At 37.4% G+C, this 576,716-nt stretch overlaps 2 non-coding genes and 1 pseudogene across 2 annotated transcripts; 1 reads left to right on the forward strand and 2 right to left on the reverse strand.

Moving 5' to 3' along the window:
* Positions 1–71,210: 71,210 nt before the first annotated feature.
* Positions 71,211–71,318, reverse strand: LOC120102571 (U6 spliceosomal RNA). The gene has a single exon (XR_005504207.1). It is a non-coding gene; the product is annotated as a U6 spliceosomal RNA (small nuclear RNA).
* A 20,084-nt stretch (positions 71,319–91,402) lies between these two features.
* Envl-ps4 (MLV-related proviral Env polyprotein-like, pseudogene 4) lies at positions 91,403–93,304 on the reverse strand (annotated as a pseudogene).
* Positions 93,305–186,992: 93,688 nt separating this feature from the next.
* Positions 186,993–187,129, forward strand: LOC120102627 (small nucleolar RNA SNORA31). Its single transcript, XR_005504254.1, has one exon. It is a non-coding gene; the product is annotated as a small nucleolar RNA SNORA31 (small nucleolar RNA).
* Positions 187,130–576,716: the final 389,587 nt, after the last annotated feature.

Here is a 576,716-nt window from a genome sequence, read left to right on the forward strand (position 1 = left end):
TCTCAGTCTCCGTCTCTGTCTCTGTCTCTGTTTCTCTCTCTCTCTCTCTCTCTCTCTCTCTCTCTCTCTCTCTCTCTCTCTGTGTGTGTTTGTGTGTGTGTGTGTGTGTGTGTGTGTGTGTGTGTGTGTGTGATCTATAATCTCAGGAGACTTAGCCAAAAGATCTTGAATTCAAGTCAAGGATGTAGCACATAGTCAGACACCTCTCAAAACCAAACAAGCAAAAGTGAAAACCTAAGCCTTCTCAGATCAGATTACTTTTATTTTAATAATCTGATACTGAATATGGATAAAGCTCTTGCTTCGTGTTGTACATTTAACCCTCTGTGTACCATTTAGAATTTAAAAAATTTTTATTCTTTAAACCATTTTTTACAGTCCAGACTTCATCCCGACTCCAAAGGATGTCCCCGCCACACCCGAACTCTCCACTCCTTGAGATTTCAATTCCCTCAATTTTTTTCCTTTTTTCGGAGCTGGGGACCGAACCCAGGGCCTTGCGCTTGCTAGGCAAGTGCTCTACCACTGAGCCAAATCTCCAACCCTTCAATTCCCTCAAGAGTTAGGTGCATCTTCTCCCTCTGAGGCCAGAGCAGGCATTCCTCTGCTGTATATGTGTTGGAGACATCATATCACCTGGTGTATGCTTCCTGGTTGGTGGTCCAGTGTCTGAGAGATTGCAGGGGTACAGAACAATTGAGACTGCTGGTTCAATCCATTTGCCTATCAATTTCATGAAGTCATTGTTTTCGATAGCTGAGTAGTACTCCATTGTGTAGATGCACACATATTCTGCATCTATCCCTCTGTTGAAGGGCATCTGGGCTCTTTCCAGTTTCTGGCTATTATAAACAAGGCTGCTATGAACATAGTGGAACATGTGTTTTTGTTGTATGTTGGAGCAACTTTTGGGTTGCGTGGTGCAAAAGGGTTGGTCTTACCTCTGCTCTCAGGTGTGTAGGCGCTCGTAGTGACTGATTTTCAGCTCTCAGCCCAGGCAGAAACCTGAAGGGTCCTGCCCCTATAGATGATAACAGCTTCATAATAAGAAATGGTCAGGGCTATAGTTTGAAGGAAAATTGATGTTCTCAGTGTGATAATTTTCTAAATCATCTTTTCAAAATATAACACACTTTCCTAATGCACTAATGCACTGATGAGTAACTAATAGAATTAGATTCCCAAAGACACAAAAGTGACATAAGTTGGCACATGGGGCTCACAGAGACTGAACAGACAACCAGGAAGCCTGTATGGTGCTGACCTAGGTTCATGTACATATACATGATTGCCCAGCTTGTTGTTCTTGTGGGACTCCTGATGGTGAGAACAAGGGCTGTTTTTTACTCTTTTACCTGCTTTTGGACCCTTTTCCTTCTACTGTGCTGCCCCATAGCTTAATATGAGGGGGATTCCTAGTCTTATTGCAATTTAATATGCTATGTTTGGTTCATATCCTTGGCATGACAGTCCTTTTATGAAGGGATAAGGAAGAGGAGGAGTCTATGGGGATTGGAGTGGTGATTGGGATGTAACATATGAGAGAAGAATAAATAAAAAATTTAAAATGTCAGAAAATAAACAACAGAACATAGTTTTCTTTATATCTGAAATTAGTAATTTTTATTACTATTCCTCCTGATTATAAGCATAATCATACTTTCATAATTGTTGCATCAGTTCTGGCTGGTCTTCATAAGATGGAAAGTATTTTCTCAGCAGTGACAGCCTTGGAATTGCTAACTATAAAATGCAGGAGTCTTATATTCAGATGTCAAGTAATTTAAAAATGTTTCTTCTATTAAAAGCCTAGACTAGTGCGTGATAAATTTGAAAAATTTACATAGAGTGCATTCTATCTTGGGATATCCTAAATGATTTTTCCCCAAAAATGATAATATCAGTTTGAATGGCTAAGTCAGTTTGAGCTTCCTGAGGTCCAAGAGACATGTCGTATATGTAGCAAGCACATGTGTGTATTTTGCATTAGCTTTTCTTTCAATTTATTTGATTTCCTATGGAAAACTTTACTGTATCATATTTAACATTTTATTCAGAGACCATATCGAATGGAGATAGGAAACAGTGGTTAAAATTCACACAATTTTGTAATTAAGGTATTTAGGTCTTAATTATAATATATAGTAAATATGTTATGGTAATCATTTTAACAAATGTGGACTCTGCTTCCCCAATAATCTTTTTCCAAAATTTAAAAGATAAGGAAAATGGGGAGTAGAAGGATGATCTTTCAAACTCCATTCATTCAATTCTCATCACCCACATTTCACAGCTGCTAACTCCATCTCAGGTGATCTGACACTCTCTCTGGCTTTTGCAAGCATCTGCACTCATATGAACATATCCATCTGTAGACATTAAAAGCTAAAGAAATACCATGGTAAATATAAAATATGATCTAGATTAACTTCCATTCAAGGAATTATTTAATTTATATTTGTGTACACTAAATAATGAATAGCAACCCCTCTCTTCATGCTTGCTCATGTGCTCATGTGAATCATCTTGCTCTATTTGTTCTTGGGACATTTTAGCTTCATAACCACTATTGGCAAGCATTACATTCCAAGTCTTAGATGATCATGAACATGTCTTCATCTGTATGAGAGGCTCATTTCATATTTAAAGTTAATCACACAGATAATAAGCAACGTTCCAAGAAAATAAGAGAGCCAGGACCTGTTGTTTTCCCTGTGTGTTACCAATATTCATTTCCCTTGCCACCTCTCCTCTTTTCTTGCATTCCTAAGGCACTTGGTAGTTATTCGCACCTGATGTGTCTCTTATTTTGAGTAAATGGTTGAGTATTTCTGTACCTATTGCCTTGCCCTATAATGAAGAACTCTAGCCATATTGCTGAAAGCTATGTATTAAAAGAAGACTATTGGTTAAGAAATGGTCTAGAGAAGAGACTGCACTCTGCGCACATCCAGACGCCAGAGGAAAACACCAAACGCCATCTGGAACACTGGTGCACGGAGGCTCCCGGAAAGAGCGGCGCAGATCTTCTCGGTTGTTGCCGCCGCGGAGAGGACTTAGGCAGTACCCCACGAGCACACGTGAGCCTCGGAACCTCAGGTAGGACCAACTTTTCCCCTGCAAGTGACCTGCCTGGTGAACTCAAGACACAGGCCCACAGGAACAGCTGAAGACCTGTAGAGAGGAAAAACTACATGCCCGAAAGCAGAACACTCTGTCCCCATAACTGGCTGAAAGAAATCAGGAAAACAGGTCTACAGCACTCCTGACACACAGGCTTATAGGACAGTCTAGCCACTGTCAGAAATAGCAGAACAAAATAACACTAGAGATAATCTGATGGCAGGAGGCAAGCACAGGAACCCAAGCAACAGAAATCAAGACTACATGGCATCATCGGAGCCCAATTCTCCCACCAAAATAAACATGGAATATCCAAACACACCAGAAAAGCAAGATCTAGTATCAAAATCATATTTGATCATGATGCTGGAGGACTTCAAGAAAGACGTGAAGAACTCCCTTAGAGAACAAGTAGAAGCCTACAGAGAGGAATCGCAAAAATGCCTGAAAGAATTCCAGGAAAACACAATCAATCGGTTGAAGGAATTAAAAATGGAAATAGAAGCAATCAAGAAAGAACACATGGAAACAACCCTGGATATAGAAAATCAAAAACAGAGACAAGGAGCTGTAGATAGAAGCCTCACCAACAGAATACAAGAGATGAAAGAGAGAATCTCGGGAGCAGAATATTCCCTAGAAATCATTGACTCAACTGTCAAAGATAATGTAAAGCGGAAAAAGCTACTGGTCCAAAACATACAGGAAATCCAGGACTCAATGAGAAGATCAAACCTAATAGGTATAGAAGGGAGTGAAGACACCCAGCTCAAAGGACCAGTAAATATCTTCAACAAAATCATAGAAGAAAACTTCCCTAACCTAAAAAAAGAGATACCCATAGGCATACAAGAAGCCTACAGAACTCCAAATAGTTTGGACCAGAAAAGAAACACCTCCCGTCACATAATAGTCAAAACACCAAACGCACAAAATAAAGAAAGAAGGTTAAAAGCAATAAGGGAAAAAGGTCAAGTAACATATAAAGGCAGACCTATAAGAATCACACCAGACTTCTCGCCAGAAACTATGAAGGCCAGAAGATCCTGGACAGATGTCATACAGACCCTAAGAGAACACAAGTGCCAGCCCAGGTTACTGTATCCTGCAAAACTCTCAATTAACATAGATGGAGAAACCAAGATATTCCATGACAAAACCAAATTTACACAATATCTTTCTACAAATCCAGCACTACAAAGGATAATAAATGGTAAAGCCCAACATAAGGAGGCAAGCTATATCCTAGAAGAAGCAAGAAACTAATCGTCTTGGCAACAAAACAAAGAGAAGAAAAGCACACAAACATAACCTCACATCCAAATATGAATATAACAGGAAGCAATAATCACTATTCCTTAATATCTGTCAACATCAATGGCCTCAACTCCCCAATAAAAAGACATAGATTAACAAACTGGATACGCAACGAGGACCCTGTATTCTGCTGCCTACAGGAAACACACCTCAGAGACAAAGACAGACACTACCTCAAATTGAAAGGCTGGAAAACAACTTTCCAAGCAAATGGTCAGAAGAAGCAAGCTGGAGTAGCCATTCTAATATCAAATAAAATCAATTTTCAATTAAAAGTCATCAAAAAAGATAAGGAAGGACACTTCATATTCATCAAAGGAAAAATCCACCAAGATGAACTCTCTATCCTAAATATCTATGCCCAAAATACAAGGGCACCTACATACGTAAAAGAAACCTTACTAAAGCTCAAAACACACATTGCACCTCACACAATAATACTGGGAGATTTCAACACCCCACTCTCATCAATGGACAGATTATGGAAACAGAAATTACACAGAGACGTAGACAGACTAAGAGAAGTCAGGAGCCAAATAGACTTAACAGATATTTATAGAACATTCTATCCTAAAGCAAAAGGATATACCTTCTTCTCAGCTCCTCATGGTACTTTCTCCAAAATTGACCATATAGTTGGTCAAAAAACGGGCCTCAACAGGTACAGAAAGATAGAAATAATCCCATGCGTGCTATCAGACCATCACGGCCAAAAACTGGTCTTCAATAACAATAAGGGAAGAATGCCCACATATACGTGGAAATTGAACAATGCTCTACTCAATGATAACCTAGTCAAGGAAGAAATAAAGAAAGAAATTAAAAACTTTTTAGAATTTAATGAAAATGAAGGTACAACATACCCAAACTTATGGGACACAATGAAAGCTGTGCTAAGAGGAAAACTCATAGCGCTGAGTGCCTGCAGAAAGAAACAGGAAAGAGCATATGTCAGCAACTTGACAGCACACCTAAAAGCTCTAGAGCAAAAAGAAACAAATACACCCAGGAGGAGTAGAAGGCAGGAAATAATCAAACTGAGAGCTGAAATCAACCAAGTAGAAACAAAAAGGACCATAGAAAGAATCAACAGAACCAAAAGTTGGTTCTTTGAGAAAATCAACAAGATAGATAAACCCTTAGCCAGACTAACGAGAGGACCCAGAGAGTGTGTCCAAATTAACAAAATCAGAAATGAAAAGGGAGACATAACTACAGATTCAGAGGAAATTAAAAAAATCATCAGATCTTACTATAAAAGCCTATATTCTACAAAACTTGAAAATCTACAGGAAATGGACAATTTCCTAGACAAATATCAGGTACGGAAGTTAAATCAGGAAGAGATAAACCAGTTAAACAACCCCATAACTCCTAAGGAAAGAGAAGCAGTCATTAAAGGTCTCCCAACCAAAAAGAGCCCAGGTCCAGACGGGTTTAGTGCAGAATTCTATCAGACCTTCATAGAAGACCTCATACCAATATTATCCAAACTATTCCACAAAATTGAAACAGATGGATCACTCCCGAATTCCTTCTATGAATCCACAATTACTCTTATACCTAAACCACACAAAGACCCAACAAAGAAAGAGAACTTCAGACCAATTTCCCTTATAAATATTGACGCAAAAATACTCAATAAAATTCTGGCAAACCGAATCCAAGAGCACATCAAAACAATCATCCACCATGATCAAGTAGGCTTCATCCCAGGCATGCAGGGATGGTTTAATATATGGAAAACCATCAACGTGATCCATTATATAAACAAACTGAAAGAACAAAACCACATGATCATTTCATTAGATGCTGAGAAAGCATTTGACAAAATTCAACAACCCTTCATGATAAAAGTCCTGGAAAGAATAGGAATTCAAGGCCCATACCTAAACATAGCAAAAGCCATATACAGCCAACCAGTTGCTAACATTAAACTAAATGTAGAGAAACTTGAAGCAATCCCACTAAAATCAGGGACTAGACAAGGCTGCCCACTCTCTCCCTACTTATTCAATATAGTTCTTGAAGTTCTAGCCAGAGCAATCAGACAACAAAAGGAGGTCAAGGGGATACAGATCGGAAAAGAAGAAGTCAAAATATCACTATTTGCAGATGATATGATAGTTTATTTAAGTGATCCCAAAAGTTCCACCAGACAACTACTAAAGCTGATAAACAACTTCAGCAAAGTGGCTGGGTATAAAATTAACTCAAATAAATCAGTAGCCTTCCTCTACACAAAAGAGAAACAAGCCGAGAAAGAAATTAGGGAAACGACACCCTTCATAATAGACCCAAATTATATAAAGTACCTCGGTGTGACTTTAACCAAGCAAGTAAAAGATCTGTACAATAAGAACTTCAAGACACTGAAGAAAGAAACTGAAGAAGACCTCAGAAGATGGAAAGATCTCCCATGCTCATGGATTGGCAGGATTAATATAGTAAAAATGGCCATTTTACCTAAAGCGATCTACAGATTCAATGCAATTCCCATCAAAATACCAACCCAATTCTTCAAAGAGTTAGACAGAACAATTTGTAAATTCATCTGGAATAACAAAAAACCCAGGACAGCTAAAACTATCCTCAACAATAAAAGGACTCAGGGGGAATCACTATCCCTGAACTCAAGCAGTATTACAGAGCAATAGTGATAAAAACTGTATGGTATTGGTACAGAGACAGACAGATAGACCAATGGAATAGAATTGAAGACCCAGAAATGAACCCACACACCTATGGGCACTTGATTTTTGACAAAGGAGCCAAAACCATCCAATGGAAAAAAGATAGCATTTTCAGCAAATGGTGCTGGTTCAACTGGAGATCAACATGTAGAAGAATGCAGATTGATCCATGCTTATCACCCTGTACAAAGCTTACGTCCAAATGGATCAAGGGCCTCCACATCAAACCTGAAACACTCAAACTAATAGAAGAAAGACTAGGGAAGCATCTGGAGCACATGGGCACTGGAAAAAAATTCCTGAACAAAACACCAATGGCTTATGCCCTAAGATCAAGAATCGACAAATGGGATCTCATAAACCTGCAAAGCTTCTGTAAGGCAAAGGACACTGTGGTTAGGACAAATCGGCAACCAACAGATTGGGAAAAGATCTTTACCAATCCTACAACAGCTAGAGGCCTTATATCCAAAATATACAAAGAAGTCAAGAAGTTAGACCGCAGGGAGACAAATAACCCTATTAAAAATGGGGTTCAGAGCTAAACAAAGAATTCAAAGCTGAGGAATGCTGAATGGCTGAGAAAAACCTAAAGAAATGTTCAACATCTTTAGTCATAAGGGAAATGCAAATCAAAACAACCCTGAGATTTCACCTCACACCAGTGAGAATGGCTAAGATCAAAAACTCAGGTGACAGCAGATGCTGTCGAGGATGCGGAGAAAGAGGCACACTCCTCCATTTTTGGTGGGATTGCAGACTGGTACAACCATTCTGGAAATCAGTCTGGAGGTTCCTCAGAAAATTGGACATTGAACTGCCTAAGGATCCAGCTATACCTCTCTTGGGCATATACCCAAAAGATGCCCCAACATATAAAAAAGACACGTGCTCCACTATGTTCATCGCAGCCTTATTTATAATAGCCAGAAGCTGGAAAGAACCCAGATGCCCTTCAACAGAGGAATGGATACAGAAAATGTGGTACATCTACACAATGGAATATTACTCAGCTATCAAAAACAACGGCTTTATGAAATTGGTAGGCAAATGTTTGGAACTGGAAAATATCATCCTGAGTGAGCTAACCCAAACACAGAAAGACATACATTTTATGCACTCACTGATAAGTGGCTATTAGCCCAAATGCTTGAATTACCCTAGATGCCTAGAACAAATGAAACTCAAGATGGATGACCAAAATGTGAATGCTTCACTCCTTCTCTAAAAGGGGAACAAGAATACCCTTGGCAGTGAAGAGAGAGGCAAAGATTAAAACAGAGACTGAAGGAACTCCCATTCAGAGCCTGCCCCACATGTGGCCCATACATATACAGCCACCCAATTAGACAAGATGGATGAAGCAAAGAAGTGCAGACCTACAGGAGCCGGATGTAGATCGCTCCTGAGAGACTCAGCCAGAATACAGCAAATACAGAGGTGAATGCCAGCAGCAAACCACTGAACTGAGTATAGGACCCCCGTTGAAGGAATCAGAGAAAGAACTGGAAGAGCTTGAAGGGGCTCGAGACCCCATATGTACAACAATTCCAAGCAACCAGAGCTTCCAGGGACTAAGCCACTACCTAAAGACTATGCATGGACTGACCCTGGACTCTGACCTCATAGGTAGCAATGAATATCCTAGTAAGAGCACCAGTGGAAGGGGAAGCCCTGGGTCCTGCTAAGACTGAACCCCCAGTGAACTAGACTGGGGGGGAGGGCGGCAATGGGGGGAGGGTTGGGAGGGGAACACTCCTAAGGAAGGGGAGGGGGGAGGGGGATGTTTGCCCGGAAACCAAAGAATCATCTTTAAGTATTAAATAAATTAAAAAAAATATTGGGAGAAAGACAAATGTGTTCTTAACAAAATAAAGAGAAGAAGCATTCAAAAAAAAAAAAAAAGAAATGGTCTAACCCAGCATAGGTTCCTTTGTGTGAACGCTCCATAGCCTCAGTAATAGTGACAGACCTTGGGGCCTCCCCTTGTGTCAGTGCCCACTTTGGGCCCATTGCTGGACTTTCTTTTCCTCAGGCTTCTCCATTTCCATCCCTGCAGTTCTTTCAGCCATTAACAATTATGGGTCAGAGTTTTGACTGTAGGATGGCAACCCCAGTCCTTCACTTGGTGGCCTGTCTTTGCTGAAGATGAGCTATACAAGTTCCCTCTCCCCACTGTAGGGCATTTCATCTAAGTCCCTCTCTTTTATTCCTGGGAGTCTCTCAACTCCCAGGTCTCTGGTACATTCTGCAGGGTTCTAGCAACCTCTTAACTCCTGAGTTTGTCTGTTTCTATTCTTTCTGCTGGCCCTCAGGGCTTCAGTCCTTTTCTCCCTCCCAATACCAGATCAAGTTTCAGTCTCCCCCTCCCCTATCCCCTTTTCTTCCCAAGTTTCTCCCTCACTCCCACCTTGTGATTGCTTTCCTCTCCTTCCCAAGTAGGAATGAGGTCTCCTCACTTGAGCCTTTCAGCTTGTTAACTTTTTGAGTTTTATGGACTGTATCTTTGGTATTCTGTACTTTTTTCCTTTGGCTAATGTCCTATCATGACTGCCCTCCGAAAGACACAACAAGCAGCTGAAAATGTCAGATGCATAAATTTGCACCCAATCAATGAACAGAAGCTGCTGACCCCTCTGGTGGAATTAGGGAAAAAGGAGGGTGACCCTATAGGAGGACCAACAGTCTCAATTAACCTGGATCCCTGAGATCTCTCAGACACTGGATCACCAACCAGGCAGCACACACCAGCTGATGTGAGGCCCCCAACACAGATACAGGAGAGGACTGTGGGGTTGGTGTTTAGTTAGAGAAGATGCACCTAACCCTCAAGAGACTGGAGGCCCCAGGTAGTTTAGAGGTCTGGTGGGGTGGGTGGGGTGGGCACATCCTTATGGAGACAGGAGGGCAGAGAGCAGGTATGGGGTGTGGAAGAGTCGGCGGATGGACCAGAAGGGAATAAAATCTGGATTGTAATCAAACAATACAGTATTAAATAAAAAAAAGTTACATTAAAAAACGTCTAAAAAAAAAAGAACCAAAAAAAAAAAAAAAAGTCTAACCCAGAATTTCTTCATTCCAAAGGAATGCAGGGACAAAGAGTGGAGCAGAGACTGAATGAAAGGCCATCCAGAGACTGGCCCCCTAGGGATTCATCCCACCTACAGACACCAAACCCAGACACTGTTGCTGATGCAGAGAAGCGCTTGCTGACAGGAGCCTAGAGTAGCTGTCTCCTGAGAGGCTTCTGCCAGAGCCTGACCAATCCAGGTGCTTATGCTTGCAGCCAATGGAGGAGTTAAGGGGAAGGACTGAAGGTGTTGAGGGTTTGGTTTGCAGCCACCACAATACCAGCTAACTAGACCCCCTGCCCGGCCTCCAGAGCCCCAAAGGACAATAACACCAACCAAGGAGTACACATGGAGGCACCCATGGCTCCAGCTCCTTATGTAGCAGAGGATGGCATTGTCTGGCATCAATGGGAGGGGAGGCCCTTGGTCCCTTGGAAGCCCCAGTGTGGAGGAGTGCTAGGGCAGTAAGTGGGGAACAGATAGGTGTGAAGGGGAGCACTCTAATAGAAGCAGGAGGGAAGGGGGATCGAACAGAACAGGTAGTTTGTGGAGAAGAAATTGAGAAGGGGCTAACATTTGAAATGTAGATAAATAAAAGAACGAATAAAAAAAGAGAAATTTCTAACCCTTCTTTGCAAACAAGTAATCATCATTCTTCTTGCTCTCCCCGCCCCGCCCCTTTTCTTTGTCATTTTAGAACCCTGCATTGTTCAGCTAATTTAGAGAGATAAACCCAAGCATCCTGCTTCGAGAAAAACAAAACAAAAAATAGTTAATTAGGAAAAAGAATAAATAAGCACAATTTTAGTAAATCAGCCACATATATGCTAGTAAGGGTTTAGGGAGAGGGGGCTGTAACATGTTTGTTCCTGCTAATCTAAGTGACTCAAGCCTTGATGAATATTCTCCTGACTTGGAATTCTGGCATTCCATTTGCATAACCGGCTGTTCTACCTCAAATTTCTGGTGCAATACATTTATCTTGCAACATCCAACAAATGTAAGGGAGAGAGCTGTGTTACCAGCTTTCCAAATGTGCAGTATATAAAACAGATGCCTGAGGTACACCAATACATCCATCGTGAATACCAGGCTGTCACCACACCTCTGGTGCATCGACAGTCCCTTCTTCATCTGTCATTGCTAATACATTTTAGTTTAAAAAGAAATGAAACAGAGCAGACCATGCTCCTGAATATATTTCCCTGTTTAAGCTCCTCAAATATGCTTGCATTATTGTTTTAAAAAATTAACTCAAAGTAGTGGCCAGATTATTGTTCAATGAGGAGTTACAGTGTTTTTTCTGTTTAAGGAACCTATGGTATGTAAGCGATCTTAAAAGTTCCTAATATAGGTAAACATTTGAGTGACTCATGGGAGAGAAACTACTCCTGCTGAATAAGGCTGTCATTTTCCTCTAATCTCTTGACTAGTGTGAAATGGGAGGACTCTTCTCAAATTTGCTCTAGCAGTCACTTTAATTCCTGCTGTGGTTAATGATTACTGACTACTGACCATGTAGCAGCACTGGTTTTTAGCAAGCATCTGCCTTCCATAGACACTGATGTCTTTGCAATGTCAAGTGAGTTTTTACAATTCAGGATATTTTGTTTAGCTTACTATGATCAGTTACATGAAGGTGGCCAGCCACATAAGCACGTAAAATTAGAACTGTAGAGATTTCAGCCTACTGTTTTACATATGTGTATATGCAGCCTTGGACTGAGAGAAAAACTTTCATTTTTTTTTCCTTTGGAAAAGTTCTGAAGTGTTTTCAGTTATGACTGTGGGAAGCATCAGAGAGAGATTTATCACTACTTTTTCATTATTTAATTAATCATCTTTGTTGTTTTTACTGACTTCAAATGTAAGTAACTTGACTCACGACTTCTGTTTTCTGAAGCTGCCATAGGTCTGATAATGGAACCTGAAAATATATTACATTAGACTCCCTAGTCTATGTGGGATATACCCTAAGACATTTTACAGGCAACTAAAATTACAGATAGTACTGAAGCAAGCATACATTTTTTCCTAAGCCTACATACTTGTGATAAGGTATGATTTATAGGCATGAGAGAAGATGGACAGAAGTAGGAAAAGATAAAATTTGGTAATTATAACAGTGTTCAGAAGCAAATGCTATTTAAACTTCATCATTTATTCACTGAAATTTACTTTTAATATCTTCAAACCACTGATTTTGAATAACCTAAATCTTGGACAACAGATCTACAGTCAAGGAAAGAAAACCACAGCTCAATTTATCTCAGGAATAAAAAGTGGTTAGTACAGTGACTATATGACTAAAATTAAAATCATATATAATAATGAAAGTTAAATAGAAAGGTCTTTATTACATAAGAATAATCTAATACATATTTAAATAGAAATATCCTCATTAAAATATGTCTTTCCATGATTCTTAATGATATATTAAATATTTCCTGAACTATATAATACATAGTAATAACAAAACTCTTCTTGATCAAATATATTTTCATTCACACAAAGAAGATATAAAGTTATCTACAAACTTACAAATGTTAACTTACGAAGTTAACTTACGAAGTGCTGATGTAAGGTCAGTATAATGAATAGTGATTTTACTATATCTGCTAACTAACGAACAGAAAGTCATTTCAAAATTTGCTTTTGTCAAAGTATACAAAAGCACCTGATGGAAGAAATGACTAATAAAAGATATATAATCTAGCTATGATGACACAAAATGTTGAAAAGAAAAATAAAGGCCTAAATAAAGTCATGTACAAGCTAAATTTTTAAGTAAGTAGATTTGATCATTGTATTGATTTCTTCAAAATCAGACAGGTGTAATCATACTCTCAAATCAGTTCCTGGAAAGTTTATTAATAACATATAATATATTATATATATTTAATTCTAAAATTATATGCAGAAGTCATTACTTCTGATAGAAATCATCATAGAAATAATTGTGATTTATCTGTTATCAATACTATAATTTTGCCACTAGCAGTTATAGTATTGTAAAAGGCCAAAATTCTTAAATGGAGTCATCTTTAAATAGACAAGCAAACATACGCAAGTAACAAAGAGTATACAGAGACATTTATTCATACAATCAACAGTCAACATGGAAAATACAGCATAAGCTCATGGATACAGGAAAGGAAAACATTATTCACATAAGTGAATACTATTAATGCGAACTACAATAAAATAATTTGTTGTAAATTGTCGATTTATATGCAAAACTTAGAATCATAAAAGTAGAAATATCTGTCTTTATAAGTTAAAAAATTATTTGATACCAAGGCCAAGGGTCAAAGATTATAAAAGAAAATGATATATATTCTTAAAATTTGAATTCTGGGATAAATAGTTGTCATTAAATAGATAATTATGGAAAAGAGTGTGGTGTGAATTAAATCACATTGGGTAAACATATATACAGATGATTAACAATTCTGAGAAGTTAAAATGTAGTGATCTCTAGTGGCCAGCAGACTGTAAATGAGCACAATTTTAAGATGGTCATTAAAAAATAAAAGAACTGTTCTTTAACTAGAGGAACTAGATCAGTGATTCCATAATGCCCTAGATAGGCAAAAGAATGGGTTTCAAAAAAATTTTTGACAAAGGTATTCAGATTAAGAAAGCTTGTGTGTTTTATGATAAGGTTTAAAAAATGAGAATAAAGATGTCCAAGTGGAAGAAGAGAAAGTGTTGACCAGTAATACAGAGACTAGAGCAAAGGACAATGTGATCGGAGAGGGCAGAGTTCCATAACTGAAACTCTGGGAAAACTGAAAGTGGAAGAGGAGAAATGGATTGGTATTGTAGAGTGTCAGACGAATGCACAGACAAAGAGGATCCAAAACAGAGTCTGCCTTTGAACAAATAGACTCATATTCGGGTTTTATTATTTAATTTGACACTTTTTTTTACATTTACGTGGACATATCTGTGTTATTTTAAAATTTGAAGTAGATATTTGTCTTTAAAAGTTTTATTAAAGGTAAAATGTGATAAATTGAAGTGGAAATTTCTGGTTTCTCTAGAGACTCAGTTGTATCACGTGATGTTTTTCCGGAAGCTATTTTATGAAAAGGCATGCGATGTTTTCCTGGGACAGATGCTTGAGAGGACACATGATGTTTAGAGAGAATAAAAATATAACCCCACAGTTAGTGAGAGGATGTTCTTACCTTGGCTCACCTTACAATACTTTGCTGGTCTTTACTGACAACTCTCTTGTATCTGTACTCCTTGATACACTTTGCTGATTTTCAGTGATCTCTATTTGTCATGACTTTGTAGAGAGAAATGGGCCACATAACTTCTTGTGGCATTTCAGCTACTTCTTTCTGCTCCTGCTGACTCAGGCTAATTTGTAGAGCCTCCTTGTTTCTTCTGTATCTAGTCTATATTACTCATTCATGTTTGGTGTTTTGGACTGAACTGCTGATATGCTGAAAATGAAGGCTGAAACTATCTCAAAAAACTACACGTAAACAGGTCCACATCCCCCATTTCCTATTAAACTATCTTTTCCTCTACCACTGGTTGGTGGGCTAGAAGGGAGGTTGAAGCATTTAAGAACCCTTATTAAAGTAGATTTTGAAAAATATAAACCTATAAAAAAATCAAATAATTTAAAGAAATAATTTGCAGTTGACATTTGAATGAAATTACTATTCATGTTTTCTTTTTTTTTCTTTTTTTCTTTTTTTTTCTTTTTTTCGGAACTGGGGACTAAACCCAGGGCCTTATGCTCGCTAGGCAAGCGCTCTTCCGCTGAGCTAAATCCTCAACCCCACTATTCATGCTTTAAAAATACCTAACTTTTATCCATATTTTTACACTAAAGATTTCCAATTGTGTAACAGTTGAAATGCTTTCTTCATTTCTCTCTACTACTTACTGAGCCAGGTTAACAGCCATTTTATTGTCAGTGTAGCTATGTCCCAGAAATACAGGATAGGTGATTTTTTTCACTCATACATTTAAGTAGAAACATTTTTTTGGGGGGATTGGAAAGATAGATCAGTTGTTAAAAGTATTTGCTGCTTTTGCAAATGACTTGAGATTTCAGTTCTCAGCACCCTCACAGTGTCCCACAATCACTTAGAATTTCAATTTAAAGGGTTCCAGTGCCTTCTTCTGGTCCCTGAGTGCACAGCATGTAAATAGGAAAAATACAGCTAAAAATACTCATACACATAAAACTAAAGTAAATAAAGCCTTAAGATATCAGAGAGATGTTTTAAACCGTCTTTCTAACATAGTGTCAAGAGATCTCTCATGCTTTTCACTTGTGGCACCTGCCTTTCCCTCTAATAACTATTTACTTAATCATCACTTACATATTTATTTTTCTTCCCTACTATATGTTGTAAAAAGAAAATAACTAGGGCTGGAGAGATGGCTTAGCGGTTAAGAGCACTGGCTTTTCTTCCAAAGGTCCTGAGTTCAAATCCTAGCAACCACATGGTGGCTCACAACCATCTGTAATGGGATCTGATGCCCTCCTCTGGTCTGTCTGAAAACAGCTACAGAGTGCCAAAATAAAAGAAAATAACTTTGCTAGCATTTTTTCTTTCTTTCTTTCTTTTTTATTAACTTGAGTATTTCTTATTTACATTTCGAATGTTATTCCCTTTTCCGGTTTCCGGGCAAATATCCCCCTAATCCCTCCCCCTCCCCTTCTTTATGGGTGTTCCCCTCCCCACCCTCCCCCCATTGCCTCCCTCCCCCCAACAATCACGTTAACTGGGGGTTCAGTCCTAGCAGGACCCAGGGCTTCCCCTTCCACTGGTGCTCTTACTAGGATATTCATTGCTACCTATGAGGTCAGAGTCCAGGGTCAGTCCATGTAGAGTCTTTAGGTAGTGGCTTAGTCCCTGGAAGCTCTAGTTGCTTGGCATTGTTGTTCATAAGGGGTCTCGAGCCCCTTCAAGCTCTTCCAGTTCTTTCTCTGATTCCTTCAACGGGGGTCCTATTCTCAGTTCAGTGGTTTGCTGCTGGCATTCGCCTCTGTATTTGCTGTATTCTGGCTGTGTCTCTGAGGAGCGATCTACATCCGGCTCCTGTCGGTCTGCACTTCTTTGCTTCATCCATCTTGTCTAATTGGGTGGCTGTATATGTATGGGCCACATGTGGGGCAGGCTCTGAATGGGTGTTCCTTCAGTCTCTGTTTTAATCTTTGCTTCTCTATTCCCTGCCAAGGGTATTCTTGTTCCCCTTTTAAAGAAGGAGTGAAGCATTCACATTTTGATCATCCGTCTTGAGTTTCATGTGTTCTGTGCATCTAGGGTAATTCAAGCATTTGGTCTAATAGCAACTTATCAATGAGTGCATACCATGTGTGTTTTTCTGTGATTGGGTTACCTCACTCAGGATGATATTTTCCAGTTCCATCCATTTGTCTATGAATTTCATAAAGTCATTGTTTTTGATAGTTGAGTAATATTCCATTGTGTAGATGTACCACATTTTCTGTATCCATTCCTCTGTTGAAGGGCATCTGGGTTCTTTCCAGCTTCTGGCTATTATAAATAAGGCTGCTATGAACATAGTGGAGCACGTGTCTTTTTTATATGTTGGGGGACCTTGTGGGTATATGCCCAAGAGAGGTATAGCTGGATCCTCAGGCAGTTCAATGTCCAATTTTCTGAGGAACCTCCAGACTGATTTCCAGAATGGTTTTACCAGTCTGCAATCCCACCAACAATGGAGGAGTGTTCCTCTTTCTCCACATGCAAGCATTTTTATATGAGAAAAAAGGCTTTATTTTCAGCCTGATTTAATTAATTAATTATCTGTTTATTTTACTTATTCACTTTACTTCTCTCTCACTGTCCCCTCCCCATAACCTCTCCTATAATCCTCTCAATTACTCTTCCTGTATTCCTTCCCTCATCTCCCTTTTCCTTCCACTCTGAGCAGGTCTGCCCAAAGAGGGTTCTCCCGCTACCGTAGCGCATCAAGTCTCGGTGAGGTTAGGTGCATGGTCTCTCACTGAGGCAGCTCATCTAAAAGAACATATCCCACTGACAGGCAACAGGCTTTAGGACCCACATGAAGAATGAGCTGTACATCTGCTACATATGTGTAGGGATGCCTATGTCCAGCCTGTATTGGTGGTTTAGTCTCTGAGAGCTCCAAGGTTCCAGGTTAGGTTAACACCGTTGGTCTTCCAGTGTAATACTCATCCCCTATAGGTGTAATCCTTCCCCCTATTCTTCCATAAGAGTTTCCAAAATTCATCCACTGTTTGGCAGTTGGTATCTGCATCTGTCTTGGTCAGCTGTTGGGTGGAGCCTCTCAGAGGACAGCCATGCTATATTCCTGTCTGCAGGCATAACAAAGTTTCTTTAATAGTGTCAAAGACTGGTGCTTGCCCATGTGATATGTCTGAAGTTGGGCCAGCCATTGTTGCCCGTCCAACAATGAGTAAATGTTATTCATAAGTTTTCTCTCATCTCTAATTCCATTTCACTTAAACAAACTAGCGAAGGTTTTTCCACTGCTAAAGGTAGACTATTTGATTCCTAGTAGTCCAAAGAAAATTGCACATATATTTGTAAATAATAAAATCAAGAGAACTATTCACATCTCTAATTTATCACTTCTCTACAGAGTAGCAAAATTAGGCAGCATCATTGATTTGGCTAGGCATTATATCTTTGTATTTAATTTTTCTTATATTAACATCTAGATTTTATTTGGAACATGATAAATAATAGCACATAGATTCTACTTTAGGATGTGGAACCTTTTTGGAAAATTCTTCCAAGGTGTCTATGCCCAGAACACAGATCATTTTTTTCCCATTATGTAAGGCTATAAAATGAAAATCATTTCCACAATTTTCAGCTGATCCTTGAAATTCAGGATTGTAAATGAGTGCTGCGTCAAAGATTTGCTTTTATAAGCACCTGAATTGGGGAATTTGTCAAATATCACATCATGTTTGTTGGTAAGAACTACCTTGATTTAACATAACTTGATTTAGATAACTGTGTTATCTACAGTGAAGACGTCATAAAAGAGTTGTATTCCACTTGGGAAACATGTACACAAAACCTTGTCAGAATTTTGAGAGGCATTCCATGTTGGTTAAAGAGCAACTATAAATAATGAAAATTGATCACGAAATTGGATTTCGCATAATTCCTTTACTCCCCTTTTCATCTACCCACTCACACCCTTGTCTACCTTTGTTTTCTTTCTCTCTGTGTATTAGGATGCTGTCCTTTACCAAATTGGTTGGTCTTTATTCTTTTTTCTTCTCTTGCTCTGTAAAGAAGATTAGGATGCTGTCCTTTACCAAATTGGTTCTTGATCTGTCAGAAAAGAAGCCAGGGAACTATTGCTGAGTGGAAGGAATAGGCATGACTTCAACATCCCTGCAAAAAAGGAGAGACAAGAGAGGAGAGGAGAGTTCGCCATGCTTTGGAGAGAAGAACCAAGCAGCCATGTGAGGTCTCAGGAGAGAGGGGACCTGGGGCCACTCCTACAGGCTGGAGGTGATGGATATTTAGCAAGGACTAGAGGTATTCTAGAACTAAAGTTGAGGGCATGTGGGAGGAGAGCAGATAAGAATATTGTTAAGGGTACACTTTTCCAGGTGGGAGGTAGTAGCACCCAGAAACTGTGTCCAAAGGCAAGTTGAAAAGGAACAACTGTGTGTATTTTTTAATCTGGGGGCTGATAGTCTGACTCACTACCAGAGCTAAGGCAGAGTAATGAAAATCTACACACTACAGAAGGCAATGTGGAAGTCAAGAATCCACTATTAATTTAGGAATTCTCAGACTTGATCACATACACATGGTGATACTGGTCTAGGAAGAGGGTAGAGTTGTTTTCTAAGTGAGCAGAGCAAGTTACATGGTGGCTCCATCATGGAGGAAAATTAAACAAAGGAACATAGGGAAGAAACACAATGACTGCTCTGAGGCAGAGATCCAGACAGTAAAAGCTGCTGGCTTCCTGCAAGCAGGTAATGAAAGGGTAGATTTCTAAAGTTTGAATTAACTGTTTTTAGAATAGAAAAAAATATACAGACTTTGCCAGAGTCACATTAGAATTTCCAGAGTTTTGAACTAATACAGAGTTTGGGCTCAAAAGTGCTGGGAGCACCTGCTGTGTGGAGACAGGATGTCCGGATGAAGGAAGGGAGAGACAGACAGTCAAGGCTGCTGGCCTCCAGCAAGCAGGCAAAGGATAAAGATAAAGGAAATTTGATGCAATTATTTTTAAGTAAGAAGAGAGTATAATGGTAATTGTTTAAATGGACTTAAGTATACAGAGAAGCTTCACAGAAGGGAGAAGTTAGGAAGACTGAATGGAAAAAAGCTTTAGAGAAGATTTGAAAAGGTCTTGCCAGGATAGCACTCAAGTTCTACGAATATGGGCTCCACAGGCATTCTGGGATCATTTGTCCTGGTATGACAGATTAAGCCTAAAGAATAGGCTTATACAGTGAACAGAAGGGAATTTAAGAAAAATTAATTACAAGTTATATTGAAGCTAGAGGACAGGGTGCCTAGCCTATTTCAGACAGCAGAAATGGAGGCCTTGAGAGTTACATAAAGAGAGAGCCTGGCAATAGGCTCCTACAGTTAGTAGAGAGAGATATTAAACAAACAATTTAGGCCTTGATCTCATGAAGGTCAGGGCAGGGGTTAGCAGAAGCACAGGTAACTGTTGGTTAGATTGATTTATTTACTTTGAATTGTTTTAATTATCAAAAAGAGTGTGATTTTGATTTTGGTGGTTATATTAAATTCCTCTGGGAAAGTGGTCGAGCTAAACATTAAATGATTTCCAGTTACTGGATCAAGGACATGCTATTTTGGGAACAATGGTCTATGTCTGTGTTGACAGGAAAGGAGAACATGCTCTGGACCTCTTTGAGAGTGATATGGGTCAGATATTATAGGGGGAGACCCATGAAGAATTAGAAAATTCAAGATAATCAAACAGGGGAGGTAAAGAGTCTGTGTGCCATTCTTCACATGGCATGAATGAAGACTTATTATAATTGGTTATTTTTGAAGTTAACCCATAAAAAAGACAGCTGTCTTTCACATGCTCAAAAAAGGAGCAGAATTTCATCCTTAACTAATCTGTGTATTCTGCACCATACGGATCTCTCTGTCTCTCTCTCTCTCTCTCTCTCTCTCTCTCTCTCTCTCTCTCTCTCTCTTGCTTTGTTATTCTCTTCCTTTTTTTTAAATTGGTCATTTAATTTACTTACATTTCAAATGTTGCCTCTCTTCCCACTTTCCCCTCCACAAACTGCCTATCCCATCCCCCATCCCCTGCTTCTATGAGGGTGCTTCCCCCCTGGTGCACCCCTGCCTCACTGTCCTAGCAATCCCTTACACTGGGGCATGGAGCGTTCACAGGTCCAAGGGCCTCCCTACCCATTGATGCTAAATAAGGCAATTCTCTGAATATACACCTAGAGCCATGGATCCCTTCATATGTACTCTTTGGATGGTGATTTAGTCCCTGGGAGCTCTAGGGGGTTCCGGTTAGTTGATACTGTTGTTCTTCCTTTGAGGTTGCAATCCCATTCAACCTTCAGTCGTTCCCCTTACTCTTTCGTTGTGGTTCCAATGATCATCCCAACACTTGGCTGTGAGCATCCTCATCAATATTGGTCGGGCTCTGGCAGAGGCTCTCAGGGGACAGCTATACCAGGTTCCTGTCAGCAAATGCATCTTGGCATCAGCAATAGCGTCTGGGTTTGGTGGCTGCAGATGGAATGAATCCTCAAGTGGGACAGTCTCTGGATGGCCTTTTCTTCAGTCTCTGTTCCAGTCTTTGTCCCTGTATTTCCTTTAGACAGGAATAATTCTGTGTTAAAATTCATGAAACGAGTGTGTGGTCCCATCCTTCAACCAGGGGACATGCCTACCCTCTAGGTATTGTCTCTATCGGGTTTCTCTCTCCGCCTTTGTTGGGAATTTCACCTAATGTCATCTTATCTCGGCCCTGGGAACCTCTTGCTTCTCTGGCTTCAGGGGCTTTCTAGTGACTACCCCCAGTTCCCCCACAGTTACACACCTCCTTTCAATTTCCTGACACTCTCTACATTTCCCCCTTCTCCTTCCATACCTAAACTTGAGACTCTTTTCCCCCCTCCTCTATCCCTCCCAGGTTTCCCCTTCTCTTTACCTCTCATTATTTTGTTCTCACTAATAAGTAGGCCTAAAGCATCCACATTTTGGTCTTCCTGAGCTCTGTGTGTTGTATTGTTGTTATTCCAAGCTTTTGGGCTCATATGCACTTATCATTGAGTACATACCATGTGCATGTATTCTTTTGTGACTGGGATATTTTCTATTCATTTGACTAGGAATTTCATGAAGTCATTTTTTTTTAGTAGTTGAATTTAGTACTTCATTGTGTAAGCATATCACATTTTCTATATCTAGACGTCTGTTGAGCAACATCTGGGTTGTTTCCATCTTCTGATTATTATAAATAAGGAACATGAGTTCTTGTTATATGTTGGAGCATCTTTTGGGTATATGCCCAGGAGTGGCATGACTAGGTCCCCAGGTAGACCTATTTCCAGTTTTCTGAGGAACCGACAGACTGTTTTCCGAGGTGGTTGTTCCAACTTGCAATCCCACCAGCAATTTTGTGAGATTTATATATTACAGAATGAACAGCTTTGTCAAGATTCATCCTCAGATACTAAGCTGACCTGCTTGGACCCCTGCTTCTTCCTATTTTAACAGGTGACATAAAGGCTAGAGCCTGTGATTGGCAGTGCAAAAGAAAGTTGGGCACTGGGGCAGTAGACTTTTCTTTCAGGTTAGTTTGTTCTAATTGATAAGTTGGCTACCAATTTGTTGTAGTAAATCTCAAACCCCTATATGCCCCTGCAAAGAGCACACAACTCAGTTATAATATTTAAAAGCTACATGCCTAGATTGTGCAGATATACCAATATACTACTCTATTCCCCAGCTATGAGATCCCTTTCTACTTATAGCTTCTCCAGGCCACATGGTTCTTCTCCATCTCCTTTCTACTTCTTCTTTCTCGGTCTTCCTCTCTCTCCTCCATCTCATCCTCTCCTTCTCTCCTTCTTGTATTCCCCTTTCTAAAACCTCCAGCCACACCTTTCCCTTCCACTACCCAATCACAAATTCCAGCATTTATTTGACCGGTTAAAATGGGAAGAAGGATCACATGAAATCACCTGAGTACATGATCCACTCATTGGGACAGCTGCACTTGAGGAAGAGAAATTATCGTTAAAATACAAAGAACACCAGGGCAATCTACAATAGCAAACTCATGTTTATATTAAATAATAATCCTTATTTAAATATAAAAGTGTGGTTTTTATATATTTCAACTAGAAATAGCTAAGAGCCTTCAAGGTTTAACAGTTTTTATTGCTTTATGCATATAGATAGTCTTCAAAAATATTAGACATCCATAGAATGTGACATTTAATGTTTTTTAATCGTTTGATAATGACACATATCTGATCCTGACAGCACCCTTTTCTTGGTTTAAAGAAGAAACTGAGTATCTTTACCTCTAGGCAAGGTTGTTTATTATGGCAAGGTAGCTACTGGGCAGATATTGCCTATTTCTTCTGTAGACATAATAGTGTCAAGAAAAAGGACACATTATGTAGAATATTTGACTTTTGACTCTGCCAAGACAGGGTAAGAAGTCGTTACAAATTCTGTTTTGCTAAGGTCTGATCCTAGGTCAGAAGACTGAAGACTGATGCTCCAATGTTTTTAGGAATCAGGGGACTGTCCAGGTAGTCAGATGTCTCTACAGACCTTATTTTTTTAAGTTTGAGAAACTATATTTGGTGATTCCTATGTACCCAGATTATGTTTAAGTCATTCTCAGATTTCTGACGGGGTTGAAGACTAGTTTTAATCTCAGAATCTAACTCAAGTTGTTTAACATTGAGAGAGAGGTTATAGAGTAGAAGACATGGTTTGATGTCATTACAGGCTGAAATCTAAACATAATCTAGGGATAGAATCATAATTCTTTAAGTTAGGAATGATGATAGAGTACTTTATCTATTTGACAAATGTTGGACCAGATGTCACTTGTATATCATACTCTGTAATTAACATGATTGTTATGTTTTTGGTGAATTTATGTCTGCAAAAAGAGGGTTTTTTATATTTTCTGTTTTATTGGACAGAAAGGTGAGGTATAGGGGTACTTCTGATGCTCTGTCCCCCATTTGGTTCTTGGTCTATCAGTAAAGAAATCCATGGGACAATTGCTGGGTAGAAGGAACATGGGACGTCCATGAACCGAGCATCCATGTGAGGTCTAGCAAGAGAGGGAGCCTATGACCACTCCTACAGGAGGATGGTCAAGGATGTTTAGGAGGAAATAGATGTATCTTAGAGCTAAAGTTTAGAGTAGGTTGGGGGAGCAAAGATAAGAATATTGTTAAGGACATGCTTTTCCAGGTGGGAGATAGCAGCGCCCAGCGATCATTGTCCAAAAGCAAGTTGAAAAGGAACAATTGTGTATTTGTGTATATGTGTGTTTTATCTATGGATTCAAGGGAAGCTGGATGGGGGCTGGTAACACGGCCCATTCCTGGAACTAAGGTGGGGTAATGAAATGGTGTTGAGGTAAGTATTAAAAGAATGGTAACCTTTTATCCTGTGCTGGTGTTGGCACTGTTGGTCCACATGGCACTAAGTGGTACTTTTATCTCAGCGGCTCCACACAACCCCCAAGTACTCTCAGATCCAGGAGGTCCACGAGCCATTCCAGTGTGGCACCTTGCCATGGTGGTTCTTAGAGTTAGTTCTGTCGTCGGAGGACCATATGGAATTAGTCATAATTTATCTCTGGTTAGTATCTCTTGTGGCATCTCTCAGCTAGTCTCAAACTCTCTGGTTCCAGCTTCCTGGTAAAATCAGGGCTCTAGAAGTCTACCATTGGTTGGTTTCTCATGGCTCCCTGCCACAGACTTTGCCAATACTCCCAACAACCACGCCCTGGTAGTTAAGGTAAAATCTCCCAACTACCCAGTGAAATCAAACTGTAATTTAACAATCAGATTTATATGCTAAAATCTCAACCCACAATGCATCCACACAATAAACTAACAACCAATTTGATAAAAATATAAACCACCCACTTTAATAAGATAAATTGACCTATAGAAATCTATCCCTTAAAAAATACACATGGCTACTTAGGGCCATTTAAGACCACCTGGATCTGGGTCATCCTTCTCCATCATCTTGATTCTCCCACATTTCCTTCTCACTCGCCTTACATAAACTTTGTTCCCGCCTTACTTTTACTGTCCAATCATGGCCTTGTCCTAACTTGTGCCAGCCCTCATCTGCATATAGACATCAACCTACAAAAACTCACATCCAACTCTCTCTCTCTCTCTCTCTCTCTCTCTCTCTCTCTCTCTTTCTCTCTCTCTTTCTCTCTCTCTCTCCAATCGCCTTCCCTTTGATCCTTTTCTTTCCACTTTTGTATTGGTAGGCCTTGCAATGTAAATAGTGCAAATTGTTCTCAAGTTATTTCCCCCTCTTAATTCAGCTGTGTATACAGGCATATGAAATCATCTCTGTCTTAAAACAATTTACATTCTATTTTTTTTACCCATTAAATCTCCAGATAACGTGTTTATTAAAACCATGGACTATTGGCAAGGTCTTTTTTGAATGCCAGAATAAAAAAACTATTGAAAGAAATATTTTGCTGCTTTAAAATGTATACAGTTGTACTGCTTTTATACCATCTTCTACTTTATGCATGCAATTCCCTCATGTCCCTATAACCTTCAGTCTCCTCCCCCAAATTCCTCTCCCCTCTCTAGATATATAGATATGGGTATGTAGGTATATAAATATTGGGTATATTCTTATATGAATGTGAATTTACAACACACTCACACACAAACAGAACCCCCCCCCAACATACACACAGAATTTTCATTAATTGGATGTTATCTCTTCTCTTTCAAGAGATTTTCTTTCTTTCTTTTTTTTTTTTTTTTGGTTCTTTTTTTCAGAGCTGGGGACCGAACCCAGGGCCTTGTGCTTCCTAGGCAAGCGCTCTACCACTGAGCTAAATCCCCAACCCCCAAGATTTTCTTTATCAATGTAGGAATGTCCATTGTTCTTGTTGTTCATGTCTTGTTAAGGCAACTATATTGTTGAAAATTTCTGAGTGTTGCTCATTCTGTCCTCTTATGAAAAGAGAAAGACCTCCCTAGTTCCTGTGGCTGCAACAGAAGATGGAGTCAGGCAGTGTGTAAGAGACTGTATTAGCTGTAAATTTGAATTTTGTTTATATGTACAGCTATGAAAAAAACTCTTAAATATCCTTTAGGGTTTTAATTATGTCTAATTAAATTTATGTTGAAAATTGGATGCTGTGTTTATGTATACTAATTTTTGATAGTTATCAATTGTTGAATGCATTTTCAGACTTATTTTTAATTATGAGTAATGAAAATATGTGGATGCGAATGAGGCGGTCTACAGAGGATAGAAGAAAGTGTTGGAAATCCCAGCACTTGACTGGGAGTTACAAACAAGATGTGAGCTGCCTAATAAGGGTTTTTAAAAGTTGGACTCAGATTCTCTGTGAAAGCAGTACATGCTCTTATATCTAACATCTATTCAGTAACAGTTACTGAATAATTTTTAAATAAATAACAAACAATAAAAAACAGTATATGGCATTCACCATTATAACAGCCAACGTATTTCATGGTAAAATAGCCTTGATTTCTCACAATTTTTTTTTAATTTTCCATAATTTGATAACTATATGTCCTTTGAAAGAATGACCTTTTTAAATAAGGGAAGACATTATGTGAGTCTCTGAAGTTGTTTTTAATTCCAAGGATCAAATAAGCTTGTCCAGCCCAATAATTGAGCTGTGTGAACAATTAATTCCTATCTTAAATTATTTTATCAGTAGTAGACTTTAGTGCTTGGTCAACATTTGTCATTTAATAATCAGTAACGAGTAATAGCAACACAAGTCAGTACGCAGGTATAACTAATGGAGGTTTTGCAGATGACATATCAAGCAGCATGGTCATCTTTCTTTGCACTTTATGCTATAATTCAGTTTGCAAAGCTGCAACATGCCTGCCTTTCTCCTAGCAAAGGTGTTTGCATTTTATGTGACTATGTCAGGATTTACGATCTTTTCTTGGGGCATAGAGAGAGTGCATTAGATTTTCCAGGTGGAATCTCAAGTTGCCCAGAAGCATGTAATCTTTAAATTGACTTCAATGCACCATTTTTATAATTGGCTTACTGTACACCAGCATTGTTACTGAATTTAGTAATCACTTGTGAAAACCACACTACAGTTTATAAGATACTTTCTTATCATTAGATTTCTAATTTCTTGCATCACAAAACAAAATGAGAACATGAATTACAGCAAAACTGTTGGTGAAGCTGTTAGGAACCATAAACAGATAGACAGTGGATTACTCATCTTCCAGGAAGTCAGCAAAGACATTAGAAACTGAGGCCATGGAGTCCTAACCCTTACCTGAGCAGCTAGATGGAAGGATCAGAAGTTAGAAGTTCATAGCTTACCAAACAACTTTGGAGCAGTGTTCAGAGGGATGATTTGCATTAACGCGGAGACCATACTAATTCAGTGGAGGAAACTGTTAACGTATAAAAACAAAATCTCCGGTTTTAAATAGTTACGCTTTTACAAACACTCGAAAGTACAGTATATTTATGCTACAGGAGAAAATCTTCATCTGCCTTATTACCATACTAAATCAGATGTTTTTAGACATTACATAATGGCAATTAAAAACAACTAGTTTTTTCCTCAAACCAATGAAAATAGAATCTCTGATACAAAACATGACTGTTTCAATTCCCTCGTAACTCAAATACAGGAACATGCAAGCTCAGACGCTAAGCATTTTCCTTTTTATAAAAACTCAAACGTAAATTTATTTTCTACCATGGAATAGCAGCAGATAATGGCCTTACATAATGGGCATACCTTGAGATTCAAAACTAAAAGTGCATATTGGGACTGTAGGAGCTGAAGTGGTTTGCAGCCTCATAGGCTGAACAACAATATCAACCAACCAGATCCCCTCCCCCCATGTTCCAATGAAATAAGCCACCAACCACACAGTACACAGAGGTACCCATGGCTCCAGCTGGATATGTATCAGAGGGTGGCCTTATCTGGCTTCAATGGGAGGGGAGCCCCTTAGTCCTGGGGAGATTTGATGACCCAGTGTAGGGGAATGCTGGGGCACTGAGTTAGGAATGAGTGGGTGGGGGAGCAAGCTCATGGAGCTGAGGGGGATGAGGTGATAGGGGGCTTGTGGAGGGGAAACCGGGAAGGGGGATAACATTTGAAATATAAATTAATAAAATAACCAATAAAAAATAAATGGTTTGTTTAATGGAAGCAAAACAGGACATGAAACTTCTCTTTCTATATCAAAAGAAAAAAAGCTGTTGTAGTCAAAACCCACTAAAGCAACTACTCAATTTAGATGAGTATGAATTTAATGAAATGTGTTAGTTATCTTGTAGCTCTTTCTTCAGATACACAGGAAGTTCATTGATCATCCCAAATGATTTTCATAGCTGAAATTGATTGTCCTGAGTGGCAGAAAAGACTCACCTAAATTAATTTTCACCATAAGATAAACATAAAATTATTGTTTATAATGTTCAATTGATACATTTTAACAATAAAAAGCAAAAGTTAAAATAGAAACTGAAACGAAGTATTTCTGTCTGAGCAGAAAGATCTGTAGTATTTTCCAAATTCTTAAATATACAGTTATTAAACACAGTTCATGTTCACTAGAATTGGAAAGTTTGCTAACTGCATCCTAATCTGTTATTTTTATGTGATAGTGCAGAAATACAACCTTTTGATTAAAATGTAGGCCTTTTTTTTCTATATTGGGTGTATGGGACAGTGAAGATTTAACCATTTTCATACCCAACTAATGTACTTCATGCAGCAGGTTGACAGTTTTAGTTTGCATATCAGTACGTTTTTGTGCTTAGGTAACATAAATAATCTTAATATCTTGTTCTGTACTAACCGCTTCTGATTTATAAGTCATAACAGAAAATTAATTTGTTGTTATTTATGTCTGACAGGTTATAACTCTACCTTGAAAACTGCTTATTATCATATGACATTGTGTTTAATAAATGAATATCATATATACTTTTTATGAACAAATATATAATTACAATTTTTGAATGGTAAAAGTAAAATAAAAAAGAATTGATTTTTGCTAAATTAAGTACAATTTTGATTATCTGAATTCTTTTATTCAAAAGCATTTTGGCTAATATTTCTACAAAGGCACTCAAGTATACTGCTTTGAGTTATGAGGCACATACTATAAATAAGGCAGTGACTATACATTTCTAAATTTTTATATTGTAACAAATTAAAATATTTCCCCATGTTAGTTTTTTGTGTTTTAAATTTTTGCTCATATGCATGTTCAACATTGCATGATATTTCCTTATATTATGGCTCTGACAAGTTAACAGGAGTAGTAGGTTGAATGGAAAAAGTAAGATCTGTCTGGTAGCTCCCAGATATACCCATTTTTCTGGAAAAATAAACCACAATAGTTGCCCTCTCAATGTCTCCATTACAGAAGAAGTTGGAAATGTGTCTGGTTGAGATCTATTATATGGTGACTTTCACTAGAATTGCTATGACATTTCTGACTCTCAGGGATTTTGTTGGTGACCTGTGTGTACAAATGATCTATTCAAAGATATACCCTGGGGTCCTTTTGAACATTCCTACGTGAAAAATTGTAGTCTTGACAGTACTACCGTTTTCATTGGCTAAGTGTGGTAAAAGAGTGACACCTGCAAATTCCTGGAACATTGCAACCTGCGAGCTCTAGACAGGCAAATTGATGGCTATTACAGGCAATTATAGTTTGGATTCCTGGAAATATTTTGGAATTCAGAGAAAACAGCTGTTGTTGCCACTGTGAGTTTCAAAACTTCTTCCAGGGACAAAAGTGACATTCCTGACTTCTGAAATAGACAAGTTGTCTTTCAATTATTTTGTCTTGGGTAAGTTATATGGCTTCCTGAAGGCAAGATTAGCTAGCTTGATATTTCATTGGCCATGATCTTTTGCACTTTATCCTGATGGACTGGCTGTCTTCATCTGTAATGAGAGAGGATTCCAAGGCAATTTTTCCCTTTCTTGTATGTGCCTTCCGGTTAATAAATTTAGCAATGGTCTTAAATCAAGAGTGCAGTTAATCTATTGTTTAAGACTCTAAATTGCACATGACACATTTTCTACCAAAAAGTGGTATTTTCAGTGCATTGCTTCACCGTGCAGAGACTTGTTATGTGTATTATTACAAAGCAGGGACAATAATTATTCCCTGATTCATGCTTACATTAGATTTGGTACTTGGGAATGCAGTTTAGAAGCTTGTAAATCTTCTGGTACTAACTAAAATATCTCTTTCACTTAACAACACTTAATCCTGCTAATATTTTTGGCTAACATAAATAATGAAAATTACAGAAGAGAAATTTCCTGATTCTGACTTAAAGGCTGATCCTTAAATCATTTACCTATTTGTTTTGCTGGATTTGTTGATCCAGATCTTCTAAGAATTTTTGTTTAACTTTATTTCATGTGAGATATAATGGCTGTCTACCTTTGTTCTCCTTATTTTTCATAAATGTTTATTATACTCGAATGTCTTTACTTTAGTTTTTGATCTTGAACTTTCTGATATGCTATTTCAGTTGGAAGGTATTTGGGGTAATTTTGTGTGAATAAAACCAATTTTTAAATGTGTGTTTAGATTAAACAATAAATCATGTTTAGATAAAATGAAATAATGAAATGGCAAAAAAATGTTTTAGTCCCCTTGCTAAATTCCTTTCCTATTGTGGACTGCTACTTTGTCAACTAAATAACTGAGGACGACAGTCTGTAATGAGGTGAGAGCACTGGTGGTATTAGCTGCTTAGCATAAGGTTATGTGATTATGGCTCCTCTGAGCAAAACAGCTTTTATATATATTTGAATCTCATTTACGAGCCCCACCGTACAGCACATTTCCTCTTAATGCCTTGTTTTTCCAGTCAAGTATTACTCGGTTGGTAAAAATACTTTACAAAGACCTTTTCTCGCAGGTCAGTTTCCTGGTGTTGGTATGAAATGATTCCTCCTATCTTTAATTTCTTCAAAATATCCAATGTTACAGAAAATGAAAGTATTTAAGAATTCTAAATGTGTTTCTGGGTCAGGCAGTTGTTGGGACTTGTAGTCCCACACATATGTTAACTACAAAGCCATACTGTTGTAAGAAACCTACAGAATAATCTGCGCTGCCTGGGACATGTAGGCAGGCCTTGATCTAAAGGTGTCACACTACACAAAGAGCTAGCTTTTTGGAATGTGGTTTATCTGCTGCAGAAAGTGAAGAGTTGGTTGACAGGGTTGAAACCTGTGGCTCCAGACAGTCTAGGCACTTTAATTTGGGTTCTTAGATCACTAAGCCAAGTCCTTTAGCTCTCAGAAACTGTATTCATATACAGATAACTATTATACCAATCAACTTGACATTCTAGTAATAATGTCACCAAGCTTTTCTTGTACCTTTAATTTTGTTGCTGCTTAATCTCATCATGTGTGTCAGCTTGAATCAAGGCTGGCCCTTCCTTTTTTTCTTCTTTACATTCCAGTTATTAGCAATTATAAGTAATTTGGGTTTGTTTCCACCTACCTTTTTGACTACATTCCAAAAAGATATTGTAACTGCATTTGACAAAATATTTTAATGTTCCTTTATTTATGAAAACCTGAAAAAAAAATCAAAGAATCAATTGCAGTGAATACTAGTCCCTGGGCACTGATATCTGCCGGGAGTTGGCTTACTCAGTTTTTCTATTCCCAGACTTCATTTTGAGGAAAGTTAATTTAAATATATATTTTTTTATTTACTTTTAAATTCTCCTAAAAAATAAGTTTGTTTTAGATTTATTTAGTAGGTTTGAAACGAGATGCAGGCCCAGTGTAGTGGTATATAATTTGATACTAGCACTTAAGATGCAGCCTAGTTTACATATAGTTTTATGCTACCCATCGATACCTAGTATGATGCTGTCACAAACAAACAAACAAGCAAACAAACACAAATAACAACAAAAAAGATGTAACTTTCTGTGCGGCTAACATGAAGACATTTTGTAATCTGACACCTAATATTAAAATTATAGTTTTTCTATTAAAATAGGTAATAGATTAACATGCAGCCTTATATAATATTTTCTCAAAAAGTTGACTCATTGTTCATCCACCTCTCTATGAAATTATGATAGAAATAATGGGGTTAGGATCACAAAATGAAAACAGATTTTGGTATTCGCTTCCAAGACAAATATTCCGAAATGTATTATATATCAGTTTCTATGTAAAGTGATAAAATGAGGTTTTGGGATGACTCAGCATGTAGGAGAACTTGCCATGGAAGCCTTGTAGCCAGAATTAGGTACCCACTTAAAACAGCTCTACATAGCAGTGTGCACCTACATTCCAGCACTTCTATGGAGAGATGGGGTGGGGGTAGAAGAAGGTGAATTTCCCAGGAAGCATATGGGCAGCTGGTGGGAATACAGAGAGCAGCAGAGACAAAAAGGGGGCCTCTGGTATGGAAAAGTATGAAGGGAACTGAGTACTGAATGCCGTGTTCTAACCTCCACATGTGTTAGCTACACCCATTCACATGTGAAGAATAATATAAATTAAGCTTGGAAAAATGAAATGAATCACTACATTTAATGAAAATGAACCACTACATTTAATAATAGTAATTATAATCAACTGGAATATATATGTGCATATGCAAACATATATATTTATGTAATAAAAAAGGAGAAAGAAAATCAAGCATTGGCAGATACTTGCTTGGTCTGGTCATTTGAACTTCAGTTTTCCTAAGTATAGAATAACTGAATCGTGGCTATTCTCCCTGAGGTTACAATGTGTAGATGAATCTGTAATTAAGATTTGATTGACACAATGAGGAGTGCGCTTCTCTTGAATATAACAATGAACTAAAAGAAAGGTTGACTTAATTCCTACATTGTAACAACTTGATTTTCTTACTTTACATATTTAATTTTTCTACATACTTTTCTTCATACAAATTCCTAAATATTTTAAAATATGCTTTCCCTTTAAGATGCTGAATGGACAACTGAATCACATTGTGCTCAACATTCTTGGAATTCTCTAAAGAAATGGAAGAATTGGGATTGTCTGTCTGTGCGACTCCATCCTCTGACTACTCATTCTGCATATACTTCCAGTGATCATTTCTTAAAAATCCCCTGGAATAATCTAGTCTTGAATGACAATACAGTATTCATTTAAAAACAATTAAGTTTTCCATTTTATTTCAGGAGAATATTCCCAGCTTTTATCCTCAGAAAATATCATTATAAAAAATTCATATGTAGAGGCATGTGATGCTGAATTATAGAAACACACACACACAGACACACACATGCACACACACACACACACACACATATATATACATATACACCATGCATATATATTATATTTAATATATAAAAGAAAGGAGCCTATATTGTAGAAATCTCATTCATGTGCATTTCCTCTAAATATTTCTTTAGATATTAGGAATCAATTTACCACTTTACTGGAATTTTTTAGGCTTTCCTGTAACTCCAATAAAAGCTAATAATGACTAGACACTTAAATTATGCTTGGCATTATCTTAAGCATCTGCAATTGATCGTCTTAATCCTCATAGCAACAATACGAAGGTATTTTATTATTCTCATTTTACACAAAAGGAAATTGAGGTACAGAGAGGCTAAGTGGCCAAGGTCAAACATCTGGTAAGTGGTAAGAAGTACTCTGAGTCTCTTTTGATTGCAAAGCAATCAAAAGGCAGAGCACAGGATGTGTATCCTTAGCACTGTTTCTCCCTTTGCTTTGTTATGACCAGGATGCTATGAAACAACCTGTGTTTCTACTGTAATCTATAGTCCAGTGGTTAAATACTGAAAGAATTAGTGAATGAATGAATGAATGAATAAAATATCTTTAATAGAACAATTTCCTTTTTACTCTATACAAAAATGTTCAGTCAGGATACTTGCCACTTGGCATTGTAGCTAAGTTATGTAAAATAGTCAGTTTAACAAAAAGGCACCGGATAAATCTTTTCTCAAATATTTAGAAAGAAACAGCTAAGTCAACACCTTGATGTAGAACACTCAGCTTCTAGAGATATGGACCAATAATGTCCTATTATTTAATGTTCTATATGTGGCATTTTCTAAATACAGCTATTATAACCTTAGCATGGTGTGTGCCCGGTTTACAGAATATATATATATATATCACTTGTCATATTTACACATCATATAGAAAGAAATACACAGAGAAATAGAAAAAACTTGTGTCTGTAGTAATAAAACTTGAAGCATATAGGACAGGTAGAGCATGCTACAGAATTGAGTTAATATTTAATATTGGATGTATATAAAGAGGAGACTGTAACAATTACTCTACCTCAGAAGATCATAGTTCCTGATGCCATAGTATATGGGAAAAGTAGGATCAGAGTAGAAGGATGCCCTTGGGTAAATATTGAGTTTGACTTCATCTTGCATTACATGAGATCATGTCACAGATAAGAAAGAGCGTGTTAATTATATTCACATGTCATTTTGATGATAGGAAATACTCAGAAGTGCATCACTGCATGTTGGAGTTCAGACGCTGTGCGTGATCTCTTGATACAATCAAGAGACAGAACAGAGAGAGGGACTAGGAAGCTACTAAAGATGTAATAAAACAGCATGTCTCTGAGAATGCCTCAGCTTTAGACGTACTTCCTGTCTACCAGCATTCTTTTGCTGTTCTATAATTCTCCCTACTTTAAAGGCCTGGTAGCCACTTAAATTGTATTTGTTATGTATCTGCGTCATTTCTGACTTCTCCAGTGGAACAGGAAAGAAACCCTCCAGAAACATTCCCCCACACCTGCTCCATTCTCTGTGTCCTCACACTACCGAGCATTATAACTCAATCTAATAGTAAAGTACACAAAAATTAAAGTATCTTTTGATGATATTCTTGACAGAAAAGAATAATAGCAATGTTAGTCTTGTGAAATTTTAATTGATATATGTAAGGTAATAACACTCAAGTGTGCTCTGTACAGGATTCTCTTTGGAAATCCCCATTGTGTACATAATTCATGTAATTAATCTGGCAGAAATTCTTTAGTCCACTATACAGAGCCAAAAAGTGTTGCAAATATGTTCCTGGGGATGTAATCTACTCTCAAAGTGTTTTACAAGACAAACAATACACCGGTACTTAGACTGTTTAAAGACAGTTCTAAGTATTGAAAAGTAATTATCAGAGAGAACACTGTGTTGCTCAAAGTAGATGAAATAAAGGAATTATAGGTCCAATTTTGTAAAGAAAGGAATATGAGACTGTGAAAATGTCTAAGAGATGGAGAAGCCAGATTTTTTTGTATATCTAATTACTCTGAAGCACATTCTTTGGAATTTAATACACAAAACATTTTAGTTAATGGGTAAATAAGACATCAATTGCTATGTATTAGAGTTCAGTGCAAATGTCAGGACTAACACCTTCAATCAGCTAATACTGATCATATTGGTATTCTATTGTGATCAATGATAAGAGTTAGTCTATAATTTTATGGTCTATCTGTAAGATATATTAAAAATAGTCAAAATCAAATAGCATATGATAACATTTGACAGTTATTTATATATTTTTATTTTGACTAAGTGCATGTAAGTATTTATGTGCTCACCTATCTATAGTTTTATCAGAATACAAGTGGAAAATAAATTAGAAATTATTTTACATCACATATCTTGCCAAAGAAAAACAACTCACAATGTAGTGAATGATTATTAAATTATTTATTTTTTAAAAGAGAGAAAATAGAACAAAATGCACTGCACAGAAAATAGGAATAGGTTGCTTCTTATTACAGGGTTTTATTTGGTCAACTGAACTGCCCACTTATGTGATAATTAAGTAATGCACATAAAAAACATCTGGGACAGTTTCTCATGTTCATTGTGTTGTAAATGGTTGAGGTGCTTGGTTAACACAAGCTTTTATAAGCATGCAGAACAAGCAGAAGCTTAGCTGCTAGTTGTGTTACAATTGATACAGATCTTAAAATGGATTAAATCTTTTTTATAATCTTGTACCAAATCTAAATACATACTCTGAAAAAACTCATAAATTCAATAGAAAATGTCACAAAACCAACCTTTGTAAACTGGATGAGAATAAGGAGGTCAGTACGGGAAGATTTTTGTGGCATTGTCTGAGATATATTTTGACATTGTCTGTAATGGCAAAAGAATTAGAAATAAGCCAAATAGCCAGTTAGAGCTTTATTCATACATTCTTTCAGAAATGACAGCAAAAGTTTGATTTAAGGACATTGAATATTTTTTTTCTACTGTGAATGCAGAAAAATAAAAATTTTACATTTGTAAAATTCCATTCCACACTCTGAATTTCTACTGTCATGGAAATGCTGCCATTTTAGTTAAATACAATGCAATGAAATATAGATATTTTAAAAAGTATCTTTACTAATGTTTATAGGTTTATAAACATGTTATTGTTTATCGATAACTTTCTTAAATTTTATAGTATAGGGATATTCAGAAGAAGGAAAGGAAGAATGGTATTTTATAAAAATGAAGTTATAGAAGAGTGGGTACTCCAAACAGCAGAAGTGGGTATGTCTTTGACATTTTTGTCTGATCATGATTTTCTTTCCTACTGGTTATCTTGTCCAACCTGGATCTGAGTGTCGTTGCTTTGTCTTATTGTGTCTCGTTTGGTTGTGTTTAGTCTTTGTCTCTTGGAGGTCTGCTCTGTTATGAGGGGAAATGGAGGAGGAGTGGATTTAGAAGAGAGGGGAGCTGGGACAGTGTAAGTGGGAGGAGTGGAAAGAGGGAAAACTATGACTAGGATATGTTGTATAAGAGACAAATTTATTTTCAATTTAAAAAGAATCACACACACACACACATACACACACACATGCACACACACACATATATATATATAATTATATTTATTAGAATATATTAAAATAGTCTAGTCATTTTAAATTCTTTGAATATTCTCTATTCAGGTCCACAGTTCATTTGTAATCAAGTCGTTTGTTTTCTTGACTATTTTTCTTTTTTAAAAAAAATGATTTATAGACATTAACCCTCTTTCAGTTATAAAAGCTACAAACATTCTCCCTCAATCCTGTGGACATTATCTTCACTAAGATTATTATTTTTGCTGTGCAGATTTCAGATTTTTAATTTACGAGTCCCAGTTGTCAAGCCTGAATCCTTGAAGAAATGGACTCCTATTAGAAAATATGTCTGGAGGGTATTGCCTTTGTTTCCCTCTAGCGTTTTAGGTTTTATTTTGAAGTCTCTCATCCATTTAGAGCTGATTTCTGTATATGGTGAAGGGCAAGGGTTTAATCTCATTCTTCTATATATTGATATCTAGTTTCTTTGACACCATTTGTTAAAGAAGCTTCTCCAATGTGTATTTTAGGCATTTTTTGTTAAATATCAGATGGCTCTAGTTATATACACTTATATTTGGGTTGTCTACTTTACTGTATTGGTGTGTGTGGCTATTTTTATGCGAATACCATCATGAATTTACTGCTACAATTTAATAATATACACTCAGATCTGGAATGGGAATTGTTCCAAAAAATTATAGCAATAACCAAGTATAATGTGGAAGAACTGCTGGCTAATTTTCAAAGGATTATCTTGAATATATTGTGATATTAACTATTAAAATATAAATTTAAGATCAGTAAAGTGAAATGTATGCCAGTTCAGAAAAAGGGTAATTGCTGATTAATATACATTGTAAGGAAAACAACTATATCCACAGAAAACAGTGAATGTTTAATATTGAACTAAGGAAAATTCACTTATAATGACACATAAAATGATAAGTGCAGAATTCATTAAAAATGATTGTAAGCCAAAGCGTTTACAGAAAATAACAGAATATCTAAGTTGAATATCCATCTAACTAACATGCATTCAAAGACTACTATAAAATTAGAATGCTTCTAGATTGAAATCAAATTGATGCTTTTCTTTCTGGCAGTACTGATGATTGAATGTAAGATCTCAATGTAGGATCTCATCAGTGAGCTTCAGCCGCAGTCATTTATTATTCTTGTAGAAAGCAAAAACAGAAACAGTGGGGAGAAAGAGTTTCATAGGTTAAATGGCATGCAATTATGAGGGTCTGAGTTGAGATTCCCAGGCAGAGACACAAAATCCAGGTATTGTGATGTGGGAGTGTCACATTATTGCTGGAAACTTAGTAAGGAGGATCCTCAGAACTTCCTGGCTAGCTAGTATAGTGAATTGATGAGGTCGGTCTTTAGAGATAGACTATGTCTGTGAAATAACATGCAGAGTAATCAAGAGCAACAGCCGACATCATCCTAGGGCTTTCATATGCATGCCTACTGGTAGAAATGTACATCCGCATGAAATGTAAACATATCTACTATTGAAACATACGTGGAAACATAGAACTTGACATCAATACATTTCACTAATGTTACTTTGGGGAAAATAATATAGATAGAAGAAATTTCTTAATAAGAAAACACAATGCTAAATGAAAACAAAGCTTAGTCTAACAACATGACAACAAATGCAAGCATATTGGCTACTATGGAAGATCAAAAATATCATCTAATTTTAGGTATTTAAAAACAAGGGATAATGTGATAGTGTTATTGAGTAAGAGCAAATAACTGCTGATCAGAGGAAGGGGGAGTAAACACTTTTTGTTAGTGGAACTGAAAAGAAACTTGCTATTAGATTTTTATCTCAAGAATCACTCCTTCAAACTGTATCTATTAAAATATTATCAACAGAGGTCTCCAGGAAGTCATTACCTTACCTGTTCAAACACCAAAAATATGTGCGGAGGAAAGAGCAACATTTAGAACAAATAACCGCACAACACTAGATTAAAAAAAATCCTCTCAAAAATATAAGTGATCATAATGAACATCGAAGGAATTCAAATAATATGACTATACAGTATATAAATGTGATATCGGCATAGCAGCAAGTTTTACTTGAAAAATTGATTGCTTTATTGAGAAATACATGCTACCTTAAATGCACAAGTTGTACATAAATTGTTATAGGCTGATTTATGTATCTCAGGTTATGAGTTGCATCATTAACATAACATTCACGATATATGAAGTTTTAAAATACATTCCCTTAAATCAGTGATCAGAGAAGGGTCTTAACTTTCACACTTTTTTCGTCAAAATTATAAAATAAGCTGTGTGGGAGTTCTGATATGTTGAACAATTGAAGAAAATATTTTATTTCTTTTATTCATGAGAGAAAAGGTTCACAGTTTACTGTTTCTGTAATCACCATAAGAAGAAAAAAATTAACTCATACATAGAAGTCTTATTAATGTGTTCAACGAGTCTAATGAATGCAGTAATATTATTTCTAATGAATATGTAACAGTATTCATTAAACTGTAATTTAGGATAAAATAACATTTACACTAGCAAAAGCAAACAGAGGAAGGCAAACATGATTTAACAGAGTTGACCAGACTGGATACAATGTGCAGTGCAAGTTGAATATACAAGGTGTCATCAATAGAACTACACAATGGACTTTCTACTTTATTCTTTTTTTAAACTCTTTTGTAAGAAACAGCATCAGAATCAAGAAAATAATACATAAAAATCTTCCTTTCTAGAACACGTCCTGTGTGGTTTCTCCTACCTGTTGGGTTTTTGAAACAAATACATCGTATGTACTTCAGGACTGGCAACAATATCCCTAGAAAGTTACTGCTCTCAGCTCAGGAGCTTCCACTGTGTTCTCCATGTTGTCAGACTCCGTGGTCCAATGTCATTAACCACACTCCATCTAACTTTCCAGGGACCTATGAGGTAGGATAAATGAACATGCAGGAAATAGCATCATCTTTACCTAGACCCTCTCTGCTCTGGAGATTAGAGCTCGTCTGTCTGTCAATGTATTGCACAGTATCGGTTTTAATTTATTGTCTCTCCTAGAGGAAGGCAGATGGGAGGTTTAGTGAGTCCCACTTTAGTTGTTCCTACCAAGACCAAGATGTTAGCATGAAACCTGTGTCCACACACCCTGCACGGTTCATTTACATCTTTGGAAACTGAGAAAACTCAGCATTTTTTTACTACGTTATGTTATTTTGATTGTTTTTGTTTTTGTTTTTGGTAGACCACTGTGAGTTCAGCTCTTCAATCTGATTTTTAAAAATTATTTTAATTTTATGAATTTATTGTCTATTTTGTGGTTCCTTCGGGTTCCCTTACATTCCTTTAATCTTTCCCTGCTCTTTTCCGTTCAAATTGAAAGCATAATCATGTTTATATCAAGGATGAGATGCAGCCAACAGGTTTTGAAATGTTTAATTTATATTATTTAGTGATTAAAATGTGTCCTAATTCTCTTTGTGAATGCATTTTTATTCTGTGACTAAATTTTAATAATGTATATATATTTGGTTTTAGTGTAATCATTTCTTGTGGGAGCATCAACCAGAGCCTAAGACAAGAGAAACTTGAGACTATACTTGCTGCTTTTGTTTATACTTCGACTTTCAGAGCTCTCTCGCTAACCAGTGGCTTTTACCCTGTGGCATGTGATTAAAGGATTTATGGTCACTGCATTTCAGGCTTGGGCTTTTTACTGACAGTTTATAACACACTTTTCCAGGTAAGCTACTGCGAGTGAATGGATTCAAACCACACATGTGTCCATATCCTGGGGCATCACCTACATTTTTCTAATCCACTTTTTATCCTCAGTAATTTACTGAAACTTAAGCTCATTTATCTTTGCACAAGTCTCCTGGAGTTGAATTAGTAGGGACAAGTCTGTTCCTTCTTTGATATCAGATTATTCATTTATTTTTTGATTGCAGCTAATTGATTGTCTTAAAAATTGTGCTGTAAGCCAAGATTATTGTGTGTAAATGCCTAGATCTAGGAGCCTACCACAGGAGAATGATAAGCTTGAGACCAGCCTAGGCGAGGTGAACAAATACCATCTCTAAAACAAAGGAAAAGTCTTATTGCCAGTGGGAATGTTGGTCTTTCTAGTTGTGTGTGTATCAAGAGAAGCAGAAACATTGTACTGCATTTTCCTGATTCTGGTTGTTAAACTGTTTTTCCCCCTAGAAAGATGGGAGGATATCATGAATGAGAAGCTCTATTCCTAAAGTTCCTGACCTTCCTTCATAATTTCCCATGATCAACCAACATCATTTCCAATTGTTACTCTTCTCTGATGATCACATACAACTGTGAGCTAAATATCTCCTTATTTGGTGTACAGTCCTGTTCAACACTTAGTAGTCCCAGTTGATATTTATCCCTATTTGAGTGTCTGGTGCTCTGGAATGTAACTTGGGACCAATACTAGAGAGAGGGAAAGGAGTGCCAGGCAAAGCACAAGGAATCATATGTATAGCTGCCACATAAAATGTTTTTTATAAACAATGAAAGTAGAAATCTATTAATTCAGATATAGCCAATTTTGAGCCTCAAGTTCCTGGCATCCTGACTTAAGGTGGTAAAGTCCCATGAGGTCCTTGTGTCCTGACTTAAAGTAGCAAAGTCCCATAACTTTCAATTCTAGTTGAGGTTTTCCTTCTTTTCCTCCTATCAGAGTTCAGAATGGTACCAGGTAAATGCCTAACTTTCATACTGAATTTATGATAAATCATTAAGAAATTGGAGTTTTTACTCTGAAACATACCAGCAGCTAATAAAAATAATCACTAAATTTCATAGTTTCTCTAGATCACAGTATTCTATGTCTTCAACATTTGATGCTTTAGGTTGTGTTGATGGCTCCATTTGATCCTACTTCATGATCCCACTTCTAGTGCATGCTGCAAACTATCAACTCTCTATCTGACGTTAATGATGGGGTGTCCTAACTCAGAGAGTGATTGGCTAGTCTCACAGCACACTCTTAAGAGCAAAAACTGCCTTTAGATGCCCACAAGTTTGAAAGAAGGACATTTTCATTAGGGCAAGACTTTCTAGAGTGGGAAAATCTTAGATTTTGGCAGTCCTTGTACAGACAAGTGGAGAAAAGGATTCATTGCGAGTTGGAAATCTGAAATGGATTTTATCAGACTGTTCTACTCACTGAACATAGTGACTCACTCAGAGCAAGATCTCAAGATCTTCAGAATCACTGTTTACCTCTTACAGATTTCTGTCCACTAAGATTAAGATCATATTCTTGTTTTACTTATATATTCTGTATAGAAAATAAAACTCCCTTAGTCTTCAATTTGATTCTAGCCTAGACATCAAATATCCTAAATGGAAAACAAGTTTTTCTCTTAAGATATATTAAGATATGCTTAATATCTTTGTTAGGGTAACTGTTGTGGTGATGAATCTCCATGACAAAACTAAACAAAACAAAAAACTTTCCTAAGGAAAGATTTATTGTGCTAAGAGTTCCTTATAACAGTCTATCATCAAAAGCAATGAAGGCAGGGCCTCATACCAAGTTGGAAGCTGAATTCAAGACCTGATGCAGAGGCCACAGAAGAGTGTTGCTTACTGGCTTGCTGTCAATGGCTTGCTTGGCCTGCATTTTTATAAAATCCAGGACCAACAGTCCAGGGATGGTCCCACCCTCAATGACGTGGGCTCTCCACATCCATCATTGTAAGCATCCTTGATTACTTACACTGCCACAGTCACCTGATACAGCCTCAGGGAATTAAATCTGGTTAGTTGGAGGGGCCACAGCAAAACTCAAGCTGTGGCAATTTTTTGATTACAATCAGAAATTTAATGCCTTTATCAAAACCAGAATATAATGGCAATTGCCAGGATCAATACAGTTCTAGTTGCCAGGAGAAAATGACATTGGCAAGATATCTATACAGAGTACACAAGATTAATGTGGAAGATCAATTGTCCTGCCAAGTCTCTTAGTTTTCTTGACATTCTAGGGAACATACAGACAAATACAAAGCAGTCCAAATACTTCACTTGCTGAAGGAGTACATTGGAATTTCAGGACCTGGATGGCATATCGGGCCCCAGGAGCTGTGAATGAATGCTAACCTGAAAAGCCTATGAGCATACCTCTCAAGGAAGCTAGGCCAGACCAATTCCATGGTCCCCTGAAAATCACTAATTACTCTTAATTGCTGCAGGGAAAATTTGCCCTGTGCCTCAACTGGGGAGCATAGTGAGGTGTCCCTGGGGGCATGAAAACAGGAATGCTTTTCCTGTTTTATGCCATAACAACAATGGAGGGCCTAGCCAGTGCTCTGTTGGAGAGCTTGCCCTGGTGGTATAGATGGGGGAGAGCAGGAGGCTGTTCGGCTTGGCTACCACGTAGGCCCAAGTCCAGGACTTGGATTGGGCCCAGCCAAAAATCTACATCATGTATGAACTGTTGGAGCATGCAAAAGGGTCCATCTTTCTGATCCAGCACTGGAGCATCTCCATGATGCAAAGCAACAACAAGATAACCGGAAGGACTCCTGGTGAGGATCCAATATTGATGGTGTGACAGAAGTCAGAGACCTCAATTCAGACCCATGCCTCATTGAAATATGCATTTGCAATTGAAGTTCTGCAACAGAAGGATCTATGTCCTGTGGAACACATTGTGACACACAAAGCTTCCATGGGGAGACACTTTGCATACGTTTGTTTGGTTTGTTTGTTTATATTTGTGTAGGTTTTATTTTCCTGGTGGAGGCCAAAGTTGCAAGAGAGGAGAGTAAATACCAGGGGATGGGGTGCATGATGCAAAACTCACCATGAATCCATAAGAAATTAAACAGAAACTCCCTACAGCCTGATCTGATAGAAGCATTTTCTTCTCAGATTATTTTAGCTTGTGTCTGGTTGGCAAAAAATCCTATTCAGCCCATACTGCGTGTTGAGTATGTCTTTTATGCAAATGACTTTGCTTTGTTTTCAATGACTCTTTGTTATAATTATAAATCTCAGTGTGAGCATGTGATCTTTTTTCTCAGCCCATTACTCCCAGAGATGTCCTCACAGGTCTGCCCACAGGTGTTCTCAGTCGGTAAAGTGCTCATCTTACAAGCCCAAGTACATGAAATCAATACTCAGAATTTCTATAATATTGTTAGCTATGGTAGTATACAGTTGGAGTCACAGTGTTTAGAAAGTGGAGAGAACAAAATACCCCAGACTAACTGGGCAGCCAGTTTATCCCAATTAGTAAGCTGTAAGAGAAATCTCTTCGCAAAAGCTGTGCATGAGGTTCCTAAGGATGACACCTGAGGATGACTTTTGACCCACATGCACACTCTCACACAGGAGCATGCATAATGTGTGCGCGTGCACACACACACACACACACACACACACACACACACACACCATAACAATTCAGAATAAGGAAAAGTATTTTAAAAATGTGTACCTTTAAAAGTAATTTAGTCAGCCATGCGTTCAGTAAATATTTTCATGGAGTAATGATTGATCTTATCTATTACACAGACATTATTGAAAACCCTTCATGTGGTTATTATCCTCCAGTCAAAGTGAACTGTGAGGTGAATTAGTTCAAGAAGATACTATTAGAAAGTATTTTCGGGACTGAAGAGATGACTAGAGTCAATCTCTGTCTCCCACATTGCAGATCGTAGCTGTCTGTAACTCCACTTCCCTCATACCAATGCACATGAAATGAAATTGAATAAGTTTTTTTTAAAAAAGAAAACATTTTCATCATACTCAGGATGAACTCTGAAGACTGTCAATGTCCACACAAAAACTATTGTGATAAATATTGCCAGTCATTGTGCATAGGGGCCATGATGTATATAATTAGAAACAAATCCTGGCACAACACAGTAATGCTAGAGTTTCAAACACTATTAATATCACTAAATATACCCAATGGTGGCATTTAATGACACACCAATTCAGTGAGAACTGATTTTCATACTTAGTGATATCACTTACAATTAGTATGATTTTGTATAATGCATTTAAATCTTCTTGGCCAAAGTTATCTGTAAAAAGCATTGAGTCCTTTAGATAAATTTCAGCTAAATTTCTTTATTTCAATGACAAAGATTTCTAAATTCTTCATTATTACAATAGTTGGTTGTCAGATATATTGTCAAATAAATGTAACTAGTTTTAAAGTAAAATTAAGTATTCATTAATTTATGGAAGGTGTTCCAATTGCTGCATTCGACTTACGCAGATAAACTTCTACAATTCAAATTATGTTACTTTTCAGAAGACTCCGAGAAGTTTCTGTGTGAAGACAAGAACAAATCCTGGAATATAAATTAACAAACTTAGTTACTGGATTTTTTTTTTTTTTGGAACAGTGGAGATAAGCCTTTGTTGTTAAACTCAAATTTCTAGTTCTCTTCCAACTTTCTTTCATGTAATATAACAAATTTAGGGGGCATAGTACCAGGCACCAGAATTGGTATTTTCTCTTTAAATTTAGCTAGTATTATTGTACTAAAAAGTCATACGTTCAAGAAATCCTTTAATCTGTGTTTATATCAACATTAAAATATACATGCATAGCACTAGAGAGAGTATAGGCTTGTAAAGTAAGGAAAGTTTCTTCATTTTTTCAATTGTTGTCCATCATTCATTGAGTGGTTAACTGAAGGAAGTGGCTCAGTGTTATCTGACTGTAAGCCATTGGGGTTCCTTTGTTATAGTCTCTTGTGTTAGCTTAAACAATATGGTGCAGACCGGAGACAAATAGCCCCACATAATTGATGGCAGTGCTCACTGCAAGTTTGCAGTTAGTGTTTTTGTAATGTTAAGTCTGTCTATTCTATGCTTACTTAATTCTTGTTCCCAGACACTGCACATTTCTGGACTGAGTCTGAGCTGTTCTTTCTAATATGGTCTTAGAAACAAGGAATGAGGGGATATGCAATACTCATGTGTCGATCTGAGGTTTCTGAATTACTGTGTGGGATTCTTGGCAAACTGCAAAGCCTTTGAGCAAAAGGATGGATTTCAGATCAGTCTTTCACTTCCTAATTTGTCTTCATACTAGAGACAATACCATGTGGATAAAATTTGGGAATTTAGACTATTAGAGCAGGCACTGTTGTGGAACAGAAAGCATGGTATACTGTAGGTGCTCCTCTCAGATGTGATATCGGCCAGGAGCCTTACTGAAATTAAAGTGGAAAAGCCCAGTCAAAACCATAGACATCTGATGAGTCTTTACGCTTAGTCTGTTCTTTATACATTCACGCCTCTTTCCTTCTTCATCTCCCCACACTCCCGTGTCTCATAATATGACTTTTTTAGAGATGGAGTCTTTTATAGAAGTAATAACATATAAATGATGTAATAAGAGTAGTCTCCAATATGAGATTTGTATTTATTAAAAAAAGGGACATTGGAGACAGATGCTAAGTTGAAAGACACGTGACCGTGAAATCTGGAATAGAGATGACTTGCCTAGAGCCAGGGAATGTCAGAAATCACGAGAAATACCCTAAGGCATAGGCAAGACTTGTAGACCTCAGAACTGAACAAAAACTTCCAGTGCCTTGATTATAAGGCTTTTAGTCAACCCCTGTATGTTATGAATTTTTAATGAAACTCCCACTTCGCTGTTCTGAGTTTTAGCTGTCCTAGAAAACTGGTATAGCATCACCATGACACTTATGTAATATATGCAGAAGACTTTTGCACTTGTTTATCAATGTATCAATGTATTATCAATATAGGCATATGAAATTTCACAGACACACACACACACACACACACACACACACACACAAATATATGAAAAAGGCCAGAAAAAAATGTATCAGTGGTAGAAAATAACTGCTTGGATTAATTTTTATCACTTTAATTTTGAAAATAGCAAAAACATGGGCATGTAGCAGTTAAGAGGTAATTGTCATCTTGTTGCTTAATTAAAGAATATTGTAAAAGATACACTGTTTTGTGATTTTATCATTGTGTTAAGATTCTAAAATGTCTTTTTACAATTCTCTCTAGAATATATTGGTCATTCAGTATGGGATCTTAATAAAAGAGTTGTAACAGACAGGACAGGAATAGGTTGGTTATTGGCACAGCAGTATACGTTCAAACAGTAAACATTTAATGCTTTTTAGTTCCTTGTATCAGTGTAATCTATACATTTTTCTTGGGTAACCTTAATCTAAAAAATAATCCAAAGCAAATGCATGATAAATCTGGTAGTCTGAACATAGTCACACAGTAAGTAATCTAGAAATTTACACCTGATACACTAAAATGATTATCTAATATGACAGCATTTTTCTCTCACTCTTGCTTTCTCCTATGCCTTTCTGCATCACTTCCTTTTTCTTGTCTCCTTCTTTTATGCAGAATGATTATATATATATATATATATATATATATATATATATATGATAACACATAGACACACACAGATACACACACACACACACACACAGATCTGGGTAAAGATTTATATATGCATTTGTATGTGTGCATGTCCATGGGTGCCTGTCCGTGTGTGCATGGTTGTGTGTGTGTGTGTGTGTGTGTGTGTGTGTGTGTGTGCCTGTGATGCTCCTCAACACTTCAGACTTTATGATACATATGCGATGGGTTCCAAGTCTGTCTTCTGTTCTTATAATTATCTTAGGATGTAGGACTTCTAAATCTCTTAAAATCTCCAGTGTGATCTTTTTGTATGGTGACTCTTGATGGGATCTTGATCACTGTGAAGACCAAACCATGAGTAGAAGTAGCTTAGGATATGCTGCTGTACAAAGAAATTACTGGCAATATAAGTGAACTAGAAATTCAAGTCTGCAAGTATAGGACTTGGTTCCCTTGGGTCGATGACTGTATTTTTGGGCTAAGAATGTGGTTTCACCTAGATTTCTTGGATCATATATGATGTCTTCATCGTGCACAAGTAATTGTTCCCTTGATTTCTGTGTTCCATCTCAGAAAAATCACTAAACATTATGAGATTTGTTGTAAAGATAGAACTGTAGCCAGAAGAGAAATGTTTGGGTAATCTGACTTGCCACTGTTTAGTATTATTGCCTGAAGTGGAAGTCAGTATTCTGGGTCTAAGTGTTTAATTATCATCAGGTACCTTGTGTCATAATAAAATTGTATGATACCCACTTGGGACCCAAAGTGTTGGAGAATTTATTAATATGCGAAAACCATACATTTAATATAAAAAAATGTCGGGGCTGGGGATTTAGCTCAGTGGTAGAGCGCTTACCTAGGAAGCGCAAGGCCCTGGGTTCGGTCCCCAGCTCCAAAAAAAAAAAAATGTCTAGTGAAGAGTGAAAAAGTTTGCTTACTTCTCCCTGAGAAATTTCTGCATACAACTATTAGCTATGCTTTAATATCACCCTAAATACTTTGTGCCTGGGACTGTTTCAAAACAGCAGCTTTATACCAGATCCTGACTCTATTTCCCAGACTAGAGGCAGAATGATTACCCAGTTCCTTTTTGCTTGTTTGTTTGTTTTTCTCACTTCTCTTTGATGATCTGCTTTTTGTACTTAACATGGAAAGAGGCGGTTTTGTAAATACAAATTGAAGAAAAATGTAGCAGAGAGAGAGAGAGAGAGAGATCTGATACAAGTGACGGTAAGAATAAAGTGTCTGAAAACCTTGTCAAGTGAAGACTGACAAGTTAATTGTTGGAGAACCCACAAAAGAAACGAACATTAAGAGGTGTTGACAAAACTCTAAGAGATATTAACAATGGCTTCCAAACAATAATGATGATGAAGATGAGCGAGTTGACAATGGCTTCCAAGTAGTAGCAATGATGAATTTGAGCTAAAGTTTCTGTTCTCCTGATATTAGGATAAAAAGCACCAATAGAGCAGGGTACAATTCATATTAATACTCACTTTTTACATGTTTCTGTCTTTTTACATTTCCAGTCTGCTTTAGAAAACGCTTCTGAATTTTTCTGTTTCTATAAAAAGTGACTAGGCAGATGAGTCTCTTTCTAAAACCAAAAGTGGGAGAAGTTGGGATAGAACATAAGCCAGTTACACAAACAAATCAACCACTATCAGAAAAGCTTTCTACTGTAGCAGACATGAACAAACACAGAGACTCACAAATGGATACCTTGGATACAGCTTCTAGGCTAGGGATGCACCCCTATGTCCATTTTTCCCCTTGATTACTTATGTGAAAGACCTTGGGACACCCAGTCCTAAATGTACATCTCCATCAAATTCTTCCTCTTAGGGGTGTAAGGAAGAGGGCACAGAAAGAGTGTAGGAGTGAGAGGGCTAGAAGACACCAAGAGATCAAGGCCTTCCTAATACACCAGGACTGTTGCCCACATGAACTCTAAAAGCCTGAGACAGCGTATGCAGGACCTGCAGTGTCTGGGCCAGATGGGGTCTAGTGCTGAGAGGGAATGTAGACATAAACCTCCATTTTTAGCTCAATTGGTAATTGCACGCAAAGGAAAGCTTAGTATCCTCTAGTAGAGTCTCACTAGGTATACAAATCATATTTCAGTGAAGGCTCCATGCTCAACAATAGATGGCCAACAGAAAATGGGTGGTATCTTTGAAAGTTTTGCTCTCACATTAATTTAGGCGATGATATTCCTTCTAGGCTCTGCCCCACAGTTACTTGACAACGGCCATGTGTGCCTGGCTTACTACAAAAGGGGCTGTTTACCCACTCCTCACTCTTTTACTTTTTGCCCCTTCTCTACCTGACCCTTCTCCCCTTCCCCCAACCCTCTCTCCAGGGGTTTCTGTTGCACCTCTTTCTCTGTCTTTACTCCCTTCCCCACTCCACTTCCCAAGCCATAGATAAACTCTATTCCACATATTGGCTGGTATCTCATCGGAAAGAGATGCCTCAGCCTCAGTTCACTGAGGTAACCCTCCCACCTTACCATATCTGGCTTTACAAATATATCCTTGGCTCTTTCTTTTTTATAGGAAAAAACAACAGTTGGTGCTTTTTGTTTTGTTTTTTTCTAACAAATCATTTCCTCATATAGTATAGTTTCCAACCTGCTTTTGTCTTCTTGAATGCAAAAATATTTGTATCAGTCTATGTATGTATATCTTGTGGATTTTCTTTTCTTGTTTTGTTTTCCATTCTGGTTTTTATTTTATTTTAATTATTATTTAGATGCCTGTTTGTATTCTAATAAGAGAAAGGAAGGTCATGGATGGGGTGGATGGGGAAACAGGAATGATCTGGAATGAGTTGTGGAAGGGGAAACCATAATCAGAAAATGTTAAAGAAAAATTATTTTCAGTAAAGAGAACTAAAAAAAAGAAAGTGAGAGAAGTATAACCTGTAACTGAGCATTTTTAGACAGTCCAATGCAGGGGCCACTCCTCTCCCCAAAGTTGATATAAATCACTCAGAAAAAGAAAAAGAACATATTCTTCTACATACATGTGAGATGGAAAAGAGTAGGACTTAGTCACATTTCCAACAAACATGGACACACATGTTTCCCCATTCCTTCTTTTACTGCCATGTCCTTCCCTCTCTCCATTCTTTCTCTCCTCCCATCTTTCTTCACTCTTATGGGTTTTACCTTTGTCCTCATATTGCCTCCTCTCCCTGCCCCCATTCATGTCTTCCTTTCTTCTGTCAGATATTAGAATATATGCTTTCAAAGCAGAGTTACTGTTCAAAGACACTGGAATTTCCCAACTTAAAAAACCATTCTTTTAATCCCAGAAACATAATATATCCTCTATGCATTTTCTATGTCTGCTCATTTGAGTTAAGCATCTAAATTCCTAGTCCTGGTGAGAATGCCTCCAAAGACGTGCATATATATTTCTGGCAATAATGGAAAGCAGATGTCTTTAGTTAAAACTTTTAGTAGAGGCTTGGTGTTCACTGTCAAGAATGTTATTGTTCTTACAATAGCAGAATGTACCATTTGTGTTTCTGTAGGAAATCTGTGCTTTGTTTAAATTCTGTTTATCTCAGACATTGTTAGAGATGCTATTCTTTTAACAAATACTAACAGTTTTCTTTCCAGTTTCAACTACATAGACCATGAATAGCTCATTGGAAAATCATCTCTGTTTTCTTACTTTTGCCTTTGTTCTTCTCTTATTAGGGGAGTGGAGTTAGTAAATTTCCTACATCAGAAATAGTAAGGGGGAATCAATATACTAAGACTGCTTAATGATATAACAAGGTTCATCCAAATGATCATCCACTTGGTCCCAAGTTCATTGGCCCATGGATCTTATAGGCAGAAGTTATTAATTCTTACTAGGAATTGCAGAAATACAGGATATGGTTTTGTGTTCCTGTTCATATAGAACATCCACAGGCATGATTACCAAATTGATATGCTCTTGGTATGTAACTGTCCTGTTCATACAGAATATCCACAGGCGTGATTACCTAAGTGGTATGCTCTTGATCTATAACTAATTGTCCATTTTCTCTTGAAAGCTTAGGACCCTTAGTATGAGGTAATATTAAAGCTTAAACTATATTGGGAGAAGAGTCACTTAAATTATAGAGATTGTGGGTATTAAGATTTTTTAATAAGACAAAAATTGGAAAATGAATCTGGCAGTAGTTGTGGAATGGATGTATATGATCAAAATGCATTGTATGAAATTCTCAAGTAATCAATAAAATCCCAGGCTTTGTCAGCAGAGGTATAGCTATAGCCATGTCTGTGGAATATGGTTGTCTGCTGTATATTCTTCCTACCAAAAGAGGGAATTCTTTTAATACAGTGATAAACTAGTGTCTTAAAATTGAGACTATAACGCTATGATGAAAGCATCAAATCTGAGATTAGATCTCTAATCATCTTCACTAGGGCTTCTTTATCTTTTAATTCGATATTTATTCATTAACATTTAAAATCTTATCCACTTTACTGATTTCCCTTCCAAAAACCTCCTATCTCATGCTTCTATGAGGGTGCTCCCCAATCCACGCACCCACTCCTGCCTCCCTGCCTTGCCATTTCCCTATACTGAGGCATCAAACCTTCAGAGGACCGAAGACCTCTCTCCTCGCAGTGATGCCAGGTAAGGCCAACCTCTGCTACATATGCTGCTGGAGTCATGGGTGGAAGTTCTGATGGGTCTGTTGGTTGATATTCTTGTTCTTCCTATGGGGTTGCAAAGCCCTTCAGGTCTTTCAGTCCTTACTCTAACTCCTCCATTGTGGTCTCTGTGGTCAGTCCAATGGTTGACTGTGTGTATCTACATTCATATTTGTTAGGCTCTGGCAGAGCCTCTCAGGAGACAGCTTTATCAGGCTCTTGTCAGAAAGCATTTCATGGCATCTGTGAGAGGATATGGGTTTGGTGTCTGTATATAGGATGGATCCCCCATTGGGGAAGTCTCTGAAAGGTCTTTCCTTCGGACTCTGCTCCATGTTTTGCCTCTCTGTATTTCCTTTAGACAGGAGCAATTCTCGGTTAAAATTTTGCAGGTGAGTAGGTGGCCCCATCTCCTACCCAGGCACCTTGCCTAACCTCTGGATATAGTCTCTGCATGCACTCCCTTCCCTTTCTGTGTTATTTCAGCTGTCACCCCCTTGCAGTCCTGGGAGGCTCTTATGTTCCTGGCATCTGTGACTTTCTGGTTGCTACCTTCAGTTTCTCATCCTCCATTGCTACACAAGTCTGTTCAAATTATTGACCCTTTATTTATCATCTCCTTGTCCTCCCATTCCTTATCCTGCTCCCCCTTTTCCCCTTCCCTCCTCTCTTCCTCCCAAGTCTCTTCCACCATCTATGTGCCTTGAGTATTTCGTTCCCCCTTCTAAGAAGGACTGAAGCATCCATGCCTTCCTTCTTCTTGAGCTTCATGTAGTCTGTGAATTGTATCTTTGGTATTCTAAGCTTTTGGGCTAATATCCATTTATTAGTGAGTGCATACCATGTGTGTACTTTTGTGACTGAGTTACCACAATTAGGATGATATTGTCTAGTTCCATCCATTTGCCTAAGACTTTCATAAAGTCATTGTTTTTGATAGCTGAGTAGTACTTCATTGTATAAATGTACAACATTTTCTATAGCCATTCATCTGTTGAAGGACATCTGGGTTTCTTGCAGCTTCTGGCTATTATAAATAAGGCTGCTATGAACATATTTTCCTCAGGTCCAATTTTCTGAGGAACCTCCAGAATGATTTCCAGAGTGTGTGTACCAGTCTGAAATCCCACCAACAATGGAGGAGTGTTCCTTTTTCTCCACATCCTCATTAGCATCTGCTGTCACCTGAGTTTTTGATCCTAGTTACTCTAAATGTGTGTGGTAGAACTCAGGGCTGTTTAGATTTGCATTTCCCTGATGACTAAGGATGTTGAACATTTCTTTAGGTGTTTCTCAGCCATTTGATATTCCTCAGTGGAAAATTCTTTGGTTAGCTCTGTATCCCATTTTTAATAGGGTTATTTGGTTCTCTGAAGTCTAACTTCTTGACTTCTTTGTATATATTGGATAGTAGCTCTCCATTGGATGTAGGATTCGTAAAGAGCATTTCTCAATCTATTGGTTGCTGCTTTGTCAGTGTCCTTTGCCTTATAGAAGCTTTGCAATTTTATGAGGTTCCATTTGTCTATTCTTGATCTTAGAGCATAAGTCACTGGTGTTCTGTTCAGGAAAATTTCCCCTGTGCCCATGTGTTTGAGGCTCTGCCCCACTTTCTCTTCTATTAGTTTCAGTTTATCTGGTTTTATGTGGAGGTCCTTGATCCATTTGGACTTGAGCTTTGTACAGGGTGATAAGAATGAGTCTATCTGCATTCTTCTACATGCTGACCTCCAGTTGAACCAGCACCATTTGTTAAAAAATGCTCTCCTTTTTCCAGTGGATGGTTTTTGCTCCTTGGGTGAAGATCAGGTGACCATAAGTGTGTGGGTGTCTACACACAGATACTCCCACCCCACACAAAATAAAGATATAATATTTAATTCTCATGAAAATGGAAACTGATAAAAATATTCCTCAGCTGTTAAATATTCGTTATACTAACAGAGTTGTAAGAAACAAACTGACATTTTCTTCTTTCTCCTCCAATGTATTTTCCTGATTCCCAGGGACATGTTCTTAAATGAGCAATTCTCATTTGTGATCTTTTGTTTCTGGTACTATTTTCAGAGACATACAGGCTAAGAAATAACAAGAACCCTCCTTACATATCTATTTCTCTAATGGTATATGCATCACAGATTTAATAGTTTCCATTTAGCTTTGCTGGGAGATCATCAGCTCCTTTCTTTAAAAGGACATCTGCCAATATCTGTGTTTGATGAAAACCTGGAAGTGAATATTCAGCAATCCCTTCTTGGCTCCTGGCTTAATTGGCACAGTCCTATGATATCAGGCACCTGGAAGACAGTATAGAGCCAGGGCAACATGGCGTTACTAACAGGATAGAGTCAAATTCAGGCACTTTTGTGTGACAGACAATTCTGCACAGGAACATTTTACTAAAGTTGTTCCTCTGGATTTATATAGATGAAAGGAGATAAGCTTTTTATTGCTCCATCAGATATAAGAACACACAGGGTACTTCAATTTGATCACCCGATATGATATGTTTAGTTTGTTTCATGAGTGCTGCTATCATGGAGAAAAACCAGAGTAGTAGATTTTGATCACTGCTGTTATCTCATGGTACTTAATGTACTGAATATGCATTGATGTTGAGTTACTATGTAATAGTAGATGAGTTCTGTGTTCCTAAGAAAGCTAGCGTAAATCTCCATTTTGTTCTAATTGTAGAGGTTCAAACAGTAAAGATTTCCTAGAACCTCTCCCAGAAAATGGATGTAAGTTTGTTTTGTTGTTGTTGGTGGTGGTGGTGGTGGTGGTGTTCTTATTTTTTTTTTCTGATTGGATACATTTAGTAGGAGTACTTAGGTGTGGTTATTTCCTGATCCTCTTAAATATGACTGCAGACTAGCTGCAGAAAGGTGGGATATTTTGCTGCATTTTTATTCCCACTCTCCTCTAAATTTATGTGTATGAAAAGTAGTTGTTTGCATGGCAATAGTGGCTGAGGGTTGCTTTCAAAGTTGCTCTGGCTGGTGGCAGTCCTTGTTCTGCAAGGTTGCTCAGTGCTGTATTATTCATGGAGATGGTCCAGGAGGCTCAATGCATTCTAGGAGCTTACTCTTTTAGTGCTTATAATGGGTCCCTAAGGGCTTAACTCTCCGTATCAAATGTCTTACTGCTTAAAATACTCAAAGTGGTTTCGATTTCCTCCTTGATCCTTGATAGATGCGCCAATTTGGAGAGACCCGATACTAATGACATAACAAATAGTGGGATTTCGTGTATTTGAGGCAGTACCATCTCCAAAATTAATAACACAGAAAGGAATGCATGCTCAATATAAATATATTTATTAGAAAAATATCACATTCCAAATGCATTAGCAAAAGGAAGAGAATCAAGATCTAAAATGGAACTGTGAGCTTCAGTTTATTTTTAAAGAGCTTAGTAAAATTACATAGATTTAGGGACCAGCAATGAGATGACACTAAAATTTCAGGTCCCATAAGTGGACCTGAAAATGTAAAACATGGCTTTCTTAAAAAAGAGATACTTGGATTTTATCGGACTTCAATTAAAAATATAAAGAGATAAACATACCTAACCAATTTAATGCATTAATACTCATATCTTTCTTGCATTCAAAGGCCTTCGACCATCGTGCTAGAATGGAAAGATGTGTGCCTCACATCAAAAATCCAAGTCTTTTTTGAATGGATTTACATAAGTTAGGCTTAGTGGATTACTAGACAAGAAAATTGTACCGGTCAAGAAATTCAGATTTGATCTATCAGTCAACCAATGCAGGTGCCACACTCCACATGAGAGCTCAGTCCATTCCCAGAAGCAAAGGCAACAGAAAGTACATCACAAACAATAAACAGAATTACTCTAAATAATGAGTACAGCATACAACTCAGGCCACTCGGCGGTAAATGCTGAGTTTGGAACAACTCAAAGCCACAAATATTTTATACCTTAAACATTGACATTGTTTTGTAATTTTGTACTTTTTTCAACATAATTGTATAGTTCTCAAGAATAAACTTTGTACCTCACAACGTTATGTTTTTAAATCAAAGGATTTGGCATCCTGAGAAAAGCTAAAACTTCAAATGACACTATAAGTCTTTCTGAATATTACCTCTTTGCTCATTTATTTTGAAAATAATCCTAAAATCATACTCAGACTTCTGTCTTAATATTTGGAATTCAGGCAAGAGTTGGTTTTTATTTTTAATTATTTCTTAGTTTTGGTGAGTGAAGTAAAAGCTAACTTTAGAATATATTTCCAACCATATTCTTTTATTTTTCCAAGATAAATATGATAAGTCCCATGTTTACCCACAACCATCAATGGCATTAAAAATTCCAGATGATATGAAGATCCTCTCCCTTCTTCATTTGGGAATCAAGTATTACCACTGCACCTGGCTAAAGGACTATTTCAGTAATATGTTGTTCGTAGTTTTGTCTCCTAAGTGGTGCTTTGCATTATATAGAAATTTATAAATTATGGTACACTGATCCTATATAGGTCATTCACAAATGCATTTTTAAATGAAATGGAATTTCTAGAAACAATGCAAAAGAAATCATAGTGTCAATAAACCTTATATCATTCCTAGTACAAACCATTTAGGTAAGTAATTGAGACAAAGGTAGACACGTCAAGCCATTTCTTCAGAGACTGTGAAATAGTTAGCACAGAGAGAAAGATGTTCAAGCGTTGGGAGCTGGATTTTATATTGAAAAGTGTTTTCTGCTGCTTTGACTTCATGAAACATAACTTCTATGCTTGATTTTTAACAGGTTTAAAAATGTATGAGGGTCCTGCTGCTTTGGTTGTTGACTCCAATTCTCTTAATGCAGTATTGCCACTGATGACCTATTTGCCTTACACTACTGAGAAGAATTTAAAATAAATATTCCACATTGGAATTTATAGTATGTGCTGTTGTCAGGCCACGTCAATAACTGCCAAAAGGGTGGGGATGAAAACATTCCCAAATATTTCTCTTCCATTGGCTTGGAAAGTTCTTTTGAGATGGAATTGAAAGCTCTGGTGGTTGTTGCTGTGTCACCGGGATGACCTCCTACTCAGATGGGATGAATGACTAATACATTAATTCCTGGAAGACAGACAAGAGGGATTTTAGCAGATATCAATTCCAGGTGATGAAGTATTCCCTCTGCCTCACTCGTGAACTCCCCAAAACACATATTCATGACAGCACCTACCTATTATTCCACATTTTTGTGGGAACTGTTTGCCAAGAATTGCTTTCATTTAAAAAGACAAAAAAAAAATAGAAGAGAAAAAAAAGTCAGGCAAAAGAGTACAGATGGCATTTTCTCCCTTTATCATCTGTTCTTTGTCATCATTCAGTGGGTAATGTGATTAAGCAAATGCTAATCACATTTCGTCTAAGTCACTATTTCTTCAAGAAAATGTATTATTTAGCATAAGGCTTTGACTTTGCTTGTCAATTCACAATCTTTTCTTCTTTATTTCATCTTAAAACTAATGTTTTACATAACTCACAAAAGAAAGCTGGTATCTTAGAACCCTTTCTTTTGTGCCACTAATAAACACTAGTAAACATCACTTAATACTTCCTGCTTCTTGTCCTTGTCATGACTCGTTTCCTTACAAGCTGCTGTTACCCTTTCTTTAACCTACAAAGGTTTCCTTCTACAAAGTAAACCATTCATTCCTAGTGAACAGCTAAAATGTTTAATTTGCCAACTCCTTTTCTTAAATTATGACCTCCTTAGAGTTTAGCTTAATCCACATTAATTTATATCTTCCATAATTTTTATATCCATGTTCTTCCTCTCTCTTTTTTTCCTAGTGCATTTCTGCTAACTCAATCCATGGAAATATGTATTTCTCTCTCTCTCTCTCTCTCTCTCTCTCTCTCTCTCTCTCTCTCTCTCTCTCTCTCCGTGTGTGTGTGTGTGTGTGTGTGTGTTTTATGTGCCTTATCATATAACTGTCTATTCTAACATTCTTAAGCTATTCTAACATATCTTAAAAATATGAAGCTCAGAACAAACTTTTCTCTACTGGGGTAATATTCAGTTAAAATATAAGTAACATGAATGGTGCACAGATCAGTATGTTTAGTGTGTGTCTTAATGTTTCACCTGTGAGGTCAGAAAAAAATATAATAAAATAATCATCCCTTCTTCTTTCTATGCAGTCTACCTACTTTCTGGGATGAGATCAAATACAATGTCTGAGTTGTACATAATGGTACTATTGACAGTTGCAGAGATTTTTTGCAGAGGTTAATTTGATAGGACTGAGAGCCTTGGATCAAGAGGATAGGGGTTGGGATCAGAGTTTTGAAGCATGAGATAAATTCTAAATAACAGTGGTCTTGTCAATCTGACTTTTAATATAAAGGAGAATAATAAGAGCAGTGTATGTTGACACCCAACAAGGTTATGGGACAACTCTTTCCTCTGGGAGAACTGAATTGTGCCAATACCTAGATAGAAAATGGCATATTTTCCCCATAGCTTTCACTTGAGAAGATGATGAAGTGGCACCTTGGTTTCTGCTTCTTACAACTTGAGAAGAAAAATAGATATGCAATGGAGAACTCCATGTCAATAACATAAAATAAAAGGAAGGAAGGTACACAGAATGACACCCTAAAAAGAGAGATAGGAGGGAAACAAGGAAGGAAGATGCAGAGAACATGTTAAACATAGAGAGAAAGGTTTCATTTTGTTTTATTTTGGTTTCTTTGCTCGTGTTCTTGTTTCTTTGCCCAGCAAATGTTGAACATGCTACCAGAATTTCACATGTGGGTCTACACTGACCATTTCAAGGACATTAAAACATCAAAGTAAGGTTGTAAAAAGCAAGGATTCAATAGTTAGCCTTGGAATGTAAGTCACTTTTTCACCTGTTTTCTTAGTGTGTTGGATGTTTTAGTATGTTATCTACTAAATGGAGATGTTATTAATAACAGCAGTATCCTAAGGAGCTGAGGGTGTTTGAGGTGGAGAACAACAATATCAACCAACAAGACCCACCAGAACTCCCAGGAACTAAACTGCCAACTAGAGAGTACACATGGAGAAACCCCTGGCTCCAGCCACATATGTAGCAGAGGATGGCCTTGTCAGACATCAGTGGGAGGAGAGGCCCTTGATCCTTGAAAGGCTCAATGCCCCAGTGAAGGGGAATTCTGGGGCGGGGAAGTAGGAGTGGATGAGTGGGTGGGGAAGTACCCTCATAGAAGCAGGGTAGTGGGATTGTGATGGGGGATTTCTGGAGGGGAAACTGGGAAAGGGGATAACACTTTAAATGTAAATAAATAAAATATCCAGTAAAAAAAGTCAAGATGTTCAAATGTGGAAAATAGTTAGAACTGAGTACAAGTATCATAGAAAATCTGAAACATTGCCCACCTCAAGCAAAGTGGAGTAACTCATCCATGACTCTCGCCCTCCAGAACTCCAGGCAGAAGGATTGCCACAAGTTTTAGTTTAGCCAGAGGTGTGCAGTGAGATCCTGTTTTGTTTGACTATTCTTCCTTATAGATGACAACAGCAAAGGAAGAATGTTAGACACAATTTTTCTGATACTGTGGAATAATGACATCAAGTGGAAGTGTACATTTCATGCTCAGAAGGCTGCCTAGGATCTTGCTTAGAACCCACACTCGATTCCTGATTATTGAACAGATAATTGTGGTGCAGACACTTTGTCTACCAGGCATGGTTACAAAGTGTTTCCTGGCAGCCACTACTAAGTTTGATCTATATGTTTCTAGATAGAGTGGGATTTTTAGAACCATTACTTGAGAATTCTAGAACTCACGACTAGTGAAGGGAACAAAATAGAGCTGAAAAATGATGGACATTCAAATTAAACTTGTATAACAATTTTGGCTGTGTAACAAATAGCTTTATATGGATTGGGAATAGAACACTGTGTCTGATATACTAAAATGCCGGTATCTTGTTTTGTCAACAGAACAAAATAATGCTTACTGTCTAAATATACATTATTCAGCAATATTAAGTTCATGCATCAATGATTTTCAACAAATCCATGAGCACAAGTCCAATTTCCCCAAATTCATCCTTCCTTGTTAAGTCACATCCCTTTGGCTTTAAATACAGATCCATCTGATTTGTATAAATTTGTTCTTTTTTATAAAATTATCATTCAGAATTATAGTAACCAATACATATAACCCTGTGGATATAAACTAATTATTCTGAGAGATAATTTAATAATTTTTACTACATAAACACATGATGTGATTAAGGCAAGCCTGTGACATGAGTATATTATGGCTTCAAATGCTTAAGAAAACTTAGTTTTCCGAAATTGCACATGTGAGCTGGTATAGAAGTTGACAAGGTTTCATATTCACCCTTTCAACATATAAACTTTCTTTGACTAATCAATTTAGTAAAATTTGGCTGACACGATGCAGTATATTATTGAGCAATGATTGGCTTAATATAATTTTCTTGTGTTAGAGTAGTCCTTCCAAACATTAGTATTTAAGATGTGTAACAGAAATGCATATATCTTATTTTTAAATGTTAATTTTAGTCTAATAGAACACAGTAATAAAAAGATGTGACAAAGGTGAATTTAACAATGGCAACAAAAAAGTCCTAGAAAAGTGACTGACTTTCCAATAGTACAATTCATTTTTAACAGTTAAAAATTAATGTTTAAAATGAGGTAATTATACTATTTTATAAACCTTTAAATAACTCACAATTCTCTTGGTGACTAATTTTCCTCCTATTTAATTAATTCTACTTGCTACTCAGTGTGAATGGGAATGTGTTCTGTGTTTGAGTTCTTAATTAGGGTTTCTACTTTTGGAAATCCATTTAAGATTTAATGAGATTAAATCATTTGGAAGTATAACACTGCTAAATTGTATTCAAACTTAAATATAGGTTGAGCCCACCTGTTATTTCCAACAGCACATTCAGAAGTAGAATTGGGTAATTTAAATAGTGAAAATTAAGGTATACTCTCACATGTAAACAGGTATTTAAAAATGAAAATGGTAGACCGCAGTACATCACTACAAATAATATTTCTTTTTTTAATCTAACATTTAGCTTGGCAAAACTCCAAATTCTTTATATTGGCTGGATTTTAAAATAAAATTTCAACTAATGACAATATTATTTCTAATTATAATTTCTCATTATAATGTGCTATTACTCATTCTGAAAACTTGGCTTTAGGTTATCACATGTACATGCATGTATACACCCTAGATCACAAAAGCAATGCTCATGAGGTAGACACTGCTCACTTGACATGTACAGCAGAACACTTGACTCACCGATTTGCTAAGCACAGGCAGGTTTGTTTCTGGTCACAAAAGGAATTATTTGAGTTTCCTCTGAATTAAAGGGGGCGACTTTTTTTCATGTAAGTTTTACTGCTTTGAAATAGTGTCTTTTGAATATCAAAAATCAATAGATTCAAACATATGTAGTTATTCATTTAAATTTTAAATACGTTTGAAAATGAGGAGAATAAAAATGAAGGGTGCATGAAAACTAAACAATGTAAATACCAACAATCATCCCTCCTCTTAAAGCCTGTACTCTTATTTCAGTCATTAAGTCATCTCCACTGGCATAGTAGCTATCGTCACTGCAGGCCCAAAGTTTATGTTAAACATAAACAATCAATGCATGGCATTTAATGATTTCCTACTAGTAAACATAGAAAAATTTTATTGCTAATCTCTGAACATGTGATCAACAATAAAATCTCAATTTTTTTAACAGAAAATCAAATGGGTATGTTCTTTGTGATGACTTTATTAGTTAATTCTACAAGTAACAAATGGCAGTTTAATAAAACTTACCAAGAACAAAGGGATGCCAAATTGGTGAGAATATCAAGAAATAAAACAAAGAAACTCTCAGATAATATTATTTTAGAGAAGATATCTCTCCCTCAACTCAGATAAAGATCTTTTCACAGCAATAGTAATTCTAATGAACAAGAATCGTAATAGTAAGTCATTACACAAAGACAGGGCTCTAATGGATGGAACAGTTGTTACCAATGAGATACTCATAGGTGAGTTCAATATTGAAAATTACAAATCCAATCATTCTAAACATTAGAAAAATGATTTCACATTAGATTGTCGATATTTGCTCAGATGCCTTTTTTTCTCTTCATAAACTAAGTCCCTTGGAGTCAGAAACCACATCCAAATCATAACTGGATCCTAATGACAACCCACACCCCTAGTTCCTATTTGTATGGAGTATCTATTACATAAATGCAATAATATGAAAATAAGATACCTGTTCTACTTACACTAGCAAACCTTAGTCATTGTTGTTTGCAAACAAGATCATTGAAAAGTGTCAGGAAGAGTATTAAATATATGCTGTGTATTACCTGGATTCACAGCAATAAGATACAACTAACACAATTTTAAAATATTGGAATATTAAATTTTAAAAACATCCCCAAATAATATGATTAAGTATTGGGAAACACACTGAGTAGAAAATGTCATGTTCTATTTTCAGATACAGCTAAAGCTGGAAGTCTTTCGTGAGCTGAACTTTTATTCATAGAAACAGACAGGAAACATCATGTCATATAAACAATGATATATAGAAAGTTTCTGTTCCTATCCCAAAGATACAGTGAGAATTATTGAGCCACTTTTCTTTTTCTATATACCTCTGCCAAGAAAATAGTCCTGCAAAATCTAGTGATCTTAAGGGAGTTCTTTGCTTGAGTCAGTTTGGTGGGGGAATGAAACACATAATAAATACATTTCTACATTAAAAAGTGGGGATGCAAATTCAGAGCAGGTGAGTGGCTCCAGGATGGTGAAATCCAGGCCAATTGACTCTCACTTGAACCTGGGATTATATAAACTTCTAAATCTCTTCTTGGAATTGAAAATGGTTCTTTAGGTCTGCCATTACCCTAATTTCTTTAAGTGCTTTTGCTGGATGCCTTCGTTGCTCACTTTGTCAGTCATTCCAGGGAAGTCTTAATAGTACTTACAAAAAGCATGAATTCAAACAACTTCTCCTTGATTACTTTAGAGTGCTCAGGTTCCACTGAGTTTGCTTGTATAACAAGGAAATGCACAAACATAGTAACAATAAAAGAAATGAAATTCACTAGCTAACTTTGAAAAACTCATCACCGAATGTGTAAGTCTACAGAGTTAGTCTATAGAGATTCTAGATGGGTGGCAGTGCCTCTTAGGCTGGTCAAGAATGAGAGAGTACTTGGCACAACCTTCTAGAAACAGGGTGCTTGGACTTAGTTGTGTGTGTCTGGATTGACGTGGGACTAGTGATTAATTCTGGAATTCCAAAGTAAGCCATTTTTTTATTTACATACTGGCTTCGTATAACCATGAATTGTTTACAGTCGGGCGTGTAAAATGAACAGGAAGCTTTCCATTTAGCTTTTCTCATTCGGTCACCTGATTTTATTGTCTACATGAAATTGTTGTGGTTTGCCCTGGAGTTATCTGTATTTTGATCCTAATTCCACTGCCCCAAGGACTGCTGCCTAGTCACATACTCAGGAATCAGGTGAATTAATCAGAACCTTTTCCCCATTGAATTTGTAAAGTACAGGTGAGGGGTAGGTGCAGGATAGGAGGAGGCCTGTCATTGGAGGAGAAGGAAGGATGGGCGGGAGAGAAGTTTGAAGGAGGAGGAGGAGAGGAGGAGAGAGCAAGAGACAGGAGGGAGAGAGGAGCTGAGAAACCATGGCAGGACAAGATGGCAGGTGATGTTAAGATTCTGCTCTGTGTATTTACAGGTTGTTATTAATGTTCTCAAGGGATGGATAGTACCGGGCTTTGTATGTTTAAGTGGGCAATTATATCTTACCAATTGGATCTAAGATTATTGTGTTGTGTGTTCTTTTATGTGAGGGTTTGAGTGTAGGAAAGTGTGTGGCAGCAAGAGACACTGGGCCGCTGAGGAGTGGGGATGTGTTTCCGCCAAGATATCTAGCAGTTATCTTGGGGCACTGAGATGCCAGGCCTAGCAGGGTAAAAGACAACCAATACTTACTTTATTTTTATATTTTTACAACAACATGAAACCAAATCCTCATTGTATGCATTGACAAAATTACAAAACTGTAATTGTTATTAAGTATATAAACACACAGGTCATTCTTTTGATTGATGATAAAAGAACACATTTAAAGAGATTTCATTGCTCAGAGAGTAATGTTCAATGGAATTTTCAGAAGAAATCCACAGAGCTTGCTGAAAGCCATTCAAAGAAGTGAAATATCACTTTTTTCTTTTGTCTTTATCTCTCTTCTTCCTGAGTTTTAACTGAGTTAAGAGCACAAGACAATCAATGCAAATGAAAGAATTATGCATTTCATGTTGATGATAAATTGAATCAGGGAAGACTTGTGCATCCTGTTGTGGTTTTACCTAGAGTAAAGAGGATTAAATTATTTCTGTCAGGATGACTATATTAGTTTAATGGACCTATTAGGACGGCAGCATCAATTACATCTTTGTCATCAATACGTTGACTCCTTTTCACAAAAACCATTAGATTCTCAAGAGACTCAGGTCCCCAAGCAGCATTCTGATAGATACATTCAAATAATATTATTCAAAAAGAACAGGTTTTATAAAAACCTGTTATCAAGAAACTTGTAAATTTGAATGTTGAAAATTTTCAATTTATTTGTTATCTACATCTCTTTATCATTTATCTATCTATCTATCTACTTATCTATCTTTCTATCATCTATCATTTATCTAGCCATCTATCTAATCTATCTATCATCTTCTTTTTGTTATTGTTGCTCACTAATACAACATATGCTCTTAGACACTTGTTTTAGTTTAGAAAAAAAATGTCACATTATTCACTTTAAAATCTATTTACTATTTTAATACGAGGTTGCTTTTTGGTCTTGGCAATTGGGTAAAATAACACTGTGAGGATGTTTTATAAACATTGATATGACATGCCAACTTCCAAGTTTTTTGGTATGTATGGGGTGGTTGGAGGGCTGGCTCTTACATAAGTTTTATTTTTGTTTTCTGAAGAATCTTTTTACTGTTTTTGAATTTTCTTATAATTCTTCACTGGCCCATGTGAATTTCATCTTGCTAATCTATTTCAGCAAAATTTATTTAAAACATGAACTCATTATTTTGAAGTCAAGTTTTTCAAGATATGGCAGGTATGGTTTATAAAAGAAAACTAAGAAAAGAATTAGTTTCATAGCATCACTTTGAAATATCTATGTAGTCTTATCAGAAAGGACTTGATGGCAAATATTTTGTCTGTTACATGAGGTATGAATACACATTTTAGCAGCACATATGGTCTTACATCTTTTTGTTTATTCTAGTACATATGGAATTAGAGTTCATTGGGGTTATTACTTATATGTAGCCAAGGCACTGTACATTCTTGGGTCTTCTTTATATTTGTATGTTTTTTTAGAAGATGTGTTACCAATCCTTTATAAACAGATGCAGGTTTTTTAAATTAAAAATGTAAATATATATGTTTGAAATAATGGTCAAATTTGAAGGCACTGTTCTTTATTGAGAACATCTTACTCTCGCATAATAGCTCAGATACAAAACAAATTTTTTCTTTACCTTTTCATATTTTCTCAATAGCTTTGACATTTTAACATGCAAATGTAGGTAGAACAATTCTAGGAGACAGAAAACTGGAAATTTGCTGTGACATTTTGTCTCCTTAAACTTTTAGAGAAGTCAAACGAGTAAGTCTCAAAAACATTGATGCTTAAACATAATCTGAACAAGGACAATACTAACAAACGTACTACTGTCAAAGAGAGAAGAATCAGGAGGTCTCAACCTTAGAAATAGAATTCGTGCCAACTAAGGGATGTCGCAAGTGGGAGAATGGCCTTTCAAGGGACTTGCACACCAACTGGTTACTTAATGCCCCCCAAGCACATATAGAGCTAAACAAAAAATTCACAACCGAGGAATCTCCAATGGCTGAGAAGCACTTGAAGAAATGTTCAAAGTCCATAATGATCAGGGAAATGAAAATCAAAATGACCCTTCTCCACCTTACACTAATCAGAAAGGCTAAGATTAAAACCTCAAGTCAGGACAGCACATGTTGATGATGATGTGGAGAAAAAGGAACACTCCTCATTGCTGATAAGATTGCAAATTGGTACAACCACTCTGGAAATCAATCTGGAAATTCCTCAGAAAATTGGAAACAGATCCACCTAAAGATCCAGGCTTATCCCTCTTGGGCATATATCCAAAAGGTGTCCTACCATGCCACAAGGGCACATGTTCTACTGTGTTCATATCAGACTTGTTTCTGATAGTCAGAGCTAGAAACGACCTAGATGTCCTACAGCAGAAGAATGGATACAGAAAATGTGTTTCTTTTACAAAATGGAACACTACTCAGCTATTAAGAGTGAGGAGGAAATTCTAAGTTTTGCAGACAGTTGGGTGGAACTAGAAACTATCTTCCTGAGTGATGTGACTCAGACCTAAAAGGACATGCATGGTATGTACTCACTAATAAATAGATATCAGCCAAAAAATTACAGAACACTCAGGATACAGTACACAGAATTCAGAAAGGTAAACAAACCAAAGGGCCTAAGTGAGGATGCCTCAGTCCCACTTGGAAGGGAGACGAAAGCAACCACAAGGGGGGAGGGAGGGAGGGACAGGGGAGGAAAATGAAATGAGGGTGCAGAAAGAAGGAAACATGATCTGGTATTGGGTGGGGAAAAGGACTGAACCCCTAAGGGCCCGAAAAAAAGAAAGGAAACATGCAACCTTGGGAGGTAGGAGATTGTGGGATTCTCCAGAATGTACCAGAGACCAGGGAGGAGAGAAACTCTCACGACTCAAAGGGATGCACCTTAGATGAAATGATGTACAGTGGGAAGAGGAAACTTTTAGAGCCCACTTCCAGCAGAAATACAGGAAACCAAGTGAGGAATGGGGTTTCCATCTGTCAGTCAAAAACTCTGACACATAATTTTCCTATCTGAAAGAACGGCAAAGACAAAAATGGAGAAGAGTGTGAGGAAAAGGAGTTCCAGCGACAGGCCCAGAGTGGGATCTAGCTCAATGAGTGGCCCCAAGGCCTTACACTATTTCTGAGGCTATGGAGTACTCATTAAAAAGGGACCTATCATGACTGCCCTCCGAAGCACTCAACAAGCAGCTAAAAGTGTCAGGTTAAGATACTTTTTTTTTTTGGTTCTTTTTTTCGGAGCTGGGGACCGAACCCAGGGCCTTGTGCTCCCTAGGTAAGCGCTCTACCACTGAGCTAAATCCCCAGCCCCAGGTTAAGATATTTATACCCAACCCATGGACAGAAGCTGGTGACTCTTGTGGTTGAATTAGGACAAAATTGGAAGAAGCCAGGAGAAGGATCACCCTGTAGGAGTACCAGCAGTCTCAACCTGCACCCTTGAGATCTCTCAGACACTAGACCACCAAAGAGTCAGCATACACCACCAACTGATATGAGACCCTCAACACATATACAGCACAGTGCTGCCTTGTCTGGGTTCAGCCACAGGAAATACATCTAACCTTCAAGAGACTGGAGGCCCCATAAAGTCAGGAGGTCTTTTGAGGTGGGGACTTCCTTGGGAAACGGAGGTGGGTGTGTTAGATATGGAATGTTGAATAGGCCAATGGTGACCCTGGAGGGGGATAAAATCTAGAGTGTAAAAAAAAGGTTAAATAAAGTAAATAAAGAGAAAGAAATGTCTTTTCTGAAACAAACATGCTAAGAACTTCAATTCTCATTTTTATAAAGTAGTTTCTTCATTCTATCACGAGTCTTGAGATTATCTGGCATCATTCTCTACTCCCCAAAACACTGGATACTAGCTCCCTCTGTTTTCCATCTCCATTGTTCTGTAACTTCATGTATGTCTGTACTTAGAATGAAAGAAAAGAATTGTCCTCTGAAAACTGTAATCTCAATTTTCTAATATCTCGGTAACTTATTGTATCACACTAGTCTCAACATTTGGTGAAACATCTAGAGACTCAACCAACAATAAATGATCTTCCAGAAATATGTCAGTAATAATGTTATTTACTAACTCACATTTCAAAGAAAGTAGAGAAGAAACCCAATAATGCTTCTTAGTGACTTTATATAATACTCTGAGGATGTTAAAATAAATACTTGTAAAAAATGGTAAAAGTAAAAGTTGTTACCGTATCACATAGGCAAATTCTAGAATTGTTTGTAATAAAGCAGGCAAGGAAATCCCTACACATAATATCTTAGTTATATTTCTAATCCTGTAAAGAGACATCATGATCAAAAATATTTTAGAAAAATACTTAGAATTTAGAAGCCACTAACCACATAGCCATGGTGTTACAGAAGTAGCTAGGAGAGGGAGAGGAAGAGGGAGAAGGAGAGGGAGAGGGAAAGAGGGAGAGGGAGAGGGAGAGGGAGAGGGAGAGGGAAAGAGGGAGAGGGAGACACAGAGAGAAAGGGAGTCAGGTAGAGACAGAGAAAGTCACAGAAGACACACACACTCAAAAAGAGACAGCGAGAAGCTTTCTAGGAATGATGTGGATTTTTGAAACTTCAAAGCTCACTGCCAGAGACATGCCTCCTCCAACAAAGACACAGATCTTAGTGTTTCCCAAAGGGTCCCACCAACTGGGTCAAGTATTCAAAAATATGAATCTGTGTGGGACATTCTTCTTCATACCACTAGGTAGGAAATCCCACGTCATACCTTGGTCTTTCTGTTCTGTGTACAGCTGATTGAAACAAAAATTGACAATGATCTCAAGGCCTAGTCTTTAGAAGCAGTTGAATTTGATATGTTGTGTTCAAAAGATCTGCTAAGCATTGACATTTATATTAAGGTTGAGGTTTGAAAAATGATAGTTTACTCTCTATTTCTCTCTCTCTCTCTCTATATATATATATATATATATATACACACATATATGTATATATATATATATTATTGAGAAATAATGTAGTAAATAGTGTGCATGGGAAAACAAAAGATATACAGAGAAGTTGGTGAACAGAATCTATGGGACATAGAAGTAAAGAAGTAGAGTCTAAATGGTAGAAAAAAGGACCATAATAAAGTTGTGAACCGTTAGGGAAACTGTAATAAACGAGAAAAAAGTGAGAAAACATGCTCTAAAATATAAGTAGAAAGACCCACACAACTGAAGTTAATATGTTTTCAGACTTCCAATGTATCAACATAGACATAATTTGTATATTAAAACTGCTATTGATATGTTGGACTCATTAGATTCTCCATGAGTCTAAAAGGGATATTTTGAGTTCATTTCTTCCTTTTCCTATTGAGACAAATAAAATTTATGTGTGAGGCTAAATTCATACTGAAAAATATTTTGTCATATGAAAAAGGGTGGAAAGTCAAATCCTAAATTTTCCAGTCTGACATAACCCAGTAGTGACTGGAAAACTCTTCGGGTGACTGCATTATAAGTGGAAATCTACTGCAAGGGCTTCTGGAAAAATCTTTTATACTTCAGATGAAAATGGAAAAATCCATCTGGAGAACCTTTGCCACCTACTTTATTCTTTTCAGGCATGATTTTTGGCAAGGTAACAGTCACCCTGGGCTCATAGAACCCTAAGCTAATATGCCTGTGAATGTAAAACGAAATTGCAGCTGGAACTGTGACCTGATATCATGCAGATGCTAATTTTACCTAGAAATCTCTCACTGAAGCAACATTATATACACATATGAATTATATGTATGTGTATACATATGCAGTTAAAGCTAGCATACATCAAAATTGAATTTGAATAGATGTTTTCAGAAAATGTTATTTGGAGATAATGGTAAATAAATGGGTGCACACTAATGTTATTTAATTCGTAACCAAATGTTACTAAATGACATGCTGTCATTTAAATTAGCATTGATAAACATTTCACACAGGACTTATGACCCAGAAGAAAATAATTTAGAAGAATTATTCATAATCATAAAATTTAAGAGTAAGATAAATGAGATGATATGACTATTAATTTGTGTGGGAAATTTAATTATCATGGAATGCTATACAATATTCATTTTAAATAATTTTGTCAACTTTGGAATCATAATTTTAGATAGAAGCTCCAAATAAATCCATTATATAGTTAACAATGAAGAGTAAATATAGTCTGCAGTCTTAAATGAAATATAAGAAAATAAATATTGCTGTCACTATATATTAGTGAATTATAAAAAAAATCAAAGAGATAGATATGTCAAGAGGTTACAATTAAATCCATAAAGAGCTTTCATTCCACACTCAGTGAAACGTCAATAGTTAAGACATACTACCCTCTATAACCAGGATGTGCCACAAAATGAGATAATGATTTGGAAATATTTTTTGACCTTTCTTATAAAAGCCAAATGTATTTTGGTATTTTCCAAAGGGAAATAAAAATAAATGACTACCCATAACATTCCCATACATTCACAACTGCTTGATTTTAATAGATTCCAATTGTAACCTGGAGGTGCAGATTTGTTGTGGGAATAACCTGGAGATGAAGGTCTTTTGGGGGTGGGAGTAGTAGCATGGAAACTGGTGGTAGGTACTGGCCTGTTGGTTTACTTGAATTCAGACTTTGGTCAGGTTCTCTAAGATGGAGTCTGAACCCAATATGGTTGGTCTCAGTTCCACTTGGAATGCCCAGAGAGGCCAGAAATTTAGGCAGGGAATACATGTGAGGTGCATCAAAAGACAGGAGATAGAACACGGTAGTACAAAGAGTTAAGGGCAATCATCGAATTGAAATCATTAAGCTTGAGTGGAAACTGGAGGGTAAACAGGGAATGTGGGCAGGAATAATTAATACTCATGGTCTTTAAAAAGCCCCATGAAAATCTGCAACTATAAAATCTTCATAAAATATTGTGGACACATGCCATATTAGAAGCAATTTCCCCTGCTGCCAAATTGAATTCCCAGTTCCAGAAATGGGTCACCTATTGGTGAAATGTTAGCCAGTAGGTTCATAAAGACACCCACCCCCTAAAAAATTTAGAGAATATTCCAAGTAGTGGCTTGTGGGGCTGCGCACTAGGGGCTTTCCCTGTCAATCTCTGTCCTGGCTAGGTGCTCGAGTTTGGGTGAAGGGGAGAGAAGCAGGGAGTGAGGAGAAGCAGCTTTCGCTGCCCTGCTGTTGGCCCTTCTCCTTTCTGCCACTGACACTTAGGCTGGGCTTAGCCAGCAGGAGACTGACTAGCAGGAGAGGAGTTCAGGGGGGCTTATGGCAGTGATTTCAGGAGAGCAAATATCTTCCCCCACTGGCGGTGTTACAGCTCTTATGACAGAAGCTCTCAGACAATGAAATAATTCTTACACACCTTTAATTCTTCTGAACACAGCACTTAATTACAGTTTTTGAACCGGTCAGTGTCTGATAGCAGGTACTTCCTATTGGTTTGGCCTGAGAGCTTGGGAATATCTCATCTACATATTTGGGGCGTGGTTCTGCTTCTATGACTGATCTCTCTTGAGCCTATGTAACCTGTGGTCATGCTTCACCTTTACAGAACAGGCTTGGGAAGTTGCCTTTCGTGACTGATCTGTCTCAAACCTTTCTACGGGGGTCTGTGGGAGGTTACAGATCCTTGAGAAGGCCCTGATCTCCTGGGAGACTGGGAATGTGCCCGCTATACCCTTTAGGGCCCAAAGGGATTCGACCTATCTCAACCAGAAATCAGGGTCCATTTCGCAGCATGCTGTCCTACAGTGGCTTTCCTCCAGAAATTTACGTGTCATCCTTGCGCAGGGGCCATGCTAATCTTCTCTGTATCGTTCCAATTTTAGTATATGTGCTGCCGAAGCGAGCACCAGAAATTTACAATAGGAACCTTTTGCTGGGGATGTCACATACTTGAATTATAGAATATAGAGACATTAAGCTGATACTCAACTTCAAGCTTCAACTCTACTCTCTACAATATACTATGTAGGCTGTTAGAGGAGAACAGTTATCTTCAATCCCACACAGATGTGAACCTTTAAAGTCACAATAATTGACCTGCCAAGTTAAGCCCACTCTTTGAATAGTAACATACATATCATTGGAGTACCCAAATAAATGATTGGATCAATAGCCTGTTTTGTGAGAAGAAACCCATTCCTAGAAATATTAAATAGGGCACAAACCTATGGCTAGGTCCTAGTGGAGAATGACATACCATTATTTTGTCTAATAGGTATAGTATTAAAACCATTCCTAGTCTCTCAGCCCTTCAAAGAAAGGCCTCTATTCGTTGTAGTAGATGGCAATTAATTCAGAGACCCCCAACCATTTCAGCAGGAAGATAAAAACAAACTGTCTAGTACTCAGCCGTAAACAGACAATTATATCTCATACCTAAGCCCAGCAAATTTTCTAGAAGTGGGCCAGAAAGCTTAGAAAGACCAGGATAGTAGATACCATCAAGAAAACTTTTTCCCAAGCCCTTGGAAAATATGCATATAAATTGACAGTTATGTGAGAGCATGCATAAGATATGGAATAATTCCAGCTAGACAAACTACAGTGCATAAGAGAAAGGTAAGTATACAATCCCAGCATTAGCTGAGAAGCTATAAGCAGTTTTTAGCTGTTGAGAGAGGAAAAGTCAATGTTAGACAGTAGTAGGCTGACCTACTCTTGGGAGGCTGACCACACAACAAGAGAAGGGTACAATTACAAGACAAGTTAAACGTCAGAAACAGGTAAGAAGACAAAAAAGGAAGTCACCTCAAAGTTGGGTGGAAAGGAAAGGGAGGATCGAGAAGTTGGTTTGTGAGAGAATTAATGGGCAGTTATATGTCCCAATACATTATGTAAAGTTTTCAAGGAATTCATAAAATATCTTCAAAGCCTATGTAGGTGCCACGGTATCATACAGTTAGAATGTATGTGTATTGTGTATTGAATTATAATTTTAAAAAGTGGGGAGTTAGTTAGGCAATGAAGGCAATCTCGATGAATGAGGTTCCTGCCTTTATGCAAAGACACATAAAAGTCTCTGTCTATGTACCTCTCTGTGTCTGCCTCTTTCTCTGTCAATCTTTGTCTCTTTCTCTTCCTCACTCTTTTCTTCCCTTCATCATACTTTATAATCTTTTTCTGTATTTCCCCTTCCTTTATTCTCTTACCCTGTGCCTTTCTCCTCCATGGTTATCTCCATCCTTCATCCTTTGACCTTTTCATTCATTTCCTTCTCCTCTCATCCTCCTCCTCATCTTCTCATCCTGTTCTATTCCACCCCCTCTAGCATCTTCTATCATCTTTACAAACTCTTCAGTTTCCACTTTTTTCTTTTCTCTTTTCTTACCTCTCTGCCTTCTTCCCCTCTTCTCCTTTTCCCATTCTTCAACTATCGTTGCCTCCTCTGCCGTCCACTAACCCTTCCCCTCCTTTCTTTATACTTTCATGTTTTCAGTCCTACTTTATGACTTCTTTTTCTGTCTCCCTGTATTCTCTATCTTTCCTTCTTTTATCACCTGAGGAAACAGCAAAGTAATATTTATGATCAGAAATATGCCTCTCAATAGATGCTTATCTATTAACCTTTGTTCTTTGATACTATAGATACCTACTTGAGGGAAAAAATGTTTGCTAGCACTTCATAAAGAAAGAGTACCAGAGAAACAAATGGGCAGCCACATTGCAATGAACATCAACTCTGAAACACATTCTTTCTGATTCTTGCAGCTTAACAGTAAATTTCTTTCCAAAGACGATAATAATGTATATTAAAAATATGGAAAATATATATTTGAAATAGCTATATAACATCCATTTATATTTACTTTAATTGACAGACCTATGGATCTTGAACCACTCATATTGTTTATGGGAAACTATGTGAAAACTTTGCAAAATGTAAGACAAATAAGTGTAATTGAACCTCTTTTTTGGTGTAGTTTCAGAGACTCTTTTGTAGCATTGGTAAAATATCAAGATTACTTCAAAATTACACATATTTTATTCAACAATCATGTGGCTATTTTTATTTTTGCCTGGAAAGATAGATTGTGTACCATTTACAGTTAGAATTAGAATTATTTTTAAAAAGCAAATATTTCCTATAAAATTAATTTCTCCTCAATTATTTTTGCATCCATAAAATGTATATGGTTTCAATAAAATTGCACATGCTACAAAAAAAAAAGACCACCAGATGGAAATTTTCTAAAGGTGAAACAGAACTATTTCAACAAGTTTGCCAAGGATTAAAGTTAAATATGCTGAAAATGCAGAAAGAGCTAACCTTGAGGAGATTGATATTCTCATAGAAAAAGAAAGAGTCCAGTACATGGGAAAGGTTAAGGGTTAGATGCCATGGAATTTGACTCATGGCCAACAATCCTCTATTGTTTATATCTTACTGCAGCATCTGATGTATAACCCTGCTTTGGCTAAAACAAAGTGACTGAAATAAATAGGCTGTGCTAATAGACATTAAAAGCAAGGGATTCAGAAGGAAGAAGCATATGTCCTCTAAGAGGCAGGAAGAAACATTGCACTTTGGCTAGTCTTTACCTTGACAAGATTGCAGCCATATAACATTTATTAGAAAATATGTGTGAAAATGTTGCATGGTAAATATTAATTTTTGTGCTTCCTATTCCCCAAATCACTAACATTACACTATTGAACACATTAACTTATGCGATATTTATAAAATGTAGTATTTCAGGCTCTTGCCTACTCTAAAATAGAGAGAGCCTTAAGGTATTTTAATCTTTCAAAAAATATCAGAAATGCATGTATAAATATAATTTGTGTTTTATTACATCTTTGCAAGAGATGCCTATTTTCACATTCTTGTAATTAATAGCTAAACATTTTTACTGCTGTGATTAAACACCAATACCAGTGTAATTATATTGACTATGAGTCACAGTTTATGACCAAAGGGAAGTCAGAGTAAGAACTCAAAGTATGTCAGAAACCTGTAAACAGAGAAGTTTTGCTTACTGGGCTGAAAGTCATGGCTTGCTCAGACTTATCACAATGCCTAATGATCATTGCGCTACAATGAATGACTGCAGACTTTAAAGTAGAGGGAAATCTTCTAGGTTAGCATCAGAAATAGAAATATGATATTTAATATGTCAGTGAATAGTTTAAACTAGTGAATTAAAACCAAAGATCTTAAGCTGATCTAAATGAAAATATTTTGCATCATTGATTTAATTCATCAAAAATGTACTAAGAGATACATTTTGAATGAGTTAAATTGTCATCTTATTTGTATGTGTTTCACTTCTTTTATTTACATTCATACTGATACCAACAGTTCTCAGAGATATCCTTGAAAAACAGAACATTGTTACCCTAGCCTCACCTTTGATTCTGATATGTTACCAAACTAATGCACAAACTGTTGCATAAACAATTTTAAAAAAAGTTCCTCAAAATGTGCTAGGTATAGACAACAAGTCATCAGCCAAGAAAAAAAATTCATCAAGTAAAAAAGCCATCATGAATAACGTTTTTTCTCATTTGCATTGCAGAAAATACATGAACTTAAAAATAAGATGAAAACAAACATTACAGATTTAAAATAGCAAATTAGTGCTAAAGAGTCTTTCTTATTTCCCAGAGAAATTTTCATTTCCTCCTATGCTTGAAGACATTTTTTCTTTGACTAATTTCAAAATGCAATGTATTAACATATTTTCTGTAAGCGTTGAATTGCTATTTGAGGGTATTCAGTCTTATCCTGTCCCTTCACATATGACAAAACTCTGCCTTGAATACAATGGGAATCAGATATGTCCCAAAATAACTGTTGCTTGCAGCGAAACAGCCAGGCTTATAACTCAGGTCACAATTTTGTATTGATAAAAGCCATTTACTGGAAATTACGCTGTCTTCCCTTTTTGGTAAGAGGGGAATATCATTGAGACCCACATCCCAGAAGCACAGAGATTTTCCAGAAAGGAAGAAGGAGCACTTGGAGCAGTGTTTCTTTTGAAGTACTGCTTGCTAAGTACTGTCTCTCACGAGAATACTGCTTCTATGCTAGGCCACGCTAGCATGCATGAAGTACACCATGGTGGCAATTCAAAGTTTTTCTCCTATCTATATTGTGATCCGTTATTTCAATCAACAACGTATGATCTTCCTTATTGTCTTTACATGTTCCAAAAATAGGGTCTAATGGCTTAATGAAGAAAACAATAAAGTTAATGTTCATAATTTTCCAAAGCAAGTGTCTACTCTCTTTGGTTGAAACATCTTAAGCCCAAACTTATTTGTTTTAAACGAAGAGTATTAAGTTAGATATTGCTTTCCTTAGGTATCAGTTCTAATGATAATAATAAACCAATTGAGGATAATGTATAAACTATTGATTTCTTTCAAAATATCATATTTTACTTATAAAACACAACTAAAGATAGCCATTAATTTACCATTATTTAAAATTTTCAAAATATTTGTAAACTTAATAATGGAGGGGTGGGTGCACATGAACAGAGAGTACTCTAAAGGCAGAAGAGAGTAAGGCATCCCCTGGAGTTTTGGTTACACATGGGAACGAAACTGGACCTAGGTCTTCTGCCTACTAGCAAGTAGCTTTAACTATTGAGTCCTTTTTCTAAACCTATTATTTAACATTAAAATTTTAAACGTTTAATTAACACACTACTATATATTTGTGAGTGTCTATGTATCTGAACATTGTATGTTTCATTTTACTTACATATATAGGTTTTAGGACAGGTACAGGAATATGTTCTCTTCTTATTACTATGGAGCATCCTGGGATCTAAATGCCTGGCTGGAAGTACCTTTGACAAATGAGCCATTTTGCTGGCCTGGCTTAACATTTTTACTGTATAAAGGGATTAAAATTCATTTTGACTTTCAGCTGAATTACTGTTAAGTAACACGGTAGTAGGCAGCTCATAGTTCTTAAGGAGTACCTACTACTATTACTCTGTTAAAGTGGGCACATAATAAGCTAACTCCTAATGACTTATTATCACAAGGCATAGAGAGAATAAGAGGCTGAGGAATACGCAACACCAACTGGAACATCTATATCCCATCTCCTCCTACAAATGTTGAGAGATCACTGCAGAATTAGGATGCAGAAAGACTTTAATACTCAAACTTGTGAATAACTACAGCAAGACTTTCTTCACGAACCATATGTGGGCATATGACTTCCTATTTGAATCTCCAAACATGTATAGCAGGATCCGAACCTTTCCTTTCGAGCAAACACATACCTCTGTTAGTAGGTGATTCTCTTCGAAGGATATAGAAATTTTCATTTATTAGATATGGGTAACTTGTCATACTTGATAAATAAAAAAACACTAACAATAATTTATTATTACAAAAATGCTCAAATCATGAAGAAAATATTTAAAATTTTAAGAATTATTTTTATTTTTTGTGTATGATTATTTTTTTAATGTGTGTACATGCATCTGATTTGTACAGTACTCTCAATGGTCACAGATACCATTTGATCTTCTTGCACTGTGGTCAAAGAAGATTGTAAGAAAACATATGGATGCTTGGGAATTGATCCTGGTTCTCTGCAAGAGTAAGAAGTGCCCTGAGTCATTGACCTATCTCTTTTTTTTTTTTTTTTGTTAACTTGAGTATTTCTTATTTGCATTTTGATTGTTATTCCCTTTCCCAGTTTCCAGTCCAACATCCCCCTAACCTCTTCCCCTCCCGTTCGACATGGGTGTTCCCCTCCCCATCCTCCCCCCATTACCGCCCTCCCCCCAACAATAACGTTCACTGGGGGTTCAGTCTTAGAAGGACAAAGTGCTTCCCCTTCCACTGGTGCTCTACTAGGCTATTCATTGCTGCCTATGAGGTTAGAGTCTAGGGTCAGTCCATGTATAGTCTTTAGGTAGTGGCTTAGTCCCTGGAAGGTGTGGTTGGTTGGCATTGCTGTTCATATGGGGTCTCGAGCCCCTTCAAGCTCTTCCAGTTTTTTCTCTGATTCCTTCAACAGGGGTCCTATTCTCAGTTCAGTGGATTGCTGCTGGCATTCGCCCATGCATTTGCTGTGTTCTGACTGTGTCTCTCAGGAGAGATCTACATCTGGTTCCTGTCGGCCTGCACTTCTTTGCTTCATGCATCTTGTCTAATTGGGTGGTTGTATATGTATGGGCCACATGTGGGGCAGGCTCTGAATGGGTGTTCCTTCAGTCTCTGTTTTAATCTTTGCCTCTCTATTCCCTGCCAAGGGTATTCTTGTTCCCCTTTTAAAGAAGGAGTGAAGCATTCACATTTTGATCATCTGTCTTGAGTTTCATTTGTTCTAGGCATCTAGGGTAATTCAAGCATTTGGGCTAATAGCCACTTATCAATGAGTGCATACCATATATGTCTTTCTGTGATTGGGTTAGCTCACTCAGGATGATATTTTCCAGTTCCAACCATTTGCCCACGAATTTCATAAAGTCATTGTTTTTGATAGCTGAGTAATATTCCATTGTGCAGATGTACCACAATTTCTGTATCCATTCCTCTGTTGAGGGGCATCTGGGTTCTTTCCAGCTTCTGGCTATTATAAATAAGGCTGCTATGAACATAGTGGAGCACGTGTCTTTGTTATATGTTGGGGCATCTTTTGGGTATATGCCCAAGAGAGGTATAGCTGGGTCCTCAGGTAGTTCAATATCCAATTTTCTGAGGAACCTCCAGACTGATTTCCAGAATGGTTGTACCAGTCTGCAATCCCACCAACAATGGAGGAGTGTTCTTTGTTCTCCACATCCTTGCCAGCATTTGCTGTCCCCTGAGTTTTTGATCTTAGCCATTCTCACTGGTGTGAGGTAAAATCTCAGGGTTGTTTTGATTTGCATTTCCCTTATGACTAAAGATGTTGAACATATCTTTAGGTGTTTCTCAGCCATTCAGCATTCCTCAGCTGTGGATTCTTTGTTTAGCTCTGAACCCCATTTTTACTGCCTTTTTTTTATTAACTGGAGTATTTCTTATATACATTTCGAGTGTTATTCCCTTTACCGGTTTCTGGGCAAACATCCCCCCTCCCCCTCCCCTTCTTTATGGTTGTTCCCCTCCCCATCCTCATACCCTTGCCGCCCTCCCCCCAACAATCTAGTTCGCTGGGGGTTCAGTCTTAGCAGGACCCAGGACTTCCCCTTCCACTGCTGCTCTTACCAGGATATTCATTGCTACCTATGAGGTCAGAGGCCAGGGTCAGTCCATGTATAGTCTTTAGGTAGTGGCTTAGTCCTTGGAAGCTCTGGTTGCTTGGCATTGTTGTACATATGGGGTCTCGAGCCTCTTCAAGCTCTTCCAGTTCTTTCTCTGATTCCTTCAACGGGGGTCCTATTCTCAATTCAGTGGTTGCTGCTGGTATACGCCTCTGTGTTTGCTGTATTCTGGCTGTGTCTCTCGGGAGAGATCTACATCCGGCTCCTATCTGCCTGCACTTCTTTGCTTCATCCATCTTGTCTAATTGGATGGCTGTATATGCATGCGCCACATGTGGGGCGGGCTCTGAATGGGTGTTCCTTCTGTGTCTGTTTTAATCTTTGCCTCTCTATTCCCTGCCAAGGGTATTCTTGTTCCCCTTTTAAAGAAGGAGTGAAGCATTCACCTTTTGATCATCCGTCTTGAGTTTCATTTGTTCTAGGCATCTAGGGTAATTCAAGCATTTGGGCTAATAGCCACTTATCAATGAGTGCATACCATGTATGTCTTTCTGTGATTGGGTTAGCTCACTCAGGATGATATTTTCCAGTTCCAACCATTTGCCCACGAATTTCATAAAGTCATTGTTTTTGATAGCTGAGTAATATCCCATTGTGTAGATGTACCACATTTTCTGTATCCATTCCTCTGTTGAAGGGCATCTGGGTTCTTTCCAGCTTCTGGCTATTATAAATAAGGCTGCTATGAACATAGTGGAGCACGTGTCTTTTTTATATGTTGGGGAATCTTTTGGGTATATGCCCAAGAGAAGTATAGCTGGATCCTCAGGCAGTTCAATGTCCAATTTCTGAGGAACCTCCAGACTGATTTCCAGAATGGTTGTACCAGTCTGCAATCCCACCAACAATGTAGGAGTGTTCCTCTTTCTCTGCATCCTCGCCAGCATCTGCTGTCACCTGAGTTTTTGATCTTAGGCATTCTCACTGGTGTGAGGTGAAATTTCAGGGTTGTTTTGATTTGCATTCCCCTTATGACTAAAGATGTTGAACATTTCTTTAGGTGTTTCTCAGCCATTCGGCATTCCTCAGCTGGGAATTCTTTGTTTAGCTCTGAAGCCCATTTTTAATAGGGTTATTTGTCTCCCTGCGGTCTAACTTCTTGAGTTCTTTCTATATTTTGGATATAAGGCCTCTATCTGTTGTAGGATTGGTAAAGATCTTTTCCCAATCTGTTGTGAACCCCATTTTTAATAGGGTTATTTGTTTCCCTGCGGTCTAACTTCTTGAGTTCTTTGTATATTTTGGATATAAGGCCTCTATCTGTTGTAGGATTGGTAAAGATCTTTTCCCAATCTGTTGGTTGCCGTTTCATCCTAACCACAGTGTCCATTGCCTTACAGAAGCTTTGCAGTTTTATGAGATCCCATTTGTCGATTCTTGATCTTAGAGCATAAGCCATTGCTGTTTTGTTCAGGAAATTTTCTCCAGTGCCCATGTGTTTGAGGTGCTTCCCCACTTTTTCTTCTACTAGTTTGAGTGTATCTGGTTTGAGGTGGAGCTCCTTAATCCACTTGGACTTAAGTTTTGTACAGGGTGATAAGCATCTGCATTCTTCTACATGTTGACCTCCAGTTGAACTAGCAACATTTGCTGAAAATGCTCTTTTTTCCATTGGATGGTTTTGGCTCCTTTGTCAAAAATCAAGTGACCATAGGTGTGTGGGTCCATTTCTGGGTCTTCAATTCTATTCCATTGGTCTATCTGTCTGTCTCTGTACCATTACCATGCAGTTTTTATTACTATTGCTCTGTAATACTGCTTGAGTTCAGGAATAGTGATTCCCCCTGAAGTTCTTTTATTGTTGAGGGTAGTTTTAGCTATCCTGGGTCTTTTGTTATACCAGATGAATTTGCAAATTGTTCTGTCTAACTCTTTGAAAAATTGGATTGGTATTGCATTGAATCTGTAGATTGCTTTTGGTAAAATGGCCATTTTTACTATATTAATCCTGCCAATCCATGAGCATGGGTGATCTTTCCAGCTTCTGAGGTCTTCTCATTTTTTTCTTCAGAGGCTTGAAGTTCTTATTGTACAGATTTTTTTACTTGCTTGATTAAAGTCACACCAAGGTACTTTATATTATTTGGGAATATTATGAAGGCGGTCATTTCACTAATTTCTTTCTCGGCTTGTTTCTCTTTTGTGTAGAGGAAGGCTAATGATTTATTTGATTTAATTTTATACCAAGTCACTTTGCTGAAGTTGTTTATCAGCTTTAGTAGTTCTCTGGTGGAAGTTTTGGGATCACTTAAATATACGATCATATCATTTGCAAATAGTGATATTTTGACTTCTTCTTTTCCAATCTGTAGCCCCTTGATCTCCTTTTGTTGTCAGATTGCTCTGGCTAGAACTTCAAGAACTATATTGAATAAGTAGGGAGAGAGTGGGCAGCCTTGTTTTGTCCCTTATTTTAGTGGGATTGCTTCAAGTTTCTCTTCATTTAGTTTAATGTTAGCGACTGGTTTGCTGTATATGGCTTTTACTATGTTTAGGTATGGGCTTTGAATTCCTTTTCTTTCCAGGCCTTTTATCATGAATGGTGTTGAATTTTGTCAAATGCTTTCTCAGCATCTAATGAAATGATCATGTGGTTTTGTTATTCAAGTTTGTTTATATAATGGATCACATTGATGGTTTTCCATATATTAAACCATTCCTGCATGCCTGGTATGAAGCCTACTCGAACGTGGTGGATGATTGTTTTGATGTGCTCTTGGATTCGGTTTGCCAGAATATTATTGAGAATTTTTGTGTCGATATTCATAATGGAAATTGGTCTGAAGTTCTCTTTCTTTGTTGGGTCTTTGTGTGGTTTAGGTATAAGAGTAATTGTGGCTTCATAGAAGGAATTCGGTAGTGCTTCATCTATTTCAATTTGGTGAAACAGTTTGGATAGTATTGGTATGAGGTCTTCTATGAAGGTCTAATAGACCTAGAGTCTGGTCTTGGGCTCTTTTTGGTTGGGATACCATTAATGACTGGTTCTATTTCAGTAGGAGTTATGGGGTTGTTTAACTGGTTTATCTATTCCTGATTTAACTTTGGTAACTGGTATCTGTCTAGGAAATTGTCCATTTCCTGCAGATTTTCAAGTTTTTTTGAATATAAGCTTTTCTAGTAGGATCTGATGATTTTTTGAATTTCCTCTGATTTTGTAGTTATGTCTCCCTTTTCATTTCTGATTTTGTTAATTTGGACATACTATCTGTGTCCTCTTGTTAGTCTGGCTAGGAGTTTATCTATCTTGTTGATTTTCTCAAAGAACGAACTTTTGGTTCTGTTGCTTCTTTCTATGGTCGTTTTTGTTTCTACTTGGTTGATTTCAGCTCTGAGTTTGATTATTTCCTGCCTTCTACTCCTCCTGGGTGTATTTGCTTCTTTTTGTTCTAGAGCTTTTAGGTGTGCTGTCAAGCTGGTGACATATGCTCTCTCCTGTTTCTTTCTGCAGGCACTCAGAGCCATGAGTTTTCCTCTTAGCACAGCTTTCATTGTGTCCCATAAATTTGGGTATGTTGCACCTTCATTTTCATTAAATTCTAAGAAGTCTTTAATTTCTTTCTTTATTTCTTCCTTGACCAGGTTATCGTTGAGTAGATCATTTTTGAACTTCCATGTATATATGGGCATTCTTCCCTTATTGTTATTGAAAACCAGCTTTAGGACGTGGTGGTCTTATAAGACACATGGGATTATTTCTATCTTTCTGTATCTGTTGAGGCCTGTTTTTTGACCAATTATATGTTCAATTTTGGAGAAAGTACCATGAGGTTCTGAGAAGAATGTAAATCCTTTTACTTTAGGATAGAATGTTCTATAAATATATGTTAAGTCCATTTGGTTCATGACTTCTCTTAGTCTGTCTACGTCTCTGTTTAATGTCTGTTTTCATGACCTGTCCATTGATGAGAGTGGGTTATTCAAATCTCCTACTATTGTTGTGTGAGGTGCAATGTGTTTTGAGATTTAGTAAGATTTCTTTTATGTATGTAGGTGCCCTTGTATTTGGGGCATAGATATTTAGGATTGAGAGTTCATCTTGGTGGATTTTTCCTTTGATGAATATGAAGTGTCCTTCCTTATCTTTTTTGATGACTTTTAGTTGAAAATTGATTTTATTTGATGTTAGAATGGCTACTCCAGCTTGCTTCTTCTGATCATTTGCTTGGAAAGTTGTTTTCCAGCCTTTCACTCTGAGGTAGTGTCTGTCTTTGTCTCTGAGGTGTGTTTCCTGTAGGTAGCAGAATGCAGGGTCCTCGTGTGTATCCAGTTTGTTAATCTATGTCTTGGTGTGATTCTGATAGGTCTACTTTTATATGTTACTTGACTTTTTTCCTGCTTTTACTATTTACTATTTACTATTACTGCTTTAATATTCTTCTTTTATTTTGAGCATTTGGTGTTTTGACAATTATGTGACAGGAGGAGTTTCTTTTCTGGTCCAATCTCTTTGGAGTTCTGTAGGCTTCTTGTATGCTTATGGACATCTCTTTCTTTAGGTTACGGAAGTTTTCTTCTATGATTTTGTTGAAGATATTTACTGGTCCTTTGAGCTGGGAGTCTTCACTCTCTTCTATACCTATTATCCTTAGGTTTCATCTTCTCATTGAGTCCTGGATTTCCTGTATGTTTTGGAACAGTAGCTTTTTCCATTTTACATTATCTTTAGTACTTGTGTTGAAGATTTCTATGGAATCTTCTGCTCCTGAGATTATCTCTTTCTATCTCTGTTGGGGATGCTTGTATCTATGGTTTCTTGTCTCTTCCTTTGGTTTTCTCTATCCACGGTTGTTTCCCTGTGTTCTTTCTTGATTGCTTCTATTTCCACTTTTAATTCCTTCAACTGCTTGATTTTGTTTTCCTGGAATGCTTTCAGGGATTTTTGAGATTCCTCTCTAAAGGCCTCTACTTGTTTATTCATGTTTTCCTGTGTTTCTCTAAGGGAGTTCTTCATGTCTTTCTTGAAGTCCTCCAGCATCATGATCAAATATGATTTTAAATCTAGATCTTGCTTTTCTGGTGTGTTTGGATATTCAGTGTTTGCTTTGGTGGGAAAATTGGGCTCCAATGATGCCATGTAGTTTTGGTTTCTGTTGCTTGGGTTCCTGTGCTTGCCTCTCACCATCGGATTATCTCTGGTGTTTCTTTGTTCTGCTATTTCTTACAGTGGCTAGACTGTCCTATAAGCCTGTGTGTCAGGAGTGCTGTAGACCTGTTTTCCTGTTTTCTATCAGCCAGTTATGGGAACAGAGTGTTCTGATTTTGAGTGTGTAGTTTTTCCTGTCTACAGGCCTTCAGCTGTTCCTGTGGGCCTGTGTCCTGAGTTCACCAGGCAGGTCGCTTGGAGCAGAAAAGTTGGTCTTACCTGTGTTCCCAAGGCTCAAGTTTGCTTGTGGGGTGTTGCTTATGAGCTCTCCACGAGGGCAGCAACCAGGAGAACCTGCACCGCCCTTTCCGGGAGCCCCTGTGCACCAGGGTCCCAGATGGCATTTGGTGTTTTCCTCTGAAGTCAGAAATGTCGGCAGAGTGTAGTCTCTTCTGGCTTCCCAGGCATGTCTTCATCTCTGAAGCTTTAGCTCTCCCTCCCATGGGATTTGGGTGCAGAGAACTGTTGATCCCGTCCCTTCAGTTTCCGGCGGTGTCTTGGGCACAGGGGACCTGCAGCTCCAGTGCCCCTATCTACCAGTTCTCAGAGGCCTTATCGACCTATCTCTTTAGAAAGGTATAATTTTATTATATCAAAGCATGATTGAAAATAGCAGAAATTTGGCAGACAGTTCTCAAAACTCCAGTTTCCCATGGACTACATAAAATATTTATGACACTTGCATATAACATATGTTGATTTATAAGAGCATAAAACCAAAATTGTGTGATTTTCATTTATTAATTAATTAACTAATTGTTTATCAGAATCTACAAACATTGTACAGGTAAACAACTAACAAATTATCCTTTTGTGAAAAAAATACAATCTTCATAATCTACATGGTTGTTGATCTGACTAGGTACAGAAACTTTTCAGCATACAAATACATTTTTGTCCTAAACAGGAAGAACAAGCAAGAATAATCATTTGACTTGCCCTTATGATATTATACAATACTAAAGCAAAACTAAACCAATGGAATTATGAATGAGTAATACATTAAAAGACAGAACTTGTAACAATATTTAGTGACCATATCTTAATTTTAATTGTAAATCTGAAGAAAATAAACTAAGAACAAAGCTTACTAACTTTATTTCTTTTTATGTGATATCATGGACACAGTCTCACATGGCAGTAATTCTACTATCATCAAAATGGAGAGGGGTTATCAAAAAAAAGAAAAAAATCCCTCTAGAATGTACCAGAGACCTGGGAGGAGAGAGACTCTCAAGACTCAAAGGGAGGGACCTTAGATGAAATGCCCAACAGTGGGGAAAGTAAACTTCTATAGTCCACCTCGAGTAGAAAGAGAGGATATTAAATGTAGGGATGGGGTTGCCATCCCACAGTCAAAAACTCTGACTCAGAATTCTTCCCTTCTAAAAGAACTCAGGGACAAAAATGGAGAAAAGACTGAGGAAAAGGAGATTCAGTGACTGACCCTAATTGGGATCCACCTCAAAGGGAGGCTCCAAGGCCTGACACTAATACTAATACTATGTAAGGAGTGCATAGCAAAGGTTTGAGTCACAAATTGATTGTTTTTTTTTCTTTTCCTAAAGTATTAAACAACAATTAAACATTATCAGAAAGTAAATTATTATTCTCCATCTGTCTTAGAGTCTGAGATAGGCTTACATTTCCCATTAGAAAAATTTAGTGATTACAACCATAGTTAGGATTATGAAAATTCATCACTCATTGCTTGTACAGATAATGAAGAATTGTGAGAATAAAATAATCAGCACCAAACAATTATTGTTAGAAATTGTAGTAACAAAACTTCAATATTACCTCATGCTGAAATGAGTACTATTACTTTTTTTCCTCCTTGGGTGGTTGTTGTAAAGTTAGGCACTGTGGCATATTTACTCACAAAACGATATTCTTAGACCTTAAGCAAAAGAAACTATGCTGGCTATCATTACCTACACTACTGTCTACAGTAATGGAACAACCAAAGAATTGCAGAGAATTCTCATAAGAAGTACTGTATAGATAGTCCAAAGGCAATAATATCTGTTCTATTATCAGTCTGTTCCTACATACAAAATCCATACCTCACCAATAATATTAATCGATTTAAAATCAGGACTCTGTGGATGTGCTCTGGAAATACCAAACTAATTGCTTTGGTGCCTTAATACAGCTACCACTTTGTGTATCTCAATGGAACAAAGACCCCTTCAAAGTAGTTCTTCTGGCCTTGATTTCCCAGACTTCCTGCTGCAGCTAGGAGAAATGACCAGTGAGCTGATTAGGAGTCCAGTCGTGAAACGGCAGCTATTAACTTTTATGCTTAAAAAAAAAATCTAAGGATAGAATTTCACAAGTGAGGCACCAATGCATTCATTTAAGAGCTTTACCAAATTCATGGTTTCGTTACTTTTAGTTTAAGTTTTGAAGGAAAAATAGTGTGTTCAAGTTTTGACAGCCACTGTGGAGAACTTAAGGGATTTAGAATTTTAAATTATTTACTGAGTTATTTTCCTTTGCATGATGTTATGTCTTGCCAAGGTGTGATTTTTTTGTTTTCCTGATGAAAAGCAAGTGTTAGGTGAAAATTGGAGTGTATCATGAAATGAGTGTGTGTTTGACCTGATTAATGATCTCCGTGAGCTGTGTGGTGACAAACAGGTGTCAATATCCAATTTCTGGTCACTTCAGAATGGTTAAAGAATTTGCTCTTTTTATTTGAGGGTATTCTTCACCAATTTCTACTAAGTTGTTTGAATACAAATCCATTTAAACATGTTTAGATTTAACTAATAAATAAATGTGAATCTTTACTTTTTTGTTTTTTGGGGTTTTTTTTTTTGTTTGTTTGTTTTTTGTTTCTTCAGGATTTTTTTTTCATAGTGAATACAAGGAACATTTATTAAAACATGAAGAATGCTGGAAATCCAAATGTTTGAGATTGCCCGAGTTATGGGAGAATAGAGATCATGTTAAGCCATGTTAATAGGTTTATGTACATCCTATTGACAACTGCTCATTTGAGAGCTGAAGGAAAAGAGCAGACTCAAGTAATAATTTACTACATTTGAAAACTAGTGACATTTTGTGAACCATTGGTATGCATTCTGTGTGCCGAATACTCATAAACCAGGAATTTATTACTGAATCAAAATTTTGAATTAAAATAATGAGAGAAATTGCTGTATATATGAATTTGAAAGATTTAAACATATATATTTGATGTTAATAATACAAATTGTGTACCTCATTACTTTTTTTGTGAGACTGGGTGCTGAGGACTGAATTCAAGTCCTTTGAAACAGCAGCAAAAGCTTTTACTCTCTGAGACATCTACAGAAATCACTTGAACAACCTTCTTATGAATCACAGGGCTTGGCTAATCCTATGGAAACCTGTAAAATATTACAACTCATTTTTGTTAATTTGTTCGTTCCCGGGTGACTCATTTGTTATTGCCTCTGTATAAGCTTATGCAGTGTCATGGTATAAATCTCAGCTCTGTGAGGGTTTAATTTTCACATAGAGTATGGTTATTAACTAAGGTGAACACTTCATTGCTTTAAAGAGGCAATTGAATAGTCAAATAAAATAATGTTGGTGATGGCAAACAAAATGGTAAAAAAATCCATAGAAATGTCTTTTTCTAAACGCAGTTTTTTCCTCTCAAATATTTTGGTATGCTCTCCTAAAATATGATAACATAAACTAGTCATACATTTAAAATACTTTGAAAATCAATTTTGTTAGTTAAAATTCTGATTGCAAAATAGCTGCTATACAAGTTTAGTAGAAGAACATTTTTAACTTAGCGTTTTTTTTGTTTGTTTTTTTGTTTTTTTTTTTATTAACTTGAGTATTTCTTACATACATTTCAAGTGTTATTCCCTTTCCCGGTATCCGGGCAAACATCCCCCTCCCCCCTCCCCTTCCTTATGGGTGTTCCCCTCCCAACCCTCCCCCCATTGCCGCCCTCCCCCCACCAGTCTAGTTCACTGGGGGTTCAGTCTTAGCAGGACCCAGGGCTTCCCCTTCCACTGGTGCTCTTACTAGGATATTCATTGCTACCTATGAGGTCAGAGTCCAGGGTCAGTCCATCTATAGTCTTTAGGTAGTGGCTTAGTCCCTGGAAGCTCTGGCTGCTTGGCATTGTTGTACGTATGGGGTCTTGAGCCCCTTCAAGCTCTTCCAGTTCTGTCTCTGATTCCTTCAACGGGGGGTCCTATTCTCAGTTCAGTGGTTTGCTGCTGGCATTCGCCTCTGTATTTGCTGTATTCTGGCTGTGTCTCTCAGGAGCGATCTACATCCGGCTCTTGTCGGTCTGCACTTCTTTGCTTCATCCATCTTGTCTAATTGGGTGGCTGTATATGTATGGGCAACATGTGGGGCAGGCTCTGAATGGGTGTTCCTTCAGTCTCTGTTTTAATCTTTGCCCTTCTCTTCCCTGCCAAGGGTATTCTTGTTCCCCTTTTAAAGAAGGAGTGAAGCATTCACATTTTGATCATCCGTCTTGAGTTTCATTTGTTCTAGGCATCTAGGGTAATTCAAGCATTTGGGCTAATAGCCACTTATCAATGAGTGCATACCATGTATGCCTTTCTGTGATTGGGTTAGCTCACTCAGGATGATGTTTTCCAGTTCCAACCATTTGCCTACAAATTTCATAAACTAGTTGTTTTTGATAGCTGAGTAATATTCCATTGTGTAGATGTACCACATTTTCTGTATCCATTCCTCTGTTGAAGGGCATCTGGGTTCTTTCCAGTTTCTGGCTATTATAAATAAGGCTGCAATGAACATAGTGGAGCACGTGTCTTTTTTATATGTTGGGGCATCTTTTGGGTATATGCCCAAGAGAGGTATAGCTGGATCCTCAGCCAGTTCAATGTCCAATTTTCTGAGGATCCTCCAGACTGATTTCCAGAATGGTTGTACCAGTTTGCAATCCCACCAACAATGGAGGAGTGTTCCTCTTTCTCCACATCCTTGCCAGCATCTGTTGTCCTCTGAGTTTTTGATCTTAGCCATTCTCACTGGTGTGAGGTGAAATCTCAGGGTTGTTTTGATTTGCATTTCCCTTATGACTAAAGATGTTGAACATTTCTTTAGGTGTTTCTCAGTCATTCGGCATTCCTCAGCTGTGAATTCTTTGTTTAGCTCTGAACCCCATTTTTGATAGGGTTATTTGTTTCCCTGCGGTCTAACTTCTTGAGTTCTTTGTATATTTTGGATATAAGGCCTCTATCTGTTGTAGGATTGGTAAAGATCTTTTCCCAATCTGTTGGTTGCCGTTTTGTCCTAACCACAGTGTCCTTTGCCTTACAGAAGCTTTGCAGTTTTATGAGATCCCATTTGTCGATTCTTGATCTTAGAGCGTAAGCCATTGGTGTTTTGTTTAGGAAATTTTTTACAGTGCCCATGTGTTCCAGATGCTTCCCTAGTTTTTCTTCTATTAGTTTGAGTGTGTCTGGTTTGATGTGGAGGTCCTTGATCCACTTGGACTTAAGCTTTGTACAGGGTGATAAGCATGGATCGATCTGCATTCTTCTACATGTTGCCCTCCAGTTGAACCAGCACCATTTGCTGAAAATGCTATCTTTTTTCCATTGGATGGTTTTGGCTCCTTTGTCAAAAATCAAGTGACCATAGGTGTGTGGGTTCATTTCTGGGTCTTCAATTCTATTCCATTGGTCTATCTGTCTGTCTCTGTACCAATACCATGCAGTTTTTATCACTATTGCTCTGTAATACTGCTTGAGTTCAGGGATAGTGATTCCCCCTGAAGTCCTTTTATTGTTGAGGATAGCTTTAGCTATCCTGGGTTTTTTGTTATTCCAGATGAATTTGCAAATTGTTCTGTCTAACTCTTTGAAGAATTGGATTGGTATTTTGATGGGGATTGCATTGAATCTGTAGATTGCTTTTGGTAAAATGGCCATTTTTACTATATTAATCCTGCCAATCCATGAGCATGGGAGATCTTTCCATCTTCTGAGGTCTTCTTCAATTTCCTTCTTCAGTGTCTTGAAGTTCTTATTGTACAGATCTTTTACTTGCTTTGTTAAAGTCACACCGAGGTACTTTATATTATTTGGGTCTATTATGAAGGGTGTCGTTTCCCTAATTTCTTTCTCGGCTTGTTTCTCTTTTGTATAGAGGAAGGCAACTGATTTATTTGAGTTAATTTTATACCCAGCCACTTTGCTGAAGTTGTTTATCAGCTTTAGTAGTTCTCTGGTGGAACTTTTGGGATCACTTAAATATACTATCATATCATCTGCAAATAGTGATATTTTGACTTCTTCTTTTCCGATCTGTATCCCCTTGACCTCCTTTTGTTGTCTGATTGCTCTGGCTAGAACTTCAAGAACTATATTGAATAAGTAGGGAGAGAGTGGGCAGCCTTGTCTAGTCCCTGATTTTAGTGGGATTGCTTCAAGTTTCTCTCCATTTAGTTTAATGTTAGCAACTGGTTTGCTGTATATGGCTTTTACTATGTTCAGGTATGGGCCTTGAATTCCTATTCTTTCCAGGACTTTTATCATGAAGGGGTGTTGAATTTTGTCAAATGCTTTCTCAGCGTCTAATGAAATGATCATGTGGTTTTGCTCTTTCAGTTTGTTTATATAATGGATCACGTTGATGGTTTTCCGTATATTAAACCATCCCTGCATGCCTGGGATGAAGCCTACTTGATCATGGTGGATGATTGTTTTGATGTGCTCTTGAATTCGGTTTTCCAGAATTTTGTTGAGTATTTTTGCGTCGATATTCATAAGGGAAATTGGTCTGAAGTTCTCCTTCTTTGTTGTGTCTTTGTGTGGCTTAGGTATAAGAGTAATTGTGGCTTCATAGAAGGTATTCGGTAGTGATCCTGAAAAGTTCTCAGGGAGAACTTTCCCTCAGGATGGAGACCCTCCAACTCAATGACCAGACCGAGACCACAGGATGCAATCAGCAAGAGGATTTGGTTTATTGTCGGGATACACAGGCACCTGTGGGCGCTTCAGTCACTCGGGGGACTGGCGCGCCACACGGAACCAAGGATGGGCTTTTTATAGGATTCTGGGGAGCAGAAGCAAGCATACAGAAGCAGATGCATGGTTACAGGGATATAATTGGTGGATTCTAATGTGGCAAGGGTTCAGCCCGGGGGCGAGTTCCCTAGCCACCTTCCTGGAACATAAAGGCTGACTCGGCCCCCCAAGGGTTTAGCCCGGGGGCAAGTTCCCTAGCTACCTTCCTGGAACATAACGACTGACTCAGCCCCCCAAGGGTTCAGCCCGGGGGCAAGTTTCCTAGCTACCTTCCTAGAATATAACGGCTGACTCGGCCCCCTACCAGGGTGTGGGACCTCTCCCGGGGCTTTTCTCATTGTCAGGCGCTCAACCGCAGTCGTCCTGTTGCCAGGCCTTCAACCACACACATCCTGCTTGGCAGCTGCTGTGTACTCAGTGTTCTAACCTTTCCCTGCACCAGTCATCTTAAGTATAGCCTTGCAAAATGGCGTTACTGCTGCTAAGCTGGGGTCTTTAATTCCCCCATTTTTTTGCTAACTTTGAGTGAAATCTTTCACTCGACTTGGTCAAGAAATTTCTGTCTCTTGTTGTCTCAGCCTATGGTGCTGCTGCGTCAGTACGAGGGTCTGAATGACTGAAAGTCTATCCCTCATGAACTGTACCAGCCTATTAAGGATGCAGGGTCCAAAAAGAAGAATTAGGAGAAGAATAAGTAGGGGTCCCATCAGGGTAGACAGGAGGGTAGCAAACCAAGAAGATTGGTTAAACCACCCCTCGAACCATCCCTGTTGGGAATCAAACAGTTTTTGTCTTTGGGCCAGGCGTTCTCGAAACTTAGCCATATTATCTCTTACTATTCCAGTATGGTCTGCATAGAAACAGCACTCTTCTTTTAGAGCAGCACATAATCCACCCTCGCGGAGGAACAACATATCTAGCCCTCGTCTATTTTGGAGGACCACTTCAGACAACGATGTTAAGGACTTTTCTAATGCACTCACAGACTCTTCTATAGCTTTAAGATCTGCATTCATGGCTGCTTGTAACTGACGGAAATGACCAGTTTCTATGAGTGCAGTGGTCCCGGTCCCTATACCTGCGGCCACTCCCCCCAAGGTGATTCCTCCTAGGAGTAAAGCTAAAGTCAGGGTGGCAGGCTCTCGTCGGAAACGAGTCTGTCTCTCGAAAAACGAGTATATATACTCGGATTCATGGTAGGTGACTTTGGGCCAAATTTCTACTAATACACAATAGTCAGAGGATTGGTTGAGGACTGTGGCTGAGATGCAGGGTGTTAGTCCGGTATTGCAGGCCCAGTATGTGCCTTTTGGGGCTGCCAGGAAGTAGTTCCCGATGGGAATCTTCTGAGTGGTGTTGCAGAGGGTCTGGTGTGTGTGGGGTACATTCCCCAAGCAGAGCCCTTGTCCCGAGACCTCGGGCAGAGTTAGTTTGTGGCTGGGGGTATTGGCACAACTGTCTGGGGCAGCAGTCAGGTTCGTATAATTTCCAATGACTGCCACCCCTTCATAATAGGGCGGACCGGAAACGAGGCACAACCAGCACTCCTGAGTCCTAAAAGGGTCTGAATAGTTGAGAGCCACATATGCACCAGCCACCAAATTGAATAATCGATCCCCGGTGCCTGGCAACGGGGAGATCAAAAATGTGGAGCCCCCTGTTGTGGAGAAGGGGCTTGTAGGGGTACTACTAGGGGCCTGGGTGACCTTAGGCAATGACGGGGGTTGGGCTTGTGCCGGGAGCGAGGGAGGCTTCTGATCTGGTAGAACTAGGTTGGGTCCAATGGGTCGAGTGGCCAGGGGAGAGACTTGTCTATTTAGAGAGAACAGACCCACCGGATCGGTCCCTGTGACGTATAAGCGCAGGCCCCAAGATTTGGGCCCGTCCCAGGTCGCTCTTCTACCTGAGTCGGTGAAGTGGAGGACGAGGGGATTGCATTTCGCGCCCCGTTTACACAAGGTGTAAGGAAGCCGACCGTCTCGTTTCAGAGTTATCAGGTCCCAAGATGAGGATGGCTTCCAATACGCATCCCCAGTAGTCTCACATCCCAACTGGGCACAGTACCCACTCCCCGGCCCTCCGCACTGCCGGCTCACTCTATGTCCAGGGCAAACGTAGATCTCTTTGCTGTGGGAAGCCGGACTGCAACCATAGTAGGTGGTTGAGGGATGCCAATTATGGGTAGTGCCAGGCTCCCACTTGTAGTCTATCACATCGCAAAGGTCAAAGTATAAGGGAGGGAAGGCATCGGCCAGCGTCCCCCTTACGGAGGTAGCATTAGCCAGCCTTCCTGTCATGAGATTAGTGACTGTCCAGGTAATATTATAAATGTGGTGGGGGCTTATTCCCCCACTGACTCTAGGCCACAAAAGGACTAGGAGGAGCCACGTAGGAGTTTTAACTTTAAGGGGTTTGGAGTACGATGAACTCTCCATGTCTGGGGTGTAGTGTTGTGAATTAGTCAATTCCTCAGACCGGACTGCCGTCTACCTTTAGGGCGGTCGGAGTAGTCAGGAGGACGGTGTAGGGTCCTTTCCACCGTGGCTCGAGATTCTTGGTCTGGTGTCTGCGCACCCACACGGTATCTCCAATCTGGAATGGGTGTGGCACCACCGGATGCTCAAGCTTGTCCTGGTAAGCAGCGGCCAAAGGTCTCCAGACGTCTCTCTGCACAATCTGTAGGGCCTGTAAATGGGCCCTCAGAGAAGGGCTGTCAGCAAAAATCAGCAATGTTTGAATCAAAGAAATGGACAAATGGGGGTGGTTCTCCATACATCATTTCAAAAGGAGTTAGACCATGGGGGCCCGGGGTATTCCAGGCCCGATATAGAACTAGGGGAAGGAGGGCCACCCAATCCTTTGAGCCAGTTGCAAGCGTAAGTTTGGATAAAGTCTCCTTAATTGTTCTATTCATGCGTTCTACCTGACCTGAACTCTGGGGTCTATAGGCACAATGTAATTTCCAATCAATCCCCAGCGATTTGGCCACCAACTGACTTACTTGGGAGACGAAAGCGGGCCCGTTGTCCGACCCCAACGCTTGAGGCATGCCATACCTGGGAAAGATTTCCTCGAGGAGCTTCTTGGTGACCATTTTTGCAGTCTCGTGCTTTGTGGGGAAGGCTTCGACCCATCCTGAGAAGGTGTCTACAAACACTAGGAGATACTTGTATCCATACATACCTGGTTTAATTTCAGTAAAATCAATTTCCCAATGGATGCCGGGACGGTGTCCCCTAGGACGAACTCCTTGTCCAATCATGGTCCTTCCCGGGTTAACCTGAGCGCACGCTTTGCAACTCTCAGTCACCTTTTGTATCGCTTTGTCCCGATTCAAAAAAACACAGATTTATCTCTTCCCAATCTAGTAAGGTTTTCATCTTCTTAAACCCCAAATGGGTTAATTTATGTAAAAAGGAGATCAATTCAAAAGTCATTTTTATTGGCATAACTGTCTTTCCTTTGTAGACCCACTGTTTTAGTTGAGGGTGGTAGATGGCCCCCATTTTTTCTAGGAGCTCTATGTCCTCATGGGCATAAACCCAACTGGTTTGTCCCACTGGTGGGGGCGTGGGTTGGTCTGGGCTATTTAAGGGCAAGATTTGTTTGCTCATGGCCGCTTCTCGCGCCGTGGCATCGGCCAGCCAGTTTCCTCGTGCCTCTGGGTTGTGCCCTTTCTGGTGTCCTGGACAATGCATAATACTCAGTCTTTTGGGCAAGAATAGGGCTTCTAAGAGGGCCAGAATTTCAGCCTTATTTTTAATATCTTTACCCTCAGATGTGAGCAGCCCCCGCCTCCGGTAGATCTCCCCGTGGATGTGTGCCGTGGCAAAGGCATAACGGCTGTCTGTATATATATTTAGCCTCTTACCTTTTGCCATCTTGAGCGCCTGAGTCAAGGCGATGAGTTCAGCTCGTTGTGCGGAGGTACCAGCAGGCAGGGCTTTCGCCCAAATCACTTTGTCCTCCATAGTGACCGCAGCTCCAGCCTTTCGCTCTCCCTCTGCCAAGAAGCTGCTGCCATCGGTGTACCATGTGTGGTCAGCATTCTGAAGAGGCTGGTCCGATAGGTCCGGCCTGGTTCCATGTACTTCTGCGAGGATTTGTAGGCAGTCATGCTGTTCTGCCTCCTCTGGTAGAGGAAGCAAGGTGGCAGGATTGAGAGCGACTACAGGCCCAAACTGAACCCGTTCTGCATCCAGTAACAAGGCTTGGTAGTGGGTCATGCGGGAATTAGAGAGCCAGCGGTCTGGGGGCTGCTTTACCAAGGCCTCCACTGCGTGGGGTGCTAGGATGGTGAGTGGCTGTCCCAAAGTCAATTTTCCAGCGTCCTTGATCCGGACAGCAATAGCAGCCACCATCCTTAGGCACGGTGGCCAGCCGGAGGCCACAGGGTCCAATTTCTTAGACAGGTAGGCCACAGGGCGTTTCCAGGGTCCCAACCTTTGTGTTAGGACCCCTTTAGCATACCCCTGTTTCTCATCGATGAACAGTTCAAAAGGTTTGGTAATATCAGGGAGACACAAGGCAGGGGAGGACAATAAGGCCTGTTTGATGTTTTCAAATGCTTTTTGCTGCTCTGGTCCCCACTGGAAGAGCACCCCCGGTTTAGTGAGGGGGTACAAAGGGGCTGCCATTTCAGCAAACCCAGGAATCCAGAGGCGGCAGAATCCCGCCGTCCCCAAGAACTCTCGTAGTTGTCGGCCATTCTTGGGGGCAGGGATGCCGGCCACAGTCTGTCTCCTGGCCGGGGTCAGCCATCGCTGTCCATCCCGTAGCTGGTAGCCTAAATAAGTAACCTGGGTCTGGCAAATTTGAGCCTTTTTGGCAGAGGCTCGGTAGCCCAATCGTCCCAAAGTCTGTAAGAGGGATTCAGTTCCCCGTTGGCATGCAGTTTCAGAAGTGGCCGCTAGGAGGAGGTCATCTACATATTGCAGGAGTATGAGGGTGGGATGCTGAACCCTAAAGTCAGCTAAGTCCTGATGTAAGGCCTCGTCAAAGAGCGTTGGGCTGTTTTTAAACCCTTGAGGCAGTCTTGTCCAAGTTAATTGTCCTGAAAGCCCTATTTCAGGGTCTTTCCACTCAAAAGCAAATAAGGGTTGGCTTTTCAGGCTCAGCCGGAGGCAAAAGAAGGCATCTTTCAGGTCTAAAACCGTATACCAAGTATGTGTAGGGGGCAGTGTACTGAGCAAATTGTAAGGGTTTGGAACAGTCGGATGAATATCTTCTACCCTCTTGTTGACCTCTCTCAAGTCTTGTACTGGCCTATAATCTCCAGTGCCGGGTTTCTTAACAGGCAGAAGAGGCATATTCCAAGGCGACCGGCAGGGGACTAGGATGCCTTGATCCAGAAGCCTCGTAATGTGAGGCCTTATACCTTGATAAGCTTCATGTGACAGGGGGTATTGTTTTATGGAGACTGGAGTTGCAGTGGCCTTTAACTGTATAATTAAGGGGGGCTGTTGGAGCGCCAACCCCATCCCACCAGTCTCTGCCCAAGCCAGTGGAAAATCCGTGACCCAAGTGTCTATTTCTAGGGATTGTGGCTTGTCCTGTCCCGGTTCATATAGTCTATATTCATCCTCTAATTGTAGGGTTAGAACTTGAAGGGGAGTTCCGTGGGGGCCAGTTATTCGGGCCCCTCCTTCCTCAAAATGAATTTGTGCTTTTAGTTTGGTGAGCAGGTCACGGCCCAGCAGAGGGTATGGGCAGTCCGGAACATGTAAGAAGGAATGGGTCACCTTACCGGTAGCCAGCTGAACCCGGCGGTCTGTAGTCCATCGGTATTGTTTCTCACCAGTAGCTCCTTGTACCCAGGCCGTCCGGTCGCTGAGTTGTCCTGAAGCTCGGGTGAGGACTGAATGCTGGGCTCCTGTGTCTACCAGGAAAGTAACCGGCTGCCCCCCAACTTTAAGCGTTACCCTGGGCTCAGGGGGGGGGGGGGCTCCTGGCCCTGACCTCCCTAATCTTTATCTAGAGCCAAGAGGGAGGTTCGTGGTTGAGGCTTTCGGGGTCCGCCAGGCTTCTTGGGGCACTCTCTGGCCCAGTGCCCTTTAACTTTGCAATAGGCACATTGATCTTTATCCAGCTTCAGCCCCTTTCGAGCTCCCCCCCCATCTCCCTTCCTTTCTTGGCCCTGAACTACGGCGGCCAAGATTCAACTCAATTCTTTGTTTCTTTTTTTATCTCTCTCTTCCCTCTCTCTGCGAACTCTATCTTCTTTTTCTTCTTGTGTCTCTCTCTTATTAAAAATCCTTTCAGCTTCTTTAAGTAAATCCTGTAATGTATAGCCCTGCAAATTTTCTAACTTCTGTAACTTAGTCCTGATATCTGGAGCAGCCTGCCAGATGAAGGACATAGAGACACTCGTCATTTGTCCTGGGTCATCTGGGTCATAGGGAGTGTACATACGGTAGGCCTCCTTAAGTCTCTCTAGAAAGGCGGAGGGAGTTTCCCCTGCTTTCTGTAATACCTGTTTTACCTGAGCCAAATTAGTAGGGCGTCGTATAGCCCCTCGGAGACCCGCTAGGAGCAACTGGCAATAAAGGCGTAGGTGTCCCTTACCTTCAGCTGTATGAAAATCCCAGTTTGGTCTCTTAAGTGGGAATGCAGCATCAATTTCCTCAGGCAGCTGGGTGGGACGCCCATCATCTCCCAGAACATGCTTTCTGGCCTCCAGGAACACTCTTTGTTTTTCCTCTGAGGTTAAGAGGGCCTGTAAGAGCTGTTGGCAGTCATCGCAAGTAGGCTGGTGGGTAAGTAAAACAGATTCTATTAGGTCGGTGAGTGCCACCGGATCTTTGGAGAAAGAAGGGTTGTGTTGTTAGAGACTATCCCATGTTAGTTCTAAGGAAGATTAGGACACAGAGAAAACCAGGCAACACCAACAGTCAAACAAACAACAGACAGGCGTGCTGCACGGCTTTGGTACCAAACTGAAAGCAAAAAGTCAGATGGAGGTGGAAAAGGTCCGGGGCCCTCTGAAAGCCAAAAATACAGACAGAGGTGCCGTAAGTCCGGATCCTCCTCCTCTAACCAGAGTCCCAGATTGAGCCCCGAAAAGTCGGGCCCCTAACACCCTTGGAACGTCTTCCAGGGCTGCGGGGCGAGAAGTCCGAGCTCATCAGCTCCTTCTTCGTCCCTCCCAAATTCCAAACAACCTGGCTGAGCACTCACAGAACAGACAGAGTAGGGCAGAACGAGACAGAATCAGACAGACGCCGGCCGGATTACCTCCCAGTGGGTGGTTGGTGGTCCCTGGGTGGAGGATCTCCTTTCCCGGCCAACGCACCAAATTGAAAAGTTCTCAGGGAGAACTTTCCCTCGGGATGGAGACCCTCCAACTCAATGACCAGACCGAGACCACAGGATGCAATCAGCAAGAGGATTTGGTTTATTGTCAGGATACACAGGCACCTGTGGGCGCTTCAGTCACTCGGGGGACTGGCGCGCCACACGGAACCAAGGATGGGCTTTTTATAGGATTCTGGGGAGCAGAAGCGAGCATACAGAAGCAGATGCATGGTTACAGGGATATAATTGGTGGATTCTAATGTGGCAAGGGTTCAGCCCGGGGGCGAGTTCCCTAGCCACCTTCCTGGAACATAAAGGCTGACTCGGCCCCCCAAGGGTTTAGCCCCGGGGCAAGTTCCCTAGCTACCTTCCTGGAACATAACGACTGACTCAGCCCCCCAAGGGTTCAGCCCCTGGGCAAGTTTCCTAGCTACCTTCCTAGAATATAACGGCTGACTCGGCCCCCTACCAGGGTGTGGGACCTCTCCCGGGGCTTTTCCCATTGTCAGGCGCTCAACCGCAGTCGTCCTGTTGCCAGGCCTTCAACCACACACATCCTGCTTGGCAGCCGCTGTGTACTCAGTGTTCTAACCTTTCCCTGAACCAGTCATCTTAAGTACAGCCTTGCAAAACGGCGTTACTGCTGCTAAGCTGGGGTCTTTCAATCCATCTGTTTCAATTTTGTGGAAAAGTTTGGATAATATTGGTATGAGGTCTTCTATGAAGGTTTGATAGAATTCGGCACTAAACCCGTCTGGACCTGGGCTCTTTTTGGTTGGGAGACCTTTAATGACTGCTTCTATTTCCTTAGGAGTTATGGGGTTGTTTAACTGGTTTATCTGTTCCTGATTTAACTTCGGTACCTGGTATCTGTCTAGGAAATTGTCCATTTCCTGAAGATTTTCAAGTTTTGTTGAATATAGGTTTTTATAGTAAGATCTGATGATTTTTTGAATTTCCTCTGAATCTGTAGTTATGTCTCCCTTTTCATTTCTGATTTTGTTAATTTGGACGCATTCTCTGTGTCCTCTCGTTAGGCTGGCTAAGGGTTTATCTATCTTGTTGATTTTCTCAAAGAACCAACTTTTGGTTCTGTTGCTTCTTTCTATGGTCGTTTTTGTTTCTACTTGGTTGATTTCAGCTCTGAGTTTGATTATTTCCTGCCTTCTACTCCTCCTGGGTGTATTTGCTTCTTTTTGTTCTAGAGCTTTTAGGTGTGCTGTCAAGCTGCTGACATATGCTCTTTCCTGTTTCTTTCTGCAGGTACTCAGCGCTATGAGTTTTCCTCTTAGCACAGCTTTCATTGTGTCCCATAAGTTTGGGTATGTTGTAACTTCATTTTCATTAAATTCTAAAAAGTTTTTAATTTCTTTCTTTATTTCTTCCTTGACCAGGTTATCATTGAGTAGAGCATTGTTCAATTTCCAAGTATATGTGGGCATTCTTCCTTGATTGTTATTGAAGACCAGTTTTAGGCTGTGGTGGTCCGATAGCACGCATGGGATTATTTCTATCTTTCTGTACCTGTTGAGGCCCGTTGTTTGACCAATTATATGGTCAATTTTGGAGAAAGTACCATGAGGAGCTGAGAAGAAGGTATATCCTTTTGCTTTAGGATAGAATGTTCTATAAATATCCGTTAAGTCCATTTGGCTCATGACTTCTCTTAGTCTGTCTACATCTCTGTTTAATTTCTGTTTCCATGATCCATCCATTGATGAGAGTGGGGTGTTGAAATCTCCCACTATTATTGTGTGAGGTGCAATGTGTGTTTTGAGCTTTAGTAAGGTTTCTTTTACATATGTAGGTGCCCTTGTATTTGGGGCATAGATATTTAGGATTGAGAGTTCATCTTTGTGGATTTTTCCTTTGATGAATATGAAGTGTCCTTCCTTATCTTTTTTGATGACTTTTAATTGAAAATTGATTTTATTTGATATTAGAATGGCTACTCCAGCTTGCTTCTTCTGACCATTTGCTTGGAAAATTGTTTTCCAGCCTTTCACTCTGAGGTAGTGTCTGTCTTTGTCTCTGAGGTGTGTTTCCTGTAGGCAGCAGAATGCAGGGTCCTTGTTGCGTATCCAGTTTGTTAATCTATGTCTTTTTATTGGGGAGTTGAGGCCATTGATGTTGAGAGATATTAAGGAATAGTGATTATTGCTTCCTGTTATATTCATATTTGGATGTGAGGTTATGTTTGTGTGCTTTCATTCTCTTTGTTTTGTTGCCAAGACGATTAGTTTCTTGCTTCTTCTAGGGTATACCTTGCCTCCTTATGTTGGGCTTTACCATTTATTATCCTTTGTAGTGCTGGATTTGTAGAAATATATTGTGTAAATTTGGTTTTGTCATGGAATATCTTGGTTTCTCCATCTATGTTAATTGAGAGTTTTGCAGGATACAGTAACCTGGGCTGGCATTTGTGTTCTCTTAGGGTCTGTATGACATCAGTCCAGGATCTTCTGGCCTTCATAGTTTCTGGCGAGAAGTCTGGTGTGATTCTGATAGGTCTGCCTTTATATGTTACTTGACCTTTTTCCCTTACTGTTTTTAATATTCTTTCTTTATTTTGTGCGTTTGGTGTTTTGACTATTATGTGACGGGAGGTGTTTCTTTTCTGGTCCAATCTATTTGGAGTTCTGTAGGCTTCTTGTATGCCTATGGGTATCTCTTTTTTTAGGTTAGGGAAGTTTTCTTCTATGATTTTGTTGAAGATATTTCCTGGTCCTTTGAGCTGGGAGTCTTCACTCTCTTCTATACCTATTATCCTTAGGTTTGATCTTCTCATTGAGTCCTGGATTTCCTGTATGTTTTGGACCAGTAGCTTTTTCCGCTTTACATTATCTTTGACAGTTGAGTCAATGATTTCTATGGAATCTTCTGCTCCTGAGATTCTCTCTTCCATCTCTTGTATTCTGTTGGTGAAGCTTGTATCTACAGCTCCTTGTCTCTTCTTTTGGTTTTCTATATCCAGGGTTGTTTCCATGTGTTCTTTCTTGATTGCTTCTATTTCCATTTTTAATTCCTTCAACTGTTTGATTGTGTTTTCCTGGAATTCTTTCAGGGATTTTTGCGATTCTTTCAGGGATTTTTGCGATTCCTCTCTGTAGGCTTCTACTTGTTTATTAATGTTTTCCTGTGTTTCCCTAAGGGAGTTCTTCACGTCTTTCTTGAAGTCCTCCAGCATCATGATCAAATATGATTTTGAAACTAGATCTTGCTTTTCTGGTGTGTTTGGATATTCCATGTTTGTTTTGGTGGGAGAATTGGGCTCTGATGATGCCATGTAGTCTTGGTTTCTGTTACTTGGGTTCCTGTGCTTGCCTCTCGCCATCAGATTATCTCTAGTGTTTCTTTGTTCTGCTATTTCTGACAGTGGCTAGACTGTCCTATAAGCCTGTGTGTCAGGAGTGCTGTAGACCTGTTTTCCTCTCTTTCAGTCAGTTATGGGGACAGAGTGTTCTGCTTTCGGGCGTGTAGTTTTTCCTCTCTATAGGTCTTCAGCTGTTCCTGTGGTCCTGTGTCTTGAGTTCACCAGGCAGCTTTCTTGCAGCAGAAAATTTGGTCTTACCTGTGGTCCTGAGGCTCAAGTTCGCTCGTGGGGTGCTGCCCACGGGCTCTCTGCAGTGGCAGCAACCAGGAAGATATGCACTGCCCCTTCCGGGAGCTTCAGTGCACCAGGGTTCCAGATGGCCTTTGGTGTTTTCCTCTGGTGTCCGAGATGTATGTACAGAGAGCAGTCTCTTCTGGTTTCCCAGGCTTGTCTGCCTCTCCGAAGGTTTAGCTCTCCCTCCCACGGGATTTGGGTGCAGAGAACTGTTTATCCGGTCTGTTTCCTTCAGGTTCCGGCAGTGTCTCAGGCAGGGGTCCTGCCGCTCCTGGGCCCTCCCCCATGGGAGCCCAGAGGCCTTATACAGTTTCCTCTTGGGCCAGGGATGTGGGCAGGGGTGGGCAGTGTTGGTGGTCTCTTCCGCTCTGCAGCCTCAGGAGTGCCCACCTGACCAGGCGGTGAGGTCTCTTTCCCACGGGGTCTGGGAGCAGAGAGCTGCTGTGGGCTGGGATCCGCAGGTGTCTTAACTTAGGGTTTTTAATAGCTGCCCATATGATGATACAAATTATTATGACATTAATATACTTTTTAATTCCAAGCTTGGATTTAAGGCTACATAGAGATAAACAGACAGGAAGAAAAATTTATTCTATTCCTCCTATTTGCTATTTCCACCCCAATTTTAATATTTTAAAGTTAACCAATGATGCAAAGACAGAGTAGCAGTGAAGACCTTATACTATCCAATTTCCATCATCCATATTAGGCAGAGCAGAACTGCTTAAACTTCTAGCACTGGGATCCAGTGATTCTGGTTTCCATGGGTACCTGCATTCACAAGCTTGTACCAACATACAGACTTGTACACCTATCCATTATTAAAAATGAAAGGAAATTCAATTCATAAAACAAGGTAAGCTGACAGCCAGAAATTGTATATACTTTCTATGTACAACCTATTATTATTGAGGAAAGTATACATAGTAGAATAATTAAGTGAAACTAATTAACACATGCATTCTCTAGCTTAATTATTTAACTACCTTTAACATCTATTCTCCTTAGTATTGGTAAGAGCATACCATCAGCTATGGTCATCATTGCATTGTGTGTCTCTTGATGCTATTCCTTCAATTCAGCTGAAATTGTTCCTGTTTTAATGAAAACCTCCAATCTTTACCACAAATACTACAGTTTCTTTTGCATTCTGTTGTTTCTCCTTTAATATGGTTAATTATCTCTAGATCATGCCACTAGGTTATTCCCTTGTCTGGCTTATTTCCTTTAACAAAATGTTAACTAGACACTCCCATGTTTCATAAGGAATAACACAGCTATCGTAATTTTTTTGTCATGTTGATACAAAGTTTTGCCACAGAGTTACAGACTAGATTGAAATTCAGAAAACCAAAAATACCTTTAACATGCCATCCCTCTACATTTGCTCACAGAAGGATGTTTTTATAGAATTGCATCACTACCTTTGGATTACCTCTTGCCTGTTCTATCCTTTAGTATTTCATGCAAAAATAGTCTTTTGACTTGACATTCAAATGGATGCAGTCTCAACTTCTTTGTGAAAAACAACCTGTGATGAGATCCAAAAGAAAATGAGAAGTAAAAGTACTGTATGAACAAAGCTTTTCTGACATAATCTGTATTTCTATATTCAATCTAAAAACCATTTCCAATAAGTTCATAAAACATAAAAAAATGAGCAATAGGAAATCCTAAGTATATGTGCAAAGCTATACAGACAAGTGGCAAGATCCTATTAACAATTCACTACAATGGATAATTAAAGGAGCAGAGACATATTCTACCAAAAGAAATTAAATACAGTGATAACCAATCTCAATATGGGTAATTGTTCCCATATTTACATTTGAAAAGGAGAGAATATATTGTATATGTGAACTAGAAATACAAATATTGATATTTAGAATTTTTCTCATAATTTGTGTGATAATTTGTTTTATTTCTTTTTAATTGGTTACTTTATTTATTCACGGTTCAAATGTTAACCCCTTTCCAGTTTTCCCTCCACAAACCACCTATCCCCTCCACCTTCCCTTTGCCTCTAAGAGGGTGCGACATCGACCACCCACACACTCCTGCCACAGTGCCCTAGAATTATCCTACTGTGGGTCATCGAGCCTTCACAGGACCAACGGGATCTCCTCCCACTGATGCCTAATGAGGCAATCCTCTGCTACATATCCAGCTGGAGCGAGAAGTCTCCCCATATGTACTCTTTGGTTGGTGGTTTAGTCCAAGATTTCTAGCGCTTTGGGAGTTCTGGTTGGTTGATATTGTTGTTCTTTGTATAGGGTTGCAAATCCCTTCAGCTCCTATAGTTATTGCCTTAACTTTTTCATTGAGGTCCCTGTGCTCAGTCCGATGTTTGGCTGCATACATATGCATCTGTATTGGTCAAGCTCTAGCAGAGCCTTTCGGGGTCAGCTATATCAGATTTGTGTCAGTAACTGCCATTGTCTCCATTTGGTATTTGCAGATGGAATGGATCCCTAGGTGGGGCAGTGTCTGGATCGCATTTCCTTCAGTCTCTGATCTACTCTTTGCTCCTGCATTTACTTTTGACATGAGGAATTTGGATTTATATTTTTGACGTGTGTGGGTGGCCCCATTCCTTAACTGGAAGCCCTGTCTATCCATTGGATATAGTCTCTACAGTTTCTCTCTCCCCTTTGTTAGGTATTTTGGCTAGTGTCGTCACTGTAGGGGCCTGAGAATCTCTTGGAATCCTAGCATCTGGGACTTTCTACTGGATACCCACAGATCCCACTTCTCCACTGCAGTACACCTCCTTTCAAAATCCTGACCCTTGGTATTTCTTCCCCATCTCCTCCTGTATCTGAACTCCCCCTTTTTCCATCCCCCTCATTTCTCCTTGCCAATTCCCTCTCTACTCTACTTTCTGGAGATTATTTTCTTCCCCACTGTGAGTAGGACTGTAGCCTCACCACTTTGGTGTGATTTTTCTTCTTGGGTTTCATATGGCCTGTGATTTATATCATAGGTATTCTGAGCTTCTTTTTGGTTAATATCTACACAGTGAGTACATACCAGGTATGTCTTTTTGTAAATGTGCTATCTCACTCAGAATATTTTCTAGTTCCATCCATTTGCCTGCAAATTTCATGAAATCATGTTTTTAATTGCTGAGTAGTACTCCACTGTGTAAATGTACAACATTTTCTTTTCTGTTCCTCTGTTGAGGGACATCTAGGTTATTTCCAGCTTCTGACTCTTATATAAGACTGATATGAACATAGTGGAGCATGTGTCCTTTGAGATGTTGGAGCATCTTTTGGAGATGTGCCCAGGAGTGACATAGCCGAATCTTTAGGTAGAACTGTCGATGCCCGCACTGACACAGCACCAAGATCTGGGCATAAGCCTGCAGGATTAAAAAACAGACATATTCGGGTCATTCATATCATAAGAATGCCAACTCTGTAGCTTTATTCAAAGAATTTATACCCCAAGTTCACCAGGTGGAAAATTCCAGGAAGCACAGTGGGGAAACCGGCTTAATGCCTCAGGAACAAAATCCAGGAAGAGCAGCCTAAGTCCAAGGAACAAAGACTGAGAACAAAAGACAGGAATGAATGGACCATCACCCAGGTGTGTCACTACAGGGCCAGGGCATTCCTTTGTTAGGAACAAAAGCAGGGCTTCAGCAGGGGTCACACACTGCAGGGGACCCAGGAGGGTCCCACAAGTACCCCTTTTTTATTTTGTATTAAGCATCACATATCTTAGGACACTTTGGGATGGCAACCTCTTTCATGTCTCTGGAAAAACTCTGCCAGTCTCAGAGTTTCCTGTCTTAGGTGAGGATTGGTCCCAAAGAGTTGCCCGTCTTTGGCTAACTGCTTCTCATAAAGGCTGAGCCCTATTTGGGCAAAGGGATTGTCTCCTACCAAGGAGAGCAACACCTGCTTAGTCACTACCCTGGACTGGAAGTGCTGTTTGCACATGTGATAAGAAGCACAAAGCCGACTACTGTAGTACCCTAGGACAAAGAAACCAAGGGCTATAACACCAAGGGCCATTGTCAAGCTGCTGTTGATTTAAATTTAGAATTCCCAATTGTCAGGAACTACTCCTGAATGTTTACCCACTGTGTTTGCCTTAACATCAGATTGGGAGAAGGCAATTTCAGACACTGCAGACACAGTGGCTGCAGCAGCGATGGCTGCTACAATTGCAGTGAAGATGTCAAAGTCATTCCCATGACAGTTCAGGATCTGCCGACCTTCTCCTGAATAACCGATAGGCAGTGGAACCATGTCTGAGATCTGCATAACCAGGGCAGAGTTCCCTGGTCTCCAGCAGCTTCATGCAGATGGCATTCCTGCAAAGTCATGGACTGGGAAATGACAACACCAGTCATGGCAGCAACAGGTGCTGGGGGAACGGGGAGGGGCAGGGGTAACTGCTGGAGTCTGGTCTTCTTGAGCATGCAGCAGTGCACAGAGGGTTAGAGCGCAGACTGTGGTAGGATGGGATGCACAGCGACATCAACAATGATTGCAGCAGTGCAAAAACCTCCATGAGGAATCAAGGTGAGGGGAGATCCTCCATTTCCCTCCAAGGACACAAGAATGACTCCATGAAAGCTGAATTTTCATGTCAGCAAACAGGACAGCTGCTTCTTCTGTGGTCCTTTTGGTGGAGATCACTAATGTCCAAACTGTGCTCCTTATTCCCACTGGCATCAGGATCGGTGGATTTTTCACAAAGCTCCAAAAGGTCTCCATCCATACCGGATTCTGTGGTTACAGGATGTGCACAATGCTCAGGAACCCAAATGGGTGCTCCAGCATCTCTAGGATAAACAGAAGCAGAACCCCTAACCCTATCTAAGACAGGGTCAGTTCCCTTCCATAATCCTGCGGTCAAATTTTTGCAATGGACCAAACCTTCCCTATGTCTTATTCCTTTCCAATGTCTATCTGTTGCTGAACAATTATTCTTATCTACTAACAAAAATTTAAAAATATAGGTAATAAAGGAAAGTTTAGCAGGTGGAGAATTCTGGTTCCCTGTTTTTGTTTTTTCAAGATAATTCTTAAGTGTCAAATGAGCTCTTTCTACTATGGCTTGTCCCTGAGGATTATAAGGAATGCCAGTTTTATGTACAATATCATAATCCTCACAAAATTTTTAAAAGGCCCACTAATATATTCAGGACGATTATTAGTTTTTAATTGTCATGGGACTTGCATAAAGGCAAAGGCCTGTAAGCAGTGACTTTTAACATCTTTAATTTTCTCTCCACTATGCGCAGAGGCAAAGACTAAGTCAGAATAGGTATTGGTATCAATAGACACATGGATAAACTGTAACTTCCCAAAGGGAGGAATATGGGTGACATCCATTTGCAAATATCATTAGGCTGTGATTCTCTTGGGTTGACTCTCAAATTGGGAGAGGAAATAAATGGGGCATACTGGGGACATTGACTATTTGGGTGCTTGTTCTTTAGTTACTCCATTGTGAAATCTCAAAGAATTAGCATTAAAATGAAATTTTCTATGCATCTGTAAAGCTTTACCATAGACAGTATTACTTATTAACATATAATAACATGGAGACTGAGTATAAGAATCAACCAATTCATTGCCTGTGCTAAGGGGCCAGGTAACATGGAATGTCCTCTTATATGACCCACAAAAACAGGTTCCCGATACTGCCATAGCAAAGCCTGTACTTGTAATAAGCAGGCACATAGATGAAACAGGAGCAACAAAGGCAGCGTTCTCAAGGGGTGAAACAATCTGAGACACATATACACTATCAGTATATATGTTACAAGGTTCATCAGGAAACAACCAAAGCTAGTTGTAAAGCTTTCAACTTAGCAGTGCAGAACAATTAGAAATTTTTATAACCTCTACCTTCCCTCCAGACACTACCACAGTACTAACATTAGAGGAACCATCAGAAAATACTAAATGAGCTATTTGTAAAGGGGAACTAACAATAATTTGTGGAAATAGTACTGGATGGATTTTAAAAAAATTGACAAATCTTACTACCAGGATAATGGTTATCAAATCGATTAACAATTGTGCACATTAAAATAGCCCAATCTGTAAGTTCCTGAGCTAAATGTTGTTGTTGTTCCTTGGTATAGGGAGTAATAATAAGATCTGATTCTTTGCCAAAAGCCTGTAAGATAATTCTTTAAGCCTTGAACAGTAATTGAACTGAGGATAAGTCATCACTATTTTCACAGTTGAAGCTTATAAATAAACCGACAGTAAAGGTCTATCTTGCCAAAAAGCCCAGTAGGGGAATGAGCTAAAATCAAAATGAAAGAGGCTTAGAAAAATCAATATAATTAAGGTGAGCCTCTTCCAAAGCCTGTTGTACTAAATTTAAGCATTCACAAGCTTCTGGAGTTAATTGTCTATGTAAATTTGGAGAGGAATCACCTTTTAAAACATCAAATAATGGCTTCAACTGTCCCGTGGTTAATTTTAACATTGGTCAGAGCCAATTTATATCCTCTAATAATTTTTGAAAGTCATTTAAGGTCCTTAGTGTATCCAATCTAAATTTAAGTTTTTGTGGGCAAATTCCTTTTTGTAATAATTCATGTCCTAAATATTGATATGGGAAGTTCTTTTGGACCTTTTCAGGGGCAATCATTAACTCTGCAGCACCCAAATCTTCTTATAAAGCAGCATATGCTGTCAGCAATTCCTTTTCATCTGGAGATACCACCAAAATGTCGTCAATGAAATGGACAATATAAATCTGTGGATATTTCTGCTTTAAAGGCTTTAGGGCAGAGGCTACACACACCTGACACATAGTAGGACCATTTGCCATCCCCTGAGGTAACATGGTAGTGATTAGAAGGCTCTTGAAAATTTATGGAAGGAATGCTAAAGGCAAATCTCTTTAGGATCTAGTGGAATAGTAAAGAAACTATCCTTTACTCAATAACTACCATATGCCAAGTTTTAGGTATAGCTATAGGAGAAGGGAGACCAGGCTGAGTAGGGTCCATAGGTATCCTAATTTTATTAATTTCTCTTAAATCTTGTAATAATCTCCACTTCCAAAGACTTTTTCTTAATCAAAAAAATGGGTATATTCCAAGGGGAAGTGGAAGGGACAATATGACTAGCTTGTAATTGTTCCTGTGCTAATTGATGAGCTGCCTCCAATTTCTCCTTGGATAGGGGCCACTGTGGAATCTACACTGAATCATTTGACTTCCAGGTGATGGACAAAGGTTTAACATAAGGAGGCTTATTAACAGTGACCCTTAGGATAAATTTCCCAAGCCTGTTTTATCATTCATTTTTTTTTAGCTCCTCACTTACACTATAAGGTTTGTCTTGTAAATTTATGCCCAATCCTCTCCTTGGGACAAGGCCTTGTCTCCTCATCATGTTTCATACAGGCTGAGTTGTCAACACAGCCCCTATATCATTGAGCACATCTCGTTCCCACAAGTTGATAGGTATTTTCTCTAAAACAAAAGGCTGAAACCATCCTTCATGTCCTTCCTTATCTCTCCATTTAAGAATCTTACTACTTTTTGAGGAGCTGAAGCTGTCCCCACTCCTAATAAGGTGGAGTAAGATATCTCTAGCGGCCAGGACTTTGGCCAGAAGGCTTTAGCTATTACAGTGGTATTGCCCTGCATTGCCAAGGCCCGGGACCTCAACAACAGGATATACCACTCCCTGTGCAGGGGGAGACTCAGGAAAAATTACCCCTCTCCTTGGAGCCTTGTCTTCACAACACCACTCCAAGGAAGAATAGGAAGAATAGGAGCAGTAGCTCCTTCTCCTTTAAAGAAGGGATTTACACTAGGGGGACATGATTCTGATATTTTAGTAACACTGTACTTATTAATCTTCCTCTTAGGCACCTCTATTTCTTCTTCTGATGTGTCTCCTTCATCCTCCTCTGAGCTAGAATCCTGATCTGAATCATGGGTTTGTAAGGACCTATGAGAGGCATCATCCTGTGCCTCTTCAAATGTTCTTTCTGTCTCTGACATTCGTCCCCTTATTTTAGTGTTAGTACTCAACAGAACATCCTTGACCAATCTCCATAAAGAGAGCGTGGCAACAGGAGTGCTCTCTGGGCCATTTCTCTGCAGTGTTCTTTGTAAATCCCTCATAACCTGTTCCCAATCAGGAATATTAAGTCCTCCTGAATGAACAAGTCAGGGACTAATCTTTTCTAAGGTTTTAATAAATTCTTTAGCTGGTTTTTTCCTTTACTCCCATTCCCTGCTGTTTGAGTAAAACAACTATCTGATCTGTTAGTTGTAAAGTAGAACTCGCAGTTCCCATGATGCCAAAATTTTCCTTTTCACTATTTATTTCCCAATACTTCCCTCCTTCTTTGCTGGCCGACTTCCTGGGATGATCCCATCAGGAAATCTTCTCTTTTCCGATCTCAGTGGAACCCTCCAATTGTTGATGCCTGCACTAATATGTCACTGAGATCTGGCCTGCAGATTCTGTTGTTATGTGACTGGAGAAACTGCTTTTCTGTTTCAATCTATTTGGAGTTCTATATATTCATGGGCATCTCTTTCTTTAGGTTAGGAAAGTTTTCTTCTATAATTTTTGTTGATATTTTCTGACCCATTAATTTGGGAATCTTTGCTTTCTTCAATAACTATTATACTAAGGTTTAGTATTCCTATTGGGTCCTGGATTTCTTAGATGTTTTGGGTTAGGAGCTTTTTGCATTTTGCATTCTCTTTGAATAGTGTCTATATTTTCTTGGGTATCTTTTGTTCCAGAGATTCTATCTTCTATCTCTTTTATTCTGTTGATGATGCTTGAATCTGTGACTCCTGATTTCTTTCCTAGGTTTTTTTTTTTTTTGTCTCCAGGGTTCACCCTCTTTGTGATTTCCTTGTTGTGTCTATTTCCATTTTTAGATCCTGTATGTTTTTCTTAAATTCCATCACTGGTTTGCTTGTGTTTTCCTGTATTGCTTTAAGGGATTTTTGTGTTTCCTCTCTAAAAGTTTCTATTTGTTCATGTATATTCTACGTTATTTATGTCATTCCTAAAGTCCTCCAACTTCATCATGAGTTGTGATTTTAAATCAAAATCTTGCTTTTCCAGTGTGTTGGGGTATCCAGGGCTTGCTGTGGTGGGAATACTGGGTTCTGATGATCAGATCAACCATCTAAGAAGTCCCATGACTCCTAAAGTGATAGAAGAAGTTACTAAAGGCCACTCAAATAAAACAAACAAACAAACAAACAAACAAACAAAAAACTCAGAACCAGATGGGTTTAGTGGAGAATTTTATCAGACCTTCATAGAAGACCTACTACCAATACTGTCCAAATTGTTCCACAAAATAGAAACAAAAGGAACACTACCCAATTCCTTCTATATACCCACAATTATGCTTATATCTAAGCCACACAAAGACCCAACAAAGAAAGAGAACTTCAGACCAATTTTCCCTATGAATATCGAGGCAAAAATATTCAATAAAATTCACACAAACTGAATCTAAGAACACATCAAAAGCATCATCCATCATGATCAAGTAAGCTTCACCCCAGGAATGCAGGGATGGTTCAATATATAGAAATCCATCAATGTACTCCTCTATATAACCAAACTCAAAGGAAAAAAGCCACATGAACATTTCATTAGATGCTGAGAAAGCATTTGACAAAATTCAACACCCCATCGTGTTAAAAGTCTTGGAAAGTTCAGGAATTCAAGCCCCATAGCTAAATATAGTAAACACAATATGTGGCAAACCAGTAGCCGACATCAAACTAAATGGGGAGAAACTCGAAGCAATCCCACTAAAATCAGGGACTAAACAAGGCTGCCCACTATCTTTCTACCATTAAATATAGTACTCAAAGTCCTAGTACAGTAATTAGACAACAGAAGCAGATCAAAAGAATACAAATTGAAAAGAAAGAAGTCAAAATATCTTTATTTGCAGATGATATAATAGTATATTTAAGTGTCCCCAGAATTTCCACCAGTTAACTACTAAACCTGACAAACAACTTCAGCAAATTAACTGGATATAAAATTAAATCAAGCAAATCAGTAGTCTTCCTTTACTCAAAGGATAAACAGTCTGAGAAAGACATTAGGGAATTGACACCTTTCACAATAGGCACAAATAACATAAAATACCTTGGTGTGACTCTAACAAAGGAAGTGAAACATCTGTGTGATAAAAACTTCATGTCTCTGAAGAAAGGAAGCAAATAAGACCTCAGAAGATGAAAAGATCTCCCATGCTCATTGGCAAGATTGATATTGTAAAAATGACCATCTTGCCAAAAGCAATCTCCAGATTCAATGCAGCCCCATCAAAATTCCAACTCAATTCTTCATATAATTAAAAAGAGAAATTTGCAAATTCATTTGGAATAACAAAAAACAAAAAACAGGATTTCAAAAACTATCTTCAACAATAAAAGAACTTCTGGGGGAATCACCATCCCTCACCTCAAGCTATTTTACAGAGTAGTAGTGATAAAAACGGTATTGTGTAGGTAAAAAGACAGGCAGGTAGATCAATGGAATAGAATTGAAGACCCAGAAATGAACCCACACACCTAGGGTCATTTGATATTTGACAAAGGAGTTAAAACCATCCAGTGTATAAAAGAGCATTTTCAACAAATGGTGTTGGATCAACTGGAGGTAGCATGTAGAAGGATGCAAATTGATCCATTCCTTTTGCCCTGTACAAAGCACATGTCCAAGTGGATCAAGGACCTACATAAAGCCAGATACACCCAAACTTATAGAAGAAAAAGTGGGGAAGAACCTCGAACACATTGTCACTGGGGAAAATTTCCTGCACTGAACACCAACGGCTTATGGTCTAAGATAAAGAATCAACAAATGTGGCCTCATAAACTTGCAGAGCTTCTGTAAGGCAAAGGACACTGTCATTAGAACAAAATGGCAACCAACAGATTGGGAAAAGATCTTTACCAATCCTACATCTAATAGAGGGCTAATATCCAATATATACAAAGAACCAGTGAATCAAATAACCGTATTAAAAATGGAGTACAGAGCTAAACAAAGAATTCTCAGGTGAGAATTGAATATTGAATTGCTGAGAAGCACCTAAAGAAATGTTCAATATCCTTAGTCATCAGGGAAATACAAATCAAAACAACCCTGAGATTCCATCTCATACCTGTCTGAATGGCTAGGATCAAATACGTAGGTGACAACAGGAGCTGGTGAGGGTGTGGAGAAAGAGGAACATTCCTCTATTGTTTGTGGGATTGCAAGCTGGCACATCCACTCTGGAAATCAGTCTGGAGGTTCCAAAGAAATTGGACATAGGACTACCTGAGGACACAGCTATACCACTCCTAAGCATACTTAACATCTCTGGTGCCCCAACAGAGAACAAACACACATGCTTCACTATGTTCATAGCAGCCATATTTATAATAGCCAGAAACTAGAAGAAACCTGATGTCCTTCAACAGAAGGATGGATATAGAAAATGTACATTTACACAATAAAGGACTACTCAGCTATATACACAGTGACTTCACGAAATTTGTAGCCAATTGATGGAACTAGACAATATTATCCTGAGTGTGGTAACCCAGTCACAAAAGAACACATATGGTATGCACTCACTGATAAGTGGATATTAGCCCCAAAACTGGAAACACCCAAGATACAACTCACATACTACATGAAGCTCAAGAAGAAAGAAGACCAAAGAATGGATGCTTCAGTTCTTTTTAGAAGGGGGAACAAAATACTCAGGGGACATACATGGTGGGAAGGACTTGGAAGGAAGAGAAGGGGAGAGAAAAGGAGGGAGCATCATCAGGAATGAGAGGAAAAGCAAATGATATTCAATGGGTCAGGAATTTGAGCAGAGTTGTACAGAAATGGAGGATCAGGAACTGCGATAGCAATCAGAAAGTAACAGATGCTAGGAACACAAGAGACTCCCAGCAGTGCAAGGGGTGACATTAGGTGAAAGAACCCACAAAGGGGAGGGAGAATTTACAGAGACTATATCCAGAGGTTACTCAAGGCCCTGGGTGGGGGATGGGTCCACCTACTCATATGCACTCACTGATAAGTGGATATTAGCCCCAAGGTCTGAATTACCCAAGATACAATCCACAGACTACATAAAGCTCAAGAAGAAAGAAGACCAAAGTGTGGTTGCTTCAGTCCGTAAAATGGGAACAAAAATATTCATAGGAGGAGATATGGAGACAAGTTTGGAGCAGAGACTGAAGGAATGTCCATTCAGAGTCTACCCCACGGGGGAATCCAACCTATATACATACAGCTCACACACCCAGATAATATTGCAAATGCAAAAATTTTGCATGCTGACAGGATCCTGATATACCTGTCTCCTGAGAGGCTCTGCCAGAGCATTACAAACAGAGGCAAACACTTGCAGCCAACCATTGAACTGAGAACGGGGTCCTCATTGGAGGAATTAGAGAAAGGATTTAAGGAGCTGAAGGGCTTTGCAACCGCATAAGAACAACAATACACACCAATCAGAGCTCCCAGGGACTAAACCACCATCCTAAGAGTCAAAATGGACAGGCCTATGGCTCTAGCTGCATATTTAGCAGATGATGGCATTTTGGAGCACAAGAAGGAGAAGGCTTTCATCCTGTCAAGGTTGGACCCCCCAGTGTAGTGAAATATCAGGACAGAGAGCCTGGAAGTGGTGGGTGGTTGGGTGAGAGACCACCCTTAGACAAGGAGGGAGAGAAGGAATGGGATATGGGGGTTATGGATAGGAAACTGGGAAGGGGCATAACATCTGAAATGTAAATATAAAAGTATCCAATAATAAAAAGAAGGTCTCTCTGACCATTATGAGATGTAATTTTAAATCTGAACTTTGCTTTTCCAGTGTGTTGGTGTATCCAGGACTTGCTGTGATAGGAGAACTAGGTTCTGATTAGGCCAAGAAGTCTTGGTTTCTGTTGCCTAGGTTCTTGTGCTTGCCTCTCACTATCTGGTTATCTCTGCTGTTTGTTGGTCTTGCTCTGATTGGAACATGTTCCTCCTGTGGGCCCGTAAGTCTTTGATTTAAGGAGTGAAAGCACTACTGGGAGACCCCCTCTCTCTGGGCAAGATTTTGTTATGGAGGACATGGCACAGCATTGGCTCTGGGAGCGGATGGAGACCAGAGGATCCTGTCCCAGGCTGCTCTCTAGCTCCTGTGCCCTGTCTGCTCTTGGCTGGTCCTTCTTTGGACAGTTATTGGAGCTAAAGTGGGGTCTCAACTGTGGACTTAGGAGTGAGAGCACTCCTGGGAGACTAGCTCTCTCTGGGTAGGATTTGGTTATGGAGGGCTGTGGGGACAGCCTTAGTTCTGGTTGCAGATGGAGACCAGAGGCTTCTAATGATATTTTAAATTAATATAAATATTCCAAAACTTAAATTGCATAGGAAGAACAACAATATACACTACTAAAGCTCTCAGGGATTAAACCACCAACCAATGTGTACATGTGGAGGGACCCATGACTCTAGCCACATATGTAGCAGAGGATGGCATTGTCCAGCATCAATAGGAGGAAAAGCCCTTTGTCCTGTGAAGGCTTGATTCCCCAATACAGGGTAATTCCAGGTGTTGAGGTTGGAGTGGTTGTGTGGGAGTGGGCGCATCCTCATAGAAGCAGGGGGAGGGAAAGGGGTATGGGAGAGAGGGGAAAGGGGCTAAAATTTAAAATGTAAATACATAAAATATCCAAGAAAATAAATTAAAAAAATCCTTAAATTGGTAATGACTGGTTAAATGAATATACTTTCTGTAGTTTTTTTCTTTATTGTCTTTTAGTATAATACCAATAAAATTAAATGAAAATTGATTTTGTTACTTTATAATTATAGTACTATATAATTATAGAATAAGTTACATAGATATAACCTTTTCTTTTCTTAGTTCCTCCTTTTGTTTTTGTAACCAAAATTTCTGTTATCTTTTTGTTCTTTTTTTGCCTTAATTATTTTTATTTTACACTGCTAACTTATTCCTAATTGAATTAAGTATCTATGTCACATAGAATGAGAGCATCAGAGAGAAAATAAGACATAGATCTTCATGGGATTCCAATGCACGGTACTGTAGTATCCACTGACCTAGTTTTCCAAGTTCTTATATTTACTCCAGTGAAGTGGTATAACTCAAAACAGTGAATTCAACGAGCACAATTTCATCATGAAAAATTTTCAGGGACATGTTATATGTATCATATGTGCATATATGAATAAGAAACAATGTTTATCTTTAAGAAACTCACGTTTGATGTTCTTTTATAAACCACTGTGTGTTATCACATTGGCATTTCCACATGAGACTAAAGGGTTATGCAGCATATATCTTCCACTCACATGAGAATCTATACTGTAAACTGATATCTCAGCAATTCTCTGACCAAAGTTGCAGTTGCATATTTTGAATCAAGCGTGCCCACAGTCCATTGAAACATATTTTTCTTAAAACTACAAAACGGTGTCTGATGTTCTTAGGTCCTAATTGCTTATCTTATCTCCACATCTTATAAAATTTGAGAATGAAGGATCAGGAAAACTCCCCTGGGAGACACGGTTATCACAGTCACTTCACATCAGTTTCTAGTTCAGGGATATGAGCTGCAGAAATCCTCTCTAGTATCAAATTTTCAGGGAAAGATTATGGGAAATTTTGTAACTTCTGATGAATAAAATTAAATTTGATATGTATAATGTTATTTCAATGACTATCTGAAATAGCATATTCTAGATATAATGAAAATCCAAGAGGTATTTCTCAATCTAACTGGTAAGAATCCTGGGGATTATTTAGGATAACCAGTATGAAATTCACTATACTAAAAAGTGTCTAATTTAAGAATACACTGATATCTACAAGAAACAATGTGTGAGAATTTTCAAAACCAAACTACATGCATTTGACTCTATGACTTACAAAATAGTTTGCACACTAAATTTTCCTAAATATTTCATTTTTAGTTCTTATTTTCAATGTATTTTCTTTACAGGTACTGCAATGTATTTTTCATCTAACATTTTAACATTCATGCTATATTGTTCTCCATTTCAACTAATTGCTACACCCTACCTTTGTGTATATTAAAGTTCAAGGAAATACCCAGCCCACCATGGGCATGACATGTTACAAACAGATTCCAGGTTTTCTCTGACAGCCTGTGAAGCATGGCACACCTGGTGACAATGAAATATGGCCTGATTTCTGGCAACATAGTCATCTGCAAAAGCCAAGAACTAGAATATTAAGGGGGAACTCTCCATACAGGTTAAAGGAAAGTTGATTACTGTGTGAGATCTCTAAGTTTGTTTTCAGATTCATAGCATATCTTTTCCTTATTTTGTTCTCCTTATGATCTGATATTTGCACAGGGGAAGACCCCTGCAAGGAGACCCTCTACTCATGTGAGAACACACATCTCAAGGTTAGGTCTTGAATTTCAGAGCAGTTTATCTAAAAAAATATTCTCTTAAAAATTTAAGGCACTTTTTTATTACCAAGCTGAACATTTATTTCTAGTCATTCAGTCATTACCTTCATGATGAATCTGTGTTCCAAATATCCCCAAGAATGAATACTGAACAGTTTTCTATGGATGTATAATCATGGAGAGTTACACTAGCAACATCATCATAGCAAACTCTAGCATATAGGACCCTAGGGCATGGCCTCTTGCACATATATTATGTTGGCCATGCTCTCTGAATTATAGGCAATATTATTTTAATTACTTTATTCATTTCAAATGATATTCTCTTCCCAGTTACCCCTCCACAAAACCCCCATCCTATCCCCTTCTCCTTTGCCTCTATGAGGGTGTTCCTCCACCCACTCACCAACTCCTGCTCATTGCTCTTTCATTCCCCTAGAGTGGAGCATGAAGTTTCCACAGTGTCAAGGGCCCCCTTTCATTTATGTCAGATAAGGCCGTCATTTGCTTCATATGTTTCTGGACTCACGGCTCCCTCCATGTTTAGTCTTTGGTTGGTGGGTTAGTCCCTGGAAGCTCTCGGTGGTCCAGTTAGCTGATATTGTTCTTCTTATGGATTTGCAATTCCCTTCAGCTCCTTCAGTCCTTCAAATAATTCTTCTTTGGGAGTCCCCAAACTCAGTCCAATGATTGGCTATGAGAAACTGCATCTGTATTTTTCAGGTGTCGGTAGAAGCTCTCAGGAAACAGCCATACTAGACTCCTGTCAGCAAGTTCTTCTTGGCATCAGCAATAAGTAATATTAAAGAAGTTTAATAACCAAACCACTGAGTAACTTACAGAGGTAGAGAATAAATGTTTGGGAGAGTTATAAAAATGCACTATACCAGTAGTATATATTAAATATGTGAGTGAATCAGCTTGAAAATTCTGAATATAGGTTTGTACTTACATCCTTAAAGGTAAAATTATTCTAAAAGTAAAAAACATTCCTAAGACTGTACTCCACGTGAATTAGATGTGAATGTAGTGCTCATTTCAAAGACTGTGCATTTCATTAAGTAATTTTCTTAAGATAAAGAATGTGGGATTTACAAGAGGAAGCACAGGAAAGGAATGAAACTATTTTAAGAAATACTATTTTTTCAGAAGCTCTTCACTATGCAGCATACTATCTATAATTCTTTGATCTTTACTTGAATATATATATATATATATATTGAATATATATATTCATTCATTATTGAAATTTAATGCAAATTTTGGTTGTTTATAGTTCATGCATCTCTCTAATAATTTATCAATCAACTAGTGATGGAAGAAAAAACTTTGCAAATGATCATTCACCATGATCAAGAAAGTGTCATCACAGGGATGCAGGCATGGTTCAATATGTGGAAATCCATCAACATAATCCACTATATAAACAAACTCAAAGAAAAAAAAGCACATGATCATCTCATTAGATATTGAAAAAGCTTTTGACAACACACCTTTATACTAAAAGTATTTAAGAAAATAAAAATCTAAGGTCCATACCTAAATATAATAAAAGCAATATGCAACAAACCAATAGCCAATACCAAACTAAATGGATAGAAACGTGACGTAACCTCACTAAAATCAGGTACAATATAAGACTGCCCAATTTCCCCCTATCTATTCAGTACAGCTCTTGAAGTTCTAGCCACAGCAATTAGGCAACAAAATGAGATCAAAAGGAGACAAAGTAAAAAGGGAGAAGTCAAGATTTCACTATTTGCAGAGAATATAATGGTATACATGAGGGATTGAAATAAAAAATCCACCAGAGAACTCCTAGAGGTGATAAAGAACTTCAGCAAAATGGCTAGATACAAAATTAATTCCAACGAATCAGTGCCTTTCCTCTAGTCAAAGGACAAACAGGCTGAGAAAGAAGTTAGGAAAATGACAGCCTTTACAATAGCCACAAATAATATGAAATATCCTGGTCTTATGCTAACCAAGCAAGCAAAAATCTGTATGACAAGAACTTCAAGACTCTGAAGAAAGTTTGGAGCAGAGACTGAAGGAATGGCAAGTCAGAGCCTGTCCCACCTGAGGATCCAGCCCATATACATACAGCCACCAAATCCGGACAATACTGCTGATGCAAAGAAGTGCATGCTGACAGGTGTCTGATATAGCTGTCTCCTGAGAGGATCTGCCAGAGCATGGCAAATACAGAGGGGAATGCTAGCAGCAAACCATTAAACTGAAAACAGTGTCCCCATTGAAGGAGTTAGAGAAAGGATTGAAGGAGCTGAAGGGGCTGGAAACCCTTTAAGAACAACAATACCAACCAACCAGAGCTCCAAGGGACTAAACCACTACCCAAAGAATACACATGGTGAGACCCATGGCTCCAGCTGCATGTTTAGCATAGGATGGCCTTCTTGGGCACCAATGGGATGAGAATCCCTTGTTCCTGTCAAGGATGGACAACCCCCTCCCCCAGTGGTGGAAAATGTCAGGGCAGAAAGGCAGGTAGGTGTGGGTGTTAGAGGAAGGGGGATACCCTCATAGAAGAAGGAGAAGGTGGAATGGAGTAGGAGTTTTATGGATAGGATAGAGGATAAAATTTGAAATGTAAATAAAAAATATTCAATCAAAAAGATAAGGAAGGACACTTCATATCCAGTCAAAGGAAAAATCCTCCAAAATGAACTCTCAATAATGAATTTCTGTGCACCAAATGCACCAATACATTAATAGCAAAAACCTTACTACAGCTCAAAGCACACATTCAACATCAAACAAAAATAGTGGGAGAGTTCAACACTACATTCCCAGCAAGGGACATATCATGGAAACAAAATACTAAACAGAGAAAGAGAGAAACTTACAGAAGTTATGAACCAAATGGATTTAACGGATATCTATGGAACATTTCATCCTAAAAGAAAAGAATATGCCTTTTTCTCAGCCCCTCATGGTACTCTCTCCAAAACTGATCATATAATCAGTCACAAAACAGGCCTTAACAGATACAAGAAGATTGAAATAATTCCATGCATCCTATCAGATCACCACAGACTAAAGCTAGTCTTTAATAACAACAAAAATGACAGAAAGTCCACATTTCTATGGAAGTTGAACAATGCTCTACTCAGTGATAACTTGGACAAGAAAGAAATTAAAGACTTTTACAATTTAAGGAAATGAAGGTGTTACATACCCAAACTTACTGGACACATGAAAGCAATGCTAAGAGGAAAACTCATAGCTCTGAGTGCTGCCAAAAAGACACTGGAGGAAGCATACAAGAGCAGCTTGACAGCACACCTAAAAACTCTGAAACAAAAAAGAAGCAAATACTCCCAAGAGGAGTAGACAGCAGGAAATAATCAAACTCAGAGCTGAAATCAACCAAGTAGAAACAAAAAGAATTATACAAAAAAAATCAAAAACCAGGAGCTGGTTCTTTGAGAAAATCAACAAGATAGGTAAACTCTTAGCCAGATTAACAAGAGGGCACAGAGAGAGTACCCAAATAACAAAATCAGAAATGAAAAGGGAGACAAGGCAACAGAAATCAAGGAAATTAAAAAAAAAAATCATCAGATCCCACTTCAAAAGCCTATATTCAACAAAACTGGAAAATTTGGATGAAATGGGCAATTTTCTAAACAGATAACAGGTACCAAAGTTAAATCAGGATCAGATCAACCATCTAAATAGTCCCATAACTCCTAAAGAAATAGAGGCAGTCATTAAAAGTATCCAACCAAAAAAAAGTGCAGGACCAGATGGGTTTACTACAGAATTCTATATGATCTTCATAGAAGATCTAGAACCAATACTGTCCAAATTATTCCACAAAATAGAAACAGGAGAAACACTACACAAGTCCTTCGATGAAGCCACTATTATACTTCTAACTACACCATACCGTGACCCAACAAAGAAAGAGAACTTCAGAGTGACTTCCTTTATAAGTATTGATGCAAAATATTCCATAAAATTCTTGCAAATTGATTCCAAGAACACATGAAAATGATCATCCATAGTGATCACGTAGGCTTCATCCCAGGGATGCATGGATGGTTCAATATATGGAAATCCATCAACACAATCCACTATATAAGCAACCCCAACGTCGGGGGAAAACACATGATCATTTCATTAGATGCTGAGAAAGCATTAGACAAAATCCAGCACCCCTTCATGGTATACATCTTAGAAAGATCAGGAATTCAAGAACCATACCTAAACATAATAAAAGCCATATATAGCAAACCAGTAGTCAACATCAAACTAAATGGAGAAAAACTTGAAGCAATTCCACTAAAGTCAGGGACTAGACAAGGCTGTCCACTCTCTGCCTACCTGTTCAATTCAGTACTTGAAATCCTAGCCAGAGCAAGGAGACAACAAAAAGAGGTCAAAGGGATACATATTAAAAAGGAGGAAGTTAAAATATCACTGTTTGCAAATGATATGATAGTATACTTCCGTGACCCCAAAAGTTCCACCAGAGAACTACTAAGCCTGACAAACAACTTCAGCAAAGTGACTGGATATAAATTTGACTCAAACAAATCAATAGCCTTCCTCTACTCAAAGGATAAATAGGCTGATAAAAAAATTAGGGAAACATCATCCTTCACAATAGTTACAAATAGTATAAAATACCTTGGTATTACTGTAACCAACAAATGAGAGTTCTGTATGTCAAGAACTTCATGTCTTAAAGAAATTGAAGGTCTTGGGAGATGGAAAGGCCTCCCATGCTCAAGGATTTTCCAGATTAATATCGTAAAAATGGCCATCTTGCCAAAAGCAATCTAGAGATTAAATGCACTCCCCATCAAGATTCCAACTCAATTCTTTATAAAGGTAGAAAGAGCAATTTGCAAATTCATTTGAAATAGCAAAAAACACAGTATATTAAAAGTATTCTCAAGTATGAAAGAACTTTTGGGCAAACCACCACCCCTGACAACAAGCTGTCTATCAGAGCAATTGAATAAAACTGCATGGTATTGCTACAGAGGTAGGCAGGTAAATCAATGGAATAGAATTGAAGACCCAAAATTAAACCCACACACCTATGTTCACTTAATCATTGACAAAGATGCTAAAACTTTCTAGTGAAATTTCACAACCATTTTCAACAAATGGTGCTGGTTCAACTAGTGGTCTGCAGGTAGAAGAATGCAAATTGACCCATTCTTATCTCTTTGTGCAAACCTCAAGTCTAAGTGAATCAAAGACCTCCACATAAAACCAGGTACACTGAAACAAATAGGAGAGACAGTGAGGAAGAGCCTTGACCAATGGCTTAAGCTCTAAGATCAAAAATTGACAAATGGAACCTCATAAAATTGCAAAACTTCTGTAAGGAAGGACATTTTCAATTGGACAAAATGGCAACCAACAGATTGGGTAAAGATCTTTACCAATCCTACATCCAATAGCAGTCTAATATCTAATATATACAAAAAAATCAAGAAGTTAGACTCCAGAGAACCAAATAATCCTATTAAAAATGGGATACAGGGCTAATGACAGAATTCTCAAGTGAGTAATATACAATGGCTGAGAAGCACCTAGAGAAAATTTCAATATTCCTAATCTTCAGAGAAATGCAAATAAAAACAGTCTTAAAATTCCACCTCACATCAGTCAAAATGGCTAAAATAAAAAAAAACAAAAAAGCAAACAAACATAACAATAACAACAACAACAAACAAACCTCAGGTGACAGCAGATGCTAGCAAGGATGTGGAAAAAGAGGAACACTCCTCCTTTGTTGGTCAGATTGCAAGCTTGTACAATCACTTGGCTAATCAGTCTATTAGTTCATCAGAGAATTGGACATAGTGCTACCTGAGGACCCAGCTATCCCTCTCATGGGTATATGCCCAAGAGATGCTCCAACATATAACAAGGACACATGTTCCACTATGTTCATAATAGCCTTATTTATAATAGCCAGAACTGAGAAGTACTGAGATGTCCTTCAACAGAGAAATGGATGCAGACAATATGGTATATTTACACAATGGAGTACTACATAGCTATTAAAAACAGCGACTTCATGAAATTCTTAGGCAAATGGATAGAGCTAGATAATATCATCCCAAGTGAGGTAACCTAGTTAAAAAAGGACACACATGTTATGCACTCACTGGTAAGTGGTTATTAGCCCAAAATCTCAGAACATCAATTACAATATCAAGATACAATTCATAGATTATATAAAACTCAAGAAGTAGGAAGACTAAAATGTGGATGCTGCAGTCTTTCTTAGAAGAGGGACCAAAATACTCAAAGTAGGAACTATAGGGACAGAGAGTGAAGCAGAGACTGAAGGAAAGGCCTGTCACAGACTGTCCCACCTTGGGATTCATCCCATATACAATCATCAAACCCAGTCACTATTTCTGATGCCAAAATGTGCTTGCTGGCAGGAGCCTGATATGGATGTCTCATAAGAGGATCTTCCAGAATCTTACTGATACAGATGGGGATGCTTGCAGCTAACCATCAGACTGGGCACAGGGACCCTAAAGTTGAAGTTAAAGAAAGGACTGATGGAGCTGAAGGGTTTTCCATCTTCATAGGAAGAACAACAGTATCAACCAACAAGACCTTCCAGAGCTCCCAGGGACTGAACTACCAACCAAAGAGTACACATAGAAGGAGCCATGGCTACAGCCACATATGTAGCTGAGGATGGCATCATCTGGCATCAATAGGAGAACAAATCATGGTTCTGTGAAGGCTCATTTCCACAGTGTATGTTTATGCCAGGGTGTTGAGATGGGTTTGGGAGGGTAGGAGGGAGCATCTTCATAGAAGTACAGGGAGGGGATATGGGAGAAGTGGAAACTGGGAAATGGGATAGCATTTAAAATGTAAATACATAAATTATCAAAAAAAAATATACCAAGCAGTGACATTAACCAGACTCAAAGTTCATGCATCTCAATGGAGTTCTGTGTGGTTAGAAATATTTTATTCTCTATATGTTATTGTTTTCATAGGCTTCTTAGTTACAATAATTGCTTATTTCAACCTAAAGGAAAAGATGAAACTGAAGTGAGATAAAGGTGAGGCATGTCACTCTGGGTATTTAGTTTCAACTTCATTCTGAGAAACACAGTATTTTTCAATATATGGGGCAATATGTTCACCCAATCCAACTGTGCCACTGTCAGCAAATTGTCAAAGACAAGAAAGCAGCTAGATGTTCTTTTCTAAGGTCTTCTGCTCTCCCCTTATCTTCCACTAGGCCCAAAGAAAGAAAAATGAATATTAGAACACTAGATTTATTGGGGAACTAAAAATGTGGGTTACTTTGTTGGTCTAGGTAAAGTCTCGGTAAAGAGTTAAGTTTGTCTATGAAGACTAGAGTTAAGTAGGTACATGAAGAACTATTTTCTTTGGAGCAATAACGAGTAGCTTTGTGCCTAAGAGGGACATAGAAATCGTTGAAACTATCCAGTCTGAGAGCCTACTCCAACAAGCACAGCCTTTGTTTTTATGTAGTGACAATGGAAGCTACTGTACTGTCAAGTAGACATGAAATGAAAACATCTCACCTGATGGGTAGAAGTGAAATGACTTGGAAAGATGTATGCTTCTCCTTCCTTTCCCACTCCTAATACCCTGGTAACCTACTGACATTATAGAATTTAAACATTTAAACATAAGAATTGCAAACAAACTTTAGTGAAAGAAAAATGGTTTCAATTGTCTGAGGGAACTCAATTATAAGAGTATTTCAAACTGAGTGTGACTGAAGACTCAGCATTGATGATGCATGCACCTTGATGATCCTTCTAAGTAAACTTTTCACTTATATTTACCCAACAAACAGAGTTTGCAGAAACGGTTAAAAGTATTTCTTAAAAAATATGCACATTGCTTATTTTTTTAAAAAATATTTATTTATTTACTTCTACACTCCAGATTTTATTCCCCCTGGCCCACCCTACACCCCCAAGGTTCAACATCCCATGCCTCCTTCCTGCCCCTCAACTCCCACCCCATCTCCATAAGGATATCCCCACCCCACCTACCCCACCAGAACTCTAAACTTCCTGGGGCCTCCAGTCTTTTGAGGGTTAGGTGCATTTTCTCTAACTGAACCAAGACCCAAGAGTCTTCTGCTGTATATATGTTGGAAATCTCATCTCAGCTGGTGTAGGCTGCCTGGTTGGTGATCCAGTCTCTAAGAGATCTCAGGGTTCCATGTTAATTGAGATAGCTCACCCTCCTACAGGGTTGCCCTCCTCCTTACCTTCCTCCAGCTTTTCTCTAATTCAACCAGAGGAGTCAGCAGCTTCTGTTCATTGGTTGGGTGTACATATCTGCACCTTAACTCTTTCAGCTTGGAGAGCAGTCATGGCAGGCCTCTTTTTATTAATGCTTCATAGCTTCAGTAATGGTGTTAGATCTTGGGGCCTTCCCCTGAGCTGGAACCCACTTTGGGCCTATTGCTGGACTTTTTTTTCCCCTTAGGCTCTTCTCCCTTTGCATCCCTGCATTTCTTTCAGACAGGAAGAATTATAGGTCAGAGCTTTGGCTGTGGAATAGTCACCTCATCTCTCACTTGATGCCTTGTCTTTCTGCTGGAGGTGGATTCAATAAGTTACCTCTCCCCACTGTAGAGCCTTTTATCTAGGGTTCCCCCCTTTGAATCCTGAGATTCTCTCACTTCCCTGGTCTCTGGCACATTCTAAAGGGTCTTCTCAACCTCCCTCCTCCGGAGGTTGCCTGTTTCCATTCTTTCTACTAGCTTCAGGGTTTCAGTCTTTTTTCCCTACCCAATACCAGATCATGTTCCCTTTTCCCCCCATCCCCATCCTATTCCCCACCCCCTTCCTTCCCTCCCTCCCCACTTTTGGTTGCTTTCATCTCCATCCGAAGTGCAACTAAGGCATCCTCACTTGAGCCTTTCAGCTTATTAACCTTTTTGAGTTCTGTGAACTGTATCTTGAGTATGTTGTACATTGTTGTTGTTGTTGTTGTTGTTATTGCTGTTAATATCCACTTATTAGTGAGAACCTACTGGGCATCTCCTTTTGAGTCTACGTTACCTCACTCAGGATGACATTTTCTAATTCCATCCACATTGCTTATTAAAATTAAAATTTTTCCTCTGTCGTGGTCACAAGAAAAATACTCCATTAGATAATAAGCTGAATTCCTATACCTGAAATAGGATTTTAATTCATAAAAATTGTCTTGTTTTATCTTGTTTATCACAACCATCGTGACCAAACAATGCAATATACCTGAAAGAAATAGGTTTTTTAGCTCATGATTCTAGATTATTCTCCATATCAGTAAGCAAATCAAAATAGCAGGAAAGGTAAAGTGTTGCTCCACAACCCTAGTCTAGAGCGAAGAAATTGGATGAAGGCCTTCTTGTAGTATTTAATTTACTCTCCTTTTTAGTCATTCCCAGTTTTTGCAGGGTAACAGTGCTCCCTATATTCAAGGTAAGTGCTCCAACCACAATTAAACAATTAAAAGAAATCCTAACAGTCATGGTCACTCTCCAACATTATCAAAGAAATTCTTCATTGATAATCTCTTTCCAGGGGATTTTATAGTGTTTCAAACTGACAGTTAAAAACTACTCATTGCAGAAGTTTTCTCTTTTCCTCCCTAAGTGTACCCAAACCAAGGCAATATTTAAGCAAACAAAAGGAGAGCCAAGACAGAAGTAACTCACTATAATGGTCTTGCTATGGTCCACAGACCTTCAAAAACTCATTCTACTTCATATTTTATATAACTAGACTATAGCCCATCACAGGCTATTAGACTTCCATACAAGACTTTCTTGCAGAAAGTATACCTTCTATTATTTTGTTAGTTTAAAACATATTTGAGTTCTTTGTAAAGTTTGGCTATTAGAGCTTGGGGACACTTATGGAAGAACAGGAGAAAAGATTGCGACCAGGAAAAGGATGGGAGATTCACAAGAAGACCAACAAAGTCAACTAACCTGGACACTTCAAAGAACATACATAAGCAGGACCTACTCCAACTGCCCACACATATGTAGCAGATGTGTAGCATAATCTTCATGTGGGCTTGGAAGAACTCGAGCAGGAACTAATCCAAAAAGCTATTGCCTGTACTTAAGATGGGTTCTTCTAGCTGTGCTGCCTTTTCTTGTCTCAGTGGAAGAGGAAGCACCTAGCCTCCCAGAGACTGAAGTACCAGGGTTAGAGGATACCCAGGGAGCCCCACCCACTCAGAGGAAAAGTAGAGATATGACCAGGAGGGAACAGTGAGCAGGATGTAAAGTGATTAAGTAAAAAAATAAAATTAGAAAAAGAACAAAGTCAAAGCAAACCTATATGCTTTTTGATTTTGTGATAGTTATTTTGATTTTGTGATAGTTATTTTGCAGACTTTGTAGTAGCTTAGAGTCTGTATGTTTGCGCTTCACTTGGCTGGTATTAGAAATCACCTCCAAATCTTTAAGGCAGAATTGCTCCTGTCTAAAGGAAATTCAGGAACAAAGTGTAGAACAGAGACAGAAGAAAAGGCCATCCAGAGACTAGCCCCCCTGGGGCTCTATCCCATATACTGTCACCAAATCCAGACACTATTGCAGATGCCAAGAAGTGCTTGTTGACAGAAGCCTGATATAGCTGTCTCCTGAGAGCCTCTGCCAGAGTCTGATCAATACAGATGCGGAAGCATGCAGCTGTTGTTGTAAAAATATAAAAATAAAAAAGTAATCGGTGTCTTTTACCCACTTTGGTGCACACCACGGTGCCCCAAGATATCTGCTAGATATCTTGGCGGAAACACATCCCAACTTCACGGTGGCCCAGACCAGTCGCCGCACACTCCATTACATTACTTAAATCTACACATTAAAGAACACACAACACAATAATCATAGATCCAATTGATAAGATATAATTGCCCACTTAAACATACAAAGCCCGGTACCATCCATCCCTTAGGAACATTGATAACAACCTGTAAATACACAGAGCAGAATCTTAACATCACCTGCCATGGCTTCTCACCCTCTCTCTGTCTCCTGTCTCTTCCTTTCTGTTCTAGTCTCCTCCTCTTCCTTCAAACTTGTCTCCCGCCCATCCTTCCTTCTCCTCCAATGACAGGCCTCCTTCTATCCTGTACCTGCCCCTCACCTGTACTTTACAAATTCAATGGAGAAGTGGTCCTGGTGAAGTCACCTGAGTTCTGAGTCCTCGACTAGGCAGCTGTCCTTGGGGCAGTGGAATTAGCATCAAAATACAGATAACTTCAGGGCAAACCACAACATGCAGCAAAACATTTGAATGAGCTCAGGGACAACAATGGAGGAGTTAAGGAAGGGACTGAAAGAACTGAAGGGGTTTGCAACCCCAAGGCAGTAACAACAGTACCAACCAACTAGACCCCCCAGAGCTCCCAGGGACTAAACCATCATCCAAAGACTACATATGGAAGGACTCATTGGTCCAGCTGCATCTGTAGCAGAGGATGGCCTTATCTGGCATCAATCGGAAGAAAGGCCCTTGTTCCTGGGAAGGCTTGATGCCCCAGTAGGGGAATGCCAGGATGGGGAGACAGGAGAGGGTGGGTGTGGGATGGGTGAGCACCCTCATAGAAGCAGGAGGAGGGGACAGGATAGGGGGTTTGTGGAGGGGAAACAGGAAAAAGGGATAACATTTGAAATGTAAATAAATAAAATATCCAATAAAAAAAGAAATTGTCATGTGTTTACCAAATGTAATCTATGAGGAAACTCTTCAGCTAGCTATTACCAAGTGAAACCTGGGACTTAGCAGTTGAAATATTTGATTAAAGAACATGAGTTGTTGTCTTTTGAGTAAATGCTTCATACATATTCTCTCTCCTTCCAGAGATGTTCTTATTCTTCATGGTAGCATATCTTATGCATTTTGCCGTTTTTCATTGTTTGTTAATGTACAATATTAATAAATTAGGTTACCGAATTATATTTCCCAAAGTAAATTTTGTGAATTTTGATTGGAAACTGTTTTTATTTTACAAAGTACTAAAATATGTACCACCAAAGAGTATATGTATACTAAACATTTAACATGATTATAGTTAATAATGAAAATTGTTTCCTATTATTGTGGCTTCCTTCATCTATTCATTCTTTCTTGTCTATGTTTTCCCCTTACAATGTTGACCCAGATTGATCCTTTGATCTTGGATTGAAGATAAATAAGGATGAGAACAACACATAGTTGCCCTAAATACTAATCAGGTTTTATGTTCATTTCAAAATGAGAAACCTATTAGAAAGCCAAACTTGATCTATTTCAAGTAAGATCCAGAGCCCTTTCAAGTTTTGTGTAGGTGTCTGTAATCCGTTCTTACTTGCCAGAGGGTTTGAATCAGAGCAGGAAGCATAAGTTAACAACCTCCGAAAGCTTTCCTAATATGGTGCGTTGCTATGCCTTGTTTGAGAGCCCGAAGACCAGCAGCGGAGTATAAATTATGAGACAATCTCACCAGGATCTCTTTATTTTGAGATTGCACTTGAGCCACGCCACCTACTCCAATGCAGCAGAGCAGGAAGGTAAAGTCCCAAGCCCTCAGTGGGACTGGGACGAGGTTTTATAGGAATTGCTAGGCAAGTGAGGGGGTTCTTGCTTGACACATATCAGATTGTGGGTGCCTTTACAGAGTTTTTTCTGCCCTTTAACACAATTGGCTTGTGTTGGGAGCCAAACCATACATTTAACTTCCGCTTCCCTCCTGATTAGTGGTTAGTAGGAAGTAGAGTGCCAGGGAACTGGGAACTGATACTAGCTGCTGGCTTGTTAGTAAACTAGAGTTCAACCTTGGGTCAAGTTCTTTAAAGTGGAGTCTGAACCCATGATCTTCTCTCTCATTAACAATTACTATTTGCTTTGTGTTTTTCCTTATCCGTACACAACCAGCTCTTCACTACCATAAACTCTTAAATTTGTAATTTTATCATCCATCTTATATAAATAAGATGGTGCCTAGAAAGAATCAGCAAATGTGTCCATTGCCCGTAGCTAGAATGTAGCGTTATGACAAACATTTTTAATTCTTACTTCTGCATGACCTATCAATGTGTGTGTGACTATCAATATTGATTAATCTAGCAGAAGTTACAGTCACCCTAGGGAGAAACCTTCAGGCACGGATCGGGAATAATTTTGATTAGGTTAGCCTCTGCGGACACCTATGGATGATTACATTGGTTAGGTTAATTGAAGTGGATGATCCACCCTAAAATTGACCAGCAGTATAACTCTTGCTTGGATCGTGGACTGAAAATGAAAGGGAATTGAGTCTGAACGTTGCTCATACTCTACCCCTGGCAGCTTCTATTACTGTGACTTTTTTCACCATGATGGAGTTTAATCCTGAACTGTAACTTAAAATTAACCCATCCTTTAAGAGATACTTTTGTCAACGATGTTATTATCACAATGAGACAAATAAGGAATATATGATCACAGTAGCCAATCCACAGGTTCCAGGTGTGATAACCACTTAAACTGTCTAGCTGTCACTGTTTCTTTCTTGATAAGGCAATGGAATGAAACGAAGTGTTTGAGGAAAACCAATGAAGCTTCGTTAATTAACTCTGCACTAAATAGCAGCTTTCCATGCGGAATCCATTCAAAGTTGACATCTGTATTTATATCTTGAAAGTCTAACTGGGTGACAACTATCAAAACAATACAATTTCAGGAATACACATAAAAAGTGAGAAAAATAAAAATTCTTCTTAGGCTGCATGAATTCTCCATATTTATACATGTGTGTGCAAGCAAAATGATGTGTTAATAAATGTTTTAGAAATTCATGAACTCAAGCATGTTGTGTTAGGGAAAATATCCTAAATAATTTAAATCAATGATTAGATGTTGATCTTTCCAAAATGACTCAGGCAGTTCTTACCCTTGTGATTGTAATTTAGATATTTTTCTACATTTATACACTCAAAACAACTAATCATACATATTTAAGGATATTTATGGTTTATGATAAAATAAATGTAATAGCAAACAATAAATACCAAACTTAGAGTATTAGTAAAAAAGAGAAAGAAAAGAGATATGACAATAATACAAAAGATATGTAAATATAAATTACTAAGTATGTGTGTGCTGGCTTTTATTTTGGATTAACATGGGTTTTTAAGTGTCTCATATTTTTGTAATAAGAAAAATAACTCAATGCTACGTATGAGCAGAAAGTATATTCTTTAAACATACAGATATATAAATGTACATTACAAAGGAATATGCATACAGCAAAGGAAGTGTACATTATTAGTTTGTATATCATGATGGTTTTATGTCCTTCGTAAACCACTGATTTAACACATGTCTGGACAAATATGAGTGGGCACCCTTACAGAGAACTTCTTCCCACATACACCCCAACTGCTGGCCATACGTTTTTAAACATAACTAACTGAGAATCTAAGATAATGTATATTTTATTCATTTATCTCTCGAGGCTCAGGCATTGTTCATATTAAAATAGAACTTGATGTTTTACAAATGAAAGAATGATAGCTATTCTATTTGTCAATGTATTCATTTTTTCTGATTTGATTCTCTGAGTATATCATTATATCATATTTTAAATAAAAGAATATTATTGTGGCTTGCTCATTTGGTCTGAAAATTAAAGTATAAATATCCCCTGCACTCCTAAAGTCATGTCTAATGTAAACACTCTCACTCATCCACAGAGAAAGATACAGCTTTTGGCTAAGCATGCCAAAACAATGACTTGGAACTTTAGCCTAATTGTTGGCTCAGTTAATCTGGCAAAGTCAGCACAGTGAGAATGAGGAGTTACTCTTCTCATTCTACTTGTCAGAGCTTTCTCATTGAACATGTGAGTCTACACTTACCCTGATTATTATAAAAACACCAGGTAAGTGTCAAAACAACTGAGAGACCATGGTGTAAGACAATAATGCCATGTAAACATTACTCAGAGTTTATCAGCCATAGGTGCTTCTCATTCAAATATGACATCATAGTTGCCTAAAGAAAGAGGTGTGTGTGCTTGTATTAGTAAGAGTTCATGATTATGAGGGTTTATAAATAAATTTTAACTTCTCATAATGTTGGGCAGATTTCAACAATTTCCTCTTCTATAACTTAATGTCAACTCTATTCCGTACACTTTGCACAATAAGTTACAATTTTGTTCCACTAAGGTTCGGCTTCCCTCTGGGTAATCAGAAAGATGGGAATTGCTGGAAAATTTATCAAGGCTGCCCTAAGGCACACAGGAAAGCCTTGGTTTTATGTAATCACCATTTATTAATTTTGTAACTTCAAATATCATCAGATTATCAACATCTTAATAAATACCTTGAAAACTTGGCCAGTTAGAACATCACATAAAGTAATTGCCACTGGCAAATAATTGTGGTTCTGTTTCTTTCCAATTCTTGATTTTCTTCTTTATACTCAAAACTTTTCCACCTGTTCCTGTAACGTGATCTTTGCCAGCTAATCATACTTCCCATTATGTTGATGTTTCGTAGGCGGTAAATCTCCAGGTTCTTTATCATCCCAGTTAACACATTTTGACAGAATTCTTTTAACCTCCTAACACTAACACACACACACACACACACACACACACACACACACACACACACACACACACACCCCGCTCTGAGGGGGAATTTTCACAGCAATCTCTTGCCCCAATCCAAGAGGTTTGGGTTGGGGCGAGGGGAAGAGAACTCAGGCAGGGAGAAGGATCCGCTGCTGGTCCTTCTTTCCACCACTGCTTCCTTAGGTTGCTTGGCTGGGGTAAGCCAGGAGGAGACTGATAATGGTGTGGGGTGCAGGGGAGCTTCTGGCAGCAATGATTTCAGGGAGAACAGATCTCTTCCCCAAGTGGTGGTGGTACAGATCTTATGACAGAAGGTCTCCAACTATAAAATAATTCCTGCACACCTTTAATTCTGAACACGACACTTAAATACAGGTTTTTGGATCTCTCAATGTTTGACAGCCTGTACTTCCTAAGGGTTTGGCCTGAAAGCTGGGCAAGAACTCTTCTACATATTTGGGGGCGTTGTCCTGTTTCTATGACTGTCTTGAGTGTATGTGACCTGTGGTTACATCTTCACCCGTGGAGGAGAGTTTTGTGGTGTTTTGGGGGTGTTGTCTTCTGTGATTGATCTGTGCTGAGCCTATGTAACCTGTGGTCATGTTCTCACCTGTGGAGGAGAGGGTTGAGGCATTTCTCTATGTGACTGGTCTGTCTCAAACTCCTCTACAGGGATTCATGGTGGGGGGAGGTTTAGCTACGTGAAGCCCTGATATCCTAAGAGAATGGGAATGCGCCTGCTGTCCTTTTTAGGGTCTCCCGGCACTCCCGGGGATTCGACCTATCTCAACCATGAATCAGGGTACCATTCATCACCTGTCCCCCTCCCACACACACATAAATAATTAATGAGAGTGTCTTAGGGTTTTATTGCTGTGAAAAGATACCATGACTGTGTCAGTTCATAAAAGAAAATATTTAATTAAAGCTGCCTACAGTTCAGAAGTTTAAAAGCATGGTGGCATTCAGGTAGACAAGGTGTTGGAGAATGAGCTGAAAGTTCTACATCTTGATCCACAGGCAGCAGGAAACAAATGGAAATACACTTCTTCCGAGAAGGTCATACATACTCCAGCAAGCCTGCACCTCCTATTAGTGTCAGTCCCTATGGGCTTATTCCGGTCAATTTCATTCAAACTAACACATTCCACACTTCCTGGTCCCAATAGGCTTATAGTTATATCATAATGCAAAGTACGTTTAGTTTAACTTTAAAAGTCCTCATAGACTGACAGTTTTGACCATATGAAAATCCAAACTTTCTTATGAGACTTGTGGCTATGTCTTAACTGTAATCCCCTATAAAATGGTAATCATAATTCATATCACATACCTACAATATATAATGGCACAGGATATATATTACCATTCAAAAAAAATGAAAATATACTGGACCAACATGAGATGGAAAACCAGCTAGGGAAACTCAACTCTGGCATTTCCATGACTGATAACACAATGGTGTTCAGATCTTCAACTGCTTTCAGCTTTATGACTGCAACGTACTTCTTTCTCATTGGATACTTCCACCTTTTATTAGCATATCATCTTGAAAGATATCCTATGGCTCTGGAATCTCCAACATTTTTGTAGTCTTCAAGGCAATTTAGGCTTCACCTTCACAGCTTCACACAATGGCCTATCAATGTAGGAACATCCCTGACGCATGTATGGCCCTTAGCAGCTTTTCTTATCGGCTGAGGGAAATTCCATAAACCCTTTGTTCTATCCTTGACTCTAAAGATAGAACCCCTATGGCTGAAGCTGCCAAGTTCTGGTGCTTGCTGGTGCTAGAACATGGACTTCTTGTTCATTATATCTCCTGTTTTATAGGTTTCCATTGTAAATGGTTTGCTTCACTGCCTAAGTTTGGGTGCTCTATACACCAGATTATTCCTGCCTATGTCTGTCTCAGGGATGCTGGTATTAAAGCTGTGTACCACCAAACCTTGGCCTAAATTTATATTTAATTTCTTTTGACAAGTTGTAAACTTAGCTAGGTAGTGTCTTTCCCTGAAATAGCCACTCCTTTTATTCCATTTAACATCCAGTTTTATTTAGTCTGTTTATGTCATAGAACACAAAATTTCTACTTCCTAGTGCCCCCTTTCCCTTTATAGTATACATTTTTCTTGCTCAGCTTGCTACTTTAACTTATAAACCTCTATCAGAATAAACACTAATAACCACACAACATAACAACACTTTGGAGTTCCTCTGTCAATGTCATTAACCCAAAACTCTTCAATTTTGCCTCAGACAGATTTTTAGGACAAATGTAAAAAGCAGTCAATTTTCTTTGCCAAAATATCACAAGAACCTTCTGTAGCCCAATACAAATATTCTTCTTCTCTAAAACCACATGAGCCAGGTTCCCACAATTCAAATCACCTTCACCATTTTCATCCATGTTCTTACTAGTATAGCCCATTGAGCCATACATAAAACTTTATTTCTAACAAAAGCATGGTCAGGCCTATTAACAATATCCTTGTCCCTGAAACACTTCTGTTTTAGTTAGAGTTTTATGGTAATGAGGAGACACCATGACCAAGCCAACTTTTGTAGAGAGGTTTAAGCATTCAAGCAGACCATGGTATGAGGCAATTTTTAAAGGCATTTAACAACTGTTGTGTTCTTCCTTAGAGAAGACTATTGATTCATGCCTCTTTAGCACCCTTAATTTCCTATAATCCTTTGTCTAGTGTTGAAGCCAATTAAGTTTCCCCAGTCCAGGTTATCATGTCTATTACTGTTGTACTTGATCAGGTTATCCATTACCAAATAACCCACTCAAAATGTAAACATACAAGTAATATTATGTAGACAGATCAGGTTATATTATATGTTTACACACAAACATACACACATACACACACACACACACACACACACACACACACACACACACACTTAAAGAGAAAAGAAACCATTAATTTGAAGAGACCAAAGACAGGAGTACATAGTAGACTTAGAAGTAGGGGAAATTGTAGGGAGCCGTATTGGATTTGGGCCTGGCAGCTTTTTGACTGCATGGCTCAAAGTGGCTAGGTGACTCTGGGCTGTTTGGCCACAGATATTCACCCCTAAGATGACTGCTATAAGTCTTAGGATTGTTGGACAAAAGCCTCTCCAATGAATTTACGGCACAGGAAGATAACATTCAAGGGATGCCTCAGGTTGAGCAGATACCAGTTATCTCCTGAGTCAACATCCGGTGTCTCCACCACCTGACCTCATCGTCTACCGCCTGACCTCATCGTCTACCGCCTGACCTCTTTGCTTCCTGCTACCACTGCCTATACCCTCATCCCTCCATCCTTCGTGTTTCACAAAGGACACTCCCCCTACCTGAAAGCCTTAAAAGCTGTAACGTTCACCTCAATAAACGAGACCTTGACAACAGAACTTTTGCTTGGTCTCCTTCTCTTCACCCCCATTTGGCCCACAGGTAGAAAGCCTCTTCGGGACCCTGAATAACTGGGTCCCTGCTGGGCGGGGACAGGAAATGATGTAACTATAATCTCAAAACATATTTAAGTTTTAGAAAATCATCTTGAATGTAAAGGAATTAAGGAAATTCTCAATTTATTCTGTAATGTGGAATAATGCTATTTTTGTTTCTTTGGAGAGTCAATTTTGAAGCTGAATTAGTCAGCTCCTAAATATGACTCATGGTCTGATGTGTAAGAAATCATAGTAATAAAACGTAGCTTTCATGGAAAATGAATAGGCTCTTTAAACCTGGAGAAAATAAAAGAATTCTGAGAAAGAATGTGGTCTCTTCTCTCTACAGGGCAATGCTAGTTTTAGAGGCAAAAGAAACAAAAAATAAATTAGTGGTACCAACACTAATGTTGATATTTTAAAACTGTAAAATAAAAGCCATTAGGGAAGACCATCAGCTGAGTCATTTAACAGAAGAGAAGGAGGCAAATGGCCTTGGTCCCATGGTAGCAGTATCTCATGTACAGGAGTTGCCAATGAAAAGGGCCTTGGGCTTTTGTCTTGTCTTGTTTTAGGCTTCATAATGCTATGCTCCATTTCCAGTCTCTTTGGAAATAAAACTGATTTACTCCAGAGTCCATAGATCTTTCTCTTAGTGTTCAGTTTCAAGATACTTAAGTGATTGTCAGCCAGGCTGTCTGAGACATGCACACTTAAGTCAAAGCACAGGGAGAGTTTGTAGCTCTGTAATTCATAAGCAAATTAAGATTTCTTTTCCATTAAGTTATCTGATTCTCCTGATGATTGAAAAATTATAGTGTCTATCAAATTTGTTCTTAGACAGTTACTTATGGTATTTCAATTATACTCTTAAACTGATTTTAAGTAAATGCTTTCTTAGGAATTATAGAAGAGAGTAGATTTGAAACAGAGAATTAGGGTAGAATGATTCACTGTCTTGTTCTTTATCCTGTCCTACAATTTGGACAATGAGACAATTTAAAGTCCACTATTTACTCACTGCTTGTTGTTGATGGAGTTCATTTATTATTTAATAATTCACATTTAAAAATCACTTCATCATACCTCTCATTAATATTCCATGAAATCTTGGCATGCTTATTCTAATTTAATAATGTAATCTGATGCTAATATTTCCATGTCTGTTAAAGAAGAGATGATGAGGCATTAGAATTTAAATAAAGAAAAGAAGTTAAATAGGAACCAAAAGATTAAAAAGAATCAAAGAGTATATGGTAATGCAACATCAGTTCCTGAACACAGGGACTCTCTCTCCTGCGAATGTAAGAAAGTAACATCGTAAAAAGCAAAACAAAACATAGATTTATATGGTTACTTCCTCCTAGGACCTGCACTAAGCATTTTGAACAAATTTATTCTGGGATCAGCCCTTGAGAATAGTTCTAGACATTATTTTACAGCAGGCATATTTGTCTTCTGTCTCCTAAAATCTTTCCCTCACCTTTTCTGGGGGAGATTCCTGAGCCTTGGGTTGCCTTCTAAATGTATCAGTTGGGGTTGGATGTCTCATGGTCAGTGGCTCTCACCAAATCACTACAACTGTATGTCCCCTGTTCATGGAACTTACATCCAAGGTACAGCAGAGTCTATAATAAATCATCACAAAGAAAAATACCAGGTAACACTAAAATAAATTGGGGCATTAGTCATCATTAATTTACACAGGAGAGCTAATTTTCACATGTAAAAATGAATTTATCCTTTCTCCCTTTTCAGTTGGACTATGTAACTGTTAAATTTCTTTATGAATTACTTCATCATTCGAATTGTTAATCACAAATAATTTGTTAAATATGATGTGACATATTATTTGTATTCAAAAATAATTCTGTTGACCTTATACTGCTTTTTTATAGTTTATTATTTAATAAACAAATATGTACATCAAATTATTTTATGTTTTAATTTAAAATTATTTTCTGATATATAATACTGCTAATATCATTTCTTACAACGTTGTTTTGAAATGTAAACATATTGGATAATATGTTTCAACTTGAATATACCTATTTCCTAAAAAAAAAAAACCTATTCTTTGGTTATATGATTTCATTCAATTTTATTTCTTACAGATTTAAGAAATATAAAGACTATCATCATTTATACATTATTTATAGTTACCAAACTATTTAACACCATTCCAAACTTTTTGCTACTAATTACAACTTAGACATAGTAATCAACTTCCCCCTTTATAACCTCTCTTCCAATTTTCTCTGGTAACTACCATTTTATTCTTAACATTTCAACTTCCTCATATGATCATAATCATGTGGTTCTGATCTTCTGTTTCAGGAATTTATACAGAACATAATGCCCTCTCTCTCTCAAAAATCACACCTGTAATGAATATCAATAAGAATCGGGATTAAATATCTGGCCCTAAGAGCAAAGACCCAAGCAAATAGATATTTCTTTGGTTTGTAAATTTGTATGATAGTTAAAACTGGAAAAAGGACTACATTTCTGACATGCGTTGATATTTGAAGTATGATGGGAATTTGGGATTAAAAAGACATTGGACCTTTAATTAACTTACATATTCTAAAATATGCTTATATTTCATGTCATTATTGATTTATACTGATCATTTGAATAAAAATACTATGTTCATAGAAAAAACCTACAAATCATGTAAGAAACTTGAGAGTTCCAGAACTAGAACAGATTTTTTTTTTGTTTTTTGTTTGTTTTCTGAACAGTAAGTCCCTGATTAAAGATATAGTCTCTGAGGAAGCTTTGAGGCCAGTGACTATTGTCCATGCCTTCAATGATGCTTATCACACACTTTCTGAGGCTCAAAAAATACTAGTTAACCACAGTCTTTGGGTCTAGAATTATGTTGAGGCCTAATCCATTGTATAGGTCACACCGAAGAATTGACTTTTCAAGGGGCTTATATTACAGTTCTGTTGTATAAATTAAGCTAAAGAAAAGACTAATTTTGACCTATGCCCCTTTGTTTTGAAGAATGATTCATTGATATTTTGTTCAATTTGATATTCCTGTGCTGAGTACCTTAACTTCTTTGCACTGTTCTGGGCATAGCACTTGAATTTTTAAATATGGAAAAAGTTTATGGTATTAGAATTTCTGGTATCAGTTCATAAATAAAATGGGTGATGCCTCAAAGGAATGCCTGCTTACATCTTGTCTTACCTGTGGCTGACATTCTTTGAAGACTTGTACTTTCACCTGGGCTTATTGCATTGGAATTGCCACATTCTTCTTTGTTTCCTTGTATTTCCATGTGTCCCAGCTTCACCACTTTCCATCATTTCCAATAGCATGATCCTGAAGATTGAATTTTATTATGTAAACATTTAGAAGATACTGAACTTTTGATGTATTTTGTACTACAGCTCACTTTTAAAACTGCATTTAGTTGAAGATTTATTCACCAGTTCCTAGAAGTCTACTTTTTTCTAATGACATTTTGATATAATTTTCTCATAACAAGTTATTTCTTTGAATTACTTAAACACAGTCATTGCTAGCATCATGGCTGTAAAAGATTATACTCCTTTTCATTATTCCCTCTGTTTATTATTGTTGTATTCTTTGCCTAGATTTGCCATTGTCTTTCATATCCTACTACTGTGCTTCTTTCCACTTGAATACCTCATTTTTGACTCAAGTCTTCTCTTGAATAACTTAACTTGACCTTTTCATTAACCAACATAATATGCAGGCTCACTACAGACCCCGAGTCTTAGGCCAACCAGAAATGGATGGAATCTAAGACCATGTTCCAAAGCCAACACTCTGATCCATCTAATGCATCAGTGTTTGAGCAGGAATAAAATAATAAGTTGGTTTGATAGGGAGGAATGCAGGATATGGAAAGACCTGCAGAAGAGCTAAGAGGTTAGAAATATACTATATGAAAACATTTTCAATAAAATAAGAGAGGAATCCAGTTTGTAAATATTTCTAGGTTCCCTCCATTGTATAAAGCAGTGTTCTATACATGGATGTCCTTATACCCCAAGGACAACATACTCTACCATGACTCTAAATATAGCTTTACAGAAAAATATTTTGTAAATGTATGTGACAATTTCCTGTCAAAATATATAGTCAAAATATGACACCTACAGTGTATTCTTATGAGCATGTACCTTTCTAGCTTCTAATGAAAGTATATGTTTTAAAAAGAACAGCATGGAAAGTATTCTACCCTTTCTGTTAAATTGGTCTGAGTGAATAGTGGAATATTTCATCCTTCAAAAAAAAATAATGCTGTAGGCAGATCAGAGTGTTGACTTTGGCTTATGGTTTTGTAAGCTGCTATCCACATCCAATTGGGTTTTGTGATTCTGGGTTTGTAATGAAGTAATGTAATATGTTGGAATGTCAAAACTGCTTTTTTTTTTCAAATTTACAATAGATATAATTCTCTCAAGTTAGACCAGTCATTGGCCGGTTAGTCCCACAAGTTTTGAGCTGCCACTGCCCCAGTGCCTCTTAAAGGCAGGACAGGTTGTAGGTCATAGATTTCGTTCTGGGTTGGTGTCCCAGTCCCACCACTCGGAGCCTAATCTGGTTACAGATGGCCAGTTCAGGCTCCATATCCTCTACCATTAGGCATCCTTTTAGGGTTACCATCATAGGTTCCAGGAAACCCCAAAATGTTTACCTATTTCAGTCATCTCTCCCACTAGTCTTTGCCTCCCTCCTTTCTACCCCACCCTAACCATTCTTTTCCCATCTCTACCTGATGAATTCAAACATTAAGTCTATTTTATTTCTTCTTCACAGAGATATCTAAATGTCCACCCACCCCCAGACCTCTGTTCTTTAACTTTTCTGGATTTGTGGATTGAAGTGTGAACATATTTTACTTAATAGCTAATATTCACTTATAAGTGAGTACGTATCATATCTGTCTTTATGGGCTTTGTTGCCTTGTTCAACATGATTTTTTCCTAGTTTTATTCATTTGCCTGAAAATTTCATGATGTCATTTTTTCTAACAACTGTGTAATAATCCATTATATAAACGTACTACATTTTCTTCATCCATTTTTTAGTTGAGGGAAATCTCGATTGTTTCCAGTTTCTAAATATAATACATGAGTTGTAAATAAATACAAAAAAAGACACGTGGGAAAGAATATATTAAAAATTTTATGAATACATGAGATGGAAAAAAAGCTCACATAATGTCAGCAAATTATATATATATATATATATATATATATATATATATATACCTATTTCTGAGGTAAAAACCCATCCATACTACATATATAGAACTTTTATTTTTCAAAACTGTGATTACATGATATTTTTACGAAAATACATTATATCAATTTAAAGTTTATTAGTAAAAGGATTTTAAAAAGTTTGGGAAGTTCCACCCATTAAAATAGTATTAGTTAGGGTTTCTATTGCAGTGAATAGACATGACCATGGCAACTTTTCTAAAGGAAAACTTTTAATTTGGGACTAGCTTACAATTTTATAGGTTCAGTCCATTATCATGGGAAACATAGCAGACATGGTGCTGGAGAAGGTGCTGAGAGTTCTACATCTTGGTACACAGACAGTAGATATCTTTCTATACTGGGTATAACTTAAGCATGTGAGATTCCATTGTCCATCCCAACATGTGCTTTTTCCAACAAAGCCACACCTACTCCAACAAAGCCACACCTCCCAATAGTGCCACTCATTCAAACACATGAGTCTGTGGGGGTCACATATTCAAATCACCACAACCATATAGACATTCTGTGAGAAAAATCAAAAATACAATTTATTAATATTCATGTAATAAAAACTACAATTTGAAGAATTCATGGAAATGTCTGATAACAAAACATTAACAAATTATGGAAAATAGAAATAATAAAATAGAAATCTCTAAGATTGAAGTCTCTAGTTAAAGGAAATATGACAAACTAATTACCAAAAAAGTGGTTACCTATGTAATATGGTTATAGTGAAGCATTAAATATAAAAATCAATAGTTTCATCTAATGACAAAAATACAACTGCACAATCTTTAAGAAAATTCCAATATATAATATTGTCAATGCAAAAACACAACTTTTACGTCAAAAGGAATATGAGATAATTTTGTATCCAAATTATGTGTTGATAATACATACTATAGTTTTTTCTTACGATGTAACTGAAATGATTTGTAGAAATTAGAGAAGAAAGTTTTTTCTAATCTAAAGAAAGAGGTGTTAATCAAGGTACAGAAAGCATTAAAATCACTAAATAGATAGGACAATAAAAGGGAAATTCTCTACCTTATAAGTGCTTGAAATTTTGTTTCCTTTTATTCCAACTTGTCATGTGGTAGAGCAGCTATATGCGGCTTAGAGACAAGTAATTAAATGATTATCTGTCTTTTTTCATTATAAATACACAGAAAAATTGTGGATATGTGATTGAATTTTGTCATTTGAGTCACAATTTAGCAAATAGCAATTGTGTTCATTTGTCTATCAGCTGTATTATGTCTTAAAGGCATTATTTCCTTGATGTACTCAATTTCCACTGGATTTTGCAATATGTCTGTCCCCTATTCAGTAAAGTTATTTGAGGCATGAAGGGAAAGATGTAAAGGAGACATACAATCAGCTTTCTGTGTATCAAGATCTTTCAATCACACCACAGTATTTATCTGTAGGTCTATATTGGATTCCATCTACTGTGGGTAACAAATTCTCAGAAGATGGCTGAGAAATAAAATAATTTAAAATTAGCTTTCCCCAATGCTGTCCCAGTATCCAGTATACAAAGCACACTTAAGGGCAGGCCCATGACTAGCAATAGATTGCCAACTCAAAACTAATTTAGTGGTATTTTTTGAGATATTTTGTCTCATAAAGATTTATCTGTGGAATTTTCTTGGTACTGTAAAGAAAGACTGACACACATCACATACAAACCCAGGTCCCTTGTAATCCTGTCAGACTTTTCAAGTCCATGAAAGCCCAAGGAGATTAAAACGGTGTATAATACCACAGATACCTATCTCAAAACACGATATCCAGAAATCTCACAGTCATAATCAAAGGACTATATACTTGAGATATTCTTAACTCTTAAATGTTGATACATACAAATCAATAATATTCTGATGTAATATGTATTACTTACAATGATACACATTAGAATTTTATTCACATATAGAAAATACAATAATTTGAGTAAGTTAAGTATGTATATAAGTATTGAAGTAATAAAGGAAATACTAAAAACAACTATAACATAAATCCATGTTTAGCAATTCTTAAAGACAATATCTTCAAGTATTTAAAGAACACATGTTCATATAGTTCAAACTATTAAATATAAAAAACTATTTTAAATTTGTTTTTGACATTTTCAAGTCATGTTTATCCCTAATCTGAAAAAGAAAACAAAATAACACCACAAATTATCTACCATATGTTTCAGTTTTTCCAAATAGAAAATCTCTGAGCATATTATATTTCATCAACAAGTGGTATTCTTGAGCTGTGTTACTTTTCATCACATTGAAAGTTTTATGTGTATATTTTATTTATGTTTATACATCCACATATACATCTATATGTATATTTTGTAATGAGTTATTGTTCCTTACCAAATTAATTCTATCAGCACAGACTGTGTCCTTTAATATATCTATGCATATATATACATATATATATTTATCTCTCTACGTATCTATACACATATTAATTCAAATATTTTAGTACAAAGAGTAGCATAGTTATATTTTATATATTTATATATTATATATTTATATGTTTTATGTGTATGAAAATATGTTCACTATAATAATATATTAGGGGAAAATACATGTAATTTTCTCAATACATGCTAAAAGGGAATTTTCAAATTTAATTTGGATGTTGTAGAGATGACTCCAAATATACCATTCTTATTAAGTGTCTAAATTTGGTTCCCAGAATCCATGTCTCTGACTCACAATTGCCCATAGTTCCATTTTTAGGTGCTATGACTCCTTTTCTAACCTTTACAGGTATCTGTATGCATGTAGACATATCCACACAAAGACATGTACAAATATACACAATGAAATAGAACAGATTTTCGAAAATTGATGTTTTTTCCAATAAAATAACATGAGTATAACCACGCACAAAGAATCTTATAAAACATTTACATTTAGTATTAATCCATAGTGTTTGTAATCTCACCATAATTATTTCTGACTCACTTTTAAATTATGAATATAATTTCAAATATTCAATCATAATACCAAATTCTGAGACAATGAAGTGTTTATGCAATTAATTCTTCTCAGCCACTTTTCTTATTCTTTGCCTTAGTGCACTTTTAGCTTTCATATAGTTACCTTAGAAAGTCAAAGAACTTTCCCAAAACTGCATCTTGAAACCATAAGAAACATGTTCTTTGGCTCAATTTCTATTACTTCACATTTCATACATACATTTTAGAAACCACAGGTTAGAGGCATGTTTCCCTTCTTGAAGAATAACAGTTGGTGTAAATCTACAGTTATTAGTCATTAATGCCATTTTTGGGTATATCTTTAGAATGTGAGCCAAGCTTTAGAAACATCACAGATCAGACTGGAATTAAAAACCCCAGAATAAACCTTGCTTATCCCATTCAACTTGTCCAACTTCCTTATTTTCTACATAATTCAGAATACTGGCCAAGAATCATTGCTGAAACATTGACTCAGCTGAATGTATTTCAGAAGAAAACTATTTCAATTACCTTCATTACTTTTTAGAAAATTGTAAATTTAATACAGCAAGTTCAGTAGTCATAAATTGGGAAGTAAGAAAAACACAGTTTTGGAAATCTGAAATTTCTACCCCATTATTTCTGTATTCTCTTCATTCTATAGCACTGTGGGTAGGTAAGGGACTTGAGAGTGATAGGTAAATATGCAACTAAATAGCTACATCTATGCTAAAGACACCAAGCAAATCTGTTATGTATTTTCAGTTTGGATTTTCATACTTCCTATACTGCTAAAATTTAAATATATGTGCAATAAAAACACATGTATCATGTAAAATATGATTTAATTAGTTAATAAAATAGTTTTAATATTTATATTCCCAAAATAATGTTTCACATTAGGTTATAACTACACTATTCTAAATTCTTTTAGGTAAACCACATGGTGACCCTGAAAACACACAGGCCGCTCACTCATATGTGGAAGAAAAACTGACAGGCCCACTGTTGACAGTCTACATCATGCCATGATCTCTTTCACCACTCTCCAGCAACCAGGCACTAATCTAAGTACCAAGTCAGATCTCTAGAATCACCCAACAGCCCTATCCTTTAGTAGGGCCTATCATGGCTTCCCATCATTTTGACAGTAGTAGTACCTTTCACTTTAACTCTTTCCATTTGACCTTAGCCCAGAATTTAAGAAGTGTCTATACAACTTTGTCTATAATACCTTTGTCTTCTAAAGAAGACAAGAACTCTGGTTAAACCCTTCCTTTACCATTTCCCTTTCCTATTCCCTTGCAATCTTTTTTATTTATACATCAATGACATCAGCTCTTCTTTGAATAATAATCTAAAAGGTTTGTTTTGTGTGTAACATTGAGTTTCATATTTACATTGCATTTTATATATAATTAGGATTTCACAAAGTAGAAGTACATAAAGAACTTTGAAAACATTCCTTGAATATATTGTATATATTTTCATCAAATCTAATACAAATAATCACATACTACACAAAGAGAAAAAAACCATAAATAAGCTTCTAAATGTTTGGAATGCTTAAAATTATAAATGGATCAACCTTATAGGTTGGTTTTAGTTGTTTGATTTAATTACAAAACTTTTGTTTTAAAATCAGTAAAACTGAGATATTTGTATTCATTGTAAATGAATGTTTTCTCAATATGGGTATTAGTAATAAAGCTTTAATTTCTTATAGCCAGTGTCTTGGTAAATAACAATTTTAATCTCAAAAGTTATACTAATAAAATACCTTGCCTTGTATACTTCCAAATATATGTTTACATACCTGACTCCCAAAGAAGAAAGATAAATGCTTATGTACACATTTTGTACATCAAATTTAGTTCAAAAGTCCTTGGGAGAAACAGTGAATAACAGTGAATAAATCCTTAATGTATTAGTGATAATTTAATTTTATGATTGGCTGTCATAATTTAAAAAAAAACTCTTTTAGTACAATTTGCTTCCTTATCTCTAGTAATATATTGAATCAAATGAGAGCTTTTTAAAGTCACCTTCTGAAGGATGGAAAATTGAGAAGTTCAGTAATTTCTCAAGGTCATATCTAAAGAGCAACAGAGTTCAGGCAAATTCAATCTATAGTAACTGCTTGGTTAGGCTAATTTAAGAGTCTGGCTACTATAAATATCTTTGGATTTATGAAATTGGTAACAGAGTTTTCATGGTTATGCTTAGAAAACTGAATTTTTCCTTCCATCAATTTATAGAACTTGAGAAAACATTAAATATGTTAGACCAGGCTAAGCTTTTAGAATTTGAAATTTCTTGGCTTTTATCCATTTTTATAATGTCATTCTGATTATTTAAACATAGACACTGTGTTTTCATCATCTGTGTTATGGCAATAACACAGCAAAACACATAGCAAAAAAGCCAATGCAAATTTGACGAGCACTTGGACAATCATTTTTGCAACTAAAGCCTTGTAAATAGTTAAAGTGTCACTAGGAAACATCCACTCGGCTGACATGCAATTCACTGTAGACTGGTGTGTGTGTGTATGTGTGTGTTTGTGTGTGTGTGTGTGTGTGTGTGTGTATGTGTGTGTGTGTGTATTTCTTACACGTGGTCTAGGAAAGGCCATAGCAGTCTTCCTCATGGACTTGCTGTTATTTTTCTTCTTAATCATTTCAAGTTCTGCAGTGCAATTTTTTTCACAAAATTATATAAAATTATATGTAAGTTTCCGAGTGTGCTTCATATCTCTCCATTTATTTATTTATTTATTTATTTATTGATTGATTGATTGATTGATTGCTTAAAAATAGAGAACAACTCATTCCTGGTTCATTTTCGGATAAAATTGGAAAAATTTCTTCCTACTAAATCTTATTACTGGGATTGGATGAGAGTCAACCATGGTGGTATTACCATTAATTCAGCATTCTATCAAATCTCTCAATTTCTATGGCATTCACAGGCTTATTTTTGAAGTTGTGATGTTACAACTGTTACTGTTGTATTTAGACATATTTTATAATTGTTGGCCTTGTTTCAAATCTTTGTCTTTATTATTCCTTTGAAAAAGAGTAAGAGGAAAAAGGAAGAAATAAAAGAAATAATAAAAGAAATAAAGAGAGAAAGGAAAGAGAACGAGAGAAAGAGAGAGAGAGAGAGAGAGAGAGAGAGAGAGCACATCCTGTCTACTTACTGTCTCTCTGATAACTCACTAAGTCCATAATAACATAGTAAGACCCTATTGCAGAATGTACCACATAATTTTGCTACAGGAGACAGAGAAATCAATCTGAATTTCACATGAAAAATTCTTCCCTGCTGACTATATTTCCTAGTGCCAGAAGGTAATAGGCAGGCTGCTGTGGAGAATAGATATCAGTGGTCTTAACCTAGAACTGTAATCTGCATCATAAAATAACAATCTCCCAGGAGAAATGTGTCTACTATTTTAATAGCAACATGGCTGCTATGGGATAACTCATTCTCATCACTTGCTGGTTATTCTGATTACTCAGTGTACTAAACTATGGTAAACCTATCAGTGGACCCATGCTCAGAAGAGAATTATACTTGTTTTCCTAGCAACTCAAAATTATGAACAGCTCTCCAAGTAAGGGACACCCTCCTAATCTATGCTCAGATTAAACTTGCTGTGTTTTGTGCAAGTCTAGTGCATGTAACAACTCTTCTCAGTTCATGAGTGTGAGAGTCATGTCATTTTCAGAAAACAGCATTTCTTAGCACTCCTCTCCACCCTAACAATCCTTCATTTTTCTCTTTTCTCTTCAACAGTGTTTCAAGAGCCTTGGTTAAGATCTGGGGGTGGGAGTGTTAACTACCATGCTTCATTTATTCCTGAGTGCTCAGTCTGTGTTTCTCTGCACTTTGACCTGAAGCATCTCATCTTTCATTCATTGCTTCACATGAAAAGAAAAGTTTATCTGACAAAGTTTAAGAACAGTCCATATCTATGAGTTTATTGAGAAGGCAATTTTACTGAAATGGAAACTTCTAGTTCTTTGGAAAGTTAGTTATGTCAAATAATCATTTGTTGGGACACGTTGATGAAAGAATGTCTCACAAAATTGTGAAAGAATATTTTCCTGAAGCAGACACAGGTGAAATGATGATTTGATAAAGCAAACATCTGAAAGGACCCAGGACGAAGGAAAATAAATGTGAACCCACAGTCAGTGGGAGATAGGTACTGAGTCATGGTTTGGTTTTCTCTGCCTTGCTATTCTTCACTAATGATACACATGAATTAGTTCACCCTACATAGTTTTATTGAGCTTAACTTGTGATAACTCCACCATTGAGAGAAGCACGCCCAAGAACTAACTCTTCATGAGGATCCTGAGGCAGCTTGCCACTTCTGCAGCCTCATCTCAATCAAATTAGTGAGCATGCTGGTTTCCTCAGGACTGAACTATGGTTGCTGGCTCATGTCTGATGTCTGTTTGTTAAAAGGACTGGAATAGAGCCACTGGTTTGTGGCTGGTGTCTGCCTGCCTAGAGAACTGGTCTGTGTCTACTGAATTATGTTTGATATTTGATATGGGACTGAACTTCTACCAAAGATCAAGCTTGCCCCAAAGAACCATTGTCTAACAGGTCCACTTCTCCTATATCCTAGTAACATTTTTTTCCTACTACCTCTGTTAGGTGGTGGGTTAGATGAGAAGTTGAATCCTCTAAAACCCTCTAAAAGTAGGACCCCAAAAATTTATGCCTACAACTTGACAACTTAGGCAATTAGCAAAGTACTTATAGCATATTCTATACTAGAATATAGATTACAGAATTAGGGATGAAATTTCCTCATGCAAAGATTCCAAATCAAATCAGAAGCGAGTAATCCACTCATAACAATCAAGTCAATATTGTATCTGTGATGGTTATTACATCATGCAGCAGTGTCCAGTACCAGATCACACTATTGATGTCTTTTTTTTCCCTCAACATCCTACAAAGTGACATAAAAACTATGCAAAAAAGAGGAATTTCCATGTGAGATAGAGATTAAATTTATCTTAAGTCCTGCAGCAAAAGTACATAGTATTTTCAGCAGAAAAGTCTTTCCTTATAGCTAAGGTGAATGGTAACCTGTGTTGATTTGGAGTCTTCCTGGTACTGCCTGACCAATAAATTATAGGGAGGCATCTTGTGCCTTGACCTGTGATAGTCATTGAGTAAACACATATCTGCATAGTCCCATGAAAGCACAGAATTTCCATTTAATTTTTTAAAACTATTTAGAGTTAGCTTATTAGTTAGTTGATTTCTACCGTTTTTTCATGCACACTTAGTATTGGTTAACCCACCCATTATTAATTATTCTCTTTATCCTCCTGCCCTCACCTCCATTTAATTCTTTAGTCTCCTATATCTTACACATAACAAGTATTACACCACAAATTGTATTTCTATTCAGTTGTGAGATATTTGGATTCAATTGTCTTTATATACTACTGTTGTTTTTGCTGAGTCCTCTTCTATATTCTTGTCTCCTGACAAACCTGCTCTGGTCCCTATTTAAAGCTTTCTATACTTAGCCAATGCTTTCACTTTGTCGCTCTCTAAAGCAAACCATATTGCCTACATGAAATTAGATCCCCTTTACTTTGCTACAGAGTTGAAAAATCCAAATCAGAAAAATGTTATCATGAGTGTCAAGTCCTAGTTTTGATAGAGACATCAAAAATCATCTATTAGGAACACCTTTGCTTCTACAGTTGCCATTTGAAGCCACATTATTAGTCACAGGGATACTATGTCCAACAGGGAAATTATACAAAAACAGTTGCATCTCCAGTACATTGAGAAGAAATAAAAACTGCACTTCACTCAGTTCTCATCTGAGTTATCAGCTGATGGAATTACCATACAGAGAAGCACATCAAGAACTTAGTTTGAAAGAAACAAATTTTAAGTTTACCAACCTTTGTCATTTGAAAACAGTGCTAGACAAGTAAACTCAACAGAGGAAAACCAATAGGACAATGATAAAACTAATTGGATCTTCTGGTTTTTGCCCTTGCTTGGAGCTGACCCTGTCCCACAGTTCTCTGTACCCAAATCCTGTAGGGGGAGGGAAACTCGACTTTCAGAACTGTGGAGGATAATACTGAGAGATCAGGGGAGACCTCCACTTCTGCTCACATTCCTGTCCAAAGAGGAACCCACCTAGAACTCTCTGGACACAGGAGCCTAGTAGCAGTCAGGGACAGGATCCTTCAGGTCTCTAACTGCACCTAGACTCTAAGAGCTCTGACACACATGATAGCAGAGGTAAGACAACCACTTCTGCCTCTAGGGAACTGCCTAGAGCCCTCATGACACAGGAACCCAGAGCAGTATCGGACAGGAGCCTCCCTGTCTCTACCTACTCCCAGAACTGACCCAGTGACACAGATCTCTGTACCCAGAAACCAATGGGTGAAACCAGTATCCCGAACTGATGACATAAAAGCTTACAGGAGGATCAAATCACTGTCAGAGACAGGAAGACCAACTAACACCAGAGACAACCAGATGGCAAGAGGCAAGCACAGGAACCTAAGCAAATGAAACCAAGTTCTTGGCATTATCAGATCACAGTTCTGGCACCAAAGCAAATACAGGATAGCCTAATACACCAAAAAAAAAAAAACAAGATTTGGATTTGAAACCACATCTCATGAGGATGATAAAGTACTTTAAGAAGGACAAAAATAACTCACATAAAGAAATACAGGAAAGCACAGGTAAACAAGCAGAAGGCCTTAAAGATGAAACACAAATATCCCTTAAAAATTACAGGAAAGCACAACAAAACAGGTGAAGGAACTGAACAAAACCATCAAGAATCTTAAAAGGAAAATAAAAACAATAAAGAAATTACAAAGAGAGACAACCTTGGAGAGAAAAAAGCATAGGAAAGCGATCAGGAGTTATAGACACGAGCATCACCAACAGAATACAAGTGATAGAAGAGAGAATCTCAGAGGCAGAAGATACCATAGAAAACATTGACACAACCATCAAAGAAAATGTAAAACAGAAAAAGCTGCTATCCCCAAATATCCAGGAAACCCAGGACACAATGAAAAGGTCAAACCTAAGGATAATAGGTATAGAAGAGAGCAAAGACTCCCATATTAAAGAGCAAGTAAATTTCTTCAACAAAATTAGAAAAGAAGACTTCCCTAACTAAAGAAAGAGATGCTCATAACCGTACAAGAAGCCTACAGAACTGCAAATAGATTGGACCAGAAAAGAAATTCCTTCCCTCATATAATAGTCAAAACACCAAATGCACAAAACAAAGAAAGAATATTAAAAGTACTAAGAGAAAAATGTCAAGTAACATACAAAGGCAGAACTATCAGAATTACATGAGATTTCTTATCAGTGACCATGAAAGCCAGAAAATTCAGGGCAGATGGCATACAGATCCTAAGTGAAGATAAATGCCAGCCCAGGCTACTACATCCAGCAAAACTTTCAACTAACATAGATGGAGAAAACAAGATATTCCATGTAAAACCAAATTTACACCGTATCTTTAAACAATTCCAGCCATACAAATGGTAACAGATAGAAAACTCCACCACAAAGATGGAAACTAAACCCTAGAAAAAGCAAGAAAGTAATCTTCTTGCAACAAACACAAAAGAAGGGAGCCACAGAAACAACCTTTAATAACAAAAATGACAGGAAACAACAATCACTATTCTTTGATATCTCTTAACATCAATGGACTCATTTCACCAATAAAAAGACATAGACTAACAGACTGAATAGGTTATGAGGACACAGCAATTTGCAGCATACAGGAAACACACGTCATTGACAAAGACAGAAACAACCTCAGAGTAAAAGGCTGGAAAACTATTTTGCAAGCAAATGGTCGCAAGAAACAAGCTGGAGTAGCCATTCTAATATCAAATAAAATCAACTTTCAACCAAAAGTTATCAAAAAAGATAAGGACACTTCATATTCATCAAAGGTGCTGGCTCTTTGAGAAAATCAACAAGATAGATCAACCCTTAGCCTGCCAAAATAGAGGGCACAGACAGTTTGTCCAAATTAACAAATCAGAAAAGAAAAGTGAGACATAACAACAGGAACTGAAGAAATTTAAAAAAAATCCTCAGATCCTGCTACAAATGCCTATATTCATCAAAACTGGAAAATATGGATGAAAGGAAGAATTTTTTAGACGGATACCAAATACCAAAGTTAAATCAGGATCAGATAAACAATCTAAACAGTACCATACATCTTAAAGAAATAGAAGCAGTTATTAAAAGTTTCCCAAGGAAAAAAACCGCACCAGATCAATTTAGGGAGAATTCTATCAGACATTCATAGAGGACCTAATACCAATACTGTACAAACTATTCCACAAAATATAAAGTCACAATAAAGTTTATACCTAAACCACACAAAGACCCAACAAAGAAAGAGAATTTGAGACCAATTTCCCTTATGAATATTGACTCAAAAATACTCAATAAAATTCTCACAAACCTAATCCAAGAACACGTAAAAATGATCATTCATCATGATCAAGTACCTTCATCCCAGGGATGCAAGGATGGTTCATTATGTGGAAATCTACCAAAGTAATACACCATATAAAAAACTCAAAGAAAAAAAACACATGATCATCTAATTAGATGCTGAGAAAATATTTGACAAAATTCAACACCCCTTCATGTTAAAAGTCTTGGAAAGATCAGGAATTCAAGGCCCATACATAAACATAGTAAAAGCAATATACAGCAAAGCAGTAGCTAACATTAAACTAAATGAAGAGAAACTTGATACAATCCCAATAAAATAAAAGACTAGACAAGACTGCCCCCTCTGCACCTACTTATTCAATATAGTACTCTAAGTCTTGGCTAGAGCAATCAGACAACAAAGGGAGGTCAAAGGGTTACAAATAAGAAAGAAGCAAGTCAAGATATCACTGTTTGCAGAAGATATGACAGTATACTTAAGTGACCCCAAGGGTTTGACCAGAGAACTACTAAACTTGCAAATAACTTCAGCTAAGTGGTTGGATATAAAATTAATTCAAACAAATCAGTAGCCTCCGTCTACTCAAAAGATAGAGTCTGAGAAAGGAGCTAGGTAAAATGACACACTTATCAATAGTCACAAATATTATCAAATACTTCAGTGTGATTCTAACCAAGCCAATGAAACATGTGTGTGACAAGAAGTTCAAGTCTCTGAAGAAAGAAATTGAAGATCTCTGAAAATGGAAAGATCTCCCATACTCATGGATTGGCAGGATTAATATAGTAAAAATGGTCATTGTGTAAAAAGCAATCTAATCTACAGATTCAGTGCAATCCCCATCAAAATTCCAACTCAATACTTCATAGAGTTACAAAGAGCAATTTGCAAATTCATTTTTATAACAAAACAAAACAAAAACAAACAAACAAACAAAAAACAAACCCAGGATGGTGAAAACTCTCAACAACAAAATAATTTCTGGGGGAATCACCGCCCTTGACCACAAACTGATTACAGAGAAATAGTGATGTAAATTATATGGTATTGGTACAGAGATAGGCAGGTAGATCAACAGAATAGAAGTGAAAACCCAGAAATGAACTCACACCTATGGTCACTTGATCTTTGACAAGGAGCCAAAACCATCCAGTGGAAAAAGAGCATTTTCAGCAAATGGTGCTGGTTCAACTGCAGCATGTAGAAGGATATAAATTCATCAATTCTTATTGTCCTGTAGAAAGCACAAGTCCAAGTAGATGAAGGACCCACCAAAAACCAGATACACTGAAACTAATAGCAGCTAAATTGGGGAAGAGCCTCTAACACGTGGACATTGTGGAAAATTTCCTCAAAGAACACCAATGACTACTGATCAGTCTGCCTCCATATGTCTTTTGTCCTTTCCTTGTTACTGCTTTTACATTTTTTATTTGTGCACTTAGTGTCTTGATTATTACATGAGGAAACGAATTATTTTTTCTGGTCCAATCTATTTGGTGTTTTCTAGGCAACTTGTACATTTATGGCCATGCATTTCTTTATTTGCCAAAGTCTCCTTCTATTCCTATTATAGGTTTTGTCTTTACAGTCTATTCTGCATTTTCTGAATATTTAGGAGTGTTTTATGCTTTGCATTTTCTTTTTTTAAAATTTTTTATTGGATATATTTCTTTACTTACACATCAAATGTTATTCCACTTCCTGATTTCCTGTCCATAGGCTCCCGTTCCCTCCTCTCCCCCTCCCCCATACCGGTATTCCCCACATACATCCCCTTTATTGCACCCCCATATTCCCCTGCACTGGGGGTTCAATCTTGACAGGAACAAGGGCTTCCCCTTCACTGGTGCCCGAACAAGGCTATTCTCTGCTACATATGCAATTGGAGCCCTGGGTCAGTCCATGTATAGTCTTTCAGTAGTGGTTTAGTCCCTGAAAGCTCTGGTTGGTTGGCATTGTTGTTTTTATGGTGTTGCAAGCTCCTTCAACTCCTTCAATACTTCCTCTAATTCCCCCTCCCAAGGGTTTCTCAGGACAGTGGTATTCTGCTAGCATTGACCTCTGTATTGGACATGCTCTGAATGTCTCTCAGAAGAGATCCATATCTGGTTCCTTTTAGCATGCATTTTTTAGTTTCATCAATCTTATCTAGTTTTGGTGGCTGTATATGTATGCATATATACAGCCGTCCCTTGAGTCTCTGCTCTAAAATTTGCTTCTATATCCCCTCCTATGGATCTTTTTTTTTCCCCTTTTAAGAAGAGGCGGGAGCATCCACATTTTGGTCAGCCTTCTTTTTGAGCTTCCTGTGGTCTGTGGATTGCATCTTGGGTAATTTAATCTTTTTGGCTAATGTCCACTTATCAATGAGTGCATACTAAGTGTGTTTTTCTGTGACTGAGTTACCTCACTCGGGATGATATTTTTTAGTTCATTCCATTCGCCTATGAATTTCATGAATTCATTGTTTTTGATAGCTGAGTAGTACTCCATTGTGAAGATGTACTACATTTTTTAAATTCATTCCTCTGTTGAAGGGCATCTGGCTTCTCTTCAGCTTCTGGCTATTATAAACAAGGCTGCTATGAATATAATGGAGCATGTGTCTTTGTTGTATATTGGAACATCTTTTGGGTATATGCCTAGGAGAAGTATAGCTGGGTCCTCAAGTAGTACAATGTCCAATTTTCTGAGGAGCCTCCAGACTGATTTTCAGAGTGGTTGTACCAGTTTGCAATCCAAACAATGGAGGAGTGTTCATCTTTCTCCACAACCTAGTCAGCATCTATTGTCACCTGAGTTTTTATCTTAGCCATTCTGACTGATGTGAGATGAAATCTCAGGATTGTTTTGATTTGCATTTCTCTGATGACTAAGGATGTTGAACATTTCTTTAGGTGCTTTTTGGACATTTGATAATCCTCAGCTGAGAATGCTTTGTTTAGCTTGGTAACCCATTTTTAATAGAGTTATTTGGCTCTCTGGAGAATAACCTCTTGAGTTCTTTGTATATTTTGGATATTAGCCCTCTATCAGATGTAGGATTGTTAAAGATCTTTCCCATTCTTTTGGTTGCCCTTTTTCCTAATGACAGTGTCTTTTCCTTACAGAAGCTGTGCTGTTTTATGAGGTCCCATTTGTTGATTCTTGATCTTAGAGCATAAGACATTGGTGTTTTGTTCAGGAAATTTTCTCCAGTGACCATGTGTTCATAACTCTTCCTCAATTTTTCTTCTATTAGTTTGAGTGTATCTGGTTTGATGTGGAGGTCCTTGATGCACTTGTACTTAAGCTTTGTACATGATGATAAGAATGGATGGATTTGCATTCTTCTACATGCTGACCTCCAGTTGAACCAGCACCATTTGTTGAAAATGCTATCTTTCTTCCATCGGATGGTTTTAGCTCCTTTGTTAAAGAACAAGTGACCATAGGTGTGTGGGTTCATTTCTGGGTCTTCAATTCTGTTCCACTGATCAATCTGCCTGTCTCTGTACCAATATCATACAGTTTTTATTTCTATTGTTCTGGAATACTCTTTGAAGTCAGTTGTAGTGATACCTTCAGAAGTTCTTTTATTGTTGAGTATAGATTTTTTTGCCATCCTGGGATTTTTGTTATTCCAAATGAATTAGAAAATTGCCTTTTCTATCTCTATAAAGAATTGAATAGGAAGTTTGATGGGGATTGCATTGAATCTCTCAGGAATTCAAGACCCATATCTAAACATAGTAAAAACAATATACAGCAGACCAGTACCTAACATCAAGCTAAATGGAGAGAAACTTGAAGCAATCCATTAAAATCAGGGAGTAGACAAGGCTGCCCACTCTCTCCCTACTTAGTCAATATAGTACTCGAAGTCCTAGACAGAGCAGTCAGGCAACAAAGGAGGTCAAAGTGATACAAATTAGAAGGGAAGAAGTCAAAATATCACTATTTGCAGATGATATGATAGTGTGCTCAAGTGACCCCAATAGTTCCACCAGAGAACTACTTAACACGATAAACAACTTGAGCAAAATGTCGGAATATAAATTTAACTCAAACAAATCAGTAGCCTTTCTCTACTCAAAAGATAAACAAGCTGAGAAAGAAATTAGGGAAATGACCCCTTTCACAATAGTCACAAATAATATAAAATATCTTGGTGTGACTTTAACCAAGCAAGTGAAAGATCTGTATGACAAGAACTTCACGTCTCTGAAGAAAGAAATTGAGGAAGATCTCAGAAGATGGAAAGACCTTCCATGCTAATGGGTTGGCAGGATTAATATAGTAAAGATGGCCATTTTGCCAAATGCTTTGTGTTTTCTTTTGCCTTTTTGTCAATGTTATCTATGATATATTCTATGCCTAAGACCTTCTCTTCTATCTCTTGTATTCTGTTGCTGATGCTTGTATCTGTAGCTCCTGATCTCTTTCCTAGGTTTTCCATTTACAGGGTTGCCTCCATTTTTGATTTCTTTATTGTTTCTTTTTCCATTTTTAGGTCTTAGATAGCTTTGTTCAATTCCTTCACCTGTTTTTGCTTTCCTGTATTTTGTAAGGAATTTATTTGTTTCCACTTTAAGGGCTTCTATCTATTTGCGTATGATTTCCTGTATTTCTTTCAGTGAGTTATTTATATCTACCTTAAAGAACTTCATTACCTTCATGGGATAAGGTTTTATTTCAGCATCATGCTTTTCACATATGGTGGGTTTTGCTGGTCTTGCTTTGGTAGAAGAACTGTGTTTTGATGGCACCAAGATATATTGGCTTCTGTTGCTTTTATCTCTTTGTACTTTCCTCACCATTTTGTTATCTCAGGTTTTAATTGTCCTAGGTGACATTGTATGGAGCTTATCTCCTGAATTCCTTGTTTTAGCACATCTTCTGGGAGACCTGCAGACTGTTGCCCTGTCTGGAGTGGATCCTCTAGGGGACCTATTGCCTGACTGCAGCAGATATCCTGAGAGTTCAGGAGACTGTGGTGTGGTAAAATAGCCAGATATTCTGATTTGCCCCAACAAAGGTGAAGACTGGAAGGGAGATAATGTCTAACATTATGATCCCAGCTGACGTCATTATTTGGGCAGGGTTCTTACCTGTTGCCCTGGCGACAGATCTCCTTGCTGTCTGCAGATTGCAGGTGAAAGGGGTAGACAGACAAATCTTAGTCTTAGTTTTTTGGTCAAATTTTGAATATATGTCTTCATTCCATCTCAGTGCATTTATTTAGATTCATTTTTAAAGTGGTTGTCTATTCTCATGTATTTGTATCTTTGTTGCATTATTATACCTTACATACAGGTCTGTCTTGCAGGTTTTATAGCTAGATAATATTGAAGACAATTTTTTTCCTCTGCTGTAATGCAAAATGCCTTGCAGAAGTGCTTTATGGTTGCATTATGGAAAGTAACCAAATACCCCTGGCAATGACCTATGCTACTGCTGCTTCTTGTCTTCTTTCTCTTCTTCCTCCTCTTCCTGGTTATTCAAGAGCGTTTCTTTGTGTTGTCTTTGCTGTCCTGAACTCATTCTGTAGACTAAGTTGTTCTTGAACTTAGAAATCTATCTGCCTCTTCTCCTGAGTGTTGGGATTAAAATCATGGATCATCCTGCCTCAGCCAATATTTCTTCTTAGTAATATTTTGAAATAGAATCACTAAACATCACCTAATGATTTGTATTTTGCTATTCAAGACTGACACATTTTATATTAATCATCTTCTACTGACAAATAGTTCTTATTGACACTTATTTTCAGAAACATATAAACAATGAAGAAAACTGTGGACGGCAAAAAGAAAAAGAAAATAACACACTAGGAGGTAGTGTGGAGACAATTACCTGTATAAAGTTTGTAATGGGGTGCCTCCTAGACTGCCGTCTGATATTGTAGCCATTTGGGGATGCTGGCTGTAGGCAAGGTAGCTGTATCACTAGCTTTCAGCAGAACTAAACCTCTTGCTGTGACTATAATTAGAATTATTGATCTAAAAATACATGTTTCAAATGCATATCTCATGGCAGAATTCTGGAGCATTCCCGTCTTCCAAGGTTTATATTAATTACATTCTGTTTCTGACTGTATTTTTCATAAAATACATTTTTAAATAATGACAAATGTGATAGCATTCAACCTTTTTGCATGAGATAAATCTCTTCAGTTATGTTCAGACACTTGCATCATTTGGCTTTGTATTAGGTTATGGTTCAAGCACAGCACTCTGGCTATCATCCTCTGTATACTCCCCTCACATACAAAGGTTTGCAACATGTATCAGATATTGTTTTTCTACCAGAAAACTGATACCATTTTTGTCTTTCCTGATGTTTTATATTGAATCTACTCCTCTTAAAACCTAGGGTGATATGAAAACGATTGTGAACTTACATTTTAGGAGTTTGGTTTGACAACACAACTGCCTATCGATTGTATAGGTTAAAAAGTCAAAATGTACATTGAGCATTGAGCATAGGCAAGTAAACTGAAAACAAATTTAGACGTTCAGTAAAAGCTGTAGTTACTATAGTCTATGATTCCCAATGATTAATATGTACATGAAAAACGCTGGTCTCATAGAATTAAAAATTAGTTGAGGATGGATTGAGTCAAAATCATTACCATATCCAAAAGAATAAGTGAAAGTTCATATTGTCCCTCTAGACTATCAAAAGGATCTAATTCACATATTTAAGATGGCATTATGATTAATTGGATTGTGTGTTTATGTTAGGTCCCATTAATTAGTTGCACATTGGCCAGCACTATGAGTCATAACAATTCTTGTCTGAAAACAGAATAAAATGTTCTGTTTCAAATAGGTCAGACTCAGTTAAAAGCTTAAGGATCTCACAGTACACATAGCAGTGTAAAATTGTACCTTTCTGGAAAGCAAGATTTTTCTTTATATATCTCAAAGAAACCGAATGGTAATGTGGCCCATCTGGATTTTTTGAAAATCAACAAGTGTAAAGTCACAGAAATTTACTGATGGAAAGCAGAAATCACAGTGTTGGCTTAAATTCAATTGAAATACATAAAGACTCTTTAATTTAGTATTTACAGTACCTAAAGCCAATGGCATACGTATTTTATCTGGTCACATAATTGACTCTTAATGGGTTTCCAAATGACATGTTACAGAAGTAGACCTCACAATTAATTCATAATTTTCCTCTCAAGTAGATTCTCTCAAGTGTTTCTGGAGTTTAGTATTAAACCCTTATCAATATAATTACAAAATTAGCTTCTAAAATATTGCCAAATATATCAATTGTACTTGAAATATTGAATATCATGTTATAGAAATATTATCCCATAGGAAACATGATAGATCACATTTTAGACAGGCCTAAGCAAACCCCATTTTAAAATCATTAGTTTCTTCATTTGTTTGTTTATTTATTTGTGTATTTATTTATTTATTCACTTCAAAGCCTGGTTGCTGCCCCTTCCTACCTCTCCTCTCAATCCTACCATTATACGCCCTCCACCATTCCCCCATCCACTTTTTCTTAGAGAAGAGGAAACAATTCCAAGAATACCAACACACCCTGATACACCAATTCACAGCATGACGAAGTGCATCCTTTCCCATTGAGGCCAGACAAGGCTGCCCAGTTATGGAAATAGGATCCAAAGTCTGACAACAGAGTCAGAGAAAGCTCCTATTCTAAAGAATAAGCTGCACAATTGCTACTTCTGTGCCTGTGCGTGCACGTGTGTGTGTGTGTGTGTGTGTGTGTGTGTGTGTGTATGTGTGTGTCAGCAGGAGTACATAGAACTAGATCCAGCCTATGCATGCTCTTTGGTTAGTTCTTTAGTCCCTGTGAGCACCCATTGGCCCAGGTTAGATTACTCTATAGTTCTTCTTACAGTGTCCTTGATCCCTCTAGTTCCCATAGTCCTGCTTCCTACCTTCCATAAACTCCCTGAGCTTCACTATTGTTTGCCACAGGGTCCCTGCATCTGCTTCCATCTGCTGCTGGATGAAGCCTCACAGAGGACTGTTATTCTAGGCTCATGTCTGAAAGCATAGTAGAATATTAATAATGTTGGGGGTTGGCTATCCCATGGGGCAGTTCTCAAGTTTCGCCAATCATTGCCTGTCCATTCCTTTGATTTCTGTTCCATCTTTTATCCCTGCACTTTTTATAATTAAGAATAATTTTGAGCTGAAGGATTCTGGGTAGGTTGATGCACCCTCCTCCACTAGAAGTCCCACATGGCTATAGGAGATGGCCTCTTCAGGCTCCATATCCTCCTTTGGTAGAGATCTCCACCAGGTCACCCTCCATAGAGTCTGGTAAGTCTCACAAATCACAAAGATGCCCTCCCAAACACATTTCTGTCCTCTCTTCCAGCTTTCCTCATTCTCTACTCCAGATCCCTGCCTTTCTATCCATCTCCCCTCCATTCATTTACTTCAGATGTCTATTTATTTCCCCTTCTGAGTGTTATTCAAACATCTTGCCTTGGAGCTTCCTTGGTATTTACTATTTTCAACTCTGTGAATTGTAGCCTGATTATCCTGTACTTTATGACACCATATATGTATTTATGAGTTTGGATTACCTCACACATGATGATATTTTCTACTTCCATCAATTTGCCAGCAAATTTCATGATGTAGTTTTTTTAATTGGTTATTTTACTTGTATACATTTCAAATGTCTCCCTTCCCAGTTTCCCCTCTGCAAGGTCCCTATCTCCTTTTACCTCCTCCTGCCTGTATGAGGGCGATCCCCCTACCCACTACCACTTCATCACTCTAGCAACCACCTATGTTGGGGCATTGTGTCTCCCCAAGACTGAGGGTCTCTCCTCCCTTTGATATCAAATAAAGCAAATCTCTGCTCTATATGCAGCTGGAGACATAGAGGTTCCCCCATGTGTATTCTTTAATTGGAGGTTTAGTCCCTGGGAGCTCTGGGATCCGGTTATCTGATATCATTGTTCTTCCTATGGGGTTGCAATCCTCTTTATCTCCTTCAGTCTTTCCACTAAATCTTCTCTTGGGGTCTCCATGCTCAGGCCTATTTTTGGCTGTGAGCATCCGCATCTGTATTAGTCATGCTCTTTCAGAGTCTCTTGGGGATCTTACCCAACTCCTGTCAGCAAGTACTTCTTGGCATCAAAAATAGTGTCTGGGTTTGGTATCTACAAATGGGATGGATCTCTAGGTGGGGCAGTATGTGGATGGCCTTTCCTTCAGTCTCTGCGAAACTCTTAGTCCATGTATTTTCTTGAGACAGGAACAATTCTGGGTTAAATTTTTTAGGATGCGTGGGTAGAACTATTCCTTAACCAGGAGGTCTGCCTATCCACTGGTTATGGTCTCAAAAGGATCTATCTCCCCTGAGTTGGGTATTTTAGCTAATGTCATCTTCATTGAGTCCTGGGGACCTCTTTCTTCTTTGGCATCAGGGACTTTCTAGTGGCTACCTCCAGTTCACCATCCTCCACTGCTAAATTCCTCTGTTTAATTTCCTGACTCTCAGTACTTTTCCCTATCTCTTCCTACATCTGATACTGTCCCTTCTTTTATCATCCCCCTCCTCTTACCATCTCAGATATCTCCCTCCCTCTACTTCCCAAAATTATTGGGTTCCTTCATCTAAGTAGAACTGAAGCATCCACACTTTGGTCTTCTTCCTTCTTCAGCTTCATAAGGTTTGTGTATTCCAAACTATTGGGCTAATATAAACTTATCAGTGAGAAAATACCATGTGTGTTCTTTTGTGACTGGGTTACCTCACTCAGGATGATAGTTCCTAGTTCCATCCATTTGCCTATAAATTTCATGAAGTCATTGATTTTAATAGCTTAGTAGTACTCCATTTTGTAAATGTTCCATCTTCTGAGGTTTTAGACTTCTTTTGTCAGAAACTTGAAGTTCTTATACAGATCATCCACTTAATTGGTTAAAGTCACATCAAGATATTTTATATTATTTGTGACTATTGTGAAGGGTGTTCTTTCCCTAAGTTCTTTCTCAGCCCATTTATTGTTTGACTTGAGGGAGGCTACTAATTTGTTTAAGTTAATTTTATATCCATCCACTTTGCTGATGTTGTTATCAGCTGTAGGAGTTCTCTGGTGGGATTTTCAGAATTACTTAAAGATGTTATCCTTTCATTTGCAAGCAGTGATATCTTGAATTCTTCCTTTCCAATTTATATTCCTTTAACATCTTTTTGTTGCCTAATTGCTTTGGATAGAGATTCAAGTACTATATTGAATAGATAGGCAGAGAGTGGGCACCCATGTCTAGTCTCACGATTTTAGTGGGATTACTTCAAGTTTGTCCCCATTTAGTTTGATGGTGACTATTAGTTTTATGTATATTGCTTTTATTTAGTTATGGTTCTTGAAATCCTGATATTTCCATGACTTTTAACATGAAGGGTTATTATATTCTGTCAAAGGCTTTTTCATCATCTAATAAGATTATCACATCATTTTTTCTTAGACTTCATTATAAATTATGTTCTTATTAAATCCATTCTAATGTCAAATATCTAAATAATATGAATAATGAATACTCTAGTAGGTGTTTATATACTCCTGAAATAATGCAGACCTCAAAAGATGAGGCTATTTCATTCATTATGACTCTGATGCAAATGTCAAGAAACATTCCTCAGCAACTTCTCCATTTTACAAAATTAATGTACACTATTTCCCATAAACAGCAGACTACAGATAAACTATTTTACAGGGCACATTACTTCTTTAGAAGATATAATATAATTCAATATTTGACATTTCACAAAATAGTAATTTTGATAGATCAGTTTCTTCTAGGTATTTCTATATTTTTTACAGAAAGCAAGTTCTTATTTTTACCATTTTCTGTTCATGTGCCAATCATATTTGAACAAAATATTAATAAATATTGTTTTTAAGATAGGCATAGTTACCATGAAAGTAGAAAAATCAAAATTTATCCAGCATTTTCATGTATATAAACACCATTTATTAGCATTTTCTCTATAAAATAAACCAGACGAATAGCACATAAATGATAAGAAAATTGAGTAAGGATTTGTTAGATGTTACTAGTTCTCTAATCTAAGAATTTTCTTATAATAACATTCCAAAACCCCACACTTCTTTAATGTCATTTCATTGATTAGAACATGAAAATCAATACTTTAATTAAACAGATTTTTTAAAAAAACTGTCTCAATTGTTAATATTTAAGTAGAATGAAAAATTGATTAAAATTTTATAAAATTAAACCTACCTTTAAGCCTTTTTATTGTATGTTTTCTACATATATTAAAACATATTAAATGAGGAATTCATTGCCTGAAATCAAGAATTCTCATCTGGTGCTGATAGGAGTGGCAACTTATATAGCCTCTATGAAAATCAATATTGTAGTTTTTCAGACAAATGTGTATTGAGCTAGCTCAAGATCCAGTTTTACCAATATAGAGCATATATTCAAAGAATGCTTCACTTCAAAGAAGAATAATTGCTTAATCGGTTTCATTGCTTCTGTCCTCAAAATGGACAGAAATTGGAAACAACATAGATGTCCCTCAATAAAAGAATGGATAAAGTGTGAAACATTTATATAATGAAGTATTGCCAAGTTGTTAAAAGGTGACATCATGAAATGTATAGGTAAATGGATGGAATTAGAGAAAAAAATTATCCTGAGTAAAGTAACTAAAACCTTGAAAGATAAATATGGTGTGTATTTGCTTATATGTAGATATTTACCATTAAGTAAAAGATGATGACACCACAATCTGTAAATTTAGAGAGGTTAGTCATAGAAGAAAGAACTAAAGCAAGCACTTGGAGTAACAGACTTTTGGGATCAACTAGGGACTTGAAAAAATAGAATGAGGTGGGGAGGAGAAAGAAATGTAAGGAGAGACAGCTAGAATTATGGGGCATTTGAGATATGGTATAGAAACCCAGTACAGTGGAAATTTCCTAAAATGTATGAAGGCAATTCTAATGAAGTCTTCACATAATGAGAAGAACAGAGTACCAGTTAGCCATCTATTTTAACAAATGAAACTTCCAATATCAGGACTGGGTTACATCTAATTTAGTTGTTGGGCAAAGGAGTAACATCGAAATCCCTTACTGCCTTAGGCTTTTGTCAAGACTATAGGTTGCTCTCCACAAACTGATAGAACTGGTTAAATTCTGAAAACAAAAACCTACACAATTTATTGAACACGAAGAGGTCAAGCTAGTGTCTATATATACCCTACACTACTATGATCTAGTGTCTATGGTATAGGAAAATACTCTGCAGGTTATCAAGAGAGAAGTTTATATATCAAACCAGCCATGAAAATTTTGATCTACAATGCTTTCTTACTGCAGAATATTCTAGGGCCATCATGGCACAGTGCTTATGGGAGTAGTCAACCAATGATTTTTTTTTTTTAACTTTGTTTGACACCACAAGATGGAGCACATATCTGACACTGCTTTGGTGACTAAGAACCAGAGATGGATAGCATAAAGTAAAATCAAATGCTGATAGTATATTTTTTTAAAATGGTAGAATAATTCTGAATGATATTCTGCTGTCCTCATAAATCAGTGCTTATTCCTACTATATGAGTATAGATACTTAAAACCACAGACAGACATTACATGGAGATGGTGAGACTTTGGAACACATGACTCTAAACGGGATAACTCCATCAAAACTGTGGCCTCCTAGCTCAAGGAACTCCATAGAAGAAGTTGAAGGACAATAGGAGACAGAAGGGATGATCAGAATCAGTAAACACTCTCTAAATCAACTAACCAAAGTGGATGTGAAATCACAGAGACTGGGGTAGCAGATACAGGACCTGCATGGGTTTATACCAGGTTTTCCTCATATACATTATGTCTTTCAGATTAGTACCATTATGGGGTGAGTGAATAAGTAGATCTTTGACTTTTGCCCCTGATCTTCAGCTCCTTTTCTTCTGATGGCTTGCCCTGTACAATTTTGATGTGATTACATTATATTTTGTTATGTTTTGTTGTTATCTCTTAGAATCCATTCTTTTCCCTCTTTTTTTTTTACATTTGAAGCATATTTCATTCAAGCTTGTTGTGATGGTAACAAATAGAAAAACAAAGCATCAGCAAAAAAATATGCTATTATCCCTCATGAACATGAGTGGGAATATCTTTAAAGGGTATTAACATTTCAAATCTAGCAACTTATAAGAAGGAAATTATATCTTGATCATATGGAGTTTATCTGAGGAAAGTAAAGCTTATTCGGAATTACAAAATCAACCAAATCCATGTAATCATAGCCATACATTACATGAATATAATGATAGAGAAATAAAAATAATAATAAAAGTAACTGACAAGTTTAATATTTAAATTGTCAGTATGGAAGGCATAAAACTTCAATGTACCGAGAGACCACTAAAACTTTTATTTAATATCATATAATACCACTAAAATTTTAGATTTAGCTGTAAAATACTAAATACTTTTTCATCTAACATCAACAAGGAAGAAATGTTTGAAACAGAAAGAGAGTGAATTCAGGTGGGAGGACAGGCTGGGAGAACTGGAATGAGAAAATGTCTATTGTCAAGAACAGGAGGAAAAAACAGAGAGAGAAAAGGTATATACAATTTTATCCATAAACTTCAGCCTCCTGAGTCATATACCCAGTTAATTTTTTGATAATCAACAAATCTACTAAAAGATAGAAGATGATATTTATTGAATGTCGTTGCTAAATATGAAAGACTAACATAGTTGCCAAAATAATAATACATTATTATTGTTAATACTATAAATAGTATTAACATTTTGCTTCCCACTTAGTGATGTCGCTTCTTTATAACAAACCAAACAGTCCAAGATTTTATATCGGAAATTTAAGTATGGAAGTTAAGTATAGAAATGTAAAATACTGTGATTTGAGAAGTCAAAGGGAAAGAGAGACATTTTTTGTACTAAGCAGAGACAGAGAATGGCAGCAATATGAGTAAGTTTGAGAATAACTTTATTACTCCAAGAGACTTAGAGTTTAAGTAAATCCCAAGTCTCCCATCATTCAGTCTTGAGAATATAAAAACAGGTGACAGGCCAAAACACACTGCCTGCTAATGATTCTACTGGTACATGGATATTTGTCTTTTGAGTTTTATATCCTCCTGGTCTTCTTAAACAATAATAAGCTAAGTTTTACTAGTTCACATTCAAAACAAAGTGAGTGGAACTATTAAAACTATAGTCTAGGAATTAAAGCTTTCCAATGAAAGGGCTTTGAAAACATTGAATTGTAATGACTACTACGCTAAGAGAGGTCTATCATACTGCTATCTTTCTGTTTCTGGCTTGAGACTTTCTTGGGAAATCCACTATAGCCCCTTAGAGTTTTCTGGATGACTGAAATACTTCCATAAATAGCACAAGAGGAGGCTCATTATCCACTGCAATGATATAAACTCTGTCTACATCAAAGTTCAAGGTATAAAGTACTGGTACACATCTATGACTGTATTTGCAGGAAGTCAGCATTACAGTATCCCCTTCAAACCCTAGATCTTCTTTCTGGAAAGTGTCTATTGAAGCTTTTCAATAATTTTATGTACTATAAAATTCATGCTAACATAAAAACAAATAATAATTTCATTAGACTTTTGAGAAAATAAATTTGATTCAAGAAAGCTTTATGAATTCAATTAATCTTTCACTAAAAGTTACACAGAGTCTAAAGCACTCTAAATAACCTGTTACGAGCAAATATTGACAGCATTCTTTGTGATCCAGCTCAGAAAGTGACTTATTCTGAAAAGGAGCAAATGCAAGTGCTGATGACTCATCTCTAGTTTTATTTCGCGTTTTGAAAGCAGAGATGAAATAATTGAAATTTTAGATCAAGGGAATATTATCTGTACATTTTAGAGTTGAGATAATACTTTAAATAATAAGTGCATGTCTATGTTTAAAAAATTGTACCTTCTTTGTTTTTTTTTTCCTTCATGTAACCAAAGCAGTCAGTAAAATGGCACCTTTTATAAGATGTTCTACAGATGAAGACTAAGTAATGGTTTGGCTTTAATGTAGCAAAACAAAATTTAGGTACCATTGGTGGGATCAAACTATCATATTAAATTTCAGCCACTGTTAATCTCTACTGATCATGGGTTCAAAATTAATCTTGAAATACTAAATACTTTATGTCATATAACTGATGGATTTCTCAAAATACTACAGAATTTAATAGCACTAAAATGTGAGGGAATGCATTCTTACACTGGGTTATTGATTTCTCTGTAGTAATCTGTTGTGATTATTTCTGTATTTATCTAAACAAATAAGAGATCAAATCAAATATGACATTTAAATTTTGCCAATTATACAGAAAGCATTGCCTTCTTTTATTTTAAAATACTGAATCAATTTTCTATAAATACTCTTGTACTAAACAGCAAGTTGATAAGTTATTTCAGTATTGGCAGCTTAATATAAGTTAAAAATAATTTTGTATCTTCAAAAGCCTGCCCAGAGTTTTTATTTGTTTATTAGAGGAAATAGTTCCCAATGAGCAATCCAAAATATCTACGGACTAATAAACTCCCACTGCAGGGGGGGAAAACCACTTTCCAGGAGCCAACATCAAACTACATGGAGAGAAACTTGAAGCAATCTTCTCTAATTACCCTTTATGTCTCTTTTCTAATATTAAGAAAGCTGGGATAATAATGAAGAGAACATTACTGAGGAATATGATTCTTTAGTATTTTCAATTTTAAATAAAGTGATGCTGTTTAATTTAATTAGTCAACATATTTTGAACATATAAACAAACATACCAATTAATTTTACTTCCAATCAACCCTCATTAGGAGGCTTAAAGCTAACATATTTAATTAGAATATTATTATTATCATAACAGCTGTAAAATTTTTATGAACAGATAATTGTGTAAAATAAAAATCTTATTTTACTATAGTTAACAGTAGCTTTTAGATGATCATCTACAGTTTAGAAGTTTTTAAAAAAATATTTCATTCTGAAGCAGAACAGATTTCACATTAGAAATTGTTAATATTAGTTACATGATATATATGATGTTTGATTATATAGAGTTACAGAAACATAACAACTATTTCACCTTGAAAAACAATCTATTGAAATATTTCCATCTCATTTGCATGATGAAGTTTTTCTGAATAATGAAAATTAGCTATAGAAAAGTTTTTGTATGCAGATAAGAAGCATTGTTTGATTTAGATGGATATTCAATATGTGGCACAGCAAACATAACACGCTCATGAAATCTTTAATGCATATTAATAGACTTACTAAGACAGATCAGAAAATTATGATTTTTCCCTATAAAAGAGACCATAACATAGTGAAACTGCAAGGCACAGAACACTTATAGGAAACAAGGTTAAGGGAAAAGAGGTTTCCAGAAAGATGTGCTATATATGATTTTGAACTTTTGAGGGAGGGAGTGGTTGCTAAATCACACCCTAGTGAGTGCTAAAATTCATTCTCACTCTAAAAACATGACCCAGTTTTATGGTTCTGTTATTTACACTAGAAAACAAGTGGCAAAAAAAATCAGAATTTCCATTCAGAAAATGCCACAACTCTGTCCTAATGTGTTTTTGATGGACCATTATTTATTTTTATTCCTTTCTTCTGGATGGTCCTAAGCAGGAGGGGCAGATATCCGTATATTTTCCTCTATCTTCAGCTCTGTATGCACAAGTTTGAAATGCACTGCAGTGGTACTCACTGTCGTCACGCTGACTCCAGATCTAGTTTCTTGGATTGAGGTTGACATGTAAACTAAAATAATGGAAATGTAAGGTAATGTGCTTTAAATCGTTCTCTTTGTTGTCTGGTATATTTTCACAGGCTGTGACCAAATGGCAGTTTTTATGCATTAAAAATCCATCAATAGAATTTATCTGTATGTCCTGTATTTCACATTTTTAAGTTACACGTAAAACAAAAGGAAAGTTTACAAACTGAAGCAGGGGAAATAAGCTCTAATGAGCGCTTCATTAATTTCGTAAAAAAAATGTATAGTCAATTTACAAAATTACAAAGTTAGAAAATAATGTTTAAAAATTATAATTCACATTTTATTTATTGTCCATATTCATGAAAAAAGAAAAAGAAAAATCATTAAGAGTTGGAAAATACAAATATTTATTTTACATCATTACATTATAGCTAATTATAGTTAAAATGTCAATCATACATATAGATTTTGATAGATAGAATCTAATTTATGTATTACAGAAACACATATACAATTCTTAAAGTATATTTCCAGATAAGAAAATTAGGATATATATATATATATATATGTAGTTATTAAACAGTAGTCTTCTACAAGGTTTAGAATAATTTTTTGAACATGAATTTATGAAAACTAAAATAATAGCATGAATAAGAGTAGCCATAAAACTAGTGGTCCTGTCTTCTTAAAGTCTATTTATTTATTTTAGAGCCAAAAAAGTTTCTCAAGCATATCAAAAAAAATTATCAACCTAAGCTACTTGCATACTTTATATTATGGCATGAAATGTTATAACAAAAAGCTGCATTTTCCTGAGAATCCACACATATTTTACCTATCTCAATATGTTACTATCACTGGAAAAAATCATTAATAAGTATGTAAATTAGAGAAACTACTCCATGAGATGGTAACAACTTGTACAAGCTCTGTTGCTGAGGTAACAACTTTACATACTCTAGTGCTGAGCTTAGGCATACTGAAGTTTTATGAGTACATCTGTGAAAATTCAACAGCATTTTTTACATATAATCATTTGCACATTTTTATTTTTATATCAAAACCATAATCAAATATTATGATTGCATCATTTCACAATTTGTTTTACTTTCTTAATTCTCTCCCATGTAGTCTCATGTATCTCAGATCATGGAATCATTCCATTTACCATGTATGATGTATCATTTACTTTATTTGTTCTTACAAACATATGTATGTACACACACACACACACACACACACAGACACACACACACACACACACACACACCCTATATAACCTACTCAGTACACTTAATTTAATGTTGCTTGTAGTTTTATTTTCAGGGTGACCATTTGATATTGCATAACCAACTGGTGTCCTCTTTTCTGCAGGATAATTTTTGTTGCCTTCAGCATTTATTAGTCCATAACTCTTTGTCAAGCCTTGAGATCTCAGAAACACTGCCCTCTTCTACAAAGCATACCCATTGGTTTTGTCCTCAGTTAGGTCATGCATAGGCAGCCATACTGGTAAGACTCCATGAGTATAGCTGCTTTGGCATTTCTAGGAGAGTTAATGTTTAGCATCTTTCTACCTGCTTTTTCAGTAATGATCCCTGGACCTTAGTTACATAATCATGTTGTGGATGGATCCATCAGGATTTTACAAATATACATATTTTAATATTTGATAGGAATATCTTTGTGTGAAAGAAACTTGTGAATGTTTTGAACAATAAATCATGAAAATGTACTTGAAGTATTAAGACTGCTCAGATTTAGTTTAATTAATGAATTAATTTGATTAGGAGCACATTTACATAAAACCTTAAAAATGTTTAAGAATTATTGTTATATTGCCTCTTCTGAAACACAATTTTAACATCCAGAAAGAATATTTTTCCACAGCTCAGAGCTATGTTTAATCCCTATTTTGATAACAGGTACCCCTGATTTCTTCATTATGTAAAATCTTTTGATTTTTTTTCTGTCAGTGTGAGTACCCACTCAGGTTACTTCCTTTGCTCAAAAAAAAAAAATAATTCCTCTTTGTTATTTCATGAAGATGGGCTGTTATTATTTTCCTTCTTGCATGTCAGGCATAGATCTAAAAATGTCACACTGGGCTTCCTACTGAATGGCACATCAAAGTGGCTTTCCTGTCACAGCAAATGAGCATCAGTTAAGGAGAAGCCACATCTGAATTCTGAAAGTCAATATAGAATATTCGGTGTCAAAACTGCTTTCCACCATTTTACAATACATCTATCTTTTACACAAGATGTGCCTTCTAAGGAACAGATGGGAAATTATAAGAGAGACACTCTGCAGGTCCTGCATGCATAGGTGGACTATTTAGTTTTGCTTCCAACTGGCTATGGTCCCCTCTTCAGCATGATCTATGTGCATGGCTTGATCAATTACAAATATCAGGACTTTAACAGGCAACTTTCCTCAGTGCACTAGCACTGACCAGGGTCATTTTCAAAATGTAAAAATTTCTTACAGATGTTTTTGATTTAGAGTTAATACAGAAAAATATGTTGCTTTCACAGAGCTGTTTGGTATCCAAGAATTTTATAGAAAAAGTCCAGTGTTATCTCTCTCCTTACTATTTGTGATTCCTTTCTCATCCCTGCCCTCTTTCATTTCCCTGAACTTGCTTACATGATTCCTTTATGTCCCTAGGGAGAATAGCTATAATCAAATCATTTCTGTGGTTTCTTAAGTTTTTAACTATTGATATTTTTGTACTTTCTTCTGTAGTCAGATAGGTATATGTACACTTATCATTTCCTTAATTATGCTATTATAAGACCACCTGATGCCACAGACCACCTGATGTTACAATTTGAGGATAGGGAGTGGTTGTTGGTTTTTCATTTTCTTTGAAATATTTCACATAGTTCTTTTACTTATCATTGGGAGCTAAGTGTATGTGAGGATTTCAGTGATCTGATATTATTTTAAACAAAATGTACATAGAAGATCAGGGTGGAGGCTAGAGATGCCTGAGTACAGATGGTCTGGATTTACAATTTGTTTCTACAATAAAAAGCAAGACATAGTATAAATTACACTTTGAATTTTAAATATTATTTCCTAATAATGTGTTGGACAGCTCTCTCAGGATTTTTAACTCTGGCAGAACCACTGCTCATGGCCAGCCAGGCAATGATGAGGTGAACAACCTGTCTTCCACAGCAAAATCTATACACAGTTAGCTTGTTAGTGTGTTTCAATGTACAATTAAACCATGATTTGGGTTCAAGATAAGATTATCTTAATATAATTTCCTCAAATCAAGAAAGACATGGAATATTAGGGACGTAAATGCTAGTATGGTCTGTATAATGCTTCTTATGTAGAATTTCCTTTTGATAACCTTTAGCAAAATTTTTCTTTAAGCCACTCACATCTATTTTTTGAAACCCTCTGAGCCAACCAATTTTTACCCATGTTATTTTTCTTAAATACATTCGTACTTCTTGAGTTTTATAGTGTTTGCGGAATTATTCCATTAAAAGCTGAGTGTCTTACCAAGAAAATACAACAAAATGAAAACCAAATAGACAGGAAATAATAAAAAGAAATATCATGATAGTGTTTTGAGAACACTTAGTCCTAAATTATATAAATGTGTTAACGTTTAATCTCTCCCTATCTTCCTGTTCCCAGAGGCCCTATACTGTTTCCTCTTGGGCCAGGGATGTGGGCAGGGGTGGGCAGTACTGGAGGTCTCTCCTGCCCTGCAGTCTCAGGAGTACCCACCTGTCTGGGCAGTGAGCTCTCCCATGGGGTTTGGGAGCAGGGAGCTGTGGCCCAGTTAGAAACCACTCTTTCTTTATGGTTTTAAATTTAAAAAGCAGACAGATTTTGTGTGTGTGTGTGTGTGTGTGTCTGTCTGTCTGTCTGTCTGTCTGTCTGTGTGTGTCTGTGTGTGTGTGTTTGTGTGTTTGTGTGTTTGTGTGGTGTTAGGAGGAAATGTCTTTTTATAATAACCCAGTTAGTAGAGACACATTAATCACTTGATCACTTAGTATGTATGAGACATACATTTTTAAAAGTAAAATTAAATGGAATTAAAATGGATATTTAATATTCTTTTCCTTTACCAGCCATAAAGTAATGGTGATAATAATCAGGCTTTATTATCTCATATTTAATATTTAGTACTTAGTATTAAGTATTTTAACATGGTCTTATATGGGGCCCTCTCCTTACTACAAGCAATATCAATCTTAATGTTATTCATAGTGAAGGAATTGATATATATATATATATATGTATATATATACTTTAATTTAAAATTCAGTCTGTATTAATATAGGTACTTCTTGTGTCCTTTCTAAAGAGGTGGCGATAGTCTGATGTTTCCTGGACAGCGTAATCACTATTACTGTTTATGTAATAGTTGCTGTCTCCTGTCACGGGTTACATGTAGATGGGAGAGGACTGACCAGCAACTTGCTACATAGTGCCAACTAGATTTTGATTCTAACCAAGATAAAATTAACCTGTGCCCTAATGTCAGGCTTTTCTACTTAAGGATGGACATATTGAAACTCATTTGTTTGTTGTCTGTTTTATGGTTTTAGCAGAAAACAATCTTTCCAAATATTTCTAAATTAGCTCAATCCTCTAAACTACATTCTAGTTATCAACATGTATTTTTAAAATAAGACCTCAAAAAAGTGAATTATTTGATCTCCAGCCCATATTGTCTCCTGTCCCATTACTTTTAGACTGGGGATTTATCCTTGGACCTTGCACATTCTAGTCAAATGCTTTGTCAGTCAACATGTCTGTCACTTTAAGGATCTTCTTTCAATATTCTTTGTCTATAATGTCCTTAATATTTCTTTCTATACTGGGCATTTTATTTTCATTTTAGTTGAAACTTAAATATACTAAGCTCTGACAGTTCACACATCATAAAATAATACTGTATTTATAGATAACACTTCATATTTTATAAGGATAGAACTAGAAATCCAAAGAATTTTGACTTTTGTTTTGACAAGCACTCCAGTTGCATTTTTACTTTACCTACATTGCAATGACTATTCATCTTTTCAATTCCATTTCTGTTTCTGAACTATGTCCGTCTACATTTCCCTGGAGACTTTTGAACTCTTTCATTGTTATAAAAAAATCATGTTCAGCATTTCAACACCTTCTGTAGTGTAATAAAATCACAAATTCTAAAATCATATTTGAAGCACATACCTATTGCTTTTCTTAAGTTTCGACAGTATATGGTAAAAATACTTAGATACTATTTCTGAGCTAGTATTAAAAATAAAAATGAATATTACAAATAAGAAATTGTATTGCCTTCTCGAATTTTATTTTAGCCACTTCAAATTTTAAGTCTTTTTTCATTTAAAAAAGCATGCATTTATTTATTTTGAACATATTTCTGTGTTGTCTGTGTGCACACATACATGTCTGGTACCTGAGGAAGCCAGAGGAGGGTGTCAGATATTACTGCATTGGAGTTACAGATTGTGAACCACTGGGCATGCTGGGAACCACATGTTTGTCTTGGGAAGAGCAACAAGTGCTCTTAAATGCTGAGCTATCTCTTCAGGCCTGTTTATTTTATTTATTAAGTAACTGGAAATAAATATTATGTTTTGTTCATAAAAACTAATGGGCAATATGAAACAAAAATCACTACCTAATGTGAGACACAACAAATATGATAATGATTATACTTCCACATTTCCAAACTATAAGAAAAATTAGACTCTTTTTTCATAATTGCATTTTGAATATTATCAGCCTCTAATTTGTAAAATTTTTAGTGAAACAAAATGGGTTTTGTTTATTTACTTACTCTATCCTTTATCTATCATATAGCATTTATTTACTTATGTATTTATTTACCTTTTCTCTCGAATATTACATCATAACACTTCTATCTCCCTCTTCTCCTCAAAGTCCATTACATCTCCCCTTCCCTACACATTGACTACCCCTCCATTTCCCTTCAGAAAGAGCAGGTCTCCCATGGATAGCAACTGAACATAGATAGCATAAGAAGTTAAAATATGACTACGCAAATTCTGCCCTATTTGGTGTTTTTTTGCTGTGAAGAAATACCATGAATGAAGGAGCTCTTTTTTTTCTTTATCAAACAGATTAATATCAGTAAATCCTCCCCCTACAAAATGTCCACACAATAAATTCTGAACCAATTAATATTAATATAAACTGCCCACACAGGACAAATTTTCTTATAAAAATCCATCCCTTATGAAATATTCATAACTACCTATGGCCCTTTAAGGGCACACAGATCTGGGTTGTCCTTCTCCTCTGTCTTGCTTTTTCTATTTCCTTCCTTCTTCTCTCTCTCTCTCTCTCTCTCTCTCTCTCTCTCTCTCTCTCTCTCCCAAACTCTGTGCCTGTCTTACTTTTTCACTGCCCAGTCATGGGTGTTGCCTTATCTTGTGCCTGCTTCACATACATAGAAACAACAATCCACATTTTACACTTTCTGTATAATTAAAAAAAACTTTTCTGTCAAATGTAAGCTGAATGCAGCTATTACTTTCTGTAATTATAAAGTATAAAATACATCTAACACCCAGTCAATCATATTTGTCAAATAAGTAGTACATTCAGTTATCTAAGCTTAAGAAAGGATTAAAATCTATATGTCATATCTTGGCTAGCTTGTATACTATATAGTCTGAGTGGACTATGAGACTATAATTAGTCTTCAACCCTATCAGAGATCTGAGAAAGACCAATATTATCTGAAAATATTGGAAGCCTAACACAGCTTCCAGAACTGAGACAGATTGTAGAGACAATTGCCTATTTGCACAGTCCCTGTTAGCAACACATAAGAGCATCAGTCTTCAGCCTTCTGGCTCAGTATCATCTGACAGAGTTTTTCAACACAGAATTTTGAATTACTGATTATTCTGACTTGGCACAGATTATCAGTTGACTATTCTGTGTGTTCTTTTCTGAAGAGTATTTCATCTGTTGATAAAATAGGCAATGTCTGCCCAGTGTCTACATAGCCACAATGTATTACCACACCTGGAGGTAGAGACACTCTGAGTGCGCAAAACAGGAGCTACTAGGAGCAGATAATCTCAACAAGAAAAGAGTATAAAACATTAAATGTCATATTTTGTGTATTTCTGAAGGTTTTGAAAACCAACTCTCTATGTAAAATAGTCTGGGCTGCTCTCTGTTTTATACTTTTAGCTATTTCTAATAAATTATTTTGAAAACACCCTAACGGTAAATTCAGAGCCATGGATTTGCTATCTGATGCTTAACTCATATGTTTAATCATCTCAGTATATAATAGCAGTTATAGGACTGGGTCTAAGCCTTGTATAACTGTTGTCTGAGCACAATGTCTATATGAGAGTAACAATATCAATCTCAATTTTATATCAATCAGACATGCATTCCAATGAAAACCTTAAATTTGTATCAAATAAACTATGTACCAATGTAAGAGATTATAACTTCAATTGAGTAACAGACATAAGGACTTCTACCAAATGAGATTGTAGCAGTACAATCAATTCTAGATAATTTCTCCCTGTTAAATTATGATCATTTCTAAATTCTCCAGAACACAGGGATGGACCTATGGCTCCTGCCACATATTAGCAGAGGACAGTCTTGTTGGGCATCAATGGGAGTAGAGGTCCTTTGTCTTGTCAGGGCTCAATGTCCCAGTGTAAGGGAATGTCAGGGTGGGGACGTGGAGAGTAGTATGTGGGTTGGTAGTGCACCCTCAGAGAAGCAGGAGGAGATAGTGGGTTTCTAGAGGGAAAATAAGAAATGGGGATAACATTTGAAATGTAAATAAAAATATCCAGTACAAGAAAAAATGTTAAAAAAAGAGAAAACAGAAAACAAAATTTTATCCTAACTAGTCTGTACACCCTACGTGGACGGATACAATCCAGACAGATAGATTGATGATACTAAAAGTTTGTTTCGAGATTTATATATTACAGAAAGTACAGCTTTGGTGAGTCTCATCATCAGACATGCTGAACTGACCTGTTTGAACTCCTGATCCCAGGAACTTTTAACCTAATCTAGTTAGGAGAGACATCAGAGACAACAATTATTGGGTGGCCTTCTTAAGGCCCAAACCTCCCCCATTTCCCTATCCCCACTCCCCTTAAAGATAGCTTGATGCCTATATTCAGCTTGAAAAGATTATGAAGACTCATCACCCAATGTCCTGGACTTGGGGGGCTGAGGGTGGTTGTTCGGGGGGTTGTCTTTCTAGGGACCAAAGCAACTCTATAAAGCCAAAGATTTAATTGAGACTGGCTTATAGTTTCCGAGGTTTATTTCATTATCATCATGGTTGGAAGCATGGCATCTTGCAGGCAGACACAATACTGGAGGAGCCAAGAGTTCTATACCTTGATTAAAAGGAAGCTGGCAGGAGACTCTGATTCCACATTGGGAAGAGCTTAGGCACAGAAGACCTCAAAGCCTACCAACTTGTGATACATTTTCACCAAGTGCAAACCTAGTCCAATAAGACCACACCTCCTAATAATGATGCAATGTCCTTATTGAAATATAAGAAATTATGGGGACCAAACCTCTTTAAATAATCATATTCCATGGCCTGACACCCATAGCCTTGTAGCCATAACATATTCCAAAATGTATTTAATCCAACTTTAACAGCCTCCATAGTCTATTGAAGTCCCAACAGTGTCTGAGAGTCTAAAGTTCATAGTTTCTTTTGAGATTCATTCAATCACTTAAATACAATCCACTATAAAATTAAAATCAAAGGCTATATATTACCATTCCAAAATGTCTTCGTAAGGAAATACTGAAGCAAATCAAATACAAAAGTCCACTGGTCAAAGTCCAAACTCAGCATCTTCATGATTAATGCCCAACTCCTTTCAGCTTTGTTGGCTACAAACAATTTTTTTCTCTTAGGTTGTTTCTCCTCCCCATCTCTGGCATCTTTAAAATCTTGGGCCCTCCAAAACTAGTTCTCCTTCACAACTTCCTTTTCCAAAGTCTGGGGTCCATGGGTACAACCAAGATCTTATGAGCTCCTCCACAAGTCTTGGTTCAGTTACTTTTTCACCTCTGTGCTCTGTATCATTCTAGGCTTTGACTGAATCCACTCTACTAGTATTGCTACTCTTGGTGGTCATCATATAGTATTTGCATCTCCAGTACTCTGTAGTCTTCTCCTGCAACTAGGCTACATTTTAACCAATAGGCTCTCATAGACTCTATTTATAGAGCCAAGTCTCAGCTACTTTCCATGAGTTCTTCGGTCCTGAGCATTCGACTACCACCAAAGTCGCGTCTTTACCAATGATCTTTCCTGGCCTCTCACAGTGCTAATCTTCACCTGCTCAACACCTTCATGCTTTCAAAACAAGTCCATATACACTGTCATAGTTAAGGTTTTATTTCTGTGAATGGACACTAAGACCAAAGCAACTCTTATAAAGGCAAACATTTAATTGTGGCTGACTTACAATCTCAGAGGTTTAGTCTATTATCCTGATGTCAGGAAGCATGGTATCTTACAAGTAGTCATGGGGCTGAAAGTGCTGAGAATTTTACATCTTGATCCAAAGACAGGCAAGAGAAATCTGATTCCACACAGTACAGAGTTTAGGCATAGTAGACCTCAAAGTCTGACTATGCAAAGAGACACTGTCTCCAACAAGAGACACATACTCCAATAAGGTCATACTTCCTAATAGTTCCACTCCTTATGGTGAAGCATTGAAACATAAATCTATGGTGACAAAACCTATTCAAACTACCACACATACCATTGCATCAAGGTTAGACAAGGTAGCAAACTAAGAGGAAAAGATCCTAAGAGCAGACAAAATAATCAGAGGCAGTCCTGCTCCCACTTTTAGGAGTTCCACAAGAATACCAACCTACACAGTCATAATTGGCATAGAGAGGACCTACCTCAGACCCTGGTAGGCTCCTGCATTAACACTTCAGTCTCTGTGAGCCCTTATGAGCCCTGATTTGTTGATTCTCTGGACCATGTGTTTGGTGTCTTCCTGGTTTCCTTGACCCCTCTTCCTCCTCCAAGTATCCTTTCTTGTCGTCCATCTGATACCTGGAGTTCTGGCTAATGTTTGGCTTTGAATCTCTGCATCTTCTCCTGTAAAAGTTTTTATTTACCAAATAAAATTGTGCTGTTTAATAAGGCCACCCTTTCTAGTTCTTTATGAACTCTGCCTCACTAGTTCAACTCAGCTATTCAGGCTCAAAACTACTTTCCAATTTCAAAACTGATTTAAACTGACTTCTCTTGGGTTCTGACTGAATTATTCTTATATGCTTGAAACTAACTCTTCTGGCTTCTTTTCATACTCTGGCTCATTCTGTCTTCATCTGTAACATGTCTCTGTAAAATTGTCCCAATAAAACTACACCCACACCTCTGTGCTGCACTCTTAAGTTGCTCTCTTTCTATCAATTCTATTTCTGGCTTATTCCTTTAAATCTTTCTCTAATTTGTCAATTCATTTGCCACTAGGTCTTATGTCAGTTTTGGGATTAAAGATGTGTACTAAAGGCATGACTGTATTCCAGCCAGTAGGATTAAAGGTGTATGGTATGTCTGCATTGTTGTAGGATGATACAGATTTAGGTTTATGAATGAGATCCCTTGCCAGAGCAACCACGTTGTGGGATTAAAATTCCTCTATCTGCTCCTTTTAGTTTCTAGAAGAAGTGCCTCTGATGATTGGGCTCAACTCTGGTTTCTGAGCATGAATCATTGCATTGACTATATAATTATCTAACTAATTAACTAATTAATTAATTTAGAGTCTTTGGCTGATAATGTTTGATTTTTACCCTAGTTTTCTGAGCATTCCAGCATCTGCATCCTAGCCATCCTGGCAGTGTCAATGGTGAAATCCCTCTTATGACATGGCTCTCAAGCTGAAGTCATTGGTTAGCTACTCCCACAAGCTCTGTGCCACTGTTACCCCAGCACATCTTGTAGGCTGGACAAATTGTGGCTCACAAGTTTTTGGATGAATTGATATTCCAGTCCTACCACTGGAAGCCTTGCCTAGTCACCAAAGATGGTCAGTTAAGGATCTGTGTTGCAGGATAATTGATTACGTTATGAAGCAGGAGATTGTGTTATTTATTGGGAAAAAAACTTGATTCTAGTTCTACTGTTGTTGAGTGCCAGCTGAACCTTTAAAGGTTTAACACACATTCAATTCAAGAGCTTCTTGGTTTTTGTAAACAGGATTAGAAAGTAAAAAATAGGTCAAGTGGCAGAGAAGGAAACCAGTTGACATGGAGTGAACATAGGCAAAAATGAGGATAAAAGGAAATCAGGAAGGTGGATAAAGAGGTGCACAGGAAATAAAAGGGACTGACATTCAATTTGAAGGGTTTTTGAAATGGTGTACAGAAGAGTTTGGCTTTGCTTTTTTGGATGTTGGCTGAGGAAGGAGTTCAGCTTGATGGTTTCTTTGACTCTCTGATCTGGTAGGCTTTTATTCCAGCATCTGGCTCCTGAAACTTTATTAGTAAAATTGAACATTTGAAATTTTGTTAATGAAAAAAAACATTGCTTCAACATGTAGTATGACTACAAACACAAAGAAATCATGCCAGCTGTGAAGAAACTGAAGAGACATCAGATTTGGTAAGTGCCCTTGGAAATCCTGAAGAGAGAAAGAGGGATGGGAAATTTTACTATATTTATTCACACATATTAAGATATATATAGTTTCAATTGTCAAAAGAATTTTCTTTTAATTTTAATTGGAGTATAATACATTTTTGGTGGCAAAAAAAAACCATTTGCCATAAGAAAGATATAATGAGCTTTAATAAAGGAACCCCCAGAGTTAGAATTGGGGCAGGGTTTTGTTTTTATCTTTCTAGGAGAATAAAAGCATCCAACTAAGGAAGCCAGAGACCACTGGATAAGTGAAACATCTGGATAAAAAGAATGGATCATCAAGACAAAAAGACCCAAAATAAAGACTAAATTGGCCAACTGGTATCACCCATCTTCAGCTTGTCTCTGTTGTCCCCTACAGACCTAAGTGGCAAACAGTCTTTATGTGGTCCTTAATCAATTAATTAAAAATTGAAGGTGGCTTTTGGTTGCAGCATGTCTTCTTCTTCCTTAAAGTCACATACACTTATTAAAGGAAAATCTGCATTCTCTGTCTCATATCAGAAGAGTCACATGGTACGGAGCAGAGGAAAAGGAAAAATAAAGGACTATTCTATTACCACTAATTTCATAATCTTTTTGTTTTTACTTGAATCTTTAACAGTTGTCTAAAGTTATAAATATTATATCAGAATATTATATATATTAATTTTGTCATAAATTTTATCAAGCTTCCTGTATGTGTTTTCAAGTTTGAATCTGAAGCAAGAAACAAGTAATCAAATTTATCTACCTCAGATGTGCTTATTAGATTGTAGTCCTCAAAGCCTTCTGGGATCTTCTGAATATGGCATTTAAAACATTTTCTACCTTTCCAAATAGTAACCTTTATGTTTTTCAGAAGATGATGATCCCTGAAACAATCAAGTCAACCAAACTGAGATAACACTAACTACTGGACAAAATTGTCCCATGCCTCTCAACTACCAGATTCTGCACAAACAGTAGTAACCTTTGGGTTGACTGCAGTGTTTTCCCTAAGCCAGGAGGATTTCCACTAGGCTGACAAACACCACCAAAAATCAACTTCAAACCATAAATTAACAGGACATACAAATTGCTGAGTTCATATGAGACTGACATGAATATTTTCAAGAGCTTTGAACTCAAAAGTACTTAATTCTAAAACTCCCAAATGCAACCAAACTGGACATTGTGAAAATCTTGGTAGAACGATTTCATTGTTATAAGTAGTTTTACTGTGTTAGAGTTCAAAACTGTCTTTTTTATTTAGACAAAAGGTGGGGGTGTTTCAGAATATTTGATCACACCGTGAACCACTACATTGAGTTATTTACTGGAAATCCTGTTTCTAGTTGTGTTGTGGTCCAACCGTGGACACACCTTTAATCCAAGAGCTTTCTGTTTATTGGAAACAGCTTTCAATAAAGTCAACCATGGCTCGAGAGGTGGAGCAAGTAACCTGTTTACAGGAAATGAACATAGATAAAAACCATAGAGAGTAAAGAAGTTAGGATAGATAAGAGAGGCAGAAAGTGTAGAAGGAAGGGACATTCAGTTTGAGGGGTTTTGAGACTGTATGAAGAGAGCTTAGATTTCTATTCTGGGATGTTGGCTGAGGAGAGTCAACTGGCTGCTTTTTCTTCCTCTCTGACCTATCAGGATTTCATCACAGAATCTGGCTCCTGGGACTTTATCGGTAAAATTGAGCATTTGAGATAGTGTTAAAAATCAATTAAAAACAACAGTGACATATCTCTTATTAATTGTCTTCCTTTACGTTTACTCTCTGTGCTTTTATAGGTCTAGGGAAGCTACCATGTTTCTAAATACATCTCTTCATCCATATATGCTCTTTGAGAAAACATAACCTTCTATAAATGGCAGGGCCAATTTTCTAGTTGCATTATGTTTTACATTTTAAGTTGATTTTAACTAGTTTGGAGCCTAACACTGTAAGAATTATAAAGTACCATGCAGCATTTCAATGCATTAATCCATTATGTAATACCTGAAATAAGATGTGTCTACATAACTAACTATATAGTGTATTGTTACTACCAAAAATCAATTGTAAATAGGATAAGAGAAAGTCTTATCATGCTTAATATTCATTGGTCAGATTTCATCCATCCCTTTCACAGTCTTTTAGAAATAACAATTTCACTTTTGGTTCCTAAGAGATCCACTTTTTAATTTTTTTTTAATCTTACAGTTACAACTTAGATTAGGCTACTTATGACTCTTTAGTTTGAATATAAAGTTCAAGGTCCATGAATTTTCAGAACACCCTAAGTTTCTTAACATGATAAATTAGAGATGTTGAAATGGGAGTTGCTCCACATGCTTTTCTGAGATCCACAAACATACTTTATAAGGGTTTTATGGTTCTCATTATTCTCTGCCACACATACAACAAATATGAAACATAATCCACCAACCTGGGTTGTTGTCTAGCACTGGGCATTATATAACCTACTTTTGATCTCCCATTGTTAGTCTACATTGTTTTGCATGTGCATATGAATATTTGTCGGTTTTATGTATGTTGTATGTATGTGTGGTGCATGTGTACTCATGTATGTGTACATGTGTGTCAATGTCTGTGCCTATGAGGACCAGATATCAATTTTTGCTGAGTTTTTCAGTGCTAGTAACTATCATTTTGAGTTCTCACTAAGCCTGGGATTCACTAGTTGGGCTGATGGCTACCCGATGAGCTCTACTGATCCTGTCTCCACTCCTCCAGCAGTGAAGTAAGGGATGCCTTTATCTGAGCACATAGGGTCTCAACTCAGCTTTGTGCACACAAAACAAACTTTCATTAAGCCATCTCCCCAGTCCTTCTGCTGCTATTACTTTTTTAATTGTATTTTTTGATTTACATTTCAAATGTTATCCCCTTTCCTGGTTTCCCCTCTAGAAAACCCCTATACCATCCTCCTTCCCCCTGCTTCTATGCTCCAACCCCCACTCCCTCCCACCTCCTCACCTTGGCATTCCCCTACACTAGGGCATAAAGCCTTCACAGGACCAAGGACCTCTCCTACCATTGATATGGCACAAGACCATCTTCTACTGCATATGCAGCTGGAGTCATAGGTCCCTCCATGTGTACTCTTTGGTTGGTGGTTTAGTCCCTGGAAGCTCTGGTGAGTCTGGTTGGTTGATATTGTTGATCTTCCTATGGGACTGCAAGCCCTTTCGGCTCCTTTAGTCCAGTCTCACAACTTTTGCACTGGGGACCCAGTTCTCAGTCCAATGGTTGGCTGCGAGCATCTGCCTCTGTATTCGTCAGGCTTTGGCAAAGCCTGATATTGCTCTTGTTACTTTTAACATAGTTTTTTTTATACAAAATGATTCTATGTACATTAAATCTACTACTCAGATGAGTGCAATATAATCACATCAGTAAATAGATATAAAAGTAGGAGTCAGAAAAATCATTAAGAGTAAATGGGGCATGGGATACTCTTAGGCTGCAATTGCTACCTATGAGTTGAAGGAGAACTACTAATATCAAAGAAGTCTCTGAAAACTAGAAACTAGGCAGTCTCTAAAAATGAAAAGCAAAACAAAACAAACAAACAAGCAAAAGAACAACAAAAATAAGATTACAAAGCTTCCAGGAAAGGACTAAGCCTTAAACACACCTTGATTTTGATTCCAGAAAAATGATCTATATTTCTGTTCTCTAAAAACGTAAGGTAACAGTTTATTGTTTTGAAATATTGTACATGTGGTAATTTAATACAGTAGTGATAAGAAATTTAAATTGGTGTTAATTTTTCTTGCTAACAATTATAATTTGAAGTTCTCATTATATAATACGATCAATTGCAGTAGTATCCCAAAAGGTCTCTTTTAAGGCCTCAGTAAAATGTTAAGGTCTAGGTAACTGTTAACTGTCTAGCTAGCCATTTTACACTGTTACTAATAGTATAAGAAAAGTTTCTCCTGTGCTGTTGCTAGGAAATTTTCTCATACTCTAATTCACTTCAGATTCTGTTATTTGTTGTGCTTTGAGGTTCTTGGAAACCAATCACCATAGAAGTCACAGTAGAAGTGCTTTGTATAGCTAGCCACAATAAGCTTGGACTCAAACCAACTGTCCTGCACCTATATATGTTTATGGTTTCTTGCCTTTACGAATTACCTTTGGTATGGACTCCAACATAAGGAAGACAGCTGCACCATTTAAGACATATTTAAGGACAGGATAAATAAAGTTTAAATTCCCAAGACCTCCCTGGGAACTGACATCCAGTGTGTCAAAAAGATACATATACGTTGGTAACTGCCATTCTGATTGGCAAGATAAGACAATGTTAGTCAAGGCAAGGCCCCTGCCACAGTTGAATACCCCAACCAAAGGATAAGTGTACAACAATTACATGTTTCTAAGGAAATCCCCTATCCCTAAATCCTGATTGGTAGACTAATATAGCATAGATATTTGTGGATTTTAGGCTTAAAGCCTTTTCAGATATTAATTCAACATTTCAGCTAGCTCTTGATTGTGTTGCGTGGCCCTGATCCATCACTTTTAGGGTATGGCATTCAGAAAATCATCCCAGTTTGACTTGGCTAAGATCCCTGTCTAAGGTGTTTGTGTGGTGATTCCCAGACCCTATAGCATTTTATACCTTTATGTCCATGACAGATTCACAGAGTCAAGTTGGAAGATCACTTGACTGGGAATATATATGCACTGGGGTCCTCAGACCAGGAAGGATAACTTCATCCACCTGGGTCTAGTCAGAGCATTTATAAATATCAGCTAGCTGTGTACAGTATAACTACTAGGTATTTTCAAGTAAATATGTAAGGTGCTTTATTAAGTCCTCTGGGGTCTAATATGTAAATTTAATTTGATTAGCCTGATATAATTGTCATCTCTGAGACTTAATGCTGATTAAGCTCATGCTTCCTAGCTTTCTCTGAACTGTGACTATCTGGTTCAACTCAGCTCTTCTGGCTCAAACTCTTCTCCAAGCTGACTGATTCAATCTGGCTTCTCTCAACTCTTCACTGAATTGCTTAGATATGACTCAAAGTAACTCTAGAAATTTGTTCTAATATTCTGCCTCCTTCTTATTTTCTGGCTTCAGCTTTCCCTGCCGTCATGCACTGAACTGCACAAACTCACATACAATCTCAACTCAACTGCACTGCATTCGCTGCACTGACTCTGAATTGACTGACTGAACTGGCCAAACTCCTTTCTCCCTATGCTGATGTTAAATAGCTTTTCTCATGAGAGTTTTTGTTTTTTTATCTGTGATTCATTCTGACAGATGTTTTCCTGATTCATCACTCTGTCTACTCTGTGATTAGAAGTCATTGGAAAGAATTACAGCCAGAGGGATTAAGGTGTGTACTAAGGGCTTGTCTATATTCCAGCCAGATCACACAGACATAGAAGGCGATTGGATGTTATCAGAGCAGCCACGTTGCTGGATTTATATTTTACAGCACTTCTGCCTTTCATTTCTTTGTCTATTCATTATCTATAGTGATACATTACCATAGATCATACTCTTGCAAGAATCCATAAACATTGTGCATCTGTTTGTGACACCTGAAGCAGTTAACTCTCTGTTTCTAAGGTTTCTATTACAGATGCAAGAAAAAAAAAGTAGTCTCCTTGCACTCTCCACCTGCCTGTGGCAGTCAAGATTGAATAGAGGAATGCAAAGGAAAAGACACGAAAGATTTATTCACTTTGCTAATGACCTTGTGAAGAGCTAAAAGCTTGTTAAAACCTACAATTTTACTTTATATAGGAAACTGTTGAGAAATAGTTCCTATTACATCCGGATGATTACATCATGATAGTTTAAAAATTAAAGCTAATTTAAAAATCAAGCCACGGCCCTAAGGTGGCAGAGGACTTGAGCCTAGCTTACATTAAGGTCCTGAGTTGGAAGTGGAAGCAGGAAGACCAAGTAGTTCAGAATTACCCTCATCTATAACTTGGGTCTGAGGCCAGTCTGGGACCCATGAGACTGTTTCAAGAAGAAAGAAGGACTGGAGAGATGGTTCAGTGTTTTAAGAACACTGACTTCTCTTCTCAGAGGTGCTGAGTTCAAATCTCAGCCACCACATGGTGACTAACAATCATCTGTAATGAGATCCGATGCCCTCTTCTGGTGTGTATGAAGACAGCTACAGTGTACTTGTATATAATAAACAAATAAACAAACAAATCTTTTTTAAAGAAAAAGAATCTATAGCATGCTAAATAAACATAAACTTTGATTAGCATTTATTCAATGTTTTGTTGTAAGATTCTCACCTAGAACAAAGAATCTACTGGATTCTTTTATAAATATATGCAGCCTCTAAGAAGGAGGAATGTACTCAGCTTTCTCAGCTTTGTTATGTGATCACCTTTCTCTATTAAGTCTAGTTTTGCAAAAATATAATGGAAAGGAAGTCGAGCTTTGGCCTGCATTTGTCATCTTATGGATTTTCATTCTTCTAAACTTCTACCCTAACAACAGTGGAATATGTAGCATCATTTCCTCCCAGTTTAATTTTGGATTACAGACTGAATAAAGACAGCAGTCAAGTACTTCAATGTGACACCGCTTAAAATTCTAATTTTTAAAAGCTGATATTTAAAGCCACTGGAAGTTATGGTTTTACGAGGAGATATTTTAAAATTGCAGTTGACTTCAAGTAAGTTCTTGCTTGAATTATTGCTAGCCATGTCAACATATTATCCTGATTTTCCAGTAATCATTGTATAATAAAGTGCTAAGATTTGGCTTATTCAAGTACTCATTTGTCTTAGAATATTTTCCGTTAAAAGGAGGTTGGTTTTATCCATGACATCTAGATTTCTTTTTAATATTTTTAATTCCTATGTTCTATCAATGAGATAACCAAAAGAACCAAATAGGTTCCTTACATATTGCACGCATTAACATATGAACAGAACTTATGTCCCCCTGAATATTTAGCATGGTTCCACATAATGATAAAGTGTTCAGTAGCTTCTCTATTGAACCAAAACATGTCAGCCAAAATTTTGCACCTAGAGCACTCAGCACCCTGGCAATATTATCATTGTTTATTTCATTTTAAAATTTTATATAGCTTGATTGATTTTTTTATTATTAATTACACAAATTCTTCATAAATACCTACTGATACACCAACAGGCTTATTTGTAAACAAAAATTCTTCCTTATTATTGCTTTGAAATACTTTTATTTATTATTTGAAAAATTAATACAACTATAAAATATATCTTAGCCATATCTAACCTACTTCTTCCTCCACTCTCCCATGAAACATTCATCATATCTCCATCCCAAACAGCATGCCCCCACATTTTGTATATATAGCATGCTGACTATAGTTAATGTTCTTTATATGCACATGCAAATGATATTACCTACTCCAAGAAAAGTAAGTCTCCCTCCACACTTTAGTTACTTTTCAATTGTGACAGTGCAACAATACCAAGGCAACTTATAAAAAGAAGCATTTATTTTAGAGCTGAGTTTCCCACGGTTTAGCATCCATGGCCATTATCATGGAGAGAACTGTAACTGACAGGCTTGTTTGTCACCACTGAACCAGAAGCTGAGAGCTTATGTTTGATTCCTAGCAAGAGACAGAAAGACCAAACTGAAAATTCATGGACATTTGAAAACATATTCTCCTAACCTTTCTTAAACACTTTCCCTGACTGAGGACCAATTGTTTAAATATAGAAGTCTAATGTTGGGGGGGAGGGCAGTCTCATTTAAACTATCACACAACACCAGCAACCATCAACTCTCAGTGCCTCTCTAGCTATGGATGGGACATTACGAAACACTTCCCCTTCTATACTGAAATTGAACTCTTAATTTTATGAGGTTCCATGTGCAAAATCAATATTTAAAGTGTAAGAATTTCTGGGTTGGGCTCGAGGATGGTTATTTTGTTTCAAAAGAATATGTTATCTTTTATGGAACCCGCATATTTTTGTAACTCTAGCTCCGAGGAGATCTTATGATTCTAGGCATCCACGCTCATGTGCACTACTTCATACACATACTTAAAAAATAAAGCCTTAAAAAACAAATGATATGCTCTTTACTTATGGATGAATTTACATAAAATGTTAAAAGAGAAAAGAAGAGGCAATTTATGCTTGCCTCTGAGTATTTCCTATCTGGGTGATAATAATTGTATTGGTGATATGCTTGCCTAAGAGTGTTTCCTACATGAGTGATGAACTGGAGCCTTGATAAAAGTGGGGAAACAAGGATCACAGTCATATGCAAGAGATCATAGTTTACTTTAGTGTAGTGACTGCATTATGATAATTGTGTGCTATGTGCTCTTATCTTCAGTCTATTTTTTTTTAGGATTCTTCAACTGTATTTTCTTGTATAATTTTCTTTCTTTCTTTTTCTATATTTTCCCCATTGCTTCAGATGTAGCATCCAATGGAAGAAAGATAGCATTTTCAACAAATGGTGCTGGTTCAACTGGAGGTCAACATGTAGAAGAATGCAAATCGATCTATTCTTTTCACCATGTACAAAGCTTAAGTCCAAGGGGATCAAGAACCTCCACATCAAACCAGATACATTCAAACTCATAGAAGAAAAAAGTGGGGAAGAGTCTAGAACACATGGGCACTGGGGAAAATTTCCTGAACAAAACACTAACAGCTTATGCTCTAAGATCAAGAATCAACAAATGGGACCTCATAAAACTGCAACGCTTCTGTAAGGCAAAAGACACTGTTATTAGGAAAAAACGGCAACCAATAGGTTGAGAAAAGATCTTTACATATTCTACATCTGATAGAGGACTAATATCCAAAATATGCAAAGAACTGAAGAAGATAGACTCCAGAGAGCCAAATAACCCTATTAAAAATGGATTACAGAGCTAAACAGAGAATTTTCAACTGAGGATTATTGAAAGGCTAAAAAGCACCTAAAGAAATGTTCAACATCTTTAGTCATCAGGGAAATGCAAATCAAAACACCCCTGAGATTCCACCTCACACCAGTCAGAATTGCTAAGATAAAAAACTCATGTGACAACAGATGCTGGAGAAGATGTGGAGAAAGAGGAACACTCCTCCATCGTTGGTGGGATTTCAATCTGGTACAACTACTCTGATCAGTCTAGAAGTTCCTCAGAAAACTGGACATTCCACTACCTGAGGACCCAGCTATACCTCTCCTGGGCATTTACCCAAAAGATGCTCCAGAAGTACCAATAAATTACCCTAGTCAATTTTTATTTGAAAATTAATAAAGAAAAATAAAAAAGAATGAATATATTAATTAATACATAACTTAAATGTAAACAATGAAGCCTGGTGTTCATATGCACTTCTTTATCTTGCTTATGTCATTGCCCTGTACTTGTTTATGGACTATCTGTTTATAATAGAGCAAGAAGTTGAGAGTCTGGGAGGCAGTATAAACATGTTTGGAGGATTGATATGATCAAAATTCATTTTATGTATGTTGTACAAAATATCAAATAATAAATCAAAAATATAGTATAAAACCAAAACCTGACACTGTACTGCTAAAGAAAGGGAGAGAAAGATAAATTCCTAAAATTGAGCAATTTTCTGTGTAAATGAATGAAACTTGTTGCTGACTAATATCTTATGGAAGGCAAGAGAGAAAATATACCAGTAGTAAGGAAAAAATGGTATACTCATATAATAACTTTCATTTACCATAAAATAATCAAAGCCTTTTTAAAAAAATCTACATATTATCAGTTAAAAACAAAAGCGAAAACAAAACCATTGTGGTCTTCCCTCTAACAGAAAAAATATTTACTTGAACACACTGTGAAGCTTTATATTTTATTTTTAAGGTAGAGTGAGGGAATAAGCATAAATTTTTTCCATATGACCCAAGAAGGTTTTTGTTGCTGTTCCTGTTGATGCTTGTAAAATTTAAAATAGGTAAAATGAGTTTATTCTCCATAAGTACAATTTCTTTTTAAATTGTCTATGTCTGACATAAAAGTTGTCGATTTTATCTTACTGTGAATTTTATTAGGATAATAAATGCTGTCACTAAAAAGCGTATTAAAACAAAACAACACACACACACACACACACACACACACACACACACACACACACTGTGGCACTGCGGTAAGAATCAAAAGCCTTCTCACCAGCAGTGTGTGTGGTCTTTTGTTCACAGTCAGCATTTGTTGTTAGACAGCGTGAGATAGAATCTCAAGTGCGTGTTCTCTTTTGTTTCTCCAATGGGGATGTAACTGGTTTTGTTTTGTGTTTTTTAATATTGGTCATTTTTTTTAAGCTTTTGAGAAGGACTTTTCTTTATTCTCCTTATTGATTGGGAAGTTTAGTTTCTTGTTGCTCAATTGTTTGGATTCTAATAACTTTCATGCAAGATACTTTGTAAAAACATTCACAGAAAATAGCTTCGTAGCAACAAACAACTATAGAGTGGAAATGTAGAATGCTGACATTTGGGCGATATTGGTGTCTTCATGTGTCTCCTTACCTTAGCCACACATTTTTTTATCTTTAAAGTACAAAAACAACATTTCTTCCTCAGTAGATTTATATTACATTCTTCAATACAATCTTAGACATGCAATTTTGTATTAAACTATATAAAGCATTAAACTTACTTGATTATTACATCTCTTTTTTTCTTTCTTTGAGGGAGAGGGCTGGGAATGATAAGAGTATACCTGGAGGGTTGGGGATTTAGCTCAGTGGTAGAGCGCTTGCCTAGGAAGCGCAAGGCCCTGGGTTCGATCCCCAGCTCCGAAAAAAAGAACCAAAAAAAAAAAACAATTTAAAAAAAAAAAAAGAGTATACCTGGAATAAGAAGAGATTCTTTCTATTATTTGTGTACTTATTTATTTATATTTTATGTATATGTGCTATTGTGTGTATACTGTTGTTTATGCTGTTACTCTAATTTCTCTGTGCCCATGTGATGGCCAGAAGTCCATTTCAGTGTTTTTCTTCTCCACTTTCCAGCATGTGTGACATGAGATAATACCTGCCACTAAAACTTCACTCCACCACTTGGCTAGGTATCAAGTTTTAGGGATCTGCCTGCCTCCATTTCACTAGCACCATTCTTGTAGATATATTCTGCTGTTCAAAGCTTTTCCTTGGGTATTGGTAATTCAAATATGGGCACCGTGCTTGAGGCGAGCGGTCTACCCAATGATCCATCTTTTTGTTTTGAAATAAGAAGGACATGTTAATGCAGAAGCTAGTAGTCTAACAGGCACATGATAGAGGGTGTCTTACATAAGGTTGGAAGAACACTGGTAATATGAAGAGAACAGTGGGATAAAACAGGGTAGACCTAAATTTTGAGATAATTTAATAGAACAGTAAGAACATTCAGAGAAGAATAAATTTTATTGAAAATCTTTGAAAAAGACATGAAAAGTACAACATTTGAAACTTTCTACAATTATTTATATAGAGAAAGAGTTAAAATGTAGTGGCTTTATATGTAGATAAAATGCCTCTACAATCTACCATAATCAGACAAAACCTTCATTTTCTTTTTTGAGTTATTGTTTGGGAAAGAGGACCATGGACTCCCTAAATATTATAGACTATGACTACTCATACCACTTTCCAGATGAACACTATTGCTGAAAAGATCATATGACATGGAGAAATCAGGATGACACAGACCATGAAACCTTGAAGCTGCTTCCCTACTAACTAGTTTCGACAATATCATAAGATGGTATTCGTCTTGCTCAGGGAGAAAAGCAATCTTAGTCAGCAGTAGACATTTTAAGCTGCAATAACAACCTTCTGAAAGACATTCATTTGTACACGAATGGCATGAGTATTGTGGAAAGAAGCACAGCTCTGTAATTGTTTTTATGCCACACTTCGTAAAAGACAGAATTTCAACTGTAAACCTGGTTATGAACCAATGTCTGGAAAAGTAATAAATCTTAAACTTATTACTATTTTGTCAAATGGCTATAGTAGCAAACTGGCTTCTAAATATGTATCTTTATAACCATAGTTTAGTAGTATGCTTATCCTTCATTGGAGCAGGTTCTCTGTTCCCCAACCAGGGGATGGAAATTAATACAAATACACAGAACTGGTCAAAGTGGAAAGAATAAGTGACTGTGTATTTTCCAGTGTTAATAGATATTTTGCATCACACTTCTAAGACTCAGAGATAGTGGTGAAAGAGAGAATGAAAAATTTGTAAGAGTTAAAACTTATGGAAAAATGGCAAAACCAAGTTTTTGTGACATGGCAGGGCTGTTTCACTGTTAGGAACATGGCAGATATGACCATGTGTATAAAACTTGTGCAAGAACAAACCAATCAAATTTATCCAAGGGTAATGTGAGAAACATGCAACAATCCATGCCTAATTGTGAAACCATTGGCTCAAGGAATATGGCTTTCATTTCATCATTTCATCTGAGGAAATAGAAGTGACATTTATATTTACACGGGAGTGAAAAGGAGTAAATAAGAGGACAACATGTATACATTGTGAAATTATCAAAAAGTACACATAAATTATAATTTGAAAACTTCATTCCAAAAGAAATTATGATGTACAACCAAAGTAGAAATCTGTTCAATCATAAAAATTCAGAGAAATCATCATTTTTGCAAAACGAAGGGGAAAATTGGTAAAAGTAAACCAAAATGAAAATTTAAAAATATATCTTAAAAAGAAAAAAATCAATTCAGAAAGTACACTTTATGTATGCATAAATTACTGGGAGACAATACTAGAACATTTTTCTTACTTTTCAGATTCAAAGATATTTAGTAGAAATGCAAGGTATCTACATAAAATCAAGGATTAAAAAATGACTCCTCCCAGTCTGCTCTGCTGGAGCACAACAGGCAGAGGAGAGCTGTATGTGGTCTCCTGAACTGCATTAGCTGGCACTAGGTCTGCCCTTTGATCCCGAGCCTTGTAAAACCCCAGAAGCATCCTGCATCCTATAAAAGTCAGCAAGGTACCAAGAATAACCAGCTTGTATAACAGCTCCACCAAACCCCTAACAATCTGTTCCAATGAAGCATAGAGGCGATTTGCATATGGTCCCCTGACATCCATATGCTTAGGTTTTTGAGGAGCCTTGTGGACTCCGAGAATAACTAGACTGGAAACAAGCACCACCAATATCGTTCTAATCTCAACCGCTTGAAGCACAGCCAGCAGACAGGCCTTTAGGGGCCCAAGAACAACTTGCATGGTTGATGACCTCACAAATCCCTTGCAAGTGAAGTCCACCTGAGGCACAGCAAGAGGAGTTGAGTCTCAGTCCCCTGACCTCCATTGTCTGGCCCAAGACTTCTGGTGCTTTCCCAAGAAGTCTTGCCATTACCAGGATCATTCAGCCAATACCATGGAAAAACAAATCCGCAAAGGACAGCATAAAAACAAAATCAACAAGAATTAGGACAATGTGGTACCACCAGAGCCCAAGAATCAAATGTACCAATTCCAAAGTATCATAAGGAAACTGAAGGACATGAAGAGGATATTAGATACACTCTGATAAAGATAATAGAGGCATTCAAAAAGGAAATTTATAAATAATCATAAAATTACAGGAAAATACATTTAAATAGTTAGAAGTACTAAACAAGGAAAGAGATACAGGAAAATACAACCAAACAGGTTAAGAATATAAATAATACTGCCCCAAACCTGAAAAGGGCACTAGAAAAAAATAAAGAAAACACAAATTGAGGCAATTCTGAAGACGTAAAACTTATGGAAAAGAATAGGAATGACAGACAGAAGCACCAGCAACAGAATAAAAGAGATGAAAGAGAAAATCTCAGTAACACAAGACACAATAGAAGAAATTGATACAACAGTAAACGAAAATGCAAAATTTCAAAAGTTCATGACATAAAATATTCAGGAAATTTGGGACACTATCAAATGACCAAACCTACAGTAATAGAAGGAGAAGAGTCCCAGCTCAAGGACCTTGGAAACATCTTCATCAAATCATAAGAAGTAAATTTTCCTAATCTAAAGAAAGAGATGTCCATAAACATACAAAAAGCTTACAAAACACCAAACAGATTGGATCAGAAAAGAAAATCTTCCCACCACATAAAAATCAAACATTAATGTAAAGAATGAAGAAAAATATTGAAAACAGCAAGGGAAAAATGCCAAGAAATATATAAAGGCAGACCATCAGATTGCACCTGACTTCTCAACAGAGACTCTAAAAGCTAGAAGGGCATGGGCATGTCTTGCAGACCTTAACTTACTAAAGATGTCAACCCAGATTACTATACCCAGCAAAACTTTCCATCAACATATATGGGGAGACAAAGATATTTTATGACAAAACCAAATTTATACAATTTATTTCCATTGGATAGTCCTACAGAAGATACTAGAAGGAAAACTCTGACCCAATGAGGCTAACTACAATCAAGAAAATAAAAGAAATACAAAATTTTATACCATTAAAACCAATAGAAGAAACACACACACACACACACACACACACACACACTACTACAACCATGCTGTAAAATTAAATAAAAATGGCTTTCTTGTACTAGATCCTGCACCATAGTGCCCTAAGACATCTGTTAGATATGTTCATTTCAGTCAGCAAAGTTTCTCACCCTCTTTGCTCCATCCCATATCACACTGCCAATGGCTACTCCCTGAGCCTTGCAACAATCTCTCTACCCATCTAGTTCCCAAGGCAGGTTGCCTCCGTGCCAGACATATACATCCCAATTTTGTGGCACCCCAATGTCTCCAGCCATCATATAATCTCTTGAATTCAATTAAATCGCCACATAAAAAACCATACAACACATTAACCTCTGATACAATTGATAATATATAATTGCCCACCTAGACATGCAAAGCCCTGTACACATCCATCCCTTAAAAATATTCAGACCAACCTGTACATGTGCAGAGAGGAATCTTAACATCTCCTGCCATGTTCTCTCAGCTCTTCCCTTCTTCCTTGATCCAGTCTCCTCCTCTCCTCTAAAACCTTTTTCCCACACATCTTTCCTTCTCATCCAATGGCAGGCCTTGTTCTATCTTGTACCTGCCTTCACTTGCATAATGACATCTTCCTACACCACCAGCATCAAAATAAGAGGAATTTACAATCACTGGTTATTAATATCTTTCAGCATCAGAAGACTCAATTCCCTAATAAAAAGACAGAGGATGTGTAAACAGAATCCATTAGCCAGAATCAGGAAACAGCCTATATGTCCCTTAACTGAGGAATGGGTAAAGAAAATGTAGTTAATTTACACAATAGAGTACTATTCAAAAAGTGACATCATGTATTTGTCAGGCTAATGCATGGTACTAGAAAATATTATCTTGAGGCAGGCAGCCCAGATATGCATGATATGTACTAACTTATAGGTAAATATTATCCATAAAGTGCAGGCTAGCTATGTCATAATCAATTAACCCAAAGAAGGTAAATAACAAGGAGGGCCCAAGAGAATATTTTTGAATATTCCACAGAAGGGGAAATAAAATAGATAACAGAGGTGGAAAGAGAGAGGGAACTGAGTAGGAGAGGCGACAGAGGGGATATCAGATGAAGGGAGATCAGGGGAATGGAAATTGGTAGTAGGGCAATCTAATAAGTGCCAGACACCTGGGATGGAGGGATCCCCTGGCATATCTATGGGGGTGAATCTAACTGAGATTCCTAGCCGTTGGGAATATGGTTCTTGAAGTGGACTTTTCCTGTAGCCAGCAAGATGTCCCAGTAAGAGATAAAGACTCCAAACCCTCACATACATAAAAACTTCCATCCAAAATATGTCCTGCCTACAAGATGTGCAGGGACAAAGATAGCACAGAAACTGAGGGAATGACTAACCAATGACTACCCCATATTGAGACCCATCCCATGGGTAAGAACCACCCCCTAACACTATTAATGATACTCTGTTATGCTTGTAGACAGGGACCTAATGTAACTCTGCTCTGAGAAGCTCCACCCATCAGCTAATGGAAAGAGATGCAGAGACACACAACCAAATATTAGATGGAGCTTGGGAAGTAGTCTGGAAGAGCTGGAGGAAGAACTAAGGGACTCCAAGAGTATAGGCACACCACAGGAGGAGAACATAATTAACTAACCTGAAACCTTGGTGGCTCCAAAAGACTTAACCTGGGTGAGCACAGGCTAGACCTAGGACCTATACACATGGTAAGAGTACAACTTGGGCTTCATACAGGTTTCCCAACAGCTGAGGTGGGGGCTGTCCCTGAATCTGATACCCGTGGGTCTAGTTCCCATTACTGGGCTGCCTTAACTGTCCTAAGTGGGAAAGGATGAAACAAGTACTGCAGTGACTTTATGTGCTGTGGGCTAAGGGGTTGAGGAGAGTGAGGCATTGGGAGTTGAGGAGGGAAAGGAAAAGTGGCTGGGAAAATCGATACAATTGGTTTGGAGAAGAAAGAAGTACTGATATTGGAATGTAAAATGAATAAATAAATACATTTAACCCTATTAAAAATGGAGTTCAGAGCTAAACGAAGAATTCACAGCTGAGGATTGCCAAACAGCTGAGAAATACCTAAAGAAATGTTCAACATCTTTAGTCATAAGGGAAATGCAAATCAAAACAACCCTGAGATTCCACCTCACACCAGTCAGAATGGCTAAGATCAAAAACTCACGTGACAGCAAATGCTGGCGAAGATGTGGAGAAAGAGGAACACTCCTCCATTGTTGGTGGGATTGCAGACTGGTAAACCATTCTGGAAATCAGTCTGGAGGTTCCTCAGAAAATTGGATATTGAACTACCTGAGGACCCAGCTATACCTCTCTTGGGCATATACCCAAAAGATGCCTCAACATATAAAAAAGACACGTGCTCCATTGTGGTCATAGCAGCCTTATTTATAATAGCTTGAAGCTGGAAAGAACCCAGATGCCCTTTAAAAGAGGAATGGATACAGAAAATGTGGTCCATCTACACAATGGAATATTACTCAGCTATAAAAAGCAATGACTTTATGAAACTCGTGGGCAAATGGTTGGAACTGGAAAATATCATCCTGAGTGAGGTAACCCAATCACAGAAAAACACACATGGTATGCACTCATTGATAAGTGGCTATTAGCCCAAATGCTTGAATTACCCTAGATGCCTAGAACAAATGAAACTCAAGACGGATGGTCAAAATGTGAATGCTTCACTCCTTCTTTAAAAGGGGAACAAGAATACCCTTGGCAGGGAATAGGAAGGCAAAGATTAAAACAGAGACAAAAGGGACACCCATTCAGAGCCTGCCCCACATGTGGCCCATACATATACAGCCATCCAATTAGACAAGATGGATGAAGCAAAGAAGTGCAGGCAGACAGGAGCCGGATGTAGATCGCTCCTGAGAGACACAGCCAGAATACAGCAAATACAGAGGCGAATGCCAGCAGCAAACCACTGAACTGAGAATAGGACCCCCGTTGAAGGAATCAGAGAAAGAACTGGAAGAGCTTGAAGGGGCTCGAGACCCCATATGTACAACAATGTCAAGCAACCAGAGCTTCCAGGGACTAAGCCACTACCTAAAGACTATACATGGACTGACCCGGGACTCTGACCTCATAAGTAGCAATGAATATCCTAGTAAGAGCACCAGTGGAAGGGGAAGCCCTGGGTCCTGCTAAGACTGAACCCCCAGTGAACTAGATTGTTGGGGGGTGGGCGGCAATGGGGGGAGGATGGGGAGGGGAACACCCATACAGAAGGGGAGGGGGGATTAGGGGGATATTTGCCCGGAAACCGGGAAAGGGAATAACACTCGAAATGTATATAAGAAATACTCAAGTTAATAAAAAAATAAATAAAATAAAAATTAAAAAAAATCAATGACTTTATGAAATTCATAGGCAAAAGGATTGAACTGGAAAATATCATCTGAGTGAGTGTAACCCAATCACAGAAAAACACACATGGTATGCACTCACTGATAAGTGGCTATTAGCCCAAATGCTTGAATTACCGTAGATGCACAGAACACATGAAATTCAAGAAGGATGAACAAAGTGGGAATGCTTCACTCCTTCTTTAAAAGGGGAACAAGAATACCCTTTGCAGGGAATAGGGAGGCAAAGATTAAAACAGACACAAAAGGGACACCCATTCAGAGCCTGCCCCACATGTGGCCCATACATATACAGCCACCTACTGGATAAGATGGATGAAGCAAAGAAGTGCAGGCCTATAGGAACCGGATGTAGATCTCTCCTGAGAGACACAACCAGAATACAGTAAATACATAGGTGAATGCCATCATTAAACCACTGAACTGAGAACGGGACCACCTTTGAAGGAATCTTAGAAAGGACTGAAAGAGCTTGAAGGGGCTTGAGACCCCATATGAACAATACCAACCAACCAGAGCTTCCAGGGACTAAGCCACTACCCCAAAACTATACGTGAACTGACTCCAATTGCATTCGTAGCAATGAATAGCCTAGTAAGAGCAGCAATGGAAGCCCTTGGTTCTGACAAAACTGAACCCCCAGTGAACGTGATTGTTGGGAGGAGGGCGATAATGGGGGGAGGATGGGGAGGGGAACACCCATAGAAAAGGGGAGGGGGATGTTTGCCTGGAAACCGGGAAGGGGAATAACAATCGAAATGTAAATAAGAAATACCCAGTTAATAAAGATGAAAAAAAAAGAAAAATAAATAAAAGTATTTGAAAGAAAAAACTATTGAATATTTTTGAACTACCTTTTGAAATGCTGTAAGTTTACCCAGTAAGAAACGGGCTGACAAGAGACTTCTTAAGAAGTCATTGTCTCTTTGTATTGAAAAGAAACTTAAAATGATGCATAGGAAAAGGTTTATATTAATTATCAACGATGTTATCCAGAACTCTCTGGTTCCAATTACATTGTGGTATGGCACTCTTATAGAGTTAATCAATTTTAAAATATGATGAAAGGGAAGGCAGGCTCATCACTGCCAGCTGACCAACTCAGTTAATATCCTGGCCCATATCCAGTCTTTGTGTCTATCCATTCCAATATCTATCCCATTTAGGGGGTGCTGGGATGAGTGAAAGAGCCTGTCACGCAGAGCCAGCCCTGCAGGTTCACCATGCTCTGGCAACAGCACAATAGTTGAGATGAGTTTCAGTGATGGTGCAGTATTTATGGTGATTCTGATTCTGAGACCTTGAAAAAGACTAACAACTCATTGCAATGCATATTTATATGCAAAGCTGACTGGGTAAAAATAATTCTATGTGAGACACCAAAGTTACCAGTGCTGCTATATGAGAGAAATATTTGATGGAGAGGTGGAAAAATAGAGGGATGGAGCAGAGAGTGAGTGGTGGAGAGAGTTGGGACTAGAGAAACTACAGCAGAGATATGTGTGAGAGAAACCTGGTATGGACAGGGAAACATGTCTTGCCAGGTAGTGCTGACAGGAGAGTGAGGTATACAGTGGCCTGGAGCTAGCATTCTAACTCAGTCCATGAATACACAATTGGTAGGGATCTAAGCAATGACATGATGTCCAAGAGATAGAACTGATCATTTTCAGTATTGAATTTTATCAAAAGGCATCTAAGGTCTATGCTACCCTTAGAGGCCACTTTGATAATCCGTCAGCTGCCCTAGTCTGTGTTGAAGCCCACAGTTCATATTAATGTCCTTGCTTGAGGTATCGCAGAAGCGCATTGGTATGGGCCACTGTCTCTGGGCATATAGGTATAGTGTTAGCTGGCACTGTCACCTAATACCGTGATGATGTATTAGTCTGTGCTATCCAGGGGTTTGTCTGGATGTGAGAGCTTACTGTTTCTGGGGTCTGTGTTGATATTCATGGTCAGTGTTATTACCAAAGGCTATTCAGATGTTCATGGTCTGTGTTTCTGCCTGGAGTAATGTTAATGTCCAGGAGCCAGCTGTACCACTGCCAAGGGCAATATTGGTATGACTCATGTGCCTCACCACCTAGATCCAGAGGGATGTCTGTGATTTGTGCTGACATTGCAGCCAGTGTTGATGCCTATGATCTGTGACGTCTCTAGAAACAATGTGTAAGTCCATGATCCATGCTGCCACTGACTGTAAGGGGCAAGGAAGCTACTTTTTGTGGTATTTATGACTTCGGACTCTGAGTTGAGGAACAGGAACATAGAAGGCTTCTATGGCAACTCCTATCACCACCATATTCGTTCAAAAAAGCAACAGCCTAAACAGGAAGCAGTTGAAAAGAACTCTTTAAAATTGTAGTAAGGATGCTGAGGTGTAGCTCTCTACAATTGATAAGTTATGGCAGATATGAGAGAAGATTGACTCAGTTTTCCTTAAGAGCTGACTACACTGAGTTTGGCCAAGCTCCAATGCATATTTGAAGAACACAAATTGGACATTTTTTCCCTTTTGCTGGTAATTTTTAGGTGGTAGGGAAGGTCACTAGAAATGGCAGACCAGACTTGAGAGGACTGGATAAAGAGTGTGCTCAGGGCTTATTATGTAACATTTAATCAATAAAAATTTAAAAAAATAAAAAGGTCATTGTTCTAGTAAATGTTTTAAAGAATAATTTTGTTGGAATTTCACTTGCACTACTGCTCCCAAAGCCATGTAGGTGCTTGTAGCTATGATTTACCTGTGTCCCTCTTCATATGTATGGTTGTGTTAACTACTGCAGGTGTGTTTTACCTTCTTTTTATGAATTGGAGCGATCACTTGTATATTTTCCAATTTATATAGATAGATATAAGTATCTGTGTGGATATGGTATAGGCACAGATATAGGTGTATGTATAGGTAAAGGGTAGGAATAGACGTAAATATAGGCACAGGTATAGGTGTAAATACAGCTAGATTCCTTTTTTCCTGTATAAATAAAAAAAATGACATGGACAGAAGCAAATAAACCTCGTCTTCACTTGAGATTATGCTGTTAATTCTGTGATTTAAATGCATAGTTTGGCTATTAATTTGCTTATGTTTGTTTTGTTTTGATGAAAGAAATGTCTTAGTTTCTTTTTTATTACTGCAATATAATGCTTTGATAAAACAATTAGTTGACAAGGAAGAAAGGATTGCATAGTAAAGAGGAAAACATATTATTCCCATTAATAGAGTCCATATTTGACAGGAACCAGTGACAAATAGCTCAGAAATCTAGAATACAAATGAACATAACTGTGGGAAAAATAATCAGTGACATGATTCCTAATGATGTTCCTGCTATTCTTACAGACACAATCATCATCATTGAGGCTTCATTCAGCAACTGATAGAAAATGCAGAAACCCGCAGCCAAATTTTCAAGAGAGGGGAGAAAGGCTTATAAGAATCAGAGGTGTTAAGGCCAACAGAATCAAATAAACAGGGCACATAGAGGCTCCAAAGTATGAAGCAACAATGAGAGAGCCTGCATTAGTCTGTGTAGACTTAGATTTTTCTCTAAACATAATTTATTTAGGGTTCTTAGGTTTTCAACCTCTCTTCTAGCCCACTGACCAGACTTAGGTGGAAAACAAGGTTTACGGGAGAAGGGTGTGATAGACCTGTTTAGAAGGAGTTCTTTGGGAGAGCTAAACCTTCAGAGAGGCAGACAAGCCTGGGAAACCAGAAGAGACTGCTCCCTGCACACACATCTCGGACGCCAGAGGAAAAAGCCAAAGACCATCTGGAACCCTGGTGCACTGAAGCTCCCGGAAGGGGCGGCACAGGTCTTCCTGGTTGCTGCCGCTGCAGAGAGCCCGTGGGCAGCACCACACGAGCGAACTTGAGCCTCGGGACCACAGGTAAGACCAACTTTTCTGCTGCAAGAAAGCTGCCTGGTGAGCTTGGGATACACGGAAGCAGAATTCCTCTAGGACCGGGCACGTTCTGTGTTTACTGGAAGTCCCACACCCACGGATCCCGGCCCGCAGCAGCTCTCTGCTCTCAGACCCCGTGAGAGAGAGAGACCCAACCGCCTGGTCAGGTGGGCACTCCTGAGGCTGCAGAGCGGAAGAGACCACCAACACTGCTCACCCCTGCCCACATCCCTGGCCCAAGAGGAAACTGTATAAGGCCTCTGGGCTCCCGTGGGGGAGGGCCCAGGAGCGGCAGGAACCCTGCCTGAGACACCGCCAGAACCTGAAGGAAACAGACCAGACAAACAGTTCTCTGCACCCAAATCCCGTGGGAGGGAGAGCAAAACGTTCAGAGAGGCAGACAAGCCTGGGAAACCAGAAGAGACTGCTCTCTGCACACACATCTCGGACGCCAGAGGAAAAAGCCAAAGACCATCTGGAACCCTGGTGCACTGAAGCTCCCGTAAGGGGCGGCACAGGTCTTCCTGGTTGCTGCCGCTGCAGAGAGCCTGTGGGCAGCACCCCACGAGCGAACTTGAGCCTCGGGACCACAGGTAAGACCAAATTTTCTGCTGCAAGAAAGCTGCCTGGTGAACTCAAGACACAGGCCCACAGGAACAGCTGAAGACCTGTAGAGAGGAAAAACTACACGCCGGAAAGCAGAACACTCTGTCCCCATAACTGACTGAAAGAGAGGAAAACAGGTCTACAGCACTCCTGACACACAGGCTTGTAGGACAGTCTAGCCACTGTCAGAAATAGCAGAACAAAGTAACACTAGAGATAATCTGATGGCGAGAGGCAAGCGCAGGAAACCAAGCAACAGAAACCAAGACTACATGGCACAATCAGAGCCCAATTCTCCCATCAAAACAAAAATGGAATATCCAAACACACCAGAAAAGCAAGATCTAGTTTCAAAATCATTTTTGATCATGATGCTGGAGTACTTCAAGAAAGACGTGAAGAACTCCCTTAGAGAACAAGTAGAAGCCTACAGAGAGGAATCGCAAAAATGCCTGAAAGAATCGCAAAAATCCCTGAAAGAATTCCAGGAAAAGATAAATAAACAAGTAGAAGTCCATAGAGAGGAGACACAAAAATCCCTGAAAGAATTCCAGGAAAACATAAATAAACAAGTAGAAGCCCATAGAGAGGAGACACAAAAAACCCTGAAAGAATTCCAGGAAAACACAATCAAACAGTGGAAGGAATTAAAAATGGAAATAGAAGCAATCAAGAAAGAACACATGGAAACAACCCTGGATATAGAAAACCAAAAGAAGAGACAAGGAGCTGTAGATACAAGCTTCACCAACAGAATACAAGAGATGGAAGAGAGAATCTCAGGAGCAGAAGATTCCATAGAAATCATTGACTCAACTGTCAAAGATAATGTAAAGCGGAAAAAGCTACTGGTCCAAAACATACAGGAAATCCAGGACTCAATGAGAAGATCAAACCTAAGGATAATAGGTATAGAAGAGAGTGAAGACTCCCAGCTCAAAGGACCAGGAAATATCTTCAACAAAATCATAGAAGAAAACTTCCCTAACCTAAAAAAAGAGATACCCATAGACATACAAGAAGCCTACAGAACTCCAAATAGATTGGACCAGAAAAGAAACACCTCCCGTCACATAATTGTCAAAACACCAAACGCACAAAATAAAGAAAGAATATTAAAAGCAGTAAGGGAAAAAGGTCAAGTAACATATAAAGGGAGACCTATCAGAATAACACCAGACTTCTCGCCAGAAACTATGAAGGCCAGAAGATCCTGGACTGATGTTATACAGACCCTAAGAGAACACAAATGCCAGCCCAGGTTACCGTATCCAGCAAAACTCTCAATTAACATTGATGGAGAAACCAAGATATTCCATGACAAAACCAAATTTACACAATATCTTTCTACAAATCCAGCACTACAAAGGATAATAAATGGTAAAGCCCAACATAAGGAGGCAAGCTATACCCTAGAAGAAGCAAGAAACTAATCGTCTTGGCAACAAAACAAAGAGAATGAAAGCACACAAACATAACCTCACATCCAAATAGGAATATAACGGGAAGCAATAATCACTATTCCTTAATATCTCTCAACATCAATGGCCTCAACTCCCCAATAAAAAGACATAGATTAACAAACTGGATACGCAACGAGGACCCTGCATTCTGCTGCCTACAGGAAACACACCTCAGAGACAAAGACAGACATTACCTCCGAGTGATAGGCTGGAAAACAATTTTCCAAGCAAATGGTCAGAAGAAGCAAGCTGGAGTAGCCATTCTAATATCAAATAAAATCAATTTCCAACTAAAAGTCATCAAAAAAGATAAGGAAGGACACTTCATATTCATCAAAGGAAAAATCCACCAAGATGAACTCTCAATCCTAAATATCTATGCCCCAAATGCAAGGGCACCTACATACGTAAAAGAAACCTTACTAAAGCTCAAAACACACATTGTACCTCACACAATAATAGTGGGAGATTTCAACACCCCACTCTCATCAATGGACAGATCATGGAAACAGAAATTAAACAGTGATGTCGACAGACTAAGAGAAGTCATGAGCCAAATGGACTTAACGGATATTTATAGAACATTCTATCCTAAAGCAAAAGGATATACCTTCTTCTCAGCTCCCCATGGTACTTTCTCCAAAATTGACCATATAACTGGTCAAAAAACGGGCCTCAACAGGTACAGAAAGATAGAAATAATCCCATGCGTGCTATCGGACCACCACGGCCTAAAACTGGTCTTCAATAACAATAAGGGAAGAATGCCCACATATACGTGGAAATTGAACAATGCTCTACTCAATGATAACCTGGTCAAGGAAGAAATAAAGAAAGAAATTAAAAACTTTTTAGAATTTAATGAAAATGAAGGTACAACATACCCAAACTTATGGGACACAATGAAAGGTGTGCTAAGAGGAAAACTCATAGCACTGAGTGCCTGCAGAAAGAAACAGGAAAGAGCATATGTCAGCAGCTTGACAGCACACCTAAAAGCTCTAGAACAAAAAGAAGCAAATACACCCAGGAGGAGTAGAAGGCAGGAAATATTCAAACTCAGAGCTGAAATCAACCAAGTAAAAACAAAAAGGACCATAGAAAGAATCAACAGAACCAAAAGTTGGTTCTTTGAGAAAATCAACAAGATAGATAAACCCTTAGCCAGACTAACGAGAGGACACAGAGAGTGTGTCCAAATTAACAAAATCAGAAATGAAAAGGGAGACATAACTACAGATTCGGAGGAAATTCAAAAAATCATCAGATCTTACTATAAAAACCTATATTCAACAAAATTTGAAAATCTTCAGGAAATGGACAATTTCCTAGACTGATACCAGGTATCGAAGTTAAATCAGGAACAGATAAACCAGTTAAACAACCCCATAACTCCTAAGGAAATAGAAGCAGTCATTAAATGTCTCCCAACCAAAAAGAGCCCAGGTCCAGACGGGTTTAGTGCAGAATTCTATCAAACCTTCATAGAAGACCTCATACCAATATTATCCAAACTATTCCACAAAATTGAAACAGATGGAGCCCTACCGAATTCCTTCTACGAAGCCACAATTACTCTTATACCTAAACCACACAAAGACACAACAAAGAAAGAGAACTTCAGACCAATTTCTCTTATGAATATCGACGCAAAAATACTTAATAAAATTCTGGCAAACCGAATTCAAGAGCACATCAAAACAATCATCCACCATGATCAAGTAGGCTTCATCCCAGGCATGCAGGGATGGTTTAATATACGGAAAATCATCAACGTGATCCATTATATAAACAAACTGAAAGAACAGAACCACATGATCATTTCATTAGATGCTGAGAAAGCATTTGAAAAAATTCAAACACCCCTTCATGATAAAAGTCCTGGAAAGAATAGGAATTCAAGGCCCATACCTAAACATAGTAAAAGCCATATACAGCAAACCAGTTGCTAACATTAAACTAAATGGAGAGAAACTTGAAGCAATCCCACTAAAATCAGGGACTAGACAAGGCTGCCCACTCTCTCCCTACTTATTCAATATAGTTCTTGAAGTTCTAGCCAGAGCAATCAGACAACAAAAGGAGATCAAAGGGATACAGATCGGAAAAGAAGAGGTCAAAATATCACTATTTGCAGATGACATGATAGTATATTTAAGTGATCCCAAAAGTTCCACTAGAGAACTACTAAAGCTGATAAACAACTTCAGCAAAGTGGCTGGGTATAAAATTAACTCAAATAAATCAGTTGCCTTCCTCTATACAAAGAGAAACAAGCCGAGAAAGAAATTAGGGAAACGACACCCTTCATAATAGACCCAAATAATATAAAGTACCTCGGTGTGACTTTAACCAAGCAAGTAAAAGATCTGTACAATAAGAACTTCAAGACACTGAGGAAAGAAATTGAAGAAGTCCTCAGAAGATGGAAAGATCTCCCATGCTCATCGATTGGCAGGATTAATATAGTAAAAATGGCCATTTTACCAAAAGCAATCTACAGATTCAATGCAATCCCCATCAAAATACCAATCCAATTCTTCAAAGAGTTAGACAGAACAATTTGCAAATTCATCTGGAATAACAAAAAACCCAGGATAGCTAAAGCTATCCTCAACAATAAAAGGACTTCAGGGGGAATCACTATCCCTGAACTCAAGCAGTATTACAGAGCAATAGTGATAAAAACTGCATGGTATTGGTACAGAGACAGACAGATAGACCAATGGAATAGAATTGAAGACCCAGATATGAACCCACACACCTATGGTCACTTGATTTTTGACAAAGGAGCCAAAACCATCCAATGGAAAAAAGATAGCATTTTCAGCAAATGGTGCTGGTTCAACTGGAGGGCAACATGTAGAAGAATGCAGATCGATCCATGCTTATCACCCTGTACAAAGCTTAAGTCCAAGTGGATCAAGGACCTCCACATCAAACCAGACACACTCAAACTAATAGAAGAAAAACTAGGGAAGCATCTGGAACACATGGGCACTGGAAAAAATTTCCTGAACAAAACACCAATGGCTTATGTTCTAAGATCAAGAATCGACAAATGGGATCTCATAAAACTGCAAAGCTTCTGTAAGGCAAAGGACACTGTGGTTAGGACAAAACGGCAACCAACAGATTGGGAAAAGATCTTTACCAATCCTACAACAGATAGAGGCCTTATATCCAAAATATACAAAGAACTCAAGAAGTTAGACCGCAGGGAAACAAATAAACCTATTAAAAAATGGGGTTCAGAGCTAAACAAAGAATTCACAGCTGAGGAATGCCGAATGGCTGAGAAACACCTAAAGAAATGTTAAACATCTTTAGTCATAAGGGAAATGCAAATCAAAACAACCCTGAGATTTCACCTCACACCAGTGAGATTGGCTAAGATCAAAAACTCAGGTGACAGCAGATGCTGGCGAGGATGTGGAGAAAGAGGAACACTCCTCCATTGTTGGTGGGATTGCAGACTGGTAAAACCATTCTGGAAATCAGTCTGGAGGTTCCTCAGAAAATTGGACATTGAACTGCCTGAGGATCCAGCTATACCTCTCTTGGGCATATATACCCAAAAGATGCCTCAACATATAAAAGAGACACGTGCTCCACTATGTTCATCGCAGCCTTATTTATAATAGCCAGAAACTGGAAAGAACCCAGATGCCCTTCAACAGAGGAATGGATACAGAAAATGTGGTACATCTCCACAATGGAATATTACTCAGCTATCAAAAACAACGAGTTTATGAAATTCGTAGGCAAATGTTTGGAACTGGAAAATATCATCCTGAGTGAGCTAACCCAATCACAGAAAGACATACATGGTATGCACTCATTGATAAGTGGCTATTAACCCAAATGCTTGAATTACCCTAGATCCCTAGAACAAACGAAACTCAAGACGGATGATCAAAATGTGAATGCTTCACTCCTTCTTTAAATGAGGAAAAAGAATACCCTTGGCAGGGAAGGGAGAGGCAAAGATTAAAACAGAGACTGAAGGAACACCCATTCAGAGCCTGCCCCACATGTGGCCCATACATATACAGCCACCCAATTAGACAAGATGGATGAAGCAAAGAAGTGCAGACCGACAGGAGCCGGATGTAGATCGCTCCTGAGAGACACAGCCAGAATACAGCAAATACAGAGGCGAATGCCAGCAGCAAACCACTGAACTGAGAATAGGTCCCCCGTTGAAGGAATCAGAGACAGAACTGGAAGAGCTTGAAGGGGCTCGAGACCCCATATGTACAACAATGCCAAGCAACCAGAGCTTCCAGGGACTAAGCCACTACCTAAAGACTATACATGGACTGACCCTGGACTCTGACCCCATAGGTAGCAATGAATATCCTAGTAAGAGCACCAGTGGAAGGGGAAGCCCTGGGTCCTGCTAAGACTGAACCCCCAGTGAACTAGACTATGGGGGGAGGGCGGCAATGGGGGGAGGGTTGGGAGGGGAACACCCATAAGGAAGGGGAGGGGGGATTAGGGGGATGTTTGCCCGGAAACCGGGAAAGGGAATAACACTCGAAATGTATATAAGAAATACTCAAGTTAATAATAATAATAATAATAATAATAAAAAAGGAGTTCTTCGGGTGGCAATCGAACTCTTAATTGTCTGGATATCAGCAGTTCAATCCATTATCAAAGACCAAATATAAATCTGTAGCAATTACTTGATCTACTGATTTGGAAATCACAATGTTTCTCCAAATTGGCAGGAGTCAGCAGAAGCAACATGAGCCAGACAGAATGCCACGAGAAGCTCTTTGCCATGATTCATTCTATGAAATCAAGACAAGCAAGCACCGCCAAAGCATTGCAAAGGCAGTGAAGACCAGCAAAGTTTTTCATGGCCAGTGAAGACCAATGAAGTCCACCAGAGACCAGTGAAGCATTTCAAGGCCTAGCAATGAAAGAGTACTGGCTCCCTCTTTGTGGAGTTCCATTTATACTCTTTCCACATATCATGCGATGTAGGATGATGTCACAGGTGAGGCAGGTACAGGATAGAAGGAGGCCTGTGATTGGAGGAGAAGGAAGGATGGGCAGGAGAGAAGTTTGAAGGAAGAGGAGGAGACTAGGGGAGACAGGAGGAGACAGGGTGGAGGAGAGGGGCTGAGAAGTCGTGGCAGGACAAGATGGCAGGTGATGTTAAGATTCTGCTCTGTGTATTTACAGGTTGTTATTAACGTTCTCAAGGGATGGATAGTACCGGGCATTATATGTTTAAGTGGGCAATTATATCTTACCAATTGGATCTAAGATTATTGTGTTGTGTGTTCTTTTTTGTGAGGGTTTGAGTGTAAGAAAGTGTGTGGCTGGGATGCGTTTCGACCAAGATATCTAGCAGATATCTGGGGCACCCCCGGTGCGGACCCAATGGGGTAATAGACAACATTACTCTTTTTATTTATATATTTTTACAACAACAATGCACCCTCTCAAGCATCTGCTCCACCAAGACATCACATGCCCTCGCACATGTCTGCTTCAGCAAAATATCCTCTCTTATGTGTGTTTCAGCAAAAAATCCTCTCCCAAGAGAGCTTCCAGAAGATCATAATGTGATACAACTGAGTTCCAAAGAAAACAGAAAATACTTCAAGTTGTCCTTGTCTCTCTGCATATATGCTATAATTGTGTAATTTGATGTTCTTTTGGGACTCCTAACAGTGAGAAGAAGGCCTGTCTCTGACTCTTTTACCTGCCTTTGGGACCCCTTTTCTCCTACTGAGTTGCCTCATCCAGCCTTGATATGAATTCATGTGCCTAGTCTTATTGTACTTGTTATTCTAAGTTTGGTTGATATCTCTTAGAGGCCTGCTCTTTTCTGAAGGGAAAGAGAGAAGTGGAAGGGAAAAGGGAGGTGGTAGGTGTGTGTAGGTATACTGGTAGAAGAAGAGGGAGGACAAACTGTGGTTAGTTGTAAAATGCAAGAGAAGAATAAATAGAAAAGAAAACACGTTGACAATATCCTTCCAAAGATTGATATTCTTAATAATTATTCTATCAAACCAGTACCCACAAACCAGTATGACACAAATCATACACCGGGTTTATTTAACAACTATGAAACAGAAAAGAGGTAACCTTTTTTAGGAAGTTATATTTTTGTTTAACCAATGATCTGTTTCTGGCTTAAACAGTGTCAGATGACAGCTAATTTTCAATTTATATTGATGTATATTCTCATACATGCTTACACACATATACACACATATATTATGTCTTCTCAATAAATAATACTGAACAAGAAAATGAAAAGGCTGCATAAATCATATCACATTACGTTTTTTCACATACCTCTTACACTTAAGCCAAACTGACCACAATCTATTGACACAATTTCAAAAAGAAAAGGAACAAGGTCTATGCTAGAATACAGGATTTAATTGAAGGCTACTTTGGGGTGTCTACTTTTTACTTAGTAATCATCAGTTACACTTGGAAATTGTAGGCTTCATTGAGAAATTCTGGGAGATGTTTCCTTCAGTTAAAAATAACTGATTGTTCTGATGTTAGAAAGTAGAATACAGTTAAAGGTTCACAAGCCTCAGAGGTAAAGTATTGTCATGAGTCTTTAAAGAAAAAGAAAGTACACTGTGTGCCTATAAGTAATTTACATAGAGTATTGGTTTATTTATTTATTTTTTTTTGGTTCTTTTTTTCAGAGCTGGGGACCGAACCCAGGGTTGGTTTATTTTTTTAAAATGTCCAGCTAATGTTAATATTAGTAGTTTTATAATTTATTTTCTGCAATTAACAACTAAACCACTTCTCTCTTACTTTAGGAATTTTATATATGCATACAATGAAACATGATTTTCGCAGTTTTTCCTTTTAATTTTCCTGTCTTCCACATGTCCCCTTTACAAAGCTATCTTGTTTTAATCTACCTCTTTTACTTTTGCCATTATAATGTGCCATTATGTGTCACTTTGTCATTTCTCGTCTATCTTCCAAAATTTATAACCCCTTTTTAAAAATTAATTCACACACACACACACACACACATACACACACACACACATCACACTCCTAAACACATAAATCCTACTAGCTTAGTATATATAATGTTACCTGCACATATGTTTCAAGGATGATGCTTTGCTATTGAATATCCAGACAGTGTGTTTAGTCTTTTACTCATTGATTACCCATAAAATCTGGATAGAATCAGTCAGATGTGCATTGGAAATTGACCAGGGCCACATTCTCAAAGAAAAATTGTTCTCCCTTCCTCATCAGTCACCTACTACCAATAACCTCTCAGTAATAAAAGGAGTCTAAAAATCATGTTTCACATCTATGCTGGAACTTTGCTTATCTTGATCTTGTTCTGTACTGGTAAGTGTAGCTGCTGTGAATCACCATTACAAAGCTGTTACATCTAGAAGACAGTATTTCACAGCATTGATCCCCTTCTTCCCGCTTTCATGTCCTTTTGTATGACGCTAGCTAAAGACTACCGTTTGTGAGGTTAATGTAGATGTCCTCTTTATGGCTGAGCACACCGTCTTAGCACATTGAGCAGTTCTGCATCTGTCAGCTGACTATTCTCCGCTGCATTAAAACGGTTTCTCTGACAGAGATAGAGAACAAAGCCAAGTCTGTGACTATAAGTTGAAGCATGCTTCCTACTTCCCCTCTATCTGGTTCAAGCATTTCTTACAATGAAATTCTTGCTCCCCTTGGTATGAGTTTTGTGCTGAGAGATAAAGGACTGTTTTCATTTTCCTATATGTTAAATTTTAATTATCCCATCACTTTTTAAAAAATGATCTTTTTCCAGTGTACATTTTGTCATATTTGTAAAAAAAATGTCCAGTAATTGTGCTCACATGGCCTTATATTTGTGATTTTATTTGTCACTCATTAATCTTTGGGTCAGTTTTGCATCAGAATAAAGCTGTTTTTACTCCTCTAGCCCTTTTGTGTTAGTTAAAATCAGATATAAAGTTACCTCCTTTAATATTTTATTGTTACTGTATAAAATTGCACTGGTGTTTTTTTGGTCTTTTGTTGACTCCATGTAAAATTTCCTATGGTTTATTTTATATCTGTGAAGAATGCTATGAGTATTTTTACTAGGAGTGCATTGAATATGTAGATTACTTTTGGTAGACTGGTCATTTAATGTGTGTGTATTTATATATTTATATATTTCTAATCTATTAGCATGAATGTCTTTCCATCTTCTAATATCTCCCTCAATGTCTTTCTTTAGTGCTGTAACATTTGCACTGTTTATGGAAAAGTAACTTTTATTCACGTGATGTAATTGTCATCTTTGAGGATTCCTGAAGAAACTCAAACTTTCTTGTTCTTTCTGAAGTCTGTTTGAACCTGGCTGGTTCAACTCAGCTATTTTGGCTCCAACTCTTTTCCAAGCCAACTGATTCAATCTTTCTTTTTTTTTATCACTATTTTTTTATCTTTATTAACTTGAGTATTTCTTATTTACATTTCGATTGATATTCTCCTTCTTGGTTTCCGGGCCAACATCCCCTTAACCCCTCCCCTTCCCCTTCTATATGGTTGTTCCGTTCCCCATCCTCCCCCCATTACCGCCCTCCCCCCAACAATCACGTTCACTGGGGGTTCAGTCTTGGCAGGACCAAGGGCTTCCCCTTCCACTGGTGATCTTACTAGAATATCCATTGCTACCTATGAGGTTGGAGCCCAGGGTCAGTCCATGTATAGTCTTTGGGTAGTGGCTTAGTCCCTGAAAGCTCTCGTTGGTTAGCATTGTTGTACGTATGGGGTCACGAGCCCCTTCAAGCTCTTTCAGTCCTTTCTCTGATTCCTTCTACGGGGGTCCTCTTCTCAGTTCAGTGGTTTGCTGCTGGCATTCGCCTATGTATATGAGTATTCCAGGCAGATCACACGGTTATACAGGGCATTTGTGCCAAATCACATAGACCTAGAAGATCTGGATTTGATCCCTTGCCAAAGTAACAATTTCCTGGATTAAAATTCCTCTTCAGTTTATTCCCAGATGTTTGCATTTTTGTATCACTATTGAGATCAGGATTGTTTACCTGATTCTTCTCCAGTATATTTTCCTAAACATGATGGTTACTAATTTGTTGTCCATAAATTTGTATTCTGTTGCTTGGCTGAAATTATGTATTAGCTCTTTGCAAGTAGTCATATCATCCACCTTCAACAAGAATATATTGATTTTTTCCTATTTGTATTTCCTTCATTGCCTACTCTTTTTTATTGTTCTAGATTAAATAATGAGTAAGAGTAAAGAGAGTAGATACTTTTATGATCCTAGAGTAGACACTTGAAGTTATTTTCCCTCCCATGGAGTTGTTTTGTATTCAGCATGCTGTTTGCTCTAAGTTTTCCACATCATTTTTCATAACAATTTATGCTTCTTGTAACCTTAGACTCTGTTTTATTATGAATTATTAGATTTTATCAATGATTTTGTCATCTAATAAGAGCATGAGAGTTCTGTCATTTTGTTCACTTATATGATGGATAATATGTATTAATTCATGAATGTTGAAACACTCCCACATATTTGGAATGAAACCCATTTAGTTGTGATGATTGACCTCTTTCATATTTGTTTCAAGCTAATCAGTATTTTCTGGGGAACTTTTGCATTCCTTTCCCTTTTTCTTGTTTTATCCTTATCTGATTTTGGTTGCAGGTTAATATTGGCTCCATGAAAAGAGTTTTCAAGGCTTCTTCAGTTTCTGTTCATGGAAGAAATTAAGTACAATTTCATATTCCCTTTTCATAAAAGCTGTGTTTGGATTTTGTAGTAAATCTAGCTAGCCCTGAGATATATTTTGTTGCAAGATTTAATAATATCTCAAATTCTTTTCTTGTTAAGAATTTGTTTACATTATTTCACTTTTGTTTTCATTTGTATGTTTTGTGCATGTAGGAATTAAGCCATTTCTGTTAGGTTGTTAAGTTTCATCAAAAATGTTTACTTTCTTTGTGTGTGTGTGTGTGTGTGTGTGTGTGTCTTGTAATGATTTTCTGAATTTCAGGGGAGGCTTTTGTAATATTTCCATTTCTTTTCTAATTTTATTATTGTTGCTCTGGGAGCAGAAGAGATTGATCAGTGCATAAAGGTACTTGACTTTCATACAGAAGACCTTTCGTCCTTACAAAGGAGTCAAATTTGACTCTCAGCACTCTCATAAGCTATTTAAAAACAGCGTTTAACTCTGTTTCCACGGATTTAGAAACCTTATTCTGGACTTCTCAGGCACCAGGCACACAAATGATGCCAATGCATGTATGCAGAAAAATCAAACATTAAAAATTTTACATCTTTATTTTACTTAATTAGGCAAAAAGGGGTTTTCAGTTTTACTTTCAATTTAAGTCCTTACATCCTGATTTTTGTCTCTCTTATCTCCTGTTTTCATTTTTTTCCCCAAGACATACAGGTAACTCACTGAATCTTAAGGAATTACCTTATGATTTCTCAAGGATTTTTTGCTTTTTTTTAAAAAATGTAAATACTTAGTGCTTAAAGTTTCCTGTCAGTACTGCTTTTAAAGTGTCCATAGATTTTAACACACTGTTTTTATTTTCATTCAATTCTGGAATATTTTTATTTCCTAATTTCTTCAGTGAACTAATTATCGTTCAACAGTGTATTGTTAAGTTTCCAGGAGTTTGTAAACTTTCTGTAGAAAAGTTGACATTGACATCTCTCCTTATTCCCCCATTGTGGGCAAAGAGAATACTCAAAAGCTTTTTTTAACTTCCCTACATTTGTTGAAGTTTAATTGTATTCTAATTTGTAATACATTTTGAAGAAAGATCTGTGAATGTTTAAGAAGAATGTGTCATCTTTAGTGTTTGGTTAGAGTGTTCTATGTATATCTGTTGGGTCCATTTTATCTTTTATGGTATGGTTCCTTCTGTTGTTCCTCTGTTTAGTTTCTGCTCAAATGATTTTCCTGCCAATTTGTAAAAATTTGGTTTTAAAGTTGTCCACTACCACTGTATTGGGGTAAATATGTGATTTTGCATCTAATAGGTTTCTTTTTATTGAATGAGGTACATCCTGCTTTTGTGTATATATGTATAGAATAAAAATAACTTCTTGACTTATTTTTCTGTTAATGAGTATTAAACACCTGCCCTTATCTCTTTTGTGTATTTGAGTGGAAAATATTTTTTTCAGATTTTAAAAGTGCTACATCTTACTGTTTCTTAGTTCCACATGCTTAAAATATCTTTTTAAATCTTTTATACCTGTGATACCTATTGTTAATCCAGAGGTGTAGCTATTGGAGGTGGTAAAAATATCCTAATTTGGGATTTAGTTCACTAGAATGTACCATTATAAAATGTTTATTTTTATGAATAGTTGTATACTTTTATAAGTTTAGATGCATCACAGGCTTATAGGTTTCCAAAGAATCCAGAGAGACAGATCCCCAGTATGAGCTGTCTATGTATTAGAAACTAAAATTGGTTCCTCTGCACGATCAGTAGGTGCTCTTAACACAAGAATTTCTCAGAAGAGACTACACTCTGCCCACATTTCTGACTCCAGAGGAAAACACCTAATGCCATCTGGGACCCCAGTGCACAGGGGTCTCCCGGAAAAGGCAGCACAAGTCCTCCTGGTTGTTGCCCTCGCTGAGAGCTAAAAATCAACACCCACGAGTAAACTTGAGCTGTGGGACCGCAGGTAAGACCAACTTTTCTGCTCCAAGCGACCTGACTGGTGGCCTCAGGACACAGAGGCAAAATTCCTCTGGGATCGGACACTTCTGGTTTTTAGCTGGATTCCCAACCTCGCTGATCCCGGCCCGCAGCTCACTGCTCCCAAACCCCTTGGAAGAGAGAGTTCACTACCCGGACAGGTGGGCACTCCTGAGACTACAGAGCAGAAGAGGCCACCAATACTGCCCACCCCTGCCCACATCCATGGCACAAAAGGAAACTGTATATGGCTTCTGGGAATTGGAAGATAGGGGCACTGGAGCTGCAGGTCCCCTGAGCTACAGACACCACCGGAACCTGAAGAGACTGGATCAACAGTTCTCTGCACCCAAATCCTGTGGGAGGGGGAGCTATACCTTCAGAGAGGCAGACATGCCTGGGAAGCCAGAATAGACTACACTCTGCCTACATTTCTGACCAACTTTTCTGCTCCAAGTGACCTGCCTGGTGAACTCAGGACACAGGCCGACAGGAACAGCTGAAGACCTGAAGACAGGGAAAACTAAACGCCCGAAAGCAGAACATTCTGTTCCCATAACTGGCTGAAAGAAAACAAGAAAACAGGTCTACAGCAATCCTGACACATAGGCCTATAGGACAGTCTAGCCACTGTCAGAAATAGCAGAACAAAGTAACACCAGAGATAATCTGATGGCAAGAGGCAAGCGCAGGAACCCAAGCAACAGAAACCAAGACTACATGGCATCATTGGAGCCCAATTCTCCCACCAAAGAAAACACTAAATATCGAAACACACCAGAAAAGCAAGATCTAGATTTAAAATCATATTTGATCATGATGCTGGAGGACTTCAAGAAAGACATAAAGAACTCCCTTAGTGAAATGCAGGAAAACATAAATAAACAAGTAGAAGCATATAGAGAGGAATCACAAAAATTCCTGAAAGAATCCCAGGAAAACACAATCAAACACTTGAAGGAATTAGAAATGGAAATAGAAGCAATGAAGAAAGAACACAGGGAAACAACCCTGGATATAGAAAACCAAAGGAAGAGCAAAGGAGCCATAGATACAAGCATCACCAACAGAATACAAGAAAAAGAAGAGAGATTCTCAGGAGCAGAAGATTCCATAGATATCATCGACACAATGGTCAAAGATAATGTAAAACAGAAAAAGCTACAGGTCCAAAATATACAGGAAATACCAGACTCAATGAGAAGATCAAACCTAAGTATAAGAGGTATAGAAGAGAGTGAAGACTCCCAGCTCAAAGGACCAGTAAATATCTTCAACAAAATCATAGAAGAAAACTTCCCTAACCTAAAGAAAGAGATGCCCATAAGCATACAAGAAGCCTACAGAACTGCAAAGAGATTGGACCAAAAAGAAACTCCTCCCGGCACATAATAGTCAAAACACCAAATGTACAAAATAAAGAAAGAATATTAAAAGCAGTGAGGAAAAAAGGTCAAGTAACATATAAAGGCAGACCTATCAGAATCACACCAGACTTCTCGCCAGAGACTATGAAAGCCAGAAGATCCTGGACAGATGTCATACAGACCCTAAGAGAACACAAATGCCAGCCCAGGTTACTGTATACTGCAAAACTCTCAATTAACATGGATGGAGAAACAAAGATATTCCATGACAACACTAAATTTACATAGTATCTTTCTACAAATCCACCGCTACAAAGGATAATAAATGGTAAAGGACAACATAAGGAGGCAAGCTACACCCTAGAAAAGGCAAGAGACTAATCAACTTGGCAACAAAACAAAGAGAAGAAAAGCACACAAACATAACCTCACATCCAAATATGAATATAACAGGAAGCAATAATCACTATTCCTTAATATCTCTCAACATCAGTGGTCTCAACTCCCCAATAAAAAAACATAGATTAACAAACTAGATACACAATGAGGACCCTGCATTCTGCTGCCTACAGGAAACAAACCTCAGAGACAAAGACAGACACTATCTCAGAGTGAGAAGCTGGAAAACAACTTTCCAAGCAAATGGTCTGAAGAAGCAAGCTGGAGTAGCCATTCTAATGTTGAATAAAATCAACTTTCAACTAAAAGTCCTCAAAAAAGATAAGTAAGGACACTTCATATTCATGAAAGAAAAAATCCACCAAGATGAACTCTCAATCCTAAATATCTAAATACAAGGGCACCTACATACGTAAAAGAAACCTTACTAAAGCTCAAAACACACATTGCACCTCACACAATAATAGTAGGAGATTTCAACACCCCACTCTCATCAATGAACAGGTCATGGAAATAGAAATTAAACAGAGACATAGACAGACTAAGAGAAGTCATGAACCAAATGGACTTAACAGATATTTATAGAACATTCTATCCTAAAGCAAAAAGATATAACTTCTTCTCAGCACCTCATGGTACTTTCTCCAAAACTGACCATATAATTGGTCATAAAACAGGCCTCAACAGATACAGAAAGATAGAAATAATCCCATGTGTCCTATCAGACCACCACGGGCTAAAGCTGGTCTTCAATAACAATAAGAGAAGAACGCCCACATATACGTGGAAGTTGAACAATGCTCTACTCAATGATAACCTGGTCAAGGAAGAAATAAAAAAAGAAATTAAAGACTTCTTAGAATTTAATGAAAATGAAGGTACAACATACCCAAATTTATGGGACACAATGAAAGATGTGCTAAGAGGAAAACTAATAGCTCTGAGTGCCTGCAGAAAGAAACAGGAAAGAGCGTATGTCAGCAGCTTGACAACACACCTAAAAGCTCTAGAACAAAAAGAAGCGAATACACCCAGGAGGAGTAGAAGGCAGGAAATAATCAAACTCAGAGCTGAAATCAACCAAGTAGAAACAAAAAGGACCATAGAAAGAATCAACAGAACCAAAAGTTGGTTCTTTGAGAAAATCAACAAGATAGATAAACCCTTAGACAGACAAACGAGAGGACACAGAGAGTGTGTCCAAATTAACAAAATCATAAATGAAAAGGGAGACATAACTATGGAATCAGAGGAAATTCAAAAAATCATCAGTTCCTACTACAAAAGCCTATATTCAACAAAACTTGAAAATCTGCAGGAAATGGACAATTTCCTAGACAGATACCAGGTACCGAAGGTAAATCAGGAACAGATAAACCATTAAACAACCACATAACTCCTAACAAAATAAAAGCATTCATTAAAGGTCTGCCAACCAAAAAGAGCACAGGTCCAGAAGGGATTAGTGTAGAATTCTATCAGACCTTCACAGAAGACCTCATACCAATACTATCCAAACTATTTCACAAAATTGAATCAGATGGAGCACTACCAAATCCCTTCTATGAAGCCACAATTACTCTTATACCTAAACCACACAAAGACCCAACAAAGAAAGAGAACTTCAGACCAATTTCCCTTAAGAATATCGATGCAAAAATACTCAATAAAATTCTGGCAAACTGAATCCAAGAGCATATCAAAACAATCATCCACCATGATCAAGTAGGCTTCATCCCATGCATGCAGGGATGGTTTAATATATGGAAAACCATCAATGTGATCCGTTATATAAACAAACTGAAAGAACAAAACTACATGATCATTTCATTAGATGCTGAGAAAGCATTTGACAAAATTCAACACCCCTTCATGATAAAAGGCCTGAAAAGAATAGGAATTCAAGGCCCATACATGAACAGAGTAAAAGCCATATACAGCAAACCAGTTGCTAACATTAAACTAAATGGAGAGAAATTTGAAGTAATCCCACTAAAATCAGGGACTAGACAAGCTGCCCACTCTCTCCGTACTTATTTAATATAGTTCTTGAAGTTCTATCTAGAGCAATCAGACAACAAATGGAGATCAAGGGGATACAGATTGGAAAAGAAGAAGTCAAAATATCACTATTTGCAGATGATATGAAAGTATATTTAAGTGATTCCAAAAGTTCCACCAGAGAACTACTAAAGCTTATAGACAACTTCAGCAATGTGGCTGGGAATAAAATTAACTCAAATGAATCTGTAGCCTTCCTCTACACAAAAGAGAAACAAGCCGAGAAAGAATTTAGGGAAATGACAGCCTTCATAATAGTCCCAAATAATATAAAGTACCTCGGTGTGATTTTAATCAAGCAAGTAAAAGGTCTGTACAATAAGAACTTCAAGACTCTGAAGAAAGAAATTGAAGATCTCAGAAGGTGGAAAGATCTCCCATACTCATGGATTGGCAGGATTAATATAGTAAAAATGGCCATTTTACCAAAAGCAATCTACCGATTCAATGCAATCCCCATCAAAATACCAATCCAATTCTTCAAAGAGTTACACAGAACAATTTGCAAATTCATCTGGAATAACAAAAAGCCCAGGATAGCTAAAACTATCCTCAACAATAAAAGGACTTCAGGGGGAATCACTATCCCTGAACTCAAGCAGTATTACAGAGCAATAGTGATAAAAACTGCATGGTATTGGTACAGAGACAGATGGATAGACCAGTGGAATAGAATTGAAGACCCAGAAATGAAACCACACACCTATGGTCACTTGATTTTTGACAAAAGAACCAAAACCATCCAATGGAAAAAGATAGCATTTTCAGAAAATGGTGCTGGTTCAACTGGAGGTCAGCATGTAGAAGAATGCAGATCGATCCATGCTTATCACCCTGTACAAAGCTTAAGTCCAAGTGGATCAAGGACCTCCACATCAAACCAGATACACTAAAACTAATAGAAGAAAAAGTGGGGAAGCATCTCGAACACATGGGCACTGGAGAAAATTTCCTGAACAAAGCTCCAATGGCTTATATTCTAAGATCCAGAATCCACAAATGGTATATCATAAAAGTGCAAAGTTTCTGTAAGGCAAAGGACACTGTGGTTAGGACAAAACAGCAATCAACAGATTGGGAAAAGATCTTTACCAATCCTACAACAGATAGAAGGCTTATATCCAAAATGGTAACCAACAGATTGGGAAAAGATCTTCACCAATCCTACAACAGATAGAGGCCGTATATCCAAAATATACAAAGAACTCAAGAAGTTAGAGCGCAGGGAGACAAATAACCCTATTAAAAAATGGGGTTCAGAGGTAAACAAGGAATTCACAGCTGAGGAATGCCGAATGGCTGAGAAACACCTAAAGAAATGTTCAACATCTTTAGTCATAAGGGAAATGCAAATCAAAACAACCCTGAGGTTTCACCTCACACCAGTGAGAATGGGTAAGATCAAAAACTCAGGGGACAGCAAATGCTGGTGAGGATGTGGAGAAAGAGGAACACTCCTCCATTGTTGGAGGGATTGCAGACTGGAACCATTCTGGAAATCAGTCTGGAGGTTCCTCAGAAAATTGGATATTGAACTACCTGAGGACCCAGCTATACCTCTCTTGGGCATATACCAAACAGATGCTTCAACATATAACAAAGTTACATGCTCCCTACATTCATAGCAGCCTTTTTCATAATAGCCGGCAGCTGGAAAGAACCCAGATGCCCTTCAACAGAGTAATGGATACAGAAAATATGGTATATTTACACAATGGAATATTACTCAGCTATCAAAAACAATGACTTTATGAAATTCATAGGTAAATGGATGGAACTGGAAAATATCATCCTGAGTGAGGTAACCCAATCACAGAAAAACACATATTGTGTGCAGTCATTGATAAGTTGCTATTAGCCCACATGCTTGAATTACCCTAGATGCACAGAACACATGAAACTCAAGAGGGATGACCAATATGCAAATGCTTCACTCCTTCTTTAAAAGGGGAACAAGAATACCCTTGGCAGGGAATAGAGAGGCAAAGTTTAGAACAGAGGCAGAAGGAACACCCATGCAGAGCTTGCCGCACATGTGGCCCATACATATACAGCCACCCAATTAGACAAGATGGATAAAGCAAAGAAGTGCAGGCCGACAGGAGCCGGATGTAGATCTCTCCTGAGAGACACAGTCAGAATACCGCAAATACATAGGCGAATGCCAGCAGCAAACCACTTACCTGAGAACGGGACCCCAGTTGAAGGAATCAGAGAAAGGACTGGAAGAGCTTGAAGGTGCTCAAGACCCCATATGAACAACAACGCCAACCAACCAGAGCTTCCAGGGACTAGGTCACTACCCAAAGACTATACATGGACTGACCCTGGCTCCACCCTCATAGGTAGCAATGAATAGCCTATTAAGAGCACCAGTTGAAGGGGAAGCCCTTGGTCCTGCTAAGACTGAACCCCCAGTGAACGTGATTGTTGGGGGGAGGGTTGTAATGGGGGGAGGATGGGGAGGGGAACACCCATATAGAAGGGGACTGGGAGGGGTTAGGGGGATGTTGGCCCGGAAACCGGGAAAGGGAATAACAATCGAAATGTAAGTAAGAAATACTCAAGTTAATAAAGAAAAAAAAAGTATTTCTCCATGCTCTAGTCTGTGTCTGTTACTAGAAGAATTGAGGGTATTCATCTTTAGAGTTATCACTGCTGTTAATTCCTGTCATTGTTATGATTGTGTAGAATTTTCTTAGATTTATCTTGATCTACTCTTGGAATTGTTTATTCTCCACGATGACTTTGGTATCAATATCCTTTAAAGGCTGAAGACTTTTCTTATATTTCCTCTGTTAAGTTGGTACATGAGTTCATTTGTTAAATTTTTATTTATTTATTTTTCCTAGAGCTGAGGACCCAACCCAGGACCTTGTGCTTGCTAGGCAAGTGCCCTACCACTGAGCTAAATCCCCAACCCCATTGTTTTATTTTTATGATAGAATGTTTTTATTTGTTCTTCTTTTTTGTTTTTATTAATGTAATATTTTATCGATTGATTGAGAATTGTAGGTAGTGTATTGTGATCATACACTTTTGCAAAACTTCACCCAGAACTACCCCCAAATACCATATGTTCTAAACTTAATGTCACTGTTTTTAATTCACAATCCAGCCATTGTCCCACCTCCATGTTTCCCCTCCCACAATTCTTCATCACATTCCACCTCCCCTTGTCTCTGAGAGGATGTTACCCCCATCAATATGGAGGTAACTCCCTGGGGCATCAAGTTTCTCAAAGATTAGGTGCATCTTCTCCCACTGACAGCAGACAAGGCAGTCTTCTGCTAAATATGTGTCAGAGGCCTCAGACCAGTTCCTATATGCTGACTGGTTGTTGGCTCGGTGTCTGGGAGCTGCCAGTGATTCAGGCAATCAGAAATTGCTGATCTTTCTATGGGGTTGCCCTCCTCTTCTGCTTCTTTCATCGTTCTGCTAAGTCATAGGGGTCATCAACTTCACTCCTATGGTTTGGTGTATCTATCTGCTTGTGTCTTAGGCAGCGGCTTGTTGTGCCTCTCGAAGGACAGCCATGCTAGGCTCCTGTCTGTAAGCAGATCATAGCTTTAGTAATAGTGCCAGGCTTTGGTGTCTCCCCATGAGCTGGATCCACAGCTCGGAAGATCACTGGACTGCCTTTCCCTCCATATCTTGTCTCTTCTCCGTGTTTTTCTCTGTAGATCTTTTAGATAGGAATACTTCTGGGTCAGAAATTTTGACTGTGGGTTGAGAACACTATCCTTCCTCTTTAGGCCCTCTCTATCTACTGTAAGTGGATTCTTCATGTTCCCTCTCCCCACCATTGAGCATCTAAGGTCACTCCCACTGAGTCCTGAGAGTCTCTTACCTCCCAGATCTCTGGAACTTTCCAGAGGGTTCCCCCCTCCAATTCCCCAAGGCTGCATATTTTCATTCAATCTGTTGGCCCTCTGAGCTTCATTTCTGTTCCACTCCACCCAACATGATCCTGTTCCCCTGTTCCCCTTTTCCCCCATCTCTCTCCTCTCTTGCCAAACACGTTCCTCCCTCTGTGACCTGTGATTATTTTCTTCCCTCTACTGAGATTGAAACATCCATACTTGTCATTTTTGCTTGTTAGACATCTTAAATTCTGTGGACTGTATCTTAGGTATTCTGCATCTTTTAGCTAATAATCACTTATTAGTGAGTACATACCATTTATGTCCTTTTGAGTTTGGGTTTCCTCACTCAGGATGATATTTGCCTGCAAAATTCATGATGTCCTCATTCATAATAGTAGAATACTATTCCATTGTGTAAATGTACCATACTTTCTGTATCCATTCTTCATTTGAGGGACATCTATGTTGTTTCTAGCCAAATGAGGCCACTATGAAAATTGTGAATCATGTGTCCCTGTTGTATGGTGGGACATAGTTTGAATATATGCCTAAGAGTGGTATCACTTACCTATACTATCATCTCATCTACAAATAGTGGTAGCTTGATTTCATTTCCAGTTTGTATTCCTTTGATCTCCTTTTGTTGTCTTATTGCTCTAGCTAGAACTTCAAGTACTATATTGAATGGATAGGGGCAGAGTGGACAGCCTTGTCTTGTTCATGATTTTAGCAGGATTGCTTCAAGTATTGCTCCATTTAATTTGATATTGGCTGATGCTTTGTTGTATATTCTTTTATTATGTTATGGTAAGGGCCTTGAATTCTTCATCCCTCCAAGACATTTAACATGAAGAGTGTTGTATTTTCTCAAATGCTTTTTTCAGCAGTTACTGATATGATCATGATATTTCATTTGAATTTGCTTACATAGTGAATTTCATTAATGGATTTTTATATATTGAACCATCATCATCATAGCACACAGGCAGACATGGTGCTAGAGCACATAGCACACAGGCAGACATGGTGCTAGAGAAGGAGCAGAGAATTTTATGTCCATATCTGTAGGCAGCAGGAAGAGAGAGAGCACTGGTTCTTGCTTGAGCATATTATAACCCAAAATCCAACCCTAGTGGCATATTTACTCCAATAAGGCCACACCTACTCCAACAAGGGCATACCTCCTAATGCCATGCTCTAAGCACTTAAATATGAGTCTAGAGTGACAATTCTATTCAAACCAGCATACCAAACATTCAAATATGTGAAAAAATAATCACTCTTCAACTTTTTTATTTTCTTATGTAGGTGTCATATATTATCTCTATTTACAATAATATAGTTTTAACATTCAATTATCCAATGTGTTTGAAACTCTAATGGTAAGACTAATAAAGTATAACATTTATACAAGTACTTGGCATTTCTCTTGTTCTGCTCTTTCTTTAATAATATATGTTTATTTTCAAAAGTCTTTTGCACAGAAAAAATTAATGATTTTTTATTGCAGGCCTGACAAGCACAAATTATACTTATTCCTCACTTCTAACATCTATTGCCAGTTTATGTAGATTTCTTTTACTGAAAGTTCATCAAACACAAATTATTTTAATATATATTTACTTGTACGTGTATATGTGTGCATGCCTGGGGAAATGTATATATTCCAGGGTGCACATTCTTCTTCCACCATAAAGTAAATGTCACGAGTCTCAGCTGGTAACAATTTCACCCTATTTGAAATCTTATCTAGCCCTGAAAATCTTTGTAGCTTTCATTTTTTTCTTAATTAGCTTATACATGAAATTTGTAATAGTATGTATCACAACAACATTTTTTCTTGATAATTTGAAAAGTCTTATTTTTTAAGGTCTTTAAATAGAACACCTAAAAGTTATATACATTGATTGCCATTCTCTGCCCCCAACTCAGACCAATATCCCCTCCTCAAGTGCAAACCATACTAGCCAGAACAAAAATGGTAAATGACTCATAATGGAATTTCTCAACTTCATTAGTTCTCACAGACAGAATCTTTCACCAATCTATCACTCCCTACCTCCATTGCCAAGCATGTGGCCCCAGTAGTGTCAGACATCTCCTGCCTTAGTGGTGGCAACACCATCTAGAAGAATAGGTAGATTATTTCAGGCTGAAACTCCTTGCTGGATCAGAAGACACATTACCTGGAGAGCTACAGATATGCCAGATGTCCACAGACCTTCTCCGCTCAGTGCCAACCCACAACACTCTTCCAAATACTCCCTCCCCTCTTTGTCACCATGCCCTAGACCATAACTCCAGCAGAGACCCCTGGCTGACCAAAGGCCACACCATGCACTAGAATTCAAGGTGGATTATTTGCTTTTGGACCTCTCCAACCCCCTTGGTGCCCTCTCTCCATTCCAACTAACCTGATTTTCTCCATTCCTTGTCACTTTGTGCCAGCTCCCATCTTGGGCAGACACTCCTTGGTGGACCAGAGTCAACGCAGTCCATCAGAACTCCAGAAAGGTACCAATAATTAACCTCCTCCATTCTCTATGTGCCTCAACAAACAATGCTCAATGCTACATCCTCTCTTTGCTATATCTCTGCCTCCAACTTAGATGGAGTGCCCCTGGTTCAATATGAAGTCGTGCCTACCAAAAGATCAGAGATGAAACAGAAACCATGGGGACTTTGGCTAACTTTGGTTGGGAAAATTTAATGATTGATTCCTGTTCCTTGAAGATAATAGATCTATTTAAATTGTTTACCTGATCTGGATTTAACTTTGCCAAGTAGTACCTATTGAAAATATTATCCATTTCTTTTAGATTTTCTAATTTTTTTTGGAGTAGTAGTTTTTAAAATACAACCCAATGATTCTTTCGATTGTCTTGATGTCTGTCCTTGTGTACCATCATTTCTAATTTTGTTAATTTGGATATTCCTTTTCTGTCTTTTAGTTTGTATAAAGATTGTGTCTATCTTGTTGATTTTTCTCAAAAAATTCAAAGAAGAACTAATTTCAATACCTCTCAACTTATTCTACAAAATAGAAATAGAAAGAACGTTGTCCAGTACTTTTATCAGTCATGCTGATAAACAAAGTACATAAAAATTCTACCAAGAGGATTACAGACCAATATCCTTCATAAACATAGATTCAAACATACTTACTAAAATACTGGCAATTTAAATAATACATCAAAAGATTATTCACACTGAACAAGTAGCCTTTGTTTCAATGATGTGGGGATTATTTAATATCAGAAAACGGTCAATGTGGTCTATAACAGAAACAAACTGAACAAACTAAAAGCACATGTTCATCTCATTACATGCTTTAAAACTCTGACAAAATTGAATACCCTTTTATGATAAAGTCTTGGAAAGATTATGGATACAACAACTTATCTACAGACAATAATGTCAATTCATGGCAAACATATATGCAACATCAAATTATATATAGAAACTCAAAGCAATACCACTAAAATCAGAAAAAGGGAAAGCATATCCACTTTCTTTGTACCTATTCAATATGGTGATTTAGTTAGACCTTTAGCTCGACAAATAAGGCAACAGGACATGAAGACAATACAAATTCAAAAGGAAGAAATAAAAGTATAGTTATCTGCAGATGATATATTAGTGCACATATGATACTCCAAAATTCTACCATGGCATTTCTACAGATCTTTTAGTGAAATGGTGTAGGATACAAGATAAATTTAAAAAATAAATCAGTAACCTTCCAATATAAAAACAACAAAAGGGCTGAGAAAGAAATGATAGAAACAGCACCTTACAAATGCCTCAAGCAACTAATCAAGTGAAAGACTTGTAAGACAAGAACTTCAAGTCTTCAGAGAAGTAAATTGAAGAAGATAGCAGAAGCTGAAAAGATCTCCCATACTCATGGGTTGGTAGTATTAACATAGTAAAAATGGCCATCCTACCAAAGGCAATCTATGGATTCAATGCAATTTGCATCAAAATTTAAATACCAGCTTTATAGACCTTGAAAAGACAATACTGAACTTCATACCCAAAACCGACAACAAACCCGAGATATCTAAAACAAACACACAATGAAAGAACATTGAGAGATGTCATCATCCCTGACTCCACAATCTACTACAGAGCTATAGTAATAAACCACATAATAGTGACATAAAAACATACATGTTGATCAATAAAAATCATTTGATGACCCAGACCTAAATCTACATAACCATGTTCACCTGAGTTTAGATAAATAACCCAGAAATACAGAGGGGAAAAAAACTAAAGAATCTTCAACAAATGGTGTTGGTCTAAATGGATGCCAGCATGTAGAAGAATGCAAATTAATCCATATTTATCACTCTACTAAGGCATGGTGGTACATGCCTTTAGTCCCAGAACTCAGGAGATTGAGACATGCATATATCTGAGTTCAAGATCAATTTATAGAGTGAGTTCAAGGACTGCCAAGCTTAGGCAGTGAAGGATATAGTAGAACGAGGAAGGCCATGTTCCAACCCTAGCAAGCTGCGGCTTGAGCTATGTGGCTTTGGCTGTAGAGTCAAGGACAGAATGGGTTAACGGGACAGTTGACACTGGTTAGCTGGAGCTAAGAATTTAGTGGTGATTAAGAAGAGGCCATCATCCCTAAGGTGAAATTTCCTGGGAAGGGTTTTATGAGAGCACAAAAAAGCTGTATTCCAGAGATAGCCAGGTTGCACCTTGTGCTAAATCTAGTAATGTGTAAGAATAAACCAGGTTGTATTAGTTTTGAAGGCACAAAAGTATCCTGGAATGCATCTTGGCACTGTGAGAGACCAGGAAAGGCAACTGGTAAATGTACAGCTTCATGTACAGTTGATGACCTAGGATTGAAAGGGTCATACAACTAATGTGAGGCTTGGCACCATGAAAGGAATCTATGAGAGGCAACTGGTGAATCATAGCTGCAATAGAAGGCTCCAGCAAATTGGAAATGCCAGTGCTGTAGGATAGTCACCAAGAACAGCAGCAGCAGTAGAGTGGAGTCAACAAACCATGGAGGGCTACAAAGAACAGAGCTGGAATGTGACCCAAGCACTTGGAGGAGTTAAGAAGATCATTAATGGATGCCAGATATTGGGAAAAGAAGCTATTCCATCGAAGTTACCTTGGAGATCACAATATTTTAGAAATGTCAAAGCTGTGGTATACTTGCTGGGAAAAGCTGCTAACAAGGAATGGAACCAGCTGAAGAGAGAGAAGTGTGTTGCCCTCACTAAAAGGAGTTGGACATCAGACATGGAGATGCAGAGTTTGGAGAGCATCCAGAAGGTTTTTGCTCTTGCTTTGGTCCAGTATTTCCTCACTATAACATATTGGAATGGTAATGTATATTCTTTGATGTTAGAAGTATGTGATCTGCTTTTTGATTTTGATTTTATAGGGGATTGCAGTTAAGAGACTGAATGATCTCACAAGAGACTTTGAACTTTGGACTTTTAAACATTGGTGAAACTATGGGAACATTTGAAGATGGACTAAATGTATTTTGCAGTATGTTATGGCTATGACCTCCATAGATTCAAATGTTTGAACAAGGCTATAAGGGTCAGGGAGAGTAATGTCATAGTTTTCATATGCTTGGCCCAAGGTAAGTAGCACTATTAGGAGGCATGGCCTTGTCAAAATTGTAGTGTTGCTAAAGAAAGTATGTCACTGTGAAGGTGATGCTTTGAGGTATATATACTTAGGTCTAGCCAGTGTGATCCAGACCCACTTCCTCCTGGCTGCCTTTGCATCAAGATGTAGAACATTCATCCCTTTTCCAGGACCATGATGATGCCAAGATTTCTACCATAATGTAATGAACTAAAACAGACTCACAAGAAAACTGTCAGATTTCAGGAAACCTTTCAGACAAGGAGGAGAGAGGATTGTAGGAGTGAGGTGGGTCAAGGATACCCATCGTCAAGGACACATAAAAACTTGACTCACAGAATCAACTTAGCGGAGTTCACATGGGCTCACAAAGACTGAAGCAGGAATCAGGGAGCCTCTATAGGTCTGAGCTAGGTCCTTTGCTTATATGATATGGTCGAGTCAATTGGCATTCTTATGGAATTACTAACAGTGGAAGTAAGGATTATCTATCTTTTGCTTGTTTGGGGGACTCTTTTCTGCCTAATGTGTTGCCTTGTCCAATCTTGATATGATGGTTTTTGTCTAGTCTTATTGTAACTTTTTGTGCTGCATTCCTTTGATAACTTTTAACATCTGGCCTTTTCTGAAAGAAATGGAAGAGGAGTTGAACTGGGGAAAAGTGAATGTGGTTGTAACAGGGAAGAGTGGGGAAGGAGAAACTATTCTAAAGATGCAATATATGAGAGAAGAATAAAAAGTAAAGTTACACACATTAATGCTTTATAGTCTTGTTCTATTTTTAATTGGATAAGTTTGTTACATTAAAAATATTCAGCTTTTTAAAAATTTGGGAAGTATTCTGTTGATATTTCCTTTCAGTATGAGTAGAAACATAAAGCTACAGTAAAGACAGACAAGCTAGTTACTCATTGATTTATTATTTATTTTTGCTAAGACAGAGTCTTTCTTGTAATAACCAAGTAGATATCAATCAGGATCCTCTTTAGATTCCTGATTGCTGGGATTACAGGCATGTGTCAACACATCTACCTCAATCCTCAATTTTTAAACACTTTCTTCTGCACTCACTCATTTGACATAATTTCATATGATCTATACTCGCAAGAATTTCTCTTAATACATCTGGTCACTTCTCTATTTACCTAAGTTTTCTTCAGAGGGCTACACATTAAATAATTGTTTGCTGACTCACAGTGATGTTTGGAGATTATGGAAATTTTAGAAGTTGATCCTAATGGAATTAAGTTATTAATGGTGTCCTCTTAAATGGATGTTAACCATATTAATTATTCCTTTTATAGTTGCTACCAAATAACCTGAGGAGCAACTTGAAAGAAAGTTCCCATTGGCTTAGAGTTAGAAAATTTAGTAGAATTTAGTAGTTTGGCCCTGTGTGTTTGGGCATGACGTTGTATCAAGAACATTTGACAAAAGAGCCGTCTGCTAATTTAAATGTTAGGCAGAGAGAAACAAACTAAGAAGGGATTGGAAAAGTACAGCCCCTCAGTAGAACCTTCTCCTAACCTTTCAGAGAGGGTATACCTCCTAACATTCTCAGAAACTCCCTAGTGTGACCATCTGGTGTTCAAGAGGTCAATGTATGAGTTTTTGATGATAATTTTCTTGAACTACAGAAGGATGTCAGTCTCACCTCTTTCTCTCCTTTGCTTCCATCACCACACAGCAAGCAACTTCTTCACTTACATACTTCTGCCATGATGTTCCATAAGTCCAAGAAAAGCTCAATTGAATTGCCTTAAAGGTTCCTTAATCTGTGTGTTGTTTTAATTTTCCTTTTATGGCATCTCTTGAGTGTTTGTACTTTTTAGCTATAGCATTTCTTTTAGATTTTATTTACATACACATATTTTTTTACAGCTCACTTTATTCAAAGAGTATTCTTAGTGATTTTTTGCAGTAATTTATAAAGCTAATTTAAAGTTGTTCTCAAATAATTGTAACTGCAGTATCCATTTATATAAATTGGTTGATACTTAACATATATGTAAATAATTTTATTTTTGATTAGTTTTATGGGTAATTTTTAGTTTTGTTGTGTTTTATTAAAAAAAGAAAGAAAAAATTGGTATATATTTGATAGAGGTATGATATGGTAAAGTGCAAAGGGATGCCTTTGCAGGCCTATGATGAGGCATCATCCCTTCCTCCTGATGTACCAGCCACACATGGATATAGTATGGAATATGGAATAGAATTTATTTAGGGTAGGGAAGGAGGTTGAGGAGGGAGTATAGACAGGAAAAGACCAAGAGAGGGAGATAGAGATAGATGGATAGATAGATAGATAGATAGATAGATGATTGATAGATAGATAGATAGATAGATAGATAGATAGATAGATAGATAGATAATAGATAGATAGTAGAGGTTGGCCAGGAATACATGGAGAGGGGTTGGAGTGGGATGAGGAGAGAAGGAATGGAGAGGCTAAGAGAATAGAAGATAAAGAGAGTGAGAGGGAGGGCCAGCAAATAGGTGGTTTTAATATGGAGTCAGGCATAAGTGCCTGTTGACAGGCAGAGCCTAGAAGGAACGCTAACCATGACAACTTTGGCATTTTGCATTTTGGGTAACAAACTTCTAAAATGTATGGGTATTTATTTTTCATTTATCAGACAATAATGTTAACCAGATTCATGGTGTAAATCATAGCCAACTACACCTAGACTACATTTTAGGAAACAGTAGTCTGAAAACACAATATCTCTTTCTCAGTTTAGGTGTAAAAATCTTTCATTATAGTTTTATATATGCATAATTTATACTTGTAGAGAGCAATCCCAGCAGCTCATAAGTTACTATGTACTTGCTTTAAAATTCCTTCATTTTTTACAAGATTTTTAGTACTTTCCTACTACATGGGGGTTTTTATAATTTCCAAGGACAAGGTTAAGATATTCCTTTAAAAAGTACCTTGTATTCATGTGATATAACTCACATCCTGGAGGCTTAGCGTTGAATAAGCTCACCCTTGCTAGTTCTTTCTGAAGTCTGGTTGGCTGGTTCAGTTTAGCTGTTCTGACTCAAATTTCACTCTAAACCGACTGATTTAATCTAGGTTCTGTTGGCTTCTTACTGAATTACTTCGTCCTTAAGCTAACTTTGGGAATTTGATCTAACCTCTTGGCTCTTTCTTATTCTCTGGTTTCAACTGCCTCTGAGGACATGCACTGAACTACATGAATTCAGGAATGAATTCTACTACACAGAACTGTCCTCACTATATTGACTGGACTCCACTTCACTGTAGAACTGACTAAATTGAACTCAACTGCTCCAAACTACACTGAACTAAATTCAACTGAACTCTATTGACCTGCCTGAACTCTACTGAACTGCTCTTCTTAATTAGATGTTACTTTTACACATGGCTGCTTCTTTCTTGCTACTAGCATTACCATCATTGTTGATCAACCATGCTACAGGGGCACGTGTTCCACTATGTCCATAGCAGCCTTACCTGTGGTAACCAGAAGCTGGAAACAAGCCAGGTGTCCCATGACAGAAGAAAGAATACAAAGAATGTGGTTCATTTGCACAATGGAATACTACTCAGCTTTAAGAATGAGGACATACTGCGTTTTGCAGGCAAGAGATAGAACTTTCTTTCTTTCTTTTTTTCTTTCTTTCCTTCTCACCTCTCTGTCTCGCTCTCATAAACACACACACACAAGCACACACACACACACACACACACACACACACACACAACTAACTACCCATAACTACATTCTCATAAATAAAATTTTGAAAATATATTTTAATAGAAAGCCCTATTCAAAAGTATTCTACACATATAGGAAATTGTAACTGAGGAAAAAGTTCAATAAACACTCCTTTAGATTATGTCCTTGAAAGACTGTTTTAAATGTTTATTCCTTTCTATTTAACTCCAACTTTTCTTTCCCTGAGCTGACATTTTTCTACAATACGAATTACACCATTTTTCCTTTCTATTTATTTTTTTCTCATACAATACATCCTAACCACAGTTTTTCCTCTCTCCTTTTCTTCCTGTACCCCTACCTTCGCCCACCTTCGCCAGGTCCATTCCTACTTCACTTCACTTCAGAAAAGTGTAGACCTCCCAGGGCTATATCAACAAAAAAGCATAACAAGTTACAATAAGACTAGGCACATACCTTAATATCAAACTTGACAACTCAGTAAGAAAAAGGTCCCAGAAGCAGCCAAAAGGGTCAGAGAGAGCCCTATGCCCCACTGTTAGGAGTCCCATAACGTATAAGAGCTTAATATATACAGTGGACCCAAGTCAGATGAGTAAAAGCTTGCTGTTCTTCAATTAAGTCTCTGTGAGCCCCAGGAACTCTGGTTAGTTGATTATGTGGACCATGTTCTCATGGTTTTTTTTATCCTTTGGCTCCCCAATCCCCTCTCCCACTTCTTCAGTGTTCCCTGAGCTCTGCCAAATGTTTAGCTCTCTGAATTTGCTCCTAGCAACTGGTGTATGAAGCCTCTTTGATGATGAAATCTTATGGGAGTTTCAGGTATCTCCTTGGAAAATATAATTTAAAAGTTGTGTTTCATTTCTTAATAGTAAAAAGCAAAGAAGGTGATTACAAATACAAGATTGTTATTTCTATTTGTAATCTAATAAAAAACATGGAAATACCCACCTCCTCCATGGACATGAAGCATAAGAATAAGTACCACCAAAGTTTGGCCTTCTTTTAATGACGACCCAGTCATTATTACTACTTTTTACTAAAAACAGCCGTAAAACAGAGTCTGCTACACCAACACAGATTAAGAAGTGGTAAGGAATGATTTGAGTCTTAATTATTTTTAGAAATCTGGAATTTAATATACAAGATGTCTATAAAATACAAAGTTTCTTCAAGATATCTAACTTGAGGCATCATATAGTCATTTGGAAATAAATTAGCTATAAAAATTATACACTGCTACATTTTTGTATCATATAACCTAGAAATTTCAGCTAGTGATTTTAATGGAATTAAATTCCAGATTCAGTGTAGTGAAAAATAAACACTATATTTTTAAATAATCAAAGAAATTCCAAACCAAATAGCTTAATCCAAAGGCTGATATCTACACATAACTGTGCTATGTGAACATGCCAGTAACCATAGAGATTACCCAAAAATCCTGAGACATAATAAATCAGAAGCACATATCCTATACTGTTTGTAAAGTTAAAATATACTATAGTATAGAAATGTTGTCTGAGCTCAAGGAAGTTCCTCTTTATAATCAATGTATAATATCTTTTTACTAAGCCTAGTAAATGGAACAGCTTGAGTATGGTGAAAGAACATCTGGCTTTAAATTGAAGCATTGCTTTAGAATAGCTGGCAAGATTTTTATGCTGTGTGCTTGTTTGCATGTGTATGTGCAGGCTCATGTGTGTGGACCTCTGTTTAGACCTTAATGCTTGCACGTGAGCTAATGTGATCAGTTAAAATAAGTCCTTTGATGTCCAAAATTCGTTGCTCCCTATAAAGTCAGTTTTCGTGGGACCTAAAGTATATTTCGAGCCAATGGGCAATTAGTACTAATGTGGAAACTGGCTTCTATCATTTCTGCAGCGCAGTCCATAGAATATTCAACAGAAACCTCAAATAGTCTTTGTGACCAAAGGAAAAGCCAGATGTCAGCCCTGAGTTATGAGGGCTCTGTAAATAAGACATCTCACATTGCCATAAGCCTTTTATGGATGATTGCTGGTGTGTTTCTAATTATGGCTCAGTTGGTCCACATCATTTCATCTCCTGTTATCTTCTCAAGACATCGGGTAGGATATTCACATGGTATGTACATTTAACTCTCTGATACTTCCTTGGTGGATAAACTAGGATTTGGGCTTTACATAGGGGCTGTTAAGCATGCTTTCTTCATTTTACACAACACAGTAGACTATATTCTCAACGCTGACGTTTCTTTAAAAGACAAATCTATGTCTTTGAAATGTTTTATATATGCTTGTGCTTGATACACTAAAATCTCTTCGTGTCAGAGTTTTGAACTTAAAATATAAGTGCATTTAGATATTGACATTATTCTATTTAATCTAAATATCATATTAAAAGAAGACTTATAGAGATATTTGGAAAATAGTATGCTGAATTTTAAGGGAGGTGTATTGTATGAATGCTTAATATATTATATATCTAGAAAAATAATTCAATATGTAATGTTGCTTGGGACTGTTAACTCCACTGTCACAAGTCACGGTAAAGTTCTCAGTGAATCTTATCATTTTTATTTCAAATATACACAATATACTTATTAATTAAATACTTGTTTAGAATCTACAAATAATTGCATTTATACACATAATACTTATTTTTTAATGTTAACATACATGTTAAATTCACATGACAGTTCATTTGCTTAGTAAATTTTAGGAACTGTGACTACTAATCCCCAGGCTGTCTCTCCTTTGTTTCTCAAAAGTATAGATTGCTGATGGCTAGCATTTTATGTTATAGATAGTCTTAGTTGAGGTGTTTTTTTATGTATCAGGACATGTAAACATTTGTCTACTTAGCTTTTCATTTCATTTCCCTAAGTTCCTGAATTATCTCTCCACTTACCCTGATCTTCTGGCTGGGCTTGTTTTCGTATACTATTGAAGTATTTCTGAGCAAGTGTGTTGTGAACAACATCTAAGAACATTTAAAAAAATCTCTGTTCTTTCTAAAAAGTCTGGTGTCACTTGAGGGGATAACACATCTGTGGAAAAACATAGATGTTATGACAAACATAAAGACTATATAAGCCACTTCATATATATTTTTCTATCCAGATGATTTTCTGTGAAAATATTTATTTCAAATAGGTAGGAGCTATCTCACAATTTCCTCAGTTCTTCAGTGTAATCTTAGCAAATGATTAGCTATTTGTAAATATTGTCATATTTAGGCACAACTATACATGTCATATATATATATATACATATCATGAGAACCATATGTGTTCTCATGTTACAATAATCTAATCATATAAATGAAAGGGAATATTATCTAAGACAATTTTATTCATAAACTATAATGTTTATGGTACATCATATGATATGAGGTCTACAATAATTACTAGATTTTGTAGGATAATCGGTTTCGAGTGACAACAGAGATGTTGTATTAGATAAATTTGAAAATAAAGAGTTTCATATCAAATATCATTTTAGATATGAGATCATGGGGAAGCTTGTTTTCATTAGATCTGAATTTGACAATTCAAATGTATACCAAGATGAATCATTTATCTATTACTATGGTTTTTACTGTAACTAAAATATTCATTAAAATTATATTTTTGAATGTTTTGTTGCTTTTGAATGTCGAACTTTTTTACATAATATATTAAATGCATATATTTACTTTTCATTAACAACAATCCACACATTTATGATTTTGAAAATTGCTTTTACAATATGTATTCTCCTTAGATATTGGTACAAACCAATGATAATTTCACTGCAGGTTACATTTCTGCTCCCTAGTGTATGAAACAGACTTCAAGTGACCAAAACGCTCTAAGAAAAAATATTAAACCAAATTTACCATCAATTCCACATTGCTACTTAAAACTAAAGATTTCTCCTCACGTCACAGGTATGATGAGAATGAACAATGGTTGCCCCAGTAGTCTTTGTATATTTCCATGAGACTTCCATTCTCTGTTAAAATCTCTGCTAGCAGTACATGAGCATACATACACTTATCCAGGAATTTGAGAAAGACATAGTAATGAAAAAACTTCTATATTAAAATTTCAATCAGGATTATATTTGTGTATGGTTTATTAATTGTTAAATGCCTATTTAATTTATTATTCAGAGAATTATTAGTTTTTCTTATCTCATTTGGCTGTTTCTGAATCACCCTGCCACTGTGGAGATCAAAGGATCTTCTAGGCTTTTACAGTGGAAACAGCTGTTTTACTGTCAAATAAATAGATAACATGCTACATACAGAATATCATCATACAATAATGCTACCCCTAATAGTGCTAACTCTAATAGCTATGTTGTCACCAATAATGACTGAAATATAATTCCAATTGCTGGGCTGTAAGCTGCATTTTCCACAGGATGCCTCTCATTTCCTTGTTTATGTTGGATTGAACTGTGGAAGAGTCACAGTGGGACCCTATTTCTCTACAGTGTCAAGGATAAAAGGATCTAGAATAGGTGGCATGTTGAATTATAATCCCCATCTACAGCTCTGACTCCACACAACAGTTTTCTTTCTGGGTAGTACTGAAGTTTAAATACGAATTGGAGAAAATGGAGCTCGATTCCTCTCACAGAAGTTGCTCTGTGTCTGAGGAAATGAAAGCTGATCTAAACATTGCAGTATCTGACTTTGCTGGTAGGAAGGAAGTTTAAAGCGGCAGGTTACTGTCTCCCTTCATGAGGTCTGACGTGTTTGTGTGTGTATGGTATGTGTGTGTGTGTGTGTGTGTGTGTGTGTGTGTGTGTGTGTGTGTGTTTTATGAATTTCTGCATGCAACTTTATAAGCTATAGTGTCTTTTACACTCATCGACTTAAAAGTATAAAATTGTTAAATTGAGTTAAGTGGATACTTCTTCATTAAATATGACATTTCATTACAATTACATCATGCAAAGACTTAAATCTAATACATTTTATTTTAAGAAGCAAATATTACTTTATAATGCATATATTTGTATCTGTCAAATTAAAGAACATTTGAAAAGTAAACGACAACATGACCAATACACAGACATCTGTATTTCCACTTCATTAACTGTTTAAGGATTAAATAAACACATCAGCAAATTCAGCACTTTTAAAAATTCATTCACAATCACTAAAGCCAGGCACATGAAACCATCCTTCTCCATGGAAGCATGAAACTAATACATGAGCACAGAAACCTTATTTCCAATCTAATCTAAACACTGATCCTCTGCTGACATGCTTACGAATCAAATGCTTCTTCAGAGATCACCAAATTTCCTCACAGTCTTAGCACACCAGTAAAAGACCAAACTAGACAGCAGTAGCAAGCAGGTGCTATGTATTTTTATTTGCAGGATACTGTAGCCAATAAGTACTGAACGTGTGGAGAGAGTTGGATTCACTGGTCCCAGATTGGAGGAAGGAAAGTAGCCTATTTCTCAGAAAACAAAGCAGGTAGTGCCTGAGTAAGAACAATACGTGTGTGTGTGTGTGTGTGTGTGTGTGTGTGTGTGTGTGTGTGTGTTATGTCATAAATAAGTATTCTTGCCCAAGTGCACTTATTGTCAATATCCCGTCTCTTAAGTAAAAGTCACTTTCTCACAGTTTAGGAATCAACTGTGGGAAAGGAAATAGCAATTGAGATGTAAAAAAAAAAAGAAAGAAAGGAGAAAATAAAAATTTCCCCATAAAAAAAAAGGAATCAACTGTGAGATGATACCAGTAGATTCATTTTTGTCCATTAACTCTATTCCTTGTCCTATATTACACACACACACACACACAAACACACACACACACACACACACACAGCACTGCACATTAATAAGTCCATTAATAAGGACTACTCAAATATTGAACTTCTGTGTCCCACATCCAAATAGGGTATTCTTGCAATTAAAGCTTTCAATGTACAGGAAACCCTGACACAAGATTGTCTGAATATTATAGGTTGTTTTAAGTGCTGCAATAAAAATAATCCTAATATTCTATACCAAGACAGGCCATTGCAGTGAAGCTAACCAGTATTTTTTTCTTGATAGAATTTTATTTTTAAACATATAATATCCAATTGGCTTCTGTCCTAGATGGTTTATTAATCTTGATGAGGACATTAGAAAATTATTATGTTATAGAAAATTTGATAAAAATAACTTATCTAACACAATATTGATTATGATTCATCCAACTAATTACACGGTTTTAATAAACAATATGGAAAGATATCCATGAAATTCAACTTCATTTCACTTCAATTCTTATCGTTTTTTTTTTTTTTTGTCATGGTGGGGAAACTGACACTTGACACAGTGATAAATTAAAATAAATTTGTGTCTTCAAGTAGGATATTGTCTTGCTACTCGAGTCTCCCTCCACTGACAACATGAGCTTGATTAAAGACCGTACATTTGAGTACTGCCTTTACGATTACGTTTTGAGAATAGAATTTCTTTAAGGATCCTTACCACTCCTATGATTTAGCATTGAGTTTTTACAACTTCTGTGATGGTTTTCCTACTTTGCAAAAGAATGGTGACCATTTATGTACATTAAGTTTGTGTTTTCAGTTTGTGAGAGTCAGAAAAGCAGAACAAATTTAGTTTAAAACATGACTTTAGCTAGCCCGTTACTCTCTGTGCTCTAGGCATATAATCTCCACGTTATGGAGGGGCTGATTCTTCTGGTACGAAAAACTAACTTCTCCTTCAAACAAAACTGACAGACTTGGGTAATTCTTTTCCATTTACTTGTTAAGAGAATAAAAGCTTTTGGGTTTTTTTTTCCCAGAAGAGCTCAGAAGTTGCCACATACTTTGTCAACATTCAATGAAGTATGGTGATGTTTCAAACATGACACATCCTAAAAGTTTACTAAACGGTCCGTTCCGAATAGGTAGTAGAATCACACTGAGAATCCAAGCAGGTTCTGTTCAAGGTACCTAGGAAAAACCCTGAGCACGTGTACATTTGAAGTGATGCAAGTTCCATTTTAACTCCTTTGTATATTACATTACCATTAGCTTTACTCTTTCCAAACAAAATGCAGATGGAAAATTAGGCAACTTGATGCTGTAAATCACTCTTAACTTTGTGGTGATGGCAGGAAAAAACAGTTAAGGGATTCATTTATCTTCCAACAAAATTATGCTTTTTGAGTCCATCTGACTCCCAGCCAAGGGATTACTTCTTCTCTAGATATAACAAATGCTCTTTCCAAAAAGCTCGTAATGTAAAGAGAAACCACCTGATTATACTAAAACACACCATATACTCCAAGATGAACCACAAATGCTCAGATTGGAAACCAGTACCATAGACTGTATTTTGATAGTAGAAGGGTAAACTGTGGGCTAAAATGTGTCCTTACTGTTCAACTTCCTATGTGAGTAATTTCTGATGAGTCTGAGAACTTCACAGCCTGGTTGCTCAGTCTCTTGGGAAGGATTTGTAGGGAGAAACAGGAAGGTGTTTTCTTCCCTTGGATGAGAGAAAGCCTCAAGGGAAATGGTGGAAATGGTATTAAATTTATGTCACCTCTATCTTCTGAAAGCAAGTGCTCCCGGGAGCATAGTAAATCATCACAATGAGTGTCAGAAGGAGAGGGAAAATAGAATAAATCACCCTGTTCTTCAACTGGCATTCCTGCACACAGGTCTGGATGACAGTTCCACCACAGGAAAGGCGCACATCATAGAGGACATATATATGCCTTCCGTCAGCCAGCCATCACCAAAGAGCTATAAGAATCCCAGTGAAACACTGTCCCAGAATGCGAATATGCACAGCCTGCATCCATTTTACCTTCAAATCATGTCTACTCTCTAACTACATACATGTCCCCATATCATGAAGAAAACAATATTAGAGTTTGGCAATGATGGTCATGATAAAACACAAAACATACAGAAAAATAAGTGGGAAAAGAAGAGAAAGTAATACTAGTCTACATTTTATTGAATTCTGTAGGCAGGTAAGTAGTACAAACATACATAAAATGGTGTAAATTTTCCCCAAAAAAAGTAGTCTAGGTGTTGGGGATTTAGATCAGTGGTAGAGCGCTTGCCTAGGAAGCGCAAGGCCCTGGGTTCGGTCCCCAGCTCCGAAACAAAGAACCAAAAAAAAAAAAAAAAGTCTATAATAATTAGCATTTTAAACAGTGAAAGAAAAGGTAGGCTAATTAGATTTGACTAATTTGTATAATAAGGTCAGTCTATTAGTGAATGATGTGATGATTTGGAATCAGTAGAGAGATCACACACAGAAAGCAGACGTGCAAATATTTTTTATTACAAGAGTAGCATCACCAGTATTATGGACTTTACAAATGGTGGCAATCAATCAGTGCATATAAAAATCAATACAAAAATTATTCCACATTTGAACTTATTGAAGGTAGTTTATGGTACAGGATAATGAGTTTCAAAAACTCATTTTTAAAATACTGCCAAGGATGGTTGCTTCTTATTATTAACTGTTGTTTTTCTTTTCCAAATGGAGATAAAATAATTTGTATGCATTTCTTAGGTTCACTAAAAGATATCATGGAGTTTAATAAGGAAAAACTATAGAAATTATAGATCATATTTACCAACTAGTGAAAATACATAAGCTGATGTGTCTGCTTTTTAATACCTTGTGAGTAGTACTGGTTTGAAAATGCAGTGGTCAAGAAATAGAAGTTTAACAGCACATAAAAATGTCTCCATGTCTCTTATCTGTGTAGTAATCTCCATGTAACTGTTGTTTATGTTGTAGATTGGTTGTAACAATTATGTAAATAGATTTATATGATATGCAATTATTTTATTCTGTCTTCTATTTGTCAAAATTTATGGATAAGATTGATTATCTTGCTTGTGTTTAAGAGCAGTTCAATCTTATCAATGGTTCCACTATATTGTGTTAACCTTCCCTAGTTTTTCCCGCTAATTCTGCTCTTGGTAGGATCATTATATTTTCAGACAAAATTAGTATAAATAATGTTGCTGTATATTGTCTTCCAAGACATATTCATTTATATTACATATTCATTCTTAAACTACAACCTGAATGGGAACCTTTTTCCTGATTTCATTTTTGAGAGTGGAAATCTTGATCTGTGGCTATATGGCCATTTGAGTAAGTGATTTCTCAGCAAGATGAAGTGTTTCACACACCTGCAGACTATGAGAAAGTTCGAGCTTCTCTGCATTCATGTTGACACATGGTACCCACTCCTTTAATCACTCTGAGCACTGTTTCTAGAAACTATGATTATGACTTACAAAATAGCTAATGAGGATGCTTGTGGGAACTTGTCTTTATTGATTTATGCAATCTCTTCCTTGAAGTGTCAACAAAACCATTTTTCTATTTTCCTTTTTGAATAATATTTTGCAGTAGTATTGATTCCTTATAAAATGAGTTCCATTGGAATATTTCCATGTACATATAGAGTTTACATTGATCATTTTTCCCTTGTAGCAATCATTTTGAAAGGATTGCAAGTATGTTGGTTTTAATATTTGTTGACAATATTTTTGTCATCAAATGACTTGAATATTCACAGTCATGTGATTTTTAAGGAAAAGTTCTTGTTAGTCATATAACTCTAGATTTTCTGAATGCTTATAATATATATGGTAATTCATTTTGTACTTTACTGATTTATTTTCTATGTTATGATACATTAGCCTTATGTTTTTTGTTTTAAATATTCTTTTCATTTATATTGGGGGAAGGTAGGTATGAGCTGCTCAATGTGTGTCTTGGAAACTGAAATCCTATCCCCTGTAGGATACCTAGTGCTCTTCTCCAACCCAATATTTTTTCTATATAAATGTTTTACCAAAGAAGACAAAACTACTTGTAATTATTAGGATTATTGATAAAAATTGAGATAATAAACAATAAATATTTGTTACTGCCATGGAAGCTTCTGGTTTCTTTGGAAACTCCACTGTGTCACAGAATGATTTTCAAGAAGCTGTCTTGTGAAAGGATGCTTTGCTGAAACAGATATGTGAGAGGATGTTTTGCTGAAACAGATGCTTTCAAAGGCACGTGATATTTGGAAAGAGTATAAGTAACAACCCTACAGACAGTGAGAGGACTCTCTTACATGACTACACTGTGCAACTCTTCACTGGTTTTTGTCTGCCATGCAATGACTCACTGGTCTTTGCTGGTCTTCATTTCCTAGAGATAAATACTTATGGTATTCCCACTGATTCTTACTGCTTCTGCCGACTCCTAAGGATTTGGTGAAGCATTGTAGTTTCTGCTGGATCAACCTGCTGCTACTGACTAATGTTTTGTATTTGCTATTGGGCTGAATTGTTGATATCCTAACAATGGTGATTGGAATTGCTCCCCCTTCAAAAAATAAACTACTCGAAATCCTGATCTTTCTAATTCTTTTAATTGACAAACAACGAGTTTATGAAATTCGTAGGCAAATGGTTGGAACTGGAAAATATCATCCTGAGTGAGGTAACCCAATCACAGAAAGACATACATGGTATGCACTCATTGATAAGTGGCTATTAGCCCAAATGCTTGAATTACCCTAGATGCCTAGAACAAATGAAACTCAAGACGGATGATCAAAATGTGAATGCTTCACTCCTTCTTTAAAAGGGGAACAAGAATACCCTTGGCAGGGAAGGGAGAGGCAAAGATTAAAACAGAGACTGAAGGAACACCCATTCAGAGCCTGCCCCACATGTGGCCCATACATATACAGCCACCCAATTAGACGAGATGGATGAAGCAAAGAAGTGCAGACTGACAGGAGCCGGATGTAGATCGCTCCTGAGAGACACAGCCAGAATACAGCAAATACAGAGGCGAATGCCAGCAGCAAACCACTGAACTGAGAATAGGACCCCCGTTGAAGGAATCAGAGAAAGAACTGGAAGAGCTTGAAGGGGCTCGAGACCCCATATGTACAACAATGTCAAGCAACCAGAGCTTCCAGGGACTAAGCCACTACCTAAAGACTATACATGAACTGACCCTGGACTCTGACCTCATAGGTAGCAATGAATATCCTAGTAAGAGCACCAGTGGAAGGGGAAGCCCTGGGTCCTGCTAAGACTGAACCCCCAGTGAACTAGACTGGTGGGGGGAGGGCGGCAATGGGGGAAGGGTTGGGAGGGGAACACCCATAAGGAAGGGGAGGGGGAGGGGGATGTTTGCCCGGATACCAGGAAAGGGAATAACACTCGAAATGTATATAAGAAATACTCAAGTTAATAAAAAAACAAACAAACAAACAAACAAAAAAAGAAATACTCAAGTTAATAAAAAAAAAAAAGAATGTATCTGTGCGGTATCAAAAACCCAGGTACTTTAAAAAAAAAAGAAAGAAAGAAAGAAAGAAAGAAAGAAAGAAAGAAAGAAAGAAAGATTTGAAGTGGGGAAAAGGAAGGGAGAAGTGAAATAATTATATTATAATCTCAAAAATAAAAGATTAAAAGATAAAAGAGGGTAAAGACATAAGAAACATGTGGTACATCAGGAAAGGTGGAGGGAGGGAGAGAGAGAGAGAGATATTAAGTTTATTCCTCATCCTTTTCTGAAAACTAGTAAATAATTTCAAACAGTTGGGTGATGTGAAACATAACAATTAGGTGATGTGTAGTTTATTATAGCATTTCTCTGTGTTAGTTTGTAAAAGTGAATCAAAAGCTAAGAAATAAAACATTGTGCAAAGAAAAAAAAAAAAAGAAAGGGTGTTGAATTTTGTCAGATGCTTTCTCAGCATCTAATGAGATGACCATGTCGGGTTTTTTTTTTTCTTTGAGTTTTTATATATATATATATATATATATATATATATATATATATATATATATATATATATATATATGTATGTATGTATGTATATAGTAAGTTCATACATTTCTGTATATTGAATCATTCCTTGATCATGTGGATGATCCTTTTGTTGTATTCTTGGATTTGGTATGTGAGAATTTGAGTATTTTTGCATAGATATTCATAAGGAAATTGGTCTGAAGTTCTGTTTGTTGGGTCTTCATGTGGTTTAGATATCAGTGTAATTATGGCTTCATAGAGGAAATGTGTATGGTTCCTTCTATTTCTATTTTGTGTAATAGTTTGGACAAACTGGTATTTGGTCTTCTATGATGTCTAATAAAATTCTGCACTAAATTCATTTGGTCCTGGGCTTTTCTTTTTTTTTTTTTTTTTTTTTTTGGTTGGGAAACTTTTAGTGACTGTTTCTATTTCTTTAAGAGTTATGGGAATCTCTAGATGTTTTTGTCTGTTCCTTATTTATCTTTGGTACCTGGTATCTTTCTAGAAAATTGATCATTTCCTCCAGATTTGTCAGTTGTGTTTAGTAAAACTTTTATAGTATGATCTGATTTTTTTCTTTTTAATTTCCAAAGTTTCTGTTGTTATGTTTTCTTTCCATTTCTGATTTTGTTAATTTGGATACGCCCTCTGTGCCCTCTGCTTAGTCTGGCTAAGGGTTTATCTATCTTGCTGATTTTCACAAAAAAAGTATCTTCTGATTTTGTTGATTCTTTTTATAGTTCTTTTTTTTTTCTACTTGGTTAATTTCAGCTCTGAATTTGATTGTTTTTTCCTGCCGTCTATTCCTCTTGGGTATATTTGCTTCTTTCTGTTCTAGAGCTTTTAGGTGTGCTGTCAAGATACTAGTGTTGCTCTGTCCAGTTTCTTTTTGGAGGCACTCAGAGTTATGAGTTTTCCTTTTAGCACTGTTTTCATTGTGTTCCATTAGTTTAGGTATGTTGTGCCTTTATTTTCAATAAATTCTTAAATATTTTTAATTTTCATTTTTATTGTTTCCTTGACCAAATTATAATTGAGTAGAACATTGTTCAGCTTCCATGTTTATGTGGGCTTTCTGACATTTTGTTGTTATTTAACACCATTCATAGTCCATGGTGATCTGATTGGATGTATGGGAGTATTTTGATCTTCTTGTATTTATTGAGGCATGTTTTGTGACTGATTATATGGTCAATTTTCGAGAAGGAACCATGATGTGTTGAGAAGGAGGTATATACTTTTGTTTTAGGATGAAATGTTCTATAGCTATCTGTTAATCCATTTGGTTCATAACTTCTGTTAGTTTCTCTGTGTCTCTGTTTAGTGTCTGTTTCCATGATCTGTTCATTGCTGTGAGTAGGGTGTTGAAGTTTCCAACTATTATTGTGTGAGGTGCAATGTGTGCTTTGAGCTTTAGTAAGGTTTCTTTTATGAATGTAGGTGCCCTTGCATTTGGAGCAGAGATATTCAGGCTTGAAAGTTCATCTTGTTGGATTCTTCCTTTGATGAATATGAAGTGTATTTCCTTATCTTTTTTGATAACTTTTGGTTGAATGCAGATTTTATTTGATATTAGAATGACTACTCCAACTTGTTTCTTGGGACCATTTGCTTGGAAATTTGTTTTCCAGCCTTTTTTCTGAAGTAGTGTCTGTCTTTGTTAATGAGGAGTCTTTCCTATATGGAGCAAAATGCTGGATCTTCTTTATGTATTCAATCTATTAGTCTATATCTTTTTACTGGGAAATTGAGTCCACTGATATTAAGAGATATTAGGGACCAAGGATTGTTGTTTCCTCTTATCTTTTGTCAGAAGGGAATTATATTTTTGTGCTTATCTTCTTTTGGGTTAGTTGAAATTACATTACTTTTTTGCTTTTTTCTAAGGTGTAGTTTCCCTCCTTATGTTGGAGTTTTCCATCTCTTATCATTTTTAGGGCTAGATTTATGGAAAAATATTTTGTGTATTTGGATTTGTCATGGATTATCTTGGTTTCACTAACTATGCTAATTGAGAGTTTTGCTGTATACAATAGCTTGGGATGGCATTGGTGTTCTCTTAGGGTTTTTTTGTATCACATCTGCCCAGGATCTTTTAGCTTTCATAGTCTCTGTTGAGAAGTCTGATTTTACTCTGATAGGTCCTCCTTCACATATTTCTTGACTTTTTCCCTTATTGCTTTTAATATTCTTTCTTTGTTTTGTGTATTTGGTGTTTGAACTATTATGTGATAGGAGGAATCTCTATTCTGGACCAATTTGTTTGGAGTTGTGTAGGCTTCTTGTATGTTTATAGTCATCTATTTCTTTAGGTTAGGGAAGTTTTCTTCTATAATTTTGTTGAATATATTTACTGGCCCTTTAATTTGGGAATGTTTGCTTTCTTCTGTACCTATTGTGTCATGGATTTCCTGGATGTTTTGGATTAGCAGCTTTTTGTGTTTTGCATTTTCTTTGAAGATTTTGTCAATATTTTCTATGTATCTTCTGCCTCTGAGATTTTCTTTTCTATCTCTTGTATTCTATTGTTAATGCTTCCATATATGTCTCCTGATCTCTTTCCTAGGTTTTCTATCTCCAGGTTTGTCTCTCTTTGTGATTTATTTCTTGTTTCTATTTCCATTTTTAGATTCTGGATAGTATTTTTTCAATTCTTTCACCTGTTTGATTGTGTTTTCTTGTAATACTTTAAGGGATTTTTGTTCCCTCTTTAATGGCTTCTACCTGTTTACCTGTGTTGTCCTTTATTTCTTTAAGAGAGTTGGTTATGTCTCTCTTAAAGTCCTCTAACATCAGCATGAGTTGTGTTTGTAAATAAAATCTTGCTTTTCCAGTGTGTTGGAGTATCCAGAATTGCTGTGGTGGGGGAACTGGGTTCTGATGTTACTAAGTAGTCTTTGTTTCTATTGTTTAGGTTCTTGCCCTTTCCTTCTTGCCATCTGCTTATCTCTGGTGTTAGCTGGTCATTTTGTCTCTGACAGTGGCATGGCCCTACTGGGTTCAGATAGCTGTGGCACAGGGTCAATTCTGGGTGAAGGCGGAAACTGGAGGAAAGATGATCATTTTAAATAATGAGGTGACCTGTTAAAGAGTCACAACTCTGTACTACAGTAATGAAAAACAAAACTAGTTAAAACTATATGAAAAGATGTATATTTTGTCCGCTTGACTTTTGAATAAATTTGTCATCTTGAATTGACTAAAGATTCATTTTATGTATATGCATATGTGCATATTCATACATATGTCTGTATATGTTGGTGTTCCACAGTTAAAAGAAAAAAAGTTCTCATAGATTCTGGGTGAAAATTCAAATACATATCAAGAACACCTTGCTATCATCTATCAAAATTTAAAGTATGAATCATGAAAATATTTTGAATACATCTTTTCTGCTTCAATAAATTTTTTGCATTTCCATAGATATTCAAATATTATAAGCAATTATAAATTTAATATTCTTTATAATGGAGACATATATATATATGAAAATATACATTATTAGATTTACATTTTAGTCATAGCAAAGATTATTTGGTATGTTAATCTTTGAAAAATATTAAATTTCAAATGGTATGTGTGACTCAGCAATGTTATGTTAAATACAATTACAATAAAATATTTTGGATGTATCCACAAATTCACATTAACAAAGTTATTCTTAAGTTTTTGGTAATCTCTTACTTTCATTTTATAGTCTTCTGAATAGCTTAGAGCTTTTATATGACCATATACTAGCATTTTTGTAGGAAAATAAATGCTCTGTGATTGCTCTGAAATCCAAAAGCATAAATTCTGCTGAAGTAAGCATTTTGGATTCCTTTTATTTTTACACATCTGTTATATAAAATCTTCACCAAGCTACACTCATGGTATCAGGAAGAACTAAGTTTACAGATAGGAGGTAAGCTAAGAAATCAGAGAATAAGAATAGGGTTGGGGATTTAGCTCAGTGGTAGAGCGCTTGCCTAGCAAGCTCAAGGCCCTGGGTTCGGTCCTCAGCTCCGATTAAAAAAAAAATTCAGAGAATAAGAATAATTCTCACTCTGATCTCAAAAATGTGCATCATCTTTTATAACTGCTTTGTCATACCTTCTAGGAGCTATGTTTGTTAAATTATTTTCCTACATATTAAATTATTCACAACATTAAATAAAGGTAACATTAAAATGTATCTTTTGCTTTAGAATTAATGGTAACTACCATGATTAGTATTTACTGATCTCAATCGTGTTTATGTAGCTGGAGAAATACATAAAGGTCAAAGATTCAAACACAATTATAGAAATTACCAGGCATTATATAGCCTGTACCCTCTACCAAAGACCTGAAATGTTCTTCAAAGTTATTTTCATGTTTATGTTTCTAGATGTTTTCTTGACTCAATAAAGCATTACACTGTTGATTTTTCTTGCCCCTACCAGTCAGCATAACATCTTGGGAAAGCATATGAACATTTGGTGTAATTTCTTCATTTCGCTTCTTTCTCCATTACTCCAGTTTTGTGTACTGGTTCTTTTGCAATAGCTTTCAGGTTTTTAACAAAAATGATGGGATTTGTCCCACAGGTCTTTGGGAATCTGGCCACCCTCAACTCCATTTGGTGCCATCTAAAAGAGAACTACTTTCTATATGACTCTTAAATGACAAAACAGTGATGTTATCATTCATATCTTATAAATTTTATTTTGTTTTCCAACAGTTATTTTTCTAAGATGCTGAGGTACAAATTGCAGATAGCTTTACAAATGTGCTTTTTCTTCATACTTTAGCAAAGCAAGGTTGCTCCCACCACCCTCTAAAATTCACTTTACTACTGGTGTTTCTTGTTTGCCTTGAATTGTATTATAGCCTGGTAACCTGTACAGTACCTGCGGATGAGCTCCTCTAAGAGTCCATAAGCACACCTAGACATACTGAAACTTGGTCGTAAATAGATTATCACAAAACAGAGCAACTTTATGTGTATTCAAATATAACATAGTTATATCTATATTTGGGTTTTATAAAAATATAAAAAAAAGAAAGAAAAATTTGGAGTACCAAGTATTATAGTTTTATTTTAACAGCTTCTCTCTCTTGATCAAAGACTTTGAAGACTTTGAGTAACAAATATTAACATTACATAAGTCCTTGTACACAATGGAGGGAGATGAGGTAGGGGAAATTCTTGCTAATAAAATTGTGATTCTGCAGTCATACTAACTCATGAGGCTAGCTACGCAAGGTATTGTTCCCAGGTGTATTTAAAACATATTCCATTGTAGCCAGTGTCTTATTTCTTCAGTCCAGGAAGTAACAATCCAGAGAAATAATGTGGCCCAAATTTGTTACTCAGTGGGTTAGTTGACATTAATGCATGCCATAACACACCACACCGTGGTTTCATATTTTGAAGTACTGTGTTAAAAATTAGGCATTTTATTTCTCTAAAACCTGGGTCTGTCTTTACCATCAGAGAGAAAAAAAAACTTATTCTGATACAGAAGTATTCTATCTACTCATTTCTATGATACGTACTTTTAACTGGGATAATGTAAGCTTAAAGCATAGCCAAGGAAACAGAAAAGGCTTTTATAAGGCACTGAAAATGAGCACATAATATTAATGACATTCTGAAGACAATATTTTCCTTTACTGAGAACTATATTTTAGGGACTTAGAAGTTTTTTATGGAACATGGAAATTTATGTATCCCACACATCCCCAATTCCTGGAATTTTTTCTTAATATAATATGAGACAATAATAAAACAACTGACTGTCTAAATTTCCTAAGAGAATATGAAAAGATTCTTTGTTTTCTGTAGATACTCAGTTCTATAAACCACTTACCGCACCACTCATACACAACACGCAGATGATTCCATTTGGCAGTCATTTTGTTTTATCTTCTTTGATTCTTTAAGCGGTTTGTCAAGACTGGGTGTAAATTATGGCAAGCAGTGTAGGACGTTTTGCCTCCAGCGCTGCATTTTGGTTAAACCATGTTACTGATGCCTCCCCCTCAATGTTGGTCATCTCTGGAGACAAGCAATTGTAATTTGGCTCCTTAAGATATATGTTGTTCAAAATTATCATATAAATGACTAAAGAAATCTATTTTGAGATACTGCAATGTTTTAAGTACCACATGGTCTGTTTCAAAGTACTGCTGATAGCATTCTTGTAGTAGATAGTACACAGAGGAAATGTGCAAGCTTTATATTACTGTTTCCAGCACTGTTTCACCCTGAGACTTAAGCAAATCCATGTGTTTAGATAGATCTGTAAGAAGAAACATGCTCATACTACTTCATGTCTGTGGGGGAAAGAATTTGTCTAAAATGAGTTTACTAGGACAGATGCATTCACTAGCTACACATTAAAATAATCAGAGTCAAGAGAGATTAAATAGAAAATCTGGGTTCTGCTTGACAACTTAAATAGCACAGTTTTCTTATGTTAAAATGGTTGAATATATTACTTTTATTTCTTTTCTCCCCATTAAGCTTACTGTATGTTGCTCAACTTCTTTTGGGAGAGGGGTCTGCCCTGAAAAGTGACCAACCTATCAGTAGCAAACCATTACAAAGAACTGACTCTGTCTTCTTTAAGCTCATGACACTAGTTTATTAGTTACTAGTGGGACTTTGTGTCCACTTTAACCCTGCCCCCAGGTCTTACATGCTACGACTTTTGTCAGTCTTGAGCATGCATATATGTTATGCATGCTTTCACAATCAATATAATTAATATGTATGAATACCCTGCTTTGTCTTAAAAACAGTTGTTTGAAGTCATCCTTTATCTCTGGTTCTTACAATATTTCTATCTCCATTCCATAAAGTTTTAAGAGGCTTGTGAGGACATCCTATATAGTGCTGAGCTCTCTATAGTCTTTTATTCTGTGGTTATTGATCAGTTGAGGGTTTCTGTGTTAGTTCTCATCTACTGAATGAAAAAGTATTTCCTGAAAATACTTTTCTGGATGTATCAGTAAGACATTAGGAGATGTTTCATACTATGTCCACTTAACAGAATAAATTGGGTTCTCCTCTAGGATCTATAACCTATCTAGTTACAGGTTTTTGACCCTGTTAGCAGTACCAGAAATGTCTTGCTTTTCATGGAGTGTTCCTTTATTCCAATAAGAAAGTGGTTGGTTATTCCTAAAACGTTGGTGAACTTTGGATTACAGCTTGGTGAGACTATGATTTCTTTTCCCCTCTAGTAGAGTGGATATTATTTTCCAGCACCATGATAGGAAGTCAGTAGGAATAAAGTAGTGAATTGCAGCTTTATTTTTTCATATTCTGTGAGCATATCATATAGTATATTTAGTGATAGGTCCTGACTATTAAGTTTTATAGGACATCCAAGAGGATTTGCAATACCCTGTAATGGGTGGGGGTGAGTCAATTACTTGTGAAGAGTTAAGTTCCCAGTATTGTATTTTCTGCTTACTATAGAAATATTGAATATCTCTTCAGGGTATTGCCCTTCCCTTGTAGAGTAGTTCTATTGAAACTCCATTTTATATTTATATGTATGTGATATATATGTGTATATTTTAGGAAGGTTCAATTGTAGTAGATTTTCATGTAGGTTTTCCAAAAGTCTTTTGCTGTTACTTGCCTCTCCCACATTTTTTTCATTCCTTATTCTTTTATCTCTCACCCAAATTTAATCTTTCACGTTTCATCATTCCCCTTTTATAACTTATATTGCATTGTTTCCATTTCCCCTATTTTAAAATAACCTCTTATGTCCCCTTAGTAATTATCTGACTTGAATGAGTCTTCCAAGAAACATTTCAGCATTTATATGGTATCCATTGTTTCCCCAAGTTAATAATATGTACACAGCTTCTCTGGGTATTGTGGGTCAAAACTCCTTACATGTTACAAACAATTACTGTCAACTGGGTTTTTAACCTTATCTCAAGTCTCTAATAGGAAGAGGTGTCCCGCGCTATCGTCTCGCCAGCAAGAACACGCGCGGACACCAGGATCCTTTGGCAACAAAGCGTTTATTACATCTTGAAGAGGAGAGACTGGGGCCCAGAAAGGCGCTGCTTATAAAACCCTAGCACGGGGGTTGGAGATTTGGCTCAGTGGTAGGGCGCTTGCCTAGCAACCGCAAGGCCCTGGGTTCGGTCCCCAGCTCCGAAAAAAAGAAAAAGAAAAAAAAAAAAAAAAAAAAAACCCTAGCACGGCGCGTCCACGCCTGATTGGTCGCTTACCCATGATCTCACTGGCACGTCCCGGGGTGGGCAAAGACTTGGCGCGAACACACTCTTGCACATGCGCACAAAGCTAGTTTCCTGAAAGGAAGTCGGGCTGGCGCAGCGGAAGCCAGCGCCATCTTGTAATGGCGAATGCTATCCCGGCTTTTCACGTGGGGCGCAGCGGAAGCCAGCGCCATCTTGTGATGGCGAATGTTATTGCAGCTTTCCACAAAGAGGCTGATAAGCTCACTTATGAGTTGGTTGTCAGGATTCATTTCCTCAAGTGTTGTTAGATTGAGATCCTATTTCCTCACTGGTTGTGGAGCAGAAGAGGTTCTCAGTTTATTTCCACTTAGACATGGCTACAGAATTGTTCAGAACATGACCATGAGAAATATAAAGAGAGTAAAAGAGATGTGGACAGAGAAAGAGAAGGACAGAGAGAGAGAGAGACAGAGAGAGAGAGAGAGAAAAAAACAGAGAGAGGGACAGAGAGAGCAACAGAGAAAGAGAAAGTATAATTCAGGGATTGATACTTCTTAAGATAAGGAAAGAAGGCCCAGAGGACAATTGATATTTGGATTCTATTAAAAAAATAAGGCATAATAAAATAATAAGTCAAAGATAAAAATGCAACTATTGTATTTAAAATAGAATATATTGGAGAATTCCAATTAAAAACAGAATTGATTTCATGTATACAATAAAATATCATCACACTGTCACCTTTTTCTCCTTTTAACTCCTGTGAATCTCTCCAACACTGTTTTTTAAATATATAAAATAGAACACAAACACACACACACACACACACACACACACACACACACACACAAATAAAATACATTACAATAAAGAAAAGTGGAAATTCATAGTGAAAAATAATAAATACCTAGTCACTATTTTAAAATGCAATAAACCAAGAAAGGAGGTCTATGAGTTTGAGGCTAGCCTAGATCAATCAGAGACTGTCTTTAAAAGAAATTCAATGCAGTTAAAAATACAAAGCTTAATGTCAAATAAAAACTAATGTATGTATAAATGGCCATTAACATGGAATAGTGTGTAGAATTTATTTTTTCATTTGGACATAGAGAAATTTATGAGAATACGTTGTTCAAATTCTAAAGACTTTAATGATACTAGTGGTGAGCTTTAAATGATTATGTGCTTGGAGAACTTGATGCAAATGGATGCTAAATATGAATAAAAACAGTTTGCAGTAATGTGGGATCCTGTATAAGAAAGCTGTAAAATTAGTGTGAATTATGAATAGAGGAGTATACAGAATGTTCTTCCCATAAGGTAATCTTTTAGAAAGAATTCCAAAAACTATGCTAAGTGATTGAACTTTTAAGTAAGGATATGAAAGGAGTGCCCCGGCATTTTCACATTATCTCTGTGGGAAGGGCAAAGGCCTGGGAGGACTATTATTATCTCTCTTCACATGACCAAAGATGGCAAGACACAACACCAGATGTATTACATATTTCCAGGTGCTCAAACTAACTGTAAATGCCACCTAATGTTCTGCTTTCTTTAACAATATAAATGAGAATTGCTTTGCTTGCACTACTCTTGGGCTCAAATGTCTTTTGTCTCCTGGTACTCCATGTAGGCCTTTTTTATATCTTTTGATCAGCTCTGGCTTATTTTTGTTGGCCATAATGTGAGTTAACACAGTAACTGTATGCTCAGTCAGTGTGATACAATGCAATTATAAAGACAGAAAAAAAAAAATAAGGCACCATATCCAGAAACAAAACAAATGAATAAGCCACACACCTAAAAAAGGGTGAATGGCATTCTAAGGTGTTTCTATCTATTTTCTTTCTGTTCCTAACTGGATCTTTTCATGGTGATGCTACCATAACAAAGATGGATATTTTAAGACAAGTTGTTTTAGTAATGAAATGTTTGGAATATCCCAGTTTCTGCTATAGGGACAAGGACTTCCCTACTCTCCATGAGTTAAGGTTGGGAAGGCTAGATCCCAGGTTATCTAATGGTCACAGGTCAGAAAACAAAGAGGAAATAATTAGGAGCCTAGGAAAGAGTGGGTGGAAAGTTTAGACGATCTGTGTTTGTAGGAGAAGGTAACTTCAGGTGGACTAGAGTTATTTGGAGGCTGAATGTAAGTCCAGGAAGCCGAGATCAGGAAACTGAAAACCATATTTGGAACCTTGATGAACTATTGGGGAAGATCTATGATATAAAATCATTCCACTAAAATATAGAGAAATGAAACAGAAAGTATTGACTTCTAGAGCTAGAAAAAGTTATGGGGACAAAGAATATCTTTGTCCCTTAAAAATAAAATCTAAATGAAAAGTACTAGTTACAATTGAAATATCAGTTGCTTTTTGAAATAATATGTTGTTGAAACAAAACTAAGAAGACTAAGAAGATCTTGATTTTGAAAGTTTGAAGTCACTGACGCTGATTATAATGATAGACAATGATGAGCTGATTTGTTCCTGGTAAATCCTACTCTTACGTTTTCCTTTCAGAAGAAAATGGTCTTCAAATTTTATTGACTTTTATTAAGAGGATGATTGAAAGCTGCTTTTTTTCCCTCTATGTCCCAGTGGTGTCACTTTCTATGGTTAGTTTGCCTTACAATAAATCATTGCAAGCTATAAAGATTTTATTTTACAAAAGCAGGGGAAAATTTAAGATTTCTTAAGGTTAATTTTTATCACCATCATTATGGTATGCATGCCTCTCCTCCCCTCAAACTTTATTGGTAAAGCTATATAATTGGTTTATAATAAGTGGGCTGACACTTATGAATTCACCCAAAGACATGCCATTTCCTGTTACTTATGAATATCAGATGCCAAGTATATTATGTAGAAAAGTTGTATTTGTCAAGAACATTAATTAAATGTCCAAAACTGGCAGAAACTGGTTTTAAATGGAGAAAACAAGGGAGTGTATTGGTTACATCCAACTCACAATCTTTTGTGGGATTTCTTAAGAGTTAAGGACTTTGCCAAGTCTATTTGCTTCAATGAAGTATGAATAATCCAGGAAGCAGAGGCATTGGACACTTGTAAATTTCAATTATAAAGTCTGAATGTATGTGCATAATTATACTACATAGTTAGTTGTAGATGGTAATAATGAAGCTTTGAAACAATGAAAATAAAGTGATAATTACCACTTTTTTTGTTTTTAAAAAAATTGGACTTTTTGGTACTTTTAACAAAAGTCAAATTTAATGCTTAAGTAAATTATCGAAGTATCTGCCATACATAATTTTTAAAACAATTAAATTATTATTTGAGGAAAGTCATATAGTAAAATGAAAAACTATATTGAAAAGTGATTTGCTGATATGATCTTGATAACATATTTAAATCTTGCTATTTCTCAATGGTTTTAAAGATCCAAGTTTTACAACTGCATTTGTATGACTTAGATAAAAAGGAATGAAAATTAGTCATTCATCAACAAACCATTGATAAATGTATCATGGCCTTACATGGATAGGTTCTAAACCCTGATTAGGAACAATGGGAGAGTGAAAAACAGAGGCAGAAGAGCTGAAATTGAGTTCTGAAGAAGAAGCCACAATACCAGTAAATCTCACCATAGTTATTACATACTTCTGAGTATGAGTTTGGATTATTGAGTACAGATGAATGAAGAGTCAAGTTTAACTAATCTCAAATGGAACAGATTCTGTGGAGAACAGTCTGTAAACATCTGGTGCTGAGAGAAAGCTATGACAGATATTGACAGTATATGCTGTCATCAACATTCTCACTTGGGACCAATGTATGCCTTTTCATCTTTCTGAGGTTCACTAGGCAGAAGGCTTTGCCACTCCTATGGGTCTGAAGCATGTAGTCCCTGGCTTGGCCATGCCCATATCACAATTCACGTTCACTCAGGACTCTACAATAGGCTGCCTTTTGTCATTCTGAAATCAGATAGAGGAATAGAAACAGAAGTAGAAATAGAGTAAGGGAGAGAGAGAAAGAGAGAAAGAGAGAGAGAGAAAGAGAGAGAGAGAGAGAGAGAGAGAGAGAGAGAACTCAAGTTCAATCCTATCTCCTGCTTCTGAAGTAGATGGGACTAAGACAGATATTTGTTAAACATATATTTACATTCTAAAGGTCAATGGTAGGTATCTTAAGAGTTAGGGTTTTATTGCACTGAACAGACACCATGACTAAGGCAACATTATAAGGACAATATATAGTTGGTGCTGGCTTACAAGTACAGAGGTTCAATCCATTATCATCAAGGTGAGAACATGGCAGCATCCAGGTATGAATGTTGTAGGAGGAGCTGAGAGTTCTACAACTTCATCAGAAGGTTGCTAGCAGAAGACTGACTTCCAGGCAGCTAGGATGAGTGTCTTAAATCTCATACACACAATGACACACCTATTCCAACAAGGCCACACCTCCACATAGTGCCATGACCTGGGCCAAGCATATTCAAACAATGACAATAGGCTCATTGAATTGTAAAAACTTAAAACCATAGAACAATTGTTGGAAAGAAACAATTGAGTGAAGAGATCAGAAAAGAAAAAAGTGTGTGTGTGTGTGTGTGTGTGTGTGTGTGTGTGTGTGTTTTATTGTTGCTATGTTTATGTAATTCCAAAGAATTACATCCCCTGTGAGTCTTGAAGGCAATAGTCTTTTGCTAATTAGCCAACTGGCTGTAAGCTAGACCTCAACTTCTTCAGACTATTTCCTTATATAATAGTATGAATGCTTAGGGACCAGGTCACCAGTCATATCTAGAAACTATTTCTTCTATTTCCGGTAACCTGTATCTTTAACCACAGACAACCTAATTTATAGGGAGTCAGCTGAGGGAGGGTATCATAGTTACTTTTTTATCTTGTGATAAAACACCCTGAATAGGATAATTATAAAAGAAAAATTTTCAGCTGACATATAGTTTTAGAGGATTAGAATCCATAGTGGCAAAGAAAAGGAATAAGAGCTCACAGCTTGATCTATTATCATGAAGCAGAGAACACTAGGAATGATATAAGTCTTTTGAATTTTCAAAGCCTGGCCTCATTGACACACTTCCACTTATAAGATAAAAATGGCCATCCTACCAAAGGCAATATGCAGGTTCAGTGCAATGCCCATCAAAATCCCAACACAATTCTTCAAAAGTAGGGAAAGAGCAATTTTAATTCATCTGGAAAGGCAAAAAATTCATCAGAATAGCAAAAACAATTCTTAACAATAAAGGAACAGCTGGAGGAATCACCATCCCTAATCTCAAGATATACTACAGAGCAATAGTGATAAAAACTGTACCGTATTGCTACAGAAAGAGACAAGTTAATCAATGAATGGAATAGAACTAAGGACCGAGAAATAAAACCACACACTTATGCACATTTGATCTTTGACAACGAAGTCAAAAATATACAATGGGAAATAAAAGCATCTTCAATAAATGGTGCCAGTCTAACTGGAAGTCTGTATGCTGAAAAAATGAAAATAGACCCATATTTGTCAACATGCACAAAGCTCAAGTCCAAGTGGATCAAGGAATAAAACATAAAACCAGATACAATGAATCTAATAGAAGAGAAATGAGGAAAGAGCACAGGGGGAACTTTCCTAAACAGAACTCCAATGGTTCACAGTCTAAGATCAATAATTGATAAATGGGAACTCATGAAACTGGAAAGCTTCTGTAAGGCCAAGGACATAGTCAATAAGACAAATCAGCATCATACAGATTGGGAAAAAAATCTGCACTAACTCCACATGTGATAGAGGACTAATATCCAAAATATTTAAAGAATTTAAGAAGCTAACCACCAAAAAAAACCAAACAACCCAATCAAAAAATGGGGTAAAGAACTAAACCAAGAATTCACAACACAGCAATCTTGAATGGCTGAGGATCACCTAAAGAAATGTGCAAAATCCTTAATGATCAGAGAAATGCAAATCAAAACAACCCTGAGATTTCACCTTACATCAGTCCGAATAGCTAAGATCAAAAGCTCAGGTGACAACACATGTTTGCAAGGACATAGAGAATATGGAACACTCTTTCATTGCTGGTGGGATTGTGAACCACTCTAGAAATCAATTTGGAGGTTCCTTAGAAAACTGGAAATAGACCTACCTAAAGACCCAGCAACACCACTATTAGGAAAACACCCCAAAACTGCCCCATTATGCCACCAGGTCACATGATCCACTATGTTCAGAACTGCCTTATTTGTGATAGTCAGAAGCTGGAAACAACCCAGATGTCCCACTACAGAAGATCCAGGAAATGTGGTTCTTTTGGAATACTACTCAGCTTCTAAGAATGAGACACCCTGAGTTTTTCAGGCAAATGGGTGAACTAGAAAATATTATCCTGAGTGATTTAACTCAGACCCAAAAAGACATACACAGTATGTTCTCACTAATAAGTGAATATTAGCCAAAAAAAAAGTACAGAATATCCACCATACAGTCCACAGAAGTCCATAAGTCAACAAGTTGAAGGGCCAAGCAAGGACACCTCAGTTCCAATTGGGAGGGAGAAGAAAGCAAACACAAGTGGAGAGGGAGGGAGGGAGGGACAGGAAAGGGAAAGGTAATGGAGATGGGGAGAGGAGAAAGAGGAACGTGATCTGGTATTTGGTGGAGGAATGTTGGACACTCCTGGGCCCTGTGAGTGTTTGCCCCCTGCTGAGCCTTGCTGATCCATGTGAAAGTCTTTGTTCCTGTCTGCTGTAGGGGTTAGCTAACACCTGAATGCTAGATCTTTTGATCTCAGCTTTAATATCAGTTTCTGTTATCCTGTTGAGAATGTAAACTCTCCATTGTGCTTCCACTCAGTGGTTGGGGTATATATTCTGTGAACCTAGTAAAAAGCTTCTGCATTCATTTTTTTCTTAACATGAGTGACCCGAGTCTGTGTGTTTCTTCTTTAATTTTGCAGCCTATGCCCAGTTCTCAGTATTGTGATGACACAGGCGTCATGAGGGGGAAAATATTGAAGCCCTGAGGGCCAGCAGAAAAAATGGAAAGAGGCAATCTCTTGAGGAAGGAAGTTGGGAGAATGTTCTATAGCATACCAGAAACCTGGGAAGTGAGAGATGCTTAGGACTACAGTGGGGAGTGGGATCGTATTGATCCAACTTCTAGCAGAAAGACGGCATCAAGTGAGGGATGGTGTTGCAATCCCACAGTCAAAGCTCTGAACCTTAATCCTTCCTGTCTGAAAGAAATGCAGGGATGGAAAAGGAGAAGAACCTGAGGAAAAGAAGGTCCAGGAACAGACCCAAAGTGGGATCCAGCTCAATAGGATGCTCCAATACCTCATACCAGGTCACAGCTATGGGGTGCTCATGAAAAGGGGCATATCCTGACTGCCCTCTAAAAGACATAACAAGCAGCTCAAAGAGTGAGATGCAGTATGTGCATCCAACCAATGAACAGAAGATGCTGACCCCTCTGGTTGAATTTAGGGAAAAGCCAGAGGAAGTTGAGGAGGAATGTAATCCTGTATGAGGTCCAGAAGTCCTAATTAACCTGAACTCCCAAAATCTCTCAGACAATGGATCACCAACCAGGCAGCATACACAAGCTTATATGAGGCCCCCAACACACATACAATGGAAGACAGATGGGTCTGAGTTCAGTCAAAACAGATGTACCTAACTCTCAAGAGACTGGAATTTCTAGGAAGTTTAGAGATCTGGTGAGGTGGGTGGGGTGGGGACACTCTTGTAGGGGCTGGGGGTGGGGGACTTCGAGGTATGGGATTAGGAACAGTAGAGTGGTGAACCAGGAGGTGAATAAAATCTGTAGTGTAAAAATAAAGAGATAAAAAATAATTTTAAAAATATCTTTTAATCTTCCAAAAGAGTTTTACCACTTGGATCAAGTATCCAACTCTATTAGTCTATAGAGATCATTCTTATTCAAACTATCAATTCCACCCCCTGCCTTCCATAAGCTTGTTGCAATTTAAAATGTCAAATATAAGTCCATCTTCAAAAGTCCCTGTTGTTTTCCACAATCACAACACTATTTCAAATTTCAAAATCTGAAATCTAACACTTCAGAGGATCTTTTAATCCTAATCAGCTATGAAATATAGACTATCAACTTAAGCTGAACCCTGGCATAATTTAATCACATTTGTAGAACCTCTGGTTTGTGTTCTCCTTTTAGTAGCAAAAATTCCCTAGATATTTTATATTTTTAATTTTGAAGCTGAGGTGATTGAGGTCTTTCTCTGACGACAGCCTCACTTCATTCCATTTCAGACCATTTCAGACTTGGCATCACTTTCATCACAAGTCTACTTTATATTCCAACATGAATTACTCTTTAAAGCACATCTCATTTGTTTGTACTGGGATCTCCTTCAGCAAGGATATCAGTCCACTTCTTTTAAATTTAGCGTCAGGTAGATTTTTAGCACAAGGGTAAGCAACAGATACGTTCTTTGCTAAAATATTACAAGATCGGTCTTTACAATGGTGGCTAATATTCTTTCTCACTGAATCCTCTTGAATCAAGGCCTCGGTTTACAATTCTATCAGCAACGTTATCTTCCAAGTCCTTACTAGGATATCCTAATTTTCCCTACTAACAGCATCACACAATTTTCTAACCTAAAGTACAGAGTCTTCTACTTTCTGCAATCAAATAAAGTCACAGTATGGTTAGAACCATCATAAATACTCACTTCACTCCTGGTGCCAGCTTCTGTGATAAGACTTTTCTATTGCTGTGATAAGACACTATTCCAAGGCAACTTACATAGAAAGGTTTTTTGTTTTTGTTTTTCATTTTTGTTTTTGTTTCTATGTTTAGTTAATGAGAGTGGAACAAAGACATAGGTGACAGATCACATCTTGATCTACAACTATGAGGAAGAGAAAGAACACAGGAACTTTCATGAGTCTTTTGAAATCTCAAATCCTGCTCCCAGTGAAACACCATTTCCAGGGAGGCCATGCCTCCCAATCCTTTCCAAACAAAACAGTTGTGCCAATTGAGGACAAAGTATTCTAATATGTGAGCTCCATTCTCATTCATGCAACCACAGGTTTAACCAAATAAGGTGAAAAAAATATAACCAATTATGAAAACTTGTCAAACCCAATGAGGGAGGGGAAGAAGCCTACCTAAAGTTACCAAAAATTCACAATCAGGACATTATCTCTTTTTCTCTAAAGAAGTGTTGAAAGACTCCAGATGTTAACTCTGTTAAAAGGTTTCATCAATTTTCTCACTTGCTAGAGTGACCTTTAAAGTATGTCATCTCCATGTTTCCAAACATGTGGGTTCTGAATGCTAATTTCCTTTACTTCAGCAGTGGTTTTTCTTTGTCTTTTATTTGTTTGCTTACGTGGTTGATTGGTTGGTTGGTTGTTGTTGTTGTTGTTGTTATTGTTGTTGCTGTTGCTGTTGCACTTACAACTATCTGTCTTGAGTCTGTCAGGAAGTTCCATATACAGGCCTCACTGACCTTTACCATTACCAACTTCACATTTTTTTCTTTTGTGGTTACTGTCTTAATTTTTCCTGTAAGACATCAAAAAACATGCCTCTTTCCTCAAAATAAAGCACCCATGGCAGATAAAATAATGGATTTCATTAATGTCCAATTTTTAAAGTCGATTACCTTATTAAGCTACCTGTGGGTATATGAGTGAGGAATTACTTATAGGATCATGGACTACTCAAAACAAATGTATCATTAAGGCTCCATCTTACCATGGGTGGGAAAAGGTTAACACAAATCCATAAGAGCTGCCTGGACAGCTTGTAGGCAGTTCAACCAATGAAGAATCTCCTTTCCTCAACAATTTACTGCTATACTATACACTTTATATGCTAATCATATCCATAATAAATAAATAATATAAATAAAACAGGGAATTTTCATAAATTAAAGATGTAAATTTCTGTCTGGATTACCTGTTTTGCTGTGTCCTAATGCCAGATACTATGAAATTAAGAAAGGTTGATCTTTCACTACAGGTCACGGATGCAGTTCATAAGTCTAGGAAACCATGTTTACAGAGTATTAAGGTGCTGATCATCTTCCAACTAGTCAGAGAGGAGAGATTCACTAATAATGTTGATCAACTAACTCATTTTTTTTTCCATCTGAAATTCCAGAATGGCTTTTTCAAACAGTACTACAGTGGATTCTGGATCCCTTGGTTGCTGGAATTGGAAACATTTGTTGTTGTTGTTGTTGTTGTTGTTGTTGTTGTTGTTTTGTTTTGTTTTGTTTATCTAGAGTCTCAATGCATAGTCATGGATGCCTAGGCCAGATGGATCAAAATAATAAAGATCTTCTTACCTCAGCCCCACAAGTGGTGAAATTAAAGGTGCATACTACATTTTCACTGGAAAACACTTTCTTAGTTGTTATAAGAGGATCCTGATTTTACAGCTTTCTATAGATTCTCCGGGCAACCTAAACTTTATGCAGGCAAGTTTAGGTTGGTGGGAGACTTGCATGAATAGGGCTTTGCATTTTGAATCAGTTTCCTACTGCCCTAGTATGTAGCTTTAGTTTTCTTCTTACTGAGGCTATTATATCAGTCATTGTAGCTACTTCCTATTTATCCTACCACTGTAAAATGTTAGAATCATTATTTTTATCACTAATAGGCACACTTTTTATATGTTTATATTCTATGCATTAACTCTCTTTTCAGACACTTTGACAGTAATAGCAAAGAGATATGCCATAATAACCTCTAAAGGATAGCTTTACAAAGAACAAAGAAATATTTCTTGTGGTCCCTAAGATTGAGAATATAAAATCAACATACCAGGTTCTGGTGGTTAGTGACAGCTTTTGTTCTGTGTACAAACAGAAAAACTTTGGAAGTGAAATTAGGGATGAAATCCATGTTTTCATATGGAAAAGTAAAAAAAGAGTGGCTCTACAGCCAGATGCCTGTGGTAGTGGTATCATAGATACCTTGTGTCCAAAATATCTCCCTGTACTTCCAGTTTTCAATACTGTTAAATTGGAGTTTAGCTTTCAACAGAAATGACATGTAAGCTTTTTGTCAATTTCCTTTGTAAGAATGTAACAATTTCTTTTGTAGATAGTATAAAAGTATATCTACTGCTAGATATTAAAACACATAAAGATTGAAGGAATATGAAGTTTTCAAAAATACATAGAGTCTATCAAATAGAGAAGATATCCGTATTATAAATAAATTCCTTTAGTTTCTGCTTCATTTTTCCCCTGTATTTCTTTTAGATAGTAACAATTCTGGGTGAAAAATGTTGAAACTAGGTTGGTGTTCCCATTCCTCCACTGGGGATCCTGTCTAACTAATGGATGTGATCTCTTCAGGTCCCATTTCTCAATGTTGGCCATTTCAGCTACGGTCACCCCTATTGAGTACTGGGAGCCTCTAATATCCCAGGTCTCTGAAGGAAAGGCCAATCAGTGACCAGCCCAATTTGGGATCCATCCCAAACCCAGAAACTATTACTAATGCTATGTTGTACTTGCAGATAGAATCCGCGTATGGCTGTCTTCTGAGAGGTACTACCAGCAGCTAACGAAGACAGATTCAGATACTTACAGCAATCAAGGAACTTTTTGGAAAAGTTAGGGTAAGGGCTGGAATTGCTGAAGCAGATGACAATCCCATAGGAAGACCAAGAGTGTTAACTAACCCTAGGAACTTGTAGAGAGTAAGTCACCAACCAAAGAGCATTCAGGAGCTGGTCCCTGACCTGCAGCACATATGTAGCAGAGGACTGCATTGTCTGGCTTTAGTGGGAAAAGATATGCCTAATCCTGTAGATACTTGATGCCCTAGGGAAGAGGGATGCCCTAGGGGGAAGGCATGCTCTCTGAGGCGAAAGGGATGGGGAATGAGATGAAGAACTCTCAGAGAGGGGACCTGAAGTTGGGTAACATCTAGGATATAAATAAATAAAATAATTAATTGAAAAGTTAGAGTAGAAAAACATGTATTCATCTTACAGTCCCATCTTCCTATGTAAGAAGAAAGGAAGAAAAGAAAGAAAAAAAGAAAGAAAGAAAGAAAGAAAGAAAGAAAGAAAGAAAGAAAGGAAGGAAGAAGAAATATTAATACAATAGACAAATTCAATATAAAATAGGCACATTATACTTTTTATGGTATGACAATATATAAAGTAGCTAGTAACATTTGGGGTGAATGTGAAGTAAATTATGAGATAATAACAGAGTAAAGATTGATTTTACTGATGTAGTTAAAATAAATTATATAAGAAATTACTCGTGAAAAGTATACACATAATAGAATTAGATACATTTCTCCTTTATAAAAATTAATTAATTAATTAATTTACATCCCAAATGCTCTCTGCCTCTCCCAGAGTGCCTTCCCCATCCCCCTCACCTTTTCCTCTGAAAAATAGCATAATAAATAGTATCTCTGAAAAACCAGTGTTTCCAATAAAATACAACAAATTTAATACTATTTCTCATATTAGTATTGATATTAATATTTAAATTAATATTTGAATCCTTATATGAAATGGTTCTCTGTGGTACAGAGCTTTCCAGTTTACTCTCCCATTTGTTGTACGCTAACAATGGTCTTTGAAATTAAACACAATAGTGTCTGATTTTTAGACAATTCCCAGAGTTGAAACTTGAAATCAAATTACAGTTTGTAAATACAATTTAAAAACTTTATGTATAAATAAGAACGTACACATATGTGTGCATGTTATATAAAATTTTCATTATATCACAGATAGATTTCAAATATATAAACAAGTGTTTAGCAAAGAATTTCAATACAAAGAAATAGTATGGAGCATTTCTCAAGTGTATTAACTAACCTTCCAACTCCCTCACTATTTTACCATTGGAACTAAATGATTGAGTGATACAATAAAAAGAGCTTTGTAAACCATAATGTGAAATCCAATGGAAAGATTGTATTTTTATTGACATCTTCAAATGTTACTTCCAATATACTAGGATTATGAAAACCAACGAAATAAAAACTGGATAACCTTTTCTATTTCCTTGGAGTTCACATAATAATTTCAATATTTTAGTAAGATAGTTTTCTAATGAAATGGGACAAATGCCAATGAGATTTATAATAATCTGTTTTCATGAAATCACTCTTTCCAAAGATTTATAATTATCTTTTGTCATGAAATCACTCTTCGTATTTGCACAATCATATCATTTTAAGCTACTCTCGAACAAATGCATGTTTCTAAATTTTGAAAATAATCATTAAAGTGAGATGAAGCAGCCTCCACATGTCATTTCTCCTAAGCTCCATGCAAAAATGCTTACAAAGACAATTCAGAATGTTGGCTACAAAAGAAGCAACATACTGGATATATCAACTTCTTCCTTAGGGAGATTGAATAATTTCAGCCTCAAGTATCAGCTGTGTATCTAAATGAAATATGGAATGAAAGATACAGAAAGGGAAAATGAATTTTGAAATGAGATACATGTTATATAAACATTTACAAATATTCCATTTGTAACCACAGGAACTTTTCTGCCCCTGCTCCCACAACACCTATTCCCTATAAGCAGTAAGAATACGTCAGTAGCTTTTTCTTTAAGAGGTTGATAATGGAAAGCATTCAAAGGACATTTGTCACTGAAATCCTAAAAACCTTTGAATCTATAATAATTCCATTATTTTCTAACCATTAAGTTACAGTTACTGAAGCTAAAATTCTTTTGTTTGAAATTTATTTGGCTTGTTTTGTTCTTATTTCATCATTCTCAGATGTAGGGGTTGTCAATATGTCACCAGGACTGGCCTGCCACATTCTGTATTCTTAGACTGGCATGAATTCATGGTAATCTCCCTGTCTCAGACTCCTGAGTGCTGTGATTACAGCCACTCACCAACACTTAGACTGGCCACTCTCTTCTTAAACAGTGTCTACACTGTATGCCTGAAACCATAAATCCTTTACTCATGAGCACCATACTCTTGTATCAGTGATTCTCAGCATCTTTGTCAAGCTATTTTTCACAAAGCCTACTGGAGATGATTCTGGGAAGTTCTCAGCACCTCAGCCACATGCTGTTTATAAATTTCAGTTTACACATTTCTGAAGTATATATGTCTCTTCTTGTACGTTACTATGGGAAGGACAATTAAAGCTATGAAGTCTAGTTTGTAAGTAAGACTAGGACTATTAAGAAAGTTTCGGAGAGACCCAACCGCCTGGTCAGGTGGGCACTCCTGAGGCTGCAGAGCGGAAGAGACCACCAACTCTGCTCACCCCTGCCCACATCCCTGGCCCAAGAGGAAACTGTATAAGGCCTCTGGGCTCCCGTGGGGAAGGGCCCAGGAGCGGCAGGACCCCTGTGCCTGAGACACCGCCGGAACCTGAAAGAAACAGACCGGATAAACAGTTCTCTGCACCCAAATCCCGTGGGAGGGAGAGCTAAACCTTCAGAGAGGCAGACAAGCCTGGGAAACCAGAAGTGACTGCTCCCTGCACACACATCTCGGACGCCAGAGGAAAAAGCCAAAGACCATCTGGAACCCTGGTGCACTGAAGTTCCCAGAAGGTGCGGCACAGGTCTTCCTGGTTGCTGCCGCTGCAGAGAGCCCGTGGGGAGCACCCCACGAGCGAACCTGAGCCTCGGGAACACAGGTAAGACCAAATTTTCTGCTGCAAGAAAGCTGCCTGGTGAGCTTGGGACACGGGAAAGCAGAATTTCTCTAGGACCGGGCACGTTCTGTGTTTACCGGAAGACCCACACCCGCGGATCCCGGCCCGCAGCAGCTCTCTGCTCCCAGACCGGGTGAGAGAGAGACCCAACCGCCTGGTCAGGTGGGCACTCCTGAGGCTGCAGAGCAGAAGAGACCACCAACTCTGCTCACCCCTGCCCACATCCCTGGCCCAAGAGGAAACTGTATAAGGCCTCTGGGCTCCCGTGGGGAAGGGCCCAGGAGCGGCAGGACCCCTGTGCCTGAGACACCGCCGGAACCTGAAAGAAACAGACCGGATAAACAGTTCTCTGCACCCAAATCCAGGGAGGGAGAGCTAAACCTTCAGAGAGGCAGACAAGCCTGGGAAACCAGAAGTGACTGCTCCCTGCACACACATCTCGGACGCCAGAGGAAAAAGCCAAAGACCATCTGGAACCCTGGTGCACTGAAGTTCCCGGAAGGGGCGGCACAGGTCTTCCTGGTTGCTGCCGCCGCAGAGAGCCCGTGGGCAGCATCCCACGAGCGAACCTGAGCCTCGGGACCACAGGTAAGACCAAATTTTCTGCTGCAAGAAAGCTGCCTGGTGAACTCAAGACACAGGCCCACAGGAACAGCTGAAGACCTGTAGAGAGGAAAAACTACACGCCAGAAAGCAGAACACTCTGTCCCCATAACTGACTGAAAGAGAGGAAAACAGGTCTACAGCACTCCTGACACACAGACTTATAGGACAGTCTAGCCACTGTCAGAAATAGCAGAACAAAGTAACACTAGAGATAATCTGATGGCGAGAGGCAAGCGCAGGAACCCAAGCAACAGAAACCAAGACTACATGCCATCATCGGAGCCCAATTCTCCCACCAAAACAAACATGGAATATCCAAACACACCAGAAAAGCAAGATCTAGTTACAAAATCATATTTGATCATGATGCTGGAGGACTTCAAGAAAGACATGAACACACTTAGGGAAGCACAGGAAAACATTAATAAACAAGTAAAAGCCTACAGAGAGGAATCGCAAAAATCCCTGAAAGAATTCCAGGAAAACACAATCAAACAGTTGAAGGAATTAAAAATGGAAATAGAAGCAATCAAGAAAGAACACATGGAAACAACCCTGGATATAGAAAACCAAAAGAAGAGACAAGGAGCTGTAGATACAAGCCTCACCAACAGAATTCAAGAGATGGAAGAGAGAATCTCAGGAGCAGAAGATTCCATAGAAATCATTGACTCAACTGTCAAAGATAATGTAAAGCGGAAAAAGCTACTGGTCCAAAACATACAGGAAATCCAGGACTCAATGAGAAGATCAAACCTAAGGATAATAGGTATAGAAGAGAGTGAAGACTCCCAGCTCAAAGGACCAGTAAATATCTTCAACAAAATCATAGAAGAAAACTTCCCTAACCTAAAAAAAGAGATACCCATAGACATACAAGAAGCCTACAGAACTCCAAATAGATTGGACCAGAAAAGAAACACCTCCCGTCACATAATTGTCAAAACACCAAACGCACAAAATAAAGAAAGAATATTAAAAGCAGTAAGGGAAAAAGGTCAAGTAACATATAAAGGGAGACCTATCAGAATCACACCAGACTTCTCGCCAGAAACTATGAAGGCCAGAAGATCCTGGACTGATGTCATACAGACCCTAAGAGAACACAAATGCCAGCCCAGGTTACTGTATCCAGCAAAACTCTCAATTAACATTGATGGAGAAACCAAGATATTCCATGACAAAACCAAATTTACACAATATCTTTCTACAAATCCAGCACTACAAAGGATAATAAATGGTAAAGCCCAACATAAGGAGGCAAGCTATACCCTAGAAGAAGCAAGAAACTAATCGTCTTGGCAACAAAACAAAGAGAATGAAAGCACACAAACATAACCTCACATCCAAATATGAATATAAAGGGAAGCAATAATCACTATTCCTTAATATCTCTCAATATCAATGGCCTCAACTCCCCAATAAAAAGAAATAGATTAACAAACTGGATACGCAATGAGGACCCTGCATTCTGCTGCCTACAGGAAACACACCTCAGAGACAAAGACAGACACTACCTCAGAGTGAAAGGCTGGAAAACAACTTTCCAAGCAAATGGTCAGAAGAAGCAAGCTGGAGTAGCCATTCTAATATCAAATAAAATCAATTTCCAACTAAAAGTCATCAAAAAAGATAAGGAAGGACACTTCATATTCATCAAAGGAAAAATCCACCAAGATGAACTCTCAATCCTAAATATCTATGCCCCAAATACAAGGGCACCTACATACGTAAAAGAAACCTTACTAAAGCTCAAAACACACATTGCACCTCACACAATAATAGTGGGAGACTTCAACACCCCACTCTCATCAATGGACAGATCATGGAAACAGAAATTAAACAGTGATGTCGACAGACTAAGAGAAGTCATGAGCCAAATGGACTTAACGGATATTTATAGAACATTCTATCCTAAAGCCAAAGGATATACCTTCTTCTCAGCTCCTCATGGTACTTTCTCCAAAATTGACCATATAATTGGTCAAAAAACGGGCCTCAACAGGTACAGAAAGATAGAGATAATCCCATGCATGCTATCGGACCACCACGGCCTAAAACTGGTCTTCAATAACAATAAGGGAAGAATGCCCACATATACGTGGAAATTGAACAATGCTCTACTCAATGATAACCTGGTCAAGGAAGAAATAAAGAAAGAAATTAAAAACTTTTTAGAATTTAAAGAAAATGAAGATACAACATACCCAAACTTATGGGACACAATGAAAGCTGTGCTAAGAGGAAAACTCATAGCGCTGAGTGCCTGCAGAAAGAAACAGGAAAGAGCATATGTCAGCAGCTTGACAGCACACCTAAAAGCTCTAGAACAAAAAGAAGCAAATACACCCAGGAGGAGTAGAAGGCAGGAAATAATCAAACTCAGAGCTGAAATCAACCAAGTAGAAACAAAAAGGACCATAGAAAGAATCAACAGAACCAAAAGTTGGTTCTTTGAGAAAATCAACAAGATAGATAAACCCTTAGCCAGACTAACGAGAGGACACAGAGAGTGCGTCCAAATTAACAAAATTAGAAATGAAAAGGGAGACATAACTACAGATTCAGAGGAAATTCAAAAAATCATCAGATCTTACTATAAAAACCTATATTCAACAAAATTTGAAAATCTTCAGGAAATGGACAATTTCCTAGACAGATACCAGGTATCGAAGTTAAATCAGGAACAGATAAACCAGTTAAACAACCCCATAACTCTTAAGGAAATAGAAGCAGTCATTAAAGGTCTTCCAACCAAAAAGAGCCCAGGTCCAGACGGGTTTAGTGCAGAATTCTATCAAACCTTCATAGAAGACCTCATACCAATATTATCCAAACTATTCCACAAAATTGAAACAGATGGAGCACTACCGAATTCCTTCTACGAAGCCACAATTACTCTTATACCTAAACCACACAAAGACACAACAAAGAAAGAGAACTTCAGACCAATTTCCCTTATGAATATCGACGCAAAAATACTCAATAAAATTCTGGCAAACCGAATTCAAGAGCACATCAAAACAATCATCCACCATGATCAAGTAGGCTTCATCCCAGGCATGCAGGGATGGTTTAATATACGGAAAAACATCAACGTGATCCATCATATAAACAAACTGAAAGAACAAAACCACATGATCATTTCATTAGATGCTGAGAAAGCATTTGACAAAATTCAACACCCCTTCATGATAAAAGTCCTGGAAAGAATAGGAATTCAAGGCCCATACCTAAACATAGTAAAAGCCATATACAGCAAACCAGTTGCTAACATTAAACTAAATGGAGAGAAACTCGAAGCAATCCCACTAAAATCAGGGACTAGACAAGGCTGCCCACTCTCTCCCTACTTATTCAATATAGTTCTTGAAGTTCTAGCCAGAGCAATCAGACAACAAAAGGAGATCAAGGGGATACAGATCGGAAAAGAAGAAGTCAAAATATCACTATTTGCAGATGACATGATAGTATATTTAAGTGATCCCAAAAGTTCCACCAGAGAACTACTAAAGCTGATAAACAACTTCAGCAAAGTGGCTGGGTATAAAATTAACTCAAATAAATCAGTTGCCTTCCTCTATACAAAAGAGAAACTAGCCGAGAAAGAAATTAGGGAAACGACACCCTTCATAATAGACCCAAATAATATAAAGTACCTCGGTGTGACTTTAACCAAGCAAGTAAAAGATCTGTACAATAAGAACTTCAAGACACTGAGGAAAGAAATTGAAGAAGACCTCAGAAGATGGAAAGATATCCCATGCTCATGGATTGGAAGGATTAATATAGTAAAAATGGCCATTCTACCAAAAGCAATCTACAGATTCAATGCAATCCCCATCAAAATACCAATCCAATTCTTCAAAGAGTTAGACAGAACAATTTGCAAATTCATCTGGAATAACAAAAAACCCAGGATAGCTAAAGCTATCCTCAACAATAAAAGGACTTCAGGGGGAATCACTATCCCTGAACTCAAGCAGTATTACAGAGCAATAGTGATAAAAACTGCATGGTATTGGTACAGAGACAGACAGATAGACCAATGGAATAGAATTGAAGACCCAGAAATGAACCCACACACCTATGGTCACTTGATTTTTGACAAAGGAGCCAAAACCATCCAATGGAAAAAAGATAGCATTTTCAGCAAATGGTGCTGGTTCAACTGGAGGGCAACATGTAGAAGAATGCAGATCGATCCATGCTTATCACCCTGTACAAAGCTTAAGTCCAAGTGGATCAAGGACCTCCACATCAAACCAGACACACTCAAACTAATAGAAGAAAAACTAGGGAAGCATCTGGAACACATGGGCACTGGAAAAAATTTCCTGAACAAAACACCAATGGCTTATGCTCTAAGATCAAGAATCGACAAATGGGATCTCATAAAACTGCAAAGCTTCTGTAAGGCAAAGGACACGGTGGTTAGGACAAAATGGCAACCAACAGATTGGGAAAAGATCTTTACCAATCCTACAACAGATAGAGGCCTTATATCCAAAATATACAAAGAACTCAAGAAGTTAGACCGCAGGGAAACAAATAACCCTATTAAAAAATGGGGTTCAGAGCTAAACAAAGAATTCACAGCTGAGGAATGCCGAATGGCTGAGAAACACCTAAAGAAATGTTCAACATCTTTAGTCATAAGGGAAATGCAAATCAAAACAACCCTGAGATTTCACCTCACACCAGTGAGAATGGCTAAGATCAAAAACTCAGGTGACAGCAGATGCTGGCGAGGATGTGGAGAAAGAGGAACACTCCTCCATTGTTGGTGGGATTGCAGACTGGTAAAACCATTCTGGAAATCAGTCTGGAGGTTCCTCAGAAAATTGGACATTGAACTGCCTGAGGATCCAGCTATACCTCTCTTGGGCATATACCCAAAAGATGCCTCAACATATAAAAGAGACACGTGCTCCACTATGTTCATCGCAGCCTTATTTATAATAGCCAGAAAATGGAAAGAACCGAGATGCCCTTCAACAGAGGAATGGATACAGAAAATGTGGTACATCTACACAATGGAATATTACTCAGCTATCAAAAACAACGAGTTTATGAAATTCGTAGGCAAATGGTTGGAACTGGAAAATATCATCCTGAGTGAGCTAACCCAATCACAGAAAGACATACATGATATGCACTCATTGATAAGTGGCTATTAGCCCAAATGCTTGAATTACCCTAGATCCCTAGAACAAACGAAACTCAAGACGGATGATCAAAATGTGAATGCTTCACTCCTTCTTTAAATGAGGAAAAAGAATACCCTTGGCTGGGAAGGGAGAGGCAAAGATTAAAACAGAGACTGAAGGAACACCCATTCAGAGCCTGCCCCACAGGTGGCCCATACATATACAGCCACCCAATTGGACAAGATGGATGAACCAAAGAAGTGCAGACCGACAGGAGCCGGATGTAGATCGCTCCTGAGAGACACAGCCAGAATACAGCAAATACAGAGGCGAATGCCAGCAGCAAACCACTGAGCTGAGAATAGGTCCCCCGTTGAAGGAATCAGAGAAAGAACTGGAAGAGCTTGAAGGGGCTCGAGACCCCAAAAGTACAACAATGTCAAGCAACCAGAGCTTCCAGGGACTAAGCCACTACCTAAAGACTATATATGGACTGACCCTGGACTCTGACCCCATAGGTAGCAATGAATATCCTAGTAAGAGCACCAGTGGAAGGGGAAGCCCTGGGTCCTGCTAAGACTGAACCCCCAGTGAACTAGACTATGGGGGGAGGGCAGCAATGGGGGAGGGTTGGGAGGGGAACACCCATAAGGAAGGGGAGGGGGGAGGGGGATTTTGCCCGGAAACCGGGAAAGGGAATAACACTTGAAATGTATATAAGAAATACTCAAGTTAATAAAAAAAAAAAAAATCAGGCATGATGCTATAGAAAAAAAAAAAAAAAAGAAAGTTTCAAAATTTGTTATCCTCCCCTAAAATAGAAAATAAGTATTTTACAGAAATCTAAACATGTAAATTTACTTAAAATTTAAATATATTAATTAAATTTATAAACAGGGACTGAAATTTTGAAGAAATCTACTTAAATGAGAATACATAAATTTGGGAAGCTTAAGGGCAGGGAATCCTGATATAGGTCTTATATCAAGCATGCCTATAATCCCAATGCTGGGTGCAGAGTCAGAGGCTTGTAAATTCAAGGGCACCATGGTTTACCTAGGGAGCACCACATGAGACAGAGCTACAGTATGATGATCTGTGTAAGAATAGCAAACAAGTAAAGATAGCAATTGTTCATATATTCCTTGTATTAGGTAATTAATTAATTTGAAAAAAAAATGAGCTAAGAACAGCAGTGTATGCATGCCGGAAAGGCTATGTTGGTGTTGTAGACTGGTAAAATCACACTGGAAATCAATCTGGAGATTCATCTGAGGAAATTGAAAATAGATCTACCTGAACCCCCAGCTATATCAGTCTTTGGCATATACTCAAAGGATGCCCCACCATGCCATAGGGGCACATGTTCCACTATGTACACAGCAGCTTTATTAGTGATGGCCAAGTGATGGAAACAACCGAGATGTCACACAGTGGAAAAAATGGATACAGAATATGTGATTAATTTACACAATGGAATACTTCTCAGCTATTATGAATGAAGACATTATGATATTTGCAGGCAAATGGATGGAAGAACAAAAATATCACCCTGAGTGTGGTAACTCAGACCCAAAAGGACATGCATGATATGTATTCACTAACAAGTGGATATTAGCCAAAAATGTACAGAATACTCAGGACATAACCCACAGGATTCACGAAGGTTTACAAGCCTAAGAAATCAAGTAAGGATGCCTCAATCCCACGTGGGATGGAGAAGAAAACAGTTCTGGGTGGTAGAGGGAGGGAGGGATAGAAGTGGGAGAGAGGACAGGGAGGGGAACATGATCAGTTATTGGGGCAGAACAAGAGGGAAACCATAAGGGCCAGCAGAAAGAATAGAAACAGGCAACGTCACAAGGTAGGAGGTAGGGGTCGCTCTAGAATGTGCTGGAGACCTGCGAGGTGAAAGATTCTCAGGACTCAAAGGAAGGAACCTTGGATCAAGTGCTCTACAATGGAGAGGGGGAATTTGGAGAGTCCACCTCCAGTGGAGAGACAGAACATCAGATGGAGGGATGGCTTTGCCATCTCACAGTCAACAACTCTGATTCATAATTGTTCCTGTCTGAATGAATCACAGGAACAAAAATGGAGAAGAGCTTGAGTGAAAGGATGACCAGTGACAGGCTCAATTTGGGATCCAGCTGAAGGGGAGGTCTGGGACCCTAACACTCTTACTGACGCTGAGGTGTACTTGCAGATAGAAGCCTAACATGGTTGACCTCTGAGAGGGAAACAAGCATCTGAAAGAGTCAGATGCAGATACTAACACCCAACCAATGGACAGAAGCCAGGGATCCCTCTGGTTTAATTGGGGAAAAGCTGGAAGAAGTTGAAGAGGAGGGCAGACCCATGGGAAGACCAGCAGTCTCAACTTGGAGGCAGAAGCAGGTAGATTACTTTGAGTTTAAGGCTATCCTGTTACTTAGCAAGTTCCAAAGCTACAAAATACTACCCTAAATCAAAAATAAAATAAACTTATTTCTACTTAGTAGTTAATAGAGAAAGGCAGATTAGGCAACTCTTTACAACATTAAATGATGAGGCCTACAATAGTAGAAATGAGTCCAATGTCATCCTTATGGCTTTATTTTAAAAATATAAAGCCAGTAATAGGAAAAAAATATTAAAATTGAATTAAATAAAGAATGTTTGAAAGAAAAATTAAATGGAAGTCTATTATTCCACTAATAATATATTTTTTACATTTTACATATAATTATGTTAAAAATGTAAGCCAAATTAATTTTGATAATATTTGAGGTATTCACATTTTATTACTAATTATTTATTAATATATCAAAAGGTAAGATGGCGCACTTATTACAGACACCATTGAAAGGAAAAAAATACCAAAACATTGTATCAAAATAAAGGAAACTTAAGAGTTTCTCCCAATAAAAAGACAGAAAAAGTCAGAGCCATAAAAAGTGGATAAAAGTTTTATTATCCTCAAAAGGGAGAGATTCAACATTTTGGGAGCAAGAGGCAAAGTAAGACCCACAGTATTATCATGCATCTTCTATGGTTCCCTTGCCTATTTCTCCTATGCTTTAGCTCCTATTTCTGTAGTCATATATTTGCCACAATCTGCCACATACTGTGAACTAGGATCACTCTCAATCTGACTGAATTCTTTTATATTGAGAAAATATCAAAGAAAGTCTATAACAAGCTTGTGTCACAACAGTATGCTAAAAAAAGGCTTGCTTTTGTCCATCAGACATGACAGCATCAAGGATATACTTATAATATGATAATTTTTAAATAGGTGTAATTGTACTTTATACATATATATGTATAGGTATATGTATATAGATATATGTATATACACACATACATATATTTATTACTATACTATTATTTAACAAAAGTTTTGTAAAATCAATTACTGAGAAATTACAAGAGAATATAAATAATTTAGAAATGTTTGAATTGTGGAATTGTGTTAAAGTATATCAAAATTCTTTGGGAAAATTAGCTTTTGGTTCATAAACATGTGTTGAATTATTTATTGTATGTAGAACAGGAATGAAATTTGAATATAGAACTTCAAGATACCAGAGCCATGCAATCTTAAAAGCACATAATCTCATTTGCTATTAAAAAAATAACTGAGCAGGATCCAGTCTAGTATGTACTTGAATTATAAACTTGAAACCACTGGGTTTCAAACCAGAATGTAAAAGCTCAATATGAAAAGAAACAACAGCAGATACTTGGATAAACCATAAAAACAATGTGCACAAAAAAAGATAAAAGACTGAATATAAAGAACATAAAATGATATAGCAAAGGACAGAAGATGAAATGGATAAGTTAAAAGGACACAAGATTATAATAAAAAGCTCCAGCTAGGAAACAATAAAAAGGACACATTACACATTAAGAATAAAACCACATACTTACACTTGATCTTGGTCAGAGAAGCCAAAAATATACAATTGAAAAAGAGAAAGCATCTTCAATAAATGGTGCTGGTCAAACTGGTTATCTGTATATAGAAAAATGACCCATATTTGTCACCATGCACAAAGTTCAAGTCCAAATGTATCAAGTACCTCAACATAAAACTAGATATAATCAATATAATAGATGTGAAAGTGGGAAATAACTTTAAACTCATTGGCACAGGGGAAAATTTCTAAATAGTACTATAATGGTTCATGCTCTAAGATCAAGAATTGATAAAAGGAACCTCACAAAACTGGAAAGCTTCTGTAAGGCCAAGGACAAAGCCAATAAGACAAACCAGCATTCTACAGACTGGGAAAAAATCTGCACTAACCTCACATCCAAAAGAAGGCTAATATCCAAAATAGTAAAGAGAACTCAAGAAGCTAACCACCAAAAACCAAACAACACAATCAAAAAATGGAATATAGAACCAAACAGAGAATTCACAACAGACGTATCTCGGATGGCTGAGAAGCACCTAAAGAAATGTACAAAGTCCTTAGTGATCAGAAAATTGCAAATCAAAACAACACTGAGATTCCACCTTACATCAGTGAGAATGACTAAGATCCAACATCAGGTGACCACACAAGTTGACTAGGATGTGGAGAAAGAGGAGCACTCCTCCATTCCTGTTGGGATTGCAAACTGGTACAACTACCCTGGAAATCAATTTGGAGGTTCCTCAGAAAATTGGAAATAGACCTACCTAAAGACCCAGAAATACCACTTTTGGAAATACACCCAGAGGAGAAATACATGCCACAGGAGCACATGTTCCACTATATTCTTAGAAGTCATATTTGTAATAGTCAGAAGCTGGAAACAACACAGATGCCCAACTACAGAAGAATGGATACAGAAAATGTGGTTCATTTACACAATGGAATACTATTCAGCTATTAAGAGTGAGGACATTCTGAGCTTTTCAGGCAAATGGATGGAACTAGAAAATATCATCCTAAGTGAGATAACTCAGACCCAAGAGGACATGCACAATATGTTCTCAGTATAAGTGGATATTAACAAAAAAATTTTTTTCAGAATACCCAAGATACAGTTCACAGAACTCAATAAGGTCAACAAGCTGAGGAACACCTCAATCCCACTTGGGAGGGAGAAGAAAACAATCACAAGTGGGAAGGGAGGGAGGGAGGGACTTCAGATAAAAATGGGATGATAGTAGGGGAACATGATTTGATATTGGGTGGGGTAAAAGGACTGAAGCCCTTAGGGCCAGCAAAAAGAATGGAAACAGGCAACCTCAGGAGGTAAGAGGTTGGGAGGACCCTCCAGAATGTACCAGAGACCTGGGAGGTGACAGACTCTCAGGACTCAACGATGGACTTTAGATGAATGCCCTACATAGTGGGGAGAGGGAACTTGTAGAGCCCACTTGCAGCAGAAAGATGTTGTTGTAAAATTATAAAAAATAAAAGTCTTTTTACCGCTCTAGGTCCGGCACCACATTGCCCCAAGTTATCTCATAGATATCTTAATCTAAGTCAGCAAAGCGTCTCACCCACTCCGTTCCACCCCACGTCACACTACCAAAGGCTTCTCTCTGAGCCTGGCAACAATCTCTCCACCCATCTAGTTCCCGAGGGAGTTTCCATGTGAGAAACACACATCCCAACTCCACGGCGGCCCACACTAGCCTCCGCACACTCTCTTAACACTTAAATCTGCACATGAAAGAACACACAACACAGTAACTTCTGATCCAATTAATAAGATATAATTATCCACCTAAACATACAAAGCCCTGTACACATCTATCCCTTAAGAATATTCATAACAACCTGTAAAGGTACAGCGTGGAATCTTAACGTTAGCTTCCATGTTCTCCCACGGTTACTCTCTGCTGTCTCTTCTTCCCTTCTGTTCCTGGCTCCAAACTTTTCTCCCGCCCATCCTTCCTTCTTTTCCAATGAATGGCCTCATTCAATCTTGTACCTGCCTCACCTGTGACATCATCCCACAGAAAGACAGGGCATCAAGTGAGGGATGGGGTTGCTATCCCACAATCAAAAACTCTGACCCAGAATTGTTCAGATCTGAAAGAACTGCAGAGATGGAAATGGAGATGAGCCTGAGGAAAAAAGGTACAGCAACAGGCCCAAAGTGGGATCCAATTCAAAGGGACTTGATACTATTACTGAGGCTATGGAGTGTTAACAAAAAGGGATCTATCACGAATGCCTCCTGAAAGACTCATCAAGCAGCTGAAAGAGTCAGATGCAGATATTTGCACCAAACCAATGAACAGAAGCTGCTGATCCCCGTGGTCGAATTAAAGAAAGGCTGGAAGAACCTGAGGAGGAGGGTGACCCTGTAAAAGGACTAGCAGTCTCAATTAACCTAGACCCCTGATATCTCTCAGACACTGGATCACCAACCAGGCAACATACACCAGCTGTATGAGGTCCCTAACACATATACACTAGAGGACTGCCAGGTCTGCTTTCAGTCAGAGAAGATGTACTTAACCCTCAAGAGACTGGAGGCCCCAGAAAATTTAGAGGTCTGGTGGTGTGGATAAGGTGGGGACATTTTCATGGAGACAGGGGTGGGTGTGTGCAGGGAGGAAGTATATGATGTGATACAGTCAGAGGGTGGACCGGGAGGGGAATAAAATCTGGAGGGTAAAAAAAAAAAAAAAAGGAAGAAGGAAGGAAAAAAGAATAAAGAAAGAAAAGTTGATTGTAAAATTTGAAAGATGTAGTAGAACATGCAAGCAGCAGGCAGAAGAATGCTGATATAGTTTATTCATTTCATATTCTTTAAAGTAAAAGTCTATTTTAAATGATGGGGTACTACACAGTTAATTATTAAAGAATAAGCCATCAATAATGTATTGCTACCATACTTGAATATTAATAATTCAAGGACTAATGAAAAAGTTCTTTGTAGCAGTATAGTTAATCTCTGCAATTATGAAAGATACAAAAGTTCATAACACTAAAATTGAGAAATACATTAGAACACATAGAAACACTTTAAACTGAGTATTTCAAAATATTTTGAATGTGTATCAGTAAAACTTTACACTCCACCAGTCTGTGATGTAGGTTTGACACTGCTAATGCAGAAAGGCCTGTATTGCTGGATGAGTCTTTCATACATGACAGGGGGATGCAGCCTATCAGCAAGGAAGGAAGTCTGTGTTCCAAAACCGTTTTGGAAAAACTTGGATGTGCTTACGGAAAATTACTGTTTAGAACACATTTCTAATAGCATAAGAAAACAAATCAGTTACAGATGGCTTGCATGGAAAATGAGGAGAGCCAAGCTTTACAGCTTTTCTAAAATATGAGACAATATATCTTCACAAGATAGGTAAGTAATTTTTGGACTACACAAAGTCAAATTGATTCCTTTAAATAAACAGTGGAAATTGTAGGTGGTATTTGTTGCATTAAAATTTAAACTTTCTTTAATCTACTGCTAAATTTATGTGGATATACCTAAGAATTAAAGAATGAAACAAGATAGTATGATACATGTTAATGACTAAAGGCACAGATAATTTCTAATCATCACACACATACACACATACCACACACACGCAGTACCACCACCACCACCACCACAGCAACAATATACACACATACACAACATATGCACACACACACACACACACACTAATCAAATTATTGATAAAATAAAGGAAAAATATTTTAGAACAAAGAATTCTTAAAAAAACTGGAGGCAGACAAATGATAAATATATGAAGAAATGCTTTTACTACATAAATGATAGGAATGCAAATAAAAATTTTAGAATGTTTCACACTAAATCCGATTGCTAAGCTTTAAATATCTGATTATATTGTCAATGTGTTGAGAAACAGAAATTGGCAGACACAACCGATGAGATTATAAATTAGAAATGTTGGCAAAACGTTAAATATAACATTTTGAAAGTATCATTAAATAACTTATGATGGAATGCTGTGAATCATAGGATATAAATTAAAATTCACTTTGCTCACTTGCAAAAGTGTATCAGGTTAATGATATAAAGGAGGCTTTATTTATAACTACCTAGCTAGAAACACTCCATTACAGTAAACATCATAAGAATCAGCTATCACTAATCTCAAAAGTATGTGGAAAATATAAAAATGCATGAACTTGTATTTCATTTTTGGGGCAGGGAGTAGATTAGTCACTTTACTTTTTTGTCAAGAACTAGTTAGTGGTCAGTCAGTTTAAGCACAGAAATAAGAATAAAAAAACATTACAATATCACAAAATCTGTTGTGAGTTAACATTTTTCAATCAGTACTTAAGAGAATAAATGATGTAAATCAAACTATACTGAAAAACTGATATTATGTTTAGATATACCTTAGTGGAAACCATACTAGCTTACTTCTTAATATATATAAAAAAAAATCTAGTGATCGTAGGAGAGAAAATACTAAAATAACCCTTAGAGATCTATATAACTCTGAAGTATGCGTAATGTGTTTTTTCTTTATTGAGCTAATAATTATATTTTATATTTTGTTTACTTAAGTTCCCATATAATTTTATAGGTTCTAATTAAATTACACAAGGGGTTTTGGTATTTTCTACTCTTCTATGTTAGAAAATTAAAAGAAAGGCACTGTAGTGCTGCAAATATATCTCAGATATTAAGAACACCTGATCCTGCAAAAGCCCACACACAATAGAAGCACTTACAACAGGTAGTTCACAATGTTTTGTGACATCAGTTCCAGGAAATCTAATGCTCTTAAGGCTTTTGTGGACACCAGACATACATGAGATCCACATACATACGTATAGGCAAAGCACTCACACATGCAAATTTTTAAAGTAATTAATTGTAAATGAAAAACAGTTCAAAAACAGCAGAGAATAAACAACACAACCATAGCCAAAATTTCCAAGTGTAAATCAAACATTGCATGGCTGTTTAACATTACATCACATTATGTGTGAAATTAAGTGTTTAAAATTTTGTTAAAATATCTTCCAGTGTATAGCCATTTTATATATGTGCGTGTATCTATATATGTATATATCATATGTATAATTATAGATGTAATTGCCACACTTGTGTGTATATTTAGAAATTTCTATTCAAAAGACTATAGAAGGTGAAACATTTTAATTAATGTGAGAAAAGACCTATATTATTTGACAAAGTAAGGAATTGAGAATAAAAACAGAAACCCCAAACTTGAACACCAATTACACTAAAAACTAAGCTTAATTTGTTCCTTTTTAACATAATATAGCAGGCCTTTGCTCCATAAATAGAGGAGAATCTAAATTTCATTTCAAAGAACTTAATCTAAACTTTACATTATCTGGTATAACATGTAACAAAACCTAACATAAGGTGTAAGCCTTTGCTACACATTGGCTATTAAAGGCTCAACACTAACAGTATGGCCACTGTATTGTTCCCATGGAGTGCTTTGTCTTAGAAACAAAGACTTGTATAGAAAATTAGTAGTCATGTAGTTTAGAAAGCACAGTTTGCCAGAGGTAGCAAAACTATGTTTTCCAAAGAGATTGTAAAAACATTTCCTTTTATCCTCATTTTTTGACCAAGAATGTAGATAGTTATAGGGAGCATCACTGTTTTATAAGCACTAACAGTAACAAAAATGCCAATACATCCCACAGTCTCCCTGTCTCTCAGGTGGTCTGCCATAACCAGGAACACAAGTGAGACCCCCCAACTAAATAACCACTCCAGCTGAGACCCCCACAGAGCTCAGCAGACAAGGAAACCCTCACCTATGTATGACAACCATCTCTCTCCTGGTTTGTACGTTTCCTTGGGCATATCAGTGTTCCCACTCCTCTCTCATAACCCACAGTATTCCTGTATCCTAGGTGGCCTACCATAACCAAGAACATAGCCTGCCTGTCTCCCAAAATGTCTGTCATATCCAGGTCACAAAATGGATGCTAAAACCAGGGACACAGGAAGTCCCTAACCAGAGACAACACTATCTGCCTCCCAGGAGGCCTTCACTAACCCATGTTACAGAGATCTACTTGCCTTTAAGGAGGCAGGTTCTAGAGATTCGTAGGACAGTTAGCAATAGATATAACCAGATGGCTAGAGGCAAGCACAAGAACATAAGCTATAGAACCCAATTTGTTTTGGCACCATCAGAACCCAGTTCTCCGATACAACAAACCCTTAATACTCTAACAGCCCCCTGGAAAGCATGATGCTAATCATGAAGTTAACAGAGACCTTTAAAGAAGATATAAATAACTCACCAAAAGAAATACAGAAAAACACAGGCAAACAAGCTGAAACCCTTAAAGAAGAAACTAATTCCTTAAAGAAATAAAGGAAAACACAATCAAACTGGTGAAGGAGTTGAACAAAGCAGTCTAGACTGAAAAGAGGAAGTAGAAACAATAACGAAAACAAAAATAGAGGCAACCCTGAAAATGGAAAACTTAAGGAAAAGATCAGGAGCTACAAATGCAAGCACCAACAGAATAGAAAATCCCCAGCATAAAAGATACTACAGGAGATATTAATACAAAAGTCAAAGAAAATATAAAGTGGAAAAAGCTCCTAACAGAAAATATACAGGAAATTCATGACACAATGAAAATGCCGAACCTAATGAAACAGGATTAGAAGAGAGAAAAGTTTCATGGTTCAAAAAGCCAGAAGATGTCTACAACAAATTAATAGGCAAGAACATCCCTAACCTAAAGAAAGAGATGACTATAAACATAAAGGAAGCCTACAAATGAACAAATAGATTTGATCAGAAAAAAAACCTCCCATCACATAATAATCATAAAACTAAATGCACAGAACAAACAAAGAATATTAAAAGTGGTGAGAGAAAAAGGAGGGATAACATATAAAGGCAGACCTATCAGAATTAGACCCGAGTTCTCAACAGAGAATCTAAAATGCAGAGGATCCTAGACAGAGGTCATGCACACCCCAAGAGATCACAAACGCCACTCCAGGCTATATAGCCAGCAAAACTCTCAATCACTATTGTGAGGGTTTGTACATACATGGTCCAGGGAGTGGCACTATTTGGAGGTGTTACCTTTTTGGAGCAGGTATTGCCTTGTTGAAATAAGTGTGCTACTGTGGGGATGGGCTTTAAGACCCTATTTCTAGCTGTCTGGAAGTCAGTCTTTCACTATCAGGCTTCAGATGAAAGCATAGAACTCTCAGCTCTGCCTGCATCATGCCTGCCTAGATGCTGCCCTGCTCCCACTTTGATGATGATGGACTGGAAGAGCTTGAAGGGGCTCGAGACCCCATATGAACAACAATGCCAACCAACCAGAGCTTCCAGGGACTAAGCCACTACCCAAAGACTCTACATGGACTGACCCTGGGCTCCAACCTCAGAGGTAGCAATGAATAGCCTAGTAAGAGCACCAGTGGAAGGGGAAGCCCTTGGTCCTGCCAAGACTGAACCCCCAGTGAAGGTGATTGTTGGGGGGAGGGTGGTAGTGGGGGAAGGATGGGGAGGGGAACACCAATATAGAAGGGGAGGGGGAGGGTTTAGGGTGATGTTGCCCAAGAAACTGGGAAGGGGAATAACAATCAAAATGTAAATAAGAAATACTCAAGCTAATAAAGATGATAAAAAAAAAAGAAATTAGCGGTGAATAAAAAGAGCCAAGCATCACTGAGGTGAAATCTTCTGGGAAGTGTTTTCAGAGAGCACAAAGAAGCTGAGTTCCAGAGACAGCCAAGGTTGTACCTTGTGTTGCAGCTCTACTTTGTAATGTGTAAGAGTCACCCAGGTAGTACTGATTTTGAAAACAGGAATGGAGCCGTGAAGAGCAGCAGAGGCTCTGTACTGTGAGAAACCATGGAGACCATTGGTGAAGGTACAGCCTCAGTTTCAGTTGATTGCCAAGGACTGAAGGGGTTATGCAAAGGAGTAGAGGCTTAGCACCATAAAGAGAGCCTGTGAGAAGCTATTGGTGAAGCCTAGTTGCAATGGAAAACCCCAGTATATTAGAAATGCCAGTAGCATGAAATGATCACCAAGAACAGTAGCAGCAGTGGAATGGATCAACCTGAGCTTAGAATGCTACAGAAGGAAGAGCTGGAGAAGTGACATCAACCCTTTGGTGGATCTGAGGAGAACATATGTCGACCCTATACATTGAAATAAAAAGCTGTAGCATTGAACTTCCTTTGGAGACCCTAACATGTTCATGATGCCAGAGCTGTGGTCTATCTGCTGAGGAAGGCTGTTAATAGGATATGGAACAAGACCAGGAGGAAGAAGTTTCTTACAGTCAGCATAGATAAAAAAAAAAAAGTTGGAGATTTGAAGACTGGGTTGACAATAGACATGGTGATGCAAAGTTTGGAGTTTGCCCAGCCATTTTGCTGTCTTACCTTGGGGATTGCAGTTAAGTGATTGGATGAATCTCAGAAGAGACTTTGAACTTTTGACTCATAGCATTCTTGAGACTGCTACAGACTATGGAGACTTTTGAAGTTGGACTAAATGTATTTTTGCATTATGCTATTTTTAGGTATGGCCCCGATAGAATCATATGTTTGGACAAGCCTATGGGAGCTAGGGAGTAGAGTGTGGTGGTCTGTATATGACTGGCCCACGAAGTGGCACTATTTGGAGGTGTGACCTTTTTGGAGCATGTGGGGCCTTGTTGGAGCAGATATGCCACTGTGGACATTGGCTTTAAGACCTTACTTCTAGCTGTCTGGAAGCCAGTCTTCTACTAGCAGGCTTCAGATGAAGACATAGAACTCTCAGCTCTGCCTGCATCATGCCAGGCTAGATGCTGCCCTGCCTTGATGATGATGGACTGAAACGCTGAACTTATAAACCAGCCCCAATTAAATGTGTCCTTTATAAGAATTTTTTTTTTTTTTTGGTTATGGTGTCTGTTCACAACAGTAAAAACTGTGAAACAACCATAGATGTAGAAACTGAGATATTCAATGACAAAACCAAATTAAAATTATATATATATATATATATATATATATATATATATATATATGCCAATCCAGAAATATAGAGGATACTAGAAGGAAAACTCCAACACAAGGAGGTTATCTAAATCTAAGAAAACACAATAAATTAATCATGTTACAACAAACCCAAAAGAAGAGAAGTACATACACACACACACACACATACACACACACACACACACACACACAACTAGTACTACTACTACTACTACTACTACAACCACCTCTGACAACAAAAATAACAGACCAATAATCACCGATCATTAATATTCCTCAACATCAATGGGCTCATTTTCCCAATAAAAAGAGCTAGACTAAGAAACTGGATATGTAAACAGAAGTTAGCATTTTACTACATCCAGGAAAAACAACTCAGTGACAAAGACAGACATTATTTTAGAGTAAAAGATAGGAAAAAAGTTTTCCAAGCAAATGGTCCCAAGAAAGAAGACATTTTAATATCCAATAAAATAGACATTAACTCAAAAGTTATCAAAAGAGATGGTGAAGGACACTTCATATTCATCAAAGGAAAAATCCACCAAGATGAACTCTCAATTCTGAACACCTATGCCCAAAATGCTAGGGCACCCAAATTCATAAAAAACTTGACTAAAGTTTAAAACACACATTGAACTTCACAAAACAATTGTGGGAGTCTTCAACACTCCACTTTCACCAATTGGCAGGTCATTGAAAATAAAATAGACACATAATAAAAGTTTTGAACCAAATGGATTTAACAGGTATATACAGAATATTTCATCCTAAAACAAAAAAAATGCCTTTTATCTCAACAACTCATAGAACCCTCTCCAAAGTTTACCATATAACCAGTCATAAAAGAGTCCTCAACAGATAAAAGAGGACTGAAATAATCGCATGCATCCTATCAGATAACCACTGACAAGACTGGTCTTCAAAAACAACAGAAATACTTATGGAAACTGATTATCTCCCTACTCAATGATTTCTTGGTCAGGGAAGATATAAAGAAAGAAATTAAAGACTTTGAAAATGAAGACACAGCAAACCCAAACTTATGGGACACAAAGAAAGCAGTGCTAAGTTAAATGTTCATAGCATTATGAACCATCTTGAAGAAATTGAAGAAATTTTATGGTAGTAACTTACCAGAACAACTGCAAACTCTAAAACAAACAAACAAACAAAAAAAGCACACCCAAGAAGAGTAGATGGCAGGAAATATTCAACCTCAGGGTTGAAATTAATCAATCAGAAACAAAGAAATGATATAAAAATTAACAAAATCAAGAACTGATTCTTTAAGAAAATCAAAAAGATAGATAAACCTCTAGCCAACTGACTGAAGGACACAGAGACAGTATCCACAGTAACAAAATAAGAAATGGAAAGGGAGACATAACAAGAGAAACTAAGCAAACTCAAGAAAATGTCAGATCTTACTACAAAAACCTATATACTCAACAAAACTGGAAAATCTAGATGAAATGGATGACTGTTTAGACAGATACAATGTACCAAAATTAAATCAAGAGCAAGTAAACTATCTAAACAACCACTAAGGAATTAGAAACATCAAAAAAATCTTCCAGGGGCTGGGGATTTAGCTCAGTGGTAGAGCGCTTGCCTAGCAAGCACGAGGCCCTGGGTTCGGTCCCCAGCTCCGAAAAAAAGAAAAAACAAAACAAACAAACAAACAACAAAAAAACCCTTCCAACTAAGAAAAGCCTAAGGCTGGGTAGTTTTAGTGCAAAATTCTACCAGGTCTTCAAAGAAGACCCAATACCAACATTCCTCAAACTTTTTCACAGTACAGAAATGGAAGCAACACTATCTAATTAATTTTATGAAGCCAGAGTTTTTTGGTATGTAAACCACACAAAGATCCAACAGGAAAAGAGAACTTCAGACCAATTTCACTTGTGATTATTGGTGCAAAATACTCAATTTGATTCTCACAAGCCAAGGTGGGCAATAGTCTAGAAAGCATTGTCACATGGGGAAATTTTCCTGAACAGAACACCAGTGGCTCAGGCTCTAATGTCGACAATTGACAATGGTACCTCATGAGTCAGAAAAGCTCTATAGGAAAAGGGACACTGTCAATTGGACAAAATGGCAATCTACAGATAGGGAAACTTCTTCACTAACTTGACATTCTGTAGAGGGCTAATATCCAAAATGTACAAAGAACTCAAGAAGTTAGACTCCAGAAAACCAAATAACCTAATTAAAAAGTGAGGTACAGAGCTAAACAGAATTCTCAAGTGAGGAATCTCAAATGGTCAAAATGCACCTAAAAATAATGTTCAACATCCTTAGTCATTGTGGAAATACAACTCAAAATGACCCTTAGAGTCTACCTTACACGAATCAGAATGGCTAAGATCAAAACTGCAGGTGACAGTAGACCTTCTTGGAAGGTCTGCCATAGCTTTCTCTGGGAGGCACAACAGGCGTGTGTACTCACTTTGGAGAGGGAGCCCGAGATGGAAAGTACAGTTACAGTAGAGTCAAACTTGATGATTCATGAGTTTTACTGGGATTATGTACAGATATATGCAGCTATGTCTCTCTCTCTCTCTCTCTCTCTCTCTCTCTCTATATATATATATATATATATATATATATACACACACACACAAGGGGCTACATACAAGTGCAGAAATGACTCAAAAAACCACTTATACCTCTAAAACACACCTTAACACAGATCACAAAAGCTAGGGTCATTGTGTATACTGCATATCCTCCAGGCAACTCAACAGATTAGAGAGTATCCTTTCTCAGTTCTTTAAGGCAAGGTGACGTTTCTGCTTCTTTCAGGAAGCTGGTCTAGTCTGGTCCCAGACTCTTTGTAGCTTGGCATCTGTGAGTGTTTTGGCAGCCCTACTCATCTGAGAGACATTATTTGCACCTCAGAATTTTTTAAATCAGAGGAGGACTCTAAATGCTTTCTCACTGAAGAACCAAATGAATCTGGTCAATTTCAGGGACATCCTAAATCTTCTATTTAGGCTATTTTCCCTCCGGTTTAAGGAGCTTCCTGCAGGATGGAATGTTTCAATCTCAGAGGAAATTTTTACAAAGCAAGTAGGCATCTGAGCTTTGCAGCTTGGGACATGAAGTTCTGAATTAGACTAAGCATTTATGGAATATTCAGTTAAGGAAAGCCACAGAAGCCAGATATACAGAAGTGGAGTCTCTATATGGAGACACAGAAAGCCCATTGCTTGAAGTTGCATTACATCACAAACCTTAAAATTTTAAAGATGCCAAGGCCATGGGATACTTACAACTGAGAGCTACAGAGAGGGAGTGGAAATATTCCAAGTAAGAGGTGGTCTTGCCATCCACTGACATCAGCTGACCACAGGAACACTGTGTCCTTGACCTGTGTAAATGTTTCACACTTCCCCATCCCTCTGTTATCCCTATTATGGTATAAATTCAGCCTTGGGAAAAAATAAAATTGTCACCCTGATCAGAAAAAAAAAATAGGTTGTCTTGCTTCCGGCAAAGCCAGAAATGAAGGCATCTGAGAGTATATTTAAGGGATCCCAAAAGTTCCACCAGAGAACTACTAAACCTGATAAAAACCTTCAGCAAAGTGTCTGGTAAATAAAATTAACTCAAATGAATCAATAGCCTTCCTCCACACAAAAGAGAAACAAGTCGAGAAAGAAATTGGGGAAACGACACCCTTCATAATAATCCCAAATAATATAAAATACCTCGGTGTGACTTTAACCAAGCAAGTGAAAGATCTGTATGATAAGAACTTCAAGCCTCTGAAGAAAGAAATTGAAGAAGACCTCAGAAGATGGAAAGATCTCCCATGCTCATGGATTGGCAGGATTAACATAGTAAAAATGGCCATTTTACCAAAAGCGATCTACAGATTCAACGGAATCCCCACCAAAATACCAACCCAGTTCTTCAGAGAGTTAGACAGAACAATTTCCAAATTCATCTGGAATAACAAAAAGCCCAGGATAGCTAAAACTATCCTCAACAATATAAGGACTTCTGGGGGAATCACTATCCCTGAACTCAAGCAGTATTACAGAGCAATAGTGATAAAAACTGCGTGGTATTGGTACAGAGACAGACAGATAGACCAGTGGAATAGAATTGAAGACCCAGAAATGAACCCACACACCTATGGTCATTTGATTTTTGACAAAGGAGCCAAAACCATCCAATGGAAAAAAGACAGCATTTTCAGCAAATGGTGCTGGTTCAACTGGTGGTAAGCATGTGGAAGAATGCAGATTGATCCATGCTTATCACCCTTTACAAAGCTTAAGTCCAAGTGGATCAAGGACCTCCACATCAAATCAGATACTCTCAAACTAATAGAAGAAAAAGTGGGGAAGCATCTCGAACACATGGGCACTGGAGAAAATTTCCTGAACAAAACACCAATGGCTTATGCTCTATGAACAAGAATTGACAAATGGGATCTCAAAAAACTGCAAAGCTTCTGTAAGGCAAAGGACACTGTGGTTAGGACAAAATGACAACCAACAGATTGGAAAAAGATCTTTATCGATCCTACAACTGATAGAGGGCTTATATCCAAAATATACAAAGAACTCAAGAAGTTAGACCGCAGGGAGACAAATAACCCTATTAAAAATGGGGTTCATGAGATTTCACCTCACACTAGTGAGAATGGCTAAGATCAAAAACTCAGGGGACAACAGATGCTGGCGAGGATGTGGAGAAAGAGGAACACTCCTCCATTGTTGGTGGGATTGCAAACTGGTACAACCATTCTGGAAATCAGTCTGGAGGTTCCTCAGAAAATTGGACATTGAACTGCCTGAGGATCCAGCTATACCTCTCTTGGGCTTATACCCAAAAGATGCCCCAACATATAAAAAAGACACATGCTCCACTATGTTCATTGCAGCCTTATTTATAATAGCCAGAAGCTGGAAAGAACCCAGATGCCCTTCAACAGAGGAATGGATACAGAAAATGTGGTACATCTACACAATGGAATATTACTCAGCTATCAAAAACAACGACTTTATGAAATTCGTAGGCAAATGGTTGGAACTGGAAAACATCATCCTGAGTGAGCTAACCCAATCACAGAAAGACATACATGGTATGCACTCATTGATAAGTGGCTATTAGCCCAAATGCTTGAATTACCCTAGATGCCTAGAACAAATGAAACTCAAGACAGATGATCAAAATGTGAATGCTTCACTCCTTCTTTAAAAGGGAAACAAGAATACCCTTGGCAGGGAATAGAGAGGCAAAGATTAAAACAGACACAGAAGGAACACCATTCAGAGCCTTCCCCACATGTGGCCCATATATATACAGCCACCCAATTAGACAAGATGAATGCAGCAAAGAAGTGCAGGCCGACAGAAGCCGGATGTATATCGCTCCTGAGAGACACAGCCAGAATACAGCAAATACAGAGGCGAATGCCAGCAGCAAACCACTGAACTGAGAACGGGACCCCTGTTGAAGGAATCAGAGAAAGAACTGGAAGAGCTTGAAGGGGCTCGAGACCCCATATGCACAACAATGCCAAGCAACCAGAGCTTCCATGGACTAAGCCACTACCTAAAGACTATACATGGACTGACCCTGGACTCTGACCTCATAGGTAGCAATGAATATTCTAGTACGATCACCAGTGGAAGAGGAAGCCCTTGGTCCTGCTAAGACTGAACCCCCAGTGAACGTGATTGTTGGGGGGAGGGCAGTAATGGGGGGAGGGTGAGGAGGGGATCACCCATAAAGAAGGGGAGGGGGAGGGATTAGGGGGATGTTTGCCTAGAAACCGGGAAAGGGAATAACACTCGAAATGTAAATAAGAAACACTCAAGTTAATAAAAAAAAAAGAATGTTAAAAAAATGGGGTTCAGATCTAAAAAAGAATTCACAGCTGAGGAATGTCAAATGGCTGAGAAACACCTAAAGAAATGTTGAACATCTTTAGTATTAGGGAAATGCAAATCGAAACAGCCTTAGATTTCACCTCACACTGGTGAGAATGGCAGAGATCAAAAACTCAGGGGACAGCAAATGCTGGCGAGGATGTGGAGAAAGAGGAGCACTCCTCCATTGTTGGTGGGATTGCAGACTGGTACAACCATTCTGGAAATCAGTCTGGAGATTCCTCAGAAAATTGGAAATTGAACTACCTGAGGACCCATCTATACCTCTCTTGGGCACATACCCAAAAGATTTCCCAACATATAACAAAGACACGTGCTCCATTATGTTTATAGCAGCCTTATTTATAATAGCCAGAAGCTGGAAAGAACCCAGATGCCCTTCAACAGAGGAATGGATACAAAAAAATGTGGTACATTAACACAATGGAATATTACTCAGCTATCAAAAACAATGACTTTATGAAATTCGTAGGCCAATGGATGGAACTGGAAAATATCATCCTGAGTGAGCTAACCCAATCACAGAATAACACACATGGTATGCACTCATTGATAAGTGGCTATTAGCCCAAATGCTTGAATTACCCTAGATGCACAGAATACATGAAACTCAAGAAGGATGACCAAAATGTGAATGCTTCACTCCTTCTTTAAAAGGGGAACAAGAATACACTTGGCAGGGAATAGGGAGGCAAAGTTTAGAACAGAGGCAGAAGGAACACCCATTCAGAGCCTGCCCCACATGTGGCCCATACTAATACAGCCACCCAATTAGATAAGATGGATAAAGCAAAGAAGTGCAGGCTGACAGGAACCAAATCTAGATCTCTTCTGAGAGATACAGCTAGAATACAGCAAATACATAGGCAAATGCCAGCAGCAAACCACTGAATTGAGAAGGGACCCCCATTGAAGGAATCAGAGAAAGGACTGGAAGAGCTTGAAGGTGCTCGAGACTCCATATGAACAACAACACCAACAACCAGAGCTTCCAGGGACTAAGCCACTACCCAAAGACTATACATGGACTGACCCTGGACTCCAACCTCATAGGTAGCAATGAATAGCCTAGTAAGAGCACCAGTGGAAGGGAAAGCCCTTGGTCCTGACAAGACTGAACCCCCAGTGAAGGTGATTGTTGGGGGGAGGGTGGTAATGGGGGAAGGATGGGGAGGGGAACACCCATATAGAAGGGGGAGGTGGACGGGTTAGGGAGATGTTGGCCCGGAAACTGGGAAGGGGAATAACAATCAAAATGTAAATAAGAAATACTCAAGTTAATAAAGATGGGGCCAAAAAAAAAAAAAAAGACCTCAGATAGAACTATAGTATTTAGTTTTTTTTGGTCTTGTTCTGCTACAATGTTTTCTCATTATTCTTCCTTTCCTCTGTTATGAAACTGTAACTCATACTTCTTACCATGAACCTTGGAAGTATGGCATTTTCTTTTTGATTTTTACAGAGAGTAACGATTAAAAGTTTGTTTTGAGTCTCAAACAAAACTCAGGACTCTATTGAGACTGTGAAAGACGATGAAGACTGTGAAGAGTTTTGACATTGAACTAAATGCCTTCTGCCTTATGATATTGCCACAAGACTATGCTTCCTAGGGAGGGGAATGTTGTGATTTGAGTGTGAATGCCCCCACTGGCTCATATGTTTAAATACTTGGTCCTGAGTTGGTAGAAGTCTTTGAATAGGATTGATAGATGTGTCTTAGCTGGAAGTGGGAGGAGCTTTGAAGTTTCAAAGACTGTGACCATTTTAGTTATTGCCTACCTTTCTGCCTGTTTTTTTTTTTTAGATGAAAAGATAAGCTCTTACCTACAGCTCCAATAGGCAGATACCTGCCTGCCTGTGGTCATGCTCTCCTAGAAAATTGGTCATGGGCTTTAACCTTTGAAATTATACTTCCCAATTACATTCTTTCTTTTATAAGTTGCATGTCATGATATCGTATTATAACAATAGAACAACAAATAAGAAATAATGTCATTATCAATGTCTCTTTCTCCCTAATATTTCTATAAGAATTTGACCTCAATGTTATTTTATCTGTTCTTTAAAATTATACTTTGAAATCTATAATTTTTGTCTTCTTTTTCTTTCAAATAGAAGGGTTATCACTTCTAATTTGAAGGTATATTATCTACTTAGGCATGATTAATTAAAAGCTCCACTGTCATTATACATTAGCGTGAAAGAGGAAAGATTTTCACAGAGATATTCAGGAACTTAGAACACAAGTTCCAAAGGCCTGCTGTTTTCTGAAAAGGAAACAGAAAACAAAGAAGTATGGATCTGGGGGAGAAGGGAATTAGGGTTGGGGGATAGGAAGAGTGGAGGGAGGAGAAACTATGGTAGAGATGTATGTAATTAGAGAAACATCTATTTTCAATAAAATATTTTAAAAGAGACAGAACAAATTTATAAAAAAAGATAGAAATAAAAAATTACCTAGGCCTTCATAAAGCTAATTAAGTTTGTAAGAAGTGAAATGATTTTATTGCTACTTTTCAACTTTCTCTCTCTCTCTCTCTCTCTCTCTCTCTCTCTCTCTCTCTCTTTCTCTCCGTTCCACTATTAACTTGTTTGAGACTTGAAAATGGTGATCCTTTATATTGAAAATGAGTTAAAAAATTTACAACACTTGGCAAGCAAAGCATTTACAGAGAAAAGTTGGATAAAACTATTTACAACAGTAGATGACCAGTTTGAATTTATTAGACCCTTAACTTGGATAGCTTTCCTTATTAAATCTTGTCTCAGCTTTTATGTAAACAATGGCTGATTGTGGCTTCCTTCTTTTCTTGGTTTGATTCACAAATAAATGCCAGCACATAATAAGTACTCAGTATTATTATCATTATTTTAATAGCTCATATGCAGTAACCAATTCTTTGAGAATCTGTGTTTCTCATTGACAGTCTTAGACATAGACTTTGTTACACTTATAAAAGTAAATCTTATGGTGAAAAATAGTTGAGTGGAATGAGAATGAATTTTATATGGGGAACTGTATTACAAAGACCAAATAAAATTCCTCTCATCTTAGAACACACGTTTCTATGCTATTCATTTAAAAGTTTTCTATATGTTGGTCCTCTACATTTTCCTTCTGCTACAACTGTATTTTCCTTTCTTTGGATCATGTGTCCAATTGAGAACCATCATATTCACATCCTTCTTCATGTTGACCATCAAATTCCCTTACTGAGATAAACACAACCAAACAAAACAAACCTTGAAAATTTTAATCCTTTGTTAAATATTGCAATTAGTGATTTCTTAAATCATATATAATTGTTCTTTAAGCTCCTATATTGTTCATGTCTCTTCTATCTTTATCCATACCAAACAGATTTTGAAATTGACAGTAGAAATGTTTAATGAAAAACATCTGACTTTTTCTTTAATGTCCTTCTATAGTTTTATTATTCCTTCCATTCCTCAAAGTTTGCCGTCTGTGCTTTCCAAGCAGAAACACTTTACTGTTTCCTCATTGCCAAGGATTCATCTCCTGCTTTCAAATCACTTCAACAGACCCCTTCACATCCTGTGATAGTTTTATGAACCTATTTTCCACACAACTATAGTTAAAAGAAAATCTGGTATTGAACTACTTTTTCCACATCAACATACTATTTTGAATATTTTATGTTCCAATTTGTTGGGAAACATGGTGCTCAGTTTGAGTGTTCTCAAGATAAATGAATCATTGCCTTGTCAAATATTAGGACACAATATAACATTCATTCCATTTTGCCTACATATTCTTCTAATTTCTGTTTCATTCATGTATGGCATCAAAGCCCTGTGCAAACATCAAGGGCAAGCATCATTACAAACCAAGTATTTGTATAAAGGAAGTTGGAAACAGAGGTAAAATAAAAATTACTTTTTATTGACAAAACAGCATAATTTTTAAGTATATAAAGAACATATTTACATAAATAATAAATGTATAAATAAATAAATGCAACCAAGAGATTCCATCTCTCAAGTGGAAAATCTTGACTATCTTGAATGTAGTAGAGTGTACATTGCTGTGAAAAAGAATCTTTAGTCAAAGACACCAGCCAGCACGTGTACGCTTTCTTCTTATTCTTTGAGAAGCAAAGTCTTTTGTGGTTAAGAAGTTCTACACGCTTATGAAATCCCTTTCCATTTGTGGTTGCCTGTGGAAAATCACTGGAGAGGAAAGAAAAATCACTTTGCTTTTCCTTTAACCATGGCACCTCAAGGAAAAACGAGAGATTAAAAAATGAGGCAATTTTTAAAAATATACTTGTATTTTGTGGTTCCAAAGCAGACTCTACAGAGCTTTCAACTGTAATTACTTATATCCCCTTTCTTAATATAGTAAGGAAAAATTAGGGTCAGAAATTTAAACATTGAAATGAATAAACTTTGAAAATTACATGATTTGTAATTTCTTTTCCACCTAGGCATTTTGAGGACAAGTGCTTAAAAGTACACCCTGCTAATATACTTATGAGGTAACTTTTATTACCCTAAATAGAGCAGGGAGCTCATTTCACATCCTCCTGCTTGAACCTCTCATTTAGACATGCTTTTTCTGCTTTGTGGTCACCATTCACCCAGCTGTTAACAATGTAGATGGATGCCTGTCCAGGAGGGCATTGTTATCAAAAAATGACACAGATTTCCCCACACCTCAGGCAGTGCAATTGTCTGGCCTTCTCTGCTAATGTCACTCTGCTTTGTTAGGAGAGAGAATTATGGTCAGGGATCAGATATACTTTTATTACTTATTTGTTTATTTCTATATTACTATATAATTACATTTCCCCTTTACTTTGCATCCTCCAAACTCTGCTATGTTCCTGCCATTCTCAAATTCACGGCATGTTTATTTTTATAAATTGTAGTTTATAAAATGAGTCTATTCCTAAATATAAAAAGACAGGCAGAAATCTCACAAATGGTTCTTCAAGTGATGCTTATGGGCAGGGTGTAATTCTCACAGGTTTCAACCCTACCTAAACAATGTCCTGAGATGAACTAAGGGAAACTTTGTGAGAGAGAAATAGTCTTTGCCTAGAAAGAGCACACCCTTTGGCTATCCAATGCCTAAAGCATGGCATACTTTTATAGAATGTGTGTGGTGAATGACATACATTTACTTTGTAGGGAACTGGAATCCTAAGAAAATGTTCTGTTACACCCATCTGTTTTCATGGACACTCTATGCCTGCATATTCTTTGGACTTGAGGTCAAACTCCAAATAAAATACTTTCCAGAAATGTAATGGTACAGGGAAAACACTGTAGTCAATTTTCAGCGGACTGTTTACTGAGACATTGGTAGTTACTTCAGCATCTCCTTGTGTGAGAAACAAGGGCCATTCCTCTTTATAGAAACACTCCTTGGCATACTCTTGCTTCTCATTTTCTCTATGTTCTCTAATTTGCTGAGGACAGAGTCCTAATGCTCAAGGAATCAGGCAAAATCCAAACCTAGAATTAGCATTTATCAAAAACATGCTAGTTTCTAGAAATGAGAGATGTATGTGTGAGTCTTTCTGTAACTGGCCTTTCTGCAACTCTGACATCTGTCCCTGTCATGTGAGCTTTCTTTGCCAAAGATGAAAATACTCAGCATAATTTTAACCTCTTTCTGTCTGTGTGTTTTTATCTCTCTGCCCCTATCTCCCTCCCTTCTTCAATATTTTCCTGAACAATCTCTCAAATATTTTATATTGTTTTGGTTAAAAGATGCTATGAAAAATACCATGGCAAAAACTGACAAGGTTATATTATCATATATAGAGATTTTTTTATAAGTATTTCTGAATATCAAAGTAGCTCTTCTATCGGTTTTATGTTATATCTCCGTTTAAAGAGAAACATGCTTTCTCCTGTAAATACTTTTTTGACAATTATTCTGGAAAAAGCTGATACACAGCAAAAACATCTTGAAATAAATTTTTGAGAATTGATTTTGACAATTGTTTGTAGCGGAAAATATTAAAAAAATGCACCATCCCTCACTATCTCTGGCAAACAGGCCAGTGAGCCTGGTCTGTTCTCTTCTCTCTCTGACCCGCTGCTCTGAAATCTCTTCAACCGACTTGCTAAGTTCCCATGATGAAGGTTACTGCCATGCCAGACCCATGCATCCAAATTTCATGGCTGCTCTACCTTTCTCTGGAACTCAGTTGAGTCGCTGTGTGAAGGAAAACACCACACAATCTTAGTTTAGAATCCTAATTTGTAAGCCATTCTAAATTAAATCCTCTGGTGGCAAATTTTGGTGGATCCACCATTAAAGCTGGGGGGCGTCTCTTGTTGGTTACATTTTTCCTCCAGCTGTCCCCATCCCAAAGCAAAAACCCTTCTCTTTCTTCATCTCCTCTCCATCTCCCTGGAAATCCTGCCTACTCATCTCCCAGTGATTTGGTTCCTAGACATCTTTATTCCTTGGGGAATGTTCACAGGCAGTCACCTTGTAACTTGATTCCCTCCTCAACCCAGGCAGCCCTTCTTGGGGAAGCTGAATTAGCATCAAAATACAAATAGCACCAGGGCTATCCACAATTGTTTGTCCCTTATTTCTGAATAGCCTGAACAAGGGAACCACGCTGTTAGGCCTGCTCCTTTGGGTGTCTTGTCTGATAATTACCACAATAAAAGCATATGTGTTTACTTAAAATAAATCCACTTTAACTCCAAGTGCCACGTTTCTGAAAGGGGAGCTATTGTCAAGTTTTGATGTCACTGTAAGTGTGAGAAGTCCTGCTGCTTCCTTGGTGTTAACACACATGCCTAGTTCTTCCATAGTCAAGAAAACATGGAGTATCTGTTCCTTGTTATAGGGCATCTGTGGAAAATGATGGAGAATACCTAAAAATAGTAAGAAAAGAAGGACTTTCGGGCACTGAGTTCAATCTTTATCTTCTATAAACCATGTGAAAAAAACAAAAACAAAAAAAACAATCAATAGCCTTAGACTGAAGAGTTGAAGTCAATCCCCAAATATTTCTAGTGACATCACTGAACGGTTCTGATTTGTAATGGAGTCCTTTGTTTAGTTTCTAACATGTTTCTCCAGTGTGGTGAACATGTGCCTGGCCACTCACATTTGGACTGTTTCTAAAGACAGTTCATGGTCTGTCAGTATTTCCTGAATCCTCTTCTTAACCACAGAGAAGTTGGCAGATGCTTTGGTGTTTCCCAATAGAGAAAACTCTGAAGTGCAACTTGTTTACTGACAGCAGAACAGGCTCGATTTAATCCCTGTCTCCTATCATCTTTAATCTGAAAACCTATTCTCATTACTGTAGATTCAGTTATTTCCCACTTCATCTGTGGAAAGGTAGTACCTTAATCCACTAGCCTATTTGATCAACTGCCAGAAACATACAAAGATAAACTAAGAATGATGATCAGGAATTCAAATAAATTTCCAATTTGTAAATTAAAGACATATAAATAAGCCTTAATTCTAAGCCACTATTTTCAAACAAAACTGAATTATTTGAGTAGGTATTACACTGTGGACTACCTCTAAGAATATAACTTAATCAAAATTGAATACATCCACATGTGCATAAAACAAACATTTATATATGTGCATATGTCTGTACACCCACACTTCCAGTAAGTTTCTAGATAACTCACCATCAAATGCTGAGCAGGACATGCCAGAGAACACACTTACTATGTGATCTGCTGTCTAAACAATGACTTCTGTCATCTTTGACATTTGCATTTCATTTGTCTAATCTCTTTTGTTACATATCACCCTTCATTTTAGACCAGTATATTATATGTCTAACTTTAGTCTACAAAAGATTTAGGTAATGTGAGAATGCAGGTCATGAGAAAGTCTAACTACTATACAGTGCAGCCTGATATATCTCATTGCTAGTGGGAACTCCATTTGCACCACAGTTAATGGTCCAAATGGTCCCATTTTATATAAGGAGGATTTAAGCTGGTTTTTAACATAGAATGATCATTGATCAACCATGAAAATCTTCTGGATGTTTAACAAAAATGTACCTAACGTTTCTTCTATGTGACAGAATGACAGAAGCTCTGAATCAGATTGCCACTGAGAAGCTATTCTATTTGTTACTGTCTTATGAATCCAGAACATCAAATTATTAGGTAATACCCAAAGGACTATCTAAAACGTTGCTCTTCATCTGACCTCCTTTTGTATATGTCTTCCTACACCTTGTGACTGTGATTTTTAAAATAAATTTATAGGACAATTTTCTCTGCTAATCTTCTTAATGTATCCCTTCCTGCCCCAGCCTCCAAAAGTGTATCATTCATTCAAACAGAAAGATTCTCAATATAACACAATGCATGGGTGTCTAGTAAAGAAGAATTAATATTCTTGTTCTCTGACCATAATAGAATGGTACAAAAGAGTATGATAAATGGAGGAACTATTATGTAGACTTCTCTGAACTCAGTAGCATTGTGAGATTGTGATAATAGTTGTTATTTTGAATTTATAACATAACCCTGAACTGCTAAGTAAACACATTAGAAAATATCCCTTAGACTTGAACTCAACATTAAAAACCATTGGCAATAAAGAAAAGAAAAACTGATGAAACTTGAAAATAGTGGGAAATTACCAGTATCTATGATTGCTTATTTCCATGTCATTTTTCATTTAATACAGAAAATATTAAATATAGTTGGTGCGTTTTTCCAATCACAGTGCCACTATTTGGCATGTTCATTGCGAGAAATGAAGTTGTAAACACTTTCACACTCTATAATTTTGCTTCCTGAAGTCTGTTTTTAGGTTAGGTAGATGAAACCACTTATGGTTTCGCTTCCAAAAGCTCAGAGTAATATTTTCCTTTTGAAAACTGAGAATACAGGTGTGTCTATAATTTGTGTTATGTAAAGAAGGATTTGAAAAACTTGGGTAATGAATAGTTTATAATTATTTGAGTTTAGGACTTTTATATTAAAAGTGCTTGTCTTTCCCTGATTTTTTTAACTCTGTACTACTTTCACAGAGACAAACTACAGTTTTATTCTGTTTTTTAACATGTTGCTGATTATGTGAGATTCAAAGTTAATCATTAAAAATTAGGTAAAATGGAAAATGAAAACCATTTTCAAATATAACAGATTATGTAGACCTGTAGGCTAATAGAATTTTGCTAGCAATAAGTGATATTGATAGTGGTGACTACTAGGTCAGAATTGCTTAGTGTAAATTTATTTGCATTTCCACTTTTTCCTAAGGCTTTCATTTAAGAATACAAGACTTTCTTATATGACCATTTTATTTCATTCAGATAGGTTGAAATGATGTTGTTAGATCATATTAGTTAAGTGTATTCTAATAGTGTTAAATAGCCATCATATTAATTTCATATTGACATTAATTTCCACATTATCTAAAATATGCAAATGTTCTCTTTCTCTTCTTGTTGTCTTCACATTTATATTGACAACATTTTACAATAATTAAATGATGGGAATTTTTAGCTCTGATCTGAATTTCTTTGATGATTAATATTTCTAAACAATATTTCAAGTATTTATTTTGTCATTTGTCTATATTCATTTCAGAAAGACTTATTGGACTCACTGACAGTTTTTTCAATAGGGTTTTATATACTTCTTGATTGACTGCTATTAACTTTTCTAGTTCATGTCTATAAATTGTCAAATACACTGTTCCAAATGTTTTACTATGCAAGTGCTATTAAGTTTGATCTAACCTACATATACCTCTGTAGCTGTAAGAAAACAACTCTCTCACTAGTTTTTAAGAAAACAACTCAAATTAATTTCATGACTTAAATCTAAAATATGAAATTATGAAACTTGGAAAAACATGGAGGAAATATTTCAGGCCAGTGAAATTGAGAAAATTCTTTCAAACAAGAACTTCCAAGTATATCCAATATAAACAGGTCTTACAAAACAAAATTTAACAAAATTAAATTTATGTCTTATTATCAATTATATCAATTATCTCCATAGTTGTTCATGGTATAATGTACTTTAAATGTGCCTAAAATATACATAGCCAAGTTTTTCTTCCCGATGAAATATGCTAAACTAGTGGTTGATAGGATAATATTTATTTTTAGTAATATTACATATACTTGTATTTGTACATGTGTGCATATTTTCAATATTTTCTTATTCATCTAAGGGATTATTACCTCTATCAAAAGATTTATCTGATATAAATTTGTCTTGTTTCTGAAGTCAGCATTAAGGACAGATGAGATTGACAGATTAAATTAAATAAAATTTTCTTTTATCTTTTTCATTTACAGGACTATTTACAAACATTTAATGGAGACATTTATACTCTAGCTATAACATGAGAAATGCAGATTATTCCCTTTCTTTAAGTAGAAAATCAACCCATGGTACTTACAAAGACAAAAGTAAGAAATGGAGTTTAAAGAAGGAGTTGTATTTAATTTGAGATACTAAGCACAGGTTAATTCAGAAAACAATTTGGCATTAAACTTTGGCTGAAAGAAAGCAGAGATAAAATATAACCAAAATATCAAAAACTTTTGGCTTCTGTTATGTAATAAAGTTAAATTAAAACAAAAAGGAACTATATATTTGAATCATTTGCGTGTGTTATTCCTCACATTTTATTCCTTAAAAGTATCAGTTTACTGATATCAGAAAGATGATTAAAATGGCCTAAACATTAAAGAGTCAATTTTCCTCACAACTGGAGCCCAGACTTGGCAGCTGCTGGTGTCACCACAGTGGTTCAGAATGTTGGGGCCAAGACTTTTTATTTCTTTTAGCCCTATTATCATGGTTCCAAGATGGCTGCTATAGTTTCCATCATCCATGCTTTAGGCAACAGAAAATAGAATGGGACAAAAACATTGTAATTGATTCTTTTCAATTAAGTCACATACGCTAAAGCAATTTCCTTGAAATTTCATCCAGAAGTTCATGCCTATTTTACTTTAGTACCTCATCTCAAGCAGACTGAACTACGATAATTTAAGCTAGAAATGTTGCCAATAGCTAACATATGAGAACTTTATTGGTGGTGAAAAATGATCAATATATTTCAGAGACAGAAGCATGATTGTTTTCTTCTGTACCCGAGTGAAACATACAGTGAGAATAAGTATGTAATTTAAGAGTTATGTTTGTTATTAAGCTGTGGACTGAGGAGGAGATCATGAGTTTAATTACTGGACGAGAATCCTGAGATTTCAAAGTTGGTATTTTCCACTGGTTCTTTAAAAAAAGATTGTAAAGAATTAAAAAAAAATGGAAATTCACTTAGGCAATAAAACTAAATGACTATAGGCATCAGTTTCAAGTTTTCATCAAAGAATTTTAATACTCTTTACACTTATTCTGCCACTAGCTTGCTTTTATAGACATTGTCATCAACCCACCAAAAGAAAAAAAATTGCTGAAAGATATATGATTTAAAACTGAAACAGAATGACTGAATTGTAAGTCTTAGGGTTTCTAACTTCAAGAGTTTTCAATTTACTTCATAGTACCATTTTCTATGTGGAACTGTACAAATAGTATAAACTAGTGAGTAACAAGTAATAGAAAATACTCATATGTTTTCCTACAGAAAATCCATAATAAAAACTTAACATATATATTAATTGAAATATTACTGATATATTAAGTGCACAAAATTTAAAAGTATGCTAGTCAATGATTTACATATTTATAACCTGACTGAGGTTTCTAACTTTGAAGCATAGAGTAAGATCTTATATATTTGTTAGAGTAACGTTATTAATTTGGCCTATTGTTTTGCGATGGAAATCACTAAGAATCAAACAAGATAATCATTACATTTTGGGAACCTTAGGTAAGTTAATGAGAAACAATTTCATTTAAAGTTCCAAAGCCATACCGTCTATATTTTATATATGATAAAGCACTGAAACCCATGTTATTAACCAAAATGACTGCATGCGTTTTCTCATATTTTACAGATGAAAGATGGTTATAGCATATGAACAATCTGGAATTTGATCTAAATTCCTCATTCCAATGATTGTATATGTGCTTATAGATAAGTATTTGCATGAAATAATAATTTAGTCATATATAACACTATTCTTCCCTTGTATGGAGGAAAACATGATTAAATATTAAACGAAGAATTAAACATGAGTGTGGATATGTGATTTTCTTTTTTCTTTTAATTTTGTACTTAAAAAATTGTATATGAGAAAGAAGGCTCCCCAATAATCTGAAGTAAATTATTGAAGATACATACAGTGCCACAATGTTACTTTTGGGCAGTCCTTTAGAAGACATCCAGTGACTAGTTCATTTTTTTAAAGAGATAGGTCTTTAAGACTTCATATTTAGAGTTTAAGTTTCTGAACAAAAAAGCAGTTACCAAGAATCTGTGTTCGAGGGTTGGAGAGATGGCTCAGCACTTAAGAGCACCCGACTACTCTTCCAGAGGTCCTGAGTTCAATTCCCAGCAACCACATGGTGGCTCACAACCATCTGTAATGGAATCTGATGCCCTCTTCTGGTGTAACTGAAGACAGCTACAGTGTACTTATATATAATAAATGAATAAATCTTAAAAAAAAAAAAGAATCTGTGTTCGAATTGGAAGTCCCCAATGTTTTAAAAGAAAGAGAAAATATGAAACATGGAAGTTTATATTGATGGTAAACATTGTATATAAATCAAACTAAAGGTATATAAAATCCCTTAGCAGGTAGCAGACATAGATTTCTAGGAAGAAAGGTGTCTAAGTAAGCATTTGCTTTCTGTTCTGTACTTCCAGAATCTATGTCACTCCATGAAAGTATACATGTAGCTATCATCATGGATAGGAGAGACTCCCATGCAGGTACTGAAAGTGCTTTCTTTGTGGAAAGGTATGAACATGCTCACACACGATCATTGTTTTGGCTCCACATGCTACCATATACTCAAAATCAGGAAAAAACTGAAACACTACTTTCTCAGGAGTAGTGAATTAAAGGTGCCATGCTGAAACCCCACCCACTTTCTTGATCTCTGACCTACAGTGGGTGCTTGAATTCATAGGAAGAGGAATTTTGATATAACCACCAAACTTATAACCACATGCACTTTGATAATTTTGACAATTAAAACAATTCAAAGCAATTAAAGCAATCTAAACAATTTTCCTCTGTTGAGACAGTGCTTCTTTGCTCTCTCCTGCCCCAACCTACATGTGATCATGGCCTAAACTATTTTTACTCCTGTGTATTCTTAGATCCTTCCTATTACGGAGACAAACAACTCTGTGGGTACATATTTTAGTAGGCCCCTTTCTTTTTACATAATTCTCAAGGTCGAGCTATACCTTTAGTTTTTTCTGGTTACTGGAACAAAGACATGCTATTCTGGAGAGAGGCTAAGTATTTGTGCTGACAGGAAAGGAGAAAAGGTTCTGAACCCCTTTCAGAGTGATATGGATCAGACATAACAGGAGAACACCTCCTGAAGATCTCAAAAAATTCGAGAAAATTAAACAAGTCTTGATCTCCTGACTCCTTCATATGGAAACAGCTCTGTAACAGGCTTAGATATAAACATGTCTCTATGAAAAACTTCAGCTAAATGAGAAAAAAAGAATCTTGTTAGTTATGGAATTCTTAAGATTCTTCATATGGCAAGAATGAAGATTTGTTACAATTGGTTACTGATAAAATTAACTCATATAAAAGACAGTTTCTTTTCACCTGCTCAAACAAGGAGCCAAGTTTCATCTTTAACTGGTCTGTGCACCCTGCACAATCCATACAAATGTCTTATTGGTAGCAAAATTTTGATTGTTAGAGTCCTATATTACAGAATGTACCACTTTGACAAGATCCATTGTCAGAGATGGGAAACTGACTTGCTGCCCAGCCCCCAAACTCCCCCACTTCCTGATGTTGTCCAGAGACTTGATTCCAGAACAGTTTCAAGAATTGCTAGTGATTTTAGATGATCTTGCCTCATCCCAACTTTCAGACGGATCCATTCAGAACTTCAGTTAAGTCCTGACTCTTCTAAGCATACAGAAAGTGGATAACCAATGCTAAAGCTAGCATTCTTAAGTCTAACCAATTCTCTAATTTTCCTAGCCTTTTCCCACCCCTTTAAAATATTACTATTCAGCAGAGAGAAGCCATGGAGAGTTGTCAGCCTGAATCCCTGAGTTTGGGTGTCTTGTTATAGTTATTTTATAAATTATAGATAGCTTGTCATTTTAAGGCATAATTTGGGAATGGTCATAATTTTGAATGAGGCGAAAAAAGATGAGATGGATTACTAAATTTTTTCTTGACAAAGCATTGTGTAGCCATAATCTTACATTGATAGAAATCTTTGTCATTGATGTAAAATTGAAGTTATAATTTCTTACACTGGTACAGAATTTATATATTGATATAGAATTAAGGTTTTCAATGGTATAAATTTGTATATTGATATGAAATTTAAAATTAATATTGTTACTCCTAGATAGGCATTGTGCCTATGCAACTCATTTAAGAATAAAAGGGTATGACTCAGTCCTTCCAATAGCTGCTATTGCAAACTGTTTAAAATAATAGGAAACACAAGTTAAGGTCCAGATATTAAATCCCTGGTAAAGTTTGATTCTAATTTAATTATAATAAAGTGCTTTCAATTCACTCAAATATAAATGGCTAGCAGTAGTTAAAGTTTAATAATTCAAATATACTTTACATAGTTTTCCAAAACATCTGAAGTCCACAGAATGTGACATTAAATGTCATTTCATTATTAAGGATCATTTGACAATGAACATGTCTGCTTCTGACAGCTTCCTCATTCTCCTTCAAAGAAGAATTGAACATCTTTACCTCCAGGTGAGGTTGCTTCTTGTGGAAAGGTAGCCACAGGGTAGAAATTGCCTATTTCTTCTGCAGACAAAATACCATCCAAAAGGACAAACACTTGTAATAAAACAGGGTAAACTAGTCCTTTATCTTCTTTCTTCATTGCTGGGTCTGGGACAGAAAGATGCTCCAACATTGTAAGAAATTAGGGGACTATCCAGGTAGTCAGCTGTCCATACAATTGTTTAAGTTTTAGAAGCTATGCTTGACACTTCCTATATACTCAGATAATATTTAATTCATTCTCAAATTTCTGACATGGTTGAAGACTAATTATATTCCCCAAAGCAAACTTAAGTTGTTTAACATCCAAAGATATGATATAGAACTAGAAAAAAAGGTTTTCAGCCTAAAATCAAAAAAATAATTCAGGTATAGAATCATAAAGTCTTTAAGTTAGAAATGAAGGTAAAGTACTTTTTCTAATTGACAAATATAATGGACTGATCTTTATTGTATATCATACTCTCTGATATACATCATTGTTATGGTTGTATGCAATTTATGTCTGAGAGAAAAGGTTTTTTGTTTATTTGTTTGTTTTTAATTTGGACTGTTGCATCTAATTTAAAATCAGGCTACCAGCCTGAGCAGCGCTCGCTCCTGGCTTAACTCTGAGATTGGCTGCCTCTGGTCCCACTCCCTTCTTGCCCATTTCTTCTGGCTTAACTCCACCAATGGCCAGCTATTGTCTCTCCCAGGAGCTGGAATCATGGTGCCAGCATAGCTTCATCTGGCTTTTTTCTATCTCTATCCAACTTTGCTCCACGGAAGGAAAACATTCCAGCTCTGTTAAGTTTGAACTTGTCCGATGCCACAATTGCTGGGCGCAAAATCTTCTGCCTAAACCTTATTAGCTTGTCTATATCAGTTACCTTGGTTAATCACAGGTGGCAGAGGCCGCCAGTTCTAGTTTCCACAAGATCTTATATGACTGCTCCTGACTCCTCATTCTTTTTTTTCCCCATCTTTATTAACTTGAGTATTTCTTATGTATTTCTTATTTACATTTCGATTGTTATTCCCCTTCCCGGTTTCCAGGCCACCATCCCCCTAGCCCCTCCCTCTCCCCTTCTATATGGGTGCTCCCCTCCCTATCCTCCCACCATTACCACCCTCCCCCAACAATCCCATTCACTGGGGGTTCAGTCTTGGCAGGACCAAGGGCTCCCCCATCCACTCGTGCTCTTACTTGGCTATTCATTGCTACCTATGAGGTTGAAGCCCAGGGTTTTTGGGTAGTGGCTTAGTCCCTGGAAGCTCTGATTGGTTGACATTGTTGTTCATATGGAGTCTCAAGCCCCTTCAAGCTTTTTCATTCCTTTCTAAGATTCCTTCAACAGGGGTCCCGTTCTAAGTACAGTAGTTTGCTGCTGGCATTCGCCTCTGTATTTGCTGTATTCTGGCTGTGTCTCTCAGGAGAATCTACATCCGGATCCTGTCGGCCTGCACTTCTTCCCTTCATCCATCTTGTCTGATTGGGTAGCTGTATATGTATGAGCCATATGTGGGGCAGGCTTTGAATGGGTGCTTCTCCTGCCTCTGTTCTAAACTTTGCCTCCCTATTCCCTGCCAACGGTATTCTTGTTCCCCCTTTTAAAGAAGGAGTGAAGCATTCACATTTTGATCATCTGTCTTGAATTTCATGTGTTCTAGGCATCAAGGGCAATTCAAGCATTTGGGCTAATAGACACTTATCAATGAGTGCATACCGTGTGTTTTTCTGTGATTGGGTTACCTCACTCAGGACGATATTTTCCAGTTCCATCCATTTGCCTATGAATTTCATAAAGTCATTGTTTTTGACAGCTGAGTAATATTCCATTGTGTAGATGTACCATATTTTCTGTATCCATTCCTCTGTTGAAGGGCATCTGGGTTCTTTCCAGCTTCTGGCTATTATAAATAAGGTTGCTATGAACATAGTGGAGCATGTGACTTTGTTATATGTTGGGGCATCTTTTGGGTATATGCCCAAGAGAGGTATAGCTGGGTCCTCAGGTAGTTCAATGTCCAATTTTCTGAGTAACTTCCAGACTGATTTCCAGAATGGTTGTAGCAGTCTGCAATCCCACCAACAATGGAGAAGTGTTCCTCTTTCTCCACATCCTCTCCAGCATTTGCTGTCACCTGAGTTTTTGATCTTAGCCATTCTCACTGGTGTGAGGTGAAATCTCAGGGTTGTTTTGATATGCATTTCCCTTTTGACTAAAGATGTTGAACATTTCTTTAGGTGTTTCTCAGCCATTCGGCATTCCTCAGCTTTAAATTCTTTGTTTAGCTCTGAAGCCCATTTTTTAATAGGGTTATTTGTCTCCCTGCAGTCTAACTTCTTGAGTTCTTTGTATATTTTGGATATAAGCCCTCTATCAGTTGTAGGATTGGTAAAGATCTTTTCCCAATCTGTTGGTTGTTGCTTTGTCCTAACAACATTGTCCTTTGCCTTACAGAAGCTTTGCAGTTTTATGAGATCCCATTTGTTAATTCTTGGTCTTAGAGCATAAGCCATTGGTGTTTTGTTCAGGAAATTTTCTCCAGTGCCCATGTGTTCAAGATGCTTCCCCACTTTTTCTTGTATTAGTTTGAGTGTACCTGGTTTGATGTGGAGGTCCTTGATCCACTTGGACTTAAGCTTTGTAAAGGGTGATAAGCATGGATCGATCTGCATTCTTCTACATGTTGACCTCCAGTTGAACCAGCACCATTTGCTAAAAATGCTATCTTTTTTCCATTGGATGGTTTTGGCATCTGTGTCAAAAATCAAGTGATCATAGGTGTGTGGGTTCATTTCTGGGTCTTCAATTCTATTCCACTGCTCTATCTGTCTGTCTCTGTACCAATACCATGCAGTTTTTTAATCATTACTGCTCTGTAATACTGCTTGAGTTCAGGGATAGTGAATCCCCCAGAAGTCTTTTTATTGTTGAGGATAGTTTTAGCTATCCTGGGTTTTTTGTTATTCCAGATGAATTTGCAAATTGTTCTGTCTAACTCTCTGAAGAATTTTATTGATGGGGATTGCATTGAATCTGTAGATCACTTTTGGTAAAATGGCCATTTTTACAATATTATTCCTGCCAATCCATGAGCATGGGAGATCTTTCCATCTGACATCTTCAATTTCTTCAGATGCTTGAAATTCTTATCATACAGATCTTTCACGTTTTTGGTTAAAGTCACACCGAGGTATTTTATATTATTTGAGACTATTATGAAGGGTGTCGTTTCCCTAATTTCTTTCTCGTCTTGTTTCTCTTTTGTGTAGAGGAAGGCTATTGATTTACTTGAGTTAATTTTATACCCAGCCACTCTGCTGAAGGTGTTTATCATGTTTAGTAGTTTTCTGGTGGAACTTTTGGGATCACGTAAATATACTATCATATCATCTGCAAATAGTGATATTCTGACTTATTTTCCAATTTATATCCCTTTGATCTCCTTTTGTTGTCTGATTGCTCTGGCTATAACTTCAAGAACTATATTGAATAAGTAGGGAGAGAGTGGGTAGCCTCGTATAATCCCTGATTTTAGTGGGATTGCTTCATTCTAAAGCCTGGACAAAAAAGCTCCTTCTCTTTCCCTGCATCTGCATTTCCTCCTGACACCCAGAAGTCCCACTTTTCCCTTCATCTCAGCAATTAGCCTCCACCTTCTTTATTGATGGAATCAAGAACCAATCTTGGAACCAGACCTTGCTTTCATTACTTCCTGCAAAGTTGGACAGAAAAGAGGAGGTGCTAGAGACTGGTTCTCATGGTTTGATTCAATCGGGAATCTGCTAGTCCAAATGCTAAAGGTCCGTGTCTGCAATTGTTTTTCGGCTGGTCAATAAAGTTACCACTGGCTAATGACTGGGCATGGTATGGACAAGGATGTAGAGAGGAAAAAGACAGAGTTGCCACGACTCAGGGTAGAAGGATGGCCCACAAGTGCAGTAGGATATAAAGCCAACTCGTCATATCAGACTTTGGGTAGTAGCAACTGTTCACTTCCCTGATTGGGTCTGGTGTGATAAGGGAAGCTTTAGGAGTACCCAGCTTTTGAGGTAGCCAAGGCATTTTATAATGTGTGTGTGTGTGTGTGTGTGTGTGTGTGTGTGTGTTTGTGTGTGTGTGTTTGTGTGTGTGCCTGCGTGTGTGAGCCAGACAGACTTTGGAGTATTCAGTGCTAAATGGGATATCTTCATCAAATTTCTTCCCCCAAGGCTCAGAGGACTATGGACAGGAGGAAAGAGAAAGATTGTACCTGCCCAAGGGTATAAATGTACCCAAGGAAACCGCGATTTCTGGACACAGCAGAACTAATACATATATGAGTTCACAGAGAATGCACCAGTATACCCAGAATCCACAGAGATTCAAATTTTGGATATTTGCTTTTTTTGTGATAGAAAAAACAGTCTATCACTATTCAAATGTTTTATGTATGTGACAATTATACAGGATTAGAATGGACAAAATAGAATTAAAATGAAAATAATTTGTTCACACTAATCTTTTGAAGATATTATCTAAAATGAAAATGCTAATAATAGCACATGAGTTAAAAGCATGTGTAATATTCACTATGAAGCTGTAGATCACAAAACTTTACATTCCCACAAAGAAATCAGATTAGTTTTCCCAGAAAAGGTATTTACATATTTATCCACGAAAACATGGGTTAAATTTTTAAAAAAATAGAGATAAACTCATGACTATAAATGAAAAGATCAAACATTTCTCTTTCATAGTTGGTGGAGCAAATAAGCAAAACAATGAAATAACCAACCTGAATATCAACACAACAGAGTTAACGTCATAGTTTAAACATGTTGTCCTTGAATATCGAGATACACACTTTTCAAAAATGTTGTCTGAAAGAGATACCATTTCCAGTTAGCATTATAAATTACAATATTTTTAAATAAATTGCATATTCTTGGGAAACAGCAAATTAACATAGAAAACCTTAGTTCAATGACACTAGAAAAACTTTTCAGATATCTATATGCATTAGAGAAAATTTTTCAGGAAAGTGTAAAAGTATTCTGAATGAATTGGACTAAAAAGTATAGAGCCCATATAAATATATGGGTTATAGCTAAAAATTGTTTAGGAGGAAATGTGTAATAGGATGGAATTTTCTATGGCTTCCTAGGTCCCACTCACACTCACCTGCTACTTCAGATTCAGAGAAGCCAATATATTCTGGCCTTTAGGAACATCAATACGTGTGTGTGTGTGTGTGTGTGTGTGTGTGTGTGTGCAAACATGCACGTATGTAAATAGTGAGAATTAATTTTTTTAAAGTATGATAGGTAATAATGACTTCAGGTTACTAACTCTATTTTGCAAGTTACACAGAGAGTGACTCCAGAATAAAACCCAAAAGAGGCAAAATGAAGGGTAACAGAACTTTTAATATTACACATAAAATGAGGGTGTTATAAGCAATTCTCTAACCCTTGCAGTAAAATAAGGAGCCTTTATCCAATGTCCATGTGTACCTTTAAACAGTGAAAAGAGTGAGTTCATTCTGTAAATAGTATAGACTTATAAAACTCACAGTTAGGCAACTTTTGAATGTTACATATGAGTAGGGAAATTAAATGTATTATTTAAATATCATGAAGGAAAAGAATTCCGTGTATATAGTGTCACTGAATAATTTTACCAAACATTTATGAAAGGTAATACTGATTATATGTAATTCCTTATGAAAAAGTACAGCAGAGAAATAAATTCCAAAATTACTGCCATAGGTCAGCAATAGACTAATAATAAAATAATAGTCACTATAAGAAAACTATTGTTGAGGTTTGATCTTTTAATGCTGATTGTCCTGGCCCCCAAGATCCGGTTGCTGCCAGGAAAAAGAGAATGCACACTCACAATATGACTTTGCTCCATGATTTAAAACCACTGGTTAAATAACGATGTCAACAACTAATAGCTGGGAAGAAGAGACATAAGCAGAGTTTGCTTTTCCAGAGTATAGGGTCTTAGGAGACTATGAGGGAAGAGATGAGGTGTAGAGAGGAAAAGACACCATGGTTAAAAATATTAAAATTATGGTGATGAAGGCTGACTAATTGGAGTTAAGAGCATCCCACAGGAAAAAATAATAAGTAATTTCTCAGGATTACCAATAGGTAAGTAGATTCTAATTGCATAGAGGGTAGATATCTGCCAATCTTTAGTGGTGATGAAGGCCTATTGTAATTAATAGTAGCTATGTGTCTTTTATCTGGGAACTGAATGGTCAAAGGCAGGGTAGAAGTCCCTGATTAAAATTAAATATATTTGACAACAAACTGTATTAATGTGTCACCATGAATGTATGAACAAAATTTCTGAACAAATTTAATCTAGTGATCTGAACCAAGGTCTAAGCATCATGAGCACACAAAATATGTTTGGCTTCAAGAATGGAAAGCTGACACAACAATGGAAAAGCAATGTGAATGATTCACAGTGTAAAGATATTGAAGGAAAAAATACCAATATTTGACAAGTGTCAAACAAAGAGCTACTGAAATACAATGATATTCTTAACAAAGTAGAAATCGATAGAACTTCCTTAATTGAACATGGTAATTCTACAAAGAAGCATGCCATCAAAGTCTGCACATTGTAGCATGCTTAATAATGAGAGATTTGATTTTTCCTCATTAAAATAACAATGATTATCTTACCACAAAGAGTATTGTTTTTTATTAATTCCCCAACAGAGTAACCATATAGGTTATTAAACTAAGAAAATTACTAAAAAAGCAACATTCCCCAAGCTTTAAATGATATGCTAACAAGGGACAAAGAAATTTCCAAATTGTGTACAAAATTCCTGACAGAATTTATACATGGGATTAACAATGGTGAAAGATTTAAAAAAATACAATACAATGATATAAGTCATATTCAAATGTGATATAGTATTTTTTATAATACTAATTTAAGTCATTACAACTGCAGTAATCAGTGCAGTAGAGAGGAAAGGGTTATAGATAACACATTAGAAACCTCAAGTATAGCAAACATTAAAGCAATAACTGATATCCTCCTACAATGTATAACAACTCAGTAAAAATCAATTGCTATATCTTGGGTATTTGGATATTTATAGGCCAAGCAGAAGAAATGTAATTCCAACTTCATACTGTCTGAAAAAATGCTTTATAAAATAAATGTTAGATAATATACAATATAACCTCTAGAAAAAAACTTTCATCATGGTGGTTTGGGCAGATTGAAGCTACAAAAGCCAAACATGTTGGATGTGAGAGGTAATATTGAAATATTTTTTGAAAAATTCATAGGGATCATATTTTATGTTTACTTAAAGCAAATATATAATATTTATAAGCACTTATACTCTTGTATGACATAAACTTATGCTACATGAAGTGATAAACCTTATCTCACAAAGCCATAAACTATTGAAGAAAAAGTCCTAGTGACTCGCTTAAAGAATCTCTCCTTAAAGTGTTGGTCAGAGATACTCTGAAACCACTAAAATAGTTTCGTCAATTGTCACTGTATTCTGTTGTCTCCCAGTACTTGAAGGTTATACCACATTACATTATAGAACACACCACATACTTAAAACATAGGTCTTGAAGGAATTAAGTTTGAACTGAATTGGGAACTACTCTGAGGATAAGTTATCATAGTATCTTAAGTTCTAGGCAAGCTGTGAAGCAAGAAATCAATTAGTAGATCTCGTATACTTCAGAATTATAAACCACCATGACTGACCTGTAGAATATTTCCCATTGGTATAATACTGGGACTTTTAAGGTGGAGGTAACCAACAGTTGTTGCAGGTTGGCTTTTTTTTTGGATACTTATTTACATTTCAAATGTTAACTCCTTTCCCCCCAACAACCACCTTCCCCTTCCCAATTCCCTGCCCTGACATTCCCCTACAGTGGAGGAGGGGGATCCAGCCTTAGCAAGACCAAGGAATTCTATTATCTATGGTGCACGAAAAGAATATTCTCGCCTCTGCTCCCAAACCTCATGGGAGAGAGAACTCACCACCTGGTCAGGTGGGCACTCCTGAGGCTGCAGAGCAGAAGAGACCACCAACACTGCCACCCCTGCCCACATCCCTGGCCCAAGGGGAAACTGTATACGGCTTCTGGGTTCCCGTAGAGGAGGGCCCAGGAGCAGCAGGACTGCTGCATCTGAGACACCTCCAGAACCTGAAGGGACCTACCGGATAAACAGTTCTCTGCACCCAAATCCCGTGGGAGGGAGAGCTAAACCTTCAGAGAGACAGACACGCCTCCAGACACAGGCCCACAGGAACAGCTGAAGATCAGTAGATAGGAAAAACTACACGCCCGAAAGCAGAACACTCTGTCCCCATAACTGGCTGAAAGAAAACAGGAAAACAGGTCTACAGCACTCCTGACACACAGGCTTATAGGACAGTCTAGCCACTGTCAGAAATAGCAGAACACTAGAGATAATCTGATGGCAAGAGGCAAGCACAGGAACCCAAGCAACAGAAAGAAAGACTACATAGCATCATCAGAGCCCAATTCTCCCACCAAAGCAAACACGGAATATCCAAACACACCAGAAAAGCAAGATCTAGTTTCGAAATCATATTTGATCATGATGCTAGAGGACTTCAAGAAAGACATGAAGAACTCCCTTAGAGAAACAGAGAAAAACATAAATAAACAAGTAGAAGCCTACAGAGAGGAATCCCAAAAATCCCTGAAAGAATTCCAGGAAAACACAATCAAACAGTTGAAGGAATTAAAAATGGAAATAGAAGCAATCAAGAAAGAACACATGGAAACAACCCTGGATATAGAAAACCAAAAGAAGAGACAAGGAGCTGTAGATACGAGCTTCACCAACAGAATACAAGAGATGGAAGAGAGAATCTCAGGAGCAGAAGATTCCATAGAAATCATTGACTCAACTGTCAAAGATAATGTAAAGCGGAAAAAGCTACTGGTCCAAAACATACAGGAAATCCAGGACTCAATGAGAAGATCAAACCTAAGGATAATAGGTATAGAAGAGAGTGAAGACTCCCAGCTCAAAGGACCAGTAAATACTTCAACAAAATCATAGAAGAAAACTTCCCTAACCTAAAAAAGAGATACCCATAGGCATACAAGAAGCCTACAACACTGCAAAGAGATTGGACCAGAAAAGAAACACCTCCCATCACATAATAGACAAAACAACAAACGCACAAAATAAAGGAAGAATATTAAAAGCAGTAAAGGAAAAAGGTCAAGTAACATATAAAGGCAGACCTATCAGAATCACACCAGACTTTTAGCCAGAAACTATGAAAGGCAGAAGATCCTGGTCAGATGTCATACAGACCCTAAGAGAACACAAATGCCAGCCCAGGTTACTGTATCCTGCAGAACTCTCAGTTAACATAGATGGAGAAACTAAGTTATTCCAGGACAAAATCAAATTTACACAATATCTTTCTACAAATCCAGCACTACAAAGGATAATAAATGGTAAAGCCCAACATAAGGAGGCAAGCTATACCCTAGAAGAAGCAAGAAACTAATCGTCTTGGCAAAAAAAAAAAAAACAAAAAAAAAAAAAAAAAACAGAAGAAAAGCACACAAACATAACCTCATATCCAATAATCACTATTCCTTAATATCTCTCAATATCAATGGCCTCAAATCCCCAATTAAAAGACATAGATTAACAAACTGCATACGCAATGAGAATCCTGCATTCTGCTGCCTACAGGAAACATACCTCAGAGACAAAGACACACACTACCTCAGAGTGAAAGGCTGGAAAACAACTTTCCAAGCAAATGGTCAGAAGAAGCAAGCTGGACTAGCCATTCTAATATCAAATAAAATCAATTTTTAACTAAAAGTCATCAAAAAAGATCAGGAAGGACACTTCATATTCATCAAAGGAAAAATCCACCAAGATGAACTCTCAATCCTAAATATCTATGCCCCAAATACAAGGGCACTACATACATAAAAGAAACCTTACTAAAGCTTAAAACACACATTGCACCTCACACAATAATAGTAGGAGATTTCAACACCCCATCAATGGAACAGATCATGGACATCAATGGACAGATCATGGAAACAGAAATGAAACAGAGACGTAGACAGACTAAGAGAAGTCATGAACCAAATGGACTTAACAGATATTTATAGAACATTCTATCCTAAACCAAAGGATATACCTTCTTCTCAGCTCCTCATGGTACTTTCTCCAAAATTGACCATATAATTAGTCAAAAAATGGTCTCAACAGGTACAGAAAGATAGAAATAATCCCATGCGTGCTATCGGCCTAAAACTGGTCTTCAATAACAATAAGGGAAGAATGCCCACATATACGTGGAAATTGAACAATGCTCTACTCAGTGATAACCTGGTCAAGGAAGAAATAAAGAAAGAAATTAAAGACTTTTTAGAATTTAATGAAAATGAAGGTACAACATACCCAAACGTATGGGACACAATGAAAGCTGTGCTAAGAGGAAAACTCATAACGCTGAGTACCTGCAGAAAGAAACAGGAAAGAGCTTATATCAGCAGCTTTACAGTACACCTAAAAGCTGTAGAACAAAAAGAAGCAAATACACCCAGGAGGAGTGGAAGGCAGGAAATAATCAAACTCAGAGCTGAAATCAACCAAGTAGAAACAAAAAGGACCGTAGAAAGAATCAACAGAACCAAAAGTTGGCTCTTTGAGAAAATCAACAAGATAGATAAACCCTTAGCCAGACCAACGAGAGGACCCAGAGAGTGTGTCCAAATTAACAAAATCAGAAATGAAAAGGGAGACATAACTACAGATTCAGAGCAAATTCAAAAAATCATCAGATCTTACTATAAAAGCCTATATTCAACAAAATTTGAAAATCTTCAGGAAATGGACAATTTCCTAGACAGATACCAGGTACTGAAGGTAAATCAGGAACAGATAAACCAGTTAAACAACCCCATAACTCCTAAGGAAATAGAAGCAGTCATTAAAGGTCTCCCAACCAAAAAGAGCCAAGGTCCAGAAGGGTTCAGTGCAGAATTCTATCAGACCTTCATAGAAGACCTCATACCAATATTATCCAAACTATTCCACAAAATTGAAACAGATGGATCACTACCGAATTCCTTCTATGAAGCAACAATTACCATTATACCTAAACCACACAAAGACCCAACAAAGAAAGAGAACTTCAGACCATTTTCCCTTATGAATATTGACGCAAAAATACTCAATAAAATTCTGGCAAACCGAATTCAAGAGCACATCAAAACAATCATCCACCATGATCAAGTAGGCTTCATCCCAGGCATGCAGGGATGGTTTAATATACGGAAAACCATCAACATGATCCATTATATAAACAAACTGAAAGAACAGAACCACATGATCATTTCATTAGATGCTGAGAAAGCATTTGACAATATTCAACACCCCTTCGTGATAAAAGTCCTGGAAAGAATAGGAATTCAAGGCCCATACCTAAACATAGTAAAAGCCATATACAGCAAACCAGTTGCTAACATTAAACTAAATGGAGAGAAACTTGAAGCAATCCCACTAAAATCAGGGACTAGACAAGGCTGCCCACTATCTCCCTACTTATTCAATATAGTTCTTGAAGTTCTAGCCAGAGCAATCAGACAACAAAAGGAGGTCAAGGGGATACAGACCAGAAAAGAAGAAGTCAAAATATCACTATTTGCAGATGATTTGATAGTATATTTAAGTGATCCCAAAAGTTCCACCAGAGAACTACTAAAGCTGATAAACAACTTCAGCAAAATGGCTGGGTATAAAATTAACTCAAATAAATCAGTAGCCTTCCTCTACACAAAAGAGAAACAAGCTGAGAAAGAAATTAGGGAAACGACACCCTTCATAATAGACCCAAATAATATAAAGTACCTCGGTGTGACTTTAACCTAGCAAGTAAAAGATTTGTACAATAAGAACTTCAAGACTCTGAAGAAAGAAATTGAAGAAGACCTCAGAAGATGGAAAGTTCTTCCATGCTCATGGATTGGCAGGATTAATATAGTAAAAATGGCCATTTTACCAAAAGCAATCTACAGATTCAATGCAATCCCCATCAAAATACCAATCCAATTCTTCAAAGAGTTAGACAGAACAATTTGCAAATTCATCTGGAATAACAAAAAACCCAGGATAGCTAAAACTATCCTCAAAAATAAAAGGACTTCAGGGGGAATCACTATCCCTGAACTCAAGCAGTATTACAGAGCAATAGTGATAAAAACTGCATGGTATTGGTACAGAGACAGACAGATAGACCAATGGAACAGAATTGAAGACCCAGAAATGAACACACACACCTATGGGCACTTGATTTTTGAGAAAGGAGCCAAAACCATCCAATGGAAAAAAAGATAGCATTTTCAGCAAATGGTGCTGGTTCAACTGGAGGGCAACATGTAGAAGAATGCAGATAGATCCATGCTTATCACCCTGTACAAAGCTTAAGTCCAAGTGGATCAAGGACCTCCACATCAAACCAGACACACTCAAACTAATAGAAGAAAAACTAGGGAAGCATCTGGAACCCATGGGCACTGGAAAAAATTTCCTGAACAAAACACCAATGGCTTATGCTCTAAAATCAAGAATCGACAAATGGGATCTCATAAAACTGCAAAGCTTTTGTAAGGCAAAGGACACTGTGGTTAGGACAAAACGGCAACCAACAGATTGGGAAAAGATCTTTACCAATCCTACAACAGATAGAGGCCTTATATCCAAAATATACAAAGAACTCAAGAAGTTAGACTGCAGGGAAACAAATAACCCTATTAAAAAAATGGGCTTCAGAGCGAAACAAAGAATTCACAGCTGAGGAATGCCGAATGGCTGAGAAACACCTAAAGAAATGTTCAACATCTTTAGTCATAAGGGAAATGCAAATCAAAACAACCCTGAGATTTCACCTCACACCTGTGAGAATGGCTAAGATCAAAAACTCAGGTGACAGCAAATGCTGGTGAGGATGCAGAGAAAGAGGAACACTCCTCCATTGTTGGTGGGGTTGCAGACTGGTACAACCATTCTGGAAATCAGTCTGGAGGGTCCTCAGAAAATTGGACATTGAACTGCCTGAGGATCCAGCTATACCTCTCTTGGGTATATACCCAAATGATGCCCCAACATATAAAAAAGACATGTGATCCACTATGTTCATAGCAGCCTCATTTATAATAGCCAGAAGCTGGAAAGAACCCAGATGCCCTTCAACAGAGGAATGGATACAGAAAATGTGGTACATCTACACAATGGAATATTACTCAGCTATCAAAAACAATGACTTTATGAAATTCGTAGGCAAATGGTTGGAACTGGAAAATGTCATCCTTAGTGAGGTAACCCAATCACAGAAAAACACACATGGTATGCATTCATTGATAAGTGTCTATTAGCCCAAATGCTTGAATTACCCTAGATGCCTAGAACAAATGGAACTCAAGACAGATGATCAAAATGTGAATGCTTCACTCCTTCTTTAAAAGTGAACAAGAATACCCTTGGCAGGGAATAGAGAGGCAAAGATTAAAACAGACACAGAAGGAACACTCAGAGCCTGCCCCACATGTGGCCCATACATATACAGCCATCCAGTTAGACAAGATGGATGAAGCAAAGAAGTGCAGGCCGACAGGAGCAGGATGTAGATCGCTCCTGAGAGACACAGCCAGAATACAGCAAATACAGAGGCGAATGCCAGTAGCAAACCACTGAACTGAGAATAGGACCCCTGTTGAAGGAATCAGAGAAAGAACTGGAAGAGCTTGAAGGGGCTCAAGACCCCATATGTACAACAATGCCAAGCAACCAGAGCTTCCAGGGACTAAACAACTACCTAAAGACTATACATGGACTTACCCTGGACTCTGACCTCATAGGTAGCAATGAATATCCTAGTAAGAGCACCAGTGGAAGGGGAAGCCCTGGGTCCTGCTAAGACTGAACCCCCAGTGAACTAGATTGTTGGGGGGAGGGCGGCAATGGGGGAGGATGGGGAGGGGAACACCCATAAAGAAGGTGAGGGGGGAGAGCAATGTTTGCCCGGAAACCGGGAAAGGGAATAACACTCGAAATGTATATAAACAATACTCAAATTAATAATAATAATAAAAAAAGTATATTCTCTGCTAGATATGCAGCTGGAGCCATGGGTCTGTCCATGTGTACTCTTTGGATGATGTATTAGTCCCTGGAGTTCTGGTTCGTTGGTATTGCTCTTATGGGGTTGCAAACATTTTCAGGTACTTCAGTCCTTTCTCTAACGCCTCCAGTGGGCAGCCCTTTCTCAGTTAATGGTTGGCTGCAAGTATTGATCTCTGTATTTGCCATGCTCTAGCAGAGCCTCTCAGTAGACTGCTATATAATACTCCTGTCAGCATGCACTTCTTGGCATCAGCAATACTGGCTGGGTTTGGTGGCTGTATGTATATGGACTAGATACCCAGTTAGAACAGGCTCTGAATGACCATTCCTTCAGTCTGTGCTTCAGATTTTGTCTCCGTACATCCTCCTATGAATTTTTTTTCATGTTCCTAAAAAGAACTGAAGGGTCCAAATTTTGGTCATCCTTCTTAAATTTCATATGGTCTGTGGATTGTATCTTGGGTAATCTGAGCTATTGGGCTAATATACACTAATCAGTGAGTGCATACTATGTGTGTTTTTGTCACTGGGTTTCCTAATCCATTTGCCTTTGAAATTCATAAAGTCATTGTTTTTAATAGCTGAGTCATACTCCATTGTGTAGACATATCAAGTTTCTGTATCCATTCCACTGTTGAAGAACATCTGCTATTATAAATAAAACTGCTATGAACATAGTGAAGCATGTGTCCGTTTTATATGTTGGAGCATCTTTTGCGTATATGACCAGGAGTGGTAGAGCTGGATCTTCAGGTTGTACTATATCCAATTTTCTGAAGAAACCACCAGACTGACGTCCAGAGTGGTGAACAAGCTTGCTATAAAACCAACAATGGGAAAGTGTTCCTCTTTCTCCAGATCCTGGGATCATCTTCTATCACTTGAGTTTTTGATCTTAGTCATTCTGACTGGTATGAAGTGGGATCTCAGGGTTATTTTAAATTGCTTTTCCCTTATGACAAAGAATATTGAGCATTTCTTTAGGTACTTCTCAGCCATTCAATATTCCTCAGATAAGAATTCTTTGTTTGAGTGCAGACACCACAAGGCCAAAGGACAGACTGCCACCTCTGTTTCCCTCGGCCCACATCCCTGTTCCAAGGGGAAACTGCACAGTGCCTCCAGACACAGGGATATAGGAACAGACAACCACTGGTACCCACAGTTCTGGTCTGCACCCAGGACTGAACTGATCCAGCCAAACAGCTCCCTGCACCCAAACACCCTGGGGGAGAGAGCTGGAACCTCAGAAGTGTGGTTACTCTGGAGAAATCAGAGGAGAATACGCTCTGCCCACAGTCCAGACCCAAGAGGGAATTGCACAGTGCCAACTGTGCCCACAGGGTGCAAGGACCTACACAAGCAATCAGGAGCAGGAACCTTTGATTCCTGCCTGTGCCTAGAGCTGGAGGACTATCCAGAAGCACCGACACACCTGAAATCAGAGCACCTGTTCTCAGGAAATGCTGAAAGAAAACAGGAAAACAATTCTACAGGAGTGCTGACACAGAGGTCTAGAGGAGGCTCAAATTACTTTCAGAAACAGCAAGACAAGCAAGCACCAGAGACAACTCAATGGCTAGAGGCAAGCACAGGAACCTAAGCAACGGAAACCAAGACTACTTGGCATCATCAGAGCCCAGTTCTCTCACCAAAGAAAATACTGGATAGCCAAAAACACCAGAAAAGCAAGATTTAGATTTGAAATCACATTTTTTGATAATGATGGAGGACTTTAAGAAAGACATAAAGAACTCCCTTAGAGAAATGCAGGAAAGCACAAGTAAACAAGTAGAAGCCCTTAGAGAAGAAACACAAAAATCACTGAAAGAATTACAGGCAAACACAAACAAACAGGTGAAGGAATTGAAAATGGAAATAGAAACAATAAAGAAAGCACAAAGGGAGACAACTAGATGTAGAAAACCAAAGGGAGAGACAAGGAGCCATAGTCGCAAGCATCACCAACAGAATAGAAGAGATAGAAGAGAGAATCTCAGGGGCAGAAGATACCATAGAAAACATCAACACAACTGTCAAGGATAATGTAAAACACAAAAAGCTCCTAGCCCAAAACATACAGGAAATCCAGGACACAATGAGAAGATCAAACCTAAGGATAATAGGTGTAGAAGAAAGTGAAGACTCCCAACTTAAGGGGCCAGTAAATATACTCAACAAAATTACAGAAGAAAATTTCCCTAACCTAAAGAAAGAATTGCCCATAAACATACAAGAAGCCTACAGAACTCCAAATACATTGGACCAGAAGAGAAATTCCTCCTGTCACATATTAGTTAAAACACTAAATGCACAAAACAAAAAAGAATTTTAAAAGCAGTAAGGGAAAAAGGTCAAGTAACATATAAAGGCAGACCTATAAGAATTATACCAGACTTCTCACCAGAAACTATGAGAGATAAAAGATCCTGGATAAATGTCATACAAACCCTAAGAGAACACAAATGCCAGTCCAAGTTTCTGTATCCAGCAAAACTCTTAATTAACATAGATGGAGAAACCAAGATATTCCATAACAAAACCAAATTTATGCAATATCTTTCCTCAAATCCAGCACTACAAAGGATAATAGATGGAAAATTCCAAAACAAGGAGAGAAACTACACCATACAGAAAGCAAGAATATAATTTCCTTGCAATGAAACCAAAAGACAGACAAAGAAACATAATTCCACCTCTAAATACGAAAATAACAAGAAGCAACAATCACTATTCCTTAATATCTCTCAACATCATCAGACTCAATTCCCCAATAAAAAGACATAGACTAACAGACTGGATACGTAAAGAGGACCCAGAATTTTGTCACATGCAGGAAAAACACCTCTGAGAAAAAGACAGACACTACATCAGAGTAAAACAACTCTCCAAGCAAATGGCCCAAAGAAACAAGCTGAAGTAGCCATTCAATTATAAAATAAAATTGACTTTCAACCAAAAGTCATTAAAAAAGATAAGGAAGGACACTTCATATTCATCAAAAGAAAAATCCAGCAAGATGAGCTCTCAATCCTAAATATATATGCTCCAAATGCAAGGGCACTTACATTCATAAAAGAAACCTTACTAAAGCTCAAAGCACACATTGCACTTCAAAAAAACATGGTAGGAGATTGCTACACCCCACTCTCATCAATGGACAGGTCATGGAAACAGAAATTAAATAGAGATGAAGAGAAACTACCAGAAGATATGAACCAAATGGATTTAACAAATATTTATAGAACATTCCATCCTAAAACAAAAGGACATACCGTCTTGTCAGCACTTCATGGAACCTTCTCAAAATTGACCATACACTCTGTCACAAAACAGGCCTCAATAGATACAGGAAGATAGAAATAATTCCATGCCTCCTATTAGATCACTATGCATTAAGACTGGTCTTCAATAACAAAAAAATGACAGAAAGCCCACATATACATGGAAGGTGAACAATGGTCTACTCAATGACAACTTGGTCAAGGCAGAAATAAAGAAATTAAACACTTCTTAAAATTTAATGAAAATGAAGTTATAACATTCCCAAACTTATGGGACACAATGAAAATTGTACTCAGAGGAAAACTCAAAAACTTTTTGAGTGCCTGCAAAAAGAAACAGGAGAGAGCATGTGTCAGCAGCTTGACAACACACCTAAATGCTCTAGAACAAAAAGAAAGAAATAAACCCAAGAGGAGTAGAATGCATGAAATAATCAAATTCAGAGCTGAAATCAACCAAATAGAAACAAAAAGGACTATACAAAGAATCAACAAAACCAGGAGTTGGTTCTTTGACAAAATCAGCAAGATAGCAAGTTAGCCAGACTAACCAGAGGTCAGAGAGAGTGTATCCAAATTAACAAAATCAGAAATGAAAAGGGAGACATAACAACAGAATTTGAAGAAATTAAAAAAATTATCAGATCCTACTACAAAAGCCTATATTCAACAAAAGTGGAAAATCTGTAGGAAATGGACAATTTTCTAGACAGATAAAGGTACCAAAGTTAAATCAGGAATAAATGAACCATCTAAACAACCCCATAACTTCTAATGTAATAGAAGCAGTTATTAAAAGTCGCCCAATCAAAAAGAGCCCAGGTCCATATGGGTTCAGTGCAGAATTCTATCAGACCATCATAGAAGACCTCTTACCCATACCATCCAAACTATTACACAAAATTGAAACAGATGGAGCACTACCGAATTCCTTCTGTGAAGCCACAATTACTCTTATACCTAAACCACACAAAGACCCAACAAAGAAAGAGAACTTCAGACAAATTTCCCTTATGAGTATTGATACAAAAATATTCAATAAAACTCTTGCAAACTGAGTCAAAGAACACCTCAAAACAATCATTCACCATGATCAAGTAGGCTTTATCCCAGGGATGCAGGGATGATTTAATATACAAAATCCATCAATGTAATCCACTATATAAACAAACTCAAAGATAAAAACCAGATACTTTCAAACTAATAGAAGAAAAAGTGTGGAGGAGTCTCAAACACATGGGCACTGGGGAAAATTTCCTGAACAAAACACCAATGGCTTATGCTCTAAGATCAAGAATCCACAAATGGGATCTCATAAAACTGCAAAGCTTCTGTAAAGCAAAGGACACTGTCATTTGGAAAAAAACAGCAACCAACAAATTGGAAAAAGATCTTTACCAATTCTACAACTGATAAAGGGCTAATATCCAAAATATGCAAAGAACTCAAGAAGTTAGACCACAGGGAGACAAATAACCCTATTAAAAAATGGAGTTCAGAGCTAAACAAAACATTTTCAGTTGAAGATTATTGAATGACCAAAAAGCTCCTACAGAAATGTTCAACATCCTTAGTCATCAGGGAAATGCAAATCAAAACAACCCTGAGATTCCACCTCACACCAGTCATAGTGGCTAAGTTAAAAAAAACTCAGGTGACAGCAGATGCTGGTGAGGATGTGGAGAAAGAAGAACACTCCTCCATTGTTGGTGGGATTGCAAACTTTTACAACCACTCTGGAGGTTCCTCAGAAAATTGGACATTACACTACCTGAGGACCCAGCTATACCTATATTGGGCATATACCCAAAAGGTGATCCAACATACAATAAAGACACATCCTCCACTATGTTCATAGCAACCTTAAGTGTGATAGCCAGAAGCTGGAAAGAATCCAGATGCCCTTCAACAGAGGAATGATACAGAAAATGTGGTACATCTACACAATGGAGTACTACTCAGCTATCAAAAACAATGACTTCATGAAATTCATAGGCAAATGGAATGAGCTAGAAAATATCATCCTGAGTGAGGTTACTCAATCACAGAAAAACACACTGATGCACTCATTGATAAGTGAATATTAGCCAAAAAGCTCTAATTACCCAAGATGCAATCCAGAGACCACAGGAAGCTGAAGAAGAAGAATGCCCAAAATGTGGTTGCTCCCACTCCTTCTTAAAAGGGGGAAAATATCCATAGGAGGGGATATGGAAGCAAAGTTTAGGGCAGCGACTCAAAGAAGGGCCATTCAGAGCCTGCCCCACATGTGCCCCATATATATACAGCCACCAAAACTAGATAAGGTTGTTGAAGCTAGAAAATGCATGTAGAAAGGGACTGGATATAGATCTCTTCTGAGAGACACATCCAGAGCATGTCCAATACAGATGTCAATGCTAGCAGCAAACTACCAAACTGAGAATAGGACCCTCTTGCTGGGAATTAGAGGAAGGATTGAAAGAGTTGAAGGAGCTTTCAACCCCATAAAAACAACAATGCCAACCAACCAGAGCTGCCAGGGACTAAACCACTACCGAAAGACTATACATGGACTGATCCAAGGCTCCAAATGCATATGTAGCAGAGAATAGCCTTGTTGGGGGACCAGAGGAAGGGGAAGCCCTTGGTCCTGCCAAGGTTGGACCCCTAGTGCAGGCAAATATGGGCCGGGGCAATAAGGGGCATGTACACGGGGAATGACTGTATTGGGGAGGCCGAGGGGAGGGACTGGAGGCTTATGGCAGGAAAACGGGAAGGGGAATAACATTTAAAATCTAAGTAAAGAAATATATCTAATAAAAAATTAAAAAGAGAAAAAGGAAAAAAAAGAATTCTTTGTTTAGCACTGTAGCCCATTTTTTAATAAATTATTTGCTTCTCTGCAGTCTAACGTATTGAATTCTTTGTATTTTTTGGATATTAGCCCTCTATCAAATGGAGAATTAGAAAAGATCTTTTCCCAATCTGCTGGTTGCCATTTTGTCCTAATGATATGTCCTTTGCCTTAAAGAAGCTTTGCAATTTTCGGAGGTCCCATTTGTGGATTCCTGATCTTGGAGAATAATCCATTGGTGTTCTGTTCAGGAAATTTTCCCCAGTGTCCATGTGTTTGAGGCTTTTTCCCACTTTTTCTTCTATTAGTTTGAGTGTATCTGGTTTGATGTGGAGGTCTTTGATCCACTTGGACTTAAGCTTTGTACAGGGTGATAAGCATGGATCGATCTACATTCTTCTACATGCAGACCTCCAGTTGAACCAGCACCATTTGCTGAAAATGCTCTTTTTTCCATTGGATGGTTTTGGCTCATTTGTCAAAAATCAAGTGCCCATAGGTGTGTGGGTTCATTTCTGGGTCTTCAATTCTATTCCATTGGTCTATCTGTCTGTCTCTGTACCAATACCATGCAGTTTTTATCACTATTGCTCTGTAATTCTGTTTGAGGTCATGAATGGTGTATCCCCCAGATGTCTGTATATTGTTGAGAATATATTTTTGCTATTCTGGTTTTATTGTTATTCCAAATGAATTTGCAAATTGCTCTGTCCAACTCTATGAAGAATTGAGTTGAAATTTTGATAGGGATTGCATTGAATCTAGAGACTGCTTTTGGCAAAATGGCCATTTTTACAATATTAATCCTACCAAACCATGAGCATGGGAGGTCTCTCTGTCTTCTGAGATCTTCTTAAAATTCTTTCTTCAGAGAATTGAATTTCTTGTCATGCAGATCTTTCACTTGCTTAGTTAAAGTCACACTGAGGTATTTCATATTATTTGGGACTATTGTGAAGAGTGTCATTTCACTAATTTCTTTCTTATCCTGTTTATCCTTACAGTAGAAGAAGGCTACTGATTTGTTTGAGTTAATTTTATACCGTGGTACTTTGCTGAAGTTGTTTATCAGGCCTAGTAGTTCCTTGGGGTCACTTAAGTATGCTATCATATCATCTGTAATAGTGATATTTTGACTTCTTCCTTTCCAATGTTTATCCCTTTGACCTCCTTTCGTTGTATAATTGCGCTGGCTAGAACTTAAAAGTACTATATTGAATAAGTAGGGAGATAGTGGGCAGCCTCATTTAGTCCCTGATTTTAGTGGGATTGCTTCAAGTTTCTCTCCATTTAGTTTGATGTTATCTACTTGTTTGCTGTATATTGCTTTTACTATGTTTATGTATAGTCCTTGAATTCCTCATCTTTCTAGGACTTTTATCATGAAGGGGTGTTGAATTTTGTCAAATGCTTCCTCAGCATCTAATAAAATGATCACTTCTTCTTCTTCTTCTTCTTCTTCTTCTTCTTCTTCTTCTTCTTCTTCTTCTTCTTCTTCTTCTTCTTCTCCTCCTCCTCCTCCTCCTCCTCCTCCTCCTCCTCCTCCTCCTTCCCCTCCTCCTCCTCCTCCTCCTCCCTCTTCTTTTTTTTTTTGAGTTTGCTTACATAGTGGATTACATTGATGGATTTCCATATATTGAACCATTCCTGCATGCCTGGGATGAAGCCTACTTGATCATGGTGGATGATTGTTTTGATGTGCTCTTGGATTCAATTTGCAAGAATTTTATTGAGTATTTTTGCATTGATATTCATAAGGGAAATTGGTCTGAAGTTCTTTCTTGATTGGGTCTTTGTGTGGTTTAGGTATAAGCATAATTGTGGCGTCATAGAAGGAATTCGGTAGTGCTCCATCTGTTTCTATTTTGTTGAATAGTTTGGATAGTATTGGTATGAGGTCTTTTATGCAGGTCTGATAGAATTCTGTACTAAACCCATCTGGTCCTGTGCTCTTTTTGATTGGGAGACTTTTAATAACTGCTTCTAATTTTTTTAGGAGTTATTGGGTTGTTTAGATGGTTTATCTATTTTTGATTTAACTTTGGTACCTAGTATTTGTCTAGAAAATTGTGATTTTTCCAGTTTTGTTGCATATAGTCTTTTATAGTAGGATCTGATTTTTAAAAAAAAAATTCCTCAGATTCTGTTGTTCCCTTTTCATTTCTGAATTTGTTAACTTGGAAATACTCTGTGTCCTCTGGTTAAGGGTTTAATCTATCTTCATTTTCTCAAAGAAGTATCTTTTGGTCATATTAATGCTTTATATAGTTCTTTTTGTTTCTACTTGGTTGATTTCAACCCTGAGTTAGATTATTTCCTGCTGTTTACTCCTCTTGAGTGTATTTGTTTCTTTTTGTTCTAGAGCTTTTAGGTGTGTCATCAATGTGCTAATGTTTGGTCTCTCCTGTTTCTTTTTAGAGGCACTCAGAGCTATGGGTTATCCTCTTAGCCCTGCTTTCCTGTGTCCTATTAGTTTGGGTATGTTCTGCCTTCATTGTCATTAAATTTTAGAATGTCCTTAATTTCTTTCTTTATTTATCATTGAGTAGATTGTGGTTCAACTTCCATGTGTATGTGGGATTTCTGTTGTTTTTGTTGTTATTAAAGGTCAGCCTTATTATGTGGTGATCTGATAGGATGCATAGGATTATGTTAATCTTCTTGTGTCTGTTGAGGCCTGTTTTGTGACTGATTAAATGGTCAGTTTTGAAGAAGGTACCATGAGGTACTGAGAAGTTATATTCGTTTGTTTTAGGGTGAAATGTCTTTGAGATATCTGTTAAATCCAATTGGTTCAACACTCTGTTAGTTTCTCTGTGTTTCTACTTAGTTTCTGTTTCCTTGATCTCTCCATTGATGAGAGTGAACTTTTTAAGTCTCCCACTATTATTGTGCAAGGTGTAATGTGAGCTTTGAGTTCAGTAAGGATTCTTTTATGAATGTAGGTGCCCTTATAATTTGGAGCATAAATATTCAGGATTGAGAGTTCATCTTGGTAGATTTTTTCCATTGAATAATAAGCTGTGTCCTTCCTGACCTTTTTTTATAACTTTTGGTTGAAAGTTGATTTTATTTGATATTAGAATGGCTACTCCAGATTGTTCCTTGGTACCATTTGCTTGAAAATTTCTTTTCTAGACTTTTACTCTGAGGTAGATTCTGTTTTTGTCACTGAGGTATGTTTCCTGTATGTAGCATAATGCTGGATCCTCTGTATGTATCCAGACTGTTAGTCTATTTCTTTTTATTGGGGAATTGAGTCCATTGATGTGAAGAGATTTTAAGGAAATGTGATTTTCACTTATTGTTATTTTTGTTTTTAGAGGTCGAATTAATTTTGTGTAGCTATCTTCTTTTGGGTTTGTTGCAAGAAGATTACTTTCTTGCTTTTTCTATGGTGTACTTTCCCTTTATACGTTGGAGTTTTACATCTACATTCCTATCCTTTGTAGGGATGGACTTGTAGAAAATTATTGTCTAAATTTAGTTATATCATGGAATATCTTGGTTTCTCCATCTATGTTATTTGAAAGTTTTGCTGGATATAGTAGCCTGGGCTGGCACATGTGTTTTCTTAGGGTCTGTACGGCATCTCCCCAGGATTTTGTAGCTTTCATAGTCTCTGTTGAGATATCTGGTATAATTCTGATAGGTCTGCCTTTATGTGTTACTTGACCTTTTCCCTTACTGCTTTCAATATTCTTTTTTTTTATTTTGTGCATTTGGTGCTTTGACTATTATGTAATGAATTTCTTTTCTGACCCAATCTATTTGGAGTTCTGCAGGCTTCTTGTATGTTTGTGGGGGTCTTTTCTTTAGGTTAGGGAAGTTTTCTTCTATAATTTTGTTGAAGATATTTGCTGGCCCTTTAATTTGTGAATCTTCACTCCCTTCTATGCCTATTATCCTTAGGTTTTACCTTCTCATTGTGTCCTGAATTTTTTGATGTTTTGGGTTAGGTGCTTTTTGCGTTTTACATTTTCTCTGATGGTTGTATCTATGTTTTCTATCTTATATTCCCTTGAAGTTCTCTCTTCAATCTCTTGTATTCTGTTGGTAATGCTTACATCTATGTCTCCTGATCTTTTTCCTAGGTTTCCTAGGTTTTGTCTCCCTTTTTGATTTCTTCATTGTTTCTATTTCAATTTTTAGATCCTAGATGGTTTTGTTAATTTCCTTCACCTGTTTGGTTGTATTTCCTTGTAATGTTTTTAAAGGATTTTTGTGTTTCCTCTTTAAGTGCTTCTCCTTGTTTACTCATGTTGTCCTGTATGTCTTTAAGGAAGTTATTTATGCTCTTCTGAAAGTCCTCCATCATCATCATGAGTTGTGATTTTTTAATCTAAATCTTGCTTTATATCTTAGAGCTCTAATTAGGGCTCTAATGATGTCAAGTAGTATTGGTTTCTTTTGCTTAGGTTCATGCCCTTGCCTCTTGCCATCTTATTGTCTCTCATGTTAGCTTGTCTTGCTTTCTCTAACAGTGGCTTGACCCTCCTGTAAGCCTGTGTGTCCTAGAGACCAGCTTTCTTTCAGTGACATCTGGGTACAGAATGCTGAGTCATAGGGTCAGCTCCAGGTGCATGCAGAAACCAGAAGGATCTTGTCCCAGAGGGCAATAGGCAGGTTCCTTTTGGGCCAGGAATGTGAGCAGAATGATGGTCTCTCCTGAGGTCTCAGGATTGTTGGCACTTCTGAACATCCAGCTCTCTACCCCATGGGATTTTGGTATAAAGAACTGTCAGACCTTGTCAGCTCAGGCTGTAGGCAGAAACCAGAATGATCTTGTCCCAGACTGCTCCTGGATTTCTATATCCTGAAAGCTCCAGGCAGGTCCCTCAGAGCAGAAATGGTGGTCTTACCTCTCCTCTCAGGTGTGTCAGCACTCCTGGTGACTGACTTTGAGCTATGGGTATAGTGAGAGAGTGGAAGGATTCTGTCCCTTACTGATCCTAGGTTCCTGTGTCTTTGTTAACACATTATAGGTACATCAGCTCTGCCTTCTAGATGATTTTATGTAGTAGCAGATATCCACATCATATCTTTCTTACAATCTTTCCACCTTCCTTTCCACAATTTTCACAAGTGTTACGGGTGATGTTTATGTTGTAGATTAATTAATAGGGACTTTGCATCCTTAGTCACTTATCTTCTGTAGTTTTACAAATTGAAGGTCTATCTGAGAGACTTAATCTGGTGGTGTAAAATAAAACATTTTTTGATGAAGAGTGAGAATTACATTTACCTGTGGGTATAAGGCTAAGCATTTAGAATACAATAGGAATTGTATAGGCATAGGAAAATGGCAAGTCTGTTTGCCTCTATTCTCTATCTCATCTACAGTCATGAGTAATTGCTTATGTTTGCTGTACCGGGCATGACTTTTCTTTTATTGAGGATGTGTTAGGTCCTATTAAAAAGCTGTTGGAGCTGACCTAGTCCCACAACTCTTTGTAGGTGTATACAGCAACTACTCATGGCTGTAGAGTCAATAGAGGAAAACAGACTTGATTCGCCATTTTCAAGCACAATGATAAGTTCACATGAAAAACTGATATGATGCCCTGATGTTCTTGATATTTTCAACCAAAAGATATTGGGAACCATCTAACAATACCAAGTGCTGTGAACACAGGGACAGCCTGAGATCTCATCTAGTGCAGATACATGTACAGCCCTGTGCTATCACCCGAGGAGAATAGTCTGACAACTCTTCCCAAAAGTAAAGTATATGCATACTTCACCATCTAATCACCAGCCAAGACCTTGAAGACATTATCTTCCAGCCTCTTCCTACTAATATAGGCCTAGAATATTTCAATTTCTTAGATCTACTGCTGAATAAGTTCACTGTTTCTAGTTTTTCTGTACTCTTGCTGACTGGTTCAACTTACCATTTTTGGCTCAAAACCCTTCTCCCAGCTAAGTGCTTCAAATGGGCTTCTCTTGGCTTCTCACTGATTTGCTCTTCTTGAAAACAGCTCTCCCTGAATTCCATGAACTTAACTACATTGACCACATGGACTCAATGCATTCAACTGAATTGCATTGAACTGCATTGCACTGCACTGAACTCAACTGAGCTCCACTGTATTGCCTGATCTCAAGTGAATTGCATTCACTGTACTTCTTTCTACACCTGACTCACTGTGCATTGCTTTTTTGACTTCTCTTTTCTTTCTATTCTCCAAAAGTTGGAAAATGATTTCTGAATGATTCTGTCAAATATTTCTGATTCTGACCTTTTTTACCGCTCAATTAGATATCAGTGTTTATGATTAAAAGTATATATTGATGGCATGTCAGTACTCCAGCAGGATGGATCAAAGTTATGTCAGTCCAATAGATCACGTAGTCCCAAAAATTCTTTGGAGGTGATACTTGTGTCAGAACAGTCATGTTACTAGATTAAAATTCCTCTACAGTACAGCAGCTGTGCTCTCTGACATTTAACAAGTAAATTGACTTCAAACCTGGGGATTTTTTACACTGGCATTTATACAGCAATTTGTTTGAAAGAACAGAATTGCTGAGTAGACATAAGGGTTTTCTGAGATTAGAAGATGTTTAAGAACTAGGAAAGTAGAAGGAACTGACTGAGGCTGGTAGAACTGTTTTTTGCATCAGAGATATACTTTTATTTGCATTTGGCAAAACCCACAGACTTTACCACTAAGAAGGAATGTTATATACAAGTTAATAAAATCAACTAGAGTAATGGGAAACCTCAATATGAAGTGCAGACTATGACAAATGAATCTAAATATATTCTAATTACATGATAACACTCTAGTAAATGGATTGGGAGAAGTTGAGTTGACAGTGCCTTGATGAGACCTTATAAGACTTCAAGAGAAATGGAACTTTAATTTGTGCAATAGAAACAGGGAAAGATATAGGGAAAGAGCTTACATGAAAACTAAGACCTCCATTTCAGCACATTGCATTTTGTAAAGAGGCTGTGCCCTCAGTAACTGTATCATTTTACTTAAAATGAAGGCAGTCATAAGAAAAAGTTATTTTATCTAGCAAATAAAAGCAACTTTTCTAGGAACAGAAAAAGAGACTCACAGCAAAACTTTAGGCAGAGCTCTGAGTACCCAGTGAAAGAGGGAAATGGAGGATTATAGGAACCAGAGGGGTTAAGAAAACCACAGAAACACCAAAAAAACATGACTCATAGAATAAAAAAGAAGAGCTTACAGGAACTCACAAATACTTTCTGGGTCTGAGCTAGGGCTCTGCATATATGTTATAATTGTATAGCTTACTGTTCTTGTGGGACTACTATCAGTAATAGCAGGGCTATCTATGACTCTTTTGCCTGCTTTTGGGGTCCTTTCCTTAGAGAGTTGCCTTATGAACCTTGATATGAGAGTATATGTGGAGGTTTATATAGGGGTTTGGCCCCTACAGATTCATATATTTCAATGCTTAGCCATAGAATTTGGTCCTATTAGGAGGTGCAGCCTTATTGGATAAGGTGTAGCCTTGTTAAAGGATATATGTTACTGTGTATGTGGGACTTGCGGTCCACTATGTCTAAGCTTCACCTAGTATGAAATCAGAGAGTCCTCTTGATTGCCTTTGAAACAAGATGTAAAATTCTCAGCTGCTACACCACAATGTCTCCATGCCTAATACCATGCTTTCCATGATAGTGCTAATAGACTAAACCTCTGAAACTGTAATCCATCCCCCAAGTAAATGCTGGCCATAAGAGTTCTTTGGTCATAGTGTCTTTTCACAGCAATAAATAAAACCCTAACTAAGATATACATTGGTACCAGGGTTTGGATGTTGCTATGATTGGCCTGACCATGCCTTTGTTTGAAGAAATGTGGATTCGAAATTTTGGAAAGCAGTAGAATGCTTTAAGTGAAGTTTAATGGGCCATACTAGTAAAAACATGGAAGACATGGTACTAAGAGTGATTTGAACGGCGGGAGCCTAACTTAAGAGGTTTCAGAGAAAAAGGAATTTTAGTGTATGGCCTAGAGACTGATCTTGTAATATTTTTGTAAAGAATGTAGCTGTTTTCTTCCCTGGGCTGAAGATTCTGATACTAAGGTAAAGATATTTACATTAATTACATTGACAAAGGAAATCTCAGAACAGCCTGGCATAGACTTCATCCTGTGGTTAACTCTTGTGAAGAACATTCTGATCAAGCACAGCAAGCTTAGAAAGGAAAAATACCAAATGCATGATTCAAGAATTAAAGAAGCCAAAGGGTGTGCAATGAAGCTAAATCCAGTGTCCAAGGATATTAAATGGAATTAAGAAAAAGGGTGACATCAGGGCAAGTTCCCACCCAGCTAAACTTACTGTTCATGTGTTTGCATATAAGTTAGTCATATTATTTTAGGTGTTATTATGTCCTGGTTATGGCTTTCATTTGGGCATATGATAACATGATTATGTGTCAAATTGACAAGGAATAGATTATGATGGCTATTATCAGTTGTCTGAGTAAATTCCAATCCAGATATGGAGGGCACATCTCTGGTCTGGATCTTGACTTTTGATCCGGATCTTGATATTGAATGACACATGCCTTTCATCCAGATCTGAAGACATGGTGATCATGTTTGTAAAGATCTCCTGAAAGAGAATTAAAGAAAAGTCTAGGTACAGGTCCAATGTGATATGCCTTTAATCCTAATACTCAGGAATTAGAAGCATGCAGATCTCTGTGTTCAGTGTCAATCTACAGAGAATGTTCCAAGATAAGCAAGCTTAAGGTATGAGAAAAACCCATTGAAAACAGAAAGCTTGTAAAGATGTAATAGAAGAAGGGGTGAATGTTCCAGCCCCAACAAGCAATAGGACTTGGTAACTTCAGTCACTTGGCTCTAGCTTTAGAGTTAAGAAAACAGGGGTTACTGGAACAAATAATACTGGTTACCTGGAGCTAAGAAATTAGTAGTGATTAAGAAGAGACTAGCATCACTGAGGTGAAATCCGGGAAGCATTTTCTGAGAGCAGAAAGCTGTACTACAAAGACATACATCATGCCTGCAGCCAGATATTATGTGTAAGAGTCATTCAAGTGGACTTGTTTGGCAGACTTGCATAAAGAGGACATGGAAAACAACTGGATTTTAGTACTGTGAAAGGATAGAAAAGGTCATTGGTTATGGTGCAGCCTCAGACAAATTTGAAAGCCCAGGACTGAAGGAGTCATGCAAAGAAGTTGAGGACTGTCACCATGAAGGGAATCTATAAAAGGCTCTTGGTGAAAATGCAGCCTGGTTGTAGAGGAAGATCTCAGCATATTGGAGATGCCGGTACTATGGGATGATCCCCAAGAATAGCAATAGTAGTGGAGTGGATTCAGTCAGGGCCTAGAGCGCCACAGATGGCAGAGTTGGAGAAGTGACCTAAGCCCTTTGGAGGAGCCCAAAACATTATGTGTGGATCCCAGACATTGGAAGAATAGGCTCAGAAGTTGAAAATGCTTTGGGGAACAAAAGAAGGTAGAGATACCAGAGCTGTGAGATACCTGATGAGGACAGCTGCTAACAGAGAGTAGAAATAGCTTAAGAGAAAGAACTGTGTTTCAGTCAACAATCTGAACATAGTTGGACATCAGACATGGAGATGTAAAGTTCAGACTTTGCCCAGTTGTCTTTTGGACTTGACATTTTGGAATGATAATGTATATCTTACGATGTTCAAAGTATGTGATCTGCCTTTTGATTTTATGAGGGACTACAGTGAAGATATTTCATGAATCTCAGAATAGGCTTTGAATTCTAAAGCTTTTATCAATAAGGGGGCTCACAAAGCTAAAATTGATATTAAGAATAAAATATGTAATATCAAAATGATAACCAATTGCTATTTAGCCAATTTCAATTAAGTCACTTAGCTTTTTATTTTCTGTTTCTATTTTCTAGCCATCTAAACTAGTACTATACAGGTTTCTAATGCCTTCTATTATTGTACTTTCCTTCTGTAACTCTCTGCTTGATTACTTCCCAGGTGACTTACCAAATCTGATGGCATTTCAGCTCATCTACAGCTGATAGCTGATATAATTTATTAGTCCTGGTAGTTGTGCCATACATTGGAATGCAAAATTTGGGTTTTAATACAATTTTAATTGTTAGATTTACCAAAGAATCTTTTCAACCCAGATGCTGGGATGAAATCCTGCTGGGTCAAATAGGTAGAGAAAACACCCAGTCAACCTTCCATCACAGCAGACATCGCCAAAAGACAGTTCTTATCCACACCATCTCCAAAATCCTTCCAACTCAATGTCCCTCCTTTGTATTTACTATATGTCTCTCTATCCATCCTCCTGAGCTTCTATTACTTTCTATATTTTCCCTATATTCACTGTGTCAACTGGTTGCTTGCTCTGCCTCTCGACCTATGGTTTACTTTATATAATCTTGTTTACAATAAAGAGAAGGGTCATAGATTAAGGGTGTGTGCTAAGGCTAAACAACAACACAACAAGAAGTGTTTCTTTTCCATGGGGTTTATAGGATTATTAAATATCCTGCAACAAAGATCCACATATAAATAAATATATGAGACATTTCTTGATCTGGGTTACCTCACCAAATATAATGATTTCCATGGTAAGAACAGTAACAGACTTCAATGTTGAATCTACTACTATTATTTTTAAAGAGACATAATGTAACACTGCCCTCTAAGTTTGTATTTCTCTACTCATAGCTCACAGGACTCATTAGAGAAGTTGTTTGTGTAAAGGAATGTGGCTAACACAGACAATTTCATCTTGTCAAAGTGCAAAGAATAAGTATCATAGAGTGTTCTGCCACAAACAGAATATATCTTCTGACTAAACTCCAGGGACAACTTTGGAATAAAGGAGGAAAGATTATAAGTGTTAGAGGTTAGGGAACGCTGGAGGGAAATAGGGCCTTCTGAACATGACAGGATTGCAGCATTCAGGAACTTATACCAGCTCTCTGCATAAGATCAAGCAAGTCAACATCCTAGCGTGGAAGAAAGAAGAGGTCATAAGCTCTCATTCCTAATTATAGATATGGGAAATTGGTGGCTTCAGTGGCTTTAAGGGTGTGCCCCTAGTAGGTAAACTATGATCTAGTGGATGGCTGTGGTAGTTTGAATATGCTTGGACCAGGGAGTAGCACTATTTGGAGGTGTGGCCTTTTTGGAAGAAATGTGTCAATGTGGGTTTAGACTATGCTTTTTTTTTAATCTTTAACAATTTTTTTACAGTCTAGACATTGTTATTCCCTTCCCATTCTACCTTCAAACAGATCCTCATCTCATTCTTCCTTCCCTGTCTCCAAGGGAATGTCACCACCCCATACCCCTTCAGGCCTCCCCACTCCCTTGGGCCTCAAGTTTCTCAAGATATAGATACATCTTCTCTCACTTAGGCCAAACCAGATGTCCTCTGATGTGTATGTGTTGGGGGCCTTGGAACAGCTATGCTGCCTGCTTTGTGATTCAATGTCTGAGAGATCTCAGTGGTTCAGGTTTATTGAGACTTCTGGTCTTCCTATGGGGTCAGACTCCTCCATAGCTTCTTCTAGTCTTTCAATAATTCAACCACAGGGATCCCCATCTTCTCTCCATTGGTTGGGTGTAAGCATCTGCTTCTGTCTCAATCCACTGCTTTCTGGGCCTCTCAGAGGGCAGCTATGCTAGGCTCCTGTCTGGAAGCATACCATAGCATCAGTAATAATATCAGGCCTTGGAACCTCCCCATGAGATAGGTCCCAATTTGAACAGGTTACTGGAATCCCTTTCTCTCAGTCTCTTCACTCCAGCCCCAACCAATACCTGATGGCCCATACCCTCTCCTCTTCTTCCTAGTTCCCTCCATCCCTCTGTCCTCTGGTTTCTTCTCTCTCCCTACTTGGATTGAATCATCTTCAATTGGACCCTATGGCTTACTAACCTTTTTGAGTTCTATGAATTGTATACTGGATATTCTATGGGTTTTTTGCTAATATCCCCTTATTAGTGAGTGCATATCATTCATGTCCTTTTGGGTCTGAGATTCCTCACTCAGGCAACACAATCAAAATATGGGGTTTACACAATGGAATACTATTCAGCTATTAAGAACAAGGACATCCTGAGTTTTACAGGCCAATTGATCAAACTACAAAATAGCATCCTGGGTTGGGTGTGGGCTTTAAGACCCTCCATCTTACCAGATGAGAGCCAGTTGTCTCTTAGTGGCTTGTAGATGAAGGCATAGAACTCTTATTTCCTCCTGCACCATGCCTGCCTGGACACTATCATACTCCTTCCTTGATGATAATGGACTGAACTTCTGAACCTGTAAGCTAACCCCTATTAATTAATGTTCTTATAAGACTTGCTGTGGTCATGGTGTCTGTTCATAACCCTAAGATGCTAAATAGGGCAATGACCCAGTGCACAGAAGTATATGAGAAGCTCATTGGTCTCAATTAAGTAACAGAACCTGAAATTTCAACAAGTAGAATAGCTCTAGCAGGAGTTGGGTATAAATATTATATATGTACATTAATTGTACCAGTTGTATTTTATTTAATGTATATTATTCACAATTCATTCTTGGTTGAAATGCCATAGATTATCTTTTTCCTTTCTCATTGTCATTTATTATTTATTGTGTTAAAATGACAGGAAGCAGACATGATGAGACTAACTAACCAGACTTTCCCTCAGAACCAATGTTTAGTGAATTTGGCCACAGTCATTTTCTTTTTTTTTTTTTTTATTAACTTGAGTATTTCTTATATAAATTTCGAGTGTTATTCCCTTTCCCGGATTCCGGGCAAACATCCCCCTCCCCCCTCCCCTTCCTTATGGGTGTTCCCCTCCCAACCCTCCCCCCATTGCCGCCCTCCCCCCATAGACTAGTTCACTGGGGGTTCAGTCTTAGCAGGACCCAGGGCTTCCCCTTCCACTGGTGCTCTTACTAGGATATTCATTGCTACCTATGGGGTCAGAGTCCAGGGTCAGTCCATGTATAGTCTTTAGGTAGTGGCTTAGTCCCTGGAAGCTCTGGTTGCTTGGCATTGTTGTACTTTTGGGGTCTCGAGGCCCTTCAAGCTCTTCCAGTTCTTTCTCTGATTCCTTCAATAGGGGACCTATTCTCAGTTCAGTGGTTTGCTGCTGGCATTCGCCTCTGTATTTGCTGTATTCTGGCTGTGTCTCTCAGGAGCGATCTACATCCGGCACCTGTCGGTCTGCACTTCTTTGCTTCATCCATCTTGTCTAATTGGGTGGCTGTATATGTATGGGCCACATGTGGGGCAGGCTCTGAATGGGTGTTCCTTCAGTCTCTGTTTTAATCTTTGCCTCTCCCTTCCCTGCCAAGGGTATTCTTTTTCCTCATTTAAAGAAGGAGTGAAGCATTCACATTTTGATCATCCGTCTTGAGTTTCGTTTGTTCTAGGGATCTAGGGTAATTCAAGCATTTGGGCTAATAGCCACTTATCAATGAGTGCATACCATGTATGTCTTTCTGTGATTGGGTTAGCTCACTCAGGATGATATTTTCCAGTTCCAACCATTTGCCTACGAATTTCATAAACTCGTTGTTTTTGATAGCTGAGTAATATTCCATTGTGTAGATGTACCACATTTCCTGTATCCATTCCTCTGTTGAAGGGCATCTGGGTTCTTTCCAGTTTCTGGCTATTATAAATAAGGCTACGATGAACATAGTGGAGCACGTGTCTCTTTTATATGTTGAGGCATCTTTTGGGTATATGCCCAAGAGAGGTATAGCTGGATCCTCAGGCAGTTCAATGTCCAATTTTCTGAGGAACCTCCAGACTGATTTCCAGAATGGTTTAGCCAGTCTGCAATCCCACCAACAATGGAGGAGTGTTCCTCTTTCTCCACATCCTCGCCAGCATCTGCTGTCACCTGAGTTTTTGATCTTAGCCAATCGCACTGGAGTGAGGTGAAATCTCAGGGTTGTTTTGATTTGCATTTCCCTTATGACTAAAGATGTTGAACATTTCTTTAGGTGTTTCTCAGACATTCGGCATTCCTCAGCTGTGAATTCTTTGTTTAGCTCTGAACCCCATTTTTTAATAGGGTTATTTGTTTCCCTGCGGTCTAACTTCTTGAGTTCTTTGTACATTTTGGATATAAGGCCTCTATCTGTTGTAGGATTGGTAAAGATCTTTTCCCAATCTGTTGGTTGCCGTTTTGTCCTAACCACAGTGTCCTTTGCCTTACAGAAGCTTTGCAGTTTTATGAGATCCCATTTGTCGATTCTTGATTTTAGAGCATAAGCCATTGGTGTTTTGTTCAGGAAATTTTTTCCAGTGCCCATGTGTTCCAGATGCTTCCCTAGTTTTTCTTCTATTAGTTTGAGTGTGTCTGGTTTGATGTGGAGGTCCTTGATCCACTTGGACTTAAGCTTTGTACAGGGTGATAAGCATGGATCGATCTGCATTCTTCTACATGTTGCCCTCCAGTTGAACCAGCACCATTTGCTGAAAATGCTATCTTTTTTCCATTGGATGGTTTTGGCTCCTTTGTCAAAAATCAAGTGACCATAGGTGTGTGGGTTCATTTCTGGGTCTTCAATTCTATTCCATTGGTCTATCTGTCTGTCTCTGTACCAATACCATGCAGTTTTTATCACTATTGCTCTGTAATACTGCTTCAGTTCAGGGATAGTGATTCCCCCTGAAGTCCTTTTATTGTTGAGGATAGCTTTAGCTATCCTGGGTTTTTTGTTATTCCAGATGAATTTGCAAATTGTTCTGTCTAACTCTTTGAAGAATTGGATTGGTATTTTGATGGGGATTGCATTGAATCTGTAGATTGCTTTTGGTAAAATGGCCATTTTTACTATATTAATCCTGCCAATCCATGAGCATGGGAGATCGTTCCATCTTCTGAGGTCTTCTTCAATTTCTTTCCTCAGTGTCTTGAAGTTCTTATTGTACAGATCTTTTACTTGCTTGGTTAAAGTCACACCGAGGTACTTTATATTATTTGGGTCTATTATGAAGGGTGTCGTTTCCCTAATTTCTTTCTCAGCTTGTTTCTCTTTTGTATAGAGGAAGGCAACTGATTTATTTGAGTTAATTTTATACCCAGCCACTTTGCTGAAGTTGTTTATCAGCTTTAGTAGTTCTCTGGTGGAACTTTTGGGATCACTTAAATATACTATCATGTCATCTGCAAATAGTGATATTTTGACCTCTTCTTTTCCGATCTGTATCCCTTTGATCTCCTTTTATTGTCTGATTTCTCTGGCTAGAACTTCAAGAACTATATTGAATAAGTAGGGAGAGAGTGGGCAGCCTTGTCTAGTCCATGATTTTAGTGGGATTGCTTCAAGGTTCTCTCCATTAATTTTAATGTTAGCAACTGGTTTGCTGTATATGGCTTTTACTATGTTTAGGTATGGGCCTTGAATTCCTATTCTTTCCAGGACTTTTATCATGAAGGGGTGTTGAATTTTGTCAAATGCTTTCTCAGCATCTAATGAAATGATCATGTGGTTCTGTTCTTTCAGTTTGTTTATATAATGGATCACGTTGATGGTTTTCCGTATATTAAACAATCCCTGCATGCCTGGGATGAAGCCTACTTGATCATGGTGGATGATTGTTTTGATGTGCTCTTGAATTCGGTTTGCCAGAATTTTATTGAGTATTTTTGCGTCGATATTCATAAGGGAAATTGGTCTGAAGTTCTCTTTCTTTGTTGTGTCTTTGTGTGGTTTAGGTATAAGAGTAATTGTGGCTTCGTAGAAGGAATTCGGTAGGGCTCCATCTGTTTCAATTTTGTGGAATAGTTTGGATAATATTGGTATGAGGTCTTCTATGAAGGTTTGATAGAATTCTGCACTAAACCCGTCTGGACCTGGACTCTTTTTGGTTGGGAGACCTTTAATGACTGTTTCTATTTCCTTAGGAGTTATGGGGTTGTTTAACTGGTTTATCTGTTCCTGATTTAACTTCGATACCTGGTATCTGTCTAGGAAATTGTCCATTTCCTGAAGATTTTCAAATTTTGTTGAATATAGGTTTTTATAGTAAGATCTGATGATTTTTTGAATTTCCTCTGAATCTGTAGTTATGTCTCCCTTTTCATTTCTGATTTTGTTAATTTGGACGCACTCTCAGTGTCCTCTCGTTAGTCTGGCTAAGGGTTTATCTATCTTGTTGATTTTCTCAAAGAACCAACTTTTGGTTCTGTTGATTCTTTCTATGGTCCTTTTTGTTTCTACTTGGTTGATTTCAGCTCTGAGTTTGATTATTTCCTGCCTTCTACTCCTCCTGGGTGTATTTGCTTCTTTTTGTTCTAGAGCTTTTAGGTGTGCTGTCAAGCTGCTGACATATGCTGTTTCCTGTTTCTTTCTGCAGGCACTCAGCGCTATGAGTTTTCCTCTTAGCACAGCTTTCATTGTGTCCCATAAGTTTGAGTATGTTGTATCTTCATTTTCATTAAATTCTAAAAAGTTTTTAATTTCTTTCTTTATTTCTTCCTTGACCAGGTTATCATTGAGTAGAGCATTGTTCAATTTCCACGTATATGTGGGCATTCTTCCCTTATTGTTATTGAAGACCAGTTTTAGGCCGTGGTGGTCCGATAGCACGCATGGGATTATTTCTATCTTTCTGTACCTGTTGAGGCCCGTTTTTTGACCAATTATATGGTCAATTTTGGAGAAAGTACCATGAGGAGCTGAGAAGAAGGTATATCCTTTTGCTTTAGGATAGAATGTTCTATAAATATCTGTTAAGTCCATTTGGCTCATGACTTCTCTTAGTCTGTCGACATCACTGTTTAATTTCTGTTTCCATGATCTGTCCATTGATGAGAGTGGGGTGTTGAAATCTCCCACTATTATTGTGTGAGGTGCAATGTGTGTTTTGAGCTTTAGTAAGGTTTCTTTTACGTATGTAGGTGCCCTTGTATTTGGGGCATAGATATTTAGGATTGAGAGTTCATCTTGGTGGATTTTTCCTTTGATGAATATGAAGTGTCCTTCCTTATCTTTTTTGAAGACTTTTAGTTGGAAATTGATTTTATTTGATATTAGAATGGCTACTCCAGCTTGCTTCTTCTGACCATTTGCTTGGAAAGTTGTTTTCCAGCCTTTCACTCTGAGGTAGTGTCTGTCTTTGTCTCTGAGGTGTGTTTCCTGTAGGCAGCAGAATGCAGGGTCCTCGTTGCGTATCCAGTTTGTTAATCTATGTCTTTTTATTGGGGAGTTGAGGCCATTGATATTGAGAGATATTAAGGAATAGTGATTATTGTTTCCCTTTATATTCATATTTGGATGTGAGGTTATGTTTGTGTGCTTTCATTCTCTTTGTTTTGTTGCCAAGACGATTAGTTTCTTGCTTCTTCTAGGGTATAGTTTGCCTCCTTATGTTGGGCTTTACCATTTATTATCCTTTGTAGTGCTGGATTTGTAGAAAGATATTGTGTAAATTTGGTTTTGTCATGGAATATCTTGGTTTCTCCATCAATGTTAATTGAGAGTTTTGCTGGATACAGTAACCTGGGCTGGCATTTGTGTTCTCTTAGGGTCTGTATGACATCAGTCCAGGATCTTCTGGCCTTCATAGTTTCTGGCGAGAAGTCTGGTGTGATTCTGATAGGTCTCCCTTTATATGTTACTTGACCTTTTTCCCTTACTGCTTTTAATATTCTTTCTTTATTTTGTGTGTTTGGTGTTTTGACAATTATGTGACGGGAGGTGTTTCTTTTCTGGTCCAATCTATTTGGAGTTCTGTAGGCTTCTTGTATGTCTATGGGTATCTCTTTTTTTAGGTTAGGGAAGTTTTCTTCTATGATTTTGTTGAAGATATTTACTGGTCCTTTGAGCTGGGAGTCTTCACTCTCTTCTATACCTATTATCCTTAGGTTTGATCTTCTCATTGCGTCCTGGATTTCCTGTATGTTTTGGACCAGTAGCTTTTTCCGCTTTACATTATCTTTGACAGTTGACTCAATGATTTCTATGGAATCTTCTGCTCCTGAGATTCTCTCTTCCATCTCTTGTATTCTGTTGGTGAAGCTTGTATCTACAGCTCCTTGTCTCTTCTTTTGGTTTTCTATATCCAGGGTTGTTTCCATGTGTTCTTTCTTGATTGCTTCTATTTCCATTTTTAATTCCTTCAACTGTTTGATTGTGTTTTCCTGGAATTCTTTCAGGGATTTTTGCGATTCCTTTCTGTAGGCTTCTACTTGTTTATTAATGTTTTCCTGTGTTTCCCTAAGTATGTTCATGTCTTTCTTGATGTCCTCCAGCATCATGATCAAATATGATTTTGAAACTAGATCTTGCTTTTCTGGTGTGTTTGGATATTCCATGTTTGTTTTGGTGGGGGAATTGGGCTCCGATGATGGCATGTAGTCTTGGTTTCTGTTGCTTGGGTTCCTGCGCTTGCCTCTCGCCATCAGATTATCTCTAGTGTTACTTTGTTCTGCTATTTCTGACAGTGGCTAGACTGTCCTATAAGCCTGTGTGTCAGGAGTGCTGTAGACCTGTTTTCCTCTCTTTCAGTCAGTTATGGGGACAGAGTGTTCTGCTTTCGGGCGTGTAGTTTTTCCTCTCTACAGGTCTTCAGCTGTTCCTGTGGGCCTGTGTCTTGAGTTCACCAGGCAGCTTCCTTGCAGCAGAAAATTTAGTCTTACCTGTGGTCCTGAGGCTCAAGTTCGCTCGTGGGGTGCTGCCCAGGGGCTCTCTGCAGAGGCAGCAACCAGGAAGACCTGTGCCGCCCCTTCCGGGAGCTTCAGTGCACCAGGGTTCCAGATGGTCTTTGGCTTTTTCCTCTGGCGTCTGAGATGTGTGTGCAGGGAGCAGTCTCTTCTGGTTTCCCAGGCTTGTCTGCCTCTCTGAAGGTTTAGCTCTCACTCCCACAGGATTTGGGTGCAGAGAACTGTTTATCTGGTCTGTTTCTTTCTGGTTCCGGCGGTGTCTCAGGCAGGTGTCCTGCCGCTCCTGGGCCCTCCCCCACGGGAGCCCAGAGGCCTTATACAGTTTCCTCTTGGGCCAGGGATGTGGGCAGGGGTGAGCAGTGTTGGTGGTCTCTTCCGCTCTGCAGCCTCAGGAGTGCCCACCTGACCAGGCGGTTGGGTCTCTCTCTCACGGGGTCTGGGAGCAGAGAGCTGCTCCACAGTCATTTTCTAACATAAATTTAATTTACTTTTCGTTCATTCCATACATATATTTAGTGAATTTGGATTACCCTCACTTCCTACTCTTTGTCATATACTCTTAACCCATAAAATTCTTTACATTCTTAGACCATTAACAAAGAATTTCAAACTACACTCTGCACTGATTTTTTTTTTTTTTTTTTACAATTTCTACATGTTTCCTGAAGTGGAAATCTTAACTTTCTAGTTCAGCAACATGCAGTGTGGAACACTAACGAAGGCACTAACGAAGATCTGCTCTGCTGGTCACTGCACAGCTGGAGATTACAATTTGAATTCAGATATAACGGAGAGAAAGCTCCAGTCTATGGGTTTCAGTAAAGCTTTGGATGAACTAGGTTTACCAGAACAGAGTATAAGTGGGTTCTACTAAATAAGGTGGGGAGAGAGGTCTGAGCAGAGAGAGTTAAACTCAACTCTCTTAAATAAGCCAGCAAACAGATCCAAAGAGAAAAGTAAAACAACTGTAAGTATATGTGTGCATGAAAGTATAAAATCTTTGTACTTCAAAATGTCAACTTTTATGCTAAGGGAACAAAAATTTCCTAAAGGTTTAACTTTCATTGTGGATACTCATCTGCAGTATGGTTTGAGGTCTCCATCTCCATACAGCCAGCACAGTAGTCCTAAACTTCACCTTCACACACAGTAGATTTACATTTAATGTCTCAAATCCATTTTCTACACCAGATCTTTGCCAGAGCTGAGACTTCTCCAGATTCAGTGTCTCAGATTCCATGGAGAAAAACCTTGAGCCACACATGACTCTTCACTGACCCCAACACTCATAGAGCACCATTCTATAGCTGCCTGGCAATTGTATTAAACAGTTTAAAGAAAACTGACAATGGTCAGAGCTGTTCTGCTCCCTCGCAGGAAGTTGTTACTTAAATATGAAAATCTTCTTTAGTCACAACCAAGTATTTCAAGCACGAGGAAGACCTTGACATCCATTCTGCTTGATCTGTAGTTTGAAGTGGGCTGTTTTGATAATGTGCATATGGCCTATGTAACATATGTTATGGTGTTTTCATTCCACAGTTTAATACCATTTTACCTAGAAATGTGAAATAGTTGAAATAGTTATTTTCAACATAGGATTAACTTTTAACATCTGCCAATAATGGATTGTGTTCTTGGGTTCAGACTTTGTCTGTCTGAATTATCAATGTTTCTGCCTTAGTGTTTAGTCTCTGAGTAATGCTCTGACACTGTTGATGGGGCGTAGTGATGCTGACAGGCTACAGAACAGTTCAAATGTTTATTCCATCCTAAGCACTCATATGGATACGTACATGGAAAGACCCTTTTCCCCAGGGAATATATAATCTCTTTATAATCAAACTGTTTCTTGTGAAGGAATGTAAAGTCAAACCAAGAGCTTTGATCTTGATAATAGAACGTTAAATATACAAATGTCAATGCTTGTGACAAATAGGGGCACAAGGTAGAGGATTGAATCATTGGTTTGAATATCAGTTATATGGTTTGTTAGCCCTGAATTATCTTAGTTAAGATGGTATATAAGTTCAGAAAAGTATGTACAAAAGGTCCTTGTTATCTACCCAGCTCTATTACATGCTAGCTAATTATGTGTTTGACCTGAGCTGGTGAGCACTTCTTAGAGAAGTTTGCCATCTTGTGGCAACTCTGCTAATATGGCAACATCAGAAAGCTGTTAAGGAATTTCAGGACTAAAGAGTTTGTTTTTCTAGTGAGTCATTAAAAGAATAAAGAATAAAGTATAAAAGGTTTATCCAGAATATTTGAGAAATAACATTACCTTCTATCTTCCTTAGTAAGAATGAAATATTCCTCATCTAATCCCTTATAGCAAAGGGACACTGAAAGACAACACAAGTTCACAGTGCAAGATCGAGGGACAGTATGTATGGATGCAAGTCCAGTTTGAAATTGTACCATGAGCTTTTCACAGGATGTCCACGTTTTCTTATATGAAAAATTGAGATAAATGTATTTAATTCACCCTTCAAATCTCCATCTGCACCCAGAACTGGGGCTATAATAAAGCTCCCTGTCTCAAACCTGCCAATAGAGAGCAGGTATGGCAGGAGCAGTCTTCCTCCTAAACCCACAGCCCACAGGTGGGACTCCACTTTATCTCAATTGACTGTCCAAGGAAAAACACAGAGTACTCTCCTGTGTGTGCCCAGGACTCAAGAGCCACAAGGAGGCTGAGGTCATGATCCTTGAAGTCTCCATTTGCACCCAGAGATGAGGCTGTTCCATAGCCCTCAAATAAAAAGCCTGGCAGAGAGCTGGTCTGCCAGGAGTACTCTCATGCATCAAGTAACAGGCTCACAGGCTCACAGGAGGGACAAGCTCCAGTCAGAGACAACAAGACCAATTAACATCAGAGATAACCAGATGGCAAGAGGCAAGCACAAGAACATAAGCAACAGAAGCCAAAACTACTTGGCATCATCAGAACACAGTTCTCCCACCAGAGCAAACACTGGATATCCTAACACAGGAAAAGGAAGATTCAGATTTAAAATCACATATCATGATAATGATAGAGAAGTTAAGAAGGACATAAATAACTTCCTTAAAGAAATACAGGACAACACAAGTAAACAAGAAGAAGTTCATAAAGAAAAAACACAAAAATCCTTTAAAGAGTTACAGGAAAATACGGCCAAACAGGAGGGGAAGGAATTAAACAAAACCATTCAGGATCTAAAAATGGAAATAGAAACAAAAAGAAAATCACAAAGGGAGAGAACCCTGGAGACAGAAAATCTAGGAAAGAGATCAGGAGTCATAGATGTAGGTATCACCAACAGAATACATAATATTGAAGAGAGAATCTCAGGGGTGAAGATCTCAGAGAGAATCTCAGAGAGAAGATATCATAGAAAACACTGACACAATAGTAAAATAAAGCAAAAAGTAAAAAGCTTCTCACACAAAACATCCAGGAAATCCAGGACACAATGAGAAAATAAAAACTAAGAATAATAGGCATAGAAGGGAGCAAAGATTCCCAAATTAAAGGGCCAGTAAATACCTTCAATACAATTATAGAAGAAAACTTCCATAACCTAAAGAAAGAGATGCCTATGAACATACAAGAAGCCTACAGAACTTCAAATAGACTGGACCAGAGAAGAAAATCCTTCCATCACATATTAAACAAAACACCAAATGCACAAAACAAGGAAAGAATATTCAAAGCAATAAAGGAAAAAGTCAAGTAACATATAAAGGCGGACCGATCAGAATCACACCAGACTTTTCAACAGAGACCATGAAAGCTAGAAGATCATGGAAGATGTCATTCAGACATTAAGAGAACACAAGTACCAGGCCAGGCTACTATATCCAGCAAAACTCTCAATTTCCATACGTGGAGAAACCAAGCTATTCCATGACAAAACCAAATTTACACAATATCTTTCCACAAATCCAGTTTTGCAGGGGATAGCAGATGGAAAACTCCAACAGAAGGAGGGAAACTACACCCTAGAAAATCAAGAAAGTATCTTCTTACAAGAAGATAGCCACCCAAATATAATTCCACCTCTAACAACAAAAATATCAGGACACAATCACTATTCCTTAATACCTCTTAACATCAGTGGGCTCAATTTTCCAATAAAAAGACACGGACTAACAGATTGGATAAGTAAACAGAACCAAGCATTTTGCTGGCTATAAGACACCTCCCTTAGGGACAAAGATAGACACTGCCCAAGAGTAACAGGCTAAGAAAAAATTTTCCAAGCAAATGGTCCCAAGAAACTTGCTGGAGTATTCATTCTAAATAAAATCAACTTTCAACCAAAAGTTATAAAAATTAAGAGAGGACACTTCATACTCATCAAAGGAAAAGTCTACCAAGATGAAATCTCAATTCTAAACATCTATGCTCCAAATGCAAGGGCACACACATTCATAAAAGAAACTTTACTAAACCTCAAAGCATTCATTGTACCACACACAGTAGTGGTAGGAGGTTTCATCACACCACGTTCCTCATTGGCAGATCATAGAAACAGAAACTAAACAGACACAGTGAAACTAACAAAGGTTCTGAACCATGTGCATTCCACCAATTTACCAGAGGGCAGAGAGACAGTATCCAAATTAACAAAATCAGAAATAAAAGGGAATCATAGCAAGAGAAACTGAGGAAATTTTAAAAAAATATCGTATCCAACTATAAAAGCATACACTCAACACAAACTGGGAAATCTAGAGGAAATGTACAATTTTCTAGACAAAAAACTTAAATCAGGATCAGATAAGCCATTTAAATGGTCCCATAACCCATAAAAATAGAAGTGGTCATTAAAAGTTTCTCAACCAAAAAGAAAAAAAAAACCTAAATGGGTTTACTGTACAAGTTTTCAAAAAATATTCCACAAAATAGAAACCGAAGCTACTATCCAATATATACAAAGAACTCAAGAAGTTAGACACTAGAGAATCAAATAACCCCGGGAAAGGGAATAACACTCAAAATGTAAATAAGAAATACTCAAGTTAATAAAAAAAAACTGAACTGAGTAAGTAGAGAAAAAAATGGGGTACAGAGCTAAACAAAGAATTCTTAACTGAGGAATACTGAATGGCTGAGAAGTAACTGAAGAAATGTTTAAGATCCTTAGTTATCAAAATGCAAATCAAAACAACCCTGAGATTCCATCTCACAGCAGTCAGAATGGCTAACATTAAAAACTCAGGTGACAGGGGTTGGGGATTTGGCTCAGTGGTAGAGCGCTTGCCTAGCAAGTGCAAGGCCCTGGGTTCGGGGAAAAAAAAAAGAAAAACTCAGGTGACAGCAGCTACTGGCAAAGATGTGGAGAAAGAGGAGCACTTCTCCATGTTTGGTGGGATTGCAGGCTGGTACAACCACTCTGGAAATCATTTCAGAGGTTCCTCAGAAAATTGTTCACAGTACTACCTGAGGGCACAGCAATACCACTCCTGGGCATACACCCAAAACTTGCTCCAACCTAAAACAAGGACACATGCGCCACTATATTCATGACAGCCTTACTTATATTAGCCAGAATAGAAATAACCCAGATGTCCTTCAACAGAGGAATTCATACAGAAGTATGCATTACACAATGGAGTGTTTACACAATGGAGTATTACTCAGCTATTTAAAAAAAATGCCTACTTGAAAAGAGACCTCACCGCCTGGTCAGGTGGGCACTCCTGAGGCTGCAGAGCAGAAGAGACCACCAACACTGCCCACCCCTGCCCACATCCCTGGCCCAAGAGGAAACTGTATAAGGCCTCTGGGCTCCCGTGGGGGAGGGCCCAGGAGCAGCAGGACCCCTGCGCCTGAGACACCTCCGGAACCTGAAGGAAACAGACTGGATAAACAGTTCTCTGCACCCAAATCCCGTGGGAAGGAGAGCTAAACCTTCAGAGAGGCAGACAAGCCTGGGAAACCAGAAGAGACTGCTCTCTGTATACACATCTCGGATGCCAGAGGAAAACACCAAAGGCCATCTGGAACCCTGGTGCACTGAAGCTCCCGGAAGGGGCGGCACAGATCTTCCTGGTTGCTGCCGCCGCAAAGAGCCCGTGGGCAGCACCCCGCGAGAGAACTTGAGCCTCGGGACCACAGGTAAGACCAAATTTTCTGCTGAAAGAAAGCTGCCTGGTGAACTCAAGACACAGGCCCACAGGAACAGCTGAAGACCTGTAGAGAGGAAAAACTACACGCCCGAAAGCAGAACACTCTGTCCCCATAACTGACTGAAAGAGAGGAAAACAGGTCTACAGCACTCCTGACACACAGGCTTAAAGGACAGTCTAGCCACTGTCAGAAATAGCAGAACAAAGTAACACTAGAGATAATCTGATGGCGAGAGGCAAGCGCAGGAACCCAAGCAACAGAAACCAAGACTACATGGCATCATCGGAGCCCAATTCTCCCACCAAAACAAACATGGAATATCCAAACACACCAGAAAAGCAAGATCTAGTTTCAAAATCATATTTGATCATGATGCTGGAGGACTTCAAGAAAGACGTGAAGAACTCCCTTAGGGAAACACAGGAAAACATTAATAAACAAATAGAAGCCTACAGAGAGGAATCGCAAAAATCCCTGAAAGAATTCCAGGAAAACAAAATCAAACAGTTGAAGGAATTAAAAATGGAAATAGAAGCAATCAAGAAAGAACACATGGAAACAACCCTGGATATAGAAAACCAAAAGAAGAGACAAGGAGCTGTAGATACAAGCTTCACCAACAAAATAAAAGAGATGGAAGAGAGAATCTCAGGAGCAGAAGATTCCATAGAAATCATTGAGTCAACTGTCAAAGATAATGTAAAGCAGAAAAAGCTACTAGTCCAAAACATGCAGGAAATCCAGGACACAATGAGAAGATCAAACCTAAGGATAATAGGTATAGAAGAGAGTGAAGACTCCCAGCTCAAAGGACCAGTAAATATCTTCAACAAAATCATAGAAGAAAACTTCCCTAACCTAAAAAAAGTGATACCCATAGACATACAAGAAGCCTACAGAACTCCAAATAGATTGGACCAGAAAAGAAACACCTCCCGTCACATAATTGTCAAAACACCAAACACACAAAATAAAGAAAGAATATTAAAAGCAGTAAGGGAAAAAGGTCAAGTAACATATAAAGGGAGACCTATCAGAATCACACCAGACTTCTCGCCAGAAACTATGAAGGCCAGAAGATCCTGGACTGATGTCATACAGACCCTAAGAGAACACAAATGCCAGCCCAGGTTACTGTATCCTGCAAAACTCTCAATTAACATTGATTGAGAAACCAAGATATTCCATGACAAAACCAAATTTACACAATATCTTTCTACAAATCCAGCACTACAAAGGATAATAAATGGTAAAGCCCAACATAAGGAGGCAAGCTATACCCTAGAAGAAGCAAGAAACTAATCGTCTTGGCAACAAAACAAAGAGAGTGAAAGCACACAAACATAACCTCACATCCAAATATGAATATAACAGGAAGCAATAATCACTATTCCTTAATATCTCTCAACATCAATGGCCTCAACTCCCCAATAAAAAGAAATAGATTAACAAAATGGATACGCAACGAGGACCCTGCATTCTGCTGCCTACAGGAAACACACCTCAGAGACAAAGACAGACACTACCTCAGAGTGAAAGGCTGGAAAACAAATTTGCAAGCAAATGGTCAGAAGAAGCAAGCTGGAGTAGCCATTCTAATATCAAATAAAATCAATTTCCAACTAAAAGTCATCAAAAAAGATAAGGAAGGACACTTCATATTCATCAAAGGAAAAATCCACCAAGATGAACTCTCAATCCTAAATATCTATGCCCCAAATAAAGGGCACCTACATACGTAAAAGAAACCTTACTAAAGCTCAAAACACACATTGCACCTCACACAATAATAGTGGGAGATTTCAACACCCCACTCTCATCAATGGACAGATCATGGAAACAGAAATTAAACAGTGATGTCGACAGACTAAGAGAAGTCATGAGCCAAATGGACTTAACGGATATTTATAGAACATTCTATCCTAAAGCAAAAGGATATACCTTCTTCTCAGCTCTTCATGGTACTTTCTCCAAAATTGACCATATAATTGGTCAAAAAACGGGCCTCAACAGGTACAGAAAGATAGAAATAATCCCATGCTTGCTATCGGACCACCACGGCCTAAAACTGGTCTTCAATAACAATAAGGGAAGAATGCCCACATATACGTGGCAATTGAACAATGCTCTACTCAATGATAACCTGGTCAAGGAAGAAATAAAGAAAGAAATTAAAAACTTTTTTGAATTTAATGAAAATGAAGGTACAACATACCCAAACGTATGGGACACAATGAAAGCTGTGCTAAGAGGAAAACTCATAGCGCTGAGTGCCTGCAGAAAGAAACAGGAAAGAGCATATGTCAGCAGCTTGACAGCACACCTAAGAGCTCTAGAACAAAAAGAAGCAAATACACCCAGGAGGAGTAGAAGGCAGGAAATATTCAAACTCAGAGCAGAAATCAACCAAGTAGAAACAAAAAGGACCATAGAAAGAATCAACAGAACCAAAAGTTGGTTCTTTGAGAAAATCAACAAGATAGATAAACCCTTAGCCAGACTAACGAGAGGACACAGAGAGTATGTCCAAATTAACAAAATCAGAAATGAAAAGGGAGACATAACTACAGATTCAGAGGAAATCCAAAAAATCATCAGATTTTACTATAGAAACCTATATTCAACAAAACTTGAAAATCTTCAGGAAATGGACAATTTCCTAGACAGATACCAGGTATCGAAGTTAAATCAGGAGCAGATAAACCAGTTAAACAACCCCATAACTCCTAAGGAAATAGAAGCAGTCATTAAAGGTCTCCCAACCAAAAAGAGCCCAGGTCCAGACGGGTTTAGTGCAGAATTCTATCAAACCTTCATAGAAGACCTCATACCAATATTATCCAAACTATTCCACAAAATTGAAACAGATGGATCACTACCGAATACCTTCTACGAAGCCACAATTACTCTTATACCTAAACCACACAAAGACACAACAAAGAAAGAGAACTTCAGACCAATTTCCCTTATGAATATCGACGCAAAAATACTCAACAAAATTCTGGCAAACCAAATTCAAGAGCACATCAAAACAATCATCCACCATGATCAAGTAGGTTTCATCCCAGGCATGCAGGGATGGTTTAATATACGGAAAACCATCAATGTGATCCATTATTTAAACAAACTGAAAGAACAGAACCACATGATCATTTCATTAGATGCTGAGAAAGCATTTGACAAAATTCAACACCCCTTCATGATAAAAGTCCTGGAAAGAATAGGAATTCAAGGCCCATACCTAAACATAGTAAAAGCCATATACAGCAAACCAGATGCTAACATTAAACTAAATGGAGAGAACCTTGAAGCAATCCCACTAAAATCATGGACTAGACAAGGCTGCCCACTCTCTCCCTACTTACTCAATATAGTTCTTGAAGTTTTAGCCAGAGCAATCAGACAACAAAAGGAGATCAAGGGGATACAGATAGGAAAAGAAGAGGTCAAAATATCACTATTTGCAGATGATATGATAGTATATTTAAGTGATCCCAAAAGTTCCACTAGAGAACTACTAAAGCTGATAAACAACTTCAGCAAAGTGGCTGGGTATAAAATTAACTCAAATAAATCAGTTGCCTTCCTCTATACAAAAGAGAAACAAGCTGAGAAAGAAATTAGGGAAACGACACCCTTCATAATAGACCCAAATAATATAAAGTACCTCGGTGTGACTTTAACCAAGCAAGTAAAAGATCTGTACAATAAGAACTTCAAGACACTGAGGAAAGAAATTGAAGAAGACCTCAGAAGATGGAACGATCTCCCATGCTCATGGATTGGCAGGATTAATATAGTAAAAATGGCCATTTTACCAAAAGCAATCTACAGATTCAATGCAATCCCCATCAATATACCAATCCAATTCTTCAAAGAGTTAGACAGAACAATTTGCAAATTCATCTGAAATAAGAAAAAGCCCAGGATAGCTAAAACTATCCTCAACAATAAAAGGACTTCAGGGGGAATCACTATCCCTGAACTGAAGCAGTATTACAGAGCAATAGTGATAAAAACTGCATGGTATTGGTACAGAGACAGACAGATAGACCAATGGAATAGAATTGAAGACCCAGAAATGAACCCACACACCTATGGTCACTTGACTTTTGACAAAGGAGCCAAAACCATCCAATGGAATAAGATAGCATTTTCAGCAAGTGGTGCTGGTACAACTGGAGGTCAACATGTAGAAGAATGCAGATCGATCCATGCTTATCACCCTGTACAAAGCTTAAGTCCAAGTGGATCAAGGACCTCCACATCAAACCAGACACACTCAAACTAATAGAAGAAAAACTAGGGAAGCATCTGGAACCCATGGGCACTTGAAAAAATTTCCTGAACAAAACACCAATGGCTTATGCTCTAAAATCAAGAATCGACAAATGGGATCTCATAAAACTGCAAAGCTTTTGTAAGGCAAAGGACACTGTGGTTAGGACAAAACGGCAACCAACAGATTGGGAAAAGATCTTTACCAATCCTACAACAGATAGAGGCCTTATATCCAAAATATACAAAGAACTCAAGAAGTTAGACTGCAGGGAAACAAATAACCCTATTAAAAAAATGGGCTTCAGAACGAAACAAAGAATTCACAGCTGAGGAATGCCGAATGGCTGAGAAACACCTAAAGAAATGTTCAACATCTTTAGTCATAAGGGAAATGCAAATCAAAACAACCCTGAGATTTCACCTCACACCAGTGAGAATGGGTAAGATCAAAAACTCTGGTGACAGCAAATGCTGGAGAGGATGTGGAGAATGAGGAACACTCCTCCATTGTTGGTGGGATTGCAGACTGTGTCAACCATTCTGGAAATCAGTCTGGAGGTTCCTCAGAAAATTGGACATTGAACTGCCTGAGGATCCAGCTATACCTCTCTTGGGCATATACCCAAAAGTTGCCTCAACATATAAAAGGGACACGTGCTCCACTATGTTCATTGCAGCCTTATTTATAATAGCCAGAAACTGGAAAGAACCCAGATGCCCTTCAACAGAGGAATGGATACAGAAAATGTGGTACATCTACACAATGGAATATTACTCAGCTATCAAAAACAACGAGTTTATGAAATTCGTAGGCAAGTGGTTGGAACTGGAAAATATCATCCTGAGTGAGCTAACCCAATCACAGAAAGACAAACATGGTATGCACTCATTGATAAGTGGCTATTAGCCCAAATGCTTGAATTACCCTAGATCCCTAGAACAAACGAAACTCAAGACAGATGATCAAAATGTGAATGCTTCACTCCTCTTTAAATGAGGAAAAAGAATACCCTTGGCAGGGAAGGGAGAGGCAAAGATTAAAACAGGGACTGAAGGAACACCCATTCAGAGCCTGCCCCACATGTGGCCCATACATATACAGCCACCCAATTAGACAAGATGGATGAAGCAAAGAAGTGCAGACCGACAGGAGCCGGATGTAGATCGCTCCTGAGAGACACAGCCAGAATACTGCAAATACAGAGGCGAATGCCAGCAGCAAACCACTGAACTGAGAATAGGTCCCCCATTGAAGGAATCAGAGAAAGAACTGGAAGAGCTTGAAGGGGCTCGAAACCCCATATGTACAACAATGTCAAGCAACCAGAGCTTCCAGGGACTAAGCCACTACCTAAAGACTATACATGGACTGACCCTGGACTCTGACCTCATAGGTAGCAATGAATATCCTAGTAAGAGCACCAGTGGAAGGGGAAGCCCTGGGTCCTGCTAAGACTGAACCCCCAGTGAACTAGACTGGTGGGGGGAGGGCGGCAATGGGGGGAGGGTGGGGAGGGGAACACCCATAAGGAAGGGGAGGTGGGAGTGGGATATTTGCCCGGATACCGGGAAAGGGAATAACACTCGAAATGTATATAAGAAATACTCAAGTTAATAAAAAAAATTAAAAAAAATAAACTACCCTCAAACCAAAAAAAAAATGCCTACTTGACATCTTAGGCAAATAGATGGAACTAGAAAATATCATCCTGAGTGAGGTAAGCCAGTCACAAAATAACACACATAGTATGTACTCACTGATAAGTGGATTTTAGCCAGAAAGCTTGCAATATCTAAGAAAATTATTGACAGATCCTATGAAGCTCAAGAAGAAGGAAGTCCAAAAGGTGGATGCAACAGTCCATGTTAGAAGGGGGAACAAAATATTCACAGGAGGAAATACAAGGACAAATAGTGGAGCAGGGATTGGAGAAAAGGACTTCCAGAGTCTGCCCCACCTAGGGATCCATCCCATCTGCATCCACCAAACACAGTCACTATTGCTGATGCCAAGAAGTGCTTGCTGACGAGAGCCAGATATGGGTGTCTCCTGCCAGGGTCTGCCAATGCCCTGCTGATGAAGTTGAGGATACTTGCAGCTAACCATTGGGCTGAACAAGGGGACCCCAATCCAGGTGTTAGACAAAAAACTGAAGGAGGTGAAGAGATTTCCAACACCATAGGAAGAACAGCGATATCAAACAATGAGACCCCACCAAAGCTACCAGAATCTAAACCACCAACCAATGAGTACACATGGAGGGACCTATGGCCCCAGCCACATATGTAACAGAGGATAGCATTGTCCACCATCAATTGGAGGAAAAGTCCTTGTTCCTATAAAGACTTGTTTCCTAAATGTAGGGGAATGCCAGGGCATTGAGGTGGGAGTGGGTGTATAGGAGAGGAAGCATCTTCATAGAAGCCAGGGAAGAGGAAGGGGATATGGGAGAGGGGAAAAAGGGGATAACATTTGGACTGAAATTGCATTAAATATTCAAAAAATAAAATTAAAAAAGATATGACTACTTGTTTTTAAACAAAATCATGAAGAAAATGTAAAATATAAAAGATGATTCCTTCAAAAAAAAAACACTATTCAAACTTCCTTCGAGCCAGTAAATAAACTGTGATGTACTTATTCAACCGAAACTTTATGGTATAATGTGTGAACATTTTCACATTGATGTCAAGGCAATGAACATATTTTAAACATCTTAAATATTTCAATATTACTAGAGGGCTTAACAGCGTGTGTGCCATCTCTCCTAATTTTCTATACAATATGAGCAGAAAAATTAGGATCACCCACATTTCATGTCTTAGGTAAAGTATGAGAGCATTTGCTTTGTGATGGGAGTTGCAGAGTAGCTAGGGAAGAGTCAGGAGTGGGGTTCCAGAGTTTGATTATATATCCTCAGTTAGATTGTGCATGAAAACACTGTGGTATCTTTATGCCTTCTTTATTGCAAAGTACATGATTTCTTTTGTTAGGAGAGTAAGGTATTACTAAACAGTTCATTCTGCAACTGTGTTTATGGGAATTGTTTTGTTGTTGCTCTGTTTTATATTGTGATTTTATCTCTATGAAAAATATCAATGAAATTCATTCTTTAATTTTAAAGTGAAAACAAAATACCTCTTGTAGAAGTGTTGAATAAGAAAATGTCATTTCAACATAGTCCTTTAATGTCTGCCTTGAAAGGAAAACAGGAGAGTGAGTGACTACTGCAGAATGAATTCCTACATCAAAACGCTTGGTACTTTTATCTTTCTATTTACGAATATCATGGCCTCAGTGAAACTTTAAGAATATGCAGCAGAAACGTGTGTGAGAGTGATTTATCAGTCACCACAGGGGAATGGGCTTCAGTGCTACTAGGGTTTCCAAACAATGCAATGACTGTGTGGAAACAAAGGGGCAGTTTATACATTTGGTCCAAGGAGGGGAAATAAATGGAGAACATTGCTGTGGTATCCAGGACATTGACTGATGCCAGAACATCATAAAATGCGGTTAGGTGTTTCTTGAGATTAGTAAGATTTCCTTTGTGCACTGTTGGAATGATAGATGGAATGAGATCAAGGCATCATTTTTAGTAGGTAGACATCTGCACACATTCTCCTTGTCAGGGGCTCTTTTTGTGGCTTTGCAAGCCTTCCCTCGCCACCTGCCTTTTGACCTCAGTGTGTCTACTTCATGCTTTACATCTGTGTGCTAACTCTGTAGGCCTTGGACTAACCTGGGAACTGAGAAATCATGAATATGTTGGAGAAGTTTACTGAATTTCAGAGTATAAGTTCTACAATTGTAAGCCTTAAATAAAGCAACAAATTTTCTTTTGCCTGTTCAAGGGGAGAACAGACATTAAGAATTAAAAAGATAGAGCTCTTTCATTTTTTTTCAATCACAAATATAAATAAATGGCATAATTAGTAAAACTTCAATACCAATATTCACTCATTGTGAAAATATTTCTTACCATGTAGTGTTTGAATTGAAAACAGAAGGTTACTGAGGTAATCTTGATATCTTGATATGTGGTTATATGTCTATATAAACAATACGTAAAAATCATGTTTCCAAATCTTTTTACTGTCATTTGATGAACATCTCTGGTGACTGACTTCTGTACCAATGTCCCGCACCTAGTTAGAATATTGACAAATGTTATGATTACTAAGTATTTCTGTTTATTTAGCACATGCTATTAGGATAATATTGAAATGAGTAGAAATACACTGAACTCATGGATATCCAGATATTTCCCCATTAAATAGGAGTAGTTTTCCGTTCTTTATTATTTCATGTTTACATGCTGTATTCATTTTAGATATATATTATTCTTAGATAATGAAAGCCAAAATGACACATACTTGGATCTGTTATGCTTCTCGTGCAAAATAACTATGTGCTGAAGAAGCCCACAAAGAAGTATTCAGTGTCCATCAGCCCGCAAATATGCAGTGGGCCAAATCAGCATAGAAGGGCTATGCCAGGAGGAATGCAAGACAAATGCTAAAATAGTTAGGTACGACCAAATTCTTTACATATTGTTTTCATGAGTAGTAGACTCTCTTGGACCGGAAGCAGTATTGTCACTGATGATAAACTTGAGCACTAAAAGTGAAACTGATATTGCATGCAAGCATTTTAACAATTTGCTACATCTGTTTATTTTTCTAACTATCTCCCTCTCCTCTAGCTTTGTCACATTTCCTCCTTTCCTTCTTGAAATTCAACTTTAAGATACCATGGGTTATGGTGTTACTTTTTATAGGAATAAAGGACTAAGTATCTATTTGCCTCAGGTAGACTATTGAGGACATATGTAAGAAGTGGTTCTATCCAAATCTGAACTGTGCCAATCCAATGACTTTCTGAGTGCCAACCACAGAACAGGGATACACCATGGCAGTGAAAGCACTGAAAGCCTCACTTCAATATGAAAGATGGTTCAGAAGCTCCCCACTGAAACTTCACTCAAGGGTTTGTATCTCCTAAAATGCTTGCTATGGTTTACAGAAACCTGAAGACAGATCTGGTGATTATAGAAATTCTGCAGTATCTGAGCTTTTTCTTAGTTTGTCCATCCAAGAGTGAATGTTTCAATTCAGAATAAATGACTTCACATGTTTTCTATAGCTTCCTCTAGATCAGGGGCTTTCAGCCTTCATAATGATGTGACCCTTTAATATAGTCTGTTGTTATGGTGATCCCCAATCATAAATTTATGTTGTTCGTATTACACAACTGTAATTTCCCCTGTTATGAATCATAATGTAAATATCTCTTATGCTGGATATCTGATATAAGATACCTGAAGGGGTCTCAACCCACAGATTGAGAATTGCTGTTCTCAATTTTTTAACATTAATATTCTCCCTTAATATGCTCAAAGCTCCTTGATGAAGTGATGGAGTGTTATAAATATCTGATTACTTTTCTCCAATTATAAGCAAACAATGGATCACTATAACAGAGGAATAGTCACTTATTCTTAGGAGCTTGACCAGTTATGATTCTCTGCAGTACAGAGCCCACTGAAGAAAGAATTTCTCTCCATGAAGGACTGAAGAAGATGACAGTTTCATTAATCTTATAGTTGTAAATACAAAGTATTAGAAAGCATTAGACAGGCACTAAATCTCTAATTATGAAAACAATAGGTGTTGCTTCATATTTGGGGCCTATGACCCACCACCCCAATCACTAGCTTTCCTTGGCTTATGGTATAATTTTCTTCTATGTATCTGGCTATAAGTTTAATCTATAAGTAGTTGACTGCACTTATACTGGTCTTCTTTTGTTACATAAGTAGGTAAACCATACCTAAAATGTCTATAGAGTGTCAGGATTGTTGGTGACAATTCATTTCCAAGTGGCTTCCAGACTCTTTCTGTTATTATGAATGCCAGCCATCATGGAGGAAGCGTCTAGCTCAGTCCCATGGAAATTGATCATATAGTTCATGAGAATTTTGAATGTTTCCCTGATATAAATTGCAGGAAGGTAGCTGTCACTGGCATTGGGATTTTTACTAAAGCATGTGTCTGCTGGGAGTGGGTTTCTCACTTGTTCAGGTTGCTGTTATTCAAATTCCTAGAACTGCTGGCTTTAATTGTAATTCCAGACGTTCTTTCAGACCCATAAGGCACTTGAAGTTTATCATCACATAATGAAACCTCTTTTACAGGATAAAGAGAGAAAATTTGAAAGTCCTCCTGTGAGCTCCAAAAACTCTTAATGTCCTCAGTGGCTAAGAGACTGTTTTAAAAAGAAACATTAGCAAGGGCAAACACAGCATGGAAAGATCCCACTATTTAAATGAGTATTTTTGTTGAGATCGACTGTGGACACAATGACATGAATGGGAGGCACCACCATATCTAATCCTGTAAAATTTGCAGTCATATTCCGTGCCCAACGTGGCCTCATCATCCTAGTAGTCTCTCCAAATTTGGCTTCAATCTTGACCCGTATCAAGCTATAGGTGAAACATATGTTCTAGCCTGCTGTGCCTGCCAGTGGAGCTGGCTCACTGATTATGCTGGTTGCTGGGTTAGCACTCTGGCCATGGCCATTTTTGCTTTTCTTTTTGTGCATACAAGACTGCTTAAAGGGGTTCCGGACTAGGCAAATAATACCACCGAAAGTGAACTTACATGCAAGAGAGAAACGCATACCACATCCTTTAGAGGGATAATTGCCCACCTCAGGATACACTAAATCTTGTTTAACTGTTCAATTCTAGCATTTATATGCTCTGTAAACCATTGCACAGGCTTTAACACTTTCTAATAACAACTGACCTATGCATCAACTTATTGTTAATAATTTCTATGGAATCTCCTGATTAACACAGACATGAATGCATTCACCTTCAGGTGACCTGGGCAGATATTGTTGTCTGTGCTTAATCTTGTCCTCATGACCTCTTGGTAGTTTTATCACCTACTCACTCAGATGTGCCAATGCAAGAGCATCTTTAACCTCTTAAAATCATATACCCCAGCACTGACTTTTTCTTTCTTTCTCTCCCAGTTCTAGACACTTTGGGTGCTGCAGATTACGATGCAGACATAGCAAAGTCCAAGAACCACACTACACACATACAATCCTGCAAATGGCATAGAAATAGCCAAGAAACCCTATTCACAAATTTGCAGATCTCTTAAGGGGGTTGAACACAAGTTCTTGAGGACCATGTACTTTGCTAAGAAGCACAAGAAAGGCCTGCTGAAGGTGCAAGGAAGCAATTCAAAAGCAATAGGTGCAAGTGGAGAGGCTCTTAAGGCCCTTGTCAAGCATTTGGTTTAAGCCCAAATTACCAAAGGACCCCAACAACAAAGTCAGATGCCATGAATCTATTGCTTACCTCAAGGTAGGGAAGCATTTTAGAAGTTAATAGCCAAAGGTCATAGGCTCTGACAATCAAAACATAAGGTTCAAACCAAGGCAGAGACCTCAGCTCCAGCTCAGGCCTATGCTTCAGCTCTAGCTCGCAAAGGTGCTCTGGTCTCTATGAAGAACCCATAGAAAAAGTCTCCCTAGGATAGTGTGAAGACAGATGGACTGATGTGACACACCTACAAACTATTCGCAGATGACCACTGTCTTATCCTGTTTTTAAAAATAAACTCGAGGCAAGGTCTGTTAAAAAAATCAAGCAAACAAATAAAAATCTGTCCTCATGGAGATCTGAAAAGCCACACCGCCCTCATATTAGTCTTTTGGTTGCAGGTAAGTATCTCTCTCTCTCTCTCTCTCTCTCTCTCTCTCTCTCTCTCTCTCTCTCTCTCATCAAACAAGAATACCATACCATGCAAATAAGGGCCACTCTAGGATTTCCTCAACAGTTTTCTAGCCTCAGTGAGGTTGGACTTGGATCCATGTTGTCTCACCCATATTTGGAGCATGCAACTATTATTATGATGAAGAGGTATAGTATCCCTCAACACAAAGAAAAGCACAGCCATATCTGTATTTCTTCTTTGAATACTTCATCCAACGTCTCTGCCTCCATTCTCGGTTTTAGCATCCAGGAAATAAATTTGTTCAGCATATTTTGAGAAGGTATAATAAGCTTTTAGAAGTAATAACTTATCAGTAATGGTAATTTTGATAAAAATGTCCCTACCTAAAATTCTTATTGAATACCTAGGAACCTTATACTTTTTTAAAAATAAGATTAAGTATAAATAGTAAGTGAGGACTGGAATGGCTATGGGGAGAAAAGAAGAAGGAGAAGGAAGGAAGGAAGAGGAGGAGGAAGGAGTGCAAAAAGACACTTTAATTTCATAAACTTAACTCTATGCTAGCTAAACAACTACTAATGTAAAAATTCAGCACGATCTGTCAAAGCCTAAAAATTTTAGGATATGCAAAACATCTCAGTAGGAAATCTTGTTTATTTTTTTATAAAACAATCACTGCATTAGGGAAAATAAGCTATTTTAGTTTTCACAGAGTAAACTATGATATCAATAAATACATATTTGAACAAACCATAATGTAAGTATTATTTTTCAAGGAAAGATTGAAATAATTAGAATGAAAAAAATGTGGATGACTCTTAGATGCTCCAGCATCATCTTCTCTTCCAAAACCAAATACGCATGTTGAAGAGTTGTATTTCACTAAAAGGCAGCCACTGTCCAAAAAAATATACATTTGCAGGATTATCATCTTCAGATTTTGAATTGTTTCTGGAGCCGATTTGTCAGCTTGTCAGAGCCCCCCTTTTTTTTCTCCATCTTTATTAACTTGGGTATTTCTTATTTACATTTCATTTGTTATTCCCTTTCCCTGTTTCCAGGCCAACATTCCTCTAACTCCTCCCCCTCCCCTTCTAATTGGTTGTTCCCCTCCCCATCCTCCTCCCATTACCGCCCTCCCTCCAAGCCAACCATTCCACTCACTGGGGATTCAGTCTTGGCAGGACTAAGGGCTTCCCTTTCCACTGGTGCTGTTACTAGGCTATTCATTGCTACCTATGAGGTTGGAGCCCAGGGACAATCCATGTATAGTCTTTGGATAGTGACTTAGTCCCTGGGAGCTCTGGTTGTCAGAGCCCTTTAAGGGAAAAGAAAGGAAATGTGATGAGCTGGATGTGATTTCTACTAGATGTGTGTAACTAGATCTGGTCTCTATGGAAATACGCAAGAGTGAAGCCGCCTTCTCTCAGCAGTGTATTTCAACAACCTGCCCTCTGGAAGTAGTCTGCCCTCATCCATAAGCTAATGCATGTCATGTCTCTACATGTTGCTTTCTCATAGAAGCCTAGCTTGAGGAAGGAGGCACCTTTTATGTACCTAATGTTGCGAACTCAATCAAGAATTCACACAACACACATGGAACTTTTATAAACATGTGTACTTATATCCCAGAGAGACAATAGACTGATAGGCTTGGAAGATGATCAATAGTAAATAATAATTTTGAAAATGTTTCCTATGTGATTGATGAGGAAGCTCAGAAAACAGACCAGTTTCTCAGCTTGTGAACTTGGCTGGAGTTTATTCTACACTTTTTTATTATTGGCTCTGATTAGTGGATATTTATAACGTCTCTCATTCTTTTAAATTTCTAAGACTGTTAACTGTTAAAATTACACCAGAGTAAATATTGTATTTATGAAAAGACTAGGTAACCAATGGCTATAAAATTAATATTTTTGTGTTTGTGAAATATTTATTCAAATCCCACTCCTCCACACATTCTGAAACACACATATACTCTAATTCTTTCTAATACGCTAGTCAACGATGACAAAATATTACACATAATTGTTTTTCTATCTTCTGTTCTTTTCTTTTTTCCTATCAAACTCACTGTTCCTTTACCCACTTCTCTCTGCCCCCCGCCCTTCTCTCATCTTCATTTCCTTATTTCTACATTTTCTAGTTTTGTGTCATCTCGTTTCCGTTTACGTTTTTTCCTTACCTTTTGGAAAGTGAAACCTGACAACTAATTGTTGAACTTTGATCAGTGACCCGAAGCAGTATGGACAAATGGGACTTATTTGTCCATGTGCCTCTCACTCATCGAAGACAGAACCCTTGCAGATCCTTTCTAACTCCTGTTCTCTCCACTTCGTTGTGTGTACTAGGAGCATTCCAATTGTTTTAAGCATCTGGAGAGCTTTAGGCTTCCAGTTGTTGCGTTATAATATTATGTGGATGAAAATAACCTGAGAAATACAGACTTTATGTTCTTCTACATGAATACTAATGTAACCCAATGTCAAACACATTTTTGCTTTAAATTTTTACCAATTTGCCCATACTTACTTTTTATTTTATATGCATTTCTTACTACCATAGTCTGACAGCAATCTTGGTTTTTTCATATAGTTATATAAATGTGTATGTCTATATGAATTACATGACCAGGAAATGTTTTAGTAACTTTCATTTCACAGTATTTTCTCACCAGCAATATTAAGACAAAACAAATATGGACAAGGGTTTTTATGGAATAGCTTCAAATATACCTATACAAAAATGAGTCAGTGATTGAAAACAACATGCTCAAAAACACATTTGCCTGAGGCAGTTTCTGATTTTCAATTAGTCATTACTGAAAAATTGAAATTCCTAAATCTGAGGTGATCAGGACGGTATTTGTAGGTAGCAGCAATTGTGAGCAAGTCTTATTATGCGAGTTTGTTGCTAGGAGAAATATGGAGAAAGGGGAGAACTGAATTCCCAAAGTTGTGCTGTGATATCCTCACATGCTCCTTGACACACAAACATACATACACTCAAAAGACAAGCAAATAAACGAACGAATGATTAACTAAAATCTGTATGTAATTTTTGAAACCCAGGAGATATACTATGCATTCATAATTTGAATATAAACAGAATTATTATGAGCTTGATAAATAGTGTTCAGAGAAGAAGAAAATGAAGATTAAAATGAGAAAATAAGTCTAAAATACAAAAATACCTCAAGGTAGTGATATTTATTTCCAAGTGCCATCAATATAAAATGTGAATTCGTGTGTGAAGAAAATTCCAATAAATTTCAAGGGACATCCAATCAAATAACTATTTTTAATTAAAATAAAAATCTACTCATTAAATAAATAATATTTTAAAATCCCATTAACTGGGTAAAAATTATAATCCTTGCAAATCTCAGTGTTTTCTGCATTAAAATTTCAATAGAGATAATTATCCAACAGTTAGAAAATATTAGCCTTAACTGACCTGTGATTAACAACAAAGAAGGTCTCATGTAAGAATACTAAAAAACAGAAAATCAACCTGACAGAATAATACAATAAAATTCAACAATGGTGAAATAAATACACAAAATGAAACACGGAGTGAAGTTTAGCATATTTTCTGCGGAAGTAAAAATATAATTTTTGAGGTTAGTTATATAAAAGATACTGTACAAAATACTCTAAACATCATTTATGCCACGGCTACAATCCTGATTTCTTCTTTTTTCACACGCTTAATTTTATTCTTTGCCTTTCAAGATAAATTCTGGTATTAATACCTATCCTCCAACTTTAAAAACCTTAATCTTGCAACTTTCTTGATAAATTTTAGTGACGCCCATTAAAATTAAAGACCTAGATAAAGGTACATTTGTTAGAGACAAATCTTTGGGAGGCTCAGGGACTTTGCTTTCTTTCAGGAGATGCATGAGATTCAGAAGTCTGTCTGACATCATTTTTGAGTAGCCCAAGTTGAAATTTTATATTATTCTCCATTCATTTCTCAGTGCAAGAAATGTAATACACAAGTCAGTATCCGCATGATACGTTTTCCTGATCTATCAATCAATGGAACATCTCTTTCCTTTCACTATGCTCCCACTGCCAAGAACTGATAGGAAAAATGAAGATGCCTTTTATCACCCAGACAAGATGCTCAATTCACATTATTATGCTGGGCATTTGCACTATATAAACGCAGAAACGTCACCAACCCATTGGGTTCTTTTAGATTATGGAGATTCTCTTTCTAGAGAAAACATAAACTGCCCATTTGGTCCAAAATAAATGAAGGACACCAAGATCCATGGACATGTGGATTTTGTTTCATATCCCAAGAAATCCCCACAGGATGGGACACTAACTGGAGGCAGCCTGGCCTTTTTATTCCAGTTTTGAGACAAGATATCTAATTTCATTGGATAGTAGACATGTTCTCTACACTGACAGGTCAAAATCCTAGTCCATACACCAAGGGGGTCTGTAATGCTTTGGGAAGTATGGAAAATGTGTAGAAGACCTGACAAGTACGCTAACTTTTCTCTCTTAGCTATCAAGGAACCTAGTGTGACTACTGCTCTTTCGTTTTCTAAAACTTTTCACTATACCTCTAAAAATGTGTAGTAGCAGAGCTTCCAGGGACTAAGCCACTACCCAAACACTATACATGGATTGACCCTGGGCTCCAACCTCATAGGTAGCAATGAATAGCCTAGTAAGAGCACCAGTGGAAGGGGAAGCCATTGGTCCTGCCAAGACTGAACCCTCAGTGAAAGTGATTGTTAGGGGGAGGGTGGTAATGGGGGGAGGATGGGGAGGGGAACCCCCATCTAGAAGGGGAGTGGGTGGGGTTGGGGGATGTTGGCCCGGAAACAGGGAAGGGGAATAACAATCGAAATGTAAATAAGAAATACTCAAGTCAATAAAGATGGGGAAAAAAAGAGAAAAAATGTGTAGTAGCGGGAGAATTTTCATGTGAATATTTAAAATCAAATGTCTCAAATGTGTAGACAAGTTTAGGTTACATAGTAGCAAAATGTGAGCTGTAATCTCAGGAAAATTGCTTGCATTTTTCTCTCACACAAAAGATTTTTTTTAAAGAAATATAAGAGTGCACAAAACCACAACAGTGATGAAATGTGAGGAGACCAATTTAGCACCAATTGGATTACTATAATCAGTAATGGAAATTTAACATCTGGTTCTTTATGTAATTGAAACACAGAAACTTAATACGGCTTATATATACCTGGAAGAAACCCTGCATTACTTTAGGATTACCACCAAATAAAGACTGTGCAGGTATCAAATGAGATAACCTGGAACCACTCAGCCATTATTGAGTTACAAATGAGGAGTTAAGTGCAGGGTGCCCATGTACTTCTAATGCAGAAATAGAGGCTGCATTCGGAGCCAGCATTGGGAACAGCACAAAAAGAGAGACAGTGTTACTTACTGCAGTAAAAGTCATAAAATGAAGTAAGACAGGCTATAACTGGTTTCGTCGAAAAAAACCTTGCTCGCAGAAATGTCATTATTCAAATGCAGAAACAAAGACCAAGAAAACGGTCAAGAATAAAAAGGAGAATCACAAAGTGATTGAGAAGCTGACAAAAGTACATGGCCCTTGTGTCCCTTTGTCTCCAAAATAACTTTTCCAAGGAGAGAGCATGTGCAGAAAAGCACCTTTATCTTCTGAAGCACAGGGCAAAAGCAGCTTCTGTATTTTCTATTATTTCATTTTCCTGGCCAGTCCCTGCTCTTCCAGGCAGGGAGTGGATAGAGGAAGTGAACGTGAAGTCTGCTGTACTTACTTGTTTGTTCTTCTGTTCTGCCAGTATCAAGGACTTCTCAGCACTGGGGTGCACCATATTCTCAGTGATGATTTTGCTGTAATCAATGCTCATTTTCTTAGCTGAGATCTCATAATAACCAAACAGTGGAAATTGCCATAAAGTTAGAAAGCCCGAGTAAATGGCTTTTATGTGACTACTGTAATTTTAAAAGTGCAGATGCCGGAAATCTCTTCTAAGGTTCATGTTAAAGTACAGACCTACATTTCATGTTGAAACTTTACTGAAAGTTACATTCTTGTTTTTGTTTTGTTTTTTAATGTTATTGAACTTAATGGGGGATGCAATCAAAAGTACTTTAGGAAATATTAAGTCCACAAAATTCTCCCAGAAGGCTCCTGTTCCCTTGGGATCACCACATCAAACAGATATTGAATTCTGTGGCAACAGTGAAAAACACTTCTCAAAGAAGAATAAATAAGAATGGAAAAAATGTTTCATGGCTGGGTGACTACCCTGCACTATGTGATTAAATGATTGTGTTAACAACAACAACAGCAAAAACTTAAAATATGTTTCCTAGTTTTCCCACCATAATTTTACATTGGGCATTTAGCCAATGAAATTCAATCCATTTACAATTAAACCTCAAAAGACTAGGTTTTTGAGAGCCCCTGATAACAAAGCCACCCTTATTCTATACACTTTTTATAATCTTTAAATTACAAGATTTCAATTCATAAAGTTCATTCAGACACAAGTTTGAAGATCAATTTACCATACTTAAAGCAGGCTTAAATGTATGTTAAGTGTGATGTTTCGCACAATCTTCTGACAGGCTGCCATTAAACTTGAAAATAAACTATAATATCAAAATGTATAAATAGTTCTAAGGCAAAAGTGAAAATATAGTCAAGTATGCTTTTAAACTTTAAACTAATTTTCAACAATTTCTTCCCACTTCAAGAACAAGGTCCCCAATGGAAGTTAGAGAAAGGACTGAAGGAACTGAAGAAGTGTGCAACTCCATAGGAAAAACAATATTGACCAACCAGACTTCCTAGAGCTCCCAGGGACTAAACCATTAACCAAAGAGTACATGTGGAATGACCCATGGCTCCAGCCCCATATGTAGCAGAGGATGTCCTTGCCTAGCATCAATGGGAGGAGAGGCCCTCGGTCCTGTGAAGATTAGATACCACAGTGTAGGGGAATGCCAGGGCAGTGAGATGGGAGTGGGTGGGTGGGGGTGGGAGTATCTTCATAGAAGCAGGTGGAGGAGGAATGGGAGAGAGGGAAACCAGGGAAGGGAATAACATTTGAAATGTAAATACATAAAATATCCAATAAAAAATGTTTATAATGAAAAGAGTAGAGAAACCCTAAAAAGAATCTCAGCAATAAAATCTTTTAAGCCTAAAAAGAATTGTTGACTTTAGGAATTCCATACTAAATTAAAGCTTTGTGGAGAGGGTAGGGTGTTTGTTGAGGGTTAAAAAAATATGTTATCCTTTCTGCTGGGTCAGACTGCTAGCTAGTCTGTTCCCCAAAGACACCATATCCTGAGGCACCCCAAAAGATCCTCTACACGGAGAATTTGGTAACAACCTTCCGGAAGTCACACAGCTGCCACAGGGAGCCCAGTGGAATCAGGACCCATCAACTCCCAAAACCCGCTCTCCGAAGTAGGCGGTTGGGGGAGCACTCTCACAGAAGCAGGGGGAGGGGTGGGATGGGGGTTTCAGCGGGGGGGGGGGAGGCTTGGAAAGGGGATAACATTTGAAATGTAAATTTAAAAAAATCCAAAAAAAGAAAAGAAAAAAAAAACACAAAAACAAAAACAAAACTCCTGACTCTCCTGAAGAGTGCATTGACTTAAATGAACAAAATATTTTCATTGTTTCAATGTTTAGTCCTAGCAATTTAATGATTTTATGAAAGTGATATCATTTCGTAATCAAGTAGATTTCAGATTCTCTGGAAAAGCAAGCCGACTCTTTGTTATCCTTATTTCTCTGAAGAAAATGCTTCTCACTTCCCGCATGTTACAGTCTTAGTATTTTACTCTTAAAGCCCTTTATTATTTAACTTGGGCATTATCCTTTGTTTGTTGGATGTGGTGTGTGTATGAGGTTAGTTTTTCTTCCTGGGCCCTTGAATTCATATTTTATGTCAACTTTGTAGCATCTAAGAGCCTTATTTCAATAAAGCACTCTTCACCTGATCTTCTCCTTAGAGAATCTAATTTTACATGTATTAGGCTTCAGTAGATTGTGTTACCCTGTTCCTAATATTCCATTAATATACTTTCAATTGTTTTATCCTTCGATTGAAAATGAAGTGCACTGGGCAGGAGAGCGCTTGGGATAACAAACTTAGTTGTTTGTTATGCTTTCTGCTCTTGGAGAAGACACAGGTTCAGTTCCAAATGTCAGGAGACTCAAAATAATGCATGTAAAAGTACATAAGTAAGTAAATCATTAATTAAATAAATCTTTAAAATAGGTAGTATCATTAACGATTTTTATTACTAAACTCTACAATGTCATATCTGCTGGAATTGCATCTAACATACTTTTTATATCAGACAATGGAAATTTTCAACTCATGATATGAATTTTTTTTTATTTATGTCTTCAGTGACTCAATCTTATCTCTCGTTTCTTGATCCCATACAAATGCAACTTTTACTCTTTCTGTTATATGGAAATTTCTGTAGCTATGGTTCCCTATGTATTTTCCAGGTTTTTATTCTGACTATACGAGTCAGGAGGTAAAAGACTTTCCCAGATACTCAGTTTGTGACTTTCTGTTTCATATTTGATTTACACTGGCATGGGTTTCTGAGCATATATAACTTCCATTTTTATTTTCATGAGAAAACTATACCATAATTTCTCATTAATAATAAATGATTTTGTCATAAAAATTCTATCTTTATATTAAACATAGACTTGTATACTCTTATTCATTCTCATTGAATTCATTTTCTTTGTTTACAAACATGCCTAAGAAGGAAAAACTTCCAGATCTCAATTTATAAAAACAATAAGATGTGCAGGAAACTTCTAGCCAATTGTGTTCCGTTCAATTTTACTATACCTCTTGAACATTTTGGAAAACTCTTCATTTTATTCTCTCTACTCTCTTGATATTAGATTGCATAATACAGTACATTGTCTGTTTCTCAATGAATTCCCTCCCATACTTCTGTAAGTGTTTGTACAAACATTCTGTTTCCTGTACTGTATTCTTTAGCACAGATCTTAATTCAGGTTTTCTCCTAGTGATTGAAAGATATTTGATTTGTTTCATTCACAATTCTTAGCTTTCTTATTTTATCTTTTCCTAGTTTATATGGTTTCTCTGTGAATATTGTGTTATTATTTCTTTTATATATCACCACCTCATTTATATGGATATATTCTTATAGAAAATTATGGCGTAAGAAGGCACTTTTTTTTATCTTTATTAACGTGAGTACTTCTTATTTACATTTCGATTGTTATTCCCCTTCCCGGTTTCCATGCCAACATCCCCCTAACTCCTCCCCCTCCCCTTCTGAATGGGCTTCCCCTCCCCATCCTCCCCCCATTACAACCCTCCCCCCAACAATCACCTTCAATAGGGGTTCAGTCTTGGCAGGACCAAGGACTTCCCCTTCCACTGGTGCTATAAGAAGGCACTTTGTGTGGCATTATTTACAGCACTGTCTTTTACCAGAGTCATCACAATATTGTCATTTACAGAAGTCTCATTGTAAGAGAATGTTCAAAACTATTGCATTTTAGTTTTACTAAAAAAATCACCATTCATTTTTTTAAAATGTATTATTGTTCTGTGTGGATGTGGGGCAAGTGCGACTGGGTAAAATGGGCCTGGAAAAAGGGTAATGTCATAACATGTCCAAACCTTAATAATCTCATCTTGAGACCAGCAAAGGTAAGAGGCAATCCCACCCTGTACTGGGCCTATATGCTCAGGGTTTACAACTCTCGTCTCCATTGAGGTAGTCACAGTAGCCTAATGGCCAAATTAAAGAGTTAAATTCTCTCCCTATAACAATATGTCCTACAAGCACCTGGAATTCCTCTTCTTGAAATGAAGCATTCCCAGCACCTCAGCCACAGTCAGTAATAAACAGTCACCCCCAAACCCTACCGACCCTACAAGATTTATATAGCTTTTATTACTCCTAGTCAAGAAAGCTGGAACACCGAAAACTCTTTTGGCAGAGGCTTATCTCCCTTGCAGCTCTGCTTCTGCATGCTTTGTTCCTTTCACTCTGTCTTGGTGCCCAATAATTCCTGAATACCCTGATAGCAGAAACAAGGAAGGGCCCACATGTAGGTTCATATAATGTGTGGATGACACAACACTCCATGGAGATGAGTGGGCAACTTTCAGGAACCATATTTCTTTTATTGTAGGATTTAAAAACCAACCTCAAGTAGCAAAGGTTGTTTGACAAGGTTTTCTATCTCCCGTGCAGACTTTCTAGCCCACATCTCAATAATTCTCTCCTTCTCCCTCTCCCTCTCCCTCCCCTTCGCCTCGCTCCCCTTCCTCTCTCCCCTCCCCTCTCCTCCTCTCCCCCTCCCCTTCCCTCCCTCTCTGCCTTTTCCCTTCCCTCACTCTTTCTTCTACAGTCATCTAAAACATTTTCTAATGAAACCTTTATCCAACATAATATTTTTATTGCTTATTTGGGAATGTTCTTATAATGCATGATGTCCTCTTAAATTTGAAGATAATCTTCATGCAGAATGTATCTATGACAACTATTAAAATCCCTCTTTAAAAAGATGTTCCTGGTATTGTTCACCAGAGTGCTAGCCTGTCTGTGCACAAATGCAGAGTTGTATTCTCTCACAGATATGCAGATCAGAAGTCTGAAGTCAGTATGTCAGATGAGTTGATTTCTTCTGGTAGCTATTTGGAATAATCTGCTCCATGCTGGCCTCCCAGGTTGTGAAGACAGCTGATTATTTTCCCTTCCTTGGCTTGTGATGTCTCTGTTCCATGCATGGAGGCTTTATAGTGGTGTCTCTTTACTTGTGAGCAATGATGTTAAGTCCGTGTAGAGTAAATCCATATTAAAATCTAGAGTCTAGATGCCTCCTCTATATTGTCTTCTTTTTCTTTCTTTCTTTCTTTCTTTCTTTCTTTCTTTCTTTCTTTCTTTCTTTCTTTCTTCCTTTCTTCCTTCCTTCCTTCCTTTCTTCCTTCCTTTCTTTTTTTCTCTTCCTTCTTTCCTTCCTTCCCCCTTTCTTCCTTCCTTCCCTCTTTCTTTCCTTTCTTTCTTTCTTTCTTTCTTTCTTTCTTTCTTTCTTTCTTTTATTCTATTAATTTCTATCGGCCTATCATCTATCTGTCTGTCTGTCTATCTATATCTATCTATCTATCTATCTATCTATCTATCTATCTATCTATCACCTACCTATACACCATCTATCTTTTTTTTATTTAATCCCCTCCCTCCATCTTTCTCCTACTACATTGTACAGGCACTGAAGAATGGAGGGAGTACATTTCTTTTAGTAAAGAAATGTTAGATGGGATTCAAATTCACAAACAACTTTGGAAAAGAGTTCCTTTAATTTTTCTTAATTGAAAAGTTAAAAGCATATATACCAAGGGATAGAGAACTTTCATGAAGTTTATTTTTTTCAACAGATCTAAAAACAACTTCTTTTTTTCCAAAAATAGTAAATTAAATAAAATATTTTTAATCAGAAATCTAATGAAGGCATTTAATTAAACTGTGTGACTTGGCCTTAGAATGAAAATCAGTTACAGGGTTTTCCCCTTCTCATTTCTCCATACAGATCATAGGATCTCAGATTTAGTTGAGGAAAGGCTATGGAACCATAACCCAACAAAATATATTAAACATTAAATCTATCTTTAAAAAATGAGCTTTGGGTGTGGATGTTGGCATGTAAAACTGGCAGGAAACAAACACATTAAAAAAAGCACAAAAGAATTGTGAGAGAATTACAATGCCAAGAAACATTGACATTGGACTATAAAATCTGGTGTGACTGTTGGGAGACTTTAAAATAGCAATCACACGAAATCCTGAAGTGACTGGGAAGGAATGTGAGCCTCAGTGATCTGCAAAGCTGTAGGAACACATTGGGAACACTTAGAACAAAAATTTGCTACAGGCTAAGGGGAATTTTCCTACTTACTATGAAGTGTGGTGAAATCCAACGTCCATTTAGCTCATCTGACACTTCAAATGAGGAGTCATGGTCTACATTTCTTTCCGAGCTCCAGCTCCACAAAAATGAACAAATGATTCCTTTGGTAGCCTATGAACTTAAAGAATATGCACATAAATGAAATTACTAACCACTTGTCTTTAATTACCTAAATAATTATCCCTTTATGTTTTTTCCATTTGAAAACTACATCAAATAAGGGAAGCATAATGGAATTTGCCTAACAAGGTTTTATAGTAAATATAATATAAACCATGGGTAAATGACACATTTTTGTAAGAATGGATTTCAGATTTTAATATCTCATAATCCTTTTGAGGTTTTGTCTAAATAATATCAAGTCAAGACATATACAGTTTTTATATATTGATATAGATTTATTGGCAGAGCATATTGGAAGTTTTACTGACAGAGAAAAATGTTGTTTAGTCTTTGTTTTACTGAAGAGTTGAATTTTTGAGGGCTATCTGAATACTTCCTGGTCTCCTTTAATTTCAAGTATTTCTGTGCCTGCAGGAAACTTTCACAGTTGTTTTGAAATAATAAAATATAGATTCCAGCTTGATAGAGAATGAAATCATGAATTATATTTTATTTATTTATTGGTTTTGTACTTATACATTCAGAAAAACACATAGAAGGAGAACGGAGCTCAGAAGAGTGACATGCTCTTGTATTCTCAGCCTTTAAGATGCTGAAGAGAGCCAGCTTATATTGTGAAAATCTATCTAAAACGAAAAAAATTTTTCACAAACAATGAAAGAAAAAAATGAGTGAAGAAGATAAAAAGAAACTACAAAGAAAATGAGACACTAAGCATGTATGGAGGATAACTAAATATATGCATGTATAAGTAATTTAAAATATGCAATACTTGAAAATTAATGTTCTTTTGTGGACTGAATTTCACTATGCAGTCAGTATTGGCCTCAAACATTTTTCAGTTGCCTATTTGCAAAATATGGGGATTGAAAGGATATGACACTACACAAATAATTATTTATGGAATTAAGTATTCACAAAAAGTACATGGGACTGGGAAAGTCTGATTTGCACTGAGAAAGCTGTGTTTCTAAAAATGTATTGTATTAAAACATGACTAAAATTCACTATGTATCTTGTTAAAATAATTTCATGCAGTTTCTGAAAGCATTTTCCTCTAACGTGCTAATATACATTGTACATTACACAAAGAGTACATTAGGAAACCAGGATGTAATTATGCAGTTTTCATTCGTTTGACTAGAGAGCTCCTGTTAAAGGAGTAATTTTTTTTTAATTTGCTGTTTTATTTAAGGAACGTAGGAAAATTACTGACTCTACAAAGAGAGGTACCAATTATGGAAATATCTAAGGGACCTCCACCAGTGTAAACTTGGATTAGTAGTAGAGAGAAGTTCATATTTCTACTTAAGCTTGTATTTACTATAGGGAAATTATCTTCATTTTTTTTCCTGGCCACAACACTATTATGTGCATTTTAGTTATGTAGTCTTACAATAAAATAAGGGGGTTTGAAAACAACAAATCATGCTTTAGACTTTTGCAGATGTTGAGCAAAGAATAGTGATAGTACCTTGGAGACACACAGCTTGTATGGTATGAATTCTTATAATGTTTGAATATAAATTTCACTGTACACATCCAGATGTGCACACCATAGTCTTTATTCCTCTAAACACCCAAAGTGGCTGGGAATCAAAAGGTTGAGTCATGACGTAGAGTCAAGTAAACTGGAAATATTTTTTTGGGAAAATGTTTATTTGGGATAATATTTTACTGAACCTCTAGTTCTCGTAATAGCTGGCTTGTCCTTTAACCTGTATGTTTTTAGAATGAAATGATAAAATATTTTTCATTAAGGTAAACAAATTAAACAATTTATTAAAATCTTAGATTGATTAACAAAATATGAGAAAATTTCAGTACCCAGATACTTCTAAATGTGGGGTGAACAAATAATTAAGGTTAATTCAATGCTGGTTTTAATTTTATTATGATACATATTTTTCAAAAAGAGTAAATTGAAGCTGCACTGTAGTTACTGTCAATTCTCCTGGACTCTTGTAATTTGCTACTCTGGAGGGTTGGAATGTGTACACTAATTTGGTTTTCTTTTAAGAATTTATCAGAAAGACCATAGTAATTCATCAGAGACTACTTTCTGTTGACTTTATATCAAAGTGTTGAGTATTAAGGCAGAAAGTAAAGAGTGTCATGGACTATGAAAATCAAGTGCCATTTGAGCCAGAAGCCAGCATTCATAAAAAATTCACAAGTTCTAGCCCTGCATTAAAAAAATGAAAGCACATTTATTTGCTGAGTGATTTTTGTTTGTCATTTTACTTCTGTGGATAAACTCACATTTCTCTAAGTTGAGGATGTGCTCGATTCTTAAAGTGTTCTTCTACCATCTAGTGGTCGACCAGAGAAACTTCAGTTCATAGATCTTCCGACTTTTAAATGAGTAACTGAAATTTAGAACTAGGAAAAAAAAAGGATAAAGTTTTGATAATATGGTGTATACAAATCTCATCACATGAAAATATGAGTGATACTCTAAAACGCAGAGACGTTAAATATATAATAACAATAGCCATTGTTAAAATGAGACGCTACATTTAATATTCTATATAAATATTTATTTAGACATTTTCTTTCTATTCCACAAACGATAAAGAGGTCTGGTGGGGCCGGTGGTGTGGGGACATCCTAGTGGAGACAGGAAGGCCATGAGGTTTGGGATGTAGAACAATTGGAGGATGGACCAGGAGGGGAATAAAATCTGGAGTATTTAAAAAGAAGGAGGAGGAAGGGGAAGAGGAGGGGGAAGAGGAGGGGGACGAGGGGGAGGAAGAGGGGGCCGAGGGAGACGAGGGGGAGGAGGAGGAAGAGAAAAAGGATGAGGGGGAGGAGAAAAAATATATCTTGAGGGTAACAAACAGCTGTTTAGTAGGTCTAACGCCAGTTCAGGAGGAAATTCATGTCAACTACCCTTGGTAGCAAAGGGCACAGACTGGAGAAACGAACCTATTTTAGCCATTTTCTGTATCACTGTAGCTTCTAACTGTATCCGAAATTCCTGTCTTTAGAGCCACAGATTAGTGTAGCGCTCACCACTCATCAAAGGAGTTTCTTTTTGCAGCAGAAAGAGGTTACTAGAGAGATTCTCATGGTGATAATTCATAGAATAAGTGACCATGAGGTATCCTGTACAATTTTCTTCCCTATTTGTTTTTAATTTTGATTTAATTTTATTTCTATTTACTTATTCACTTTGCATCCTGCTCACTGTCCCCATCTTAGTCACTCTCTCTCACAATCCTTACCCCATCTCCTCATCTCCTCCTTTGAGCTGGTGGACTCCTGCGGGTATCAACTCTCCCTCCTCACCCTTGACCCTGCAACTTCAACTCTGCAAGGCTAGGTGCTTCCTCTCCCATTGAGGCCAGACAAGGCAGCCCAGCTAGAAGAACGAATTCCACTTGCAGGCAACAGGTTTTTGGATAGCCCCGTTCCAGTTTTTCAGGCCCCCAAAGAAGACCAAGCTGCACATATGCTTCTATTTCTTGAGGGATTGGGGGGGGGGCTGTTTAAATAGTATATCTGATCCTGATTAAATATTGGTATTATTTGTCTAGAAAAAAATCATCCGTTTCATTAAGATTTTATAATTATGCAGAATGTAGGCTTTTTTTTGATTCTTATACTATTATCTTTATTTCTAACTGATTTCAGCCCTGATTTTGATTATTTCCTGCCTTTTACTCCTTTTTTTCCCTCCATCTTTATTAACCTGGGTATTTCTTATTCACATTTCAATTGTTATTCCCTTTCCCCATATCCCGGCCAACAGTCCCCTAACCCCTACCTCTCCCCTTCTATATTGGTGTTCCCCTCCCCATTCTCCCCCCATTACCTCCCTCTCCCCAACAATCACGTTCACTGGGGGTTCAGTCTTGACAGGACCAAGGGCTTCGCCTTCCACTGATGCTCTTACTAGGCTATTCATTGCTACCTATGAGGTTGGAGCCCAGGGTCAGTCCATGTATAGTCTTTGGGTAGTGCTTAGTCCCTGGAAGCTCTGGTTGGGTGACATTGTTGTTCCTAAGGGGTCTCAAACTTCTTCAAGTTCTTTCAGTTCTTTCTCTGATTCCTTCAACGGGGGTCCCGTTCTTAGTTCAGTGGTTTAATGATGGCATTTGCCTATGTATTTACTGTATTCTGGCTGTGTCTCTATATCCGGTTCCTGTCAGCCTGCATTTCTATGCTTCATCTATCTTGTCTAATTGGGTGGCTGTATATGTATGGGCCACATGTGGGGCAGGCTCTGAATGGGTGTTCTTTCTGTGTCTGTTTTAATCTTTGCCTCTCTATTCCCTGCCAAGTGTATTCTTGTTCCCCTTTTAAAGTAGGAGTGAAGCATTCACATTTTGATCATTTTTCTTGAGTTTCATGTGTTCTCTGCATCTAGGGTAATTCAAGCATTTGGGCTAATAGCCACTTATCAATGAGTGCATACCATGTGTGTTTTTCTGTGATTGGGTTACCTCACTCAGGATGATATTTTCCAGTTCCATCCATTTGCCTATGAATTTCATAAAGGCATTGTTTTTGATAGCTGAGTAATATTCCATTGTGTAGATGTACCACATTTTCTGTATCCATTCCTCTGTTGAAGGGCATCTGGGTTCTTTCCAGCTTCTGGCTATTATAAATAAGGCTGCTATGAACATAGTGGAGCACGTGTCTTTTTTATATGTTGGGGCATCTTGTGGTTATACGCCCAAGATAGGTATAGCTGGATCTTCAGGTAGTTCAATGTCCAATTTTCTGAGGGACCTCCAGACTGATTTCCAGAATGGTTGTACCCGTCTGCAATCCCACCAACAGTGGAGGAGTGTTCCTCTTTCTCCACATCCTCGCCAGCATTTGCTGTCACCCGAGTTTTTGATCTTAGCCATTCTCACTGGTGTGAGGTGGAATTTCAGGGTTGTTTTGATTTGCATTTCTCTTATGACTAAAGATGTTGAACATTTCTTTAGGTGTTTCTCAGCCATTCGGCATTCCTCAGTTGTGAATTCTTTGTTTAGCTCTGAACCCCATTTTTTAATAGGGCTACTTGAGTCTCTGCAGTCTAACTTCATGAGTTCTTTGTATATTTTGGATATAAGCCCTCTATCAATTGTAGGATTGGTAAAGATCTTTTCCCAATCTGTTGTTTGCCATTTTGTCCTAACAACAGTGTCCTTTGCCTTATAGAAGCTTTGCTGTTTTATGAGATCCCATTTGTCGATTCTTGATCTTAGAGCATAAACCATTGGTGTCTCGTTCAGGAAATTTTCTCCAGTGTCCATGTGTTCGAGATTCTTCCCCACTTTTTCTTCTATTAGTTTGAGTGTATCTTGTTTGATTTGGAGGTCCTTGATCCACTTGGATTTAAGCTTTGTACAGGGTGATAAGAATGGATTGATGTGCATTCTTCTACATGCTGACCTCTAGTTGAACCAGCACCATTTGCTGAAAATGCTGTCGTTTTTCCATTGGATGGTTTTGGCTCCTTTGTCAAAAATCAAGTGACCATAGGTGTGTGGGTTCATTTACTCCTTTCTAAAGTGCCTGTTTCTTCTATTTTTTTCTAGAGCCTTCAAGTTTTTTTTTTTTTTGAAATGCTGATAAGAGAACTTTCTAATTTCATGCTTTGAACTTTCCTCTTACCACGGCTTTCATTCTGTCCCAGAAATTTGGGTATGTTGTGAATTCATTTTTATTCAATTCTAGAAAGTCTTTAATTTCTTCCTCCTTCCTTCCTTCCTTCCTTCCTTCCTTCCTCCCTCCTTTCTTCCTTCCTTCCTCCTTTCTTTCTTTCCTCTTTCTTTCTTCTTTCTTTCTTTCTTTCTTTCTTTCTTTCTTTCTTTCTTTCTTTCTTTCTTTCTTTCTTTCTTTCTTTCCTGATGCAGAAATCATTGAGTAGACAGTTGTTAAATTTACATGAGTATGTAAGCTTTCCAGGTTTCCTGTTTTTGAAATCCAATTTCAATCCATGGTAGTCTGAGAAGATACAAGGTTTTATTTTAATTTTTTTATCTCTTTAGGCTTGCTTTGTGACCATGGCTAGTTTTGGAGAAGGATTCATGAGGTACTGAGAAGAAGATACATTTGGCTTTGCTTGGGTGAAATATTCTGTGGATGTCTATTCAGTTCATTTGATTCACAATGTCTGTTAAATATTTCTCTGTTTAGTTTTTGTCTGGATATTCTGTCAATTGCTGAGAGTGGGATGTTAATGTCTCCTACTGTTAATGTGTGTGGTCAATGTGCAATTTAAACTTTAGCAATGTTTTTTAATACACAAGTGTGGGTGCCCTTGTGTTTGGGGCATATTTGAGAGATAATCTTGATAGTTTTTTTTTCCTTTGATGACTGTGAATACCCTTCCCAGTATCTTTTGATTACATTTTGTTGAAAATCTCTTTTACTAGATATTAGAATGGGTACTCCAGCTTGCATCTTGGGTCTGTTTGCCTGCAAAACTTTTTCCAGCCCTTTACTCTGAGGTAATGTCTATCTTTATTGTTGAGATGTGTCTCTTGTATACAGCAGAATGATGGAGTCTGTTTTAGCATCCGTTTTGTTAGCCTGTGTCTTTTTATTGGGGTATTGAGTCCATTGATTTTGAGAGATATTAATGGCCAATCATTATTATTGCCTGTTATTTTGATGTTGGTGGTGTTAGAGTCTGTGTGTGTGTGTGTGTGTGTGTGTGCGCGCGCGCATGCGCGTGCATGTACACTTTCCTTGTCTTCATTGCTACTATGTAATTACTCATTTCTTTTGCTTTCTTTGATGCAGTTATCCTTCTTGTGTTAGAGTTCTCTTGCTAGTATTCTCTGTAGGACTGGATTTATGGATAGATATTGTTTGAATTTGGATATGTCTTGAAATATTTTGTTTTCTCAAGCTTGGGTGATGGGGAGTTTTGATTGGCATGGTAATCCAGGTTGGTACCTGCAGTTTTTCAGATGTTGCAAGATATCTGACCAGACCCTTCTAGCTTTTAGAGTCTCTATTGAGATGTTAATTCTTATAGTCTATCTTTGTATTTTACCTAACATTTTTGCCTTGCTGTGATTAATATTCTTTCTTTGTTTTTAGATTTTGTGTTTTGATTATTATGTAGCAGAAGGATTTTCCTCTCTGGTTCAGTCTAATTGGTGTTCTAAAAGTTTCTTGTATGTTTACAGGCATCTATTTCTTTAGGTTAGGAATGCTTTCTTCTATTACTTTGCTAAGAGTGTTTTCCAGGCCTTGGAACTGGGACTCATCACTTTCTTCTACTCCTATTTTTCTTACATTAGGTCTTTTCATGGTAACTAAGATTTCCTGGATGTTTTGTGCAAGAAACTTTTTAGCTTTAACATTTTCTTTGACTGATGTATCAATTTCTTCTACTATCTGTTATACCTGAGATAATTTCTTCCTTCACCTGTGTTTTGTTGGTGATGCTTGCAAATATAGTTCCGGTTCTCTTCCCTAGGTTTTCCATATCTAGGAATTCCTCAGTTTGTATTTTCTTTAGTGTTTCTCTATCCACTTCACAGTTTTATTTATTTCCTTGACCTGTTTAATTGTATGTGCCTGTATGACTTAAAGTGATTTGTTTCTTCTTTAAAGAACGCTATGCATTTGACTGCATTTTCCTATATTTCTTTAAGGGATTTATTCATTTCCTTTTAAGGGCCACTGTCATCTTTACAAGATTGGATTTAAAGTCATTTTCTTATATTTAAGTTGTGTTAGGAAACTCATGGCTTGCTGTATTGGGGTAGCTATGCTTTGGAGGTGTCATATTGCCCTGTCTTTTGTTAATTGTATTCTTCCAAAGACCTTTCACCATCTGGATGGTTCTCATCCCTGGAAGTTCTTGTAGTAGGTATTGAGGGAGGGAGTGAACCTTGATGGTCCCCATGTCTCAGGCCTCTGATGGTATCAGTTGGATGTGCCTTAGAGTTTTATTGCTTTGAACAGACACTATAACCAAGGCAACTCTTATAATAACATTTAACTGGGCCTGGCTTACAGGTTCAGAGGTTCAGTACATTATCATCAAGGCAGGAACATGGTAGCATCAAGGCAGGCTTAGGCAAGGGGAGCTGAGGGTTCTACATCTTCATCTGAATGCTGCTAGCAGAATACTGTCTTCCAGACAGCTAGGATGAGGGTCTGAAAGCCCACTTCCACAGTGACACACTTAATCCAAAAAGGCCACACCTACTCCAAAAGGGCCACATCTAATAGTGACACTCTCTGGGCCAAACATAAAAAAACCATTACAGGCTGTATGGTTCCAGATGTGCAGTTCTGTATGGTTCAGGAGCCTCAGGGCCAATGAAAGTTGTTGGAGAGGTGGCAAGAGAATGGATTTCCCCTGGGATGGCAAGCTGTCAGGGCAGCTTGACTGTTGGTCCAGAGGGCTTAGAGAGTGGGGAAATGGGTGGGGGAAGGAAAGATTACCTTTATTGTTCAGGAGTATGGTGGAGGTGTAGGTGTAGGACAGGTGATGGGAGAATCGAAGTACCCCTGAGATAGCAGCCTGCTCAGAGCAGCTTGGCTTGGCACAGAGGGATCAGCCAGCAAGGGAAGTTGGTAAGGGAAAGAAAGGTAACATATATGGCTCAGGAGTCTCAGGTCTGATGGCATTACGGGTAGAGGATGCAAGAGAATGTAGGTCTTCCTGGGGTAGCAAGCTGGTCAGGGCAACTTTTCTTGGTCCAGAGTGCTTTGAGCAGGGTAGATGGGTGGAAGAATGGAAGCATACATGTGTGGTTCAGGAATCTGATGAAGGTGAAGAAGAGGTGGTGGGAGAATTCCTGTTCATTTATCAACAGCTACAATAGAATACCTACTCATAAAACTGAGAAATCATTGAGAAATAGGAAAAAGGAAGATTGGAAGAGTAAGAGGACCAGAATATCTACTTCTCAATGTTAACTTCTAGACATGACAGCAATGCTGCCACCATGAATTCCAGAAATAGGGTGCTTTAAACCAGATCGGATTAATTATAATAACAGTTGATGTGCCTGTGGGTGTAGAATAAAGTCCATAAGGCCCAACTCCTAGATAAAAAACTGTAATGAATCAATATGGAAAAAGAAAAACAAATTAGTTTCTTCTAAGCTAAAGTTCCACGATTGGTTATGGAATTGAAGGTAGTTAGCCCCAAATGCATCTATATGTGAGAAACACTAAACACATTCAAATTATGTAATATTTTATATATGTTCTTATACATATACACATAAATAATATGCTTATGTATTATACATGTGAAGAGACAAAAAGAAAGAGAAGTGGAGAGAGAAGAAGTGGTTAGATATCCAAGCAAGAAAGGTTTGGGAAATTGGAAGGAGAAAGATAGTTAGAAATGATACAAACACAAATGGAATTCACACACACACACACACACACACACACACACACACACACACACATCACAAATGAAAATGCATATATTTTAAAAATGAAAGTCCAATATGGTCAATATGATTTAATTTTTATTGTGTATATATGAGAACCCATACTATGCAATTGTTCAAACAATTAATAATTAATCCCAGTAATTCCCATGTTAGCTTAGGTGCTCTTTTCTGTCTAGCTGTCTGGTACAGTTCTGAACAGGAGATGATCAGGACCTTATTAAATGAATATTTATCCAGCTTCAGTTTTTATAACATGACACTTAAAAGCCATTCTCTATTGTTTTATATTTCCTTATCATTCTAGAATTAGTAATTTTAAACATTTATCACTGTCCAAAATATGACTGAAATAATCTTGAATTAGTAATGGGATGGCTCATTTAAAACATTTTATTTTTTATATCTATAAAGTTTGTAATGTAGTATTCCATAGTAGAAATTCTATATCAACAAGCTAGGAAATATAGTATTAATGAGCTTTGTATACAGCTCACTTGTCAAGAACAAGGACACATCACTATTTTATTTAGGTTCCATTAATATGTGGGATCAATACGAAATTAATTCTTACAGCTTTCATTACATAGATACTGAAAATTCCATATATTCTTAAAGAAAGAGTGATTTTTGTTTGTAACTTATTTTATATTAGTTTATATTCCTAAATTGGAATGAATCTGTGCAAAATGCCAAAATCTACAAAACCTTCCAATTATTATTATCCTAAAATATTAAAATTTAGGCAAGATATTTGAAAGTCTACCTCCATTGGTAGACATCAGATGATGCAGTAACACTGTGTAAAAAAATACTTGATATGATCCTTTCTTTCCTTGACTAGATAAGACTGTCACTCCTTGATTAGATTTAAAATATAAGCAATATACTACACATTCTATAACAAAGTAGCATTGTAAACACTGGAAAGTGCAGTTAAAAAGTGGTTAGAAGAACAGATGTTTGGATCTGTCAGCATTACTTATCATTTAGTTTAACAAATTTTCAAAGGTAGTGTTTCAAAATTTCAACACCATGTTCTGTGTTGTTTTTAATATATAAACACAATAAAAGCAATTATAGCATCCAAACTCTCTTACAAATGATTATTTATAATTATGTTGAATAAGCTTTCGAATTAAAAATATGTGTGCTCATGCATCAACCTCAGCTTTCTGAAATCCCTTAGTAGAGAGGCCAGTAAGAAAGTCATAACATCGATGGATAAATAATAGGATCTCACGAATAAAAGTATCTTTCCACAAATGGTCCTGGTTCAACTGGATGTCAGCATGAAGAATGTAAATCAACCCATTCTGATTTCCTTATGTAAAGCTCAAGTCAAAGTGAATCAAACACCTCCACATAAAACAAGATACACTGAAACTAATATAAGAAAAAAATGTGGAACAGCCTCAAACACATAGGCATGGGGGAAATTTTCCTGAACAGAACACCAGTGGTTTATTCTCTAAGATCAAGAATTGACAAATGGTACCTTACAAAACTGAAAAGTTTCTGTAAGGCAAAGGTCATTGTCAATAGGACAAAACTCCAATCAACAGATTGCACACTGAGAAAAGATCTTTAACAATCGTATACCCAATATAGGGCTGATATCTAATATATACAAAGAGCTCAATAAATTAGACTCTAGAGAATCAAATAATCCTATTAAAAATGGGGTACAGAGCTAAACCAAGAATTCTCAACTGAGGAATATTGACTGGCTAAGAAGCACCTAAAGAAATGCTCAACATCCTTAATAATCAGGGAAATGCAAATCAAAACAATCCTGAGATAATACCTCACACTAGTCAGAATGGATAAGATAAATTAAGTTGACAGCAGATGTTGGCAAAGATGGGGAGAAAGAGGAACATTCCTCAATTGTTGGTAGGACTGCAAGCTGATACAACCACTCTGGAAATAAGTTTGACAGTTCCTCAGAAAAGTGGACATAGTGCTAACTGAGGACCTAGTTATACCACTCTAGGGCATATACCCAAAAGATGCTCCAACATATAACAAGGACACATACTCCACTATGTTCATAGCAGCTTTATTTATAAAAACCAGAAGCTAGAAAGAACCCAGATGTCCTTCAACAGAGGTATGGATTCAGAAAATGTGGTGCCTACATACAATGGAGTACTACACAGTTACTAAAAATAATGACTTCATGAAGTTCTTAGGCAAATGGATGAAACTAGAAAATATCATCCTGAGTGAGGTAACTCAATCACAGAAAAACACACATGGTATGCACTCACTTATAAGTGGATATTGGCCTAAAAGCTCAGAATACCCAAGATACAATTCACAGACCATATGAAACTCAAGAAGGATGACCAAAATGTGGATGCATCAATTATTCTTAAAAGGGGGAGCAAAATACTCAAGGGAGGAAACAATGAGTGGAGCAGAGACTGAAGAAAGGGCCATCAAGAGACTGCCTCTCCTGGGGATCCAGCCCAGACACATACAGCCACCAAAACCAGTCACTACTGCTGATGCCACGTAGTCCTTCTTGACAGAAGCCTGATATGGATGTCTCCTCAGCGGCTCTGTCAGACCTTTACTGAAACATATGTGGAAGCTTGCAGTCAACCATTGGACTGAGAAAGTGAACCTCATTTGAGGAGTTAGGGGAAGGACTGAAGGAACTAAAGGGGTTTGCAATCCCATAGGAAGAACAACAATATCAACCAACCAGACCTCCCCCCCAGAGCTCCCAGAGACTAAACCACCAACCAAAGAATGAACATAAATGGATCAATGGCTCCAGTTGCACATGTAGCAGAGGATAGCATTGTCTAGCATCAATAGGAGGAGAAGCTCTTGTTCCTTTGAAGGTCTTTTCTCCAGTGTAGGAGAATGACAGAATATAGAGGTGGGAGTGGATATGTGGGATGGGGAGCATCCTCATAGTAGAAGGGGTTGGTTGTGGGAAAGGAGTGAACAAGGAAAGGGGATAACATTTGAAATGTAAATACATAAACTATCCAATAAAAGAGAAAAAATATCTTAGATCTCAGTAAACATTTCGTGAGTTTTGTTGGATCGTTTCCCAACTCATACCAGCTTATACATAGTGAAAAATAGTATATACTGGGAAGAACCAGCACCCAAGACACAGATGGAGGGCATTGCTGTGCTTAGAGTGAGCAGCATTTAGGATGGTTAGAGACTGTGGTGCTCTTAGAGTCTCCACATTTAGCTAAAGACCAATGGCTGTGAATAGAAAAGAATAGTTATAAAATTCAACAGCACATATAACACAATAAACACACATGCACACACACACACACAAATACACACACACACAGCCACATAAACATGGGGCAAAAAAGGTTAGACTTTGAGGCTTTGCTCTATTGTGTTCATTATAACATGTTATTGCTTTAGTTATACCCCCACCTCATTAAGATAAAACTGATTTAGATTCACTGTTATATTTTATGGAGTTAAGGGACAAGAATCGTGCTTTGGAAATCTCTAAGTGCCATTTTTCAAAGTAAAGATAAGCCTTTAAATGTTATGCTTAAATCAGAAAGTTATCTTAAGGGGAAGTCTTTTCTGTGAAGTAGTCTGTTGGGATTTAATGGAAAATTTCAAACCTTAGGAAATAGATAATTCATATGAATACAATGCCATCCTTCTATTGATTTCTTCAATAACATCCCAAGACAGAAAGAACCAGGATTTGCACTTTTATTCTTGTGGTATGCATTCTTTAAGATACAGCTAGCAGCAATTTTAATTTACACATAAAGTGGCCACACCTCGACATATATTTAAGGCCATCAAAAAATCATTTTATCAATTATTGTTTTTCACATTATTGGCTACCCTTTGTTATTTACAATGTTAGTATAATAATAAAAACCAATAATATGGGGGAAGGGACTCCACCGCTGTTAATCAGTTTCAAATATCATTTAATGAAATATTATGAAATATTTCTGAAAATAAGTAAGAGTCTATTAAAGAGCTGTGAAAAATTGTGCTTCTGATGCTAGTTTTTGGAAGTTAAAGCTATAAACATGTCAAGTAAATTGGACAATCATAAACCATGTCTATTTTGGTGATGAGGTTTTTTCAATACAGTGAATACTTTAAGAATGAATTCTGACTCAAGTTCCAGTCTCCCCTCATTCTTAGAGTAACAACACATGACCATTAATACACCACATATGGAAAGTAAAGGAAAAAGATACTTGTTACAAATGGAAAACTACTAGAATTGCCTTTGATCTAAATTTTTTTTTCATGTACTTAACAGATAAAGTTCTCAGGATAGGATTTTGGCGGATAACATCTACCTAGCAAATAACAAAACCAAAATTGAAGGACAGGTCTGACAGCTGGGATAGCTGTCTAGTATGTTATGCATTTTTTCTTACATAAGGATGTTTTTATTTACAGATTTTCTAATTGATATTCAAAACATGCCAAGTCTTTGACTTTAAACTCTGTTATATGTTTGGAAGTTCTGTGCTCTATCTGATGCTGGCCTTCTACCAAAAAGATAGCTAAAATGGGCTAATACTACAGCACCCAAGATGGATTCAAACTGTTATTTTCTTTGAAATAGTTTTTTTATGTTATTTTCCAAAAGATGTTTACTTCTACTGAATTAACAAGACTGGCACAGGTTTATTTTTTTAAATAATAATAATACATTATAATGTTTCTGTATAAAAAATTTCAAACTTATTATATGAATCTGATTTAGGATAACCTGCTAGAAAAATTATTTACACTTTGGACTTGGTATTGTTTTATCACTGATGGAAATTCTCCTGACAGTTTGTTGTCATTATTAATCTGGGTGTGGTATTGCACCAATTGGAGAGAAGTGGAGGTAGAGGAATTATGATCCCCCTTGGCTACATAGCAAATTGAACAACAGCCTGGGTCTCATGAGAACTATTTCCAAAACAATAAAGTAAAGTAAAAATACAAACATGCATTAAAGCAAACAGGTTGGGTTGGGGATTTAGCTCAGTGGTAGAGCGCTCGCCTAGCAAGCGCAAGGCCCTGAGTTCGGTCCCCAGCTCCAAAAAAAAAAAAAAAAAAGCAAACAGGTTAAATTTTGAATTGATTCTAAGAAGACATATACTTGGATTTCAATTCCTATGAGCCTTATCCTGAGTCACCATCAGCCTGTTCCTCGATTCCACAATGAAACAGTCAGAAAAGATAAGAAGTCAATACAAGCATGAAGACAGAAACTAGAGAGTTCCAGGTATAATCAAAGCATGCCCATAACCACTAAAAATCAGAAGGTAGAAGAGGAATCCTGACTTTCCTATTAGACCTTACAGCCCAAATAAAAAGCTTAGTCCTGACTCATTGATATGGAGTTTGAAGTTTCCAAGTACAAAATTTTGAAACAATGACAAAAAACAAAACAAAACAAAACCCTGTTGTCCCAAGTGAACAAGATTGTGGTAATTTTTTTTTCTTTTTTTATAGCAGGTATCAAAAGAAACTAAGATCATTCTTCTTATGTCTTAACATGAAAAACTGTCAGCTGTAGATATTAAGTATGAGCCATCTAAGAAAGCCAGAAATTTAATTAAACATCTACTTGATAAAAATTTTATCTATACACACACACACACACACACACATATATATATATATATATATATATATATATACACACACACACACACACACACACACACACATATATTTCTGTATGAGCTGCGTGGAATGCATTCCAACTGATGATCCTGGAAGAACAAGGTAGACTGCTAAGTTTCAAAAATATACTAATATTCTCCTTTCATTTATTAGTTCTGGCCATGTCTGATATGGTAATTGGAAAAACAATTGTAATACAAGCAAGAAGAGATTATTTTTGTAACCGATTGGTGTAATGATTTTGGTATTATTACTATTTTTGTTTTTTATTTGATGAGTAATCTAGGTGCATGTTTTAATATAAAAAATCGCTTTAATTTGCATGCATGATCACTCACAGGAGAAGTAAATTATCATATTCTTTCTACACTTTGGCAATAAAAGACTAACTGTTTGTTTGGAAAGAATTTTGCTTTTGCTTGTTTGTTTTCCTGTAATGAAAGTTTTTTTTATTTTTTATTGGTTATTTTATTTATTAACATTTCAAATGTTATCCCCTTTCCTGGTTTCCCCTCCAACACCCACCCCCATTGCACCCTCCCTCCCCAAGCCTCCACAAGGATGCTTCCTCATCCACACACACCCTTCCTCTCCAACACAATATCGTTCCTCTATGCTGGGGATCAGGCCTTCATAGGACACCAGACTTCCCCTAGTATTGTTGCCAGACAAAGCCATCCTCAGCTACATATGCATCTGGAGCCACGGATCCCTCCATGTGTATTCTTCAATTGGTGGTATAGTTCCTGGGAGCTCTGGCAGGTCTGGCTGGTTGATATTGTCCTTCTTACGGGTGGCAAACCCCTTCAGCTCCTTCAGTTTTTCCCCTAGCTTCTCAATTGGTCTTCACTTGCTCAGTCGTTGACTGCAAGCTTCTATATCTGTATCAGTAAGGCTCTGACAGCCTCTCTGGAGACATCTATATTATGCTTCTGTCAGCAAACACTTTTTGGCATCAGCAAGTGTGTGGGTGTGGTGTCTGTATATGGGATGGATCCCCAGGTGAGGCAGTCTCTGGATGGCCTTTCCTTTGGTTTCTGCTCTATGCTTTATTCTTTTATTTCCTTTATACAGGAGCAATTATGGGTTAAAATTTTGTGAGGGCACCATCCCTTAACCAGAGACCTGGGTCTAACCTCTGAATATGGTCTCTACAGGTTCTATCTCTCCTTTGTTGGGTATTTCAGCTAATGCTATCACCAGTGGGTCCTGGGAGCCTCTGACTATTCTGACATCTGGAAATTTCTGGAGGCTATGCTCAGTTCCCCATCCCCCATTGCTACACACCCCTGTGCAATTTCCTGACTCACTACACATCTTGCCTGTCTCCTCCCATACCTAATCCTGCCCACTTTTTCCTTTCCTCTTCCTATCCTCCCAAGTACCTCCCACCCTCAAACTCCCTTGATTACTTTGTTCCCCCTTCTAAGTAGGACTGAGGCACCCACACTTTTCCTTTTTCTTGACCTTCATATGATCTGTAAGTTGTATCATAGGTCTTACAAGGTTTTTGTCTAATATGCACCTATCAAGGAGTAGATTTTATGTGTGTTGTTTGTGATTGTCTTACCTCATTCAGGATATTTTCTAGTCCCATCCATTTACCTGTGAATTTCCTGAAGTCATTGTTTTTAAAAGCTGAGTAATACTCCATAATGTAAATGTACCATAATTTTTGTATCCATTCTACAGTTGAGGGACATTTGGGTTGTTTCTAGCTGCTGGCTATTAGAAATAAGGCTGCTATGAACATAGTGGAACATGTGACCTTGTTATATGTTGGAGAATCTTTTGGGTATATGACCAGGAGTGGTATAGCTGTGTTTTCAGGTAGTATTATGTCTAATTTTCTGAGAAACTGCCAGAGTGATTTCCAGAGTGAATGTACCAGCTTGAATTCCCACCAGCGATGAAGGACTGTTTCTCTTTCTCTGCCTCCTTGCCACCTTCTGCTGTCACCTGATATTTTCATCTAAGCCATTTTGACTGGTGTGAGGTAGACTCTCAGGGTTCTTTTGATTTGCATTTCCCTTATGACTAAGAATGTTAGTAATTTCCTTAAGTGCTTCTTAGCCATGTGAGATTCCTCCAGTGAGAATTCTGTTTAGCTTTGTACTAGATTTTTAATAGGGTTGTTTGGTTCTCTGGAGTCTTATTTCTTGAGTTTTTTGTATATTTTGGATACTAGCCCTCTATAGTATAAAGTAAAAATCTTTTTCCAATCTGTGGGTTGCCATTTTGTTTTATTGGCAGTGTCCTTTGCTTACAGAAGCTTTTCAATTTTATGAGATCCCATTTGCTGACTGTTGATCTTAGAACATAGGCAATCTTCTGATCAGGAAAATTTGCCTGTGACCAAGTATCTGAGGCTCTTCTCCACTTTCTCTTCTATTAGATTCAGCATATCTGGTTTTATGTGGAGGTTCTTGATCTACTTACACTTGAGCTTTATACAAGATGATAAGAATTGGATCAATTTGTATTCTTCAAACTGTGGACCAGTAGCTGAACCAGCACCATTTATTGAAAATGCAGACTTTCTTTCACTGGATGGTTTTAGATTCTTTGTCAAAGTTGTGTGGGTTCATTCCTTGCCTCCCCCATTTATGTCAAACAATTTATTTTTTGGATAATTTTATTTACATTTCAATCCTTTCTCTAACTCTTCCAGTGGGGACCCTGTTCTCAGTTCAATGGTTGGCTGCAAGCATTCTGTCATGCTCTGGCAGAGAAACTCAGGAGACAGCTATATCAGGCTCCTGTCAGAATGCACTTCTTGTCATCAGCAATATTGTCTCAGTTTGGTGGCAGTAAGTTTAAGGGCTGGATCCCCAAGTAGGGCAGGATCTGAATGGAAATCCCTTCAGTCACTACTCCAAACTTTGTCTCTGTATCTCCTCCTATAAATACTTTTGTTTCCTCTTCTAAGAGGGACTGAAGCATTCACTTTTTGGTTGTCCTTCTGTGTGAGGTTCATATGGTCTGGGGATTGTATCTTGGAAAATCTGAGCTTTTGGGCTAACACATAGTTATCAGTGAGTGCATATCGTATGTGTTCTTTTGATTGGGTTACCTCACTCAGGATGATATTTTCTAGTTCCATCCATTTGCCTATGAATTTCATGAAGTCATTGTTTTTAATAGCTGAGTAGCACTGAATTGTGTAAATGTACTATATTTTCTATATCCATTCCTCTGTTGAAGGGCATCTGTGTTCTTTCCAGCTTTTGTCTATTATAAATGAGGTTACTATGAACATAGTGAAGCATGCATTCTTGTTATATGTTGGAGCATCTTTTGGGTATATATCCAAGAGTGGTATAGCTGGGTTCTCAGGCAGTACTATGTCCAATATTCTCAGAAACCTCCAGACTGTTTTCCAAAGTAGTTGTACCACTTTGCAATCCCACCAACAATGGAGAAGTGTTCCTCTTTCTCCACATGCTGGTTAGCATCTGAGTTTTTGATCTTAGCCATTCTCACTGGTGTGAGGTGGTATCTCAGGGTTGTTTTGATTGCATTTCCCTAATGACTAAAGATGTCAAACATTTCTTTATGTAGTTCTCAGCCATTCAATATTCCTCAGCTGTTAATTCTTCATTTAGCTCTGTGCATCATTTTTAATAGGGTTGTTTGATTCTCTGGATTGGAACTTCTTGAGTACTTTGTATGTATTGGATATTAGTCCTCTGTCAGATGTAGGATTGGTAAAGATCTTTTCCCAATTTTGTCCTAATTACAGTGTCCTTTGCCTTACGGAAGCTTTGCAATTTTATGATGACCTATTTGGTGATTCTTGTTCTTATAGCAGAAGCCATTGGTGTTCTGGTCAGGAAAATTTCCTGAAGAGCCCATGTGTTTGAGGCTCTTCCCTACTTTTTTTTTCTATTAGTTTGGGCATATCTAGTTTCATGTGGAGATCCTTGATCCACTTCTACTTGATCTTTGTACAGGGCAATAAGAATGGATACATTTACATTCTTCTATATGCTGACCTCCAGTTGAATGAGCACCATTTGTTGAAAATGCTTCCTTTTCCCCACTGGATGGTTTTAGCTGCATTTTCAAAGATCAAGTGACCATAGGTATGTGGGTTCATTTCTGGGTCTTTGGTTCTATTCTACTGATCTAACTGCCTATCCAATACCATTCAGTTATTGTTACTATTGCTCTGTAATCAGCTTCAGTTCAGGAATGATGTTTCCATCATAAGTTCTTTTATTGTTGAGGATAGTTTTCGCTATATTGGGTTTTATGTTATTCCAAATGAATTTGCAAATTGCTCTAACTCCATGGAGAACTGAGTTCGAATTTTGATGGGGATTGCATTGAATATGTAGATTGCTTTTGGCAAGATGGCCAATTTTATTATATTAATCCTGCCAATCCATGAGCATGGGTGATTTTTCCATCTTCTGAGTTCTTCATTGATATCTTTCTTCAGTTATTTGAAGTTCGTGTCATACAGATATTTTACTTGCTTGCTCAGAGTTACACAAGATATGTTATATTATTTGTGACTATTGTGAGAGGTGGATGCTGTTTCACTCATTTCTTTTTCACCCTGTATATTCTTTGAATAGAGGAAAGCTACTGATTTGTTAGATTCAATTTTATATCTAGCCACTTTGCTGAAGGTGTTTATCAGCTTTAGGAGTTCTCTGGTCGCATTTTTTTAATGTATGCTATCATATCATCTGCAAATAGTGACATATTCACTTTTTGCCTCCTAATTTGATCTCCTTTAGTTGTCTAATTGATCTGGCTAGAACTTTGAGTACTATATTTAATAGGGAGACAGTGTCCAGCCTTGTCTTTTCCCAAATTTTAATGGATTTTCTTTGAGTTTCTCTCCATTTAGATTGAGGTTGGCTATTGGTTTGCTGCACATTATTTTTATTATATTTATTTATGAACCTAGAATTCCCGATCTCTCCAATATTTTTAGCATGAATGTGCATTGTACTTTTTCTAAGGCTTTTTTAGCATCTATTGGGACGATCACATGTTTTCTTTGAGTTTGTTTATATAGTTTGAGTTGCTATAGTAGATTACATTGATCGATTTCTGTACATTAAACCATCCCTGCATTCCTGAGATGAAGCCTACTTGATCATGGTGAATGATCATTTTGATGTGTTCTTTGTCCTTTTTGAGTATTTTTGCATAGATATTCATAAAGGAAATTGGTCTGTAGTTTTCTTTCTTTATTGTGTCATTTTGTGGTTTAGGTATCAGTGTAACTGTGGTTCCATAGAAAGAATTGTATAGTGTTCCTTCTGTTTCTGTTTTATGGAGTAGTTTGAGAAGTATTAATCTTCTTGAAGGTCTGATAGAATTCTGTACTAAAACCATCTGGCCCTCAGTTTTTTGGGTTTTTTTTTTGTTCATAGACTTCTAATGATTACTTCTATTTCTGTGTGGGGTTATAGGGCTGTTTAGATGGCTTATGTGACACTACTTTAACTTTGGTACTTGGTATCTGTCTAGAAAATCATCCCTTTCATTCAGGTTTTCTGGTCTTAATGAGTATAGACTTTTGAGGTAGAATCTGATTTTTCTTAAACATTTCCTCAGTTTTTCTTGTTTTGTCCCCTCTTTGTTCCTGATTTTGATAATTTGTATACAGTCTTGTGCTCTCTGGTTAATTCGGCAAAGGGTTTATCTATATTGTTGATTTTCTCAAGGAACCAGCTTTAAGTTCATTATCTGTATAGTTCTGTTTGTTCTTACTTGGTTGATTTCAGCACTGGGTTTGATTATTTCTTGCCCCCTATTCCTCTTGGGTGTATTTGCTTCCTTTTGTTTTAGAGCTTTCAGATGAGCTGTTAAGCTGATAGTATATGATCTCTCCAATTTATTTTATGGAGGCACTCAGAGCTATGAGATTTCTTCCGACCTATGCTTTCATTGTTTCCCATAAGTTGGCATATGTGTGCTTTCATTTTCATTGAATTCTAAAAAGTCTTTTATTCCTTAATTTCTTCTCTGACCAAGTTACTGAGTTCTACAACTTCCATGTGTAAGTGGGTTTTCTGTAGTTTTTATTGCTTCTGAAGACAAGCTTTAGTCCATGGTGATCCCATAGAATACATAGGGTTAACTTAATGTTTTTGTATCTGTTGAGGTTTGTTTTGTGTCTGAGTATATGACTGATTTTTGAGAAGGTACCATTAGGTGCTGAGAAGGTATATTTTTTTCTTTTTGTGTGAAATGTTTTCCTGATATCCATTAGATCCATTTTGTTCATAACTTCTTTTAGTTTCACTGTGTTTTGTTTAGTTTCTGTTTCCATGATCTGTCCATTGGTGAGAGTAGGGTATTGCAATCTTCTATTATTATTGTGTGAGGTTCAATGTGAACTTAGGGCTTCAGTGAAGTTTTTGTGGGTGCCATTGAATTTGGAACATAGATGTTCAGAATTTAAAGTTCATCTTGGTATATTTTTCCTTTGATGAGTATAAAGTACCCTTCCGAATCCTTTTTGATAATTTTTTGTTGAAAGTCTATTTTATTTGATATTAGAATGGCTACTACTGCTTTTTTTTATATAACCAGTTGCTTGAAAAATGTTTTCCAAACTTTTACTCTGAGGTAGTCTCTGTCGTTGTCACTGAGGTGTGTTTTCTGTAAACAGCAAAATGCTGGGTTCTGCTTACATATCCAGTTTGCTAGACTATGTTTTTTTATTGGGGAATTGAACCCATTGATGTTGAGAGATATTAGGGACCAATCCTTTTGTTTCCTATTATTTTTGTTGTTAGAGGTGGAATTACGTTTGTGTGGCTATCTTCTTTTGGGTTAGTTGCAAGAAGATTACTTTCTTGTTTTTACTAGGGTGTAGTTCTCTTTTTCTGTTACAGATTTCCATCTATTACCCTTTGTAGGGCTGGATTTGTGGAAAGATATTGTGTAAATTTGTTTTTTGTCTTGGAATACTATTTTGGAATATTTTGATTTCTCTATCTGTGCTGATTGAAATTTTGCTGGATATAGTAGCCTGGACTGTCATTTGTGTTCTCTTCAGGTCTGAATGACATCTGTCCAAGATCTAGCTTTCATGGTCTCTGTTGAAAGGTCTGGTGTGATTCTGATAGGTCTGCTTTTGTATGTTACTTGAACTTTTTCTCTTAGTCCTTTTAATATTCTTTCTTTGTTTTGTCCATTTGTTTTGTTGACTATTATGTGATAGAGTAATTTGTTTTCTTGTCCAGTCTATTTGAAGTTCTATAGGCTTCTTGTATGTTCATAGGCATCTCTTTCTTTAGGTCAGGAAAATTTTCTTCTATAATTTTATTAAAGATATATACTCGCCCCTTAAGCTGTGAATCTTTGCTCTCTTCCGTACCTTATTCTTGTCTGGTCTTCTCATTGTCTCCTGGATTTCCTGTTTATTTTGGGTTATGTTTGCATTTTGTATTTTGCATTTTCTTTGACTGCTGTGTCAATGCTTTCTACAGTATCTTCTGCTCCTGAAATTCTCTCTTCTATTTCCTGTATTTTGTTGGTGAAGCTCGCATCTATGATTCATGATTTCTTTCCTAGATTTTCTATCTCCAGGGTTGTCTCTTTTTATGATTTCTTCATTTTCTCTGTTTCCATTTTTAGATCCTGGATGGTTTTGTTCAATACCTTTACCTGTTTGCTTGTGTTCTCTTGTATTTCTTTAAGGGAGCTATTCGTGTCCATCTTAAAATCCTCTATCATCATCATGAGATATGATTTTAAATCAGAATCTTGCTTTTCAGTTGTGATGGTGTATCCAAGACTTGCTCTAGTGGGAGAACTGGGTTCTGATGATGCCAAGTATTCTTTGCTTATGTTTTTGTGCTTGCCTCTCCCCATCTATTTATCTCTAGTGCTGCCTCTCTTGCTGTCTCTGACTGGAGCCTGTCCTTCTTGTGATCCTGGTTGTGTCAGAAGTCCTCAGAGTCCAGGTGTCTTTATGATCCTGTGATTCTGTGATCCTGTGGTCCTAGGATCCTGAGTATGTCAAAGCTCCTAGGAGGCAAGATGCCTCTGAGATACTGAAGACCTAATGTGACCAAGGTCCTGTTGTGTCAGAGGTCTTGAAGGTCAAGCTTTCTCTGGGCATTGCAGGAGTAGGTAGCGGAAGGCCAGAGCCCTGAGTTTTCTCTGTGCACAGATTCAAGCTTGAATGAACTTGTGCCTTTGGGTGGGAGGGCGTTTGTGTTTCCCTGGTTCCTATGTGGGTACCAGTTATGCTGAGTGTTGGGTGTTGGCCTCAACTGTGACCTGAGTGTGTTAGAACTCCAGTGCTCCTGGATATGTCAGGTCTCCTGTGAGTTGAGCTTCCTCTGTGATCCTGTGCTCCTGTGATCTACGGCCTGTTAGTGAACCCGTGATCCTGTGATCCTGTGTTCCTGTGACCCTGTGTTCTTTGATCCTTTGTTCCTGTGATCCTGGGCATAGTAAAGCACCTGGATGGTGGGCTTCCTCTTGGTGTTGTGGGAATAGTTGCTGAACTAGCACCCAAGGGCTGCTCAGGGCACAAGATCAGACCTGAAGCGAGCCACACCAGTAGCTGGGTGGGGGTTCCTGTGTCCTTGGATCTTGGGGACTCAGTTACTCCCGGTGTTGGGGCAGATGTTGTGCTCTCCTCCCCTGTGATCTAGGCATGTTATAGCACCTGATGATGAGCTTTCTGTGGGTGTTGTGGAAATGGGTGCGGAACCCGTGCCCAAGGTCTGCTCAGGGCACAAGTTCAGACAGGAAGCATGAGTGTTTTAATTATTATGTGGTGAGAGGAATTTCTTTTCTGGTTCCATCTATTTGGTGTGCTGTAGGCTTCTTGTATGTTCATGGGCAGTTCTTTTCTTAGGTTAAGGAAATTTTCTTCTATAATTTTGTTGAAGATAATCATTGGCCCTTTGAGTTGGGAATTTTCACTCTTTTCTATTATTCTCAGGTTCAGTCTTTTCATTGTGTCCTGGTGTTCTTGAATGCTTTGAGATAGGAGCTTTCCCCCTTATTTTCCTTTACTGATTTGTTGATGTCTTCTACTGTAGAGATTCTCTCTTCTATGTCTTATATTTTGTTGGTGATGTTTGCATCTGTGTCTCCTGTTCTCTGTCCTTGGTTTTCCATCTACAGAGATGTCTCCCTTTGTGTTTTCTTTAATGTTTATATTTTCAGTTTTGGATCCTGGACAGTTTTTTTCAACTCCTTTACCTGTTCTCCTATATATCTTTAAGGGATTTATGTGTTTCTTCTTTAAAGGCTTCTACTTGTTTACTTGTGTTCTCCTGTATTTCTTTAAGGAACTTTTTTTATTTCTTTCTTAAAGTCCTCTATCTTCTTCATGAAATGAGGATTTAGGTCTGAATCTTGCTTTAAAGGTGTGCTAGAATATCCAGGAATGGCTGTGGTGGGAGTCCTTTGTTCTATTGTTGCCAAGTCAAATTGGTTTGGGCTGCTTCCTTTCTTTTTTTTAATTATTATTATTTTTTCTTTTATTGGATTTTTTAATTTAGATTTTAAATTTTATCTCCTTTCCCAGTTATGCTTTCCTCTTATCATCTGGTTATCTCTGGTATTGTCTGGCTTCCCTGTCTCTGACTAGAGCCTGTCATTACTGTGAGCCTGTAATCCTATGATTCTGTGATCCTGGATGTGTCAGAATACCTGGGTAGTCGAGCTGCAATTGGGATGTGGGCTATGTGGGTTCAGATCCAAGGCTCAGACTCTACTCCTGATACAGTTGAAAACTGGAATGTGCTCAGGTCTCTGGCTAAGTTGGGAATCTGTATGCAAGGGTTGAAGAAGTCCAGGTACACTGGGTATTGGTGAGGGATTTGAGGTCTTACCTATGACCCTGGCTGTGTAAGAGTACCTAGGGAGTCAAGCTGCAATGGGGGTGTTGCCTTTGTGTATATGGATCCATGGCCAAGGCTCTGTTCCTGGCACAGGTAGAAATTGGACGCAAGTGGTTTTATTCTCTTTGTAGAAAATGTTTATATTTAGTCTGAAGAAAGAGTTGAAATCCAAATGCAAATTCTTGCTTTTCACATGACCAATCAAAATGTGTAGATGGCCCATTGAATCCCAGGGTTGAGGACACTGCAGAAAATCCCATTAACAGAATAGATAATGCTAACAGGAAGAAGAGGTAGCCCCCCGACTTAGTAAAAATGCTGTTGTCGTTATCAATTCTAAAAGTTCTAAATGGATTGTGTTTATCAGTATTTTGAGTAACCACTGTCAACAATAGGTAACTTTCTTAACCATTTCCCCAAAGTAGTTCCAGGAATTTTTCCCCAACCAAGATTATTTTACCAACTGTCTGATCAGGTTTTCCATATCATATTTGTCATTTTAATAGCCACCGTCTGTGTGTGTGTGTGTGTGTGTGTGTGTGTGTGTGTGTGTGTGTGTGTGCATGTGCACGCAGGCGAGTGCATGCATTCCAACTTCCCTTAAGTATGTGAAGCTCACCTTTCCATTTCACTCAAGTAATCCAGTAACTTCTGCAATTTTTTTTGTTTTTTATCTAATCTTTGAAAAAATTCCATGAAACAAACTTCTCCTTAAACTATATTTAACATTTCAGATGGAGTTCTCTCCTCCTCTCAAGCTGACTTCTAAACTTCATCTTCCTTCTGACATTTTTTTAATGGTCCCACATAGTTCACAGGTTTGTCCTTGTTAAATTTCTCAATTTAAACTTTTAAATTTTAACCAATTTTCACCTCTGAGACACGCTGCATTTTAATAGTTTCCTATTCTTAACAAATTTACATCTGTAAACTTAACAAATATATTGTATTTCAGATTTAACACCAGGAAGGGAACCACAAATTATTTGTAACTGAGGGTGAATTTGATAATTGGTGTTTTATAAAAGAAAAATTAACATAGGATTTTTATATTAAATTGCTTATATTGACATAAAGCTAATGATGCAAAGAGTATATTAGAAAAACAAAATATAATATCAGTCTGAATTTATTTTATAATCTTTACTTTAATATATATTATGAAGTTGACTATATTTCATCAATGGCTATATTTGTTCAGTTACTAGTATTTCAAGGATGTATGTGTATAATCTGTGTATTAGAACAAGAGTAGCTTGAAAAAGTAAATGTGTTTCGAGGATGTGACATATCTCTCTAGTTCTTTCTCATTTGGATGACGAAAGATTTTGCTCATCCATTGCTACAAGGAGGAATGCTAGCAAAAGAGAAAGATAATCTTTACATATCTTTACATGCTATATACACTTTAAAAATATAGATCTTCAAAGAAAGGATATTTCAGACACATAATGAGTATTTTGAGAATCCCTAAAGCAGAAAAATACTTAGGCAGAGGGTGAAATGTATATTCTCAACTCAAAGGAGGACCTTACATAAGCTGTGAAGACCATCTCCTGTATTTAATAAGGCGCTTTACAGGACACACTAGCATCTATCATGGTCAGCATTCACTGAAATCTACACATATGATGCTTTCATCAGCACCAGCAGAGCAACTAAACCCAGTGTGGCCCATGGACAAAACAGTCAAGGATCAAGGAATAGCTCAGGTGAATGTCTATGCCAGGAGCACCAACTCTGAAGTACAATGAAGTTCAAAGCTGTCTAATTAACTACGAGACTCTAATGGTAAATTCATGACATAAAAAGATTTACACCCTAATTTTGATTGGGAAAAACTTCCTCTTGCAGTATTACTGTTAAGAACAGATAGTACAAAGAAAAATCAGAAACAAATAATCCCCTGAATTACAGTAAGTGCTTCTTCATTCTAGTACACATTTGACCATTGCAAACATTTCCTTTGATAATTCATCTCTTTACTTGACATTTAATTGCTATTTTTGGTCATGTAGTTAGGCTCATGTCCTCAAGGGGGCACTTGAATATAAGGTAAATCAATACACAGGCCTAGTTTCAAAGCCCTGTAGGAAAATATTTAATTTTACCAAGCAAAACGTTTATTTTGACATTTTCCATATGCAAAGCCTGCGGTCTTCCAATACACTTCTGAGAACTACAGTTCGCCATGTGTAAAATGTTAGATGTTCTTCTATGTAAGTAAACCACACTTTCCTCCTCACAGAGAATTTTTCTATGTTAAAATGTACCATGTTTTAACATCAGACACGAGGTAGGTATGTGCAGTTTGTTAGCAGTAAAGGAAATACAGAATGAGAACTGACTGACTGTAAAAGATCATTTCACACAATGCTTTGTCATTTCCAATTGTTTATATTTTAATAAAATATAGGTGTTGTGAATTAACTCAATCTACTTAAAATTCTCTACTCAGGGAGATTCAATGTACTCAGAGACAAGTCACTGGAAAACGTTGGTATAATAGAGAAGTAGTTAACCAAGTTTAGCTTCCAGATATAGAAATATGACCATGACCATTCAGTTAATAGGGGCGGAGTAAGGATTAGAGAATGAAAGGACAATTAGACAATACTACAGTATCACTTCAGCAAGCACTGAAGCAAGTTTAATTTTTTTCCAGTCTGCTTTTAGATTGTTCTAGGTACATACAAAGAATATGGCTAATTCTAATGCATAAAATAGTCAACGATCAAACAAAACATAAATAAAGGTCCCATGGTATTCAGGGACTTATCAAAATAATCAAGATCTTATGCCTACTTTCTTGTCCTAGCCAATGTCAAATTCTAGCCAAAATCATTGAGGTGGCACCAAGAACTCTCCATAGAAATAAAGGAAAGTTGCACAGTTGGCCTAATGACCTCTTACAAGATGACAGCCAATATGGCCTTCAACACAAAATACTTTATAAAGGAAGGGTAGATAACTCCTTGAAAAATGAAGGAAATCCAAAAGTTAGATCTCATTTTCTATGGGACATGAGGCTGAGCTGAAGATTGAACCCAGAGGCTTGTGCTTGCTAAGCAAGCGCTCTACCACTGAGCTAAATCCTCAACCCCGCTTAATATTTCATATTGTTAAATAACAATAATATATTGTTTGCTTAATATTTTAATATATATTTGTGCAATATGCTGGTTTGAAGAACACATTATTACAGAAGACCAGGTGCACATGATTAGTATGTCAGAGCACACAGTTGTTGCAATCAGAACAATTTGCTTCTATTTCTATAGCATTTTTTCTTTATTTTTGGTATTATAACAATTATAAGATGATAAATATACATACATACATTATATGTTATACATGTTATACAATTAACTCCTTCTATTTAAATTAATGTTACTTTCTTCTTTGACAACTTACCTGTCTCCAATCATGACACGCCTGACAGCTACCACTCTATAATCTATTCTCATGTGACATACATACACTTTGATCTCACATAAACAATGACATCATGCTTTTTTCTGTACCTGTTTTGATGCACGCTCTTTAATGTCTCTTTAAATTGTTCTCACAATGATACATACTTTTTAATAGATAGTACTTCACTTTGATGTACACCATTGATTTTTTTATCCATTTCTTCACAGATTCTTAGCTAATTTCTACATTGACTCTTTTGTAAATATCTATATACTAGTTGTAGTTTATACAAAAATACAGAAAGTGATATCACTGGCTCACTTAGTTCTACTTTTAATAGTTTTCCCTATCTCTGAACTTATTACAAAAGGCACATATTCATATCATACATATCAGTGATATGTAATAGTCCCTCAGCAAACACCATTTCACCAGCCTTTACTATCATATGAGACACAGTCTATGTTGATAACACATTGTGACTTTGGTTTTCACTTCTTTGTGGTACATCCCAAATAATTTAGTAATTTCTTCCAAGCTATTCAATTTCATTTTTCTGGGTAGTTGAACCTAATGGTCTCACAATACAGTGAATTTTGACTAAGAACAAGGTTTTGACTAAATACCTTTCTTCACATGTGTTTTTACTCATTTACATATGTGTTTTAAATCCCTGGTATTGCCGGTGATTTTTTGCATCCAGTTTATTTTTCTCAGAAACAACTTTTAGTTTTATTGATATTTTCTATTGTTTCAACATTTATTTTAGTTGTATTTGTGTTATTTTCATTTCCTTCTACTATTTGTGGATTTGCATCATTATTATTACCATTATGGTAAGAAGTACAGTATAGATACAAAAACTTTCTTAGCTATAGACCTATTTGTTGCTACAAAACTCCCTCTTTCAGATCTATTTTTTGTACCTCTTTTTTTGTTTTTTTTATTTTCATTTGTCTTAATAAGTTTTTGTTGCTGTATGTTTATTTGTTTTATATGTACATGTGCAGGCATAGACACATCTATTCACAGGCATGGAAGCCAGAGGATGACTTCTGAGAATGGAACACCTCTATTTACCTTGTGGTTCCAGGACATAGAATTCAGATCATCAGGCTTGGTGGAGAGAACAGTTTTTCACTCCACTATCTTGACTAAGACTTTTCATATTCTCTTTTGTTGATATTGGTATAGCATTTTAACATTTCCCTTACAGTTCATCCACTTTGAGCCTAGGCTTGTTCACGAGAAAAACGGAATCTGTATAGAAAGCATGGGGTTAGAGACAGCGATCTACTTAGTTTTTGTTGGATTTTCATTGGAGAAAATAATCTTTTACTTCCAAAGCCCCTAGAATATCAAGATTCACTGTTTCCATTTCTTTACTTTGTTTCTATTTCTTATATTCTTTATTTCCTTTTTTCTTATGATTCTTATTTGTAATTAATTGGTTTTCTGTAGCATTTGTTTCTGAATCATTGGTTTTTACTTTGTTTTTCTCCTATAACTGTCTTAAGCTTTTATGGTTATGAGATTACTTTACGCTATTGGCAACACTTATTTTATAATTTTGGGTCACACTTAAACCAATGGTACAAGTATTTTATACTTTTATTATTTTAAAAGTTAAATGTTCAGTCTTGAAAGTAGTTCCTTATTATCCTAGTCAAATGGTTTTGATTTTCTTTGAAATTTCTGAGAAAAACAAGAAGTTAATGTATCTAGATGTATGTAACCGTTGGCCCCCACTTTACATGAGAATTAAATACGCAAACTACTATACATGCTAGAATATGAGTTAGAATTGCTTTCCTAACATCAGGGTGAAATTACTAGCCACTTAATAGGACAAAGTAATACATAAAATTTGAATTAAAATATTTTCATCAAATGAGGAAAAGTTGTAGAGAAATTGCACAGACAGACTTGTCAATCAGTTATAATTGTCACATCCTGGATGAATAAAAGACTCAGTTTCTTAAAGTGCTATTCAGGACAATATTGTATAGCTATACCCCAAACTACTAACAAGACTGAAGGGAGGATTGAAATTTTAAACTTGCTACCGAATGAGCTTAAGACTACCCTGAGTTATATAGTAAGTCCTGATCTTGAACTAAAGTCCACATATAGAGAAATGTTTATATTATTAATATGTATATGAACATACTTTATAGATGTATGGAAGGATAGGTGTAACATTGTGTAGCAGTCTTACCTAGCATGCACAGGATTCTAAATTAAATCTGTAGCACACAATCTAAAAATTGAAAAGAAGTCATATGAAGGAGTAAATTATTTCCTGATATCATATACTATGTATTCTTTTCTAAAGAATACTACTCAAAAACATGTGTTTGAGATGGAGGTAACAGATTGCATTGAGAGTGAAATATGAGAAAGAAAATATCTAGCTATTCATCTTAAGAGAATATAGAAGCACCCCATCAAATGGAATACACATGGGTGATAGTCTTTTCAACTAATTACATTTTATCCAATAATTTTGGCCAGCAAGTATATGACTGCAAAAATAATTGCTTTGAACATTGAAATGTAACTTTATGGCCTTTTGATCCATTGCTCCCTCTAAAATACTCATTCTGTAATAGCTCTAAAAGTTTGAATTATTTCAAGAGTATGAATCTTCAGGAAATACTCATTTCTAACAGAAGTTAATTAGACCTTAAGGTTTGTAACACTGGAGATTTTAGTAACTGAACATATATTGGCCAAGTTGCCAGTACTAGGTTCTATACACAGACTTAACTTTTATTTTAAGACTAATGGGAGAATTACTGGATAACCTTAATTTAGACATTTAAATTTTATAAAACTAATGAGATTATAAACTGAAATATGTATAAATACAATGGTATAGTGTATAACTTCTTAGGATAGCACTCTAAGAACTGATCCTGTAAGTTTTATTTTACTTGTGTTTAAAGTAGGGATAAAGTCTTGGCACACCAGTTAATTGGATGTCAAGATATCAAACAATAGGACTGATAACCGTTCAGTGAGCTGCCTTCTTTTCAGAATTTGTGTTAGATAAACGATCAGTGAACTTTATAGTATTGGGTTTTCTGTCTCCTCATAACCTTTGCATCCTGTAGATTCATTTCAAAGAAAGTGCCTTGTACCAAGCAGAGATTAAAGGAAAGATTAGAAAACGAGATAAAATGCGATGGTTACTCTGGTAGAGTATATCAGCAGTCTAAACTGGCCAATTCATCTCATAATATAGACTTCTGTTAAGGTGCTTCATACAAATGTAGGTAACAAATGTAGCATATTACTATTGCATTAGAATTTACAAATAAGTTTCAAGAATATTAAGATGGAAAATATCTTTATGCATACCTATGTTAAATGTACACTGTTATATGTAAAATACAACTATGATATATAGCAATCTATTTGTTTGCAATAACATTAAGACATGCTCATTATATTGTCCAAGGAAAATGCAATTTGGAAGATGCTTCCTGATGTAGAAGTTTAATAAAATGCTAAAGAGCATATGATACATTCGATACAGAAGAAATTATTAATTAGCTGGAGAATTTACAAGTAAGTTGAATAGAGATTTTGACATAAAAATGTACATGATGGGTTGTTTTTATTTATCTGAGATATCAACTCCTAAGTGATTCATGCAGAAGAAGAGAACTGGAAATCTTTGAGTAAAAAGAGAGTAGCTCAGGAAGTAAGCACAGATCATTATTTATGAGAAGAATATGTCAGGTGATAAAGGAAGTAAAGATATGAGTTGAGCTATATAAATACTCCAGAATATCAAGAACTCTCAATCATCAAATATTCAGGACAACTGACAAAACCAGTGAATACCATCTGATAGACGTTAGTACTCCTACAATCAATACCATTTCTGGGACTGATCTGGTGCAACAATAAACCTCTCCAAACCTTAATACTCCTATTTCCCCAATAACTTATTTCATGTACATAAAGATTATTTTCACCTATATTGAAATTTTACTTGACAAATTAAAATTGCCAATAAAAAATGGATTGATAAGGATCTGGGACAAGATTAAACTGTGGGAAAGTCCAAATTTGGTCATAATGTAAAAATCAAGAGTAATGCAAGGGCAGTTGGAAGGGCTGGGAGTTCCATTTATCTTCCTTGTGATCATCTAAACCCTTTTATCCCTCACATGTACACAAAGTTGTACTCATAACCAGAGTCTATTTCCTCATTAAAGAAAGCAAGGCTGTCCTCAGATCATGTTTGGACAATCATGATCATTAGACATATTTGTGTAGTTTCTGATATTGCTGGAAGATATAATCTCATAGCACACTGTATGATACTCTGGCTCTTGTGAGCTGTCTACTCCTCTCATTTTCAATTTCCTTGAGCATAAGATATGGAAATATTTCATGAGCTAAGCATCCCCATAGGGCATGCCAAACTGGATAGGAAAAAAGCCATGGGACCTCAACTTTATATAACTGGCTTAACAACTGAAGAAATCTGGTAGCAGAAGAAGTAGACTTTGCCAGGAAAGGGTGCTCCGATTGTTTCTCCAGTGCCAAACAGTCTAACTGAAAGCATTTAAGTAACATTACATGGGTAAAGCAGTTTTACTTAGGAGATTTATGCGTGTGTGTGTGTGTGTGTGTGTGTGTGTGTGTGGTGAGACTATTTATGTCTCTCTGTGTGTGTCTGTGTTTGTGTCTGTGTACATAAATGTTCACATGTACACGTGTATATGCAATTAGTGATAAAAGAGGCCATGAATTTAAAGAGATTGGAGAGAGGTGCATAGGAGTGTTGCAAAAATATAAAAACAAAAATAGTATGGTCGTCTTTTACCCCCTCTTAGATCCGGCACTGCGGTACCCCAAGATATCTGCTAGATATCTTGGCAGAAAACATCCCAACTCCGTGGTGACCCAGTGTCTCCTGCCACCACACACTTTTCTATACTCAAACCGTCACATAAAAGAACACACAACACAATAATCTTTGACCCAATCAGTAAGATATAATTGTCCACCTAAACATACAAAGCCCCAGTACCATCCATCCCTTAAGAACATTAATAACAACCTGCAAATACACAGAGCAGAATCTTAACATCACCTGCCATGGCTTCTTGCCCTCTCCCTCCTCTCTTCTCCTTTCCATTCCAGTCTCCTCCTCTTCCTTCAGACTTTTCTCTCTCCCATCTTTCCTTCTCGTCCAATTACAGGCCTCCTTCTATCTTGTACCTGCCTCACCTGTGACATCATCATCCCACATAGGAGAGCTCAGAGGGAGGAAAGGAAAGGGAGAAATAGTGCAATTATTTACTATCAAGAACTTAAAACGAAAGGAACTATCAAAACTTTCAAACTATTGAAAACAAGTGTGGGAATAGTGAAAGAAATAGAACTTACTAGCTGAGCATGAGTGCAATCAATGTACATATTAAACAAAAGCACAAAGAAAGTAAATTGAAAGAAATAAAGTAATTTATTTTTAGAGTTTGAGCTTTGGACTTCACAATTAAATGATAGAAAGTAGAAGACTGATATTTTGATTTCATAAATCAATATATATTAAGTTCCAGAAATACAACTGCTTGTCTCTTCTTCATTTGATTAGAGTCATTTGGAAAAAGCTTTCTAAATGGCAGATCAAGTTTCAGAATTGACAAGTGTCAGAAAAAATCTTGGGTTTTCCTAATCCATCACCTTCACTCAACAAACTGCATACTTTATTTCTTCTAATATACTAAGACTAAGGAAGTGAGAACACATCTCCAGCCAGCAGGCATTGAAATTGTCTGATCTCAATAAGTACTTTTACTCGTGAAGAAATTCAATTTATAAGAATGTGTCACTGAGACTGATATTATTTCCATTTCTAACACCAACAGAATACAAGAAATAGTAGAAAGAGTATTAGAGGCAGAAGATATCATAGAAAACATAAATGCAGCAGTCAAAAAAATGCAAAATGCAAAAAGTTCCTAACCCAAAACAGTCAGAAAATACAGGACACAATGAGAAGACCAAACCTAAGGGTAATAGGTGTAGAAGAAAGTGAAAATTCTCAACTTAAAGTGTCAGTAAATATCTTCAAAAAATTTATAGAAGAAAACATCCTTTACCTAGAAAAAGAGATGACCATGAACATAAAATAGGTATACACAATTCCAAATAGATAGGATAGAAAAGAAATTCCACAACTCTCTGTACTGAGATCCTGCTGGGAGAGAGTTAGAGTTTCAGAAGTCCTGAGAATCCTGAAAGCACAGGTAAGAGTGTCACTTAGGGTCTAGGGAACCACTCAAAGCCCTCAGGACACAGGAATTGAGGAGCAATCTGTGACAGGATTCTTCCAGTTTCTGCCTGTGCCCAGATCTGACCTGATGCCACAGCTCTCTGCTTCAAATACCTGTCCGAGAGAGTTGGTGTCTCAGGAGTGCTGACACACAGGTTTATAGGAGAGCCAAGTTATTGACAGAGACAGCAAGACCAGGTAACACCTGAGAAAAGCAGATGGCAAGAAGCAAGCATAAGAACCGAAGCTACAAGAACCAAGGCTATTTGCCATCATCATAATGCAAGTGCTTCACCACAGTAATCCCTGTATACCCTAACACAGGGTAAAAGCAAGATTTGATTTAAAATCTCAACTCATGATGAAGTTAGATGACTTTAAGAAAGACATAAATAACTCCCTTAAAGAAATAAAGGACAACATAGGTAAACAAGTAGAAGCCCTTAAAGAAGAAACACAAAAATCCCTTAAGAAAGTACAGGAAAAAGAAGCAAACAGGTGAAGGAACTGAACAAAACCATTCAGGATGTAAAAATGGAATATAAACAATAAAGAAATCACAAAGGGAGACATCCCCAGAATTGGAAAACCTAGGAAAAAGTTCATGAGTCATAGAATCAAGCATTACCAACAGATTACAAGAGATAAAAAAGATAATCTCGGGGGCAGAAGATACCATGGAGAACATTGACAAAAGTGTCAAAAAATAAATAGACACAAAATTCCTAACCCAAAACATCCAGGAAATATAGTAGACAATTAGAAGATCAAACATGAGAGCTGAACACCCAGGAGTGCAGACATCCTGAGACTGCAGGGCAGATTAACACCTCTGCACACCTCTGCCCACATCCCTGGTCCAAGGGACACTATACAGTGCCTATGGACATAGGGACATAGGAAAAGACAGCCGCCAGTACCCCCCTGGTTCTGGTCTGTGCCCAGGAACGAACTGAATTGGCCAAGCAGCTCCCTGTACCCAAATCCCATGGGGGAGAGAGCTAGATCCTCAGAACTGTAGATATGCCTGAGAAGTCAGAGGAGACTACCCTCTGCCCACAGTTCAGACCCAAGAGGGAATCACATAGTGTCAACTGTGCCTGTTGGGTGCAAGGACAGGTGAAATCAGGGGCATGACGCTGTGATTCCTGGCCATGCCTAGAGCTGGAAGACAGTCTCCAGGAGCGCTGCCACAGCTGAGAGCAGAGCACCTGTTCTCAGGAAAGGCTGAAAGAAAATAGGAAAACAGATCTCCAGGAGTGCTGACAAAGAGGCCTACAGCAGGATCAAGTCACTCTCAGAAACAGCAAGACAAGAAAACACCAGAGACAACACAATGTCTAGAGGCAAGCTCAGGAACCTAAGCAACAGAATCCAAGACTACTTGGCATCATCAGATCCCAGTTCTCCCACCAAAGAAAATACTGGATATCCAAACAAACCAAAAAAGCAAGATTTTGGTTTAAAAATCACATTTTTTGATAATGATGGAGGACTTTAAGAAAGACATAGAGAACTCCCTTAAAGAAATGCAGGAAAACACAAGTATACAAGTAGAAGCCCTTAGAGAGGAAACACAAAAATCCCTGATAGAATTATAGGAAAACACAACCAAACAAGTGAACGCATTGAAAATTAAAATAGAAACAATAAAGAAAGCACAAAGGGAAACAGCCCTGGATATAGAAAACCAAAGGAAGAGACATGGAGCCATATATACAAGCATCACCAAAAGAATACAAGAGATAAAAGAGAGAATCTCAGGGGCAGAAGATACCATAGAAAACTACGACACAACTGTCAAAGATAATGTAAAACACAGAAAGCTCCTAGCCCAAAACATACAGGAAATCCAGGACACAATGAGAAGATCAAACCTAAGTATAATAGGTATAGAAGAAAGTGAACACTCCCAGGTTAAAGGGCCAGTAAATATATTCAACAAAAATTGTAATAGAAAATTTCCATAACCTAAAGAAAGAGATATCAATAAACATACAAGAAGCCTACAGAACTCCAAATAGATTGGACCAGAAGAGAAATTCCTCCCTTCACATAATAGATAAAATAAAACACCAAATGCACAAAACAAAGAAAGAATATTAAAAGTAGTAAGGGAAAAGTCAAGTGACATATAAAGACAGACCATAAGAATTACAACAGACTTCTCGCCAGAGACTATGAAAGCCAGGTGACCCTTGACAGATGTCATACAGACCCTAAGAGAACACAAATGCCAGCCCAAGTTTCTGTATTCAGCAAAACTCTCAATTAAAATAGGTGAAGAAACCAACACATTCCATGACAAAACCAAATTTACACAACATCTTTCTACAAATCCAGACCTACAAAAGATAATAGATGGAGAACTACAACACAAGGAGAGAAATTACACCACATAGAAAGAAAGAATATAATTTCCTTGCAGTGAAAGCAAAAGAGAGACAAACAAAAATAATTTTACCTCTAACAACGAAAATAACAGGAAGCGACAATCACCATTCCTTAATATCTCTCAAAGTCAACGGACTCAATTCCCCAATAACACGACATAGACTAACAAACTGTATACGTAAAGAGGACCCAGCATTTTGCTGCATGCAGGAAACACACCTCAGAGACAAAGACAGACACTACCTCAGAGTAAGTGGCTGGAAACAAAATAAAATTAACTTTCAACCAGAGTCATTAAACAAGATAAGGAATGACACTTCATATTCATGAAAGGAAAAAATTCACCAAGGTGAACTAACAATCCTAAATATCTATGTTCCAAATGCAAGGGCACCTACATTCATAAAAGAAACCTTACTAAAGCTCAAAGTACACATTGCACCTCACATGCTAATAGTAGGCGATTTCAACACACCATTATAATCAATGGAAAGATCATGGAAACAGAAATTAAACAGAGGCATAGAGAAACTAACAGAAGTTATGAACCAAATGGATTTAACAGATATTTATAGAACATTCCATCCAAAAACAAAAGGATATACCTTATTCTCAGCACCTCATGTAACCTTCTCCAAAATTGATTATATAATTGGTCACAAAACAGGCCTCAACAGATACAGGAAGGTGGAAATGATCCCATGCATTCACCACACACTAATACTGGTCTTCCAAAACAAGAATGATGACAGAAAGCTCACATATACATGGAAGTTGAACAAAGCTCTACTCAATGATAACTTGGTCAAGGGAGTAATAAAGAAAGACATTAAATACTTCTTAGAATTTAATGAGAAGGAAGGTACAACATACCCAAACTTATGGGACACAAACTTATGGGACACACATGGGGTGGACCTATGGCTTCAGCTGCATATGTAGCAGAGGATAGCATTATCTGGGTCAATTGGAGGAGAAGCCCTTGGTCCTATGAAGGCTTATTTCCCCAGTGTAGGGAAATGCCAGGATGTTGAGTTGGGAGTAGGTGGGTGGGACAGGGAATATTCTCATAGAACCAGGAGGAGGGGGGATGGGAGATGTGGGAACAGGAAAAGGAGTAACATTTGAAATGTAAATCCAGAAACTATTCAATAAGAGATTTGAGTTTGTGACCAAATTTAACAAAGTTTGTATAGGAATTATGAAATACATATTCATTGAGTCATTAAATAATGAGATGCCTATAAAGCATATTTTCTTTATCAATTAGACTATTGCTTTCAAAAATACTAACACTGGGCCTTTGAGCAAGGGTGCCAGATATCCAAATTTAAGCAATTACCCTTGCTTACTTTAGCTGCTATCAGTGTGCATAGCTTGACATGGCCATTAGTTTTTATGCAGTATTTAGCACAAATGTTTTACCAGAAACCCAATTTGCTCTTAACAGATACTGTTAGGCAGCCAAAGAACAGAGTGTGTCAAAGTTTTGCTCTAAGAGAACAGGCTGCTAAAAGAAGATGCCTGCTATTAAAATGTATTTATATCCTTAGAGATTTTTTAAATTTAATTTTGTGCCTTCCTCAATATTTAATATGTAAATATATAATTGTTTCTACATGATATTTAACATGAACAAAGAATGATTTCCTTATGCTAAAGTTTTTACTTCACTGATAGTGGTACCTCATTTTATACGAGTCAGAGACAGTTGCCCTAGCATATTGTGATGGATATAAGAAAGCAGGAGGGGTGAAGAATCAGGGACTATTAAAAATAAGAAGGACTGAGCAACTGCAAAGAACAACAATGAGCCTCACAATCCTTTTCTAGTACTTATGTCCTTCCTCAACTAATTCCTAACCTTTGAATCTATTAATTTAAAGATGCGTTACAGTATGACAGATGAATTTCAACTTATTGTACATGAGTTACTGCAAAATACTTATGTGACTTTTGGTCTTCAATCAGTGAAACTGCAGAAATATTGTCAGAACATTCAGCATGGATCAGGGACAGGATGGATCAGGGACAGGATGGATCAGGTTGCTAGGTACTTCATGAATAGGATGTAGCCCTCCTGCACAATATTTCACAGTCTCCTTGCTTGCTTGCTGCCTCGGTGTACTGAACACATTCCAGCAGCAGAGAGCAGAACTTACATTAGAGGCTGGGAGTTCAAGCTAGGTCTAACCAGCAGCCAGAATGCTGTGACCATCTGCCCTGTTTCGCTACAGGTTGCTGTAGGTTACTCTGTGGTCTTCTTCATGTGTATGGCTCAGTTTCTTCCTGTCCCTACATAACTTCCTAATACTGTGCATTGTTGGTTCTGTACTGTTCAACCTGCTCTTCTAACTTCAAATCTACTGAAGTCTATCTGCTCCCTGCCAGGTAACACCTCAGGCACACATCAGGAAATAAAACATGCAGGATGGAAAAGGGTGGTAAGGGAACTAGTAAGTATACATAAAACGACAAGCCATTAGAGATCCTTAAGGAAAGAATGCAAAGAAGATGACTTACGGAGCAAATGTGCTTCTTGGAACAATCAGCTGCAGTTTAATTCAAACTAAGATTCCCAGGGTAATGAGTTATCCATGGAAATAACAAATTATCCATGTTGGACTAACATCTTGCTTTGTAGTTAGAAGGAGCTTCCAAACTTAGGTTGTTCAAGAAGAAACAGCTTTGTGAGATACTGGCCTTGCATGAGTATGCTGCTTGGGGAAACTGGCATGCTATGGTATGCCTGGATGTTGCAAAAATTCTAGGAAGGGACTAGTGGATAAAGGGCCCAATTCCACACACAGTCATGGAGGACAATACCCCAAATGAGAGCCTATAAAATGGCTTGCCTACCAGGAATAAATGTTATAGAGAAACTTGTGCCCCATCTTTGACTTTTAAGCTATTGAAATGAGGGACTTCAGGAAACTAAAATTTTCCCAGAAATCTTCTGCTGCAGGGAGCAAATATTGAAGCCTCTGTGGTTGTGCTTTTAGTCACAGAGGAAATACGCATTTAAAATATAAATATGTCAGCATGCATGAGATTTATAACTCGTCAAAGGACCTTTAGAGTAGACTTAAATCCAAGACAAAGATGGGTATCAAGGACCACACCTTTACTGTACTGCTTAGTTATTCACAAATCTTAATTTCTATGTAAATCTTTCTTCACATCAGGACCTGGAAAATGAAATTGGATGAGTGGGGTCATTGGATCTTTCCAATGGGGTCACATCAAATACATCCTGTTTGGCTTTTTTTATTATTGATTTGGCTCCTTCAACTGGCTTATTGAGAACAGGTCTCCAAACTTGGTATGTTGGGAAATAGGTATCCACTAACAACTGGCCCAGTGTTAAGGCACGACCATGCTAAGAGTGTTAGAACATACGTATGTGTAGATAGGCATGTACATTTCTCTGGATTAAGGTACTAAGCTGTAACTGATTTTTTGCCTTCTGTCTTGTTTACATTCATGCCTGTTTTTCCCAGACATGAACAGAAGTGTATTTCTCTTGGCTATTTAAAGCCTATAGTTTGAAGACATCACTAGAATACAAGAGAAATCTTCAAAATGTAAAACAGTACCTATGTAGGGCTGGAGAAATGCATCAGCAGTATATATATATATATATGACATGGCTTAAGTTACAAGAATCTACTTAGGGATTCAACCTGTTTGCAACTCTGCTTCCAGGGGGATTTCTACTCTCTATCGGCAACCATGGCCATTACGAACTCCCATAGTATACACAAACCCTTGCAATTAGAGATTCATACACATAAAATATAGATAAAAGCTTTAAAGAGTGCTTAAATGAGAACTTCAGTTAACATAGCCACTCAATTTAGGGAATTCTCTCTGCTGTAGTTAAGATATAAAGAGACAGCATTTTTAAAAATTTGACACTGAATTTTAGTCACATTAATTCAATGTATGTATATACACTACCCATTCCATTCTTGCCTTGGCTCATGGGACCAGACAAATTCTAGTTAAAGGTAGTTAGTATCAATAATCTCCTGAAAAGTTTATAATTGCCAGGATTGATATATCCAGCATGTTACCCTATGAGAACATGATGATTCAGCATGAATTTTTTTGTAGTTCACGAACCAATCCTAAAATGGCTAATGTTCAAGATGGCTTATATTCCAATTGGTCACTGATAACCAAATGAAGTAGATATTTATAAAATACCAATTCTGATTTTATCTTTACTCAGTTCATGACGAGTTGTAGCAAATGCTTCATTTTAAAAAACAAATTGATAAGCAACACAATTTCCTTTTTATCCCACAATTCTTCCTTCTATTTTAAAAAGTTTAAGCAATGTAGATGGTAGATCACTGTTCTTTCTTATGCTGAGACACTGACGTCTCATGGGTAATTTGCAATATTCAATTTGGAAAAATCTCTTCAAACTGTGAAACCTATTAAGGTTAACTTAAGGAAGAAGAAGCTTTAGACTATGTTCTTTAGTTTTAATATAGAAAAGCAAGTAAAAGATCTGTACAATAAGAACTTCAAGACACTGAGGAAAGAAATTGAAGAAGACCTCAGAAGATGGAAAGATCTCCCATGCTCATGGATTGGCAGGATTAATATAGTAAAAATGGCCATTTTACCAAAAGCAATTTACAGATTCAATGCAATCCCCATCAAAATACCAATCCAATTCTTCAAAGAGTTAGACAGAACAATTTGCAAATTCATCTGGAATAACAAAAAACCCAGGATAGCTAAAGCTATCCTCAACAACAAAAGGACTACAGGGGGAATCACTATCCCTGAATTCAAGCAATATTACAGAGCAATAATGATAAAAACTGCATGGTATTGGTACAGAGATAGACAGATAGACCAATGAAATAGAATTGAAGGCCCAGAAATGAACCCACACACCTATGGTCACTTGATTTTTGACAAAGGAGCCAAAACCATCCAATGGAAAAAAGATAGCATTTTCAGCAAATGGTGCTGTTTCAACTGGAGGTCAACATGTAGAAGAATGTAGATCGATCCATGCTTATCACCCTGTACAAAGCTTAAGTCCAAGTGGATCAAGGACCTCCACATCAAACCAGACACACTCAAACTAATAGAAGAAAAACTAGGGAAGCATCTGGAACACATGGGCACTGGAAAAAATTTCCTGAACAAAACACCAATGGCTTATGCTCTAAGATCAAGAATCGACAAATGGGATCTCATAAAACTGCAAAGCTTCTGTAAGGCAAAGGACACTGTGGTTAGGACAAAACGGCAACCAACAGATTGGGAAAAGATCTTTACCAATCCTACAACAGATAGAGGCCTTATATCCAAAATATACAAAGAACTCAAGAAGTTAGACCACAGGGAGACAAATAACCCTATTAAAAATGGGGTTCAGAGCTAAACAAAGAATTCACAGCTGAGGAATGCCGAATGGCTGAGAAACACCTAAAGAAATGTTCAACATCTTTAGTCATAAGGGAAATGCAAATCAAAACAACCCTGAGATTTCAACTCACACCAGTGAGAATGGCTAAGATCAAAAACTCAGGTGACAGCAGATGCTGGCGAGGATGTGGAGAAAGAGGAACACTCCTCCATTGTTGGTGGGATTGCAGACTGGTAAAACCATTCTGGAAATCAGTCTGGAGGTTCCTCAGAAAATTGGACATTGAACTGCCTGAGGATCCAGCTATACCTCTCTTGGGCATATACCCAAAAGATGCCTCAACATATAAAAGAGACACGTGCTCCACTATGTTCATAGCAGCCTTATTTATAATAGCCAGAAACTGGAAAGAACCCAGATGCCCTTCAACGGAGGAATGGATACAGAAAATGTGGTACATCTACACAATGGAATATTACTCAGCTATCAAAAACAACGAGTTTATGAAATTCGTAGGCAAATGGTTGGAGCTGGAAAATATCATCCTGAGTGAGCTAACCCAATCACAGAAAGACATACATGGTATGCACTCATTGATAAGTGGCTATTAGCCCAAATGCCTGAATTACCCTAGATCCCTAGAACAAATGAAACTCAAGACGGATGATCAAAATGTGAATGCTTCACTCCTTCTTTAAATGAGGAAAAAGAATACCCTCGGCAGGGAAGGGAGAGGCAAAGATTAAAACAGAGACTGAAGGAACACCCATTCAGAGCCTGCCCCACATGTGGCCCATACATATACAGCCACCCAATTAGACAAGATGGATGAAGCAAAGAAGTGCAGACTGACAGGAGCCGGATGTAGATCGCTCCTGAGAGACACAGCCAGAATACAGCAAATACAGAGGCGAATGCCAGCAGCAAACCACTGAACTGAGAATAGGCCCCCGTTGAAGGAATCAGAGAAAGAACTGGAAGAGCTTGAAAGGGCTCGAGACCCCATATGTACAACAATGCCAAGCAACCAGAGCTTCCAGGGACTAAGCCACTACCTAAAGACTATACATGGACTGACCCTGGACTCTGACCTCATAGGTAACAATGAATATCCTAGTAAGAGCACCAGTGGAAGGGGAAGCCCTGGGTCCTGCTCAGACTGAACCCCCAGTGAACTAGACTGTGGGGGGGATGGCGGCAATGGGGGGAGGGTTGGGAGGGGAACACCCATAAGGAAGGGGAGGGAGGAGGGGGATGTTTCCCCGGAAACCGGGAAAGGGAATAACACTCGAAATGTATATAAGAAATACTCAAGTTAAGAAAAAAAAAGAAAAAAAAAGAAAAGTGAACATTATTTCTTTTACAAAGGACTTACAGGATAGAACCGGGGTCTCTTAAAGAATTAAAAAATATCTTAATGATTAAGATGCTTGTTGATAATTCTAATAAGTCATTCAACATTTTGTATACTTAATGAGTCCTAGAAGGATACTTTTAAATAATTAGTTCCTTGAGATTTTCATAAAATGCTGTTTAGTATTTTTACCCACATTGCTCTTCTCCTTCTAGACCCATCCATTGGCTCCCACTAACCCAAAAATGTGTATTCTTTTGAAGCAAACAATAGACAAACAAGCAAGCCAGCCAGCAAACAAGCAAGCATCAAGCCTGATTTGTGCTGGTCATAAACTTGTGAACCTACCCTTCTACTAAAGCATGGTTTACTTAGCAGGAGATACATCCCCACAGAAAACAGTCTTGGATATCCCAGCAGCTATCTATTGCCAATAGATCTTCAGACACTTGAAGGACTTTATGACACACAAACACCCAGGAATGCTGGGATTTTATCTAACTTAAACATGCATAGTTATCTTGTAACATTTTTCAGAATTCTGATATGTAATTTCTCAGTTTTATGTTGAAACACTGTTCCTTTCTAATAACTCTAGTTCTTAATATTTTTTTCTGTCTAATTTTTCTAAAAGATAGCTGAAACTTGGGAAGAGGTGGAAATATTCAGTAGAGTCCAGAAAAAGACATCTATGACATATCTGAGCATTCTCTCCTTTCTTGTACCTTGAACAACTGTGGACCTCTACATTAATTACTATGTAATGCAGAAAGAAGCTTCACTGATCAGGGTTGAGAGATGCACTAATATGAGTATAACAACATAATGAGTTGGTTTAAGAACAGACCATGGTGGTGAAGACCTTAAGACAAACACTAAATAAATGGGACTCCTGAAACTAAAAACTTTCTTGGTAGTAAAGGACACATCCATTTGATTGAAAAGACTTGTTACAAAATGGGAAAAAAAATCTTACTTGTTCTCTTCACTAACCCCATATCCGATAGAAGGCTAATATCCAAAATATATAAAGAACTCAAGATGCTAACCACCCAAAATTCAAACAACCCAATCAAAATATGTGGTATAGAACCAAACCAAGAATTCACAACAGAAGAATCTCAAATGGCTGAGAAGCTCCTAAAGAAATGACCAAAGTCCTTAGTGATCAAAGAAATATAAATCAAACAGACCCTTAATTCCACCTCACACCAGTCAGATTGGCTAAGTTCAAACCTTCTGGTAACAACACATGTTGGGGAGGATGTGGAGAAAGAGGAACACTCCTCCATTGCTGGTGGGATTGCAAACTGGTACAATCACTCTGGAAATCAATTTGGAGGGTCCTCAGAAAATTGGAAAGAGACTTGCCTAAAGACCCAGCAAAGCCACTCTTGGAAGTATACCCAAAAGATGCCTCACCGTGCCACTGGAGCACATGTACCACTATGTTCATAGCAGCCTTATTTGTGATAGAAGTTGGAAACAACCCAGATGTCCATGACAGAAAAATGGATACAGAAAATGTGTTTCATTTACACAATGGAATACTACTCAGCTATTTAGAATGAGTACATCCTGAGTTTTCCAGTCAAATGGATGGAACTAGAAAATATCGAGACTGAAGTAATTCACACTCAAAAGGACATTCATGGTATGTTCTTACTAATAAGTGGATATTAGACAAAACAACCCAAAAAGGACAGAATATCCAAGGTACAGTATACAGAACTCAAAAAGGTCAATATGCTGAAGAGCCCAAGGAAGGAGGCCTCAGCCCCACTTGGGAGGGAAAAGGGAGGAGGGAGGGAAGGACAGGGGAAGGGAAGAGGATGGAGTGGGGGTGGGGTAAAGGGAACATGATCTGGTATTAAATGTGGGAAAAGGACTGAAGCCCTGAGGGCAAGCAAAAAGAATGGAAACAAGTGTCCTTGGGAGTAAAAAGGTTGGGAAGACCCTCCAGAATTTACCAAAAATCTGGGAAGTGAGAGAACTCAGGACTCAAAGAGGGACCCAAGATGAAATGCCCTACAGTGGGGAGAGGAAACTTGTTGAGCCCACCTCTAGTAGAAAGACAGGGAATCAAGTGAGGGATGGGGTTGCTGTCCCACACTCAAAACTCTAACATATTCTTCTTGTCTGAAGGAAACATGGAGCTTGAAATGGAGAAAAGCCTGAGGGAAAAAAGGCCGAGTGACAGGACCAAAGTGTGATCCAGCAAAAGGGGAGGCCCCAAGACCTGACACCATTACTGAGACTGTGGGGCACTCACAAATGGAACCTATCACCTATCACAACTGCCTTCTAAAAGACCCAACAAGCAGCTGAAAGAGTCAGATGTAGATATCTTTACCCAACCAATTAACAGAAGCTGCTGACTCCTCTGGTTGATTTAGGGAAAGCTGGAGGAAACTGAGGAGGGCAACCCTGTAGGAGGGCCAGCAGTCTCAATTAACCTGTACTCCCGAGATCTCTCAGACACTGGATCACCAACCAAGAAGCACACACCAGCTGAGATGAGGCCTCCAGCATATATACAGCAGAGGACTCTGGGTCTGGGTTCAGTCAGAGAAGATACACCTAACCCTCGAAAGACTGAAGGCTCCAGAAAATTTAAGGTCTGGTGGGATCGGTGTGGTAGGGACATCCTTATGGAAATGGGTCAGGGAGGAGAAGGAGGTATGGAATGAAGAAGAGTCAGAGGGTGGATTGAGAGGGAAAAGTATGGAGTGTAAAAATAAATAAACAAGCAAACAAATAAATAGTTAATATCTGGAATAAATAAAACATAGGCATGTTGAGGAGAGCTGATTAGATATTTCAGTTAATATTACCTACTAAACTTATGTGCTACATGCTACTTTTAATATTCTGGTTAAATGACACATATCCTTAAAACAGTAACTGTATTTGATTTTACATGTATACAAATATCTTAAAAATAGTATATGTAGAAGTTTCTTCTATAAATACAAACAAATACAATATTCTCAGACAAATACAGGTACAAATGTAAGGATACTGAATTTTGATAAAGTCATAATATATTTAGAGAATGATGAAAAATTCTATGTTCAAAGCATGTAATATACAACCTGTAGAAAGAAAAATTGTCAAATTAACATTGATCCATACTTTTGAAAATATATTTGATACATATAGTGAGATAATTTTATAAATTTTGCATGAGAACATATTCAGAAATAGCATGCTTTCATATTTGTAAAAATACATCTCATGGATGTAGTGAGATAAATAAGCTCATGGTTTTATAATTTTTTGCATATGAGCATATTCAGGAAGTACATATTAAAATATTACGTATTGTATAAAGATAACGAATAAAAGAATTTTATTTTACTCTATTTTATCAGTGGGCTATAATTATTTCATAAATAATTCACAAAAAATGACAGCTCATTTTAGGTAGTAAACTATCCTTAAAATAAAACTAACTTAGTCTCCTGTTACAGGAAGCAGTTAGATCAAATGTGTTAATATAAGCGAGGAAGAAGTTAAGTAAGATCTGTCCTGAGAATGACAGTTGAGGTCATCATGAATAAATAATGTTTATGAAAAACAAATGGAATATCTAGAAAGTGAAAATGATTAAGAGAAAGGGAAAAGGAGGAATAGAAAGAAGAAAAAAGTACACAAAGATTTAAGGTATGTAAGGAAAAGAAGACATAGACAAAGGACAGGTCATAGAGAAACTCTCCAGGAGTCAAACAAGTCTGTTTTAATTTTTCATAGAGTGTGAAAACACTGGAAGATATTCTGTGAGAATGTAAAGAAGATGAACTTATTTTATGTACTATGATTGCCAGAAAACAAGAGTAGAATATTAAAAGTCTATGGCTGCAGTGCAGAAAGAAAATCCATGTCTCATGAAGATGAAGAAAACTGCAAAAAGTTAAGATTTGTTTTACAATTGATATCAACAAACACTTTTCAATAAACAGTTTTAGGAACTGAGGAAGTACAATGTTTCAAGGAAGTCATCTTTCGACTTCAGTCTGAGCCAGTAAGTACCTCTACTTACTTGGTGAATTTCCCCTGAGATACAGGTAACTGTCATCTTGTGCAATTTAATTAATTATATAAAATGGGAAATATTTACCAATAATGACTAAGTTGTGAAGTGCTGTGATTGCACCTAAATCTTATGTGAGCAAGATAGCAAACCTGTAGAGAAATTAGGATAAACTGGGTCGCCATGGAAGTTGGAACACATTATGAAAATCAGGGGACTTGAAAAGCTCCCAGGTGGTGCCTGATTTCACATTTCCTAAATAAAGAAATGAACAGTAGTTAATTTCATTGTGGTTAACGGTTTGGAGAAAACTAGCAGCAATTTGACACAAATTCAAGAGTCTCCTAATTCAGGACCATGTGAGTGACCTACTTCTTTACTCCAAGAGGATCTTTAATTTTCTTGGGCAAGAAAGTGTAGAGAAAGTCATGTGAGAGGTGGAAAATTACAATGAAAAGTGTTAAATTAATAAATGACAGGGTTAAGATTTATTAACATGACAATAGAATCCGTTACATCTACTATTGCCCTAGGGAAATACTTGAAAGGATTTAAATGACAATTATACTTCAATATTTAGGTTTAAAAATGTGGGTAGCATAAAATCATTTCTGATATAATAGAATTACATATACTAGATGAATAGTTGACCAAGTCATATAGATTGACTAAGTTATAGAGTAAGACCCTAGGTTTCTATAAGATGAAAACATATACAATTAAAACTTAGCTCTTTGCTTGGGTCCTTTTTGCCATATTTGCTCATCAGTGTTTATTACAGCTCTTTACCCAATAGCAAAGGTATGGACCCGAAGTGGTCCAACAGCAGAGTATGGATAAAGAAAATGTAGTGTATTAAGCTGTGGAATTTACTTTTTTCAGGCACAATAAATAAACCCCCACAATATATAGGAAAATAGATGTCACTGGAAATAATCAGATTAAGTGAATTTAGTCAATCTTAGCAAAATTTGGATGTTTTATTTGTGGGTTCTAGATTCTGTATATAACGGTACATATGCCCTAAAAGTAAAAACTAACCCTGTTTAGGAGCGTAAAGTATAATAAAAGCAGGCAGGGAGAGTATAAGCAGAGATGTTAACCTCAAATTATATTCATGAATACAACAGAAAAATTACCTTATGTTTGATTTGTGTGCTAATAACTTCTATAGTCTTTAGACTGTTTATATGTATTCCCTAGGGTTTGAAGTGTTTTTATGTATTCAATAATACATGTCATTAGTGTGCATTCAATAGTGCATTTCCTAATGTCTTTGGTTGTGTATAATTTCTAAGGTTATTCCTGTTAATACTATCTTTATTCCACAGTGCTTAGATAAAAATACTAGGAGTGATGTCAAATTCCCCATATTTGTACAAATGTGCTTTGTATCCCAATATGCTTTATAGAAATCATAGAGTCCGTTTTATAGACAGTCCCATGTGGGCTACTAAGAATGTACCTTCTCTTATGTGTGAGAGGAATATTGAATTCCTGAGAAGCAACTAAATAAATGATCAACATCCTTAGTCATGTGGGAAATTGAAATCAAAACAACCCTGAGATTCCACCTCATACCAGTCAGAATGGCTAAGATCAAAAACTCATGTGAAAACAGAGGCTGATGAGGATGTGGAAAAAGAGGAATACACCTCCATAGTTGGGAGGATTGGAAGCTGGTACTACTCCAGAAATCAATCTGGGGGTTCCTCAAAATATTGGATATACTACTATCTGAGGACCCAGCTATACCATTCCTGGGCATATAACCAAAGGATGCTCCAACAAAAAACAAGGGCACATGCTCCACTACGTGCATAGGAGCCTTATTTATAATAGGCAGACGCTAGAAAGTACCCAGATGCCCATCATCGGAAGAATGAACACAGAAAATGTGGTACATTTACACAATGGATTACTACTCAACTATCAAAAACAATGACTTCATGAAATTCATAGGTAAATGCACAGAATCAGAAAATGTCATCCCGAGTGAAGTAACCCAATCACAAAAAGCAAAACAAAACAAACAAAAAAATCACCCATGGTATGCACTCCTTGATAAGTTGATATTAGCCCAAAAGCTCGAATTACCCAAGCAAGATACAATCCACAGATCACGTGAAGCCCAGGAAGAAGGATGACCAAAGTGTGAATGCTTAAGTTCTGCTTCAAAGCAGAACAAAAATATTCATTGGAGGAGACAGGAAGACAAAGTTTGGAACAGAAACTGAAGGAATGGCCATTCAGAGACTGCCACACCTGGAGATCCAGCCCATATATATATATACAGTCACCAAAAGCATACAATATTGATGATGCCAAGAAGTGCATGCTGAGAGGAACCTGATATAGCTGTCTCCTGAGAAGATCTTCCAGAGCCTGACAAATACAGAGGCAAATGTTCGCAGTCAACTGTTGAACTGAGAATGAAGTCCCCATTGGACGAGTTATAGAAAGGATTGAAGAAGCTTAAAGGTCTTGCAACACCATAAGAACAACAATAACATTCAACAAGAGTTCCCAGTGATTAAACCACCACCCAAAGAGTACACATGGACAGACCCATGGTTCCAGCTGCACATGTAGCAGAGGATGGCCTTGTTGGGAACCAATGGGAAGAAAAGCCCCTGGTCCTGCCTAGGCTGGGTTCCCCAGTGTAGGAGAATATCAGGTAGGAAGCAGGAAGGGGTGGGCTGTTGGGTGTGGAACACCCTCATGAAAGAAAGGGGATAGGGTGGGGTAGGGGTTTTATGGACGGGAAACTGGGAAAGGAAATAACATATGAAAAAAATATATATCTCCAATAAGAAAATTAAAGATAGATCAGTCATACATTGTTGGTGACACTGCAGGGAAGATTATCTAGAAGTTTTTTTTTATTTCTTAAATTAAAATAATCTAAGCTGGAAAATGTCATCATACATACATAACTATTCTCATGAGCATTTATTATAGTGCCTTAAAATCATAATAGTGAATTTATTTATAATAGCTCTGAAATTTAAAATAACTCAAATATTGTCCAATAATCCAATTGCTTCTAAATGTAATACAATATTTTATGGTATACTTGTCGATAACAACAAAGAACACAATACATTGTTATTAACTACAGTTACCATAATTTACAATGAATTTCAGAAACTTTTTTATTTAATTGAAACTTTATAACACAAAATCATAGAACTGGGAGGCAATGCCTATTAGACTTAGTCTAAAGTGCAGATATATTTCAAAACAAAATTTTGTATACAATAAATGTGTATAATTTACAAGTGTCAATTAAAAACAAAACATTAGCACATTTCCAAAATTTCAGTATTTCCAAGAGGAAAACTAGCACTGGCAAAGGTTACATATATGATATAACATTCAGAATAGTGCAAAATGGGAGAAACAAGAAAGGATGTGGAAAGAGTTAGGCGTATTTATAAATAATTTCATATGGTATGATTATATACATGAATATGCAATTATATAACTACACAATTATTACAGAAGTATCTTGTAAATGCAATAGGGCTCAAAAGCCTGAGTATGAGATAAATTAATCCTATGTTCATAGATGAATGAGTAAATGTAAAAATTAGTGAATATTGAATCAGGTTTATATAGGCATTAATTTTATGGTTGTGACACAATAGTATTATATAAGATATGTACTGAGTCTCTATTATTTAAGCTGCATATAAATTAAAATTGTCTCAAACTATTTTAAAGAGGAAGGAAAACCAGATGTTGGCATCCTTAAGAGATCGTGGAAGGAGGCTGAATCCTGATAGTGTGAATTATGTCAGCGAGAAAAATCCTGAAAAACTATTTTTGAGTTTCACAGATTACATCATCTGAGTTCTTTAAATCCTTGTCTTGGAGATGTTTGGGCTATAAAACAAAGATGGAATTTAATTCTAAAAGGGCTCACTTATCTTTCTTTACTGAAAGAAGTTTATATTAAATTCTAGACACAAGGTGATTTTGGATTACTGTAGTAAGGATGGTATACCTCCTGCCATACCTGGGGTTATTATTGCTGTGCTGAAACACCATGACCAGAACAACTTGAGCAGTAAAGGGTTTATTCGGCTTAGGCTTCCAAGTCATTGTTCATCATTGAAGGAAGTCAGGACACAAAAACAAACAGGATAGGAATTTGGAGCCACAAGCTGATTGATGCAGTCTGTGGAGGAGCACTACTTACTGTTTTGAACCTTTTTCAAGCTTGTTCTCCTGCATTTTTATAAAAATCCAGGACCATATGCCAAGGGATTCACCACCCACAATGTGATGGATCCCTCTCCACCGACCATTAATTAGTATTTTTGATTTATGCCAATTGAGGTTTTCTCCTTTCAGACAACTCTAAGATGTTCATGTTTACATAAAGCTATGCAGCATACCACCTATAACAGTGCTACTGAGAATAATAACACATAATACAGACTATAACACTGTGCCCAAGATCTACTCAGAATATAAATGGATAAGGATACCCAGAAAAAGATGTTTCAGGATTACGTTTGTTGAATCTCAACACAATTGTAACATTTTGGTGTCATGGGTAATGTTCCTTTACAGACCTTGCTTTGAAGGCAGGCTAACCTACTATTTATCCCATCTCTACTCTTCCTCCTCTCCACCACCTCCTCCTTCATTCTCTCTTTCTCTCTCTCTCTCTCTCTCTCTCTCTCTCTCTCTCTCTCTCTCTCTCTCTCTCCCACTCTTCCCCTCTCCACCTTTCCTCCACTCTCTCCTCCTTCTTCTATTCTGTCTCTGTCTCTCTCCATGTCTCTCTTTGTGTCTCTGTGTCTCTCTGTGTCTGTGTCTGTCTATCTCCCTCTTTCTCTCTCTCTGTCTCCCTCTCTCTCCCTCACATTTTAGACAGGGTTTATCTGTATGGATCTGGCTGTCCTGGAACTCTTAGAGCCCATGCTACCTTCAAATTCAGAAATCTCACTGCCTCTGACACTAGAGACCTGTGTTTTAAGGCATTTCTACCACACCTGGCAACCTATCACTTCTTTACTATTGTTATTTGATGCAAGTGTGAACTTGTATTAATGTTGAGTTCTTCCTTTATTTAATACACACTAGGTATAACATAACTTATTAGTGTTTCTCTGACCTATAATTATAAATTTGTTAGTAAGGAATTTGTGTGAAACTTTCATCCACAAACCTGTCTGTCTGTTTATCTATCTATCTATCTATCTATCTATCTATCTATCTATCTATCTATCTACCTACCACCCATCTGTCTGTCTGTCTATCTATCTATCTATCTATCTATCTATCTATCTATCTATCTATCTATCTATCATCTATCATTCATTGATCTCTATGACATATGCATTGTATTTTACTATATCCAGTTAACATCCCCACATTTCTTTTTCTATATTTGTTGATTTGGATATGTACATTAAGCTCCTTATTTCACAATACGTACATTTTAAAACAAAGAGTTGTATGTTTGCTTCTATTATATGATGCTAGTACTAATGTGCTCACTAACTGAACTGTTTTTATTTCTTATTTCAGTGCTGAAGATAACAGTCACTCAGATGTTTGGCTAAAAATGTGACAAGCAGCTACTGTATCACTTGTTTTCCTTCAAATATTTATTGTACCATTTGAAAATTTGATTTCTAAACAGAATTTGACTTTGATATTTATGCCAAAAATACATCCCAATTTTTATCTTACTTAAAATTTGCCTGAATATTTATCTTTCTTTCAAAGAATGGAGTTCAGTTCCTAGCAACTACATTGACATGATTCACAGCTACTTGGAATTCTATCTAATTCCAGGGGATTCTACAACTTCACCAAAGACCTCCAGGAGCATCCACACACATGATATGCAGCACATAGGCACACACCCACAACCACACACATACACACATACACACACCCCCACAAGCATATATATAGCATATTTAACACATATATAATTTTTATTTTGAAATTAAATAATAAAAGTACATATCTCCCTATATTTCAAAAGTTAAAATTAGGCTTGAGAGAAAATGGAATTAACTTTTACATGCTTAGCATGTGATTTATGTTCTACTACATATATTCCAGCACCTTCAAGAAAAATGGAAGTCTATCATTTAAAAATACTGTGTCTTTTTGCAACTTTTTAAAATCTATGACGTAGTTAGAGATTTGGGAATATTAGCTCAGTCAGATGTGCTTATATCCCTGGGAGGCCTAAAAGGTTCATGAGCTCCGTGCACCTTGGCACAGACATTTATTGAAAACAAATCTTTTTTGCCCCTCATTCCATTAACATTTTAAGAGCAACTACATTTATAGAATCACTGTGGTGAATTAGCCTCTAAATGATGTATGAAATGAAATATCCCTGCCAACTTCAGATAATGGGCTGAGTTCTGTTATGCTCAGTTACTTCTTTGAATGTGTGCATGTTCAATCCTATTTAACTTTTCTGTATTTTCAACTTCAAGCATTTTCCCCCTTGAGAAACCTCTTGTAAAGATGGCAAGATACAAGAAACATAGTATAAAGGATTAATGAGACTAATTCAGGAAATATCACATTGACACTGAATTGTATCCCACATACTAGTTAGGACTGGAAATATATGCTGTTTGTTCTATCTGTGAATGTTATAGAGACCTCAAAAAGCCACCCAGATTAATTGCCTGCTAAAAGAATTAAGTACATTTACCTATTTCCAGACTTATTACAAATATCTGTACATTCTTCTATCTAAAAATATCTGTAAAGATCAATGCTAAAAGAGTTCTGTCTGATTTAACCATCCAAAAGCTTTGAAATTCATTTTCCTAGTATGAAATAATTCACCTATTAGAAGTTTCAAGGGTAAAAAGTCACCCTAGTTAACATAATAAAATAGGTACATATTATTTTTTAAAGTATACTGATATTTATTTTAAAGTAAGAATTGTCCATGGTGACTTTCAGTAGTTTCAAATGTCAGCCCCCTAAATATTTAAATCCATATAATGACAAATAGATGTCATTGAAAGGCACAATTGTGATTGTCAGTCATTTCTTAATGAGATTTTGTTGTCTTTAATTCAACTCAGTCTCAGGAGCCCAACAAGTGTATGTCTAGTCAGTATAACCCAGACACAAAGTAAAGAATAAAGGCTTTATAGAGATACCTAATTCAGGCCAGCTGCTCTCTTTCTCTCGGATTCTGGTAGAAAGTAGTTTTAACCATTACTTTACGCTCAATTATTCCTTCATTATCTTATGTCATATTAGTTATGTGTTCTAGAAAAACTTTTAGCTATGACTACAAAATATTTATCTTGAAAAATCAGCTGCAGTTTGAACATACATAAAACCCATCTTTATTCTGTGCATACCAACAAACCTGAGGGAATATTGACAAATGTTATGTTGACCTTCTGCTCTCTATGAACAATCGTGGGCAGAGTCTATGAAGGAACATTACTGCAAAATGCTTTGGAGAAAACTTCTGCAAGTGAGTGAAGAAGGAACAAAGAAAAACAGTTAACTCCAGTGTCTTTGAAAGAGAAGCAACAGTCTCCTTAGGAGCCTGGGACAGTGGTAGGTAATAGTCAGACAAGGAAATAACAATTGAATCCTCACACTAAAATTTAAAAAAATGTTCTTCTTCTGGTACACATGACACTCAGGATGCAGCTGTTCTCTAGCTAGGATCAGTTTCTCATGAGTCTGAAGGAATGACGTGGGTCATATATGTGGCATCCTCCATCATGGTCTACCCGATGTGCTTTTCAGGTCTAGTTATTTCATACATCCAGAATGAATGTGAGCAATTCATTCAAAGTTCTGTTTCATATTGCTTCTGAGTTAATGTGAGTGAAATGAATGGAATGGATTTCATAGAAGCCAGTGTTTGTTCTTGAGGCCATAGTAGAGATGCATTTCTAATTCCTCTATAACTCATAAAGGAATTCTTCTCTCTTCATCTGAGTACATGTGCTGGGATAGGCAGTTTAATGTATGAAATGATTTAGTACCTCATCTTTGATTTGACCAGAGGCTCTAGACACTGTGCCCTATTTCACTTGTATTTTAACCTTTAAAGGTAGCCAAAATATCTAGAAGTACTCTAAGATACCAGCTGAATCTTTCACTCCTTCATGCTTTTCTCTTACTTGATTACAGCAGCCCTAGTTCCTCCAAATGGTGACAGTCGATTCCATCTCCCTAAAGTGACTCTGCTCCTTTCTTTCTGAACTTGGACACGAAGAACCCAGAGCAACCAGGGACAGTGCTAGCTTAAAGTTAGCTGAAATTTATATGGTACTATTTAACTGAAGTATTCATACTTTGGGAGACAGTAAACTTAGAATTCTGCGGTGAAATTATATAATCAAGTCATTATGTGATTGATGAAATGGCCTCCAGAGCTTATATGTGAGGAAAAACGTAAACTCTCCAAAATGCCAATACTCTTGAGGTTAGAAAACCACTGTGTGTATTCCAACATCAGACTAGAATGTTCTAGTCTCTGTGAAATGTGGTATGATATTTAGATACAATAGCATTATTTTTTCTTCTGGCATAATATAGCTTCTCTGGCCAGAAATGATATTATGTACTTTGATATCTTGCTGAATCAATATTTTATAAGAATTTATAATAATAAATCTTTCATAATATTATTAGGAGGCAAGTCTAACCTGTACCTGAAACCTTGTCACATTTTTGCCAATCAATAATAATTAGTACCTTTGCAGTACCTAATTACTAATTTTTATTTAGTATAAAAAGATTTAAGTGACATACTTTTACAAAGATTGATGTTAAGTTAGGGGTGTGGTATTACTTTCTATAAGTTGTGATGTTCAGCAATAATTACACCTAAATCACCTTGAAGAATAGAGGCCTAAAGTGTTTCAGTCATGTGCTGATGGACTCCTGTTAGATATGATTGTTGCCAGCTTGACACATACTAGAGTTACCAGAAATAATAAAATCATAATTGCAAAAATTTCTCAAATGACATTTGCCTCTGTCCATATTTATAATATACTAGCTTAATTAATGGTTGATGTGAGAAGGTCGAGCCCCTTCTTGGCAGCACCATCCCTAGGAGCTATATCTGAACTGTAAGAAAGATAGTTGAACATGAGTCAGTGAAACATGCGCCTCTTTCTTTTCATCTTCATTTCCTGCTTCAGTTCCTGCACTGACTTCCCTAGATCATGGTCTCTCATACTTGGAAAGTAAAACATTTCCAATGGTACTTACTCATGTTTATCCTACGATATAAAATTCCTGTGGCGAAGATGAGAAGGCAGACGCTCATTTAAAAAGAGAACAAAGAGATGCTGCACCCGAGCTCTCAAATAGGAACTCCAACACAACCTTTTCAGGGTGACTTCTGTAGTCATTTCTGCTGAATATTGTTAAGTCCTCAATTTGATGATGCTATATTATCTACGGACTGCTTGCTCTTTATTCTTTTGTTTTCTCCATGCTTAAAAAACTCATTTTAAGAAAAATATAAACATGGCTATTGTAGACCATTTCCCTTCTATGGAAAAAGTTATCAATGTTTTGGTTATAGCAAAAAAACCCAACCCACATTATCATAAGCACATTTCAAGATGTTAATTTGTCTGATGTATGGAATTTAAAGATAATAATAGAAGTACAGAAAACACTAATTGTTGATGTTCACCAATATCATCTAAAAATCATGAAGACTTTTTTCCTAAGCAACAGATTATGTGTCAGAATGGCATACACTGCTTCCTTTTTTGCAGTGACTTGATGATACCCTAGTATTCCTTTAATAATTGTAAAGAAAGGACCAGATCAAAAATGCAAATCTTGAGTCTATGCCATAAAGAAATGGGTTTGAGGTAGGTGATTGAGTTAGAATTGCATAGCCTTCATGCACAAGGGTAATGCCCTTATAAAAGCTCTCAGAAAAAAAAATCTAATTATTCTTGACACAGGAGCCTATATTGAGAAGTGACTATACCAATCAGGGAGAAGGACACTCACTGATACCTAGATCTATATGTGCAGTAGTTTTTAATTCCTTAGTCCCCACAAGTATGAAAACTGTTCCTAAAGTTCACAAGCTGCCTGATTTGTAACATTTAGTTATAATAGTATAGGCACAAAAGACAACACTGTATCACTGAAATCCCATAGCTGATGACAATAATGCTTCCAAGAAAAAGTACTACAATTTAATATGTTTTTAGTTTTGTTGTTTCTAAACGAAGATGTTTTATGTTCTTGAAGTAAATATTCTGTAGAGTTCATTGATGTTAGTCCTTAATCAGGTTCATTCTACTTGTAATCTATTCTCTTCAAGCACACACAGACTCATACTAAATATCCACTTTATTTTTATGATTATGGAGCCATTACAAGTTTGAAATGTGTGTTTTATGGTTATGTGACCATATATAGATCTCTAATTATCCTTGTATTAATTTTTCTAGTATTCAGGTAACCATGTTTTCGAAGTTTCACGGCAATGGTTCCCCTTTCACATCTTGGTGACACTATCTAGTAACAGACATTCTGGTCTTTAAAAATCTTTCTACTTCCATTTCTGCAATGTTCCTTGAGGCTTAGGTAGAGTTACATTCAAAATCAGTCAAGGCAGACCACTATATCAATCCTCATTCTCCATATTTACAAAATATGAATCTCCATTATAGTCTCCATGTATTGAAAACACAGAACTCTCCATTAGGTACAGTGAGAGCTACAACTCTCTATGAGTACAAGTACTTAGAATATAGTTAGAAATTATATTAATCTTGAAAAATAACAAATTAGGTTATCCTCTAGTGTCTCTAACCATGTGTAGTTGGCAAATTTTATACTATCAGACATGAATTTCCTGTCATCAAACAAGTTTTAAGTCCACTAGTACAGTTGTTACATGCATACAAGATAAAGTGACATTATTGCACTGCAAAGAAAATGAAGTCATAAAACTGGTGGATAAATTTATGCAGCAGGAAAAAGATCAATACTAGATATCCCAGTTTATTTGCAAATTCTAGGTCCAAATCTTTATATTTGGTTATAACTTGAAATCTCCATAAAATATTAAGAACATAGATCTTCTGGCAACATGATATTAAATACAGTCCTCTTTTCTCATATATATATATGTATATATATATACACATATATATTTCTTTTAAAATTTAAACTCATATATTTTGTCAGATTTATTAAAATTTATCAGTGAAACATGAAAATAAAATAATGAAAGTCCCATTAAAAACAAAACAAATTTTTGGTCAGCTCTCCACATGTTTTCTAATTATACAGGCTGCCTTTTCGAATTGAGTTATTTTAAGTAAACCTCAAAGAAATTTATTTTGTGCTATTTATAAAGATTTTTAAAGGTTTGGATTTTTTAATAGTAGTAAAGAAAAACTCATCCCTGCAGTTATATACCAAATCAAATTAAAACACCCCATGTAAGGCTTATATTTAAGAATATAATCTGGTATTTTATAAATGCCAAACTATTCTATAAATGCATAGTACATGATAACATTTTAAGTTGGAGGACTTTTATCTATTTAGAAACTGAACTGTTTTCAGACTTTGTACTAAGAATTCATCATACAGATGCATTTTCTTCTTTCTAATAAGGCATCAGTTTTGTTCTGCCTGTTTTAGATGCTGTTTTGGGTTGCAAGCCTCAATTTTCAATGGGAATGAACTACATTCTAAGCCCATTACCCAAGGTATTGTTCTCCTGGGCCTAAATTTCAACTAATGAAGCAAAGCCAATACACACACATCTATTATCTTCACATTGGGAATAGACTCACAGGGTGAATGAAATTGGCAATTTACCAAAAATACCCAAAATAAGCCTTAAATTGAAAAGTCCCCAGGATAAAAGAAAATATAAATACTTCAAGTGTGTAAAGTAGAGCTAAACCACTGATCTTCAGTGGAATTTTATGGCATTTCCTAACTAATATTCTCTTATGGATCTGAACATGCTTGTTCGTACATTTTTATTTTACATTTGTAGTTCCAATGCTTCTATAAACATACCAAGTGAACAAATTACTGAAATATTATGTAAAAAGTTTCATCAACTAAGACCTTTAAATTTGGATAGCTAACCCTTTTGCTTATAACTGCTTTTAGGTTTTCCATAGATGCCTGGATTTGCTAGTGTCAACAATGGCATTTGAAAACCTACTAAATACCTATCGAACATTTCCAAATTTCATAAATAATATTTTATTTATTCCATGAAATGTCATTAATAAACAGAATTGTGTAGGTAATGCCCAACCTCATTCAACCTTTGCAACCCAGCATGTTCGTCTCCTGACTTCATGATCTGTTTAATAACCCACTGAGTCCAGATATAAAGACATTTAAATCTAAATTTCTATTAGAAACAGAAATTCAGTTGGATAAAGAAAAGTGTAGTGTTGAGGAATTTAAGTATTATGTGAGCCTTGTATCCAATGTTTTGTTTCATTATTACTGTGGTTATCATTAACTTCCAAAAGACAAATGGTTAGGTATAAATCTATTTAAGGTTAGCACAACCTTCAAGCCTTTCAAAAACACAAATTTTGATAAGTTAGTGTTTTCTTCTGATCATAGGTTATCTGTTATGTGCTGACTGGGTTTATGAACTCTACCTCTGGAAAACAGAACTCATAAATCTGCAGTGGAAAGACATTATTATCCTCAAAATACAGTCTGATCAAAGAGAACTTAAAATATCTACAAGTATATTTAAGGGAGTCTTTTTTTTTTCCGTGATAAGATAGGCCTTTCTCCATTCAATTTAGCATACCCATTGATGTCATGCTCTTTAGCTCATGTTTGGAAAGTAATTTTGGTGACACTTGATGGAGGTGGCCTCTGATATATTCAGACTTAACCCTACATAAAGAATTATAGGCAATTGAAGAAAGGTGGTAAAGAAAGATGTGGGCATCCCCATGATATTAGTAGAAAAAGAGGTAATGAATTTCAAGGAGAGCAAAAGTATATGGAAAGATTATATAGAAAAGTGTATATAGAGAAGTATATAGGAAAGGAAAAGGAAAAAATATTACATTTAAATTATATTCTCAAAAATAAATATAACAAAGGAAATGAGGTCCTGGTGGTAAAAATATTGCCTTATTTAAAAGAATCCAATGGTTAATCTGAAAACAAGGGAAAGAATTGTTTAAACTCTCTTTGGGGATGAGACTTTTATTTAACTAGGGAAATACAGATGACAAGACAGGGTGTTACAAAAGGGAAAACCATGATGCGATTGTGACAAAAAAGAGGAGAAGAGGGTAAATAAGATTAATTCTCATTGTTTAGAATTTTAATTCAGGACTGTACAATACCTATTTCCTGTCACTTCCTAAGATTTTGGAAATATCTCTTAACTCAAAGAAGTCAAGATTTATCCCTTTTCCTTGACAAGTTCAGATTTATCTCCCTTTAAAAAAAATTGCTTTGAATTTTATTGCTATTAACTACTTCCCATTTTAACATCTAAATAAAATAAAATGTGGATATTAAAATATAAATAATTTTATATAGCTTTTATGACTCAGTGTATTATTTTTAAAATTCATTGATTCTCCTTAAAATGTTCATAGTTCACTATTTAAGACAAAGAACAGATTACGATATTTGCTCCAGGCTGGAGACCTGTTGATGGTCCAATGCTAGACTGCTTCCAAATCACATTACTGCTTCTCTCAGTGTAAAGAGTAACAGATCTAGATGTGCTGCTGTCACATTCTACCATGACTCTTTGTCTTTAGGATAGCCCTTGAAGGTCACCACATTTTAACTCAAGATGCCTTACCATTTGTTTCTGAGAGATTTGTGAATCCAGATATCACCATTATGTTAAGTGTATCTAGCAAGTAATTTTGTCCTATAGAAAACCTGATTTTGGGGTTGGGGATTTAGCTCAGTGGTAGAGCGCTTGCCTAGGAAGCACAAGGCCCTGGGTTCGGTCCCCAGCTCCGAACAAAAGAACCAAAAAAAAAAAAAAAGAAAAAAAAAGAAAACCTGATTTTTCTTTGTTAAATCATCTCCTTGGGACAAATACAGCCAAATAAAGACTAGGTTAACCTAGACCAACTGCTTATTGCTATGAATTCAGTTGGAGCCCAGGTGTTCCTAGATATATACCTGTGATTCATGGTTGCACTTCTGTAACAGCAGCTCCTTCAAAGGAATAAGAACCCCTGGCCCCGAAAACCTACACTTGCTCCCTGGTGCCTTCTAGAAAACATTCACAATTGTCTGGTATAAAATTGATTAACTGATATATTTAAAAAAATATAAGATGCTGTTTTTCAGAAAAGTTGTTTTTTATTTATCTATAAGAATTTTATCTAAATAATATAATAAAATATTACATATGGATGTCTCTAAAAGTTTTATAATTTGCATTTTAAGTTTAGGGACCAGTAACATGTCAAAAATTATAAGAAAAAAGATTTTAAAGATAAGACTGCTCTATCAAATTATTTTGTAGCATTATTTTAAACGTCATATTCAGCTACTGAAGTAAACATACACACACATATTTTCCCCAAGTTCCAACCATCTTATATTGATGGTTTGCTGTGAAACTTTGCACCAATAATATTTACACTTAATATCTTTTTTCAAATTTCATTTTTGTTTCATGTGTGTATGTGCATATGTGTATATGTATATTGTGAGAGTATTCTTCAAATCTAAATGTTCTATTACCTTTGTAGGTCAAAGATTTAAATCCTAAAACTGGAGGTTTAGGCTACTGTTCCATGATATGCAGGCTGGAAACAGACTTGGATCTTCTAGAGAAGCAAGAAGTTTTCTTAAGTGCTGAGCCATCTCTCAAGATTCTTGTTTTAATTTTTATAACTTTATAATTAGCTTGAATCCCTCTAGACTTTCTGTGATCTACAGTAGTGTTTTAGGACTTATGAATTAATTCTAAGTTTTAAATTTTCTAACTAATACTCTAGTGGCATTTTAGAAGGTTTGCATGTAATCTATAGTACAAGATCTGAAATATAATAATGCTTGCAATATCTATTTTTTAATCAATGAACATGGCATATTGCTAATTGGTTATTATGTTTTCTTGTTTATTTACTATGATTATGTAGAGCCTTGACCACTTTTTTTTTGGAAAAACGAGGCAAATTTTTAACATTTTGAATAAATTTAAACAAAACAAGATATGAAAACAGGGATTTTTAAAAACAGGAGGCACTACAAGGCATTGAGGTATAAGGTATTGGTTTTATAATAAGGCCTCATGTGAAATATATATCCCACTCCTTATAGAAAAATTTTACTGATTAATGATTACCTGTCTTCTATTGATTAAGTACATAATAATATTAGAATAGAAGAGTGGCAAATAAAATATTATTAATATGGAGTATGTTAATTTGGTTGATTAGAAAGCTGCCATCTGAAGCTAGTTGATATTAACCTTTGGACTGGGGTTAATCACACTTGCAGAAATGTGATTACTTTCATTCACATAGAGGCATGTTTGCCACAAGCAGTTTTAGACATATGGAAGTAAAGCTTCAGGAAACACATCAGAAGAGTAGAAGCTTTGATTTTCAATGATATAAAGTCTCAAACACTGGACTAGTTTGAGAGTATACTCAGCACATCTATGTAAATAATCCCAACACTGAGAAAAGTTAAATGAATTTCTACATGTATCTTGAGTCAATATATTTTCTGAATTGAAATTTTCATGACTAAGAATCACATGCTGCTGTGAACTGCATGGCTTTGGAGCTCATCTGACTTTGGCAATAAAGTAATGTGGAAGAATTTTAATGCAGCAACACAGCTGCTATGGCAAGGGATCTCATTCAGAAACATTTTAGGTCTGTGTTTTCCAGGTGAAAATCAGACACTCTACACACTTTATTCCCTCTGACTGGAATACAGGCATTCCCGTGGTATATATTTTTAATCCCTAACAATGAATGCAAACTCAGTTTGTAGATAAGAGTATCCACATTTGAAAGTGACATCTAATTGAGGAAGGACAAAGTGAGGAATTAGAGGAAGATTAGACAGAAATGAGTTAGAGATAGGATATGACTAACACAGATGAGAACATAGAAGAAAAAGGAGACTTAAGGCGGAGTAGTGCAGAGGGAAGAAGCAATGGAGGGAGGGACACACACACACACAGAGAAAGAGAGAGAGAGAGAGAGAGAGAGAGAGAGAGAGAGAGAGAGAGAGAGAGAGAGAGAGAGATTGGGGTTGGGATCATGTGGGACATGACCAGAGGCAGCTTTAAACTTAAAGCTCAGTAGATTTATTTTATAAAACTCAATCAAATGAGTAGTTCAAGATGTAGCTGAGCTCAGTATGCAAGATCTGTAGCAGGGCAATTTCAAGTTGCAGTCATCTAAAAAGAGGAAGATGTGGTTGATAATTTTTTCATGCACTGGCTTCAGCTAAGTGTCAACCATTCTGAACATCTGTACTTTGACCACAGGAAGGCGTTGGCATTCCTCTTAAGCCTGATCCAGGGAAGACTTTGTCCTTTCCTGGCTATAAGACCCTGGAATTCATAACAAGGTTGTGCTCAGGTCAATAATGCACATTCACTCAGGAGTTTATTTGCTTCCTACACTATGCTGCATTATTCTTTAAAACCACAAATTTTATAAATGACATTTTACAATAGAAAGGTGTTAGATATTTCATCTGAACTCTATACAAACTAGCATGTTGTGAGTTAATCTCTCAATTTTAAGGAAATGGGCAAAATATCCTTATAAACCTTAATGTTGATTGCCAGTTGACTTAGGATATAAGACTGCATATATGACTGTGAATATATATATACATATATACATACATACATTATATGTCACATATTTAAGTTATGATTCACAAAAGTAATAGAATTACAGTTATGAAGTAGCAATGAAATAATGTTATGGTTGGGAATCACCACAGTGTGAGGTTACTGTTGAATTAAAGGAAAGCAGTATTTAAGAAGATTGAGAATGACTGGACTCTACCTTTTAAATATGAGCCAACGAAAACTGTTTTTCAAATATGGCATTATTTTCGAGTCATTTTATGAAAACAAGAGGAAAAGTACTGAATACCTTAATGACTTCACAGGGTTTAAACTCAAGGCCAATTCTAGGTACTAAAATCACAAATCTCCACACGTCTTTAATTATTGTTGGTTAAATGATGTAGAAATTAATAAAAAGCCCAGCCCTGGGCTTTGGATCAATGAGTTCCCAGATGAAAGATATACTCACAGAATTTATATTTACTGAAAGCCCTAAACAGCATAAGAGTTGGGCAGCTGTGTACCCTCTATGCGGTTAGAATCTACTTTTCTATGGATAACCCCAAGTTATTACTTATTATTTATTGTGTTACATCTGGTGCTCTTAAGTCCAACTGTGCAGCCCTTAGGGATAAACTCTCTTGACATTTAACCCCTGTTAGCTTTCCTTTCTCCTCTTCTGTATATTCTTCTTTTGCTTTGTCTTCATCCAAAGCTGTGTCTTCTGCCCGGCTGTTGGCATCTGTTTCTTTTGCTCAGCTATTGGCTGCCAGCAACTTTATTTGCTAATCACAATGAACTGGGGGCAGTGTCACCTAGTTAGCATCTACATGTGGACTCTCTCATCTCTGAGACAAACAATTGTGTGGTCCAAATTACCATTAGAATACAAGCCCAGCTATTGTGCTGTTTGGATCTTATTGTAAATGTAAAGGCTGTGAGTACATTGATCATTTGGAAATTCAATGATCAAAGCAAAGTAGAAACCTCTGGAAGAGATTTTAAATAATTTCTACATTTACCCAATCATAATTAAAGACACGTGAGAAAACTCATGCCCTGAGTAGCTAGAAAGCTTAGGACCTAGAAAGACACATAATTTTACTTTTTCCTTTCAGGCCTTGCCTCTGTCATTTTACTTTTGTTTCTCCAATTTCTAAAACAGGAATGGTATTTATATCTCATCTCCCATCATCCCCATCACCTCTCAATGCTAGATTTTACTATTTTGAATATATCAGAGAAAGTCTTAGATATCTTAGATTTGTCTTCTTTAAATGACCCAGGATGTAGTTGCTAAAATCTAGGACACTTAGAAAGCAATTTTAAGCAATAACAAGAAGAGCGGATTAGTTCTAAGAAGGGATATGTTAGTGTTAACCAGAGCTATATTCTGAAACAGTTGCATATTGAGTTCTATGCTCTGAAGTAAGAAGCATCTTTAAAGTAAGAAATAGCTTGAATACATAAATTTCAAGGCCAACACACAGCAGGAACTGTTTCTAGAGACAGGTGACCAAGACATTGGCACAGAGTAACAATGACCTACAGATGTTTTCATTAGCCAGAACCCCAAACAATGCTTTGAAGAATGGTGCAAATTCCTTAGTTACCATGAAGCAACTGTTCGGAAAAGTACTAATGAAAATGGCTTGGTAGAACACCAACAGGATTAATTTTATAATTATTGGGGAGGTCTGTATCTTGTCTGGTTTTACTACTAATAAGCAAGTACATCTTAGAGATCATGTTCCTTTAATATAGTTACTGCTTTTTGCAAGTGTGTCTTTGTCTTAAACAAAATATAATTTTCAGCATTCAAGAAAAAATGAAATAATGCTTATGAAATACTCTGATAGGAAATATAGGTTAAGTTTTGTACTATCTGAAAAGTCATCTTGGTAGGTCACAGAAACCTAAGATAAGTGGAAAGTTATTAGTGAGTTGTTCTACACATTGGCGCCAACTCTGTACTGTCACCCAAGGTAAATAATGAGTGATTACTCTCCTGAGAATGGAAAGCTGTTTAGAATGGAACTTAGCTAATATTCCCCATCAAGAAGTGGATTCATTGTCTATATTTTAGCAGATATGTAATTAAGAGTATTACATAGATTTTTAAAACTATTTAAACATCTGCTTACTTTTATCTATCTGTGAGATAAAAAAAAGAACTCTAAAATTAAGAACCAAAGCCTTTCATTTCAAACTGTGGCATTCCCCAATAAAATGATAGTAGACAGAAAACACCAGTGCTATAGTTATCTAATATTAATAAATTATAATGAAGTGATAAATGTTATCATCGAACCTATAGACAAGAATTTTCAGTTTTCTATTTTTGAAATATATATATTCAATTGTATATACCAGAGACCTGGGAGCCCTAGAGTGCAGAAAGGGAACTTGTAGAGCCCACCTCTGGCAGAAAGAGGGGGCATCAATTGAGGGACAGGATTGCCATTCCACAGTCCAAACTGACCTATAATTGTTCCTGTCTGAAAGAACTGCAGGGATGGAAAAGGAGAGGAGTCTGAGGAAATGAAGGTCCAACAACAGGTCCAAAGTCGGTCCAGCTCAAAGAGATACCTCAAGGCCTGACTCTTACTGAAGCTTTGGAGTGCTCACAAAAAGGAACTTATCGTGACTGCCCTCTGAAAGGCCCAACAAACAACAGAAAGAGTCAGATGCAGATATTTGCACCCAACCAATGAACAGAAGCTTCTGACCCCTGTGGTTGAATTAGGGAAATGCTAGAAGAAGCTGAGGTTCAGCAGTCTCAGTTAACCTGGACCACGAGATCTCTTAGACACGGGACCACCAACCAGCTGATACGAGTCCCCCAACACATATATATTAAAGGACTGCCTATTCTCGGTTCAGTCAGAGAAGATGCACCTAACCCTCAGGAGACTGGAACCCCAGGGATTTTAGACTGTGCTCAGGATGCAGCTTAGTGGCTGGAGTACTTGTTTTATGTGCATGAACACTCTGGATTTGATCCCAGTCTATAGAAAGTTGTGAATCAAATCCAGCTGTTGCAATTTTATATCATAAGTCACTATTGCGATGAGATCTTTGCTAACATGGCAATTTCTGAAAACGCCGATTGATAATCCAGTCTCTGCATCTGAAATCTCAACAGGTGCAAGACCATAAAGAGAGACTAATGAGAACATTATGATGTCCAGCCAATTGTGAGCTTCATGAATCTGTTGCAGTCCTACTGGGGTGTTGTGAATTGTGAAGACTCATGGATCAATTCCTTATTTTTACTCTTGTGAACAGTGCTACAGTAAACATAAAATCACTTCCATGGTGGCCTGGCTTTATTAGGAGCTGCAAGATGTGAAATCCCATCTGTATGGAGTCTCAATCAAAGTCAATACCTTTTTCCTGGTCCCTTGTACAATGGAGCAAAAAAAGAAAAAAAAAAAAAGCTGTTAATCCAGATAACTGTGCCGCAAACCTCCACTAACTTCCCAAAATGCCAGCTTTCCAGCCTAAGTCACTGGGAAGCTGCTCAGGAAAGCCAACTTCCCTCTACACAGAGGGATTCAGAATTGTTCTTGTCTAAAGTAAATGAAGGGACAAAAAGTGGAGCAGAGACTGAAGGAAGGCCATCCAGAGACCACCCCACTTTTGGATCCATTCCGTCTGTAGACAACAAACCCAGACACTATTGCTGATGCCAAGAAGTGCTTGCTGACAGGAGACGAGTATGGCTGTCCTGTGAGAAGCTTTGGCAGCACCTGATTGAGACTGATACCGGCACTCACGGTCAATCATTGGACTGAGCCCAGGGAACCCAGTGGAAGAGTTTGGGAAAGACTAAAGGAGCTGAAGTGGATTGCAACTCCATAGGAAAAACAGAAATATCAACTATCAGGACACCTCGGAACTCCCAAGAACTACACCACCAACCAAAGAATATTCATGAATGGGTCCATGTCTCCAGAAAAATATGTAGCAGAGGATTGACTTATCTGGTATTAGTGAAAGGGGAGGTTCTTGATTATGTGGAAATGAAGGGGGATCCCTCAGCGAAAGGGAATGCTAGAGGGATGAGGCAGCGCCTCTTATAAACAAAAGGGAGGGGAAATAGGACGGGTGATTTGAGGAGGAAAGACTGGGAAGAGGGACAACATTTGACTTGCAAATAAGTAAAATAATCAATAAAAATTTTTCTTTTTTTGAAAAAAGAAGCAATATATTATGGCATATGTATTGAATTCAAATTATTTTTACATTGTTGAATTTCCATAGGGTCAGACTAAATTAATGAGGTGAGGAGTACTTGTAATATATTTAACAAAAAGCTATGGATAGCTAATAAGATTGGTGAAGTTTTTAAAGTAAGATTTTTCTGCCCACGCACTTCAATAACTAAAAGAAGCTGCTGCTTATATTACATAGCTATTCGTTATTTGATGCTGGATTTTCCACTTTGGTGTAAAATATGTAAGGTTGAGTATAATAATGAAAACTATTAAAATCGTGTTTGTTTTGCTGTGTGTCTGTGTGTGCATGGGTATGTGGGTGTGTGCGTGCGTGCATGAGGGAGTTTCATCACACATGGATGAGGTTTTGAATATCTGTTAATGCACCATTTAGGTACAATAAATATCAAACAATGGTAATGATTCCAAATGAAACCAAGTATGAGATGCATTAATATTTGGCAAGATATGACCATTCTATTTATTTTGTCTTGATGCTTACTGACCATGAAATGCAACACTTTAAATGTGGAGCAAAATTGGAATTTATATGCATAATTAGTAAGACAATGCTTATATTCAACTTATAAATGTTCCCCCACCATTTGTAGCAATTTTTCTCAGATTATGATTAATGTGTTGTTCCTATTGTATTAAAATAAAATTAATTTTCGATACATTGTTGAAGGTATAACTAATAATGAAAAATATTTAACTGTAGCTTATCTTCATAAAAGTTTATATTAAGTAATGCAACAATTGCCTCAATATTGTATATCCTTTAATAATTCAATTTTGCACACTTTTGCTCTTATATCTATAAATCTAATACTGAATACTGAATATATTATCTCAAAATCCACATGAACACTAAAACTAATGAAAAGGAAATTGCTTGTTTAAATAATTCTGCAATTTATTTTTCAAAGTTCTTCATGGAAAGTGCTCAATATTAATATGTAGACAAAATTTAGGATATGAAATTTGGAGGTCATGGTTATTGGTTTGTTTTGTTAGTATGGCCTGGTTAATCAATGAATTCTGAGGGTTACTTGAAGCATCATGGGCAACTTTGACCTTTGAAGAAAAAGATCCCTGATTCTCCTTAGCCTTGTACAAGAATTCTTCTTTGTAGAAACTTTTTCTGTTTTTGAATTCCAATAGTGTTAGGTACCATTCATTTCAAGTCATACCATGCTGCCTTAAAATTTAAACATTTTAAACACAATTTCGTATATTATAAATTTGAAAGCTTAATTACTTTAAAACTGAATTTGTTTTCTTCAAAAAATGAATTTTGAAAATAAAACTTGCTATTCCAATTCAAGTTTTTATATAAATCTAAAAAAAATTACATTTTATACCCTAGGATGTGAATTTTGGTGTGTGAGTGAAATTTAACGATATTAAATATACTCTTGGGTATATGTTGATGTAGGAGGATTATATTTTTTCTGAATTGTGAATGGTTATAAAAATTGTTACTTCTTTCTCATATAACTATGAAATATACTATTGAAAATCTAGTTTTTTGCAGAACCAGTACTTTATTAATGTTCTCTTAATTCCCAAATGGATATTTGATTCAAAATTTTATATTGAACCATAACCAAATTTATGTAAATGTGTGTTGGATACTTCCTCAGAGACACCCAAAATTTGTCAACTGTACATCTCTACAAATCATCTCATCAAATCTACATCTCATCAAATGAGGTGTGTTACTTATGATCTGTCCAATGATGGAGAGCAAAGGAATTGAAGATTAACAAGATTCATGTTTCTCATCTCTCTCATTTTTAACTCTATCAAACAGAGAACAGTTTATAATTTAGAAATTTAGTACATTCTCTCTGTTATAAAATGCTTTAATATTTTCTCTAGCTGTGCTTAATGCTTTCCTTTTTGTTATATTTTATTTTGTGTGTATCATCAATTTTTATTGAAAAAATTGTTTACATAGAATACATTTTTATCATAATTTCCCCTCTTCTACTTCCCTCCAGATGCTTCTCACCTTTCTACCTACCCTATTCCACTTCCTTTCTCTCTTTATCTTGTTTTCAATGTTTTCCTTTTAGGTTAAAGTGTATTCAAAATATTACGGCTAAGCAATAATAGTCATATTATTTTAGAAAATACTCTTAAGTATTTTTCATCATTTTATTAAGAAATCTGAACTTCACAGAATGAATTTCAAGGCTTTTCTTAGTTCATCATTTTCTTAATTAGGTACTGTTCTTGCCACAGTTGTATGTGTTCATCAATAATAAGGTGCTTGTACACCAATCTTCCAAACACTAGTGCCCACAAGAACTTTTCACATGCATGAACTCTCTAATACTTAATATTTCAGCTTTTATACTAAATATCACTTTTTAAATATATTTTATCAATTCTTCAAAAAAATCATGTACACAACATACTTTAATTATGTTTATCACACATCTTCTTCCAATTCTCTCCAAATGGACTTTTTCATCCCTATCTTCCAATTTCATGGACTATTTTGCTTTCTTAAATTACCATCAAATCTATTTTTGCTGCCCATAATAGCCCTAGGTGTAGGGTCATCCACTGAGGCATGGATGGGCCTACAAGTAGCAGTGGAATACTGTGTCTCCCTTCCTGTAATCCTTCAGCCCTCAAGAGTTATACAGTTAAGTTATAGATGGGGGCATTTGAGCCCCACACATTTCCATGCTATGTTATTTACTGTGTTCATCTTAGGCCAGTCAGCAGACCTGCAGTGAGTTCATGAAAGCAGTAGTTTAGTCTTGACATGTCCTCTACTTTTGCAGGTCCTCCCGATCTCTGGCTATAATAGTTATTCCAGCCCTCTTATGCAGTGGTCTTTGAGAAGTACAGTGGAAAGAATGATGTAGATAACCCATTTATTTGTGACTATTACACGGAAACTTATTCTATACACTTTGATCAGTTGTGCATTTCTGTACTAAAAATATTCAATACAAAAAGGAAATTCTTTGATAAGATCTGAGAACTGCAGTAATTTATTGGTATAGAAATATGAATTTAGAAGATAGTTTTATACCATGCTCATTTATTCAAATGGTTTACCTCTGGAACTTTTGAGCTACCCAACCGTAGATTCTTGACAAGATATGCAATATCAGCATGTATTTTTATTATGGAGCAGGTTTTAAATTCAAGTGCAAAGTGGTTGGTCACATTAATAACCTAAGATGAGTAGCACTGTTGCACTCATATAGACAGACAGAGAGATAGATAGATAATAATACATAGAAATATTGATATATGTACTATCAATTGAAACATTATGATATAAACTGAACATTAGCAGCATGTATACCACTACATAAAACGTAAACTAAATCTGTGTTAAATGATCTGTTCAATGAAAACACTACTGCAAATCTACGAACATTCATAAGCAGAGAGATCACAAAGACAAAAAGAAAAGCATGTATGCTTCTCAAAGTATCTACCTTAGTCAGAGTCTCTATTACTGTGCTAAGATACCATGACCCAAAAACAAGTTGAGGAACAAATGGTTTATTCAGTTTACAATTCTTCATTGCTATTCATCACAAAAGAAAATTAGGACAGGAACTCGAGCAGAGCTGAAACCCGAGGAAGAGCTGATCCAAATGCCACGGAGGGATGCTACCTACTTGCTTGCTTCCATTGACTTGCTTAGCCTCCTCTTTTTTTTTTTTTTATTAACTTGAGTATTTCTTATATACATTTCGGTGTTATTCCCTTTCCCGGTTTCCGGGCAAACATCCCCCTCCCCCCTCCCCTTCCTTATGGGTGTTCCCCTCTCAACCCTCCCCCCATTGCCGCCCTCCCCACAACAGTCTAGTTCACTGGGGGTTCAGTCTTAGCAGGACCCAGGGCTTCCCCTTCCACTGGTGCTCTTACTAGGATATTCATTGCTACCTATGAGGTCAGAGTCCAGGGTCAGTCCATGTATAGACTTTAGGTAGTGGCTTAGTCCCTGGAAGCTCTGGTTGCTTGGCATTGTTGTACATATGGGGTCTCGAGCCCCTTCAAGCTCTTCCAGTTCTTTCTCTGATTCCTTCAACGGGGGTCCTATTCTCAGTTCAGTGGTTTTCTGCTGGCATTCGCCTCTGTATTTGCTGTATTCTGGCTGTGTCTCTCAGGAGCGATCTACATCCGGCTCCTGTCGGTCTACACTTCTTTGCTTCATCCATCTTGTCTAATTGGGTGGCTGTATATGTATGGGCCACATGTGGGGCAGGCTCTGAATGGGTGTTCCTTCAGTCTCTGTTTTAATCTTTGCCTCTCTCTTCCCTGCCAAGGGTATTCTTGTTCCCCTTTTAAAGAAGGAGTGAAGCATTCACATTTTGATCATCCGTCTTGAGTTTCATTTGTTCTAGGCATCTAGGGTAATTCAAGCATTTGGGCTAATAGCCACTTATCAATGAGTGCATACCATGTATGTCTTTCTGTGATTGGGTTAGCTCACTCAGGATGATATTTTCCAGTTCCAACCATTTGCCCACGAATTTCATAAAGTCATTGTTTTTGATAGCTGAGTAATATTCCATTGTGTAGATGTACCATATTTTCTGTATCCATTCCTCTTTTGAAGGGCATCTGGGTTTTTTCCAGCTTCCGGCTATTATAAATAAGGCTGCAATGAACATAGTGGAGCACGTGTCTTTTTTATATGTTGGGGCATCTTTTGGGTATATGCCCAAGAGAAGTATAACTGGATCCTCAGGCAGTTCAATGTCCAATTTTCTGAGGAAGCTCCAGACTGATTTCCAGAATGGTTTTACCAGTCTGCAACCCCACAAACAATGGAGGAGTGTTCCTCTTTCTCCCCATCCTCGCCAGCATTTGCTGTCACCTGAGTTTTTGATCTTAGCCATTCTCACTGGCGTGAGGTGAAATCTCAGGGTTGTTTTGATTTGCATTTCCCTTATGACTAAAGATGTTGAACATTTCTTTAGGTGTTTCTCAGCCATTAGGCATTCCTCAGCTGTGAATTGTTTGTTTAGCTCTGAACCCCATTTTTTAATAGGGTTATTTGTCTCCCTGTAGTCTAACTTCTTGAGTTCTTTGTATATTTTGGATATAAGGCCTCTATCTGTTGTAGGATTGGTAAAGATCATTTACAATCAGTTGGTTGCCGTTTTGTCCTAACCACAGTGTCCTTTGCCTTACAGAAGCTTTGCAGTTTTATGAGATCCCATTTGTCGATTCTTGATCTTAGAGCATAAGCCATTGGTGTTTTGTTCATGAAATTTTTTCCAGTGCCCATGTGTTCCAGATGCTTCCCTAGTTTTTCTTCTATTAGTTTGAGTGTGTCTGGTTTGATGTGGAGGTCCTTGATCCACTTGGACTGAAGCTTTGTACGGGGTGATAAGCATGGATCGATCTGCATTCTTCTACATGTTGACCTCCAGTTGAACCAGCACCACTTGCTGAAAATGCTATCTTATTCCATTGGATGGTTTCGGCTCCTTTGTCAAAAATCAAGTGACCATAGGTGTGTGGGTTCATTTCTGGGTCTTCAATTCTATTCCATTGGTCTATCTGTCTGTCTCTGTACCAATACCATGCAGTTTTTATCACTATTGCTCTGTAATACTGCTTGAGTTCAGGGATAGTGATTCCCCCTGAAGTCCTTTTATTGTTGAGCATAGTTTTAGCTATCCTGGGTTTTTTGTTATTCCAGATGAATTTACAAATTGTTTTGTCTAACTCTTTGAAGAATTGGATTGGTATTTTGATGGGGATTGCATTGAATCTGTAGATCGCTTTTGGTAAAATGGCCATTTTTACTATATTAATCCTGTCAATCCATGAGCATGGGAGATTTTTCCATCTTCTAAGGTCTTCTTCAATTTCTTTCTTCAGTGTCTTGAAGTTCTTATTGTACAGATCTTTTACTTGCTTGGTTAAATTCACACCGAGGTACTTTATATTATTTGGGTCTATTATGAAGGGTGTCGTTTCCCTAATTTCTTTCTTGGCTTGTTTCTCTTTTGTGTAGAGGAAGGCTACTGATTTATTTGAGTTAAGTTTATACCCAGCCACTTTGCTGAAGTTGTTTATCAGCCTCAATAGTTCTCTGGTGGAACTTTTGGGATCACTTAAATATACTATCATATCATCTGCAAATAGTGATATTTTGACTTCTTCTTTTCCGATCTGTATCCCCTTGACCTCCTTTTGTTGTCTGATTGCTCTAGCTAGAACTTCAAGAACTATATTGAATAAGTAGGGAGAGAGTGGGCAGCCTTGTCTAGTCCCTGATTTTAGTGGGATTGCTTCAAGTTTCTCTCCATTTAGTTTAATGTTAGCAACTGGTTTGCTGTATATGGCTTTTACTATGTTTAGGTATGGGCCTTGAATTCCTATTCTTTCCAGGACTTTTATCATGAAGGGGTGTTGAATTTTGTCAAATGCTTTCTCAGCATCTAATGAAATGATCATGTGGTTTTGTTCTTTCAGTTTGTTTATATAATGGATCATGTTGATGGTTTTCCGTATATTAAACCATCCCTGCATGCCTGATGAAGCCTACTTTATCATGGTGGATGATTGTTTTGATGTGCTCTTGGATTCGGTTTGCCAGAATTTCATTGAGTATTTTTGCGTTGATATTCATAAGGGAAATTGGTCTGAAGTTCTCTTTCTTTGTTGGGTCTTTGTGTGGTTTAGGTATAAGAATAATTGTGGCTTCATAGAAGGAATTCGGTAGTGCTCCATCTGTTTCAATTTTGTGGAATAGTTTGGATAATGTTGGTATGAGGTCTTCTATGAAGGTCTGATAGAATTCTGCACTAAACCCATCTGGACCTGGGCTCTTTTTGGTTGGGAGACCTTTAATGACTGCTTCTATTTCCTTAGGAGTTATGGGGTTGTTTAACTGGTTTATCTGTTCCTGATTTAACTTCGGTAACTGGTATCTGTCTAGGAAATTGTCCATTTCCTGTAGATTTTCAAGTTTTGTTGAATATAGGCTTTTATCGTAAGATTTGATGGTTTTTTTGAATTTCCTCTGAATCTGTAGTTATGTCTCCCTTTTCATTTCTGATTTTGTTAATTTGCACACACTCTCTGTGTCCTCTCGTTAGTCTGGCTAAGGGTTTATCTATCTTGTTGATTTTCTCAAAGAACCAACTTTTGGTTTTGTTGATTCTTTCTATGGTCCTTTTTGTTTCTACTTGTTTGATTACAGCTCTGAGTTTGATTATTTCCTGCCTTCTACTCCTCCTGGGTGTATTTGCTTCTTTTTGTTCTAGAGTTACTGAAAATGGATTAATTTATATCCTCATATAATTAATTTTATTATATTATAATGTTAAGATATTATAACACTAAATCCAGAGCCTTGTAGGTGTGTGTATTTGTAAGACTTCTCAAAGCCCTCAATATTTCATGTACTCATTTCTCATATTTTAGATAGATACTCCTTCTAAGTCATGGGCTTAAATGTCCCATATTTCCATTACTTGTATGGCATACAATGAGAGCTTGCCAATGAAAGAAGATGGATAAGTTTTGTAACAAGGATAATGAGTCAGCAGATACTCCAATCAGTAGCTTATACTAGCAGAAGCATTTTTACCCTGTTTACAGATTTTTGCACCCATTCCTCTGTCACAGTTTTGGTACTTTTTCTATTCCTGAATGAAGTACTTCCTAGCTTTTTTAAAAATATATTCTTCCATACTCTTCCACAGTCCTGGATTCTTGCCATTCATTTGCACAAGCGCACGTGTGCATGCAACACACACACACACACACACACACACACACACACACGCACGCACGCACACACACACACACACACACACCACCCAAAGATCTAACTTGTAAACACTTTCATTTTCTTTCTAATGTCTATAAATGCACAATTTCTTTTGACCAATTGACCAGACAAAATGAAATCTCTCCACTTACCATAACTCAGAAAATATTAGTCTTCAAAATAAGACATTTTAGAAGGACATACATATTATTTGAGGAGTCCAAGATCAACCACATGCCAGTTTGTTTAGTCAAATAAACCTTTGTGATCAAGCTGTAAACAGAGTAAAGTATAGCATGCTCTTTATTGACAAACCATTTGGAATTTCAGTTATAGTTATACCAGAAACTTTTTAGCATCACATCTTTAGCTCCAAAAATCACAAAAAAGGTGACTTTAGTCAAGCAGTAAAGTTGTAATTCCTTTATAAAGTGATAAGAATTTAGAGAGTGTACTAATAATCCCTGTTAATAGAAGACAAAAATGCTTAACATCTTGAGATGTCTTAATGTGACTGCTTTATTTACTACTAATCATCTCAAAAGTAGAGCATGCAAACAGATGAAAATTTTAATATATGAAAATATTCTTATATCTAATGTTCATATATATACATATATATGTATATATAATTGTATAATGATTTGCACATCTGTCTAAAAGAATTTGAGTTTGATTTTAAAAACTTTTTATTTTCTACTATCAAAAATGAATATGCAACTGACTTTAAGCTTTGTACTCTAAGAAGTAATAGTTTGTTTTGTTTTGGTTTGGTTTTTCATGATGCATCATGGATTTCTGCTTGACAAAAATTCAGAAAGCCCCTCAAAACATTATTTCAATTGAATAATAGTTTTAGTTGTGTTTCTTGTTTTTGAGGGCTTATATTGTCTTGCTTTAGTGATGTGTTAGTTTGGGTTTTTATTAGTGTGTGAAGAGACACCACGACCATGGAAACTCTTATAAAGGAACACATTATTGGGCTGGCTTACAGTTACAAAGGTTTAGCCCATTATTGTTGCATTACTCGGGATTTTCTAGAGGTTTTAGAATCACAAAACTTATTAAATGATTCTCCCACCACCTCTCTTCACACACACACATACACACACACACACACACACACACACACACACATCTATCTATATAGATAGATGGAAATATATATGGAGTTTATTGGTAAAACTACAGGCTGTAGTCCTACTAACCAAACAATGGATAGAAGCTATGTTGGTAAGTCCAAAACTCTAGTAGCTGCCCAGTCCCATGATGTTAGCTGTCTAGCTGGTCTCTCTCTATAAGCATCATCCAAGGAATGGATGTGATGGCAAAGTGAGAGTAAATAGGTGAAGAAGAAAAATGAATGCTTCCTTCTTCCATTCTCCAGTGGAAGGAATGGCCAAGACTAAAGGTATGCATCAAGATCTTGATCAAAGGTATATTGTTTTCTTACTTCAAGATATAAATCACATGTGTGCCCTCTTTTTCTGGATTACAGTTCATTCCAACTATAGTCAAATTGATAACCAAGTATAGTCATCACAGATTTCCAAAAAGGCCTATAATTTCTCTCATAATGCAGATTAATGAAAATGAAATAATATCACAGACAAACAACAAAGGAGAAAATCTGAAGAATAAAATTCAGAAAGCAACTTTCAAGATTTTTTCCAAGCCTCACCAAGGGACATTTGACTTTCCCTGTAGTGTCCATGGATATTCTATGTGAGTTATTACAAATGAAAATTCTCTACAGCATCAGTACCTAGGGTTTTCATCAGAATATGGTTATGTACCCAGTTTTACCTAGCAAGTACCCATGTTAGAGACTCCCTGAAAGCAAGCATTTGCTGAGTACAAATAGTATTGCTTATACACCACAAATAGTTCGGGACATTTTTACAAATTAATGATGTGAAGCTAGAGAGAAGGCTCAGTGGCATAGAGCACCCACTGGTCTTCTAGAGGACTTGGGTTCAATTTCAAGAAACCACAGAGCAGCTGAACTGCCGTTCTTTCCAGTTCTACTAGATATCACATCCTATTCTGAGCTAGAACAATCTGTAGACATGTGATGTACATGGATAAAGCCAGACAAAACATTTATACACAAAATAAAATAAATTATTTTTAAAAATGAATGTTAGAAACCTCCTTAGAAGTCTCTGCCTGTACCCAGAGCTTCAGCAAAGTGCCTGGATATAAAGTTAACTCAAACAAAACAGTAGCCTTCCTGTACTCAAAGAATAAACAGGCTGAGAAAGTAATTAGGGAAATGACACCCTTCACAACAGTCATAAAAAATAAAAAATGCCTCGGTGTGACTCTAACCAAGCAAGGGAAAGATCAGTTTGTCAAGAACGTCAAGTCTTTGAAGAAAGAAATTGAAGATCTCAGAAGATGGAAAAATATTGCATGCTCATACATTGTCAGGAATAATATCGTAAAAATGACCATCTTGCCAAAATCAATCTACACATTCAATGCAATCCCAAGAAAAATTCCAACTCAATTCTCAAAGAGTTGGGAAGAGCAATTAGGAAATTCATTTGGAATAACAAAAAACCCAGGATAGGTAAAATTATTCTCAACAGTAAAAGAACTTCTTGGGGAATCACTATTCCTCACCTTAAGCTTCCTTAGAGCAATAGTAATAATAACTGTATGGTATTGGTATAGAGACAGACAGCGAGATCAATTGAATAGAATTGAAGACCCAGAAATGAACATGCACCTATTGTCACTTGATCTTTGACAAAGGAGCTAAAACCATCCAGTGAAAAAACAGCATAATTCAACAAATAATGCTTGTTCAACTGGAGGTCAGCATGTAGAAGGATGCAATTCAATACATTCTTATATCCATATACAAAACTCAAATCCAAGTAGATCAAGGTCTTCCACGTAAAACAAGATATACTCTATAGAGTAAACTAATAGAAGAAAAAGCGGGTAAGAGCCTCGAACACATGAACACTGGGAAAAATTTCGTGAACAGAACACCAATTGCTTGTGTTCTAAGATCAAGAATCAAAACATCGGACCTCATATAATTGCAAAGCTTCTGAAAAGCAAAGGACATTGTCATTAGGACAAAATGGCAACTAACATATTGGGAAAAGATCGTTACAATCCTACATCTGATAGAGAGCCAATGTATAATATATTCAAAGAACTCAAGCAGTGGGGGAGAGAAAAAAAAGAACTCAAGAAGAAGACTCCAGGGAATCAAATAACCCTATTAAAATGGGGGTACAGAGCTAAACAAAAATTCTCAGCTGAGGAATATTGAATGCCTGAGAAGCACCTAAATAAATGATCAACATCCTTAGTCATGTAGGAAATTCAAATCAAAAGAACCCTGAGATTATACCTCACACTAGTCAGAATGGCTAAGATCAAAAACTCCAGTGACAGTAGATGCTGGAGAGGATGTGGAGAAAGAGGAAACATTGTTGGTGGGATTGTAAGTTGGTACAACCACTCTGAAAATCAGTCTGAAGTTTCCTCAGAAAATTGGACATAGTACTACCTGAGGACCCAAGTATACCTCTCCTAGGCATTTATCCAAAAGATGCTCCAACAATATAGCAAGGACACATGCTCCAATATGTTTCTAGTAGACTAATTTATAGTAGCCAAAAGGTGAAAGAACCCAAATGTCCTTCAACAGAGGAATGGATACAGAAAATGTGGTACATCTACACAATGGAGTACTACTCAGCTATCAAAAACTATGACTTCGGGGTTGGGGATTTAGCTCAGTGGTAGGGTGCTTGCCTAGCAAGCGCAAGGCCCTGGGTTCGGACCTCAGCTCCAGAAAAAAAAAAAAAAACAAAAAACTATGACTTCATGAAATTCATAGGCAAATGAATGGAGCTAGAAAGTATCATCATCCTGAGTGAGGTAACCCAATCACAGAAAAACTCACATGGAATGTACTCACTTATAAGTGGATATTAGCCCAAAAGTTTGGATTACCCAAGATATAATCCACAGACCACATGAAGACCAAGAAAACCAAAGTGCAGATACTTCAGTCCTTCTTAGAAGGAGGAACAAAAATGTTCATAGGAAGAAACATGGAGCAAGGACTGAAGAAATGGTCATTCAGAGTCTGCTCTACCCGGGGATCCATCCTATATACATACAGCCACCAAACCTAGACAATGTTTCTGATACCAAGAGGTATAAGCTGACTGGAGCTTGATACATCTGTGTCCTGAGATGCTCTCCCAGAGCATGACAAACACAGAGGCAAATGCTCACAGACAATCATTGAACTGAGAATGAAGTCCCCATTAGAGGAGTTATAGTAAGGATTAAAGGAACTTAAGGGGCTTGCAACCCTATAAGAACAACAATACCAACCAACCAGAGACCCCAGGAACTAAACCACCACCCAAACCGTACACATGGACAGACCCATGGTTCCAGCTGCATATGTAGCAGAGGATGGCCTTGTTAGGCACCAAAGGGGGGAAAAGCCCTTGGTCTTGCCTAATCTGGGACCCCAGTGTAAGGAAGTGTTAGGACAGAGAAGCAGGTAGGGGTGGGTGGTTGGGTGGGTAAAAGGAAATAACATTTGAAATTTAAATTTAAAAAAGTCCTTTAAAAAGTTCTGAAACTCAAAAAAAATGAAGAAAAGAAGAAAATAGAAAGAAATGAAGGAAGGAAGGAAGGAAGGAAGGAAGGAAGGAAGGAAGGAAGGAAGAAACTTCTTAAATCTAACTCAATGTGAGTGAGGGGATACCCTTCATTATCCTTCTAAAAAGAGAGCAGATTAAGCCTGTATATTAACTCCTTCCTGTAGAGCGTAAGTTACTAGTTTGGATGAAAATACAAGTGAGGAAGCAGCAGTGATGTGGTCATTAACACCAGGCCCTTTTAGTTTAAGAATACTTGTGGTTATAGAGTGAAGCATCTATTTGAGGATATGATAGAATCACTAATCCATGTAAAATAGTTGATGGGCATATGATTTAGCACATTTTTTCTCAGCTTGACAGGCATTAGTTTCTTACTCAATTTACCAATTTTATACACTTACTGAGACATTGTCTTCTGAATTAGAATATTAGATTCTGTTTTTATTTTCTGCTTTTTGTTCTCATGAAAGAACCATAATCTAACTCGGTTCACAGATACTTGTAAACTATAATGCGTCCACATACATTCTTTCCAGACCTGCTTAAATATCTTATTACCTAGGTACCTGTAGTTATTTGAATATGTTTCTGTGATAACACATCATAGTGTAGAGTGAAAATTGATTATTAGTCCTTTTGCAAAGTATGAACTGCTAAAAGAAATCATGGTTATGTCCTTATTTAGTTACTATTGGTTGTTCAAAGCACTTATTTTCTAATATGTAAACTTTCTATGCTATGGTATACATATTTTGTCTAATATAATATTTGATAGAATGAATAATTATTAGAAAAGAAACCAATCAGTTCTTTAAAAACCCGAAACCAGAAATAATAAAAGATTACAATACAGAGAAGTCTGTGTGATAAGGCATTGCTAGAGACATGAATTACATTCATACTTGACAAATTTAAAACTATAAGAATAAAAAGAAAACAATTTCACATATGTTGAGACACCAACTAAGAGGAAGTTCACAGCACAAATAAATTCTAAGCATATTGTTACTAGAAAAAAATGAAAAATAAAAAAAGAGTAATTCTCTCCCCCTCAAATTAGCCACTGTTCCCTTTGCTGTACCAGGCAGAGTTACATAAGCCCTCCCACAACAGCAGGGATTTAGACATAGACATGAGTTCCTTGGTATTTAGGAGCAGCTGGAGCTGGCAGAGCTGGGGAAGGCTTACCTCCCGGAGTTCTAGAATCTGCAAAGATCTGTGCATAACAAACAGGAACAGAAATAACTGGAGCTACCAATTTCACATGATAGAAAAAACGTTCTTAAAATTGATGCTGGTATTAATCCCAGACTCAGTGCTTGAGAGTTCTCTGCTCTCCATGCCTGTCTTTCCTACAAGGGCTGGTCATTCCATATGACCCTTAGAACAGGATGGCTCTAAATAGAGGTTACAAAAACTCCACAACGCAGGGCTACAAAGTTACCCACTCCCTTAGGAGTTGTATGAGTATCTTCTAAGAATATTTATATTGAAATGAAATTGTTGACACAGAATCTCAATGTAATTATGTCTATTTAGTTGAAATTCTTAGCTATTTACTCTAAAAGTATTTAGCTGCAGGACTTTAAATTAAAACTTTGTTGCCTTTTAATCAAATCGCAATTGGTTCCCCTGTATATTTTTCTCCATTATGTTGAAATAAATCACTCTTCTTTCCATATATATATATATATATATATATATATATATATATATATGTAACACACATACACACATACATACACACACACAAACACACGATATGTATGTATGTATGTTCTGGGTTATCTACTTGGTGGTTGCAATTCGTTGCTGGCATTAGAACACATACTAGTACTTTTCTGGCTTTCCTTCTCAGACTTCTTGCCTTCCAGTACTCATAAGCTCAAGTGGCTTCATCTGACTGGGCATCAGGCAGGTGGCAATGCTGGTTAGATTCCGAGTTCCTCTGTCCTCTAGATTTTTTCATTAACATTTCTGAGTGAATTCATGTAAGTGCTTAGTGTAAATAGCTGCAAACTCTTAAAAACATAAAACTTACATTTAAAAGCCACAGCTCTTTTTCTTTAATCATCCCATTCTTTTACATTTCAAATGATATCCCACTTTCCAGTTTCCCCTCCAACAACCCCCCATCCCACATCTCCCCTGCCCACTCTCTGTAGAGAGTGCTCTGCCACTTTGGGGCGTCAAACCTCCCTAGGACTAAGGGCTTCCCCTCCCATTGCTGTCAGGCAAGACCATCCTCTGCTATATATGTATCTGGAGACACGGATCCCTCCAGGTACACTCCATGGTTGGTGATCTAGACTCTGGAAGAAATGGTTGGTCAGGTCAGCCTATGTTGTTCTTCCAGTGGGGTTGCAATTCTCCTCAGCTTCTACAGTCCTTCCACCAGCTCCCCCACCAGGTTCTCTGAGTTCGGTCTGATGGTTGGCTCCAAGTATCCATATCTGCATTGGTTACTTGCTGGCCAGAACTCCCCAAGACCTTCAACACTAGGTTCCTGTCAGCAAGCGCCTCTGCAACAGTGTTGGGTTTGGTGTTTGCAGACAAGATGAATTTCCAGATGGGGCAGTCCCTAGATGGCCCTTCCTTCAGTCTCTGTTCAAGCTTTTGTCCCCGTTATTCCTTTGTTTTATTTTTTTCCTTTTTTTCTTGGATATTTTATGTATTAACACTTCAAATGGGAGAGGGTTCCCCCCTCTCCCATCCCCTCCCCCTACTTTTATTAGGATGCTCCCCGTCCCACTTATGCACTCCCACCCTACCACCCTGGCATTCCCCTACACTGAGGAATCCAGTCTTCACAGCTTCTCCTATTGATGCCAGACAATGCCATCCTCTGCTACATAAAAGGCTGAAGCCATGGGTTTCCTTGTTTCTAGGAAGGACTGAAGCATCCACGCTTTGGTATTTCTTCGTGAGCTTCATATGGTCTGTGGATTATATCTTTATCTTGGGTAACCCGAGATTTTGGGCTAATATCCACTTATCAGTGAGTGCATAACATGCTTTGTTTTTTGTATGTTTGTTGTTGTTTGTTTTTTGGGTTTGTGTGTGTGTGTGTGTGTGTGTGTGAGAGAGAGAGAGAGAGAGAGAGAAAGAGAGAGAGAGAGAGAGAGAGAGAGAGAGAGAGAGAGAGAGAGAGAGAGAGAGAGAGAGAGACTGGGTTATCTCGCTTAGGTAATTTTCTAGTTCTATCCATTTGTCTAAGAATTTCAGGAAGTCATTATTTTTAATAGCTGAGTAGTACTCTATTGTATAAACGTATTACATTTTCTGTATCCATTCTTCTGTTGAAGGACATCTGGGTTCTTTCCAGTTTCTAGCTATTATGAATAAGACTGCTATGAACATAGTGGAGCATGTGTCCTTGTTACATGTTGGACCATCTTTTGGATATATACCCAGGAGTGGTGGGAACATTTCTGTGTTAAAAACTTTGAAATGGAGTGGGTGGCCCCATCCCTCGACCAGGGGCCATCCCTAGCTACAGGAAGTGGTCTCAACAGGTTCTAGCTCCCCCTTCTCTGTGCATTTCTGCTAAAGTCTTCCACATTGGGTCCTGGGGGTCTCACATTTCCTTGATGTCTGGGGCCCTCCAGTGGCTAGCCCCAGTTCCTTATCCCCCCTGCTACAAATTTTTGTTTGATTTCCTGACCCTGTGTATCTTCAAGTTCCTGATACTGTCCTCCTTATTTCATCCCCTTGCTCTCTCCCTTCCAGTTCCCTCTCTTTCTCCACCTCCCACGATTTTCCTTTTCCCCCTTCAATAATATATACTCACTAATAAGTGGTTATTAGCTCAAAAGCTCACAATATCCATGAAGGAACTACTTTTATGTTACTAAAAGGACATATATTTATAGCATTATTTGCTATGTAATGTAAGGCAGTCTATGTACTCATTTTTTCATGTTAGTTCAAATTTCAGTTCACCTATATCATTAGTCTAGTCTTATAAATCTTATCTTCTTGGTCCTCCCATTGTGTTCTCTCTTCTCTCTCTCTCTCTCTCTCTCTCTCTCTCTCTCTCTCTCTCTCTCTCTCTCTGTCTCTCTCTCTCACTGGTTTTATATTTTCAAACATTTTAAATATATTTTAATTTCCTGCAACATAGATTATGCATAATATCTTTCTCATATTCTATGGAAAACAATGTTGTTTGAACTCTTGCCCTAAGTTCTGCCTTTTTTATTTTGTTTTAACTTAAATTCTATTGTTTTTGCTTTTCTTTTCATATTATTGTTTGACAGCATTCCTAATCTTGCTAAAAAATGAAAAAAAAAAAACCACACCATATATCTAGTCTAGTTTCTAAAACTGAACCTGAAAACTCAAGGACAGATGAGTCCATAGAGTTATTACAATAACCAAGTTAAGAGCCTGAGTTTTAAAAATCCCACCTTTTCGTCCATAGTCCTTCTAAGGAATCTTCTGGTACCTCACTAGATTAAATAATGGTTTGACCAATAGAAAGAAGATTTAGCAATACTGCATGAACACACACACACACACACACACACACACACACACACACACACACACACATGTCTTGTGAAATAAGTGATATTCCTATTCCTAGTCTATGCTGTTGTCAAAAACCATGTAGAAGTTCATGATCCATGATCCATGACCCCACTTGCTGAAAAAGGCAAAAAGCTGCTTTTGCAGAGGTATAAATGACTACAGATTCATATTTGACAGGGAGGGGACATAGAAGCCTTGTTTGACAACTGCTACCCTCATTCACACAAAAAGAACAGGAATCCATCTAAGAGAACTCCTAAAAATTGTGGTAAGGTTGGTGAAGTGTAGTTCTCCATTACTGATGACTTCTGGGGTGGGTGCTAGTGGGGAATATTTTAGTGTTCCTTATGGAGCTCACCATTGGATGTTGACCACGCTCTTGTGTGTACATGAGAACATAACTTAGATTCTTTCATCCTCATCCTCCTTTTTTGGCAGTGGAGCGAGGGAATAATTGTCCAGGAGATATGGGCAGACCTGGGAGATTGTAGATAAGTGTTTATGATCAGGCTTCATGATGGGGCTCATTCACAAATAACCATCATTCCACAGTGCTCAATGTCAGAGTAAGTGATGCTATTGTGTGTATTTGAGGAACTTGCTAAGATTTCTGAAACACTCTATGAAATATTTGCTTCTCCTTTTATGTATCTATATTCACCTGTATTTTATTTTATTTCATGACTGGAGCAATTGAGATTTGATGATAGAGATGATGTTCAATATGTCCAAAACTACTATATGAAAAAAGAAAAGAAATAGCTTAATCTGATGAAAGTGTTTCTTTTAAAATTTTATAGACATACTTGACGTATCTCAGTCTCTATGTGCATATGAACTCAAAGCCTGACTCTGTAGAATTTTCTACATTATTTCCAAATTAGCATTTTAAGTGTGCTCAATGACATGTGAATGTATAAATCTTGCTCTTAAATATTAGATATGTATATATATATATATATATTCATTCTGAAGTCTCATCTTAATATGTTCCAGGACCTCTTGAATGAGACCTCTGGAGGCAGTGATCAATGTAAAAGCAAGAAGAGTTTAATTGTGACATGTTGGGGTCATCCCACTTCAAGGGGAGACAACCCTGAGCAGACTCTTAACAGAGAGAGTTATATACCTCACAAACAATTGGGGCAGAATTTGCACAGTGGTAACTAGACAGGGTACTATGTGCATTTGGTGGAGCAAAACAACTTACAGATTGGACTCAGTGTACTACTGTTCAAGACTTTCCCATGGAGGGGTTAATTGGAAGCCACAGGTAGCTTTGTGTGACAGTTTGGCAGTTTGGCTTGTAGCTGTTCCAGGAACTAAACCAGCTTTTCTTCCTGGAAGGAAGGGGTCCTTGTATTCAGAGGTTTGTGGTTGGAATTTTCCCACTGACCCCAGATTGGCCCCAACTCTGGCTCTTTTCATTCTGATATATATATATATATATATATATATATATATATATATATATATATATAATCAGATTTGTATGTGTTTACATAAGTATTCCACCGGTTTTAATTTTAAAGTGAATTTTATCAGTCTATGAGTTATTTTATGCTCTAGAATGTGCCCTAGGATGAAGTGTACAGAATAGCTATCCTAAATAACAGCTTATTAAGAAAAAATATTGCCTTTTATTGTAGAGAGTATATACCTAGCTGATACATTATTGTCTTTCTTCCTGTTATTTAAATAATATCCACAAAGTCAGACTTTTTTAACCAATCTAATTACATATATGATTTTATGAAGATTAAGATACAATAAATAAACTTAGAGATTTTAAATAAATTAAATAGTAAATTTCCTAGAAACTTTTAAGGTATAACAAATTTATTCATATATTTATTTATTTTTATACTCCAGATTTCATTCCCCTCCTGGTTCACCCCTCCTCTGACTGTTAGACATCCCATACCAACCCCACCCTTAGTCTTCCCACCCACTCCACCAGACTTCTAAACTTCCTGGGGCCTCCAGTCTCTTGAGAGTTAGGTGTATTTTCTATGACTGAACCCAGACCCAGGAGTCTTCTGCTGCATATGTGTTGGAGGTCTCATCTGAGCTGACCTATGTTGCTTAGTTGGTGATCCAGTGTCTGCGAGATCTTGGGGGTCCAGGTTAATTAAGACTGCTGGTCTTCCTACAGAGTTGCTCTCTTCCTCAGCTTGTCTTGCTTTTCCCTAATTCAACTAGAGTGATCACAGCTTCTGTTCAGTGATTGGGTGCTTATGTCTGCATCTGACTCTTCCAGCTGCTTGTTGAGTCTTTTGGAGGGCAGCCATGCTGGGACCCTTATTGTGAACTCCTCATAGCCCCAGTAATGGTGTCAGGTCTTGAGGCCTCACCTTGAGCTGGATCCCACTTTGGGCCTGTAACTGGACCTTCTTTTCCTCAGGCTCTTCTCTATTCCCATCCCTGCTTTTCATTCAGATAGGAAGAATTATGAGTCAGAGCTTTGACTGTGGGAAAGCAATTCCATCCTTCACTTGATGCTCTGCCTTTCTGCTGGTGGTCAGTTCCATAAGTTCCCTCTCAGCACTGTAGGGCATTTTAACGAGGGTCCCCCACCTTTGAGTTCTGAGGGTCTCTCACCTCCAAGTCTTGGGCACAATCTGGAGGGTCCTCTCAACCTCTTTCCTCCTGAGGTCACCTGTTTCAATTCTTTCTGCTGGCCCTCAGGGCTTCAATACTTTTCTCCCACACAATACCAGATCATCATGTTCCCCTCTTCCCCGCCTCCATTATCTTTCCCTACTCTTTCCCTCCCTCCCTTCTCTCTTATGGTTGCTTTTTTTGTCCCTCCCAAGTGGGACTGAGGGGTCCTTACTTCAGCCCTTCAGATTGTTGAACTTTTTGAATTCTGTGGACTCTACTTTTCTTTCTTTTGGCTAATATCCACTTATTAGTGAGAACATACTGTGCATGTCCTTTTGGGTCTGAGTTATCTCACTCAAGACGATATTTGCCTGCAAAACTTAGGTTAACCTTGTTCTTAATAGATGAGTAGTGTAAATGAACCACATTTTCTGTATCCATTCTTCTGTTATGGGACATCTGGGTTGTTGCCAGCTTCTGGCTATCACAAATAAGGCTTCTAGGAACATAGTGGAACATATTCCCTTGTGGCATAGTGGGGCATCTTTTGGGTTTATTCCTCAGAGCGCGTTATTACTGGTGCTTTAAGTAGGTCTAGTTCCAATTTTCTGAGGAATCACCAAATTGTTTGCCAGAGTGATTATAACAGTTTGCAATCCTATCAGCAATGGAGGAGTGGTCCTCTTTCTCCACATCATTGTAAACATGTGTTATCCCCTGATGTTTTGATCTTAGCCCATTCTGACTGGTGTAAGGTAGAATCTCAGGGTCGTTTTGGATTTCCATTTTTCTGCTCACTAAAGACTTTGAACATTTATTTTGGTGTTTTTCAGCCATTTGAGATTCCTCTCTTGTAAATTCTCTGTTTAGTTCTATACCTTATTTTTTGATTGGGTTGTTTCATTTTTTGTTGGTTACCTTCCTGAGTTCTTTATTTTGGATATTAATCTTTTATCAGATGTGGGGTTAGTGAAGAATTTTTCCTACTCTGTAGAGCCCAATTTGTCTTATTGACTATGTCCTTTGACATTCAGAAGCTTTCCAGTTTCATGAGGTTTCATTGATCAATTCGTGATCTTAGAGTGTGAGCCATTGGAGTTCAGTTTAGGAAATCTCCCCTTGTGCCAATGAATTCAAGGCTCTTTTGCACTTTCTAACCTATTAAATTTATTGTATTTGATTTTATCTTGAAGTTCTTGATCCACTTGGACTTGAGCTTTGTGCATGGTGACAAATGTGGGTCTTTTTTTCATTTTTCTGTACACAGACAGCCAGTTAGGCTAGCATCATTTATTGAAGATGCTTTCTTTTTTCCATTATATATTTTTGGCTTTTGTCAAAGATCAAGTGTGTGTAAGTGTATTGTTCTATTTCTGGGTCTTCAATACTTTTCCATTGATCAACTATCTGTCTCTGTACCAATAGCGTGCATTTTTTATCACTCTTGCTCTGGAATAATGCTTGAAGTCAGGAATGGTGATTGCCCCAGCTGTTCTTTTAGCATTAAGAATTGTTTTCACTATTCTGGGCTTTTTGCCTTTCCAAAAGAATTTGAGAATTGCTCTTTCCATGTCTTTGAAGAATTATGTTGGTATTTTGATGGAGATTGCATTGAATCTGTAGATTGCCTTCGGTAGAGTAGCCATTTTTACTAAGTTAATTCTGCCAATCCTGAACATGAGAAATCTCTCTATTTTCTGAGATCTTCTCTGATTTCTTTCTTGAGAAACTTGAAGTTTGTATCATAAAGATCTTTCACTTCTTTGGTTAAAGTTACTCTAAGATATGTTATTTTATATGTGGCTATTGTGAAGGGAACTGTTTCTCTAATTTCTATCTCAGCCATTTATTATTTGTATGAAGAAGACTGTTAATTTAATTGAATTAATTTTACATCCAGCAACTTTGCTTAATTTGTTTATCAGCTATAGAAGTTCTTTGGTGGAATTTTTGGGGTCACATACTATCATATCATCTGCAAATAATGATACCTTTACTTGTTCTATGCCAATTCGTATCTTTTTTATCTCTTTGTGTTGTCTTATTGTTTTAGCTAGCATTTTGAGTACTGTATTGAATAGGTATAGGGAGAGTGGGCATCCTTGTTTTGTCCCAATTTTAGTGGAATTGCTTCAAGTTTTGCTCCATTTAGTTTGATGTTGGTTGCTGGTTTGCTGGATATTGCTTTTACCGTGTTTAGTAATTCCAGAATTCCTTGAATTCCTGATTATTCTAAGACTTTTAACATGAAAGGTTGTTGAATTTTGTCAAATGCTTTCCCAGCATATAATGAGATTATGTCATTTTTTCTTTGAGTTTGTTCATATAATGGACTATGTTGATAGATTTTTGTATATTGAACCATCCCTGCATCCTTGGGATCAAGCCTACTTAATCATGACGGATGATCATATTTATGTGTTCTTGGATTCGGATTGCAAGAATTTTATTGAGTAACTTTGCATCAATGTTCACAAGGGAGATTGGTCTGAAGCTCTCTTTTTTGGGTCTTTGTGTGACTTGTATATAAGTGTAATGGTGGCTTCTCAGAACAAATTGGGTAATGTTCTTTCTGTTATTATTTTGTGGAATTGTTTGAAGACTATTGGTATTGGGTTTTCTTTGAAGGTCAGATAGAATTCTGCACTAAATCCAGTAGGCTTGTTTAGGATGGGAAACATTTAATGATTGCTTCTATTTCTTTAGGTATTGTGGTACATTTTAGATGTTTTATCTGATCTTGATTTAATTTTGGTACCTGGTATCTGTCTAGAAAATTGTCCATTTCATCCAGATTTTACAGTTTTGGTGAATATAGACTTTTGTAGTAGGATCTGGTGATTTTTTGAATTTCCTAAGTTTCTGTTGTTATATCTCCCTTTTCATTTCTGATTTTGTTAATTTGTATACTGTCTCTGTTCCCTGTGGCTAGTCAGGCTAAGGGTTTATCTATCTCACTGATTTTTTTTCAACGAACCAGGTACTGGTTTTGTTGATTCTTTATATACTCCTTTTTGTTTCTACTTGGTTGATTTTGGCCCTGAGTTTGATTATTTCCTGCTTTCAACTCCACTTGGGTATTTCCTTCTTTTTGTTCTAGAATATTTTGTGCTGTCAAGCTACTGATGAATGCTTTCTCCAATTTCTCTTTAGAGACATTCAGAGCTATGAGTTTCGCTCTTAGCATTAATTTCAGTTTGTCCCATGATTTTTCAGATGTTGTGCTTTCACTTTCATTATATTCTGAAAAGTCTTTAATTTTTTTCTTTATTCCTTCTTGACCAAGTTGTCATTGAGTAGAGCATTGTTCAGCTTCCATGTGTATGTGGCCTTTCTGTTGTTTTTGTTGTTATTGAAGACCAGGCATAGTCTATGATGATCTGATAGCATGCATGATATTGTTTCAATCTCCTTGTGTCTATAGAGGCCTGTTTTGTGACCTTTTATATGGTCAATTTTGGAGAAGCTATCATGAGCTTCTGAAAAGAAGGTATATTCTTTTGTTTTAGGATGAAATGTTCCATAGATATCCATTAAATCCAATTGGTTCATAACATCTTTTAGTTTTTCTGTGTCTCTGTTTAGTTTCTGTTTCCAGGATCTGTCCATTAATGAGAGTGGGGTGTTAAAGTCTCCCACTATTATTCTGCATGATGCAATGTACGCTTTGAGTTTTAGTAAGGTTTGTTTTATGAATGTATGTAACCTTGCATTTGGAGCATAGATATTCAGAATTGAGGGTTCATCTTGGTGGATTTTTCTTTTGATGAGTATGAAGTGTCCTTCCTTATCCTTTTTGATAACTTTTGGTTGAAAGTCAATTTTGTTCAATATTAGAATGGCAATTTCAGCTTGTTTCTTGGAACCATTTGCTTGGAAAAGTACTTTCCAGGCTTTTACTCTGAGATACTGTCTTAGTCAGGGTTCTCTAGACTCGCAGAATTTTTGGATAATCTCTATTACAGTGTGTAGTCCAACTCCCAACAAAGATTAGCAGCAGCTGTGAATAGAAGTCCAAGGATCTAGCAGTGACTCAGTCCCACAAGGCAGGCAGTCAGGCAAAAAAGAGAGACTCTTTTTCAAATGTCCTTAAGTAAGTCTGCAGCAAAGGTCTGTCCCAGATTAAAGGTGTGTATGACCGTGCCTGGATCTGGGACTTATTTTTTCCCCGGTGACATTGATCTCCGAGATCTCCTTGCCTTAAGCTCCTGGGATTCGTAGCCACTTTGCCTCAAGTTCTCCATACCAAAATCCAGGTCAGAAACTTGTATTTCCCAGCCTCAAAATCAGGATCAAATGGGAGCCTTTCAATTCTGGATTGTAGTTCATTCCAGATATAGTCAGGTTGACAAATAGGAATAGCCACTACAGATACTGTCTATATTTGTCAATGAAGTTCATTTCCTATAAGTAGCAAAATGCTGGGTTTTGTTTACCTATCCAGCCTGTTAGTCTATGTCTTTTTATTAGGGAATTGAGTCCATTGATGTTATGAGATATTAAGGAGTAGTGATTGTTTTTTCCTGTTACTTTTGCTGTTGGAGGTAGAATTATGTTTCTGGGGCTATTTCCATTTGGGTTTGTTGCAAGTAGATTACTTTCTTGCTTTTCCTAGGGTATAGTTTCCCTCTTTGTGTTGGAGATTTCCATGTATTATCCTTTCTAGGGCTAGGTTTATGGCAATATATTGTATAAATTTGCTTTTGTCATGGAATATTTTGGTTTCTCCATCTATGATATTGAGAGTTTTGGTGTGTATAGTAGCCCTGGCTGACATTTGTGTTCTCTTAGGGACTGAATGACATCTGTCGAAGTTCATGGAAAGCTTTCAGGGTCTCTGCTGAAAAGACTGGTATAATATTGTAAGACCCTGTAGTGGCCTTACCTCAGGAAAACAACCCACGGATCACAAATTGACAAAGGGAACGATGTAATAGCAAGAGGTTTAATAATCCACTTATGTGGGGTTGCTCATTCGTGCAGGAAGAGGCAACCGTGAGCTCAAAAAGCACACATCTTTTATTCTGTACAGAGGGCAGACTTCAGCAAAAGGGCTAGTGGGCTTATTCTCATTGGTGGAACATAGGACAAAGGATCTGGTCAGGTATTGTCTGGCCTGCTCAAGGGACTGTTCTTGGTCTAGTCAGTCACTTTCCTCATACAGCCCTATATCTGGCCTTGGAAAATACTTGGGAAAGGACTAAGTTGGCAAGTCCCTTAGAAGGGGGGAAGGAAATGGGTGGTCGGGCAGGGTAAGAATGACATCTTCTGGTTGTTCTTGGGATTTACCACAGGGAGGGGTAGGGGTTTTTTGCTTGTTTGTTTGTTTTTGTTTTGTTTTGTTTTGTCTTAATTAGCTTGGCCTTGGTCAGTGAGTCCTGGTCATTTTGACCACTAAAACTTTGTCATAACATTAGATAATCTGACGTCAGATGTATTTCTTAAAATTTTGTTTTTAAAACTTTGTTTCTCATAGCTATGAAACTTCATTTCTTTAGTAATTCTGACAGGTCTGCCTTTATAAGTTACTTGACTTTTTCCTTACTGCTTTTAATACTCAGTTTTGTGCATTTGGTGTTTTGACTATTATGTGACAGGAGGAATTTCTTTTCTCCTCCATTCTATTTGGAGTTCTGTAGACTTCTTGTATGTTCATGGTATCTCTTATTTTAGGTTAGGAAAGGTTTCTTTTATAATTTTATTGAAAATATTTACTAGCCCTTTAAGTTGTGAATCTTCATTCTCTTCTATACCTATTATCCTTAGGTTTGATCTTCTTATTGTATCCTGGATTTCCTGGATGTTTTGGTCTAAGAGCTTTTCGTGTTTTACATTATCGTTGATGGTTGTGTCAATATTTTCTAAGATATCTTGTGCCTGAGATTCTCTCTCTTCTATCTCTTGTATTCGGTTGGTGATCTTTGCATCTATGACTCCTGATCTCTTCCCTAGGTTCTCTATCTCTATCATTGTCTCCTTTTGTGATTTCTTTATTGTTTCTATTTCCATGTTTTAGATGCTGGATGGTTTTGTTCAATTCCTTTACCTATTTGATTGTGTTCTCCTGTATTTCTTTAAGGGAGTTTATTCATGCCCTTCTTAAAGTCCTGTAACTCATCATGAGATAAGACTTTAACTCTGAATCTTGCTTTTCAGTTGTGATTGGGTATCCAAGACTTTCGGTAGTCAGAGAACTGGGTTCTGAGGTTGACATGTAGCCTTGGTTTCTGTTGCTTATGTTCTTGTGCTTGTCTCTCACATCTGGTTATCTCTAGTTCCTGCCCTAGCTGTTTCTGACTGGAGCCTGTCCTTCTTGTTGTCCTGGTTGTATCAGACCTCCTCAGAGTCCAGATGTCTTTGGTATCTTGTGATTCTAGGATCCTGTGATCCTGTGATCCAGACTGTGTCAGTGGTCCTCGGAGTCAAGCCGCCTCTGAGATACTGTGACCAAGCTCCTAAGGTTCTGTTGTGTCAGAGAAGTCAAGCTTTCTCTGGGTGTTGCAGGAGTAGGTGGGGGAAAGTAAGAGCCCTGAGTTTGCTCTGGGCTCAGTTACAAGCTGTAAAGAAGTTGTGCCTCTAGGTGGGCAGGGGTTTGTGTTTCCCTTGTTCTTACGTGGGTTCCAGATATGCTGGGTGATGGGGAAGTTGTTGTGGCCTCAGCTATGACTTTGAGTGTGTCAGACCGCCAGTGGTCCTGGGTGTGTCTGATCTCCTGGGAGTCGAGCTGCTTCTGTGATCTCGTGCTCCTGTGATCCTGGGCCTGTTAGAGTACTTGGGTTTTGTGCTTCCTTTGGGCGTTCTGGGAATTGGTGCAAGTCCAGCACCCATAGTCTGCTTAGGGCACAACATCAGACCAGAAGAGACCAAGGTTAGTAGCGTGGTGGGGGGGTTCTTGCATCCCTGGATCCTGGACAACCCCAGGTATTCCAGTTTTTGGCCAGATGTTGTGTCTGCCTCACCTTTGTTCCTGGGCATGTTAAAGGACCTGGGTGATGGGCTTCCTTTAGGTGATGTGGGGCACAAGTTCAGACTAGAAAGGACCCATGCCACTACATATATATAAATATATATATAATTTATATATATTTGTTTTTGTAAAAGAATGTGCTATCAAAAACACTTTTATATTTCAGAAAGTAGTAAAGTTATAGTAAAATTATTTTGATTTTTACAACCATAACTCATAATAAAGATAAAGATAGAAAATTAGAAAAACATCTAATTAAAAATTTAAGTATTATTTTAATAAAATCAGCTTACATTTGTCCACTGCAAACTATATTTAGCATCAGAGAATTGTATCTATCTCAATTGCCAATTTGTGTGAAAAATAGTAATTCACTATATAAAATAATAAGAATGAATCAGACAATTAAGGGCTAATCAAACACAATAAATTTACATACAACTGAGGTAAAAAGCCTGTTTTTCCTCGTGTGATTGATAAAGGAGATTACTTGATCTTGATCAGAGAAATGTCACTTTTTTTTACTGCTGTGTTTATTTTCACTAGGATAATCTGAATGATATGATTGAAAAAAATCAATATTGTAAATAATACTATACTTAATACATTATAGCAAATAACTTATTTTAATTCATCAACTTATGGTAATGATATTGTTCAATTTTATAAACTTAAAGTATAGATTCGAATTAAAGTTTAGAAAAATTGACATTTTTTTATGAAATTACTTAATAATTTCCCATTTTATATTCATCTTCTTTTAACATCTGTACAGAGCCATAGCCATTTAAAATTATAAATGTGAATAATAATTTATAATAATTTATACATGAACTATTAAAATATATTTACACATGAATTATTAAAATATATATGAGATTGTGGGTATTCTGTGTAAGCTCCACCCCCACAGCTACTTGGGAACAGCCAACTGTGCCTGACTCTGTAAAAGGGGCTGCTTGCCCTCTTTTACCCTCTCATTTATCTCTTACTCTCTGTTCTTCGCTGCTCTTGTCCCCTTCCCAATCCCCACACCACCTCCATGTGCCATGGCCGGCTGCCTTTCTGCTCTTCTACTCTTCTCTCATTAAACCTCTCCATGTGGAATCATGGTGGTTGGGTGTGTTCTGTCTGGGCACGGCTGAGATTTAAAACCTAACATTGGTGCAGAAACTCGAGATCGAACCAGGAACCCTAACATTGGTGCGGTAACTCCGATGCCTCTCAAGAGGATTTTGATCTCACCAAGCCACATGTCCTGGCGCCCTCACCACCCCGCCGCCGACTGCGGTAGAGTTGGGGTGGGGGAGTATAGGCCTTTCCCACCGCATGCCTCTGCTGCCCATGGCAGCCCCCAGCACGCCCTGGGCTACAGCGGGCCTGGGGCACGGAGCCTCGGTGAAGATGGATGGAACCATGTGCTTCTGCAGCATTTTCACATTGCCCACAGTCCACGCTGGGCCCAGGGAGCAGTCATGGTCGCTTGCCAAGGGTTGCAAGTTCACACTGGCTGTGGTGAAGAATTGTGGAGATGCACGCCACTTCTGCACACATGACCCGAGACCGATACATGTCCTGTTGTTGGTCCCCACCCTTACATCTTCTGCCGCTTCTGCGAGCATCACAGAGATTCGATTGCAGCTACTGCTATGCCATCTGGCCACCACCAACACCTGCTGGGACTCAGGACTTCCACCACTCCAGCAGGCCTCCCCAGTGCCATGATGTTTTGCTTACAGCTGCCTGCCAGGGAGAGCGCCTTCTTCAAGAGCATGCTGGTGAGCTGTGCTTGACACTTAAAAGGGGCTGCTTGCCCTCTCTTACCCTCTCTTATGTCTCTCTTACTCTTTGTTCTTTGCTGCTCTTCTCCCCTTTCCCAACCTACCCCCTCCATGTACCCATGGTCGGCCACCTTTTGGCTCTTCTACTCTTCTTTCATTAAACCTCTCCACATGGAACTCGTGGTGGCTGGGTGTGTTTTGTCCAGGCACAGGCTGAGACTTAAAACCTAACAGAGATACTATCAAATATATATTTTTCTTCTCATTACTTGAGATAAATAATAAGACATTATCTCACAAAATAGTCATGATTGTCATATAAAATATGATAAAAATATGGTTTGGAGACATGTTCATTTATTATTACTTATTATAATTTGCTATTATTATTTTATCTTCTTATGTTTTGGTTTTGTAGTATTTCATTTTTTTTTCAATAGATAATTTTCTCATACCACATAACCAGATTGTTGATTCTTGTTGGGATGACAAACAAATATTTTCTGGTAAAAGTGTGTTCTTGAGTTTTCAGTTGTTATTTGTAACTGGTGCTGCAGTGCCTGGCTATCAAGGTATGTAAATGTCACTTCCTCACCTGCCTTTAAAAGAAAAACAAGTTACCTTGGGGAAGTACATCTCACAGACAACTGTTTGAGTAAAGAATTTAGTTTTTGCATAATAATGAATTGGTACCCAAAGCTGGAGCAGGGAATACTGGCAGAACATCAGGAAGCAGAGATAGGCAGATGTAGAAATGCAGAGAGAGGCAGAAGGGAGATGAAACACAATGGAGAAATGGGTAGTGACAACCAATTGAAGAGAAACAATGGACAAGTCTGGTGAAGTTTATGGCTAGCTGAGAGACTGCCCTAAAGGACCCTAGAGGCTTTCACCAGTCTTTCACCCACCTGCCTCTAGTCAAGGCTGTTAATTTTCTTTATCTTATTTTACAAGGTGATACTGTTGGCAACCAGGCACCTCCCCAGCCATCTCAAAGGCACCCCACAACAATGATATCAATAAGGCACCTGCATGGGCAGCCCCAAAGGACTCAGTGACAACAACAGACATCATCACTAGGTGCCCATAGGAGACAGATTTCAATAATCACTCATGTGATGTGTTCTCTTGAACATGCACCATGGTCCCAATGAAAGCCATGTTTTTCTGCCTCTACACTTTCGTTCCTACCAATCCCAGAGGCAGCCTCTGTGTCCCTCTCACCTCTCCTTTTAATAAACCTCCCATGTGAGACCTATTGCACTGTGTGATAGTGTCAGAACTTTAGTTCCCTTAGATACTATGAATACTATTATTAAAAAGAAGATGTTGGAAAGTGTCATCACTAAAATATATAAAGAAAATGATCTCTGTGATCTCTGCAGCACTTCTTTTGCCATTTATTTATTTTTTATTTTTTATTTTTTATTTTTTATTTATTTATCATTGACTGAAAGCTCTGCCTCTCTCTACATTTGACTTCTCTATAACTCTAATTAAGCCACTTGTGAATTAGAAACTGAGAAAGACCCACTTCTTCCATGAGTCTTCAGACAATACTTGACATCTGGTTTTAGAGGCATAATACCACAATATAAACTCATTATGAAGGAACAAAACAGTTCTGAAATGCTACACCAAATATAACGGCCATTATGACAGCAATGGTTGAAATGAAAATTATACTTTTAGTGCATAGGTCCTTTATAAGTCAATGAAGGGTGAATCATCTCCAACAGTTAGGAGTGATCAGAGTCTCAGCTGGGTTTTAAAAACTTTTTCTTGTTACAGAACTTCAGTGGCTCAGGCTCTAAGTTCAAGAATTGATAAATGGGACCTCATGAAACTGAAAAATTTCTGTAAGGCAAAGGACATAGTCAATAGGACAAATCGGCAACCTAGAGATTGGGAAAAAGTCATCACTAACCTGACGTTTGATAGAGGGCTTTCTTTGACAGTGTCTCTATTCCTGCACAAACATCATGGATAAGAAGCAAGTTGGGGAGGAAAGGGTTTATTATTCAGCTTATACTTCCACATTGCTATTCATCAGCAAAGGAAGTCAGAACTGGAACTCATACAGGGCAGGAACCTGGAAGCAGGAGCTGATGCAGAGGCCGTGGAGACAGCTTACTGGCCTGTGTCCCCTGGTTTGCTCAGCTTGCTTTCTTATAGAACCAGAGACTACTAGCCCAGGAACAGCACCGCAATGGGCTGGGTCCTCCCCCTTTGATCACTAGCTGAGAAAATGCATTACAGCTGAGGCTCATGGAGGCATTGCCTCAACTGAGGCTCTTTTCTCTGTGATAACTTCAGCTTGGGCTAAATTGACACATAAAAACAGTCAGTGCAAGGGCTAATATCCAAAATAAAGAACTCAAGTAGCTAACCTCTAAAACCCCAAACAACCCAATCAAAAAATGGGGCATAGAGCTAAACACAGTATTCACAATATAGGATTCTCTAATGTTTAAGAAGCACTTAAAGAAATGTTCAAAGTCCTTAATAATCAGGGAAATGCAAATCAAAATGACCCTGAGATCCCCACCTTACACAAATCAGAATGGCTAAGATCAAAAACTCAGGTGTCAACAGATTCTGGCAAGGATATGGAGAAAGAGGAACACTCCTCCATTGTTGGTGTGATTGGAAGCTGGTACAACCACTTTCTAAATCAATCTGGATGTTCTTCAGAAAATTGGAAATAAATCTACCTGAAGACACCTATAACAGGATCAGGTATTGTTCCTACGTGTTTGTTGAGGTGGTGGTGGTGGTGGGGTTGTTCAAGGAGAGAAATCTTGAAGGCCAGCAGAAAGAACGGAAATATGCAATCCTTGTGGTGAGAGGTGGTGGGGGGCCCTCTATAATGTACTAGAGACCTACAAGTTGAGAGACTCTCAGGACTCAAAGGGAGGTACTTTAGATGAAATGCCCAACAGTGGAGAGAGGGAACTTGTACATCCCACCGCCAGTAGAAAGACACCATTAAGTGGAGGTTGCCATCCCACAGTCCAAAACACCAACCCAGTATTTTTCCTGTCTAAAAGAACTGTGGGGACAAAAATAAAGAAGAGACTGGAGGTCCAGTGACTGAACCAACTTGGGATCCAACTCAAAGAGAAAGCCCAATGCCTGACAAGATTACTGACACTATGGTGTGCTTGTAGACAGGAGCCTAGCCTGGCTGTCCTCAGAGAGGCCCAACAAGCATCTGACAGAGACAGAAGCAGATACTTTCATTGAACCAGTAGACTGAAGTCTGTGAACCCTGTGGTTGAACTAAGGAAGGGCTGGAAGAAGTTGAGGAGGAGAGCAACCCCAGAGGAAGAGCAGCAGCCTCAACTAACAGGGACCACTGAGATCTCTCAGACACTGAGCTACCAACCAGGTAGCATACACTGGTATACAACAGAGGAGGGCCTGGTCTGGCCTCCCTCAGAGAGAAAAGATGTTCCTAACCCTTGAGATACTTGATGCCCCAGAGAGAAGGGAGGCCTCAGGGTGGGGTTGAGTAGGGATATGGGGACATCTTCTTGGAGACAGTAGGAGGAATGCAAGGTGGAACTGTAGGAGTTTGGGAGGGCAGACTGGGAGGGGGTAACTGATAGACTATAAAACAATAAAAGTACACACTCCTACAGTATACACAAAAATAAAATAAAGACAAATTTGCAAAAAACAGTAAGGACATTTTATTTAGAGCACAAGAATGGAAAGGTCAGATTACACTGCAAGAGAACAGTAGGCACATGAATGAAAATTCTCAAGGAACTACACTTTTAATTGACTGTGCTTTGTTTAATGGGCTAAAGAGAGGGATGAGTTTGGTTACCAAACAGTGAGAGTGGTTTATTTTTTTTATTGATTAGATTACATAAAATTTTGTATGTTACATTTTTTTCTCCCATAATTAATCTTATATTCATGGCCAATTGTGCATAGGCATAGGAGGGTTAATATGGGATTCTCTCTAAGGTTCACTTAAGGACATAGTTTGCTTTATATACACTTAGATTCAGTTTTTTTCATACTAGGTCATTCTTCCTATCTTCTAACATGGTTATATTGTGAATGTGTTTAAATGTAAATTGTCTATGTTTGGTGGTTATTAAGAAGAATTAAACTTTATCCCATTGTTCAGAGAACAGTATGTATGAAGCCTTACAAAGTTGTCTTCCCAAGGATGCTCTCTGCATTGTTCAGATTTTGTATACTACATACGTTTGGCTGCTAAGTGCATAATTTAAACCATTAGAATACAAGATTACTAAACTCTTCCTTATGCTATCTTGCCTCATGGAAAGAAATCATAAGTCATTTAAAAAGAAAGTCCTAAGTATATGACAAACAATATTAGCAAAGTAATAAATACTTTATAAACAGTATTGCCACAGTATGAACATTGATTGAATGCTTATAAGTTCATGGCTCTAGTTAGAGTGAATTAAGTCAATGCTTCTAATATATAAGAAATAATCATTTTCCCTCTCTCTACCCCATTCAGTGTAGTAGTCATTTTGTTAAGTTACTTTAATTTAAATAAATGTATCAGTCTTATCTCTATTTAATTTTATCTGTATCAGTCATCTCTATCATCCTTAAAAGTCAAGATCCTAAATACTGAATTTTGTTCAGTCTGTAGAAACAAATATTAGTTGAAGTATACTTATTTATTAAATGATTAAGAAAACTAAACTAAGCATGTGCACACCATATCGAGTTCTTCAAGCTACAAATAGATATATGCTGACTTTCTTGACTGAAAGACATCATGATAGGTTGCTTAAATTGCTTGCAATTTCAAAAATTGTGTTAAAATGACTATCAGCAAGTTCATTTCTTACAATGTCTCTTCATCCTTGTAGCCATTCCAGCTGCTGACAGGTGATCTATCATTTTATCTCAAGATGCTGCAACAGCAGAGTAAAAATTGCTAGCTGAAGCACTAGTATTATGTGAAAAAAGAAAAAGAAAAGTCAATGAATATGCTTGGCGAGCATTTGGCCTGCAATGCCAGTTCATCCCTCTAGAGACATTGCCATTCAAGAAATACTTTCTAGTAATTTTTTTCATAATTCAAGCTTCCCTATAAGTTTGTGATCTATTTTTAAGATCATGGCCTGCTTAACCCAATTTAATTGTATATCAAAATCTTTTCTACACTCTTGAGATATTTTATGAATGGAAGATTATTATTTATTAACAAATATAACACATGATACATTAGTTGGAACAGTATAAATATAATTCTCATCTCTACTCTCATGATGTGTTTTATCTTTCTTTCATGAGTAATTCATTTTCGTTTGGTTACTCTAATTCCTAATCACCTAAGTAATTTCTTAATTAGTTGGAGTTATTTCTGCACATTATTATCAGTTTCTGAAGGAATTAAAAATGCTACTGAAATCATTTGCATGTAGAGTATCATATAATCATATGCATTTAAGTGTGGATGATAATGTTCACACTCTAAACTTAAAACCATGATGAATTATAAAATTTATTTTTAAAATATTAACCATATTATCTGTTCTTCTGAAAGCACTCATTTAATCGAAACTAGAGGACAAGGAAATGTAGCAGTTTTAAGATACTGTTATAAAAATAACATGTTAGAATCCAAGTTCTAAAATTTCCCTCTGTGTGACACCTAGTCATTCAACCTGTCTGTGATCAGTTAATCTGAAAGGCAAGTAGATGATATAGTATTAGCTGTCTGGGAGGATATTATATACTTTTGACAGTATTATATAATAGGTATGTGCTTAGAGGTACTGTGGTTTCACTCCCTAAATTCATTTTATTTAAATATCATTAGTGATTTGGGAGCTATCAGATGGGAAATAAAGAAGACAAATGAGTAGAAACTAGAATATGTATCTCAAGAATAATTTCTTACAGGCAATATATGGTAACTAAGAATATAATTACTAATTAAGCTAGATTGTGGTACACTAGTATAACCTCTATTTGTCTTTGTATTTTAAATTGGTCACAACAAATTTCAGATGATTGAATTGAGACTTGAATGTGAATGTTAATTCTTTAATTTCTTGCAAAAGTGTCATAAACTTAGTCCTGATTCATGAGTGTTTGAGTGGCAACGATTTTTCTTAAATTTCAACAATTGGATCATTCTATTTCCAAAGTTTAAGATCAATTATACTGCTGGTCTCCATCTGCACCCAGAGCTAGTATCTGTTACCACTGCCCTCAGACACAAAATCTGCCCCCAGAGAGCTGGTCTGCCAGCAGCAGTCTTCCTCCTGAGCCCACAGCCCACAGGTGAGACCCCATTTTCTCCCCATTGACTATCCAGGGAGAGACCTTCCAGGAGTGCACAGGTTTGGGGAGCCTCAGGGAAGCCTTGGACAGGACCCTCAGAGTCTCCATGTGCACACAAACCAAGGGCTCTCCCACAACTCTATCTCCAGAGTCCATAGGCTCACAGGTTCACAGGCCCACAGGAGAGACAAGCTCCAGTCAGAGAGAGCAAGACCAAATAACATGGAGATAATCAGATGGTGAGAGACAAGCTCAAGCATCTAAGTAACAGAAACCAAGAATACTTGGCATCGTCAAAACCCAGTTCTCACACCACAGCAAATACTGAGTATCCTAACACTGGAAGAGCAAAATTTTGATTTAAAATCATATCTCATGATAGAGGACTTTATCAAGGACATAAATAACTCTCTTAAATAAATACAGGACAACACAGGTAAGTAAGTAGAAGCCATTAGAGAGGAAACACAAAAATCCTTTAAAGAATTACAGAAAAACACAACCAATCATGTGAAGAAATTGAGGAAAACCATACAAAATCTAAAACTGGAAATAGAAATAATAAAGATATCAAAAAGACAGGCAACTCTGGAAATAGAAAACCTAGGAAAGAGATCAGGAGTCTTAAATGCAAACATCACCAGCCAAATACAAAAGATAGAAGAGAGAATCTCAGGGGCAGAAGAAGACTCCATAGAAAACATTGGCATAATAGTCAAAGAAAATGCAAAGCAAAGAGCACATAACCCAAAACACATGGGAATCTAGGGCACAATGATAAGACCAAAACTAATAACAACATGTATAGAAGAGAACAAAGATTCCCAATTTAAAGGGCCAGTAAATGTCTTCAACAAAATTATAGAAGAAAACTTCCCTAACCTGAAGAAAGAGATGCCCATGAACATACAAGAAGCCTACAGAACCCCAAAAAGAAATGTCTTTGATCAAATAATAGTCAAAACAACAAATGCACAAAAGAGAGAAAGAGTATTAAAAGCAGTAAGGGAAAAGGGCCAAGTAACATATAAAGGTAGACCTATCAGAATTACACCACACTTCTCACCAGAGACTATGAAAGTCAGAAGATCCTGGCCAGATGTCATACACAAGAGAACACAAATGGCAGCCCAGGTTACTATATCCAGCAAAATTCTCAATTACCATAAATGGAGAAACCAAGATATTCCATGACAAAACCAAATTTACAGGCTATATTTCCACAAATCCAGCCCTACAAAGGATAACAAATGCAAAAGAAGATAGCCACAGAAACACCTCTAACAACTAAAATAACTGGAAACAATCACTATTCTTTAATATCTCTTAACATCAATGGATTCAATTCCCCAATTTAAAAAAAGCATAGGCTAACAGACCGAATATGTAAACAGGACCCAGCATTTTGCTGTATACCAGCATCTCAGTGACAAAGACGGATTCTACCTGAGGAAAAGGCTGTGAAAAAAATTTTTTAAGCAAATGATCCAAAGAAATAAGCTAGAGTAGCCATTCTAATATCAAATAAAATTGACTTTCAACCACAAGATATCAAAACAGATAAGGACACTTCATATTCAGAAAATATCTACCAAGATGAACTCTCAATTCTGAGCATCTATGTTCCAAATGCAATGGCATACACATTCTTAAAAGAAACTTTACCCTAGATCCCTAGAACAAACGAAACTCAAGACGGATGATCAAAATGTGAATGCTTCACTCCTTCTTTAAATGAGGAAAAAGAATACCCTTGGCAGGGAAGGGAGAGGCAAAGATTAAAACAGAGACTGAAGGAACACCCATTCAGAGCCTGTCCCACATTTGGCCCATACATATACAGCCACCCAATTGGACTAGATGGATGAAGCAAAGAAGTGCAGACCGACAGGAGCCGGATGTAGATCGCTCCTGAGAGACACAGCCAGAATACAGCAAATACAGAGGCGAATGCCAGCAGCAAACCACTGAACTGAGAATAGGTCCCCTATTGAAGGAATCAGAGAAAGAACTGGAAGAGCTTGAAGGGGCTCGAGACCCCAAAAGTACAACAATGCCAAGCAACCAGAGCCTCCAGGGACTAAGCCACTACCTAAAGACTATACATGGACTGACCCTGGACTCTGACCCCATAGGTAGCAATGAATATCCTAGTAAGAGCACCAGTGGAAGGGGAAGCCCTGGGTCCTGCTAAGACTGAACCCCCAGTGAACTAGTCTATGGGGGGAGGGCGGCAATGGTGGGAGGGTTGGGAGGGGAACACCCATAAGGAAGGGGAGGGGGGAGGGGGATGTTTGCCCGGAAACCGGGAAAGGGAATAACACTCGAAATGTATATAAGAAATACTCAAGTTAATAAAAAAAAAAAAATTATAAAAAAAAAAAAAAAAAAAGAAACTTTACTAAAGCTCAAAGCATACATTGCACCACACACAATAATAGTGGAATACTTCAACATACCATTCTCATCAATGGACAGATCATGGGAAGAGAAACTAAACAGAGACACAGTGCAATTAACAGAAATTATGAACCAAATGGACTTAACAGACATCTATAGAACATTTTATCCTAAAACAAAAGAATAAACCTTCTTCTCAGTACCTCACAGTACCTTCTCAAAAATTGACCATATAATCAGTCACAAAACAGACCTCAACAGATACAAGAAGATTGAAATAATCACATACATTCTATCAGATCACTATGTACTAAGGTTTGTCTTCAATAACAACAAAACATCAGAAAACCCATATACACATGGAAGATGAATAATTCTCTACTCAATGACAACTTGGTCAAAAAGGAAATAAAGAAAGAAATTAAAGACTTTTTAGAATTTAATGAAAATGAAGGCACAATATATCCAAACTTATGGGATACAATGAAAGCAGTGCTAAGTGAGTGCCTCCAAAAAGAGACAAGCTGCCTCTGAGATACTGAAGTCCTGGTGTGACCAAGCTCCTTAGTTCCTATTGTGTCAGGGATTCTGGGATTCATCCTTCTTGGTGTTGTAGGAGTGGATGAGGGGAGGCCAGAGTCCTGTGTTTGCTATGGGCCCAGACACAAACTGGAAGGAACTCGTGCCTCTGGGTGGGAAGGGGTTTGTGTTTTCCTGGTTCTATGTGATTCCCAGTTATGCTGGGTGTTGGGGCAGATGTTGTGCCCTTCTCTCCTGTGATCCTAGGCGTTTTAGAGCAAGCACCTGGGTGATGGTGTTCCACTGGGTGTTGTGGGAATGGGTGTGCAACCAGTGCCCAAGTTCTGCACAGGACACAAAATCTGACTGGAAGAGTAAGATCAATTATATTAATGCATGACTCTTGTGGATAACCCTGGTGCTACTTGCAGTTTGATGTTAATTCTGCTTCCACAAGAGGGGCTGCCTAGGATGAAGAGAGTGAATTATGTATTCAGGTGACTTCCTGTGAACCTTCTCCTAATGAATGAAGATTTCTAGGAACCAAACACCCGGTGAGGAGTAGGTGGCACTTTCAGGTTGAACAGGGAAAGGGGAGAGGCAGGAAGAAAGTACTTGCTTTTGGACAGGGAGAGTTTGGAGAACAAAATGTAGTTAACAAGGGGTTGGGGATTTAGCTCAGTGGTAGAGCACTTGCCTAACAAGCTCAATGCCCTGGGTTTGATCCTCAGCTCCAAAACAAAAAAAAAAATGTAGTCAACAAGAGTCCCCAGTTTAGATGACAGATCCGCCAGGATTCCCTCCAGAGGAGTTATATTTAGAATAGATTTAAAAAATTATGATGCTAGTTGTTGCACCCAGCATTATTGTGTTACCTGTTGATTCTAAACCAACATTGTGTGGTGTTTCCCTTCATGACATGACTCAAGTGAGTTCCAGAGAAGGGTGCAGTTGGGCACCCCAGCCAGTCATGGAATTTGGAGGCATGTGGCTGTTGTGGCAGCAATATGCCATGGGAACTTGGCAGGACAGGTGGAGAGATTTCAGAGCTCTGGGGTCAGAGAGTCTGCTGGGCTGAGGACAAGCCATGTTGGCCTGCCCACCAGTGCCTTGCTGGTAGTAGCCTAGGATTCATATTTTTTATTTGACGTAATATATGAATTACAAACAATTGAACTTCCCTTTTCCAAAACCGTACAAAGAAGGTATTTTGGAACCTGCACACAATGACAACTGGCATTTTGTGAAGTAATTCTTTAACATCTGCAAACTAAAAACATGCTAAATACAATAGTGGTAATAAAATTTTAATTTAAAAATATTTACTTCTGAATTAAATTATACTGTAATGAGGCATATCATTATCACTAGAAGATATTTAAATTATCTTTTCATTTCTTAATGTGATATAAAACATCAAATATATATGCACATATACACATATATACATACACACACATATACATATATATGCTAACGGAGATTTTATACTCCTTAATAGTACTTCCAGACCAATATATCTAATTTACTATTAAACTACATTGACATATTTCCTTCAGTCATATTAATTTATAATGAACATATTCACTTGTCTTATACCATTTTTTCTATACCTCTCTGTGAAAAATTAAAATTTTCTGATGATTTTGTTTTACTGTTTTCCACAGAAAGAGTATTAGCCACCATTTATATCAGTGCTTTTACATTTTGCTATTATGAGCAGAAGAGGCAATTTATTCATGCTTGTATCCACTGCACACAGGGTGCTGAAACATGGAGTATTTTCATCCCCAGATGCTTTGCAGCTCACCTCTGCAAAAAGCAAAATTCTACCTTTAAAGAAAAAAATACAAACTGAAATCAATAACAAACATAAATATAAAAATCAAAAATGCAAAAAGTATAGGAATAAATAATACACAGTAATAATATTACTCTTTCAATTTTCAAATTTTCATAGTGATTTATAAACATAGATTCATATGCTAGGACTGAATACATTTCAAGAACAATGATGTATTTATTTTATTAATTATCCCATTTGTTTATATCACAAAGGATGTCCTAATTCCCAATCACCCCTTTACCAGTTATCCGTTTTACAACCTCCCTCTCATCCATCCCCTTTACCTCTATGAGGGTGTTCGTCAACCCACCAACCCTCTCCTGCCCCACTGCTTCAGCATCCCTCAAGCTCCCGTTCCATTGATGTCAGACAGGGACATTTTCTGCTTCCTATATATCGGGAGCCATGGATTATTCCCTGTACATTCTGTGGTTGGTAGTCTAGTCCCTGGGAGTCCGGGGGTCCTGCCAGCTAATATTGTTCTTCCTATGGGGTTGCAATCCCCTTCAGTTCCTCCTGTCCTTCAGCCAGCTCCTCTACCAGGGTCCCTGAGCTCAGTTTGATGGTTGGCTTCAAACATTGGTCAGTTGCATTAGTCAGTTCTTGGCTGAACCTCCCGAAGAGGAGGCATACCAGGTTCCTGTCAAGAAATGCCTCTTGGCAACTGCGACAGTGTGGTGTCTGCAGACAGGATGGATTCCCAGGTGGGGCAGTCCCCAGATGGCCCTTCCTTCAGTCTCTGCTCCATTATTTTGTTCATGTTCTTCCACTGGACAGGAATATTTCTGGGTTAAAAACTTTGAGAAGGGTGTGTGGCCCCATTCTTCAACCAGGGCTGTGCCTATCTACGGGAGGTGGACTCTACAGTATCTCCCCTTCTCTGCTAAAGTCATCCCCATTGGATCCTGGGAGCCTCTCATTTCCCTGGCATCTGGGACCTTCCAGTGGCTATCCCCATTTCCTCAAATCCCACTGCTACATATTTTTATTTCCTGATGCTCTGGACCTCTCGCTTGTCCCCACCAGTACTTGATAGTTCCTTCTTATTTCCTCCCCTCCTCTCTCCCTCCCAGACACCCCCTCGTCTGTCCATCTGTCACAACCAACCTGTTCTTCCCCTTCAATGCAGGACCGAAGCATCCACACCCTGGTCTTCCTTCCTCCTAAGTTCCTTACGGTCTCTGGGTTGTATCATGGGCATTGTGAGTTTTGGGCTAATATCCACTTATCAGTCAGTACATAATATGTGTGTTCTTTTGCATCTGTGTCACCTCACTCAGAATGATATTTTCCAGTTCTATCCATTCACCTGTGAATTTCATGAAGTCATTGTTTTTGATAGCTGAGTAGTACTTCATTGTGTAAACGTACCATGTTTTCTGTATCCATTCTTCTGTTGAGGAACATCTGTGTTGTTTCTAGTTTTTGGCTATTATAAGCGGGATCTGTCATTTTGCTTTATACAAAGAAACACACCTCAGTGAAAAGATAGATATTACCTTAAAGTAAAAGGCTGGAAAAAAATTCAAGCAAATGGTCCCAAGAAACAAGCTGAGATAGCCATTCTAATATGCAATAAAAGAAACTTTCCACCAAAAGTTATCAGAAAAGTTGGAGGACACTACATACACATCTAATGGGAAATTCACCAAGATGAACTCTCGATTATGAACATCTATGCCCTATATGCAAGGGCACCCACATTTGTAAAAGAAATGTTACTGAAGCTCAAAGCACACATTGAACTTCAAACAATAATAGTAGGAGAGTTCAACACCCCACTCTCAGCAATGGACAGATCATGGAAATAGAAACTAAACAGAGACACAGAGAAACTGAAAGAAGTTATGAACCAAAATGGATTTAACAGATATCTTCATAGCATTTCCTCCAAAAACAAAAGAATGTACCTTCTTCTCAGCACCTCAAAAATCGACCATAGAATCGCAGGCAATACAAACCTCAACAGATACTAGAATATTGAATTAATCCCACATATTCTATTGGACCATCATGGACTTGGCTGGTCTTCTATAACAACATAAAAGTAAAAACTGATAGCCCACATAAACATGGAAGTTCAATGACTATCTACTCAATGACAACTTGGTCAGGAAGAAATAAAGAGAGAAATTAAAGAATTTTTAGACTTCAATGAAAATGAAGGCACAACATATCCAAACTTATGGGACAGAATTAAAGCAGTGATCAGAGGAAAACTTATAGACCTGAGTGCCTCCATAAAGGAATTGGAGAGCTCATATGCTAGCAGCTCAATAGCACATCTGAAAGCTCTAGAACAAAAAGAAATAAATACACCCAAGAGGAGGAGAAGACAGGAAATAAACTCAGGGCTGAAATCAACCAAGCAGAACACAGAGAACTATACAAAGAATCAACAAAACCAGGAGCTGGTTCTTTCAGAAAATTACCAAGATATATGAACCCTTAGCCAAACTAACTAGAGGGTACAGGGACAGTATAAATTATCTTTCATTGTATTCAGTATATAAATAGAACTGGAAATATTACAATTTGCCCAGAAGCTCTTAAAATTCTTCCTACATACTAGTAATGAATATACTAAGAAAAAATTCCTGTAGAGAAATATTAATTCAGCAATATGACTGCTCTGAGAAAGGATCTCATCCAAAGTATTTCTAAGCCTGTGTGATCTGGCTAGAATGACACATATAAAATCCCCCCTGGCTAGATTACAGATATGCCCTTAGTAGAAAACTTTAATCTCTCCAAAATGAAGGTAGTTATTTTGTAGATGGAAGCAGCCATGTTCAAAGTTACTTCTAATTCAGTGGCAGACAATGTGATGAATCAGAGAAAGATTTGACAGAATAAGTCAGAGATAGGATACATTCATTTCTCACAAGAAAAAAAAGAGAAAAGCAAGATTCCTTGAGAGAGAGAGAGGGAGAGGGAGAGGGAGAGGGAGAGGGAGAGGGAGAGGGAGAGGGAGAGGGAGAGAGAGAGAGAGAGAGAGAGAGAGAGAGAGAGAGAGAGAGAGAGGGGGGAGGGAGGACAGGTTTTTGAAAGAACAAGCTAAACATAGGTGAAGAGAGAATGAGCCCAAGAATGAGAAGGAAATAGATGATTAGAACAGATTGCCAAAGTTAGGATGAAGTCAGGTAGCACAATTAAATCAGAAGCAGAAAGAGTCAGGTTGAAACACTCTGCTTGCAGAGGAGTTGGGTCAGAACTGCTGAGTTGAATCAGGGAGCCAGAGTTTAGAAACTGCTAGCAGGGGTGAGTTTATTCAGCAGTAAGCCTCTGAGAAAACAAATATATCTGGGGAATAAAAATTACTTTTACAAATCACGATTGTAATAGTCTTAAACATAAATAGAACACCTTGAAATAAATTTAACCAAAAAGTAAACAATGCAATAAAAACTTTAAAATATTTATGAAAGAAATCCAGAAAGTCATCATAGGAAAGAAAAATTTCCCATATTAATGAACTCATTGAATTGTGAAAAGGATATTCTACCACAGGTATTTTACTGTAATTGTTGGAGAAATACAGTCAATGTACCTCTGAACTAGATGTCAGTATCATTCTTCATAGAAACAGAAAAATACATAAAATACTTATGAAATACAATAGAGCCTGGAAAGCCAAGCATTTATGAGTGAAAGGATAACAGAGGAATGAACATGTCTGATCTTTCTTATACCACAGAAGCATGAACACAGCAGCACAAAAGAAAAAAAATACACTGGTAGAACAAACTAAGGAAACCATGCAGCCTGTAAAGCTACAGACATCTAGTTATTGAAAGTAAGTATCAAAAATAGACATTGGAGAAAAGATAGTATCTTTACAACAGAGCTTTGAAAACTGACTATCCACAGGTAAACAAGTAAAACTAGATTCCTATATTTTGTTCTACAAATATTCTCTCTCTCTCTCTCTCTCTCTCTCTCTCTCTCTCTCTCTCTCTCAACTCCAATGGATCACAGATATCACTTTAGATTTGAAATGAAAACTTAGAGCAAACATCAAAGTGAAAGGCACAGGCCAGAACCCAGGAATAGAGTTGTTCTGAATATGAGGCCAGCACTTGACCAAGGAAACCACACACACAAAAGCAAAATACTTTTTAAATATATTTTACATGTATTTTTGAAAGAATTTCATACACGAGCATTACATTTCTATTTTCTCAACCATCATCATTTTAAAAAAAACAAAGTTTTTTTAAAGATATATTCTGTTCAGCTCTTTTTATTTTCTTCTAGCATCTGATAAATGAGCCAAAGAGAAAGTCTATATGCAGAAACATTTCAGAAAATGCAAAATATGATTTCATTGTAAAATGTATTCCTAACCTGCTTTTAACATGCTAATATATATAAACATTTAACATTTTATTGGTAACTAAAAATAAGAGAAAGTTACCATAATACCAGAGAGATAAACAGATATTAATATTTAAGCCCTGGGTCCTGCTAAGACTGAACCCCCAGTGAACTAGACTGTTGGGGGGAGGGCGGCAATGGGGGGAGGGTTGGGAGGGGAACACCCATAAGGAAGGGGAGGGGGGAGGGGGATGTTTGCCCGGAAACCAAAGAATTATTATTAAGTATTAAATAAATTAAAAAAAAGAAGTTTAAAAAATTATTTTACTATGTTTGACATTTATAGCATTACGTTACATAAACCTTGGATTTTTATTTTAAACTATGAACTATTTTTAGGTATTTTCCCATTTACTTCATGTTTTCTTGATCTCATCATTCAATTGTTTAGTCCTGTGAATATAAATATCAAGAAGTAATTATAGGTCACAAAATTCATTCTAGTTATCCTGAGTTGATGAGAAATTTATTAAAATATAAAGACAGTTCTCTCAATTTTCTACTGGATCAAAAGACTGTGTCAGACATCTATAAAGCCAAGGAAAATGTTCAAGTTTTGCAACTTGTTTGCTTTCCAGAGCAATCTGCTTCACATTCTGCTGGGTCCAAGAAAGACAGTCATTGGTATAATGTTGCCACCAGGATCTTGGCTATTTATGGCTTCCACCCTGGACAACTATCTACCACACTTGGGTTTTTGTATAATATCTTTGCTCTATTTCTCTCTAATAAGTAGCACAAAAATGTGGGTGTACTTATATTAACCACCTGATGTTAGATTTATGGGAATTGGGAATGTGTTCCTATTATTGTAGGGGGAGAGCATGCTAACCCTTTCTCCTTAAATGTAGAAAATTATGTTACACACACTGTATGTGGTGCTTTGTATAAGACATATCCCTAGTAGGATCATGCTTTTGAATATTTGCTGTCTTGTTGGTGGCACTATTTGAGAAGGTTATATAACATTAAAAGGTTGAAGGTGGCTGGAGGATGTGTGTCTCTGGAGACAGGTTTTGAAGTTCTGTAGCTTGGATATATTTTCTGTTCTTTTTCTTTGCTTCTTGTGTGTAGATGAAATATGGTCCTTTGGGTTCCTGAACGCCAGGTTGGCCTCACTGGGCTACTGCTGTGCCTTTTTCAGTAATAGACTATATACCCCTGGATCTATAAGATAAAGGAAGCCTTGTTTTCCTTAAAATTACTATTGATCGTAACTGTTTTATCATAACACTATAAAAGCACCCAACATAGTAGAAGGCCTAAAACATTGAGACATTGATAAAATAATGGAAGTGTGTTGCAAAAAAAAAACAAAAAAAAAAACAAAAAAAGATTCTTACTTCAACCAGTTTACACATACTGCATACCGCTCAGTACACTCCCTCTGACCTGGGTGGTCTGCAAGTCATTCACTCATAGTTCTGTTGGCTGGCTGTTACCACACCAGGCATACACATCCCAATTCTGTGGTTGGCTTGGTGCATCCTGCCACCACACATTTTCTTGAACTCAGCTAAGTAACCACATGAAGAAGCATACCACATAATAACCTCTGATCCAATTGATAAAATAGAATTTGCCCATCTGGACAGCGCAGAATTCTGTATACACCCATCCCTTAAATACAGTCATAACAGCGTGTATCTATACAAAGAGAACAATCTTAACATCTGCCTCCATGTTCTCACAGCTCCTCCTCCTCCTTCCTCCTCCTCCCTCTCTCCTGTTTTCCCCTCCCTTCTAAAACCTCTGTTCCCACCTCCCTTCCTTCTGTTCCAATGGCATGCCTCATTTTATCTTGTCTGCCTTCACATGTATAATGACATCAACCTACAGAAGTGAATGATAATATAACGTGAAACTTAAAACGGTTTCAAAATTACTGATGACATTATGGTTTCACACTCACGAAAATGGAAGCAGCATTTCTATAGGCCTATTAATTATGAAAATGCCACTTTGATTGTTGTCTAGAAAAAAACAATGGCAGTTTTAAAGGTAATGCCATTATTGGTGTTCATAAGAGCAAGGTAATAAACATGCTGTACATGGGCATCACTGGCTCTACCTGAGAAATCGATATTTTTAGCTTAATGCTAACCAGCATGTCTCAGTCATCAGGAGACTCAGCAGCACTAAATGAGTTGACAGATGAGAAGACTAACGTAGAACAGTCTTGATGCTTGTGCATGGAACAATTCCTTAGCGAATATCCATAACTATAGCAAAAGACTGTAAGCAGTTTACATGTCAAACACAATTACTTTTCTTAAAATGTATTGATCTTTATTTATTCTTGTGAGTAGATGTTTGTGTGTGTGTGTGTGTGTGTGTGTGTGTGTGTGTGTGTGTGTGATAACATGCATATGGATATCAGAGGATTATTCTTGGAACTTATTTCTATTTTGCTACATTATAGAATTTGTGGGCAGAAGTCAGGTCATCAGGCTTACATGCCAGTCTTTCAACCAAGTCGCAGAGCCATTTCCATGTCCCCAAGAAAAATTATTTCTTAATGAACCAATAAGTTAATTCCAAAGAAAATTATCAATATTTCAAACATATGAAAAAAATCAACCATTTTTTCAAAAACTAAATTTTATTCCAAACCTGAAATCTGAAATACACTTTGGTCTTACTGCTTTGGAGTGGTAACATTTTATTATTGTGAGATAAATCACTGTCAATAATTTACAGGACTTAATTTGTATAAATTGAAAATGGTCAAGGGTTTCACACAAAATCTATACTATTGACACATTACCAAACTTAAATATAAGACTTTCATCCCAAAAGAACCAAATGCACAGAACTCTGGATAGGCTGGCTCAAGGGATGGAGCTTTCTCTACACTCCTAGGCTCTGTTATAAAAATTTGAAAAAAATTGCCCAAGTTAAAACTGAAATCTTAATGAAGTAAATGCCATCAGCACAAGAAGAGAGTCTGTTCTGCATGGATCTGATGTGTAGAAAAGTTCATGAATTCAAAGGCAATGGAACTACATTTCTATGTAACATCAAAATATAACTAGTAACTGGATGAGAACAGTTTTTTGGTTTTTTTGTTTTGTTTTTTTTTTTTTGTTTGTTTGTTTGTTTTTCGGAGCTGGGGACCGAACCCAGGGCCTTGAGCTTGCTAGGCAAGTGCTCTACCACTGAGCTAAATCCCCAACCCCGAGAACAGTTTGTGATAATTGAATATGGTTGCATACTAGACAATAACTACCTGCATTCCAGGGAATTTAATTTAGCAATGATACAATCATCCTTAGAGTTTAACAGTGTTTTAATACATCCACTGTGTGATATATAAATCAATCCCAAAGTAAAGTTCTCCTTTAATAAGGGGCAAACTAGTTGGGTTTGTTTTTGTTTTTGTTTTTGTTTTTTCCAATATTTTATCACAGGTTTATTTTGATCTGCCATTTTTATTTACATTTCAAATAGTATCTCATTTCCTAGTTTTCCAGCCCTAAACACCCTATCTCATTCACCCACCCCCTTCTTCTATGAGGGTGTTCTCCCACCCAACCACCCACCCTTTCTCGCCTTGCTGCCCTGATTTTACCCTACACTGTGGGGTCCATCCTTGGCAGGACCAAGGGTTTCTCTTCCCATTGGTGCCCAACAGGGCCATTCTCTGCTACATATGCAACTGTAGCCATGGGTCTGTTCATGTGTACTCTTTGGATGGTAGTTTGGTCCCTGGGAGGTCTGGTTGGTTGGTATTGTTGTTCTTATGGGGTTACAAACACCTTCAGCTTCGACAATTCTTTTTCTAACTCTTTCAATGGGGATACAGTTCTCAGTTCAATGGTTGGCTATAAGCATCCTCCTCTATATTTATCATGCTCTGGCAGAGCCTCTCACAAGACAGTTATATCAGGCTTCTGTCGGCATACACTTCTTGGCATCATCAATATTGTCTGGGTTTAGTGGCTGTATATATATATGGACTGGATCCCCAGGTGGGGCAGGTTCTGAATAACCATGCCTTGAGTCTCTGCTCTAAACTTTGTCTCCATATATCCTCCAATGAATATTTTTGTTCCCCATTCTAAGTCGGACTGAAGCATGCACACTTTGGTAGTCCTTTTTCTTGAGTTTCATGTGATCTGTGGATTGTATCTTGTCTGAGCTTCTGGGTTAATATCCACTTATCAGTGAATGCATACCATGTGTGTTCTTTTTTGATTGCGTTACCTCACTCAGGACAATATTTTCTAGTTCCATCCATTTGCCTATGAATTTCATGAAGCCATTGTTTTTAATAACTGAGTAGTACTCCATTGTGTAAATGTACCACATTTTCTGTATTCATTCCTCTGTTGAGGGACATATGGGTTCTTCCCAGCTTTCAGCTATTATAAATAAGGCTGTTATGAACAAAGTGGAGTATATGTCCTTGCTATATGTTGGAGTATCATTGGGGTATATTCCCAAGAGTGTTATAGCAGCTTGCAATCCCACCAACAATGGAGGAGTGTTCCCCTTTCTCCACATCCTTGTCAGCATCCGTTGTAATCTGAGTTTTTAATCTTAGCCATTCTGACTTGCGTGAAGTGTAGTGGTTTGATTTGCATTTCCTTGATGATTAAGGATGTTGAATATCTTTTCAGGTAATTCTCAGCCATTTGATATTGCTCAGCTGAGAGTTCTTTGCTTAGTTCTGTACCCCATTTTTATAGGGTTAACTTCTTGAGTTCTTTGTATATATTGAATATTGGGACTCTATCAGATGTAGGATTGTTAAACATCTTTTCCCAATCTGTTGGTTGCTGTTTTTTCTAATGTCAATGTCCATTGCCTTGCAGAAGTTGTGCAATTTTAGGAGGTTCCATTTTTTTTTTACTCTTAATCTTACAGCATAAGTCATTGCTGTTCTGTTCAGGGAATTTTCCCCAGTGCTCATGTGTTCAAGGCTCTTCCCGACTTTTCCTTCTAATAGTTTCAGTGTATCTGGTTTTATGGGGAGATTTTTGATCCACTTGGACTTGAGCTGTGTACACAGCAATAGGAATGGATGGCTCTGCATTCTTCTACATGATGACCTCCAGTTGAACCAGCACCATTTGTTGAATAAGTGGATATTAGCCCAAAACATCAAATTACCCTAGATACAAACCACAGACCACATGAAGTTCAAGAAGAAGGACGACCAAAGTGAAGATGCTTCACAACTTTTTAAAAGGGGAAACAATATTCATAGGAGGGGATATGGAGACAATGTTTGGATCAGAGCTTAAAGGATCAGTCATTCAGAGCCTGTCACACAAGGGTACACATCCCATATATACAGCCACTAAAACTAGGTAAGTGCATGCTGACAGGATCTGTGTATAGATGTCTCCTGAGTGGCAAGGACAGAGTATTTCAAATACAGGGGGGAATGCTAGCAACAAACCATTGAACTCAGAATGGGGTCCCCGTTGGAAGAATTAGTGAGAGGATAGAAAGAGCAGAGGGGCTTGCAACTCCATATGAACAACAATACCAACAAACCACAGCTCCCTGGGACTAAAGCACTATTCAAAGTGCTTTACCATGACTGACTCATGGCTCCAGCTGCATATGTAGCAGAGGATGGCCTTCTTTGGCACCAATGGAAGAAGAAGCCATTTGCTCTGCCAAGGTTGGACCCTTCAGTGTACAGGAATGTACAGGGCTCCAGTAGGGGGCGTGAATGAGGATGGGAACACCCTTTTAGAAGAAGGGGATTTGCTGGATTTAATAGCATGGGCTGATATTTGGGTTCTCTTGGGGCCTGTATATCTATCCAGGATCTTCTAGCTCATAGACTCTGTTGAGAAGTCTGGTGCAATTCTGATAATTATGCCCTTATATATTACTTGACCTTTTCCCCTTATTGCTTTTAATATTCTTTCTTTGTTTTATGAATCAGGTGTTTTGACTATTATGTGAGGGAGGAATATCTTTTTTTCAGTCTATTTGGAGTTCTGTAGGTTTCTTGTATATTTATGGGCACCTCTTCTTTTGGTTAGGAAATTTTTTTCTATAATTTTGATGAAGGTATTTAAAGCCCTTTAATTTGGGAATTTTTGCTCTCTTCTATATCCATTCTCATTAAGTGTGATCTTCTCATCGTGTCCTAGATTTCCTGGATGTTTTGTGTTAGGAACTTTTTGTATTTTACATTTTTGTTGACTGTTGTGTCAATATTTTCTATGGCATCTTCTGCCCCTGAGATTCTCTCTTTATCTACTGCATTCTGTTGGTGATGCTTGTATTTTTGACTACTGATCTCTTTCCTAGGTTTTCTCTCTTCAGGGTTGTCTCTCTTTGATTTCTTTATTGTTTCTAATTCCATTTTCAGATCATGGATGGCTTTATTCAATTCCTTCACCTGTTTGGTTGTGTTATTCTGAAATTCTTTAAGGGCTTCCCCTTGTTTACCTGTATTGTCCTGTATTTCTTTAAGAGAATTATTTATGTCCTTCTAAAGTTCTCTATCATCATCATGAGATTTGATATTTAAGTCCAAACCTTGCCCTTTTGGTGTGTTGGCATATCCAGTGTTTGTTTTAGTGGAAGAACTAGGCTCTGATGATACCAATTATTCTTGGTTTCTTTTGCTTAAGTTCCTCTGCTTACCTCTTGCCATCTCATTATCTCTACTGTTAGCTGCTTTTCTTGTCTCAGACAGTGGCTTGACCCTCCTATAAGCCTTTGTTTCAGCACTCCCGGAGACTGGCTTTCTCCTAATGGGATCTGGTTACAGATAGCTGTGTCACAGGGTTAGCCCCTGATGCAGGCAGAAACTGGAAGGATCCTCTCCCAGACTGTTCCTCAGCTCCTGTGTCACTCCAGTCGTGTTCCTCTTTGGCCAGGAATGTGAGCAGAAGTGTTAGTCTCCCCTGTGCTCTCAGGATTGTCCACACAGCAACTAGGAAGATACTGTCCCTGGGTTCCTGTGTCCTGAGGCTTCTAAGTTAGTACCTTGGATAAGAAGAAAGCTGTGGTTTCAGGTGTGCCAGCATACCTGGAGACTGGAATTTAACTCCAGGTGCCTGCAGAGACCAGAAAGATCCTATCCCTAACTGCTTCTAGGTTCCTGTGTTCAGAGGGCTACAGGTGGGTTCCTCTTGGGCCAGGAATATGAACACAAATGGTTGTCTCCCCTGAGCTCTCAGAATTGTCTACACTTCTGAGAGTCCAGCTCTCTCCCCGGTGGAATCTGAGTACAGACAGCTGTGTGGCTGAGTCAGTTCCAGGTACAGGTAGAAATTGTAAGGATCCTGTCCCAGACTGCTCTTGGTTTCCTGTTTCCTGAGGGCTCCAGTTAAGTCACCTGGAACAGATATGGTGGTCTTACCGCTGTTCTCAGGTGTGTCAGCACTCTTGGAGATTGGCTTTCAGTTCTGGGTGTAGGTGGAGACCAGAAGGATTCTGTCCAGGACTGCTCCTAGGTTCCTGTGTCCAGAAGGCTCCAGGTGGGTTCCTCTTGGGCCAGGAACGTGAACAGAAATGGTTGTCTCTCCTGAGCTCTCTGGAGTGTCTACACTTCTGAGAGTCCAACTCTCTCCTTCCTGGGATTTGGGTTCAAAGAACTGTGGGACTGGGTCAACTCCAGGTGCAGGTGGAAACTGTAAGGATCCTATCCCAGACTGCTCGTGGATTCCTGTTTCCTGAGTACTTCAGGCGGGTCCATTGGAGCACAATTGGTGGTCTTACTTCTGCTCTCAGATATGTCAGCGCTCTTGGAGACTGGCTTTCAGCTCAGGGTGCAGGCAAAGACCAGAAGCATCCTTTCCTTGACTGCTCCTAGTTTCCTGTAACCAGAGGGCTCTAGGTGGGTTCCTCTTGGGTCAGGAATATGAGCAGAAGTGGTGGTCTCCCATGAACTCTCAGGATTGTCTGCACTTCTGAATGTCCAGTTCTCTCCCCTGGCAAAATAGGTTTTATTTTGAAAGATTCTTCATGTAACGATTCTTGAAGTCTTTAAGGCTCCAATTTGGTAATTGTGGGACCGTGAAAGGAACCCTGGTTCCTAATTGAGCTAAGGCTTGAAACCCCGGTGACTCTGAAGGCAACTGTTAGGCATTTTGCCTGACTCCTGGGCACTAGGCTCCTCTCAGTCAACTTCCTACCCACCTGTAGCAGCCATGTCCTGTGATGGAGTGGACACAGGACCCACCAACCCTATGGGTAATAAACTCGAACTTGCTATTACTTGAGGGCATGTGTTTACTGGAAATTAAACACATTTAAGCTAGTAATTAGCTGCTTACATTACTTGGAAACAATCTCATTAACAGACATGTAAAAGTAGAAGGGGAAATTCATGAGGCCTCAACCCAACACACACACACACACACACACACACACACACACACACACACACACACACACACACACACACAAAACTCCAGGCAACTAAGGAATGCTGAGAGTAGAGAAGCAGTCTAACCCAGGGAAGAAGACATGATTTTCTGATCAAATACCAAATGGTCAGCCTTGAAACATATACACAAGTAATTTCTTCTGAATGAGTGAATTTTTTATGCATTTAGAAATATATATGTATATATGTCATATATTTATGTAACAACAATTAATGAAAGAAAGAAGCCATGTATATGAAAGAGTGCAAAAAGTGATATATTAGAGGACTTGAAGGGAGAAAATAAGTAGGAGAAATAACAATAGGAGAAATAATGACAAAATGTTATAATTTCAAAAAATAATCTCTAGTAATTAATGTCTTTTAAATGCTGAGAAGAAAAATAAACCCTGATTAGGCAAGTATGCAAACTGTGAGAGCATTCTCCTATGCAAATCATACTGACTGTTAAAGCATGCTTTTATATCTATCAAAGACCTTTAGAAAGAAGTCATTTGTGATCCACACTAGATAAACCCAGAAGCAATCATGCGTCCAAGGATAACATGATTGATAAACAAATTTAAGGAATGCTTTATTTTAATTAAGGATGTAATATAGCATTCCAGATAATAACATCAGAATGTGTTTCTTTCCTTAGGATGAGCAGGCTTGTTTTCTCCTAGTAAAATGATGAATATCTTTGGTTAAACAAATATAAAAACATATTTTTAATATATTATTTTTTTTACTCATTCACTTTACATCCTGCTCACTCACCTCCTCCCACAATTCTCTCCATTCCCCCTTTCCTTCTCCTCTAAGCAGGTAAAACACTCCCTTGGACATCTCCCCTGTCCTTGGCACTTCAAGTCTCTGCAAGGCTAGATGCAGCCTCTTCTGCTGAGGCCGTACATGGCAGCCCAGCTAGAGGAATATATCCAGCACACAAGCAACAGCTTGGGACCCACATCAAGTTCAAGCTGCATATATGCTATATATATTCAGGGAGGCCCAGGCCCAGCCTATAGAGCTTCTTTAGTTGGTGGATCAGTCTTTGAGAGTCCAAAGGCTCCAGGTTAATTGGCACAATTAGTCTTCCAGTGGAAGACCTGCCAGCCCTCCTCATTTTCTTTCCAGAACTCCATTCACTCTTGGCTGTGGGTGTCTGCATCTGTCTGATTCAGCTGTTGTGTGAAGCCTCTCAGAAGACAGTCATTTTAGGCTCCTGTCTGCAAGCATAAAAGAGTATCATTACTCTTTGTTTAGGGATTAACCATTACTCTTTGGATTTGGTTAGGGATTGGGGCTTGCCCATGAATTGTGTTTCTAGTTGAAGTTGGGTAGGTTAGGGTTAGTTTCTTTTCCACCCCCTGTGCCTGAATTTCTCGTAGACAGGATATATTTTGGATTGAAAGTTTTGTCGGTGGGTTGCTGTCTCTATTGTTCCACTGGGGTTCTTCTTGGGTTACAGGAGATGGCCTGTTCATGTTACATATCCCCAATACTGCCCAATACTCTAAGTTATAGCTAAGATCACCTCCATTGATTCTTGGGCGCCTCCCTACCTATTTCTATCATGTTCTGGAGATAGTCTCCAACATCCACATCCCAGTCGGTTGAAGATATCCATTTATTATCATGGCCACGTGGCCATCTCTCCTGTCTCTTCCCATACCTGATCTTGGCCCTGCCCCAGTTTCCCTCCCTATAGCCTCTTCTTCCTAATTCTGTCCCTCTATCTGCCTTCTATGACAATTTTCTTAACCTCTCTAAGTGAGATATAGGTACCCTCACTTGTGCCTTCCTTCTTTACCTTCTTTGAGTTTGTGTGGTATAACATGGGTATCCTGTACTTTTGCAGCTATTATCCACTTAAAGTGAGTAGATACCATGCATATTCTTTTGGGTTTGGGTTACCTCACTCAGAATGCTATTCTTAAATTCCATCCACTGTGACTGCAAACTTCATAATGCTTTTGTTTTAATAGCTGAATGGCATTCCAATGTATAGGTGTACCACATTTTCTTTATCCATTCTTCACTTAAGGAACAACTACCTTGTTTCCTGTTTCTGGATATTATGATTGAAGAAACTATAAATAGAGTTGAGCAAGTGTCTTTCTGGGATGATAGAACATCTTTTGAGTATATGCTCAAGAGTAGAATAGGTGGTTCTTAGGTAGAACTATTCCCAGTTTTCTGAAAATTTGCCAAATTGATTTCCAAAGTTGTTGGGCAAATTTTTACCCCCACAAGCAATGCAAGACAATTCCTTTGTTCAATATCTTCACCAGCATGTGCTATCTCTTGAGTTTTTGATCTTAGCCCTTCTGATAGGTGTAAGATAGAACCTCAAAGTTGTTTTGATTTGCATTTCTCCGATTACTAAGGTCTTGAACATTTCTCTAAGGACTTCTCGGCCATTTGAGATTCTTCTATTAAGAATTCTGTTTAGGTCTGTAACCCATTTTAAAAATAAATTCTTATTGTAAATAATCTTGCATGTTCATAGTGCAACTAAATTGTTAAGGCATTTATATGTAAAATAATTCTAGGGGAATTATTATTATAATAAGAGGTCTTAATTTCACCTTGAGTACTTAATTTTAATATTATTCTATAATAGTTAAAATTATTTCCGCTAACTTTTTGACTCTGCAAGTTACCAATTACATCTTATGTATATATTTGTGTGTGTGTGTGTGTGTCTGTGTGTCTGTGTGTCTGTTTGCTCATATAGTATTGTGATTGTGAATATAAATATATGAGAAACTGGAAAAAATGTGGGTTTTGTTTTTTAAAGAATGAAACTACTTCTTTGTTTACTTTTCTTCTGTTTTGTTAAAATTTATTTTCTAATACAATATATCTTTCTCTTCTTCTCTCATACCATTACACACCTCTCCTTTTCTCCAGGAACAAAGATCCACAATTTTTCCATAGAGTAATTTTAATCCAGCAAAATGGCTGCTCTGACAAAAGATCTTATCCAAAGATATGGCTAGCAAGGATGCAGATTTACCCTAGGTTACCGTATTGATAGAATACAGACACTGTCTAAGTACATGCCTTTAACCTCAAAAATGAGAGAAAGATTAATTTATAGTTAAGTAAGTTTAGAGAAAGAACCAGCTATGCTTGAAAGTGACATTTAGTTCAGGAACAGACAAATTGAATGAAATGAATCAGAGAAATGTTTGTCTGAATGAGACAGATATAGACTATGCCCAGTACTCATGTGAACAGCACAAGAAAGAGAACATCAGAGGTAAGAGAACCAAATTAAGACAGTAGTGCTGCCTCACACCAGTGAGAATGGCTAATATCAAAAACTCAGGTGACAGCAAATGCTGGCAAGGATGCGGAGAAAGAGGAACACTCCTCCATTGTTGGTGGAATTGCAGACTGGTACAACCATTCTGGAAGTCAGTCTGGAGGTTCCTCAGAAAATTGGACATTGAACTGCCTGAGGATCCAGCTATACCTCTCTTGGGCATATACCCAAAAGATGCCTCAACATATAAAAGAGACACGTGCTCCACTATGTTCATCGCAGCCTTATTTATAATAGCCAGAAAATGGAAAGAACCCAGATGCCCTTCAACAGAGGAATGGATACAGAGAATGTGGTACATCTACACAATGGAATATTACTCAGCTATCAAAAACAATGACTTTATGAAATTTGTAGGCAAATGTTTGGAACTGGAAAATATCATCCTGAGTGAGCTAACCCAATCACAGAAAGACATACATGGTATGCACTCATTGATAAGTGGCTATTAGCCCAAATGCTTGAATTACCCTAGATGCCTAGAACAAATGAAACTCAAGACAGATGATCAAAATGTGAATGCTTCACTCCTTCTTTAAAAGTAGAACAAGAATACCCTTGGCAGGGAATAGAGAGGCAAAGATTAAAACAGAGACAGAAGGAACACCCATTCAGAGCCTGCCCCACATGTGGCCCATACATATATAGCCATCCAATTAGACAAGATGGATGAAGCAAAGAAGTGCAGGCCGACAGGAGTCGGATGTAGATCTCTCCTGAGAGACACAGCCAGAATACAGCAAATACAGAGGCGAATGCCAGCAGCAAACCACTGAACTGAGAACGGGACCCCTGGTGAAGGAATCAGAGAAAGAACTCGAAGAGCTTGAAGGAACTCGAGACCCCTTATGAACAACAATGCCAAGCAACCAGAGCTTCCAGGGGCTAAGCCACTACCTAAGGACTATACATAGACTGATCCTGGACTCTGACCTCATAGGTAGCAATGAATATTCTAGTAAGATCACCAGGGGAAGGGGAAGCCCTTGGTCCTGCTAAACCCCCAGTGAACGTGATTGTTGGGGGGAGGGCGGCAATGGGGGGGGGGAAGATGGGGAGGGGAACACCCATAAAGAAGGGGAGGGATTAGGGGGATGTTTGCCCGGAAACCGGGAAAGGGAATAACACTCGAAATGTAAATAAGAAACACTCAAGTTAATAAAAAAAAAAAAAAAAGACAGTAGTGCAAGGAGAGACAGAAAAGGCAGTTTTACTGGGACTATTTTATAGAGACGGAATGAGACAGAAAATTAGAATAGATTGCCATAGTTAGCCTGAAATCAAGCAGAGCAATTCAGTCAGAAGCTGAGAATAGCCAGATTGAATCAATCAGTTTGGAGAAAAGTTTGAGCCAGACAGCTGAGTTGAACCAGCTAGCTAGCATTCAGAAAGCACTAGAAAGGGTGAGTTTCTTCAGCTTTTTTCCTTCGGAGCTGGGGACCGAACCCAGGGCCTTGTGCTTGTTAGGCAAGCGCTCTACCACTGAGCCAAATCCCCAACCCCGAGTTTCTTCAGCTCTAAACCTCTGAGATGACAAGTACCTCTGACAAAAAAAGATACATTAATAAAGGTTACAGTTACACCTGACACTCAATATGACTACAGAAGAAGAAAGCCCACAAATGTTGGATAAAGCTGAGGACACCTGACAGAAACCTGACAGATGACAGGAGTTATCTGACAGAAAGCCACAGAGGAGAAAGAAAGTTGCCTGGGACCATAACCAGATGAAACATCAGTTCTTCAAGTTCAGATGGACGCCAAAGAGACTTTGGAAACTTCAGAACGAAAGAAGCACAGTGAAGCACAGTTAGCCACCCAAGTAATAACTCTAATTATAAGGACAGATGTTTCCTACATTAAAAAAATGGGAAAGTCCATGTCAAGTCCTTTAAATACAAGGGTAACATTTATGGGAATGGAAACACTACTTTAAGAACTTATCACATTAAACCCTTCCCTACTTTTCACTTCAATCTTTATATTTTTTCCTCTTTAAAAGGGTTAAAAATAGCTATACAACAAGAAAAGTTAATTATAATAATAAAATTGGTTGACAGAAAAGAGATAGAGGAGGGAGAGAGAAAGAGAGAAAGAATAAGAAATGTTTATTCGTGAACCTATGGGACATAGTGAAATTTAGGACCAAGATAGCTCACTGACATTGGATTCTTTAGTATAGTGTGGATTCCTAAACATCTAATTGTACTTTGATAAACAGAAATTGGGAATAAGATTAACTGAAAGACACTGCATTGTAGAAAAATTGCTGAATTAGATCAACCTGTATACTTTAAAGATGTTTTAACATCAAATTTCAGGATAATTCTCCATAATTGGGGTAGCCCAACAAACCAGATGAAGGACAGAACATTTACCAGACAGGCAGAATGGCAGACTGAAAGGCTAACAGAATGAAAATCTTGATGATGAAATGGACATTTGCTGAGGGACCATCAATGGATGTTTGTGAGTATTTATGTCCACCTCACTATCATAGCTATAGCCGTTTTGGTCCATGCCTGCCAACTGTTTCATATTGTTGCTGTAATATACCTGCTGGCTGCTTCATATTGTTGACAGAAAAATAAATTGACTCAGTGCAGGGTCAAGATGAATACATGTTATGTTTTATGTGTTGTGAGGATTCTATAATATTCATAATTTTATCAAATTCCATAACCATAAACTCAACTTGTGACAAATCAGAATAAAGTTCAGCTAGGACTGTTCTGTATAGCTAGACAAAATAACTGGAGTCAGAGCTGACCACTGGGCAGCACTTCCTGCACCTGCACATGAACTGCTGTTTTTTTGTTTGCTTGGTTGTTTTGCTTTTGTTTGTTTGTTTTTGTTTTTAAATGCTGTCTCTGAGAAATGTCAAGTTCCCAAACCTATGCTGTGACCTTGAACCATAAGTCTTGGGATATGTTTTCAATAAACCAGCCCGGCTTAACTGAGAACAGTATGTGGGGCCATTTACGAACTCCAATATCAAGGACATTCTGACTCTTAAGTTTATGAGACTGATAATTATTTCTCATGTAAAAAAAACTGTACACCTTTTAGCTTAAACAGAAAGGAGGATGATGTAAAGGTATTTTAGTGTAGTAACATGAATGTCCTAGCAAGGAATCACATAAAAAATATAGGGTTGAAAGGCAGACATTCCTTAGATTACAGTATGATCTGGCTGGAATCCAGATACATCCTCAGTATACACCTTCAACTCCAAACACTAAAAGTAAGTCTACATTATAGAAGGAAATAGCCAGTAAGCCTCCAAGACAACAATTAGATCTGGTACATAAAAGATACAATTACAAAAGTTTCTTATACCTTTCCCTAAAGAAATGAACAAGGCTTCCAAGAATATCAACCAAACATAGCAAAACAGGAAGCAGTAAGACCAGACACACATCCTCATGGCAAGGCTGCAGATGCCAACTCAGTAGGAATAAAAGGTTCCCAGGAGCAGGTAAGAGAGACAGACAGCCCCAGTCCCACTGTTTGGAATCCCACAAAACCACCAAATTCAAAAACATAACATGGGCAGAAGACCTAGCGTGGACCTATTCAGGCTCCATGATTGATGCATCAGAGTCTATGTGATGACCTATGAGCCCTGCTCAGTTGATTCTGTGGATTGTATTTTTATACTGTTCTTTTTTTTTTCTCCATCTTCATTAAATTGGGTATTTCTTATTTACATTTCAATTGTTATTCCCTTTCCCGGTTTCCAGGCCAACATTCCCCTAACCCCTCCCCCTCCACTTCTATATGGGTATTCCCCTCCCCATCCTCCCCTCATTATCACCCTCCCCTCAACAATCATGTTCACTGGGGGTTCAGTCTTGGCAGGACCAAGGGCCTCCCCTTCCACTGGTGCCCTTACTAGGCTATTAATTACTACCTATGCAGTTGGAGCCCAGGGTCAGTCCATGTATAGTCTTTGGGGAGTGGCTTAGTCCCTGGAAGTTCTGGTTGGTTGGCATTGTTTTTCATATGGGGTCTCAAGCGCCTTCAAGATCTTTCAGTCCTTTCTCTGAATCCTTCAACGGGGGTTCCTTTCTCAGTTCAGTGGTTTGCTGCTGGCATTCGCCTATGTATTTGCCATATTCTGGCTGTGTCTCTCAGGAGAGATCTACATCCGGTTCCTGTCAGCCTGCACTTCTTAGCTTCATCCATCTTATCTAGTTTGGTGGCTGTATATGTATGGGCCACATGTGGGGCAGGCTCTGAATGGTTGTTCCTTCAGCCTCTGTTCTAAACTTTGCCTCCCTATCACCTCCCAAGGGTATTCCTGTTCCCCTTTTAAAGAAGGAATGAAGCATTCACATTTTGGTCATCCTTCTTGAGTTTCATGTGTTCTGTGTATTTAGGGAAATTCGAAATTGGGCTAATATTGCCTTATCAATGAGTGCATACCATGTGTGTTTTTCCGTGATTAGGTTACCTCACTCAGGATGATATTTTCCAGTTCCATCCATTTGCTTATGAATTTCATAAAGTCATTTTTTTGATAGCTGAGTAGTATTCCACTGTGTAGATGTGCCACATTTTCTGTATCCATTCCTCTGTTGAAGGGCATCTGGGTTCTTTCCAGCTTTTGGCTATTATAAATAAGGCTGCTATGAACATAGAGGAACAAGTGTCTTTTTTGTATGTTTTACAGTGTTCTTGACTCCTGCCTTTCTCCCCTTCTTCCATATGACTTGCAGAACTCTTTGTGGAAACCTCCTCTTTAAAAAGAAGGGAAATATAGTATGTGTGAGAGGTAGAGCTTAATATGTAATAGTAATTATCCAAGATTGACTTCACAAGAGTTATTAATTCATGTTCTGGAAGACTTTCATGAAATAACATGATATAGAAAATTTGAAATATTCATTTTCAACAAAGAGAATTCTTTTCAAAAATAATATTACATTAATCCTATAATTCCCCAAAGATTATTGTACTTAAATAAAAATATTCTATAGATGGTATATTATGACTTTGGAATTAAAATAAGACAAATTAGGAGAAAGGATATTGAGAACTGGCTGGTGTTTACAGAGATTATCTTATTTCTTTCTTAGGCATATGGCCATCCTGGGTCATCAAGAGCAATTCTCTTCCCCCAATTCACAAGGTTTTGTCCTGAATTTGATCCTTCTTGTAACTACTCTAGCAGTATAACCTACAAGTTTTTAGGGTTAGTTTTAGTTTAAAAGGCTTAAGGGTATAAGAAAATGCAAAGACTAAGGCACATACATATAGGAAAATTGGAAAACGATGTTATTTCACTATTTAATTTTCAATAATTTAATCTATTTTCATTGATGTGTTTGTCACCTACTAGCTGTAAGAGGGATAATGTCAGTAAAAATTCTTGGTCCTTTCTTCAATATTATGAAAGCACTTTCTTTAATTAACTTTTCAAAACACTGTCTATGCCTTGTGGATATATTCAAGTTTTGATTATACAGGTAATTTTCTGGGCCTTATAATAAGTTGTCTCATTGATTTTAACACTGCTTTGTGGAATACTTTACTGATGTCTACATACCAGCAAGGAAAAAAGGCACACAGGTAGAAAAATAAAAGCTCCAACTGGTTCTTCATCCATGCACATTCTATAAAATGTATAGGTGCCCTCTGTAATAAAGGATAGATAGAAAATTATTTTTAATCAAATCAGAAATAAGCTGCTACTGAAATCCATTTTTTTAGTATCATTGTTTTAGAAATAGACATATTATAGCTTACTTCATTCTTCAAGAGATTTTCTACTATTATTTAACTACTCTTTTTTATTTACTTATTAGTTTATCAAAACTTTCTAACACATAAATAGTCTACACTTATGAGAGTACCATCTATTTTTTTTGTATTTTCCTTAGGATATTCTCCTTTAATAAAATTTAGAAAAATTTCAGTGAAGGTTAAAATATCAGAGAAAATTGTTTTTTCTTTTCTAAAGAAGAGAAAACCATTCTCATACTAAAAAATTACATTATGTGGTCATTACAATTAAGATTTGCTTGAAACAATTGCACTGTTAATGAGCTATTTCCCGAGCAAAGATTAAATGGAGTAGCATTGTAGAGAATCACACCTTATATCACAAAAGGAATCCTGCAGAAATAAAGCTTTAAAAAGCAGAGAAAATTTGAAGCAATGTATTAATTTGAGTGTTCAAAGCTTGTGCAGAGCCAAAGTATCTAAGCACTGGCTTGGGCCATTATAAATTATCTTTGTTGGCCTACAAAGAAGAAAACTAAAAGCCTGCTTCAGAAAAACAAATGGTGTGGGACACAGTGTTTTTTATTTGTAGCCCAACAGCATTTTAGTTCATCTATAAGGGTGCAAGGTCACACCAACCATTATTCCATAAAACTCAACACATTCATTTCTTAGACCCAGTGAAAGAACACAGGAACAAATGTATAATTCTGATACAATACAGTCTCCCCTAACACTCTCCAGTCACAGCTGCTACTTTAGACACTGAAAGGCACAGGCTTTAAAAGCAAGTACATTTTCTAGTTACAGCTTTGCCAATTTATAGCTTTTATTCATAGTATGACAGCAGGTTTGGAATATAGGACTTTAGAAATTAAAATCCAATACAATGGTGCCTTCATTCCCACTCAAAGTTGGTACGCAATAGTTTTTAATCAAGTTCTTTACAACTTCAAATCTCCTTTGGTTTCTCTCAGCATCTGATAACCACAAGTTCACTAAGTACATTGAGTTTTCAAGAAGACTAAATTAGCTTAGTCTTACAGCATCAGTTGCTATACAGTAGATAATCAAGATGTTTCCTCCCTGTGTAACAGTGCATATCCTCTCATCAAATCTCAAGTATAAAATAGAGAAAATTGTAGTACATCTTAAGTTTATGATAAATAAGATGTAAAAATTATTTATAATTTTATTTTTGGAACAGTATCAGAATAGTAGTAACCACTTCCTTCACCCTTTAAAAGACCAATTACTATAGTTCAGGAACTAATAAGTTTGATGCTCAGTGACAGTAATTACACAGGGTTGTTAAGTTCTAAATTTAGACCTTGTGTTTCTAGCCTTTGTTTGCCTAATGTGCTTTTAAATTCTATCCCAGTGTTTTAAAGAATTCAAATAGGAAAGAAAGTCATGTTTATTGAGGCAGTCTTTCTGGCTTACAACAAAAATCACAATAAGCCTATCAAATTCATAGGCTGGAAAAATGAGATAAAATAATTGAAATGTGTTTAATAGACCATTATAAGCATGGCAAGAAAGCAGTAGTTAAAAGTAAACATAACACAAGATACAGAAGGCCCCCATCAAAGTTTTACCTACTTGTTTGTTGTTCTTATTCAGTTATGTTTGTGGTGTTAAAAATGAAAGCAAATATTTCAAAAGTCCCCATACATTCTGAATGAATATTTAATCAGTGAGCTGCCCCCCTGATTCCACATCTGTTTCCTTTAATATTATTTACTTATTATTGGTATTTGATCATTTGTATAAACATAGTGCAAGCCCTGACACTCCCATTAGAAAGGGGAACTTGCAGGAATTGGTCTTTTTCTAATATGGGAATCCTGGGTATTGAACATACTTTTATCTACTGAACTTCCATACGTCAATATTTTTTTAATAACATGAGTATTTTCCATTATCCTTTAATAAGATAATGAAACTGTGATGACCTCTTATTAATATCTTTTAATAAGAGAGTTTCCATGCTATCTTTGGTGACTCACTCTTAGAAATCTAGAACAAATTACCTTTATTTGGGAAAAATAGCCTCTTATTTACAGCTGATGAGTTTGAATGACTTCAAGTCCAGATACTCTCATAAGTGTGTAATGATTTATAATCTGTAACTAATATATAACACATACAAAATTCCATTTTAATTGATATTTTATATTAGGTAAGCTGAATTTTTACTAATCATTATGAAGACCAAACACTGGTCAAAACATAAATAGGTGGAAGGACTACTTCTACTCAATTCATAGAGAACACAAATACCACTCAGGCTTCTGCAGAAGAATGATGGCACCTATAGGACTCAGGTAGAGTTCAAATTAAGTTCAGTTTGTGAGTTTTCTCTCAGTGTTATTCCAGAGGTTTGTCTCCTGTCTGGAACATTTTATGGTGGATTTTTACAACTCTCCATCTTCAGATAATGAAAGTGTTCACTTTAGTTACTGTGAAGACATACTGTAAACTAGTCTACACGGAAGAAATTTTACATTTCTTCATTTTTACTGGTTGTACGGTAATATGATTTTTAAATGTCAAGAGTCTACTCACATGCATGTACAACTCACAGACTTCTAAACACATTTCTAAACAATCACTCACATTGTTGTGGGATGTCAATCTCTTGACATATGACCAAATGTCTTTGCTTTTGCTGGCTGTGTACAGAAGGCTGGCCTAAGATTGACACAGCCTACAGCTCTTGAAAGCTGCACCATGTTGTAGAAGCATTCTAAAATGTACCCATACATTATGTGAATGGACTAATATCATGGGTCCTTAGGATATTAAGCTAGCATGGATGATCTCTTTTTATGTCTGTTTCAAACAGTTTCATACATATGAGAGAGGACTACTGTGATCACCTGAGGCTCCTTCAGTATTTATTATTTAGGAGTACAATCTTCTAGTCAGCAAGTTATATTTTTATTTACTTACCAATGCCTTCTGAAGTACAACGTTATTATACAAAATATAATTTATTATAGTTTGCCATTTTTCCTTTTGTTTTAAAAGTTCATGCGTTGGGTGGCATATATAAGGTTTTTTTTTTTTTTTGCTATCCCAAGGTGATATGTTTTTTATCTTTTGAACCAAGATTGTTTTCATATTTGAACTCTTGCTAATAATGTTTAGACAATTTTCTGACAGTGTTCTTTTTATAGTTAAATTTCAGGCCATTTCTTTAGAAAGTGCTTCCTACTTTTCCATCACTATTATAGTTCTGTTTTTTTTCCTCTTTAGTTTCTTGTGTATCTGTACCCCGCTTATTTTCTTCTTCCTCCTCCTCCTCATTTTCTTCCTCCTCCTCTTCATCCTCCTCCTCATCTCTCTTTGTCTTTTTCTCATTTCTCTCTTTCTCACTATATGTATGTATTTGCGTGTGTGTCAAATATTATTTAATGTGTTGATTGTATGTCCTCTGTTCTTTTACAGATCTATTTTCATGCATTTGTTTGTTGGTAGTTGCTAAGTTAAAAATAGATCAGCATATCAGATCTCACACTTCTGAGGAATACTGACCTCATTCTGACACAATGTAGATTTTATGCTCATAGGTTATCTTTTTTGTCTTTTATGATTTATTGCTGCAAAATCACATATTTATGTGCTACAGACTTCATGCTAGAGTATTAAATTTACTCTTCTGCATAATTCTATAAAGGTAATAAAAGATATGAAAAGGCATGCATAGACTTATTCTAGATGTTTGAGTCCATAGCCACTGTATCTGCACATGAAAATTCAGTGACTAGTTTGTATCCCTTTCTTTTAACTTAAAAATCTCTTTCAGTTTTCTTTATGAGATGCATTCACTGTAGGAACAAAATGAGCTTTCATATGTATCAATATTTTTATTTGGTAGATTGTCTTAGATGAGTGATTCCTGCATTTCTGGTTAACATATTTTTTTCACTCTTGTATGTTCCCTATTTATGCCTTGTCTACCATTTATGTATGCAGGTATATATAAGGTGCATATGTATGTTGAGGCCAGGGGTAAATTCTAGGTATCTTTATTTCCTGGTCCCCACCTTGTATTTCTTTAGATAAGGTTGATTATTTTTTATCAATTAACACATAAAAGCCCTTTATGCCCTACTTGTGGAACAATAAATTTGAATTGACTCACTTCGCTGGTCTCAGGAGATCATTCTATAATATAGCCATCTTAAGCCTGTTTACCATAGCTACACCTTTTAACCTCACTGGTGGCTGACAACTACCTAAGGGGAAAGAATAACCACACCAAGGTTTTCAACCTTAGTGAAAAACTAGGAAAATATTGCTTCCATTTTTGGGATCTATTCTTTTATTGGTTATTTTCTTTATTTGCATTTTAAATGTTATCCCCTCTCCAGGGTTTCCCTCTGGATAGCCCCTATCCCATTTCCCTCCCCCTGCTTCTCTGAGGGTAGTTCCCCTACCCACCTACCAACTCCCTCCTAGCTCCTTAGGCTGACATTCTCCTACACTGGAGCATTGAGCCTTCAGAGAACCAAAGGCCTCTCCTCCTATTGATGCCCTACAAAGGCATCCCCTGCTAGATATGCCACTGAAGTCATGGGTCCTCTTTGATTGGTGGTAAAGTCCCTGAGATCTTTGGGGTATCTGGTTATTGATATTGTTGTTCTTCCTATGGGATTGCAAACACATTCAGTGACTTCAATCATTTCTTAATTCATCCACGGGGGATCTCATTCTCTGTCCAATGTCTGGCTTCAAAAAGCCACCTCTGTATTTGTCAGGTTTTGGCAGAGCCTCTCAAAATATATCTATATCAGACTCTTGTCAGGACACACTTCTTGGCATCAGCAATAGTGTCTGGGTTTGGTGACTGTATGTGGGATGGATTCTCCAGTTATGAAAGTCTCTGGATGCCCCCCCCCTTTTTTTAGCCTCGGCTCCACATTTTATCTCTGTATTTCCTCCTGTGAGTGTTTTGTTCTACCTCCTAAAGAAGGTGGTCTTCCTTCTTCTTGAGGTTCATGTGATCTTTAAATTGCATCTTGGGTATTTATCAGTGCATATCATGTGTGTTCTTTTGTGATTGACTTACCTCACTCAAGATGATATTTTCTAGTCCCATTCTTTTGCCTAAGAATTTCAGGAAGTCGTTGTTTTGAGTAGCTGAGTAGTACTCCACTGTGCAACTGTATCACATTTTCTGTATTTATTCCTCTATAGAAATACATCTGGGCTCTTCACAGCTTCTGGCTATTATAAATATGGCTACTATGTACATAGTAGAGCCTTGTTATATGTTGGAGCATCTTTTGGGTATGGTTATATGCCTAGGAATAGTGTAGCTGGGTTCTCAGGTAGTACTATGCCCAATTTTCTCAGGAACCAATACACTATTTTCAGAGTGGTTGTATCAGCATGCTTTCTCACCAACAATGAAGGAGTGTTCCTCTTTCTCCACATCCTGGCCAACATCTACCATTATCTGAGTTTTTGATCTTAGCCATTCTGACTGGTGTGAGGTTGTTGTCTTTTGGCTTTCATAATCTGTGGTGAGAAGTCTGGTGTAATTATGATAGGTCTATCTTTATATTTACTTGACCTTTTTCCCTTGCTGATTTTAATATTCTTTCTTTGTTTTCTGCATATGGTGTTTGACTATTATGTTACAGCAGGAATTTCTTCTCTGGTCCATTCTATTTGGAGTTCTGTAGACTTCTTGTATGTCCATGGGCATCTCTTTCTTTAGGTTAGGGAAGTTTTCTTATACAATTTTGTTGAAGATATTTGCTGTCACATTTAGTTGGGAATCTTTGCTCTCTTCAAAACCTATTATCCTGTTCTTATCATTGTGTTCTGGATTTCCTGGATGTTTGGGATTAGGAATTCTTACATTTTGCATTTTCTTTTTCTGTTGTGTCAATATTTTTTATGGTATCTTCTGCAACTGAATGTTCTCTCTTCTATCTCTTCTAAGCATTCTGTTGGTAATGCTTTCATCTATAATCCTGATCTCCTTCCTAAGTTTTCTATCTCCCAGGTAGTCTCCCTTTGCGATTTCTTTATTGTATTTATTTCCATTTTTTAGATCCTGGATGGTTTTGATCAATTTCTTCACCATTTTATTTTGTTTTCCTGTATTCCTTTAAGGAGTTTTTGTCTTTCCTCTTTAAGGCTTCTACCCTTTTACCTGTGTTCTCTTATATGTCTTTTCGGGAGTTATTTATGTCCTTCCTAAAGTCCTGTATCATCATTATGAAGTGTGATTTTAAAACCAAATTTTGCTTTTCCCATGTGGTGGGATATCCAGGACTTTCTGTAGTGAGAGTACTGGGTTGTGATGGTGCCAAGTAGCCTTGGTTTCTGTTGTTTATGTTCTCAAAATTACCTCTTGCCATCTAGTTATCTCACATGTTACTTAATCTTGCTGTCTCTGGAGCCTGTCCCTACTGTGATTCTGGTTGTGTCAGTATCTTCAGAGTCCAGCTGTGTCTGTGATCCTTTGATCCTGTGTCTGGGATTCAGTGATCCTGAGATCAGAGCTACTGGGAGTCAAGCTTTCTCAGGATGTTGCAAGAGTAGGTGGAGATCCCGAACTCTGAGTTTGCTCAAGGTATAGGTGAAATCTGGAAGACACCCATGCCTATGATTATTGACCATATAATCAGTCACAAAACAGACCTCAATGAATACAGGAAGATGGAAATAATCCCATGCATCCTACCAGATCACCAAGGACTAAGGTTGATCTTCAATAACAACAGAACAACAGAAAGCCCACATAAACATAGAAGTTGAAGAATGCTCTACTTGGTGATAACTTGGTCAAAAAAGAAATAAAGAAAGAAATTAAAGACTTCTTAGAATTTAAGGAAGATGAAGGCACATCATACCCAAACATATGGGAAACAATGAAAGCAGTGCTAAGAGGAAAACTTATAGCTCTGAGTGCCTCTAAAAGAAACAGGAGAGAGCATGTCAGCAGCTTGACAGCATACCTAAAGGCCCTAGAACAAAAAGAAATAAATAAACCCAAGAGGAGTTGAAGGCAGGAAATAATCAAACTCAGACATGAAATCAACCAAGTAGAAACAAAAAAGGACTATACAAAGAATCAACAAAACCAGGAGCTGGTTCTTTGAGAAAATGAACAAGAAAGATAAACCCTTAGTAAGACTAACCAGAGGGCACAGAGAGTATATCCAAATTAACAAAATCAGAAATGAAAGAGAGACATCACAACAGAAACTGAGGAAATGCAAAAAGTCATCAGATCCTACTATCAAAGTCTACAGCCAACAAAACTAAAAATTGTGAGGAAATGGACAATTTTTTAGACAGATAACAGGTATGAAAGTTAAATTAGCAGCAGATAAACCATCTAAACAGTTTTATAACTGCTAACATAGTAAAAGTAGTCATTAAATTTCTTCCAAACAAAAATAGCCTAGGACCAAATGGGTTTAAATGCAGAATTCTATCAGAACTTGAAAGGAGACATAATACCAATACTTCTCAAATTATTCCATAAAATACCAACAGAAGTAACCCTACCAATTCATTCTTTGAAGCCATAGTCACATTGATACCTAAGCCACACAAAGACCCAACAAAGAGAACCACAGACAAATTTTCCTCATGAATATCAATAAAAAAATTCTTAATAAAATTCTTGAAAACCAGCAACACATGAAAATGATCATCCATCATTATCGAGTAGGGTCCAAACTAGGGTTGCAGGGACGGTTCATTATACTGAAATCCATCAATATAATTGACCATATAAAAAAGTCAAAGAAAAGAAAACATATGATCACTTCATTAGATGATGACAAATCATTTGACCAAATTCAGCACCCCTTCATGGTAAAAGACTTGGGAAGGTGAGGAATTCAAGGCCTGTATTGAAACATAAGAAGCAACATACTGCAAAACAACAGTCAACAGTAGACAAAATAAAGAGAAATTTGAAGCAATCCCACTAAAATCAGGGACTAGGCAAGACTGTCCAGTCTCTCCCTACCAATTTAATATAGTTCTGGAAGTCCTGGCAAGAGGAATTAAAAAACAATGAAATCAAAGGATACGAATTGGAAAGGGAGAAGTCAAAATATCACTATTTGCAGATGATATGATAGTATATTTAAGTAACCCCATCAGAGAACTACTAAGCCTGATGAACAGCTTCAGCAAAGTGGCTGGATGTAAAAATAACTCAAACAAATCAGTAGCCTTCCTTTACTTAAAGGATAAACAGGCTGAGAAAGAAATTAGGGAAACAACATCCTTCACAATAGTCATAAATAAAATAATACATTGATATGACTCTAACCAAGCAAGTGAAAGACCTTATGACAAGAATTTCAAATATCTGAAGAAAAAATCGAAGGAGATCTATCTCAGAAGCTGGAAAGATCTCCCATGATCATAGATTGGCAGGATTAATAGAGTAAAAAGTGCCATCTTTCCAAAAGTAATCTACAGATTCAATGTAATCCCCATCAAAATTCCAACTCAATTCTTCATAGAGTGAGAAAGAGCAATTTGTAAAATCATTTGGAATAACAAAAAACTCAGTACATCAAAAACCATTTTCAACAAAAAAAGAACTTCTGAGGAATCACCATCCCTGACTTCAAACTCTACTACAGTGCAACCGTGATAAAAACTACATGGTATTGTCCCAGAGACAGGCAGGTAGAACAATGGAATATAATTGAAAATCCAGAAATGAACTCATAACTATGGTTACTTGATCTTTGATAAAGCAGCTAGAATCATTCAATGGAAAAAAGAAAGCTTTTTAAAGAAATAGTACTGTTTCAACTGGTCAGCATGTAGAAGAATGCAAATCGACCCATTCCTATCTCCTTGTTCAAAGCTCAAGTGTAAGTGGGTCAAAGTCCTCCACATAAAACCAGATATACTCAATCTAATACAAGGGAAAGTGGAGAAGAGCCTCGAACACATGGGCACACTGGAGAATTTTTTGAACAGAACACCAATGGCTTATGCTCTACGATCAAAAATTGACAAATGGGATCTCATAAAATTTCAAAGTTTCTGCAAGTCAAAGGACACTGTCCTTAGGACAAACTGGCAACCATCAGACTTTGAAAAGATCTTTACCAAACCTATATCCCATAGATGGCTAATATTCAATATATACAAAGAATTCAGGAAGTAAGACTCCAGAGGATCCAATAACTTTATTTAAAAATAGGCTACATAGCTAAGAAAAGAATTCTCAAATGATGAATATAGAATGGCCATAAAGCACCTAAAGAAATGTCCAACATCCTTAGTCATCAGGGAAACGTAAATCAAAACAACTCTGAGAATACACCTCAGTGAGAAAGGCTAAGATCAAATAGCCAGGTGACAGCAGTTGCTGGCAAGGATATGGAGAAAGGGAATCAATCCTCCACTGCTGGTGGGATTGCAAGGTGGTACAACCACTCTGAAAATCATTCCAGAAGTTCCTCAGAAAATACTAGAAGCTGGGGTAAGAGGGAGAGGGAATAGGAGAGGAGGGAAAGAGGATAAATTTGAAATGTAAATACATAAAATATCCAATAAAAATGAATGTTTGTCTAGAAAGTTTTTTTTTAATTTATTTAATACTTAATAATAATTCTTTGGTTTCCGGGCAAACCTCCCCTCCCCCCTCCCCTTCTTTATGGGTGTTCCCCTCCCAAACCTCCCCCCATTGCCGCCCTCCCCCCAACAGACTAGTTCACTGGGGGTTCAGTCTTAGCAGGACCCAGGGCTTCCCCTTCCACTGGTGCTCTTACTAGGATATTCATTGCTACCTATGAGGTCAGAGTCCAGGGTCAGTCCATGTATAGTCTTTAGGTAGTGGCTTAGTCCATGGAAGCTCTGGTTGCTTGGCATTGTTGTACATATGGGGTCTCGAGCCCCTTCAAGCTCTTCCAGTTCTTTCTCTGATTCCTTCAACGGGGGTCCTATTCTCAGTTCAGTGGTTTGCTGCTGGCATTCGCCTCTGTATTTGCTGTATTCTGGCTGTGTCTCTCAGGAGCGATCTACATCCGGCTCCTGTCAGTCTGCACTACTTTACTTCATCCATCTTGTCTAATTGGGGGGCTGTATATGTATGGGCCACATGTGGGGCAGGCTCTGAATGGGAGTTCCTTCAGTCTCTGTTTTAATCTTTGCCTCTCTATTCCCTGCCAAGGGTGTTCTTGTTACCCTTTTAGAGAAGGAGTGAAACATTCACATTTTGATCATCCATCTTGAGTTTCATTTGTTCTAGGCATCTAGGGTAATTCAAGCATTTGGGCTAATAGCCACTTATCAGTGAGTGCATACCATGTATGTCTTTCTGTGTTTGGGTTAGCTCACTCAGGATGATATTTTCCAGTTCCAACCATTTGCCTACGAATTTCATAAACTCGTTGTTTTTGATAGCTGAGTAATATTCCATTGTGTAGATGTTCCACATTTTCTGTATCCATTCCTCTGTTGAAGGGCATCTGGGTTCCTTCCAGCTTCTGGCTATTATAAATAAGGCTGCGATGAACATAGTGGAGCATGTGTCTTTTTTATATGTTGGGGCATCTTTTGGGTATATGCCCAAGAGAGGTATAGCTGGATCCTCAGGCAGTTCAATGTCCAATTTTCTGAGGAACCTCCAGACTGATTTCCAGAATGGTTGTACGAGTTTGCAATCCCACCAACAATGGAGGAGTGTTCCTCTTTCTCTACATCCTCGCCAGCATCTGCTGTCACCTGAGTTTTGGATCTTAGCCATTCTCACTGGTGTGAGGTGAAATCTCAGGGTTGTTTTGATTTGCATTTCCCTTATGACTAAAGATGTTGAACATTTCTTTAGGTGTTTCTCAGCCATTCAGCATTCCTCAGCTGTGAATTCTTTGTTTAGCTCTGAACCCCATTTTTTAATAGGGTTATTTGTCTCCCTGCGGTCTAACTTCTTGAGTTCTTTGTATATTTTGGATATAAGGCCTCTATCTGTTGTAGGATTGGTAAAGATCTTTTCCCAATCTGTTGGTTGCCGATTTGCCCTAACCACAGTGTCCTTTGCCTTACAGAACCTTTGCAGTTTTATGAGATCCCATTTGTCGATTCTTGATCTTAGAGCATAAGCCATTGGTGTTTTGTTCAGGAAATTTTTTCCAGTGCCCATGTGTTCCAGATGCTACCCTAGATTTTCTTCTATTAGTTTGAGTGTATCAGGTTTGATGTGGAGGTCCTTGATCCACTTGGACTTAAGCTTTGTACAGGGTGATAAGCATGGATCAATCTGCATTCTTCTACATGTTGCCCTCCAATTGAACCAGCACCATTTGCTGAAAATGCTATCTTTTTTCCATTGGATGGTTTTGGCTCCTTTGTCAAAAATCAAGTGACCATAGGTGTGTGGGTTCATTGCTGGGTCTTCAATTCTATTCCATTGGTCTATCTGTCTGTCTCTGTACAAATACCATGCAGTTTTTATCACTATTACTCTGTAATACTGCTTGAGTTCAGGGATAGTGATTCCCCCTGAAGTCCTTTTGTTGTTGAGGATAGCATTAGCTATCCTGGGTTTTTTGTTATTCCAGATGAATTTGTGAATTGTTCTGTCTAACTCTTTGAAGAAGTGGATTGGTATCTTGATGGGGATTGCATTGAATCTGTAGATCACTTTTGTTAAAATGGCCATTTTTACTATATTAATCCTGCCAATCCATGAGCATGGGAGATCTTTCCATCTTCTGAGGACTTCTTCAATTTCTTTCTTCAGAGTCTTGAAGTTCTTATTGTACAGATCTTTTACTTGCTTGGTTTAAGTCACACCTAGGTACTTTATATTATTTGGGTCTATTATGAAGGGTGTCGTTTCCCTAATTTCTTTCTCGGCTTGTTTCTCTTTTTTGTAGAGGAAGGCTACTGATTTATTTGAGTTAATTTTATACCCAGCCACTTTGCTGAAGTTGTTTATCAGTTTTAGGAGTTCTCTGGTGGAACATTTGGGATCACTTAAATAAACTATCATATCATCTGCAAATAGTGATATTTTGACTTCTTCTTTTCCGATCTGTATCCCCTTGAACTCCTTTTGTTGTCTGATTGCTCTGGCTAGAACTTCAAGAACTATATTGAATAAGTAGGGAGAGAGTGTGCAGCCTTGTCTGGTCCCTGATTTTAGTGGGATTGCTTCAAGTTTCTCTCCATTTAGTTTAATGTTAGCAACTGGTTTGCTGTATATGGCTTTTACTATGTTTAGGTATGGGCCTTGAATTCCTATTCTTTCCAGGACTTTTATCATGAAGGGGTGTTGAATTTTGTCAAATGCTTTCTCAGCATCTAATGAAATGATCATGTGGTTTTGTTCTTTCAGTTTGTTTATATAATGGATCACGTTGATGGTTTTCCGTATATTAAACCATCCCTGCATGCCTGGGATGAAGCCTACTTGATCATGGTGGATGATTGTTCTGATATGCTCTTGGATTCGGTTTGCCAGAATTTTATTGAGTATTTTTGCGTCGATATTCATAAGGGAAATTGGTCTGAAGTTCTCTTTCTTTGTTGGGTCTTTGTGTGGTTTAGGTATAAGAGTAATTGTGGCTTCATAGAAGGAATTCGGTAGTGATCCATCTGTTTCAATTTTGTGGAATAGTTTGGATAATATTGGTATGAGGTCTTCTATGAAGGTTTGATAGAATTCTGCACTAAACCCGTCTGGACCTGGGCTCTTTTTGGTTGGGAGACCTTTAATGACTGCTTCTATTTCCTTAGGAGTTATGGGGTTGTTTAACTGGTTTATCTGTTCCTGATTTAACTTCGATACCTGGTATCTGTCTAGGAAATTGTCCATTTCCTGAAGATTTTCAAGTTTTGTGGAATATAGGTTTTTATAGTAAGATCTGATGATTTTTTGAATTTCCTCTGAATCTGTAGTTATGTCTCCCTTTTCATTTCTGATTTTGTTATTTTGGACACACTCTCTCTATCCTCTCGTTAGTCTGGCTAAGGGTTTATCTATCTTGTTGATTTTCTCAAAGAACCAACTTTTGTTTCTGTTGATTCTTTCTATGGTCCTTTTTGTTTCTACTTGGTTGATTTAGCTCTGAGTTTGATTATTTCCTGCCTTCTACTCCTCCTGGGTGTATTTGCTTCTTTTTGTTCTAGAGCTTTTAGGTGTGCTCTCAAGCTGCTGACATATGCTCTTTCCTGTTTCTTTCTGCAGGCACTCAGTGCTATGAGTTTTCCTCTTAGCACAGCTTTCATTGTGTCCCATAAGTTTGGGTATGTTGTACCTTAATTTTCATTAAATTCTAAAAAGTTTTTAATTTCTTTCTTTATTTCTTCCTTGACCAGGTTATCATTGAGTAGAGCATTGTTCAATTTCCACGTATATGTGGGCATTCTTCCCTTATAGTTATTGAAGACCACTTTTAGGCCGTGGTGGTCCGATAGCATGCATGGGATTATTTCTATCTTTCTGTACCTGTTGAGGCCCGTTTTTTGACCAATTATATGGTCAATTTTGGAGAAAGTACCATGAGGAGCTGAGAAGAAGGTATATCCTTTTGCTTTAGGATAGAATGTTCTATAAATATCCGTTAAGTCCATTTGGCTCATGACTTCTCTTAGTCTGTCTACATCTCTGTTTAATTTCTGTTTCCATGATCTGTCCATTGATGAGAGTGGGGTGTTGAAATCTCCCACTATTATTGTGTGAGGTGCAATGTGTGTTTTTTGCTTTAGTAAGGTTTCTTTTACATATGTAGGTGCCCTTGTATTTGGGGCATAGATATTTAGGATTGAGACTTCATCTTGGTGGATTTTTCCTTTGATGAATATGAAGTGTCCTTCCTTATCTTTTTTGATGACTTTTAGTTGAAAATTGATTTTATTTGATATTAGAATGGCTACTCCAGCTTGCTTCTTCTGACCATTTGCTTGGAAAGTTGTTTTCCAGCCTTTCACTCTGAGGTAGTGTCTGTCTGTGTCTCTGAGGTGTGTTTCCTGTAGGCAGCAGAATGCAGGGTCCTCGTTGCGTATCCAGTTTGTTAATCTATGTCTTTTTATTGGGGAGTTGAGGCCATTGATATTGAGAGTTATTAAGGAATAGTGATTATTGGTTCCCGTTATATTCATATTTGGAAGTGAGGTTATGTTTGTGTGCTTTCATTCTCTTTGTTTTGTTGCCAAGACGATTAGTTTCTTGCTTCTTATAGGGTATAGATCTCCTCCTTATTTTGGGCTTTACCATTTATTATCCTTTGTAGTGCTGGATTTGTAGAAAGATATTGTGTAAATTTGGTTTTGTCATGGAATATCTTGGTTTCTCCATCAATGTTAATTGAGAGTTTTGCTGGATACAGTAACCTGGGCTGGCATTTGTGCTCTCTTAGGGTCTGTATGACATCAGTCCAGGATCTTCTGGCCTTCATAGTTTCTGGCGAGAAGTCTGGTGTGATTCTGATAGGTCTGCCTTTATATGTTACTTGACCTTTTTCCCTTACTGCTTTTAATATTCTTTCTTTATTTTGTGCGTTTGGTGTTTTGACAATTATGTGATGGGAGGTGTTTCTTTTCTGGTCCAATCTATTTGGAGTTCTGTAGGCTTCTTGTATGTCTATGGGTATCTCTTTTTTAGGTTAGGGAAGTTTTCTTCTATGATTTTGTTGAAGATATTTACTGGTCCTTTGAGCTGGGAGTCTTCACTCTCTTCTACCTATTATCCTTAGGTTTGATCTTCTCATTGAGTCCTGGATTTCCTGTATGTTTTGGACCAGTAGCTTTTTCTGGTTTACATTATCTTTGACAGTTGAGTCAATGATTTCTATGAAATCTTCTGCTCCTGAGATTCTCTCTTCCATCTCTTGTATTTTGTTGGTCAAGCTTGTATCTACAGCTCCTTGTCTCTTCTTTTGTTTTCTATATCCAGGGTTGTTTCCATGTGTTCTTTCTTGATTGCTTCTATTTCCATTTTTAATTCCTTCAACTGTTTGATTGTGTTTTCCTGGAATTCTTTCAGGGATTTTTGTGTCTCCTCTCTATGGGCTTCTACTTGTTTATTTATGTTTTCCTGGAATTCTTTCAGGGATTTTTGTGTCTCCTCTGTATTGGCTTCTACTTGTTTATTTATGTTTTCCTGGAATTCTTTCAGGCATTTTTGCGATTCCTCTCTGTAGGCTTCTACTTGTTCTCTAAGGGAGTTCTTCACATCTTTCTTGAAGCCCTCCAGCATCATGATCAAATATGATTTTGAAACTAGATCTTGCTTTTCTGGTGTGTTTGGATATTCCATGTTTGTTTTGATGGGAGAATTGGGCTCAGATGGTGCCATGTAGTCTTGGTTTCTGTTGCTTGGGTTCCTGCGCTTGCCTCTCGCCATCAGATTATCTCTAGTGTTACTTTGTTCTGCTATTTCTGACAGTGGCTAGACTGTCCTATAAACCTGTGTGTCAGGAGTGCTGTAGACCTGTTTTCCTCTCTTTCAGTCAGTTATGGGGACAGAGTGTTCTGCTTTCGGGCGTGTAGTTTTTCCTCTCTACAGGTCTTCAGCTGTTCCTGTGGGCCTGTGTCTTGAGTTCACCAGGCAGCTTTTTTGCAGCAGAAAATTTGGTCTTACCTGTGGTCCCGAGGCTCAAGTTCGCCTGTGGGGTGCTGCCCACGGGCTCTCTTCAGCGGCAGCAACCAGGAAGACCTGTGCCGCCCCTTCCGGGAGCTTCAGTGCACCAGGGTTCCAGATGGTCTTTGGCTTTTTCCTCTGGCGTCCGAGATGTGTGTGCAGAGAGCAGTCTCTTCTGGTTTCCCAGGCTTGTCTGCCTCTCTGAAGGTTTAGCTCTCCCTCCCACGGGATTTGGGTGCAGAGAACTGTTTATCCTGTCTGTTTCCTTCAGGTTCCGGTGGTGTCTCAGGCAGGGGTCCTGCCGCTCCTGGGCCCTCCCCCACGGGAGCCCAGAGGCCTTATACAGTTTCCTCTTGGGCCAGGGATGTGGGCAGGGGTGAGCAGTGTTGGTGGTCTCTTCTGCTCTGCAGCCTCAGGAGTGCCCACCTGACCAGGTGGTTGGGTCTCTCTGTCTCACAGGGTCTGGGAGCAGAGAGCTGCTGCGGGCCGTGATCCGCGGGTGTGGGACTTCCAGTAAACACAGAACATGCCTGGTCCTAGAGGAATTCTGCTTCCGTGTATCCCAAGCTCACCAGGCAGCTTTCTTGCAGCAGAAAATTTGGTCTTACCTGTGGTCCCGAGGCTCAAGTTCGCTCGTGGGGTGCTGCCCACGTGCTCTCTGCAGCGGCAGCATCCAGGAAGGTAGAATACAGTTCTTTAGGATTGGCTTTTACATCGTCTTTTGGGCTATTTTATGTTCTCTCTTTACTATTTTATCAAACAACAGAAAATTTAAAATTTTATCCACTTCATTGTTTCTTTTTCAATTTATCAAAATGTAATACAGTGTACAAGTAGCTAACTTATTCCAAGGTATTTCATAGTCTTCAATGTCCAAACTTTAAATCACTTTAAAAATGCTTGTTTTCATTTTTCATAGTTTATCAATGATTTTGTATTTGTAATCACTTTTCTTTATACAAAGTGTCATCAGAAAATATTTCCTTTTTATTGTGATCATGTACAGATACATCCTTGCATATTTGTTAATTTGTAAAACGTTCTAAACAAATATTAATTTGGAAGATTGCTTTAATTTCCCTCTGTCATTATATAACAACTACTATTTAATCCTTCAAGTATCTGTTGATACCTTATACAGGCACAAATGCATATATTTCTAGAGACCATTTATCTCTTCTAGGTACTTAAGAATACTATCAAGTATTTATACTTAAATAGCTTTTGACTTAGTAAACTACTCCCAAATGCTTGAATTACCCTAGATGCCTAGAACAAATGAAACTCAAGACGGATGATCAAAATGTGAATGCTTCACTCCTTCTTTAAAAGGGGAACAAGAATACCCTTGGCAGGGAATAGTGAGGCAAAGAATAATACAGACACAGAAGGAACACCCATTCAGAGCCTGCCCACATGTGGCCCATACATATACAGCCATCCAATTAGACAAGATGGATGAAGCAAAGAAGTGCAGGCCGACAGGAGCCGGATGTAGATCGCTCCTGAGAGACACAGCCAGAAAACAGCAAATACAGAGGCGAATGCCAGCAGCAAACCACTGAACTGAGAACGGGACCCTCATTGAAGGAATCAGAGAAAGAACTCGAAGAGCTTGAAGGAGCTCGAGACCCCTTATGAACAACAATGCCAAGCAACCAGAGCTTCCAGGGACTAAGCCACTACCTAAAGACTATACATGGACTGACCCCGGACTCTGACCTCATAGGTAGCAATGAATATTCTAGTAAGATCACCAGTGGAAGGGGAAGCCCTGGGTCCTGCTAATACTGTATCCGCAGTGAACGTGATTGTTGGGGGGAGGGCGGCAATGGGGGGAGGATGGGGAGGGGGAACACCCATAAGGAAGGGGAGGGGGGAGGGGGATGTTTGCCCGGAAACCGGGAAAGGGAATAACACTCGAAATGTAAATAAGAAACACTCAAGTTAATAAAAAAAAAAGAATTATAACCTCAAAATAATTTGTGTGAAGCTGGCCATAACTTTATAATTCATAAATATATTTTTAATCTAGTTTTCATAGTACACCTTGGGTCATTACTGATATTGATATGTTATTGATGTCTAGCAATGACTGTGAGAAGAGTTTTTAGTTAAATGTACATTCTTCAATGTGAAACTTTTTAATGTTCTTGTTGAAGCTGAACTATAATTCCAGGTTTCCCTCTCCCGCTTACGCATGCCAAAATCCTCCTTCCCATTTTCTTCTGCACACATCAAAAGACACGGTTTGAGTTACTGAACTCAGAAAATGTCCACAGGGCACTAGAATACCAGGACACATGTAGTAGTGTATTTTCAGCTTCTATTTCAGTCTCTATTTCTGAGGATTTCCTTCAGTGGTTTGCAAGGTCAGCTGTGCATTGATAAAAAAAGCCTTTCTATATAATCTTTTTCATTTTTTTCTCAGATGTAAAGTCAGCACTGTTACTAAAATTAGAAGGCACAATATATCTTTCAACAGAAAATAGAAACTTTTTTCCTCAGGATGCAAGCGTTGATATTTCCAAAACCTTGGAAATCCCTCTCTCAGATATTAGATACTGTCAGAAAGAAACATGCATTGTGGCTGATATAATTTATAGACATAACCTAAAGCCTAGGCAGGGCTGTTATTTCACAAATCTGAACATGGTGATAAAGAATTTTATATCATTTTTATTTAAAAATATCTCCAAGACTCAAAAGTATGCTGAGTGTAGAATAGAGATATTTTTCTTCCCCTCTTCCTCTCCCTCTCCCTCTCTCTCCTCCCTCCCTCCCTCCCTCCTTCCCACTCTTTCTCTCTCTCTCTCTCTCTCTGTCTCTCTCTGTCTCTCTGTCTCTTTCTCTCTCTCTGTCTCCACCACACACACCCCATGTGGTGTGCGCGCGCGCGTGTGTGTGTGTGTGTTTGTGTGTGTGTGTGTGTGTGTGTGTGTGTGTGTGCACATATGTCAGAGAAAACCCCAAATATTGTTTCTTAGGAATAAACGAGTGTTTTTTTGTTTTTTGGTTTTTGTTTTGTTTTGTTTTTTTTTTTGGTTTGTTTGAGATAATGTCTCTCATTAAACTTCAGTTTGCAGAGTAGGCTAAGCAAGCAAGTAGAGATGCAATGATCTATCTCTCAATCTACTCAGGGCTAAGAATATATGAAATATGATATATGATTAAATATGTATTCCCACACTATGAAAGACAACCATCAGAGAGGAAGTTTCCTATTCATTCAAATATATATATATCAAATATATATATATATGTATATATATATCTTTGCAATTTCACATAATTCTGAACAAATTCTTCTACTGAGTCACTTACTAGCGATAATTCATTCATTCATAATTTACAACTATTGAATAACAAGCTATCTAACAACTGATGACAAAGTTGGAAATCTGAATGACTAGGTATTCCACCTCAGGCAGATGGAATATTGTGTTTTGCACTCTTAGTATAATTTATACTACCTCACAAAATATGATCCCTGGGAAAATATGACCAAATTCATGATTTAATGACAACCAAGCCAAGGCTTGTATGGTTTGTTTATTTGTCTGGGCGTGGTTTTACATCCCATGTGCAAGTGGGACCAGTCATCCAAAACAATATTAGTGTCTCCTCGTAGATGTCAATTTCTAGTAGTCCCTCAGGTAGACCGGAGGCTCATGTATATCTTCTCCCTTCAAAGATGGAAGTTCATTTGACTTGTCCTTACATATGAAACCACAGCGACTGTGAGTTCAGTGTGCAACAGCCATGCATTAGCCACATAGTAGCATTTTATAGCACTACTGTCCATCTTCTGACTCTGACATTCTTTTTCTTATTTTTCCCTGATATTCCCTAAACCTTATATAGATGTTTCACCTACCCCTGCACACTAACATACTTTTGGTCTTGCTGCTTTTAACAATAATGCATTTGTGGTTTAACCAGTCCTTGCTGTGATAGAAAGTTGTTCTGTATAAAGTTGGGAGTAACACAAAATCTATGGATATACATGGAAATATCTAGAAGACAGGTTGAATGCATAAACATAAAGAAATGAAATAATAGATTCCCTCTCTCAGATTCATCTCCCAGCCATTTGTTTTAACCACATTTATATTACCAGACATTAATTGCTACTTGTGACACATTTGTCAAATCCAGTGGAGAATGGGTGGTTTCCCGCATATGTTCTTTTGCGTTATTGAAGCAATTGGAAAATCTTATCTGCAGTATTGTAGCATGCAGGGCCCAGGACATGGTAAGGCCATAGTTGTCTATTTTCACTCAGCAGCCTATATAGCATCTTCGCGCACTATGAAAGACAATGATCAGGCAGGAAGTTACCTAGTCACTCAAGTTTGCTTTCTCTGTAAACAAATTGTACAGTGCATGAAGCAGTAGGGTTTTACCATTTACTTCAATTTCACACATTCTCTTCATTTCCTCTGGGGCTTTTCAGACCAGTAACTGTTACAGAGGTATCTTGTGACTGGCTGTGAAATTTCATTTAATAATTCCTGTGTTCTGGAAGCCATATTGTTTGTTTACCTATGCAAAGTACTGATGTCCAAATTCTTGCTCCATCTCCACTTAAACCTTTAGCTGTCAGGTTGTCCTACATTCTTTCAAATCTCTCATATTTTTCTTAAGTTGGTAAGTTAGTGTGTAGCCTTTTAATGCACTGCATCTTAGTCAAATCTGTCCCCACCACAACTCTTCTCCATCCTAATCTGCTACCTGCTAAACCATATGGCTTTCAGTATCCCCATCCCCTTTTTTTTCTTTTATTGAGAATTTCATACACTTTCCATCCACTGCCCTTGGCTCTTCTTTTTCTTAAGATGTATTTTTTTAATTGGATATTTAAATTTCAAATGTTGTCCCCTTTTCGGGTTTCCCCTCAAAAACTCACTATCCCAATCCCCTTCCCTTGCTTCTATGAGAGTCTCACCCACCCATCCAACCACTCCCACCTCACCAGCCTGGCATTTCCCTACAGTGGGACATTAAGCCTTCACAGGACCAAGGACCTCTCCTCCCATTGATGCCTCACAAGGCATTAATGCCATCCTCTGCTACATATGTGGCTGGAGCCTTGGGCCACTCCAGGTGTACTCTTTTGTTGGTGGTTTAGTCTCTGGGTGCTCTGGGGTGTCTGGTTTGTTGATATTGTCATTCTTCCAATGAGGTTACAAATCCCTTCAATTCCTTCATTTCTTTCTCTAACTTCTCCATTGGGATCCCTGTGCTCATTCCAATGGTTGGTTGTGAGCATCTGCCTCTTTTGTCAGACTCTGGCAGAGCCTCTCAGAAAACACCTGTATCAGGCTCCTACTGTTACCCTTACCTTTTTATATATGCAGCATGGCCCATATGTGGTTTCCTGTCTTTTGCATAGGCTCAGAATTGAACAGAGTGAATGAAATATTTTAGCTATAACTTCAGAGGAGGCAGCATATGAGATGTTAGTCTTTTTCATCTAGGTAAAATATTTTTTCAGTTTTATCAATTAACCAGCAAGTTTCATGATTCCCCCCACTTTTTTTATTGGCCAAGAAATACCCCACGGTTCATATGCAGCACATTTGTATCCATGAATTCCTTTAAATGGACAGAATTCGGGAAGACAAGTCTGACTGAAATTACATGTGGTAATGAATAGAGATCTGCCTTTATCTGAGTAAAATTATTTGTGAAAACTGTAATCCCAAGCTGTTTTACTAAATGGTATATGGAACCATAAAAGGAAAAAGAAAAGAGTATCTGTGACTGACTTAAGTGACTTTGGTGGGAAAACCTCTTCCACTATGGATTAGCATAAAATGCTCTGGGTGTTAGTGTTTGCCATGATTAACAGTACATGAGAAAATGAGTCAGAGTCCTGAAGTATGGTAGGTGTTCTACCTACTGCAGAATCCAGGAAAGTATTTACTACCAGTGTGGGGCCCCTCAAAATACCCCACAGTCACTCTGAAAGAGAAAGTGTTCTGGTCAGCATCTATTGTACCTTAAGGCAATGAATGTCAGTGAGAATCTAACAAAAATTTTCCTGGCCTCTGATGCCTCTCTAATATTTAGATAGTCTTCACAAAATGATTGGTTAGTAAGAAAAAAAAGTCTTCTCTAAGGAAAAGTGGAATAGTAAACTGTGACCTTCTTTCCTGGTGCTGACAAAAGTAGAACTGGGGGATATTATTGCATTCAAATAAAATCTGTAGACTTCACTCCTGAAAAGAGATGATGTCAGTGATCAGAAGTGACAGCAGGGATTTCTGCCATCTAAGCATGACTGCATAAATTGTAGGACTTGCCCTAGATTTTATCAGAGAGTCAGAATATTAGCTGTGGGAAAAAGAAGGAACTGTGTGCGTTTTTATTCATCTTACTGGGTTTAGGTTATAAAGATTATTTTTGTAACTCTATCACACAGAACACAATCAGACTAATAATAAGTACTTTAGAAAGTATTGATAAATGTTACATTATAGATATAAAATTGTTAAAAGTCTCATGATTTATTATAACACTACCTTAATTTAAGAAGTATTTGTGTTCTACCAAAGAAAAGGTTTATTAAGAAGACTATTTCTGTATGCTCACAATATTTTAATATTTATTTTTATTTTATGTGAATATGGTTTTGTCTGAACATATGTCCTTGTGATAGTGCCAGATGCATTGAAACTGAATTTAAAAACAGTTACAATCTGCCAAGTGGGTGTTGGGAATTGAACAAAGGTCCTCTCAAAAAGGAGCCAATTGCTATCCAAGGGGAGCCAGCAATTTTTTGTTTGTTTGCTTTGAAGGGAAATAGAGGAAGAGTGTATTTGGGGGAAATGGGAAGTGAATGGTACAGGGAGAAAAATGCAGTTGGGATGTATTGTAACTGTGAAGAATAAATTTTAAAAAGGAAGTCTAATTAATAAATTATAGTAAAGGAGGAATATGTTATTTCCATATACATTGTCAAAAACTACTATCCAAACCAGATATTGAGTCGATTCTTGGAGATAATACTATTGCTGGGTATTGGGATTACAATTATAAATATTAGATCTTTTCTTAAATAGAGTATTTTTTAATTTTTCTCTTATAATTTGCATCCTGATCAGTTTCTCTTCCCTTTACTCTTCCTAGTGCCTACTGTCTTAGGGTTCCCATTGCTATGAACAGGCACCGTGACCAAGGCAACTCTTATAAAGGTCAGTATTGAATTGGCACTTGCTTTCAAATTCTAACCATTATTATCACAGTGGGAAACATGGCAGCTTCTAGGCAGGCATGTCTTAGGAGGAGCTAAGAGCTTTTTTTTAAATTTTTTATCTTTATTAACTTGATTATTTCTTATATACATTTCGATTGTTATTCCCTTTCCGGTTTCTGGACCAACATCCCCCTAAAACCCTCCCCCTCCCCTTCTAGATGGGTGTTCCCCTCCCAATCCTTCCCCCATTACTGACCTCCCCACAACAATCACGTTCACTGGAGGTTCAGTTTTGGCAGGACCAAGGGCTTCCCCTTCCACTGGTGCTCTTACTAGGCTATTCATTGCTACCTATGAGTTTGGAGCCCAGGGTCTTTGGGTAGTGGCTTAGTTCCTGGAAGCTCTGGTTGGTTGGCATTGTTGTTCATATGATGTCTCAAGCCCCGTTAAGCTCTTCCAATCTGATTCCTTCAACAGGGGTCCCATTCTCAGTTCAGTGGTTTGCTGCTGACATTCACCTATGTATCTGCTGTATTCTGGCTATGTCTCGCAGGAGAGATCTACATCGGGTTCCTGTTAGCCTACACTTCTTTGCTTCATCCATCTTATCTAACTGGGTGGCTGTATACGTATGGGCCACACGTGGGGCAGGCTCTGAATGGGTGTTCCTTCTGCCTCTGTTTTAAATTTTGCCTCCCTATTCCCTGTCAAGGGTATTCTTGTTCCTCTTTTAAAGAAGGAGTGAAGCATTCACATTTTGGTCATCCCTCTTGGGTTTCATGTGTTCTGTGTATCTAGGGCAATTCAAGCATTTGGGCTAATAGTTACTTATCAATGACTGCATACCATGTGTGTTTTTCTGTGATTGGGTTACCTCACTCAGGATGATATTTTACAGTTCCATCCATTTGCCTATGAATAATATTTGCATTTCCCTTATGACTAAAGATGTTGAACATTTCTTTAGGTGTTTCTCAGCCATTCGGCATTCCTCAGCTGCGAATTCTTTGTTTAGCTCTGAACTTCATTTTTAATAGGTTTATTTGTCTCCCTGTGGTCTAACTTCTTGAGTTCTTTGTATATTTTGGATATAAGCCCTCTATCTGTTGTAGGACTGGTAAAGATATTTTCCCAGTCTATTGGTTGCTGTTTGTCCTAACCACAGTGTCCTTTGCCTTACAGAAGCTTTGCAGTTTTATGAGATCCCATTTATCGATTCTTGATCTTAGAGCATAAGCCATTGGTATTTTTTTCAGGAAATTTTCTCCAGTGCTCATGTGTTCGAGATGCTTCCCAACTTTTTCTTCTATTAGTTTGAGTGTATCTGGTTTGATGTGGAGGTCGTTGATCTACTTGGACTTAAGCTTTGTACAGGGTGATAAGCATGGATCGATCTGCATTCTTCTACATGTTGACCTCCAGTTGAACCATTTCCTGAAAATGCTATCTTTTTCCACTGGATGGTTTTGGCTCCTTTGTCAAAAATCAAGTGACCATAGGTGTGTGGGTTCATTTCTGGGTCTTCAATTCTATTCCATTGGTCTATCCGTCTGTCTCTGTACCAATACCATGCAGTTTTTATCACTATTGCTCTGTAATACTGCTTGAGTTCAGAGATACTGATTCCCCCAGAAGTCCTTTTATTGTTGAGGATAGTTTTAGCTATCCTGGGTTTTTTTGTTATTCCAGATGAATTTGCAAATTGTTCTGTCTAACTCTTTGAAGAATTGAATTGGTATTTTGCTGGGGATTTCATTGAATCTGTAGATCACTTTTGGTAAAATGGCCATTTTTACTATATTAATCCTGCCAATCCATGAGCATGAGAGATCTTTCCATCTTCTGAAGTCTTCTTCAGTTTCTTTCTTCAGAGGCTTGAAGTTCTTATTGTGCATATCTTTTACTTGCTTGGTTAAAGTCACACTGAGGTATTTTATATTATTTGGGACTATTATGAAGGGTGTCATTTCCCTAATTTCTTTCTCGGCTTGTTTCTCTTTTGTGTAGAAGAAGGCTACTGATTTATCTGAGTTAATTTTATACCTGGAGCTGAGAGTTCTACCTCTTGATCTACAAGGTAAAAACTGTCTCTTCCACACTGTCACATTGCCCACCCCAACAGTCACACACTTTCTCCAACAAGGCCACACCTTTTAATAGTTCCACTCCCTGGGCCAAACATAGTCAAATCACCACACCCTTTCCCTATTTGCCCTCTACCTCAGATCCATTCCTTCTCCGTTTCCTTTCAGAAAAAAAGCAAGCCTCCCAAGGATATCAACTGAACAAGATGTAATAAAATGTGATAAGACTAGGCATAAACCCTCATATCAACGCTGGACAAGGAAATGCAGTAAGAAGAAAAAGGTCTGAAGATCATGCAAAAGAATCAGAGTTCTACACACACACACACACACACACACACACACACCACACACACACACAAACACACACCACACACACACACACAAACACACACACACACCACACACACAAACACACACACACACACACACACACACACACACACACACATTCTTAAGAGTACCATCAAAGTACCAAGCTACATAACCATATCACATTCATGCAGAGGACCTAACTCAGATTCATGATTATTGCTGTAGTCTGTGTAAGTCTCCAGGAGTCTGCTTAATTGATTCTATGAGTCATGATCTCTTGGTGTCCTCAATCCCTAAGTGGTTCTTATAATTCTTCTTCCTACTCTTCTGCAGGGCTTCCTGACCATTGCCTAATATTTAACTGTTGATCTTTGCAACTGCTCCCATCAGAATGAAGCTCTGACTATCTGATGATGATTGGACTAGGCCCCAGGCTAGGAGCACAACAGAATACAATTAGAAATCATTTCAGTGACTTATTTATTTATTTATTTAGTCCAATCATGTTCCCACTATTAGTCTCTTAGTGATCTAGATTCTAGTTTCCTAAAATCCAGGTGTCAAGTATTGGTTGTCTTTCATGGCTTAGGTCTTAAGTTGGAATATCCATTGGTTAGCCACTACCACAAGTTATATGCCATCATTACTCCAGCAAACCTTGCAAGCAGGATAATTATAGGTTGAAGAGTTTGTGGCTGGTTTCAGGTCCCATTCCCATAACTAGGAGCCTTGCCTGGTTTCACAAGCTGGTTTAAGACCCTGTATCAAGCATTACAAGAAGTATTAAATAAGGTCAGTCTTAGAGAATCCAGGGAGCTTCTACTTCACTGGGTTTTCACCTTTCTCGCAAATGCCCCCCAATACTATTTGTTCCTTTGAATACTCTCTTCCCCTATCCCTAACCATCTGATTGACCAGCAATATCTATTCAATTTCCCCTTCCCAAGAAAACCTATGCACCCCTCCTCCAGAGTCTGCATTATTACTTAGTCTCTCTCAGTCTCTGGATTGCAGCTTACATTTTTACTTAACAGCTATTCATAAGGCAGAACATACCATGTTTGTCTTTCCAGATCTGGGTTATATCGTTCAAAAAAAATTTAAGTTCCATCCATTTGCCTTCAATTTTTATGATGTCGCTTTTTTAATGGCTAAGTAAAATTTCATTGTATTTATCTACCACATAATCTTTACCAGTTCTTTGGTTGAAGAATATCTAGGTTGTTTCCAGTTTCTGGCTATTATGAATAAAAGTTCTATGGTCATAATTGAGTAGATGTCTTTGTGGTAGGATGAAACATTGTCTCAGCTGGGTCTTCAGGTAGAAAAATTCACAATTTTCTGAGGAACAGCCACATTGATTTCTATAGTGGCTGTGTATATTTGCACTCATACCAGCAATGTGGTAGTGTTTCCTTTGCTCCACATCCTTACCAGCATGAGCTGTCCCTTGTGATCTTAGACATTCTAAGAGGTGTATGTGAAATCTCAAAGTATTTTTGATTTGCATTTCCCTGATGGTTATGGATTTTGAACATTTCTTTGTTTTTCAGCCATTTGAGATTTCTTAGTTGAGAATTCTCTACTTAGATCTATACTGTATTTTAAAATTGGATTATGTGACTTAATGATGTCTAATTTCCTAGGTAAGAAGAGACTTAGGAAAATGTTTTAAAAATATGGGTTCTGTTTTCAATTCGTACTGGTTGGTGGGGACATTTAACTAGAAATGATCAATTTTGTCTTTTTCATTAATATAAAAAAGATGCCTTGTAAGTTTGTTATATATGAGTGAAATATGAAAAGATGACTAAGATCACACGTATGTCAATATAATCCTGAAGAGGATGGTAAGTTGGTTTAGCAAGTAAAGACTCTTGAAACTCAAACATCATGTTCTAAGTTTTATCTCTGGAACATAGAGGAAGAAAAAAACTAATATTCAGAATTGTCCTCTCACCTACACTCATACTATAGCAGGCATAACACACACACACACACACACACACACACACACACACACACACACACATTAAAGTAAGTTAATAAATAATTTCTACTTACTTTAATTAAAAATAACAATTTAATTGTCAGCAGAATGCTTGATGCAATGAATCTAATATAGAGTTTTATTAGTTGTAGTTAAACTTCAGGAACTCTTGGAACTATACTGTACGGAAACAAGGAACAAGGAATAATCATATAACCCATGGATAATCTTCTTAAACAGTGGAGATAGAAAGATGCCTTTAAACAGCTGTATCTGTGATCTGGTTCTTTCACATATTATTTCTCTAAAATTACTCTATGTATGTGAAACACAATTTTAATTAAAGGTATAGAAGTGAACTTAGGTCTGGTGAGAAGACTGAGTGGATAAGGACACTAGCCTCTAATTTAGATGACTTGAGTTTGATCTCTAGAAGCCACAAGGTTGAAAATCAGAACTAGCTTTTACAAGTTATTCTCTGGTCTCCACATGTAAGCTGAGGCAACTGTGCAATCACATACCCACCCATCCCTCATCCACAAACACTAAATAAATAAAATATTTTTAAATAGAAAAACGAATATAAATATGAGTAAAGTAAGATACTATTTTTAAAATGATTTATTTATTTATTATACATAAATACTCTATAGCTGCCTTCAGACACTCCAGAAGAGGGCACCAAGTTTCATTACAGATGGTTGGGAGCCACCATGTGGTTACTGGGATTAGAATTCCGGATTTCCAGAAGAGCAGCAGTGCTCTTAATCACTGAGCCATCTCTCCAGCCCGACATTATTAAAATGAAAAAGATATTCAAAATAAAATTACAGAAGTAATATATGAAATAAAAAAGTTAAAGGTTCACAGAGACATGAAAAACCCCAAAATAATAAGGAGTCCTGTGCTTGAGAGGGGAACCACAGGATGCAAGTGATAATAAAAAGGGAAACAAAATAATGTAGAGGCTCTAAGTAGAGAGAATGGAGGTAGGTTAATGCAAACAGAGAAGGAGAATCTTTAAAAAATTAAGCCATTTGGGCTGATGATGCTCTCTACAAGAGCCAAAAATTAGTCAATACCCCATTACCAGGCATAAACTATCTCTTTTAGAATGTTTGGAGAGAGAGTTCAAGTGGCTTTCTTAATGTCGTTCATGCCATGCTTTTAACTCAGGGGTTAGGGATAGAAGGTATTGTTGAAAACAGATTTTGGGCACAAAACTAGGAAGATTCAAGTTGGATCTGATCTAAAAGCTTCTTTCCTACATTTCATGGTTACAGAAAATACTCCCAAGGGAGTAAATTCACCTCTAACATCTGTGTAGCATGACAATAACTAACATGGTAAAAGATGAATAAAGATACAAGAAATGGCACTCATACATTAGTGGCCATCAACAATTAATTGGACTTAAATCCACTAAATTGGAGGGTAATTATTCCTGGTACTAGAAACTTAGCCAGCTTCCTGGTAGTCATGACATCATGAACCTTAGAATCTACTATTACCACATAGAGCAAAATTCTTTACTCTAAATCATAATCCTATGTCCAAAGATAAGTGTAGCAATCACCATCAAAGAATCATCCCTTTACAGAAAGTTAAGAATATAACTAAAGTCATAACCAGACAAAATGATGGTATCAGAAAATCCATCTGTTGGGATCTCAGTCCCAACCATATATCTATATCATAGATCCTGCATCTATGGCTGAGACAACATTGCAGAAATGGGTGCAAAAAGATTGACTATGATTGCACGAATATATGGATGGATGTACTTTTGGAAATGGTCTCTTCTAGAAATGGCTGCATAAACCAGATTATTACAGTGGAAATACCAATGGACATATTAACATGGGAGGGAGAATTTTTCTCACAGTTCCATACTTACACAAGAACAAAAAGCAACTATTGGCTGCAGAGGGAGGGAGAATTAGCCTCTCCCATGCATGAGAGAAACTCCTTATAGGTTGTTAAATGCCAAGTGGTCAACCCTGAAATCTCATACACAAAAATAACAAAATGGAGTCAGCAGGTTTTATTTTATATTTATACATACACATGCACCACCACCCCCACACACACACTTTTGTGTATTGATTAACCTCAGGTTCTCTGTATTTTACAGAAAATGTTTTTCTCCACTGAGTCTTCTTTCAATCCCAATTTGAAGTATTTATTCAAAGAAATTTTTAAAAGACAGAATTGTAGCAAAAGAAAAAGAAAGAGAAGAATCAGGAGGAGGAGCAGCTGGAGGAGGAAGAGAAGAAGAGGAATAGGAAGAGGAAGAAGAGGAAGGAGGAGGAAGAGGAAGAGGAGGAGAAGGAGGAGGAAGAGGAGGAGGAGGAGGAGGAGGAGGAGGAGGAGGAGGAGGAGGAGAAAGAGATAAAGTAAAAGTATGGATCCAGTGAGTTGTTTCATGGAGTCATCCTGGATGCCATAGGAACAGCCTATAAGTCCTTCTACTTACAAAGCTTTGAGGGAAATATGAAATTAGAGGACAAGCAAAACATTTAGGTCCTAAGAATAAGTTTAAATCAAAGAAAAATTAGTAATAATATTCCTATTTGACTCACATGTTTCTTTTGGGTTAAAAGAGCAGTATATTGAAAGTTTGAAAACATGTCTCTTCAAAAACGTGAACTCTGTATACATGCACTTCTGCAGAACTCTTCACTGGGCTTTTTTCCCCCTACCTGGCTAATAGAGATGTTTCAATAATAAAATCTCTGATCTGAAATAGGTCCCTACAGTTGTGCATGTTTTTATATATGTATCAATCTGAAATCTTAAGGTCGAAAATTACTTAAAATTTAAAATAAAACATGTATTTCCATTTTGATTCTATGGAACAGACATGAGCTATTTATTTGACAAGATCGCCTTTTGTTCAGAAGAGTATAGTCATATAAAATTTATGTAAAAATTCACAAATTACTATTGAATGTCATTTATTTTGACTCTCAGTGCTTAATACACTGTCCTTTACTTTTTAAAGGTTATTTTTAAACTTTTGATTCAATGTCTGTAGCATGTAATTGTTTTCAATTTTCTAAATTCATAAATTTTTGAGGAAAAGATCCAGTGAACATACTGAGAAGATTAATTCCATACACAATGTATAGTTTGATAACTTTTAACTAAATAAAATTTTACACTTTGGACTTTCAAGTTGAGATTTTTCTTGTAGAGCAGGTAGGTGTAAGGTGAGTATGGGGTTGCATCAGTCAATGTCTGAGACATGCATACTGATAAGAGTAACAATATCAAGATGTGACTCACCTGGAACAAAAGGCTGACAGCTGCAATGAAGCAGTAATTACCACAGGATCTTTGAGACACTTTAGGAAGAGCCTGATTTAGATCATTTTTAGCTTTACGGGAAAACAAGTTCTTCATTGAATACAAAATGAACTTTTGTCCTTAATGTTTAAGGAGGCATCAAATGAACAAAGAATTGCAACTGAGGCTTTTTGCTTTTGATTTCCGGTGTTGTTGGTGAAAGTGGTAGGTTGGGACAGAGTAGGTACAATACTTTTAAAATCTCACGTTTGGCATTCTGGCATCTACACTGTTCAACATCAGTGTGGTTGAGTTGGAACTTTAACATACTCCCTATTTCTTTTTTCACACTGCATGGCGGTGGTGAGATAAGCCAGGGGGAACTAAAAGAAGAGATTAGAAGGTAGAGGACTAACAGCGATAACTCAGTGTACTTGTGTAGTGGTCGGAAATATGCCGTATAATTTCTAAAGGCATGTCTTTTCTTTCTCCATCCTCAGCTGACCTTACATAGGTGATTTTTTCCCCTAGTTTGCAATAGTGAACATCGGGAGCTCTGAAATAACGTAACTTAAAAACAATTTGCTCAGCAATAAGTTAAAGGTAATAATTCTTGGAGTACTAGACAAAAGACTAGCTAATAAAAGGAAAGTGTGGGAAGGAATTTAAATTAGCAAGCTGAGTATCAAAAATACTTGACACTTGCTGTCAGAGAAAATGTGAAGTTTATTATCTTTTAAATAATGCATGTGTTCCAGATATATATGTTCAGCATGAAATTTCATAAATACAATAAAATTCAAAATATTAAGTGAATATTATAAAGAGAAATTTAGAATTACATGAGGAAAGAGATAAGATTTGTTTGGAATCCTCATATGTATGAGACAGATGAGTTGAGGTGATTACCTTATGGAATGGAGACATATTACTGCCTTGCTGAGAACGGGCACTACAAAGAAGAGTTTCAAAACTGAGATATTTGTCATATTTTGCCTTCTTCTTAGGAAACCCCTAATTATTTTCTTTGATAGTTTCACATATATAAAATTTCATATGGACATATTGTTATGAAATATAATGTGAGAAGCACCTGAAGGGCCCATGCCAAGGTGTGATGCTGAGTAATTATGCATGCAACAGATCTGGTATTGAAGAGGTTTATCTGGGAAAGGGAAAAGATGTGAGGACCTGGGAAGGGGTAGAGGTAGAGGAGTGAACATACAAATAGGGAGGCAGACAGACAGGAGCAGAGCCATGAGTCAGAGAACAGGGACATGTAGAGAAGAACAGAAAGAGGGACAGAGAGACTGGCTAGAAACGTGGGAACAGAGTAGCGATGCAGTGGTTGGCAGTCCTTCTATACACAGCCCACACCTTAAGCACGTGGCAGCAGTGGCAGGTGAGGATGTAAGCTGCTGCTAAGAGCTGAGTGGAATCACTTTTAAGCCAACACACACACACACACACACACACACACATACACACACACACACACACACACACACACACACACAGTATGAATTGTAGAAAGTATTTCATCTCAACCAGGGTTTCCACTCCACATTTGATTATTCAGTTTTCATATAAAAGACATATAACCTTAGTCAGAACTGGAGCTGATAAGGTATCTTCTCTCTATGCTTTTGGTATTTAGTACCCTACCCCAAAATATGGCTAGCCATGTTTCTTCTTGACCACTCTTAACTCGAATTGGCCAATCCTAATGGCCATATTTTTATGATTCACTTAATCCATGGTGTCTTCCCCACTCTCCACCTTCTTCTTCCCACTAATGTGGTCCTCCTCAGACCAAAACCCAGGAACCCCAACTCTACCTATCCATGCCTGTCTCTCTTCTGTCCACATATATGCTGTAGGCATCTTTATTTACCAATCAAGAATCACTGGTGTGGGGGCATTCTATAGCATCACTTGTGTACATGCAGATTCTATTGTCCCTAGGGGTAACTAGGCCTTGGGAATATAGTACTTAACATTGCAATACATAACAAAAGACCAATCCTGTTTCTGATTATTCTTGCCACACTAAATTCTATGTTTCTCTCTACCCTTTCCAACACCACCCTCCATGAGAATCCACTTTTCATCTTCATGTCTTGTACTGTTTTCAATCCACTGAGTTTACACAGTGTCATCTAGTGACTGTGATTTTGAAGCCAGTCATTGGAAACTGCTAGACTACTCTCTATATATCTTTCTGAAAATAACAACTCACTGAGTCCCCATGAACACACCAGTGTCCAACAGTCTAGCATGGATGGGTAGTGTCTATGAGTACATTCTGCATTCATAGCTGATGGTTGATTGGCACATTCTTGAGCAGTACTAGTGCAAGCAACTTAGAGTGCTATGAATTCATGATTTCAATGAGTGTTCTATGCCCAGAGGATAGCATCTTATGGTCATTATTTCATTTATGCGATTCTCATATTCTCATATTGTGGGACTTTCAGAGATCTCACTTGAGACATCTATACAGTTTATGGCTCTTAGGATTCTGCTGAGGCAGTCTTTCACCTACGCTCTCACTTATCCCAACTTTTCTGCTCTTGAATCTCCCCAGATAGTTCTTACTACATACTACCTGGCTCATTCTTTCCATGCTTCTGTCTCCTGCCTTTGTCTGTGTCTCTCTGTCTGCTTGCTCTACTGATTCTTCTGTCCCAGCTCCAGCCACCACCAGATCTTATTTTTTTCTATTTTTAAAAAGTATTTATTTATTTTTATTTAATACACATTTGTGTTTTTCCTGCTTGTATGTCTGAAGTTATACACACACACATATATTTATGCATATATGTAAATATATGTGTGTGTGTGTTTATTGTTAGGAAGTTGTGCAAGGTGAGTTCAGTGGCCCCAAAGACCACCAGAGCTATGCACATTCCATATTTCGTTGTTTCCTTTCGGCCAGATTAAAGATAATATAAACTTCTCTGACCAACCCCACAGCAGCTTGCTTTTTCTCTTTTTGATAAGTGAGGAGGTACAAACATTTACATAAAGAAAGCAGGTAATGCGTTATAGAAACCACAATACAAAATACCAGTACTTGGTGCTGCCTTGCAGAGCAAGTAACTATTAAATGTAAAGGGATTCACCTACGTAGATAGCCATTTGATACTTGGGTTATCCAACAATATTTTTCTGATCTCTCTACTCTACATTGTTCCTTAGACTATGAGATAGTATCAGTGTCCTATTCAGGGCCGAGCATTCAACTACCCCTTAATTTCATTATTTTCAACAGTCAAGGGCATCAATAACATTTTTAAAAGAAACTTCTAAAAATCGCAGGTCGAATGTGATTCAAATCAGAAAACTTGAGACACCCTGTTAGAATTTTCTCATCAATTCCATGACATTCAATATTTACTTCTGCTTCTATATGTGCAGTTATGCAAATATACGGCATCACCATAATTTGTCTTAGCTGACTGGAGTGAAAAGCTCATCTGTTAGCCTTAGAAAATCATGCTGCTGTGGCATAAACTGCCAGTGAACGAGTCTCATTGGCAAGAAATAAGATAGGTTTGGATATAAGGGCTTCTTTCCCATTTATGACATGGCATCTATGTAAAGAGTCTACTGACACCTTGATAGTCTTCTTAAGACTGAACAAAAAGAAGAGCACACCGCATGTTAACCCCAAGTTCACAGAAGCAGAATGAGTAATGTCCTGTGCCAGTTGCTAAGTTGGTGGTAATTTGTTATACATCAATAAAAAAATGAATGCACAGAAGGAGGCAGGATAAAAAAACACATATTAGACAAATGCTTCCAGAGAGTAGGGATACAACCTCTGGTATAAACCTAAAAAATGATTTTAAATAGATGCAAATCTGCAAAGCAGTCCAAACACAACACAAATGACTGTCCCCATCTGATATACTGGCATCAACCTAATTTCCAAGAACCTTCAGAGATGCATCTGGTCCTTTCCTGGCTTCTCTAAGAGAAATTTTGAAACAATGGAAGTGGTCCGGGCACTTAGTCAAAGCAGTAATCAGCTGTAGACTTCTCACTGAGCATATCTGGAGTCCAACTAAACAGGGTCCTTGGTTCTTTGTATTACATAGAAATCTTCATGACATGGACTTAGGCAAGGTCTTTTTTAAAAAGACCTGCACTGAGTTAATCTCTCGATAGCCCTTGAGACAAAACTTCTCTTCAGGTTCACTCTGAGAATCCAGGGCAAATACTGTGGGTCTAGACACTGAGAGTTGCCCTACAGAATATTCCCAAGTGAAGGATGTTATATGTCCGTACAGGGGACCTTTCTGGTCTGAAGCTTAGCCTGCACTGCATTTAGGGAGAGGATTCTGTACCTATATATACACAAGGAACTGCATAGACGGTTCTGCATCTACACTCTTGTCTTAAACAACAGGGAGAGACTACAGGACAGATGCACCACCGTCCACTCTTAGTTTCTTGTATCTCATATCTAAATACAATTAATTTAGAGTGCCACACTCTCTCCTATTTTCAGTTGGTCAGTCCTTTTGTATTTGTTTTTCTTCTTGTTTGTTTGGACTAGAGTTTCCCAGAGAACACATGCTGATCTAAAAGCTGCCAGTTTTTCTGCCTCAGCCTTCTGAGTCACACACAGAACTGTTTTCAGTAATTCATATGGAATGCATTTTTGTCTTAGTGTTGAGTTTGCTTTTACATTGTTTGGGGGGTATTATTTTATTTTTTCTTTTTCTTTTTACTAATATAATCTTTTACTTAAAAAAACACCTTTAAAGTTTTCAATGTAATTAATCCATTTTTCTGCCTTCTCTTTCCTCCCTCTAAGGCTTTCTATGCAATCATTCATATTTAATCTCTTTCAGATTCTTCTTCACTGGAAGGTGGCTGATCTACTTCATTTTTCTCAATTATTAATTACACATTATACTGCTTGAGTTTTCTTTAAATTTCTACATGTAGAAACCAATACCTCAGTTCACACAATGTATATTATAGGATCACGTTTTCTTTACATTTCCCAAATTTCCAAAGTTGCAGGATAATTGTTCTTGGGTGTTTGGTAAAGGTTTTCACAGTGGTCTCAGTCATCAGTTGCAGTTGCCTCTTCTGCTGTTAGCATTTTACTCTCAGATTGATGCTGGTGAAGTTCAGGAATAGTTTTACAAGCAGGTGGGCTATCAGTTCAATCACTGAGCTACAATACTAGGGAAGAAATGACCCCTGATCTCAGCTACAATATGGCTTCGCTTAAACATTTCAAATACTCCAGCTGAAGGAACATGGGTAACTAAAACAACATCTACTCAAGGAGTTAATCTCAGTAGCATAAGTCTCATTTCAGAGACAGAAGCACAGAAGTAAGAAAGGCAACAACAACAACAAGAACAACAACAACGAATCATCAATTCTACAGTTATCGGTTCCAATCATAGTTAATTACATGAAATCACAAACAATCAAATGAATATTCATTAATATATTTGGCCATGTCAAAGAAGACTCAATTAAACTCCTGAAATGGGGATAAGGGAATACAAACAGCTAAATGAAATAACCAAGGAAACCAATTCATCCTGCAAAATTCAGTACACTTGCGAAAATGTTAATTCAACTTGCAAATTTGGAAATGAAATGTCTGTAAATTAAAATGCCAACATAATCTTTAACAACAGAAGGAACATATTTGCCCCTTTGGGGAAATTCATTCCTCTTTCTTTTCTAATAGCACTTCAACATTTTCACCTCATTTCCTTCTTTTATTGAAATCAGTTTCTTTTTTTCACTCTTAAGTATTTATTAGAGACACTATGAAACCCTTAAATTACCCAGATGTGTTTTACACTGGCAATAGGCTTACATGTTGAACAGGGAGTTGGCTGGATAACATCAAATACATCCACAACAACCAAATTAGCCTTTGGAGCCAGGGTCTCCTGTAGCCTGAGCTGGTGCAGAACTTCTGACTTTATTTCCAAAGTGCTAGGCTTACAGGCAGGCATCACCATGCCTTCTTTGGGAGAAAACCATTACAAAATTTCAAAGAATACTTAAAGAACAAGGTAGACAAACAACAATTATCTTATTGTGTAATTTTATATCAGTGTAACAAAAACATCCTGTTCTGTGGATTTAAGAAGACCTGCTTAGAGTGTGTTCACTCAATGCAAAAATAAATAAGTTAATTAATTAAATTAAAATGTACAGTATTATAATTTGAATAGCTGCCAAATGTCCTGCTCCTTTTCTCCAATCAGGAATAGAAAATTCTTTTCCAAATCACTTGAAGCTTGGACAAAAATAACCATCCCCCCGACATTCTGTCATACAAAACATCTTGATCGCAGTTTTCTCCCTCTCTACTCTTCCCAGTTTCTTCTCCCCGCCTTCCTATCTGAACCCATTTTCCCTTAGAAGTTTTGAACTCTCTTTGCTCTTTTTAAATTTCTATTTTCTTCTGATACAGAAGAATTTAGACAATGTTTTACTTGAACAAATGCTGCAGAATACCTTTCTCATAAAGATTTTAAAAATCATCAATTATAAACATCTACTATCTTTTAATCAGAAGATATTTCTGCACTGACCAAATAATTAATATCTGTAAACTATGGGTTGTATATTTATAAAACCTAGCAAACTATTTAAATCACAAAATAGCTTAGGGTGCCTGAGTCAAGGAGGACAGAGTTCTATTTTTTCTTATCATAAAAGTACCAGCTGTAAGAAGTCCAGTCTTAGAATGTGGATTGAGGGGTTTAGTCAGACCTGAGATGACTGTGTGGCAGAAAAAAGATATTTTTGGAAGCATCCCAACTGCCTTAACTGTGTATTGTGCTGCATTAACTTATGCACTTATAATTTTGCCTGGAAAATATCCTTTATAAACCAGAGTTAATTTGAGCAAATTGCCATGTTCTGAACAGCAATCAATTTATCCAGTATTAATGCTGAGACCTTAGTTTTTATGCATTCAAAAGGGGGCAGAAATAAAATTTTAAAATGAGCAAATGTCTTAATAAGTATATATCTGGATCAGGGGTACTAATGCTATGATCATGACCAGAAGCAGATTGCCAAGGTTATGGTTTATTTGGCTTATAGTTCAGCATTACTGTTTATTATTGGAGTAAGTAAAGCAGGGCAGGAACCTGGACGCAGGAGCTGATGAAGAGCGTGTGGAAGAGTGACGTTTACTGGTGTGAACATCAGTACTTGCTCAGCCTGCTTTATTTTAGAACTTAGGTGTATCAGTCCAGGGATGGCACCACAATCATTATCGAAAGAATGCTCTACATCCAGCTCTCATGCTGGCATTTTTTTTCAGGTGAAGTTTTCTCCTCTTAGATAACTCTATCATGTGTCAAGTTGACATAAGTCTATGAACACAATCGTTATACAGAGGAATACATGGATTGAGGTGGAAGTTCAGGTTAAACGAGCCAGGGAGACATCTAAATGAGTAAGAGTACTTACTACTAAGGCTGATGACTCAAGCGACATCTCTTCTGATGGTCACTTGTGTGCCGTAGCATAAGCATATGTAAAATTAACTAATTAATTTAAAAAATATTTCCAGTTTGATTTTGCTTTTTGAGACAGGGATATGTGTATTTAGTCTTAGCTGTCTGAGAACTTGATAATGTACACCAGGCTAAACTGCCTCAGACATATGCCTCTGTGTATGATTTATGGTTGTTAGCTTGTTTTTGTGGGGCTCCTAACAATGGGAGTGGCTCTATTTCTGACTCTTTGGCTTGTACTTGAGACCCTTTTTCTACTATTGGTGTTGCCTTATCCAGTCTTGGTATGAGACATTTTGCTTATCTTGTTGTACTTTGTTTTGTCCTGTTTGTCTGTCATCTCTTGCTGACTGGCTTTGTTCTGAAAAGGAAATGATGGGAGAGTGGATCTGGCAAGAGATGAGGTAAGTGGGATATAGAAAGAGTGCTGGGAAGGAAAGTTGGTATTATATCAGAGAAGAATTTATTTTCAGAGAGAGAGAGAGAGAGCGTGAGAGAGAGAGAAATTCTAGTTTGAAGTAATTAGACCTTTTTCCCAGAAAAAAAATGACGTGTATAAAGGTTAATAAGATAAGAAAGTAGATTGAAAACAAGATGTCTTAGGAATGAGAGGAAAATATATGCTATGCTGAAAAAGAAAATATATTTGTAGGAAAAAATATATAGCACTTCTTAAATCAGGAATAATTTCCAGTTACTCAGGTATATTTTAAGTTACATTGTTGTTGTTGTTATTCATTATTATTTCAAGACTAGAATATATCTGCTTCCATTCCATCACTCCAAACCCTCTCATGTTCCCCATCAAATTCAACCATTTTGTTGTTTCCAGGCTCTACATCATGGCACTGATATTCTGACTATTTTGAGCTTTACTTTTAAGACAGGCACATATTTTATAATGTTGTTTCTGAATTCATGGGTGTTTAGGATAGTTTCAGAAATATATTAAACATTGCTATTAGTTCTTATTAGTTTTCTCATGACAGAATTTTGAAGTTAAGTAGAGAGCACACTAAATAAGAGAGTGATACTTCCCTCAGCCTTTAGGAATGTGTATCAGTGAAAGGAAGCAAGCAGACAATAATCAAATTAGCTACTCTGCCAGTATAGGAGAATGTAGAATTATTTATTAGCAATAACACACCTTTTTTCTGTGTAGTGGAAGTGGAAATGTAAAGAATTTGTGAATATAAGTTAAAACACATTAATCTGTGAGAATGACATTAAAAGTTAAAAGGACTCAACATAAATATAGTTGAGAGAACTATTTATGATTGATTAAATATATGTACACACAAAATATGACAATGAACAGGAGCATGGAATTTGAAGTCAGAGTGATTGCATCAATGCCAGTATGCCTGGATTGAATATTGCATAGAAAGTTACCTCGTGGATAGCTCCAAAAAAATAGGTATTTTGAATATCAATTTTTTTTTATTTTTGCTCATTTATTTGGTTCTTCAAGTTGTCTGATCATATTTGAGCAATGCAAACTGTACTAATTATTTAGTACTAATTAACTCAAATTATTGGTGCTCAGAATATTGCATAACAAAAGCATTGGAACACTTTGAAGGAATAAATTTCCACTTGAATCATCCAATGAATAAAATAGTTGTTTTAATCTTTCATACCAATGAATGTCCTCAATCTCAGCTCTTAGGTGGCTAATATGAAAGAATCTTAAAATCTCTGCCAACTAAAGACACTCAGTCCACTAATTCTTCTCTAAAAATACTACATATTAACTATAGTATTGTAATTAAAATGACAAAGAAGTATTAATTTAGTTTTCACAATTCTGTTAGGTTTTATCAAATTAGGAATATTGAACTGCAAGAAATAAGGCATAGATGGATAATTCCAGATTCTATGATGGACCCAAATAATTCCCAGAACTTCAGGCAGGAAGAAATTTTTACTGGAGCATGATCATTTCAGAAATCAATGTCAGAGAAATATACATATTTAGATAGCAGGAAGCGATGCAAGGAATATTCTCTAATAGACACTTTTATTGTCAGCTTCGCTGGATTTGTCATCATGTAAAAGACATGCTTCAAGATGTGTCTGTGAATGTTTCTAATACAATTTCACCAAATAGTTGGTAAATATGAACATCATCATCCATGGGGTAGGATCTGATAAAACCCATCACCCATGTCTCTCTGCTTGATAACTATAGATATGATGTGACCAACTGCCATTTGTTGGAATAAAATATTAAGGAAGCTAACATTTATTTTACAATTTATGAAAGAAAATGTCAACTTGCATGAAACAAAGTGAAGCAATCTTTATCTGAGGAAATAATGTCATTTTACCTCAAGGTTAAGCTTTAATAATATTAATGGATTTTTGTGAAACAGAATCAATTTCAAAAATCAAAATATAAAATGACTATAAAATATTATACTCATAATAAAAACATTATTTTATTTATAATGTGTATTTTATTAATTAACATAATTTTAACAACTGTATGCATAGATGCTGAAAGTCAAAATTTTTCAGACCGTGTCGAATTTTAAACTTCTTTAATTATTATTATATAGCAAACCTATTTGTAAATTTTACTATAGATAACTATTAAATATTATGCTTTTGAATATCTCTCCCTAACTGATGTTGTATATGTCATTAGTTTAAGTATGATATTGGAGGAATGGGAAATATGAAAATGTGAAACCAATTATTTTTAGGGTGTAAGCTAAGGAAATATAATTTCAGTGTTATTGTAGTAATTATTACTGTTAGTTTCATTGCTCTATTACAAAATGAAAGGCTTTATATAATAATCATATGAAGGCCCATGGGTCATGCTTGGGTTTTAGTGAATTATGTTTGAATAATTGAGTAATAAAAGTCACATAGAAAAACATTACTGCTAGGTCCTTTTAATATTGATACATCTGTTCCCTGTGGTTATAATGGATTATCTTTTGGCAATTTGACCTCAGAAACTGACCATTAACTCCTAAATATTCCTACAAAGAATACAAAGAATAACTCTTAAAATCAAATGAAACTATGAAATTTCAAATGAATTTTCCTTCTCTGTGAATTATTTTTACTTCTGGTAATAGAATTCTTTTAACTTGTACTTTCAACATTTCACTTGTGTCTACCTTTCTGTCCTCTAAAACATTTTTAAGATGAGAAATCAAGAAAAGGCTTTATTATAAATGTTCCTTAGATCATTTCAAAATTTAGATGATATGTAGACTCTTAGCATGTCTTTAACATACATAATAGAAAATATGACGGCAGAGTTGTTCACTTTTCTTAACTGCAATGAACAATTATGATTTCTTAAATTCATAACTATGAACTGAATGGAAATACAAAACATACCACTAAAACAGGAAAAGAGAAAATGATGTATTACACCACATAAAAAACATTAATTGATTTTGGACCGGACTTTTGAGGAAATCCATACTTTGTGTTATATCCTGATAGCCAACACATTATTTCGTTTGAGATGATTTTTGAAGGTTTCTGACAAAAGGACTCATTAGAGTCCATCAGTGAGAACACTGCCCTTTTCCCTATTGTTTCTGATCTTGAAGCAGAGTCTTGGTAGGTAACCAAAACTGGTCTTTAGCCTTCTAAGTATATATATATATATATATATATATAGATAGATAGATAGATAGATAGATAGATAGATAGATAGATATAGAGATAGAGATAGAGATAGAGATATAGATATAGATATAGATATAGATATAGATATAGATAGATATTCCATCAAGAAACTGATCAAAGTACTATGATTAAATTAATACTTGTAAGGTATTTTGTTTGGTCCTCAACTCTATAGGCTACCTGTCTCCCAGGAGGTCTGTAATAATCACAAACATGGGTGAGACACTTGCCACAATATCCACAATAGATGTGATCCCCACAGAGCCCAACTGAAGTAGGATCTACCCCATTTTGCCTGAGCATCAACCCCATTCTAGTATCTACCTCTACCTGAATCTGCAACAGTGAGAGGGTCTTCCATTCAACACCCTCCCTTTTTCCCAGGAAGTCTGACATAACCAGGACCATAGCTTCCCTATCTCCCAAGAGATCTGCTAAAGCCAGGAATACAAGGACACAGGAATACAGGAAACCTGCCCTAACCAGAGGCAGTATAACCTGCCTTCCAGGAGACCTGCTTTAAACCAGATCTCTCAGCTCTATCTGCATTCAAGGAGGTCTGTTCCAGTCTGAGATACCCAGGCCAATTAACATCTGATGGTGAAAGCAAGCACAAGAACATAAGCAACAGAAGAAAATATACATGCAAAAACTCATACTCACAAAAGAAACTTTACTAAAGCTTAAAACACATATTGCACCTCACAAAATGATAGTGGGAGATTTCCATACACAACTCTCAACAATAGACAGGTTAATGAAAGAGAAACTAAACAGAAACACAATAAAATCTACAAATGTTAAGAATCAAATGGATTTAAAACATATGTACAGAACATTTCACCCCCAAACAAGAGAATATATCTTCTCAGAACTTCGTGGAACCTTCTTTAAAAATGACCATATAATTGGACACAAAATAAGCCTCAACAAATACAAGAAGAATGTAATAATCCCATGTATTCTATCAGATTGCAATTCACTAAGGATAAACTTCTATACCAAAAACTATAGAAGGTCACCAACTCATGGAAGCTAAAGAACTCTCTACTCAATGATAACTTGTTCAGGGAGGAATATATGAAGAAATAAAGACTTTACAGAAATCAATGAAAATGCAGACACAGTACACCCAAAGTTATGGGACTCAATGAAAGCAGTCCTAAGAAGAAAACTTATAGCACTGAGTGCCTTCAATGAAGAAATTGGAGAAATTCTATACTAGCAACTTAACAACACATATGAAAGCTCTAGAACAACGTAAATACCCAAGAGGAGTAGAAGACAGAAAATAGTTAAATTTAGGACAGAATTCAACCAATTATAAACAAAGAGAAGGAGACAAAGAATCAATAAAACCAAGAACTGTTTCTTTAACAAAATCAACAAGTTAGATAAACCCTTAGCTAAACTAACTAAATGCCACAAAGATAGTAAACAAATTAATAAAATCAGAAGTGAAAAGGGAGACATAACAACAGAAACTGAGGAAATTTGAAAAAAAATCACCAGATCTTACTACAAAAGCCTACAGTAAACAGAACTAGAAAATTTAGATGAAATGGATGATTACCACATATCAAAATTATATCAGGATCAGGCAAAGTAAACAGTCCAACAACTCCTAAGGAAATAGAAGCATTCATTAAAAATGTAGCAACCAACATAAAAAGAAAAAGTAAAGAAAAGCCCAGAACCAGGTAATTTTAGTGCAGAATTCCACCAGACTTTCAAAAGGAGCTAATACAAATACTCCTCAAACTATTCCACAAAATAGAAACAGAAGGAACATTACATAATTCATTCTATGAAGTCACAAAACTCGAATACTTAAACCGCACAAAGACCAGGAAAGAAAGAGAACTTCAGAGCATTCACTTATGAATATCAATGCAAAAACTCAATAAATTCTTGGAAACTGAATTCAAGAACACATTAAAAACCATCAGTCACTGTCAACATCTAGTGTGTTGGGGGCCCTAGGTACAGTAGCAAACCACGAGGACACAGGGGTGCAGAGCAAAGGCAGAAGCAACTGCACACAGTTGCAAGCTTTATTAATCCTTATATAGATATGAATATGCATTATCTCAATTTCTGTTTTGGCAATATACTATAATATCATCATCCCCACGATACCAGAAACAACTGAGGCAAGACTAAACAAAGAAATATGACTAAACAAAGATTTCTTCTCAAAATATTCACATACAGATCATCCCTCTTATTATTATCAAAATATACTCACCATTACCAAGAGATCATGGAACTGCTTCCACAGAAACAGGACACAGCAGAACATAGTTTAAGGCCAAGTGAGGAAAACATTTCCTTCTCAAGGGTGGCATTCCAGCCCCTACTTGCACCTATAACCAGTCTTACTTGATCCTGCCTAGGTGCTGCATCTCTATGTCTTCCGCAATTCACCATGATCAAGTAGGCTTCATCCCAGGGACTCAATATACAAAAATCTATCAACATTATCCACTTTATAAACAAACTCAAAGGATAAAAAATCACAGGAACACCTCATTAGAAGCTGAAAAAGCATTTGACAAAATATTGCATCCTTTCAAGATAAAAAGCTTGGAGAGTTCAGAAATTCATGGCATATTCTTAAACATAGAAAAAGCAATATAGAGTAAGCCAATGGCCAACATCAAACTAAATGGAGGAAACTTGAAGCAACCCCACCCCCAAAAAATCAAGGACAAGATAAGGTTGCCTACTCTATTCAATATAGTACTCAAAGTTCTAGTGAGATCAATTACATAACAAAAGGAGATCAAGGGGTTACAAATTGGAAAGGAAAAAGTCAATGTATCACTATGGGAAGATGATATGATAGTATATATAAGCAAACCCAAAACTTCTACCAGAGAACACCTAGAGCTAAGAAACAACTTCAGCAAAGTGGTTGGAACTAAAAATTAACTAAAAAAATACACTAACCTAAAAATGAAATTTTCTACAAATGAAAATCATACTGAGAATGGAATTAGGGAAACAACACCCATCATAATAGACACATGGTGAGATTCAAACCAAGCAAGTGAAAGATCTATATGACAAGAACTTCAAGTCTCTGAAGAAAGAAATCAAAGAAGACCCCAGAAGATGGAAAAATCTCCCGTGTTCATGGATTGGCAGGATTAATATAGTAAAAATGGCCACCTCTCAGAAAGCAATCTACAGATTCAATAAAATTCCCCTCAAAGTTCCCACACATTTTGTAACAGATATGGGAAGAGCAATTCTCGATTTCATAGGAAAAAGAAAAATACCCAGGATGGCCAAAACAATTCTCAACAATATAACTTTTTTGGGGGCAGGGATCACTGCCCTGACCTTAAGCTGTACTACAGAGCAATAGTGATGAAGACCTCATGATATTGTTACAGAGACAGACAGGTTGATCAGTGGAATAGAACTGAAGATCCAGAATTAAACCCGCACACCTAGGAACACCTGAACTTTGACAAAGGTGCCAAAACTATACCATGCAAAAAAGATAGTATCTTAAAAAAATAGTGCTGGTCTAACTAACTATTGGTCTGCTTGTAAATGAATGCAAAATAATCTATACATATTACGTTATATGAAGCTCAAGTCCAAGTGGATCACGGACCTCAAAATAAATCCAGATATGCTAAATCTAATAGAAGCAAAATTTGGAAATAGCCTTGACCACATGGACATTGGAGAAAATTTTCTGAACAGAACACCAATACTTATGCTCTAAGATCAATAATTGATAAATGGGACATCATGAAACTGAAAAGCTTCTGTAAGGCAAAGGATACTCTCAATTAAACAAAATGCCAACCTACACATTGGGACAAGGTCTTCACTGACATCCAATAGAAGACTAATGTCTAAAATACAGAATGAACTCATGAAGTTAGACCCCAGAAAGCCAAATAACTGAAATACAAACTGATATTCACAGCTAAAGAGAGAATTCTTAACAGGGAATTTGAATGGGTGAGAAGTACTTAAAGAAATGTTCCAAGTTCTTAGTCATCAGGAAAATGAAAATCATAATGACCCTGAGATTCCACCTTACACCACTCAGAAAGGTGAAGAACACATATTCAAGTGATTACACATCCTGTTGATGATGTACAGAGAGGGGACAAAATAATCATGTGAGACATGAATCCTCCTCCATTGCTGCAGGGTTACAGACTAGTACAATCCCTCTGGAAATCAACCTGTTGTTTCCCTGGCAGACGGAAATAGTTCTTCCTGAAGAACCAGTTGTAGCATTCCTGGGTTTATACCCAAAAGGTATCACATCACACTACAAGGACATATGATTCACTGTGTTCACAGCAGCCTTATTCTTTATAGTCAGAAGCTAGAAACAACCCAGATGTCCCTCAGCTGAAAAATGAATACAGAAAATGTGCTTCATTTGAAGAATGGAATACTATTCAGCTACTAAAAATGAGGACATCAGAATATTGCAAGAAAATGGATGGTACTATAAAATATCATCCTGAGCAAGGTAACTAAGACCCCAGATGACATGCATGGTATGTACTCACTGATAAATGAATTTTAGCCATAAAATACAGGATACCCTTGATACAACTCAAAGATTGTCTGAAGTTTAACAGGAAAAACGTCCCAAGTGAGGATGTTTCAATCCCATTTAGAAGGGGCAACAAAATAATCATAGGAGGCAGAGGCATGGAGGAACCTGGGTTGGAGAGGGAAGGGTAAGGGAAAGGGGGGTCAGGATCAGGTATGGGGGAGACAGCATAAAAATCCGCAAGGGCATGAGAACAAATGGAAATTTGCAGCTGCAGGGAGCTATAGAAAGTTCCAGAGACCTGGGATGTGAGAGGCTCCCAGAACTCAGTGGAGATGACTTTAGAGAAATGTCCAACAGTGGGGACATGGAACCTGAAGATGGAACCTCCAGTAGACAGACAGGATCCCCAGTGCAGTGATGGGTCTACCTCACCATCTTCCAAATTTTTGACCCAGAATTGTTCTTATCTAAAGGAAATGCAGGAACAAAAATGGAACAGAAATTGAAGGAAAGAATTTCCAGTGATCATCCCAACTTGGGATTCATTACGTATGCAGGCACCAAACCCTGACACTATTACTGATGCCATGCTGTATTTGTCAACAAGAGCCTAGCATGTTTGTCTTCTGAGAGACTCTACCTACCAGTAGTTGACTGAGACAGATACTGATATTTACAGCCAACCATTGCACTGAGTTTGGGGACTATATGGAAGAGATAGGGGAAGGGTTGAAGGAGTTGAATGATATAGAAACCCTATAGGAAGAACAACAGTATCAACCAACCTGGACACTCAGAGATCCCAGAGACTAAGCCACCAACCAAAGAATACATATAAGGTGGTCTTTGGATTCTGGCACATATGTAGCAAATAACTGCCTTGTCTTGCCTCAGTGGGAGAGAAGTGCCTAACCCTGCAGAGACTTCTTGCCCCAAGGAAGGGGTATGCTGGGGTGGGATGATGAGGTGTGAGAATATCAGTGAGTGGGGTTGGGGATTTAGCTCAGTGGTAGAGCGCTTGCCTAGCAAGTGCAAGGCCCTGGGTTTGATCCCCAGCTCCGAAAAAAAAAAAAAAAAAGAAAGAAAGCGAATATCAGTGAGTGAGCATCCTCTCAGAGGCAAAAGAGAGGGAGAGTGGGTAAAAAACACCAGGAGGGAAAACAATGAATAAGAGCAACAATTGGAATGTACATAAAATAACTTAATAAAAAGATATTTTGTTTGAAATGAATAGACAATATGAAAATCTCTTTGAATAACCTATAATTGTGCTTTCTCTTTATTCAAAGAACCAATATTGAACTTAATTGTCAAACTATATGTATCTACTTTTGAGACTCTTCTCCAATTTTTCTTCTATTAGTTTGAGTGTGTCTGGTTTGATGTGGACGTCCTTGATCCACTTGCACTTAAGCTTTGTACAGGGTGATAAAAATGGATCGATCTGCATTCTTCTACATGCTGACTTCCAGTTGAACCAGCACCATTTGCTGAAAATGCTCTTTTTTCCATTGGATGGTTTTGGCTCCTTTGTCAAAAATCAAGTGACCATAGGTGTGTGGGTTCATTTCTGGGTCTTCAGTTCTATTCCACTGGTCAATCTGCCTGTCCCTGTACTAATACCATGCAGTTTTTATCAATATTGCTCTGTAATACTGCTTGAGTTCAGGGATAGTGATTCCCCTGGAAATCCTTTTATTGTTGAGGATAGTTTTAGCTATCCTGGATTTTTCATTCATTTATTATCTTTTGTAGGGCTGGATTTGTAGAACAATATTGTGTAAATTTGGTTTTGTCATGGAATATCTTGACTTCTCCACATATTTTAATTGAGATGTTTGCTGGATACAGTAACCTGGGCTGGCATTTTTTTTCTCTTAGGGTTTGTATGATATCTGTCCAGGATATTCTTGCTTTCATAGTCTCTGGTGAGAAGTCTGGTGTAATTCTGATAGGTCTGTCTTTATATATTACTTGACCTTTTTCCCTTACTGCTTTTAATTTTTTTCTTTGTTTTGTGCATTTGGTGTTTTGACTATTGTGTGATGGGAGGAGTTTCTTTTCCGGTCCAATCTATTTGAAGTTCTGTAGGCTTCTTGTATGTTTATGGGCATTTCTTTCTTTAGGTTAGGGAAGTTTTCTTCTATGATTTTGTTGAAGGTATTTACTGGTCTTTTGAGTTGGGAGTCTTCACTCTCTTCTATACCTATTATCCTTAGGTTTGATCTTCTCATTGTGCCCTTGATTTCCTGTATGTTTTGGGCCAATAGCTGTTTCGGTTTCACATTATCTTTGACAGTTGTGTAGATGATTTCTATGAAATCTTCTCCTCCTGAGATCCTCTCTTTTATCTCTTGTATTTTGTTGGTAATGCTTGTATCTACGGCTCCTTGTTTCTTCCTTTGGTTTTCTATATTCAGGGTTGTCTCCCTTTGTGCTTTCTTTATTGCTTCTATTTCCATTTTTAATTCCTTCACCTGTTTGATTGTGTTTTCCTGGAATTCTTCAAGGGATTTTTGTCTATCCTCTCTATAGGCTTCTGCTTGTTTATTTGTGTTTTCCTGCATTTCTCTATGGGAATTCTTTATGTCTTTCTTGAAGTCCTACTCATCATGATCAATTGTGATTTTAAATCTAGATCTTGCTTTTCTGGTGTGTTTGGATATTCAGTGTTTGCTTTGGTGGGAGAATTGGGCTCTGATGATGCCATGAAGTCTTGGTTTCTGTTGCCTGGGTTCCTGAGCTTGCCTCTCACCTTCAGGTTGTCTCTGGTGTTACCTCGTTCTGCTATTTCTGACAGTGGCTAGACCATCCTACAGGCCTGTGTGTCAGGAGTGCTGTAGACCTGTTTCCCTGTTTTCTTTCAGCCAGTTATGGGAACAGAGTGTTCTGCTTTCAGGCGTGTAGTTGTTCCTGTCTACTGGTCTTTAGCTGTTCCTGTGCGTGTGTGTCGTGAGTCCACCAGGCAGGTCACTTGGAGCAGAAAAGTTGGTCTTACCTCTGGTCTCCGGCCTGAAGTCACTCCTTGGGGCTGGCTTTCAGCTCTCCATGAGGGCAGCAACCAGAAGGACCTGCTTTGCCTTCTCTCAGTTCCCTGTGTACAGGGGGCCCAGATGCCAATAGGCGCTTTCCTCTAGAGTCATAAATGTGGACAGAGAATAGTCTCCTCTCACTTCCCAGGTGTGTCTGCCCCTTTGAAGGTCTAGCTCTCCCTCCCACAGGTACAGGGTGCTGTTTGACCAGGTCCCTTCAGATCCAGGCATAGTCTGGACTGCAGGCTCCTGCAGCTTGAGTGTCCCTCTCTTCCTGTTCCCAGAGGTTCTATACAGTTTCCTCTTGGGCCAGGAATGTAAGCAACCATGGACGGTACTGTCATTCTCTCCTGCCCTGCACTCTCAGGAGTGCCCACCTGTCTGGGTGATGTGCTCTTCTGTCTCCCACTGTGTTTGGGAGCAGGGAGCAGTGGACTGGGATTAGCAAGGTTTGGGCTACAGGTAGAAACCGGAAATGTCTGGTCCCAGAGGATTTTGCCTTTGTGAGTCTGAGTCCACCAGGGAGATCTCTTGGAGCAGAAATTTTGGTCTTACCTCTGGTCTCAGCACTGAAGTCACTCCTCGTTGCTGGCTTTCAGTTCTCCGTGAAGTCAGAAGCCAGAAGGGCCTGCCCTACCTTCTCTTGGGTCCCTGTGCACAGGGTTCCCAGATGGCACTAGGCATTTTCCTCTAGAGTCAGAAATGTAGGCCTCCATTTTTGTTTTTTATTGCTTCTATTTTTATTTGCAGGCCTTGAACAGTTTTATTTATTTATTTTACCTGTTTATTTTAATTATCTGTATTCTTTAAGGCATTAATTATATATTTTTGAAGGCCTCTACATGTTTGATTTTATTTTCCTCTATTTCTGTAAAGGGTTTATTCATTTCTTCTTTAAAGGCCTCTATCATGTTTATAAGATTGGACTTAATGTCACTTTCTTGTGATTTGTTTGTGTTAGGATAGCCAGGACTTGCTGTAGTGGGGTAGCTTTGCTCTGAACATATCATATTGCCCTCACTTTTGCTTGATTTTGTTCTTTTTTCCATTCCTTTTCTTTCCTTTTTCTTTTATTTCTTTTTTGTTTGTTTATTTTACAGTTAATTGGAGAATTGAAGGTCTTTTTTCCAGCTTCCTAGGAGTAAGTATATGTGTGTATTCCAGTCCTAATTGTAGCCTTGAGAATTTACAATTGTTTTTATTAGTGTGGTTGGTTGGTTTTTAATTTATTTTTTGACTTATTCATTTTACATTCTGCTCTCTGCCCTTTTCTGGTCATTACCTCCCAGAATCCTTCCCAACATCTCCCTCCTTTCTCCACTGAACATGTTGAACCCCTCATAACACAGCTCCCCCAGTATCATTCCACCCTGACACTTCAAGTCTCTGTAAGGCTAGATGCTTTCTCTCCCATTGAGGCCAGACAAGGCAGTCCAGATGGAAGGGCATATCCCATGGACAGGCAACAGCTTTTGGAATAGCCCTCATTCAAGTTGTTTGGCATCCATATGACAACCAGGCTGTATATCTGCTACATTTGGTAAGGCCTAGGTCCATACAGTGTATATTCTTTGGTTGATGGTTTGAATTCTGAGAGTCCCAAAGGTCAGGTTAGTTTTCTCTGTTGGTCTTCCTGTGGAGTTTCTATAGTTCTCAGGGCCTGCAATCCTCCCTCCTGTGTTTCCAAAGCTCCATCCACTGTTTGGCTGTGGATGTGTATATCTGTCTGAGTCAGCTGGTGGTAGAGCCTCTCAGCAGACAACCTGTTCCTGTTTCGAAACATAATAGAGAAATATTACTAGTGCTAGGGATTGGTGTTTGTTCATGGGATGGGTCTCAAGTTGGATCAGTTATTGATTGACCATTCTGTCAGTGTCTGCTCCATGCCCTCTTCCTGCATTTCTTGTAGACAGTATAAATTTTGAGTTAAAAGTTTTGTTGGTGGGTTAGTGTCTCTATCATTTGACCAGGGTTCCTTCCTGTCTGGGTACAGGAGGTAGCCTGCTCAGGTTCACTATCCCTAATGTTTTTGAGTCAAAGCTAAGGTTACTCCCATTTATACTTGGGTGTCTCCCTTATCAAAGGTCTCTATCTTGTCCCAGTGCTGCATCCTACCTCTTCACCCCCATCAGTTGTAGATTTTCATTCATTTTCATGGCCATCAACCATCCTTCCTCTTCTTTCATTTACCTGATCCTGAACTTCCCATTCCCTCCCAGCTCCCATTCTTCCCACCTTCCTCCCTCCATCTCCTTTATATGACTCTTTTATTCCCCTTTATAAGTGAGAATCAAGCTTCCTTGCTTGGGCCTACCTTCTTCTTTAGCTTCTTTGGGTTTATGAAGTATAATATATTACCCAAATTTTATGGCTAATGTTGGCTTGTAAGTGAGAATATACCATGTGTGTCCTCATTCTGGATGATAATCTCAGGTTCTTTCCATTTGTAAAGAAAATTTGCAAATTTCTCAAGCTGGCCTTTAGGCATCCATTTGTTCCTGGATGTTCTTGTTGTAGCAGGTATTGGGAGGGGGCCTAATTTAGATTATCCTAGTGAGCCAGGCTTCTTGTGGGTATTCTTGGACTGGATAATCAAACTCATGGGTGGTACAAATCTCCTGGTGCCTGTCTGTGCCCCTGGGAATACAGTATGTATGGTAATGGATAGAGGGGAAGACAGGCAGAGGGGTGACAGTACAATGAGGCTCCAGAGAACAGAGGGAATTGGTGCAGGAGTAGAATTTTTTTTTCTTTTTTTTTTTTTTTTGGTTCTTTTTTTCGGAGCTGGGGACCGAACCCAGGGCCTTGCGCTTCCTAGGCAAGCGCTCTACCACTGAGCTAAATCCCCAACCCCGCAGGAGTAGAATTTAACCTGTGTGCTTCCAGATTAGCAGTTCTGATGAAGTTAGGTGGAGAAGTGGTAGGACAATGGAGGTCTGTGGGCTGTAGTAATCTAGGGGGTTCTTTCAGAAGAGGGAGAAAAGGATTGAAAGATTGACAGGAGTGAAGGACACCACAAGAAACTCTACAGAATCAATTAACATGTCTCCATTGGGGTTCATGTAGACTTAACTGCCAAACAGGTAGCATGTGTGGAATAGCTTTAGGCCCTCTGCATATATGTTACAGTTGTAAAACTGGGTCTTCATGAGGAACTCCTATAGTGGGAGCAGAAGCTATCTTTGACTGCACTGTCAGCCTTTGGATCTCCTTTTCCTATTGGGCTTTGCCTAGGGCAGCCTCAGTAGAAGTTGAGCCTAGTTTTACTGCAATTTGATATGCCAGGGCTGGTTTATATCTTTGGGTGGCCTCTGTTTTTCTTAGTAGAAGTGGAGGAGAGGCAAGTGGTGGAGAGGATGAAAGGGTAGAACTGGGAGGACAAGAGAAAGAGGAAGCTGGGTAAAGTAAACAAGTCACTGAACCAATTAGAAAATATACTGAACAGGATATTGCAGCTGCTTGTATTATGAATGTTAAATTTGTTCCACAAAAAAACAAAAAAAAACCCAAACAACAACAATAAGGAAACAACAACAACAACAACAACAAAAACCTGCTTATAAGAGAGTGTCTGCTTGTAGCTTCTGGGAACCTGCCCCTAGTTGGTTTTAATTGTTAAATAAAGATGCCGACAGCCAATACATAGCTGAAGAGACAGACAGAGGTGGGATTTTAGGATTTTCTGGACTTGGGATTTGGAGGGGAGGAAGGAGATCTGCCATGCCAAGAAAGTGTGGGGGAAAGAAGAGAGGCCATGCCTGAGAATCTTGCAGGACAGAGGAGCATTGCTGCCATGTGAAGGAGCTGGGAGAGCACAGCTCAGAAGGCTGCCTAGAGGACTGCCCAACCAGGTCTAGAACAGCCAAGATAGAACATAGAATTAGCAAGCAGTAACTTGGCATTATCCATAGGAGGTTGATTCTAGCATCACTGGAGGATAGGCAGTGTCCCAGTTTTTATGCTGTTTAAGGTATATCAAATACAACAGCTGTGTGTGTGTTTTCATTCAGGAGTATAAGCCACTTCGGTGGGTAGCAAACCTTGTGCCAGATTTAATTGGTATTTAATCCTAAAAATATAATAGAAATATTGATAAATTCAGTCCCAAAGTTGGGTGAGAAATTATTGATATTTGCATGGAATACTAATGACCTGCATGAATACTTCAGAACCAAGAAGTTTACAAAAGGGAATTATGTCCTGAATTTTGATGTCTGACTTCCATGTGCATGGTATGTTGTGCATGTATCTACACAATCTGTGCTCACACAAGCATATATTTATACAGAAATAAAAAAACAGAAATAAAGCAAACAATATTTAGCAGCAATTATTAAATTCATACATAGTTGTTTAGAAATAATAAAAAACTTAAAAATAAATTAACCACCAGGTACTATTTATGCTTCTCATATATTTACAACTGTTATAAAGCCCAAATGATCACTGTGTTCTTAAAATAATTGAAGCTAGACAGCACCTTCTGCAGAAACATATAACACCAAGCAATCTGGGAATTGCATTCAGACTATTTGAAGTGTGCCACTTGACAGAATACATTCTCACATTAAAAAGAAAACAACAGCAGCAGCAGCAGCAGCAGCAACAACAACAACAACAACAACAACAACAACACTATAGAAAATTACTTGAACCACACTCAAGCCTTTCATAAGTGAACAAAGACTAAAAAGAAGTTTCTTCTACAGAAGAGTACTTCAGAGCCCAGGACCTTAATAATGCTGAACTATAAGTAGCCATAGTAAAGAGGATCTGTAAAAAGAATAAAACAACTTTTGTTATCACACTCTGACTTCTTATGGACAGAAGGAATAGTGGATACTATAAACATACACAATCAGTCCACACATTCACAGAGGGGAAGGGGAGACTCGCAGGCATCCTGAGAGAACTGATTTTCAAACTCGCCTGCTCACACAGTATTTGCATTTAAATTACTTGTACACCTTTAAGTAGCTATGCAGTGACATGTCACAACAGTGTCATCAATTGAAAGATATATTATAGAGAAATTGGCAGTGGAGTATTTTATAATTATTTCCAAATACCCAGTGTCTCTCCCAAAATATAAATGTTCTAGTTTACCATATACCTAGTTTGCATAGCCTTTGGCTGGCTGATAGGTCACAAATCTTTCTACTTTATTACTGTACAAAAAAGATCATTAGAGCTCAATGAGTAATAGAAACATGAACTTTAGAGGAGCCACAATGAGTGTACTGTAGCACACATGAAAAGCATACACCAGCATGGAGGGGTTTCAATGAACTGATCTTTTGAGTAAAGAGGTTGTTCTGGCTGGTGCAGTGATAGATAAGTGAATGAATGAAGGACAAGGATATTACCCAGAATAATGTAGGGATCAAGAACACTGTCTACTTAGGCTACAAAATGTAAAATGGTAAGTGTTTCTTCAATAATGCATTAGTTCTAATTTCCCTTAATATGAGCTCAATAATCATTTAAGCATAATTCAGTTATTAACACTACAACCCCAAAACAAGTATATTAAATTGCTGAAGTACATTTTTCTCTATAATTTTTTCTATTTCTATTATATTTCCTTATTTTAAAATATTTTTATTTAATAGTTTACATGCAATACTGAGCTTGTACAAATGGATTTTTTTGTTTTGTTTTGTTTTGCTTTGTTTTTGTGGTTTGACTATGCAGTGTTTGTCCTGCATTTGGCTCCAATGCTTTGTTTCCAGCTCTGTTCTATCTGAGGACCTTGTAGAGACTAGGAGGTAGGAAATGGCTGGAGAATGGACATCACCGGACTGTGCCTCTGAAGAATATAGTGGTCACCATTATACTCTCTTTTCTTTTCTCCTCTACCTCGTCTCTGTCCCTTTCTCTCTGCTTCCTTTTCATCACGTGGTAAACAGACTTTTCCGCTACACACTTCTTCCATGATGTTGAGCCTGACCAAGAATCTTGTGATTGTAAACTGGACTAGGCTGAGAATCACATGAAAGATTGGCCAGTGGACATGTGTGGGGGCATTTTCATTAGTATGTTGATGATTTAATTGTATCGATATGGGAAGACCTTCTATTTTGTGTGCCACTATTACCTCAGTGTGGCTTCATAGCTTATGTAAGAATGTAGAAGTTGAGATGAGAACTTGGAGGCATGAATTCATTGTTCTCTTTCTCTGTCGATGGAGTTTTTATTAGTAGCTACCTTAAGCTCCTACCACTGGGACCTTTCTGCCTAGTCTAGAACTGTGATATAATCCAGCCCTCTCTCTAGCCAGTTGTTTTTTTGATGGGATATTTTATCACAGCAAATAGAAAAGAAAACAGGCTCAGAATATGTGTAGCCAGGGCTATGAACCAAAATCTAAGAAATTGTGAGCTAAAATATTCTCTTCTTGTTGATATTTAGGGTCACACATATGCAAAGTAGCTGATCAACAAAGGCACTGTTTTATTTCTTCTCCACTGAATGTTTATAGGTGATAACATTTACTAAGCTGTTGCTACTCATAGAAAAAAATAAATAAAACAAAGCCATTGGTTTGCATATAGATGAAGCAATAAAAACTGTGTCAATAGTGCATCATTCTTCAAATTATCACAGCTTTACAGCTGGTATACTTTGGGAATGTTTCTGTTTCTTTAAATTACCTTGAAACCACTTATATATATTCAGTGCATGGATGAATGAAATATTTTATGGAATGATTACATTTCAACTCATCTCTAGATTACTTGTAGCCATTTTTATAGTGTGAATGCTGTACCAATAAGTCCAGCTATTATCCAGGGAATAATGAGAAGAAATTCAACCTATATTTGTTCAGGATAAGCAACATGATTTTTCATGTATTTTTGATCCAACTGTTTATATATATAGATGTTGTGCTCACAGGTATGAAGGACCACTGCATTATCAGTTATAACATGTTTCCAAGTAAGACAGAACACAATTAATATAAGAAAACACATGTATAAACAGGGATGCAAAGTATTTTTTCACCCGAACCAGTGGCTTTTGATGTTTTCTGGTTAATTCCTGGAACTGTCTCTTTGCTGATGATATTATTAATCAGCATGTTTCCCTGTATAACTATCCATGCTCAGATAGTTTATAAATTTGGAAAAAGAAGGGCGACAGAGGATAAATTATATCGACATATACGACCACATGTGTTTATCATTGTTACTCTCCCACTACCAAGAATAGGTACCTGAGAAACACTATGCTAAAATGTTCATAGAAGATATGCAAAGTACAACTCTATGGGATAAATAGCACAGCAGATTTCTCAAGCAGTTGTGAATCAGTCAAACAGTGGATTAGAGACAGATAGGAGTATAAAAATCCAATATAAATTATAAAATATCAAGGTGTTGGTTTGTTGTACATAAAAGTTTCTTATTTTCCATGACTAAATTAGCACATGCACCATAAAACTTTATTGATTAATTAATGTCTGTGATGATTTAATCCAGAAGACTATTGTATATTCATGGACTTTCCTCTTCTAGATGGTTTATGTCAATATTCAATTCTTGGATGTTTTCTCTGTCTATGTTTTTTGCATGCCAAGCTGTTTTCTTATGGGTTCCATCTCAGACTTTTCCCTAGGGTTTCACAGTGTTACTTAGCAGGCTTTCTCCCACCCTATGCCAAATTTCTCCTGAAATTCTAGTTTTGTAGCTGAGTTCAGATAGAAATAATTTCAACTGACTGATCACACATAAGAGACATTAACTGAAAGGGGACCAAGGAAAATAGAAAAGAAAGTATATTGTAGTTTCTGAAATGCTATTTTAAGATGATCAGTGGCTGAATATGACGAACCAAGTTTTTTCACATTTATAGAAATTTGATTTATAAAAAATTCAATGCTATTACATGTTTTCAGAGGTTCTTAAGGATATTACTAGTACAAAAACTTAAAAGTAAGTGAAAGAGAGGAAAAAGTTGTATATTTTGTGTATTTATAGCAACACATTTTAAAATTTGTGCGGCCTACATTCCTCCAATTATTTAAACAAATACATGGATTTTTATATCGAGTAGACAAAGATAAAGCTATTTTTATACTTTATTTATATAGTTGAATGAATTTCTCAATTAGAATTCAGTTTATTTTGCTAAGAAATTTTAAGGGCTGGGATATGTAAGAGGAAATAATATGAAAGAGAAAAGTGTGTATTATACAGATATGAGACCTTGAGTTCAGGTTACCAGCACCCATAAAAGCCAGCAGTACAAACATTATAACCTGCACCTTCATTCGTCATGCAACACTCATGTCAGCATCAACTGGACTCCAGCTCATATACACCATGCCACCTACAGGCAGCATGTGCATCTTCTTTGCTGGTTTCACACAATGCTTATAAATTGTATCATGAAGAATCCCCCAGTTTTAACATCACCAGCATCTTGGAGTATCCTTCTCAACTCAAACTTCACCTCCATAGTTTCTTGTACATCCCACTCAGGAGTTTAATGCATAAATTTAACTTTTCATATGTATTGATTGACCTTAAACACTTTCTCAAACTTGGCGCAAGCTTCCACTGTCCAACTGCCCTCAAATTTTTAAATGTCTGCAACACCAGTGCTATATGGAGGAAGACAAAAAACAATTCTGCCATCCATTGAAAACTATAATGTCTATGTGCCTGAACAACTTAAAAGGCCAAGCATTTACATAGGAAGTGCTTTTCAATCAAGGGACATCTCCAGACACATTTTTTATTGGCATATTCATTGTTTACTCCTTCGAAGGAAATAAAGTTTATATTGTTTTCAACTTCACAGGATGGAACCATATATCTAGTATCTTGGCATCAATGCACCATTTCCATATTAAGTGCTAAGAGGAAGGTTTTCATTAAATTGAACAATTATACTTTCAAATTTTCATGTTGACATTTACATGTGCCTTGTCTTAACCTGTCTTGACTGCGATTTTAATTAGGTTTCAGTCCCTCTTTCAATAAACTGCACATTTTTCACAACTTTCGGCTCCATTTTATGTGATGTCTGACTGTAAATCTGATTAAAAGAAGTAAGCAGTGTCCATGCCATAGTGTATTTGCTGCCTAAAAGCATAATAGTTCATTGTACTTGATTTTAGACTTTCGTAAGTTTTCAGGACATGGACTGAGGGTAAGCCAGTTGATCCTTTGTTAACATGTAAGTAGTGGCCTCTATTCCACTCCAATAAAGACCTTATTTTCTGGGTATTCTCATAGTAACCACCTATTCTGTCCAGATCTTTAAGATATTTTTGCATTCCCATAAGCATGGATTATCACATTCTAGCTCTAAATTCTACAGATAAAACTCTTTGCATTCCAGAGATCCATTGGTCCATGAATCTCTTATGTGAGTTTATCCCCACAAAGCCATTTTTCAGTGTGACGGTTTTGTCTTAATTATGTTCCTCAATGTTATGACAGAATTCCTGATATATACTGATTAAGTGAAGGAGGATTTATTTGTCTTACTTCAGAGCAGAAACCTGTGGTAGTCTCAATGTGATAGTCAGTGATTGTTACATGGAACAGGAAGAAGAGAGCTTGGCCAGGAGTGAGGTAGAAAATAAAGAGTACAACCAACTTTCCTCTCCCTAGGTGACCCACTTCTTCCAGTCACATTTCACCTTTGCATGGTTTTTTAACCTCCCAAAATAGTTTCATCATCTGATGAGGAAATCTTCAAACAAATGAGCCTGGGGGGATAGTTCACTCAAATTATAATAGGATACAACCCATATTTATCATAGTTCTTTCTAAATATCAAACTGTAATTTTACAACTTGAGTAAATGTCACAGTTGTATAAGACCCATCTGAAAGAAAGTCAAAAAACCTACATGATCTTTTTGTACCAAATGATAATTTTATAACCTGTCAGACAGAATTGTTGTATAACATTTTATCAATTTTTGATGTATGACATAACTTAAATCAAAAAATATTTCAGTGATTTGTTACATTCCATTTTGTGCCACTTTGTGGATGCTTTTGAAGTATTATTGACGTTTATTCATTCATCTGTTTTCATTTCCTTTAAAAAAAAAGCACAATTTGACTCCTTAATTGACTAACTGACCATAGTTTGACTTCCTTAGTGAGTTCTGTTATGAATAAAAATTATTTACATTTCCCTTCACTTAAATTATAAACTTTTTATAATTGATTTACTAGCTAGTTGAAAATCTTCCCTAAACTGTTAGTAACCTGACCTTCAAATAAACATTCATAATATTGCTAAATATAATATTTGCAATACTGTCTGAATAATAGTGTTTGAAATCTCGTGTGTACTTGTTTTATTTTCTGTTCCTGTGATAGGCATCATAACCAAAAGCAATTTGAGGACAAAATGCTTTATTTCATCTTATACCTCATGATCAACCATCAACAGAAGCCTAGACAGGAACCCATGGCAGAAAGCTAGAGAAGAAACTGAATCAAAGATCTTGAAGAATTTATATTGGCTTGCTTCCTCTGGTTTACTCAGTTAACTTCCTTGTATAGCTCAGGACTACCACCTCAGGGATGTCACTGATCATAGTATGTCAGGTCCTCTCAATCAATTATTGGTCAAGAAACTGTCCCATAGATATGCACACAGAACAACCCAATGGAAGCAATTCTTCAAATGAATCTCCCCTCCCTAAATGTCTCAAGCTGAGAAGGTAACCTACTACATGTTCCTGTGTAGCCAAACCTCTAATCTTGTTGCTTATCTGAGCCTGTGATTTAATCCCTATTTTCCTGAGCCCATTGAGTCATCAATACCCAACGAATCTTCTTGTCTATCATTCCCATTGTCTTGTGTAGAGAGCCCGTTCTTAGTGATGTGTGAAATGCTTCTGGTCCTCTATGGAAAGTCTTGTGAGTAGCCAGCTGCTCACCAAGGTCTGGAAGCCTCAGCACTCATAAACCTTTTTTAACAGGTTGTTCCCAGTAAGAGTCTGGACCTAGCTTTCTGTTGTCAGGTGGTAGGGTTTTCTGTTACATTTGAGCTGATTCTGTTGGAAAATATTCATCAACCAAATTAAGGGAGTGGAGAGAGTGATTTATCTACAAGTCATTAGACTATTAGCTTGTTCAAACAACCACAGCAACTTCTAGAACAAAAGACCTATCTCAAAAACTTGCCCTTGTTTTAGGATCATTGACTTTCTTTGTTTTCTTTCTTTTCTTTTGTTATATTTGTCCTTAGCTCTTTGATCTTGATAATGCTTCTTTATTCTTGCCCCTTTAAAAACTATTTTCTAATGGTAAATGCTGAGATTAGAAAATAGGTCAAATAACACTGTGAACAGTTTCAGAGTGTTTTCTGAAGGATTTGTAAATCTAACTTACTTTCTATGATTACTTATTTAGAGTGTTCTATGGTAGTTATGGGTACAAAGAATATAACTTTCACTGGACTAGTCCTCATAAGCTTTTTAGGAAATAAGCAAAATATGAAATATAAATGAAGAATAATGAAATGAAGGGAAATAGAATAAAGAAAGAAGAAAAGGGCAATGAAGGACAGAATGTTATTACTCATTAATTTGCTATGATATTTCTTTATGCCTAAATGTAGTAAACATTGAATAATAATCAGCCCTTAGTATTCATAGTGATTTATCATGAGGATTATTCCTCATACATCCAATACCAAAGTACTAAAGTTTTCTTGTTCCTTAAAGAAAATTCCATAATATTTATATTTAACATAAATATAATTTCTGCATATTTGCATGGGCAACCTAGGTGTTACTGTCTGTCCATCAAACTCTTTACCTACTCTTTGTGCATTCTGCACAACTGCTCTATGTTTAACAAATAGCCCTCTAAACATTTTTAAATTATTATGGATTTTTTAATTATTTACTTAAAGAATAATCAAAATGGATTAAAAATAACATTTGTGTACTCTATTAGTATATATAGAATTGTGTGCAGTATTTTTATTTCAAATTCAGGATTTTATGCTTGATAGGTCAACTAGTACAACCACTGATATAACCCTGGCCACTCTTTTCAACATTGGACTGAATTCAGGATTAAATCCATGATTATAGAAGAATCATTACAATTACAGCTTAATATGACTTTAGCTCCACTCTCTACAACTTTCATGCAGTCTCCACTACTTTAAGGAAACTGAAATTAGCAAGTGAGATCACAACTGGCATTATTATAGATAGCATGATTTCCACAGCTGTTTTCAAGAACTGGAGTACTAGCAAATTTCAAAGATTCATTGTGTATTATTTAGGATACTACTATGCAGCTGGGAGATTTCTCTCATCAACATGATTGAAATCCAGAGAAATGTAAGATTCACATTGCCAGTTGCATCATGGACCTCTAAACATACGGATATTTTTGAAGCATACTCTACTTTATTTCCTATAAATTTATTTTCTAATGTCTTAAACTTAATGTTTTGATTTTTTTCCCCATGGAATGTCATTTCTGGTTAAATTCTGGTTGTCAGACTGAAATATTGTGGCCTATCTAGTCATTTCTCGTTTCATTTATTTTAGATGGACTGTTGGTCAAAATGACAAGTACTAGCCGTCTTTGATTGATAGGATGATTATGAAGATGATTTGGGCAAGCACTTTAAAAGATAACTCTATAAAGTAACTCTTGTTTCAGAAACTGTAGTTTGCCCTCTAAAAATTGTTTGTTGCAAAGAAGGATTAACTCCAATTTTTATTGAAGGAGAACTGTGTTTTGAATATTGAACTGTGTTCTTCACCTCTTCTCTGACAATCTTCACGGTTAGATTTGGATAATAATAGCATCATTAAAAACTATATAATATAAAAATGTAATTCAACCAGAATGCTTAGGCAAAAATAAATGCCTCTTACATGAGTTATGGTAAATGTATTACAGCCCATTTTGCTGGTCAGCTTTCTTATCATTTTAATTAACTCTATTTTGCTTCTGTGTTATTGCTGCAAGTGACAGTGAACCAAAAAACACAATCAGATAGCAACAATACTCCTAATGGATCCAATGAGTTACCTGTGTAAATGAGTGTGCATATATGTGCATGTTTGGGTGTGTGCCTATGTGTGTACATGTGTATATGTGTATATGTTTGTGTCTATGTACATGTATGTGTGTACATATAGAGTTCTTTAAAAGATAAGAAGTGCTGTGTATATAGTTTCTATTATTCTCAACCCTTCTCATGCTTCAAACATGAAAGTATTTAGACAAATATCTATTTCAAAAATATAACAATTATGCTGTTTTGAGTCTAAACACTTTAATACTTACTGAATAAACTAAAAATAAAATTTTCTCTCTAATTTTTCGATTTTGCTGGAAAGTTTGTTTCGTAGGCCAGTTACTCCTTACCTAGTAGGCAAAAAGACTGAAGCAAAAATAGTCTCAAACAAGCATGTGAAATTTCAAATGTATGCTTGACTGCTGACCCACAGTTTCTCTCTTCACAATGGTATAGTTCTCAAGAGCATTGAAATGAAGACTGCCTCAGTGCACAAGGATTGCCTTTTCACCCCATACATTTGTTTACATTAACCAAATCACAATAAGTTATTAGATAATTTAATTTTCAAGATCACATGCTATCCAAGGTAAACACAAATCTATATTCCTATTTTTACATCCAATTTTTGATAAAATAAATTGGGGGTACATCTTTTTAGTTTATTCATGCTATTTTTATCAAAATTATAATACTATTACATATTCTGTGCTCCAGAGACATATTAATTACTATAAAAGCTATGGAGCATAGAACCTATGAACTAGAGCTTAAAAACTCCATTCCTTTGAGAAAATTAACAGCTCTTAAAATAAATGAAAAGAGCAGCATTGTGCATCATAAATTTCTTATCTGGTTAATGTTATTTTCATTCTTCAGGATCATAAGTCACTATAATTTTTGATGCTTGAAAAGGTACACCTGAATTATTATATTCAGCAAAATGTACCATTTTACCAAGGAGACATTGTAGCCCGTCCTAGCAAAACATCCATTTTGTATTTGACTGAAATTTTTCACACACACACACACACACACACACACACACACACACACACACAAACTCATTTAAATTTTCCTTTTTAATATTGAAACACTGGAATAATAACAAAGTAGGATACTCAAATAAAATATATGGCATTTTAATATCATACAAATCAATGTAAAAAAACTCAAGTAAATATGTGAACAAAAAGATTAAAAGACTGTTCATGAAATATTCAATTTTCCATGGTTTGCAATCTTTGCTTGTTTGACCAAGTTCGAGTCTCCAAAACAAAATAAAAGTTTCAGCCCTAGGTATTTATTCAATGAGATGACTACACAGGTCATTGCAAACATTGTATACACATGCATAAATCAGCATTGTCTTCCAAATGTAAACAAAGCAAGTATTCTTTAACTGATCATGAGGGCATGTAAAATGTGTTATATGCAGATACCCAGATGTTATTCATCCCTGAGTGAATACTCATTTAAACAAATCAATTCCTGCTATTAGTGATCTTATCCTAAAAAGAAAAAAAATAAGAATGGCATTTATCACAATAGTCAAATAAGTAAAAGCAGAAAGTGTAATACATAAAACGATGTTGTGTACTGGTGGAAAGAAAGAATTAGGAATGTTTTTAGTAGGTATGATGATGGGTGTTCTACCTAAGAAAGCATACAAAATCAGACAGTAATGATGACTGTACAACTCTGAGACTATATCAAAAACCACTGAATTAAAAAATGAAATGATGTATGTTCTTCTTCAAATATTTCTAGAATGAAAGTGAAAATACAAATGAAAAATCCAGAATAATAGGTCTATCAGTGAGACTGCTAAGCAAGCATGATCATGTGATGTGGGTTACATAATGGTACTGTTTTGACACAGTGTTGATTAACACACAAGCCAAAACATCAGTCTTTTTTAGTCATGAGTTGAAACTATTATAAAAGTATTAGTAGTTTCTCATTTGTAGAATTAGGAAGTTGAGTTCTACAGAATCAGTAGACACGAGTTTGAAATCCCATGTAAGAATGCTTTAAATGGATTCTGACATTTTGTTAAACTTTATCTCTATACAATAGTGAGCTATCATTTAATGTTGAAACAGAAATCACTTAATATTATAAAAGAATTTATGCTAAGGCAAAAATGACTACAGATTGATATGACATTTTAGATTCAGAAAGGGTCATTGTTGTTTTGTAGAAATTCATGCTCATTTATTACTTATATATTAATGCTATATTGATAAAAATAAAAGTCTCATTTTAACATAAGTAAGTAAAGAATGTAATATAATGTATAGCAAATGTTTTAACAATGTTTTCATTAAAAAATCTGCTATCTCTTGATAAATTCTCTATAATAAAATGGAAAAAAGAACATAAAATATATATCCCTAATGAAATTGTCTACAGAGGCAAAATTAAAAATGTAGGTTTAGTCACATTAATTAACTATCATATCAAGATAACAAGAAGAAATTACAAATGTTCAGAATTTCTAAAATATGCCTGATAAGAAAATGAGTTACATGACATGGAATTAAAAAGTGTTTTGTCTGTTTTCCTTGCTTTCTCACTCCACTCTTCTTTCCCAGATTGAACTGAAAAGAACTATCATTTATTATGTGGCAGGCATCACATTTGAAACTGACAGAGCCATGGTGAGCAAGTTAAAAGCTTGTTCCCTAAGGCAATGTTGATTAAACTCCCTTTCTGGATTGGGTGTTGTGACCAGGAAAAGAAGTAAGCAGCTCAAGAAATTGTTGCGCTATTAAGGGTGCTTGCTATGCAACCACGAATTCAGAAATTGGACACAAATTTGGATTTCAAAACTCACAGAACAGTTGAAAGGCCTTCAACTGTAGATCCATGTGACCCGATGATGATGTGTATGTATAGGCACACGCTCTGGTAAACATACCCACATCCCCATACAGAAAAGAAAACTTTTACATATGCTGATTCTTGCCTTAGAGATGAAGAATGTTGAATATGAACTGAACTGACAGCTATTCTCACAGACTGTGCAGAAGGCGATACAAATCAATCATTGAAGCTGTCTCTATATTACATCATCTCTATCATCCTCACTTGGGAAGCATATGGCAGACTAATTTGACTTTTACGTTTTAACTTTGTACCTTATTTTTTCTATATTTTACTCATCTCTGTTTTCTTTTTAATCTGAGAAAGTTCTATTCTTATTGTGGTGTGTGTGTGTGTGTGTGTGTGTGTGTGTGTGTGTGTGTGTGTGCAAGGTAGGAGATGAGAGATGGAACACAAGTTGTAAGCATTTATGAAGTACCACACTTGGGAGTTGAGATTGAATTCAGGCCCATAAAAGAGTTCCTTTTTTTTTTCTTTTTGGAGCTGGGGACCGAACCCAGGGCCTTGCGCTTGCTAGGCAAGCGCTCTACCACTGAGCTAAATCCCCAACCCTATGAAAGAGTTTATTAGCCATCTCTCCAGCCTCTCTTTTTTAAATGTCGAAAGATCATTCTTTATTGCTAAACTTACTCCATTTATTTTTCTTTTTTCTAGATTTTGTGCTTTCCAAATTTATTCAGTTCTGCCCAGATCAGAACCCCTGTTAGTATGCAGGTGCCAAATATTTATTCACACTCTTTTTCATAGGGAAGTGATTGGGTATACTTTTGTTCTTTTACCTAAATTTTCAACATGAATCTGTATAATATTGATGCAATTTCTCAAATTCTAAAGAAAACAAAACAAAAACAAAACAAAGGAATATATACTTCATTAAGTCCAAGCTTATGAAGAGTGTTCAGATAATTTGAGTTCACCTATGATAAGATGAATCATTTAGATAAGAATAAATTGAAATTTCTGGCCTCAATATGAAACTGAAAAGAAAGACTAGTTGATCCATAGTTTTCTGTAAGTGGGTAAAGATACCAAGAACTTTCAAATGTGAAATATAATTAAATCTCCACTCATGCTTACTACCAAGATATAGAATATTGAAAAATCAAACCAGATAAAAAGAAAAATAACATATAAAATGTATTTTTACTTTTTAAAGACTTTAAATTACGCATTTGCTAGTGACCTAGTGCAATTTAACTAATTTGAAAAGACTTGAGTAACAGACTAACCCATAAGGCTAAGAGTGATTTGACTGGAATCTCATTCTGCCTTAGGATTGTGTTTTGGTCTGTCAGGTTTATAGCATAATTTTTTGTCTTCTAATATTATTTAATATTTATAAATTTGAGCACATCAGCTCAACTAGGTTTGAAAGTAAAATAAAATAAATTTCCTTACTTTAAATAAATTATTACCTTCCTATTAAGATAATGTACAGAGTTTCACTTTAATTAGCATGACATAAACAACCAACAAATATTCTACATTTGCCTAGTATCAGTATAGCACTTTTAAGGAAGTGAAAGAGGATTTTTCTAGCAAAAGTGTTAGGTCTGATATAGTATGGTTTGGATTTTTAATGAAATTATGAAAATTGTAGATATACATTTCTAAGAAGAAACAACCATTAAGCTCCCAGCCAAATACTGTTCTACACTTACAGATATTATTTTTCTACTTGTTGTTTCCATTTTAACACTCTAATCACCATAATATTATTTTAGGTCATGAAATACCCTTTTAACGGTTGTACTTTAAGGAATAGTCTTTAATTCCAATATTATAAATACATTTTCAATTAAGAATACAACAACTCTTTTGCCATGATGCAAAATTAATTGAAAGAAGCTTGAATTAATTATATCAGAACACATTTTGTCTTTAAAACTAAATCTCCCATTTCAGACATCTGTAAAATAGTTCTTGACGGCTCAAATATTAGTTTCTAAAGTTCTATACATATCACACTTAGTTATTTAACATTATTCATTTATTATAGTGTACAGTTTATAATTAGTATGTATTGTATGTGCTTTTTATAAATATATCATGGTGAACTAGCAGAATAGATATGTTTTCCTTAAATGTATTTAGCAAACTGTTTTGAGGGGCAAACAGATATGCCTGAATTTATCATATTGCAGTGACACAGGAATAACCAGGATGCCCTGGTGTCATTGTTGTCAGATTTCATGGCAGATGGTCTGCTTCTAATTAGTACATGATATTCAAAGGAAGCTCCACTTTCATCACTTTCTATAATTAACAGTCCCTTATGACAAAATACCTTGTAAATACAGAAATCGTTTTTTCTCTACTAGAGGAGGCTGCAGAAGATCCCTTCAATTCTACCATCTGAAAATGTGTTGCAGATGTATTTTGAAATACTAGGCAAAACCCACATAGTCGAACACTCATCAGCTTAACCTTTGTTTGTGTTTCCAGCTTTCTGTTACTGTGTTTGATATTCTGAAATATTAAAAATGAAGAAAGAGGACACAAAGCCTTTCATAATTCATTTATCAAAAATGAGTCACATTTATCAAAGAGAACAAATAAATCAAACAGCAAAAATTCATTTTTGAAATGTGAAAAAAAGATAAAACATTTTTTCTTTAAAAAAAATCATCTCCTGATGCTTTTTTAAAAGCAGTATGATAAAACTCTCATCATTCATTCTGTCAGAAAAATAATAGTTCTTGCAGTATCTTAGAATATAGAACATTGTGTGTGTTTGTGTGTGTGTGTGTGTGTGTGTGTGTGTATTATAAAATACATGTTTAATGTGATTGCTTAACACTTATTTAGAATTAGGAATATCTCATTATATTATGGGGTTATAATGAATGGTGATCATTCTCCTACTTGGTAATGTTCCTTTAATGGTGATGTCCTCACTGATATAGGTGTGTGTGTGTGTGTGTGTGTGTGTGTGTGTGTGTGTGTGTATGTGTGTGTGTGTGTGTATGTGTGTGTGTGCATGCACACACATGGTATTTGTCTTTGTAGCAAATAAATTCATTTTATATTATTTATTTTATCAGATACATTAGAAAACTATTATCTTTTGGGGACTTTTAGATAATCTGCTTGCTTCTTGATTGTTATGAGAACAACTACAAGGAATGACTTGTAAGCTCTGTTTTTCAGATATGGCAATTCAGACACAAAGAAGCCAAGAACTCCAACAATTTAGTAGAATCCTTAAATGTTTAACGTGTAGATGAAATGCTGACAGGAGCTTGAGCTAGTCATCTCCTGAGAGGTTCTGCCAGAGAATGTCAAATATAGAGGCGAATGCTAGCAGCCAACCATTGTACTGAAAAAGGGGGCCCCAATGGAAGAGTTAGAGAGAGGATTAAAAAAGTAAAGGGGTTTGCAACTGCATAAGAATAATACCAACCAACCAGAGCTTCCAGGGTCTAAACCACCATCCAAAGAGTATACATAGTCAGACCCATGACTGCAGCTGCATATGTGGCAGAGGATGGACTTGTTGGGTATCGTTGGGAGTAGAGGCCCTTGGTCCTGTCAAGGGTTGAGGCCCCAGTGTACGGGAATGTCAGGGCAGGAAGTTCAGAGGGGTAGGTGGGTGGTTGTGGGTACATCATCATAGAAGCGGGGAGAGAGAGTGGATTTCTGGGTGGGAACTCAGAAAAGGGGATAACATTTAAAATGTAAATAAAAAATATTCAATATAAAAATAAAAATGCTTTCTACTTAAAGTTAGGGAATGGGTAAGAATGAGCTTCATTTGTTATTTCTATTTAAGTGGGTGGGGCAACAAGACAATAATTTTGAAAGTCATCTGAATGGAAGAGAAAGAATTAAAACAATATCTTTTTGAGTATAAAATAATCTTATACATATTCACTCATAAAACTATTAAACATTAGAATTAATAAATTAGTAAACTAAATGTATAGAAATATACAAACTGTATATTAGTCAATACAGTAGGATAAATAAAACTAAGAACAATTTATTTATGGAAATTCTTAATAATGAAGTTTCTATTCTTTATGATGAGCACTTATTTAAACTTTTGTTAAGTAAGTTGAATATTTTGTCAGTTGGAGATAGTGTCCTTGTATTTACAATATGAGAGGCTAGTTCAAACCAAAGTTCTTGGGAGTGGACTAAGAAGCAATCAAAAATATCAGACAGCCTTCATATTCTCACATAGCAATCATTCTTTTTGGCAGCTTATTCA

The sequence above is a fragment of the Rattus norvegicus genome, chromosome 4 (assembly GCF_036323735.1).
Source record: "Rattus norvegicus strain BN/NHsdMcwi chromosome 4, GRCr8, whole genome shotgun sequence".
Lineage (NCBI taxonomy): Eukaryota > Metazoa > Chordata > Mammalia > Rodentia > Muridae > Rattus > Rattus norvegicus.